Raw genomic sequence first — 576,716 nt, 5'->3', positions numbered from 1 at the left:
AGAGCTGCAAAGCTGATTGGTATATGTTGTCTAGTTTGATTCATATGGTCTGGTCAGCAGGGCTTGAGGTAATCTTGCTTGGTTGTATTGTTCCAATTGTTTTATTCCATGTACGTGTTTTTCAATGATTGGGTAGAATAAACCTCCTTATTCTCACTGAGGTGACTTTAAGGTCAGGTGAAAAGCAAGATCTTGATTGCTTTCCTGGAGACTGCCCAAATAGATGCATTTAAGGTCTTTGATGTCCTGGGTGTTCGTCTCAGCAGTGCACGGTGGTGGCGTGAGTTATGGTTGCTTAGCTTACCATAACTGGGGAATTTCTGAGGTTTTTCGGTTTTACTTGTAACCATAACGTCCCTTTAACAAAGTTTTTTTAATTGAATTTCATATGGCTTTATTAGTGCAACTTAACCATAATGTCCCTTTAACAAAGTTTTTTCAGTGAATTTCATGGGTTTTTACCAGTGCATGCTATTTTCCTACAACTTACTAATATCATACTTACCCCAATATAGCAACATTTTCCTCCAATTTACAAAGTATCACCTTTAAAACGTTGACATTTCCCACCTTCTAGCATCATTTTTAACACTTCTACACACTTTTTGCAACTGTTTTCACAGTTTTTGCACCCATTTATGTCCACGAACATCTGACATCATTGTGGACCTTCCGGACAGTGCCACATGACATGCACTCGTGTGCGGCATGATGACGTGTCCGCGAACGTGCCTGCACTTCGCAATCGGGTCCCTGCTTTGAGGATAGTTCGCAACTGCATTTTCTACCAATCTAGGAACTTTCAAGCTCAAAATGTACCCTTGCACAGCTCCTACACCTAAACGTATTTATTATCCATTAACAATCTAGTACAAAGCATACCTCCAACTTCCTCAGGGTCAGTCGCTTCTCCAAGCAACGAGTTGGTGGTAGATCTCTTTCCTCGGCTGGGGCCTGCCTGCCTCTCTGAAACTTGAGGAGAACCATCTCCGGTTACGGAAGCACCTCAAGACATTCCGCTTTGCTTCTGCCTTCTATCTTCCTCTCGCCTGCTGATTTCGTGTCTGATACTGCACTGGTCACCTGGCTACCCTCTGATTTCGGGCCCAGGTCCCTGCCCGCCCAGTTGCACACCAGCACTGCCTCATGGCAACCCTTACACTTGGGTCTGTATCTGTAACCCTACAGTCCCCTACCTGTGTTTTTGGACACCTGCTGTCTGCACTTACCCTTGCACCTGCCACCTGCTGGTCGCACTTCTTGTTATTGTTTTGATCCCATGTACCGCACTGTCCCCTGCCCTTTCCCCTGGCACTTTTCCTTCCCCGAACCCCCTCCTTTGCACTTGCACGATCTCAATGTCACTTGGCCTAGCAACGATCTGTTCCCCCTTCCTTGCTTCGTTGCGCCTTGAAACACTTGTGTATAGGTGCGTTACAAATACCATATCATTTCATACTTGGAAGAATATTATCAAAACTGCTATTTATCTTACAAATGGCCTCAGCTATTGCCATCCCTCCTCCCCAAGAGCCACCACCAGCTGGAGGACCTACACAACAAAAAAGCGCAGTACTTCCAAAGACAATGAAGACGTCAAGAACATGAGCTAGAGGAAGCGCCTGCCTACCTGTTACGCTCACCTGGCTCCCACAGAGGCGTTGATCGGAACTGGACAGCTGCGGTCTCCACCAATGTGATGCGTAGGGCCAAGATGACGGGCTGGACTGGCCCACCTGGCTTTGTTTGCTTGGCCCGTAGGAATATTCTTCAAATGGAGAAAGGGAATTAACCACCCGTGGAGTTGAGCGTAAATCGCCCGACCCCCGCTGTTCTCCCCACAGATCACCTTTGATGTCCCTTATAGTCTCACCTGATGGTTTGAAAAGATGAACTCTCCATCCTGCATTGAGCGCAGGGGCGCGTTGATAACCAGTTGCTTCACTGGCTCGAAGGAATTGGTGAGTTCCAGAACAATATTGACTCTGAGATTCCCGGCAAGACGCCGTAAGTATAAAGTTCGTAAGAGTTCAAATGCCTGACTTTCACTCTTGTCCGATTCCTTGCAGGTTGCAGCTTGACCCTAATGAAGAGTTCCTCGTGGCACCCGGTAGTATTCTGGTAAGGATTTGTATTTTCCAACACAGTTTGATAAAATAATGTCAATATGTAACCTGTTGCTTTCTCCCTTATTCAGGCGCTGAGAGAAAGTATGAAGTCTTGGGGAATAATACCTCTGGCGGTAAAATCAGGTAAGTCTATTGTGGTGAGGAGGGTTCCCCTTGTTAGTTCCTTTGTTTCTCCTTGCTGTCCTTTTGTTTCCCCTTAGGGGCCGGGGTTCGGCGAAGATGCAGTGGAAGCTGCGCCGACCCGTGAAGAGGAATAGTACCCCCGGTGGTAAAATCAGGTAAGTCTATGGGAGGTTAACTAATATTCCTCTGTGTATTCCCTTGGCTCACCTTGCTGTTCTTGTCTTCTCCTTAGGTGCCGGAGTGCGGCGGGAACACACAGGAGGATGCGGTGGAATGTGAAGATGATGCGAAGGCCGGTGAGTTCAGAGCGGCGCTGCTGCAGGCGAGGCGACGCGCATAAAATAACTTCCTTCTTCCAGCTCGAAGGCGCGATGGATCGGGAATTCAGGTAAGGATTAAAGGTATTGCTCTTGTTCTAACCTTTTCTCCTTCTTTCTCCCTTTTTCTAGGAGCTCCAAACTCGAGGCGGGCGTGGCAGAAGGCTGGATGCAGACTTGCAGGCACAGTGAGCGTTACGCTGCTGGATGCAGAATAACGCGAAGCGTCTGCTGCTCTTCGGGCGTGGTTTAAATAGCCTCCAAAGTAGTCCCAGGTAAGTGTTCCTCCCCAGACCCGCCCGAGTAAAAAATAGTCCCTAGGTAAAGTAGTCCCTTCCAAGCCTCTTTTGGCTTGGAGCTCTTGCAGGATGGTCTGCATCAGGTAAGTTTGCAGCATGGTCTGCATCAGGTAAGTTTTAATCTATGAGCCTGGCGCCTATGGGGCCAGGACTGACTCTCCATATGAGCCTGGCGCCATAGGCGCCAGGACTGGACCCAAATAGCCCCTAGCAGGGGTTGTTGGGTTTGCTTAGGATAACTTGATGCCTGCTTCCAGGGTTGCTGGATGTGGTCTGGGTCCCTGGGGGTAGGCATCATGACACTACCTCTAGCACCCAGTGTCATGATCCGACCCTGGAAGGTCTGGGATCATTGGAGGGTACATTAGCCATCGCTGCACGCTCTGTTACGCACTGTAACGGTCTAGCCTTTCTCAAAATGGCAGATTAGCTTGCCTATTTCCGCACACCTGTGTTTCGGCTCGGGGCATGGCAACTCACTGTCTGTGTTGAGGTTACGCTACATGTCCAAAGGTTCTTTGGTCCTGCCCTCTTGCCTACTACTGTTCCCTTCCTCCCTCACACCCTTTCTCCGGTGCGTTACTCTTTTCTTTCCGTATCTTCCTCCGAGCTATCCTGCCACGGCTGCGTGGCTTCCACTTTGCTTTCCGTGTATGCGCGGATTGTTCTTGCCCTCTCTGAGACCCTCTCAGGTTTGTTTCTGAATCCAACCAGTTACCGCTTCGCCGCTGAGTTGTCCGCACTTCACGCAGTGTGCATCTTGGTTATTAACCAGTTCATCTGGAACTTGCAAGTATTTGAGTCATTACTCACATGGATACAAACTCAGCTGGATACTTTCATAAGGAAACCCAAACAAGGACTTCTGCAACCACACCCGCTCCAGTCACATCACCAGGGTTTTTCTGCACCTTCTTTTCCCTGGCCTGGGGCGGGCTCCCTGTGGTCCCTGCTGCCAGGCAAATTGCTAGATTGGGAAAGTGGTCTCCAGGGGTGCCCGATCCTACAACGAACGGAAAGCCAAGAAGGAGGATTGGAGAGAAAAAAGAAAGGACATCTCATCAGAGGAATCTGAGGAGGATCAAGTCTGGACATCAGATGAGAGTCGGCTGGTGAGGGTGATATTGAGTCAGTAATTAACACTACTGAATTGCCATTGGAAGTACGTTTATCGGGTTGTGAGACCCAGAGAGAATCATGGGTGTAGCAGTTCGTTACCACTGTTGGGAATGTACCAAAGGCTAAAGCTATCAAAGTGAAATGCACTCTCAGTTGTGGACTACCAGGACAGTACTCCTACGGGACCACCTCACCAAATCCAACCACCGCAATGCTCTCAGAAAGGTTTTTCCTTTCTTAGAAAGTAGTAGGCTGTCTTCCTCCACCTCATCTTCCTCAACCAATACGTATCCACAAAGCCTACTTCTGTGGGACACAAAATCCCAGCAGCTACCTTGCAAGCAATAAAAGAGGCTGTTGATCCATATCTTTTGAAGACAACAGACCTCTTTATATACTGCAACACACCACTCTGCAGGGGGAAGCAATTTCGAAGTACTTTCGAAGCTGGCATTAAGGGGCATGAGAAACACTGCCCCTACCATAGAAGTAACACACGCGCAACATCTTCCCCCGTCCACCTGCCCCTCCTTATTAGTGCTTGGCGCCTCTTCCCTCATTTCCCTCCCCACCTTATGTTTGAACCACCCCTGCAAACAAAGAAATGCGTCAAACAACAACAACCTTTCAGAGTTAAAAAAATAGAACAAAAAAATATAGACTCCATCTACTTTACTATTCTCAGTAAAATACATAGACTCGATAAGATTTTCCAACATGTCCATTAGCTGGAATGGGGGATAACGGCCCGGCAGCCCACGTTTTCGGCCCAAGCAATGAAGACTATTAGCACCCTGGGTCCCCAAAGTGGTGGCCACCATGGAAAGGGAAGGCGGGGCTCTGTACAGAGTCCCTCTTCCCTTTCCCTGGCAGCCGGCAGAAGGCGAAGAGAGAACCCTATGACCATATTATCACAAGCACAATTTTGTTTTCCCTTTCAAACCTATCCCACTTTCGAATAACCAAATAGCTTTACCACATAGCTGGTCCAAGGTGGACATGGCCACTTTAACCCCATTTGTCGTCCCTCGTGGTCATGGCCAGCAGCCAGATTGTCCGGGTCATGACCTTATGCAATGACACAGACAATCTGGCCACTGCCCATGGCCACAGGCTATACTTCAGTCACCAAAAGTATATTACTATTTTTTGTACCTACATTATGACAATTGTCAAAAAATAAAACCTGGGCACATTTGCAAAACCATTCTTTAAGGTTCTTGCCAATGCTCCTTACACGAGTTTGCTGGAAATCCGCCCATGTTTTATTTTTTTCAAAAGTATCAAAATGTATGTACATACAATAGTCATATAACTTAACCCCCACTTGACAAAACCCATTCACACTTTACACAAACATTCAAGGGTGAGTCTATAATATTTCTGGAAACGTTTGGTCACATTTGTCAACAGCAACAAGGTTATAAGCTATTTAAAAATGTTGAAGACCCCCCTCTCTAATTTAGCCCCCTCTTGACAAAATCCCACCAAACTTTACAAAAACATTAATATCTAGATCTAAAATGTTTTTGCAAACTTTTGTGAAGATTCGTCAAATGACACCACATTTATAAGCCTTTACAATACTTTGGTACCCCCCGCCCCTCTAATGTTGTCCCATCCTGACAGAATCCCACCAAACTCATGCAGTTTCATTTAGTGGAGCCATCCAAAAACTGCTTTTCACCGACCCTGTAATACAGAAATAGGCATAGATGTCCCCGAACATCTGAAGTGTTTGCGAACACCACAGGACTGCACATGAACATCCGGACTGTTCGCAGACTTCAGGGATGAAAAACACCAGTTTTTTGGTTTTGGCTTCCATCCCATCCTCATCACCCCTCACCGCTCCAGAGATTGTTGTATAGGTTTGACAAGTGCAATGTTGTGTTTCTTAATATGATTTTACTCCGATGCCCATGGACACCGGCCCCTGTCCGCAAATCCAACATGGCAGGCATTTCCAATAATCTGACACACTTCACGCGTTTCACCATCCAATCAGTGGGCATGTCTGATGTCTGTGGACATGACGTCGCCCTGTAAGCCAATTCAATGACCGTCCGCGGACCGAACCCAGATATCACTGTCACAACCCTCGCCCAAAACCCCCTCTGGCAAACCCATTGGCCAGGTGGAGTCAGGACTCGGGCCTCTAGAGCCTGGAATCCTCTTCAAAAGCCCTCATGGGGCCAGTCCTGGCGCCTATGGCGCCAGGCTCATACACCATGAAAAACAATGTGCTTGGGAACTACTTTATTGTATTGTCAGCCAACATGGAGGCATCCTAAGAACCAAGCTATGCGCTCTAGTGTTTTGGGTGTGGTAGCCTAGGGACAACTTTACCTGGACTATTTTGTTTGGGCTATTTAAACCACACCCGAGCAAGACAACACGCTTCGCGTTACTTTGCAGCTTGCAACATGACGCCCACCATGTCCAGCTATTCCCTCGAACCTCGGAGAAGCAGAACCTGCAAGGATACAAAAGGAACATCATTAGCAGCAGCATCTTACCTGCAGTCTTCATCTTTAAACACTCGCAACTACTGAGAACAGCTTCCTCGAATCTGCACGCCTCCCGGACAGAACCACCTGAAAGAGGAAGATAGAGGCAACATTAAAGACAGAGACATTTACAAATTATGAACTTCTCAAAAGGCTTACCTGGCTGGTCGCCTCTCGGCTGGCACCACTCCAGACATTCCACTCGCGCTGAAGAACACTGCGACCTACAAGGAAGGAAAACACAGGTTAGCAAAGGCAAGACTTTGCAGCGCTACGCATAGCGCTTACCGCATCATAGCGCTCTTAATGTGCCATCATTTACCAGCGGGGCTCAACCAAGCCAGTTCGCCGCGCTGAAGCTCTGCATACCTAAGGGAGAAAAAACAGACATTTTAAACAAAGAAAGGCATGCAGGATAGCAACAAAACTAAAGAACAGCAATAAGACCTACCTGAACAATATCAAACGGGCTGGCGTCAGTGAAGTAACTGCACCGCACTCGCCCATGAAAGACAACGCGCCCCTGCAAAGAAGGCAGGACGGAGAGCACGCCTAATTCTACCACAAGGTGAGGAGAGGGCGCCAGAGGGACTGAAATCATACGGGGGTGGAGGGAGGATACTTACCCCAGTTGGTCAGTCTTGAACACAGTCCTCCTGTATTTTCAGTCAGCACCATCCCCGCAGATCACATCAGGGCAAAGCTGAGAAGCATACCAGCGAGTAACCCGGCTGGGTGGCGTCCCTGTGGATAGCAGGTGAGCGTAACAATCCCTCATTTTTTTTTTTACCTGCTTTTAACCCCTTTTTTACAGAAAACTACTGGATGGATTTACACCAAATTTGCAAAAGCACGCTTTCAGTACCAAGCCGCCGCTCCTGCTGCAAATTTGGTGAAAATCCGTCCAGCAGTTTAGGCTTTAGACGTGAGCAAAGGTTTTTTTTCCATTGCATCTATGGAAGAAAAAAAATGCGGGTGCCCCCCTTGATGAAACCTGACCAAACTTGAAAGTAAAAAGAGTGCAGCAGAGACATCCCTGAGGTGGGGACCAGACTGGTATTTGGAGACATACATTATAATCGTTTGTCCTGCGAGAATGTTGTCATGGTACTGAGGGCATATTGTCTGCACCAGGGGAGGGGAAGCAGACATGGCACTGTAACAAATGTGTGGAACTACGAACCAATTGGTGGCCAGCACACGAAATTAAATATTGTTTTGATGCTCCTGGAAGAAACTATCATTGTTGTTTAATCTGAGGTCAATCCTTATCAACGAAGTTCCACCTTTTAAGAGAGAAAATTGTGTTTATGCTCAGAAAAAAAGTATTGAAAGACATTTTTCAACTGTGCTAAAACGAGGGGCTGCATTTTTGGAAGGATGGCTGTCCACATGCCCAGTCCCCAATGCGTCCGCATAGAAACGCTAATTATAAAGCGCCTAGAATCACTTGTGTACAGGCGCATCATAAATGACTTATAGCACACGAGGATCAGTTAGTTCACTGTACTGACGCTGTCTTGCAAATGTTCTGGGTTCTTGGCTCGGATGTCATGAGTTATCAAGGGGTAGCACTTGCCTGCCTGGTTTCTGCTTTCTTGCCAAGGCATTGCCTTTGCAACCCCTGAGTGTTCATGGGTCAGAAGGGATTGTAGTCTGGTCTCGAAATGCTCAGAATTGAAACATCACTACAGGCCATTCATACTGCTGAACTGATAGTGATAAATCGCACACAGTTGTCCGTGTCATCGTGGTGCTGCTGGGGCCACCTTCTAATCAGATTTAACTTGCGGTGCAGAGTTCTAACAATCCTACTTGATCCCCATTTATACTGCTTTTATGTTTGTTGGGAATATTTAGAAGTTGATTTTCTTAAAGACCATCACTGATGAAATGCTCTTATCTTTTTTTAATAAAAGCTGTTACCAACAGCATGTGACAAACATTATGCATGGGAAGAGCGATACACTGGAGCGTGCAGCATTCTCTGACAATCTATACATGCTTGTATGTCCAATCCCCTTTCCTCCATACTTGTGGGACATGCTGTCCTTTTGGAAGGGACCAGAGCTTTTCGTTGCACCCTACAGAAAATGCCTGTTGTTTCGATCATCCGTGGGCCTGGCGCATGCACATGTTTTTTCCTCTGCTCTTTTTTCCTGTCGGATTAATTTCTCCCCTTGTCTCCAGTCTCTCGGTTGTATTTTTGCTCACCTATGTCGGGACGAGGTTTGGCATCCTGCTTGTCACTCTGTAGAAACTACTCATATTTGGATTCTTATGTGCTTATGTGCTATGTTTAGAGTGCCTGGGGCCTGATCACAGATGGGATGCATGCTTCGCTTGTTATGTTATGTTACTTTGCATTTATATAGCGCCTTATATACCAGCTTGTGATGCGCTATCTACTTTGTCTCTCACTTGAAGTCTTCAGCGTTGGGAGGAAGTCTTTCACCAGTCGGTGACAAGGTACTTTTGACATTTAGTGTTGGTTAAGAAGCGGCGACTAGTAAGTGATATTGTTTTCAGCATACTCTGGAATGGAGGTCTCTTCTCAGAGACCTCCAGTCACGGGAGGGATTGCTTAGAGCTTAGTGCTACCGTGACTCATCTGGATGCCATCCAGGCTTTTTGTGGATACTGGATCGTGCTCTGAGGATCCCCGGTTCAGGGGCTAAAAGCTCCACCAGAGAATTCTCAGAGGCTCCCCTACCAGATGCCAATTCTTGCACTGGCAAAGCATAGGTTCCCCAGTTGGGTGCTAATACTACCAGAATTCACTCTGAGGTTCCCTCCGGAAGGGTTAATCCAGTTACCGTCTTGGCTAAGGTTCCCCTGTCAGGGGGTAAATTACCCGGTCGAATCATGAGGATATCTCATGAGGGCTACATTCTGCACTGGCACTGCCAAGGTTCCCTGCATTGGGGCTAATTCTAGCAAGGCCCTATCTGCACTCGATGTGGGTCAATCAGTTGTGCCTGAGCCTCCGCATTCTGTATTTCTGGTGCTGACGCAGTTTTAAAAGGTCTAACACCATTAAGGGATCAGAAGGCCTTGCTTGCAAAATGAAGTCGGCCGAAACGATAGAGAATCTAGCAAAGTCCAAACCTGCTGCTTCACCATGATCAGTTTGCACCTCCACCCAGTTTGACCATGACCCTTTCGATCCCAGGGTAGAATGTTCGGGCCTTATTCATGTGTCGCTGCCTCCTACTCTCTCCGACAACTACATCTTCTCCACTTCATTACGTGGATCCATGGTTGTTGAGACCAACTTGGCAGCCAATCTCAACAGAATCCTGTGCAAGGCCAGCACCTCCTCAGAGACCATCTCTTCAGCCACAACGCAGATCCTCAGAGGATGCTTTCGTTAATAGGTTTGGTGTCTGCGATAGAGGCAGAAAGTAACTGAGCAAAAAATCACAGGCTGGTTACCTTGTTGTGCTGTATACCTTTCAAAAAGATTAAGAGAAACTGACCAGATTTGGCCAATGCAGAAAGAAATCGCTTTCAACTAACGGTTTGGCCATTGTGTTGCACGGCATATTCTTGAACATTCGTCCGAGTTCAAGGATCACCACAAACTGTAATTTTATTTTCTACCTTTTGAAGCGGCGCCCTGTCCATGGTATAGGGACGTGCAGAGAGCCTTACGCTGCTCTGTGCACTGGGCCTTGCAAAGAGGAGAAGTAAAAGCCCAGATTCTGGGGGCAGCTCAGAACAAAGCGAGCATAAAAGAAGAAGGCTGGTGACACGTTTGAAAGGGCAGGTGAGAAATATCATCACCACACTGCAACAGGACATATATTCTGCCTGCATAACAAATGGGCTGAAAGTAAAGCTATTGCCAAACAGAGGCTGCGGGCTTAGTTCCTTTGATCCTCTCACTGATTAGTTCTGGACAATATCAGACACTGTCACTGCACCATTTGCTCTGTAGCATTTGACAGGAAGGAGACTGATAAACTGTGTTCTGCGATTCTACAGTGACTTGGCAAGCACAGACTACTGAGCAGAGCACAGAGTGGACCCTCCAGTCTGTGTATTACTAGCAGGTGTGAGAGAAAGAGTAAAAACCACCAAGCTTTCTTTTGCAACCAACTCTTATCACTGCTATTATAACTATGGGTGGTGGTAAGAGACAGAAGCGATCAACCAAACCTCCTCTACCAAGAGCTTATGCGCTACAGAATAGGATGGGGAGAGCGGCAAAAAAAAAACGGAAAACATCTTAACCGCTGCAGCGCACCTCACAAAAAACAGACTCATTCTTTAAAGGAATACTTGGCTCTCTTCTGAGTCCCCCTACTGAAGCTGTGGGAACACAAGAAGGAAATACGTAACATTTGGCAGATCACTCAAAGATCATGGGCTTTTTCTCTATTATTACGACTAAAGCTAAGAACAATGACACTCTGAACAACGCTCAGCCTGTATCAGTGGTACGTTCACCATCTTCCTTGATTCTGATAGATAACAACAACTCACTCCTAAACATATGCCTGGGTCTGCAGTGAGAAACACACTATGAACGAATTATGCAGAGAACTAGCAAGGACATATGGGGACAGCACATCCTAATTTATCTGCCAGTCCAGATTTAAATAGACAGCAATTGACATCTTCGGACGACTCTGATTCATGTGACACCACCCAAAAATGTGTCAATTATGCCCAGCATAAACTCTATGGAGACAGGAGTGGATTCCATGTTTGGACTATGTTCTACCCTGGCTCATGAAGAACGTGAAATTAAAACTATCTTTGCCTGAGCGCTGGACATTATCCTAACACAAAGACAGCTTGAACCTCCACTTAATTGCTCAAATGAAGAGGAGTATAATCCAAGGCCCACACAAGAGGATTATGACACTCCATCTTTATTCTCCTCACCAGCCATGGGATCAATTAGGGAGTCAAATGAGGAGAGTCTGGGGTCGGGGAGGGATACTGAAGTTTCCAGTATGGATGCCCCCAACCTTAACCGAAAAATACAGACAAGGAAAACAAAACTTGGGTCAGATTTACGATTTGGGGTTTGTAATCCATTGAATGCTACCAGCGCAAAATGTGTCTTCTAATATCCACTCATGTAGTAAAGACAATGAAAAAATCAGACGTGGAGATGGAAAACAAGTCAAGCAGATGAGGTGGAGAATTATATATCAAACGACCGCGCACATGACGAGCATTAACTTCTGGCAGCAAAAAAGAGACTTTTGGGCACCAAATGAATATCAGGGTGGGCAGTATTGTCCCCATAATTTAAATTCTTCCCAGATCATTTCCTGGAACACAAGAGGGTATCAGTCATTTACTACCCGCCCAGAAAGAAAAGATATAATAAGATCAGCGGACCTGTTCCTTCTGCAGGAAACCTGGGTCACAGATGACTTGGTACCTTTATGGGTATATGACTAACCTACATATTTTATTTATTTATTTATTTAATTTATTTTAGAGCTCTAAAAGGAAAGTAGAGAGGACCAAAAGGGGGCCTATGTATAGGAGCAAAACTTTGTTTAACGGCGTCCAAATTTAAAGTGGAGAGTGAAAATTGTATTTGTGTAATGATTGTTGACTTTCCTGCGTGCAGACTGAATACCTTGGCTATCAGCCTCTATAGTCCTCCAGACAGATGTAGTATTAGTATGTTGCAACTTCAGATTCATCTTACAAAGATCCTAAGGAAATGGCAGGCAACCTTTCCGGGGGCCGGCGGGGAGGCTGTTCTTATCGCCAGAGATTTTAATGCACATTGTATATCAGTTCATGAGTGTACAATTGATAAATACCAGAGTGAACTGATTTGACGAAAGTAATTGCATTCTAGGGGAGAATGTGGTCTAACATGTTAATTGAGTATGATTTGTTACCAGTGGTACCTATGAATTGCACCTCGCTCTTAACACTCAGAACTTGGCGTGGGTGGGCCTAAAAGGTCCTGTTGCGATGCCATCTTCGTCTCCTATCATATACGCATGTGTATGCAGACATGTGAAGTGGCATTCAATTACCTTAGTGACCACGCAGCTCTCACGGTTACTATACGAGCTGAAGAAAAAGAGAGACAGGGAGGATTGTATACACAAGCTACAACAAACTTACAAGGAAATTGTATTAGATGGTCCACAGCAAATGTTAATAGAGTGAACATGATAATAAATCACCAAACATATGTGCATCAGAAGTACCCTAGCTGAAATAGATGTAAGCAGTACATACTCTTTGATAAATAAGATCACTGCATCAGCTACAGGGGGAAGTTCACTGATGAGGCCCACAGTAGGATTTGATACTGAAATACATAATGTTAATGTTAAAGGTATTTTTATAGCGCACCGTCACCAATGGAGTTGGTCTCCAGGCGCTCTGGCGGATCTGTAAACAAAAAAGGTGGGGGGTGGGTTAGTGGGTGAAGAGGGCGTAGTGAGAGGTGGTGTACTGTTGGCAGATTCAGTTCGGTTTTCATCGTGCGCTGAGCTGGGGTGTGCATATAGGATCGAAGCGGGTCCTCGTGTTCTGTTGTTGTGGTCTATGTGTTGATTGTTTGTTGTTGCGGTGTGGTGAAGTCCGCGTGGATTGCTGTGAGAGAAGTGGTTGTGTGGGTTTAAACTTTAACCTACCAGGAAAAGAAGACCAGACTTAATAACCTGGGCATGAATTATATAATCATCAATCTGAAATCATCGTGAGCACCATGCCTGGATGACTTAGCCAATATCGGAATTAAGAAAAGAACCATAACATGGATGACACTACTGTTTGAATGGTTTATGCAAATCAAGAATAGAGGCAAAATACCCGAGAGTTGCCGACAATAAAAACATATTCCAATACCTTAGAGGCCCAATGACAGAGTCTAACAATTTTTGACTCCTTGCTATGCTTGACAGCAGCTGCACGATCTTTGCTACAATATTGTTGAAAAGCCTGAATAAGTTGGCTCATTCTGAGAACCTTTTAAGCCCTATGCAGACAGGCTTTAGAGGTGGATGCAGTGCCACACATAGCATCTGGGCACTGTAGTTGCTGGTGGCAGAGGCCACTGGAGGCCACTGGTAGGGAGTAGAATTACTTGTACCTCCCGATTTGTTGATTACTCTGCAGCTTTTACGCTGTATAATATGTGAAAGGCTGTGGAGTAAATTGGCAAAATGGGGGATCGATGCCGCATTGCTGTACTGCAGCAAAGCTCTATATACCAATACAAGTGTCTCTGTCAGAGTGTCACAGGAAGGAGACCTTACCAGAGCTATCAAAACCATGTTGGGATTAAAACGGGGATGTGTATTGGATCATGCCTTATATAATCTGTATGTTTCTGACCTTAACACAAACATGGAGGGGTGTTGACATTTTCCACCAAAAATAGCCAGGAGGCCAGTAGGACGACTGGCCTATGCAGACGATACTGTCCTCATAGACCAAACCACGGTGTCAGAGTTAACGCAAGTAAGACTCTGGGACACAATAAACATTGTAGCCCTAGCTATAATTGGCAAATGGGTGACAATCAAATTGAGAGGGTCACCTTGTGTATATATATCTTGGACGGCCAATTTGCTCTTTCCCGGCTACTATGTTCTACAAAGACACCCTCCATGCTAAGGTTACGGCCAAGTAGCAGGTCATTAAGAACTATACAAGTAGAACATGTGGTGGAAGGCCTCTTGGAGGTATATCATTTGAGCATCATACTGTGTGTTATGTACTGATTGGAAACCCTGCCAGAAATACACATTGGATGGCTCAAGGGTCTAGAGGGAAAACTCCCCTGTTCCATTCTAGGCCTTCCCAAGATGGTGCCTGCAGAAGTAATACGTTTGGAACTGGGGTTGACCTCTCTTCATATGTATTGGAAAATGGCATATTGTAAACTCTATTTAACACTGTTCCATGCAGAAGATTAAAAAGGGAAATGCTGCTTACCCTAATGGCGAAACACGTGAAGAGGGAGAGCAAAACCTAGGCTTACGTAGATCTGAATATTAACCGACTCATTTGAAACAGCTAGAACTTGAAATACCCACAGAAGAAGAACTTGGGATCGTTCTAAAACACACAAGGCAAAGGTCTGCTCTGGTAGAGAAACCAGAATATTGAGGCCATTGCAAATAAAAAAGGTATAAAGAATACTTGTTGCATGCACACCTTATTGAAGCACCAATATCCTATCTTACCAAGCTCTGTTGCCCAAAGTCACAGCGATTTATTGTATACTTTAGACTAAATATGTTACCTGTGTTTGAATATACAGGTGTTTGGGTTGGCATTATATGAAAAAAGCGTCCCTGCGGCTTTTGTGAATGTTATTTAGAACCAGCAAACCACATTCTGACAAGCTCAGTGGACTTGAGAAGTTTCTATCTGAATGGATATTCTGAGTAGTGCAGTAGAGAGAACAGCATACAATCGAAACAATGTTGGTCCATAATATATGGTAGAAACTAATGTTCACATTAGTGAGATATTAATTTTTGTATAATTAAGATGCTGAAATGTTATTTCCTATTTTTATGATATATGCGATTATTATATTTGTGAGATAATATGATGTGTAAAAGTCTTTTGTCACATACACTGAATAGAAAAAAGAGGTTTCAAACCTTAATGCACTCTGAGGCTATGAAGGAGTATTTTTAGGGGCCTGTTTTGGGAGCTTATTCCTAACCCTCAAGAACTCCCCAGGCCCGTTGTGATGGTGCCACTCCTACACAAGGCGCCAGGGGTGCCCCCACATCTTCCTCAGACTCCCGGGCCTCTTTCGCCACACCTCCAGGATGTAGTTCTACCATTGATGGAAGACCCCTAATGATCTGGAGGAAGAGGGCGAGCCTTCCATGACTGGATCATGGATTTAGTGACTTTCCTGGAAATTCCTATTCCGGAGCAGCCTCCTTCCGAGACAGGGGTTTTGGCCGTCTGCATTGGCAGCGGAAACCATGTTTTCCAGGACGTCCTCCTAGTCTTCCTCTGCCCAGATTCTGAGCAAAGAAGATAGGGCTCTGGAAGAACTGAGGCAGTCGTCCATCATTTCAATACATCTTCAAGGGGTGTCGCTATCGTGGGGGAGACATGCAGACAGGCATGGCGTCATGCCACCAAGTGTACAAAGTAGGTCCGAGTTAAGGTGTTGAAACTCCCATTTGATGGGAAGGATGTTTTTCATAGCTCTACGGATGAGGAGCTGGCCAAGAAAAAGGCAACTGTGCTTATGGCCAAATCATTGTCAGTTTTGACCAAGCCAGCAAACAGTCAAGCCATTGACAACTTCTAGAGTAGAATCTCAGTACATATCTATTTCGGGTTTCCGAGGCTTCCAAGAGCGCAAGGCGAGGCAACAGGACAGGTTGCCCATCACTCGGTGGAAGAGACAGCAGAAGAAGACAGGCAGGGATATTTTCTCCCTCCCGGCCTCCTCAAACATTGCTTCGTGTCTGCCCGCTGATAAGTCCTCAAACTGATGCGGTTGCTTGGTACAACAGGGCTCTAGTGCGCTGCAGAATCTCCCTGCACTTAGAGGCCTGGAGGACCTTAAGCTCAGACTCCTGGGTGCTGTGGGTTAACAGCAGAATATAGACTTCCTTTACCTCTCTTCCCTCCTTCTTTTAAACTAGATTGGGCCTTCCAATCCTAGAAATCTTGAAACATTTGGAGATGAATGGCATAGAGGAGATGCTGAGATCAGAAGTCGGCCAGGGCTTTTACTCTCTCCAGTTTACTGTGCCAAAGTCGAACCAGGCAGGCCTGCACACCATCCTGGATTTAGCAGACTTCAATGTTTTCCTTCCCCTTCAGAATGATCACACCATAACATATCTGGTCTGCCTTACAGCGGGGTGATTGGATCTGAAGGATGCGTGCTTACACATACCTATCTGGCCTCCACATAGAAGGTTTCTCAGATTTCCGTGGGGCAGTGCCCAGAGTCTCTACGAAAATGATGGCAGTTGTTGCCTCCTTTCTCCACCTTCAAGGCTTCTATGTTTATCCATAGTTGGACGACTGGATGTTAAGGGCTTTGTTCCCTGAGGCTTCTGGAGGCCAACTCTGCTATCTACTGGACTTGCTTTTCGACCTTGGTCAGTCAGTGAACTGGAAGAAGTCTTATTTGATGGCATCCCAGTACCTGAACATCATAGGCTTCCTCTGGGACACCCAACTGGCCAATGTATTTCCGAGATTGGAAAGAGTGACAGATATTCAGAATACCTGCTTGTCGTTCCTTTGTGTCAAAGGCGTCAGTGCTTGATGATTCCAGAGACTGCTGGATCTCATGCTATCATGTGTTCAGGTGGTCCCTCTGTTCAGATTGAGGATGCAGAGAACTCAGCTAATAATTCAGCGGTTGTTACGTTAAGTTGACTTATACTGCACACCGTTACCATTTGCATGGTCTCTAGGCACTTCTGTGGCTCTGTGAGAAAGAGGGTGGGGTTGGCTAGTGAGAGGCGAGGGGTAGGATAGAGGTTGTGCTCTTCTGTTGATGCTTGCGGAACGAGATAAAACTGGTGTCGGTGCGTGTCTGCTTTCTAAGTGTGCTTGCTTATGTGCACTGGCATGTTGTGTCCAGAGGGGTAAGGCCCAGTGTCAGGGATTGATTGATCATTTGTGGATGTGTGGTTTGTGTGTAGTGTGGCTGGCCCTTTAGGGCGCATGTGGTATTTGGGAGGTATGCAGAAGAGGATCCAGAGCGGGGCTGGTTAGTACATGTGCTTCATCTAAGTGCAATGCATTGGCTGCTCTCAAAATGGTCTCAAGCTCTGGACCTGCAGTCGCATCTTAAACTGATCCCTCGGGATTTGGTTCAGATTTGGTGCGGTGGTCCAATCCTCGGAATCTGCTGCATGTGGTTCCCCTCTGAGACCCTCCCCACAGGCAGTTATCACCATGGTTTCCTCTGTGTTGGACTGCTGGGCAATAATGATATATTTTCAAATATTTGGCCAGTGGTCGGGGGAGAAACCGAGCATATCAATTGCCTGAATCTAAAAGCTATCTTTTTAGCATTGAGCGTCTTTCTCCCCAATATTCAGGGCAAGATGGTGTCCATCAGAACAGACAATTATGTCTTGGGGTTTTACATCAACAAGTGGGGGAGATGGGGGCAAATCCCATCCGCTGGTACTTTTGGCCCTGCACCTTACTTCTGGTGACTGTAAAATGCAAGTTGCTGGAGTGGGTAGCTCAGTGAGGTAAGCCTTGCTGCCTTGGCCTCTGACATGGGTGCAGCCTGCACTTTACAAGTTCGAATCTCAGAAAGGACCAACTCAGCACTTCATCCTTGCGAAGTTGATAACTTCAGTGCTATCAACTTGACTACTAACAGCCAAGGTCATGGGATGTGGTTTCAAGCCCTTCGCCTGCCAGGAGTGGTGAATATGGAAGCCGACCAGCTGAGCCATCTGGCAGAAGCCAACCATGAGTGGCAACTTCATCCACAGGTGGTCTCTAACCTGTGTACTGGGAGACTCCCCAAGGGGACCTCGTTACCACCAGTCTCAGCAAGCACTCTCCATCCAGAGGGGGCCAGGGAGTACATTCCTTTTGGAATGCACTGGAAATTCTGTGGGACGGCACGACCGCTTATGCCTTCTGTCCCCTACCTGCACCAAGCCCTCTGCAAGTTTCAGGAAACAGCATTCTGTTCTCTGGTCATCGTTGCTCTGTGGTTGCCATCCAGATTCTGGTTCACGGATGTGGTTACTCTGCCCAAGGGGACCTCCATCTACTTTCCAGTTCACACGGACCTGCTATCTCTGGATCCACAATCATTGAGCTTGGTAGTGTGGTTCCTGTATTCAGGGCCCTCGGTCATCTGGGCCTTCTCAGATGAGAACATGAGGGTTCTTCAAGCAACCTAGAAAGGCTCCACCAGGTTGCAGTACAAAAGTAAGTGGATCAGACTTGTAGGACCTATCTGTCAGTACTGGGGCTTACCTCAGTTCAGATGAACAGTGTGCTTCCCGCTCAAATCTGGTGGTCAAGCGACACTTCGTTGGTCTCTGTCATCTCTTCCCTTCTGTCAAACCTCTCCACGCCAAGTGGTATCTGAGTACGGTCCTTACGACCTTGTGCCACAAACCATTTGAGCCAATGGCTACGACCGATGTAAAACTGCTTTCTTGGAAAACTGCGTTTCTGGTCACGGTAACGTCAGGGCAGGCGAATAAGCGAGATAGAGGCTCTTGCTGCTGTAGAGCTGTTTACTGTTTTCCACTGTGACAAAGTGGTTCTTTGCACTTACCAGAGATTTCACTATGTGTGTTCTTTCCAAACTCAGAACTGGAAAGATTCCTTTGTGCCTTAGACATCAGGAGGGCTCTGAAATGTTACTTGGATGGGACCAAAGGGTTCAGAAAGTAGCCTCAACTATTTGTAACATTTGGAGGCAAAAATAAGGGTTATTCAGCCTTTAAAGCTACACTCTCCAGATGGGTAGAGGCTGCTATTCTGGAGAGCTACTCCCTGCTGAATCGTCCTCAGCCTAAAGGGCTCGCCGGGTCTAAGCAAAGCAGCCTCAGTGGCCTTTCAAACGCATGTCCCTTGGGACACTATTGCCAAGACAGCGACATGGGCCTCCCCCTAAGCTTTCTGCAAGCACTATTGTCTTGACATGAGCTGGAGGGCAGACACTCTATTCAGTCAGACAGTCCTAAAGAACCTCTTTAACTAAATGGGTCCGTGAAGCCATTTTAAGATAAGTGCTTGTGAACATTCCACAAGTATGGAGGAAAGGGGACGGGACGTAGGAGTAAGGAGAAGTTACTCACTGTAGTGACTACTGTACTGCTAGTCCTTATTCCCCTTTCCTCCACCCCCCTCCCCCTTAGAATGTCTTAGCTTTCAGACAGAAGCTGACCTGTGCGGTATGAAAAGGACTGAGGTGCGAGGCCCGGCGGTGGAGCTTGAGGAGGCAGGGCCTATGGCCATGCATGTGCCGGGCCTGTGTAAACTCGAAATTACAGACATTTTTTGTATGGTGCTACTAAAAACTCTGGCCCCATTCCATCCTTATTTGTTCATGAGCAAAATAAATGCACAGGTTGTACTGTCGTGCAAAGGCGTTGGTATAGGACATTTGAGACTGTGCTTGGCATACCATGGTAGCAACTGGATATTTGAGACAACACCTTACTTCTGGTGACTGTACAAGGCAAGTTGCTAGGGTGGGTAACTCACTGAGGTAAGCTTTGGCCTCTGACATGGGTGCAGCCTGCACTTTACAAGTTTGAATCTCAGCAAGGACCAACTCAGCCCTTCATCCGTGCGAAGGTGATAACTTCAGTGCTATTAACTTGACTACTAACAGACAAATATTATTACAGTGCTTTGAAGCTGGAAGAACCGGCATGATGCACTGTATAAAATCCTGATATTCCCAGGCATTGAGTGGCATTATGGTGCAATTTAGGCTGCATTTGATGTATGTTAGAAGCAACTGGGCATGTGAGGCTGTAACTTACATATGACTATACCGAACGTTAACCTGCATTAGACGGCATGTCTATGGCTTCAGAGACTTCACTTGTCATCTGACAGCATCTGAAAATGTCAACCTGTGCATATGCAGAGTTTTCATGGCAGAGGAAGCATTTACTTGACATTTGAGAGCCATTTGAGACTGCACGTGTATACAGAGGCAGTACCTAGGCAGATGAGATCGTACTTTGCGTTACATTCACTATACCATGTAGTGAAGGCATTACCTAGCAATTCTGATGCTTGTGTGAATGCGTTTGGCCTATAATTTATTTATTTGGATTTGCAGAGCGCGCCACAGCCCTTAGGCATGGAGGCGCTGGTACATGCAGTTTGTAAGCAGGCTTCATTCAAGGTTATATTGGCAGCTCCCAACATTACACATCTAGTTTGACGAGAGACAGTGGCTAGTTCATGCAATGGTTAATCATTAGGTCCCTTCGTTGAGTTTCAGCAGAAGGGTGCGGTCATACGAATAGCCTGGTTTTGACGGCTTTCCGGAAGGCTATGTGGGAGTCAATAGATCTTATGTGTGCAGGAAGAGCGTTCCAGTGTGAGTGGGCCATGGCTGGGAAGCTGGTGCCGCCTGTGCGGACCCTACGTGTTTTGGGAATGGCAATCCTGTTTGCTGTTCTGGTTGGTCTGCATGAGGTGTGCTTGGATATTCTCTGGGCTAGGTACAGAGGTGCTTGGTCATGAATGCATTTATGAGTAAGGGCGTAGGTCTTAAAGACAATTCTTTCTTTTACGGGAAGCCAGTGCACCTTTCTCCTGACCTCCGAAATGTGGTCCTTTCTGGAGATCCCGGTTGCAGCTGTGAGGGCATTATTTTGGACCAGTTGGAGTTTGGCGATGTTATTGCACAAGTAGCCTATGACTCCACACTCTCCTTCTCTCCTCACATATCCGACGTCTCTAAGAAGTCACACTACCAGCTACACCTCCTCAGAGGTATCCTTCCTTTCCTCTCCTTCCCCCAGAAGCTCACTGTCTCTAGAGCCCTGGTTCTCTCAAAGCTGGACTACTGTAACAGCCTCTATCTAAATCTGCCTGCCTCTACTCTCCGCCCTTTGCAACTCATCCAGAACAGGACTGCGAGACTTGTCCTTGGCCTCAAGCCCAGGGACCGTATCTCTCCAGGACTGAAATCACTACACTGGCTCCCAGTGACTGCGAGGATCAAGTTCAAAACCCTCTGCATTGTCCACAAGGCCTTCTGGGGCCTTGGGCCAAAATACCTTCAACTCTCTCTTCCTAAATATCTCCCTTCTCGAGCTCTTCGCTCATCCGCCTCCAACTCCCTCAGGGTCAGCCACTTCTCCAAACAACGAGTTGGGGGCAGATCTCTCTCCGCTGCAGGGGCCTCCCTCTGGCACAGCCTTCCTGCCTCCCTGAAACTTGAGGAGAACCATCTCCGGTTCCGAAGCACCTCAAAACCTTCCTCTTCGCCTCTGCTTTCTCTCCCCCTCTCACCTGCTAAAGTTACTGAAACTGCACTGAATCTGCAACTGGGCCACTCACCGTTCTCGGTCCTTGGCCCAGCCACTCTTCCCTGCACTGCCTCCCTGGCAACCCCCTACACCGCTGGACTGTGTCTGTATCCCTACAGCCCCCCTTCCCAGTACTTGTCTGCACTTACCTCGCACTTGCCACTAGCTGGCCCCTGTTATTTATCCTGTATGCTATTAACCCTGTACTGCACTTTCCCCTCTCCCTTCCCCCCTGCACTTTTTCCCTTCCCTTCTACCCTTGCACTTGCGCGATCTGAATGTCACCTGGCCTAGTAGGATCGTTGTCTATCTCCCCGTGTTCCCTCCCGCCTCGTCGCTCCTCGAAACATTTGTGTATAGGCGCGTTACAAATGCCATATCATATCATATCATATCAATAATCCAATCTTGAACCAATTCTAGCCCTTGCAATGGTGAGGGAGTTCTGTTGAGATAGGAAGGGTCTGGCTCCGTTAAGCAGTTTGGAATAGTATGCTGAGGATGAGGCAATAGCGCTTACTTGTCTGTTCATGCTCAGATTGGAGCCAAGATAAACGCCCAGGGTCTTGACTGTTTGGGACACCATGATGGGTATGTTATCAATGGTGCTGTACTTTACATATGGTGACAATACCAGGCATATGATGCCAGCATTTCGACTTGTCAGACTGTATCTTGCATAGTATGGTATTTCTGGCATGTGATGCAACAACACACATATAATTGCAGTATCTGTATGTAATGGGCTGCACTATACCTGCAAATGTGAGCCGCATTAAGCAAATACGGTTCCATGTGCCATGCAAAAAACTCGCAAAAAATTTGCTGTTTTTTGCGGGGTCATTATTGCATGGATGGTGCAGGGGACAGCCCCAAAACTTATTTTTTTCAAGGGGAGCAGGGGACACCCCCGCAACCCCTGCTCCCTCTGTGCCTATATATATATGGTCACCTATATAATGTTGCCACAAACCTTTCCCGGTGACATGTATGGCGACTATATACATAGGAACCTGATACCGCAAATATGATATGGCATTTATAGAGTGCCTATACACAAGTGTTTCAATACAGACTATGCTTGGCGGGCAAGGCTATCACTACCATAGGATGGCAGTAACTGGCTATAAGAGGCTTGTTTGGCATATGACTCAGGTGAAATGATGGTTCAATCCTCATATCCCTGATGATGGATTGCCCCAGAATATAAAAAGATCGAAAACTCGAATAGCACGGAGCGGGGAGTTTTGCAGCAGTGCAACTACACATTTGGTTCCCCAGCAGGGACGCTAAATGTTGTTGAGCTGGGCGCTGTCAGAGCTACGGCTGGCCCTGAAAACATGCCAGCAAATGCGGGTGGCTAAACGACTCCATGCCGCAGGACCACCACTTCGCCAGGACTTTCATTTCCAAGACTATTTCAATCTTTCATTGTGTGAACATAAAAAGCAGGACACCATCATTGGTAAAAGATGAGGAACGTGAAGTGAAGCCCCCGAAAGACAGCTACTCATCTTCAATAGAGAAACACCCAATATGCGTTCAAGAACGGGTCTCCTGAGGGTGGAATTTAACAAAAAGAAGAGTTTGAATACCTAATTTTTGCTTCCTGCTGTAAAGGGGGGTTGGCCTGAAAGTAGGAATGTATCAGTTTTAATACTGTGGCCAAATTGATAACCATCGGCTGCTTTCTAAATACAGTCGTACCGCTATCCACTGTGACCTCTGGATCTTCACCTACCCACACCCGTCCAAACTTTCTTAACATCTGACAGCCCAGTAGCTCTACCCCACCGCCCATCTCAATTCCAGAGTCCCCTCTTGTCTTAAACCTCCACCTCTCACCTTCCCGGAGCTTACTCTCCACCCAGGCACAGTGCGCGAGCTCACAGCCGTTTAGGCAGGTGCGCGTGGCTATGGGGAAGACAGAAAGTGTGGGTGTGCTGCTTCCCGGTCCCATGCTATCTTCTTTGCCCGGTTAGTGTTCCACTTCCGGTTCCAGTGATTGAGTGCACAGTCCAGGTTACCTGGCGCGCACCAGGTGAAGCCAAACCTTACCTAGATTGCTGCTGAACAGGTGAGCATTATGTCATGGTTCAACTTCGTTGTAAACCTCGAAAAGACTAACATGCTTCCTCCACTGAAAGAGAAAAAGGCCCCTCTCACAGTGTTATTGCTTCTTAGTTCTAAATATATTTTTGTTGGTGGATAATAAGTGAGTTGGCAAATTGAGTAAATAATTTATACAACGAAGATTACTTACCGGTAATCTCCCTTGCCTTTAATCCTATCTGCACAACACGTAATGATTGAAGATGTTCAGACTACCCACCAGCTTCTCCCAACTCTTCTCTTTTTTTCTCACTAGCAGGGCAGGCTCTAGCCCCGGGCCAACCGGGCGTTCGCCCTGGGCCCCACATTTACTCCCCACCACACCAGCGCAAGGGGGGTCTTTCAGGGGCTCCCCAGAGCTGCCACAGTGGGTGAAGCCTACTGAACTGAAATGTGCCCCACTCTCGAGCTGGTGCCGGGCATCCAGCACAAGATCGGGGTGCTTTTTATTACAATGGGGATTTGCTCTAAACCAGCACGGGGCAGCCTTTAAAAGGTTGCCCCATGCTGGTTTGACAGCCATGCTCTATTGAAGCAATTAACTACGTGCTCCAGCACGGAGCGGTGGTTAATCACTTAATTAAATAGAGCGCCACTGCTAGTTTTTCAGCAGCGCAACAACAAATCTGGCACCCCGGCAGGGTCCTGGGTGGAGGTGCTGGCAGAGCTAAGGCCGGGATGGATCTGGAATTCAGGTTTTTTTTATGATTCAAGTAACCAGTGTCTGGAAACCATCCATTGGCCTATCTAAACTATATATTTCGGTAATGTTTGTGTTTGGGAGTCTTGGGATCCAGTGTCGTCAGTGTAGTTCGGCAAGAAAAGAGGGAAAAGAGAAAGATAGATGAACAGGATTGGGGAAAGCAAGGAGCTTTGGATCTCCAAACAAGCATTCTTTGAATAGAATTTCTTTTTGTTGAGCACAAACCTCTTACTAGCAAAGCCAGTTTCAAGGTGCTACATAGATACGGATACAATCATGTACATTAGAATTAAAACATAATCAACATGGAATTACATTATAAACATAAAAACAGTTCAGGTCTCAACATGATCCAGCACTGTTCTATCAGTCTTAGGACAGGTGTTTTTTTTTAAATCTAGTCTTGAAACTTTGCATGCTGGGACGGTTGGATGTAGGAACGTATGGTTTGCTAACGATCCATTGGGAATGCCTACTAAGGAATGGCATGATCCTCTCTGGAACTCATTCCCTGATTCGGGAAGACCGGATCAGAGGATAAAGATTTCGCCCAGGTCGAAGGCAGTGCGAGAAGAAGCAGGATGAGGACAGCTACATTATCGTGATCTCTTGTTTTCAGGTTGGCCTGAATAGATGGAGCACTCTATGTCACGACTATGTCCAAAGCCCAATTGAGGGTGGTCCATCCCTTTCCTCCTGCTCTTTGTGTCCTATTCTTCTTTTTTTTTATAACCCTTTTTATTGATTTTACATAACAAGCAAAAACAATATGAATGTACATTTGCAGCACTGGCAGCGGGGTCATAAGAACACAATATAGACTGTAAACATTATAAGCCATACATGGAGCACCAAAGTTCTCAGACAGCTGGGGTGGGAGGTGCCTGTGGGCAAGGTTCACCAGCTTCCTTAGAACACACTAGAGTGTTCCGACCTCAGTCCTGTTCCTTCCACTTCCCCCATATTTTCTGAAATTTCCAAGGGCACCCCCTTGCGGTATAAATATGTCATTCCAGGGAGACACATCTGTTCATTTGTTGAACCATCGGTCTATGCATATTTTATCTGCAGAGCCCCAGGTGGCAGCGGTTAGTCTCTTTCCTGCCCCTAGCGCCACCCATAGGAATGCTTTTTCATATTTGGTGAAGTCAGTTTCCCCCCACACCACCAGCAGTATCAGTTTTGGGTCTTTTGGTACTGGGGATCCCATTATCCCGGAGAGTCTAGTGATGCACGCCGCCCAGAACTCCTGTAATATTCCACACTCCCAGATCATGTGGAAAAAGGTGCCACCTGCTCTTTTACATCAGAGGCATTCCCCATTATCGGACCCTCTCCATTTAGTTGTCATTGTTCTACAGTAGTATGATCTATGTAATAATCGGAGCTGTATCAGTCTTAACTTGGCATCAATACCTATTTCCCGGGGGAACATCCACGCTTCCACCCATTCTTCCGCCTCTAACGTTCCTAGGTAATTTTCCCATTTTCCTTTCAGTTTTGTAGGTTCACTAGTGCCAAAGGAGTTGAGCATCTGATAGAGAGTGGAGGTGACTCTAGAAGGAATGCGGTCCAGGAGAACATTTGTTTCTAGCGGGGAACAGGTGGGTAAATCAGCAAGGTTCGGGAATCGGGTGGTGATGGGATGCGTGAGCTGTGCATATCTAAAGCAGTCCATAGATTGCAACCCATATTTCCCTTGCAGGCTTCCAAAGTCCACCAGTCGCCCCTCTTGAATGAGATCCGTCAGTGTGCATAGCCCCACTTCTCCCAGGTTCCGACGTATCCCATTCTCTGTATTTCGGGGAGGTGTGTATTGTGCCACAAGGGCTGGATCAATGTTGGTGTGCCTCCTTCCAAACTCGGCGGGTGTGGAGTGACCATTCTTGGTATCCCTTTCAGGCTTTTGTTATCGGCATACAGTATCTGGAGGGGGGAGAGAGAGTTGCCATTGCTCAATTCTACCTGGATGTGCAGGAGCTTTTCGTTTACCGCCCCTGTCTGTGTGGTCCATTAGTAGATGCGAATATTCGATAATCCTATACCACCCTCCCACAATGCAGGGTTGCTTCCCACCCCAGAGCAGTGTGCATTGAGTCCTATCAAAGGCTACAAAGGTTTTGTTGGGGACATGGAGCGGGGCCTTCTGTAGGACATAGAGGAGCCTTGGGAGCATCATCATTTTAAACAATGCCAACCTCCCCAATAACGATAGCGGAAGAGACTGCCAGTGTGAAACATCGTTCAAGTATCTGTCCACCACCGGTTGCAGGTTAAGTCTGAGGAAATCATCTAGCATCCAGCTGACCTGTATGCCCAGGTAGGTGAAGCTCAATACTGAAACGGGGTATGGACAAGGTTCGGGGATCGCTGCGTCACCCCACTGAATGGGGAAGTATATTGTTTTTTGTATATTCGCATTCAGGTGTCCTATTCTTTAAAATAACTTTGTACCCTGGGGGATTTGGCTTTGTGTATGGTTGGGGATTGTCTTCCCACAGCCATGTGCCTGTATGGAATGTTAGCAAGTCTAATTTTTTCAAAATGAACTCCTTCAACTCACGTTTGCATTTGGCCACTGATCTCACATTTATTAGTGAGCAATTTGATCTTTTGGGAGGACATTGTGTTAATTTATTTTATTAGATATTTGTAAGGCGCTTATACAACAAATGGTGTTTCAAGGCGCCACAAGACAAAAAAGGGGGGGAGAAAGATAACAATAATGGTCCTTTTAGGCCTTGTGACATTTGGATCATGCAAGTGCAATGACAACAAGTGTGAGAGAGAGGGGGGGTGCTGGTCTGTGTGACATGCAAACTGCTAGGGTGGGAAGGGAAGTGCAGGGTAAAGAGGAGAGAGTGCAAGTGAAAAAGGGAGGGGACGAGTGGGGAGTGCAACAGGGGTTAGGTGAGTGCTGAGGGGAGGCAGGAGGGCAAGGGCCAGGGAATGCAAGAGGTGGGGTCTGCCTGCTAAGTGCAAGGAGAGGGATGGACTGGGAGGGGGGACCTGGTGCCCTGTAGAACTCAGAGGGAACCATGCAGCCATTCACTGCGGCAGACATGAGTGTTAATAGGGGAGAGGGAAGTTAGAAGAGAAAAGGAGGACCTTGAGGAGCTTCTGGAACGCAAGGAGATCTGTCTCCAACCTGAGAGGTGCTGGGAGACCATTCCAGAGAAAGGCTCCTGTGGTGGAGAGATATCTACCCCCACTCTCTGCATAGAGAAGCGTCTGACCTGCAGAGAGTTGGAGCTAGAAGATCGAAGGGCTCTAGCAGGGAGGTATTTAGGGATAGAGAGAGTTGGATGTAGCGGGGTCCCAGGCCCAGAAAGCCTTGTGAATGATGCAGAGGGTCTTGAACTTGATCCTAGCCACAACTGGGAGCCAATGGAGAGATTTCCGGGCTGTAGAGATGCGGTCCCAGGGCTTCAGGCCAAGGATAAGTCTTGCAGCCCTATTCTGGATTAGTTGAAGGGGGCAAAGGGAGGATAAAGGAAGATTGAGGGAGAAGCTGTTGCAGTAATCCAGCCTAGAAAGGACTAGATCTCTGGAGACATTGAGGTTCTGGGTTTACCCAAAGTGAGGAAAGGGAGAATGCCTCTGAGGAGGTGCAGCTGATAGTGGCCTTCTTGGCAAGATCCATGATGTGAGGAGGGGAGAAGGAGAGAGAGAGGAGTCAAAGATGACGCCAAGGATTTTTTTTTGCCTCAGAAGAGGTTGAGGGGAGGGGACACATAGGGGGTGGCCAGAGGGAAGGAGGGAGCTGGGGTCCCAATGAGAAGTATCCCTGTCTTACTGGCATTAAGGCAGAGATCATTGGCAGCACACCATGCCTGAATAGCAGTCAGACTGTCATGAGGAGGAAGAGGAGCAATAGACGGAAGCTTGAAGGAGAGCTGCGTGCTGTCTGCATAGCACTGGAAGTGAGGCGAAAAGGAGGAGATCAGGTGGGTCAGAGGGGCAAGGTAGATGTTGAAGAGCCACGGCGAGAGGATGGAGCCTCAGGGACGCTGCTGGTGGAGTAAAATAGGGGAGTGAAAAGGGCCCAGTTGAACCGGAGAAGGTCAGTCGGAGATGAATGAGGTTAACCAATCCAGTGCCAAGCCTGTGATGGGGAGGGTGTCACAGAGCCGATTTGTCAGTGAGGCAAGATTGACCCTGTGGAAGGCAAATGAAAGATCCACAAGGATAAGAACAAATGGAATCAAGATTTGAGAGCAAGTCTTTGCAGATGTTCAGTAGAGAAGTTTCCATACCTCTGGCTGCTCTGAAGCCAGACTGGTGGTCGTGGAGACAACTAGCAGATTCAGTGTGTTGGACCAATTGGGAGATGACCAGCTTGTCCTGGAGTTTGCCCAGGAAGGGGGTAATGGAGATAGGCCGGTAGTTAGCCGGGCAGGAGGGGTCGACAGAGGGCTTTTTGAGGAGAGCCAGTGGCATAGGAGTGATTACAGAAATCGGCCAAGGCTGGCACAAGGGAGGCAATGTTGTCCTTGGTAGATCTGGAGACTTTCATAGAGAGGACTTGTCTAGAGACCTCATCCGCTACCCAGACCATGTGTATCTCTCGGTGTGCTCTAGTGGTGTGGCAGGTTTGCAGTGGAGCAGTCTTATGATGCAGCACTCCTTTTGAAACCATTGCAGAAGTCTCCTTTGGGAAAGGGGATTGGGTTCCTGGTTTATAGATAGGCCTCTAGTTGAAGCTGAGCTCTTAGCCACTATTTCTGCAGGAGTGGATTGGCAGGAGGAAGCTTCTGGTGAAAGGGGAACTGAGCACATATTTTGAGTAGTGTTTGGGTCGGCTTACAACGAGTTTCTAGATTATCTCGCTTTTTACTGTGCATTCGGCCAGGAGAATCGAGAAAAAATGTGAGCAGTAGTTTAGCAGGCAATGATATCAGAAACGAACCATCAAGCTGAGGGCTGGAAATGGGGGGTTGTGCAGATGATCAATTGTTGGCTAGGGAAGGGTATCCGCAAGCTAAGCAGTTCTAAAGTAATTGCTGTGTGGTTTGGGGAGGTCTGTGAATGTGTCCTAATCCTGGCAGTGAGTATGAGGTGAAAGAAGGCCTTGGTGAACCCCGCAGGTTGTGATTTATATTCAATATTGAAGCACGCTCTGGTTCTCTCTTCCCTTCTCAGTGTGGCTCTACTTGTTTTCCTGCAGAACTTGGGCATATGGGCAAAGAACAAACATTGCTAGAAATGGATCCCTTCTGTATTGCATGCTCAGTCATTCCCAGTGGCAGCAAGTTACAGTCATGCACACAGAGCAGGACGTTTCGGCGCCGCCAGTTCGTCGCGGGTGCCAGGTTGGCACGGCCAGTTTGGCGCAATTTCCATTCACGTTGCAATTTTGACATTGCAATTTTTTTTAAAAACAACTAAATAAACAATGATCTTGTTCAGTGTAAGTAATGGGTCATGACAAAGGTAAATATAAGTAGCTGGTGCATTCCAAAGTGATAAGATCTCGATAGCCTAGTGGTTAGTTTTTCGGTCTCGCAGCCCTGCAGGCCAGGGTTCTAAAAACCATCGTTTCTTAATGTTTTTATTTTAAAATATGTACTGCTGCGCCAATACATGCTGACGACAAAAAGTACAAGTCTTCCTCCTTTTTATGATCCTCCATTGCCCCCTAGTGGATATAGAACGGAAGTTGCAGTTAGGAAATACACACCTGCAATGGAATATGTAGCCTGAGCTTTGGAAATTGCCAAAGTGGAGCTATCTAAATGGCATCAAATAATTAATTTAAACCGTGTAAAATCTCAATTGGTCTATCGAAAAATTGCAATAATCAATGTCCTCTTCATAGAACCAAATTATATCAATTGGAATAAGTAATTATTCTAAACAATTGGAACTATGGGTGTCTTGTTAAATTACAATAGCTAACACTTTGACCAATGAGACGGTCAACACGCAGAGGTTAAAACCCCGCACGGCAAGAAAAAACGGTTACAAAATATAGAAAGAGTTTCTAGAGCCTCAAAATGCGAAAACACATTCATGTAGTGGGGTCCAGGCACTGAAGGACTCTGGTACTGGTCACCTGGACTATGCCAACACAGCAGCATACAACTCGATCTTACACGGTACTTAATGTATAGATTTCGGGGAGTCTGGAATACAGCAGCTAGATGCCTGCTATGACTGTGCTGGATTGCGAATATCACACTTGACCGTCAATCTTGGTAACGGTTTCCAGCAGGGCTTTAAGTAGGCCGGGGCTAGCTGTGGTAGAGCCTGGCAGTAATTGCTTCTGAGATGGTTTGCTACCAGGCCTCTTGTGCACAGGGAGGACATCCGGGCGGGTGAAACTGGTTTCTCCTGTATGCGTGAGAGTTTCAGGCAGGAGAGAAAAGTGCCTTGGCCTGTAGCGGGCTGGCCTGCTTGGACTAATAGGGAACATTAGGGAGCCCTGGCAGCACCCTCTCACAGGAGCACTTTCCAAGACTGCTGGGGCTCAGCCCCTGAGTGCTCTCATGTAAGCAAGAGTTTCAGGCAGAAGAACAAAAAATGCCTTTGCTTGTAGCAGTGTCATGTGTTCAGTGGAGAGGGGAGTCAGAGTGCGATGATCGCTACCTTACCTCTAATTAAAGGAATGCCTGGCAGCGCGTGGCACCAAAATGAAGGAACAATAGGAGATGCGGGTGGAGTAAAGGGAACGCTAGCAAACGTGCCGCTGTCTCAGCCCTTCTTGCACATACAAAGACAGCCATGAAGGCTGACAGAGTGCCCTTAAGAATTCCAAAGGTTTTCAACCAGGCACTAAACTAGCTAGATTCGCTTTTTGGAGAGCAGGGTGTGAGTTTGCGTGGCAGGTTGTGTCGCTCAGTGCTTTATCATTTGTCAAAGGTAATGAGAGTGTGGCTGGGGGTGTGGTAGAGAGGTAAACGAGGAAGGCAGTGAAAACAAAGACGGTTTAAGAATGGAGGGACGGAGAGGTGAGTTGCATAGTGCCAAGATCGGTTCATTTATTATGCAATGTGTCTACTTTTCAAGCTATCTCTATCAAGTGCAACGTTGTGTTAGTCAAGCATTTGCATGTTTCTGAAACAACTGTGTTTGGCATTTATCTGATCCAAGCGCCTAAATTACGGGGCTCAAGTCCTGGCTACACCAGGACTTGTGTGATCCTTGACAAATCGTTTAAGCTCACTGTGGTTTAGCTGCCAGACTTGGAGTTCCTAGAAATTGTTTTTGTTGTTTGTGGATTACAGTGTGTCATTGACATATAGTTTTGGCCTGTGGATATTGAAAATGTTTTTTTTGTAGCAATGTATTCAGTAAACAAAGAAATACTTGTTTTCTAAAGGGATGGCGTGCCTGCCCTTGGCCCTTTAAGATAGTCTTATGTAAGGGTGCAGGTGCTGCTTTCCTAAGCTGCATGCTACGCCTTTAGGCCACGCATAGCAATCTTTGCCCATGCCCCTTGTCAGAGCCCACATGCTCGATATTGCTTCCTACTTAAAGCACTGGTTCCCAGTCAAGCGGCACCTAGGGTTTAAGTTCTTGTTCATGGTACGTTAAGGTATTGGGAAATGCACCATGCCCCGCTGCAATTGTCATGGTCTCCAGGGGCTCACGTGGATCTTACATGGGAAAAAGGGGGGTTGTGAGGGTAGAGGGAGAAGGCAAGTTATTGTGTTTCGCTGTTGGTGCATGCAGAGGAGGGACTGGCATCTGTGTGGGGGTGTGTTCTCTAGCTGGATTGTGATTTTTACCCCAGTTGGCAGATCTGGGTGATGTGGCCAGTGGACTGCAGTGCCAGTTGATTGTAGAATTGTAGGATTGATCCTGTATTGGTGTGGGTTGAGGGTTTTCTGTATCCATGTGTGTTGGGGAGGATGGAAGTGAATTTGTTTGTAGACATACTGCTTATGAATGGAAGTAGTTTGATGTGCTTGGGTTCGCTTTGCTCCGGACAGGGCCAAGTTTCACCAGAGATAAATGCGTACACAGCATACACCAGCCTGTGCGCCTGATCAGTGGTCTGACCCAGAAAGAGCACAGTACGGGGATGCTCCTTTTCCATACTGCATCTGGAAGGTGCCATGTCCCCCGGATCTCGACCAGAGGAACAGGGGACCGTCTACACTGCGGGCAGCCTCTGAATACGTACCTGTCCCCCTCATAGTAGCGTGGCAGTAGGAATCCGTGTGTTTGTTAGAACAAAAAAAAAGCAACTGAGAGATTTCATCGAAAATCGGCTGTATGAAAATTAATTTGTTAAAGGTTACTTGATAAAGAAATAACAATAAAAACATTTAATAATAAAAAATAAAATTACTACAGCTGGAAATTTCGAATAAATCACCCATTCGGTGTCATTATAGTGAACAGGGGCTGTTCATTAAAGGTACGGCACCCTTGTTCACTACAATGCCATCCAGGGGCTGCGGGGTGTCCCCGTTCCCTATTAAATAAAGTTGAGGGAAAAAAGGAGGACCCTGCAGCGCCGGCTCCCATTCACGTAAGCTAAGGGAACCGGCGTTGCAGAGGGATGTAGGAGACGGCGGCACACAAGGAGATGTGCCGCAAAGAGGTAGGTAACGGGGTGGAGGAAGTGGGTTGTCAGAAATGCCAGCTGGAAGGAAAACCAAAAGTTATTGTAGGTCAAATAACTTTCGTTTTTTTCTCCCTCGCACATTTCACATTCGACCATTTCATGGTAATCCGTGGCAGTAGGCAGTGGTAAGTCTGGTTTCTTGAGTGCCAGGAGGCTACTTGCCATGGTGACAGTTCATTTTCTACAAGATCGGTTAGCATCATCTTTGCCACGTTTTCGATCTAGCGGCACGCTGTTTGAATATCCTTCCTGCGTAACGTAGAAGGAGCCTTCCGCCTCTACTTTAGTCCAGCTCCTGCCAGCGAGCTCAGCTTGCTTTTCCTCTGCAAGATCAGGAAGGCATAAAGGGGAGGGGGACTATACACAATTCTCTAATAGATACCAGCACACCACATAAGGGGCCTTTGTGTTCTCAGCCTGCATGTGATGTTAAGGTCCAGCAGACAGCACCCCCAGAGTTCTTATGTTTCCCCAGTGCAGGCCTGAGAATTTCATCATCATCATCATAAATTCGTTTATTTATAAACATCAATAAAAAATGCTCCATAAATTGACTCTTCACTTTGTTCACCCTCCTAAGAAAAGACAATAAAGCCCAGGAAACATAACATTCGTCAGCCATCAAAAGATAGCATAAGGCTGGGCGGCAGTGTACAAATAACTGCTGTCTCAATACCAGTAAAATGGTCTTTTTTCCGAATAAGTGAGTATGCAGGACACAAGAAAACAAAGTGTAATCATTCTTCCACAGCTGCACTACACAGGGGACCACTGGAAACAGAGGAACATCTTGTCACTAAGGAGTGTTAGCGCCCCCTATCGGCATTTATTAATAATTCTGCAGATTCTTGCTGCTCCTTTACAACAGTTTTAAAACTTTCCTTATAAACATTCCTTTGCTACGTGTAACTGTAAGTATCAATGGCTCAAAAGTTAAATGGAATGTGGCAAAAATTAGGATAATTGCCCAACGAGTTCGCCCACTAATGAATGAATTGAAAATTGACATAAATGGTATGAAAAGCGATGAACTAGAAAACTTCATTAAAGTAAACACAGCTGATGTTGCCAGGGTTTGTGGAGCCCCGGTTATTGCCACAGAGAAGGGTCCGAACAGATCTTATGATGGCAAGTTGTAAATTGCCAAGCAATTACATCGCAAAAATCTTCACAAAATAAAAAGGCAGAATCTGTCCATGAATGAATACCACATGAAACGGCAACAAAAATGGAATAATCTTTATAGAAGATGGCAAAAAAAGAAGAAATAGTGAGAAGATGAATTCTAAGTGGCCACTGATGATAGGAGTACTGCAAAGCAAGGATGCCAGTTCTGAGTGGCAACTGCTGATAGGAGTACTGCAAAGCAAGGATACCAGTTCTGAGTGGCAACTGCTGAATAAAGTAAGAGTAAACACCCTTCCTTCGATAAGTGAAGAAAAATGGGCACTGTACCTCTCAAACATGGTGCATGAGGATCCCCCGGAAACTGTTATTAGAAGCTCTATGAGCATATGGCCATTAACATTTTCAAGGCTAAGTATCAAAGAGATAATTAGTAAGACCAAAAGCTCCAGAGCCCCTGGTCCAAATGGTCTAGCATCAATGGTTATCAAACACGACCCTGCCATCTGGCCAGAGATAATATACATACTTTGTAAGAAAGTATGCTGTGAAAAACATATACCATCTTCTTGGAAGACTTCCATTCTAATACCTGTGTACAAGGCAGGAGTGAGGATCGCCCTAGAACACTACTGCTTACTTTCTCTATTCGATACTACCAGTAAAGTATTTGCAGCAATCGTTTAGATCATCTGCAGTGCTGGACTAAAGCCAGTCATCTTTTACATCCATTTCAGACAGGCCTTAGAGCTGGTTCCAGCACTACGAATAATATTTGCCTATTAGATGCAAAACAGAGTAATAATCCATCGGTTTATGGTACATTCTTTGATTTTTGTTCAGCTTTTGATAGTGTCAGCAGGCCGAAGCTGTGGGAGATATTATCAGAAATTAATTACCGGAGTTGGTTTTTGGAGATATTAATAAGGCTCCATTCAAATAATAGTGCCGAAATATGTCTTGATAACGAAGGTCGTTTGACCAGACCTATTAAGATTAATAAAGGTGTAAAATAAGGCTGCTTGTTAGCGGGGCATTTATTTAATCTTTATTTAGCTGGATTAATAAAATGTCTGGAAAACAAAGCAAATTGTCCAGCTAAATTTGAATCTACAAGGGTCACAGCACTGCTTATGCTGATGACCTTGTTGTCGATCACACGTACAGTGGTATGAAAGCAATATTAGAAGAGCTTGGTCGATTTCTGAACATTCCCTGCGTATTAACCTAAAAAAGACACAGATAATGTTGTTCTCTACTAAAAAAGTAAATAAGCCCAAAATGGAAATCAGTTGGGGACTATCGAGTACACCGAATCCTACAAATATTTGGGTGTTGTTATTAAGAGTAGACTTGGCTACATTCCCCTTATTAAAAATAAGATATGCCAAGCTAAACAGATAACGATGCTTGTGCGTAGTTTTGCCTTGAACTATGCTGCATACTCTTTGAAAGGCATTATGATGCTATATACTCAGTGGTTGTCTGCGGTGATAGTTTATGGCTTAGAGGCTCTGTCTATCAAAAATGTATCCTGGTTGGACAGAGTTGAATTTTTTTTTTTGGCGAACTGTTCTCGGCCTACCTCCCTCTTGTTCAATTCAATATATTAGAGTCGAACTCGGCTTGTTATCACTGAAAGTACGGGCTATTAAAACAGTATCATCAGCGTAAACCAGAATAGGGAAAGCCCTATTTGCTAATCTGGGATAATCCGCCTTGGAATCTAAAATGGTTTTGTCTAAGTGATTAATAAAAAGAATAAACAAGACTGGGGCCAATACACAGCCTTGGCACACTCCCTGCTTTACGTCAAAATATTGTGCGCATTGACCCCGCGCACACGCCTGCTTATCCCTGTGTACTGCCTGGAGCACAGTCAGCAATTCTGCAGGGCAATCCATGGACCTGAGCATCCCCCACAATTTTTTACAATGAACCTTATCAAAGTGGTGCTAAGGTACATGAATGCGAAGAATATGGGCTCCTTTCTGGTGTATACCGAATGTGCCACAGGTAGGTACAGATTGAGAGCTTGAACCCAAGTACCCACGGCAGGTCTAAAGACAAACTGGAAATCTGAAAGTATGTAATCCGTTAGGATCCAGTCTTTCGAATGCCCCAGCACTGCTCTTCCAAAGATTGTGAATGGCGTGTCCAAAAGGGAAATTGACCTGTAGGATAGTGAACTCACATGATCTCCCTTTTTAAAAATTGGAAAGATGACAGCATCTTTCCATGATGAGAATGTCCACGGGGAATGCATCCGTACCCTGTGCCCGATTGTGTGCTTTGTGGAAAATGGTCAGGGCCACCTCTTCCAAAGAAAACTTAAATACTGAGTCAGAGCCTAAGGTTTCTGATGGCTCAGTTAACCCATTATGTACATTGGAAAAATGGTTAATCCATGCCCCAGCTTCAACAGTCGTTTCTATCCCCTTCAGTGACTGCTTATGAAATGGCCCCAGTGCCACAAATTCCCAGAACTTTTTAGAGTCCTTACAGGATGCGGTTTCCATCAAAGATTCTTATGCCTGCTGATCAAGCTCCATTTTCCATCTCTCTACATCTGCCTTGTATTTTACCCTTGCTTGGATTATGTCCATTTTAGTTGCACCAGTGGCTCTTAAAGTGGAAAGAAGTGCCCTCTTAGTCAATTTACATTCTTCATTGAATCCTCCTCTAACTTGGGGCTTCTTCCTGATATAATCTTGTTGGAAAATACCCACTATGTTCTCTATTAATTCTGCCAACCTATTCACTGTAGACAAAGGGGCATTCACCTCATCCAGAACAGACATTACCTATGACAAATTTGGGGCCAACACTTCATGATGGATTGTGGCGGTGTCCAGCTTGGCCCATTTTAACCTTCTCTTGCATAGTGGATTAACATCCACCTGATCAAGGTGGTTACTGGGATTTAGAATGACCATACTCGGCTGCCAGGTCATATTGGAAAATGGCCCCTGCAGAACTCACTTGTGGAGTTAAATTCTTTAATCATATGCCAATGGCTGACTTTTATACACAAATAATCAATAGTTAAAGTACTATGATGGCTCCTAAATGTTGTCCTTCCCGGTATATCTGGGAATGCTCATCCATTCACAGAGCGCAAGCCACATTCAATAAACCATGAACCAAATAGCACCCCATTAGCACACAAGCATTTGCCCTGCATCTTGGGATTCGGGATCCCCAAAACATGATCCACCAATTCCACATACAGCCCCTCCAGGAGCCCATTACCCAGCTTAACATTAAAATCACCCCTCAACAACACAACCGTGTTAGAGTCCTCTTATTAAAAGACATTTTCCTCAGTGAACTCCTTCAATAGGGGCACTCTATTTTGTTCTGATTTATGAGGTACGAGGGTTGTTATAACAATTGAGAATCACAAAACTATCGCCGTTTCTTGGAGTTAGACTAATGTTATGTTGATTGATACCATACGCTGCTACTACCCACGGGTAGTCTCCAGGCACTCTAATCATTTGGAGGTAATTCAATTTAGTATCTGTAACCTTAATCCTACCATCCAAGCATGCCTTGACCATATTCACGACGCCCCCAAAACAGCGCTCTCCATTGTTCTTGCAGGTTGGCGTAAAAATAGTCACATAGCCATCTAAGAAAAGGCTTTCAACAGCCCGGGTTTCTTACAGTATGACCAAATCAAACTATTTTAGAAAGATCACAGTATCCGGGTCCTGAAATTTAGACTTTGCCCCTGCGATATTCTGAGAGAGAAAGAGAGTTTGGTCCATGTGTTGGGGCCTGTTCCTGGCAGAGCTCATGCCTGCCACAGAGCTAGGTGGTTCCGTAGGGGCAAAGACTGGGTCAGGGGGAAATCAGTCTTTCTCTTCTATCGTTGATAAAACTTCGAATTGATTGGTTACTGCAACCCCCCTCACTCCTATAATTCCTTTGTCAGACTTCACTAGGCGTTGTTACGCTAGAATTTACCAATCACCCTTGGTATCGGTGAACCAAACAGTTGCTACTTCCCTCTAAGCTAACAAAGTGTTGTTGGCGCAGTAAATGTGGAGTCATACTCTAACCTTGGTTGCTTAAAGATGTGTCAGAGAAAGGGTAGTTCAAAAGAAAGGGATTTGTGAAGGTAACTACAACGCAATCCCCCTTTAAACCTTCTGAGGTATGCCCCACCAATGGAACCCTTCCAGCCATTAAAATCACACAGGGATCAATTTTAGGACCCATCAGTTTGTTATTCACCCAATGCCTAGTTGTAGTAATTAGGACACCAGTAGATTCAGTCTTTCCTAGTGGAAGAGCCAGAATATTTATTATTATCCCAACTATAGGGGCTACAGCAGGGGGGAGTCCAACATCTTTGCTCTCATAAACAGTGATAGAATCGTTCTGCCTACCCGTTTTGTTCTAATTGTTCTCCAGAAGGACAATCAAGCTGGTCACACGGACAGATGTCAACTTTGACAAAAGTTGGTGATTTGGCCATAGGTGGGTTTTTGTGCAAAGTGCCAGTTACAGATGAACCCAATAACGGCGTACTAAAAATAGTTGCTGGTGCTAAAGGGGGGGGGGTCCCAATGGATGTCTGGTTAGCTCCAATAGACCTTTTTTGATCGCTCTAATTGAGTCATCCATTATTACTGAAGAGTTCATGACACTTTGATTAAAGGATGTTATAGAATCAATACATTTCCTGTCGAGAATACCTTCTAGGAGCTTCACGTCATTCCCAATTACACTTGAATGGGCGAGCACGATATCCCATGTGACAGAGACTCCTGCTGTGCCACTAAAGCCAAAGGCCTTGCAACAGACATTGCTTCTGAAGTACAAACTGGCACCTTCAGTGGAGGCATACGGTCAATGAGGGAAGTACCCTCTAATCCTTCTGGGGCGTCCTTCAAAGGGCCACTCAGCGGGTTGCTGGTTGCATTAACAGAAAATGCTGGAATGTTTCAATACCTGTTAGCTCTTCAGTGAAAGGATTCCCCTGGAGCGTGCTGGAGGCCCCAAGATATCCAAAAATGGTGGCTTGGGGAGTCAATGTGGCCCTTGATGCTGGATAATGAAGAAACCAGTCTCGCAAGGGCACGTGTGTGGGAGGCTGTGTGTTAGCCAGAATATGCCAGCGAGTGGCCCCCTGTTGTGGACATCTGGGTAAGAGTGTGGTTCTTGTTCTCAAGGCCAGGTGCTTACAGGCTAATGCATCAGGACCCAGGCTAGTTCCTGCCCCAGTTATGCCCAGTAATGTAGACTTCTTTTCTCCTCCTGTAAGGTACAGTAGTGTTCCTAGCAAGTCCAGGGGTCATACCAAACATATTCCATTGGGCCTATCATCGTGAAAGATACGCCATGTGTGCAATCCTTAATAGAGGCATAGGGAGAGGGGCCATGACATAAAGCACCTTCTCTCACCAAGGAAGGCAAAGGAGAACTGCCCATCCTCCTCGCTACCCATGTCTGCACCTCTAAGATAAAGCTGGTCTCTGAAAGGTCCCACAAGTCTCCGCTTCTGAGATTGGTGATCCTAGAATCCACATAACACATATATCTCCCCTCTGCATGCCCAACGTGGCGCCCAATTTCGAGTCAGCCCTAGTCAAACCCCTTTCAAAGACTCCACGTCCCACCTCTCTCCACCGCAGTAGTAGTAGTGCCACCCAAGCTGAGCTGAATGCAGCGGCAGTCCTTTTTATCTGACAGCAACAGCTGCTATATCCACAGCAACAGCTGCTATATCCACAGCAACAGCTGCTATATCCACTTACACAGATGGACAGGTTGCTTACAGAAGGTGGGTTCCACAGGCCGAGAAACCCAGTCAAAGAATGCGGCCATGTAGAACTGCTTTACAAGTGTGCAGGCCCCTGCACATCTGCACTACTCATTAGCATTACAGTATACTACTATCCTACAGTATCCCATTATATTATAAGTGAGCTGGCTCCTTCCCTCTTACCATTTCCACTGAGGGATTCTGAATCCTGTGATATATAAACAAGAGACACGTATTGCTCTTTGACCTGCGGGGTGCTTGACTTCCTTGGCTGGCAGCGGCAACAGTTTTGTGGTTGCCACCTTGGTGTTCAGTGTGGATCGCATTCCAGTTGCTGCCATTTTCTTCCCCGATGCCTTTGTGTCCCTCTCTGCTAGATTCACCTTACCAACCCAACATTCAACACAGACTGTGCCCCACCCCTCCCCCAGCTGGAAGGTACTTCCTAAAATCCTCGCAGACTATTCTTTTTACTTGACTAACTGTGCCCATTTCCATCTAGCAAGGACAGTTCTCTAGAGTCATCATAATTCTCAAACTACTAACTAGAAGAACACTCTTTTCCTGAATGGACAGAAGAGGACCTTGTGGCAAGGTCGCCTCCCGGAGTCTGGGGACAGGCATAAAGGTGACCCAGCGGGGCGGTTGCCATCTTGAGCTAGTGTCCACAACATCTGGCAGTGGACATTCACATCCCCCCACACGCCAATCCAAAGGTTTTCCCTCCCCAGTTGAGGGAGAGGACAACTCTCTCTAGCTGGATTCAAGGATATAAAACTCAGGTTAAAGGCTGTCCATTTTAGATATTAAAGGTACCAGAGGTCTGGCAACCATGACTTGAATAACCAGGACATCAGAACGTTCAGGTTTCAGAGTTTGCGGCACCCGTGTTTTACCTCATGGTCTCACAAACAGTGTCTTTCAAATCCGTAGCTCTCAGAACATTGGGAGACCAAGGCAGGAAGCCACTCTACATCAGTTGGGTTCCCCGATAAGGTCATATCATGCCCTGGAACCAGTGTATTAATTTCCCGATTTTCTCTGATTTTTAAACGTGTCAAATGAGCCAGAAGACATACCCAATGCATTTTCAATCCCGAGTTCAAATGTGGAAAACACAATAGGTTCCAACACAGTGCTAACACATGCCAAGAGGGCCAGAAAAGTGTATATAAGATCCAAGATGGCGGCTTGGCCAGATATAGGATTGTTCTCTGCCCCTGAGCCCCGATCAGCCCCAGATGTTCCTAAAGAATCCAACCAATCCCTGTCTCCACTCAATTTCCTTTTAGAGTTGCAGACCCTTAGTGAAAGAACCCCCCTCCCTCTGGGCAGGGGGGGGGGTGGGAAGAGGTATAAAAGCGAGACAGGCCAGTCTGGCAGTGTGGGTTGTTGGACCAGGTTGTAGTTGGCAGAACAAGGAGGTTAGAAAACATTATGTGGATCGTGAAGGAATAGACATGTTGGAAGCGAGAGTGTCAGAAGGAGTCAGAAGGATGTGGCAGAAGGTCAGGAGCCGTAAGAAGATTGGAGTAGGTGATAACAACAGGAGGACTGGTAGAAGGTTGTAGGATGTGAATAAAGTTGGAGCCTCCTACTAATCATATTTACAGCAGTCAAACACTGCACAACCCCCTTAACATACCCAGAAATACCAGCGTTCTTGGAGAAATGCAGTGCAATCCATAATTTCTCCATTAATAAAATCAACACAATCGGGCATCACATCAATTCCTCCAGATCACCTGCACCACCGCCATCTGTCCATACCTTGGACTGATTTGACCCTCCCTTTGCCCCCCCCAGCATCTCAACTACAAGCTTGCATCACTAAAGCCAACCTCCTTTACTGATGAGATCCTACCTTTTACCAACCTAAAAGAAATATCAGATTGTGCTCTCATCGCACTCCTTCAGATTGTTAATTCCTCCCTCAACCAGGGAATTTTCCCAAGCGGCTAAAAACCGGGCTGATCACCCACTCCTTAAGACACACACAATGGATCCAAAAGACCTTGCCAACTACTGACCAATAACAAACCTCCAATCTATTGGTAAAATGATTGAGAAGGTTGTGACAAATCAACTTCACAAGCAAATCAACCGGTCAAATTGGCTTCAGGATTACCAATCCAGGTTCCATCCTAAATGCAGTACTAAAACAACAGCAGGTCATCAACCCTGCTCTCCAAATCTGGCCAAATTGAATTGCTCCCTCCTTGTTCTCCTGGACCTATCCCACACCTTTGATGCAGTAGACCACAAGACTCGGATCAGCCCACGCACACAAAGAATGGGCGTTGTGGCAATACATTCAGCTGTGACTGCCAGCCTGTTGGAGTGCAACAGTGTTCAGTCCTCTTCCCCGTGATCTTAATCAGTACATGGAACTGGTTGGATCACTCATTGATGATCCAGACATCTTGCTACACTATTACGCAGAAGACACCCAGTTGTACCTTAAAGTAAACTGCTTCCGAACATTGCTTACCTCCGGAAAGGCTTTTCAATCATTCATACATCAATGACAACTGCATACTGTGGCAGGGCCATAGGTTTGACCCTGTTAATGGGAGGCAAGCAACTCCTCTCAAACTGGGGTATGTGGCCAACCAGAAACACCAGAGGCATACCTACCCCAGAGGTTGTGTGTGGGTGTTGAGGGATACCCTGTCCCCAGCCCCCCGGTATGCATGGAGCTGCGTCTGTGCATTGGTGTCTCTTTCCCAATGCCTATGTCCTGGCCCGAGCTCTTTCGCTATTCTTCCATGTGGTTCTTGAGAAATTCTGATGCCCAGAATGCACCAGACTCCTGGGATGGATAATAGTTCCTGGGAAGCAACACCATTTAGAGAAAGACTACAATTAATACAATGCATCTGGGCCCAGCAGACAATACATGGCCAGGAACAGGAGAAATGAACTAGTTATCCACATGAGAATGGGCTAGGCTTACCCCTCCAGAAACTAAATAGGAGCCCAAACAACAACCCCACAAACCTTAGACTGCCTATAGGAGCGTAGTGGGGCAGAAGTTTAGGAGCTAGAAGCAGCAGGGAACTGCACATCTCTAGAGGAGAACACCAGGGAACCCTCCACAAATAATTTGTAGGCAAACACTTACTTGATCCAGGAGGGAAACAGAAAACAAACAACCCAAGTGAGACTGCATTGCAAATGTGGAGGCTGAAAGTGGGCTGGGGCTAGAGGTCCTTATGAAGATTTCCAGGGGAATAGATCAGACATAGATTGGTCGAGTGAATCAGCTGACTCAAGTAGCCAATGGGAATAGGAAGGGGAGTATAGCAAGCCATCAGAGTAATTTGACAGCGAGAGATGTTTGGGTGAGGATAGAAGACCTGAAAGGAGTCCACAGAGGGGTATGCTGCCAATAGAGCAATATTTTGATGTGGTTCAGAAAGTCAAGGTAAGGTTTTGAAAACGGCAGTGACCCTAAATAAGAAAGAATCGGAATACCAAATAATGTGTCTTTCTGGAATCCTATTCAATAATTGCTAGACTCATTAAAGGTTTATTTCAGGCACACTTTAAGGGGTGAGTCACTGAATTAGTCTGTTCTTAAACAACTCAACTCACCCTTTCATCCTTCTGAGGTTGATAAATGAGTACCAGCACAGGTTGGGTGATATTGTATGTATATTTTTTGTATATAAAGCGTAAGTCCTATATAATAACACATCATTATCGTTTGGCCATGGATGTCTGCTTGCATTCACAGTAATTTGGTAGTATGGGCCTATATACACTGATCTTAACAATACATATGGTGATCCATTCTTGTATGAAATGTATATCACATTATAGTGATAGCATAACCATATTTTTCTTAGTGTACTTAGGAACAATGCTATGTGATGCCACTTCATGTTTTGTCAAGGGGTGAAAGGTCATGTTCCATCGCTCCCGCAATAACACTTCAGGGTGGGGTCAAATGACAGCACTTCCTGTGATGTCATCAGAGGTCAAGGGTCGTGTGACATTACTTCCGCTACCCCTGGCATTTTGGTGAAATGAGGTCCCTGGAGATCCCCCACAATGATTCAGGGAAAGATGTACAGGGACACCACCTTCACTGGAAGCCCAAATTGCCTGTTTTTGGTAACACTAATTTGTGTATAATCAATACTGAAAACGTATTAGATTTGTATTGTTACTCATTAGGAGCCTTGTCACAATAACTCAAACTCAACCTGACCAAAGCGGAATTCCTGCTTCTTGGACAACCCTCCAAACAGGAGACCATCCAATGATGGCCGAATGAGAGGCATCTGGATGGGTTCGTCCCCAAAAGTATCCCATCTGCCAAATCCCTCAGGGTCCATGTGGACGGCAGAAGCTCCTCCTTTCAGCAGTACATGATCAAGAAAGACCAGACCGCGTGGTACCAGATCAGGCTGCTCTGCAAGATTAAGCCATTCCCCCCTCGCCATGACTTCCAGATGGTGGTAGAGGCTCTTGTGATTGTTCACATTGATGGGTGCAAAGTCTCCTCACTGGGCTCTACCTGTATACCTGGGTCCCCATCCAAGCAGTCCATCATCCTGCAGCTTGCCAAATCGCAGGGTCTAAAAGAATTCAACCACATAACCCCCATCCTGCATGATCTTCACTGCCACTCCATCCCTGCTAAGATCCTCTCCAACATTGCTGGTGTAACCTTGTAACGGTGCTCCTTGGCCTCGTGTGGCACAGTATCCCATCCCCACCTCCTCTTACCGGAAGGGGTCGGTCAGGTCGACTGGAGCTCCTGTTGCTGGAGGGATGGATCATCAACGGTCCCAAGGGACTTGGAAAGGATGGTTATGAAAGAGGGCTTCCGGAACGAGTTCGGGAGCAGGACCGCCATCCCAGTGACCCGCAAGAACAGGATCAAGTCCCTGAGTCAGGCACTGAGGCCGAAGCCGCCGGTCCAAAGACCCTACCCGAGCATGGGGTGGAAGAAGAGACAGGCTCCAAATGGTTGCTCGGATCTGCATTGGACCAATGAGGGGTGGAGCCTGGGGCTCCATATAAGTCAGCAACAGGAAGAGAAGGAGAAGGGGAGCGTTGAGTCAGAGGGTGAACGGATAGAGGAGGAGGATACTGTTGGGAGAGAAACGCAGACCTTCTCAGTGGAAAGGGGGTGATATGAAAGAAAGCCATCCTTTGAGTGATACAAATTAATTTCTGTAGCAGAACGAGGTGAGTGAGGAAGGAGAGACCATCACATATGCTGGGAATACTGATGATGATGATGACGCCCAAAGGAACACCCTAAACCCCCCCCCCCAACTCTCCCAGACCACCTCCAAATGGGCTGGGACACCGACTGGGAGCAAAGAAGGGGCTTTGCTGTGAATCTCTGCTACAAGGAAGTAATTCTGGCACCCTGATAAACCTTGAATAAAGGAATTACAAGCCTTCTAAAGTGTGTGGAGCAGTCCTTGGGCTATCGATTCCATTATAAACCTACAATTCAACCACTACCCAATACTGCCTGAAGGCAAACTTAACACCTCGGTCGGTACATGCTCCTCTAGGCATCCGACCATTGCTAGGATGGAAACTAAACTAGCCCACAGGGGAAAGACCAGGAAACAGCCCTTCACTGTCTACTGGAACACCAACCCAGTGGCAATCAGAGCCACTCCAATGCTCCTGCAGTTCATGAAAGACTTGTAAGCCCTGCTCTCGTAGGTAACTCTGACCCTGGCCCCGCTCCAGGCCCGCTGGAAGCGGCCCTCTGTTCCTTGAACACTTGTAGAGCTCTCTGTTGCTCCAGAGTTAGCGTTTGGCTATATAAAATGTAAATAGAAATACAACAGCAGGAGGAAGTGGTAGAAGATCGAAGGAGCTGATAACAGCAGGAGGAGATGGTGCACAGAAGGCAGCTGTGGGAGTGACTTGAAAGAGGTGTAAACAACAGAACGAGCTGATTAGGAAGTCAATAAGGGCAAGACGTGTTCAGCGGTCAGGGTGGCCCAAGGGAGGCTCAGACTGTGGGTAGAGGAACTAGGCGGGGACAGGAAGATGGTTATCAGTTCAGAGCAGGGCGCAACAAAACCTACATTTCATGGGCGGGGGGGGGGGGGGCTAACCCTTCAAATGTTGGGAGAGGCGCTAACTTCAGAGATGGTGAGGGAGGGGCAAACTTATTTGTGTGGGGGCTGCAGGGTGTCTAACTTCTTTACTCATTCTAATGAGATTATTCTAGTGCAGTTTCAATGTTACAAGCAGTTAACTCTTTCCTTTAAGTTTGAAAGCACCCACTTAAGGATGACTGTGAGAACAAGCAGTCTCCTGTAACCTCTCTACCCTTCCAATCACTCCCCTGGCATGTAGGTACTAAACTCACATCACAATTTCAATTGACTACAAAATTATGCATATGAATGCAGGTGCTAACAGTGAAATGCTTCACGTAAGTAATTGCCGGGCTTTTATTAACAGGCTTTTATTAACAGCGAAGCCCGAGCGCTGTTTAACATCTGTGTCCTGTCCTGTGCAGCCACTGCACTGTAGGTCAGCCAGGTCACGTCAACATAGCCCTACATTTCTGGGGGGCTGATTTCCGGTCAGCTCAGTGATGTTGCGCCACTGGTTCAGAGAGATGAAGGCAAAGACGAAATAGGGGTGCAATCTTGCGGTGAGTCGTAGTGGGGACTCCTGGATATGTCAAGTCCAAGAGGAGCGACAACTAGAGGACTCAGACCTGCACCGAAGGCAACGACTGGTTGGTAAAGAGATGTGGATAAGGGAGCCCCGAATGCCTGAATCTCATTGGTCTATTGGAGTGCCACCACTCTGGAACTGGAGCACTTAGCATCCCAGGCTCAGAGACTAAAGGGCCGCATTACAGGTATGCCAGAGCGGGGGGAAATTGGCGGCAAAGGAATTACCGCCAATGTTCCCACTCCAACATACTACGATAGGGCCCTGGAGTGGAGGATTTACCTCCAGCATTTACCTCCAGCCTCATACTGGAGGTAAATCCTCCAACTCTCCACCGAAATTGTCTGAATTCACGCTGCAGAATTACTGCCGCAGTAATTCCGCCCAACAAGTCCCCATTGAGTCCTATGGACTCCAAAGAAATAGGGACTTACAGCACCACTTGCAATCCGGTGGTAATACCGCAGGACCGAGTGGCGGTAACAGTAATTCAGTTTGGTGGTATCTGGCCAGGTTTACCACCGAGATACCACCAAATTCGTAATGAGGTCCTTTGTTTGGTGATACTTGAAACTTGTCATCATTTGTAAACTTTGATTTCTGTGTGGCATCTATGGACTTTGGACTTGTGTAAAAATAAAAACCCTAACTTCTACCAATTGAATCCACTCGTTTGGCTTCTGTGGCAGCCTCTGTAACAAAATAAAAAAGGGCTTTGAAACGCAGGATGTTTGTGGAAGTGGCCATATCGGCATTACCAATAGTCAAAGACCAAAGAATACATTGTACCCTACATCTGAATTTCAAGGATTTCTTTTGCCCATGTAACCTCCAGATCAAGAAGGCAAAATGGAACACTGTGCAGGCGATTTATTTCACCAGCCACAAAAGGTGTCTCCTTTACCTTGTGTAGATATTGGGGTTTGTATGTTTTGATGGTCTCTCAACTGTTCCTTTGAGGCCAGAAGACTAGTCGAGGAGCCCGGGCTGATACCCACATAGATGCTGAAGATGACCAGGCCAAGAACCCCCAAGAAACAGCACCTGGTGGCCATGGAACACTATCTTTAAATGGAACACTGAACCAGGCCATCAGAGGCAATGATTCCCCGAACAGCAGTGTTTGCGCCCCTATCTACAAAGGATCTGCTTGGCTCCCCATGTGGTCACGGTGGTGAACATTGTTCTCTTGAGTTTACTACTAATGGACTCCATTGGCATGGTGGATACTAATATTAAGGTCCACACACTTGGTCTAAAGGAAGTATTTCCCCAAGACAAACTTCACACCACACATCAAACCATAACTCAGACTGCACCACTACTTCATGGCACTTGCTTTGCCAATGGCATAGATGGCCACATCATTTTGTTTTTTTTAAGTGGGTGTTGTGAAATTGTTGTGTAGTGTAAATGCATGTTTAATTTGAGTGTGATGAACTGTTGTATTAGGAAATTCTTAATTTGTATTAGTATTGTTAAAGCAAAATTAAAACATATCCACTCATTTCTTATGTGTGTTTCACAGCATGTGTTTCCCAGTATTTACAGGTAGTGTGGGCATGTATGCATATTCTTTTAGAGCACTTCCTTTGGGCATATAGATATTCAGAGATTGTTGTACCTGATTGCACACCCTCTGAGTTTATTGTATGTGCACATTGTTTGTGTGTTTGTTTGTTTGTGGGTCTCAATCTGTCTATTTGTCTTTTTTGTGCCTGCCCATTTTTCTATTTATGCAGCTACATGTTCTGTACGTTTGTCCATCTATCTTCCTAGCTACATTATCTGTATGTGTCCATCTTTCTGTCCTTATCAACCTGTTTGTCTATCTTTCTTTGGACTTGTATTTCTATGTATGTATCCTTCAATGTATTTACATATGTGTACACCAATGTACACATTTTATTTATGAATGTGTATTTAAATAGCTGTTCCTTCTTCTCTATGTCCAACCTGTGTATGTATTTATCCATGCACTTCTCTGCTCATACTTGTATTAATGTAACTATGTGGTGGTATGTGTCTATGTCTATTTGATCATCTATCCTAAATGTTCTTCCATCTTTCCACGTATCTAGAGTTTCGCAAATCTGATTTTGGTAAATGTTGCAGTGTGCACCAGTTTCATAAAAACGCTAGAGGTCGCTAAAGCCCCACGCTGCCAATGTCAAGTTCTACATTCGAATGCATCTTTTTCTATGGAAAGCCCAACGCAAAAAAGACCCTTACTTCTACATTCTCTCTTTAAATCAAAACGTCCAGGACCCTCCAGCAGAAATGGCATCATGTTTAGGGAGCGGCCAGATCACTGTACTGCCAGATCTGAGGCGCTTTCAAGGACATGCAGATATGTTCAAGTGGAAACGTTTTATCCTGCGAAGTGTCATGTCACCTTAACTGTGCTTCACTGCCTGGTTACTCTTGTAATGCTCTTTTTCACACCAACCCTCAGCCTGTGCACTGCTCATTTCTGAACTCTGCTCTGTTCAGTCATTCATTAATCCGTACTGTGTCTCAAAGAGCTCGGCGGCAGCTGTGAGACAGATCACTCACCTTCCCTCCTCTTCGAGCTCAGGGGTGTGAGTGTCCAACGCACTACACGAGAAGCAACAATCATTTCCTGATGTCATTTCCTCTCTGCTGCTCCCTACTTCCACATCTCCATATTTATACTCTCCGCCCTTCCCTCTTAGGCCAAATGCGGCAAACTCGACATGGTGGCATAACCATTGATGTATTTGCATTTTTAAAGCGCTCACACAGCCTTGGGGTATTTATAACGCGCTTATTAAGCGGAGGTTTCCAAGCGCGGACCTGGGGATCGAACCTGTGTTGCTTCGTGTCGTCTTGTTTCTAAGGCGAGAACGTAGCCGGTGAGCTATCCTCTAGGAGGCAATGCGCTGACAAGGAACATTACCAGAGATGAAACAGAAATACACCTGATGCTCAGATAATCTCCTTGAAGGTCTAAGGCTCTAAGACCTACAGTGGTCCAGCAATGTTAGTCTACTCTAGACCCACTCACCTCTTCACTGGCTCAGCTTCATGTCACACCAGGTGGTGCATTACCTGTGCTCCCCATCATCATGCAGAAGGGCCACTGCCCTCCGCCATCTTGATCATCATCATCATTGTGTGGGTTGCCCTCAGATTATGGGCAACCCTGGGCCTCGGCCTAATGTTCAATTCTCTCACGGGTGGCCATCTAGAACCTCTCTCCAGTGGAAGGGACTGGCCTAACCAGTAGAGACAAACTCCATTATTAGCTCTACAGCAAAAAAGCAGGAGCCCTAATCCGCCCCTGAAAAGGGTATGGCTGCCATGCGATCTGGCTTTGTCAATTCTAAGCATTATTTCTTCTAAATTCTGCTCCAAAAAATGGAGGCTGATAAAGTCAGAACTCAGCTCTGGGTATTGATTTCATTGGTCAATAACAGCTGCCTATGAATGCCTACCTCCTTAGTACAAATCTTAATACCTTTGTCATTTATTTTTTTAATTCATTTGTCGACAGACACAAGTTAAGGCAAGGTTTTTATTGTTCAATTTGCTAGACCAAAATTGGAGCCTTGCTATGTGTGAAACTAAATTTGTATTCAACTGCTGTTATAATGCCCTTTGAACTATTTGGCAGTCGTTGGCTGCAAATCATTAACTCAGCTTTTACAACGAGGATGTTTTTCTGATCAATACAAGCTTGGACAGATTAGGCCATTGATTAAAAAACCTCCCTCGGATGATAAGGCCTGCAATCATTATCGAGCCGTTCTAAATATCCCCGAGTGAAAAGCGTGTGGCGCTTCCATTAGAGTGATTCATTTGAGGAGTACCAGCATCTCGGCTCTGGCTTAAGGTGTGTCATGGAGTCAGCAGACGCTGAATGATGGGGTTTCCAATACTGGATAACAGTGGCGCCTGTTTATCTGCCTCGCTGTAACTTACTGTGACTTTTGATACCAGCAGCCATGAGGCACACATCAACACGTTATCTCTGCAATATTTGGATTAGTTTAAATAATACGTATCCGATGTGTGAGCATTGGCTCATCAAGGTCCATTCGCTGTTCCGAGTACCACACGAGTCAGTACTATAACCTGCATTATTCACTCTACATTTCAGCCCATAACAGACAGTTCGTCACCATACACCAGTATACAGACAAATTGGCCCTCATTCCGAGGTTGGCGGTAGCCCGTTTTACCGTTACCGCCGCCTGACATGCCGGTGCTACTGGGATGTCACAAGCGGTGGCGGTACAGTAGAATGGGAACACTGAAGCGCCGGCGCCATTAGTAACAGTGCCGGTGCTTCAGTGAAAAGCCTGTCGGTAGGGGCCTAAACTCCCGGCAGGTCAGGCCTGCTGGTAGTTCAGTGCCCCTAGAGGCAGACTCTCAGTGAGCCAGTCCAGAAAGGGTGCCAGTAACTTGTTACTGGCACCTTTATTTCCAGACCGGCTCACTCATAATGAGGCCCATGTCCAGTTATATGGAAGTGTGTTCTGGAACCAAGTTTTGGCCTGCTTCAAAGTGTGTCTATATGCAACAGAATTCTGCTTGTCGTCTGTCCATTAAACTTTTCTCTGAGGGGTATAAGTGTAACCTAATTTGTTTTTCAAAATTCCTCGTTACTTGTATTTCTTTGTATTTTATATTTATTTGAGCAACAGGGATGTCAATTTCAATCAGAGGTGACTTACAATAACACATTTACAGATGGCGGAATCATTACCCTGAAGGGTGCCTTTGCAATAGCACAAAAATTAGAACTAGCTGTGAGTCAGTTTATGAGGGTGTAAATAGAAATGGGACATAGAAATGGGACAAAATAAACAGAAACAAATATTATAGAAAAAAACAGCAGATTTTTTTAACAAAGGTAACACTATCCTCTAAAACGGCAAACGCTTAAAATTAAAGCAGAATACTATACAAAATGACATTGTTACTGGAGGGAGTGGTGGGGGCAGGTAAGGAAGACGGGGGCTAGGAGGGAGGACTCCCACTTTATCAAGTAAGTGAAGTTTAAGTCGCGTTTTGAAGATATCTACAGTTGGGCTGTCTTTGATTGTGATGGATAGCAAGTTCCATTGGAGCGGGCGAGTAAGGAGAAAGAGGGGTAGTGAGAGAAGGTACAGGGTGGATAAAGGACAATGGGGTTGAGTGCAGTGGAGGAGCAGAGGGAACACGATGGGGAGTGAACAGAGATACAATCAGACAGGAATTCAGGAGCAAGATCAATGACAGCTTGGCAGACTAAGAGAAGGGATTTGAAATGGGAATGGTTGTGCTTGGGGAGCCAGCTATCAGGTTGTTAGTACGTTTAGGTGGAGGAGCATCCGGTTAGATTGTAGAGAGTGTGTGTAGCAAGGTAAGGATTTTTTCTAGAGTGTCACAACCCAGGGAGGGGTATCGACACCCCCTCCCGAGCCACAGATGCCAAATGGCACGACTCCTCCCACCTTGGTTTTCACGGGTTCCTGATTTCCAAAGTTACAGCGGACGACGGGACAACCAATAGGGGGAAGAGGTTTAGGGAGAGGTTGTGGTTAGGTATGGACGTTTGAGTGAAACCGTAAAGAGGGCTATGGTAGGTAGTTTGGGTCAGAAGGGGGAGTTTAGGGAAATATTCCTTCACACCTGGCCACTCTTAATTGTGGCTGTACACATGCAAACTCACATACACCAGTATGATGCTGGATTACCTCCTGCACCACCTATGCCTTGTATTACTCTGTTGACTCTACCATACATACATGCTGCACCCACTGCCCCATCCTTTCATAGTGTGAAGAGTAACCAAATCCCTGCTAACCTGTAACAGTTTTGACCCAACCCTGATAACATGCGACATGAATATCTGAGCACAAGCAACATGAACTAAACACATGCACATAGCAAAATAAACATAACAAACTTATGAAATGGTAGATGCACACTGCTAGCATAAATAACATGACATGAAAAATAACAAGATGGTAGGCTAAAAAAGTCCATGAATGCTTCCCCATCTTGGAAACCATATGCTTCACATTACACCTGCACATTTTCACGATGAACTTTGCAACTGATTCCTAAAGCGGTCAAGTTTACTTAACTGGGGCCCGGTAGCCCCGTGAGGCTTCCCAGGCAAAAGGATGCACTACGTTGAATCCGCCATTGCTCACTGCTGCGCCTGGGCGGCAATTGAGTTACCGCTGCTGACCGGGGAAAGCCTGACCAAGTTCCCCAGGGCTGGTCTCTGCTTCCCAGTGCCTACAGGGATCAGTCTTACCGAATTTCCAGGCTGGCAAACCTCACCACCGCATCTCAGACAGCCTTGAATCCATGAACGCTCACAAACACCTCCGCCTGTGCCCGTACCTCCAACCATTACTCATCAGCACCTGGCACAGGTGGAGGCAGTCCGTATAAACCCAGCAGCGTTTGATGTGCAGCGATTTACACAGGTCCCCAGACTTCTAGGTAATGTAGACCAGGGACCAAAACAAAGACAACACCAGGGCTTTGTTGCCCACACCTGATGGCTAAAGTCACAAACTCCCACACTCCTTACATTAGAGGGAGGAAGGAGCAGGGAGTAAGGCCAAGAAGTATGCTTGAGACACAGACAAATTTGCTGAGCACAAGGGTAGAAATCTGAGTTCTCATCGAGTGGTAAGTAAGACATTTCTGAATGTTGAGAAGATTAATATGAGCAGCAGTGGTAGTAATGAACTGATGCAGTCTGAGGTCACTAGCAAAGAGGACATCAAGGTTGCAAGACTTGGGCGAGGGAGTAGCAAAATCAGACAGGAAGCAGCTAGGAGAAGCAGAGGGATGGCATTGGAAGCTGGGAGAAAGACAGCATGAGTCAGTAGAGAACCAACCAGTGACAAATTGCATTGAGACAGCTGGTGATCCGTCCTGAGTTGGCTGGAGTAAAGGAGAAAAACATTTGCATGCCATCAGCAAAGAGGTGATAGTGAAAGGAAGAGATAGTCTTCCTATGGAAGAAACATAATAGAGGGTGAATAGCTGGGGTCCAAAGACTGATCCCAAGGGGAAGCCGAAAGGAGGAGGGGTTGGGTCAGAGGTTTTCAAGTTTCAAGGGATTCTAAACGAAGTATCAACCATCCGGGTCGGAGGTGATTCAGGTGAGAGCATATTTACGAAACACAAGATCCTGGAGAGTGAGGAGACTAGAGGAGCAGTCGACAGTGTCAAAAGCTACAGAGAGGTCCAAAAGTAAGAGTATAAAAGAGAGATTGGAGTGGTGAGCATCAGAAATTACATTGTAGACATGTGTGATTGCAGTCTTGTTGGGGTGTTTACTAAGGAAGCCAGATTGAAGTGGCCCTCCAAGGCCATTATCCTTAAGCTATGTAGGGATCTAGTTGAAACCACCCACTCAAGGGTCTTTGAATTATGGGGAAGGGGTAAACTGGGTGATAGTTTGCCAGTATGTTTGCTTTTTGTTGCACCCAGAAAATGAATGGGTTTTCCAGCACAAACAATGCAACGGTGGCTGGTCCATTATTCAGGCAATGGAGTATTAATTTGGCTCTAGCAAACTCAAATCGACTATGGCCAGTTTGGTCCCTCGCACATAAAAGAATGGCAAAAAATGGCATATTTGACTGCTCAATTTTGTAGGTGATATGTGAACCAAAATCATACTCTAGCCTCTCACCCTATGGACAACTTAAATATGACCAGCACCACTGCTATTAATCCAGCTGATGAAATCACGAACACCTACCCGAATCAGACTAAAAAAACAATCCACTCAGGTACAGGTCGAAACATGACCCAAGTACAACTAAAACGAAACCTACCAGTGACAAAGAGGGCAATACATCTGCACAAATTAAAGTCACCCTAATCAACGCTAGATTAACCCCAGCACATGACCTGGACATATCTGACCTCGTCACTAACAATAACCTTGACTTTATTGCCATAACGGAAACCTGGTTGCACCCTGCAGCAGGCCTATCATTAGCCCTTGCCTCAACGGATGGTTACGCAATCATTAGAAAGGATGGAACCAGCGAAAGGAAGGAGGCATTGCCTTTATCTCCAAGTCTAATCTTAACATTTGAGAAATTCCAAACACCCCCTTCATATCAGGAGAACTTCTGTCCACCAAGATCACCATCTCTGCCATGGCCTCACTAAATCTGTATCTTATCTATAGGCCTCCAGGTCCTATCTCCTCCTTTGACGAGGCCATTGCCGCCCTACTAACTACTGATATAAAACCCACCTCTAAAGTTATTATCCTTGGAGATTTCAACATAGGTCTTCATGACAGCTCCGACACTCAACCTTCTATCCTAGCCAACACCATCGAAACACAAGGCTTCACCCTACGATCTTCTCGTCCAACCCATTCCAAAGGTTGCACGCTCGACTGGCTTGCCGACCATAATTGCACCACATACATATCCAACAATGATCCTTGCCCTTGGTCTGACCATAACACTATACTATTCTCCATCAGCACCATCATACCCACTAGCACACCTACTCCTATGGCACCCGCCGCCCAACCTGCGCAACATACTCCCCCTGATCTCACGGCTCACCACACACTCTGAATACTCAGCCGACCCTTCCTCCTTGGTAACTAGCTACAACCAAGTTGTGGAAGCAGCCTTAGATGTAGTGTCCCCCATGGGTAATTGCAAAGCTAAACCCAAAGTACATCTCAATCAATGGTTAACTCCCGAACTCAAAGACTTACATAGCAAAAAAAGAAATGCAGAAAATAATTGGAGAAAAAACCTGTCGATCACTAATAAACAACAATTCACCTCCCTAGCATCCAACTACAGAAAAGCCACCCATCAAGCCAAAGGCAACGCATATAATTTGTGCATAGAGAATGCGAATTCTAGCTCTAAAGAGCTGTTCTCTGTTTTAAGAGAATTAGAAGCACCCTCACAGGCCCCAGACCTATGCATCAAAGACCAAGTCTGATGTGAAAACACACAAAAGGCCCTTATGGACAGAATTACGTTACTCCAACTCAAAATCAATAATAAAAAGCTGAAACTTAACACATCTCAGTAGCCCACAATTGAACATACCCACCCAAACCATTCCCAAATTTTGAGTTTTCCACTATTACAATAGATGAGACTACTAAAATTATAAATGGCCTCAAGCCATCATGTTGCCAAGGTGATATCTGTCCAGTAACATTGATCAAAGATTGCGCGGATAACCTGGCACCTTTCATCACCTCACTTATAAACAACTAATTTGCCTCCAAAAAAGTACCGGACAACCTCAAGGAAGCTTGGGTATTGCCTTTACTGAAAAAAACGTCCCTAGACCCGAACGTATCAACTAATTTCCTGCCTAATACAACGGTACCATTCCTGCAATAAATTCTTGATAGGGTCGCTTATGTCCAAATGAAAAATATCCATGTCCATGGCAAGGAAACGGCCTTGGTAGACCTAAAATCTCAAATGGATCAGATTAGAGACAGAGTTGACCTAGCCATCCTCCTCCTCCTGGACCTCTCGGCATCATTTGATCTTGTGAATCACAACATACTGCGATGCTCACTTCTCCAGTAACGCAATAGTGTGGATTAAATCATTCTTGTTGAACCGAACGACGAGAGTCTTCGCATCATCAGCAGCAGCTAGCCCTACCACAATCACCTGTGGAGTGCCCCAGGGATCATGCGTATCACCTACCATGTATAACGCATTCACAAAACCCCTCTATGATAAATTCGACAATTTGGGTGTCACATACACAAACTACGTTGACGACACCCAAATACTAATTCATATCACGGGGGTCTACAACACTGACGCTAGAGCACTAAATGCGATCTATCATACTATCCAAGCTTGGATGGCTCAGAAAGAGCTATGTCTTAATGATGTTAAGACCAAGATCCTGATCTTGGGCAGGCAAGCAAAACTTAAGAATTTTTCACCGTTATACCAATCCTTCGACATAGATGAAAGTCTCATCATGTCTGCCAAAGAAGTTAAGATCTTAGGAGTCTATCTCGACTCCTCACTCACCCTCTCTCAGCAAGTCAATGCCATCACCTCGGCATATTCCTATACAGCCAAACACATCACGGCTTGCAGACCATACCTTACAGAAGAGAATCGTATCACTCTGGCAAGAATATTAATCCCTTCCAGGATTGACTATTGAAACGCCATCTTTGCAGGCTCCTCGTCCAAAAACATTAGGAAACTCCAAATTGTGCAGAACAATGTCATCAGAGCAGCACTTAACATCCTCAAGTCAGAACTCATTACCACCTTTAGAAGAAACATTCACTGGTTACCAGTGAAAGACCGAATTAAATGTAAAGTACTCATGCTTACGCACAAATGCCTATCTAACACTGCCCCACGCTACATGTCCAGCTTGATAACTAAAAGCCAGTCGGCCAGACCCACCCGTTCAGCGTATCTTGGGTGACTGACCAAGCCTAGATATAAAAGACAAAGAGAAGGCGGCTCTAGCTTCCCCGTCCTGGCAGCCAACTACTGGAACACCTTGCCGATGGATCTAGGGATGGATCCCTCTCTACTATCCTTTCGCAAAAAAACTAAAAACATGGCTCTTTACTCAGGACACTAAGCAGCACTTTCCTCACCCATAAGTAACTTGATTTGCTTAGCGGACTGACTTTTGCTATTCAGCACCTTACTCTGTCATCTTACAACTAGGTGTTATTCATCGCGGTACGAAAAGGCATTTGCCTTTCACACTGTACTGCATAACGCTCTAATGTACATCTAAGTATGACTTGCAACCATATTCTTAAGCCTGCATGACCTGTAACCAAATTCATAAGCATGTATGTCCTGTAACCACACTCTTAAATTAGCATAACCTGTAAACAAATTCTTAAGCTTGTATAACCTGTAAACATATTCGTAAGCCATGCGCCCAGATGCCTGAGGGTTAGGCGCGCACTACAAATGTAATAATAAATAAATAAATAAATAAAGTAGACACAGACAACTGAGTAAAGTTTAGGCTGCAAACGTTTATTAAATCAAAGATAGGGTTGGAGAAAGGCTTTCCCTAACCTTATAAAACTAAGGATAGTCTGTGTCAGGAACCTATACTTGCCCTCACATCTAAATGTATACAATGTGTAGGGATGTCCAACTCAAAATAAGAAGTGTTCAAAGAAAAGTTCAGAGCTTCTTCCAGCTCTTGGTTTGTTAAGGGTTTCTCTTCCCCAAGTTGAAAATAGTTCACAATGCCTCGGGTTCCCTTTTCCCAGACTGTCAATTATTTCACCTTTCCAAAACAACACAATTACTTGGGACACTTCCTAGCCCTTCTGGCTTGGATATTTTTCAAAAAAGGTAGCAGGCGCTCCTCTCCAGAAAGAACATGGCATGATAACCTGTTCTGAGAGGAGAGTTTGCAGCACATGCTTTTTGCTCACTGTACCTTTCACAGATGGGAAATAACCATTTGCATATCAGCCTTTGTCCCACCCAGATGGGCAGTCAGGCACCGAAATGCTATGGCAATTCCTCTCTGAACAAGGGTACCAACAGCAACCCCATACACATGTTACAGCCTTATTGGGCCTCATCAGTGAGGTGAAGCTGTGCCTCTCTGAGCACAGTGAGCAGGGAGTCCATGTCTGGTTGCCCCCAGGTAACTCATGGTGACCAACCCCAAGTTCCTTGCAAATATTTCAAAAAAGGTAGCAGGCGCTCCTCTCCAGAAAGAACATGGCATGATAACCTGTTCTGAGATGAGAGTTTGCAGCACATGCTTTTTCCTCACTGTACCTTTCACAGATGGAAAATATTCATTTGCATATCAGCCTTTGTCCCGCCCAGATGGGCAGTCCAGCACCGAAATGCTATGGCAATTCCTCTCCGAACAAGGAAACCAACAGCAACCCCATACACGTGTTTCAGCCTTGTTGGGCCTCATCACTGAGGTGAAGCTGTGCCTCTCTGAGCACAGTGACAGGGAGTCCACGTCTGGTTGCCCCCAGGTAACTCAGGGTGACCATGGATATTTTTCATCATTTTCATATAAGTCAGTTCCTTAATTTCCGATCACACAAGCTTTCCTTTCTATTCAAACACAAGCTTCTTTGTGAGTGCTTTCTGTGGCTTTTCCATAGAAGGGTGCACTTGGTCTAGGCGCAGTTGTCAGACCACACTGTCCACCCATTAGAACTCACGCAACCGACACACCTTACTTGTTTCTTCTTCATATGCACGTTGCCACTGCTTCAGCTTTACAGTGGTGCTTGATTCATTCTCATGATGATTTATCATTACTTGCTTGGCCTCCATCCTTCACTTGTTGCACTTTCACATACGTTCCTGGCTTTTGCCATTGCTTACTCATTCATGTTACCCAGTTACTTATACTCTTGTGGCTCTTGCCAATGCGTGTTTCTCAAATCACACAGTTCCTTATATCAGAAAGTTCCATAAACTTGCTTTCAATCAGATCAGTATTTATTTAATTTTCTATTGGTTTGGTATTCAATAGGTACTTGCTTTCATTGAAATCAGCATTCATTAAATGCTTTGCATGTTTGCCTGACGTCCCTCTGTCCCCCTTCCTAGGTTGACTCACAGGTCGGAGCTTACAGCATTCAAGTGAGGCTTCCAGCCGCCACGAGAACACTCTCTCTCACGCGGCACCCTGCTCCATCTCCCCAGCGGGTCTCTGTGGATTTGCTCACACCTCTGATGCATCTCACGCAGCTCGGGCTTCACTTTCCATCTTCGACTAGTCACGCTGGTTCCCTTTTTATGGTCTGCCACTGGCCTCCAGCATCCTTTAGCCTCACTTCCCGCTGCATACACTCCGCGTCTTCTAGAGGTCCTTGAGGACTCCGTCTGCCACGTCGAGTTCCCAGAGAGGTTTGCTGTCACCCTGCAGTGCGTAGACCTGCTTCCACAGCTGACTCAATTTTCATCGACCTTCCTGCTTTTAAACCTCCCACGAGGTTGATTGGTCAAAAAAGGCTAGACTGCTCTTTGCTGATTCAGGAGATCTGCATTGCTCTTAGTGGCCGCCTCCTCGTCCCAGTACATAACTGGTGTCGGTATGTGTGTGTATCAATAAAGAGAGGATGTACGTCTCCAGTTAGTCTCTTCCTTGCCCCAGTAACAAACTGGTATCTATTGGGAAATGGTTTGGGGGAAAAATAGGGAAAGGACTGACAATAGCCTATAAAGGCTTAGGGAACATTATACTCATTGTGAAAGGGTAATGGGGGATACCGTGTCTCACTTAAGGGAGCCTCATCCCCACTCCCCAAGTGTCCTCCACCCAGGTGATCCTCCCTCGCATATCCACCCTGGGGTCAGGATCCCATAGCAACAGTCTTTCCCTGGCCACCCAGGGGGTTCGGGGGGGGTGATATAGTGGGTAAAGAAGTGAGGACGCCCTCAGATTTCTCACAGATAATAGATTTAGAAAACACACCATTTACAAGCTGTTCTGTACAGGAGCATATGAAATATGTAGGTACTTCAAATGCCATGGCCCACTGCCCCTAGAACTGGTCTGTCATCACCGTCATGCCCATATGTCACCATCATTGCCATCTGCTTTACCTGATGTCAGTCACATTGCTCTGTCACCTTTTAGGACAGTTTCTCTCTTGCCTGTGTTCAGCGGGTTGGAGACTGACCCACAGTTAGCAAGATTGTTATCCTCAATGTGGCCAAGCAGTCAAGAATAACTTTTAGGATGTCAGTGGTTAAGATATACTCTATTGAACAATAAACATTTAAGAGGTAGTTCAGTGTTTTTGGTCTTTCAGTGTTCAGACATCTTGAACATACCAGTTAGATTGAGTGTGAATGCCCAAAGACCAGCGGATACTGACGATTGCAAGTCCTAATGCTCAGTATTCCTGGGGGTGTCTTCAGATGTAAATCCATCAGCTGGACGTGAGCCTCTCATAGAGATGAATGGGAGGGACGGACCAGTCTTTGGTTGCCTGAGCAGGATACATTACTGAACTTGTAGTACCGATAACTTTAAATATCAGCCTAATCTTAGAGACAGGGCTCAGTTGTATAGACTTGTTTTGCATTAGGTACAGAGTAGCTGCTGTAATGAATCCTGCAGAGTCATCACTGAACTCCAGCATAAAATATCCTCCCATATGGCCTGGGGAAGGCAGCTGCTACCTGACCCTAACCCTGGGGATGGCATCCTGAGGGCGGATCTATCACATGGAGGAGGTGGTTGTTGCGGTAAAGTGGTGACCTCCTTAGGAAAAATGCAGTGTTACTGTTTCTGTGAGGATGAAGACCCTATTATCCTTAAATTCATTTTAGCATGTTGTCACTGCATAAATCCTTCCCCAAATACAGTCGCAAGAAAAGTATATGAGAAACCCCCTAACCAAAATATGTTTTCCATTTTAGGAACCTATGGGTCACATATAATGCCCCTTGACTTTAAATGGTTTGTCTTGAAGAAAAGGGTTAAACCCAAGGTCACTGCATATACCATTCACAGAACATCTCCTGTCTCTAATGGCTTTCAGTTCAACAGACAATTGAAGCAAATTGGTATTGACAACTCTAAATCCATTATGGACTTCAAGACCTATAATGCCTATGTTACTGAGACAAAGAAGAGGAACAAAGAGCGAATGAGGATTACTAGTGCTGCAAAGGAGACTGTGCGTTGTAGTTGTTTCAATCCCAGTCAAAGGATTGGGACCTTTACATCTAGAAATCACCCATGGGTGAAGAGAGCTGGAGAAACCACGAAGGCCCAGGAAGCGCAGAACGCAGCAGGTGAAGCAGAAGTAGAAGTGGAAGTGGCTGCCGAGGCCGACGCTGGAAGAGGAGTCATGAGTTTCTCCAGCGTTTATGAAGCGGGAAGCAGAACTGTGAAGAACGGCATCAGGGGGAGCAGCCCAGCTGAAAGGGAGAGCTATCCCTAGCCGCCAAGAAATGTGCCAGTGTACTGGCGCACCGGGAGATCCAACAAAGACCGACAAGCTCCTGGGAAGAGCTGAATGGACAACGAATGCTGCGTCAGAGCCGTGAAAGGCATTGCTAGACCCCAGAAGGTCTGACAGTGTACAGAAGTCCAACCACGCCACAAATGCACAGCAACATCCAGAAACTGCACAGAGACTTCAAAAGAAGCCGGTGAGTTGGCCTAATAGTAGAGGCAGAGGCGTTGCTAGGGGTTGGCTTAGGGTGCAATAGCCCCCGGTCTTTTGGTTGTAGCCCCAGATAGAATCTCAGGGTCTACAACCAAAAGGCTAGCTAGCCCCGAGTTCCGACAGTCCCAACATTAGTGTAGCCCCAGATCTTTTCCAGACCTAGCAACACCCCTGGGAAGAGGTGTCCTCGGAGCACTCCACAAAGATCAATTACAACTAAAAGACACTTTTAAATACTGACTAAGTAGATGAGAGGGACAAAGAGGGTACAATTCCCCTTATGTGGGGTATCGCTTAGGGGATACCTGTAACCCTGCATTGCCATCAGCCAAGAGACTGCACAGAAGAGATAGAGAAGCAAAGAGGGCGCAATTCTCCTTACCTGGGATATCAGTTTGGGGAAACCTGTAACCCGCATTGCCATCAGCTAAGCGACTGTGAAAACTGGCAAACATTATACAATCACCCTCATAAGAGGTACTGGGGAATAAACGTGGAACAATCATTGCCACATATTGAAGGAACCATTCACAGTTGCTTTGAAGTAGAAGTTAATCCTGGCAGGAGAGTAGACCAAGATATGAATCAAATTGTGTGAAGTGGAAGTTAATCCTGGCAGAAGAGTAAACCAGGATAGGAGTCAAGTTGTGTATAGTGGAAGTTAATCATAGCAGGAGAGTAAACCAGAAAAGGAAGAGTTGTTTTACTGAAGGAAACTTGGTTATGGTTTTTGAGAGTTGTGGTAAGAAAGTACACACTTTATTATCTTGACAAACTATTGTTTAACAAGAGACCTTTGTGGTGCTGCCCTGGCAAAAGTATTCTACAGAAAGGATAAGTGCTACATCTCTCTGAAATAATCCTTTTCATCTTGGGAAGAGTACTTTGGGAAACACACAGTTGCTTTGGTTTTTTAACAATGCAAAGGCGTGTTGTGTGGAAAAGACATTTGTCATTGAACTGAATAGCGCACTGTTGAAACAGAATTGATTCAGGGAAAGGGAACCCTGGTCACAAGGATTGCTTTGTGAGAACTACACGTTTGAAATTTTACACACTTTTGTTGAACCGAACCCAGAGAAATGAACCTTTTGCATTTTGGTTGTGTATTATAGTGTGAGGGTCAGATACATTTGAACACAAGATTATTTTTCATTTAGATTTAGTTTGCTAGGCAGGAACATTCTCGTTAGGGTAGGGACAGATGGGCGTTTATCCCATCCCCATATAACCTTAATAAATATGATAAACTTTGAGAAAACTGCAGCTTTATGTCCAGCTCTTATTTCTGACCCATCACACTGCCAAATGCACCGCTGATCTCTAGTTCTTCAGTGACCGTTCTGGTGGTACAATATGGTATGGTATATAACATATACTAGCTTCGGGTGGGGCTCTCATGGCAGTGATGAGCCTTCTCACTGCTGCTGCAGATGCATGACATTTCAACGAGACTCGAAAAGCATGGATGGAAGATGTTTTCTGAATTGTAAACTCACAGAATAGAGTGAGTGGGGGCAATAGCTTTAAGAAAATAATAGTTGTGAGTAAATGTATTTTTTGATTGGTTCAACTGAAGGAAGCTTTCTGCCATCAACTCTTCTTTTGAAAAGGCAGGATTTGAGTTGATGATCAAAATCATCCTCTGTCGCCATAAATTGTAGGAATATGTGTGTACCATCAGCCCAGGCCTGTACACAGTCCATAAATGCTTCCAAGATGTCAAAGGGTAAGGCCAAATAGATGTTAAAAAGGACTGGTTTTGCTGAAACCCTATAAAAGAGACGGACGTATGGGACGTATGGGAACTGAAATACCCCTCAGCTTATCATATTGAAAGAGATGCTGGCAGGACTGACATCATTGAGAGAACCAAGGACACAGACAACTGTATAACCAGCTGAGGTGCATCACTCAGGATTTGGGTTTGGGTATATGGGAAATCAAATCAGTGCAAATCAAATCCAAAAATGCAGGTGCACTTCCCGGGATCTGGAAACGGGCCTGCGATGAGGCTGGACCATGTACGGATATTCCCACGGGACAAAAAATCCACGAGGTAGTGATTTTTGCCAATATACTGGATGAAAAGAACCTTGCAGTAAAAACAAAAGGTGAACAGGAACAGTAGTGCACCTAAAATATATAAATATGATGTTAACACTGTAAACAGCATGTCAAGACACACCGCATGAGTAAGAAATCCATCCACTATATAAGGAAATGTGCGAGAGGGTCATCCTATTGGCCATAGAGACACCAGTAACACTACACAAAGGTAACATGTGCAGCCATAAGGACCTGTCTTTGTTGCTCAAAGAAAAGTTACAGTGGCAAGTGAAATGAAAAAGCACTTCACTTGCCAGAAAGTGCCAGAAGAAACCCATCTGACAGCAATTATGCTCTGGGTCTCAAAGGATGCGACTCAAAAAGCAAAACAAAGGAAAATCTTTCTTAACCAAGTCCAAAGATGCATATCCCTAAAATACATTTTATTAACACACAGTTACGATATTGACAGCATCCACTTCTATCTGCTTTTCTGTTGGGCTTTGAAGAAAACTAAAATACCATCAAGTTGAAGAAGAAGCATCTTCGACCCCTTCTTTAAAGGTGGGGACAAGAAGCTTCTTGAAAGTTATAGGGTAATCTGTTTATAGGTTTCTACTTCAAACATATTTGCAAGAACTTTAGCATCTGCCCAGTCTTTCAACTAGACAAGTAGAGTGGTACTTCATTTTTCTCAAATGTCTTTCAACCAGGACTGTCCTACTCTGGATAACACTATGGTTCTTAAGTTATTGATTAATTAATATATTACAAACAAGGGGAAGTCCGTATTTTGCATTTATAGATTACTCTAATGCGATCAACTCGGGTGACCAACTCATCATCTGGATTAAGTTGCTCGTATTGCAAATTGAACGTTTAGAGGAGACCGTTTGAGAAGAGGCATGTGGCATATAGATTCAAACAAGATTTCTTGCTTCAGTGCTGTTTAATCTCTACATAGCCTTTCATCAAGATCAGATGCCAAACTTAGGTATTGTTCCACCCACTCTGGGTAAGCATAAGGTTGAGATCCATGAGTATGCAATGTTGTCATCATCAAACAAACTCGTTAACAAGAGGCTTGAAAGGTGTGTGTTAGTTTTGCAAGAATCCTCGTCTAGCAATGAACCCCAGAAAGACCAAACTTTTGATTTTTAAAGGAGAATTGAGGAGAACATCGTGATTAAGAGTGGTTTGCAGAAGATTACAAGTGGTTTAGCATTACAAATATTGGAGTATACTTTGATGGCAGACTGAACTACAGAGATCATACAAGAACTATAATTAACAGTGTTTTAGTGACAGGCTATATAGTATGTTCCCTTTGTCCTCTTTCCTTGATAGAACAAGGCAGCTTATAATGAAAATATGAGCTGACGATAGCACCAAATCCTATGAATATTGCTAAGGTTCTCGTCATGAAGGTCTAAAGGGGATTACGAAAGATTATGACACTGGCTTGGCTAAGTCTATCCAGGATAAGGTAAGATGTAAGATTTCACCAATCAACTGGAATTCGGGTTGACCCCTATCACTACAAGAATGAATGCTGAATATCTGAACACATATGAGTTTTATGCCCATGCACACTAACTAGCTAAAATGTGATTGGTATGGAAGAAATGCATTGAATAAATCTACGGTATCACAGAGGTATTGGCTATGTATATCTAAATGTTGGTTAGATGCAATGGATAGGTAGATTTTAAATCAGAGGTAACAATGATGAGGAACCAAAACCTGATATAGGTGTCCTTCAATTAGAAAATGAAGTGAAAGAAAATGTGATATATGAGCCCTGGGGTATACAGTGGCATATATATGGGGTAAAAGATATAATGACTAAGATTCTGCATACAGTTTGGGCTAGCATTATTTCCATTGCTGTCATTTTGCTGCTATTGGTATCTTATGACCCTGCTATCTTGGCTATTATCCCAATGCCATCACGCACTTCATTTGCAAGATACTGAAGAAACTCCTCCCTTTTTCTGAAGATAGAAAATTGTTGCATGACCACCAGACAGTATTCAGGTTCTGTAGAGGAGTGCTGTCCTCCCTCATCTTCATTAGAGAGGAACTCCTACTATCGCTTGGCAACAAGTGTCCTGCTATCCTTTCCGACCTTTCATCTGCTTTCAACACTGCACATACTCAAATGCTCGGAAAAGCGATTTGGCATCCCAGGCACTGCCCTCCGCTGGCTCTCCTGCTTCTTGAGGAATCGGATGATCAAGTCCGGATCCTTTCTCTCTAATCCTACTACTTTATACTGTGGGGTTCCCCAAGTCTCCATTATGTCCCCATATCTTCTCAATATCTCCCTCACTCCTGGTGCTGACCTTACACTGAATACACCCAAATTGCCTTTAGGCTGGATCTTGGCCTTGCCTCAGCTCGTTGCCTGATTGATTCTCGCTCTCATTACAAGTTAGCCAGTACACAGTAAAAGTGCTGGTAACCCCGTTTACCAGCACTTGTACTGGTCCTGCAAAGTATGAGTTTGCCAGATGTGAAGGCATCATGAAGCAAGACACAGAAACAGATTCAAAGTTGAACTAAAAGCATTTATCAAATCAAATGTCAGGATGGTAGATGGCCTAACCTGCCCTATGCTAAGGTGGGATGTCTCTACCTGAACTAAACTGAGGGAAGTCTGAGTCAAAGAGTTGAACTTAAAAGTCTGTCTATGTCCAAAACCTATACCTGCCCTCACAACTAAAGCTAAACAATTAGTAGGGATGTCAACAATGAAAGAAATGGTGATCAACATAATGTTCTGAGTTTCTCCTAGCTCTTAGCTTCATCTTCAACTCCCCTTCCCCACATTCAAGAATGTTCCACAAAGGTCTCAAGATGACCTTTTCCAAGTTCAAGGCAATATAGTTCCACACAATCCTCGGGGGCTTCCGTACCCAAGTTCAATGCAACACAGTTCAGAGAAGTCTTGAGGGTCCGTCCTCAAGACAGAATTGGCAGTTCATCAAATCTCAGGGTTCCCTTCCCCAAGATTTCAACGTAGCAACTTGTACTGATTTCAATCTTTCAAAGTTCAACACAAATCTAGGTCTGCTTGACCTTCCTTCTGGCTTGCCTTGCCAGTTCATTCATGGCGCTCCTTGGTTTATTTCACAATGTCTTTGACTTTCACCATTTAGGGCTCACTGGTCTAGGCACAGTTGTCAGACCACATGGTCCACCCAACACAGGTCGTGCAACCAGGAACCCACTCTGCTCTAGAGCCCACACAGTTTCTTCTGTGCTTATTCCTGTGGGCACAGATTCACATTCACTTGGTTTCTGTTGGTTAGCCTCTTGGCTTTGCCATGACGTGTTAAACAGTTCTTGTGAGTCTTTGGCTTTGCATAATGTATACATTCATAAAGTTCACTTTGTGGTGGTCTTCCTCAGGCCCCACCTTTCTGTTGTATTCTTTCACATTTGCCCTCTTTTCCGTAAGTTGCTTTTAAATGGGTACTTTCCCTTTTGGCTTGCATCCGTTATTAGCTTTGCCCATAAAGGTTTATTCATGTACGCATTCAATAAGCTTATTTGAGCCAAGTTTCACTCATTTTGATATTTAATGTATATAGTTCGGCTTTGTTTCAACGTTTCATTCAGCTCGGTGTTCAATAAACATAGTTTGGCTTTGTTTCAAAGTTTCATTCAGTTCGGTATTCAATAAACGTAATTTGGCTTTGTTTGAAAGTTTTATGAAGTTTGGTATTCAATAAACTCATACAGCACTTGATTGCCTACGCGTACCCCTCTAGGAGCGCTGCAGTGTTGGTAGTTTTCCCCGACACTAACGGGTCCTCAGCGTTCCCCTGCGGGACTCTGCTTTCTCTTTTCTGCCTCTCTGGTAGGAGGGCCGGCCTCTGCAAGTCATGCTCGATCCGCTCACTTCTTCTCTTCTGCCTCTCAGGTCGGAGGGCCGGACTGCGAGCTGTGTTCACAGTCTGGATGCTGTCCTCCATACGCCGACGGCTCTGCTGTTTCGGCCCGGACACCGACTGTGTCCTTTTTTTCTTCCTTTCCTTCTTCGCTCCCAGCACCCACTGCTCTCTGTCTCCAACACTGAGGCTCCCACACCTGCAGTGGCTTGACAGCCCGGCTTGCAGGTCTCTGGCAACTCGGCCGGTGACCTGGCTTCTTCTCAGGTCCCACCACGGCTGCCTCCTCATGACACAGGTCCCCTGCTGGTCTCTGCCACACAGGCCTCCCTGTTCCCGGTTCCCTTCTTTGGCTCTCTCCTCATACACCTGCAACTACTTGACAAGTTGCAGGTGTGGATCTACAATTGGGCTTGCCTGACCATAATTAAAGGGACAATGCTCACCTTTAAAGCACTCTTCAGGCATCTTGTTTGTCCCAGCACTAGAGTGGAGAAATGAGAGTTTAGTGTTCATCACTCCTATTTGCCCCTTCTTCGTCCCAGTACTAGAATGATGAACTGAGGTACTAGTGTTCACCACTCCTAGTTGCTTCTTCTTCGGCTCATTATTATAGGAGATATGTGGGGAAATGAGTGGAGCTGTTTGACAGTAGCTCATAAAGGCTGGGGAAGGGTTAGGTTGGTTTTCCATAGGGACAGGAGGATACCACGTCTCACCTTTGACCCCTCTCCTCTTTACTCTCTTGCTGGTGTTCCTACCGTGGTAATATTTCTGGGCAGTGGGACAAGGATAGCAATATCCCATAACTACCTCTGAGACAGAGAACATTTCTTGAAAGGGAATGCAGAATACTGTGTCACATCTGAGGACATCTCATTCCCAATCGCCAATGACCCTTCACCCAGGTGATCCTTCCTCGATTCTCCACCCCCAGGTTCAGAATCCAAAAGGGATGGCCTTTCCCTGGCCACCTGAGAAGAGGACCCAAGGGGAGTAGATGTGAGGACGCCTCAGGTTTCTCACGCAGAACACAGTTGCTGGAATTACTGGCGCTAGTAACACCAGCACAATGGTATCACCGGCATATCTTGAGATTGGATTTGTCGGTAATACTGGCAGATTCCTGCCAGTAATACCGGCAAAACCAAGGCGGGGATAACAACACCTCAGAGCAGCTGGAAATGGACATAAAAGAACACAGGGGAATTAAATAAGGCCACAGGTTCACCCAATCCACCTAGGTGCACCGTATGCACACAGGAAGAGTACAAAGGTCACACCTATCCTAACACAAGCATTCTGCCACTCATTGCTGCAAACATGGAGCTGGAGACACTACAGGTCAATCTACAGCTAAAGGGGCTGGAGGACCAACAGAGGCAACAGGAGGCCAGGGAGAGAAGGAGGAGGAGGAGAATGAAGAGGAGGGGGGATGAGAATGATTGGGATGCAGGTGGTGAGGTGGAGGCACACAGTGATCCCTCGCACAAGGGCCACCCCCTGGACTTTCATTTACAGGCAGATACTAACCCTTTACCTCCTAAACAAACAGGGAGACCATACTTGACTTCCTGACCCACATCCAGGAGGACATTGAGAGCAGGATTGGCATCTAGTCAGCCATACCACCTCTGCTAAAGCTGGTGTCGGTCCTGCACTTCCTGGCCAGTACCATGTTTCATCGCTCTGCCAGCTGCACAGCATTTCACAGCCTGTCTTCTCTAGAGTGCTGGTGCAGGTGCTGGAAGCCCACCTGTGCCAGGTGGGCCAGCACATTGCCCTCTCCACCACCCAGGCGCAGTTCCATGCCACCAAGGCCCGCTTCTATGCAATTGTGGGTATGCCCAATGTGGTGGCAGAATTGGACTGCATGCATGATGAGCTTGTGGCCCCCTACACCTCAGAGGAGGTCTGCGAGAACTGAAAGCAGTCCCATTCCCTGAATGTCCAGGTCACCTGCAAAGCCAACCTTACCATCACACACTGCTGTGCCGATACCCAAGATCAACCCACGATGCAATGGTCCTTCGGAACAGCACTCTGCCGACCTACATGGAGGGTCACAGAGGACAGGATGTTGGGTGAGTACATATACAATACCATATACCTAGCAGCATGAGTGACAGTCTAAGGGAGCAGGGGGGTGCAACAATGTCACAAATGCATGTCTGGAGAGCACATGCATAACCCGCCAGCGCACATCTCAATTCACAGGCCACAACACACAGGAGTATCACATGACTGGAGATGTAGCAGCTACTAACCAGGCCATTTCAAACCCAGCAGGACATCCAAACACAACAAACTACAGGAACTAGAATGCAACACCCCTCTGAGAAGTGCAATATGCATGCAAGGACTGTAACGTGAAACAGTGTGGCACAATGAGACATAGGACATGCATGCACAGACTGACCATTGAGATTCCGCCGTCACAAGCAACACCACTGCTCAGCATCATTACTCACACCTGTGTCCTTACCCCTTGTAGGTGACTCTGGATACTTGCTGCTTCTGTGGCCGATGACGCCCCATGAGGAATCCCAAGATGCTGCAGGAAGTGGCATATAACAGGGCCCATATAAGGACATGGGTGACCATCGAGCAGGCCTTTGGGCTCTTGAAGGCACATTTCAGATGCCTACACCAGTCTAGGGGTGTGCTCATGTACAGGCCAGTGAAGGCGGGGCAGATAGTCCTGGACTGTGCAATGTTGAATAACATCTGCATCAGGCGCAATATACCCCTGGCACCAGATCTGGACATTTCTCTGCCAGAGGAGGAGGAGGATGATGATGATGATGATGCAGCGCCAGCCGGGCCCATGCACATAGGGGTCAGGTATATGGGCACGGTCCATCCAAGAACTGATAGAGAATTTGTTGGGAGTATCCCCTCCACTCTGTACACCTCTTGAACCTTTGTAGTCATCATGCACCATCACAGTAAACACTTGTTTTTAATAAACAAATGTCCACTGAGTGATGCAGGTGACAACTATGTATTAAATAACAACATAAATTCTCACAAGCCCTACACCCCCTCCCCAAACACACCCATTCCCTCCTCTCCCCCACCAAGCACACCCATGGAAGCACCCAGTCAGTGTACATTCACTTGCAGCCCATCTTTGGCAAGGGGCTCTTAGAAGACTCCATTGGGGCCTGGAGTTGCTGCGAGCATTGCTTTGGGCTCTCATTGCGAGAGCTCTCTGTGATTGTGACCCATGACGGTGGGTCAGACCCCTGGCCCTGCATGCGTTCCAAGGTAATTTGTATGACAAGGCTAATGGCCTCGGCTGGGCAAGGGTGAGGAGTGTGGCAGTGGCATTGCCTCTAGACCGGGCAATCCTATGGCTGTAGGTCTGCAGGCATCGACGCCTCAGACGCATTTCGTCCAGCTGCTGGCATGAAAGTCTGGTGAGCTTCGTGTGGTGCTCCTCAATTGTACGCAAGTGAACGGGGGTTGTGTGGTGTTGTAAGGCTGAAACTCAGTGTCGGATAGTGTGTGTTGCCATCACCCTCCTCGTCTGTGGTTTACCTGCCACAATGGCCTGGTGGCTGCTGTGCCCATGGCGGTGTACAGTGCACAGGAGAGACAGTGGGGCTATTGACCACAGGTGTGGGGATGGCAGCAGCCACATACACCGCTGCTGTTGTGCCACTTGCATTGGTGGGTTGCGGTGGTGGCGATTATGGTGGTGGGGCTTTTACAGCTGGAGGTGTGGGGCTTTTACAGCTGGAGGTGGTGGGGCTTCCGCAGCTGCAGGTGAACGGGGGTTGTGTGGTGTTGTAAGGCTGAAACTCAGTGTCGGATAGTGTGTGTTGCCATCACCCTCCTCGTCTGTGGTTTACCTGCCACAATGGCCTGGTGGCTGCTGTGCCCATGGCGGTGTACAGTGCACAGGAGAGACAGTGGGGCTACTGACCACAGGTGTGGGGATGGCAGCAGCCACATACACCGCTGCTGTTGTGCCACTTGCATTGGTGAGTGGCGGTGGTGGCGATTATGGTGGTGGGGCTTTTACAGCTGGAGGTGTGGGGCTTTTACAGCTGGAGGTGGTGGGGCTTCCGCAGCTGCAGGTGAACGGGGGTTGTGTGGTGTTGTAAGGCTGAAACTCAGTGTCGGATAGTGTGTGTTGCCATCACCCTCCTCGTCTGTGGTTTACCTGCCACAATGGCCTGGTGGCTGCTGTGCCCATGGCGGTGTACAGTGCACAGGAGAGACAGTGGGGCTACTGACCACAGGTGTGGGGATCTGCTGCTGTTGTGCCACTTGCATTGGTGGGTGGCGGTGGTGGCGATTATGGTGGTGGGGCTTTTACAGCTGCAGGTGTGGGGCCTTTGCTGCTGGAGGTGGTGAGGCTGCCATAGCTGGAGGTGGTGGGGCCTTCACAGGTCTGCCTGCAGCTGCTGGGCCCGATGTTGACAGTCGAGGCACGTCCCTGTCAGAGGACTGTGTGCCTGTTGGGGAGAGATGAGCATGATGTTAGTCTTCTGGAAGTCATATCTGCATTAAGCTCATGCTACACTGTGTGTGTCCTGCTCTTGACATGCAGCTTCTTTGGTCTGTTTTCTCTGATCTGTGCTTCTACATATGGGTGGTGGGAGTGCACATTGACTGTTGGTCTGCCAAGGTGCATTGTTGTGCCTGCGCTGGGCCTATGATTTCTGTCCTGTGCTCCCTTCGCACACATGGGCGCTCATCATGCGTCCATGTGTGGGGCTGTACATTTTGTCAACAGTGCTTGTGCATTGCTTTGTCTACCAGCATCCCCTCACATGTGTGTGTGATCTGGCCATTTGCTACTCCCTAGCACGTGTTGGACCTGTTCCCTTACACATTTGGTGTCTCCCTGCCTGGGGATGCATGTATTTGGTTTCCACATTCTCATGTGCATTGGGTTTGTTGTACTTACCATCATCGCCTTAGGTTCCAGCTAGTGCCTCTTTTGTCCCGACTCCTGCTATTCCCTCCATGTGCATGATGGATCTACACCTCTTCTCCCCAGGCATGAGGTTTAGAGGTGCCACTCTCCCTCCTCCTGTGTCAGCAGATTCCCTCCTGTGTGTAGCTAGGAGGTTGCAGACCCTCAGGCCCAAGTCGTTCCACCGCTTAGGGAAGTCCCTCAGCATGCTGGGAACAGTCCCCATGGCTGTGAACCTGTCTGCCACCTCCTGCCAGATAGCCGTCTTCCTCCTCTGGCTGGGACTCCTGTGGCTAGCCCCGAAGAGGGCCTTTGCATGCTGCACCACTTTGTCTGGCAGTGCAGCCAGCTTGCCTCTGCAAACTTTGGCTTCCTCAGATGGATGTCATGGACTCTTGATTTCTTGCTCCCAGACATTTTGGCACCGCCTTTTGTGGTGGATGGCAGTTGGAGGTGGGGATTCACCTTGAATTGAGTTTTCAAAATGGCCAACGGCAAGCTTTCTGTTCCAGTGGTGACGCTGATTCTGGTGCCGTTGCCGGCAATTCCGGCACTTTGCAGTAATGCTGGCATGCCGGTGTTACTGTTTCCAGCATCGGAATATGCGTGCACACGAGGTCCTGTAACGCACCTGCATTTCCGGCGGTCACCCTGTGAGAGACAATAATACTGGCACACCAGAATTACTGCCGTTTTTGTGGCAAAGTTGTAATGAGGACCACTGTCTCTCCCTTTGCAAGTCCTGCATATCTGATAATGGGCACTCTATGTCTTAATGCTTCTTTGACTGAAACCATCTACCTGGGTGTTGCCTTGCCTCCCTTTCTATGATTTCCTTGCCCGAGTTATAAATGTTATCCCCTACCTTGGTTCCGTCTGCAAGGAAAGGAGGCATTTCCTCTGAGAGCTCAATTTCCTTCACGCCTCAAACTCTACAAGACATTCACTTCCAACTGCACCTTCTCAAAAGTATCCAACCATTCCTCAATTTTACTCTCACAGTGTAGGTGACCAGGGCAGGCAACCAGGGGCCTGATTCTGTAGCGATTGGACTATTGCAACAGCTTCTGCCTGGGGCTCCATAAAACCTCTCTCTATACACTGCACATCTTCCAGAACAAGGTAGCCAGGCTCATCCCCCCGTCTTGATCCCGAGCATTTAACCTAATCTGAATGTCACAAGAATTTGAAGAACAGTCCTTCTCCACTTCTAGTGCTACAAAGTGACTTTTAACCAAAATAAAACTCAATGGGACAAGCTATGTAAAGTAGCAACAGAGAAACACATTATTGGTAAAGTGTCCTGCAGTGATTGAATTGTTTGTAAGGCTTAGCCGCAAACAGTAAGAATTTTAATAGTTTTGTATTTGTGAGGGCACAAGTCCTGAAATGATGCTCTGGCATGAGTCCCATGATCTTTTTCCTTTTCATGCTTCACCAAACATTTCCATGGTGAGCTTTCATCCAAGGATTCACTAAGTATACAACTGTTTCTCGAGCAGGAGCAAAACATACCCTTTACTTTCCCAAGCCTAGTCATCCCTCTCCGCCTAGGATGATGGTGGCAGCGAAGCATCACAAGGCGAGCTAGTCATCTTCAATTGAAGAGCATACTGTTCTCTGACAGAGGGGCCCTTGGTGGCACTCGTGCATTGGTGGTTCTGAAGGAGTCCCACAGCTAAACTTGGTTTCCGGGTGTGAAAGGAAACAGTTGTCCCCATATAAAGTGTTGACTCCCTCTAGGTAAGGAAGCCTGGGACCAGGGAAGCAAACAAAGACCTAGTAAGGCTAGTATTTGCAATGGCTGCCTGGAATTACAGGCTGGATCCACATCCTGTCGATATGCCCATGAAAGTTTGAATGTGTGAACCTCCACTGATTGGGTGGCCTACAAATATTTGAAAGGAAGGATGTTTGTGATGTGAGGATATTTGTGCACTCAGATTTCAATATTCCCATAAGATTGGTGAAACTCAGGGGTGGACTGGGAACCAAAAGAGGCCCTGGAAATAATGTTCAAAGTGGCCCAATATTACACATGTTCAGCAAGCCCAACCCTTTTCCCATGATTACATTTGGAAATACCACACAAAAGAGGCCCAGGGTGCAGAGGTCTGCCGGGAAATCTCCAGAGTTCCCGATAGGCCAGTCCAGCCCTGGTGAAACTGCACTGGAACTTTGTTAATTGCTGGGATGAGTCCTGAGGCCAAAGCCAAATCGTAGCTGCTCTGTTGTGTCTATCTGCCTAAGGGCACTTTGAATGTGTGTTTGTATATATGCATTTGGGTTGCATATAGCACGAGCATAGCCAGGAAGCAATGGCAAGTTGGAGGTTCCATGTGATAGTAACGAATGAAACAAACTTTATTAACTAATTAAAAATGAAAAAAGAGTCGATTTTTGGGGGTTTTCAATTTGCAAACCCCGTTTCCCTTGCTTTATTACTCCACCCCAAGCCCCTCGCTACCCGTTTTAATCCCTTACACCGCCCCCATATATACGTTTGACAGAAAACTCAATATTGTTTCGTTATTTTTCATTCGTTAGTGAATAAAGTGATTCTTTATTCTTAATTTGTTCAAATCACTGTATGCAGTGTTGTACATGTTGTTGAAGGTAACATGTGAGGTAAGGAAGGGGAGTTACAATATTTGACACAGGATGTTTCATCCACGGGGTGGGGTGTGATGTGGGGATGCAAAGAGCCTAGGTGGCTCCTTAGTATTGACTGAAGAGTACATTCTTAAATTCCTTCCTGAACCTGTTTCCTGTTTTTATTTTCCTTGCACGCCAGTTTTATCTGAAGCTTAATGATAGCCTGGCTCCTGGACGAGTGTGACCTTCCTGAGAAACTGAGTTTTATGGCTAGGTAGGCAGATGTGTGAGTGGTGCTTGTCTTATAAGTAATGCAGACTGGCTGGGATGCAAAGCCAGTGGAAGATATGTGGTTGAATGTCTTGTTTACTGAATGGCACTGCAGCATGTTGGCTGGCCCTAAGTGGGAACACGTGTTTAGCCGGAATGCCAGTGAGGAAGGGGGTGGGGGAGGCTTAGATTACCACAGCCTAGAGTTTGCTTCTGAAGTCTGGTGTTTGGAGGAAGCGTTTCATCTTCCAGACGAGGTTTGTTGATATGTTGTCAGAAGTGATGGTGCTCTCTTTAGCGAATCTGATGGACTTGGCAATCGAGGCCAGCTGAGGTGTGATGTCATCAAGGTGCCCGTTTTGACACTCTTGATGAATGGTATCCTGCTTAGATGGGTGGCCTAGTAGGACAAAGTTTATATGTGTTGGGTTGGGAATCAGGTGTGCATGTGCTTGTCATCTTGGCTTGAATAGAGGCAAGGCAATCACTGAGGCCTTAGAGGTCCTGGGTACCTGTGACCTTTAGGCATATTTGTGGAGCGAGATGAGATGTCAGTCAGTGTCATTGAGAAGTGAGTGAACAGCTCCATGTGTAGATTTAAGATCATCTGGAAGCAGGGGTGTTGCTGGGTCTGGAAAAGACCCGGGGCTACCCTGATGTCGGAACTATTGGACTGGGGGCTACCCAGCCTTTTGGCTGTATCTCCTGAGATTCTATCCTGGGCTACAAACAAAAGATCAGGGGCTATAGCCCCCTTAGCCCCCCCCCCTAGCAACGCCTCTGTCTGGAAGAATATTGAGTTTTGTTTCATCCACAGGGGACCGAGAGGCAGTCTGACCTGAGGTTGCCCATTACAATGACTTGGTACATGTCCGAGAGCTAGGATTCAAACCAGTTGAGGACTACGGCCAAGAAGTCCATTATGTTTGCAAGTAGGATGATTATTGTGAGGTGGTCCACCATGCTGAACACAATAGAGAGTCGCCTTCATCCAATGGTTTGAAAGGTGCTTTCAATGACCAGGATGGTGGCTGTTATTTTAGTCTGAACCTATATTGGTAATCATAGAGCAGGCCATATTGATTAATCCTGTCAAAGAGATGGTTGGAAACTGACATCACAATGATTTCCCCAATGAATCAGTGTATACTGATCGGCTGACAGTGGGATTGAGAGGCTTTGACTGCCGTAACGAGAACTTTACTCTGCTTGGCAGCTGTCTAGATAGTTGACGAGTAAAATCTGGTTTTGGCAGGAATGTTGAGTATAACTGAATGCCATCTGTGGGGGCAGAACCTGAGCTTTTATTGATTTTTATTTTTAAAAAAATGTTGCAGGTAGGTCCGTTTCTTAAAGTGAGGTCTGCTAATCAGACTCTGCTTTCATAATGTTCCAATGCTGAAAAGTATAATGCAAACAATGGCATCTCATACATGTGTTAACCTCAACACAAAGTATTGCCTATTGTCTTTACAGTGCAGCATGTATTCTTGGTCAACTTAAGCCTGCTGGTTCTGGTTACCTATGAACTCAGTGATCTATCCGCTTAAGAAAGATACTTACTTGTAGTACTGCATGTCCTTATGTTTGGACATCAAACCAGGTACAGATATGTTGTGTGTGATGTATTGTGTGGAAAGAATGTTACATTAGTGTACTGAACCTTAAACCCTCCTCCCCCTCTCCTGTGAGTTTAGCCTTGGCTGTTCCACCACGTTTACCACTAGGAGAGACAGGTGGGCTTGTGTGATATCCCTGTTGCCTAGTTGTTGGCAGACTCCTCTTATACCTTGAGCACAGCAGCAGAGGAAAATCTTCCTAAAGCATTGTAAAATAATCAGAATGGCAACAGGTGTAATGCATTAAGAGTGTTTTAAAATGTATTACATGTATACATGTTGACTTTTAGGTTTCTTTTTCTTTCGTATTGTCATTTGTATTGTTTTGACAATCTTTTTGTGCAAATACACTTGGTATATACTGCCATTAGCCTGGTAAGCACTCAACTGTGTGAGGAGACTCGGAGAGGATGTCTTTGGGAAAATCTATCCCTTAAAGGCCAAGGATCACCTCCTGGTATCGCATCCTGGTTAGGAAACAGTGTCAGTAAATCAATCAGAAATAGAGCGAAAAGGGACAGGTCCTCTCTACAGATATACAGGCCAAGATTTTCAACCTCACACCTCCTGACTTGCCCACATGCCCCGCTCAATGCCCCAGTGTTGCCCCCATGTCACTCACTGCACCCAAACTGCCACATTCCCCATAGTTTTGCCCTGTATCAGTCACCGCCCCCTTTTATGCCTAAACGCTACTAAGGGCCTCCAGAACTGTTCATTGTCACTTTAATTCAATCTGGTCACCCCTGGTTTCACCCATGGCCTCTTGAACTATCCTTTTGCCCCTATCCAGACCCGTCCCCCAGCATTCTCACACTTTTTTCATTTGGCAGGTTGGTCTCTCTCCGCCTCCTTGGTGGTGCTGGCTCTTGGTGGGGTAGACTCAGAATTAGGCTTCTGGTGTACCTCCACTGCACAGGCACTGCAGACCTACTGGGGAACTCGGAGATTCAGGGCCCTATTAGGGTCTGGACTGCACACGCAAAGGTTTGGAATTTCAGACCTTCTTAGTAGCTATGGGCCATTGCAAGCACCGCCCTGATCATGAAGGGATAGCAGTCTTGTAAGCTCCAATGGGTGTGTAGCACTCCACTCATCGGGCGCCTGATTGACATGCACAAGATGCTGATGCTGGCAGACATTGCTTGTCATCCAGACTCAATGCTAACTATTTCACTGCCAGGCTGATATTTGCCCTGGACAAGCCATGTTCTAGTGTGGGCCCTCCCATATCCAGTGGCAGCACACTGCCCCATCTACCATTATGGATGTACAACCAAGACAACTTTTCCCCTCTAACCTCATGTTGATGTCAGACTGCACATTGAAGGTATAAAGATCAATGGGAAGGGCATTTAAAAATAAAACTGCTCAGTAGACACACAATTCAAAACACTCTACTATCCAGAATCTGGCAATGCCAGCAAAGAGTTGAGGTTCTGAGCCACACATGTAATATTTGTGCACATCAGTAAATTATGGCAGCATAATTGGTTTGGTGCACTGCTTGTTCTTTTGGTGATGGAGCGCTCACATCAGGCAAGGCAGCAATACTTCGATGGGTGGTACACATCTCATCCCAGCTGACAGCCCAGAAGACCTCACAAAAAAGAGAGTTTTGAGACCTTTCACAAGATTGCCCAAGGATATCCTGCTGAGGGGTATTCAGATTTGGGTACCCGTTTCTGTTATGCCAACTGCCTGGGATCTTCAAACAAGATGCAGGAGACCAGGATCCATAAGAAGTTTAACTTCACTCTTCCTTTAATTGCTTTGCGTTGTCGTTTACTTCTAGGACATATAGACACCAGAGACTTCCACTGGCCACCCCACACACCCAAGCTCACTCCCCAAATGACATACACATGGAACATTCATTCCACTCACTCACGCAACATTCTCCGAGTTCTAATGCATACTAAAATCACAAATATTCTGTATCATACTTATGATGGCCAGAAAGACAGGCCAAACTGATGCAACAGTTGACTAACCTGTCCCTCAGTGAAGGTACACCCGACGTGTGAGCTATAGGTCTGGGGCCAAACCCTTGCCCCTAGCCTCCCTGGATACTAGCAAAGCTGTATGTCTTCCAATATCACATCCGCTATAAAATGTTTATTGATGGAGGAAACACGCCCCCGCTCCTAATGGATCAGAAGACCTTTCACCCCCAAAGATCCAACATCAGGTGCTAACACTGGTGCACTCTCTAAGACTTAACACTAAGGGGCTCAGCAAAGATTCTTCCAGACCTTACTAGCACAGGGAATCCCCCCACTGCCAGCACAAGACTCTACACATCACGGGTAAAGGTTTCAGAACTGTCTCTGTGTGGGCAAGACTAGGAGTAGCGGCACACTAGCGATATGGCCCAGTTTAAGAAACCCAAGTAGATGTTCAGGAGCTCTCAGATGCTGGCTAACCTCAGCCAGAACAGTCTTGGATACTCAAATATTCTTTACCAAGCCCCTCCTTCCCTTCTTCTGTGGATTCACCCTTCGATAGGTCCATTCCTCCATCCCGGGTGTGTCACAGGACCTGATCCTCCAAGGGGCTGACTAATAGACAAGGGGTTTGAGGTGGCTACATTTAGCAGGATAAAAGCAAGGATCTTGGAGTCTGTTCTTTCCAGCCCAATTGCCACTCTTGAGTGAGGGGTGGGATACCAAAGTACTCTTCACCTTTGGGAATTCCCAAGATCACACCCAAACCTGATGTGGAGTGGTGTATATCCCCCAGACCGCTTAGAGTAAATTTAGTCACTAGATGTGGACTAATACCATCAGCCCAGTGCTGTCAATGACCACACCCAGCCCTATGTTATGGGAAGACTAGTCTGGCACTGTCCTTGCATCCAACACGCCCCTCCACCAATACTCAATGTATGGGGTCACAGGTTCCCAGCAGCCCCGTTGACTCTTTTTCATAGCTGCCCCTGCACATCCGGATGGCAACAGTTCCAACATGTATGACTTCCAAGTCCATAGAGAGCTAGTTCATGAACATGTCAGACGGCTCTAGCCTATCTGGCACATGCCCATGCCATTACCTAGGGGACAGCAGTCCTTTCACCGCCTCAACGCTCAGATCAATCGCCACTTACCCAGCTGTGCATTTTCTCGGCTATTAAAACAGAAACTGGATTTTCTACCTCCACTAAGGGTTGTCCTTTCCCTCATGAGGGCATGTGACATGTATGCGATTAAGGGACCTGTCTGCTCCTTTCCCCAGATTGGAGTTTTTTTGGCATTTCCTGCTTAGTGTCTGAGACTCTTCCTGAATTCAACTTCACTCGCTTGGTCACTGACATCTGGAAAATAGTAGAACTTAATGCCGTAGACTACTGTATACCTAGTCCATAACCCCCTTCCCTCCATACTCATAATGGGGCGTTGTCCCCAGTAAACAGACCTGAGCTTGATCCATTGCAGTATTACAATGATTAATAGGTGATTAGATGAATGTATAGCCACGTCCCCTCGCACATGCTCCTGGTGCCAATTGCAAGTCCATTTATCAGAGTGGATTCATATTAGGAAGGACAGTGAGAAGGCCATATGGATGAAAGGGGACTGTCAGAAAGGAGTACAGTAGTCACTTCAATGAGTAACCTGCACTTCCTCCTACTTCCTCCTGCCTTACAGAATGTAGACCTCTCTCTCTCTCTCTGTAACATCTGCAACCATTTTGCGTTCCCTGCAGTTTGGACACCTGGTGCAAGAAGTGACACAAAGAAAGTTGCAGTCTTGGAAAACAAACAAAACTTTGGCAGGTATTTCATTCCACCGATCTAATGAGTAAAAAGTAATCATTGCACCGACGTCTCTGTACGTCCAGGGAGCAGTTATCGCTCTTGCGAGACAAAACTGTGCCAATAATATGCCCAGGATGTCCAACAAGTGACAAAAGGGCAGAGTTTGGTACGGCAAGTGCCGGTAAGTGTAGGGTCACAAGGGAGCAGGTACGGCCCAACGTGGTGGTATCTGGCTCTACGCCAGGGGGCCACACACCCAGTAGTGGTCTATTAAAGCTGCTGTCCCCCCTGACAGGCTATGAAGCTCCAATGTTCTTGTGCTTTTCTTGTCTGAACCCACGAATGTGCTTCCTTTTGATATGAAACATAAAGCAGGTTGTGTAAGTGCTCATGTAGTGGCAGGCTGTTTATCATCGATCCAAGTCAGTGTCTGCACCTTACTTTCTTAAATGCTAAGACATGTTTTGTTCATGTGGACAACTATCTCCTTAGAAAATCCCACCAATCCTTCTGCCCTGCACCATATCAATCCTTCCACCCACTCCTCCTGGAAGAAGACAGCTTCTTGTATATCTAAACGCGGGCTTGTCCTGCACCAAGGCAGCTCATGCCATTTGGATATAGTTCTCAAACAGGATCATCCTCGCCATCCTCCATCCATGTAATTTGGACCTTGTGTCCCTGGGGAAAGAAACGAACTTTGCACAAAGCAAGGTGAACTAAACAGTATGCTGTCTGTACCGGTACCTCCTGGGGGATGAACATTTTGGGTGTGCCTGTTGCATATGGGATTAACGAGCAGATATAGCACATCTCATTTGCCCTCTCTCTTCCCACTGTTCGCATGTGGTTTTACCACATGTTATCAGTGTCAGTGTGATGTACAGCCCCGGTGTTGCAAAAAAACACATCTGAATTTAATCCATCCCTTCTAGTTCTAGTGTCAGACAAACTAATATTCTCAACATGAGTGCTAGATTTAGCCAAACCCCATTCTAAGTTAGACAAAATGAAATGAAGAGAAAGTAAAAAGAAAGCAACAATCAAACATAACATATATGTTCCAATTCCTCCAGGGGTCTCCTGCTGTGAAGATAGAAAAAGAGAGTCTGGTCATCGAACAAGAGGAACTAATGTCAGAAAAGTAATGGTGAAGTGGCAAACACTTCCATTGGGCCTCCCCTCTTTTCTTCTCCTGGATGGGGGGTGGTACCATAGCCGATGACCAGCCACCTTGGCAGTTGGTATGGCGTAAATTACCACAAATGAGCCAAGGTACCGCATGCAACGAATCACTAGGTGCTATCCCTTCTCCCCAGCAGGGAGACCTTCACCATGAGGTTAGGGAGGTGAGGCTGCTACCCAATATTCCCACTACAGGTGGTTTAATGTGGGAGCACCTCATCGGGAGGGACTCTCCTCCTGGGGATAAGGATGACCACCTGGGTAATCATTAGGCCAACACCCCGACTCTTACACCCCCAAGACCTCTATTACCTTCCTATGTTCTGAAAGAAGCAACGCAACCTGAGGAAGAACCGGCAGAGCGTACCCGAGTCATTGAAGGTAACAGGTGTCTCACAGGAACCGGTAGGGGTTTAAAGGGACTAGAAGGACATAATCTGAACACACTCATGAATGGCTACAAAGAGCAGAGAATCATTGTGGGGAATTTTGTTGAATTTTGTTGAACATTAAATTAATAAAGGTCAAGGAGAAGGGAGTCATTCCCCCTGGCAATAAGTTGCACTTTTTGGGAATAGACACCAGGAGAAGGGAGGCATTCTCCTGGGCAAGAGACATTTGTTCACATTGAAATAAGACTCAGAGAATGCCAGAGGAAGGGAGTCATTCCCCCTGGTAAACATTAGACCTTTTGGAAGAGACGTTCTTTTTTTGCACACCAGGAGAAGGGAGTCATTCTCCTGGTGAGAGAACTTTATTTTCATTAAGACTCTTTGGTTCTATAATAAGGGACAGAATTAGGCTTTTGACACGGGACACTTCCTTTAGATATTAGTTGAGGCAGAGAAACCCCTCTTAGAGTTAGGGATAGAGGTATTTTCTAAAGGTACATAAAAGTCTTTAGCCAAAATATGCCCTTGTCTGATCAGTTGCCTTCTTCTGCACCCTTACACATGGCTGATTCCACTTTCAGATGAAGATTTTGACAAAGATACGGTCACTCGGGTACTGTTGTGGCTGCTGCAGCAGTGAGTTTTCTACCGTTGGTGTCTGCTCTTCTGTGGCTAGCCAACTTCGACAGGGGTCCACCTGTTTGGATATGAGCTTGAGAGAATTGGTAAGCGCCCTAAAATCCCTGAAACTCCTCCCCCAACACATCAGCAGAACTTTGAACATCAGAGATAGTCTGGGCAGGAGCAAGTGTTGCTTGCATCCTCCTACCCGTAACTATCTCATGCAGTGTTACATTTTGGTCAGTACCAGACTGGTTCCTCAAAGCAAAAAGTGCTACAGGCAAGCAGGACAGCCAGCTCTTATGAAGTGTTTTAGAAAACATTGCAAGGTGTTCCTTTAGCAACCCATTGAGACGCTCCACAATACCGCTGCATTGGCATGGTAAACTGAACATAATTTGTGTTTTATATTCAGTAAGGAAGTGAATTCTTTGAAGAGGTTGAAAGAAATGCAGCCCATTATCAGACCTCAACATCTCCCAAATACCCCATCGTGGGAAGACCATCCACACAAGGAATTAAGCTGCCAATTTGGCATCTGATGGGCACAGGGTCCTACTTCAAGCCAACGGAAATATGGACACACCACACCAATCAAATAGCGAAATGTATTGCATCTGGTAAACTCGTCAACATAGTCTATGTGGAGATGCCGAAAAGGTCCTGAAGGGCGGGATAATGTTGCCTTAATTGTTTTCAACGTGTGACGTGAGTTATAACATTGACATGTGATGCACTTAGTAATAAACTCTGCCACATGTTCCTATAGATTTGGGATAAGCCATTGCTCATTGAGGTCTGCAGTGATGTACTCTTTGGAGACCTTATACTCTTTGAAATAATCATGAACAATGTGTCAAGAAGATCCTTCTGCATCCCATCAAGTTCCTCTGGCATCTGTGGACTCTGGCACTGAAACAAGAATAAAGGAACAGACGCCCGGATGCAATTTCACAGTCATCTTTAATATAAGTTCATAAGATACACTGGAAAGGCACACAAAGCAGCATTCTGCCTTCCTCCTTTTATAGGCCTTTTCAATGGTGCAATACTTTCCTGCAATTTCAGGATACATATCTAATTGGTCCTTATAGCTAGAATAAAACCCTCCTCATCTTTGATTGGGTAGTTTATCTGTCACTCACAAAGCCCGCATTAGTCACTCTTTGCAAGCCGTGGCTGACTGACACATAGGGCCTCATTACGAGTTAGCCGGTCTGATTTAACGGTGCCGTTAAAACCGTACCAGCACCGTTTTCAGGACCTGCTAACTCTGAGTTATGTGGTCGTGTGGTGTTACACCCGCCAGGTCTGACCTGGCAGGCATAACGCCACCGGCCGCACACAGATGTGGAAACACTGGCACCATTACTGCATGGTGCCGGTGTTTCCACTGCCCCCATTCCTGAGTCGTCCCAGGAATGGGGAGTAACGGAATGCCGGCTCTGGAATTACCAGACCACCAGGGCTGTAATGCCCCGGTAATTCGGGCAAGTCCAGAGCTGGTAAATCCCCACGAGTCTGGCGGCAGCCTGCCAGTTTTACCGGCACGGCTACCGCCAGACTTGTAATGAGGCCCAATGACTGATAAGCTTATTTTAGGCCCAGCCAGACACAATTACACATCCTTTAAGTCCTGCCAAAAAACAGTTCTTATCTGCTTCTCGAGGTCCTGCCAAATTTAATTGGTAGCTCATACAATGGAAAATGCTGGGAGCTCATTTTGTTTGCTGCCAAGTAAGCAGCTGATCTGTACTAATTGGGAACTTCCTTGACTTCATCTGATTTACCATCAATCATGTCTTCTTTTCCTTGGCCAAGTTTCAAATTTAATTTCCAGACTCAATTATTTTACAGGGAGATGCTGCCAAAGACCTCTACTGTGTAAGCATGATTCAGGCCTTTGGACACCTGCCCTTGCGACACCATTTTGTATTTGGCATCCATGTTGGAAAATATCTCAGTCTGTTCAGCCTCGCTACCAAACGGTAAGTCAATATTTTCTTTAAGCATAACTCATTTTCTATCCAGTTTCCAGAATATATGTTTATATATTTATGATGTGCGTGTAATACCGTAGGTACCTTTCATATCCTGAGTCATTCTGACCCCAAATATATGCGCCACCAACATGCCCTTTTTTGCCTTTAAAAACACTATAATTCTAATGTCTGCATTACTGGAACCATTGATCAGCCTATCATGTTATTTGTACTCAGTTTGAGGGGAGGGGGTCTGGAACCCCTATACAAATATGATTCATGGACCGTGTGAATCACTCAACCCTAAATCAGCCTGCATGAAGGAAATAAAATGTACAATAAAGTACCATCAAGAGCTGTTAATAGAAACTGAAACCGGAGATGATGGCTACCTTCTTTACAGAAGATGAATACCAGGAAATGGAGGATAACCTCTGACTATCAGACTAAAGATGGATAAGCAGTACCGACAAATTGAGGTAGACAAGGGATGGGTGGTACGTCACACTCCCCTGCTTTAAAAAATGTTTCGGAAGGTCAAAAAGATGGGTATCCCCTGAACTGTGGACAAGGAAAGCAATATATGTGAGAAAACAAGGCAAAGGGTCACACAGGTAAGTACAAGTATTATTCAATTAATAATTGATTCAGATAAGTGTGGAGGGGAAAGAGGCTCAGTCAGATAAACAAATATAACATCATATGTTATCATTTATCAAAAACATCATAATAGAATAAAATAAAAAATGTTTTACATTCACACAGTAACATCATAAAATACATATAATGTTACCTAATCACTGAGATCCAAGATGGCCACCGTGTAGGAGAGATGTATTCTCCGTCGCTCCGACTGAGAAAAAGGTTTTGAAAGGAGCAAAAGTTTCGCCGAAGGTCCTCGTCCCCCTCGGAAAGAGCCCGCAACACACAGTGTTGGCACTTTACACTGGCAGAGCGGTGGGTGTCCTGCATGGTTGGCTGGCACTTCAGTTCGGGGCTTGGAACCACCCCGGTGTGTCGGAAACGGTGCGGGGGCCCATCTGCGGACGGTGGCCTCCGCCCCTCTTCCCGGCCATCCCCTGAAGCAGTGGAACGACAATTGCAGCGCGAGGAGTGGCCCAGTGTCTGGGGACTGTGCAGTGAGCGGCGGCGGCACTTGGAGGTGCTGGGGACGGTACGCGGACGCCTCCTGCTGCATCGGATTGCATCCGGACCTGTTGGACTCTGTTTGCTTCGCGTGTTGTTCAGGCTGGTCACGGGCTGGAACAATGCGAGAGCCCATCTGCTGGCGACGGTCCCCCCCTTGCCCCCTCGGCCAGAGTTGCGGTAATTCTGGGTGAGCAGCGTCGGCGCTGGGGAGCTCTGGGGAGTGAACATGGACGCCCTTTGCGCCTGATTGCCTCCGGATAGGGGGAGTTGCTAAAAGAAAGGTACGGAGCCTCCTGGGGGAGGGGGCGATTTCTGGGAGGGCGCACGTTTGGCTCAACAATTTTTATCTAAGTGGGGGTGGCGAAGTCTGGGAGCCCTTCTCATCTAAGTTGGAAGCACTGCTGGCAATACACTTTGGGGGCACAACTGTGATACTGTACCCAGGTTGTTGGGAGTAGGTGGTGCAGTCCGGAGTCCACTGGCCTTTGGGGGTTCCCTCCCCCTCCCCTTCCTGTACCAGTGAATATCCAAGGGGCACAAATGAAGCCAGCGCACTAGAGTTATCACAGGCCCGGAGTGAAGTTTGTGGTTTCCTGAGCACTTAAGGGTACTACATCAAGTAATATGCTATAAAGTTTGCATCTGAATTTTGGACACATTGCCCCATTTGAAAGACTGTTGACATTGGTCCGGCCTGACCCTGGTGATGTTATAACTTGGCCAAGTGAGCTGGGGGTGAAGTACGAGTGGCATTTAGTAAATTGAACACGTAAACAGAGGGCATTTTGGGAACTCCAGGAAAGTGATTTTAACTGGATTTCCATACCTGAAAAGTGCAAAGGAAACAAAAAGGGGTATCTATCTGAAGCACTCAAGCTTAAAACAAGCTTAAAACAATAAGAGTCAGTTCTTGATGTGGACCTTCGGGCCACGCTACAACAAAGCTTCAGAAGTATCATGAAGGATATCCCCCCCGGAGGAGATTCCATTCGACAGAATACATCGGATCGGACCGCGAAGAAATAATGAACCGGGACACAGACCTAGGGATGTATTGATTGCTTGCACTAACTTTGCCCAGAAAGAAGACATTTTGAAAAATGCTAGAACACAATCTGAACTTACAATTAATGGCAGCAGGGTACAACTCTATCAGGATCTGGCCCTCTCGACCCTACATAAGAGAAGACTGATGAGACCGGTGACAAAAGAGCTGATAGCCAGACACATAAGATATCACTGGGCATACCCCTTTGGTCTTGTCTTTGCGTGGGGAGGAAGATTTCATCGTATCACCACATGCGAGGAGGGAATGTCAATTTTGCAGTTGGAGAATACGGTGAACTCAGCGACTGCCTCACGTCAGTCCCCCCGGAAACCTGGAAACAATCAATGGGAATGGTCGACGGTGAAGGCGGCCAGAGGGGCTCGGGGGAGTGGTTCCCCGATGGCTTCCTGCCCTAGCACAATCTGAACTGCAGGAATTGATCGATTCGAGGGCAGGTGAATTTATTTTGCTTGAAACAGCGAGAGGAGGAGCAAGAATAAGGTTGCATACACACATTCACAAGCAAGGATGCAGAGTGACGGAGAGGCAGATTTGGATCTCTATGCTGGAGGAATTTGAGTCCAGGCGAAGAATAATGTTTGGAGAGAGGAAGGCCAATGAGCTTTACCTAGGATCAAGCACAGGCCGATGGGCTTCTAACCAAACTGGGGGAGGGCGGGGATGGACGGGAAAAGGGTAGGGGAGGTGGATGAGGGGATAAGTATGGGAAGTTGAGAATGTTAGAGGGAATAATATCTCATTCTTGTCCCGATTGCAATTCTGGTCTATGAAGTCTGGCGAGCTTATAAAGGAAAATGTGAATCCAGGGGATATGAAGAGCAGGTCCGAGCGGCAGAATGTACAGGGCAGAATCAATGAGTGAATTGGTAATAGTATCCCTCAATGTGCAGTGATTAAATTCTCCAGCAAAGCGTTGTGCTATCCTGGGGAGGCTGGAACATTTGAGGGTTTCGGTGGCGATCCTGCAAGAGACACACCTCCTCCCGGTAGACCAAAAGACGGTGTCCCATAGGCTGTTCCCCCAACAATGTTTTGCTTCAGTGGGAAAGAAGGCTAGGGGAGTGACAATCCTATTGAGCAGGGAATTGGGGTTCCGGAAGGATTGCATGCTTGCTGATCCGGAAGGCAGGTTTGTTGCGGTAAAGGGGCATATTAAGGAACGGAGTTATACAATAATAGCGTTATATCTGCCAAATGACAACCAAGATAAGTACATCCAGGGAATACTGGGAAAATTGGGTGGTTGGTGTGAAGGGCAAACGATAATTGGAGGGGATTTCAAGTGTGTGATGGACCCCTTGCTAGATAAAACACTTCCTCCAACATTGGCAGATGCGAAGAATAGACAAGCATTAGGCAAACGTTTCCGTGAGCTAGATGTGATTGAGACCTGGAGATTCTTCCACAAAACCGACTAGGAATAACCCACTTCTCCCCAGTCCATCGGGGATATTCTAGAATTGATATGATCTTAGTATCTTCCACACTCATCCCGCAGGTAACGAAAGTTGATATTGGGGTACAATATCTGACAGACCACGCACCAGTAATAATTTGCATAGATATGGGTGTAACTAATACGCAGAAGGTTAATCGTTGGGCCCTAAATGAACTCATGTTGAAAGCCATCGCCCTTAGAGCACATATAGAGGAGTTGATCCTAAATTATTTTTGGGAAAATGACAGGGAGGAGATTGACTTTAGAACGGTATGGAATGCTGGAAAGGCGGTTATACGGAGGGAATTCATCTCACAGTCAGCCCTATACAAGAGGGAAAGGGCACTAATAACAAAGATTAGAAGACGACCTCCATCAGGCGGAAGCCCAACATAAAATGAAACAGTCACAAAAATCTCTAAGAGCGCTTAAAAAAATTAGAGCCCATTGGAGGCCCATGCAGCAGATAGAGTTGCACAATCTCTTCTATGTACCAGACAGTCTTATTACGTCCATGGGGGGAAAGCAAATAAATTCTTAGTTGCCAAGCTCCAAAAACAAAAAACCTGCAATTATATAGCAAAGTTAAGGGGTGAATGGGGAAAATTGTATTCGACGGAAGAGGGGAACATGCAGATCATGACAAATTACCATACAAATCTATTAAAACAGGAAGAGCTTATTCCCCAAGCCCAGGAACGGTACCTGGCTGGGATGGCCCTCCCCCAAATTACAGCAGAAGAAAATCAAATATTGGAGTCGGAGATAACGTCACAAGAGATTAGTGATGCGATCTTGACTCTACCTTCGAATAAAACCCCAGGCCCAGATGGTCTCGGAGGAGGGTTCTATAAAATGTTCCATGCACAATTGCTGGGCCCATTGGTAAAGCTTTTTAATCTAATTAGGGGACAAGGTATAGTAACCCCGGATATGGGTAGATCCTTAACCTTACTAATCCCAAAATCAGGTTAGGGCCCCTTTGAATGCTCTCACTATCGTCCCATAGCATTGTTAAACTCAGATGCTAAGCTTTATGCTAAAATTGTAGCAACTAGATTGGGCAAGGTCCTCCATCGAATCATACATCCGGATAAGATTGGGTTTATATTAGGCAGAAGCACCCAAGATAATGTGCGTCGCGCTATAGATATCATCGAGCTAGGCACCCAAACTTCTCAACGCTTCTCATTGGCAGCCTTAGCTGCCAGGAGAGCATTTGATAGCTTAGACTGGAACTACTTGAGGCTTGTACTTGAGAGGTTTGGATGTGGGATCCAATTTATCACTATGGTAGTGGCAAATGTTGAACTTCCCTCGACGAATCTACTGGTTAATGGGCAAACTTCTGAGCAAATTAAGATAGAAAGAGGCACCCGACAGGGCTGCCCCCTCTCCCCTTTAATATTTGCCATGGCAATGGAACCATTTGCAGCACAAATTAGGCAAGATGATGATATTGGGGGGGGGTTAGTTGTGGCGACATACACCATAAAATTGCGTTATACGCAGATGACCTTACGTTCTTCATTTCCAATACCAGGGACTCCTTGCCAAAGATAATGCAAAAACTACGGGAGTTTGCGGGGGTATCTGGATTCCACATTAATTATGAAAAATCCAAAGCTCTGAACATTACTGAATGCACTGAAGAGATTGTGGAGGTGGAGACAACTTTCCCATTATCCTGGGAAAAAGATTCCCTTGAGTAATTGGGGGTTCGACTGACCCAAAAGGTTAACGATCTGTATGAAGTAAATATTAAACCATTATGGAAGCAGCTGCAGGAGGATCTCCGGTGTTGGGACAGACAGGAACTATCTTGGTTTGCCCGGATAACGGCGGTGAAAATGACCCTCTTACCCCGTATGCTATATACTGTTAGTTCCCTGCCAACAAAGATCCCTCTGCGGCTCTTGAAAGACTTGCAGCTAGCTATTTCTGCTTTTGTATGGAAAGGTAAAAAGCCTAGGGTACAACGAAAACCCAGGACGCGTCCTCCGTTACTTGGAGGTCTAGGATTGCCGGATATCCAAAGATACATCCGTGCGGCGCACATAGCACCCATGTTGCACTGGGAGACCCCTAATCCATGTCTGGGTTGGACAATGATAGAACAGGTGACTACTAGGATGCCGCTTAAAATTTTACACACCCTTTCATCACAACACTGATCTGCAGGTGGTCAATTATTAGAAACTACTAAATTAGCGCTCCAAAACTGGGATGATGAGCTAAGAAGGAGGAAAATTCCACGTGGGTTGGGCCCACACTCCCCAACAGCATATAATCCGGAGTTTACACCGGGTCTTCAAGCTAAATTCTGGCAGGGATGGCCAGCACCTGAATCTCTGGTTCTCTCGGATATGTTTCGAAACGGAGATCCACTCTCCTTTGAAGAGTGTAAGCAAAAGTTCCAAGTGGGAGAGGGTCAGAGATAGAAATATATCCAAATAAGACATTGGATCACGTACCAAACTGTTAGAAAAGCAGCCAATAGACCATTAACAAGTCTTGAACTATTTATACAAGGGGGTGTAACAGAAAGTGTAATCTCTAGGCTTTATAAATTATTAGATAGGGCTCTCCCGGAAGACACTTTGCAATATAAGACGAGCTGGGAAAAAGACATCGGGCCACCATCTCAGTCGAAGATTGGGCAGGGATATGGGAGAGAGCCCATAAAACCTCCAGGTGTACACTTATCAAGGAATCGGCGTATAAAATTGCCTATCGCTAGTATCTATGCCCCGCCAGATTGAACAAAATGAATCCTAAATATTCACCGCTTTGCTGGAGAAAATGTGGGGAAATAGGAGGCTTTTTTCACATGTGGTGGTCCTGTCCAAAGGCGCAACTATTTTGGAACGAGATCCTGGGGCATATTAAAAAGATGACAGGAATTGAGCTCCCAGAGGATCCGAAAGTTCTCTTATTGGGGGCGACAGCAGGGAGTTGATATGCAACAAGGGGGCACAAAGCTACATTAATTACACATTTGCTTTCAGCGGCAAGACGCACCCCAGCCCAAGGCTGGAAAACTGAACAAGGCCCTATAATTGTGTGGTGGTGGGTTAAAATATGAGGGATTCTGGCAATGGAAAAGATCTGTGCATTGCAATCTGGTACCTACCTTAAATCTTTGTCAATTTGGGAACCATTCTGTGAAATGGTACAGGACAAAGAACCACACTTTTTTGGGCCCAGGATACTCAGAAATCCAGACTTTTATTAAAAACAAAAAGAAAGAAGGAGTTACTTGGATATAATCGCCGGACTCTTCCTAAGAGAAACCACGATGGGACATGAATGAGTTGGGGGTGGGGAGAGTGGGGGCAGGGAGAACTGAGAGGGAGGCAGGAGGATGGGGGGGATGCTTCTAAAATTAAAACCCATGGACCCAACAGAGCTTAATAAAGTCAATATGAAGAGGTAATGTTTGTAATCGTAAAATAATGCTCTAGCCATTGGTTGAATTTTTTGTTCTCTGTTCGAGTCTGTGGAATAAATAAACCTTGATAAAAGAAAATACATATAATTGTATATCAACATTGAAAAATCTAGAAAAATATATCTAAAAGCAACCTGTTAAACACTACTGGATGCAATACATATCCATCTATATTTGATGGGCAGTGTATAATAATCAATATGAAGGTGCGTCAAAAAAGTGCAAAGTGCCTACTACGAGTACGTAATTGCAAAGTATCTTCGACAACGTAGTTTCAACGACAAAAAGTATCTAGTTCGATCATAAAAACTGATGGTCATTTTCGTCAGGGCACACAATTGGAATTACATCTAATATAGGAGACACCCTGACATTTTTATTGGCATACAAATTATAGTTAAACCAATAGGTCCCATAATTGCCCAAATGCTGTATTTCAAACTTGATTGTAGGTCTAGACTTCTAAAAAAGCATCAATCCAAAGGAATATAATAAAGAAGGAAAAAACTGAAGAAACAACCATTAAAAACTAAGAATAAAAACTGATGGAGCCTCAAAACACCCAACACCTAATTAGAATTCAATATAATGGACTAGCAATATCAAGCAAAACATGTTCACCTTGATAGGTCCATAAAGGGTGAAGAGAAATATTGCTTCATTTGCGCAGCACGTTATATAAAAAGATGATGGTAATTTTGCATCTGCGGAGACTGGAAAATGTATGGGATATAACCATTATCCCAAATTCTAACCATATAGCGTAAAGAGACTGGCCTAAAAACGTGTAATGAGCTGCATGTTTCTAAACATACTAACCTCCGTATTGTGCCACTTCAAAGCATGTCCACAAGTTGGTCACTTGACCATGCTCACATCAGGACAAGGGCCAAAGGGGGAGGCATTGCGGTATGGCAATGGCACCCTACAATGGGGTGGAGTGTAGAAATGAGCCAACTGGAATGTACCCTAAAACAAAGGGAAGAATATACATATTAGCCTCACTTAGTGTGGAAACTCTAGGCTAAGAAAAAATCAAAAAGCGTAAAGATGGCAAATGCCAGTTGTCTAATATATTTTAAAGTGTGAAATTAACCACAGTTGACATATCATGGAAATTAATGTCAAAATGGTACTCTGGATGTTGTGAAACAAAAAGAAACACAAGACTCGCACACGGATATCCACAATAGTGTGCAGCTGCAATATCAAGCCAAATGATCCGAGGCAAAGAGAAAATATTGCACTAGACTCAATGGGTCAGGTAAAGTCATGCCCCACATAGATATAGCAAAGCGTTGAATGGGTCAGTTCAAATGTGGCCCCCTTAAATAGCCAGTGCTGGTGCCGAAATTGGAGACATTGGGCAGTCAAACAATGGCTTAAAAGGGCTAACCCCTAACAAAATGATAAGGTAGATTAAGTCCAACCATAGGCGACGCCGTATATTAATATAAATGCGAGCTGGAAGTAAAGCCACGTACGCTTACTGTGTTGGAGATGCAATGCAGTATTAGAAATGGTACAGTGTAATTCCTGCAGAAGCTTAAGAGCATCAGAAACAAACAACGCTGGCTGTGCCTCGGTCGCCTGTGGCAAGCACTGGAGCTCGCACCGTGATTAAATTAAGAACCCATTGCCACGAGAGAATGGAAAAGGGAATGGGACTGGGAGCCACAGTGGAAGAGCACTAAAAATAAAGGAAGGACTTGCGGGCTGCCATGACACCGCGAATGTTCATATTAGCCAGAACAGAACCGCTCAAAACACAGAGCATGGACAGGTAAAGACCAAGGAACAGACTAGAAAGCAGAACAAAAACGCCAAGAAGAATTAGTGAAATGGAAACTGTCGAGTTAATAAGAAAAATGAATAAAGGAGCAGTGGATGAAAATAATTAAAATATAACAAGATTGTAACAGAGAAAGCGAAGAAAAATGAGGATACTAAAAATGAATAACTATAACTGTAGCTCCCTTGTCTAGCTGTCCATAAGTCAAAGAGATGGGGGTCTCATTAGACACAGTGGAGCCACTCATCTTGACGATTAAGGCCTAAGTCATAGCTATTGGTGGTATACATCCACCATTGTTGCCGTTGGGCCAGTCCGCATGCTGTGTTGTTAGGAGGAACCCCTGATACTTTCTCTAGGACCCCCCATTTCAAGTCATTACAGTTGTGGTCATTGTCCAAAAAGTGAGATACCAAAGGGGCTGTAAGGGTCTTGGTCCGTATTTTGGATTTGTGCTCTCCGATCCTCAGTTTAATGGGCCTGGATGTTTTACCGATGTATGATTTGGCACACGGGCAAAATTTCACATAAATCACATTTTTAGTATTACATGTGGTATGTTGTTTTAAATGCCACATTTTTCCATTGATCGTAACAGATGTGCAAGCAGTGGTATACGCACATTGATTGCAAAAGCCACACGGAAAATGGCCAATAATAGCTTTAGTGCCCCATAGGCGTGAGTGTATTTTGTTTAATGGCATGCAATGCTCTGTTGGCTTTAGTGAGCCCATTTTTCAAATTCTTACCTTTTTTGAAAACGTATAACGGACATGGTAAATTAGGAATGTTCATTTGAAGAAGGTGCCAATGTTTCGCGATAATCTTCTTAATTTTATGATGGCGAGTGTTGAAAGTCATGGCACAGACTATCCACTCTTTAGTGATGTTGGGGTTAGTCAAAAAAATGTCTTGGAGCTGAAACTTAGCCCTTTTACAAGGGTTTCTAAGCAAATGGGAGGGATACCCTTGTGCCTGGTGTCTGTCTTGGATAATGTCCACCTGTATCGTATAATCTTCAGCCCTAGAACAATTGTGACTAGCTCGAAGGAACTGACCGTAAGGGATGCTTTCCTGCAGCGATTGAGGGTGAAAACCTCAAAATGGTGTTACGGTCGGGTTCTTTTCGATACAAATCCGCTATGATGTGCCCGTATCCATCTTTAATGAGGAGGTCTAGAAATGGTAAAGATGAACTACTGACCGACATGGTGAATTTAAGGTTGGTACTCAAAGTCTTGACCCATGTAAGGAACATCGGGTGGTCACCTTTAGATGTGCCCCATATAATGATGATATCATCTATATACCACTTGTAAAGTCTAATAGCAGACCGGAAAGGGTTAGTATCTGTCAAAATAAACCGCTTTAAAAAATTCCACATGTACAGGGTAGCGTAATTAGGTGCAAAGGCAGCCCCCATTGCCGTCCCCTTGGACTGTAAATAATAAGTGGATTTGAAGCAAAAGTAATTCCTGGATAGAGCTATTTCCAATAGGTCTATTAGCAGTTTGCTAGGAACCTGATGAACCCCGGGTCTGAGATCAAGAAATTCCTTCATAACCTGTAATGATTCGAACTGAGGTTTGTTTGAATACAGAGATTCCACGTCAAGTGTCAATAGAATAGCTGTATTGGGATCAAAGGTTAAACCTTCTAAATGCGTAATGGCATCCGTGGTGTCAGAGAGATATGCATCAGTGGATACTGCCAGAGGTTTAAGGAAAAAAATAAAAAAATTGGCCGATAGGTTCCAACACAGAACTACAAAGGGACACAATGGGCGCCCTGGTGGATTCAATAAATATTTATGGATTTTAGGTAGTATGTATATAAGCGGAGTTCTGGTGCCTTTTTCTCTAAGAAATTAGAACTCTTTCTCATTTAGAGCCCCTGCCTCACGTGAACGTAAAGCGACTGACAAAATTTCATTCCATATACTGTCCGTTGGGTTGCCTTGCAAATTACAATAAAACTCAGGATTGTTAAATTGGCACATAACTTCATTATAGTATTGATCTGAGTCCAACACTATTACACCACCCCCCTTATTGGCTTGTTTGATCACAATGGCTGGGTCTTGCTTAAGATCTTGTAAGCTTGCCCATTCTTGTTTGCTGAAATTGAAACAGGGCCCCTGGCCGGTAGCATATGGGTATTATAGATGGAATTAAAATCCCTAAGTACTGCTTTCTCAAAGATGTCTGTTTCGTCTGAAACAATTTATAGAGTGGGCGTAAAAGAGGACTTACATTTGAATGGTATATGGAGATCATCCTTATCAGGGGAATCATTATTGCCAAGGAAGTCCCTCAAACGTATTTTACGGAACAAACTACATAGCTCTATTTCAACCTCCATTTTGGTGGCATTTTTCATGGGGACAAAGGAAAATCCTTTCTCTAGCACTCTTTATCACTAAGGTGTCTTTTGGAAATATTGTAAACAGCGGAAGGTTTAGCTACCTTCAATTAGACCATCGCCTGGTTTCAAAGTAGTTGGTTAATGGGAGTGGGGGCCTTGATCTGGTGGAGGAAAAGGGAGATTGGGTGGGGGAAATTGAATATTAGGCCCCTGAGGAACAAAATTGGCTTGCTGTGAATAGTTTTGGTATTGCCAATATGGTCTGCCTCTACCTCTATTGTAGCCCCTATTCCACTTCTGACCCCTGTTGCCCCTGTAGTTCTTAACAGGGTGTGACCCACTGCCATCTGATGATGTATCAGAAAATGTAACTATCTTTTGGGATAAATTCAGTCCATATTGTTGATTATTAGGATCCCGCCAGTGGCCAGGACCGTGGTAGTCCGGAGAAAGATAAGGATAAGCCACTTCTCTGTTTCAAGCACACATTAACGTTGAATACTTCAACTCAGTGAAGTCGAGAAAATACATGTGTAAATATGTCAACAAGGGTAGCAATATGGCAGTGTTTCAACTTGAGAATGGAAATAAGACAATCAATGAGATCACACAATTTCAGATGGGGAGGTATATCAGTAGTAAAGCAGTTTGGCATATTCTGAATTTCTCAATTCACAAACATTATCCAACTTCTGTCCATCTCAGTGTTCATCTAGAAAATGGACAATTTTATTTCATGATTATTAATGTCCAACAAAGAGCTGCGCAACCGCTGAATACAACATTGACAGCCTTTTTTCTTTTGTGAGAACAAGATCTATTTGCAAATACATTTTTGTATCTAGAATTCCAAAATATTATACCTGGAATAAATCAGGAAAAGTATTCTGCAAGAGAAAACAAGGTGATGAGTTCCAGGATATGATGTGCGTGCAAGTGATACCTTAGGGCGTGTGTACACAGTTCCTCTAAACAACGCTGAATGCTTCTACCTCAGATTATTACTTCACACGGTCCAGATCTAAAAACCGTCAACCGAGTGGTATGTCAAACATACAGGGAAGCGTGCCAAAAGCGCGGTTTAATTGAAAATGTCAATATTGGAATTGGGACATAACATTGTTGGAAGCATCTCTCCCATGCTTTCCACCTCAACTATGAAGTCTTTTCATTATAATAGTAATGACTTGCACATCATCAAATCCACTAAGTCTTTGGGAAAAATATAAGGAAAGCTTCAGAGAGGATATTCTCAGAGAACACTGAGCTAACCCCACCTTGGATTATATTTTTTCTACTGACATATTTAATTAAGCCCTCATGATGAGTGAAGATAAATGGGCCATTGCCTGGTCTAGTGCCTTGACTTTCCTGCCTGCACGTCACGTTTTCCTTGGCGTTGCAGGTGAGTGTGGACCCTCCTGAGACCTGGGCCCTGCTGGCATCCATTTATTTAATTTGTTTGTTCCCCTACCCCCCTGATCATGCTCTCCTTGCCCCAACCCTCTCCCCCGACTCACTTCTTCATTGTCCTCCCTCCACCCACCTCCCATCCCACTCCCTCCCCTGATTGGGTATTCGTGTGGAGCTGTTGCCTGGCCTAGTGCCTTGGCTTCCCTGCCTGCACGCCACTTTTTCAGGTGAGTGTGGACCCTCCTGAGACCTGGGCCCTACTGGCATCCATTCATTTGATTTTTTTTGTCCCCCCCACCCCTAGGTCACGTTCTCCTTACCCCAACCTTCTCCCCCGACTCACTTCCTTATTTGCCTCCCTTCACCCGCCACCCATCCTGCCCCCTCCTCTGACTGAACTTCAGAAAACCAATTAGAGCAGCAGCTGCCCGTGCAACCCCCATGGTGAAGGACCGGAGGTAAAAGATAACAGCCCCTGAAGAGGCAGTCCCAGACCGTGTTTGCCTGTGTTAGCCTGTGGTGCCTGCAGCCATCAACCAGCAGCGTCCGACAAGATACTGCCTTTACGTAGTTTGCCCCCAATAGCTATATTCTGAATCTAGTTAGCCTGTACCTCCTAGCAATATATTGCTCTAAGACAGACTATCTAAACCAGAGATATATTGTTCTCAGGTGGCCCTAAGCCGAACACTGCTTTCAGTAGATTGTACCCCAGCCACATGTGCCAGACAGCAGCCTCTCACATCTAGCGTGACTGTCCCATATAGCCCGATTGAGACAGACATCTGCTTATCAGAATTGGCCTCACTGTGCTAGCTAGCACCATCCAGGAATTTAAAACTTGGGCCTTCTGATTACTACCTGCCTTCTGAGTTACTGTCACTACTGCTATTGTACTTACTGCTGTCTCCCTGTGTTAGGCCCTTTCTCCCTCTAGCCAGGTGTCCCAGATCTAGGAGCTGCTATTGCATAGGTGTCACAAATCTAGCAGTTATCATTGCATCGATTGTTCTCCCCTGTGTTGACCCTGTCTCCCTCTATCCAGATGTCCCAAATCTAGGTGCTACTATTGCATAGGTGTCACAAATCTAGCGCTCATTATTGCATTTACTGTTCTCCCCCTGTGTTGGGCCCTTTCTCCCTCTATCCAGGTGTCCCAAATCTAGCGGCTATTATTGCATTCACTGTTGTCCCCCTGTGTTGGGCCCTTTCTCCCTCTATCCAGGTATCCCAAATCTAGGTGCTTCTATTGCAGAGGTGTCACAAATCTAGCGGGCATTATTGCATTTACTGTGTATTCGGCCCTTCCCCCCTCTAACTAGGTGCCCCAAACCTAGGTGCTGCTTTTGCATTTACTGGTATTGCATTTACTGTTGTCCCCCCATGTTAGGCCCTTCTCTCCAGGTCCAGGTGTCCAAATTTAGCGGTATTATTGAATTCACTATTGTCCCCCCGTGTTAGGCCCTTTCTCCCTCCATCCAGCTGTTCCAAATCTAGGTGCTGCTATCCAGGTGTTCCCAATCTAGGTGCTGCTATCCACGAGTTCCTAATTTTGGTGCTGCCATTGCATTACTGTCATTGCATTTACTGTAGCCCCCCCGTGTTAGGTACTTTCTCCCTCTATCCAGGTGTCCCAAACCTAGATGCTGCTATTGCATTTACTGTTGTCCCCCCATGTTAGGCCCTTCTCCCCCTATCCGGGTGTCCCAAACCTAGCGGTTATTATTGCATTTACTGCTGTCCCCCCCGTGTTAGGCCCTTTTCCCTCTATCCAGGTGTTCCAATTCTAGGTGCTGCTATCCAGGTGTTTCCAATCTAGGTGCTGCTATCCAGGAGTTCCTTATTTTGGTGCTGCTATTGCATTGCTGTCATTGCATTTACTGTTGTCCCCCATGTTAGGCCCTTTCTCCCTCTATCCAGGTGTGCCAAACCTAGATGCTGCTATTGCATTTACTGTTGTCCCCCACGTTAGGCCCTTTCTCCCTCTATCCAGGTGTCCCAATATCTAGGTGCTTCTATTGCATTATGTGTCAGTATACTTCCTGCCATTTTAGTCTTAGGTGCCTCGACCCAGATACCTCCCGTCCTAGCCCTCTGGACGTGCAGCCACTCTCAGACCCCCACATCACTCAGCTGCTGGACTGCCCCACCCCACAACTATGACTGACCTCCACTCCCTGATGGAGATACCACATCAACAAAGACCACCTCCCTGCCCCCTCATCCCTGTCCCTTCTGCGCCATACCCACCCCCATAATGTACCCCTCCTGGCACATGCCCTCTGTACTAGCGCCTACTTTCAAGAACCCCCCCCCTACATCCCACATCAGCTGGCCAACTCCGACCCCTGCACTTGAACACTGATACACTCTGACCCCTCTCGCCCACCCCCAATCCTCATTCCACCTCTAACTCTGAGATCAGAGGAGTGATCTGGCACGCACGCCCCAATCATTATTCCGCCTATAACTCTAAGATCAGAGAAGCGCTCCGGTGCGCCAAACACCACGCGCCTCATACCCTCATCCTACACATTTCAACCCATCCGGCCCCCTCGGCCCCTTCCAAACCCATTTTGACACCTGCACTAGCACCCACCCACTTGTGTAGAGTTCCACGTCACGCCAACATCATCAATCCTCAACCAACACACACTTCATCCATGCCCCCCACATCAGTCCCACACTTCCTCACCAACAACAGCTTTCCCTTGAAAACCCAGTGTCCACGTGACAGCGCAGTCCTACGAGGACAACCGCACCCCACAAACTCTGCACAGCTCGGTGCCCCCCTCTTCACCTGCGATACCCTCTCATCCTAACTCCACACCGCCCTCTCCCCCACCCTAAGCTCCTACTCGACCCCCACCCACAGACCTCCCTTTTCAAACCCTTTCCCTTCTCTCACAGTAGCACGTCTTGGCCTTTCTAAAACCGTCGCTTCATCCTCTTTCCCCTCTGACCCTCCTATCCTCTCACACCCCTTTGGCAGCCAAACCCACAAAATGTGGAAAGGATGACCGGCCCTCTCTTTCGGCTCTCCATTCCTCACCACTTCTTCATCGGTCCAACCTCCCGTCCTTTCCCACCCCTACCATCAGACCCACCCCTACCATCAGACCCTCCCCTCGCCTCTCTCCCCGTCTCCATCTCCTTGAACTCAACCTCTTACCCATTAGAACTCAACCCCTAGCGCCCGTCAGACTCGAACCACAAATTGCCTGACCCCACACATCTCACATGCACCACTCACCACCCTTCCCCACTCCCCTCTACTGATCCTCCCCACCACGTCTCTCACATACCTACCACCACCTGCCTACTCTTCCCGCTCCCCATCAACCTAACCCACTCACTCACTCTCCCTCAAAGAGTACCTGCGTCCAGACCTCCCACTACCACCCCTCAGTCATTCCCAACCACCCAGACTGATCCGACCATATCTCCCATCGCAAAGGGCACCCATGTTTAACGAGTACTCCCAGCCAAGAGCATCAAGAAAATCACCTCGTCTCATGAAGTCACATGCCTGCTTTTCAATGCCAGCTCTGTGGCGAGAAACAGACACAACATCCTTGACCTCCTATCCTCTGATAATCCTGACCTAATTTTTATCACCGAAATTGGTTCTCAGATGATTTTGCACCAGTCGCGCACAAGGCCTCCCTCCCAACCCCCCGGCTACTCGCTTATCTCTCACAACAGAGTTTCCAGAGGTGGCAGAGTGACAATCCTCTACAAACCTCATTTCTCCATCTCACTCACCAAAACCCAGACATTCAATGCTAACTGTGAATCCCTTCTAGTAAAACACTCTCTGCAATCAACACTCACTCACAGCTACCTACTCATATACAGACCCCCTGGATATGACAGATATTTTGATAACAATCTCTTGGACTCAATAGCTACCATTCAGGTAAATCACCCAACACTCTCACTACTGGGAGATTTCAATATCTGGTTTGATGTGCCCAACAACCCCATGACCCAACCCCTGGTCAACAGTCTTGAGGCACACAACCTTTCCCAGCATACCACAGGTCCAACCCACTCTTGTGGTCACACCCTTGATGCGATGTTCAGCTCCTATAACCTTGTCTCTATATCTAATCCCAAACCGCTTATCTGGACAGACCACTCTGCCATCCCTTTCTCTATCCACACACAAGCTCCTCCTCTCCCGGCCTTCACATATGATCGCAAATGCTGGAAGAAAGTCAAGGTACTCCCCGACCTAGCCGAATCCCTGCTTCTCTGTCTCCAAGCGCCGCTGACCTCTGATAGACCCTTAACCATCAAATCCTTTGGCTCCTGGCTTAAAGAATCCCTAACTCCTTTCAACCCTCATGCCCCACAGCCTCTCACAAAGGACCATCTCCCAAATGGGTCATGCCCCACCCGAAGACTTTCAAAAGTCAAAATAACTCTCTTGAGCGCAAATGCGAACATCTAAAATCACTATCAGCAGATCTCTTTTGGCCCACCACCGTAATTACAAATCCGAGATCTGAAAGGCCAAATAGGCCTATTACAATAACCAAATTCTGAACTGTCGCAGCAGCAGCAAAGAACTCCACAAGATAATCTACGATTTCATGAAACCCCCCTGCACCTCTGCCCAAACCACGCCCATGCAAATGCTTTGCCACTCCCTCTCGCTGCATTTCTACAACACAGCACTTGACAGGATGGCAACCCTTAATACCAAACTCTCCACCCTCACACCCTGCCCTACACCTACCCCTCCCGATTCCATTGCCTTGACAACCGTAATGCCAGCCTTCATCTCTTTCCATCCCATCTCGAGAGACAAGTTCCTAGATCTACTATCCGGCAGCAGACCTTCCAGATCCCCCCTGAGCCCCTGTCCTGCCTCTCTTCTGAAAGAAATATTCTCCTCTACTTGCGCAGGAGAACAAGCAGGGTCCATACTAAACGACTCCCTCACCTCTGGCATCTTTCCAGAGGCCTTTAAAATAGCACATGTGTAACCGCTTCTACAAAAGGCATCCCTCGACTCCCTCACCACTAAGAATTACAGGCTGATTTCCAACACCAGATTTCTTGCTAAACTCATTGACTGTGCTGCGTACTTTCAGCTCAACCGCTTTGCAGAATCCAACAAACTACTCAACCCCCCCTCAATCAGGCTTCAGGCCACGCCACGGAGTAAAAAACCATTCTGATCTCGATCTCGGATGATCTCAAGGTTGCGGCCGATTCAGAGAGTTGCGCAGCGCTGATTCTCCTTGATCTGTCAGCAGACTTTGACACCGTTAACCATTCTATCCTCCTTGACGGTCCCTGCCCCCTAGGAATCCGAGGCTTGGCACTCAAATGGATTGCCTCCTTCCTCAACAACAGGAAACAAATCGCTTTCCTCCCACCTTTTGTTTCAACCGCTCGCACCGTGAATACTGGAGTACCCCAAGGCGCCTGCCTCTTTGCTCTCCTTTTCAACCTCTATCTGACCACTCTACCAGGAATCATCAGCCCGCACATCCTCACCTGCTACAACTACGCCGACGATACCAAAATTATCCTAAGAATTCCCAAAACAGACTCCAACCCAGGTCTCGACCTTGAAGCTTGCCTCAGGGATATTGACCGATGGATGACAAGAAACCACCTCCTTCTGAACCCAGATAAAAATGAGGTCATGGTACGCGGCAATACTGCCCTTTTCCCGCAATCACTCCCATGGCCCCCCTCTGTCCTCGCCAGCCCTCCAAAATAGTCAGAAACCTTGGCTGCACTATGGACTCAGGCCTAACCCTCTCCCGTCAGATCAATAATGTATCAAAATCCTGTCACTACCACCTCAAACTCCTATGATGCATTTTCCCTTACCTCACATATCCCAACAGACTCGCTGCTATTATGTCCCTTGTTATGTCGAGACTGGACTGTGCAAATACCTCCTTATACCTGTGAGCACCGGCATATGATATGTTATGATATATGATATGGCATTTATAACGTGCCTATACACATGGGTTTCAAAGCGCGACGAGGCAATGGAGGGTGAACAGAGGGAAGACAGAGACAACAATCTTACTAGTCCAGGTGTCATTCAGATCGCGCAAGTGCATGGGAAGGGGGAAGGGGAAAAGTGCTGGGGGAGGGGACAGTGCAGTACATGGGATATATAGAATAAATAAAACAATAATTAAAAAGTACAGCCAGCGGGTGGCAAGTGCAGGGGTAAGTGCAGACATCAGGTGTCAAGTGCTGGTAGGTGGATTTAGGGATACAGAAAACAGTTCCCAAGTGCGTGGTTTGCCAGGGAGCCAGTGCAGGTGTGCAACTGGTGGGGGGAGGGGACCTGGGCCTGAGATCAGACGGTGGCCAGGTAACCAGTGCAGTTTCAATTTCAGCGAGGAATTCAGCAGGGGAAAGGAGGAGAGAAAGCAGAAGCAAAGAGGAAGGTTTTGAGGTGCTTCCGGAACCAGAGATGGTTCTCTTCAAGTTTCAGAGGAAGTGATGCTGTTCCAGAGGGAGGCCCCAGCCGAAGAAAGAGATCTACCACCAACTCGTTGCTTGGAGAAGCGACTGACCCGAGGGAGTTGGAGGCGGACAAGCGAAGGTCTCGAGAAGGAAGATATTTGGGAAGAGAGAGTTGAAGGTATTGAGGCCCCATGCCCCAGAAGGCCTTGTGGACAATGCAGAGGGTTTTGAACTTAATCCTCGCAGCCACAGGGAGCCATTACAGAGATTTCAGTCCTGGAGAGATACGATCCCTGGGCTTGAGGCCAAGGACAAGTCTTGCAGTCCTGTTCTGGATGAGTTGTAGAGGGTGGAGAGTAGAAGCAGGCAGATTTAGAAAGAGGCTGTTGCAATAGTCCAGCATAGAGAGAACCAGAGCTCTGGAGACAGTGAGCTTCTGGGGGAAAGCGAGAAAAGGAAGAATACCTCTGAGGAGGTGCAGCTGGTAGTGTGATGTCTTAGAGATGTCAGAGATGCGAGGAGAGAAGGAGAGTGTGGAGTCGAAAATGACCCTGAGGTTTTTAGCCTTGCGTGTGGGAGCAGGAAGAGGGCCAAGAGAGGCCGGCCAGAGAGTGACAGGAAAGGAGGGAACAGGTGTGCCGATGAGGAGAATCTCAGTCTTGCTGGCATTAAGGCAGAGATTATTGGCGGCACACCACTCCTGGATAGCAGACAGACAGTCAAAAATAAGTGAAGGAGAAGAGGTGGCTGAAGGTAGCCTGAAAACGAGCCGAGTGTCATCCGCATAGCACTGGAAGTTGGGGCAGAGACTGGCAATTCGGTGGGCAAGAAGTGCCAGGTATTGGTTAAACAGCCAGGGAGAGAGGTTAGACCCCTGGGGAACACCACAAGTAGACATAGAGATAGAGGAGAGGAAGGACCCAAGTTGGACCTGGGAGGGTCGATCAGAGAGGAAAGAAGTCAGCCACGCCAGGGCCTGACTGGTGATACCCAGGTTATCACAGAGACGGTTGAGCAGGATGGCATGGTTGACCGTGTCAAAGGCAGAAGAGAGATCCAATAAGATGAGGACACAGGGGGTGTTGGAATCAAGGTTGGAGAGCAGGTCTTTATGGATGTTCAGGATGCTCTGAAGCCATACTGATGATCATGAAGACAGCCAACAGATTCAGTGTGAAGATTAAGCTGGGAGATGGCCAGCTTTTCCAGGAGTTTGCCCATGAAAGGAGCAATGGAGATTGGGCGATAGTGTGCAGGAGGGGTCGGCGGAGGGTTTCTTAAGAAGAAGGTGCACAAGGGAGTGCTTCAGGGGGGGTGGGAAGACTACAGTGGTGAAGGATTGGTTGCAGGTGTCGGCCAGAGCAGGAGCCAGGAAGTCAATGTGGTCCTTGATGGTTTTGGAGAAACAGGGATGAACCTGTTTTGACGAGACTTTCATAGATCGGACTTGTCTAGAAACCTCGTCTGGGGAGAACAGCGGAATGGCATAGAAGGAGGGAGGAGAGGTGGCTGAAGAAGAGCCAGAGGAAGATCAGGGAGAAGAGGGAGGAGGGGTAGAGGAAGAGAGAGAGAGGACAGGATGTTCTGACTATTAGTGATGAAATGAGAAGCCAGAGCCGTGAAGAGGGCCCGAGAAGGGACAGGAGAGGTGAAGACTGCAGCAGGATTGGTCAGTTCCTTGCAGATTTTAAAAACTACGGCCGAGTTGTTAGAAGCCGCAGAGATGCGGGCTTGGATGTGAGCTCTCTTCTTGGTGCGGACAGAGAGCCAGTATTGCTTTTGGAGCAAGTGGCAGGCCAGTTTGTCAGAGGATGCACCAGAAGCACGCCATTTGCTCTCAGCCACGCTGCACTTGCGTTTGAGGGTGAAAAGGTCTGAGTTGTACCAGGAGTTGCACTTGGCTTTGGGCTTCAAGCGGACCCTCATGACAGGGGCAAGAACATCAAGAGTATCAGATATAGCAGAGTGGAGCATGGAAAGGGCTGTGTTAGAGTGACAAAGGGGGAGGGTGGGGTGAGAAAGTGGCGGCGAAAGCCTCAATTGACACGCGCTTCATGGTGTGCAGTCAAAAAAATTTCGTCGAAAGTCATAATATCGAAAACAAAAAGGTCGAAAAAAAAGTCAAATGCCCTTTTTTAATTATATATTTATTTTGGGGTCCGGGAATAAAACAAAAATGGGTAAAACAAAAAAATAAAATAAAAGGGGGTTTGGGGGGAGAACCCCCCCCATTTCGAATAAAAAGCAATTGAAAAAAAAATTCGAAATTTCTTTTTCGACTTTTTTTCCCGATATGACTTTTTAGAAAAAAGGACATTCGATTATATCACTATAAACCGCGCTTCATGGGTCAGATGACTGAGAAGCTGGGTGGCAGTACTGGAGTTGGCTTGGCCTGAGGGGTAGAGAGGGTGAGCTGGGAGGAAGGGAGAAAGTGATCACTCCAGGAAAGAGAAGTGGTGCGAGGGATAGAAAGGGACCAAACCAGACTGTCACCCTAAGTTACTAGGGGTATCCAGACGTGGACCCCTTTGTCACTATTCTTAGAGAGGCACAGCGCCACCCTACTGGTGAGGTCCAACCAAATGGAAATACCTGTCTGAACAGGAGTACCAGCAGCAACCCCAGACAGGTGTTTCCGTCTGGTTGGACCTCACCAGTAGGGTCTAGCTGTGCATCTCTAAGAATAGTGAGCAAGGGGTCCACGTCTGCAACTTAAGGTGAGACCCAAAGTTACTTAAATTATGCAAAAAAACAAGGGGGTGTGGTCCCAGAGTCCCTCTGCCGGACATTAGTCCCTGTTACGAGAGCCTTAACTAGATTCTTTAGCTCACTATCTTTCACAGAGGAGACATATCCAAAACATATCAGTCTTTGTCCTGTCCTGGGGCAGTCCAGCATGAAATGCGAGGTAATTCTCCTCTGAACAAGAGTACCAACAGCAACCCCAGAGGAGAATTACCTACAAATCTGAAGGCCTTTGAAAAATACTTGAAGATAGCATTTTTGAATTCATATATACCAGAGACCAATGTGTGCAAGACAGGTGCACAGGGATATTTAATAAAAGTATGGACATTGAATGTTAGCGTTAAATGTGATAAAAATAGAAAAATTATGAAAGAACCTTTCTCATAGGTGGGCAGATATAAATGAAAAAGAAATATTGCATGCAAAGTGATGATACATTTTTGGTTGCAAAACACAGCCTCACTCACAGCTACAATAATTGGTTAATAACCGATAAATCTATGAAGGAACTGAATGATTGGGAATCAATGCTTAATAAATAGCCGGTGCTTCAGGGAGGTAATTAAAAAAAAGCAAAGGAATTCTAGGATCTAGCAAAACCTGGGATCTAGCCAAACTATGCCAATCAATGAGAAGAAATAGAAATCTCACATCATCCATACTTTCCAAATAAATAGTGATAGAGTTGAGTGGCATGTACAAGTTGTGGGCAGTGATAGGCGCATGGCTCAATTCAGAATAGAAGAGATAGAAAAAGCTATTCAAAAACTGAAGATCACGCGCTCCAGGACCCAACAGCCTAGCAAAGACTGCAATTAAACATTTATCCCATTTTTAGGCCAATTTTCTATGCCAACTCTTTAATTCCATCACTGCCCAGGATAAAATAAGTTCTGATAGTAAGCGTTATTCATTCCGTTGCATAACAAAGGGGGTTACCCAGACCCTATGTGCTATAGAGTAATAGCACTTTTAGATACTGGCAGTAAACATTTTGCGCATCTAGTTTGAACAAGATTAAAAGGGTGGGAAGAGGGAAAAAATATTTCGTAAGGAGCAAGTAGGGTGTAGGGCAAACTATGCCACTATGCACAACCTTTTGATTTGGAATAATTGTATTAAAGCATCTAGTACTAGAGGAATCCGCCGATCTTTACTGCGTTTATCAATTTTTCATCTGCATTTGATATGGTCTGCTGCGAACGTCAATGGAAAAAACAATGATGTTACTTGACAAAATGACTATCAGAATTTGCTTCCATGTCATATTGCTCAGAGCAATTACTTTGAGGTAATTTACTATTTACTTCGAAGGAACTACTTCAAATTTTATGTGATGTTTTCCCTTCATTTCTGCCCCTACCCCAATCTCCTTGCTACCCCTTTTACCACATAACCCACAAATACCTATATTTTTCAAAGTAATTTCTGTGAGAAACCTAAAGGTGTCCTACCCGCTAATCCCCGGTCATCTGTTATCCATGGTGGCCAGGACACCGCCATTGCTTTTGGATCCAGTTCCTGGGGGTGGACCAGTGCAGAAGCATCACTGGGATTGGGGTCCTCTGGGAGTGGGACACCAGAGGGTGAGACACGGTATCCCCTTCCCAATAACACCTTTTCCCCATCCTACCAGGTAGGATACATAGGAATTCAAACCCCACCCCCCTTTTCCAAAACAAACTCTTCCTCACGGACAGTTCACCGTGAGCGACAACGGACTAACACGAGAGCCATATACCTGACATGTCCCAACATCATGGACAAGCAAGGGCAGGCAATTACAGATTAATACACACACCTGACTTCATCACACTTCCCCACACTGATAAAAGGCTGAGCACGAAAGCACACTCTGCGCGAGGTAAAGCACAAGAGGAAACAGCAGTTCCAAGATGGCAGTTTCATATAAGGATAAAGACAGCTAGACCAGAGAGAGCCGCAAGGAGGGAAGTACCCGTGACCTCTAAGGACTGTTACTTTGGTGAGCCTTGGAAAGTAAGAAACTGAAGACCCGGAACTAAGGTTGATAAAACCTGCACAGTGCGCCGGAGGTATCCGGGGCTCTCCCGTGTCCATATCCAAGGTGGGGAGGAATGATTGCTGCCGTGGTACGGTCCTACAACAAAGCAGCATCAGAAAAGACAGCACAGCGGTGAGTCAGAGAGACTGATACCAAAGCAGCTTGTGTTTTGAACCAAACTTGCAAGCAGCAACATTGTACAAAGATAACAGTGTGCGAGACGTTTGCAAAGCAGATATGAGTGGAAACCAAAAGGAGTAATTGAACTTTTTATTGAACTTTTGGAGGCCAAGGAAAGATACCATACTCAGAGTGGCCCGGCGCCACGTGGGTGCTCATTCGAAAGTCTCTGCTATGTATCCAACTGATGCTGAGTGTGAGAAAAAGGAATATGGAGATCGACGTGGTCATGCAACGGATCAAGCTAAACCCCATGAACATTTGAAAGTCTTCGATAGTTTAAATGTACATCACAATTGGTACGAGCCCGGCTGCGGGAGACTAATCAAGTGAAAGAAAGGGATCTGAGCCCGGCTGAGGGGCATCCGGGGTGAACCGTGAGTGACCCGAGAAAGAATTATCTGAGCATACTTTAAAAGGGATCTGAGCCTGACTGAGGGGGATCCAGGGTGAACACCCAAGTTGTAATACTGAAAAGGGAAAATACAATTTTAGTGTTGCTTTTGTATACCAGACCCTCTCAGAGTCAAGAGACTTGCAAGAAGCAAAGAGGCTTGGACACATAAGGTCTTGAACTGTGACAATGGAACTGTATCCTTATGCAGCAGAAGCCAGTGTGCTTTACTCGAGTGAACCGCCTTGTCCCGTGCTGGAAACGTGGGGAAAGGAGGCCAATGGCCCGCACAACCTGACTTATCATTTTGTGAAAACTTCTTTCTTTTTCATGAACATCCCCCCACATTATATGTAATTTAGTAGTAAGGATTGACAATCGTTTTTATATAGTATCGGCTGTTTTAATTTTGACAAGACTACGCTAGGACTACTTTATTATTATTTGATGTTCGTAGCTTTCTCCCATCTGTAGATTTAGGTTTAGATAAGCGTTTATCTCATCCATGTGAAAGTTCAACAAACATTCTTGAACTGTGGTCACTTGTGACCGTCTTAGTGTTGATACCATGCCTTCCTTACATTTTGAAGTAAATACTTCAAAGTAAACTACCTCAAAGTAATTTCTGTCATTGAAACCACAGGATATGCAGAATTCGACTAAGTGATTTTAATTGTTTTACTGAGCCAATATGCACTGACAGAGGACTTAATCACAGTTGAATAATTCTGTCCCATTTTATTGTTCAATGCTTATATGGTGGATTTTAAATATTATGTTTATTTATTTATATTTGCATTTTTAAAGCGCTCACACAGCCCTTGGGCATCGAGGTGCTGTTACAGGAATAGTTTTTTTATTTTTTAGTTGCGTAATTGTTTTTTTTTGTCTTAGTTGCGTATTTCTAACGCGCTTAAACACCCAGAGATTTCTAAGCGCGGACCCGGGGATTGAACCAGTGTTGCTTTGTGTCGTCTTGCTTCCAGGTCACGCACGTTGCCGCTGAGCTATCCTCCCGATGTTAATAAGACCAAGTTAGTTTTCCCGAAATCTGGAAAACAGCATATTGCTTGGATTGCTTACATCAATGATTTAGTTATTTTTGACCATATTAAAAGGGCCCCGAAAGCTGCATTAAATGCCTTTTCAAATTTTGTGGGTACTAATAATTGGAAAATGAATCCCTCAACAGCAAAGTTATGGGTTTCCAAGATGGCCGACGTTGCCACTCCACCGTGTGGTGCACGCTCCTCCCCGGCGACTTTATAAAAGGTGCAATAAGCAGTGATAAATGTATGCTTCCATGCAGTAAATGAGAAGCGAAGAGCCTGGGAACGGCGCTGTTCCCAAGGAGATTCCAGCCAGAGCACGTGAAGGCAGAAAGGAGCAGAGAGAACGGAGCGGAGCAGATCTTTGACAGCCATCTGAGGAACCAGAGCGAGGGCAGGCGGACGACAGCGTGCAGGAGGAGAAAGGAGAGGAGAGCTGATCCCCCCCCACAGTTGCCGCGGAAAGACACAGGAGAACCCCTTCAGCCCTGAAATTTCTGGCGTGACCAGGGAAAGGGTGTGGAACGCTGAAGATCCCTCCTGAGACCCGACCCTGTGGGAGACGAGTCTCCGTACCAGTGTGCCCGAGAGGACCTACAGATTTATCCTCTGCACTGCCACTGTATTTCACCGGAGCCGGTACAGCCAGGACATCCGCCCTCTCAAGTAATGAGGGGGAGCGGGTAGATTACCCCAGGCAACCCGCGTCCCGGCCCCTGCAGCGCAGCCTAACACTACATGATACAGAGCTCCCGGGACCTCCGACACATCAGCTAAGGCAGAGAAAGAGCGGGCGCAGCCAAAGGGGCCTGAACAGCGAAGCTGGTGCTCGCAGTCCACTCCCCCCACCCAAGGGACATTGAGACTGCAACTGTCATTAATCTCGGTGCCCAGAGCCGGCCCAGGGAAGGAGACTCCTAACGGCGGGGGAAACCTGGCGTGCCATGGCCTAAACTAGGGGGCAATTCTTTGGCCCACAGCAACTACGGAACTGACCACCAGCACTGCACCCCAGCGGCACTGGGACCCTTCTGGTGCCCCTTGGGTGTCAGCCCGGGCAGGCCAGGCGTGAGCCCCCAGGCACCTGCATTGGACTCTCCAGCAGAACACCATCCAGCAGAGTGCTGTCGCGCGCCACTGCTTACCCCCAAGAGAACCTAAGCGTCTACGCAAGCCAAATAGAGGAGGAAACATTGGGGGACCAGAGGCCGGCATAGAGACTCCGGAAGGGTGGGGGAGTGGGGCAGCATCCCGGGGGTAAACCCAAGAAGCTCCTGGCTGGTGGGGCATTGTGGCCCTGTTTGCTGCAGGACTACCTCTGGTGCACTGAGCCCACAGTCCTTCTGAGGGCTCTCAGCACAAGCTCTGCAGCAGAACCAGATATCTGAGGAGTACAGGAGAGAGAGAAGAGCACCCCCACCGAAACATATCGCAACAGGCCAACATACGGGGTCCAGGAGGATCATCTGAGGCCTGGGGAGAATCGACCTGCCACCACCACCCAGCAATGTCGGGCAACAAGTCTAAAGAGGCCAAAGAGGGCCCCCAAGCTCTCAAAAAAACAGGAAGGGACCCATCAAAAACTGAGAAAGGAGGGGGAGGTTCAGGAAGAAGATTGCCCGCCGGTGGAGGAGAGGCAGGGAATGGAGTACCCCACAGCGCTGCCACAGGGACAGGAGGTTACGAGCAAAGTGCCCCAGCAATGCTTTAAGGCTTTTAGTGACCAAATGTCGACTACCCTACAGACACAACTAAGCCTTATGCACACTGAGCTTGCACTATCCCTGCAGGAAATCAAAGACGACATACATTCTGGTTTCACCATCACTGTCTTGCGGCCAATGCTGGATTTAACTTTTAGGGACTTCATTGATTCACGGTACGTCACCCTTTCTCAACTCTCTCATGGTGGACTTCCTTTGCATCTTGTACTCATGGTGGCCCTGAATCATGCTGTTCCCATCTTCATCTTGTATCCTGGCTTGCAACATTATGTGTTACTACTGACTTCTGCAATTGTATTCGCTCTCCCCTCTTGCTTCTCCACTCTTTTTGACTGCATACTCTCTGTTCTCTCCTCCTCGCCCTTTCTCCCTTTTCCTATCTCCTCCCCTTAATTTCTTCTATGTACTTACTCTATCAAAATTGTCCCTGGAGCTAGTATGATAGCAACCTCGTCTGACTCCTCTCCCCTCCCCTTACTTGTTCACCCTGCCCTCCCACCACTATCTGAAATGTCGTCAGTCCTAGTACGATAGTCACTTGTTTTGTTCCTCCCCTCCCTTTCTGCACCCCTCCCTCACATTTTGGTTTTCTCTTGAGCTCTAGGCAGAGGACTTGGAGAATTGCTCGAGGAGGTCAAACATTAGGATAAAGGGGCTGCCCGAAAGTGTGACCGACACCAACCTCAGGGGAACAATGCAGCACGTGTTTGAAGACCTATTAGACATAGAGAGCCGGGGAGAAATTCACATAGAATCCATCGAGTGGGTCTGCTGCGAGAAGAACCCAGGGCCAGGCCAAGGGAAGTGGTGATGGCACTGTAGCGGTATGGCAAAAGGAACAGATCCTCCCAGCGGCAAGGAAAGCAACTCCCATAAAGGTGAATGGCACTATCATAGAGCTCTTCCAGGATCTGGCCAGGTCCACACTAGCAAAGAGAAGGCAAATTGGCCGGGTGACCAAAGCCCTTACCAAAGCCCAGATAAGGTATAGGTGGTCATTCCCCTTCGGATTGGTCTTCCAATGGGAGGGGAGCCAACACTGCATCACCACGATGGAGGAGGGGCTTAAGATCCTGAATATAGAAGAAGAAGGGGACGCAACTGGAGGACAAAACAGGAGGCTAGACCATGAAGGTTACCAGGAGAAGCCATGGGAGTGGAAAAGAGTAAAAGAGTCAAAGGCGAGATGCAGACACCTCCGGGGCCCAGGAGCACAGTGACCTAAGACTCCAGGCTGAATAAAGTACCCATTTAGCTGCTACTGCATGGACCACGAGGTACTGAGCCAGGGCCAGTGGGGTTTCAATGGGGAAACCAGCCCTAAGGTCCACCTGGAGGGGCCGGGGGGATGGCAACGGATCTTGGAAATTGGGAGGGCAGAGGGAGGGCTCTCTCTGCACAGTTTTTCTCCGGGATTGGAACGAGACCCGGCAACTTAGGACGATGTTGTGCCCTGGGGATGTTGAAATGAGTCTAGCCGGAGGGGGTGAGGGGAAAGGGAGTTTGTGGGGGGAGAAATCGAGGGGGATCGCTGCAACATAGGATCACCCAGGGTGAAACGGGGCATGGGTAGTAAAACATGGATACAAATTCTGACATTCAATATAAGAGGGCTAAATACTCCGGCTAAGAGACGGAAGTTGGAGAATCTTCACCAGAAGGCTAAACCTGAAATTGTGACAGGAGACCCATATCCGTTCACAAGACAAACAGACTGAAGCTGAGTGGGTAACCCCAGGACCAACAGACCAACAACAAGAATAAGTCCCGAGGGGTTCTCATAGCGTTCAGACATCGGTCAGATGTCCAAATAACAGGTACAAAAGCCGACAAGGAGGGTAGGTTTCTCTTCGTCCAGCTCCAGTGGGGGGAAAGCCTCTCACAATAGCCATGCTTTACATCCCTAACTCAGGATCGGATGGATATTTGTGGGGGTATTGGAGAAATTAGACCAGTTCACAAAGGGCCTGCTTATACTGACAGGATTTGAACCTGGCATGACATCCGCCCACGGACAGAACCGCGGACAGGACGTCCACATCTAAAGGCCCAGCCAGTATGTTGAAGGCTAGAATTGTTAGACTGGCCCTAGCAGATACATGGTATGAAATAAAGGGAGACTCCAAGGGGTATACTTACTATTCCCATGCCCACCGATCATTCTCGAGAATCGATTATATATGGGTATCAGTGACACTGCTCGGCCAAGTGCAGAACATAGAAAGGGGGCCCATAGGCTTATCTGACCAAGCTCCTCTGCAGATAGAAGTGGGGGGGGGTCGGGGCTCTGGAAGTGGCAGTTACCCCGCCACCTGCTGAGAGACCCAGTAACATGCGATGAGATACACGTAGCCATCAGCTACTTCTTTAGAGAAAATAAGACCACAGAGGTGCAGGAGTAGGTAGTGTGGGACGCCTTTAAGGCAATCATGAGGGGGGTACTCATAGCTAAGCAGGCAACACAGGCAAAGCAGTAGAGACTCCTAAAGGCGGATCTTAAACAGCGCTTAAAAGGGGTAATGGAGAGAATGGAAACAGACAAAGGCGCAAGGATTGGGAAGGAGTATAGGCACCTCAAAGGGTAAATCAACATCCTCCTAACCAAGCGGGCAGAAAATTTGCTCCTATTCTTGAGGCAGAAGTACTACCTTCAGGCAAACAAAGCTGGCCGGCTGCTGGATAGGCAGGTTAGGCAAAGGAGACATCCAGTAAGCAGGCGGCAGGAAACTACTCAAACAGAGGAGATCCTGCAGGCGTTCACGGAGTTCTATTCGACAATCTATACTACGGAGATGCCTCACAGCGACCTCCAAAAGGCCTATTTTGGCCAATTAAAAAGATTAGATCATAATCAGCGAGACGCCTTGGAGAGGCTGATCACTGTATACGAGGTGCGGACAGCGATTCGTTCACTACTACCAAACAAAGCCCCACGCCTGATGGCTACCCTGCCATATTTTACAAGACATTCCAGACCACACTAGTCCCATTAATGACATCCCTGTACAACTCCTTCTTGGATATGGGATGTATCTCCCACTCCATGGAAGAGGCTAAGATGGTCCTTTTCCTGAAACCAAACAAGAAAGCAACCATATGTAGCTCTTACCGCCCTATTGCCCTAATAAACCTCGACGCCAACATTTTCACGAAAATCTTAACATCAAGAATGGATAAAGTAATTCCCAACCTGATCCACCCGGACCAGGCAGTCTTTGTCAAGGGGAGATAAACCTTCAATACCATTAGGCGAATACCCCACCTAATAGAGAAATCACACCGGACGGGCCTGAGAGCGGGGGTGCTGGCCCTAGATGCCGACAAGGCTTTCGACCAGGTCGAATGATCATTTTTGTTTACCACCATGGAGGCTATGGGTTTTGGCCCGGTCTTTCTCCGCCTGGTCAAAGCCAACTACAGAGCACCACTCATTAGGTTGGCTGTTAACAGGCATGTCTCTCAGGCAATAAAGGTAACCAGGGGTACCAAGCAGGGCTGCCCCATGTCATCAGACCTGTATGCAATCTTCCTCCAGCCCTTCTTAGCTAGAATTAGGCAGGAGAGGGGAATAAAAGGGATTACCTTTGGAGGGGATGACCACAAGGCAATGGCCTTTGCCGACGACCTCCTGGTTGTGCGGACAGATATGAGCACTTCTCTCCTGATGCTAACGGCACTCCTGGGGGAATTTGGCAGGGTGGCGGGCCTGAAGACCAACAACCAAAAATCTGAACTAATGATACTACAAAGGGTACACCCTCACAAGCCTCGGACATAGGGCAGCTCGCGAGAGCGGAGGTATCCCTCCGATACTTGGGGGTGACGATAACCAGTAGCCTAGAGGAAATGTATCAAGTGAACAACCCCACCTGTTGGAAACAATCAAAACATGGCTGGGAGAGAGGAGGCCCCTTAATATATCATGGTCTGACCGCATCAATGTCATTAAAATGATAATTCTCCCCAGAGTGCTTTATTACTTCCAGGCTCTCCCTGTGGCGATCCCCCAAAAATTATTCAAAGCCTTGAACAAACTGGTGGGGGATACATATGGCAAGGAAAAAGACCAAGGGTGGCATGGAAGGTCATGACTGCTCCCATGGGGGCAGGGGGATTGGGAGTTCCAAACTTTCAGATATACTACCGAGCAGCCCAACTGAGGTTAATACGAGACTGGTTCAATGGGAACCCCGATAGCATATGGCGACGAATGGATAGGGCGGTGGTGGGTAGACCCTTGGACGAGGTCGTGTGGTGCCCCAGAGCTGATAGGCTCCCCAATATGTATAAAAGCCGAATCACTGCCCTGGTGGGGGATACATGGGATGCTATAGTCAATAGAGCAATGGTCACGACTTACCCATCGGCGTTCACCCCCCTGTTCCGGAACCCACAATTCACCCTATGGCTGGGAAAAGGAGCATATGCAAGGTGGGAAGAGGCAGGCTGCATATGCACAAGGGACATGATGGAGGTGCAGAAGGTTAAGTCATTCTAGACCTGCAAAAAAACGATGGGACTGAGAGAGGAAGATCGGTTTCGCTATGCCCAACTGTGGCACTGGCTCTCCTCCCGAGACATGAAGCAACATAGTACCAGAGAATTCATCCCACTAGAAAAGTACCTGTTAACAAACTCGGGTGATAGGGAAATGATTAGCAAAATGTATAAACTATTTACCGCCCAAGGTCCAGTGGCCCTATATGCAACAATGGGCGGACATGATGCCCCTCCCTTTCTCTGAAGAACAGTGGTGGGAGGTGTGGCAGCAAATCCCTAAACTAATGAGAGGGATGCAGATCAGGGAAATGTGGACCAGGATACTGGTACTGTGCACTTAACCCCGTAGAAACTACATAAAAAATAAACCCTTCAGATTCCCAGTTGTGTTGGCAGGGGTGTAAAAAGGTGGTTACGTGGTTTCACATCTGGTGGTCTTGCCCTATCATAAGACCGTTCTGGGAAGTGAAATATAAGTCATCTTCGGCCCCCAAATACGGTGAGAATGGGGGAAAGCAATGCTAGGCCTAAGTCACATGTTGGACACACTCCTGACCAAACCGCAGAGGAAAGCATATATGGTCCTTATCGTGGCGGCCCTCTATCTAATCTTGCGGAAGTGGAAGCAAGCCAAAATCCCCAACGAGCAGGAATGGATAGCAAAAATCTGGCACTACACCTCACTCGAATGGGTAATGTACACTATCCAGGGGGATTACGCTAAATTCAAGGGCGAGTGGGACTCACTTCCTACACAAAGACTACCGAGAAGAATGGTGCCCCCAGAGACTACGAATATTGGATGTTCTATGATCCACGACTTATTATATACCCTCAGCACTAAGATATGCAGCGCAGTGATCCAGAGGTAGGGATGGGGGGATAAGGAAGGGGCAGGGGAAACGGGGGGGTGGGGATTGTTAATGTTACAGTTCAAAAATGTCAAATGCCAATAAAAAACTGTTAAAAAAAGCAAAGTTATGGAGGGGCTCTCTAAGAAACCAAAAAGGATTTCTAATTGGACACTAGAAAATAGTCCCCTTGAAATTGTAAAGACATACATATTTAGGGGTAATCCTGAATAACAGAACCTCAGATAGAGATATGATGCTACTGAGAAAGAAACTAGGTTCAGCATTATCTGCAGTTGTGAGACGCTTACGAGAAAACGGGGGTTCTCGTTAAAACACATTCCTTTTCTTTACAAAGCAACGTTCATTTCGACAGGTGTGTATGGGATCGAAGCCTGTTATTCTAATTTGGGTCCAGTTCTTAATCTCTGGAAGGAAAATACTGGAGAATGTGCCTGGGAATATTGTGTCCTCCCAGAACCTCTCCTTACAGCTGGTAGAAACCTGAAAAGTAACTGAGTGTGTCATCAATTTCACATAGCAAGCAGAATCTCGTCAGTAAATCTGCATACTTGGCCATCCCTCCCGGAAGCCCTGTTAATTCAAATCATTCAGCAGCCTTAGCATAGGTTTCACATCTGTACAAAGCAAAGTGCTTAATCTCTCATGATGATCTACTATTTGTGGTATTGAATTTTGAGTTTCCCAAGCTGGATTTTTGGATTGCAGTGTTGTTAACGAGTCTAGACAAGTCTACCCTGGAAAGTGCAAACAGTTGAAAGATTAATCACCAAGTCTTACGGTTTTGATCACTTCATTTTAAGAACTCTGCACTGGCTGCTTACAGAGGATCGCAGCTTCCTAAATGCCCAAATCCAACAACCCCTTTTCCCAGTTTCTCTAATTCAAATAAAAGTACTCCAGGACTTACTCTAAACCTGTGGAATTCTCTATTAGTGCCTTTGAGAATGAAACACAAACGTTTAACATGCTAAAATTGTAACATGGTGACAATTATTGGTAAAGGATAATCTACTATATTCTGCTGAATTATTATGCTACCTTTTGGGAAACGTTCTTTTAATGCCCAATCGCAAAGTATAGCGGGGCCCAATGTTCCCCCAATTGCAGTAGTATATGCACTGAGTATCGAATAAATGCAAGCGGACCCCGCCAAGCCTGCAGCATCGTTTTGGTTTCCCTCACAACAATATCAAATAACACAACATGTCATGCATGTATCAACCCAAGTGGGTTAGCACACAAACTCACACTTGATATCAAACACACTCAACCCAGGTTATGCCAAGACCCGGTTTCTCTGGGCCATGCACCTTGCAGACCCCACCCCAAGTGCCAAGAGGCAATGAAATGTCAAACATTGAGAAATCTGTGAAGTAGACCAATGTTGTGAGATGTGATGGTCTTGTGGTGCCCTGATTTTCTTGTATGCAAATTGGTTCTTTTATAAAACCACACAATCTGCATTTTCCACCTTTGGAAGGAGCTCTGCCATATAAGCTTGGCAATTCTGCAAGTGAAGCAGAGAACCCCATAGGGGCATGAATTTCCAGTGCACTATTGTGAGGACCCAGAGGTCATAATACATTTTTACCATAGACTCACATTGTGGACAATATTAGCTTCTTCTAATGACAAGTATCCCTATATGCTCACAGGGAAGTTGGAGGATAAAACAGCTTCTCCTTTTCCCACATGTACATAGTAAAAAAGCATTGATGATGTCATTGATGATTGATTGAAATACAGAAGGGAAATGTGAATAGCCCAAGACATTGCCTGGACATCCACTGTGTGATAACCTTTTTGAAGGCAGATCTTCGTTTCACAGAGGAGATCCACAACTACATGCTGGGACTGGCTTCTGATATTGGCGCCTAGGGCCATGCACCCACCCAAAGTACACCTAGTTGTATGGAACCCTCAGACCTTTGTCCACATTATCACCACTGTATACTGTGTTGAATATCGGAAGCCATGTTTCAGGCGAACGGTTCCTGAGCAAAGCGAGGGCCTCAGCTTGGGCTGCAGCACATTAAACCCCATGTCCACCCCCCAGCTGGGGCGTGAAAGCTTTTGAGCACTGCACGAGCGTATCTCCCGTCGGAGAAAAAAAAAAGATTTTAAAAATGGCCACCGTACCCCTTGAAATGCAAAAGTGACTAGATCCCTTTTCGAATGACGGCAACCATGAAAAACATGTTTCAAAATGGCCACCGTCATCCAAAAAGGTACCAAGTCCCTTTTCTATTTCAATGGCAGCGGCTAGAGGAGCACCAGGACCGGAGCACATGGCTTTGGTTCCCTGCAGGTAAGTGGAGGGGATGGGAAGGGGAAATCAAGTGATTTGAGGGGTGGGGAGGTAATGAGAAGAGGCTCCCTGTTGCCTCCCCACTTTAGTAGAAAAAAAAGAAAACAAAAACAAAGCGCTACCCAGGGAAGCACATTGGGTGTCTGGAACAGCGGCCAGGGATTGCGCATTTTCACCCGCTGTTCTAGCCACCTGATTGCCTAAGCGACCTTCTCCGGGTGTGAATAGTCATTTTAGTGCTTGCATCTGTTCAGAATGACATGTTATGCACATTCCACCATCTACTGGAAGTATTAAAATTAGTTTTGATAAAAAGAAAAAGTTGGTTCCACATCCGGTCATACTATCCCTACCCTATATGTGTAGATACCCACAATGCTCCTCTGTGCCTAGGAACTTAGATTGTGTTTTCGTCCCATTGTGAGAGAGAATAGTTCATAGACCATTGAAGGTCAGCATTGTGTTGAAACCGGTTCCATGTGTTAATATCCCCGCCAAAATATTGCCATATAAATATATCGCCATATTTTTGCGGCAATAATAAGGCATGTAACCTGCGGGGGACACCCCTGCATTATTTTTAAACAAGCGAGGGACACCCGCGTCCCCTGCTCCCAAAAATTATCCCCCCCAAAAAATTGCATATGGCCGTTCCAGACGACCATATATACAGCAATATTTTTGGTGGGGTTAATATGTAGGGATACCTTGAAACCGACTTACCCCATTATGTGGTCAAGAAAAGTGACTGCTTGTTGTGGACTGAACCTTGGGGAGGTTAGGTGGGTGCACGCGACTCTGAAGTAACACCAGCACCAGAAAAATGATTAATGGGTAACAGGGCTGGTCAATCTGTATAGATTACTACCATGAAATGGATAGATTAAAAAACACCACTTGATACAGATGGTGGGTGCAGAACTGCCTGACCAACCTGATAGTCTGCTCTTGTTTGAGTATCAATATAATAGTGTTTGTATGGATGCCGAAGTTGTGGCCTTGGAAATTGTACTGAAAGGCACGCTGGCCAGGAATGCTAAAGGGGTTCCTGTCCCCTGGAAGAATGCGCTCTGGGAGTTGTTGGATGAGTTTTGTGTGCTAGTTTGAAGCATATCTGGATACACCACACAATCCATCTGGTTTTGATGATTTGCCTGCTTAAAAAGGGAACCAAAACATGTTTTAGTATGTTTAGTTGTTTTAGTCCTGTGCATATAGAACATGACAATCATTTCGACATCAAGTGTGCATTGTCGTTTTCTTTGCTCACGACTCTGGTGCTTGGAATACTCCTGGATATTTGATGAACTGGTCACAGAATTTGAGAATTTATTTTGGGGCAAAGCATGGATGCATTCTGAACACCAGTTTCCTTGTGAATAGTAACAAAAGGCTTGTCGACTGACAAGGCTTGCAGTTCTTTTACTGCATAATTTGATATTATTGCTACTAAACAGGCTACCTTGTAAGACAGGAGTTTGAGAACATTTGCGAATGGATTCAAAAAGCTTTAAACTGGGCAGGCTTGTATTTAAATCCTTCACCAATGGAAATGAGACAACAATAATACTGCCAAGCTACTGTAGGCAGGTTGGTCATTGTTGTTCCATTGCACCATTTGAAGTTTTTGGATGACAATCTCCTCATAGTACCCAGTGTCCCCTGATGAAGATGTGTGAAATTGTTTGTACGTCCAAACCGGTTGCGGTCGTCTTCGGAACTGTCATCAATTGAATATGGAATTATTAAAGTATATGCTGATGGGCTTACAGATTTGATTCTCTTCCATGTGAAAGTCTTAATGAAATAGACGTTTGTGTATAGAAAGTGTTTCTAAAAGCAAAATAAACTTTTTAAAATCAAAATCGCAAGGATATAGATGTATGTGTATGGATGGATAAATGCTGAAGAGTAGTCCTGATTGGATGTTGTGAACTGAAGTTTGGTTAGGATATGGTGTTGCTGTCATTTGTAAAATTATTGTGTCTGATTTTGCATTATTTCAAATTAAATTTTGTACATGAATTATTCAGCTCTCTTCGGATGAGTTTCTAGTAGGTAGGTTTAGTTCGCCACATAGGTTTAGTTCCCCAGATCCGGGGCAATAGGGACACCTGCTCTTCTGATTATACCACTGTGACTGAAAGCAATCAAATTGCTCCTGGATTGACATCGACAGTTGCTCTGCATAATCACTCCACTATTCGAGTTAGTCTAAATGAGCATGGTTTATTAATTTGTGCGATAAAAACCTTTAGAGGCGTACAGCAGGGATGCGTATTGGCCCCCTGCCGCTACAATTTATATATGGCAGATTTGGACCAGTATCTTCAACCACTAGCCCTGGCAACACCTAAAATCTCTACCCTGCGACCACTATGGTTGGGCTGCGTAGATGACCATCTCATTTTCGACAAAACACCAATTGGGCTGCAGCACCTTCTTGATGGTTTTTCTTCCTTTGTGAATGCCCAATCTTTGTCAGTAATTCGAGCAAAGACAAAGGTGATGCAATGCTCTCATTCCAGGAAGAAGGACCCCTTTAAGTTGCATGTCCAGGTGGCACCGGTGGAGAGGATGGAGTCTTTTCTCTAGCTGGGCTTCATGATTAATTCAAAGCACTCCATTTCAGTAGTTTGCACGTGTAAGCATTTTAGCCCCTTATTTAGCAATATACTCTAGCAAGGAGGCCGTTCAACTTTTCTCTGTTTTCGCCTGAATTTGGTGCACACTAAAGAGATACTATTTAGATATTGGGCCTCATTACACGGAAGGCGGTATGGGTTTACCGGTACCGGTAAACCCTTACCGCCTTACTACGAGGTCCCTTTGCGGGTCCTCCCTTAACGCCTGGTTTTTACAGGCGTTAAGTACGGGACCCGCAAAGGGACCTTGGTGCTAATTACGGTACCGCAATTTGCGGTACCGTAATTAGCACCTTCACCATTAACATGGAGCCCTATGGGGCTGACTGGCAATGGTGAAGGGGCAATGGTGGATGGCGGAATTAGCGCCCCCACACACCTTGGAATATGGCGCTAATTCCGCCATCCACCAAGGCGGACCCGGTAAGGTACCGGCGGCAGCTATGGCGCTAATAGCGCCATGGCTTACCGCCTTCCGTGTAATGAGGCCCATTGTCTTATAAAAGAGGAAACTATATGTTGCCAATTCTGTAAGGACAGGAATCAGAAATAAACTATTAGACATTTGTTTTTAAACTGTGATTCTTTGCAGCCTTCAAGAGAAACAGCTTTTTATAAGTTTATGAAATATTTTTATGTATTATCAGTAGATACGATGTGGAATTATTGTTTATTGGGAAAAACAACTTCTATTGTAAATGCAATTGTAATGTTTTTTGTTTTTTATCTTTGGAGCTGTAAGTTTAAATTGTATTTTTTCTTTTTCCTCTTTTTTTCCCCTTTTCTTTTTTTATGGTACATTTATGTACACATTATTCATTTGTCTCTTGTTAGAGGTTGAATTGATTGGTAACCAATAAAACAAAACAAAAAATGATGAGGGCAATTCCAGGATCTGCATATCAGACCCCACTTTCATAAAGCCTCATGCCGAAAACATAATGCCTCCATGTACCTTTGCTTGGACAGACACCGGACATCCCCCAGCAACTACCCTGTAGTGGCATGAGGGCATATGTACCTTCCTGGACACAGCTTCTGGAACACAAAGGACCAGCAGCTAGAGGTGTCATTTTAACCGTATGCACCTCTGGGTCAAATTCTTATAATTGTGAATCTCAGCAGCCTGGTGGAATGTTAATATCTAAAGTGTAGCCTTGTCTGGTTCTGACAAATGTTTCGCTGACGTGGCCTGTTCCGCACACGGTTTCTTCTGAAACAGGGCGGGGATCGCCTCTGAAAGTGGAATGCATGGCTAATTCTCCAACACACGTGTGGGGCATGGCTACAGAATTTATTTGGCCTGCCTGAAAATAAAGGAGCACCATCCGCTTTGTTTGCAGAGTTTGTAGTGCTCTTCTGTTGATCTGTGGAATGGTGATAAGATTTCAGAAGTAAAGCTGGCTGCCTGAAATAAAAGAGGACTACTGGGGTGCTCCAGACACGCTGGTCTAGCTTGGTTCCCTTAATCTTGTCTGCATCTGAAAAATGTGTTTAGTGGATCTGATCAAGGCCGTGTTTACGAAAATGGCGACACTCAAAGACGAAACTCGAATTGGCCAGTGATTGCAAGGTTGTGTGCATTATGTTTCCTTTGAATTGCTTTTCCCGGTGGGTTTAGAGTCCTTATCACCATGGGCCTATAGGTTTCCAGTAGGCTCTGAAGCATGCACCTGACAGGAAAAGACACTGTCATTTGTTGTGTTTCAAGGTGAAGAAAGACTTCCAAGTTAGAGCCAAGCTCTTGTCCCGACAGTCTCCAAGGCTTATGTGAGATGACCAGCATGTTGGACATGGTCTACTGCAACAGACATTGGCACCCAGGACCCTGCTAGCTGTAGGGGACAGAACCTGCCAAGTGCGCACTGTCAACCTTCCAGGTTGGGAGGAAAGGGCTTACCTTGATCCTGAGACCTTGGATTGGTCTCCTAGCAACCACAGAACCATTGAAACGAACCTGGTTCTCTCTGCATCTGCAAACTGCGTTGATGCCAGTTTGGATACCTTTGACAACATCAAAACTGCTGGCAGGAAACCACCAGAATCATCCTCTATTCAAATGCCTTGGGATCTCAGAGTTGCACTTGACGCTGAACCTTTCCCATTTCGCTATCTTAGACGTGCAGTTTTTTAGTGGCCCCAATTCAACACCACCTGCCTGGTTACCAGCTTCTTCGAGCTCCAAGCCATCGCCTCTGCAGTACACTGGTGCTGTGTTTAGCCAGCCATGTCTGCTTGCCACCAAAAGGCTAGTCCCTGCCACAGATGCTGTTGAGTCTTATAATTATAATTTATAATTATAATTGGTTATTTATAACGCGCTTAATACCCAGAGGTTTCTAAGCGTGGACCCGGGGATCAAACCTGTGTTGCTCCATGTCGTCTTGCTTCCAAGGCAAGTGTGTTGCCCCTGAGCTATCCTCGCGAGACCAGTATTCTTCCTAGAGCCACTGATCAGATTGCATTTGCTGTGGCCACTGCCTCATTAGAACCTGCCAGCGCTGCTCCTCAGCTTGACCTCCAAAGCACCTAGACTCCTAGTTCAACGCAAAAAGCCAGGCTCGACAAGGTTGATCCCCAAAAAGGAACAAGCTACTTACCTGTAACTGTTGTTCTCCAGCATGGGTCTGGCATGGATTCACATGCTCATGAATATTCTGAGTCGTCGACTGGGAATCCTCAGTAAAGAAAAAATCAGTTTCATTTAAGAACTGTCTTTCTCCTAACAACCAATCACTAAGCTCTGGGTCATACTGCCCCCAGCAAATGACCGCCCTCTACCTAAGTCCCTCCTCTGGCAGCCATCTTCAGATTTGGTAGCACGTAAAGTGGCATTAGGACCAAGAGAAGAGCCGCAGAGGAGTAGGCGGGAGGGTTTGCATGTGAATCCATGCCAGACCCATGCTGGAGAACAAGTTACAGGTAAGTAACTTGTTCCTTCTCCAGCATGGGGTCTGGCATGGATTCACATGCTCCTGAATAAGGAATACATAGCAGTAACACACATGCACACCCATGGGAGGTGGCAAGGCTCACCTTCAAGCGAACAGGTTGCACAGCACTGCTTGGCCTACTCTGGACTCCTCCCTGGAATCCCTGTCGACGCAGTAGAATCTCATGAAGGTATGCGTCGACCTCCACGTAGCAGCCCTGCAGATGTCCAGCAGGAGCACACCAGACAGGAACACCTTAGTTGCAGTGATTGCTCTGGTCGAATGGGCTCTCAGACGGCCAGGCAATGGTCGGTTCGCCAACCAGTGACAATGGGTGATGCAGCTTTGGAGAGGGCCTTCCCATGCTTCACAGGACCAAAGTTCACAAAAAGTTGCGACGTCTTCCGGAAACACTTTGTGCGGTCCACGTAGAACTTCAGCACTCTAGCCATATCCAGCGAATGCAAAGTCCTCTTAGCCGGCGATGAAGGCATCAGAAAAAATACAGGCAACACCAAGGGCTCGTTTAGATTAAAGTGCTTTGGGCATAAAGGAGGGGTGCGTCCTCAGCACCCCCCTTGTGTCGTGAAAAGTCAAATAAGGTGGCTTACAGGACAGGTCCTGAATCTCACCCACTCATCGTGCAGAGGTGATAGCCGCGAGGAACGCTGTCTTCCACGAACGGAACTGTCTGCATAGGTTCAAATGAGGGCCCATGAGCCTAGTCCGTACCACATTGAGTTCCCACGCCGGGCCTGGAGCCCTCACCGGTGGGAACGAACGAAACAGTCCTTTGACAAACTCCTTAACCAGACAGTGTGACCATAAAGACAGCCGTCCCGGAGATCTGGTGTAGCGGAAGATAGCCACCAGATGAAATTTGATGGAGGCATGGGCCAGTCCTGCTTTGGCCAACGACAGCAAATACGGTAGCACCTGTGGAGCCATGACTCGTAAAGGGTCGATCGTTTGTGTACGGCAGCAAACGCTGCACCTCTTCCATTTATGTCCGTAGCATTTAAGAGTAGACAATGCTCTGGCCTTGGCAAGCACCTCCTTGCAGTCCGTTGGGAGATCGTAACCCCGAACTCTAATGCTGCAGGAGCCAGGCCTTCAGGTTCAGTGATCCTGTTTTGTGGTGCAGAATTGCCCCTCCTTCCCTGGCAAGAAGATCTGCGACCACCAGAAGCTTCACTGGGGGGGACGCCGACATGTCGAGAAGGTCCGGGTACCAGATCTGCCTCGGCCACGCCAGTGAGAGGAGGATCATTGTGCACCGGGACCGTCTGAGTTGACTGACTAATCGAAGAAGCAATGGCAATGGAGAGAACGCATTCAGAAACAGGCCGTCCCAGGGGAACGAGAATGCGTCCCCCACGCTCCCTGGCTGGGGAAACCTGCTGGCAAACCTGCGGCACTTGGTGTTTGTCACTGCCGCAAATAGATCGATCTGGGGTTTGCCTCATCTGCGGAACAGGTGATCCACTTGGTCCTGCCGAAGTTCCCACTGGTGGCAAGAGCGCAGCTCCCTGCTGAGAGAGTTGGCGACTGTGTTCTTCACTCCTGCCAGGTGAAACGGGATGAGGAACATCCCCTGGGCGATGGCCCTGTGCCATAGGTCCTGCAGTTCTTTGGCGAGCACCATGGATCTGGTGCCCCCCTGCTTCATGATGTAAAACATTGTGGTGGTGGTGTCTGTGAAGACACGCACCACCTTGCCCTTGAGGGACGGAAGGAACGACTTGAGGGCCCAAATGACAGCCCACAGCTCCAACACGTTAATGTGCAACGATTTCTCCTCCGGCAGCCACAGGCCTCTTGCGTGAAGACTTCTGGTGTGAGCTCCCCATCCCTCCAGGGAGGTGCCCGTCGTGACTGTCTCCAGGTGCGGTGGGGTCTGGGAATCCGCACCTCCGGACAGATGTGCGTGAACTTCCCACCACTGTATCACGCGACAGAAGCTCTCATCGAGTGTGATCTTGTCCTGGAAGCTTCCCGACACTTGTATCCAACGGGTGTCGAGGAACTCCTATATAGGACGCATCCGTACTCTGCATAGTTGGATGAGGTAGATGCGTGACAACATCATGCCAAGCGGTGACTTGATGGACCTCACCGTGGCGACCTTCAGGGCCAACAGCTGTTGTACCTTGCCCAAGATGGCCGCTATCCTCTCCTCCAACGGAGATGCCAGGCACAACACTGTGTTGAGTCGGGATCCCAGAACCAGAGCGTCCTGCGATGGAGTCAAGCAGGAATTTGCATAGTTCAACGAGAACCCCAGATCCATCAGTAGGCGAACAGTCCTCGCCGTGTGGTCGACGGCGATGTCTTTTGAACTGGCCCGGATGAGCCAGTCTTCCAGATAGGGGTAGACGTGGACCCCCCGCAGTCGCAGCTGTGCCACCAATGGCACCAGGCACTTGGTGAAAAACCTTGGCGCTGACTTCAATTGAAGGGAAGGTCCTTGGATTAGTAGTGCTTCCCTTGAACCACGAAGCGTAGAAACTTGCGGTGCCCCTTGTGAATGGGGATGTGGAAGTATGCATCCTCCAAGTCCAGTGACGACAGGAAGTCCCCCTATTCCAGCTGTCCGAGCATGTGTTGAAGCGTGACCATCCGGAATTTGTATTTGTTTAGTCAACGGAGATCGAGGATGGGCCTCTAGCCTCTGGTCTTCTTTTTCACGAGGAAGTACCTTGAGTACACTCTGGAGCCCCGGAGCCTCTTTGGGACGAGCTCTATCGCATCTTTTCTTAACATGGCCCGCACCTCCAGCAACAGCTGAGGGATGTGGTTTTCCTGCCTTGGACACCGGTGGTATTCAGGTACACCTCTGTTGAAATTACTGGGTGTGTCCATGGGCGAGAACATCCAGCAGCCAATGGTCGGTGGAGATGGTATTTCACGTGCTGATGAAGTTCGATAGCCGGCCTCCCACCGGAATGCACAGGTGGCGGCCCGACGCAATGGTCGGTTCAATCCTGCTTGGACGTCGAAGGGACGCCTTGGGGATCTTGGTGACAACGTCCTCCTCCTAAGGCCTTGGCACGGCCCCTGTTCGTTTCCTGGGCCGAAGAGCGGGAGGGTTGGTGGTAACTCGCAGAGCCCCCGCCGAAACCCTTGGAGGAGCCTTGGGACTTGCTGCCCGAGGGCTGAAAGGAAGGCCTCCGTTGTTGAAGAGTGCCCAAGGCCCGCGCCGTCTCCATCTTTATGGCTTGCAGAGACTCATCTACAGCCTTACCGAACAAGTTGTCCCCGTCGAAGGGCATGTCCAACACCTTCGACTGAAAGTCCTGATGAAAGTTGGTGGCCTTGAGCCAGCCACGACGACGAAGGCAAACACTGTAGCCCATTTGGAAGAATCCTGTGTCGGTAATGTCTGTGGCCATCGTGGTGGCGTGGACACCACTTTGCCTTCCTGCCGAATCTCTAGCACCTCCAACCTCTTGTCGTCGGGCAGAAAATCCAGAATGGGAGCGGACTTGAACCACAGCTCCAGGTCGTAGCGCACCACGATGGCGAGGGTGTTGGCGGTCTTGATGGTCGTCGCCGCAGAATAGATGAGCCCGTCGTCCCATGGCACCTAACTTCTTGCCCTCGCTGTCCGGAGGGGTGGATGCTGCCGAGGAAGAAGTGCCTGAGGACATCATCTTGGCCGCCGCTGACACCACAGGGCCCGGAGATGCTTGGGCCCGCAAGCACTTGAGCGCAGAGTCCGGCACCCTGTACTTCTTCTCAAGGCGGTCCCTCTTCGCTGGGGCCGTAGAAGGGATTTTCATGAGAGACAAACCTTCGTCCCAGATGTCATCCAGGGGCGGGATTGAGAGGATGGTCTTTCTCTTCACCTCGCGGTGCCAATATCAGAAGCCCTCCTTCTTCTCTTCTGGGGCGAGCTGGAAAAGTTCAGACGCTCTCGAAATCATCGAGTGGAACAAGCCTATCTCGTCAGGCAGGGATGATCTGGGTGGCGAAGACAGTAGATCCCCTAACCCGCCGTCGTCATCTGTGCCCGTGGTCACCATGCCTGGTTCCGTCTCATCCCTTGGGGGGGAGAGAGGGGCGATGGGGGCAATGGGTGGCAAGGAGGTGGAGGGTGAACTCTCTTCTTGGCTGGATGCTCCCCTGTTGTCAGTGGGTCGGCTGTCACCGGCACCGCGATAGGCATCCTTGTCTGTATCTAAGAGACCAGGTTATGCAGTGCCGATAGAATATCCACCGAGAGGTCTCTTGGAGGTAGCTGAGGTGGGGGTGGCAGCTGGGGTGTAGGCAGAATAGGCTGCTGGGGCACTGGCTGGGAGCCCAGGCCCTTGTCGCCTTGCTGCTCTTTCTCCACGGTGTCCTCACCGTCGTCACATTTGTTGTCACCTTAGTCGGCGCTTATCGTAGGGCCTGCCTCCCACGTTTTCCTCCTCCTGGATGGCTTGCAGACCGGTGAGCTCCTCAGAGGAGATATCTGTACCCAGGAGGGCCCCCTTTCTTTGCCTCCAGAGGGGAAGGCCTCAGGGAGATTACAGGCATCTTCTTCTCCAGTGTTTTCTCTATGGGCCAGAACATAGCCTCCCTCCTGGGAGGAAGGGACACCGCCGTTTTCTGGGTTGCGCCCTGCGAAGCTGACTCGGGGGCCTTTGCAATCACCCCCTCAATGGAAGGCTGGGCTTTTGCCGGCTGTACCTGGACCTTCACGGTCAGGGCCGGAGCCTTATCCTGCTTGGCCGTCTCCTTAGGGGGAGGGTCTGCGCCCCGATCCCCCGTGGCCTTCTCCAGCAGGACAGGCTTGGGCTTCTCCTTGAGTTTGCCCAGATGATCCGACTTCCTCTTGGCCGATGATCCCGAGCGTTGACTGGTGACGGAGGCCGGAGACGTTGATCGCGCCCTGGCCTCAGAGGAGCCAGTTGCAATGGCGCTCCCGGTGGCAGTGGACTAGCGGTGCTTAGCCTTTTGTTGGACCCCCGTGGGAGGGGTACCCTCAAAGGTTTTATCCGCCCGCTCAGACTTCTTGGAGCTGGGAGAGGCATGCTGCTAGGACCCACCCAGAGCAGGGACCTTGGCGTGTAGTCACTCATTCAGCCGCCTCTGGCGATTCCTTCAATGTGCAAGGGACCATCTCCTGGCAAAACGCACAATCTTACTCCTTGTACATGGTGTACAGGCAGTAAATACACTTGGAATGCTTGTCATCCGAGAAGACATTCCGCAAGCCGCAGCTGGAGCAAATCCTGGACAGGGGAGTCAATCCATCTTCTCCTTCGGACATGGTCCTCGATTCGCCCTTGAGGGGCACTGAAGAAACCGAAAAACGGGTCCCCGTTAATCGGAAGGTTGATCGATGGAGCACAAGGCTCGATTGACCGAAAAATAGAGTAAAACTCTTCCAAAAAGCGCAAAACGCAGTAAAAGCTTGAGTGCTAAACACGAGGACTCCCAACACTTTAACGTGCAGTAAAAATCTGAAGATGGCTGCCAGAGGAGGGGTTTAGGTAAAAGGTAGTCATTGGCTGGGGCAGTATGACCCAGAGCTTAGTGATTGGACTGTTCAGAAATGAAACTGATTTTTTCTTTACCAAGGATTTACAGCCAGACGAGGGGGAATATTCATGAGCATGTGAATCCACTGCTGGCGGTTCTGTCCTCCTGATCTGCTTTCAAAGACTCTAATGACTTTTCAGCTGCCCTTCTATATTTCTTTTTTAAAACATCTTCACGAACTTGACATTTTACATCTATATCCTTGAACCTGTCTTCCAACCCAGAGTGCCCTTTATTTTAAAGTCTGCTTAGTCCATTACATGGGCGGTCCAGTAGTAGTTTTAATTAGTTGTGCATGTTTGTTAGTTTAATTAAAGATCGGTTGGACATTCTTTATGTGTTGCTTCTGTAGAAGCTCAAAGCATTCCTGAAGAGTATAGCCTGCCCTCAGCCCATTTTACCAAAAAAGAAGCTATACCCGCAAAACTGTGCCTCTTTCACCTTTATGATTTACCAGTAGAGTCGGACAGAGTGGGCGTCCTTTAGATACTACTCATCCCTGTACTCCAGCAGCGAAGTAGTCCTTTCATCATACCCACATCCTGAAATTGTGTTTGAGTGCCTCTGTGCTTAGTTCCCACTCATGCCGTTGTTGGAGAAATCTGCAGAGATAGCCTGCCGAATAATTGTCCATCCGCACAATGTGTTGACTCTTAAGCTAAAATCCCTTATTTATGCACCAATGCCTTATTATCTACAACACCTGGGTCATTGTTAGGGAGTGATTCCCACCCAGTTTGTTTATGTCAGACATGGCTATTGCATGTTTTGACTAGAACACGCTTGTCCCTAATCAGTTTGATCAGTTTTCAAAGCTCTGAACACTGCCATCAGTTACAATATGATTATGTGTAATTGAGCCTCTTCTGGTATCCACTTTCCCTGCAATTTGAGTGCAATGATTGTGCTCCTAACCCTGTAAGGGAAGCATCCGTTATAAAAGTCACTTACACTGGTGGGCATGAGAACAGCCAGCCTCTCAAACATGTGTTGCATTGTATCACTGCAGACCTTTGACATCCTTTGACCCTGCCATTAGATCATCCCAACTTCTCGTTGCTTGTGAGCAACTGTTGCTGAGCCATTGTTGTAGTGGCCTCATTTGCAGTTGTGCATGTAGAATTAAGGAGATTAATGACGCCACCAACATTAGATGTTGCATTGCCTTTCTCACTGTGCATTTGACACCTGGCAGATAAAGGTGAACAATTGCTTGAAAAGCCAAAACGGGCTAATTGCAGGTTAGATCATTCCAGTCTCAGTGTATATTTCCGCCATTAGAAACGTCTTTGTTTTAGAATGGATAAGGCTGGACTTTGGAACCTTTAGAGAAAACAACAACTTGCGGAGTAGGTTAATAGTGTCCTTTATGCGTCAGTGGCACTGAACGATAGTGCTCCCTCCTATGAGACAGTCATCTAGATATGAATAGATGTGAATGCCTTTTATGCCTCGGTGTGCAGCCACCACTGTAAATTACTTTGTGTGTACACATAATGCTAATGTTAACCCAAAATGAAGCACTTTAATTGGGATTGGTCGCTCCTGACATAGTAATGTGGAAGTGTGCATCGTTCATGTCTAAAGTGACCATGTAATGACCTATGACTAGTAAAGGAATTACCTTGTGCAGTTATCCAAACCTTTTGCAGCGTGATAAATGAAGTGTCAGATCTTTCTTGAGGACCAGGTAATATGGGAGTAGTTTCTTACCTGTAACTCCATTTCTCCAGCGTTGGTATCTTTCATGGATTCACAAGCTGTGAATATTCCCAGTCATCAGGCTGGGAACCTCGGTCACTTTAACCTAGTGTTTTCCTATGGAAAACGTTGACACTTTAGTATCCTATGAACGTCCTTTTTGGGTGCTTTAGTCTCCACCAATAGGATATTGGGTAAAAATAGCCCTGCCCCCACAGCTTCCCTTCAGATTTTAACCTCCAAAATAGAGGGAACCCGAATCAGGTTTGCCTGCAGGGGTGGACGCATGTGAATCCATGAAAGATACCAACGCTGGAGAAGGGAATAGTTTCTTACCTGTAACTCCATTTCTCCAGCATTGGTATCTTTCATGGATTCACATGCTTAGAATATTCCCCGTCAGACTGGGACCCCTCGGTACACATATATAGCCTTTTCCAATAGGAAAACTTCCGACACTTTTGTGTCCTATCTACGTCCTTTTAGGACCCGCCTACGCATGCTCCGTAGGCCGTCCCCGTATAAGAGGCCCGCCCCCGCGGTTCCCCTTCAGATTTCGGCCCCTCCAAAGTAGGAAGGGTTAAATTTATCAATCAAATACATTACATTCCGGGGAGGTTGGCGGGCGCATGTGAATCCATGAAAGATACCAATGCTGGAGAAATGGAGTTACAGGTAAGAAACTATTCCCTTCTCCAGCATTGGATCTTTCATGGATTCACATGCTTAGAATAGATTGTATAGCAGTAACACTTGACGGCGGTGAGAATGTAATGTAATATACCCTCAACATACTACACAATGCATATGTACAGTAGGAATAAGTTACCTCATATAACCTTACCCACATAAAATAAACTGTCATTAAAAAGGTAGACAACAGATTCTCCACAGCGTGGAGCTTACCTTACTGAAACAGATGGCGCAGGACAGCTCTTCCCATCTGCACCTCATCCGCATGCTGCCTGGCAAGGCAGTAGTGGCGGGTAAACGTGTGGGGCACGGACCATGCCGCACCTTGGCATATGTCCGTCAACGGAATTCCTGCCCATAAAGCTGTTGAGGAGGACATCTATCTTGTAGAATGGGCTCTAGGATGTCCTTGCAGTGGCCTTCCGGCCTTAGAGTGACAAAACGCAATCGTCGATGAGACCCATCGAGCCAATCCTTGTTTAGAGATTGCTTTTCCTCTCGTCGACAGACCATATGCGACGAACAGTTGTCTAGTAGACCTGAATTCCTGTGTACGATGTAGGTAAAATTTCAGAGCCCTCTTAACGTCCAGGGTATGAAGAGCTTTTTCTGCTGCCGATGATGGTGTGGCGAAGAAAGTGGGGAGAACAATGGACGAGTGTTTGTGATACACTGTCGGAATTTTTGGGACGAACAAAGGATTAGTTGCCAGGACTACTTTGTCCTTAAAGAATCTTAGGTATGGCGGGTCTACGACCAGCGCTTGCAGTTCCGAGATTCTTCTAGCTGATGTGATAGCAATCAAGAATGCCAACTTCCACGAAATGAATTTTATGTCGGACATGGCCATAGGCTCAAAAGGCGGTTTCATTAAGCCTGCCAACACTGTGTTGAGACTCCAAGTTGGGGGGAAACGTTTTTCCGGGGGAAAAGCTCGAAATAAAGCCCTCATGAAGTGTTTTACAAGTCTGTCGCTAAATAGAGGAGACGACTGCCTTTTCCTTGTGAACCTCGAGATGGCCGCCAGGTGCACCTTTATCGATGTGAAGAATAATCCCCTCTCCGCCAAGAGGAGCAGGTAAGGCAGAACTTGTTCCAGCGTCACCGACAACGGTTGTAGGCCCTGTTGTCCCCTACACCATTCACAGAACCTCCGCCACTTATAGGAGTAGGATTTGTTTGTAGAAGGGGCTCTAGCCGCCTGCAGAATTTTTTGACAATCCTCCGAAACGTCTAAAGCACCGAACTCCGAAAAGTCAGGAGCCAGGCTGTAAGGTTGAGACTGTCCGGGTCGTGATGCCACACCGTGCCTTTTTTCCCGGGATAGTAGGTTCGGGACTTTCGGAAACCCTATGGGATGTTCCAGCGACAGGTGAAGCAGGTCGGAGAACCACGGTTGCCTTGGCCAGTATGGTGTCACTAGAATTACCCGGCAATTGTATCTGCGTATCCACTGTATTGTCCTCCATATGAGGGGGAACGGGGGAAAAGCATAGAGGAACATGTCCGTCCATGGGAAGGAGAATGCCTCCCCCCTGGAGCCCTCTTTAGGCCATCTGCTTGCGAATTGCTCGCATTTCTTGTTGTCTTTGGTCGCGAAGGCGTCCAGAGAGGGGTGACCCCATTTCTCGAACACTTTCATCAGGTGAACTGTGTCCATTTCCCACTCGTGTATCTGGACCATGCTTCTGCTGAGGGAGTCTGCTTGGGAGTTCCTCAACTCCTGGAAGGTGATGAGCCACGATGGAAATTTCGTGCTTTAATGCCCAATGCCATGTTTTCTGGGCTTCTATGGAAAGAGTTCTTGATCGCGTCCCTCCTTGTTTCCTCAGATAAAACATGGCCGTTGTATTGTCGGTCAGTATTTGTACTCGCGAGCCCTTGATGTGTGGTAGGAATGCCTTCAAGGCCCATCGTACTGCTCTGAGCTCTAACACGTTTATGTGTAGGAGTGACTCCGTTGGAGACCAGCGACCTTGCGTTTGGAGAGCGCCCATGTGAGCCCCCCATCCGGTTAGGGACGCATCCGTGACTATGGTTCGCTGAAACTCCGGCTCCTGTAGGGGTACGCCGTTGTTCAGATTGTGGAAACTCTGCCACCACTGAAGGGTCCGAAGCAGCTTGTCGTCGTCGATGGTTATCTTGTCTGACCACGATCCTTGAGCCTGCGTCCATCGGTCTGCGAGGAATTCCTGGACTGGCCTCATGAATAGGCGACAGTTTTCCACCAGATGGATGCAGGATGCCATGGCCCCTAGGACCGAAACGTATTTTCTCACTGAGATCTTGGTGTTTCGCCGTAGTCGGCATGCTTGTTGATTGAGTCTTGAGGTTCTGTCGAGAGAAGGTTTCACTATCCCTAACTGGGTCTCGAACTGTGCCCCCAGGAATACCAGCGATCTCGATGGCTGCAGAGAGGATTTTTCGAAGTTTATGGCGAATCCCAGCTTTTGTAGAAGCTGCATGGTGGCTTGTAAACTTGTGTTGGTCGACGCTGGGGAGGATCCCCTTACCAGCCAGTCGTCGAGGTATGGGTATACATGGTGGCCTTGCTTCCTTAGCCAGGCCGCTACTGGAGCCAGGCATTTCGTGAACGTTCTGGGGGAGGTCTTGAGCCCAAAAGGAAGAACCGTGAATTGGTAGTGAGTCCGCCGTATTACAAATCTTAGGAATTTCCTGTGTTTCCGACACATTGGAATATGGAAATACGCGTCCTGTAAATCCAGGGACGGTAGAAAATCCCCCTCTTGAACGGCGCGGATCACTTCCTGCAGAGTGAGCATCTTGAATTTTAGGCTCTTTAAAGACTTGTTGAGATCGCGTAAGTCTAAAATGGGACGCCATTTGCCGTTCGGCTTTTTTTACGACGAAACATCTTGAGTAGACTCCTTGACCTCTCTGTGATGTTGGAACTAATTCTATCACGCCCTTTGCTAACATGAGTGTTACCTCTTGTTGCAGTATCTTCAGATGGGAATGAGCGGTGAACGCAGGTGGAATTTGCGGAGGGCTGTGTTTGAATTGTAGAGAGTGTCCGTTTCTTATAGTATCCAGCACCCATTGATCCGTCGTTATTCGTTCCCATTCGTCGACATATGCTGAAACTCTTCCCCCCAGAACGGTGGGTTGTATGTCACTGCTGATCTTTATTTTGCTTGTCTCTCGACGACGACGGATATGATGGTCTTTTCCTGGAAGTCTGGACGTTCCGGCGACGGTTTGCCGTTTGGGAGGCACGTCTGTATCCCTGGGAGAGGTAAGCTGATCTGCCAAAGGATCTGTCTCCAGATGCAGAGAATCTTGAATTACCTGAAGCCCCTCTAAAGGGACGAAAAGACTTGTAGTTTCTGCCACTCTGGAGGGCACCCAATGAACGTGCCGTGTCCGAGTCCTCTTTCATTCCCTTTAGGGCTTCGTCCACCTTCTCACCGAAAAGAAGGTCTCCCTCAAAGGGCATATCTAAAACTTTGTATTGTACTTCTGGCCTGAAGTAGGTACACTTAAGCCATGACTGTCGACGTAATACAACCCCATTATTGACTTGCTTGAAGCCTGACTCAGCGATGTTTATTGCGTGATTTGAGGCTTCCTCACCTTCTCGGACGAGTAACATCGCTGCCTTCCTATGCCCTTACGGAAGATGATTAAGCAATGGAGTTAGCCAGTGCCACATCTCCCTATCGTATCTGGCAACAATTGCCAGAGAGTTTGCGGCCTTTACTGTGGTCGCTCCCACAGATAGCACTTTTTTGCCAAAGGCATCTTGGCGTCTCGCTTCGTTCTCAGGAGGAGTCGTGCACTTGTGCTGGGCCTTCGCCTTCCTCGCCGCCGACACCACCGAGTCTGGCGTTGGTTGGGAGGATAAACACTTGGGGGTAGACTCTGGAGCCTTAAACTTTTTTTCCAGGCGTCCTTTCACTGCCGGCTCTGAAAACGGGTGACGCATTGTCTGCAACCCCTCCTTCCATACATGGTCTAGTATTGGTATCGAGAACACAGACCTTCTCTTACCCATGAGGTCGAACAAAAAACAGTCCTTTTTCTGTTCTTCCTGGGACAAACCAAATTCTTTGCATGCCTTCTCCATCATAGAATGGAATGACGCAATGTCGTCCGGAGGGGACGGGTGAGCTGGGCTTCTAGGGGTTTCCAACTCCACCTCTGACTCCCAGTTTGGATCCCTGGAGGGGGATGATGAGATATCAGACATGGCTCCCCTGTCAGACTCCGAATCTGGCAGCTCACCTTCCTCTTGTGCCAGTGCTGAGATTGGCATGCGTAGGTGCGTCGGTTGACGGGACGGGCCTGGCTTGTCGACGGGTGACTGTGGCAGGTTTGCCTGAGGTAGTCTCTGGTCCAACGACTGTAACAACGACTGAAGCGTGGACAGAATTTCCAATGACAAAACAGATTGAGGATTGAGAAGAGGGGCAGATACCGGTATAACGGATCCCCTCGTCGACGAATTGTCAGCCACTCGTAGCCCTAGGTCTGCTGGGCCAGCTATTCTTTCATTCTCGTCCTCCGAGGACAGCAACACAGCCTGTTCTTGTAGTAAAGTATCCGGGGGTGTCGGATCAAAAACTTCAGGCCTCCAGGCCTCCTGTAGAACCCCCGTCGACGAGGCCATCGTCGACGTCATCGTCGGTGGGATGGTGGATGCCGCCTGCGTAAGTGGCAGGGTGGAGGCCGATGACTGGGCCGCCGTCGACGACGGTGACTTAGCAGGTGGTTTTGGCGGTCCCGCCTTTTCCACACTTGACTTGCTTTTACTCGACTCTCGACTCGTGGTCGATCTATGATGATCGCCCGAGGAGGATTTCCTTTCCTTTTCATGCTTTTTTGATGAAGATGATTTCTTTGACGAGGAGTCTCTTCCAGACGACTCTTTTTCCGTCGGTCGAGATTTCTTTGCCGGTGGTTCCGACGAGGTAGCGCGGCGTGATGTTTTCGCCGATTGTGTGGAGCCTTCCTCCAAAGGGGGGTATGCCCCCGCTCCATCATTCAGCCATGCCACCAGTCGTCGACTGCGGACTTTGAGGGTTTTTTGAGAAAACCCTTTGCATATGTCGCAGTTATCCGCCGAATGATGAGGGTGGAGGCAATATATACAATCCATATGTCCGTCCCCCTCGTAAACTTTTTTCAAGCCGCACGTCGCGCATGGGCGGAACAGTGCTTTTCCTGACACGGAGGACATTTTCTGTACTCAAATTCCAGTAATGCAACCTTGTACAAAATAGTAAGACAACGCGAGGAGATCCCACTACTTTGGAGACGGTTGAAATCTGAAGGGGAACCGCGGGGGCGGGCCTCTTATACGGGGACGGCCTACGGAGCATGTGTAGGCGGGTCCTAAAAGGACGTAGATAGGACACAAAAGTGTCGGAAGTGTTCCTATTGGAAAAGGCTATATATGTGTACCGAGGGGTCCCAGTCTGACGACGGGGAATATTCTAAGCATGTGAATCCATGAAAGATCCAATGCTGGAGAAATGGAGTTACAGGAAAGAAACTACTCCCTTCTCCAGCATTGGATCTTTCATGGATTTACATGCTGTGAATAGATTACATAGCAGTACCAACATGCACGGTGGAGTGTCAAGCAAACAATACAGAAACAATCACATACATGAGACAATAAACCCATCAAGTGACGAAGCTCAAATTAAACAGCCCGAAGCTAAAGGGCTTACTTTATTGGAACAGGCGTTGCAGGACCGCACGTCCCACATGCACATCACCATGCTGCTGCCCAGGAGGCCGCCTGGCAAATGTCCACCAGCGGAATCCCCGACCATAATGCCCCCGACGAAGCTGTGGACCTCGTCGAGTGCGCCTTAGGAGTCCTTCCCAAAGGCTTCCCACGTTAAGCGTGGCACAACGATATAATAGAGGACACCCAACAAGAAAGTCCTTGTTTGGAGATAGACTGTCCCTTTTTGGACGGACCATAAGCCACAAACAGCTGTTATGTTTTTCTGAAATCTTGAGTTCGATTCAAATAAAACTTCAACGCCCTCTTAATGTCCAGAGAATGTAAAGCCCGTTCTGCAGGCATGGATGCTGAAGCAAAAAACTGGGGCAAAACAATAGACGAGAGTTTGTGAAATGCCGTTGGCACTTTGGGGATAAAGTGCAGATTGGTGGCCAAAATAACCTTGTCCTTCATGGACCTTAAGTATGGCGGTTCGATGACCAATGCCTGCAACTCCGACATCCTTCTAGCCGACGTAATGGCCACCAGAAAAGCCACCTTCCATGACAGAAACTTCAAAGAAGTCACCGACATCAGCTCAAAAGGCGGTCTCATCAGACCCGAAAGAACCACATTAAGGCTCCATACTGGTGCAAACTTCTTCACTGGAGGAAAAGTTTGAAACAACCCCTTCATGACATGCTTTACTAGCCGATCACTAGAAAGAGGAGCCGCATGACGCCTCCGAGTAAATCTAGAGATTGCAGCCAAATGTACCTTAATGGAGGACAATGCCAGGCCCCCTTCTGCCAACTGTGACAGATACGTGAGACCCTGCTCTGGGGAAATGTTCAAAGGATCAACTCCCGGTTGGGCCTTACACCACCACTTTCATTTACAGGCATATGAGACATTCGTGGATGGTGCTCTTGCCGCCTCCAAAATTCGACGACAGTCGCTGGAAAGCCCTATCAGGCCAAATTCGGAGTAGTCAGGAGCCAAGCCGTCAGACTGAGACACCCTGGATCATGGTGTCACACCGTGCCCCCCTCCTCAGACAGAAGATCCGGCATTGCCTCCAACCGAATCAGCTCCACCACTGACAAGTGAAGGAGATCGGAGAACCACAGCTGCCTGGGCCAAAACGGAGCCACCAGAATCACCCGGCATTGGTATCTCCGAATCCACTGGGTCTGCCTGATGAGCAGATAAGGGGGAAATGCATATGAGAATCCACCCTTCCACGGGAACGCATCCCCCAGAGACTCTGGGTGAGCCCACCTGCTGGGGATCTCCCAGCACTGTTTGTTTTGTACAGTCGCAAACAGATTCAACTGGGGATGGCCCCACTTCCGGGAAGATTATGGACAGCTGCTGCTCCTCCTGCTGCCACACGTGCAGCTGGCCGACGTCCCTGCTGAGCACATCTGCCTGCACATTCAACACTCCCGCCAAATGAAAAGCCACAATGCCCATGTCGTGAAGAAGAGCCCAATGCCAAATGTCCTGCGCTTCCTTCAATAGCACCCTGGAATGAGTGCCCCCTTGTTTCCTGAGATAAAAAACATTGTGGTGGTATGGTCTATCAACACTCTCACCACCGACCCACGTATGCGCAGCAGAAACGACTTGAGGGCCCATGCACTGCTCTCAATTCGAGCACATTGATATGGAAACGAGATTCCTCCTGAGACCATAGGCCTTGAACTTGCGACTCTGCGAGATGTGCCCTCCCCATCCCGTCTGAGAGGAATCCGCCACAATCGTAAATTGGTACTCCGGCATGCCCCGAACCAGACTGGCCGAGCACCTCCACCAGCGAAGACCGTCCACCAGAGAGCCGTTGATCACCAACTTGTCGGACCAAGATCTGTGACTCTGTGCCCACCGGTCCACGAGGAACTCTTGCACTGGTCTCATGAAGAGCCGACAGTTTGGTAACAGTGGAATACACAATGCCATGGCCCCCAGCAGTGACATGTATGTCTGGTCTGGACTGACACCCTTGTGCCTACCCTCTACTAGGCTGACCTTTGTAGAAGCTTCAGGACGCGCTCGCCCGAGGGCTTCACTAGCCCCAGTCGAGTCAGAAACTCCACCCCCAGAAACACCAAGTTTTTGGAAGGCTTCAGAAATAATTTCTCAAAGTTGATGGCGAATCGCTGTCGTTGCAACAGCTGCATGGTAGCCCCGAGACTGTTCTGCGCCTCCCCTGGCGATGGGCCTCTCACCAGCCAATCATCCATGTACGGGTATACGCGATGACCCTCCCATCGGAGAAATGCAGCCACTGGAGCCAAACACTTTGTGAACGTCCTGGGGGACGACTTCAGACCAAACGGAAGTACCCGAAACTGGTAATGGTCCTCTCCTATGACAAACCGCAGAAATTTGCGGTGCCGTCGACGCATGGGAATGTGAAAGTATGTGTCCTGTAAATCCAACAATGCCAGAAATTCGTCCAGCTGGACCAACCAGATGACTGACTTCCTGAAGAGTGAGCATCTTGAACTTTAGGCGTTGCAGAGTCTTGTTCAACGCTCGAAGATCCAGAATGGGCCGCCACTTGCCGTTGGGCTTTTTCACCACAAAGTAGCAGGAATAAACCCCTTAGCCTCTCTCTGCCACTGGCACCTGTTATATAGCCCCTTTCTCCAGTATAAGAACCACCTCCTGCTGCAGGATGTGAAGATGCGGTTGCAGGGCAAACATCGGTAGGATGGAAACCGGGGGACACTTGAACTCCGAGTGGCCTAGACACACAGCGTCCAACACACAGCGATCCGAAGTAATTTTTCTCCACTCGTCCACGTGCATAGCCACTCTTCCCCCCAGTAAATTTTCATGAAGGCAGTCATTGTTGTGGTTTAGCTTGCCTCCCTTTCGAGGTGGAAGACCGCAAACTCCTTTTCCACTGAGCCTGAAAGTCCTGACTCTTCTGCGCCGACCGCCGATACCCCTGGGAGGAGTAACTTGATTGACCGTAACGCCGGTCCCTGGTGGAAGCAAACCGGGCATTACCCGAAGCCCCTCGGAATGGGCAAAAGGAGCGAAAAGAGCGCCCACTCTGCAAAGCCCCAAGGACTTAGCAGTCTTTGTGTCCTCCTTCATCCCTTTTAGGGCTTCATTGATTTTTTTCCCCAAACAAATGCTTCCCCCCCTCACAGGGCATGTCAATAACTTTATACTGCAGATCTGGCCGAAAGACAGTGCACTTTAGCCAGGCATGGCGACAAAGCACTACCCCATGGTTAATTTGCTTAAAGCCAGACTCTGCCAGGTCTACGGCAATATTTATACTGTGATTGTTAGCCTCTTCATCTTCACACACCAACAGCATAGCGTCCTTACGGTGCTGCTCCGGCAGATGTTCCAAAATAGGCGCCAGCCTATGCCACACCTCACGATCATAGCGCGCTATGATCGCTAAGGAATTCGCCGCCTTCACCGTTGTCACCCCAACAGTCAAAACCTTCTTCCCAAAGGCATCCTGCCTCCTTGCCTCACTGTCCGGAGGAGTAACACACTTGTGCTGACTTCGAGCCTTACTGCTGGCTATTGACACCACTGACTCAGGAGTGGGCTGGGACACTAAGCACTTCGAGTAGATTCCGGGGCTTTCAATTTTTTCTCCAGCTGACCTTTGACCGCTGGCTCCGAAAACAGATGGAGCATTGTGCGCAGGCTCTCCTGCCACACATGGTCCAGAATAGGCACGGAGAAGATAGCCTTCCTTCACTTGCCCATGTGATCGAACAGGAAGCAATCCTACCGCTCTTCCTCTGGAGCTAACCCAAACTCCACACACGCTTTAGACATCATGGCGTGGAAGGGCCCAATCAATATCATCGGGGGGAGGGAGGCTGCGCCGGACTCCAAGGCTGTTCTACCTCCCCATCCGTATCCCACGTGTCGTCCCTCGTCGGCACACTGTCGGGCTCTGAATCTGGCAGTTCACCCTCCTCAGGATACGACCGTGGACCGTCTTCTCTCGCCGGCAACAGTACAGGCAACCCCGCAGGTGGAGATTTTCGAGGAGGCATACCAGGAACCTCCATCACCGGCCCCACCAGGGACACATTCAGAGGAGGCAACCTTGCATCCAGCTGGCCCAACAACGATTGCAGCGTGGACAAAACTCGCAGCGACAACATAGACTGTGGGCTAACCAGTGGATAACTAGCCGGACCAGCTCCCACTCCACCCGATGTCGAAGGCCCAACACTTTGTAGTCCCAAAGCCGACAGATCCAGCCCAGGCTCCTGGTCGTCATCCACCTCCAAAGACACAGAAAAAGCTACCGTATCTTGATGCAGAATGTTGTCAGGCAGAAGTGAGTCAAAGGTGGAAGACTGCCACGCCCCACTCGTCGGCAAAAATCCCTCCGATTCCATTCTCGTGGACATCGGCCCCCTGTCAAACACCGTCGCTGCCGGAGTTGACGACACCATCGTCGATGACGGAGCTGTAGATAGGAGAGCAACTGTCGATGACAGGGCCACTGTCGACGAGGTTGTTGTCATCGGAACTGCCACCTGCGGCGTAGACTTCACCGGAGACCCGGCCTGATTGGCAGCGCTGGACAGGTGTTTAGATGACTCCCTGCTGGAGGACGACGATCACTTCGAAGACTATTCCTTTGACTTGGACAAGCCCTTCAACTGCACCGTCGACTTCTCGGACCTACTACCAGACCCCCGGGAATGGTCCAACCGACCATGCTTCGACGAAGATGAACCCTTCGACAGCTGCTTACTCGAAGAAGATCAACTGCTCTTCCCCACCTACGACGCTGGCACAGCAGGGCGAGGTTTCTTAGCCAGAGGCTCGGCTGACGCTGCACGGTGATGTTCCGCAGACTGCACAGGCCGCTCCAAGGACAGGATCTGGACCGACCCCACCCCCGAGGCCGGGTATGTCCTCCTCATTGAGCCAACAGACCAGCTGCCAATTGCGGTCTTTATGAGTCTACTGCGAGAACCCCCGACAAATCTTGCAAGTGTCTGCCGAGAGTTGGGCGTAAAGACAGTAGAGGCAATCCATATGGCAGTCACCGTCATACATCTTTTTCAACCCACAAGTCGCACAGAGCCGGAAAAGAGACTTCTTTGGAGCCCCAGAAGCCATCTCAATATTCGAGTAACAAACACACGTGCAAAAACACAAAGAACACGAGGTGATCCCAACAGTTTGGAGACGGTTGAAATCTTAAGGGAAGCCGCAAGGGCGGGGCTATTTATACCCTACATCCTATTGGTTGGGACTAAAGCACCCAAAAAGGATGTTGATAAGACACTAAAGTGTCGAAGTTGTCCATAGGAAAACACTAGGTTAAGTGACCAAGGTTTCCAGCCTGACGACGGGGAATAGTCACAGCATGTGAATCCATGAAAGATCCAATGCTGGAGAAAGTATATTCCTTTATTGTAATGGAACCTCATTGATGGGCACCTTTTGAAGCAGTGCTGCAGCCTGTACACAATACCACTTCTTTATGTAGTCTAACAAGCACTTGTCCGTGGTTATGAGCTTGCATTCATGGGCACAATGCTAAATGATTCCCCCTACTGGGGGTCAACCTGATGGAGTGGGTCATGCTTTGGTGGCTGTTCCACCATTTGAGGAGTTGCCTCTTGGTTTGCTTACTCCTCTTTGAGATGGTCTGTTGTGCCTGTATTCGATTTATTGGGGCTGTCCCCAGGAAGTCTAAGGGAATGTAACAGTATGGTAGTGTGGTTATGTTCCAAACTGTTGTCTAGTAGGGCCTTTGGATGAGGGTTATCCACAACGGTTTGGATTAACCACTTCTAAATTAAATAATCAATCACTTCTGGGGTGTCTTAAACATTCTTTGCTTTTTACAGCGTTGAATCTACATCCTTCCAGTCTAGATGCCGTTTGATGATTAGATTGCGTCCCTAACTTAGAATCTGTGACAATGAGGCAAGAACGTGGTTTACATCAGCAGTTCATCCTGCCTAAAGCCCCATGAACTACATTTGATGGCAATTATTCCTCCTTTATTAAAGATTGTGCTTTTGCTCGAAATTCCTCAGGCTCTCCTGGAAGAAGTCCTGCACGTAGCCCTACTCGGACCGGTTATATTTGGCTATTAGTGCAGCCACATTTGAAATGTGGACGCTCTATGTAGCAGAAGTTGGCATTCAATAGGCTATGAGAAAAACAAGCTTTCTTTACCGGTCCAGTGAGTATCTGTGGTGGATGCTGGAGTCCCCCTGCGCTTTCTTGCCATAGTTACCACTAAGGAATTGGAGATGAATTGACTGCTATTATATTCATGGGTCATTAGGCTTATATTGTTTCTCTATTCCTACAAATGCCTCAAACTGGCTTTGTACTGGTTGCATTAGTGGAATGTATTGGGCTAATGGATGCGTTTCTTGGATAAAGTCCCTCTTTTCAGAGTCTTGCTGAATATTTTGCAGCCATCCACTTTAAGAGTGCCCCATATGTGCATTGATGCTCCGTGAGGTCGTCGGATGTAGGTGCATCTGCATCCTCTGGTGACTCAATGATGAATCTTGAGGGCAGGGCTGGTCATTGGCCCAGCTCTCACCGGATCCGGCAAAAGATGTGCTGCTCTGCGCTGGGGAGAAGTAAAAAAAAACAACAACAAAAAAAGCATACGCGAGCAAACTAACTTCCTCTGGTGACCCCATGCAAGAGGTCATGAGAGGAAGTTAGTCCTCAGCCACGACCCAGTTTATTTATTTATGCAATGTTTGTCGGTACAGGTAACCGACAAACATTGCATAAATAAATACCCCTATTAACATCACACAAGATGCAGCCAGCCACCTGCTTTCAGAGGGGAGGTGCAAGAGCTGTGCCATGTGTGTTTCAAGTAAAGGAAAACGTTGCTTATGGCGAACAGAAATCACAGAGTTTTAATAGTACCCAAGGGGAGATTTTTTTTAAATAAAATGGAATGCAAATTGTAGGTCAACTGCCAGCTCTGCCCCCTTAACCCCACCTCCCCGGGCACCGCCCCCCCCACCCAAACCACGACACTTGTGGGATCCACCAAACATTTTTTTCCATTTCCACCACTGCTTGAGGGTCATCATTATTCGATTTGTCACCTTTTGAATCTTAAAACACTGGGTGCCCTTTGGTGTAGGCTCAGAACTCAGCAATTCTATTATTGGCATCTTTGGAAAAGGTTCACCTATGACATCAAAGGGATCACCTTATAATTCCCCAGTGTGTTCCAATGAAGTGTAATAGCAAGACGCATGCGCTTTGTGCTTCAGTTTAACACTTCACAGTAGTTTCAATCAATTTGAAAGCAGAGTGGGGTTACTCAGCCTTCACATTGCATTATGGTTTTCCACTAACATGCATTTTCAAGCAGACGGTAACAATAAAGATTCCTATGCAGTCTGGCTAACTTTAGCATCTTCTAAAAACCTGCCGAATCACATATAAAACCTTTGTAAATGCTTCCTGCAAAGCGTTGTTTGGGCGCAGCATTTCATTTTATCCAAAATGAAGTAAAGGCGGTTTTACCCAAGATGGCCTCCGCCGGGATCGTCATCATGGAGACCAGGAATGAACATGTTTTCAAAGTCCGACACGATTGGGTCCCACACCTCGCGCCAACCTCCCCTCCTGCTTTAAATGGAAGGGAGGCACGCCGCGAGGCGAAGCCCCCGAGGGAAGGCCAACAGGAAAGGCTGTCGCCCCTCTCTGCAACTCTGCTGCTGCGAGGGGACTCTTCAAGAGTCACATCCACTGCGCCTACAATCTCAGCTTCGTTGTTTTAGAAGCCTGGGCTAGCATTCATTGTTCCCATTACACACCACGAGAAGCATGGTTCACCTAAGATGGCTGCCGCCGGGATCCTTGCCATGGAGACCAGGAATCAACATGTTTTCAAAGTCCGACCCGATTGGGTCCCACACCTGGCGCCGACCTCCCCATCTGCTCTAAATGGAGGGGAGGCGTGCCGTGAGGTGAAGCCGCCGAGGGAAGGCCAACAGGAAAGGCTGTCGCCCCTCTCTGCAGCTCTCCGCTGCTGGATGCAGGTCTCCACGTACTACCCAAATCAAATGCTTGCACCTCAGCAACTTCGTACCCACCCACTCTCAGGTGCAGGAACGAAGCCCTACGCCAGCGCACTGCCTCACAGCGCCCCTACACCTACCAGCCCAGCGTGGCAACCCGAAACGGTCGGCTCCACAACACCAGGAACCACAACAAAGATCCTATGCCTCAGTCCGGAAGCTGCCCTCCACCTTCACTCGAGTTACATGCGGTGCCAGAAACAAAAAGGAGCCCGCACAAACGACCATCAAACACTTAAACCGAGCGCATGTTGCTCCGGATTGGGACAAGAACACTGCTCCCCGTCCAACGCATCGCCAGACACTTGCACCTGACTCTCACCTCCACCAGCTGCGGGTGCTCACGGCCCCAGCCACCATATCTCACCATGGTAACCGCGTGGATGCACGCACCGACGCACCTCCAGCACGTGATGTAAGTGCTACTCGCGCGACTGTATCAACCTTATCATATGCCCCATCCGGCAATACTGCCAATGATGCCCTGCTAGATTCTGCTGCCCCCAGCACTATGCCAGTAAATGCCTTGAATGATGCCTTGCTAGATTCTGCTACCCCCAGCACTATGCCATCAAATGCCTTGAATGATGCCTTGCTAGATTCTGCTGCCCCCGCACTATGCCAGTAAATTCCTTGAATGATGCCTTGCTAGATTCTGCTGCCTCCAGCACCATGCCAGTAAATGCCTTGAATGATGCCTTGCTAGATTCTGCTGCCTCCAGCACCATGCCAGTTAATGCCTTGAATGATGCCTTGCTAGATTCTGCTACCCCCAGCACCATGCCATCAAATGCCTTGAATGATGCCTTGCTAGATTCTGCTGCCCCCCACACTAAGCCAGTAAATTCCTTGTATGATGCCTTGCTAGATTCTGCTGCCTCCTGCACCATGCCAGTAAATGCCTTGAATGATGCCTTGCTAGATTCTGCTGCCTCCAGCACCATGCCAGTAAATGCCTTGAATGATGCCTTGCTAGATTCTGCTACCCCAGCACCATGCCAGTAAATGCCTTGAATGATGCCTTGCTAGATTCTGCTGCTCCCAGCACCATGCCAGTAAATGCCTTGAATGATGCCTCGCTAGATTCTGCTGCCTCCAGCACCATGCCAGTAAATGCCTTGCTAGATTCTGCTACCCCTAGCACCATGCCAGTAAATGCCTTGAATGATGCCTAGCTAGATTCTGCTGCCCCTAAGCCCACATCGACCATACCAACCAAACACTGCAGCCCCAACTCTAACCTCCTCCTATGCGCCTTGGTCAATGCCCGCTCCATCCCAGCACACACACTTGACGTGCATGATCTTATCTCCAAAGATAAGCTAGACATTCTCTTTGTGTGCAAAACCTGGTTACAAGACACCTCTGGACCTGCCCTCTCGCTGGCTATCCCACTAGGATACACCATATTCAGGCAGGACCGGCTAGGTCAAAGGGGTGGAGGTCAAAGGGGTGGAGGTGTGGCCATCATAGCCAAGGACACCCTTGACGTTAGAAAAATTCAGTGTGATTTTGGTCATAATGCAGAATTCCTCCTCATTAAACTCAAGACTTACCCAAACTCCTCCATTGCCTTCCACCTCGTATATCGCCCGCCAGGCCCACTAGGTTACTTCCAAGAATCCATCATCCACTCTCTCTCCCACAACCTGAAAACTACATCCAAAGTAGTATTACTCAGCGACCTCAATCTCGGCCTAGGCGACCCCCATGATTCCAATGCCTCCTCACTTCAGAAAGGACTGGCCACCCTTGGATTTCTTCAAAGCATTACCGAGCCCACTCTCATCAAAGGACGTACACTGGATTGGGTTGCACATCACAACTGCCCCATCCCATTCTCCTCCACCGCCCCTTACCCTGGTCAGACCATGACTATATCAACTTTCACATTGACACGTCCTCAGCTCCCTCCAAACCCTCTATCATTCTCCCTGCTACTCTCTCTAGGAGCTCCAAGAAGCTGACAAAAGACACTCTCATACCGCACCTTCTAGTTCCAGCACTGCAACCTCCCTTTCTAAATGATCCTGTTTTCCTAGCCAACACCTTCAACCAGACATCATTGCCCCTCTTACAGCCAAAAAAGCTAAGAAAACCAAGCACTCTAATGCCTAGTTCTCCCAAGCACTCATGGATCTTCGAGCCAAAAAAAGGGTATCACTGCCACATGGAAAAGAAACCCTACTGAACTGAACAAAACCGCATTCAAGACGATTGCGAAGGAATATAAAACAGCCACCATTCATGCCAAACTGATTCCTACAATACTAGGATCAACAATGCTAACTCAGGGACCATGGAAATCTTCACGATTTTTAGGGAACTGGAATCACCCTCATCTCCACCCTCCACAATTGTTAAAGATCAGACGTGGTGCAACCAAATTCAATCTGCTTTGCTTAACAAACGTGACACCCTGCACACCAAAATTCATGCCCATCTAGAAGCCCTCGCCTCCCTTATAGCCTCCCACACAGTACCCCCCACATGCAATGCAGACTACCGGACACCTAATTTCGAATTCACTGCCATGAACGAAACAGATGTCATGGCCCTCATAAAATCCATTAAGCCCTCCAACTGCAAGGGGGACGCATGCCCGGCCCACATCATCAAAGAATGTGCACCAGCCCTCGCGCCATTTGTTACTGCCTTCATCAACTCGTCCTTCCAAACAGCTCATGTACCCACTTTCCTTAAAGAAGCCTGGGTCAGACCCCTACTAAAAAAAAACTATCGATCCAATGACACTAGGGAACTATAGACCCATCACCACGGTTCCGTTTTTATTAAAAATCCTGGACAAAGCAGCCCAACTGCAAGTTCAAAAATACATTGAGGACAATCACCTTCTTGGACTTCGCCAGTCTGGCTTTTGTCCTCGCCATGGCACAGAAACAGCACTTCTAGATTTGAAAAACCAAATAGATGACTTCAGAGATGCAGGCAAACCTGCTCTCCTCCTGCTACTAGACCTCTCCGCTGCCTTCGACCTCGTTGAGCACAAAACCCTATGTCACCATCTCACCGCCACGGCAAACTTCTCTCTAAAGGCTTGCGACTGGATGAACTCTTTCCTTCAGGAGAGAGTAATGAAGGTATTTTCTGAATCAACTAATGCCTACCTGAGTCCTATCAAATGTGGAGTCCCACAGGGCTCATGCATAGCTCCTACACTGTATAACCTTTTCACCAGACCCTTATTCAAAATCTTAGACTTGCTGGGCATCTCATATACCAATTATGCAGATGACACCCAGGTGCTCGCTGACTCTAACACCCTCAACCTCATCTACTCCACCATACAATCGTGGATGGCAGATAATTGGCTCTGTTTAAACAGTGAGAAAACGGAACTCCTGCTGATAGGATCCCCCTTTACCCTAAATAAACTTGCCAAAGAATACCAAACATTCACAATTGATAAAATCCCTATCACAGTATCACAAACGATTAAAACACTAGGCGTGTACCTTGAACCAAGCCTCACCATGGACAGGCAGGTCAACGCCATCGCCTCCTCTGCAGCCTACCACTCTAAATTGATTAACGCTGTCAGACCATTCCTAACCCAACAGAACTGTATCACCATACCTAGAGCCCTCATCGGCTCTAGACTGGATTACTGCAATGCTCTCTTCATTGTCACATCCCAAAAGAACTTGGCCAAACTTCAGATAGCACAGAACAACGCCTTAAGGGCAGCCACTGGCCTTTCACGCAGGGAACACATCTCCACGATCAGAAGACAGGCACATTGGCTACCCATCAAGGAAAGGGTTGTCTTCAAAACACTAGCCCTAACCCACAAATGTATTCACGGCCTCGCCCCTAGCTGCCTTACGCAAAGGATCTCCAGACAAACAGCCTCCAGACCCGCCAGAGCTGCCTATGCCAACCGCATCACAGTACCTCACTCACGCAGTGTGCGTGCCAGAGGATCTAGCTTCCCAACTATGGCCGCCACTCTCTGGAACAAACTCCCAGACCAGATTAGATCCATGCTGCCTTCTGCATGAGACTCGACTAAAAACAAGGCTCTTTGTGTAAAGAGTCTATTCCTCATGTATAATGTCTTTACTCTTGCTATAACCTGAACTCGACATACTCTGTATTGTAGAACATTGTACTCAGTAACTCAACTGTATAAATAACTATGTTGTTAAGCCTCACACATTGGGCCGCTTAATGTAACCCACAAGCAAGCCTCCTTAAGTCTACTTTTAGCGCCTCGTTGCCTAGAGGGCTGCAGTGCGCTTTAAAAATCCAAAAAATAAATAAAATAAATGTTCACTCCATTTTGTAAATGACAAAAATTGCAAGTGCACCTTTTTTCACAATTGCAAATGGACACAGTCCCCTTCTGTGCAATTTAGGTGGTCTGTAAAATGATATCCCAAGTTCCTTCTTTTTCTATATTTGCTCTCTTTCGCCTATTAGAAGGTGAACATTTGCAATTGATTGGTGGAATGTTTCCTCCCATCAAGCGGCTGCCCCAGTGACTCTGAGGTCATACATTCTCTTATTCAAGCCTCCACAAAATATTCCTTATGTTGTTCTTCCCCTTGCTTTACAATGCCCTAGGTCATGCGACTGTTGGGATCGGAGTTAACGGGACAGTTTTGCCTCCGATTAGCGCACATAGCATCTCTTGACAGGAGTGTGGCTCTGAATATCCATTCATGATATCACAGACCATGTTTTACTTTTGGATTCTAAAACTTGTGATTTGGAATTTCTTATGCTCTTGTCAGTGTGTTTCCCAGGGGTCAGTGTTTTGACAGCCCCAGCACTACTTGGAGCGGGGGGGGGGGGGGGGTGTCAAAGTTGTCTGCTCCTACATTTAGGTACCAAATCTTCCATTGTCCATGGGTGACACCATCCTCAAATACATTTATTTTATCTATTTGCATTTTTAAAGCTCACACACCCTGCGGGCATCGAGGCGCTGTTACAGGAATTGTTTTTTAGTTGCGTAATTGTTTTTTTTGTTTTAGTTGCGTATTTATAACGCGCTTAAATACCCAGAGGTTTCTAAGCACCGACCCGGGGATCGAACCTGTGTTGCTTGCTTCCAAGGCGAACATGTTGCTGCTGAGCTTTTCCTGTGCCATTGTTTCAGCGCCATGATGTCACGCTGACACCATCTTTTCAGCATCATGTTGCTCCAGCACTGCTTCTTGGCAACCTATTTAGGTGCGATCTTAAAGGCAACCTTTCAGGGCCATGTTTTATTGGCGGGTGACTAATACGCTGCAGCTGTTTCAGAGCCTGTAGCACCATCCCTTATTTACAGGCTGCCCACTTTTCCTAGATGTCGGCATAACACTGGCAAAGGGTGCTAACTGTGAGACAGCCACTTTTGAATGTTTCGAGTCCGAAGTTCGAGTCATCACCCCCACAGTCATCTGGACATCAGGATATGACTCCCATGTGTACAGTACTCTGTGACGATGGGGACCTTTCATCACACCCCTTTCTTGAAAGCTTCCAGTACTAGCACTTTCCACCATGACACTATGCTGTGAAGTGGTGTACACTGCTACACAGCCAAGTGAATTGTAGACACTTGCTGGTTGAAGGAGGTACAGTATATGACAACCTGTGCTGCTGTTCAGTCTAAAAGATTGTGTTGGACATGCTACTTTAAATCACCCCCACTTATCAAAGTAGCATGTCCTTGCATTTGGTTTACATTGCTCTTTTAGAATGTCCATGAATCTAGTTGGCAACTATCCATGGCCAAACTAGGACCACTCCCTAGGAGCCCTGCTGCAAAGTGAAGTTCATAGACTGCGGATTTGGGTGGGTTATTTTGTGTCGTTGTGAGAGGAGATTGTGCACCAGATACTGTCCGATTGGAGTCTCCACCACCATGTGTAGTACATGGCGGCAATTTGCAATAGTGCGGTCTCTTCCTTTAACAATTTTTGTACACCTTGGTGCGTTAGACTTGTTGGTGGAAAGCAAATGTTCCTGACCATGACACCCCACAGGGCATTCCCAAGAGGCCCTTTTTCGGGGAAACCAAACTTAAAGCTATGCCATTTTGAGTTTGTACTTTTTTCAACAAAGTCGATCTGGAGCGCCCAGAGTAGTTCTTATTTGTGCCCCTGCTGGGCATCTCGTCTAAAGATGTCTGCTAAGCAATTCTTCCCTCTTAGAACATGCCTTACTATCCAGATATTTTTGTGTATTCACCAGTGACAAATCTGTTGTGCTACTTGTGACATTGTGAGGGAGTGCATGCCCCAGTTTAATTAAAACATTGCTGTGGAGTTGTCTCTCTTTTAAAAAAACATCTAACTGTGTACTAGAATTTGGAAGTGGATTACCGATTTGTGAATTGCCAGGAGTTCTAGAAGATTGAGGTGCAATAACGCCTCCAGAACATTCTACCTGCCTTGGGCTGCAAGCGCTTGCAGGTGACCCGCAACCAGGCATGGAGGAATCTGTTGTGATGATCAACTGCAATGGTGGATTTCAGAAAAGATGCCTCGTTAACATGTTAGCATTCCACCAATGCCAGCCTGCTACCACCATTCCATGTTGCTTGGACTACAGTGCAGTGAGCCATACCTGTAATGGTCTCATATGTAAACTCGCACGTGGCTTAAGGTAAATTGCAGGATGCCATCATGCGCAACCGAAGCATAACATTCCTCACTGTTATTGCCAACGACCGCAAATATTGGTGAACAACTGCCTGGAGTGCCATAACCCTTTCCTGGGAGGGCATATGCCAGTTTTATTCTGGTATCTAGGTATGCCTTTTACAACATTTGCACTTGTGTTGGTATTAAACATAATTTGGGAACATATATAGAGAAACCCATTTCTTACATTAACTCCTAAGGTGTGCTACATGTGGATATAGCATTGTCTGACAAGTTCCCCATTATGAGCCAGTTGTCTAGCTAGGGATAGACTTGTATGATCAGTATGCGCCATGACCACTGCTAGTACCTTTGTGAACACACTTTGTTCCAATGCTATTCCAAAAGGCAGTACTTTGAACTGGAAATGGGCCGTTGCCTACTTTGAACCTCAGAATCTTGCGATGCTTCGGGAACATGGAAATATGAAAGCCTCTTTCCTGTCTAAAGTAGCCATGTAATTGCCAGTCACAAGAAGTGGAACTACCCATTTTAAAGAAGTCAAACTGAACTTGTGAACTATGACAAATATGTTGGTTGGGCAAAGATCCAAGAGTGGGCGCATTGTTAAATCTTATTTGGGGACTGAGGTATGTTCTCGCAGAGGAACTTTTCTGATCTCTCCCTTAGGCAGAAGCTTGGTCACATCTACAGAAAAGACAGACCCACTGGTCAGTGGTAACTCCTCCCACCTAACAGGGTTCAATGGGAGGGATGCATTATTTTGGGGCTGCACCGTGTTGGCAGGAGCACCTCGGCCACAACCTACTCCTACTCGTGGTTTTCTGTACTGACCTTGATAAGTGTGTTCTTGGTTGGTTCCTTGAGAAGATTGTAATCATGAACACTTGGTGGTTTAAACACCTTGATAAGGTGTAAAATAAAAACTGATTTTTGTGTGCAAGTCCCCAAACACGCATTGCAGAGCACGTTAAGCGGGAATGGCCATCCAGTGAGTTTCTTTATGGCTTTTTAAATCTCCTGCCCTAAGAACATGTCATCTTCAGTTTACCCAAATAGCCACTCGCCACTTATAGACTAGCTAACTAGTGCTAGTGCTGCATGGATCTTGGAAGCAACCTTGCGATAAGCAACTATATCTGTTAAATATATCAAAACAAAAGAGGTGATGGCTGTAAGGTTTAGAATTAATCTTAACCCCTGCCATTGCTCTGGGTAACACTTCAGCCCAAAGTGCTTGGTCAAATCCCTTCGGCACTAGCCCACAAGCATCCCCAGACATGTTTCAGTCTCATCAGTGAGGAGTAGCTTGGGTCTCTACATCCACACCGGCTATCAAGCAGACCAATGATTCAGCTTTCAGCAGCGTGGAGGCTTTTTTTTTCATCATAGCATCTGATGCCAACTGCCCTTCCTTGATGAGGACCTGTGCCCTGGTCTTAAGGCGTTTCACTCATTAATGCCTGCAAAGAAGCCAATTGGGCGTGGCCATACTTGCCAAATGCTGTGGTATTAGCGATTCACACATTGCACAGCACTATGATGGCCATATTTGCCATCCTCTATAAGGTACATTTGTTTACTCTATCTTTCGCACCTCTGTGGCGTTTCCACACTGCAGTAGTCAGCTTTAAGCTGACGTCAGGCAACGAGAGGGTCAGATGCAGACGATTTCATACTCTTTTCCTTACATGCATATACCCCTTGTGAAATGGCTGGCTCTTCCATGAAACCACGAATGTATTGCCGTACAGACTCTGTTAGTGGGACATGCTGTGATGGGGGTTTGGCTTTTTCCAACGTAATCTCAATTAAATATTTTTCCTTCGGGTTCTTGTTGGATACAAATACTGAAATAGGCGCTTCCCTTTCTGGCAGTGCTCCACAGCTAAACTGATCTTCAACTGGTAATTCTGAAGTTGGCAGATGTGTATCTTCTGGTGAGTCACTAGGATGATCCTGTGGGTAATCCTCTAACCCCAGAACACCTAGGTGCTCACCTGTATAAAGGACTATCGCCATTGTTGGTGTTGTTGAGGGTAGGGTGCTATAATCCTCTTGAGAGCTTTCTTTTGTCCTCTTTTTTCTCATTTATGCATAAGCAAGTTCACAGTTGCTAATGTTTGCACAAATACCTGCCACAACCCTTTTTGACTTCCTCAATAACATCATAGACTTCTTCCTATGCTTCCTCTTCTTGCCCCTTCCATGGGTCACATGACATCCTATTGGTGAAGGTACTGCAGTGTGGTACTGGCAGGTGTATTTGCAGTGATTGTTTTAAAAGTTGTTTGAATGTCAAGAGTTGGAATTTAGTTAAGTTAGATTGGAATCGCTTTCGGCTCAGCACATTTTTCAGTACCAGGTTCTGTATTGTAGGTCTGAGGTTCAGTGGTCGGCATGACAGGGGCCTTCCTTGGCGTATGTGTGGATTGTAGAGTGGGCAAACCTAGGGGGTCTGTGGGTTCATCATCCACTCCTGCAGGAAGGGAGAGCTGGGACCTTACACCTTCCTTGGTTTATGTTCCGACTTTTCAGTGCCCTGTTTCTTTCTGTGTGCGCTAGTTTTCCCTGTGTATGTTTTGATCTGTGTCCATAACCAGTTATTTTTCAAGCTCCATGTTTAGATCCCTTGGCTGATGAGTGTCCGGTGCCATGCTTTGTGAGACATTTTTCTGATAGTGATTTTTCAGCAGCAAGCTTTCCAGTGCCAAGTGGTACTACCTCTGGAGGTTTTAGGGCACTCCGATTTTTTCTTGTGTGGGTGTAGTCTGCTTGTGTCCAGGCAGAGTACTTACCATGCCTTTTGAACGTTTTGGCACCAGGAGATCATTTATCCAGCCTTTTAGCTGCCATTTTTGTCTCTCCAGATCCAGTCAGCTAAGGTCTATGGACGGGAGCGTGGGTAGATCAGCTGTGATTAAACCTTGTGGGTCCAATGTTTTGGAGTCGACTGTCTCTTTGGGATCCAATTGTACCCCCTCTGCCCTAAATCATCACTATTTTTCTGGTGAACCTAATCTATTGTCTCTTCCCCCATATACTGCAGAGTGTTGTAATTGATGGTTTTAAAAACGTTCCTGCATTTTATTGTATGAACCCTGCACATTAATTTTTGTGGGTGATCTCTAGGCAAACACTAGTTACATACTCATTGTTCTCAAGCCATGGATCCCACGTGTTGCAATTACGGAACAGTAGGTGCCGTGGGGGACAGAGACCTAAAGATTGCAAAAATATGTCCGGTAATTCTCTGATGTATACAACCTGGAACTAATAGGCCAATACCAGGACTGAGGTTAAGGCAGCCATCAATCAGTTAACCACCAATTTTCCAAGGCAATTTCTCTGAATCACAGTCCATTTTCCACTGCACTACTGCAACATAGAGAGCAAAGTTACCAAAGGGCAGTATGGGCACATGCACGGATAGCAATAGTGTGACATGAATGCCTACTTCGAAGTAAACAAATTGATGGCAAATATGCATATCATGTCACCCTATACAGACTCACACCCTGAAATAAAATCGAAAAACACTATTAACGTTAGGTATTAGTCCTTGGGGAGCGATGCATTCAGCGACTGAAGTCCTGCATAATGTTCCTGCCTTGTGAGCCCTCAGCACTATGAAAAAGGAAACGAGGATGTGGCATAAAGAGAAAAAGAGAACACTACACCCTGGCATCAACAATCGTGGGAACGGTAGGATAGCTCAGGGGCAACGCGCTCGCCTTGGAAGCAAGACAACGCAGAGCAACACAGGTTCCATCCCTAGGTTAGTGCTTAGAAACCTCTGGGCATTAAGCACATTATAAATAACCAATTATAATTGGTTTTAAGAGCACATTCAAAAAAGTTGACAGCATGGTCGATATCACACCTGCTTAAGCCTCATGTAAATGCTTTGACGCATACTCTAGTGTTATCAGTGAAGGGCTTCTGGTCCTATGACGGGGGTGATATTTCAATTTTCTTTTAAAAAGGTGATGGAGATAGACTCTAATATTGAATATCTTATCTGATGCCCATTACAATAGTTCTTTTTCCTGCGATAATATGCATGCAATGTAATATTGGCCATCACTTTAAAGTACCCCTTCTCTCCCCAATAGCAAACAGGTGAATGGAAGCCCTGGCACAGATTCATCTGCCCTTTGTCACTACTGATCGATAGGGATGTTTACCACAGTGATTTCCGACAGGCGCAACAATCCACTGGGGGCACTGACACCTGAACCAGAACAGGGCAAGGTCAGCATGGAGGAAACCGCCACAGAGCTTCCAAAGTCCGCCTCCTGAACACAAACAGCCACCTGTGCAAAGGCCTCAAGAGAGGACACAGATCAAATAAATTACACAACATTAAACTTTGAAGAACAGCACCAAACTATGGCACATAACTCCCTCCAACACCCTTTTGTGAAACGTTCAAGCTTTTCAATTCTCAAACAAGAGAATGTAGATGTTTAAAGTAAAAGACAAATGCAAGAGACTGGCTGTCTACAGTTTATATTGTAACATGAAGACTGCCCAAAACACCAAACTCTAGCAGCTTGAAGGATCCATCCACTCCACCGGGGCTTGGGGAGAAGTTCCCACTATGAAACACACACACACAGTCCAGCAGTGTGGGCTGTCCCAGCAGTGCCCGAGTGCTCTTGATCAGGTAACGGGATCAGCCTGCGTGCAAGCACAGATTTGAAGCTTTTCTTGCCAAAAGACACGTGGAGTCTGATGTCCTGGACGTGTTTTGCCTCCATGCCAGGGGCATGTTTTCTTTCACAAACCAATGCTAGTTGAATTTAGCCTTGGAAAAGTCCATTTCAGGGTGCTGCTCCATGAACCTAGACCAAAACAATCAGTAAAGCACATTAGTGACCACAATATTGCTACGGCTGAAAGGACAAAGTGCAAACATGAACAGTTAGAGAAGTACCCTGGTCACCTTAAACCTAGAGCACAGGCGCACAACCTTAACCCCAATCAGACTCTCACTTGGTCTCTCACTACCTGTTAATATAATGTACACTTTCCCTTCCTAGCATGTATAGAGATGATGGGTTCAAGTAAGGACAGGCTGCCCAACAACCCACTGCTGCCTCACACCCCACCTTATTGCAGATTAAACCCCAATGATTGATTACAAGCCTTTTTGCATTTGGCTAACATTTTATTCACTCCAGCTAGAAACCAGTACCATGCATTTGCCCGTCTAGTAGTCCTCATCTTTCATGGCTAGCTTTATCACATGACCTATTAGGTCCCGTTCCTTTATTCTGGGATGGGAACATTTGATGTATCCTTCTGAAGAGTGCTTTGCGGCAGTCACCATTTTCAGCCTTCTTGTCCCAATGGTTGTGCAGGGCCTTTGTTTGCTAACCTAAGATAGCCGAACGTTTCATCCATTTCCACTCCCCTATATCCAGTCATGGCAGCAATCCTGAAAAGCACCCAAACACCTCTGTCACACATGTTACTTTGGACAACCCTAACTTGCTGGAACAAGTTCCCTGCTTGACACTGGGGGCCAACACTGAGGTGGACAAAGGGGGTTGAGGTCGCCCGAGCAAGTGGATGCTGGACACAAGTGGTATACGAAGGCTCCCCAGACCACCCCAAACTCTGTCACTATTCTAAGGCGAGGGCAGTCACATGAGTATGAACATCCTTACCCTTAGAAGGTCTGGGGTTTCTGTTGCACGGGTAAGTCACAGGAATGCTCGTATTCATACCCCACCGAAGGACACCCAAGACCACATGAGGGTGGTGGAAGGGGGAGAGACAGAGGCAAGGAAGAGCTACTGGAGGAGTTCTTCCTGCCTTTTCCAAGACCAGGATGTGTTGGACATGGAAGTCCTCACCATACTCAGATGAGGGTTCGGGAATCCTGCAAAAACCGCAATCAATTGGATATTTTAGCTGGGTCAGACAGAGCCCAGCCCATGGGACTTTGTGAAAGTTAAAGCAAAAACAGTCTTACAAGCTGGCTTATGTAAGAGTACTTAAGTTTCCTGTGGTCATCAGCGAGAAGGCCATCCATTCCATTTGAATTCCGGGACTTTTGGCTTTCCTAAATTTCAAATTGGAAAGATAAAATGAAGTTACAGCCCTGTTTTTGCAAGGAATTCTGGATAACCTTCTCAAGCATAGCCACGGGAAATTACTTGAGAGCTCTGTAATATATCCCTTCCCTCCAATCCAGAACCTTCCACCTTTTCATTGAGTTATGGGCTTCTATAATCAAGGTTGTGACTTGAACACCGCAAGAGAACTTAATGGCATCCTGCTGAAGCAAGACCATTTTTTTTTTAATTATTGACACCCCTTCCACTTTCAGCCATTCCCTACATATACTGTGCCTGAATCACGTTATTTTCTGTAAAACTAATAAAACTCTTCATTTTACACCAATACTTGTCTTGTATTCCCCATCCAGCAAACTCTGAGTCATCCCCCCGTTTTTCACAGAAGAGCCCCCTGGCCCCCAATCCTCCCACCTTACTCGCTCTAAATAGACTGTGTTTGATGGTATTTCATTATTATTTCATGGTTAGGGGGTAAGCAAAAACAAATACTACAATCAATTTCTGGGGTTCCTTTTGCTAGCATTAGCAGTACAACATAGTATGGGCTGTTTTTTTTGGTTTCATAGACTTAATTTTTGTGGTCTGTTGGAATGTGGAGGTGCATCTGAAGCTGGCACAAATTTAAGCATGCGCTCCTGTAAGTAGCCCATGCAGCTGGGACAAAGTGGAGTCAAAGCACCGATTCTGTATCTGGATGACTTTTCTGATCCACAAAGTGTGTGGGGACGTAGGCTGGTGTCAACTAATGGCTAAACCACCAAATAGCCCTTTTACTGTGTTGGTAGTCACTTTCCCCTACATGTTGGCAAAAGTACTACCAAAGCATTTTAAGAGTGACAAACCGCAGTGTGATGCTGGAAATGCATTGGGGGGACAGGGCCTCCATATCCTTTCCTTTGTCGTGTATGGTCTGTCTTTTTTTCCACGCAGGAGTTCATGTGGGACTCCTAGTGGTGCAGCACTTCCTCTTTTTGGTTTGGTGAACAGACCCTTGGGATATCCTTATGGCACCCATGGGTGGGAGTACAACCCTGTACTCCTGTACTCCTAGTGTATGTTTTTGGGCAGCTGTGTGTGGCCCACAGAGCAGGGTATAGGCTGGTGGCAGCTCCATGCTGAACTGACAGGTGCTCCGAGTAGCCTCCATTTTCGGATACCCAGCCCCAACAGTGGAATCAGTTGATTCCTGACAGGAAACAAGATGGCCCCTGTGGTCTCTTGCTTTCTATTGCCTTTTACCTTACTTGTCCCGACTTTGTCCTTTTCCTCTGACTGGCTGTTGGGTGGAAGTTCCATATATGGTGTTGTGGAGAAGTCCCGGACAGACTGGCTGGAGCCTCCCCAATGACTGCATGTTGTGGGTACACCCGTGGGGTGGGACCCGGGTGAATGGAGTGAGTGAGTCTGTCTGTCTGGTATCTGGTGGTTGACACAATGACTGAGACAGCCCTTCCCGAAACTGGTATGAAGGCAGTGTGGAGTGTTGAATGGCATGATACTTGCCCGAATCCACATCCCGTGTTGTCAGTGTCTGGATGGAGGAAAATGGCCTGAATGCACTGCGAGTCGGATTGCTGCCTGACTGCACGAATGCCCTTCTGAATGATTGGTTGCCCGAGTGTGACCCAGCAGAGTGAATGGGAGATCAATAGTATATCTGGGGGCCTTTCACTGCTAGAAATCGTTCAGAAGCTGAAGTTGAAACTGATGCTTAACTTTGAAGCCTACTGGAAGACGACGAACTGCTGCTGCTGTACTTCGCTAATCTGAAAGCTGCCTTCAAGGAACTGATCCAAGAGAGGACCTGGTTAGGAGACCTCTTCCCGAGCAACGAGGGACCATCGTGCACCAGCTGATCTTTGCCAAAGCTCCCTGGACGCCAGACCCTCAAAAGGCTGCTGACCGGAGACAGCTGCAGAATCACAAAGAAAAGGGCCCGGACATTGAAGTCCATCGCCGTTGACGACCGGAGCCGCAGTGCTCCTTTGCCTAAGAACATTGAAAAAAGGACTCCCTTGCTCATCCTTGTCGACCGCTTTTGTATTGGCGGAGAAAGTCAAGGCTGCCGACAACCGAGGAGAATCCGCCGGTGGGTTTCCTGCCACCCAAAGACCGCAGACACGCCGGACTCCTCGACGCCCTTGCTGGGCCAAAGTTCTTCAGTAACTCTTGCGGCAGCAAACACTCATCGTCGAGGTGCACCACACACCTCAGCCTGCAGGACGTTTTCGACCGATCATCAACGAGCACTGCAAAGAACCAAAGCTGCTGCCGCAATGACAGTGTTCACCCTTTTTCCTCATGGGATCTCGACTATCCGTGTCTCCTGCCTTAAAGGATCTGTCGACGACCCAACAGCGAACTCTGCTATTCCAGGTACATTGGGCTTGTGGAACCTTTCAGAAATGACTCAAGATTATATTAAGCCTAATTGGACTGGGCTTGCCAAATAAGCTTTATTTACATGTTGCCCGGGTGGGGGAAGGGGTAGGGGGAGGGGGAATTCCTCGCCCAGAACTGTCTCTAGGTAGACTGGGGACTGCTCTGCCATTGCTTAATTTAACTTGCTTTCTTTCTGTGTGTGTCTATCGTTGATTCATTGTACAATCTGATTTGTATGTTATTGGGGCTGTTAGCCGTGGGCGCATTTTAAAGGAATCGATAGTTAAGAGTGGTAACACGTAGACTTGTATATATTTGCCATTATAGAATTGCCAGAGTACAAAGTGTGTTATTGTGATTGTGTATATAACATGAACCTTATTTATATAAAGACTGTTTTCACTAACAGTGTGTGGACATTCCTTTGTGGGTGCTTGGGGACTACACTGTACTTAAGACCCAGCCTGCATCACCTCCTGAGAGCTTAAGCCTCGATTGCTCGTTCATAGCTTCCCTATAGAGAATTTTGGCTGGGGTACTCTGTGCTTCCACTCTGCCATATAGAGAGCAGGAGTACAGACACCCCTCCAGTCTTTACACCCAGCCACTGCGTTCTGTGGTCTTTAGACTATGTATGGTCAAAAGGGCCCCCAAAAAGGTACTTGTGTGATTGGTATCAGGTTTAGAGTGAAGGAATTCCCCTAGACACCACAACCCATATCTGCATCTGCCTGTTTGTACCAGAGTGGATGATGAGCTGGCCAGTCCTGAATGGATGGTTGCCAAACCTTTGCATGCCTTTTTGTTTATTAGTATAATAGAGCCTAGTAGGCGTTTTACACACGAGAAACGAAAAAAAGAAAACATTTAACAAATACAATCATACACTTAGGTTATAATTCACAAAATCGATTTAACAGTTATCTACATCTTAGTCATATGCCAGATAAGGGCTGAGTCATACCCTGCATAAAAACGTTCCTAGTACAATTCGTATCTATCATCTGTGTGCATGACTGTGAAGGTCAGGGTTACGCCCCTTCCTGTGTATATAATTAGGGAGACCCCCGGGGCCATTCTCGAGTTTGCTTTGCTGAAACATACCTAGGAAGCAGCTGGAGAACAGACAACTGAGGATACCGTTTGTTAACTTCCTGGTCAAGTATTGTCTCTCTGTGCTGGGAAGTCTGGTCTCAAGCTCTTCCTCATCTTCCTCCAAGCCTCCTGTGCTGGAACATCCATGCTGGCAGCTCCAAGCGCTCTCCTGGAACCTCCCTGTCTCTGTGGTATTCACTGCACTTGAGGCAAGAGTACCTACTGACTGGAATCCAACTGAGCAAGAATTTGGGGAGCAACAGCACGCCAGTCATGGGACAGATTTCCTAATCGCATATGTGACACTGAACTGCTGTCTGTGCTGAGTTCTTTGACCTGTGCTCCCCGTGACCTGCCTTAAAGGGTCCCTTCTGTACTTCCTGTCGCTGCTGCCTTGCCCTCCTTTTCTTGGGTTGCCTAAAGGAGTCCATCATTGCTATGGATCCTGTTCTGGTGCAGTCACCTCCTGGTACTCAGCTACCAAATTCTGACACTGAAACTTCTACATCGGTTGTTCATGGACTTTCTTCACTGCATTCTTCCTCTGTATCGCCCAACTAATGCTCTTTACTTTCAGGATTTTACTGGGCTGTGTGTGCAGTGCTTTAGAGATCCGAACTAGAACTTTTTTCCATCCGTGTGCTGATCGTCCATTCTGCAGCCATTTGTTCTTGAGTCTCGGGTCCTCCTGGGCTTAGGTCTCTTCTATTGGGGTCCCAAAAGACTCCCCAGCTCGATGTTTTCCACCTCCTTTTCCCCTGGAACCTGTAAGCAACACTACAATGCCACCGTAATCAAAGGTGAACTTCCGACCTTGTCCCGTTGATTTCTATGGACAATCCTTTCTAAACTCCTAAAAGTACTCAATACATTTACCTCCCTGTAAATCTTCAATGCATGTTGTTAGCAACATTATTCTGGAGTTTAGAATACTTATTTGTTACTACCCATCATCTCTGTATGAAAATGTACTCCTTTAAAGCCTTGTTATGCAGTCACAACTGCACTAACCAAATTAATCTTTTATAAGGTGCTTAATACCTGAGACCAATGGCAAAGCGTGGGACCGGGATTCAGACCTATGTTGCTGTGCGTTGTCTTGCTTCCAAGACAAACGTGTTGCGCCTGAGCTATCCTCCCAGCATACAACATACCTTCTTTCCTACTGATTTTAATTGTGGGTTGGTCGTTTTCTGTATGCTTTATTGTTTCACCGTCTTTTATGATACTTGCCCGTATGTAGCTATTTATCTGTGGATGTGTGATTAACTGTTCCTTCCGCCAGTCTCCGCTCCTACAAGTGAGCTCAGACTGCTCAGCCACACTTCCATTGCGAGGGCCACATTTAACAGTGCAAAGACCTGACAAAACAACGGGTTATTTTTAACTCACCAACCGAGGATATGTGAAAAGACTACCTTGACATCCAGGTAGATACAGTAGCCAGAACATTTTGAAAGACGCCATTAGCGGATGCTAAAATGGCAGGCCTTCCTTCATCCATAGTCGGCACGTTGCTTGGTCTGGATTTCAGATCAAACACACATGCCCCTTGTAATAGAAAGCATGCAGGCAAAACCGGAATGGAACGCACATGTGCTTGAGCAGCCAGGCCCTTCAAATTCACATGGACGCATCCCAATCTCCCCATAATCACTGGAGGCTACGAGTCAGTGCTATGACAGGTTGCTCTTGATCACTGGAGAAACTCACGCGACCCTTTCACTAGAGCGGGCCCTGCTGAACTGCTCCTTTCCTTTCCAGCACTGACAGCCTGCATTATAACCCAAAACCCTCCTTCAAAGAAAGACTGCTGACAAAAGAAGGGACTGCACCGAAAGGAGTAACCTACAGCTACTGCGACGTTACTGCACCATTAACCTCCATCCAAGAGATCTAGAACCTCAAGCCAAGCACAGCAGCAACAACAACCACCGTAAATTACTTAATGAGCATCAGGTGACCCAGCTTCGTGGGACAACCTGTCACTGAATCCAAGCAATTGTGGGGCATCGCCGGGTGACTAATCTGCCTGGAGGGAGACCTCCAGTTGCACCCAATGACAGGCTAGAGAGTACTGGTACATGAGAAAAAATAACAGGTCGACATTTGGCACACTATAACCCCTGTAGGATGAGTTTTTCTTTAAATATAATAAATGGAAGCAAAACCAATTTTAAATTCACACTAGAAATACACAAAATCACAAAGGGCATATAAGAATAAATAACAAATAATGCATAACATATGAAATGAATACATGCACCATAAAAACTGCTACAGTGGTAGGCACCTTTGCATGCAGCAACTGCTCCCAACGCCACCCCTCTTAGATAGCACAAAGCAATATGGCTGGTGAATACTGGGAAACAATGCTTATATCCAATCACAGCATTGTGTGTCATTTCCAACTTACCAATGGAACTCAAGACAAGTGCAGTTTCTCTGCAATAACATGGACTACATTTTCAACAACCGTATCCTCAGTGGTCCCTCTTCTCCAGCTGCTTTCTAGATATGTTTCAGTAAAGCAATCTCTAGAATGGCCCAGAAGGTCTACCCAACACCACACTGGAAGGGGCGTAACCCTGACCTTCAGTCATGCACACAGATAATTACTACCCGTGGTCATCTACCTGGAAGACATCCAGCTACTATCGGCAACACTAGACCAAGAGACACAGTTACAGAATGAGACTCCATCCTGATCTGCATAATTCCCTTGTTCCGGTTACCACCAGCTCAAAGGCATCCAGAAATAGCAACCACCAGGTTTCCTATTCCTAAAAAGGACCCCCTTCAAGAACTGAACCACGAGGTCCAGCGTCGCAATATTGTCTAGGCTATGTCCAAAGCCTCAGTATTGCATAATAGGGACACCCAAGTACCAACTTGGGGCCTTCCTTCCTATTTCGTCATTGCTAGATTGGTAGTCCTTTGTCAGCCCTTCTACCATTTTGGGAGGGGGAAGCATGTGTGTATTTTGCCTTTGGCGAGAACCCCTGGGTGTCCCCGCCTAGGCTCCAAAGTGTCTGGGCAGGGCAGTAAGTGGGAAAGAAGTTTATTCTTTGTCTGCCGAGTGCCTGAATAAGACCAGCTCCCACAGGGGGGTCTGGCTGTCCCGATTGGACAGCCAAACCCCCCTTTCTGTAAAATGCTGAGAGAGAGATTACAGAGGAGAGAGAGATTACAGAGGAGTGTGTGCTGGAACTGTATAAAAGATGAGGCTTCTGGAGTGGAGTAAAAAGCAAGTCGCCCACTGGAGCTGAAGTAACCGAAGAAGACAACCACAGATGCCTGCAGACCCTTTGCAAGACCATGAAGCAACCACTGCTGTCCTGACCCGGTTTTCTGTGCGACAGAGGAGCTCCAAAGAGGACGACTCCTTCCCTTTGGCTGGTGGGAACAACCAGTGCGAAGACAAATTTTGAATTGAGCCATCTCCCAAGGCCCTATGAGTTTCCAGAACTGTGGAACCCCAATACCAGGAGACCTGCTGCCCATTTCGACTGCATCGTCGTGGAAAGGCCAAATCGGTCCAAATCTTTGCTGAGCCCTCAAGGACACCCCTGAGATCCAGTCCAACTTGCCCAGACCCCCTTCATCAGAGTGTAGGACTGCAGGAAGCGAAGAAGATTGAACCGAGAAGTTGTCGAAAGTGGTGCCACAGGCCCTCCCTCGAGACTTCTGCTGAGAGTTCCCATCCCTTGTTCTACCCTTCGACATCAGGCCAAGGAATCCAGGGGTCATTTCAGAGCTGCAACATCGCAGAACATCCAGCACGAACATTTTCTTCTAACCTAAGGTACCGTTTACCCGATTCCAGAAAATCGCTCCAGGACGTTGGAGTGCAAGTAGAGGTGTCCAGGGCAACCCCCTCTTACCTCTGACTTAAGCCACTGCTTGTGTCCATTCATCGAGTCCTTAATAAAGATCTCCCTCGATAGGTGTTAACTTGCTGCTTCTAAAAGACTAGACACTTGAAGAAATCCACAGGAACTCTTGGTATTCTGCTGCTGGTCTCTCTCCGAACTGCCTTTAGCTAGGGTTGCATTTTTGGACTAAGACTTGCTGTGCGAAGAAACACTCTCTAGAACCAGACTAGTGTCACTTTAACCATTTTTGTTCCTTTAAGTTACTTTCTTGTATGTGTCTGCAGAGTAAATGTCCTACCGTAAATCTGCTAAGAACTGCATGTGCACGTAATTACCGATACTACGATAGCATCATCTTTTCCCTTTATAACGTTGCAACAAATGTAACCGAGAACAAAACACAAAAGAGAAAGTGTCCTTTTAAGTATAAACTAAGGTATTCCGAAGTGTTCTAGTGTAAACATATATGATATTTAAAGTGATTCTAGTGTAAATATAGTAATATATATTTGTATACAAGTTATAAGTGTAAGTGCTTCTTTGATGTACATGTCTGACTGGGTTCAGTGTACTTACCTACAGCTCACATCTTCCTCTCAAAATAAGCCTTACTGCTCTGCCACTCTACCAAGGTCCTGAGTTAGTACAGACTGATATCAAAAGTCGGATATCTACAAACTACTGGTATAGCTTACTTATGTCTAACTACCAATAGGAGTTTAGAAAAACTCACCTAACAGATGTTGCAGGAAAAAAATCTACTATCAGAGAGGAACTGCCTTTTTTGAAACAAAACCTGCCTTGAAATTACATCGTGGTTTCCCCGTTTAGTTTTGAAGAAGAACGTTCAGAATGCAGCCAATAAAAGCAGTTCTTTACAGCACTCTGAACATTCTGATCGGAGGTCAATAATCTCCATTTGCTAACTGCAGACAGATGTCTAAAAATATACAATTATTTATTAGGCCTTTAGAATACACTCAAAGCAATTACATTTTCAGTTTAGTATTTGTTAGGTTTGTTTTATTTGCTATAGCTCACCTGACCCAGGGGTATCTGGGTGCTCTTAAGGTAAGAATATTACAATATATAATATATACAAATATTAAAACAAACAAGAAGATGGTTACAATGAATGACAATGATAATCAAGTTACAGAGATTGAGGGAGAGAGAGCATGCATACAGGATGAATAAGTACATTACAGTCCGGTGATAGGATACATAGAGGAGCAAACTGACTTAGTTTTTACTAAGTAACCAGGAGATGACTCTTCTCCTGAAGATAGAGAATACTTGGGTAGCTTTAATGTCAGAAGGAAGGGTGTTCCACAGTTGGGAGGCCACGACCGGGAAACTGGAGCCACCTACTCTCTTTAAGTTATATCTGGGGACCACTAGACAGGTGGTGTTAGAGGATCTGGTGATTTGTGTGGAGGATCTCAGAGTGAATTTATCCCAAAGATACGGGGGGGCAGTGGGCGGTATGGTTCAGTGCTTTGGGGGTGAGGCAAAGAGTTTTGAGTTCGATCTTTTCTTGTATGGAGAGGCATTTACAGCGTTTTCTGGTGGCAGAGATGTGCTCTCTTCTAGGTACGTTTAAATGGAGCTCTGAGAGCGTTATTCTGCATAATCTGTAGTTTAAGTACAGACTTGGGAGCACCTAAGTAGAGAGCATTACAGTAGCTCAGTTTGGACGGTATTACCGAATTGTTCGTTTGCAATTGTTCGAATGCACAATTGCACGAATTTAAAGGGTCACAATTGACTATATATATATATATATATATATATATATATATAGATATATAGATATAGATATAGATATATATATATAGGTTTGGGGCGGGTTTGGGTTGGGTGGGGGCTTGCGGGGGGTTTCCCCCCCGCATATATGTTACAATTGACCTTCACAATTCGGTCAATTGTGAAAAGGTCAATTGTAATTCGAGCAATTTGGAAACGAACAATTCGTATACATCCGTTTGGACTGTAGGAGTGCTGTGGCTAGGATTAGACAGCTTTCTGTGGATAGTAGAGGTCTGCAGGCTCTTATCAGCTTGCCAGTGTAGGCAGTAGCTGAGGCGGTCATGCTTACTTGTTTGGTGAGGTTGGAGGTTGCGTAGAGATAAAAACCTAGTGTTTTAAAAATGTTGGCGATAGGGATGTTGTTCCCGTCTATATTGATGGAAGTATAGTTGGGGCTAAGTATGTTTAAGTAAGTTGGTGAGCCAACCAGGAGGAATTCTGTTTTGTCGTCATTCAGGCATAGGCCGTGGACGGCCATCCATGCCTGAACGATTGTATTTATTTCATTCACTCAACGTACATCCTTATCATAGTCGCCTGACAGGGGTAGGAGTGTATGGTTGTTGTTTGCATAGTTTGTTTAGGTGACACCCAGACGATCCAGTTTGTCAAACAGCGGCTTTGTAAAGATGTTATACAAAGTGGGCGATACACAAGAGCCTTGGGGATGCCACAAGTGATGAGTACTGGGGCGACAGCTGCAGAGGGTGAGAAGACCCACATGGTCCTATTGTCTAGGAAGGATTGAATCCAGGTGATGGCAGTCAGAGAAGTGAACTGCCGATGCAAGATGATCGCAGAGTACCTTGTGGTCGACAAATTCAAATGCCGCCGAGTGGTCAAGGAGGAGTTGGACGGCGAGGCTACCTTTGTCTTTAAGTTTGTCAATCTGGCTTTTTAGGTAGACAAGGGCGGTTTCTGTCCTATGTTGAGGTCTAAAGCCAGATTGCTGTGAGCCCAGGAGTTTATTAGTTTCTAGGTAAGATTTTCATATTTACAATAAATCTTCATGACCTGTGTCAACCCCAGAACCTTTTTCTTGGACTTTGTAATTATTTTACCTTATCTCCCCCCCACCCCTCCTCACCTAGTCTTACTCTTTTTATGGGTGACCTTTTTATGTCTCTCCATCGTGTATGATTAAAGTTCTAGTTTCCTATAAATTTGGACTGGCTGGAATATACTATGGCAGCACACAGCATTTTAAATGCAGTGAATCCTTTTAATTATCTTATTTTTTTCTTGGGTGAACTACTGTTCACAAAAAGTAAAGTGGGATTCACATCCACTTCACATTTATTCAAGTGAGCCAGCACACCCCACTATATGTGGAGTGCAGAGGATACAATGTATCCCCTTTCTTACTTACCTGGTATCTTTTTTCTTACAAATGCAAGTTTACTTGAATGGCTGGTGCTTGGGGTTTTACCTTTGTGACTGTTTAGTCTTATAACCCACAGGCTGTTAAATCAGCCTCGGTAATGCACAGAAGGGCCACCATTGTGCTAGATTGGTGGGCTTCTTTTTTGCCATTTCTCATTTGCTTGTTGTTTAAGGTTTTCCCCTACCATTCTCAGTGGAAGTTTGGTCTTTGACAGTAATCCTGTGTACTCCCTGCCTAGGCTTCAAAGTGTTTGAGAAGTCCGGCAGCGAGGGAGGAGTCCAAAACTCAGCAGTCTCTTTGTCTTCCACCTTGCCTGAAAGGAACCAAGTCCCAATGTGGGGGCTGGTTGTCCTGATTGGACAGCCAGACACCCCTTTCTGCAAACTGCAGGAAGAGATTGCAGAAGTTGTGTTGTAGTTCCTGATAAATACCCTCGACCACTGGAGCTGAATCCAAAGAGGAAGATGAATAAAAGACATCTATAGCGATTTCCAGCGATCGTGGAGACTGCTGTGTAAATGGAGCCTGATGCGATACTTCCTTCCAAACGATGACTCCTACCCAGAGGCCGGTGGGACCCACTGGTCTCAAGAAGTCCTGTATTTTGAGCCATCCAATAACATGCTGTGAACTTGCTGGGCTGCAAACCGACAATACCCTTGGACCTCAAGTTTGAGTGCTGTGCCTGGTCTTCCGAAATCTGAATCGGTCAGAAACTTTGGTGGACTTCTGCTGGATCTCCAGAGACGCGATTCGAATCCCTGAAGTTCCCTCACCAGAGTGCAGGACCAGATTACTGAAGAGAATCCAACCAGCGATATTCGTTCTTCATCTGGCTGCTGTAAAAAGGCGCCAAATGCACAGAGCTGCGAGAATCTGTGAAGAAACTTTTGCTTTGCCATCCAGTGTCCAGTGCTTTCATCTCCAGACCAAGAATCCAGGGACTAAATCCTGTGCTGCTGCATCCTGAAGGCATCCACTCTGAAGCTTTTCTTTTCTCCTAAGGTACAGTGCTGGCTTGGGTAATACCTACCTTGAGTCTTGTGTGAATACTGTATTCGTCTGGTTGGGAGTTTGCCCATACCACTTGCCCAGGCCTAATGCTGGAACGCACATAGGGAGCCTTCTGTGAAGTCCCTGAACACTAACTCTGAAGCTAATACTTACTTGTTTAAGAAGATATCCTCTGGAACTTTGACTTTCCTGCAACTGAAACCTATCCTGACCTGCCTACAGCTGGCACATAGAGCACTAGGCTCTCTCTTCTGCCTTTGAGAAAGTTCAAGCTGTAAACTAGGGAAGGATTCCGTCTTCAAAGTATAACAAGTGTAAAGGTACTTGCATGCTAAAATAATGTGTGGTAACTGTATCTCTGTAAAAGAATAAGTTACAGTGTATTACGTTTATACTCACCTTTGAGTTGCATTCTGCCCCTCTAAAAAGTATACAAGTGATTTTACTTACTTTGAATGGTTTTTCCCCCCTTTCTGAAAATTAATAAGTATTGGTACTGTTTTATTATTCTGAGCTGAATGAATGCAAAAGCTTACCAATATGGGTTTACCTACCTTGAAATACACTTTTTCTTTCTTAAAGTGTACATTGGGTTTTGCTTTCCCTGGTCTGCTTTATTCTGATCTAAGTACAGGAAGCTCCTTTATAAAGTATATGGGTCTTACTCAACTTGATTAGCTGCTGCTCTTATAAACTTGTAACCCTGGGTTGTGTTACCCTGAATTGCTGTGGTGCTATTCTAAAATAGTTTCCTAAAGGTCTTACATACCTTATACCCAGTATACCTACAGTTTCTAACTAGCTATTAGATAGCGGATAGTTATGCACCAATAGGTCAATTACTTACCTTGAAATACATTGCATCTTTCTTAAAGAGTAATCGGGTTTTGCTTTCCCCGATTTGCTTAGTGCATTCTAAAATAGTTTGTGTTCATACCTATCCTTGAGTAGCTAGAGGCCCGCCCAGAAAATATAGGAGTTGTTTTACTAGCTCTGTACTGAGTTCTAAAAAGTAATGTTGCAAGGTGTATACTTGTAACAGGGTTGGTTTATTGTGTGATTTCTATAACTGAGTGTCACTGCATGACTGACAGAGTCTAATACTTTCGAAACACTGATTGTATTCAAAAAGTATGTATATAACCTGGTTTTACTCCCCAAGAACAGCTGACTGCCATTTTGAATGTGTTGTAGATTTAAATAACCTTGACTCGTGATTTTATTCTCAAAGAGGTTATACTTTGAATTGTAACCCTTAAGTATTGCATTGGTTATTATAATTGTGTTGATATGATGTTGATAGTACTTTCCTTTCCCAAGATTTATCTGGAATAAACCCTTTATATGTACAATACATAGTGTTTCTTTGGATCATATGTATGCTACAATTTCTTTGTACCAAGCTATAGCCCTCTCTCTGCCCTAAAATAAGCCTGGCTGCACTGTCTATATACCCCCCCCCCCCATCATCATAATCAGGTGGTACAGCCTTATACTAAGAGTGGTGCTTACGTACTTCCTCAGATATGGTTTTTATGAAGTCTTGGTATGACCTTAGAAATAACGGTCCCAACAGTATTATCACACAAATACCTTTATATACATATTTACATTTGCTATTAGGGGGTTCCTATACAAACCGTTATGCAATAGTTAGTGTCAAGAATAAAAAACTGTAAATAATTGTGTCTGACAAAGTCATTAAGAAAACAGTAATTTAGAACCAGTTGGTAGAAGACCCACAGGTAAACCTAAGACAAGGCCTCTAGTTCTGAAATCCAACCCTAATTGGGCCTAGTGCACAAAAGTCACAACTTTCACAATATGTACTTTGAAGGAGGGATTACTGTGTGATTCCAAAGAAGAGTTGCCAAAGCCAATGGTTGAGAGTAAATGTTCCATGAATTAAAAGTTAAGTTCTTAAAGGTTTCGTTCCTAGTCTCACCACTCTAGGGAAAGCCCAGGAGACAGGAAGGGTAGGTTAGGGGATCCTGGACCAGACCACTACAGATTTAAATCGGGCAAGGCAGAGGTAGGGTTAGGAACTTACGCTCATACAGTGCTATGGCAGGAAGAAGGTATGAATATCTATGCAAACTCACCCCATTACTCAGATTTCTTGAGCAACAACTTCAGGGTTCCTGAAACCACTGGGCACACTTGCTTCAAGGCGGTTTCCAGTCGAGGACTGTCCATGGGCCGCAAGTCACTTTCGGCGTCGGGATTGGGCTTGGCTAGTATGCGGCTCCAGGCACCTGCAATACCGTTCTGAAGACTAGACAATCCTTGGCACGACAGGGTGTAGACTTCCATGGAACAGGTGACCTCAGGAGACATCCAGAACACAAAGACTGGTTGCAGAGTGAGTCACCACAGTCAGGCGGTGTTAGGAAAGAGTTTCCATTTGCCCCTTTCCCTCCATAGATTTCCAGAACCTGGCCAGGTCTCCTACCAAAGGCTGGCCTTGGGACCGGTTTTTGGATACATTTTTATTCCACTTTAAAATTGTTTTGAACTGTTCGAAATCCCCACCACTCCCCATTGCATCCTTACAGAGAATTCCCTGGAGGAACCTGAGATAAGGGAACCCCCATTCTTTTTGGCTTTTTTTGAACCCGGTCATGATTTTTTGGAGGCAAGTAACTGACCCCTTGCCCGTTTTGCTCACTCTCACAGGGAAACTGACAAGTCCCTAAGACTGTCAATATTGAGAGTCTATGTCACTCTTTATGAAATCTTTTACAATTGCACACATCACCTTACAGTAAACTGGAGTTAGGATACTTTGTATTCTTATATCTTTTCATATAATGGCTTTTCGGTTACTTTTCATGTGTGCCTAAGAAAAGCTGGTGGCAGTTGCAATATACTTACTGTTTTTGTGTTTTACTCGTGCCCTTTTCCATTTACCGGATGTGGCTACTAAAAGGTGGCTTGCACCCCAAAATGGCCGTGCCACGATATTTTACACTTTTTCTTTGGCCTTCTTCCTACCATGTCAGGACAGGTCATGCCTTATATGGAAATCCCTTTTCCGCAGTGGCTTTTCGCGGGACAAGGGGCATTGTGTGAGGAACTCAACCATCTGTACAGTGGGTGTGCGATCGTCTGGGTTTCTGGACATTTAAAAAGAAATGGAATGATGGTAGATGAACCTCTGGAAAATGTGTCGGGCTAATCTGCACACATTTTCCTATGCTCACTGCACAAGATACAAATAGACCTGCGTACTCAGACGGCGCCGCCCCCCTGTCATTTAGTTGGGCTATGACAGCAAAGATTACATCAAGACATCTCAGAAGCGGGAGGGTCAAAACCTTCCTCCTGCCATGGCCAGCATAATTAACAAAGACTTCATGGATCCGCCCTGTCCTTTGTTAGCTGCTGGTGGCATATTCGTATACTAATCAGAGTTAATTCAAACAAGCTCACAAGGGGCCAGGTCGCAAGACTAACAAAAGACAGGAAAACCCCATCGACCTTTGATATGCATTGTGGCAACCTAAAACCAGCTCCCGTCTCTCAGTATCTAGGTGTTAACAGTAGTCATCCTGCAGGGGGACCCCATTCGGAAGGTACTAGTATGTGGTTTGCATAAGTCAGAAGGTCTGGTCTCTGCAGCTTAAAGGGAGACTTGCCGCTTTATTCAGGAACCACAGAGAGCTCAATTAACCAGAGAGACCCTTTGATCCCCAACAGACAGGAAGATGGCTGGGCCTTAGTATTACAAGTTTTCACCCCTTTACCTTTCCTGTTGCAAAGCACTTTGGTTATGACTCATGCATACAGAAGATTGTTGGTGGGGACCCAGGAGTGGTTCATTACAGTAGGCTTAGCCTACACTGATCACTGTGGCCCATTTAGCATTAGAAGAGGGCTGAGCCCCTCTTTTGGGGAGATCATCTGAAGACTTCGCAAGGAGTAACAAGAAGAAATGATTTGGATCCTGGCTGAAAGGACAGTCTGCCTTACAGCTTCCCCCAGTGAAGGAAGGCCAGGACCTCCAAGAGGGAAGCAAGATCCCTCCCCTAAGCATCACTAAGGGAATAGAGGGAGATACTGAATCCAGAGTGTTGAGTAAGATTTTGTATGGGAGGAAAGGTCGTTGAGGCCCCCTCCCCTCCATTCTGTCCCGCTTGCACATTATGTTTGTCCAATGGCTACCCGTGCGCCTGTGGCCAGAGGTGCAGGATAGCTGCAAGACGACCCATATGGATGCAAAGCTCAACCAGAAGGCCAATTACAGACTCCATTTTATACCAAATCCAGACTCCATTTTGTACATGTTAAAACAGGTCGCATAAGCAAAACCAGCTTGCAGGGCTGCAGCTCTCCCTTTGAGATCGCGCACAGTGAGCCAGTAGTTTCTCTCACCCTCCTCCCCTCTGTGTCCTTGCAGCAGTCCTGTTCTCACGGGAGACTAGGTGCGAACAAGCTACGAGAAACACTATCTTTCGCCTTCCTCTGTCCAACACTGACCTGCAAATGACCGGCCGAGAGTTGGGTCTGGGAGAAACAATTAATCTCCACAAACATGTCCCATCACTTGCAGACCCTATATTTAAGATATATGCTGTGGATAACCCCCTCAACCTCACTCCTCTTTTGAAATGACAGACATACCCCACGCTTGTGTGCCCCCCTGTTTCACCCAAAATGCTAATCCCCTCTGTAAAGGTCGTAAATTCCCTTCTGTGGTTGTGTACTAAGGGGCTGACTATGAGATGCAACAAAACAATCTTTTATTAACATGTCCATATCAATTGCAATGAACATAAAGTTATGATCTGTATGTCTGGGTCCTATATTGTTGGTTACACATCGTTCCCTACCAAAGACCCACGCTAATGTAGGATATGCTAAGTAACTCGTTCGAGATGATGCAAAATGTGTGATCCACATGTTCACAGGTTTTTCAATATTATGTACATTCACAAATGTGATCAAATGTTATATGATTCTCATGTGTATACATTATAAACGGCAAGGCCACAAGCCTAATGTAAAGAGTCATTTTTTGCAGCACAATGACCATGGTAAATGTGAAGACAGTTTATAATGTAATCCGAGCTTGCTTATTATTTGTTGTAAATGAAGTGGCAATAACCTGCCTTTACCTCATCCTAATGATTCACGTATAATCCCACTAATCGAACAGGACCAAGCTTAACAGACCTCAGGGCCTTCTCTCCCCTCTCGCAGCGCTGCACACCCCCTCATACTCTGCTGATGGCTAAAGGCGCTTGTCTCACCGATGCCCTGATGCTACAACTGTAACCTCTCACCCTTCCGCTGAGCCCGCACCAAGTGTCCACCCTCCCCCCAGCCCCTTGACACACAATGTCACCATAAACTCGCTCCACACCCCCAGACTTTGGTTAAAGAAATATGGGCAATAAGCCCCTCACCCCACCGCCTTTTGATGTGACAGTCGCATGCCCTCCCCACTTGTGTGCCACCCCAGCACACCCCAGACTACTAATCCCATGTGGGGCAATATATTCTCTTCTCACTAACAAACAATAAACCATTCTCTCATGGGATCTTAGGGAATGTTTGATGAACGTGTCAATGAAATATTGTGAATGGATTATAGGTACCTGGACCCATATAGTCTTACGTTTATCGTCTAGGTCAAACATCGAGTAATATAATTCTTATATGTCAAAACGTATAAACAATGTTCAAGGTATGTGTGGCCACAAGGGCAAATGTCAAGATAGTTTATATCTTCACGATTTGGACATCGCCTGACCCTGCACCTCACCCAGATGAGCCCAGCTGACCCATGTGCTCCTTGTAACCAGTCAGCCAATCTGGAAGCACCACCCCTACAGCATGGATACAGTCCTGTCCCCTTCGTCCAATGACCACACTTCTATGTATCCCCTGTAGCGCATGTAATAGAGGACGTGATTTTGTAATATAATGTGCATTTTCTGATGTTTGGGCAGAGCGCTCTCGGGGTTTGCACAGTTCTCTGCTTGCCCTATTTGGTTTTGGATAAACTTTTTATCTTCACCCTCACTTGGTCTTGGTCTCATTCCCTCCTGGGGTGTGTCCATTACGGACTCTCATTGGGGAGTTATCACTGCATTTTTGGGGGACACTCCCTTTCAATTTTCATAGCAATGATACATCTTCCTGACCTGTGTTAACCCCAGAACTTTTTGCTTTACTGGTGGATTATTTCTTCCTTCTACCTCAGTGAGCAGGAACCTTTTTCCACACTCCCAGTCCAAACTTATCTCACTAAGCAGCCAATACCTGACACCATCCAACTGTCTCCCACTGGTTAGGGCCCTGGTGCTATCCAAGTTGGATTACTGTAATATACTCCGACTAGGCACCTCTAACACCAATCTCAGCAAATTGCAACTTATGCAAAATAAAGTCCTACGAGCAGCACTAGGCATAAAAAAATACAAACACATCTCCCATATTAGGAAGGATGCTCACTGGCTACCTATTAAAGCCAGAATCACCTAACGCTATACAGAAAAAAGAAGCCGCCAGATTACTTAGATCCAATGACAACCAACTCCTAGTTATCCGCCGATACAATAACACGAAAGCAGGGGGCAGCAGTTTCAATGTCCTTGCTCCACAGACACTGGAACTCCCTTCCCATTAGAATCAAAAAAGAGACGTCTTTCATAGGATTTAAAAAACTACTAAAAACCTGGTTATTTAACCAATATTAGCAACATGTTTTTCACCTGAACCTGTAAATACTTGCACACAACTATATGTAATCCCTGCCTGTGATTAATCTATGTATTCTGTTGTTCCATGTATGATGTAAGACTAAATACTAAGCTGTCTGCAACCACGCTGTGATACCCAAGGGTCTGGGCATGTTACAAATGTAAAAAAAAATAAGGTCAAAACACACAGGAGAGTGGGGAAAAAGGTCTCACTCACTCCAGGTCAAAAATGAAAAAGTCCTAAGTCCAGAAAAAGAGCTGGGGGTCTCTAAGATTGAAGGGAATTAGCACATAAATGAGAATGCTCCCTAACATTCACTTACCTTCATTTGCCTCTTCAACTGGAAGCTGCTTGGTACAAATCCTGTGCACCATGACGGACCAACACTGCAATCTGTGAAATAAAGTTTCTCTTCCGTCTAGATGTCTAGCCGACCCTTGTGGTAGGAACAAGGACAGAAGAAGAAGCCTAGAACGAAGTCTGGAACCTCCAACCATGGTGTCTGGAGAACTCTGATCCCAAGGGGTAAAGTCGGCTTTGCTATTGCTTTCTCCCCTGTCTCCCATACGGCATCTAGGGTGTAATGTCCTGACCCTAAACCCGCTCAGGCCCAATATTTTGTGGTGGAACGTGCATTAAGGATAATCCCTTCCCCTTTACTAGTGTTGGATTAAGGGGAGTACTTACCTGAACTTTACTTGAACTTTTATTTAACTTTGGGACTTTCAATAACCACTACCACAGCCCAGTGCATTCTGTCTACATAAACCTACCTGATGAAGATTTTCGGAGCTGGTCACTTTTGGACACAAGTACCCAAACCATCTTATGGTTGGACTTTATAAGATTGAAGGAAGCTGTTCTTGTTTTGATTCTAAAGTGTTCCTATTTACCTTGCATCTGACTTCACCGGTAAGTGATTCATATGCAATTCTATTTCTCCTAATGATGAATGTGTTTGGCATACACTAGCTACCCTAATCATATTTCTGATGTTTGTATCTGCTTAGATTCACATGCTTTGCATACATTAGTGAGCATTATCTGGAGAAGGAGGTGGGTTGTGAGAAGGTACAGCAGCAAATAGATGTTTCAGCGGTGGTCGGTCAAAAGGCCGAAAAAAAAATCCCGAATAACAAAAATCTCTAAAAAAAAAAAGGCTGAAAAAAATATCGAATTTATTATTTTTTATGTATTTTTTGGGTCAGGTAAGTAAAAAAAAAAAGGGTTAAAATAAAAAAAAAAATAGAAAAAAAGGGGGGTTGGAGGGAACCCCCCCCATTTGGAAAAAAAAAAACCGTCAAAAAAAATGATATTTTTTTTTTCGGCCTTTTTTTGTGATTTTTTTTTCTCTAGATTTCTAATTTCGGTTTTATGACCATAAACCGTTTCAGCACGGCTTGTCCCACCTGCTTTAGAGTGTGTATTGATGCAGTAATGCTGTGTAAATGTATGAACTGAGCTCCAAGTAGATGCTTTGCAAATTGCATCTAAAGGGACATTTGCAATAAATGCTACAGTAGCTCCTGTACCTCCGGCAGAGTGAGCTCTTGGTGTAAAGGGTAGAGTATTTTTAGATAGTGAATAGCAGAGCTGTATGCGTTTGACTATCCATCTGGAGATGGCATTCTTTGAAATGTGGTCTCTCTCCCTACCAGGTGCTACAGAAACAAAGAGATGGTTTGTTTTGTTTATGTAGTACAAAGCCACCCTCCCTACTTCTAAGGTATGGAGGCTGCTTTCAGCTGAATTAGATGGAGCTTGCAAAAAAGTAGGTAGTTCAATGGATTGGTTGACATGGAACTTAGATATGAATTTTGGTGCGAGCCTAGGATGTGTTCCAAGAACCACCTTGTCCTTGTGGATTACAATGAAAAGGCCTTGTACAGATAATGCTTCTAGCTCACTTACTTGTCTTATTGAGGTGACAGCTACTAGAAAGGCAGTTTGCTTAGTCAATTGTTTTAGGCTGGCCTTGTGCATCGGCTCGAAGGGCAGACCTGACCCATGAGACTACAACATTATGGTCCCAACCTGGTGGAGGGTTAGAAAAGCGAAGGTATAGTCTCTTCACTTCCTCCACGAAAGCCTTGACAACAGGGACTTTCCACCAAGACACTTCTTTATGTGAGGTGATGTATGAAGACAGTGCCGTTAGGTGTACTTTAGTAGAATTAAACACTAAGAGTCTAGTAGATAAAGCATGTAGTGTAGAATGTTAGATACTGAGCACTATATTGGGTTTAATGACTGTGTTCTGCACCAGATGACAAACCTCTTCCACTTGTTGAAGTAACAGTGTTTGGTGTTAGGTTTACGTGCTTGTTTAAGGATATCCATACACCTCCGAGGAAGGTTTAAGTGCCCAAACTTCAGGAGCCAAGCTGCCAAGTTCATAGATTGAGGCTGTGGATGGAGTATTGTCCCCTGGTGCTGAGACAGCACTTTGAAGGCACAGAAGTTCGATTGGTTTGCACGTTGCTAGTTTGAGTAGGTGCGGAAACAATGGATCCTGGTTGGGGAAACCTGGATGCAAAGTCTGGCCATTGTGCGTTTAGGCTTGTGGCGAATAAGTCTATATGAGAATGACACCACAGGGAGAAGATTTTGTGTAAAATATCTTTGTTATGTGTTCCTCGGGTAGAGAATCTCTGCTCAAAGTGTCTGCTAAAGTATGGAGTTCCCCTGGAACATGTTGGTTGAGACACTAGTAACTTGTTCCGTTTGAGTGCTCACCGATTCTTTGGGATAGCTTGGGCACATTTGGAGAGTGTGTGCCTCCCTGCTTGTTTATCTAAAACATGGCAGTGGTGCTGTCTGTGAGGACTTGCATGGTTTGACTTGCTAGCTGCTGCTGAAAAGCCTGCAGAGCATGGAGAACTGCTAGATGTTCTAGGAGGATGATGTGGTTTTGGGCCGTGGCGTGTGACCACTGGCCGTAAACTGTGTGGTGAAGGTAATGGCCTCCCCATCTAGAGAGTGAGGCGTCTGTAGTCCGTATCGCCTGAACTGGTGCATTGCGAAAGGGTTTTCGTTTTTTTTTTGTCAAAATCTTTTTATTGAAACATCAGTGCACATTGAGATCTGAACAATATAAACAGTGGCAACGTTGTTTGATTGCAGATCAACAGTTTCATTGACATTCGTCAGCTTAGTAAACCTCAGCAATTGTCACTGTGACCACTTGTTTTAAAATTAGATTGACATTTCATTTTAACAACTATAGATCCATTAGTGTTATCGCAATTACTCTTGGGGATGTATTATTGCAGTTGTATGCTTAAGAAAGAAAAGGAGACAAAAAAAAAGGAAACTTTCACCAGCGCCCTCTATGGTCCAGGCATTGCCCTTGGTGCCCAGTATCTATCCTCCTCCCGTTCTGGTTGCAGTTCGATAGGGTCCTTTCTTCACTCCAAACTCTTCAGGGCTGAAGGAGACATTTGATCAGTCTTGGTTGGAAGAACATGTGTTCCTTTTCTTCCACATAGTCTAAAAATGTGCCCCAAATTTGTCGGAATTGGTCTGTTCGGTTCACTATTGCGGCTGTCAGTTTCTTCGTTCCCAGACCCTGACCCACCAATGTGCAATGTGGGGGCACTCAGGTTGTTTCCAGAATCGCGCCCGCGTAAGGCGGGCCGCCATCAGTAGTTGAGTGATTAGCTGCGCTCTGGGACCAGATTGTGGATATGATCCATCCTCGGGGGAATCGCCCAACACCATCACTAACGGGTCCATCGGAAGGAGAAAGCCACAAATGTCCTTAATTTTGGACCGAATCTCCAACCAGGAGGACTGAATAATCGGGCAGTGCCACCACATGTGTCCCAAGTCTCCTTTAGCCCCACACCCATGCAAGCAAGTATCAGAGTAATCTACATGGATAGCGTGCAATCTCTGCAGTGTGAAATACCATCTATAAATATTTTAATTGCACATTCCCTCACCGTTGTGCATCTAGAAGATTTGTGTGCTCTGGCCCAGATTCTTTGCCATGATTCAGGAGCAATCTCCCTCCCCAGCTCCCTCTCCCACGCTTCCATGTAAGGCAGTTTTTCTTCCTCTGGGGCTATTTCTATGAGTCGGCAGCATGTTGCTACTTTGTGGGTCCATAGTCCTTCCGCAGCAGTTAGTTCTAAGCCTATAGGAGGCCCGATAGCGGCTTTTTACCGGACAGGTTGGTGACCCAGTGCCTGAGTTGCATGTATTTAAACCTTTCTGTTTCTGAAAGATTACATTTCTCCTTACATTGAATAAAGGTCAAGGGGGCACTGTCAGCATACATCTCCTGCAGCCTCAAGGTCTTTGTTCCTGACCAGTTATAGAAAGATCTGGGATGGAGCCCGGGAGTGAAGGCAGGGTTCTGGGTAATCGGGGTGATGGGGCCCAGACCCGGGGTCAACCCCTTTAGGGTGATCTGCCTATCCCAGCATCTGAGCGAGGAACTTGTAGTTGGGAGAAGTGGAGATTGAGAGGCCCGTATTTCCCGCGGCAAGAAAGGGAGGTGAGAGAGGGGGGCCCCGGCGAATAACCGTTCAATGTCCTGCCATTTGGGGGGGTCCTCCTGGATAGCCCAACCCAGGATAGGGGGCGATTTGAGATGCTCGTTAGTATTTTACAATAGATGGGAGCCCTAAACCTCCAAGCTGCCTATTTCTGATAAGTATCTTGCGCTGAATTCTGGGTGTTTTGCGCTGCCAGACAAATTGGGATATCTTTCTGCAAGTCTTGTACATCTCGCTCTGGGATATGGACTGGGAGCGCCTGGAACGCATACAGGAGTCGGGGTAGCAGGGTCATTTCAACAGCTGTCATTCGCCCCAGCCATGAGATCTCCTGGGGAGCCCATTTTAATAGAGACTCCTTAGCTCCTTTTAGTAGCGGGGGAATATTGGCCTTCACCAACCCAGAGTAGTCCGGAGTCAAATATACCCCCAGATATGTTATTTTGGAGGTTACCCACCTGAGGGAATATTTATTCTGTAAGGCATTTAGTACATCGGGTGTTTCAGATAAATTCAACCCTTTTGATTTGGCCGCTTTGAGAAACCCGAGATCTGCGCAAACCTGTCAAGCAGGGCCATGAGCGGGGGGACCGAGACATGAGCCTCTCTCAGAAAGCAGAGCACATCATCTGCGTATAAAGCGACTTTATGATTCTGATCTTTTACTTCAAACCCCTGGATTTCGGGATGTGAGTGGATATGTTGGGCTAGCGGTTCCATTGCTAGAGCAAAGACCAGGGGTGATAGGGGACACCCCTGCCTGATCCCTCTGCCAAGAGGTATCTGTGGAGTCCAATGGGCATTGACTCGAATTTGGGTGGAGGGGATCTGGAAGTTGGCCAGGATCCGCTTGGAGAAGTGAGAGCCAAAGCCCTTCAGGACTGAGTGTAGGTAGTCCCATGACATGCTATCGAAGGACCGATGGGCGTCTAATGATAACAGGGAAAGAGGGCCTGATATGGAGGTGGCCAGGGCTATTAGGTCAATTGCTCTACGAATGTTATCATGGGTTGATCGGCCCTGGATGAAGCCCGTCTGGTCTCGGTCTATTAGTATAGGTAATACCTCCCCCAGGCGACGCGCTATGATTTTGCTGAACAGCTTGGCGCCTGTATTAAGCAGGGCTATGGGCCTATAGGAAGCACACTCTGCGGATCTTTTCCAGGTTTTAGAATTAGGGTGATCTATGATTCGGCCATAGATCGCGTAACTGATCCTGATTCCCATAGAGTATTAAATAGTTTAGTTAGATGTGGTGTGAGTTCTTTAGCAAAGGTTTTATAGAATTTGTTTGTGAAACCGTCTGGACCCGGGGCCTTACCAATGGAGAGATTTAATAGCAAATTCTACTTCTTCCCCCGATATTGGAGCTTCTAGGATTTCTCTTAGCGATTGGGGTAACTGTGGGGACTCCGCTTTGTCTATAAACTCTTTAATGCGCTGTGGGATTCCAGCATGCAGGGTTGCATGTTCCTTGAAAAATTCTTCTATGATGTGACATTTGCCCTCCGAGTATGTGCCTTTGCCTGTCTTGTCTCTCAGGAAGTCTATTCTATTTTGCTTGGTCTGCTTTCCTATTTTGGCCGCTAGTAGTCGGTTCGCTTTATTCCCTTTCGAGTAGAATATTTTTTTGGTGCGCATCATGCCATAGGCTGCCTTCCCCACATGATGCGCTTCCAACGCTCTTTTAGCCACCCTCAGGTCTCTTAATATGCATCGAGAGGGTTTCTTCTTATGTGCCCCTTCAAGTCTGAGAACCTCCCCCTCTAATTGCTCTCGCAACAGTTTCCTAGCTCTCCCGCGTTGTGCTGCCTGTTCTATTAGATGGCCCCTGAGTACCGCTTTGCCTGCGTCCCATATAGTCCCCCAGCCCAGCTCTCCCGAGTCGTTTTCGCTATAATATAACTCCATGGTTTCTCTAATGTGAGCGCGGATCATTGGATCATCTAGTAGAAAATCATTTAGCCTCCAGGGGGATTTCTTAGGGGGGGGTGATGTGAGAGGGGGGGGGGGGGTGACTTATGAGGGTAATGGACAGCAGGTCCGGGGAGTGATCTGCTAATGCCTCTGGGAGAATTTCAACCTCCACTACATTTGGGATCAGCGAGTCGGCTATAAAAAACATATCTAGTCTTGAGAATCCCCTATGTACCCCAGAGAAATATGTATAATTCCTTTGGTCCTGATGATATTATCTCCACACCTCGATCAGAGAATTATCTTTCAGCACGGAGGTGAGAGCCTTGAAGTTTTTCTCATCATTTACTGTTGGCGGTAGTGTTTTATCAACCAAGGGGTTGATTACAGCATTAAAATCTCCTCCCAAAATCACCTCCCCTTCGGCGTGGGGGGTAAAGCCTGGCATTCAGGCGGAATTCATCTGCCGGGCGTAGGTGGGTCTCTTGGAGAAACAAAAAGGATACATCTAAGGACTTCAATCTGTGGAGGAGTGCTTTGCGTTTCAAAGGGGAGTTCAGACCCTGCACATTAAGTGAGATGAATTTATAGCTAGGGGTTGCCATGGTTCGGTCGCTCAGGTTTCTGGAGCAATTTGGGTCTCCCGGCCAACGCCGGGGTGATACATTTCCTTATGTAGAATACAGCGAAGCAACCAGAGTGAGGGCTGTCGTGAAACAAAACAGTCTCTCTCTAACATCAGAAAAGAGCAACATATAAAACACTTATGAAGGAACTTATAAGAAAGGCATACAATCACAAATAAACTTGTTATTTCCATCAATAGTTGCAACATTCGTAGTCCTCAGGGTAATTTAACCAAATAAACTTTGCTGTGCGCCATCCAAACCGGCGCCCAAGTCAGCTTCTAACAGTGAATTTCCAGTACCCAAAACACACTTAACTCAGGATTCGGAGGAAACAGGTAAGTACCGTAAGTAGGCAGAGGCTTAACAGAGAGATTGGACCCTGTTTGCAGACTTATTTTAGGTCTCAGGTGAAGTCTTCTAAGAAGTCATTCCGGGACAGAAAGGGAAACGTTCAGGACGAACTATGTTCCCCACTTCACCGACAAGTCTGCTTCATCAGGTCATGTCTGGGATCCGGCGGTGTCCTTGCGGGGTATCATCTCCCGAATGAATTGAAAAAGTTAAAATTGGGGCTCTTGCCTTCAAACTGTGCAAATCTCGGCCCAACTTTTCTCTTCCGAGGATGCTGGCGACGGAGCCTCATCGGGGGCATTGGTAGCTTGCCTTAATTCGGAGTCGCCGCTCAAGACCATATCCGGTTGCGGCCTGCGATGGGATCTCCCCCTCCTAGGTTTCGGAGCCGGACGTGAGACCGAGCCATTCTCGTTCGGGGACTGTGGGTTGTGGTCCACGCCGTCAGATGTCTCCTCCATCAGGCTTTTCGCTTCTTCCTCCGATGATATTATGTGGTGTTGATTGCGGTGTTCAAACATCAGCTTAAACGGGAACCCCCAACGATAACGAATCTTCCGCTCTCTCAGCCAGGCAGTCACTCTGTGCAGACGCCGTCTGTGTGCCAAGGTGTATGGGGATAGATCCTGAAATAGGTGTATCTCAGAGCCCTGAAATCGAATTGAGTCGGAGTCCCTGGCTGCCGCCATGATGTCCTCCTTCTGGCGGTAAAAATGCACCCGGGTGAGCACATCTGGGGTTCTTCATTTGAGCTTAAGAGTACACACGGTGGGTTCTGTCCAATTTTAAGTCTTCGTTTGGTGGCAGCTCCAAGAGGGCCCTGAAGAATGTCTCAACATATTCTGCCAGATCTCGGTCAGGAATTTTTTCCGGGGCACCCCACGGAGACGTATATTATTTCGTCTCGACCTTTTTTCCAGGTTCGCTTGTTTTGCCCAAATGTTCCTCCAGGACCTTTACTCTTCCTGCCAGGGCTTCAGTATCATGGGATTGCACGCAGGTAACATTCTCCAGGTCATTGACTCTGGATTCTAGCCCCCCCCCACCCCCAAGGTGAGATGCAAGTTCTGCAAGCGACTGGGCTAGAGAGTCCCTGGAGGTTTTGATCTCCTTCTTAATTTCCAGGATAATGTCTTGCTTAAAGGATTTAAACAAGTTTTCCAAATCCTCACTGGACACAGCCATCTTGGTAAGCAGCTCCGGGATTGAAGGCAGGATAATTTCAGCTGTGGTAGTGTTCGCAGTGGGTGGTTCTCTAGGCTGTGGCGTTAGATAGGCTTGTATGCTGTGTATTTTCTTTCTGTTCCCCGTTTTGGGCATCCCCCGGCAGTACTGCAGATGTCGCTTGCTTGGCTTTGCGTGGTAAACCAAAGTGCCTGTCCAGGTTCCTTTCCGTGTCTGTTGTCTTGCGTCCACGGGAGCCGCGTGGATCCGCCCAAGTTCCCTGCAGGATTCGGGAAGCAGGTTGGGGCCCCCAATATTCTTGGCTTGATCCCTCGAGGGGGTGCCGCAAGTAGGTCGGGGCCGATGAGGTAGGGTAGGCCCTTCTCCGTGGGGTCCTCTAAACAGGACCTCCCAGTGCAGACACGGCAGGCGCAGCACCAGAACCGGAGGGCCAGTGAGGTCCCCCCACGGAGTGTCCTCTCTTTGTCCTGGCTGAGCGGGGGTGAGCAGCGACCTGTGGCGGCCTGTGCTAGCAGGGGACAGTGGGGGCCCCTCGGAGTACTATCCGCCTTGCACTGCGCCACTCCATGCAACACTCTCAGGGGCAGTCAGAGCGAACTCCACGATGTTGGTAGGGCCGGAGGCCGTGGAGACCTGCTTGCCGGTGTTCCTCTTCCGACCGCCAAGCGACCGCCTGCCAGGGGGGGGGGGGGGGGCGGTGGGATGGAGGGGAGGACCGCGGGGACTTAGCCAGGCAAACCCGTCGGAACCCCAAGCGGAGCATCAGATGTCGTTCCGCTTCAGGAGGGAGGCCTCCCCGGGTGTCGGTGCTGCTGATGCAATTCAAATTCTTTTCCCCTCAGGCGAAGCGCTCCTTCAATGCTTTGACGTCTGCGTGTGCACTCCATCGGTGCTCAGCGGCTGTCGCAGAGGCAGAGGCCATCCAGCAGGACCCCGAATCCAGCTCGGCTCATATGAGGGGTCCTCCCTCAGGGGTTGCCCGAAATGGCACGCTCCACCATTTTGGATTTCTCAGTGCTAGGATCCGCGGCTCCAAAAATGCCCTAAACAAGCGTCTTCAGCCCTCCAACCTCGCTAGTGGCCTCGACAGCACATCTTTTCCGATCCATCTTCATGTGGGGCAGGAATTCAGCGTAAAAACGGGCTAAATTGAACGACTTGGGCGCTTCGGGTCGGAGCTCAAAGGAGACCCGTCTGCATGGTGTGCCGCCTAGCCACGCCGGGTTTTCGTTTTAACAAATTGTCCTTGGAGTACCAGCGAAGAGCCTGTACTAGTGTTAGCGAAACAACCACTAGAGCGTCCCACTGACCACCTGCCTGAGACCATTATTTCGCTAACCACGCTTGCATAGGGCGCATGCGCAGCAGCCCGTGTGGAACTAGGTAGATGCACAAGACCATCATTCCAAGCAGGTGCATTGCCTTGCGTACTGTTATTTGACGACCGACCAGATTACTTCGCACTTCCAACTTGGTGCAAGTCAATTGTCCTTCTTACAAATGATGAAATGGATTAGGTAGATCGTTTCCAGTAATTGCAGCAAAACTTTGGAATGCTTTCCCTCCAACGCTCAGGCTGGAGGTAAATTCAAGGATGTTTCGTAGAGCATTAAAAAAAAAAACTTTTAAAAAACTCAGCATTTAAGTCAATGACTGCCTAACGTGCCTGCCTGCCCTCCCTATGACCATGACTGACCCCATTCTTTTTGTCTTTATGATTGTGTAATTGTTACTGCGCCCTAATGCCTGTGGACTTTGGCACACTATAAATAAAACAAAAGAATTCAAATGGAACAAGTTACTTACCTGTAACTGTTGTTCTCCAGCATGGGTCTGGCATGGATTCACATGCTCATGAATATTCCCCGTCGTCAGGCTGGGAATCCTCGGTAAAGAAAAAAATCTGTATCAGTTTCGTTTCTGATCTGTCTTTCTCAGTAGTAACCAATCACTGGTCTCTGGGTCATACTGCCCCCAGCCAATGACTGCCCTCTCCCTAAGCCCCGCCTCTGGCAGCCATCTTCAGATTTGGTAGCACGCAAAGTGGCAGTATGACCAAGTGAAGAGCCGCAGAGGGGCAGGAGGGAGGGTTTGCATGTGAATCCATGCCAGACCCATGCTGGAGAACAGTTACAGGTAAGTAACTTGTTCCTTCTCCAGCATGGGGTCTGGCATGGATTCACATGCTCATGAATATAAGAATACATAGCAGTACACATGCACAACCATGGGAGGTGGCAAGGCTCAACATTAAGCATTACATAAAACTCAACATTAAGCAGCTCTTACCTCCCCACCAGGCTCACCTTAAGCGAATAGGTTGCACAGCACTGCCTGGCCGACTCTGGACTCCTCCCTGGAATCCCAGTCGACGCAGTAGAATCTTGTGAAGGTGTGCGTCGACCTCCAAGTAGCAGCCCTGCAGTTGTCCAGCAGGGGGACACCAGACAAGAACGCCGTGGTAGCAGCGATCGCTCTGGTCGAATGGGCTCTCGGACGGCAGGCAACGGTTGGTTTGCCAACCGATGACAATGCATGATGCAGCCAGAGAGCCATCTGGAAATGGAAGCCTTCGAGAGAGCCTTCCCTTGGTTCACAGGTCCAAAGTTCACAAACAGCTGTGATGTCTTCCGAAAACTCTTCATTCAGTCCACGTAGAACTTCAGCGCTCTAGCCACATCCAGCGAGTGCAAAGTCCTCTCGGCCGGAGACGAAGGCAACGGGAAGAAAACAGGTAGCACCAAGGGCTCGTTGGGGACGAAGTCCGACGGCACCTTGGGCATAAACGAGGGGTGCGTCCTCAGCACCACCCTTGTGTCGTGAAAAGTCAAGTATGGAGGCTTGCAGGATAGGGCCTGGATCTCTCCCACTCGCCGTGCAGAGGTGATGGCCACAAGAAACGCAGTCTTCTACGACAGGAATTTCAGCGGCGCCGAATGCAGGGGCTCGAATGGCGCTCCCATGAGCCTGGTCAGCACCACATTGAGTTCCCATGCCGGGGCAAGGGCCTTCACCGGCGGGAACGATTGGAACAGTCCCTTCATAAATTCCTTCACCAGGCGATGGGACCACAAGGATGCCCGTCCTGTGGTTCTGGTGTATCGGGAGATCGCAGCCAGATGTATCTTGATGGAGGCGTGAGCCAGTCCAGCCTTGGCCAGCGACAGTAGGTACGGCAGCACTTGAGGGGCCGTAATCCGTAGAGGGTTAATCTTCTGTGCACGGCACCAGACAGAGAACCTCTTCCACTTATGTCCGTAGCACTTGAGAGTTGAGGACGCCCTGGCTTTTGCAAGGGCCTCTCTGCAGTCAGCCGGGATATCATACCCTCCAAACTCTAGTGCTGCAGGAGCCAGGACTGCAAGTTTAGCGACTCCGGGTCATGATGAAGTATGGCGCCTCCTTCTCTGGAGAGGAGATCCGCGTCCGTCGGCAGCTTGACTGGTGGGGACGCTGACAAGTCCAGAAGGTCCGGGAACCAGATCTGCCTCGGCCACGCCGGTGCGACCAGAATCATCCTGCACCGGGACCTCTTGAGCTGGTTGACGAGTCGGAGCAGCAACGGCAACGGAGGGAACGCATAAAGGAACAGGCCTTCCCAGGGGAACGAGAAAGCATCGCCCATGCTCCTCGGCTGGGGAAACCTGCTGGCGAACCTCTGGCACTTGGAGTTCGTCGCCGTCACGAACAGTTCAATCTGGGGTTTTCCCCATCGTCGGAAGAGTCGATCCACTTGATCCTGACGTAGTTCCCACTCTTGGCACGAGCGCAGCTCCCTGCTGAGTGAGTTGGCGATGGTGTTTTTTATCCCTGCCAGATGAAAGGGCACCAGAAACATCCCTTGGGCGACAGCCCAATGCCACAGATCCTGGGCTTCCTTGGAGAGGGCTGGGGATCTGGTTCCTCCCTGCTTCCGGATGTAGAACATTGCGGTGGTGTTGTCGGTGAAAACTCTCACCACCTTGCCCTTGAGGGACGAGAGAAAGGACCTGAGGGCCCAGAACACTGCTCAGAGCTCCAGGATGTTGATGTGGAGCTTCTTCTCCTCTGGGAGCCAAAGGCCTCTTGCGTGAAGATCTCCGGTGTGAGCTCCCCACCCTTCCAGGGAGGCATCCGTCGTCACCTTTATCTGGTGGGATGGGGTCTGAAAGTCTGTGCCCGCTGTCAGATGAGCACGGGCGCCCCACCACCGGATCGCTCGTCGGAAGGTCTCGTCGAGCGGAATCCCGTCCTCGAAGCTGCCCGTCGCTTGGATCCAGCGGGAGTCGAGGAACTCTTGCAGAGGGCGCATCCGAAGCCTGCACAGGCGCACGAGATATATGCAGGAGAACATCATCCAGAGGAGGGACTTGATGGACCTCACCCTGGCCACGTCCGTGGCCAGCAGGCGCTGCACCTTGCCTAGGATGGCCTTCGTCCTTTCTTCCGACAGTGAGGCCAGGCGCGCCACTGTGTCGAACTTTGCTCCCAGAAACAGTGTGACTTGCGACGGGACCAGGTGGGATTTGGGAAAGTTGATGGAGAATCCCAGGTCCGAGAGCAGCTGGACGGTCTGTGCTGTGTGATCGACGGCGAGCTCCCTTGTCCCTGCTCTGATGAGCCAGTCTTCCAGGTAGGGGTTGACGTGGATCCCCTGCAGGCGCAGCCGCGCAGCCACCGGTGCGAGGCACTTGGTGAACACCCTGGGTGCCGACTTCAATCCGAACGGGAGGGCCTTGAACTGGTAGTGCCGTCCTTGGACCACGAACCTGAGGAACTTTCGGTGACCTTTCAGAATGGGGATGTGGAAGTACGCATCCTCCAAATCCAACGACGACAGGAAATCGCCCTCCTCCAGCTGTTCCAGCACATGCTGGAGAGTGACCATCCGGAATTTCTGTGCCTTGATGCATTTGTTCAGCCGTCGCAGGTCCAGGATGGGGCACCATCCTCCTGTCTTCTTTTCTACTAGGAAGTACCTTGAGTATACTCCGGAGCCCCGGAGCCTCTTCGGAACGCGCTCGTTGGCACCTTTTCTGAGCAACTCCCTCACCTACAAGAGTAGTTGAGGGACGTGATTTTCCTTCCTGACCACAGGTGGAATGCGGGGGCACTTTTTTAGAAATTCGAGGGCATGCCCCTGGGCCAGGGCGTCCAGCACCCAACGGTCGGTGGAGATGGACTCCCACACGCTGACGAACTTCGCCAGCCGGCCTCCCACCGGGGTGCTTCGGTGGGGGCCCGACCCCGCTGTCGGTTCAATCTTGTTTGGCGGATGCCTTGCCGCCTTGGCCTCCCTGGCGACGACGGCGGGGCCCCCCCGACTTGACTCGTCCTCTATAGGCTTCCTGCAACAAGGAGCGGGCCGCTTGGCAGTACGTAGAGGAGCCACCGCCAAATCCCTTGGAGGCACTCTGCTTGCCTCCGGCGCTCCGAAAGGACGGCCTCTGTTGCCGGAGAACGCCTAGGGCCCTAGCAGTCTCTGTCCGCCTTGATGGCTTGGAGGGACTCATCCACTGTTTTCCCGAACAGGTTGTTCCCGTCGAACGGCATGTCCAGCACCTTAGCTTGCACATCCTGGCGGAAATCTGCCGCCTTGAGCCAACCTCGTCGTCTAAGGCAAATGCCGTTGCCTAGCTGGTGGAAACCGGTGTCAGCAATGTCCGTTGCCACCGTAATGGCGTGGTCCGACGCCACTTCGCCTTCTTGCAAGATCTCCAGGGCCTCGGCCCTCTTGTCATCCGGTAGGATGTCCAACAAGGGGGCAATCTTGAACCATAACTCCCTGTGGTAGCGGCCCACGATCGCGAAGGCGTTGGCTGCCTTAATCGTTGTTGCAGCCGACGAGATAACACGTCGTCCCATAGCGTCCAGCTTCTTCCCTTTGCCGTTCGGCGGGGAAGTCGACGTTGAGACCGACGCCCCCCTCCCCCCCAGCTTTCTTCTTGGCCGCCGCTGAGACGACAGAGTCTGGGGTAGGTTGTGCCCTAAGGCACAGAGGGGCCGCGTCGGGGACCCGGTACTTCTTCTCGTAACGATCCTTCTTGGCAGTCGTCGTAGAAGGGTGCTTGAGAAGGGTGAGACCCTCGTCCCAGATGTCATCCAGCAGAGGCACGGCGAGGACTGACTTCCTCCTGGCCTTGCGCCGTTGGTAAAGGAAACCTTCCTTCTCCTCTGGGCAGAGCTGAAAAAGCTCAGATGCCCTGGTGATCATTGCGTGGAAAGATCCGATCTCATCGGACGGGGAGGCCCGGGCTGGTGATGGGAGCTCTGTCCCGTCGTCACCGCCGTCGTCGTCGTTGGTACCCGTCGTGGCCGTGTCTATTCCCGTGTCATCCCCAGGGACGGGGGACGTGGGTAAAGGCCGAACAGGCCGCGAGGGCTGAGAAGGCGGGACTGGGTGGATCCGTCTTCTCTTGTTCGGGGGGTTTCCCGCCAGGACCGGCTCTGGTTCCTCCGCCGGACCTGATACCGGGTCCTCTGTCGGTGGTAAGGGCAATCTCATCCTTATCTCTGAACATAAGAATTGTATCGCCAACAAAATGGCCGCCGAGTTATCCAGCGGCTCCGGAAGCGACGGCTGACTAGGACCCTCGCCAGTGCCGCCATCACTCTCATCGTCACCCTCGTCGGGACATGCCTCATCGAGGCCCTCTAGGACTTCTGCTAACTCCTCCTCGGATGTTGTGTCCGTGTCCACAATTGCCACCGCCCCCCCGCCCCTCTTTTTCCGCCGGGGTCTTCACGGGGAACTTTGATGGGTCTGCCTCCGTGGAGGCAGGGAAACTCTGGGCCCCGAGGTCGCCTCCACTGGTGAAGCCTCCACAGGCTGCGCCAAGGCCGCGCCAAGGCCGCCGCGACTCCCTCGATAGAGGCCTTGGCCGGGTGAATCGAGGCCTTCACCGCCTTAGGCGCGTTTGAGGCCTTCACCTTGCGGGGAGGGTCACTGCCTTGCTCCCCCTCGGCCGAATCCTTCGAGATCGACCGGGGCCTCTCCAGAGGCTTACCCGGGTTCTCGGATTTCCTCTTCCCCGAACCAGAGCGTTGGCTCGTGGTTGATGGTGCCGGGGAAGGCGCGCCCTGCCTGGCAGCAAAAGAGCCCGACCGTTCGGCACTCCCAGTGCCCGCGGACTTGCGGTGCTTTGCCTTCTGTTGGGCCCCCGTCGCCGGGGTGCCCTCATAGGACTTAGAAGACCGCTCAGACTTCTTTTTCTCACCCGACGGACTCCTTCCTTCCAGCCAGTTGGAGAGACGAAGGTGTCGGTCCCTGATGGTCCATTCCGACATGTTCCTGCAAAACGCACAGTTCTTCTCCACGTGCGTTTTGTCCTCATGAAGGCAGTAGAGACATTTCGAATGCTCGTCCTACTTGAACACCTTCTGTAGCTGGCATCCAGGGCAGACCCTGAACAGCTTTCCGGGCGTCGAGCTTCCTTTCACCTGGGCCATGTTCGGGTAGGCCGCAGAAACTTCTGGAATCCTCCAAGAAGCGTAATTCGACAAAATCTTCAACCTTGAGGGGCGTAGAAAAATGCGACACGGATCCCCGTTAATCGAATGTAGAGACGGTGGAGCTTGAGGCTCTATTTGAGCGAAAAATGAGAAATTCTCTTTGAAAAAAGCGCGAAAACGCAGCAAAAGCTCGAGAGCTAAACACGAGGACTCCCAACACTCGAGCGTGCAGTAAAAATCTGAAGATGGCTGCCAGAGGCGGGGCTTAGGGAGAGGGCAGTCATTGGCTGGGGGCAGACCCAGAGACCAGCGATTGGTTACTACTGAGAAAGACAGATCAGAAACAAAACTGATACCGATTTGTTTCTTTACTGAGGATTCCCAGCCTGACGATGGGGAATATTCATGAGCGTGTGAATCCATGCCAGACACCATGCTGGAGAAAGTGAGGTACTTGCAACAGCATACTTTGTACCCTGTCGTTTGAGGGGGAACACTTGCTCCCCTTGTCTGTATAAATGCTCCCAGGAATTGTTTTGTTTGGCTGGGTATGAGGCTTGATTTTTTCTCGTTGATAAGAGTACCCCCAATTAGAACAGAAGGTTGATTGTTCTTTTGGTGTTGTAAATTTGAGGAGACTCTCCTGTTATCAGCCAGTCGTCTATATAAGGGTACGCTGCGATTCATTCTGAGTAGGTGCACCGCTACCACCACTAGTACTCTGGTGAATATACTTGGGGCTGAGGCTATGCCAAAGGGGAGCACCTTGAATTGGTAGTGTACTCTAGCAATTTGGAAGCGCAGATATTTTCTGTGTGCTGGGAACATTGAAATATGAAAGCATGCATCTTTCACATCCAAGGTTGCCATGTAATCCCTGTTTTAAGAGGGGGCTAACCTCCTGAAGAGTGGTCATGCAAAACGTTTGTGGCTTGACATACGTGTTTGCTGGGCGCAGGTCTAGTACTGGGCGCATTGTTAAGTCTTTCTTTGGCACAAGGAAGTACATTGAATACATTTACCTGGTTTGCCAGGACGATTTCTATGGCGTAATTTTCCAGCAGTCTTTTGACTTCCTCTAACAAAATGCATGTTTCCTCTGTTGTCATTCTTCTGTGTTTTAGAGGGTGGTTGGATGGTTTCTGTAGAAGTTCTATACAATAACCGCCTGCCACGGTTGACAACACCCACTTGTCTGAAGTGATTCCCTCCCATGCATGGGTGAATTGTGAGATATGACCTCCTACTGGAATAGCATGGGAGGGGACCTGGATTGGGGCGTCATTGTTTGGGTGGGGTGGAGCAGGCTCTAACCTCCACTTCTGGACCTTCTGGAGCCTCTTTAAAAGCTGGAGGGCTGTCCCTGAGAGGTGCCCCATGGAGGCGACTGGCCACTCTGGCCATAACTGGAGGAGCGCTGCTTGCCCTGCCCACGGAAGAATGTTCTCATATTAAAAGGCCCCTGTCACGACCCACATCCAGAAACCCCTCTGGCAAGCCCATTGGCCAGGAGGGGTCTTGACTCGGGTCTCCAACAAACTTAGGCATCCATTGCCTAGGCCCTCTTGGGGCCGTTCCTGGCGCCTTTGGCGCCAAGCTCATACTTAATAAAGACATGTGTTTAGGGAACTACTTTATTTCAAGTTGCCAGCCAACATGGAGGCATCCACATAGCTTGGCTCCTAGGAACCAAGCTATGCGGTATAGTGTTTTGGGTGTGGTAGCCTAGGAACTACTTTACCTGGACTACTTTCTTGAAGCTATTTAAACCACACCCGACTTGGATAACACACTTCGCGTTACTTTGCAATCCTGCAACGTGACGTTCACCGCGTTCAGCCGTACCCGCGAACCTTGGAAGAACAGTATCTGTAAGGAGACTAAAGGACATTGTTAGCAGCAGCAGCTTACCTGTAATTTTCATTGTTAGCTGCCCACAGCTACTGCGAACAGCTTCCTAGGATCAGCGCGTCTCCCAGACAGACGGATCTGCAAAAAAGGAAGGAAACAAGATATTAGGAACTTTACAACATAACTAAATGTGCCGAAAGGCTTACCTCACAAGTCGCCCCTCAAACAGCATCGCCTTGGAATTCGACACACCGGGTGAGCACCGCGATCTATGGGAAAGCAAAGACAACAGGTTAGCAAAGGCAAGGCAATCACAGCGCTGCGCATAGCACCTACTTACCGCATCATAGCGCTCTTTACACACCATCATTTACCGGCGAGACCCAATTCAGCCAATGCATCACACTGGACTTCCGCACACCTAAGGAAGAGAAAGACATTTATTAAACCAAGAAAGACATGCAAGAACAACAATATACAACAGCAATAAGACCTACCTGAAAGACTCCGAACGGGCCGGCAGCAGTGAAGTAACTAGATCGCATTCGCCCACAAAGGACAATGCGCCCCTGCCAAGAAGGGAGGACGGAGAGCACTCCTGAATTAACAATAAGGTGAGGAGAGGCCCAGAGGGGCTGCAGGCATACGGGGTGGTGGGGGGCCGATTCCCCCAGTTGGCCAGTCTTGAACATAGCCCTCCTGTATTACAGGCAGAACTCCCCCGCTGGCCACACATGGGAACCGCAGAGAAGGATATCGGAGTCCCTACGGCTGGGTTGCATCCCCGTGGATACCAGGTGAGCGTAACAGCCCCTCTTTGTGCAAAGGGTTTGTTGGAAAGTTGCCTGAGAGACTAGAGGGTGTCATTCTTCCTTGGTACTTTTAAGGAGGTCCTCAACTGCCTTTCCGAACAAAGCATTAGATTCCATGGACCTGTTTAATAGCCAAGTTTCCAACTTAAACCGTGACTGCCTTAGCCAGGCATGACGTTTTATTAATGCGCCCTCTGCTATGAAAGGCCTGCATTGTCTGTGGCATCTAGGTTATTTTTCAAGATGCAGTTGGCCACTTTCTTGCCCTCAGTTACAGTCTTTAGGAGTTGTGACCTTAGAGGCTCTGGACAGCTTCCATTTGTTGTTGCAGCTCATCTCATTTATGGTAGTTGTAGCTCGCCAGAAGGGTGGTATTGTTGCTATCCTTGTCTGGTAGGCAGCAGAGGATGCCACATTTCTGCCAAACGTATAGATCTTCTTCCTCTCCTTGTCAGGCGGGGCCTCAGTGGAGGCCAGAGGGGTGCCCACTCTCTTCCTCACTGTGGTAACAACCAAGGAATCTGGTGTAAGCTGACCCCTAATGTACAGTGGGTCGATAGGTGCTGGTCTAAACACCTGTTCAATGCAGGGGTTGACCGCCCTGGTAAGATTAGGTGTAAGGAGTGAAGGCTGTATGCACCTTTGGACTGATTGCAGGAGGGGGGGATAAACTGTGTAGCAGATTTCTTAACAAGAATATCCTCTACGAAATCCTTGTCAACCTGTGCCTCCTGAGTATCAATTTTAAAATGCTGGGCGGCCCTAAGGAGTATCACATTATATTGGAGCTGGTTCTCAATGGGTGAATCAGCCAACGGCTGGTCCTGGTGATCTGGGGATTGGATGACTTGGATGTCATCACAGTATTGATCCTGGTCATACTGGTCCCCAGGGGTACTAGGGTCCTGATCACCTGAGGGGTTTACAATGCAGATGTCTTGAGAGGGGTCAAGTGACTGCGGAATACTGCAAGCCTGAGAGTTGTCTATGCGAAGCACCTTAGCAGCTAGTTCGTCTCTGGCTGCTCCTATTTCTTGTGTCAATCCCTGGGAGTTTCTAAATTCATCAGGGGGTTTGTCCATAAAATCTACAAAACAGGAGATACTCCTCATGGCTCTATCAAAACTATCTGGAGTCCACTCAGTTGATTTTGGAATGGCTGAGGTGGTAAAAGTGTCCTGCAAGGGTTTAGGCTCCTTGTGGTGTAGGGTCTTGGAGAGGGTGCCTTGGGAGGGAATATAGGTGCCATCTTTCGAGGTAGAGGCTTGCGAAGGTAGCAATGTCGAAGATGTGCGTTTTCAACGTTATAGGCTGTAAAAGAGTGGCCGGGACATGTTTTTTAATGAGTTCCCTCATCTTGGACGTATTGGAAGGGGACATCGAAACTTCTTTCAACGTACACCCTTTGGCGTGAGAAAGAAGTGCCTTTTTAGGAGCGGTGTCTGAAACTGGTATGGACGGCCGTTTCAGAGGCAGGAGATTGGGTAACATAAGGTGCAAAGCCCTTTCTCTCTTATCGAGGAGACAGGGGGAGACCGTAACAGGATTGCTAACTCAGATTTTCCCAGGTCAGACGATGGATCATCTGGGGGTGCTGGGGGCGCTGGGAGACACAAACGTCCATACTTTGTTCGAGTGAGAGGTGTCCAGGCATTGAAGGTCGAAGAGTTTCTTCCAGTCGGGTGCAACTTCAAGATGCAAGCCCAATTGATGAAGAATGCAAACTTTGCGATGCACAACTCTTCAGGACACTTCACAAGAGGGAGGGAGGAGCGTTCCAGCGACAGTCACCCTTTGCAGGCGACAACGGGCATCCGTCCAGTTGCAGTCACAGAAGTAGCTCCAAGATAAGCTTCCTAGCATCAAGGGAGCCTAAAAATCGAAATAAAGGTGACTTCTGCAACAAGCTGGCGACCGCCAAAGTTCCGTGCTTGAACACAGAAAGGCGACATCTCTGGCGCGGTATCACACAAGGGAGCTGGCCAGTCAACTAGGCAGTCATGGGGCACTTCTGAAGGCTCTTGGGACATGTAACCTTGAGTAGGTGTCGAGACTAGCTGGCTCCATTAGACTAAGTGTTGAACCACCGACAAGTCTTCTGAAATCTTGAAGACTAGCAGTGCTTCAGCAGGCCGGTCACTGGAGGGGATGCTGGTCCACTGCAGAAGCCATCGTCGAGTTGTTAGCGAATTGATCTTCATCGTAGGATTCTTGGCTCCAACGTAAATCTCAAGAATGCTTGCAGGAGGAGTCCTTTTTTCTTGATTTGGAGCTGGAAGCAGGTCCAGCTCATCAATGGTAAGGCTCTGCACCCAGCCACCTTCCTGTGGCACACACAAAGGCTCCATAGCTGGCGAAGGAAGTACCTTTCCGGGCATATGAAGGACCTTATATGGGATTGTCTGACCTGGGAGGGCAGGAAGGCAGACAAACTATAATATGGCCAAAGAACAAGCAAACATCTCGTGGCACAGCCATTTTAGGGCACTAGTCACGTTTAGTATCCAGACTTGGTAAACGCTAATGTGCACAAAAATAACACAAACATTTTAAAAATGTAACTGCTGCCACTGGCTTGTCTTTAGGCCCATATAAAGTAACCAAAGATCCCACAGAAAAAACGTTCAAGGGGAATGCAAACTATCTTCTTTGGACAACAAGGTGCTGTGTGCAATTGGCAAAAATACAGGAATTCAAGAGAAACACAGTTTCTCAGTATTGACAGTCTGAAGGACTAGTCAGTTTCTCCATAACCATGAGCAAAAGGGGAGTGAACCTGAAGGCTTTACCTTCCCTTCAAAAAATCAGGAGAGGATCAAAAGGACAGGATCAAAAGCAAGCAAAAATCATTCAGTCCCATAGAAAACCATGGAGGGAAAGTAGAAAAAAGAAAATAGCTGGCCTCCAAATTCCTCCCACCAGGGCTGATTTTGGAAATCTATTTTAACAGGTGGCAACAGGCGATCCGCGTGGCATGAAAAAAAGAAGGGCCTGCACAGTTTCTCATCTGTCGGGAAGGCTGAAACCGTAGGAGCAGGTGTCTTGTTACGCAAGTTGTAGATCCATGAAGTTCCAAGGATGCACTTGGAACGGCAACAGCTGCAGTGAAGTAGTCCAGTAGAGAGCCTGTCAGCCTAAGGGTGGTCCAGAGACACTTCCAAATACTCAGCAGGCACAGATCCTCCTCAAGCAGGATTCGGGGCAGGTTGTTCACACCAGTCCAGGGGTTGAAGCATTAGAAGAGAGAAGGACTGAATTTGGAATTGAGTCTTCCCCAAGTACACCAATGGTAAGGATCTGCACCATTCAAACTGGCAGGGGCTCTCTAAACATGGATAGCCTCTGCTCAACACATCTGCCCAGCAAACTGACACACTGTGGCTCGGATGCGGACTGGTCCACACATACGGCCACAAACCGAGACCGCCTTTCTGCCCGTGAAAGCAGGAGCTTTACCTAGGATTGCGCTTCCTTATATGGTAATTACGGACCGGCAGGAAGAAGACCAAGGCACAAAATATCCAAAGGAAAGGCAAAATTCTTGTGGCGCAGGTATTTTAGGGTCTGTGCGACTCTAAATAGCATGATGTGGTAAAATGCAGAAGTGCACAAATAAAAAGTAAAAACTAGAAAAATATCTGCTGCCACCAGCCCCTTTTGAACACATTGTGGCTGCAACAACAAAGTCGCAAAAGAAAGTTGGAAGGATACAAAGTATCCTAACCCCGCTTTACTTTAAGGTGATGTGTGCAGCTTTAAAAATACAAATGTTCTCATGTCCTGCACCCTATCCACAAAGATAGGGGCGGAAAGCAGTGAAAAGAAAATCTTTCCTAACACAAGTCAGTCACAAGTCAGTCCTGGATGTGTATTCCTGAAGCTTATGGTGCGATGGCACATGTGAAACATAACTCAATTTCTGCATCTTCTTTCTCCAACCATTCAGCTGAACTCACTGGGGAAATTCGTGCCTCTTACACCCTCATGTTCCTTTTCCTACAGTCATGACCTGGAGAGCTCAGCTTTACCTAGCTGCAACATCTAGTGCTGCAATATTCTACAATTAAATACACCTTGGCAGGGTAGTGGGGGAGTGGATGGTGGAATGGAAGCAGGGAGTCGCTCTGTTTCAGCTATGGAGAGACACGGTTGCCTTTATCAATCCCTGGCAGCCACATCACGTCTCCACCGCGTTATCACTGGGGACACCAAGCGCTGCTCACCGCCACAGCAATGTACTGATAAGATGCTGAGAAAGCAAGACCTTTGGTTTAGGAGACTACCCAGTTAAGATAAGATTCTGGCACGCTTTACCCATTTTTGGAAGAGGGCAGGTAAAGAGGGCAGCTGAGTGATCACACCTGTGTTTAAACAAGGATCAATAATAATCATCAATTTAGCTGCTTAACGCAGATATATGCGAGTAACTGCTGGAAGCACCAGTAGGTCAACTGAGCCATTTGTTCTTCAGAGTGATTTAAAGCGCCTATTATTATTGTATTAAGACAGATCAATTTGTAGGGTTACTTTTACGACTGTCAAATGTAATAGTGCACAAGTACAAGACCAACACAAAGGTGGGATAGTGGTTACATAAACTTTTATTTGGTTCAAAAGAAAAGGGGAAAACCTACATATCCCCAATGCTAAGAGGGGGTTCCCTGCTTGAAATAATAGATTAAGGACATTGTCAAGATGTCCAAAATCATAAATGTCCACTATTGTGTCTTCCTGTCCCCTTCACTTAATAACTAAGGATAACATCTCTGCTGTCTCCAGAAGAATGACTTCCTTCTTCTGGACAGAGGATTAAAAGTTTCTTGAAAATTGTACCAATCGGAATGGCTCTCTTCTCCTGGTTTTTATTAAGGTTTCCAATGTCAAGGGGAATGTCTTCCTTACCAGGTCTGCTTTCTCAGTGTCCAACACCACCAGAGGGGAACGCCTCCAACCCCCTTGTTCCTTTGCTTTTCAATGCTAGGATGAAATGTCTGCCTTTCCCTTGACTTCCTCCTCAGTGTCCAACAACACTGTGGGGTATTGTTATTATGAGGATTCCAAACACCTGGTTTCTTTCTCAGGTGTGGGTGCCAGACCCTGTTTGGCAGACCAGATTCTCTCCTTCACCAAGTACTGCGAGGAAGAAGAGGGATGATGCTTCTCTTTCTTCTTGAAATACCTTGTTCACTATCGAGCCAGGTATGCATGTGGGTTCTTCCCTTTCCCTGCTGCTTGCACAATAGACCTGGTTCACAATCTTGTCAAGTACTATCCATCACTTCACATAGAGATTTGCAACTTCTGCTGATTTCTGGGTGCCAGACCATCTTTCTGGGCTTTCTCCAAGCCTTTCTACTTGCCTCCTTTCTTCTTTGCTCCCCTTCGGCAACCAGGGTACCTTTTAACTTGGTCTGGTGGGCTCCAACCTCTCCTTGGCATCTGCAGTTAAGTGGAGGCTTCTTCCAGCTATCAGGGACTTCTTGTCGTGTGCAGCGGCTCTGCGACTTCCCAGTTTCTCTGGGTGGCGCGGTTCCTGTTACCCGCTCTTCCCATGTCTCAGGGACTCCAGGAGATAGACTCCGCCAGCTCGAAAGTGGTCTCGCCACTCTTGATCAGCTACGGCGCGTCCTGCTTCCGGCTATGCATCCCGGTCTGCTCTTCCCTCGCGGTTCCTCCTGGAAGGGCTTGATGTCATGTTAAGTCGTTCTTCACTTTTTATACCACGGATCCCAATAGATTGTCCATATTGAAAAAGTCAGCCCCTGTTGGTTCTGCAGGGTGCTCTTCAGCACTCCGTACTTCTTCGCCTCAGTACAAATATTGCTATTCTCTACTGGGTTACTGGTGTTCTTCTTCAAACCAGTTTTGTTTGAGAATTCACATGGGTAGTTATGGAGATTTATCATTTGTATGCTTTGTCCCCTCTCCTAGTGAGACCCCCAACACGTTTTGCTGGACTTCTGGACCTTTTTCTTCAATCCTGAATGAGTGGATACTTTTTCCACTCATTCATTCTTATGGGCTCTGTATTTTGGAACTCTATTCTTTGTATGTCTCTTTTTCCTCCATATGTCTTAAATATTATATTATATTCAGCAAATATGATACCTGCTCGTACGATGGCAAGCCACGCTGAGCTGCGTAATGCACCTTTGAATTTCGGGCCCACCTCAGCCTATATGGTGTGTCAACCAGATCATATTTTCAAGTTTTGAATGAGTGAAAATGCTCACTTGGGCTAGCCAGAACGTATAATGGACTACTTCACTACTGTCCCTTAGCCAACTATTCTCTTGCTGACCATATACTTACACTCTGGTACTACTGCCATGCATATTACTGTAATGCTTTGAGATTTATTGCTGTTGCTCCTGCTTTATTAGAGCAATATTAAGTGGCCACTGGAAGCAATACTACTGCCAGTTGCCTTAGTTCTTAGCTGCCTGCATAGTGTTTGTTAGCCTAATCTGTGATCGTCAAACCTAGATAGACCCTGTTGCCATACTGGTTCTTACCTGCCTGCACAATGCTTTTAGCCTAATCTGTGACTGCATTTGACCTTACCTCTGCAGTTCATAGTATATCTGTATTTTTCTAGTCAGCCTTATGTCCAGTACTTTGCCTAATCTGCATATGTCTAGGCCTTTGTAACTTATAGTATAATTGCATGTGCCTAGTCCACCCAACTTCCAGCACATTGTCTAAACTACACATGTCCATACAAGGCCAGGTCCAAGCCTAACTTGAACCAACAAACTTAGTTACTCATTGCCCACGACCATAATGAAAACTTCCCAAAAGCATACAGCACACTTTGCATTGAGCCTCCTTACTATCCTGGCACTTGCACCCGTTGCCTCTTTCCCACCTAAAGATAGAGACATGAGACTAAGGGCTAGACTGTCCCATCTACATGAGCCATCATCCTACCACACATTTAGGGGCTATACCAACCTAACTAACCCAACAAACAAACGTTCACAACACCCCAAGGCTGCTCCTCTGCCCCTAGGCATCTCACCTACCAAGTAGTTACTATCTCAAGTAGCTACTTTAACTAAAAAGATGCAACCCTCTACTACCATACCAACTAGCACCCTTTTGCTAACTGGGTCCCTCATTAATGCTAGATCCATGGTAGCCCACACCACTGAGATTTCAGACACCCTAACTAATGAGAACCTAGACCTGCTATGCATAACTGAAACCTGGCTCCATGAAGCTGCTGGCCCTGCTATTATGCTAGCAATACCAGACGGCTACCAACTGCTAAGAGTTGACAGACCTAACACCAAAGGAGGTGGCTTAGCTATTATCCACAAAGCCAACCTGCCTATCAGACTAGATACTACTACGCCATTTCAGTCCTGTGAACTCCTCATTGCCAAACTCCAACTCTCATGTAACCGTACTCTCACCATCTATTTGATCTACAGACCACCTGGACCACTAGGAACCTTCGAGGACGACCTAACTAGTATCCTGACTAACAATACAAAAGACCATGCACAAATCCTACTATTAGGAGACTTCAACCTTGGCTTCAATTACTGTAATGACAAACATGCCACATCTGTTGCCGCGCTACTGCATGATTATGGATTAACGCAAAAAGCCACTACCCCTACACACTCTAAAGGCAGGACTCCAGATTGGGTTGCTGACTTGAACTGCAATATCAGTATCACCAGTATAACTCCTCAAATATGGACAGAAGACCACCATTTCATCTCATTCTCTGCCTCACTTGACCTTACACACCCTAAACCTATAATTGTGGCCCCGCCACCCCCCACTAGAAGTAAAAATGACATCACAGTAGAACAACTCTTTCCACACCTCCTCCTCACCCTTAAAAATGTAGACAATATTACAGACCCGACCTTACTTGTGGAAACCTATAATAGCACCATGACCAAGGTACTAGATCTGATCGGCCCCACCAAAATCCGTAAAGGCAAACAACTCTCCCACCTGAATAACTGGTTCACACCTCAACTGAAAGACCTTAGAACTCAAAAAAGAAAACGGCAATCAATATGGCGACACTCGCCTACTGAGGAGAACAAAATCAAGTTACCCACCCATGCCAAACGATATAAAAAGAAAATTATTAGCACAAAAAAAAACACTTCCAACGACAGAATAGCTAAAGCCAAATCTGACACTAAGGAGTTATTCTCCATCCTGCGTGAAATGGAATCACCCATACCGCAAACTGATAATACTCCCAAAAATAAGCTCTGGTGCACTAATATACAAAATGCCCTTGCAAGAAAAATTAGCTCTCTTCAAACCAAAATTGCAATTAAAAAAGCTGCCTTGCTATTGCCAGAGCAGCCTACTCCCAAGGTACAGCCCTCCCTAAACCAGTCCAACAACACTCCTCACCCCATTAGCTTCAAACAAATAACCATACTAGAGGCAGAACAAATTATACTCTCCCTAAAGCCTTCTAATTGTAAAGGAGATAATTGCCCTCCGCAAATTATAAAAGATGCAGCGAGAGACCTAGCTCCCTTCATCTCTAAACTGATCAACGCCTCCTTTAAGACTAACCTAGTGCCCAATAATCTTAAATAGTATTGGGTCCTACCTCTGCTAAAAAAAAAAAACTCTCGACCCTTCAATCCTGACAAATTACAGACCCATCACTACCGTCCCATTCGTACTCAAAATTATCGACAGGGTAGCCTACCTGCCAATCCAGGATTACCTTGAAACTAATAACCTTATAGGGTCACGACAATCCGGCTTCCGCCCCCCTCACGGCACTGAAACAGCCCTGACTGATCTTAAGACTCAAATTGACGAGTTGAAGGATAATGGAAAATCAGATATGCTACTCCTCCTTGACCTTTCGGCAGCCTTTGACCTGCTAGATCATGCAGTTTTATGCAATCACCTCGCCTCCGCTGCCCATTTTTCAAGCGATACCATAACCTGGGTTCAATCCTTCCTTGCTAACCAGACTATGAGAGTCTTCTCCCCCCCTAGCAGCTGCTGATCCCATACAAGTCTCCTGCGGTGTCCCCCAGGGATCATGTGTGTCTCCTACTATGTACAACTTCTTTACCAAACCTTTGTTTGACAAGTTGGATAGACTGGGTGTCATCTACACTATGCCGATGACACTCAGATCTTCATCCCCCTTTCAGGTAACTTCTTGGAAGACTCAGCCTTGGTAAATAAGATACATCTCCTCATTCAGGCATGGATGGCATCCCATGGCCTCTGTCTGAATGACGACAAAACAGAGATACTGATCCTCGGCACAGAGGCAGCGATTAAAAAACGTGACCCTAACTATGCCTCGTTTAACATTGACAACAATGTCATCAAAGTGATGCCTGCAGTCAAAACCCTTGGGGTCTATCTGGACTCAGCACTCACTTTTAAGAAACAAATTAACTCCCTAGCTTCCTTCACAGCCTATACTTGTAAACTAATCCGAGCATGTAGACCATTCCTAACAGAGGCTAGCTGTATCACCTTAGCTAATGCACTAATCATATCCAGATTGGACTATTGTAATGCCCTATATGCGGGATCTAACAAGTATATCCTTAAACTCCAAACACTCCAAAATAACGCTCTTAGAGTAGCCTTAAACATTCCTAACAGAGCCCATGTCTCTACCACCAGAAGGACTATCCACTGGCAAAAAATTAAAGACAGGATCACCCTCAAAACTCTCTCGCTCACATCCAAATGCCTCAACAATATAGCTCCTCCCCATCTAGCAAACAGAATCAACAAGGGAATCTCAAACCGCCCCACAAGAATGACTAACGCTTATACCTTGATGGTGCCTAGATACAAAAACAGTACAGCTGGCGGTGCTAGCTTTCCAGTCATAGCTGCCCAAACCTGGAAGAAACTCCCCTTAGAACTTAGAAAGGACCAACCTTACCTAAGTTTCAGGCGCAAGGTTCTTTCATGGATACGATCTAATGACAACTAATGTGAACACCCTCTTTTACTAGAACCACTCGTCCTGAGTGACACCTCCCGACTATGCCCATTGTTAACCTGTCCCCCCCCCATAGGGACCTCCGACTAACACTGCTAGTATCTAGGAACTTCACTGGATCCTACCAGGACTACAAAACTGTGGTTGATTGTTACTTAGCTCTTTATGCTTCCGACACCTGGCATTAACTGTATAAGTATATTCAGACTAATGTTGTTGAAATGTCCTACTGCCTATTTCTTTATGCTTCCGACACCTGGCCTTAACTGTATAAGTATATTCAGACTGTAATGTTGTTGAACTGTCCTACTGACTATTTTGTGTGTGTCACTGTAACTAAGTTCTCAAGTATCCTTGTAATGTTTGCGCCCGGCTACCTGCGGGTTTGGTTTTGCGCTATATTAAATAAACAAACAAAATGCATCTGTATTTTACTACTGCAGCACACAGCTCCTTAAGATACTAAAGAAGTTCTAGCCTGAGCACCAATGAGTTCTTCACCTTGAGGGTGAAAGCTAGCCCCTGGCATTGGGATATCCACATCATGTGGGAATGCTAAGCTGACAGACCGGGATCCCTGAAGGTTTACCCTTACATCTGGGAACTCCTTTTGCATTGGTCACCAGACCCACAAACCACCCATTTCCCAAATGTTTTTTGGAATTGGGATTCTGATAACTTCACTCTGGTTTGGGCCCAGAGGTTTCACTAGCCCTATAAGGTGGTTTAGGGGGATATTTACCCTTGTTATGTTTGTGGCCCTATTTTGTTGCAGGATTTTTGGAATGATCCTTCTCATCCTTCCCATGCTTCTTCCCATCATCTTTCTTGTGAAGAGCCCCATAATCCTTGTGAGTAGTCCTGTTGGCCACCCTTCAAGTCAGCAGCTATTGCTAGCTTCTTGCGGTCCAGTTCTTTAGAGTCAGCAAGGTGCTGTCTCAGCTGTGGGGGAACAGGCTTCAAACATACTTTCCAGCATGAAGAGACACGTCATGCTTTCATGAGAGGTCACCTTGTAGGCCTTAATCCACCCATCTAAGTTTCTCAGGTTGTCACACAGCCAAGTGGCCCACAAGTTACCATCTCTCTTCTTGTGGTCCCTAAACCTTTTTAGGTATTGGGGAGGGATCTTCCCAAACCCGGCTATGACAGCAGTTTTTACCAACTGGTAATCTTGTCTATCAACATCATTCAACTCCATCACAGCCATTCTGGGGAACCTAGAGATTATCAATGGAACAAACTCACTCTCACATGTACTGCGCCAATCTAGAATGTCAGTTTTTGCATCATATAAACTCACCAAATCTTTGGGGAGACGCAGCTTCCTGTTCCTGGAATGGTCTGGCAAAGAGGACTCAAACTGAGGTGGAATCAAGGGAAAACCCTTGATTAGAACTAGATTATCGCAGGCAGGCTGGAAGACAAAGGGCTGCAGAGTTTTGGACTCTAAGCTCGCTTCCTACCTTCACAGACACTCTGGAGCCTGGGTGGGCTTGACCGAGGTGTCCCTCTGAAAATAAAAAATAAAATCACACCAAGGAATTCCCTGCGCAAAGGGCAGGAGAAAGCCCAAGAAGGGACAAGAAGCGTTAAAAATGGGGAAAAAAGAAGATATTTGGTAAAACGGGCACCCGTGGCTGCCTTAACCGCATCTGTGAAAACAGCCTGCGGTAAAGGTACACCGAATCAGCCATTTAAGGTAAGCTTGCCCCTATAACAGAACTGTTACAGTGCTAGTGAGAAAGGGGATACATTGCATCTCCCCACCACTCCACATAAGGTGGGGGGTGCTGGTTTTCACCTCACAAAATGTAGAAGGGATAGAAATATCCCTTCTACCATTGGGAACTGTAGTTATCACAAGGTTAGCCAGAGAAAGTAAAAGGGGAGCCCAAAGGGCAACCCTGTAACAAGAAAAAGGTATATACGAAAAGTTGTCAAAGAGGATAAAATGAAAAGGACACTACGGAGAGTCTTAGAAATTACATCCATAAAGAGTAAAAGGATCTGAGAGTGTGGAAAAAGATTCCCACTCACTGATGTTTAGGGACAAATATTCTACCAGTCCAGCAAAAAGTTCTGGGGTTCTCACAAGTGAGGTAGATTTGGCTCTAAAGTTAAAATTGTACCCAACAGTTCATCAGACGTGACCTGAAAGGAAGAAGGTGTGTGACCGTGGAGCCGCAAAGGAAGCCGGAAGGACGTCTGCACAATCCAGAGTGGGAAGCAAGCGGGCCAGCCACCCTGCTGAAGCGTGAGCAGGACCAGAGATGCTGGAGAGAACTGTTAAGTCAAATCGAAGTAATTGGGGCCCCGGGGACGCTGCAGTAACCGCGCCAATGCCAATTTGAATGTAATGAGATTGCTAATACAGAGAACACAAGATGCTTATTTGAATGCAGAAAAGTCAAACTACAGATTCAAACCCCAATTAGATATGGATGCATGAGATGCCAGTGTTGGGCAAAGCTTGAACAAGCATTACTGCAGAAACATATACCGAGCCAAAAGCAGTATATGCAGATTGGATAAGAGGAACTGCAAAACGCATAAGAAGTCCTGGCAAGGAAACCATGCCTGGCAATCGAAATGCATAAGACGTCCTGGCAAGAGAAGGATACCAGGTAAGTGAAAGTGAAATCACAAGAGAAGTCCTGGCAGGAGAGTACACCAGTCAGTTGGAATTGCACAGAGTCCTGGCAGAGGATTATACCAGGAGAGTTGCAAAGGTACAAGAAATACTAAAAAAAGGAACAGTGTTTGCAAGACAAAAGAGGCACTTGTGTTAAAGCAAGACTGTTGCAGAACCTGTTGCCTAACAGGAACATTGTGAATCCAGGAGAGAAAAAGGAACGGTTAGTAAAAGAGACATTGCCCTCTATTTCAAATCCAGGGGAAGGGAACCACCCTCTGGGTCCAAGGTCTTTCACCTTGGAGAACATTTTTGTTGGAGTTATTCTAATCTTCGGTTGTGAACACTTTGTTTGCCAATATCAAGTTGAAGACATTTCCTTGCACACTATAAAGATTTGTTTGTATTGTGAGGGTCAGGATAGGACGCTTTGGACACAAGGACGGCTTTTCAGTTACTGACATCCTGACACAGACCGATCCTTTGTTTTTGCAGATAGGGAAACTCCTCTTTAGCATAGGGTCAGAGAGGCATCTTTGCAACCCATGTTCATTTAAATGAAAGTCTTTAAAACAAAAACATGACAACTTTGTGCCTGGCTTTCATTTCTGATCCCTCACATCACTCATGCCTTAAAATAGGGAGGGGCTTTACAAGATAAGGCCACTGACTTGAAAACAGAACAAGTAAAGTACTTACTTGTAAAGCTGCTAGTGTGTTACTTTGCAACTTATTCGGTTTCAAGAATCAAAGTGTCACCCAAGTTCTTACTTATCATTGAGTTGGTTAGTTATTTACTTAAGTTATTTACTTATGGTTGAATTGTGTTCCACTATTTTAGAAAGTAACAATGTTTTTATTAATTTAGTATTACTGAACCTGAATAAGTGTTAACGTTTACCAATAGGATTTACTCATCTTGACTAGAATACTGCCATTCTATATGTGTAAAATTAGGTTTTGCTGATCTTGAACTGCTGAATGCTTTTATGAAAAAGTCTATTCGCGTGCTTGCTTACCTTAGAATTGTATCCACTCTCCTGAAAATTTACATTGGTTTAACTACATATTCCTGTAATAGAAATAGTGTAAGAGTTTATAACCAATAAGGCTTTACACACCTTGAATTATTGCCATTCTAAACATGTAGCCTGAATTCTTACAAATCCATTAGTAGCTTACTGCCTCTCTTCAAAGGAAAGTAAATAACTTTACTGCTCATTCTGTTCTGAAAAGTAATGTTAGTGTAACTGTATCCATTCTGAAAGAAGAATAAGTTACATATGTTACAAAGTGTGTACCTGTTATGCTAGTACCCAAGTGTATTATTCCTGAAGCAGAATAACATAAGCAAGCAGCCAGGTACTTATTTTTAACAGAGTTGGTATACCTCTAGTATTCCTGAAACAGAATAACCCTTTAGGTTATTACCAATAGGGTCTGCTTACCTTGAATTAGATACAACCATTCTAAAATTCTACTAATGTGGTTTTACTCCACATGAATAGAATTCTGCCATTCTAAATGCGTATATCTCTAGGCTTTACTCACCTTGAACTGCATACTGCTATTCTAAATACGTTTTACACTGTTTTGCATACCATAAGTATTGTGTTGGTTTTTATAATTGTGTATATGAATGATTATAGTATTTACCTTTCTAAAGAAGTCTCTTTGCATGTGACTATATAAAATATACCATTATTTTTTACAATACATCAGGGTGTCAGTGTTTCTTTTCCCCAAATGTATCTTACAATTTCATTGTACCAAACCACAGCGCTCTCTCCCTTCTAAAATAAGCCTGGCTGCTGTGTCATTGATACCATTACCTCAGGTGGTACAGGTCTATACTAGGAGTTGGAATTTCTGCATTGCCAAAGGTATCGTTTTATAGAGCCTGTGGGTGGACTTTAGAAAAACTGTCCTAACACTAGTCCACCAAGCCAATCGGAAGCAGGGGTGATAGTGGTAACAGCACTGAAACCTGAGGATTCTGGGCTTACACCAGAACAAGCAAACAGGCAGGGTCATTATCCAAAATGCCAGCGAGACTGCCAGAGATAAGAGCAGGTTATTTCTAGATATCTGCACTCTTTACAACTGCTGATAATGTCCACGCAAGGATACAGGATGACCTTGACAGGGCAAGAATAACAGAAACCCTCTTCAAGAAGATTTGACTTGTATCCAGTTACATAATCATGCAGTTCTTTGCCCGAGCACATCGATGAGAGAGGAGTAAGTAGCAGCTCTTGGAAACTAGGGGTCATTGAACTGTGACAACACGTATAGCAGGTTCATTCATTCACTTGGTATTTTACACTTGTTCCAGAGTTGAGTAAGGCAGAAGTGAGAGGAGGCACCGCAGCTACACTTTTCTTGCAAACAGGAAACATTGCATTGTTAACTTGCTCATAATGGATGAGCAAAGGAAAATGGCAAATGTCTCAGAGCTCTTACAAGGGATTACCCCACATTCAAAACAAAAGATTCACAATATTGCACATGTGGTAAGGCCGTTTTCAAACAGGTGCCTGACTATTTAGACATTCCCCAACAAATGAAGAAGAAAGAATGCTTGCACAGAAACCAGAGCCAAATACATGGCGCAGTACTTACAGTTAAGGAGAATTTTCAGATTCTGTGCTAATTCCGTTTAACCGGAGAGACCCCAAGCACTTCTGCTTGACTCTGGACTTTAAAATCTCCTGAGTGAGTGGAACTTTTTACCACTCACTCATTCTTTTCCTCTGAGATTTAAATTTTTCACTGTATTATGGAGTCTGGTAAACTCCATATGCTTAATATAGGCATCTGCTTTTTGCTTTGAGACAGCCAGAACCCTATGTGCAGTATCACTGAAAAGTCCCTGGGACTTCTCTTAATGTTTACTTTTTTTGTATTCAATGTTTTATAGTTCACAAGGAACTGTTCACATAAACACACAATAAAACATGAATGCAAAAAAGCATATAAAACAATTTGACTTCAACTCAACCTTAACAATACACCACATATCAAGCTTTACATTACAATTAATTTCACATTGCACACATGATAAAAATAAACTAGTGTGCCAATTCATTAGCATAGCTTAATCGCTCATAATAAACATCCTCTCGGTTGTCATCTGAGGGTCTAATCCTCACTTGTGGTTCTTGACAATGGCGATAAAACATCTTTTAAGAAACGTATTGAAGCCAACAACCATTTAAAAGATGTTCAGGGCAGTAACTCGTTCGATGTTGTATGATTTCTATCGAGTTTTGCATTTTACTAAACTTACAACTCCTCAAGTTGCGGCATACACCGTCTCTGGCTCTCTGGCTCCCAAGATTTCATTAGTAGGGAACAAGTTCAGGCGAAATCGCAAACACTGGGTTCGCCAGTATTGCCCTAGGCATTTCCTCAAGATAGTATGCTAATGTATTATAGAATCTCACATCCAACAGTATTCCCTTGAATAGATGGTACTTCCTGACACAATCAACCGTGTCAATCCAGGCGGTATCCCAAACTCTCTTTCCCTTTCAATGGGTTCATCAGAAAATACTCCACTGAGGAGTCAATGGCGCTTAATATTTTTTAGGCACCGACGGTGCCAATCTACGAGAGAGGCTTGGGACTTACTTTCTAACCCACACTTTAGCAGCACCCAGCTTGACCCTTCTTCCGCCAGGTAGATCTTTTGTAGAAAGTCGGTTTAGATTTTTCTACTTAACCAGACCTTCCAGAGAAACTAGGCCCAGTTCATACCTTATAACCGGGGATAGAACACTAGTTGGTAGCTTTAAAATGTTCCTTCTGAATGCTCCTTCAAGCTTACCCCATTGCACATCCAGGGAGAATAATTTAGTCTCCGAACCATACGTCACCACAGGGACCACATTTTTACAATAACACCTCTCTTACAGGGATTATCGAAAAATGCCCGAATTCCTTCATAAAAAAGAGGAGCCTGTGCAGCCAGAGCGATAATCTTGTTTCTTTGGAGCCAGCCGCTGGGCTCTATTTTCTTTCGGGAAGATTGAAAAACCCAGATAAACAAAGTAGTTCACTTTCTCTAAGGGTTTCTCAATAATGAACCACTTGAATTGTCCTCCTGCCTTATCTGGGCCCTTTTGCATGATCAGGATTTTCGATTTGGGAGCGCTAATCGTTAGTTGAAGGCTTTGGAGGTTTACTCAAAAAAGAATAATCTTACGCTGCAGCCCGATGTGTGTTCCATTAAAATCAGGTTGTTCGCATACAATAAATAGTTGATCATTGTTGAGTTTAATTTTTGGGATAAAAATGTAATGTCAGAGAATGCTTCGCCCAAATCAGACAGAAAGAGTATGAATAGGATCAGGGCCAGTAAGCAGCCTTGTTTCAGGCCTCCAGCCGCACTGATGGGAGCAGATAACCTGCCCTCTCTATCCAATCGAACACACATGGAAGTGTCCGTGTGTAATGCAATCTGGATCACTAGTAACGAAGGAGGACAACCCCACTTCTCCAGTTTGGCCCATAACTTGTTCCTCAGGACAGAGTCAAAAGCCATCGAGAAGTCTATGAAGGCGACATAAAGCAGATTATTTTTAATTGCCCCCTTCTTTAGCAGTTCCAACACAAAGCCGTTCTATCTCTGTCCCGACCGCTTGACAGAACCCTGTTTGGAAAACATCCATCCTTCCATTCGGGTTTGCCCAGTTTCGTCTCTTAAAATTAGACCAGTGAAAATCTTTTCTGGTCAATCCAAAAGGGAAATCGGCCTGTAGTTGGAATTGCTTAGACACAAGCCCTTTTTAAATATAGGGACTACAATTGATGTTAACCAAGACTCTGGAACGGCTTTCATCCTGAGCATCGTGCTAAACATAATGTCTAAGACTCCTACCCACATTTCTGAGTTATTTTTAAGGACACGCATTGCCAGGCCATCTGGTCCCGGAGCCTTTTTTACTCCTGTAAATTAGGTAAAACAGATCTTCTAAGTCCCAGGCCAGCTTCCAATCTGTTTTTCTTTTTGTGTCCCCAAACCACTCCTGATATCACCATCTGAATTATAGATCTCAGTGAAGTGGGCCTTTCACATGTTTTCAGAAATCAGATTTATATGAGAGCCTGTTTTTACCTTATCGTAGTCTTTAATTAGGTTTCAGAAGTCATGCGTGTTGTTACTTGCCATGGCCTCCAGCATTTTGTGAACATCCTTCAGCATCAACTGGTGGCGGTAGTTTCGTAACCAGGCCTTGTAAACCTCCTTCAGGCACGTTGTACCCGACATGTCTTCTTGGGAGAGCCCCTTAAGGGAGAGCCGTAGCTCTCTCTTTTTGAGCACAATCGCAGCTAAACCGATCGCAGCAACCAGGAGGCGGCCCTCTTCATCCAAGGCCTGCATCGAGGCCCGTGCGACTCCTCATTGTAACCTGTGCAGCATGAAGACCAGCTTATGTTCGCCCTCCGACAGCCCAGTCTTGCTGCCCGAGCAACATATGCCTCATTTGCTGATGCAGTAAGTCTTCTGCATTTTTCTGATGTGGCACACCTGGCAAGGCTTTCATATTAAAATCAAATTGCATTTGCAAAGATACCAGCATTCCACGAGCATCCTGAGTGCAACTTGTGCAAGGCACCTTTATTTTCAGAAAGGTCTCTTTTGTTTCGCTCTGCCTGCACTTTCTGCCCCTCTTAAGATGGCCGCCCGCACAGTAGGCCTCAGCAAGCACCCTGTGGCTTGAGCCTGCTCCCCTCCCATTGGCTGGCTTGACTCTCTTAAACCAATCATAGCAACCGGGAGGCAAGAGCCAGCCCTCTTCATCCAAGGGCCGCATCGAAGGCCCGGTCTGTCCCCGACCGTTGCCTGGCTGGGTTTGGGGGTCCCCTCTACCCCCTCAACCAACATGATCATATGGAGGCTGATCAACACAACCATGCCTTCTGCGTCCACTGAATACCAGGGGACGAAAATCGCGGAATGCTGGTCTACTGCCTGCAGAACCCCAAGACACACACCCATGTAACTCCCGACAAGCTCTCACTTTACTTCCCTTAAGGTCAGCCCCCACAACCGTAAGCGTACATTCTCTTCCTCCACTACCTTAACTGTTTCACCATCCACTCCATCTTTGTTCTGACGCTCACTATAATCCTTGAGAAATCAAATTAAGCTGTGTGCACATCCTGCATCGTTTCACCCTGCATTGTGCAATTCTGTGTGTGAACTAAAAATAGAATTTAGCTGTGTGCACAACCTGCATTGTATTGTTCTGCTTTTAGCCTACAAATCGAATGTAGCTGTGTGCACACTCATAAGTTTCCCGGTACTCACTTGCCCTCTGTTCTAGTCGGTCATCCTCCACCATCTGCTTCTCACTGTCCTCTTCCCATCCCCCTGTGTCCGTGTGTGACTGCTCCATTCCTCAGGTTCCTTCCGGGTTAAGTTTACCACCTTGTGTCCCCTATGGCACTTTCTATCTCCCCTATCTTCTCCAACTGCTTCTCCATCACCTCTCACTAAATCTGGCAGGAAGAAAATCAAAAAGGACACCCTGGCCTCCAACCCAGGCCTACCTATTGCTGACACCTATGTCAGTGTTTCCGCCAGAGAAACTCTTACCGACATCCTCTTTGTAGTTCCTTCACCCGGCCTATGGACCCTTCATTATGGTCGCTCTGCTCTCTCCATCCTCCACACACATCAATGGTGGCACCCGTTGGGAGGTCCTTCTTGCCTCCTTCTCCCCCTCCAGGGTCATCATTAATGTCTATCTAAATGGTACTGTCCTGTTACAGGGTACTGAACCCAACGTATACCTTTTTGATAGGATACTCCCGCGCCATATCAATTTTTCCACCTCCTCTTCAAGGGCACTCTTTCCTCCTCCTGCTCTCACCTCCACATGCGCTACAGCCCTAGTACCAGCCTGGTCTCCTGCCTCTCTACCTTCTCCTATTTCGAACTGTCGCCACTTGCGGGGGGCCAGCTGTCCCATGTACCCCTTCCCCGTAAGTCTCTCAAAAGTGGTAATCTGCTTCATATTGCCATTCTAACTCTCGCTCTGTTGTCAAGCACTCCTCTGATATCTGCCCTCCTTGAACTCTTGCCCTCACTGAGACATGGTTTAAGGACAGCTCCGTCACAGCTTTTACACACTTCTCCCTGAGCCCAGGACTAAAAGATAAGGAGGGGGGAGTATCCATCATGCCCACTCAGGCCTACTCCTCCCTTGAATAGAGAGTGAGAGTCAGTCTCTCTCTCTCTCTCTCTCCCTCCCTCTCTCTCTCTCTCTCCTTAGCCACCTTCTATAGGCTACCAGGCCGCTCCACCCACTTCCTCTCTGAATGAGCTGACCTGGCCACTTCTCTCCTCCCCACCTCCTCACAACTCCTCCTTCTGTGGGATCTAAACATTCATCTGGCCTCACCGGACTCTTCAGGACCTTTACACAAACTCTGCGACTTCCTCTCCATCTATTCTACCCTCTGGGACGACTCACACTGCAGGCCACCCCTTGGATGCTCTCATCTCCACCGACATCCCTCTTTCAACCCCTTTTATTACAACACTCTCCTGGACCAATCACTCTGGTCTCCTCTAGCACTGGCACTCCATACACTGCCTCCCGCCTTCAAGGACACGTGGCCCATGAAAGGAATGACAGCGGCTGCCTTTGCATCCTCCTACTCTCCACCCCCTACTCTTGCGGCTGGCTCCCACCCTGACAACACAGCCCTCTTTAACTTTCATCTCTTCATTTCCAACACTCTTGACATCTGTGCCTCTGTCATTAGGGTGTGCATGAAGCCTCCCAAAAAGCGCAATTCCTGGTACGACTCTGATCGGGCTGTCCTCAAACACAAGTGTAGAGCAGCAGAACAGAAAAGGGTGGCCTCAAGTGCACCCTCTGACAGACTGACCTGTCGCCTTCTCCAAAAGCAATATAGACTGCATCTGGTCCAAGAAAAATTCAAGCTCGCATCTCTGCGGCATCTAAAAACACGGTCAAACTTTTCAAAGTCTGTAAGGAATTGGCAAACCCTTCTGCAGCCTCATCTTCCACTGTGCCCACTCAGGCCCTCTGCTTGGCATTGGCAGCACATTTCACCGACAAAACCTTGGACATCCTTTCCTCTCCCACTCCTTCACCCACACATGCACCAACTTCCTCCGAGCCCTCTTCGGCCTTGCGCACTCTTCCCCCCTCTCCTTTTTCTTGCTTTCCCCGTCACACCTGAGGTCACCAGGCTAGTCCGGTCTATGAAAGCCTCTTCCAAAACTATCAAGGAAAACATTGACACTCTAGCTCCAGCCTTGGCGGACCTCTGGAACCTCTCTTTCGCACCTGGAGTTTTGCCCTCGTCTCTCAAACACTCTCTGGTGTGCCCACTACTCAAAAAACCTTCTGCCGACCCTTCTATCCCGGCAAACTATTGCCCTATTTCAAGCACTCCTTTCCTGGGCAAAGTACTGTAGACGTTGTCCATCTCACAGCTTACTCACTGACTCTGTTGGTTGCCTCCACCATCATCAGTCTGGCTTCAGAGCATCCAGAGGCACAGAAACTGCTCTACTGTACACACGTGAAGACGTGCTCTCAAATCTGGACTCAACTCTCCTTCTGTCCTCATTCTCCTTGACCTCTCCTCCGCATTTGACACTGAACCATAATACCCTGATCAATCTTCTCTGTGATACCCTGGGCATCACTGATCAGGTCCTGCCATGGCTTACCTCATTTCTCTCCGACCATCCATCCCAGCTGGAACTAGGGCCTTTCTCTACGCTATCACTCTCTATTTGCGGGGTCCCTCAGGGATTTAACCTATCCCCCTTGCGTTTCAATATCTACATGGCCGCCTTGGCCCACTTGATCTCTTCCTTCACTTCCAACTTTCAGTGTTATGCAGAAGACATTCAGTTCACTTCAAGCTACACTCAGTTCTCCTTCAAGCTACCCTCAGCTTCTTCCTCTTCACTCATTCAGAACTATCTGTCCGCAATTCAGTCCTGGTGTGCAGCTAACAACCTATGCCTTAATGCCAGTAAGACAGATTATTCTCTTTGGGACCCCTGCTCCAGTTTTCCTACTCTACTCTGGCCGGCTCTGCACTCTCACCCACCAGTGAGGCAAAAAACCTGGAGGTCATCTTCGATTCCACTCTGTCCTTCTAATCACACATACAGATATATCCAAAAAATCTCACTACCCACTGCACCTCCTCAAAGGTATCCTACCTTTTCTCACTTTCCCCCAGAGACTCATTGTCTCCAGTGCTCTGGTTCTCTCTAGACTGGACTACTGTAACAGTCTCCTTCTCAATAAACCTTCTACACTCAGACCTTTACAATACATCCAAAACAGAACCGCAAGACTTATCCTTGGCCTCAAGCCTAGGGACTGCATCTCTCTGGCACTGAAATCTCTGCACAGGCTCTTTGTGGCTTTAAGTATCAAGTAAAAGACCCTCTGTATAGTTCACAAGGCTTACTGGGGCCGGGGCGCGCACTTCTTACAAAACCCTTCCCAAATACACCACCTCTTGAGCACTCCGCTCATCCTCCTCCAACTCTCCGAGAGTGAGCTGATTTTCCAAAAAGACTTTTGGGTAGATCCTGATCCTCTACAGGGGCCACCCTCTGCAACAGTCTCCCTGTCTCTCAGTCTCGAGCCGAATCTCCTTAAATTCCGGAAACTCCTCAAGGCCGTCCTCTTCTCCTCTGCCTTCTCTCTACCTCTCCCCTGCTAACCTCTGCTTTCTACCTGCTACCACCTCCTTCTGGTCAGTTTGCTGACTGGTCGCCTGGCTCACCTCAGAACCTTACAGGTCCCAGGCACCCACACCAGTTCCCTGCCCTTACCTCAGGGCCCCGCACTACTTGCAGCATTACGCACTTCCTCCCTAAGCGATAACCCTCTGCACTAACCCGGCCCTCCTGGACCAGACGTAATTCCCTTCGCCCATCACTCGAACTTCCTGTCTGGCACTTACACGATCTGAATGCACCTACCCTGTAAGTTCGTGGTCCGTCTGTTCCTTTGTTTCCCCTTGCCCCCCGCCCTTGCATTAGGCACCTGAAACACTTGTGTTAGTGGCACATCATAAGGCACAATAACCTGCTCATATCCCCTCCTATACTAACTTCTGGTCAGGCACTTGCATTATTGTCAGTTTGTTATGCAGGTACCCCTCCTCTCCTCCCCCCCATCCACCTGGTAACACACTTGAATTAGTAGAAATGTCGTCAGGCCTAGTATGCTTATTATTATTATTGTATATCATTCTGAAATTTCCAAGGCCTTATGAATGATTGTATCCCATGTTCCCCTCCCATCTTGGAGTGCTTTGAATAACTTGTTTTGTGTATAAACGCTTTATAAATAAACAATACAATCACCCTATCGAATTTGTGCCTGTGCATCATTTTGCCCGGTTTCCTTTTAGGCAGGCGGTTATAAATCTGCTCCAAGATTCCTCGAGTTTCCATCAAACTCTTCGTCAAAATGGCTGTCGAACTCCCCAGAGGCCAAAACACTGTTGAAGGCCATCATTTTATGCTCATTCCAACTTATTTTGTTACTCCATACGTTTAAATCTAAGTCGAAAGCATAGCCTCTCGAGGTCCGCTTTCTCGAGGTTAGAGCCCATACAATTCTAAGCGGCAGATGGTCGCTTGCCGAGGTATCCTCCATGGACAACGACTGAGTAAATATGCTCTGAGACGTAGACGTACTCCAAGATGTTTCTTTGGGCACCCCTAACCTAGGTGTAGTGGGGGAAGTTCATCCCCCTTGATGTTCCACTTGAGGATTAGTAACTCCCACTCCTCCATAAGTGGCCCACAGGCGCGCCCCCTTCCATGACTAAACATTTCGGGTCCGGAGGCGCCTTTACCAACCGGCCATTCCACACACCTACTGTTCAGATCTCCACATATTATGTTAGAGATTAGACCTCTACCAACCCAACTAAACAAGATCTCTTCGACCAATTCCAAGAGCTCTGTTTGGGTAATGTCTGCATTATTCCAGTAGAAGTTTATTAACAGGGTATCGGTTCTACCCGGGAAGCTTACTTTATTCCAGACAAGCTTGATTCCGTGTACATAGAGGTTAGGATTGGAAAAACTCTTCACCTCCACCCATACCTTGTTGGACGCTCCCTTCAGCAGACCTGCCTCTAATGGCTGGTGTAAGGACAACAGAATACCCATTGATGGCAGGAGCCTCGGTCAACCTGCACTCTTGAACGATAAACAAGTCAGAGTTTAAGAAGTCCACACTGCCGGTCTGAAACAAGTGCAAAAACCCCCTACAATTCCAATAAACAAAACCAAGCCATGTACACAGACCACACATGAGACCTCCTTCAAACTAGACCACCTGGCCAAGCATTTATGGTGGTCGCAAACCCAGGACTAGTCCCAGTCCCTGACCGGATGGCTCAAACCATCCTCCTGCACTGCAAATTGTCTAATTGGAACCCCCCTCCGACCCACTACAATCTTATTGTTACATTTACATTTTCTGGTGCGGGTGCTGCGTTCATATGCTCTACTCACTTCACCCTAGGAGACGTTGGCGGGCCCCATTCCTAATTGGCAGTTTATAGAGATCGTATCCTCAGGCTCTAAACTCATCAGCTTCTGCCAAAACCTGATTTTGAGGGTGTCCGGTCAAAGATTCGAATCCAAAAGGATCGAATGCCATAGGATCGAGTCAATTTGACCTAAAACAAAAGGGTAGAATTTCTTTTTTTTTTAAATATATTTTTTTTGGGTTTCCGTTTTGGAAAAAAAAGGGGGTTTTACCACAAAAACAGGGGTTGGGGAGGGAGGGGGCCTTTTGTTTTAGGTCCTTTTGATTCGATCCTTTTGTCATTCGATCCTTTGCATTCCAATCTTTGACCTATAACCCTGATTGAGCACCATACTAGATGAGAAATTGAGTATTATTTTATCCATATTGAAACAGTACCAGAATTCCACCCGGGTAACGTGCCCTGAGGTGAAGTCGGCCAAAACCTGTGATTTCCATAGGCTAGCCAACACCTTGGATCGGTTTAAATTATCCTGTTCCTGATCCAAAGCCAATTTCTGGAGAACCAGTTTATTAGTCAACCTGCCCTCTCCCCTAGTTGTTTACACTGCATTAGTTAGATCCCTCCTTACAGCTAAAACGGGGCCGCCCTGGGGTTTAAATCTCTATCTCGCTCCTTACAAAGGCCCCCTGTTTGTTTGGGGTCCACCTTATTTCCCTGGATCATTGGGCTCTCTGGAACTACCCCCACAAATTGCATCCTTTCAGAATCCTCATGCGCTGCCTGCACCTGCCGTTTCCTTCCCACGGTTTCTTACTCCCATTATCCAAGTCGCATCCCATGTCAAAGGGATTAACATATTGAACCTGCGATTCCATAGGGACAACCACCAACTCCTCAATACCATCGACATCCCTCCTCTCTTGTAGTGTGATGGTTTGGAGACCCGCCCCACACTGATCTACCACTGCCCACCCTCACGCTCTGTTTCAGGGCTGGAGGCGTAGATTCTGAATGTAATGAGACGCCCCTTTACGGCCATTTTTCTTCTGCACCTTTTTATTTTGCGCCCAAAATGGCACGAGATAATAGCCACCTTTCTTTTTTTGCCCTTACCCCTTTTTGAATAACAAACTTATCAGGTGCAGAAGCCACATCCCCCGCACTTAGCTGTCAGGCCCAATCTCATTTAAAAAATCTTCAGCAACCTGAAGGGTGGCTCGGGACCTGATACGAGGTGAATAACCCCCCCCTTTCAGGTTCTCCAGTTAACACACCCTCCTCAGGGCCTCTCATTGGCACACCAACATGGTAGCACATGGCAGTATTTGCAACTTCCTCCACCCCACATGACATTGACATAACGCTTAGGGGAGAGGCACCGACCACTGACGTTTGCTGCCTTACCCCCTCCCCCTGGATTACAGGGACACGAGCCTCTAGACCCCCAATATACCCTTCAATATCAATTATTTTTGCCATTGTGGAGGCAAGCCCTTTCTCTTGGGATGTCACCACGTGCACCAAGTCCCTCTGGACATTGTTCATAGGGCAAGTTCCAGGGTCCTGGCAACGTCCTGGCAACCGACCCTAGGGTAAGGATCAGGTCCCTTGGTTCAAATTCAAAGGTTTGTGTGCAACACTTCAAAGGCAGGTTGAGCGACTTTAGGAGCGCCAGTGAATCACCGACTGAAGACCCACTGGGGCCCTGCGGTTCCTTGGGTTTGCCACTCACATTTTTGGCGGCCACTCCCTCTGCCCTCAATAACTTAGTCCCCTCCAACCTCGATGTCACCCTTTTAGGGAATGCAAAGTTACATCTCTTTGCATTACCCTTAAAAGGCAAAGGTAAAGTGACTGGTCTCCCCTTTAATGCTACTAGTTCACCCTCTTGGACCTGGTTACTGTTCACATGGTTGCCCATCTTCCCTCCCCCCAAACTCTCCATCATTTCCCCTTCCCCTCAGACAAGAGCTTTTGGGAGTTGGGGAATAGATAATGGAGCTTAGAGGCTGCTCCTCCATCCCTCTTCTTTGACCTGTTGGTTCTTTCCCCTGCGGGTCTCCCATGACTTGATACTTTGGAGACACATAAGGGGAATTTCTGTGTAGCAGGGCAGGTTCAGCAAACCCACCCGCCCTATTCACTTCAGACACCCGCCCCATCCCTTCCATACACCCAGAAAAAATTAATTCCCTAAAGGCCAACAGCTCCAGGTCTGTAATTTCTTCCTGGGGGAGGTTGGGCTCCGAAGGACCTGTCGCCTCCCATTGCTGACCCGACCTGGGCACCCAGTAAGGCTAGTTCTTACACCATTTTCCCCACACCCTGACCCCCCCTGAACCCTCATCTCAAGGGACTGGGGGCCGACCTCAGCCCGATGGGCAACCCTAGAGGGGGGGGGGGGGGAATCAGGGTAGAGTCACGTGGTGCGGTCAGACACTCCTCTCCATTACTAGATCGAAGGAGGCAAGCTTTCCATATATAATACTTCTTTGGAGGCCTGTTGTGAACAAACCAACGACTTTGGGGCATGGACTTGTGTCAACGTAGTTAAGTTTCTTTTCCCCCACGGATGTCAACTTCCGATTGCTGGCCATTTTAACTATCTTATCCTCCCCAACCTCCTCCAAAGTAAGTTTGCTTCTTAGCCCTGAAGCCATGCCGGTTCAATCGAGTATGGAGAGTTTCCTAGAATATGCAAGAGGGAGGATCCAAAACAGGAACACCAGTGCGAAAGCCTGTTAACGGTTATAGGTCAAAGGATCGACTGCAAAGGGTCAAATGACAAAAGGTTGGAGTCAATAGTCTCGAAAACAAAAGGTTCGATTTTTTTTTTTAAATATATATTTTTTTTGGGGGGGGGGGTACCCTCAACCCCTGTTTTTGTGGTAAAAAACACTTTATCTACAGGGAAACCCAAAAATAAATAAATAAATAAAAATTCGAACCTTTGGTTTTCGACCCTATTGACACTCACCTTTTGCATTCGATCCTTTGACTGGACACCCCTGTTAACCTGTTAGTAGCGGATTATAAAAGCTCTGCCTCGGGATCAGCAAAGTTAATTAGTACTATAATAAAATTGGAATATAATTAGTCTAAAATGGAAAAGTCATGTTAAAACAAAAACTAAAACATAGGCAAACACATGAACATGCAATGTTATCTGCTTGAAATGTTAAACGAGGTTTAAATCGAAATCAATTAAGTCTCATAAAATTTCTCAAAAGTTAATTACCAAAATTGGAGTATGGTGCTAGAGCTGGTAGCGTTGGGGGTGCTGCTCAAAGGCAATTTATCCACCGTCACTGCTCTCACCAACACAAAAGGCAGCAGTAACTGACCCGGTTTTCACATTGATAGGGAACTAGCCTCTAGACCAGGGGTGCACAACTAGTTTTGCCAGAGGGTCAAGCTATCTACCGGGGGCCAGATTGTTTGTGTGGGGTAGCCGGGCGGGGCACGTGGTGAATTTACGACCCCCCCCCCCCCCTCAGACATTTATAGTAAGTATGTGGGGGAACAAATGGGCATTTTGAGGTGTACTTCTTGTCTTTATTGCTATTTGTGCTTTCAATTCTGTAGTGCACGTTATTAACAAGCCAGAAGAAAAACTGGCCCTGGGCTTCAACATGTTATCCATAGTGTGAGAACAGAATCATCCTGCACGCCCAGCAGCAATAACCTAACAGAACTGGCTGTCCTGCAGGTGAAAAAGATGTGCAGATGTGGCTGATGAGTGATCTGCCCACATTGACTACATGACTCCACACGCCACCACAAAACACCTCTGCTTTCAGAAGTAATGCCACAAAAGACTTCAATACCCACTATCAACATTGCTTTGTCACTGGGGCAATAAATGAATGTTCTCTTTACAATACTTTTATTTGAAGCATCATACAAAGGTGGTGTGTACAGGCCATGGAAAGAAAATATAACCAATATAGTTTTTTTCTATACAGCTTATTACCATGCTTTATAGCACTAGTGTTGATAAAATTGTGTACTAAATTGGAGAGGTGTAAATATTTCCCCCAAATATGCCAGTGTGATGGAGCGTAGCCCAAACCAATCAAGAGGTGTTGTGGGTGGCAGGGGGTCTCCACCACCCCCCCCCCCCACCACCCCGGGAATAATTTTAAAATGCAAGCACACACAATGACATACATAATTTAAATTAAAGTACCTTCTGCGCTGGTCCTGATGTTTCCTCCCAGTGCTACAGCTCCTGCGTAGCATAAAAAAGAAGCAAAGAGCGCTTCCTGGTTCGAGCACATGAACCCAAGAGCCGGAGCGCTGATGACTGAGCCCATCTCCCTTTGTATGTGGTAGGAGGCGCAGGAGCCCCTCCCTCATACATACAGTTCATCAGCCAGCATCCCCAATGGGCCATGCAAGCTTGGGGAAGCAAAATGCCCCTTTTTTACATGGCTCACTGGATAAAATCCAATGAGCTGCAAGACTTATCCTTGGCCTCAACCCCGGGGACCACATCTCTCCAGCCCCAAAATGTCTCCACTGGCTCCTGGTTGCTGCAAGGATTAAATTCAAATCCCTCTGCATCATCCATAAGGCTTTCTGGGGCTGGGGACCACGGTATCTACAATAGGCTCTCACCAAATACTCTCCCTCCAGATCTCTATGCTGCTCCAGTGCCAACTCTCTGCGTGTCAAGCGCTTCGCTAAACAGCAAGCTGGTGGCCGATCTCTTTCCTCGGCTGGCTCCCTACTCTGGAACAGCCTCTCCCTTCCTCGCTGTCTAGAGCCGTGGGTTGGTGCAACCTTGTCCATTATGGAGAAGTGCCACTGGTGCACCGTCAAAGAATGTATGCACAGGGTCGGTGTGGATGGAGATTAAATACTGTTGACTTTGAAGTCATGGACATGAACTGTTGGTAATAGTGATTTTTGAATACATTAATGACTCAGACAGGTGCTACAGAAGAAAGCTACCAGAGTAGCTCAGCAGGTTGAGTGACTGTTGCTAAGATGTTATATATTTAAAACTGGCTGCAAATCCTATGACTTTGCAATTCCTTATAAAAATAAGTGCTATAAAATGTATGAGGCCAGGGGATATGTTGGGCTGCTAGCTTGCTTATATTCAGGGTGAGGGTGGGGGAATTTTTGCTCACGCAGTGAAAATCAAAAATTGGCACCCATGAACCCACAGTTTAATTTCCTGAGAACTGCTGTCTGTGCAAAAGAAGCATTTATTTGTGATTACGCAGGTTGACAAGCAGCTTTAGAAATGTATCCTGTGAAAAAACACAAAGGAAAGGACAAAAACAACAGGGTATTTGTTACAGACAAAAAAAAAAATAAACACATTTCAAAGGACACAAATGAATGTAAATTCCAGAAGCATGTTTCAGTTTGGAGATGTCTTTTGTTGTTTTTTTCTTTAACAGTTTAAGTTGCACATTTGGTAAACTAAAGTGTGCCCACCATGTACATAGCCTGCTTTTATCAGTGATAGCCCCCACCCCAGAGATATACATGGCCCATTGCTTCCAGTGGTGTCCCTTTCAGGCCAGATGAAAGAACACAGGCAGTGCAAATGGAGCCCGCTATGCGCGAATGATGGCTGGACTAAGGAGCACCTTTAAGGCCCTTGCAAAGAGAACTTTGCCAGAGGTCTGGGAGGAGGGGAACAGGCCATCAATTAGAAAGGCAATTACCCCCCTCCTGGGACGCCTCGCCTATGCCAGCAACATGTCAGGCTTCAAAGACTTTCATAATGAAGTGCGGCCAGCTTTGTTTTCTTTTGCTTGAAGTGGGCCGCACTTCATTATGAAAGTCCTGTTCTTCAGGGGGCCACAAAGCACAATACCGCGGGCCGCATATGGCCCGCGGGCCGTATGTTGTGCACCCCAGCTCTAGACCTTCATTTTGGGCCATCCCCCGACTTGCTGTGAATTTCCTGAGCTGCAGAATCCCAATACCCGGGGTACCTGCACCATTATCGAGTGCATGGTCTTCTGAAGATCGAATCCAGCTGAAACTTTGCAGGCATCCATGTGGACCTCCAGAGGCAGAAATCCTTCACCAAAAGTCCCCTCCCCAGAGTTCAGGACTGGGAAATTGAAGAGAATCCGACCAGCAATATTTGCTTCTTCTTGGCGCTAAGGTAAAGGTGCCAAAACCACAAAGAGCCGCTGGAGTGAGCTGAATCCATTACTGCTGACCCATTCTCACATGTGTTGCAGGAGAAGCCTGCCAGAGGCCCCCCATTTCGTCACCACAAACAAGGAGCAGGAATCAGGCTCTGCAACGTTGCACCTAGAAGGAAGCTAGCTACAATTTCTTCTTTACTTTCAAGGTACTCTGGGGCTTGGGTTGTAATTAACTTGTGCCATTTTCGGGGGTCCCCTCGGGGAAGTGTTGCTTTCTTCGATTGAGAGTGGACATCAACTCTTTTGTGCCGGCCTATTAGGTAGGCTCGCCTTGAGCTCCTGCGTTACTTCAAGAACCACTGACTGGTTACCTAACTTTTCCTCTGAAGATCTTTTTCCCGAAGGTCCATCTTCTTGATCATATTGGCTTTGGCAATGCCGATTCCTCCATATGTTTTAATTGTGACCACTTGTATTGCTAGAAAACAGACTGCCTATATCCTTCTGGCAGAGTATACTTGTTATTAACAGTTGCTAGTTGTGTTCTGCATAACTTTGAAACTTTCCCACCCATCTCAATCTTGCAAAGGTGATATATACAAGTGCTGATACTGACCTTATTTGACATCGCTGTGTGTGCTAGATAAGTAAAGCACAGAAAAAGTTACTCACCTGCATTATTGTTTCTTATAATAATTGATTCCATTTCACACTGAATGTTATTAGTAGTTTCTGCATTCTAGATTTGCTAGTGTGCCTTGTGTATATATATGAATAAATATATTTTAATATAACTTTTACTTGGATATCTGTGTGAGTCGATTTCATTGTATTGCTCTGCAGCTCACATAACTCCCTCCTAAGATGAGCCTGGCTGCTCAGCAACTCTACCAACTTGTGTAGTACAGGCCTATATTAAGAATTGGGTCCCTAATACCAAGAGAAGTCTTATGAAGTCCCACACCAGTTGGACTTTAGAAAAACATACCCAACACTTACAACACTGACCCCCCCCCTTTGACCCCCGACTAATACAAAGGAACCAAAACACAAAAAGAACATTGATACTAGACATGAAATGGGCCAAACCTTCCGGAACCCTTCACCCCTAATGATTTACCCATTATAACCACAAACACTAGGTAGCCACACAGGACGAGACTCACTTCTTGAGGATGTCTTGCTTCTTCTGATCTTCGGACGTGGGAAGTCCCATAGACTTTTGCCGCTGGTCATACATCATCTTCTCCACCATGCTCCGCGTTTCACTGTCCAGGTCTGATAGCTGAAGGAAAATAGGTATAGTCAGGCTGAGAGAATATACCCACCCACCAGCAATCCAGAAAGAAGCCACCTGGCTCTAACGCAGATTTATCCTGGTGCTTGCAACTAAATATAGCAAGTACAAATATTGATTCAAATACTGCATATGTGGCACACCACTCAATGTTTCCCACATGCATCACTTCACAGCAGCATGGCAACCTCACAGACTCTAAACACTGCACTTGCACAAAGATTTAGAAGCCCTGCTGTAAAAATCTAAGCCAGTCTTGCCAGAATTTACAAGTCTTTGTAGATTTTGTTTGAACACAGGCTGTAAGGTAAGATTTTAACTTTAGAGCTAAATCTACCTTACTTGTGAGAACGCCAGAACCTTTTGCTGGACTGGTAGATTATTTTTCCCCATACCTTAGTGAATGGGAACTTTTTTTTCCACACTCTCAGATCCTTTTACTCTTTTTATGGGTGCAGTTTTTAAGACTCTCCATAGTGTCCTTTTCATTTTATCCTCCAACAACATTTGGTATATACCTTTTTATTGTTACAGCGTTGCCGTTGGGGCTCCCCTTTTACTTTCTCTGGCTAACCTTGTGAGAACTACAGTACACAAGGATAGAAAGGATATCCCTATTCCTTCTACATTTTTTTTAGGTGAAACCAGCACACCCCACTTTATGTGGAATGCTGGGGAAATGCAATGTATCCCCTTTCTTACTAGCACTGTAACAATTCTGTTACAGGAACAAGCTTAACTTAAATGGCTGGTGGCATTGAACCTTTTCACTAATTCAGTGCACCTTTACCGCAGGCTGTTTTCACAGCTGCGGTAAAGGCACCAAAGGGTTCCCATTTTACCAAAATGGTCCAAGTCTTCTTCTTTCAACATTTTAGTGTTTGTCCTTTCTTGCTCCTTTACCTGCCCTCCAATTACTTTGTGTTAAATGTATCTTCGGTGGAAGTCAAGCCCACCCAGGTTCCAGTGTTGTGAAGGCAGGAAGCGAGAGAGGAGTCCACAACTCTACAGCCCTTTTATCTTGCAGCCTGCCTGCGAGAATTCAGTTAAAACTGGGAGGCTGGCTGTCCTGAAAGACTGCCAACCACCCGAAGTTGGAATGTTGCACCTCTGTTTGATTGGCTGGGTTCCTGCATGAAAGTCAGATCTTGGAAGCTGAAGAGGTAGTTGACCACTGGACCTGAATCCGAAGAGGAAGATTAAGAAACCGCACCCAAGATTATTTCCAGCGACCAGAGAACCTGCTTTGTAATCGGAGCCTGCCGTTACCCTTCCTTCCAACCAAGCGGCCTGCAGTTTCGAGCCATCCCACGTTGTGCTGCGACCTTACAGGGCTGCAATACCCCAATACCCTGAGACCTCGTGCCTCCTCACGCTTACGCTCCTTCCAACTCTTGGCCCCCCCTCCACTGGAACTCCCTACCTCTCTCTATCCGCTCCACCCCACCTACCCATCTTTCCGCTCCTCCCTGAAAGCCCTTCTCCACTCCCCCGACTCTCCTTCCCTATCTCTCCCCCCTGATACCCTGGCCCCCCCTTCCCTTGCCGTACCCCCTTCCCCCTCCTCCCGATGACCTCATATTGGATACTGTAACCACCATAGTTCGTAGGTCACCAAACTCTCCTTCCCTACCCACCCCTCATACCCCAGCCACCCCTTCCCTCTCCCCCTCCTCCTGATGACCTCATATCGGATACTGTAACCACCATAGTGCGTAGGTGGTCACCTGTGGGCACCCCCCACCTCACCCTTCCCCTCTCTCCCTCCCTACCCTTCCCCTCCCTCCCTCCAGTCTAAACCAAGTCTGCCTTGGGTCTTACCTACCTTCAATAACATTAGGTGATTCTTAAAGCAAAACATTGGGTTTTGTTTTCCTTGGTCTGTTTAATACAGATTCTAAAACAGTCTCAACAGGTTTATACCCACCTTTAAGTTGCCGTTAGCTCCCTTAAAAAGTATATCCATTTTACTTATCTTGAATAGCTGTGTGCAATTCCTAATGTTTACTGTGGGTTTTACTAACCTTGGTGGGCCTTGTGCCATTCTAAATAAGTTAGGGAGTTATTGCTTACCTCAATCTGTGTTCCACTGATCGGAAAAGCAACTTTAATAGTATATTACAAGATTAGGTTTTACCTGCCTAGAATAGCTGTGTGCTATTAAGTGTTCTGTAGGTGTAGCCGACCTTGGTCTGCCTGGTGTAATCCTAAATTAGTGTAAAGAGTTCTTACTTACCTTGGTCTGTGTTCCACTGAGCTGAAGATCAACTGTAATTGTATATTACACCAAAAGGTGTTACTCTCCTACTATAACTGTGTGCTATGCTGAATGTAGTTATAGGTTTCTACTGTTCCTCCAATTGCTGTTACTATTCAGAAAAATATCCTGGTAACAGGGTTGGTTTAATAAGCGATTCCTGCTGCATGACGGACAGGGTCTACTATCCTTGACTTACTGTAAAGTTATCTTAATGTAACAGATGGTTTTACTCCCCATGAATAGGTGTGTCCTATACTAAATGTGTTTGATAAGGTCTGACTTGCCTGGAAATACTGTTACAACACTGTCAATGCTTTGGTCTGTGTACTTTAAAGTATTGTGTTGTGTTTTTATAATGTGTTTCTGACTCTGTGACAAAGTACTTACCCCCAAGACTTAACTTGGCCTAACTTGTATTTATAATAAACCTTTATTTTTTTATGGGGGGGAAGATCCAGTTAATAGAGATCCTCTGTGCATCTGGAAAGCGAACAAAAGATAATTTTTACACATGAAGTGAGGGTCTATTTCTGGGAAGGACTCTGGATGAAAGAAAAACAACAAGGTCACTCATTGCAACAGTAATTAGAAAACAAAAAAAGTCTACAGCGGATGATTCCAAAATGAGGGGCGCGACTTGCAGAAAGTGAAAGTGCCAGCCTGCTCGGCTCCAAGGGGACTGGGAAGCTGTCCACATGATCGATAAAGCCCTCAGAATACGTGGGTAAGAGCGGACTGGGACTGGCAGGTTAATTTATCCTGTGCGACTGGAGAAGGTACCAGGCGGGACATGTTGGAGAGGTGCAGACGCTTGAAGCAAAGCTAACGGTGGCTTGAAGAACAGCAATAGCACAGTCACGCTACGTGGTACACGTGAATCCGGCCTGAAAACGAGGAGAGAGAAGATTGTGCGGGACATACACTGGACCACCGGTAAGAGGCAAGATAACCCTCGAAAACTAAGGGCAATTAAGTCAACGCAGTCGGACAAGGAGCCTGCTCTGGGAGGAGGGAGCAAGCTGAGGGAAACCGAGTAGAGCTTACAAGCAAGGCGAGAAGGACACAAAAGTTATTAAAGTAAGTGAAACAGATGGCGAGGCACAACCTAGATTAGATAAAGGAGGATGGCGATATATGGGGGTGTGGCGAAAGAGGAAGAAACACCCGAGTACAACCGGGATGCGGTTCATAGCAACGTCTATCCTCATGAGGGATAAATCACCCTTGTTAAGCGCCATATATATTGCAACGGACTGGCTCCTTCCACAATAGCAGGCAGCTAGTGAAAGGCATATAACAATAGAACTTTTTCAGGTGGACAACAGATGGGAACAGAGAAAACAAGAAGAGGCACATGAAAACATGGAACCCGCACAGACTGCGAAAGACAGAAAGATCACTTTAAGAAGTGAACACTGCTCAGTGGAGGCACCATGCAGGTGGGGCCCCTAGCGAGGTCTTATTAGTCAAAAGGGAGCAGCTCATAGAGACTGGTTCCAACAGTACTGGAATAATACGAATCTCGGCTCCGAAAGGGAAAGGTCCCTGGTGCAACCTTAGTTCATATAGGAGCGGAATTTGAATTGGTGTCTGAATAGAAGGGGGAACATGAGTAGGGCGCTGTGCAGCGTAGATAGACATAGCTGGAAGTATTTACGAAAAAAGGGGAAACCAAACAATTGCCTAGTGCAAGTGGAGAATGAGCAGGCACCCCTGCCTCACTGCACAAATGACAAAATACTGGATGCAATAATAGCATTGAGTGCCTCCATGGAGACCCGGATTGGCAAAATAAAAAGTGATGTGGCCCTTCTTCGACAAGATTTACGGAATTTAGCAAAGAGTAAGTAACACCAAAAAGAAGGTGGGGAAGGTTCCATCCACTTCCAAGGAACTGCAGGATAATTTCCAGGAATTAAAGACAAAGGTGAGATTGCTACAAGAAAGGGCGTAGGAAGCGGCGGGGAGAGCGAGAATGAGCAATATTCGAATTCTGGGACTACCAGAGTGAGAAGAAGGCAGAGATCCCACCATGTATATTGAACATCTGCTACTCCAGGAGATTGGCCCAAGAGCCCTGTCTCAGGGGTTCACAGTAGAGAGGACTGTTGAGGAGACTCTGCCACTGTAACCCCCACCACCCCGGGTCCCTGACTCGACCCATTATAACAAAAAACGTAAACTACAGAGATAAGGAAAATATCCTGTCCTTCTCCAGGAATGGAGGGGAAATCCATCTAGGAGCAAGCACGTTGGCAATCTACCCAGACTATACAATCCAAGTCCAGCAAAGAAGAGGCCAATTAGTCCCTACGAAAGAAACTACGGAAGCAGGGCTAAAATACATGCTTTTATATCCCGCAAAATTGAAAGCGCTACATAAAGGGATATATCTGTTCTTGGATACTCCCGTAGATGTGAACAAACGATGGACGCTAACTGGATGACGCAGATGTCAAAGAATTAAGAGGACAAGTAACAGATCACCAGATGAAAAAGTATGTCAATATGTAAGTGATACTGGGTGCATAGACTAAATACATGACAATATGGCTTGAGTGTAATTTGGGACAAGGTTTTGTTTTTTCTAACAGCTTTATAGCGACCTGCACACTATACCCCCCCAAGTGGGTAGGTGATTACCTACACATTCTCCTTCTTGTAGGAGAATTAAGGGCACCTAGAGGTACCCGGCAACCAGGCCCCGAATTTAGAGGGGACGCAAGTGGTGGTTAAGTCTCAAAAGGAATTTTCTGATAGGCAGCTATGTCTACGTTGGACAAAGTTGGTTTCATTTAAGACCCAGCCTAGATGAAAGATGGTGTATCGTATTGATAACGGGCAGGGGACTTTTAATGGGGAGACAGGTTTTTCTGGATGCTTGGAGGGAGCGAGGAGAAGGATGGAGGGGCTGTTTATTAAGAATGGCTGAAGTGATAAAAATATCCTCCTGGAATATGAGAGGTTTAAATGATTGCATAAAGAGAATAACAGTGGCACCGTATTTACGACATAAGGGAGTTAAAATAGCACTGCTCCAAGAGAGACACTTCACAGCTGGTAAACAAACACAGATGGGTCGGAAATGGGGAGGGAAAGGATTTGGATCAACGTACTCCAACTATGCAAGCAGCGTATTCGTTGGATAGCCCTGACTTTTCCCTTTAGAAAAGTGAGAATGTACACAGATAATGAAGGTGGAATGGTGGTAATACACGGATTCCTGGAGAAAAAAGAAATCAGCATAATAAACACATATGCACCGAATCATAATGCAGCAGCCTTCTCCGTTTTCTATACGAGACAAAGCCCTTTAAAAAGGGAAGATATGGATCTGGGGAGGAGACTAACTGTACGATTGACCAGAGATTGGACAGATCAGATGGTAAAGGTATGGTACCATCCCCCGCGATAAAATCCTAAGAACTCTCATGAGAGATCTAGACTTACAAGAGAACTGGAGATGGCTGAATGGTTGCAGGTCTGAATTTTCATTCTATTCTGGAGTACATAAAATGTACACTCGGATAGTTTACTTCCTTACGGGTAGGGACCACATTGCAGAGTTTGTGGGAGCCTCATATAAAAAGGAGAACACTATCAGATCACTCACCCCCGATTGTGAACTGGGTTCTCGGCAACAAGCCAGCACCGATACCTACGTGGAAACTGAGTGGAGACTTTACGGGATGGCCCATTCACAAATGATATTAGAGACAACAGAACGAACAGGAATATTTTGACCTTAATGAGGGTACGGGGGCAGGTACTTTAGGATGCTTTTAAGATAGTGGTGCATGGGGCAGCTGTAGAAGGCTGGAGGGATCCAGAAGGAGTTGGAACACAATCTGTAAGGAACCAAAGTGGAAATAAAACAGTTAGAAGAAGTAAAGAGTAGTAAAGACACAGAAAGAATGCTCATTGTACAGAGACAAGAATGCCTAGCGAACTGGGAAAGACCAAGGAAGTCTAGTTTCACAAAGTACACAGAAAAGCTACACGGGCAAGGAGACAAGCCAGGGAAACTATTAGCATTGCTGTGCAAAGACAGGGATGATCGGGAGAGTATTCTCGAAATAGAGGATGATTCTGGGGAAGTATGGAGAACACAGAAAGAAATCAATGAGACCGTCCAAACATTTTATAGACGGCTATACGAGGATTCTGGGAATACAAAAATAAGGAAAATATTAGAGACATTAACTGAGATAGGTTTACACACCTTAAATGTAGATCAAAGAGAAACATTAGAAGCTCCCCTCTCACTTGAGGAGATATGAAATATCATAAATGCTCCCTAAAGGTAAAACCCCATTAGGGGATGGTTTACCTGCCTAATTGTATAAAGAATTTATTGACGAAGTGGCACCGAAACTATTACTAACAATAGAGGAGGTATTTGAGACTGGCATACTGCCTCAAAGCATGGTGGAATCTGTGATTGTTACGATCCTGAAACCAGGGAAAGTAGGGAATCACTGCGATCTATAGACCAATATCACTAATTAATTAGGATATAAAGATCCTCACGGCAGTCCTGGCAGAAAGGTTGAAAAAGGTAATGGGAACCCTGATGCACCCAATCTAAGGCGTTGCATGAAATTATTGATGGAACAAGGGGCTGGCCGGAAGGATGTGCAGTGGATGCATTAGACGCCGTCAAAGTGTCTGGTTCTGTTTGGTAGGAATGGCTAATGGCCTTCCGGAGAAATTTTGGACTCAGCGAAAGGTTCATGAAATGGGTCCAACTATTGTACTCTAGGCCGATATCAAGGGCGAGGAGCGGTAAATACATTTCAGAGCCATTCCAAATACAGAGAGGCACGAAACAAGGATCCCCTATGTCCCCTATGTTGTATATTGTGGCCCTGGAACCCCTAGCAGTGTTTGAGGAAGGAATACAGGTCACAGGATTCCAAACAGGGGGGAGTACATCACATAATATCATTATACGCGGATGACATGTTACTGTGTGCGTAACCCGGAGGATACCCTGGATGCATATTTAGAAGTATTTTCAAACTTTGAAGAGTTATCAGTAAGAAGAATTCCTGTATATTTCCACTGAGGAGCTGGGTTGGAGTTCACAAGAGTAGGCTCCCATGCCAAGGACTACAATGGAAGGTTGACATTTAAATATCTGGGTATTGATATTTACCACGACACACGCGAGACACCAACAAAATACACTCTGGGTGAGAAAATCATTCACTGCCCCATCCTCAGGGATCCTTTATTCATGAGGCCAGGGGAGGTTCATTGCTTTTGGATCCAGATACTGAGATCAAGTGCGGACAAGTGAGGTAGGATCACCTGGGTGAGGGATCCTTGAGGAGTGGGGATGGAACACCCAATGGCGAGACATGGTATCCCACCCGATACAACTTCCTTACCAGATAGTCCCTCAGCCTTCATAGGCTGCTGCTTTATTAACTCTCTTCCACCTCAGCCTTGTCCGTCGCAGGTAAAATCAAGCAAGGATACCCTTAAAGAACAAGCATGTTTTACCTTTAGCGACAGTTAAGAAAGGCCCTTTGTCAAACAACTTCCAGAGCTTTATCCCACACATGAAATGCAAAACTACCAGTCCCACAATCCTCCTTTCCCCTTTTATGGTCAAATTGCTACTAATGGAAAAGACCACCTCTCACCTTTAAGGAAAAAACCTTGTTCTTTGACACATCCCAAAACTCTATACCCTCCAAATTGATAAGACACTACAACTCCCATGAGTCTCGCCTTTCTCACTCTACTGAACGAAGGACGATCTCCCATAGAAATAACATGGCCATGACTTCCTATGGGATTCCTCCATACTGTCCCACAATGAGGCCAGGCAGCGTCAGGCAGACTCACCCCTAACCAAACACCTGCAGCCAATTATCCACTCGCAGGCATATAAAGGTTGGCTGCTACTGAGATTGAGAGGTTGCCCTTGGGAAGCCAGAAGGGAGGATGCAAGGCTGAGTCTGGCAGAGGATTCCTACCAAAATCCCAAGCCCTCAGAGAACAAGACTGGGAACAAGAAGGAACAGTTCTTCCAAGGCTGCAGCAGACTCAGAAATGGAGCTAAGAAGCTAGGAGAGTGGTGGAGTGCTTTCAAGAGAGCCAAGCGAAAGGCTTACACTTTGTAGGAGCAGCTGGACGAACTAAGAGGGAGTTTTCCTTACTTAAGTCCTCAACAAACTATTTGTTACCCTCCTGGTTAATGACTGAATTGAGGAGGTTTGCTAAAACAGAAATTCTTGAAAGATACAGCCGGTGAGTTATCTACGAAAAGAACAAAAGTATGGTTGTTTGAAAGTGTTCAAAGTGTTACAAGAAAGGCATGTGCCCGATCGAGGTGAGCCGGGAAGTGTTTAGTGTTACAAGGAAGGCTTGTGCCCGACTTGGGGGACCCAGAAAGAATTGTAAAAATGTCACGAAGGTTCAAACCCGATCGAGGGAAGCGAAAAAGGACAAACTGAGAACTGCATAAGAAATTGAGTTAATGACAAAGTATAAACTGCGAAGACCAGAATGCGTTGAAAGAGAAAGTGTTAATTACGGTCGAAGTGGTCAGGCATAGTCTGAAGTAAAATCCGTGCTGCTTCGAAGGTCTTTGATCAGTAATGCTTGAGACAGGGTGCCCAGAGTTAGAAGGTGAACTATGATTAATTTTGTTTAAGAGAAAGAACTCTTGCTCATTTATTTTTTTAAAGACATTTGCAAACCTTTTGTGTTTAAAGAGAAAGGAGCCTTTTAGAACCGGAAATTAAACTAAGAAAGAAACTTCCTAGGACAGTTGTATCAAACCCTCGTCCACAAGAGAGTTTTTATAGTAAAGAAACATTGTTGCAGAAGGCCCTGCTATTTGTGTTTGAAGTGCATTCTCATGCTAAAGAAGCCAGAGTTTGTGCAAAGCTCGAGAGTGCCGTCTTGCCCCGTGCTGAAAACGTGGGGAAGGGAAGCCAACTGCTCCACCCTCCTGACATTATTTCTTGAACACTTCATTTTGCATACACCATTGACCCACACTCTTTTGTATTTAGAAGTAAGGATTGGCAATAGGTGTATTAGTATAGGCCCTTTTATTTGACAGAGACTTGACTAGGACTGCACTATTATTCGATGGTCGTAGCTTGCTCCCATCTTTAGATTTAGGATCAGATAGGCGTTTTACCAACCCATTTGAGAGTTCAGTTAACACCCTTGAACCGTGTACCACTTGTGTCTGCCTTCCTTCATGATACAATGCCTTCTTTACATATGGTGTCAGAGCTGGATGAGACTCAATTGAAACAAATTGGGGACCTCGCCATATCAGAAAACAACATCCCTTAAAAACGAACCCAGTGACAAACTTCGTCATAAGGAAGTAGACAAAACGTTCCCTTCCACTAACAGGTGATTTTCCGATGAGAAGGACATTATCCTGCCCTCTGGGAAATTCATATATAAAATTAGGGTCACCTTTTTTCCTTTAGCACCACAGGCTATTCCTCTTGAAAGGAAAGTGGTGGAAGAAAATATTTATTGCCTTGTGTGTCCCCAAGAGTATATAGTAACAAAGAGAAAAAAATCATGATCTCTTTGGATTTACAAACAAGGTTTTTCATCAGCTCAGCCATCTATGTGATACCCCGCAAAGAGAGAGAATTACAAATATTAACTCTTCTCTCTTGTGGAGATGAACTGAGATTTGTTTTACTTAATTTTTCTTGCACTTCCAAAAATATCAAAAGGGGTCGGCGTAGTGGGAAATCTCATATGAGAGTATGTGGGAACCCTTACCCAAGAAAACCACCATGAAGCTCAGCAAAGATGAGGGGTTGAAAAGCACAGAGTATGAGGGGCCAGGTAAACTGTCCATTGGGGAGGACAAGGGAGAACCAGGGGGTGACAACAATCCAGAAATGTTTTCGGATTACCCAACAGGAAAAGAAGAAAACCCCTTGTAGAAGGCTCCAATAGTGCACCATCTGAGTTACCTCCTTAACAGACACTTTTCATATAACACCACAGACAAAACAAGAGGTCATACAGAGCAACCGCACATTTGAAGATTAGTTAGAATCCTCTGGCTTCCAACACCGTTATTTTTGTGGGATTTGTGTCACAGGCAAAGCTCTGTCCCAAGAACTTGGAAGAGGAATAAATGGAGGACCAACCAAGGGAAGGGGAGCAACTTCAGCCCTGTGGAGACTCCCTTGTAAAACCCCTATCCCCAGGACAGGATCTTTGGAGCCCTGGTCTTCTACTGGAAATTAACTTGGCTTATTAAGAGAAGAGAGTTGGACCCCTCACTGGGAAACATTTACTTAGACTAGGAATGAACGAAAACCGCCATCTTTAAGAAACCCCTCAATGATCTCCCAGAACTAGAAACACCTGCGGGTACTCCCGATATGGGTTTAGTAGCGAATAATACCACTGAGAAGCAGGAAGGTCCTATTCTAGAACTTGAACAAGAAATAGAGAAGGAAATTCCATCCGGATTGGAAGGGCTGTATACCCATCCTGAGGGATTACTGGCATCGCAGGAAATAAAGGGGGACCGAGTACCTGTTACTTTAAATCAACCATGTTACTCCTGTCAAGAGGTGGGTCATGCAACACGGAATTGTGCTCTAAATAAAATAGATTTTTCACCTGACCAGACGAAAGAAAACCCCACCTGGGACAAGCTGAATCAAGAGGGACAGGTAGAACGGATGTAAAACCATTGCAGATATCCGGTCATACGGGAAGGGGAGGAGTACCTAAAAAACCTAGGCAACACTACGGGTTGGAAAAGAACTCTACCTCAAAGGTTATGCAGTGGTTCTTGGGCTGTCAATCGCACTGTTTCACAAAGAATACCAGGGAAATCAAAAGGAACAAGTGGCTTACCTGAAACTATTGTTCTTCAGCATGGGTCTGGCATGGATTCACAAGCTCATGAATATTCCCTGTCATCAGGCCGGGAATCCGCGGTAAAAGAAAAAAATTGTTTCACTTTCACTTACAAACTGCCTTTCTCCTATAAACCATTCACTGAGTTCTGGGTCATACTGCCCCCAGCCAATGACTGCCCTCTCTCTAAGCCCCTCCTCTGGCAGCCATCTTCAGATTTGATAGCACGTAAAGTGGCAATATGACCAAGAAGAGCCAAAGAGGGGCAGGAGGGAGGGTTCGCCTGTGAATCCATGCCAGACCCATGCGGGAGAACAATATTTACAGGTAAGTAACTTGTTCCTTCTCCAGCATGGGGTCTGGCATGGATTCACATGCTCATGAATAAAGAATACATAGCAGTACAACATTAGACAACCACGGGAGGTGGCAAGGCTCAACAGAAGCAAATACTCTTACCTCCTGAACAGGCTCACCTTCAAGCAAACAAGTTGCGTAGTACTGCTTGGCCAACCCTGGGCTGCTCTGTGGAATTCCGGTCAACACAGTAGAATCTTGTGAAGGTGTGCGTGGACCTCCACGTCGCAGCCCTGAAGATGTCCAGCAGGGGCACCCCAGACAGGAATGCCATCATCGCAGCGATCGCTCTGGAAGAATGGGCTCTCTGACAGCCGGGCAGCGGTCGGTTTGCCAACCGGTGACAGTGTGTGATGCAGCCGAAGAGCCACCTGGAGATGTTACCCTTGGACAAGGTCTTCCCATGGTTCACTGGACCAAAGTTAACGAATAGATGAGATGTCTTCCAGAAACTCTTCGCGCGTGCCACATAGAACTTCAACGCACAAGCCACATCCAGCGAATGCAAAGTCCTAACAGCCGGCGACGAAGGTTGTGGAAAAAACACAGGCAACACCAAAGGCTTGTTGAGGTGGAATTCCGACAGAACCTTAGGCATGAAGGAGGGGTGCATCCGCAGCACCACCCTTGTCTTCTGAAAAGTCAGATAAGGCTGTTTGCAGGAAACTGCCTGGATCTCACTTACCCTCCTGGCAGAGGTGATGGCCACGAGAAAAGCGGTCTTCCACGAAAGTAACTTGAGGGGCCTGATGCATAGGCTTGAAGGGAGCCCCCATGAGCCTCGTCAGCACCACGTTGAGTTCCCACGCCGGAGCATGGGCCTTCACCGGCGAGAATGAGCAAAACAGCCTTTGAGGAACTCCTTGACTAGACGGTGAGACCAAAGAGAGACCTGGAGACCTGGTGTAGCGAGAGAAAGCCGCCAGATGCATCTTGATAGAGGCCTGTGCCAGCCTCGCCTCATCCAAGGACAACAAGTAAGGAAGAATCTGCGGAGTCGAGACCCTCAGAGAGTTAATCTTCTGCGTTCGGCACCACGTTGCGAAACGTTTCCTGTTGTGCCCGTAGCACTGATGAGTTGACAACGCTCTGACCCTGGAAAGGACCTCTCTGCCGTCCGTCCACAGCTCGTACCCTCCGAAATCTAAGGCTGCAGGAGCCAAGCCTTCAGGTTCAGCTATCCTGGGTCGTGATGTAGGATTGCACCTCCTCCTCCAGCGAGCAGATCCGTGACCACCGGCAGCTTGACTGAGGGAGATGTGGACAGGCTGAAAAGATCCAGGTGCCAAATCTGCCTCGGCCAACCCAGGGCGACAAGGATCATCCAGCATCAGCACCGTTTGAGTTGATTGATGACTCGCAGCAGGAGAGGCAACAGGGGTAGGGGGGGCGCGTACAGGAACAGGCCTTCCGACTGGAAGCAAAACTCATCCCCCATGCTCCTCGGCTGGTGGAATCTGCTGATGAATCTTTGGCATTTAGAAGTTGTCGCCGTTGCAAACAGATCTATCTGGGGTCTGCCCCATTTGAGGAAGAGGCTGTCCACTTGATCCCGTCGAAGTTCTCACTCGTGGCAAGAGCGCAGCGCCCTGCTGAAGGAGTCGGCAATGGTGTTCTTGACGTCCACCAGGTGAAAAGGAATGAGGAACATCTCTAGGGTGATGGCCCAGTGCCAAAAGTCCTGCGCCTTTCTGGAGAGCGCTGGGGATCTGGTACCCCCTTGCTTCCTGATGTAGAACATTGTGGTGGCATTGTCCATGAAGACCTACACCACCATGCCCTTGAGGGACAGAAGGAACGACTTGAGGGCCCAGAACACTGCCCGCAGCTCCAGGACATTGATGTGGAGATCTCTCCTGCGGTAGCCGCAGGCCTATGGCATCATACATTGAACTAAGAAAGAAACTTGCTAGAACAGTTGTATCAAACCCTCTGCCATGAGAGACTTTTTATAGTAAAGAGACTTTGGCGCAGAAGGCCCTGCTATTTGTGTTTGAAGTGCATCCTCATGCTAAAGAAGCCATCATTTGTGCGAAGCTCGCGTGTGCCGCCTTGTCTCGTGATGAAAATGTGAAGGGAAGCTCCACCGTCCTGACATATTATTTCTTGAACAATTCTTTTTGCATACACCATTGTGCCACACACTTTTGGATTTAAAAGGATTGGCAATAGGTTTATTAGTAGACTTCACTAGGACTGCGTTATTATCAGATGGTCGTAGCTTGCTCCCATCTTTAGATTTAGGATTAGATAGGCGTTTTACCAACCCATTTGAAAGTTCAATAAACACCCTTGAACCTTGTACCACTTGTGTATGTCTTCCTTCATGATACCATTCCTTACTTACACTCTGTAATAGGTAGAATTGCGCTCAAAGATGGTTGCCCTTCCATCGATTGTTATATCAGTTTGTAAAATGTCCCGTATCTCATATCTAGGTCTTTCTTTAGGGAATTAAGTGCCATGGTGGGGTGGTTCATATAGCAACAAGGCAGACGCAGAGTGGCCATGGACAATTTCATAGGGACCATGTGGAGGGAGGACTGACACTTGCACACTTCGAATTCTATTTTCTGGCAGGACAGTTACAACATATAGCAGGGTGGTTAGCAGATTTTGAGACTATAGAGCACACTCCGATAGGCAGATCCCTCGGCACTCTTGAGGTTGGGCAGACTGGTGTGGGCTAGAATTAAAGCAATACTAAATGGGGAAGAACCTTGCTCACCTCAAACACCGTTGGCAGCCATATATGGGAACATCAGTGCTGACCTAGAACACCTATTAGGAAACTGTAGGGATAGTAACAATTGGAGACTTATTTCTTTCGGATACACTGCTGACATTTTTTGAACTGGTGGATATATTTGGAATACATCAAGGGCAATTTTTGACATATGCCAAAATATTACACGTAATAACTAACAGATGGCATGATTTGCTGAAATCAATGGATGAAAACAAGGTTCTGGGTTTACTGTACGATGTATCGGAAGAGGGCCATGGGGTGTCCAGAATATACCAGGGCCTTTTAGAGGCCATTGTTACAAATATGACTAATAGGAAAGGAAAAATGTAAATAAAATCTGGGAAGGGAGATAAACAGAATGGTCCAAGGCGTTACTATACCCAAAAAAGATGGAGGAATGCTAGATTCAAACTGACCCAATTTGATGTTCTTCACAGAGCATGTATGACATCAAAATTCTTGTTACGCTTCCCAGGTTCAGACATTAAAGAGTGCCCACGTTGTAAGGAGAATGGAACAGATATAGTGCACATGTTTTGGAACTGCCCTATAATACAGGAATTTTGGCAGGATATGGGACAAAAATTAAGTTACCGGATACGTTTGGACACCAGAAGCCATCCTTCTAGGCATCTTTGTACAACCAAAGACATCCAGGCCGGAAAATAGGTTGATAGTCTTAGCTTGGGTTCTGGCGAAGAGGAGGATCGTCATGACCTGGAAGTCGCAAAAAGGTTGAGCATAGATCGATGGTGGGACGATTTGAGAAGATGGTCAATTGCAGAGACAATAGTTCGGTATGAAGCAACCCAAAGAGGCACAGAGGGGCGTGGGGGTTGGGGGGAGAGTGAAGATGTGCTGACTTGGAATTCTCTGTTACAGGTACTGTTTAGTTCACCTCATAAGCCTCCTTGAACTCCCTGCACATGATAGATATACAGTAGGAGTGGTTACTCCATAGGTAACACAAGGAAGGCGAGATAATAGGTGACTAATAAGGAGCTAGCCCATCGTAAACTATGTAATCTCCAAGGAATTATTGGCTGTGGGTTTAGGTCATAGGTTGTGTCTAGTTGGGGATATGGTGTGAATGGAAATTGAGAGGGTTAGGGGTTTCTGGGAATAAGCGTATTAAGGGATATGCTGGAAATAATATCATACATTGAAGTTTGATGAGAAGACATGCATTGCTCACCGTAATAGCATTTCTGATGATTGTATCTACTTAGATGCACATGCTGTGCGACATCTAGTGGTAATCGCAGAGTATTTCTTCTTTCTTTAGAGGATCGAAAGGGTACGTCTTTATGGGCATGACTAATACTACCCCTAACGTGACGAGTAGTGTACCCAAAATCCCTCACGCGTCAAGGTCCCTCCAATTGTGTTTTTTCTGCCGTGAGGGAGCCTTATGGTCAGCGTGAGGTACTACAGAAGAGAGAAGGTTTAAGATGTCCATGTTCCATCTACTTCATGAGAGGAGGAAGGGTGGGCGCATGTGAATCTAAGCAGAGGCAATCATCAGAAATGCTATGACGGTGAGTAATGCATGTCTTCTGATGCTTGTTAATTTGCTTACAATCACATGCTGTGCATAGACTAGCGAGCAGTACCCAGAGATGGTGGTGGGATGTGAGAAGGAACAGTAGCAAAGATGTCTTAGCACTGATTATCCCACCTGAGAATCAGACCTAGAATGTGTATCCAGACAGTAGTGTTGTGTAAAGTGTGTACAGAACTCCAGGTTGCTGCTTTGCAAATGGAATCGAGAGCAACATTTGCAAGGAATGATATGGTAGCCCCTGTGCCCAAAATAAGAGTGTGCTCTAGGAATGAAGGGCAGTTCTCTCTTGGCAAGAGATTAGCACAGTGTGATGCAGTTTACGATCAACTTTGAAATGGCTGATTTAGAGACAGTTTACCCTTCTCTACCAGCTGCCACTGAAACGGAAAACTGGTTTGTCTTTCTTAGTGGTTTCATCTTTTCCAGGTAATAGATCACTCTACACACATCTAGTGTGTGGAGGCTTCTTTCTGCCATGTTAGTGGGTTCTGGAGAAAGGTGGGTAGTTCTATGGACTGGTCCACATGGAACTTAAAAATAAATGTAGGTGCAAATCGTGGGTGAGTGCACTGGCCCACCTTATCCTTGTGAATTGCGACAAATTGGTCATGAACTGAAAGGGCTTGTAGGTCACCAACTCTCCTTATTGATGTGATCGCCACCAGGAAGGAAGTCTTGTAGTCTAGTGCTTTAATGCAAGCCTTATGCGTAGGTCCAAAAGGGAGGACCCATTAGTCTAGTAAATACCACGTTCAGGTCACATCCGGGAGCTCAGTGGGAAATGGGGGGGAAAAAGTCCCTTTACCCACTGTATAAATGCCTTTATTACTGTAATTTTCCACCACAAGACTTTATTCTGAGACATGGTGTATGCTGAAAGTGCAGCTAGGCGGACCTTTAAGGAATTGGAAAACCAGGCCTTGTTGGGTTTCTGTGCTTCCCAAGTATGGCCATACATCTTTGAGGCAGTCGGAGGTTCCCGAACTCTATGACCTCAGGAGCCAGGCTGCTAAATTGAGAGTTTGAGGGCATGGATGCATCTTCCCCTTGTCTTGCGACAGCATGTTCTAAGGGCTTGGGAGGGGAGACTGACATTTCCATGAGATGGGAGAACCAAGGTTGGCAGGCCCACATCAAGGCCCCCAGAATCATCCGGACTGGTTCCTGGTGCATCTTGTGCACTATCTTGTTGAGTAGGGGAGTCGGGGGCAGGGAGTGAGGGAGGAGAACATAAACAAATTTCTCTAACCATGTTATCCAGACACTGTTCCCCCTTGGAGCGGTCCTGCGGGCCCTCAGAGACGTAATCTGGGCATTGTGTGTTCTCCAGAGTTGCAAACAAGTCGGTCTCTGGGAAGTTCCAGTCTGCGAAGACATTGAGAACGATGTCTTCGTTTAATCGCCACTCGTACTCTACGGGTAGTGGGAAGTCTCTGCAGAGTACATCTGCCAGAAGATTGAGTTCCCCTGGAACGTGTCGTGACAGGAGAAATATCTTGTGTTTGTGAGCCCATTTCCATATGTTCTGTGACAATCTGGATAGCCCCGGAGAGTGAGTGCCCCCTCGTTTGTTTAGGTAATACATGGACGTAGTACTGTCTGTGAGGACTAGGACTGTTTTCCCCGGGAGGTGAGTTTAGAATGCCTTCAGGGCCTTGAACACTGCTAGCAGTTCCAACAGGTTTATGTGGTTGGTTGCTACCGCTGGGGACCACACGCTGTGTGCTGTCTGATGAAGGAGGTGGGCATCCCACCCCGTTAGAGATGGATCTGTGATGAGTGGCTTCTACTGTGAGGGTGGTAAAGGTCTTCCCTTGCAGGAGGCTTTTCCTTGACCACCACTGCAGAGACTGAACGAGGGCTGCCGAGGCAACCACTAGAACGTCCCATTGTCCGCTGGCCTGACACCATTGGCTCGAGAGCCACTCTTGCATGGGGCGCATGCGCAGACGTGCACGTGGAACTAAGTAAATGCAGGAGGCCAGTGGTCGAGGTAAGGGTAGACTGGGATGGACTGCATGAGCAGGTGAGCAGCTAATACCGCCAGTACCTTCGTGAACAACCCGGGGAGCTGAGGCAATGCCGAAGGGAAGAACCTTGTACTGATAGTGCACGTCCTCTATCATGAACCTTAGGTACTTTCTGTGAGCTGGCAACATTGAAATATGAAAGTATGCATCATATCTAATGTTTCCATGTAATCCCCCTGCACCACCAGTGGGATTACTTCCTGCAATGTTGTCATTCTGAACTTTTGCGGTTTGATACATTTGTTCGCTGAGCGCAAGTCTAACACAGGGCGCATGGTGAGATCCTTTTTGGGTACAAGGGAGTACACTGAATAAATACCCTTGTTTACCTGATGAATGGGGACGACTTCTATGGCGCCCTTTTCCTGAAGGATCTGCACCTCTTCCAGCAGGATTTGCTGGTGATAGGCGTCTGCTCCTTGGTGGGTGGTATCGAGGCAGCCGGTGGAACTAGATACAATAACTGTGGGTGACTGTCTTGAGCACGATCCCATCCCATGCATGAATGAATGAGGACAACCGTCCACCAACAGGGGAGGCATGGGAGGGGACCCGGACTGGCAAGTCATTTTGATGCGGATAGCCTCTTGGGGTGGAGTTTCTGCCTCTACGCTGTCCCTTTGCTGATATTGGCTGTTGTCAACTTAACCTTGCCCAGAGGACCATGAGGTACCTCCTGCGCCATATTGTCCGTGTGGAGATCGGGAGAAGGACTCGCCTCGGAAGGACCGACAAGAGTTTGCACCTCCCCGCTGTTGGAAAGGCTTGGCTGTAATCTGATTGAGGGATTTCGGCATCTCATGTTCTTTTTTTAGCTGTTTCCAGGGCGTCATCCACAGCCTTGCCAAACAAGTTAGACTCTTCTACGGGCTTATTTATCAAGGAGGCCTAAGTCTCCGGTTTGAAACCTGAATTTATTTGCCAGGCGTATCTCTTGAAGAGAGTTCCCTGTGCCAGAGTGCGTCCCGCCGTTTCAGCAGCATCTGGGTTCTTGAGGATGTTGTCGTTCACCTGTTTACCCTCTGAGACGACTGCCAGCAAGCGTGATCGTGTGGGTTCAGAGACCTCTTGGAGGCCTTCTTGCAGCAGGCCCCATTGTACATCGATGTAACTAGTGAGAAGGGTGGTATTATTTGCAATCCTGGTAGAAAAGGCTGCAGACGTGGTGATACGCTTGCCAAGGGCATAGAGTTTTTTGCAGTCCTTATCGGGAGGAGCCTCTGCCATAGACCATGGCACACCAGCCCATTTCCTGGTGGTTGTAACAACCAGAGAGTCTGGAGTGGCATGACCTTGAATGTACATAGGGTCAGATGGGGAGGGGCAAAACAGTTTCTCCTCAACCAGAGGGTTGACAGCCTTTGTAAGGGAAGGAGACAATGAGGAAGTAGCAATGCGTCTCTTTATGGATTTCAGCAGAGGAATATCTTGACTTGTGGTAGGTTTTTCTTCAAGAACACCCTCCTGTGTGGCGATCTGAAAATGGTCTGAGGCCCTCTTTAAAATTTTCTTTTTTTTTTTAAATTGGCATATGGTTTGCTACAAACCTTTGCCCATGTGTGATACAATTGAACTTTTTTCTTATGACATGTACAGAAATAAAAAAAAAAAAAAAGGATAGAACCCACTGAGTTTTATACCGATGTTTAGGAGTCGTTTGGGTCCAGTGAAGTCTGTTCAACAAGCATGGCGTCCCAGGTTTCCTTTCTAAAGACTTTGTGTAGCAATTTCCCTAAAGCAAAAATTATTTTGGGATTCTCTGTCTCACACAACTTGAGCCACCATGTGTCAACATCTTTTATACGGTCATGTTGTTCTTACTGGCTTTAGCTGATGACATGCGAGTACTAGGTTTTTTCAAAGTCTCTTTCTGTGTGGCATAGTCGACACTGATTATTTGCGTTAATCTGTTTTCGATGGAGTAATGTTTCTTTTGTTTCTTAACAGATTTAGTCTAAAATGGCAGAAATGTTGTTCTGTAAACAGGACTCGGGAACTTATTTAGGTAACTTGGTATTTTGTTCAGGGCTTTTACTTCCGTGACAATGTGAGATTGCAACTTAATTTGTACTTGTTCGTCTTCAGTTCTAATCCAATCATAGTACCAGAATGTCTTTTTTGCCGCATCTGGGGTTGTTAATGAGGAGTTTGTCCGTGAAATTTGCTTTGGCGAATAAATTAATGCAGCATCTGGACCGCATTTGGATAAAATCAGCTTGTTTGGTTTCTTCGTTTCTTAGAATAAGATATTGAGTGGTGCCAGAATTCAATAAGGCTTTCTGAAAAAGCGATAGGGCATTCCACTCTACAGCCACTACCAGTGATCGTAGACCAAGTTCATGTCTAATAAGTTGCACTGGCATGCTTTGAGGTAGATGTAACATTTTTTTCCCCAGAGGTGTCCTTCGATGGTAGGCCAAATTTCAGATAGTAAGCAGAACACTGTTTCTGCACCATGGGTAACTGCTGGGCAAACATTCTGCTTGTAAAAGCCAAGTACAGGTATTAGGGAAAATGTGCAAAATTCTCGATGTACGATTTGGCCTTTCGTGGTCAGTGCCCGTATTTTTGCTTTTAAGGTCATGTGTTGGTGAAAGTTATCGCTTGAGTTAATTACTCCTCCTAGGTATTTAGCTGTTGGAGCTTGAAGCAATTGTTGGTTAGCTAAATAACATTGAAATGTCCTCTTTTCTGCTCTTCCTTTCGTGGATTCAAATACTAGGATCGTGGTCTTATCAGTGTTGATTTTGAGTCTATTTTGTATTGTGTAGGTGTTTAGGAGTTATAACTTCTTTTGGAGCCCAATTTTTGTTTGATCTAGTAATATCAAATCGTCTGCATATGGCAGTCTTCCAAATCTATGCCTGTTGATCTTTGGAGATAATGAAGTGTCTTCTTGAATTGTTAGTGCCATATCTGATATCAATAGTTTAAACAACTCAGATGCCAAGGGCCCGCAAAATACTTAATTTCATGATCAGGGAAAAAATGTCGATGTTAGTAGTTTTTAGATTCCAATGTTGCATTGTCCCTTCTAATAAAATAATAATAATTTGGCATTTATATAGCGCTACGAACCCTCAGGTATCTGAGCGCTGCTTATTATTACCCACGGTGTGTGGTGCTCATTTATCGACCTCGGAAGGATGAAAGGCTGAGTTTGGCCCCGCCGGGATTCGAACCTGCGTTAGCAGGCTCTGCACGGATGTCAAAGCGAGCGCTCTACTTGCTGTTCCACTTGACCGGCTATTCTGAGTACTTCCGAGTACCCATGTTCATTCCCTTTATTGTTCTCGATTCTATTACGAGTGTCATAGTGGTGCGAGCTAGACATTGCTTCAGAGATGTCGTCGTACAAGGCTGAATAAAACTTGATCCATGTATTTCCTGATATTGGATTACTGGTTAGTGCTGTATTTGCAGTGATGGTTTCATTCAATATTGACCACAAAGCCTTTGTGTTTTTGTTTGCCATTACTTCCATCATTCTCTCTGCATCCGGTTGTAATTGGATGTTTTATGTTCTATCTGCCAGTTTTTGTATTTTTGTTTTAATGACAGTGTATTTAGTACTCAAATTTCCTTTTTGTGCTTTTCGAATTGCATTTCTTAAAACACATTTTTGTTGTTTGAGGGATTCGTCTGCCACATGCTTGTGTTTAAAATTGGGTTTCATGTGCTCAACAATTTTTTGTTCAACCATTTGTAACAGTGGTACATAATTACATCCAAGGCTTTGGTTTACTATGGTTTACTATGGTTGTTTCGTGTTTTTTGCACAATTGATTTACTCCTTCACACGTGATAAATAGTCTGTTTCTACTGGCATTGAGATTGATTTGATGGTGGTACTTTTGTTCTAAAGCAATGTTGGACCAGTTCAGTGTGAGAGTAAGTAGACTGATCACTCTTGGGTGTTTCTGTGATTACTATCGACTATGTTACTTGTTATGAAAAAATAATCAATGGTTGAGCTCGCTAACCCATTTGACCAAGTAGTAGCTGGTGGAAGATATATCCCCTCGTATTGCCGTTTAGCATATGAAAGTCACGGATTGCCAGTTCTCCTCTCAGCAATTCTCCTCTAGCTACTTTCAAGTTGGAGTTAGTAGTTGTTCTTGGCATGGTCTTGTTGTAGTTCGAAAGACAGTTCACATTTAAGTCTCCACAGACTATGATTTTTGGGTTGTCAAAGTTAGCCGAGCATTAGTCAAGATTTGCTATCATGATGTCAATACATATTCTGGATTCCCATTTGACTGGGTTCCAATAAGTATTCATTAGAATTAATATTTCATGGGGTTTGGTCTTCAGACTATTTGTCTTCAAGATGACAATCTGCACATTGATGTCTAATAGAGTGAATACTGAAATCAAGTTTTTTTTTTTTAGCATAATTAGTAGACCAGATGAGGCACATCCAGTTCCGTGCAGGATTTAGGATTACTTCGTAGCCTTCTGCTATTGGTTGATCTATCATCCATGTTTCCTGGAAACATAATATGTCGAAGGTGTCCCAAGCTTTCGTGTCGCCGATGAATAAATGGTAGTTACCCTTTGTGTTCCGGGAACCAATTACGATGTTCGTTTTTGTGGGAGATACCTTGTTCTAAGATGAGACTGTCGCATTGATTGATAAGTTCGCTAGCTAGTCCCAATTTTTGGTTTCAAATTTTGATTTCCTTGTTTCGTTCTGTGTAGTAATGATGCAAGTTGTTTTGCCAGCTTAATGTGGTTGTAAGGTTATTTGCAGACCATTTTTCTCGTACAACTCATTAACTGCAGGTTGTTCATGTAACTGCTTTGTATTTAGTTTTGTTGGTGAAAGTTGCTCTTTTGTTTTTTGTACCAACTGAAGTTTTTTTGTTTGCTTGTTTTGACAATGTTGGTTTCGACAGTTGTGGTCTGTCTGAGCATGTTGTAATTGGTCACTTATGTCAAATCCGAGTGGCCAAAGTTCTTCAGCGCATTCCAAGAGTAGCCGAGCGATCAATCTGGAATTAATATTCTTGGATACTAGATCATGCTTAAAGGGTATTGGAAAAGCCACTGCCTGGATGTCCCTCAAATTAATGGACTTTAAGGCTGGAACATGATGGAATCATTTAAGAATGTTGGTCCGATATAATTTTAGTCCGTCATTTGAGGGCTCGATTCTTTGTAGATACAGGTTTCAGTAACTTTTCATTGGCATCTATGTGTGCCATGCGGTCGCAAACCTTTGTTCTAGATTCTGAAAAAGTGGTCTCAGTCTGTGTGTGATCAGTAAATATATCGTTCTGCGATGAAGTATGCAACATTACTTTGTGTGGTAGAAGAATGTGCATCTTCTGAAAGTTTTGGTTGTTTGCGTCTGTTGAACAAGTTGTAAACGGTTCATCGCATTCATAGATCTTAGTTTGAATGACTTTGTTGTAGTTTACGTGTGTCTCAGGAATTTCGCTTTGCTTTTTGCAATCACACAAGGAGTTTACACTTGTCAGCTAAAGTGTGGAAAACTGAAGGTGTCTCCTGGGCTGCCGTTTGTGCTTTATCGATTGTGGGTAGACTCGCTACATTTCCTTTCTTCAGCCGATTGACGTACTTCGATGCTGTAGACTGAGAGGTCAAGTAAGGTTTGGGTCGTAATTGAGTCATGCACAAATGAAGTTTCAGCTTGCTCAATGTAGTCTTTCCCTTGTTTCATGACATGGTTTTTCTTTTGAGTTTCTTTGATTGATTAATGTGTGCTTAAGCTGATTTGTTTTTACTCATTCTTTTTCTGGCCCTCCTTGTCAGGAAAATTGTCATAGTTTGACCTGTTGAGGTTTCGTCCTCATGGACTGATCTATAGCTTCTGTGGTGTCGGCATTCAGATTTGGATCAAGTAGGGTCACTGTTGATTTTACAGGAGCTGGGTGCAGTTGTACGTTGTTTGATTTTGGTTGTGCCTGCTCCTCTGTTAGTACAACGTGTTCATGAGTAGTTTGGATTGATTTATTTAGTAATTTGCATCGCTGTGTTTGATGTGGCGTGTTTTTGTTAGTAGTTGGTGTGACTTCAATTTGCAGTGGATCAGTTTCAAGGTTCTGAGAATTTCTTACGGGGCATTTCCCCCACTTTAGAATTTCTCTCGTGGCTTCTAGTTGAATCTCTTTATTTATTCCGGATGTGGTCACACAGTAATTTATTAAGTAAAGCCTGTGTGGACGCTTCTTTGTTATGCTGCTTCTCGAACAACTAACGACATTTTCAATGTAGAATAGTTTCGAGTTTGCCATAGCCAGCAGAGTTGTCTGGTTTCTATGCGTTTCATGTAAGGCCTCAGTTTGGTGAAGGGGGCCAACACTATTGAAAAGGCTGACATAATGGGTGCTTGTAGTTGGCCAATTGTGTGTTCTGACAATATGGCTTTGGTTTCACCTGGCTTCTCATTTTGAACATGGACAAAAAAAATATTGTCACACTGTGATCAAACTGCTGCTGTTTGAGTGGCAGAATTTGAGGTAGAAGCCACATGTTTCAAATCAGCTTGAGTAGAGTTCGGTTTTGGGGAAGTCTCAGCTGTATGTAACTTTGTGATGCTTTGTTTATAAAATATTGCTGTCCATGTAGATTTACTTCCGTACGCGGCATCCTGTGTCTGCGATGCATACTGTTCTCAAGCTGTACAGTCATGTGGACAATTTCTTGGATTACGAGCAATTCTCCAAGTTGAGTCCTAGATGCCTCATTGGATGTGCCATGAGAAAAATTGTATTCTTCGGAAAATAGGGTAGAAAAGGCATTGAGCTCTCGAATGTCTGAAGTACAACGTCTTTTCTGCGGGATTATCATTTTGTTGTACTATAGATCGGGCAGGGATTGCAACTGGTGATTTATTATAATGACAAACAGCGGGTTCCGCCAGTTCATGCCAGCTTTTATGGGTAGCTCATATGTCTGTGTTCGAACTTGTGGTTTCTCTTTGTCGCAATGTGTTTTTTTCCTCCATTCTAGCCAGCTGTTTTGACAAGGAAGAATTTGCGAGGTCAGATGGCATATTCACAGATATTGTGCGACCGTAATCATGGGTCTTACTGGTGTTTCCATGTCGCCCAGGAGTACTGTCAGTAGATGATGTTCCTGATTTATGTGCTGTTTCGTTAGAGTCTCTTGTGGTGTCTCTTACAGGCATTGATGTTGCTGCTGCGTATTTCGTGTCATCTTGTTGCTTAAGAGTCTTTCGGCACGTCAGCGTGTTTTAACAGGTCCGTTTCTGTTCGATCCATAAAATCAGTAAAAATTAAATCAGACATTCGTGTACCTTCATTTGGTGGTAAGCCTGGGTTATTTTGGTCTGTACTGTCGATTAGTAGACTTGTTTTGGTTGTCAGAGATCGGAGAATATACAGTGTCAATATGTCTGCAATACTTGTGTTTAGTATAAATGGCGAATGAATCCCAGTATTTGTGCCACTCCTACTACTAGTTTTTATTAGTTTGTTAGATGCAGTTTGTTCTGCAGTACTTAATGACCTTGGTGGTATGGTAGAGCATGATGCGCTTGGCTTCGACATTGGCTTGATATCAATATCGCTCTAAGTGGTTCTCGAAGACTCCGAGTCTCCTTGTCTAACCCCCTCTTTGTTTGCGATTTCGAAGAGCTCTTTAAGTAGAGGGCTGATTGGGCAGGATCTATGAATCATGGTGGACACTTGATGGAATTTTCCCACATAAGATTCTGGCTCGCAGCTGTGTAGGTCATAGGTTACCTGTTTTGCATTAGTTTCCACGTTCGGTATATTGTTGTTTCGTGGGTGATCGTGAAGGTCTGGAGCAACGCTGTCAGCTTTTCCTGTCTCGAGCCCAGCATCTTTCATGCTGTTGCTTGCATGTTGAGCTTGAGGATCGCAGTCACGATTTGCTGTTTTATTGCAGACAGGGTGGGAGGGAAGAACTTTCATTATGATGCGGCGTGTTGGGAGAAGGGAAGCAGAGCTGGCTTCGGTCAGTGTTTGCGGGCGACGAGTGACATGTCTTAGGCACTACAGCCGCTTGCCAAAGTGGAATGCAAGAAAGTGGTCTGCGGCCCTCTTTCGGATGGCATTAAATACCATTTGGTCATCTATTGGCAATGACTGCTTCTGCTGAGGTGAGGACAGCTGGTCCAGACAAATAATGTCTGGGTCTCGGGTATGAGTGGGTGAGAGCCAAGGCCCTTCATCAGCTGGCTGATCTTGTCCCCAGTCTGGGCACTCGTCAGTTGTGTCCTGACCAAAAGGATTGTCCTCATGACTAAAAGGATCCTCATGTTTCTTTTGTCTCAGAAAACTCAAATAAGTCCTCCTGATGAGTTTGTCTGAATCGGAAGCTTCTGCAACTTTGGTAGAATGGGGCAGGAGGTGTCCTCCCTAGATATCTTGGGAATAATGTACTTTTCTGAGAAGTCCACGAATTGGGACATTTTATTCATATAATTTTCAAACCTCTGCCTAATCCATGGGGATGAACCAGAGGTGTCTGGAAAGGAACTTCGGAAGTAGGAGAATTGCCAGTTTAAGCATTTGAGTGTGTTTGGGGGCCTTCAGAGTACTCATCTCAACGAGAAGGGGTACTTCTGGGTCTTTCCGCTGTCGAAACGATAGCCGCGAGACTCTTGCGTATTTTGGGCGGCATGAGGGATTTCAACCTGCCTGTAGCCAACGTTGCGGTTGTCGACTGCCAAAACCTTAGGAGCGGATGCACTCTTGGACGGCGTGTCGGCATGTGCTTTTTTTTGTGGGAACACCCTTATGAGTAGAATGCCGGACCGCGAGATTCGGCATGCACCGTCGAAGTCTTCGGCGGGCCTGTTGGCGTTTGGTGCTTCTTCAATATATCAGTCGAGGAAGCTTTGGGGGTTGTGTGTGCCCCTGTCGCCGTGGTGTAAACTCCCCATAACAGTACTGGTGGTCTGTCTGTTGGGGACGGGCACCTGGGAACCAGAGGGTTCCGCCAAAAGGTCTATGGCCTCCACGACGGAGCCATGGCTGCCGCTAGATTCCTCGTCGTACGAGGCGACGGCACCCACGGAGGGGAACAACTTCCAGCCTGCATTGCGGAGGCCACCCGCAGCTTTATCTGCCCACCTTTTAACGTCTTCAGACGAAAGAGTTTGCAGGACTTACAGGAACACTTGTTGTGGTCACGAGGTAAGCACCTATTACAATTGCGATGGACGTCTTTCCTGGGGTATTTTCCGTTGCACGACGGACACAATTTAAATGGAGTCCTCTACATAGAAGAGGTAAAAGGTGGCAGCCACACCATAAAGGGCAAGAGAGGGGGAAAAGGAAATGCATTCTCAGAAAGAATCAACCCAGGGCCCCACTCTCCCTACTGTAAGGGCCTGGCCGGAGGGCCGCCAAGGCCACGCAGCCGACAAACTTCAAATGATACACCAGTCGCCAAACAGCAGTGGATGTCTTCGGCGTAGGGGTCCACGAAGCAGTCGTCGAAGAGAAGTAGTTGAGACTAGATGACCATTGGTCGTGGGATAACGAAACAACTATTTTGCAATATTAACTGTTGCAAGCTCCGCATAAGGCGACCAACTAGTTGGGTGGAAAACAACGATCTGAGGGACATCAACGCGCAAGGGATTTTGGGTACACTAGACGTCACGTTAGGGATAGTGTTATAGTCACGCCCATGTCGACATCCCCTTTCGATCCTCGAAAGAAGCAATACTCCACGATTACCACTAGATGTCGGTCTATATGCATAGCATGTGATTCTAAGCAGATTAACAAGCATCAGAAACAGTTTAAAAAATAAAATATCTCTGTGTATGCTACTATATACTCAGGTGGTACAGCCTTATGCTAAGAGTGGAGTCTTGTGCCGTCTCTGTTGAATGGTTTTACTAAGCCCTTAGTTGGACTTTAGAAAAACTGTCCTAACACAGGCACAATGAATGGGAATGCATTGCTAACAAATACATCAGGTTCAGCAAAAGCAAGTTAACTTTCAACAGAACATACAACACAAACACAATGTACAATATAAAAATACATTTATTTTTACCAAATCTGAATAAAATTGTTACGGGAGTGACCCAATGAACTTCAGTTGCCAGAAATGAATAGCTCTAAAGTTAATTTAACTTGTAATAACAGAGTTACTCACCGTAGTGACTACCTTACTCCTAGTCCATAGTCCCCTTTCCTTCATACTTGTGGGACATTCTGTCCTTGGGGATGGCCCCGGAGCACTTTTGTCAAAAAGCATCAAATTGAATTTTTTGTCTTTTTATTTTTACGTGGGGTCACAGCACGCAGCCGTATCCCCACCCTCCTGAACTCCACCCCATGCATCAACCTTCAGTCCTTTTCTATTGCCAGGTCTGAGACCATTTAAGCAATAATATAGGATACTATTTAGAGGGGCCGGCGGGCGGGCTTATGGAGGAAAGGGGACTATGGGCTAGGAGTAAGAAAGTCACTAAGTTTCTTACTGAAGTTCAGAAAACCAGAACCTGGCTCGTCACCACGGAGCTATGAACAGGAGAGTTGTTCGATGCAGTCCTGAGCTTGCAGAGTGACCGATGAATCAGTGGCCATGGAGGGAAAGTGTAAGCCTTCATGTTGTCCCACAGAATCTCGAGGGCGTCTCCCAGGGAGGACGCTCCGAGCCCGTCCCTGGACGCATAAAGAGGGATTTTCATGTTTGCCAAAGTCACAAAGAGGACCACCCCTGGAGTGCCCCATTGATAAAATTTGGAAAGAACATTGCTGTTCAATTCCCACTCGTAACTGGCTGACGACTGAGTGAATCTGCACTCACATTGATGTGACACGGGATGTGTACTGCCTGGAGCCAGACCTTGTGCTGGATGGCCCAGTCCCAAATTTGTATGGCAAGATCCACAAGGAGAGGTTACTTGGTGCTGCCCTGCTTGCTGATGTAAAACATCGCCACAGAATTGTCTGTAGGGATACGGACCACCCTGTTGGAAATGGCCGGTTGGAAAGCTTTGAGCGCCAGGAACACAGCCAGGAGTTCCAGGTAATTGATATGAAAAACTGCCTGTCTTGTGGCGTCCACAGGTCGAAAACCTTGAGGTGGTGCAATGTCGCTCCCCACCCCAGAAGGGAGGAGTCCGTAGTAACCATCACTTGTGGGCTGGGCTCCTGGAAGGAGGCCCCCACTGAAAGGTTGTTGATCGAGGACCACCACTGTAGATCGCAGTCATGCAGGGTGGAACTGGAATCTGCTTGGAATCCGGATCCGTTTCCTGAGACCAGCAGGTCTAGCTAAGTGTGCCTCATCTTCAAACATGCAAGAGGTAGAGCCAGCACGAAAGAGACCATGAGACCTAGAAGTCTTTGGAACCACCAGGCCGTCATATGTGAGGACTGGAGGAAGATCTGACATGTAGTCCATAGGTCTGCAATCCTGTCCGCCATTAGGAACACTTTGGTACTGACTGTGTTCCAACAGAAACCCAGGAAGATCAGGTCTTGAGACCGTCATGGACGATTTCCGCTAGCTCACAGACAGCCCGAGCTGGAACAGGAGCTGAAGGAGAGACTGAAGTTTGGACAAAGACGTCTGGGGGCACGGATTGTGAAGAGCCAGTCGTCTAAATATGGGTATATATGAATCCCCTGCAGTCTGAGGAAAGCTGCGATAATAGACATAATCTTTGTATAGACACGCAGCGCCGAGGGAGTACCCGAAACTGAAAATGTTCCGCTCCCATGGGAGGCACAAATATTTCCGATGCGGGCTCCAAATCAGAATGTGCATGTATGTATCCTGAAGATCCACCATGCTGAGCCAGTTGCTGTTCTGGAGAGAGGACTTTATCTGGCAAGGCATGATCATCTTGAATTTCTCTTGGGGAAGAGAAAGATTGAACTGAGAAAGGTCAAGGATAGTGCGAAGGCCAGCCTGGTTGGGTTTGGGCACTGAACAGAGGGGAGTAGTAGCCCTCCCCATGCGGCCTGAGGGGGAACAGGCTCTACAGCTCTGAGGTCGAGAAGTTTCTGTACCTCGGCTCTGAAGGAGGGCGACCCGGTCTGCTGGAAGGGAGGATTGAAGGGTGGGGGGGGGAGGGGAGCAGGGGCACGAGGAAGCACACCCGAGTGTTCGACAAACCCATCCGTCTTGGATGATGGCCTGCCACGTCTCCAGTTGAGACGAAATGTGTCCTCCCACCAGAGTCTTGTGCGACCGACAAACAATATCATTTGGAAAATTTGTCGGCAGGGAGACTACCTGACCCTGGAGAGGAGGTTGATGGCCGAGTGAAAACTTGCCCGTGCTGCAGTTTACGGCAGGGCCCGCCAGCCGGAGCATCAGAACGGTGCGCACGTCAATCATGAAAACCCCTGAATCCAGAGAAGAACCGAGTTTGGGACCCTGACCTCTGTGAATAAGGAGCCTTAGCTGGAATGTTTGCCAGGCCCGATAAAGACTTGGCTGTTTGAGTACTTGCCTTTGTAAGTTACTTGTCAGTGGAGGAATGGAACAATTCCTAACCATCAAAAGGAAGATCCAGCACCTTATCCTGTACTTCCTTTAAGAACTTCGTAGCATGGAGCCACGCTTTCCGGCAGGTGTCAACCCCGACCATAAGGCCTCGAGCGGAGGTGTCCACGTGGTGTGCTGCAGCCTCCAGAATTTCCTGCGCCAACAGTCTGGCGTCCGACAAACCGACTTTGAAGTCCTCAAGCCGATCCACAGGAATACATTCCTGGAAACCGGCTAACTCCCTCCACAGCTTGACATTGGCCGCCGCTAGGATGAGACTTTCTTGCCAATGGCGTCCAGAGGTTTGTCCTCCTTGGAGAGGATTTGGGCTGCCGCCATGGAGGATGTGGAGGCCAGCTTGGCCTGGAGGGTGACCAGACCAGACCTTTCGGGGCTCAGCCAAAACATCCTTCTGGAGGAACAGGCCAGTGCGCTCTTGAGGTGCTAGAGTGAAGGCTCCAGAAAGCACCCCCTCTTGTGGAGCGGTGGCCTCGGGTATTGGAATATCAAGCAAGGCCATCATGCCCAGCACCCGGTCATGAAATGCTCTAATGGCGAGGAGCTGCTCATTGTCCTGGTCCGCCTGGTCCTCATCCAGTGAAACCGGAGCAGGAGGCTGATCCGTTACACGTGGCGCCTCAGGGCCTAAAGTTTTGTTTGGCAGAGTCCCGTTTGCTTTCTCTACTGGGGAAAGCAGAGGCAGTGGAGGAAGTGGTGGAGAAGGTCCAACAGGAAGAGGTGGAACCACTGGGCCCTGCGTAGGAACTGCCGGAGCAGGAGGCAATACAGGCGGCCTAGGGTAGATTTCCATAAACAGATCCTTAAAGTATGCCTTCATGGGATCAGAAAGCATGAATGTCTGAAATTTCCCAAAAACCGCATCCTTGGACGAAGGCCTAGGTGCGGGGTGGGCAGAGGCCACTCGGAAAGGGGCATACCGCCATGAACGCAAAGAGGATGGTTGCCATGAAGGACCGTTGACAATTGGGTCCACATATATCAGGGGTGCGGAACCAGGAGGGTGCGAGACTGTATGAGGCAGCGGTGCCCGAGCATGCCAATCAATTGAAGGGCGGAACGGGTTCCTGTTGTCCACCTGGTGTGGAAAAGGCTGATCTGCCCCAAAAGGTGTCCCAGCACCAGCCAGAGTAAACATTGGTGTAAGGGAGGTATTCAAAATGGCCTCCGTGGTCCGTGGAGGTTGGGCCGTCATTTGGTCGTCACCCGAAGTGAACTGCGTCACAGGAGAAAGTGAGGCAATGGTCTCCTCAGGGGAGTCAGGGGTCTTAAAGTGACATTTTAGCCTTGAGACAAGGACCCTCGGCAGAACTGGTACTGGCAGATCAAGGGTGTTTATGGGACACCTTAGGGACTAACCCAGGATTAGCCTCCAATGGAGGAACCTCGGCAGAGCCGGTGCTGGGAGGCCTGTGATGCGTGACCCCCTTCTTCGCTCCCTCGACAGAACTGGTACCACCACGCCACTGAGCGTGGTAGAGTTGAGGGATATACCTTACCACTAGAGTCCGGGAAGAGGACCCCCCCAATTCTGCTGGTATTGCATTTAGGCCCAAGGAGGGGAACCTCGTCATGGGGCCAAGGAACATTTAGTCACCGCGAGAGGGGCCTCAAGCCGAGACTCAGTGTGGAAAGCTCCAGAGAAGGAGACCTCAGGGCGAACCCCAGTACCCAGAGCCACAGAAGAACTGGGCCCACTGCTGTGACCCTCGGAGGAAGCTCTAGTGTGCCTATTAGGCCCCTTATGGGTCACCTCAGGGATAGCCCTGTAGAAGTGCTACTTGAGCCCCGCCCGGTCCTGGAAGACCCTGGGAATGAGTCCCCCGGCCAGGGTGCCCTAAAAAGAAAATAACTCACCGGACGGTTCTTTTTCTCATCGATGAAGAGCTGTAAATGCAGTGGAGGAATGCGTTGAAAAACTCCCACCTGACAACACGCTGCTGGAGTGCCCAAACGGAGAGGACGTTGCAATAGAAACACGAGTCCCAACAGTGTTTCGGGCTTAGACACTCCAGGCAGAGTGAATGGGGATCCGCCCTCACGAAACAACGTTCGCAGGAAGAACAGGACACGATTCCCAGACGCTCCGGCATAGACGGAGGACAAGACGACTGTGGAACCAGAGCAGAAAGGAAGGACAAAGGGAATAAAAAGAAAAACTGCCAAAGATGCAAGTGCGTCCGACCCCGACCGCGCGGATTAAAGGACTGAAGGGCAATGCGCAGGACGGAGCTCAGGGTTACGGCCACGTGCTGTGACCCCACGTAAAAATAAAAGGACAACATATTCCATTTTTTATGCTTTTTGACAAAAATGCTCCGGTCCCGCCCGAAGGACAGAATGTCCCACATGTATCGAGGAAAGGGGACGGGACGTAGGAGTACTGAAGGGTTTATAGGTTACTCTAAACCCTAGGAAGAGGGGAGGCCATTAATGGAGACACTAATCCTCGCACAAGATAAGGGATTCAGGTTGATCTGAATATTGAATCCAGAGGGTCGAAATCAATCGAGCATTAAAATACAAACATAAGGGGAAGGAGTTAACTTTCCAAAAGGGACATCAATGCATCCACCTTGAAGACCAAGGTTATACCCTTGTTTTGTCTGTGCTGGGCAACGAAAGACCATGAACTATACCCCCTCAAACAATTTTAGGAATTTCTATACAAAATGGATACCTTCTGTAACATTACCAAGCCAAATTGGCAGGGAATGAAAGCCTATCACGCAATCTAAATGTTTTGGCCGCAGGAACGACTCAAGAGTTTACCTAAACAATCAAGTCACCTACATGCTACCAGGTCCCCTCAGTAAACGTGAGTGTGAAAGAGGAAGAACAAAATATGGTTAGAAAATGTTCACAGTAGGCTGGTGCACCAAGATTTAGATTAATGTCACAAATGAAAAAAAGTCCCACTAAAAGCTGAAGAGGCCTACAGGTACTATCGCTCCAGGTGGAGCCCATGTACAGATTAGCAACCCTGTCACAAGGCTACAAATGAAGCCTCTTTAGAAGCAGAAAAAATGAAAGCTTATGTGATGAATGAGGCTCTCACCCTCCACTTCAAACTATGAATAAAACGCAGAATCATCTTTCAGCAGTGAGATCCAAGGCCATCTTAAGAGATTTCTTGGCCCAGGTAAGAGACACGCTTGCCTCCAAACCAAATAAAGTAAGGAATCAAAGAATCCATAGTCTCTTCCCTCATAGCAATCAGAACCCATTGTTCGAGAGGCAGCTTTCAAAATAAACATGGGAAATCACTTGAAGTCTCCTGACACCTCCATTCATACTAGAATCAGAATACCTTATGGGTACCTGCGTTGCTGCACAGGACACATTTTCACAATAGTAGTCAGGAAGAATGTATATGGGCAATAGTAATGCTGTTAGAGACAATAGTAGCTGTATGATAAAGGTATACAGGCCTCCGCATAAACCAGTTGTTAGGGAGATTGATCAGTTTTAAGCTTAATCCGGTCTCTGAGTGAGACCCCCCAGCACATTTTGCTGGACTTCTTATTTGCTCTGACTTTTTAGGAACTCTGTTCTTTTGTATTACCTTATTCTATGGAGTCTGCTTTCCTCCATATCTCGTAATGGCATCCATGTTAGACTTTTGTAGCACACAACACCCTCTGAACAGTGTTGCTGGGAACCCTTTCGGTTCTCCTTTTTAAATGTCTTTCATATTTTCTAAGAACTACTGTCTTAAGGAAAGAGGGTGACTAGACCATCCCAGCTCCCTTCCTGGGTGACACTGACCCACCCACACAAAAGCAGCAGCTTTCCCAGGCAAGCACTTGACTGTATAAATGATTTCCTGACCTGGGAAGGTAGGATGAAGGCCAAACTAAAATCTAGCCAAAGAACAAGCAAAAATATCGTAGCACTGCCATTTTAAGGCACTAGTCATGTTTAGTGGCCATACACAGGAAACGCAAATGTGCACTATAAAAATAAAGCAAAAACAGTGACAATTTAACTGCTGCCACCAGCTTGTCCTTAGGCACATATAAAAGTAACCGAAAATCCCAAGTGTAAAAGGTTCGGGTGCTACAAAGGTATCCCCATTGCACTGCACTGAAAGGTGCCGTGTGCAATGTAAAAATCCATTACCTTGTGGGTAATAAATTGTACGGCGATTGGCGAAGGTCAGACCCCTTTGGATTCCCCTGGGTGTCTTTTCAGAAATGTATGGGGTTCCCCGTTTTCCTTGGTGGTTGCGACACCCCCGGCCCAAATCTGCACATGGTCCAGATGGCAAAATCCTGGCGTTTGACGTACTAGTGGTTTAGCCTTTTCCCTTTGTGCCCAGGTAAGTGGGAAGGTAGGACATTTGTTGTTTTCTCTTGGTTTTCAGAACATTTTCACACATTCCCAACTGCACTTTGTTACACAGCCCTTTCATTTCCCAAATGTGACATACATTTAGTTGCTGCTTTAGGCACACTGCACTTTTGTAACTTTCACAAGTCGCCTATCCTTCAAAAGGTCTGCATGTGCTCTTTCAAAAAATGTATGCTTGCCATTCTCTGCCACATTAGTTTTCCTTATTTTCAAATGTTAAGTACGCCTGTTTAGTCCGTAAGCATAGAAAACATTTGTACCATGGCTCCGTTTTTGGATTGTGGTATTGCTTGTTTTGTGAAACATTACCAAAAATGTGCGATTTCCTAACTAAAAGAGTCGGGGGAATGTAGCGGTACATTACTTTTCGCAATATTGGCAGAAGCCATTACTTACCAGTCCAAACATGTCCAGCATATGCTTTTCCATCCCCACTCTTCCAATTTTTTTCCAAATGATAGAAATTGTAGGTACGTTGTGACCGGACCTGCGCAAATCACCCCTTCCTGAACTTAGAATTGTGTCTACTTTTTAGAAATGTATGTCGTTCCGAGTTCCCATCAAGCTTTCATACCCTCCCCTTCCATTCCTTCCAAGCAGGTCCTATTTTAAAAACGAAAAGGGAAAAATAACCTACATCGCACAAAGCTAATGGTAACCATGGCATTTTGTGAAAAACCACAGAATGTGCTTTTTTTAATTTCCTCTCACCTCCCCTAGAGCAAACTAGCATTCCTTGGAGTCATGACCGCCTACATGTGGGAAGAAAAGAGGTCAAATTTGTTAGAGATATCTCATGTAACAAAAAAGTTACAAGGGATTGAATGCAACATACCAAAATCTCCATAAAAGGGCTTGGAACTGGGAGGGAAAACCCTCAGCAGTTAAGGGGTTAAACTAGTTCCGACAGGTACTTTCAGAGGTTTGTTTGGTTCAGTGTGAATTCACAAGTGTCGCTTGGACCTCCTCCCCGCAAGGACCATATTTAAAAACTGCATGCATTACCTACAAAGCACCTTTTAACACACTTGGCAGCTAAACTTTAGAAACTCTTGCGCCTCGTGTAGCAGAATCATCAAAAGGTTGGAGTCTAAGATAGCCAGTAAACAAAAGACTTGCAAGCAGTCCTCCTGCCATTCCCCAACCATCTGGAACTCAATCCTGGCAGAGGCTTGAATGCTCCCACCATCCTCCACTTCTACAAAACATTAAAAACGCAGCTCTTTCAACAATACCTGCCGGACGAATAAAAACCCTGCCCTCCCTCAAACTACAGTACTGCACTACTGTATAAAATGTCAATCCTAATGATGGCACCCTCCTATTGTAAAGCACTCTGTTGCTCTCGAGTTAGGTTTGTGCTATAATCAACAAAACAATATGAGCATCGGTAGAGGGCTGGCTGATCATCCCTCTGCTTGAATGGTGCTTGGTTAGAGATTGGGTGCTGTGTTCACCCACTTTCTGCCGAGGGGGACCTAAGCAGACCCCTTTGCCCACTCACATAGTGAACAGCTGGATAGCTGAACCTCTACTCTGGATGACCTGCGGCCCGAGGAAGGACAGAAGCTCTGAAACAGCATCATTTGACAGTCTGAATAATCAAACAGTGAAGCTCTGCCTCTTCGGAACTACCAGACGGAACCCACAGAGGCGCGCATTTCCCCGGAAATGGCGGGGACAACTAGATCACAGTTCCTGCTGGAAAGCAAGTCTTCCTGAAGCTCCTGACCGTGCCTACATCTCTACACCCAGAAGCTGGTATTCTTTCGCTGCCAGGACACTGAAGACTCTCCATACTGAAACAACCAGAGCATCTTCATCACTGGTGTTAGGCTGGATTTCTAAACTCTGGCCTGGTGGACAGAGTTTTGAAGGCCAACCTAGTTAAGTGAATAGGGACAACGCTGGTGACTGTAACCAAACCAATCAAGGCAGCATGGAGAGTGGTCAAAGCGTAGTCTCAGGAGTGAGCGGCAGAGGTGGAGGTGGATTTAGCACTCGGCTGACAGACAAAAGGCGAACGGGCCCTGCTGTTTCCTGGTCCAACACCTTACCAGCTCATCACACCAGCCACAACACACATGCCCTCCTCCCTCCTTTTTGGCAGTCAGGCACGCTTTAGCGCTCGCTCACAGGGCCTGGCTAAACATTTGTCAGGGCTTGTGGGAGCCCAGTTCAATATGATTGGTTCCCCCCACCCTTGCCTACAGTTAGAAGGGGTGGACACAGTCTGTGGCACCCTTGGGTTGCTTAAATAAGAATGGATACAAAGGAATGTCCTTTAATCACACTGGGCAGGCACCCAGAGGTGAGCTGTAACACTAAAATGCCACTGAAAAGTTAGTAATTGCTCCGTCAGCAAAGTGCTAACAGATGAAACCACAGTAAAAGGCAAAGAGGTGTAAAAACTGATGGATGCTATCAAAGGAAATCTATATCCTGCTTCCAGGCACACATTTAAAGTCTTCATTTAAGGCAGTGGTTTTCAAACTAGGGGGCCTGAAGGATGTCTAGGGGGAGGGGGATAACTCATTAAAATCAGATTAAGGGGAAGTTTTGAAACACTTGGGTATAGGCGCGTTATATATGTCATATCATATCAATATAAAAAAGGATTATGGTGACTGCTTTTAATAGAAAATATAAGCAGTAGAAAATCGGCTTATATTTTAAAGAGCCCAGCCCCCCCCTGGACATTCTTTGCCACCCCCCTCCCCCCAGGGGGAACCAACGCCTAGGTAGGGGGGCTCAGGATTATTTTTCTCCAAGAGTGCTGGGAGACGGGGGTGGAGTCAGATAGGGGGGGAGATGGGGGGCGTTTGAGGAGGCTTGGTATGAAAATGTTTGAATACCAGCGAGTTAAGGTGACAGTAGCCAGAAAAGGGCAGCCTGTTACATGCACACAAGGCAAAGTGCACATTTAATGTCAAGAAAGAAATATGATATGGCATTGATAACGTGCCTATACACAAGTGGTTCAAGGCGCAACAAGGCAATGGAGGGGAACCAGCGGGAGGACAAAGGCAACATCTTACTAGGCCTAGTGACATTGAGATTGTGCATGGGAGAGGGAAGGGGAAAAGTGCAAGGGGCAGGGGAGCATGGGAGAATGTCATACAAGGGATCAAAAACAACAAGTAGTGCGACCAGCAGGTGGCAAGTGCGAGGGTTAAAGTGCAGACAGCATGTGTCCAATAAGTGCAGGTAAGGGGACTGCAGGGTTGCAGATACAGACCCAAGTGCAAGGGTTGCCAGTAGGCAGTGTTGGTGTGTAACTGGCAGGCAGGGACCTGGGACTGAATTCTGAGGGTAGTAAGACAGAAAATAGCGGCAACTGTGTGGGGCCCCCCCCCCCATCTTGGGGCTCTTGAACACATATACAGCACAACAAATACGCAACACTGTGGGCTGTAGGCATACAAGGCACTGATATGTTCAAATTTGTCTTCCGGACCTGTCCAGCAAAAGATATGCAGAACCCTAATTTGCACAATATGAATTGACATGATCGGTAGAGACATCACAGTAAATAATTACAAGCAGTGACATCAGTCTTCAATACTCTAGGATAACGTTGGTAAAGACATTAAAATAAGTTTTCATGTGTAACCCAAGAGAATAATATACTGTGCAATTTATAAATATTCACCATCATAAACATACAACAACTCAATAGTTTAATAAACGATGATGGTTTTTCTTCATAGCAAAAATTGCAAACTAAATCACTTCTAGCGACACCCAATGTCAGCAGATCAAGCACAGTGAGATAAAATTAGTTGCCCAGGATCACACATTTGGTTAAAGTGGTGAAATCACCATTTGGACCCGGGCTGTGATTTAAGCACTTGACTACATATCTTCCCAGTGATAAGTTTCCAAAAACGAAATACTTCGTTTTTCTATCAATGCCTTGAAAAGCACACAAATCACATAATAAACCAACCTGACATTACATACATTGTTATAGAAATAGTTCAAGAAAAAAAGACAGACTGAAAAGTAACAGTTTGAAAACCTTTATTATCAAACTGTGTGGGGTTGGTGTTATACCTATCTGGCCCCAACTCGAAGGGAGTTGTTCCCTGGACTGAAGTTTCGAAGGGCCGTCAATGTCTGCAAGTCTAAAACCAAAGTTAGTCTGTGTCCAAACCTATGCCTGCCGTCACTCTTAAACCAAATGTGATAATGGGCCTTCTTAAAGGAAAAATGAGGATTCAAACGAAAATATAAACCACAGTTGGTTTCAGGTAATTTTACCAATAGGTGTAGCTCTGCAAATTCAAAATAGTGGGTGTGACTGAAAGTACGCCATTATGGTTGAGGGAGAATGGGTTGGTGTACAATTGGGAAAGGGGGAATACCATGTCTTGCCCTTAGGTATTCTCCTCCCAATCCACATGACCCTCCACTCAGGTGATCCTCCCTCGCTTGTCCACCACCCAGGGTCGGGATCCAAAAGCGATGGCCCTTCCCTGGCCACCTGATTGTAAGATCCCGGGGAAGTAGATGGGAGAATCCAGTCCGGTTTCTCCCACCACCTTGAAAGCCCAATTGCAGTAGCAGCCTGCAAAGGAATGTGGACCTAAAAACAAAATTGATTTAAAAAAAAAAAAAAAAAAAAAAAAAAAAAGAAGGTATTCAGTGAAGGAGAATTCAGTATAAGGTAATCTGCTTGCATTATTTTATACAGCATGTAGCATACGCCCCTCCCATTTATTATCATCCACCAATCGTACCTTTTAAAAGGGACAGCAGTCCTTACCCAGGTGCCCCAGTGTCTGGACCATCAACCTGTAAACGGTTTATAGAAATGAGGTTGACACAAAGCTGAAACTGGGGGTGCTGGTGGAGCATACATACCTTAGCTAAGTGGCTGCATTTTAATTGTTTACCTATTAATGTAACTATTGCAGCTGTGACTGCGTATAGGTAGGCAGCTATGGCAAGCACCTGCCCCACCTCGCATCACGAATATGCTCCCCCTTTAGCCCTTTCCCTCCTGCTTCCGTGTTCTCCCATACAGCAGTCTTTTTGGCCATCCCACTCTTTCCTGCTCTTTTTAAACTCTGTCATCCTATGTTCTTGCCTCATTCCCTTCTCTCAACTTTTCCTTCTTTGTTGTAAAGATAGCACCCTCTTTCTCATGTTGCTGCTATTCGCATACTCACCTGCGTTCCTTCACTCAATGTTTCCCTCCCTTGTTTACCCACATCACACCAGTTGCCTTTACATTGCTGCCCCTGCACTGCCTATTCCTTACTCACTTGCCTCCCTTCTCTCCCTTTCTCTTGCCCTCCCTCACTCTTCATTTCTCCCTTACTCTCTAGACCTCCTTTATTCCAAATTCCCCTTAAACTCCTGAACCACAATGATCTCTAGTTACCGGCCCTCTAATCCTCTTTACCCTGCATTTCCCTTTAATCATGCCTTATTAACTAATGCCCCATTCTCCTGTCCTCGTTCCTTCTCTGTACCCAGTCACCCTTTTACCCTCACCTGGCCCAGTTCAATCACTTAATGTCCTATATTCCCTCTCTAAATCTCTTGCTCACGCTTCTGCCCTCCTTCATTCGCCACTCTCCTGTCCCATCAGTGCTCATGTTACCTGCCCCATCTCTACTTTTCTCCTTAATTATCCTGACCTTATTCCCTCTCAATTTCCATTCACTGCCATGCAGCAGGGTCCTGTGGTTCTGGAGGAGATATAGAGGTGGTGGGTTGGAGTAAAAGGGTCTTTGAAGTGCCACAATCGACACACACAAAAGTTAACCCCTGGTATGTTTTGAGATTAAAAGGTGATGTTAAATGACATTTCAATGGGGTAAGAACACCAGGGGCATGCACAAAATGGTTCTGCATGCTGTAGGAATTATCCCGTGATATCACCTCCTGTAATGTCCCTTCCCATTGTCCACTGTCTTGAGCCCCTATAATTTCCAACACTAGCTTCACTGTTGATCTTTCAATATTAACACCATTGACAGGAAAACCTGGCGAGGAGCACCTGCCTCCCCCCTCATCACAGAAAACAAAAAAACAAAAATAAAAACTTAATTAGCATTTGTCCCTAAAGTTCATAGATGTGCAACTCCACCCACTTAAGGCTACACCTCCATGCCAAGCCCATCTGGGGCCCCCTGTCATTTTTACCCACTTGGCTCTTTGCCTTAAATCTGCCGCTGGTGAGTGTGTGTGGCGAGGGGTCCACAATGAGTCCAACATAGTGAGCAATCAAGGATTAGACTTATACAGGCAAGTACAAAAATACTGTATTTATTCATGGCTAAAGACGACCCTATGAACAATGATTAATAGCAGGTAGTAATAGCACACAATACTAAACAGTAAAATACATATACACAGTGAGTTAGTATAAAACATTTAGCTTGCAAAGTCCAGCCCTAAGTTGTATGGGGCCTTGTGCCCAAAAGTTCAAAGTGGGAAAAAGTTGAGGGTTTTGAGGCTGTGAGGAAGGTTCCAAAAGTCAGAAGAGGGTTTACTCTAGTGAATAAGACTTTCCCAGCTTTTGGAGGGCTGTCAACAACATGTTTTCCTAAAGCAAAACAGTTGTAAAAGTTTCTAAAGTTATTCTAACATTTCAAGGGTGGGGGGATGGGGGTGAGAGACAGGGGGTGGCCGGTAAGTATACTGTTTTCCTCCAGACTTGGCAGGTCATTGGAGGGTCGCCGTAGGTTAGTTTTCACACCATTTGTTCAGACTAAAGAAGCCCAGGAGCTGTGGGTGCAAGAAAAGTTCTGGTCAGTTACAGGAGCTTGGTACAACCGCTTTTTGATTAACAATGCAGCAGGCACCTGTGCAGAACTCTTCAGGGAGGTGAACCAGATGAAAGAATGCCAGTTTTCGGAAATGGTTACCATTGCACGGCAACAGTAGGGGACATATATGGTGTGGTTGAAGTCTGTCCTCCATCTTGGGCCCCGCGGATGCTAGGACGCCAACATTCAACATTTCGCAGGGACTCTTGCAGAAAAAGTTGATGACCATCGGGTTCCGAGCCGACACATGAATGACTCTTCTACCGTGGTAGCCCAAACTGGAGCTAGTTAGTCTAATGGATTGCCCAGGGACACTTCCGAAGGCTCCAACTTGTTGATTAACCAGAAGAAGTCGAGAATGGTTGTTCCGAAAACTGCAACGGGACGAAGCACAGATGAAGCTCTTTTAAAAATGATCTATGTGATTACTGCAATCTTTTACTGCAAGGCTCGGTTTTCAGCACTTTTAATGCTGGTGGAGACCCCCTCGGAGTCCCCGCCAAATCCATCCCAATGCACAATTAATACCCTTACTCCCACTTACCATCTATATGTTTGGCTAAAAGTGCTAAAATTCGAAAACAAATACCCAACATTTTTAGCCTCGCAGTACTGGAATTCGGCATTTTGTAGCAATATCTTTTTAAATCACTAGTCAGACAGGGCTCCACCATGACTGTAGGTAAAGTTGATCACCAGGCCTTTTCAGGAGCGGACTACGGGTCTTCCAAAGTCTTCACGGCTATGCAGGATACTTGGCCCCTCACAAGATCTCTAGGGAATGGCTGCAGGACTCCTCTTATGGAATACCCCGGTGAGCACAGAAACTCAGCCCAACCAATGGAAGATCTGCCCCTCACACAAACACCCCAGCAGTGGTCCAATCAGGGGACACGGTTGGTGAAGCTCATACATACACTGCAGCCACGTCCTGGCTTGCAACACATGCCCTGCACCAGCCCACGAAAACCAAGGCTTTCCCAGGGAAGTGCATGACCACAAATGGAATTTCCTGACCTGGCAAGGCAGGAAGAAGGCCAACAAACCAAATGGCTAGTCACAGTTAGTAGCCAAACGCGGTAAAGTTGAAATAAAATACAGTAAGAATAGTGAAAGTGACGTGCTACCACCAGCTTGTCTTTAGGGACATTTATAAATAACCAGAAAATCCTTAGTCTAGGGTCATACAAAAAGAAATCTCATTGCACTGCACTGGAAGATGCATTGTGCAAGGTTAAAAAGTTACCCAAACGGGCAACAAAGTCAGAGACTAAGGGAAAACGTTTCCCAGTACTGGCAGTCTGAAGGACTAGTCGGTTTCCCCATAACATATGAGCAAAAGGCCAGTGAAGTGAACTGCAATAAAGTCAGGATAAAGTGCAAAAACAAAAGTAAAACGTTCGGGGTCCATAAAATATGGAAGAAAAGTTGCTCCAAGAGAGAACCTTCCCAACAACTGGACATCAGCACACCCTCTGGCTTCATCTCCCAAACTAGGAACCTGCCAGAAGCAGTGCGGCCGAGGTTCCCGAGACCATACTGCCAAACCTGCCTTCCCTGTCCACTTCCTGTGGCTCGCTCTCTCCGTTTCGACTCTTCAAGCAAATACAAAATAATCGTTCTTCCCTGCAGGTCTCCTTTACGACCCCAGAATCGGAAGCTGAATCCTGACTCACATACGTGTGCTTCAGCAACTCTTGCCCAACCACTGACCTGGGAAACTAATTTGAAAATAACTGATTTTGCGCTGGTGACTAAATCGCTGTGTCCCTCAGGGTAGCTGAACAGAAACCCCAGCTGACTGGAAATCTGGAAGAATGTACGCCCATAAAATCTTCCTCCTCCTTCCCCTTAATGCTCCCAAGTTTACTCCGATTAGTGCTGAGTTCCAGCATCCTCATCTCCACCAGTTTAGTTGAAGCCTCCCGCCCGCAAGGAAGCGCCACACTGGCCACCACTGGGACGTCCGCTGAGAGGGCGGCAGCAACTATCTTGATGGAAGACGATGACTTGGGTTGGATCACCTTGGCCTGCGCCGGAAAGACGGATTCCCTTGTCCTGTTTGGCCTTCTCTTGCTTCTCCTGCAGCTTCCCTGGGGTAGCCAACGAAGAGCTGAAGATCGAAGCAAATGGAGACAATGAACGCACCTTAACCGTCATGGGACCCGCTTGCGCAGCGACCCTGGCGGAAGCGGACTCGCGGTGCTTGGCCTTGTTTTGGACCCCCACGGAAGTAGCGCCCTCAAAGGACTTAAAAGCCCACTCAGATTGGCTAGATCGAGATGAGGCATGCCCCAGAGAACTACATTGCCAGAGCCACATTGCCAGTTGAACGTGGCAGTCCTTCATTGTGTGCATGGAGAAGCCACAACAAATTTCACAATCTTCCTCCTTGTGCGTTGGGTGAAACAATACAGGCACTGCGAATGCTTGTTGTCCGTAGAAACATTCTGCAAACCGCAGCTGGTGCAGAGCTTGAAGAGGGAAGCCCCGTCCTCCTACTCCAACATGATCTGGCACGGTGTAGGCGTGATGGACTTCTGGAAGCTTCCAAGAAGAAAGACACTCAATGATTTAGGCCCTTGAGGGCGAAGAATGAAGCCGAAAAACAGGTCCCTGTTGATCGGATGGATAGACGATGGAGCACACAGGCTCAATTCAACAAAAACAGTTTTCCTACAAAAAGAGCGTGGAAAAATGCAGAAAGCTAGAAGATCAAAACGCTAGGACACACAAAACTTGAACGTGCAGTAAAAATCTGAAAATGGCTGCCAGAGGTGGGACTTAGGGAGAGCTCAGTAATTGGTTTATAGGAGAAAGACCATTTATAAGTGAAAGTGAAACTGTTTTTTCTTTTACCGACGATTCCGGGCTTGACGACAGGGAATATTCAGGAGCATGTGAATTCATGCCAGACCCCATGGTTCAGAATTGGGATTCTCCCATGCTTCATGTCCTCGCAGACACACTGGAGCCTTGCCGGTCTACGCAAAGGGTTACCGCCGAAGATGAAACTCCAATCAGGACCTCCACCTGCCACGATGGTAGAAGGACCAAGAAAGAACAACCACACAAGAAATGGACAAAAAAGAAAACAGCCGCCATGTTGGAGCAAAGTTGACCCTCCTGTGCAAATCCGTAGCTATGAATACAGCCAGTGGTGGAAAATAGCACAAAAGTCAGTGCAACACACCCACTGCCACAAACTATAGGGTTGTTACTGTAACAGAATGGTTACAGGAGCTGAGAGAGTGGATAATAGGTAACCCCTCAGCACTCTGCATAGGGTGGTGTGTGCTGAGCTCTCATAAGAAAAGGCTAATAAGGATAAAAAGTATTCCTCTAACCTTAAGAGCAGTAGTGCTTAAGGAATATAAAGGAATATACAAAGGAGAGCCCAAAGGGCCCCCAGCAACACTGGTGCTAAAAAACTGAAACACTGATGTCTTTAAAAAAGCATGGATAAAAGCAGGACTCCATAAAATAAATTAAAACATACAGATCAGGGTTCCCATGATCAAAGCAGGGAAGAATGAATTGAAGGGGAGCGGGGGGGGGGGCTCCACTCATTCAGGAGAACAAGAAAAAGGCCCATAAATCCAGCAAAAAGTACTGGGGGGGGGGGTCTCACTAGGAGGGGATTAAGCATAAAACTGAGAAATCTGCTGAACACTGGCCCAGAATCCCTTCGGTCATTACATGATTATGAAGTGGGTTGGATTAGGAATGCTGAACCAGTTCAGATTAGGATAGATCAGTTTAAGCAATTTCCCTGCATTCCCCAGTATCCTTTCAAACCAGACACAAAAGAAGGTATAGCACCAGTGATGGACGTTCTACTGAAACATGTAATTATAGTACCAATCTCTAGCCCCTGTAATACCTAGATTTTGCTGGTCAAGATGTCTGGAAGGAATGTGTGCAACACCCAGTGGGCAGTAAAATTCAGTGATTATCCCAGCTTTTCCAGTGGTGCCTAATCCAGCTACAAACATGTTCTGTATGCCGTCCACTGCAACACACTTCGCTGTTGTTGATCTGTGGTCTGAGTTCTTTTCTATACCAATACATCCTGAGAGCAAGTTCCTATTGCCATTTTCCTATCCAGCAGCCGCAGACTGCTTCAGTGTGTGTGCTGCGTGGTGGCTGGGACTATAGCCATGCAACAGAATGAAAATCATGTCCTGGGTTTCCCTTTAGAAGTTGTTGTCCTACATTAAGTGGTTGCCCTAATATTGAAGGCCAAAACACAACCCACTGTGTCCAAGCTAATAAATATGAAACGTTGCTTCTGAATCCCTGTAATATTACACTTAATCAATGCACTGTGTTGAATCCCGCGTCCTTAGCCCCAAACCCCAGTTGATGGCAAACCACAATATATTGTGCCTATGTTGCACTACAGATGTCCTCTAACCACGTAGAAAAGATATTTGATACTATCATAAACATGCCGATTTTATATACATGGATGGTTCCGATTACCGGGATAAAGAAGATTGGCTGGCGATGCGGTATGCTCTATGTACACTGGGAGACAGTAAGAAATTACCAAATGTTACCTCAGCACAAGCAGCAGACGTAGTTGCACTAACCCATTAGCAGCTATAAGAAAACATATATGCGGAATGACAGTATGAATTTGAAGTTGCTAAAGATTTTGGTCAGTTGTGGAAGTAATGTGGCTTCCTTACATCTAGGTCTCCGATAAAGAATCGTGCTTATGGGGAAACCTTGATAGAAGTGATTATACCTTAACAGATAGCCATTAGTGTGTTGCACACCAAACCTTACACAGTGTTGTACAAACTATTTTGCAGAGTCAACTGCCAAGTTGGCAGCTACTTCCGACTCATGCTAAATATGTATTAAGAGTTCAAATGGTACAAAAGCCACCCCCTTCCGGACACTGGCACATATACAAGAAGCTATGAAGCTGCTCCTTTTATAGATAAATACTTTTGGATACAAAAGAATTATCGTCTACATGAGAATGCCGGTGTTAGGTAAGATTTCCATAGTAATGATAAATATCCCTGACCTGTGTCAACCCCAGAACTTTTTTGCTTTACCGGTGGATTATTTTCCCTATAACTCAGTGATTGGGAACCTTTTTCCACACTCACAGATCCTTTTACTCTTTTTATGGGTGTCTCTTTTAAGACTCTCCATAGGGTCCTTCTAATTTTATCCTCTGACAACTTTTTGGCATAGACTGCCTATTGTTGCTGGGTTGTCCTTCGGTCTCCCCTTTTACTTTCTCTGACTAACCTTGTGCGAACTACAGTTCACAAGGATAGGAAGGATATTGTATCCTCTCAAAACTTTATTTAGGTGAGACCAGCACACCCCACCTTATGGGGAGTGCTGGGGAGATGCAATGTATCCCCCTTCTCATTTTTACTAACATTTCTTTTACAGTTACAAGTGTACCTTTAATAGCTGGATGCAGTGAAGCCTTTTCATAAAATGGCCCCTAGTCTTTAGCTATTTTAGCTTTTCTAGTCCATTCTTGTTCCTTTCCCTGACCTCCAGGGTGGTGAAAATCTTTTGTGTCAATTTTATCTTCACTGGGAGACCTCGATCAAGCCCGCCCAGGCTCCAGTGTGTCTGTGAAGGCACAAAGCGAGAGAGGAGTCCCAAACTCGGCAGCCATTTGGTTTCCAGCCTGACTGCAAGAATCCTGTTCAAACTGAAAGGACTGCCCCCCACCCCCTCCCCAAGTTTGAATGTTGCAAGTCTGTTTGATTGGCTGGGTTCCTGCATAAAGGTCTGAATCCTGAAGCTGAAGAAGTAGTCGACCACTGGACCTGAATCCGAAGAGGAAGATGAAGAACATGCAGCTGAGACGATTTCCAGCAACCAGAGAGACTGCTGTGTAACCGGATCCTGCGGTTACCCTTCCTTCAAAGCGACCTGGGGACTCTGAAAACAACGACCCCCAACCCAGAGCATGGTGCGATCCACTAGACTCAAGACCACCTGCATTTCGAGCTATCCCACATCGTGATGTGACCTTACGGGCTGCAATACCCCAATACCCTGGGACCTCCAGCCATTATGCGGTGCATGGTCTTCCGAATTGAGTTGAACCTTTGGTGGCATCCTGCTGGACCTCCAGAGACATGATTCCAGAGCTTGAAGTCCCCTCACCATGGTGCTGAACCAGATTAGCAACGCAAATCCAATCAGTGATATTAAGGTTTCTTCTGGCTATTGAAAAGAGCGCACAAAACAGAACCTCATCCAGCCGGGAAGAAACTCTTGCCTGGAGCGTTCCACGTTGATCCCTGCTGCAGAAACCCTTCCAGTGTCCTGCCTTCAGTCTTCATGATAGAGGAATTCAGCCAACAGGTTTTTGGCTGGAGGTCCTGAAGTGTCCCCCACTGCAAACTCATCTTCTGTGCTGAGTAAACAATGCAAAGAACCTCGTGCCTAGAGCCTTCCCCATGATCCCTGCTGCAAAAACCCTTCCAGTGTCCCGTCTTCAGTCTTCATGATAAAGGAATTAAACAACCAGGTTTTTGGCTGCAGATCCTTAAGTCTTCTTGCTGCAACTCTTCTTCTATGCTAAGGTACTGTGTTGGCTGGGGGTATTTACTTACATTAAGTTTGATTTCGCTAAAGCTTTGGGGTCTTGTGATTGGGAGTCCTCTCATCCAATTAACCCAGGCCAACTGCTGGGATCCTCCTAGGGTGTCTTCTCAGAAGTCCCTAGACTTTAACTAACTTTAAAGTGAAATACTTACTTGTTTGAACAGTCTTCCACAGGACGTTTGCCTGCAAAAGAAGCATATCTAACCCTGCCTACAGCTGGCTCCTAGACCACTAGGGTCCCTCTCCCTGAGTGAACTCATGCTGTAGAATAGGGAAGGACTGAATAAATAAGGGATTCTGTCTTAAAAAGAATAACACATGTTTGAAAGTGTACTTACTTGTGAAAGTTAGTTGGTAACTGTAACTCAGAGTGGATACTTACATAAGTTCTTACTTACCTTGAGTGTGTGTTGTGCCATTCTGAAAAGTATATATAAAGGTCATTTTACTCACCTGTGAATTGGTTGTGCCTCTTCCCCAAAGGTAATGCTGTTGGCTTCACTTAACTATTTCTGTTAGCGTATAAGTGTACGAGTTCCCCAATTGGGTCTGGCTCCCCCGACTCCGTTAGCCTGCCTAGTATAAGTTTGCCTTAGGTTATATTTACCTTTAAGTTGCTGGTAGCGCCTTTAAAAATTATATGGGTTTTACTTGCATTGAGTTAGCTGTGTGCTATCCTAAGATTAGTTAGTTATTGCTTACCTCAGTCTGTGTTCCACTGACCTGAAAAACAACCAATAGTATATTACAAAATTAGACTTTACCTGCCTAGAATAGCTGTGTGCCATTCTTAAAAAGTGTTCTTCAGGTGTAGCTGACCTTGGTCTCCCTGGTGCAAACCTAAATTAGTGCAAAGAGTTCTTGCTTATCTTAGTTTGTGTTCCACTGAGCAGAATAGCAACTGTAATTGTATATTACACCAAAAGGTCTTATTCACCTAGTATAACTGTGTTATCATAAATGTAGTTCTAGGTATATACTGTTCCTTGAATCTGTGTTCCACTATTCAGAAAGGTAGCCTGGTAACAGGGTTGCTTGATTAATTGATCTCTCTGCTGAGTGTCACTGCATAACTGGCATGGTCTACTACCCTTGTATTACTGAAAGTAATCAGAAAGTATTGACCTATACGAAATATGTATGATAAGGTCCGACTTCCTTAAAATTACTGTTCGGTATTCTGACAAAGGTTTTGTACTTTGGTCTGTGTACCTTCAAGCATTGTGGTGTGTTTTTATAAAATGTGTTTATGACTATGACCAGTACTTATCCCAAGACTTAACTTGGCCTGCTTGTATGTATAATAAAACTTCCTTTTTATTTAAATAATACTTCTGGTTGTAAGTGTTTATATTGAATCCTTGGTATACTACAGGGTCAATGTACTTTCCTACAGCCCTCGCTCCCTCTTAAGATAAACCTGGCTGCTCTGTCTACGCTACCATATACTCTGATGGTAAAGCCTTATTCTAAAAGTGGAGCCTTGTACTGTCTCAGTTGAATGGTGTTACTAAGTTTGGACTTCAGAAAAACTGTCCTTACAGCCAGAAACATGAACATGGACGTCTGGTTGGTCCAAGAATACTCGTATACCATCTGGCTAGGACACATGGTCTACCACAAGTGGGGAAAGGGAGAGTGATTTTGACTTTGAACCAAGACCCGTTCGGCTCAGAAGGTTTCAGACCATGGCTCAGGTGTATTGCAAGCAGTGTGCCATAGGTTTAAAAAAATACTGGAAAAGAAGTGTACAGTACACACAGGGCGCAGCAACCACATTTGGACAATTTCTCAATTAGCTAGTGTACTTTATTTAAAATGCGCACCAGACCCGAAGGTATCGGGGCGCAGGAACAAGAACATTTATGGCTTACAAGGTTACAGAAATACATAGTTCTAACGTGACAGATTACAAAAGTGAACTAGATATGTACAATACATATATACAATACACAGATATCTTACAGGTTATAAAGTACATAGTTATAAAGTGGCAGTTAGCTTACATTGGTGGAATGGATATGTACAAAACATATATACATGTAGTAAGGTTGGAAAAGAGAGATGGGGGTGATCAGTCTGGTTAGGAGTGAGAATTTCGAATAGCAAGGAGATGGGGGGGGCAAGGGGTGGAAACTAGTGACATTTCAGAGTCATGCTGTAGAGGTCAAAGTAGGTAGTGATAATGTCGGTTCTGATAGTTAGTGGTCATTTTCTTTGAACCAATTAATGATGTTGCATCTAAAGTTGGAGTAGGTTTGGTCTTCCCTCAGAGAGGGGGGCAAGGAGTTTCAAAATTGGGCCGCTTTGACAGGGAAACTGTTGCCTCCAACTTTTGTCAGTTTGAAACTTGGGACTGTCAGACAATTGGAGTAGGCCGCCCTGGTGGGCCGGTGGGAAGGTTTTCTGTTCATTCTGTCTACGGGATGACAGGGTGCCGCATTGTTAAGGCACTTGTAAATTAGTGAAGCAGTTTTTAGCATGATTTTATCAGTGGTGGAGAGACAGTTATTCTGCCTCCTTGCCTCCGAGATATGTTCCTTTCAAGCTATTCCTAGTGCTGCTCTCAGGGCGTTGTTCTGTAGATTTTGAATTTTTCTGGTGATGTATTTATTGGAACCAAGATATAGGGCGTTGTAATAATCCAGTTTGGATAGGAAGAGCGCTCTAGCCAGCGTGGTGCAACTGCTTGTCAAAAGTAAGGGTTTGGCCGCTGTTAGGGAGAATTCTCTTATAAGGCTAATATCCCAAACCTAGTGAGTGCCCCAGCAGCCTTGCTGGATTTTTGGGGTTTAATTTTTTCTCCTGCTAAGAGTGAGACTCTTTTCCTCCCACTCTTAGGCATGATTTGAGGTATGTTTTTGACTCTGTGTGCTTATGGGCTATGGGGTTTTCTTTTTACTCCATAGGGTATCATCTATTTTTTATGTGTGTGTGTTACACAGCACCCTCAGTGCAGCAACACAGGGGTGTCATAGTGACCCCCAAACAGACTCCATACCCTGGGACTGACTACTGTCTACCAGGGCATGTATAGTCACCATTGACTTTACTAGTCCTAAATTGTGAACAGAACCAGTACAAACCATCATATTGTGGAAGTACTGGAAGGGGTTAAGTATATTGCCCCTGGGTCTGTTTTCAAGGGGGCACTGTCCAGTCCGCCCTTGTCGAGTTTCTGGCTGGTGGCAGTGGTTAGCACGCAAAATATTCCACCAGAATATTCTCTATGGGATTTTCCCATTGATTTTAAACGCACCACTTTTTGGTGCAATGTTAAAAGATACCGCTGGTTTATTTATTTAATATTAAATTAGCGGTTGGGTCTTTTTGCCAGAACTCTTTTCTAAAATGGCATTCGTGTCCTTCTCTGTAACTATGACCAAGGTCGAGCCCTTTGTTCCACTTTTTGGCAGGCTTCTCCACAGAAGCCCTCCAAATGGTGACACTGTCTGGGTTCCACAGGATGGGTGGGGAGGGGAATTGGCACCCTGGACTGCGTTGCCTTAGCAACTCAAGTCGCACTCAGTTCTGAATGGGCCAGTGGTGAGCCGCCTTGGCTCACCACTTAGCATGTTTGAGTGACAGCTAGGCTGTTGAATGGGGGTTTTTCTGCATAAAAGCAGGGTCTTTGGGACAGGAACTTCAGAAGTCGCCACAGGACCTAAGAATCTGAAGAGGGAAGAAGCTGAGCCATCTGCAACGACAACACCACCGGTTAAGCCCTGCTGCAACTACCTCACCACTTTCCCAACGACAAGAGAAGATCTTCTGCTGGACGAGTCTTCTTCCTCTGAGCTGGTGGGACCAACCAGTTCACCCCTTTCGTCTTCCAAAGACGTCTCTTGGTCGAAACTCCCGTGCCAAGCACCCCGGCAGCTGGATAGCCAAGCTTCACAACTTTGACCGCGAATAAAAGGAACGCACCTTTTATCGACGAACTTAGCGGCTGGTTTCATCCATGTGCAGTGTAACGATTCCACGTTTCCTCCTCGACGAGATCCTCTCTTCCCCTGGTCGAAACAAAGAACTGCAACCACTGCCAGGAACAAATGTCACCGCTGGAGCTTCCTCTCTCTTTAAGGTACTGTGTCCTGCCTGGCCTCCCTTTCTTCAGTTTGCCCACGGTGACCCTTAAATCCTTGGCTTTCCAACTGGGTTGGCCCCAGACCTTCTAACTTTACCTTCTTGAATCGCCCCAACCTCTTTTGAACATTCCGCAATGACTTTGCATTTTAAACCGTGTGATCCTGGGCACATTTCGCTTTGCTCCATTTAAAGTGGGCCTGGCCTATGAACTTTGGCTCTACAGTATATAGTGCCTTTATTCCCTTGCTGAGAACTCCTAAAAGTGTTGGGACTTGTTTTATTTCTATGCTCTGCCTTTTTCTCTCCCTTTAACTGGACTATTGGAGTGCCATCAGGTTACGCGCTCACCTCCGTTTTAACAAATCGTGCTGTTTTAACTCTGACTTGTCTGATAGTTATCAAGGGAGGTGTGTATACTTTACCTGACTGTGTTTTAACTTGCTTTTGATTTGGAGTGCTAGTATATTGCCTAAAGTGTGTTTTAAATAATTATATACTTTTTATACAAAGCTCTGGTCAGTGTTTGTTTGCTCTACTGTGTTTTTAGCCCTATTGTGTATACTCTATATACTGCCCTACTCTTCTTGAGAGGAGTCTGACTGCTCAGCCACAGCTACCAGGTAAATCTGGGTGGTGCGGACTGTTACCAATTGGGTTTACTGCTTACCCCTGTAGTCTTAATCTTTTTGCAGTGTTCCCTAAGGGAACTGCACAGGATTCTGCCTAACAACCGCTCTAATCAGTTTAGGCCGTAGGCCGTTGAAGATGCCATTGCATTTACCTGTTTGGTCAAGCTGAGGCTAGAATCCAGGTAGAAACCCAAGGTTTTTACCTCTTTGGCGACCTTTATAGAGTTAGCGTCTATGTCAAAGGAGGTGTATTTATGGCCGAGTTAGTTGATATTAGACGTAGTTCCCAGAATGACGAGTTCTGTTTTGTCATCCTTCAGGCATAGACCATGTAGTGCCATCCATGCCTGGATGATGAGGTATATTCTATTCACCAAGGCCAAATCCTTATCGTAATCCCCAGTAAGAGGTATGAGAATCTGGGTGTCATCTGCATAGTTAGTGTAGGTGACACCGAGATAATCCAGATCGTCAAAAAGGGGATTGGTAAATATATTATACATAGTGGGGGAAACGCATGATCCTTGAGGCACACTCCACATGTGATGGGGATAGGATCTTCTGCTGCTGCTGCTGTGGGCGAGAAGACTCATCGTTCTACTGCTTAGGAAGGATTGGATCCAGGCTATGGTATGCTGAGAAGTGTGCTGCTTAATCGAGATGGTTACAAAGGACATTGTGATCCACCAAGCCCAACGCTGCTGAGAGATCAAGAAGGAGTAGTAAGGCAGATTTTCCTTTGTCTCTCAGCTCTTCGACCTGAGCCTTGAGGTCTATTAGTGCAGTTTCAGTGCCATGTTGGGGCCTAAATCCTGATTGCGGGCTCCTAGAAGTTGGTTTTGCTCGAGGTATTTCTGTATTTGGAGGTAGGCGTCCCAGTCTAACATTTTTAGAAGGAATGGCACCGTTGTGATGGGCCTGTAATTGGTAGGTATGGAGGGATCTAGAGATTGTTTTGTTAGGAGCGGAAGAACCCAGGATTCCTTTAGGTTACTTGGGATCGTGCCCGTCGTGAATGAGGCATTGATGAGCTTAGAGATGAATGGTGCCAAATCTCTGGCTGCGTCTTTTATATTTTGGGCCAGACATTCATCTCCCTGACAGTTAGATCGATTAAGAGATAGAATGATTTTTTCAACTTCTAGAATTGAAACGTTAGATAAGTTGAAGCGTTGTGCTGGTTTAGGTGGAATAGATGGCGTGCTGACTTGTGTGGTCGTATTTGGTACGTTTAGTTTTTTGTTAGTGATTTTGACCTGGAGAGTGGAGATTTTGTTCATCCTTCTGTATATCGGAACACCAGGTTTGATCTTTTACACAGTTATCAGGTATGGGGATTGGATTCTCAAGTTCTTTCAAGATAGTAAACAGTTCCTTTCTACCTGATTTAGCTTGCAGGATCCTGTTATTGTAAGTTTCTTTCTTAGTGCGCCGTATTTTGTTTTTTGTACTTAGTGGAGATATTAATGAGGTTTGCTTTATTTACAACTGATGGTACTTGCCTCGAAGTTACTTCACTTTTTCGTTTTTTCTTTCTCATGGTTTTAAGGTGCGGGGTGAACCAGGGGTTCCGATGCGCTCTAGGTTTGCCTTTTCTCATTTTGAGAGGGGCAATGGTGTCTAGGGCTTCTGTCATAACTTTGTTATATTCGTTTACTAGAGCTATTGGATTAATGGTATATGTTAATGAGTTGAGCGTGGGTAGTATTAGAGGTTGGAGTCTATCAGCAGTTATATTCTTTTTGTTACTCGTTAGAGAGGGAGGTGCGATAGTTTTGATTTGGGTCAGGGGGATTTTGGCATCCAATGTGAATTCTATAACGGAGTGGTCCATCCATGACTGGGGGGTGATGGCAGTGAGGTAATGTTACAATTGAAATCTGCCACCCAGTGAAGTGTTCTGCCTTTCTTATGCGTTGGAAGAGTCACTTTTTGTGTGAAGCTAAATTCATTGAATACGTTAGCTATGGCTGCTGCCTGTTGGTCTTTGGGGGTCATTAAATCCCAAGTTCAGATCCCCAAGTAGGAGTACCTGTGAGGTATTTTTTAAGTTCTCGGAGAGGAAAGTAGAGATGTCCTCCTTGAATGTGCCAATGTGGCGTGGGGGCTATATATTAGGTGGACAGTGAGGGTTTGGGCGTTTGAAATTGGCATTTTAGCTGTGAGGGATTCGCAGGATTTGACATCTAGGGGGGCAACTAGTCTCATTGCTAAGCTAGATTTGGTATGATAGCTATGCCTCCTCCGCGGGCTTCAGTTCGATCTTCTCTGAGAATAATGTAGTTGTCTGGCACTGCAAACATAAGTGCTGGGCCTGCTGCAGGGTGTAGCCATGATTTCGTAATGGCAAGGAAATCAAAGTTCCCTGCCTGAATCAGGTCAGCTACCTCTATGGTATGGGCTACTAAGGACCTAGAATTTATTAGGGCCCCTTTAATGTTGGGAACATGAGCACCTGCTAAAGGGCTGGGAGAAGTATTAGTATTGATTTCATCTGTTAGGGATGGGTCGTGGAATTTGTTCAGATTAAGCTTTCTATTAGTTAGGTTTGTCATTCTCGGATGTGGTACCTAGTTTAGTCGGATTCAGGTATTTTGCCACGATGATTTGTTTGTTGTAGGTGTATTTACTTTTTTGGGCAATGATAGTTGTTAGATTGGCAGGTGGTTTGAATAATTTAGTGAGTCTCGATTGGAGTCTGGTGTTTCTCTGCAGAAAATCACAAAGTATATTGGTTCTGAGTGGGCACTGAGTGTTGCTAAAGATAGATGAGAATATGCTAGGATTGCTTAGTTCCAGAGGGTAACCTGCATCATCTAGTGTGGTTACCATGGTGTTGGTTGCCATAGCGTTTGGGGTGCTAGTGGAGTCAGTTGGATCTAAAACTAGAGTCAGTAAGGTCCAGAAAAAGGTTGTTTGTTATGTAGTGGCATACAGAGTGTACTCAAGTTGGTTTGGGTGGTTGGTAGTCTGGTTTAGCTGTGTGCTGCTGCAAACAAGGTGGCATGGGCTGGTTCCACTCGTGGTAGATAGCTTAGGTTAAAGTGGATAGACTCAGCTGCAGGCAGTCAGGCGAAGATAGTGTTAATAGATTCAGGAGTGGTCAAATACCTACAAGATGTTGTAGGCGCAGATCAAATGGGCACAATTGCAATGAAAATGGTAGCAATAGCATGAGACAATTTCAGATAGGCATCAGTGTAGGTGGCATACAATGTTGCACTAGAACGTTAGTTGTGACTAAGAGGCACAGTGGTGGCACATAGTATTTGACTACGAGGTAGCTGCTGCCATGAGGCACAATGGAGACATACAGCGTAGTGCTTGAGAAGCAATTACAGTTATGAGGCACAATGGTAGCATACAGCGGAAGGGCTGAGAAGCAATTACAGTTATGAGGCACAACGGTAGCATACAGCATAGGGTTGAAAAGCAATTACAGTTATGAGGCACAATGGTAGCATACAGTGTAGGGCTGAGAAACAATTACAGTTATGTGGCACAGTGGTGTCATTCAATGTTAGGGTAGAACGCTGTTGCCGCTATATGGCACCATTGTGGGCAAGATGCGTTACGTAATGAGAAGCATCTTGATAAGGCTGGCGCAGATGCCTATGGACTGCTGGTAGTCGTGAACAAGGCGTTAGTTAAAAATCCGGATTGCTTAAGTATGTAAGCAGTTATTACTTGCGACTGCCGGTTAGCCAAAGATGCCAATGATTGATTTATAAATTAAGTCTACGAATCGTACGGTCAGGAATAATGCGGAATAATGCGTGACAATACAATACATTTACGTGAGAGTCACAATGCATGTAAATATGTAACCATAATATACGACCAAAGATGGTGTGAAGGCTTAGTGCTAACAGTTCAGTAATGCTAACAGTTCGGTGATGATCGTGAATTAGGCAGAATTTTAATGCTGTATTCAGATTTGCAAGGGAAGGGTGGATGGATGAAAACGTGGGTGTCGAAATCTCACGTTGTTAGTACAAGTGTTGTACAGTGTAGGTATTGGTGTTTCCTGTATTGGCGGTTAGTGTCTTACCGAAAGTTCGAAGAAGAGACAGGAGCTTGCAAGGAGTAACAAGTCGAGGACGATGCAGACATGTAAAAGGCAGAAGGATGGTTTAGGCAGACCTCCAAGTCCTCCCTGCTCCGACAGGCTCAGACAGGTGTAGCCTTAGTTTCAGGGCCTTTGTTGGAGAGGCCGGCTTCGCCTACCAGCGATTCTCATTGGCAGTTATTGAACAGAGTAGCCAATCGGTGACGACACGGGCACCAATAATGGATGGGAGGTCCTCAACTCAGGCGGCGTCCATCTTATTGTGTAGTAATGATCGTGGTTACTAAAGGCACTAGATATAAATACAACTTAAATATTTGGATTGTGAAATTATGCACGTTCGGACGGCAGGCCCGTCCAGCGGCCCGGATTTAACAATCCACAATGCATACTGGTGGTCATAAATATCTTCTCCTCACCCCCTTCAGAGGGCAGGCAGACCTGTTTCAAAGGTGTTGCTGAGGATTTCATACCCAGGTGTGGTGCACCATTCAGTATAAACGGCGACAAGGGAACATACTTATCAATCAGCTTATTAAAAAGAATTAGGAGAGGCACTGAATATGTAGCATAATCTTCTTCCTCAGTCAGAAGGAGCAGTGGTGCATCAAAATGGAGTAATAAAGAATGCTTTGCCAAACTGTGGCCTGAGGTTTTGCCACTGGTGTTGCTTAGTTCCAGGAGTATCGTGTCGAGTCCCCACAAGGATATATACGGTCGACAGATGCAATTGCCCCCATCACGACTGGTGAAAAATTATTATTCTAACCTGCAACTCACTGATGATTACATCACGTACTACTGTAGGAAACCAATTTCTATCAGATTTCTTCACATGTAAGTGAAGGACACCTTGCTGAAAGAACCAACAGAGGTCTGCCATTCTCTTCAGCCAGAGGACTTTCTTTTGGTATGGTGCTTGAAGCAAGGAGCAGTGGCGACTAGGTGAAGCGGACACTACCAGGTAAATCTTACTACTGGTTCGGCAGTGAAAGTCAGGGAGCTGCGGGCCAGGTTGCACGCCTCGCACCAAAAATGGATTGTGCCACCTAAAGATGGACCTTAAACCTCACTCGGGGTTAATCTTCGAACTGACTGTCTGCTCTCATCATTATATCAGCCAGTACCAACTAGGCATGGACCTGGGAAGAGACGGAACCTTTCATAGCAAGTAACTACTTCAGAAGTGAAATCTTGGCCTTGGTATAAGAACAGGTACACTGACATGGCAAGAGAGAAATGTGGAGTGGGTGGAGATTGGCATAGAACATTTGGGATTAGTTTCCAAAACCAGATTAATGCAAACCAGGCCAAATCAACTCCTACAAATCCCTCTTGAATTCCATATCCGATGAGTCTTATCTTCGTGACCAGTGATCGATAAAAGTATGTGGTGTGGAGGGCAGTTCGGATTAAAGTGTCCAGTTCCTGGTAGACGAAGGATGCAATTTTGTTTCCGTTACTTAAAAGGAAATGAATAAAGCTGCCTCTCATCACCTGGAAATTGATGAGTGAGCTTTGTTTGTCCAACACCCCGAATTTGAGAAGAAAACACAGTACTTCAATATTGTTTGTCCAGGATCACAGTACCATTTGTTGGCAAAGCCACGATACAAGCCTTGACATGTTGGTTTCAGTCTCAAATTTGGCTACCTAATCCCCTCACCATACTAATGCTTTATGCTCTTCATTTGTGGTTGCTGCCCAGTTTTTACAAATATTGTTGGGGGTAGGGATGTGTGGGGGTGGGGGGGCTGGAGAATGCGACGGTCGAGCTTGAGACCCACAACTTTTTGGTGCAGATATGGGTTTCATAGCACAGTAGGTGTTACTATCATCAAAGTCTATATATACAGGTTTATCAACCCCTGAGAGAAGAAAGGACAGGTCTCAATTTCCGAGAGTTGAGACTGTGATCTATCACATGAACACAAATCTTTGCAAGTAGTGCTTAATATACTGAGCTATCTCCTGAACCAGTGTGGTACTCAAAGAAAGGTGAACGAATTCCACATTTAGTGCTGTAGTGAAAGCACAAACTGTAGGTACTACTGTTAGGTAAGAATTGGTGAGACTAGACAACAATTAGCTGCTTGGTATTAGGTAACGCACATTTTGGTATAGGCCTGTACTACACAAGTTGGTAGTCTGACTGAGCAGCCAGGCCCATCTCAAGAGGAGTAAATGTGAGTTGTAGAGCTGTACAAATGAAATCCGTAAATACAAGTAGCCAAGTAACACTTACACTCAAGGTTTCTGTTATAGTCATTTATTTAATTAACATCAATTTTTAAATAAGCGATCTTTAAAAATGCTATAAATGTAACAATGTAAATACACTTTAAAATTACTTTTCAGATTCTAAGTTAGTGTATAATCTTTGGATATGCTTCTTACACAATTCCTACACCCTGAGGTGACTTCAATCACAAGGACAGTAATGGCATTTATATATCACACTAGTAATACTCTGCAGATACCGAGGTTGCAGAAAGGAAAGGTTTAGGAAGGAAAAAGGTTAAACAGTTTCTCAGTATATATGAGGACAACTAAATCTTCCAATGAAATCTAGACAAGCCTTTCCCAGCAGTAACAGTTTAAACAAGTTACCACCTATGCGGGACAAACGATATCAAAGTCAATGAGTCTGCAGGGAGCCAGAACAACCAAAGTCAATTTGAAAGCGAGGAGCGAGGTACTTCTTAGAAAAGTCTAGCAAAGTTAGAGAGTTTGTAGAAATATCACTTGGGTCACAAGCTGTTAAGCCTGTGAGAAAAAGAGATGACATCAACTCTAAAAGTAAGCTACTGCAAATCTCCACTGAGAAAAGCACAGCTACAAGACAATGAGGTAAGTACCCCAAGTATAAACAGTACCTCTGGTTTGAAGAAGAGTGGTCCAGCTGGATTATGTCTTGCTACAGCGGTGCAGACCCCATGTTCCTGAGCCTCAGTCGTGGGGACAAGAGGGAGGATTTCTACAGGGCTCCTGCGGCGGTACTTGGGAGGTCGTCGGCAGCTGCGGTTACAGCACTTACTAAACAGCAAAGTCGCAGATCTCGGATACCGGTTGGGCTTCCTTCACTCCTCGAGTCCTGCACTCTGGTGAGGGGCCTCAAGCTCTGGTCGTCCTGCTTCTGGAGCGTCCTTGGGAGACTCCTGGAGCTTCCGGCAGGATTTCAGACGTTGCACTCTACTACTGATTTCTCGACCCCTGGTTTTGCAGCAGCGAAGCAGTACAGACAGTAGGGGGAAGATGGTCCAGTTCCTCTCTGGGTTAGTTGGTCCCACTAACCCAATGGAAGATGTTGTCTCTTCGGTAGCTTCTCTGTTGAATTGAAAAAGGAGTTTCAGCACAACAGCAGGGCTTCACCAGGCTATTCAAAGGTCCAGGAGGATGCAGCAAGCTTTGTTCACGGTTTCTTCGTCAGGTGTTTCTCCCAGTGATCGACTCTGCCTCTAGTCCCAAAACACTTGCCTTTTAAGCAGGTTTGTCCCGTTCATGCACAGCCTAGGCTGTAAATCACAGCCAGCCAGCCAGCCAATCAGGACTGGTTGCATTCAGGCATTCCTAGAGACAGAGGAGTTTCGGGACCCTCCCTCACATCCTGTCCTTCCAGACACACTGGAGCCAGAGGTGGGCTTCAGGGCTGAAGCCTGCCAAAGGCAAAACGAACAATGGGCTCAAACCTGGCTCAACCCAAAAAAGACCTCACAAACAAAAAATGGTGAAAAAAGAAGACCGGGGCCATTTTGACAAAATGGTCACCCATGGGTGTTGTACTGCAGCCGAGGTTTCAGCCTGCGGTAGAAAAGAACAATGGTAGGAAAATTAAACAACTGCCACTAGCCATTTAAAGTAGTGAGGGTAACAAAAAATGTTACATGAAAATGTAGGAAAAGGGGCTACCAAGTAACCCCCCAGCACTCCACACAAGATGGTGTGTGCTGGACCTACAAAGAGAAAAGGTAAGTAAAGTCAACTTCACTTTACTATTCTTGGGAACAGTAGTTCACACAAGAAAAGGTATTTAAACCTTATGAGAAATCTAAGGGATTTCTCTGTGACATTTTACTGAAGGTGCTGTGTGTCACCACATAAAAAGTACATAAAAAGTAGATGCCTATGGAGTTTGTCATACTGCAAAAACAGTGGAAACACAATCCAAATCAGGTCAAAACACATGTGTGTGAGAAAAAGATCTCACTCACTCCAGGGTTAAAAATAAAATCCTAAAGTCTCTAAGGTTGAAGGGAATAAGCACAGAAATTAGAATTCTCCCCAACAACTATGGACAACACAAAATGCATCATAGGCTAAATCGGATCTTAGTGGTAGAGAATCACAGGCAGCAGGGTCAGAGCGCCAGCACAGATGTAGACAATTTCATGACTTGAGTCACTTAAAGCTTGCAAAATATGTGCTAAGACTTCTTCCCAACAGTCAATCACTTTGCTAGTACATCCTTCATCAGAAGCCCCTTGAATTAGGTAGGTAGACCATAAAACAAGGGCTCACCTTTGAATTTTCAGGATTTATCTTTTTGGTGCTGAGTTCAGGATCTGTGGAAACAATCTTACTCCACCACTCCATTTTATTAATCTGTATTAAAAAAGAAAGGACAGCGTAAACAAAGTATCCAATACAATCTTCACACATGCCTCAATCCATTCCACAATCACCTCCACATACCAAGTGGTGTGCCCTTAGGGAAACAATTCTTCGTACGTACTGCCATAATTTGAAGAGTGCACTCTGCTGGTCTCTAGTCCCTCACAAAAGGTGCAAGCGCAAACCTGTTCACCCCTTTGTAAAAGGTAGCCCTCTATCCCCACCCACCTATATATCAGCAGTCCCAATTTATGTACAGCATATCCTCATCCCACAGTGTGCATTCTCCCCTTCACTTCATACCTGCCCCAAACAAAAGATGGTTAGTTCCCTTACTGAGCCAAAAGGTGCTTGCCCTCAATTGCTTTAGGTGTCTCCTTTGGATCAAACAATTACCACCAGCAAGAACATGCTCCTAATCCTAATCCAGGTGTGCTCTTCCCCATTTATTGCCTCACCTGCCCCCCAAGGCAAGATGAGGGCATCCAGTGTGTGGCCCCTACCGGCCATGGTGTATGCTCTCAATTTACGTTCCATTTCTCTAGAAGACGTGGGGCCTCACTACCTGTACCTCCAGGTACAAACTGTCCAAATACCACCACAATCATGCCACATAATCACAAAGAACGCTTGCATTCCCCACCTTCTCCAGATGTACAGTGATGATTTTGCCGTCCTCGATGAGCCAGGAGCTCTCCTCCACCTTCACTTCATTGTAAAGTTCTCCATCAATTACAGGAGTCTTGCCCTTGAGTCCAACCTTCAGGTGCCTCCGCTGGATCTCCACCAATACATCCTTTCCCTTCAGCCGGAAGCTCACATCAAGGGGCATCACCAACTGGTGGGACAAAAGGTAGTTTGAGGAGTTCATTCACAATTTGACGAACTGTCTACCTATGATGTTACTGCTTCAAGGCGAAGCACCAGCCCATCAGTAGCAGACTTCAACAACCTGATATAAGACATTGCCCAAAACGTGCAGAAGACCCACTAGGCAAGTTAAACATGTCCATCGAGTCAACAGTATCCACAATTGTGCCTGTAGGGAGGGCTTTCCAGAACCAAAACTGTTGCGAGGTTCTGGGAAGTCAACATGATATGATGATAGGTTATTTATAACATGCTTAATACCCAGAGGTTTCCAAGCGTGGACCCGGAGATCGAACCTGTGTTGCTCTGTGTCACCTTGCTTCCAAGGCAAGCACAATGCCCCCTGAGCTATCCTCCCGAGATGGAGAGGACCTGCTAAGGATTTTCACACTTGGTCTAAACAAACTGAAGTTGGATTTCTAAAATCGACCCTGGTGGGCATATTTTAGGAGGAGGCCACCCTAGTTATGGTGAACAGAGAAACTCAAGAGTTTGAGGAATCAAGGTAAGAGAGGGAGTGTGATCGGTTGCCGCAATGAGCCCTAGCAGAATAACACAATAATTACGCTTAGAAAGTCAGTTATAAAATAGTTATTTATTTAGGACTTTAGAACACTGTAAGAAATTAAACTAGCAGGTAAACCATGTGAAACAGATATACAATAACAGAAGGTCCACTTTCAATACATCACTAAATAACTTACCAAGTCCCACGATGTAGGTAAAATGATTAGAATCAGTCACAAGTACAATTCCCTACACTTCAGAACTCCAATCCTAAGATGTATGGGGGCCTAGTGCCCAAAATTCACAGGTTCTAATACAAGGTTTCTCTCAGGAATCTATTGGGCATGCAGTGGCGATCCAAAACAGTACCAAACTATTGAAAAGCTCAGCAACAATTTGACACAAGACTTCCATAGGAGATAAAAAGTTTTGCACCAAATATCATATGGAGGATATGGTGGGGAGGACAGGTACAGGTATGCTTGCTTAGCCACTCCTGACGCAATCTTTCTAGAGATCACAATGGATCATCTGGGGGTCACTGGGAGCATGATCATCAGTCCTTTGTTCTGATGAGAGCAAACCAGGGGTTGCAGATTCGGGTTCTCTTCCACTCGAGTGCAATTGCAAGATGCAAGTCCAGTCAATGAAGAAATGCAGACTTTCGGGATGCAGGCATCTTCAGGACACTTCACGGGATGGCGGAAGGAGAGTTCCAGAAACGATCACAGTTTGCAGGTGACAACATGCATCCATCCAGTCGCAGTCAAAGAAGCAGTTACAGGACATGTTCACTTGATAGGAAGCTGAAAATTCAGGAGATGGTGACTTATGGCACAAGCTGGCGACCACCAAAGTTCCGGGCTTTGCTAGGTGACATTTAATTATTTATGAAAAATCTTCCTGACCGGTGTCAACCCCAGAACATTTTGCTTGGACTTGATAATTATTTTACCTTGTCCCTAGTTCAGCGGGAATCTTTTTCTCCTCTCACCTAGTATTTTACTCTTTTTATGGATGACTTTTTCTATGTCTCTCCATAGTGTACGATTGGATTTATAGTTTCCTTTAACTTTGATGCAGTTGCTTCCTTTTTAATTCTCCTATTATTTTTTGGGTGTACTGTTCCCAAGAAGTAAAGTGGGATTCACATCCCCTTTACATTGATTTAAGTGAGCCAGCACACCCCGCCTAATGTGAAGTGCTGGGGGGATACAATATACCCCCCCTTTCTTACTTACCTGATAACACCTTTGCTACAATTGCAAGTTTACTTGAATGGCCGGTGGAAGTGGCTTTACCTTAGTGACTTTTTAGTCTTATTACCCGCAGGCTGTTAAATTAGCTCGGTAATGCACAGAAGGGCCACCATTCTCATAGAATGGGGGCAGGTTTTTTTTTTTCACCATTTCTCATTTGCTTGTTTGTGAGGTCTTTGCCTGTGATTCTAGGCGGGAACTACCTCAGTGGAAGTATACCGGAATAGTCGGGTCCATTTTACAAACTACCATCCAGCCAGCCTGAAGAACAATCTACCCTACATACAGTTTTTGAGGGGGTCTGCAGAAATTGCATGGACAAAGATAAATTCTTAAGACATGACGATTATTTACAAGAAAGGATGATACAAAGGGGCTATCCCAAAACACGCCAAGAGAGGTCTGTCCGACAGCTAGGAACCCCTAAATAGACTGGTCTGTGTGACCACCTTCAGTCCCGTCCGCAAGAATTGGCACCGCATACAGAACAGTGAAACTTTGTCAAAAAATAATTTTTTGCCTTTAAGAAGAAACAAAACCTAAGTGAACGTCTAGTTCATAATTTTTTTTAAATACAATTTTTATTAACTTTTACAACATACAATCAACACAAAGAAAAATAAAAACAAACTTGGCGGTACATGTTATGCATTTTTTAATATATTGTATCATATTAAACCATAACCGCTGCCTGCCCGTTACCCTCCCCCCAACTTGAACTAAGTGCCTCCAGGCCGTCAATGTATCAGCCACCCGCCCCCCCCCCCCGTTGGCTGCTTCGGTCCATATCGCTGTTTCCGTCTCTGCCCATTTCTTGAGATCATTCCACCAAACCTCTACCTTTGGTCTGTTACATGCATTCCAGCCCATGGCAATTAGGCGCTTGGCAAGCATGTAAACCAGGTCTTTAAGTTTACTTGCATGCTTTACCCCACCCCCCAATCATACATGCCCACACCGATTCCACTTCTAGCGTGATCCCCTTCTCTGTCAGGTGATGGCCCACTTCTTCCCAGAATTTACCGATTTCTGGGCACGCCCATATGGGTCATCCCCGCATTCACTTCTCCTCATTTGGGACATGTTTGTCTTCCTGCATTTTTAAATCAGGCTATCCTGTGGGGCGTCATGTACGCTCTATGGGTTACATACAGCTGGAATTGTTGCAACCTTGCATTTCTAGACACCTTTTCATGGTACCTCTGAGCCCTCGCCCACAGCCCATCATTCATGCATTCGCCCACTTCCTCTTCCCAATCCCGTTTTAGCTGGGTCACTTCTTTCCCCACCCTACTCATCAACAGTTTGTAGATCCTGGAAACCTTGTGCCCTCCCTCTACAATGTCAGATTGTTTCAATGACTGTATCTGGTTGGTCTTCCAGCACTATTTCAGACCATGTTTCTTTCACTGTCTCACCAGTCTGGTGTATGTAATGTATAGCCCTCGATGTAGGCCCGTTTCCTCTGCCAATGCGTTAAATTCCAGTATTTTCCCATCTTGCCATATGTCTCCTATTGTTGCAATACCAACCGATTCCCAGTGCATGCGTATCATTTTCCTCAATTGCACGTCCCCTTTGGTCAGTGCTACTAGTGGTATTTGCGGGAAGCACGGGTTCAAGTTCTTTATGGCCTGGCAAGTCTTCCGTCACATTTGCCATCCCAATTCCAGCATTCTCAGACACCCTTTTAACTCCGATTTAGGCAACCATATCCATTCTTTCAAGAAGAATGGAGTACACTCCGACCTCAGCAGTCTGGACTCAGCTGATGGGTCTTCCGATAGCCACTTGGCCACATATTGTAGCTGGCTGGCCCAGTGATAGCTCTAAAAATTGGGAAGTTTTATGCCTCCTTTGTCATATGTATTCTGTAGTTTCCACAGGGCTATTCTATTCCTAGTGTTGTGCCAGATGAAACCTCTGCTTATGCCCTGGAGTTTGACAAAGAATCGTTTAGGTATCATGTATGGTATATTTCCCAAAAAGTGTATCAGCCTCGGTAATACAACCATTTTCAACAGGGCCGCTCTCCCCACCATGGACAGAGGGAGCTTAGACTATAATTTCATACTATTCTCGATATTTGCTATTGTCTTCTCTATGTTATGTTTTTGTTCATTCTCCACTACGTGATAGATATCTATCCCTAGGTACCTAAAGGTTTTAGTCTCCAAGGGTATTTGTAGTATAGGTAGATGTTCCCGCGGGATCCCTTTATATCTTCCGAGGGGGAATATGCATGAATTTTTGGGGTGGGCTACAATACCTCCTCGTACTGTTGTCTTAGGTATATCGCTAGGGGTTCCAGTGCAAGGATATATAGCATTGGGGACCAAGGGCATCCTTGTCGGGTACCTCTGCTAAGGTGCCATCTTTCTAAGATAATTGCTCCAGTCTTAACCCTGGCTAGTGGTGAGCTATATAATAGTTCAACCCACTTCATATACTCGGGTCCTATTCCATATTCTTGTAAAGCTGCTATTAGCCACGGCGATTTAACACAATCAAAGGCCTTCACCACGTCCAATGAAACAATTGCACTTCCTGCTCATCTCCTTCTGTTTGCTCTATGACCCGGTGGAGCCTTCTAAGATTATCGGATATACTTCTATGCAGAACGTATCTGGTCTGGTCAGGATGCATAAATTTACTTAGGACCTGTCTCAATCTCCCCGCCAACACCGCTGTGAGTCTTGCTGTCCTGGTTCAGCATGGATAGCGGTCTATATGATCCGCGGTCCATGCTCAGCTTATTAGGTTTGAGAATTGGAATGATTATCGCCTCCCTTAGGGATTCTGGCAGCCTCCTGGCCTCAAGAGCTTCGTTTAGCATGGCCAGTATTTGGGGAAGCACTTCCGTCTTATATGTTTTATAGAACTCGCTAGGTAGTCCATCTGCCCCCGGGGCCTTACAAGTTGGTAATTCCTCTACTACTGCTTCCAGTTCCTCCAGTGTGATTGAGGCATCCAAGTTCTCTCTCTCTCTTCTCAGCGCTCAGTTTGGGTAGATCAATGTCTCCTAGTGTTTGCCCTATCTCGCTCCATTCACCTCTGTCTGTATCTCCATACAATTGTTTGTAAAACTCAAGGAACCCTCCATTCACTCCCTCCTGGGTATCATGTATATGTCCTCCTTCCCCCTGTATTGCCCCGATCGTTGGTCTAGGTGTCTTGCTCTTATACAGCCATGCTAACAGCCTCCCCGTCGTGTCCCCACCAGCGTGCTGCCTTTCTATGTATTTCTTGTAATTTAAGTTACAAAGCCTTTCCCAATGCTCTTCGCATTCGTGCCGTAACTAGTTTACAGTGTCGGCATCTTCCAGGGAGCCATCTCCTCTGCGCATGACTGCCTCTATTTTCTCCTCTGCCTACTTCAGCGCTTGCAATATGCCTCCTTGTAGCCCTTTGGATTTTGCCATCGCTGATCCACTTACCACTACTTTAAAAACCCCCCATAGGGTGACGGACAATTTTACACTTCCAGTGTTGTTTTTGAAATATTCTACAATTTCCCTCCTCAGGTCCCCTCTAAACAGTGTCTTTCAGTGCTTCGGCTCTCAGCCGCCACGTTGGGACCCTGGCTCTAGGGGCTTGATACTGCCATATTAAGATCAGTGGTGAGTGGTCTGAGAGGACTCTCGCTTTATATTCAGTCAGCACTATCTCTCCTATCATTTTCGGGGAGGTGAACATATAATCCAACCGTGTGTACAAATTATGTGGGGCTGAGTAATGCGAGTACTGTCTATCACATGGGTGGTGTAGCCTCCACATGTCTTCTAGCTTAAAGTCTCAACAGGGTCTTCAAGGGTTTGGCTGCAGGGGTGGGTTTGTTTAGTTTCCCGTCTGACCCATCAACCCTGGGGTCTAGCGTACAGTCAAAGTTGCCTCCCCATATGACCCACCTCCCAGGAATGGGCTGATTTTACTATATAATGTCTTAAAGTAGGCCACAGCATCTTGTTTTGGGGCGTATATTAATAATACACACTTCTCTGTTTTCTATCAGTCCCCGTATCGCTACCATCCTCCCATCCGACTCTCCCGCCAATTGCAGTAACAGAAAAGGGACATGCGGTGCTACCGAGGTGATTACCCCTCTGGCGACGTCTACGAACCAGGTATACATCAATCCCTGGAGAGGAGCTGGGGACTACCGCCAGTTCAAGGACACCACAAATGTGGCCGTTGCTTGTCAATTAACTGAAACTAAAACACACCTTTGATCACAGCGCCGTTCACTGGCAGTTGGACACACATACCAACTGCAATACCAAGATGGTTATCTATATCATCGAGTGCCCCTGCAAATTACTGTATGTGGGGAAAACGATACGTCCAGTTAAGCAAAGTATCTCGGAACATCGCTCGTGCATAGGAAACCAAGTCCCATACAAAGCACTTGAGGAACATTACACACGAAAGAAACATTTTGACAGAGACCTTAAATGGTTCATTATACAAATATTCACCCAAAGTAGGAAGAGGTGGGGGAAATAGTGATAAACTCCTCTGCATATTGGAACAGAAATGGATATACCGCCTTGATATGCCCAACATAGGTTGAAATGCATCGGTTGAGTGCATGTCATGATGCCTACCCACGGGCATCCGGACCAAACCAATCAGCCCCGGGAGCAGGCATCCAGGTGCTTAATAAAAACCCAGCAGCCCCGGCTAGGGGCTGTCTGGGTACAGTCCTGGCGCCATTGGTACCAGGCTCATGTACATTACCTACCTCATGCAGACCATGCTGCATTGAAGTCAAGCCAACGTGAGGCCTGAATGGGACTACTTTACTTCAGGGACTATTTTTTTACTCGGGTGTGGTTCTGGAGGAACTTCTTACCTGGGACTACTTTGAAGGCTATTTAAACCACGCCCGAACAGCAACACATGCTTCGCGTTATTCTGCATCAAGCAGTGTAACGCTCACCGTGCCTGCAGTCAGCATCCAGTCTTCTGCCACGCCCGCCTCGAATCCAGAGCTCCTAGAAAAAGAGGAAAGAAGAAGGAAAGGTTAGAACACGGACTTCATTTTAATTCCTTACCTGATTCCGGATCCATCACGTCTTCGAACTTGGAAAGGACATTATTTCTGCACGCGTCGCATCGCCAGCTGAAGCGTCGCGCCATACTCACCAGTCCTCACAGCATTTTTCGATTCAGCGCTGCCTACATCATTTTCCTCGCCGAACTCCAGCATCTAGGGGACAAAAGAAATATAAGGTGAGCCGAGAGAGCCAACAAATACAATCAATTTTTACCACCATAGACTTACCCGATTACCCACCGGAGGCATTATTCTTTAACATCCCGCAACTTCTTACGCCGCACCTGTAAGGAGAGAGAAAACAACAAGTTAAATACACGCATCTTTTACCGGACAGTGTTGGGTAATACAGACTCTTATCTGAACGCCATCAGCTGCCACAAGACAATCTTCTCTTGGACACAGCTGCAACACAAGAAGGGAATGGGACAGGAGTGAACATCGGAAATATTGAACTCTTTGGACTTTATACTTACTGGTTCTCGCCAGGAACCTCGGAATCAATATTCACCCGGAACTCTTCCAACGCCTTCGAACCAGTGAAGTAACTGGTATCTATCCGCCCCTGCATTCCACGCAGGATGGAGAGCTCATCCTTCAAAAACATAAGGTGAGATTACAGAAAGGGAATATCGGAGGTGATTAGTGGGGAGAACAGTGGGGTGCCATTACTAGAATCCACGGGTGGCTACATTCCTTTCTCCACTTGCAGGAGAATACTTCTATGGTCAAGCAGAGGAGATTAGGCGGGCCAGTCCAGTCTGTCATCTCTGCACTACGCTTCACGTTGGAGGAGGCCGCAGCTGTCCGGGTCCGATCGATGCCCCTGTGGGAGCCAGGTGAGCCTAACAGAACGCGAAGCCTATCTACACATCCCCACCCGGGCGTTATGGAAACCTCAGAAACCGACCAACTAGCCCAATTATTAGGGGAACTTAGGGCGGAAGTGCACTCCGCGCGCCAAGAAACTAATGCCCTCAGGAGAGAATCGACTGTGTCAAAGGAACGCACCGATGATCTTGCTAGACAACTGCTGCAAAACCAAGCTGGGCAAACACCCCTACCTGGACTTGGGGAGATCCCAACTCCTGTTTCATCGAGCAATCCTGTGCAAGTAATTCTACCAGGGACTATTCCTTTAGCTCCACCCGAACGCTTTGCTGGGGACCAAAAAAGGTTTGCAGTGTTTATGAACCAATGCCGCTTGCACTTTTTATGCAGACCTGGAGCTTTTCCAAATTACCAAGCCAAAGTAGCCTTTGTACTATCATATTTTAGAGGCAGCGCAGCTGATTGGTCAATTCCACTAGTCAACCAGGAGGACCCTCTTCTTCAGGATTTTCAGGGTTTTCAAAGGAGCATGGAAAGACTATTCGCCAGACATTCACAGGGACAGGCCCTGGATAACAAACTTTTATCCCTACGACAGGGTAACCAGGATCTGCTAACCTATATCGCAACCTTCAATAGGTTGGTGGTGGAAACCGGATGGCCTGAGGAGAAGCAAATTACATTATTTCATCGTGAACTTTGGGGAGAACTCAAAGATGTTTTGGTTCAAGTTGTGAACCCACCTCAGGATTGCACAGAATATATAGACTTAGTGGTCCAGTTAGACCACCGACTTCAGAATAGAAAGGCTGATCGAGCTAAGTTCGAGAATCGGGTCTCGGTTAAACCCAATGTTACCCCCAAAAGGAACAGATGCATCAGAACCTATGCAGATCGGGGGGGCGGTTAAAGAACCCTTAACTGAAAAGGAAAGAGAAAAGAGACGGCAGATGCAATTGTGTCTGTACTGTGGAACAGCAGGACATTTTCTATGGGATTGCCCTATAAAACCACCCAAGAAAGTAGTAGGAGTTGCTGACAAAAGCCGAATAGAGCCTGATTCGGGAAACTACCACGCCCGACAAGCGTAGAGGTCCGCTTGCCGAGCTTAAAGAAGGACACTCAGACCTCGCACCTAATCATACCAATGGTCCTTATTGATCCAAAGCAGCCATCACGTATGCACGCAGTAAGGGCATACATTGATAGTGGGGCCGTAGGAAACTCCATCGACCACGAATTGGCCTCAAGGATGAATCTACCCCTTTGCAAAAAGACTGCTTCGGATGTCATCACCACAGTCAATGGAACTGAAATTGCCTCTGGGCCCGTAACTCATTCCACTACTCAGATGACACTGTTGGGTCAAGATGGGCATCGAGAAACTATTGTGTTTGATTTAATCAAGGCCCCGCAATTCCAAATAATTCTGGGAATGCCATGGTTGGAAACACATAATCCTTGTAATGAATGGCGAGAGAAGAGAGTGACCTCCCCGGATTGTGCACACACCTGTTACCCGGAAAAAACCTTGAACAAAGGCCTGGCCACAGTCACTAATCCAGTCGTGCAGTTACCTCAGGAATATCAAGAATTTCAGGATGTTTTTCAAAGAACAGGCAAACACCTTACCACCTCACAGATCATACGATTGTCAAATCGACCTCGTACCCGGTGCACAACCTCCATGCAGTAGGACCTACGCCCTTACAGAACACGAAAATCTTTACCTACGACAATACTTGGACCAATACCTTGCCAATGGCTTCATTCGTCCATCCAAGTCTCCTGCATCCTCAGCTTTATTCTTTGTGCCTAAAAAGGAAGGTGACCTTAGAACGTGCATAGACTACCACGCATTAAATCAGATTACGGTAAAAAAAATGATACCCATTGCCTCTGATCCCCGAATTACTAGACCAAGTAAAGGATGCTTGTATCTACACCAAGTTAGATCTCCGAGGAGCTTATCATCTGGTACGTGTAAAGAAATGTGTTTTTCCATTCTACAGAAGTTGAATTCCTTGGATTTATCCTGACTCCAAAAGGAGTTCGAATGGACTCTCGAAAGGTGGACGCAATCCTCAAGTGGCCATCACCCAGTTCAGTTAAATGAGTACAAAGCATGCTTGGATTTGCTAACTTCTATCGCAGATTTATTCCTGAATTCTCACATATTGTACACCCCATCACAGCACTTTTTTTGCGAAAAAACAAACGCTTCTTGTGGACCGAAGAGGCTGAACGAGCCTTACAAGAGCTAAAACTGAAATTCACGTCTGCACCTGTCTTAAAGCATCCACGCCCTGAGCTTCCATACATAGTTGAAACCGATGCATCCAGTTTAGCCATGGGAGCTGTCCTGTCCCAGAAGGATCCTAAAACCGGTCAACTTCATCCAGTAGCATTCTGGTCAAGAAAGTTCTCGCCACCCGAGTTCAACTATGCGGTTACTGATAAAGAGTTATTAGTCATCAAATCTGCCTTCAAGGCTTGGCTGCATTATCTTCTCGGTGCCAGGCATACCATCACTGTAATCACCGATCACAGGAATTTGCAGTATTTGAAAACAGCAAATGCTCAATCATCGCGTCAACTTCGATGGGCATTATTCTTTGCCCAATTCCATTTCGTGATCACTTATTGACCATGTTGTAAAAACGGCAAGGCAGTTGCCTTATCCCGAATAGGGATGGGAGAAGCATATTCGAACCCGGAACCGGTGCCTATAATTTCAGAACAAAAAATTCTTGGCATAACTACTCTACAGACTTTAGAAGATATTCATTTAAAACTCCAACAACTTTTCGATCCTGCAGGACTGGGTAAAGAAAGGCAAAGATTATTCAGTCAGCAATGACCTACTTTACTATCAAGGGAGTCTATTTCTACCACACAAGGAACTACAAGAACTAGTTATCTCCAATTATCATGATGCTCTGATGGAAGGACACCCAGGTATCGCGAAAACTGAAGCTAAAATTAAAAGAATTCTGGTGGCCCACCTGGCGAAAAGACGTAAAGTCATTTGTGCTATCTTGTGGTATCTTTGCCCAAAACAAAAGTCAGAAGAAAAAACCAGCTGGTCTTTTACAACCTTTGGATATTCCACCTACACCATGGCATACTTTGTCTTTAGACTTTATTACTGATCTACCTCCATGTAATGGATTTAACACCATTCTAGTTATTGTGGATCTTTTTTCCAAGATGGCCCACTTTATTCCTTTAAAGGGATTACCTTCCGCTTCAATTTTGGCCAAGGAATTTCTCGAAAACATTGTTCGAATACATGGATTTCCTTCTGTATTGGTCTCTGACTGAAGTAGTCAATTCATTTCGCAATTTTGGAAGATATGTTGTCAATTAGCGCAAATCGACGTGAGGTTATCAACCAGTCACCATCCCCAGACCGATGGTCAGACGGAGGACCAACCAGACTCTTGAACAGTACCTACGTTGCATGCTACACCAAACCGAAAACAATTGGAAGGATATTTTATGGATTTCCGAATACGCATAGAATAACTCTGTACATTCAGGAACCGGACAAAGCCCCTTTTATATCATATAGGGACATCATCCTCGAACCTCAGAACTCGATTCGCCTCAACCAGAAATGCCCGCAGTGAATCATCTGCACTCTATTACACAAGCCTTTAAGGAAGCAACAGAACATTTGAAACAAGCAAAAGAGAAATACAAGAAAAATGCTGATCAACATAGGAGTGATGCTCCACAATACCAGATTGGGGATCAAGTTTGGCTGGCTACAAAACACATACCTCTAAAAGGGACTCATTTTTAATCCTAGATATTTGGGACCTTCCACTATTAAGGCCATTATCAACCCGGTGGCCGTCAAATTGGAATTACCCTCTAATATGCGGATTCATCCTGTCTTTCATGTTTCACTCCTGAAACCAGTTCAACCCGGGACAAGACTAGCCAAACCACCCGACCCCATCCTAATAGATGGGGAACCTGAATTCGAAGTTAAAAATATCCTGGACAACTGGCCACCAGTGGGCGCACGGACGATAATCGCCTCCGTGTGACCTCTCGACCCACGGGCCCCAAAAGTGACCTAAGCCCCCACTTATGCCCCCCCCCCGTGCCCAACAGCAGCAGTTTGAGCCATCGGAAGCGCCCCCCCCACCTCCCGAGCGAAATCCTGACAAAAATCGGACCTTCAGTCACGGAGAAAAGTTCGTCGGAACCAGCCTCCCCCTCACCAACGAGGACACCACCTGGAAAGGAGGCTGCGTTTACACGCGGCCTGCGGCACCCGACTCCTCCCTCAGCTCTCCCGGCAGAGGATCCACGCCGCGCTGTAACACCGGCATGCGACGAGCAGAACCAATCTGCGGAGGTGAGTTCCCATCCCCCCTGGGGTGCTCCGTGGCACCTCGTCTCGACTGGGGCCCACTTCTCCTCCCCAGAACGTGCCCTGCCCGGGGCCCGGATTTGAACAGTCAAGCGGGGGGTGCCATACACCGACTGCGACGCTGGCCCCCGCTCTTCACAGCACTAACCCCATTGGGCCATAAAGTCACCAAAGTGTCGCTTACGCCCCAGCCTCCACTGCTCCTAGCCGGACCTACCCACGCAATCCCTCCAGACTCCACCACCCGAGGCCTCATCACACGGCAACAAACGCAGTGAGGCGAAGCAGAGGGTTGGGCCCCCATTCCTGGGGCGTGTGCCCTCCTCTGGCAAGGCCTCAGCCCACTGCCTGATCAGGACACAGACAAATGGCCCAGTAACAGAGAGCAGCGGAATACCTAGAGGTGTTCACCCCCCCCACCTCGTCTGCATCCAAGACCCTCTCCTTGGGGCCTCGCCTCACAGACTCTCCCTGCAGCCCTATTACGGGCCGGCATCGGTACTCAGGCCCCCCTGACACGACATTGGACCCACCGAAGGGAATTGACCGGAACGGAGGGTAGAGCCCCTGGAGACAGGGCGTGTGCCTCCTCCCACCGAAGAACCCCCGCCCAGAGGGTCATCGCCTCGGTGCCCCCAACACTACGTGCCTCTCAACACACCAGGACCGAGGGTAGGGCCCCCGATCCCGGGACGTGTGCCTCCTCGCATGCAAGTGCCCCATGAACATTCCAAGTAAGCTTGCCAAATACGCCTACAGCCCACTGCCGCAGGCTTCCGACCCAAGGCCAATAATGTCACTAGAAGCCTCTAAAATGGGTGCAGCTGCTACCAAGGGAGACATCGCCGCCCTCCTAAGTGAAATTCGGAACATGGGTGCCAACCTCGGCGGTAAAATGGATAAGATGACACAGAGAGTAGACAACATTGAGGAGAGACTGGAGGGAGTCGAGAACAACCAGGCCTCAATCGACACCCTAGAAGCCCAATTGGAGCTTAGAATAGGAAGTATAGAGAAGGAGGACGAGATTCGCCTTAAGATAGAGGATTTGGAAAACAGAGAGAGAAGGAATAACCTGCGGTTTTTTGGAATTCCTGAGCGAGAAGGGGAGACAGAGGAAGACCTAAAACAAACGTTACACGATATCGTCAAAATCCTGACGGCGGACGAGGACATTGATGAACTCAAGACCGAGAGAATTCATAGAGCTGGCGGCCCTCCAGGTGGCCTGAGATTGGTCCTTGCCAGATTCCACAGATATCAGGACAGAACAAGGATACTTGCTAAAGCCAGGTCCGGAGGCACCCTTACCCTTGGAAGGGCCCAGATTATCATTTCCCAGGATCTTTCATCGCTGACACTGGCCCTACGCCGCCTCTGTGGTCCCCTCACAAGATGGCTAAAAGATCAAGGCACGAGATACAGATGGGGATACCCCTTCTCCCTCGCGTTTGAACATGGGAGCAGGATGTTTTTACTCCGCTCTGAAGAAGAAATCCGAGAATGCATCGCCGACCTCCTCGGATCAACCTCGGGGGAGTGAACTCAGGATACCCCTGCACAAGACAGACCAGGATGGGAACTTCGGGGCCAGAGAAGGAAACGAGTAAAGGGATCCAGAAAGTACAGGCGACCCAACGACACACCAGACAATAACAAATGACAACGCGTGCCCAAGCTCTATATCCCGGCGATCTTTGCTTCCGGGGTCCCTGCAGTGGACCTAACTACATCCCGGATCACAGCACTCCTGTATCACTGATTCCATCAGATGCCACGTGAACTGCTTGAACCGCAAACGCGAACTGCCGAGGAATGAAGACTCCGGAAACCGCATGTATCATAATATATACTAGCACACAGTTAAAGTTGCTGTTTGTAATACTCTTGTTTGTTACAGAATTTTATAAAAGGGGGCGGTGGGGGCTCAAAAATGATATGTTGATGTTATTAGTTGACGGGGCCATGTGGTTACGACCCTTGCTGGTGGTCCGACAGTAGACCGGTTGTTCACATCCAGTCCAACTCGGACGCCATCACAAACAGACACAGACCCTCATCGAAGAACCAAAGAGCAACGTGAGAGAACAGAGGGCAAAGGGTATGATGTTCAATACCCTACAGGGGCGTGTGGGGGAGGGAGATAGGGAATGGCAAACCCTCAGGTAAAGCCTCTGTCAAATAGAGGCAGCTACTACATTATCTCCAGCATGGCAATTTCCTGCAATGGGCAGCGTGACGTTGCGACCGATCTCCACGAACATATTAATGTCCCACAGGCATAACGAATCAAGTGACAGGAAGGGCACACTTAAAATTGGCACGCTGAATGTTAAGGAACTTAACTCCCCCACCAAGAGATCGCTGGTAACGAGAGAGTTCAAGAGGGCCAAACTAGATATACTCTTTTTACAAGAAACCAGATAGAGCCAGGGAGAAGAGAGGAAGGTCTTATATGCTAAGTTAGGCTCTGAATATTGGGGCTCTGGCCCGCTGAAGTAAGCGGGAGTCGGCATATTAGTCAACAAAATGATTCAATTTGAACTCTTGAAGTCATGGATGGACGTCAGTGGCAGAGTACTAGTCCTAGTGGGCAGGATACAAGGCACCGTCATCACCCTGGCGTCAATATACGCCCCCAATACAGGACAAACCAGATTCCTGCAGAGGATAATCCCGAAAGTCATGAGCGAAGCAGAAGGCGAGGTAATACTCGGGGGTGATCTGAACACGTGGATGGATCCGGAACAGGATAGACAATCAGGTCGCACCTCTACGCCTCCTCAAGCGGGCGACGGGTGCCCACCGGCCGCAGATATGATGGATGCCTACAGTCTCACCGATGCGTGGAGACATACCAATCCCAACCATACTGGCTTTACTTTCTTCTCAGCACCGCATACGACCTTTTCCAGAATAGACTATATATACCTAACTGAGGACCTCATCACGGCAATGACTGATGTCATTATAATCCCCGTCTCATGGTCAGACCACGATATGGTCATGGTTACCCTTGATCAAATGGCCCTTCCTCGAGGATGCTCTAAATGTCGGTGCAACGAGACTCTCTTTAAGGACCCAATTTTCCGGGAACAACTAGAGCAGGATATCACCCAATACTTTGAGATTAAAAACACGGGCAAAACTTCCATGAACACAATTTGGGAAGCTGGCAAGGCGACCTGGAGAGGGCTACTTATTAAAGAGGGAGCAGCGAAAAAAAGAGAAAGACAACTGATAGAAAATAGGCTCTGAAACGAAATTACTCAGCTTGACCTCATGGCACAGTCAGCTGACCAAGATAGACTACAAAAGATTAAGGAGGCCAATGACAAGAGAGAGGAACTACGACAACTGGAGGCAGGCAGCATTGCGCGCAAGCTTCAATGCCTGAAGCAGAAACACTATGAACATGGGGACAAAGCAGGCGCCTTGCTAGCCGCAAGACTTTGCGGTCGACGCCAAGAGAGGTGGGTGCCCACGATCCAAACAGAAGGGAATTCCTGCGAACCATTTCCCCCAAGTGTCCCGGAAGCCTTTGCCGACTTCTATGAGGAGTTATACACGTCACGCGCTGCTTCGCACCCAGAAGCGATAATTGAGTATATGGACAAAATACCCTTGCCTACCCTCCCGTCCGATACAGCACATACCTTGGAAGCCCCCATCACAGGAGACGAAATTGAAGAAGCAATCAAAAGACTTCCAACAGGAAAAACCCCCGGGAACGACGGGTACACGGCGGGGTTCTATAAGACTTTCAAAGATTCTCTCCTCCCATTCATGGTTGACCTATTTAACAACATCCTTCAATCCGGTGTGGCACCCGAATCCTTCTCTGAAGCACTGATAACAGTCATCCCCAAGGAGGGTAAGGACCCAAAGCTGTGTGCTTCCTACCGTCCAATATCCCTTCTAAATATTGATGCCAAAATTTATACGAGAATCCTTACTGCAAGGCTGGAGTCACACATGCCATCAATAATCCACAATGACCAGGTGGGTTTCATCCTAGGCAGACAAGGCGTGGACTCCACCCGGAAAACCCTGCACTTAATCCACAAGGCCCAAACATCATTGAGCAAACCAGCGTTACTCTCAATCGATGCCGAGAAGGCGTTCGACAGAGTCGAATGGCATTTCCTGGAGGCCACGCTAAAGAAGATAGGCCTAAGCCCCACGCTCCGTCGAGGGATCAAAGCTATCTATACATCCCCAAGAGCATCGGTCGCGGTGAACGCCCAATTCTCCCATTGGTTCCCCCTCAGCAGGGGTACGAGACAGTGTTGCCCCCTCTCAGCAATACTTTTCGCGCTGTCCCTGGAGCCCCTCGCCGTAATACTGCGAGCAGATCCTGCAGTGGAAGGGATTCGGGTGAATGGCAAAGAATATAAGCTGGCCATGTCTGCGGACAACATTCTGCTCCATGTGTCAAACCCAACGTCTTCCATTCCACGAGCGATCCATCTGATAGAGGAATACGGCACACTCAGGATTCAAGATCAACAAATCCAAATCCATTCTTTTTCCACTGCATGATCCATTGTTACTCACCACTCCGAATAGGCCGAAGATGCGGAGAACACGACCTTGGAGGTGTTGGTAGTATAGAATTCCGAATTCAACCTTCCATCCCAGCTCCCCTGATTACAAGACTCAGGCTTCCTCAAAGAGGGGCTCTTTTCCACAATGTACCTCTCTGCTGTTTCAGTTAGAACAGACAGAGGTGTCAATTGAGTAAAAGAGCGGGGAGAACAAACACCGCCAATACCAATGCTGCAAAAGAATACCAAGATATTAGACAGTGTTGATGTGTTGATGTTAAACAAGTGATTAGAACAGTTAAAATGATTGGACAACTACCTATATAGATATTGGAGTGGAGTTGCGTTTCCCCGGGATAATCTACAAAGAATAACACGAATGAGTGGAATTGATCTAAATCAGTATCGGTTCCCACTTTAGCTATAGAATTGATAACAACTGACCTGAGTAAAGGTAAATGGAGTAAGAGGAGTCCAGGATTGTAAGAGGAGTCCAGGATTCTGAAGACAACGACAGGAGAAAATAACAAACAGGGAAGTTAGTACAGGTAAGTAACCCCGAACGGCACGAGGGACGCACTAGGGCCGGGATGGTGCAGTTCAGGAAAGCGTTCATATGCACTGAAGAGCAATCTCACAGAAAAGTCACTCAATGTCCCAGAATCCAACAGAAGACAATGTCCATGAAAGACAATAGATATGTACCTGAGTACACGAGTATAGTTGAGTAGTTGTGGAGATGATCCGCATGTAGACAGCAAATTGATGTGCAGAGCGGCAACCAGGGAAGAACCGCAAGACACAGAAGAGAGCCGTATCCAGTAGCGTTCTGAGTCCAACAACCAGACGATCACAACCAGAATAAGGGAGGAGACGAAGCAATCCAAATTTCAGGCAAAAGGTCAAAACCAGGAGTTCGGATAAGGATTCGTGTAGGTAGACACGAAGAGGAAACGGATGAAACCGCGTGTAGCTGGTAACGCTAATTAGCAGCAACGAGCCCCTTGGAAGACGGTGGTTTTATAGTCGTAAGAGGGGCGTGGCTTGCTGTACGTCTTCCACGTACAATGCGTGTCAGGTGACCTGGAGTGCGTCGACGTTTGTACAGACGCCATGGTAGCTTGTACCTGGACCATAGAGGAGCCTGTAAAGAAGTTGTATTGTGCAAGAATGCCGGCGGGGAAGTCTGAAGTGTAACATCCATCTCCAGAACACCAAATCGCTCTCGAGCAACTCAGGCTGATCATCGGAGGCCCAACAATGAGATACTTGGGGATTAACTTAACGCGACACCTCGAGAACCTTTACGAAGCAAATTTCCCTCCACTTCTCGAAGCCCTCAAGGCTGATCTCAAGAAATGGAAACCGCTGACAATCTCCTGGATGGGACGCCTAAACGCAATCAAAATGGTGACCCTACCACGGTTCCTTTATCCCTTTCCAGTCTTGCCCATCACAATCCCAGAGCATTTCTTTAGACAAGTCAGAAAGGCCATACTCAGGCCTCCAGATAAGGTGCGTACTAGGCCTTTTTTACGCATGAAAATCTTGCAAATATGACAGCTTTTTTTATTTTCCTTCGTACATTTACACACAGGTTTAGAGCAGAGGGCAGTGCAAATGTCAGTTTACTTGATAGAAACCAGAAGGCTTCTTTTGATTTTTATCTACATGGATGTAATTGCAAGCCACCTCAGAAGCAGAATGTATTTCTCTGAAGCCGGCTAGGTTTTTGTGATTTCAACATTTAAATATATACAGAAGAGATCAAATGGCCAGACCTTAGAGAAATAATAAAAGGTGTATTCTGTCACAATGAAGAAAGCTGCGGTACGCTAAGGATTTCCATACAGTTTGTGCATGCGTCGCTGGATGTCACATACATTTTACTCTCTTGCAAAAGAGAAAAGTCATTTTTACTCTTAAAATCACATTTACTCTCAAAGTTTAAAAACAGGGAGTAAAATACTCCCACCTCAAAATCTTATCTGGAGCATTGGCCATACTAGAATTTCTGTGGAATGGGAAGAAATCAAGAATCCCCTACGATTTTTTTATATTACCAAAGGACCTAGGAGGAGTGGGCTTACCAGACATAGAACGCTATTGTCAAGCCACACAGCTCAGAATTTTAATCCCACACCTGTGAGATAGGAAGGACCTCCAATGGGTCCAACTGGACAACAACATTTTAGCCAACGTAACGATGGCAGAATGGCTCTGGGTCCCCAGACAGAAACTTACGAGAAGACTGCGCAACCACCCGATACTGGGCACAATGTGGAACATATGGAAGAAGGGGAAAGCGATGTTGGGAGTCACCACGTGGCCTTCGCCCCTAAGCCATCTCTGGTCCCCCGGGATCAGAGAAGAAATCAGTTTTATCCAGAAGGGAATGGAAGGCCACCAAACAGAGAGAACTAACGCCCTTTGAGACGATCCTAGACACGACTGCCACCTCCAAAGGCCTCATAGCACAAATGTACAAGGCTCTAATTACCAAAGACGCGGCAAACAGCCGTCTCAAGGCAAGATGGGAAAGAGACTTCGGCAGAGAGTTCGACCAGCAGGCCTGGGACAAAATTTGTGAAACGCCATCCAAAATATCAATAGCAGCCCAGTATAAATTGCATGCTATAAAATTGCTCCACAGATGGCAGTACGATCCATACAGGCTGTACAAAATGTTCCAGACTTCCAGCCCAGGATGCTGGCGACAATGTGGTAGGAATGCCGACTACTGGCACATGTGGTGGACCTGCCCCAAGGTCCGCATCTACTGGCAAGAAGTCCTGGGATGGATCAAACAGCTGGACGGCATAGAGAGAGAACGGTCACCCCTCCTGATTCTTTTTGGCCTCGAGGAAGAAGATGACGAACTGATCAGGGTAAAAGGTCTAATATCCTCCGTTACTCGCGGCAAGAGCAGCCCTAGTGATAAAATGGAAATCCTCACACCTACCTGATAAAAAAGACTGGATACAGATTGCCACAAACATTTACACAATGGAAAAAATAACGGCAATATTACATGACAAAGCCGCACGACAAGAGGAAGCCTGGTGCGACTTCACTGCACAATATATCTCGCACTCAACCACGGATGACTCAACACAGCAAAGAAACTAGCACCCAACCCACGCCAACAATGGCGGAACGCCGAACGACCCATGGCCAACAACCCATGCCTGTCACAGACCATACTGGAGATCGATGACCTAGAGAGGATTGAAGATGAAGGTCACGCAGCCTACCACGAATCAAAGTAGCAATGCCTCAAAAGAAGGAGACTCGAGAACCGGGAGGGAGGCGGGGCTCTTATTTTCTTCTTATTGGAACAATGAACGTTAATGGTCATAACCCATAGAACTTGCCCCTTCTGGACCTCTTGGTCCTTATCGCGTCAGGGCTTGTATTCCTTATTAGTCCCAACATGGCCGCAACAAGCGACTTGCCTCAGACCAGTCTTCATGTCGCACAGAGCACGTCCTATAAATTGGCCACACCCTTGCGCGTCTCAATGCTATCATTAGGGGGGGGTGTGTGTGCGCGTGTGTGTGCGTGCGTGCGTGTGTGTTTCGGCAAATCTTCTATCCAAGATCCTGGTTTCCTTCCTCCTTCCTTCTCCCTTTCCCTCTATTCGACTCCTGGAATCCCCATTCTTAGCGACCGCTACTTACTTTCCTGGACATCCTGGAACAGCAGCCTTCCCGGAACTCTGAACGTGCTCTGCAGCCGGACGAGACTCGAGCGAGTCTATACAAAACCCGATCCGTCCATAAGAGGAACCCTCCCGCGGAACAGAGCAAGAAGCGATCTCAGGTGAGACAGGGGGAGATTTACAACAGTTAATGTTGTTAAATATTGTTATGGTGGACTGGAACAATTTCGTGAAATAGCGCCTAAAGCATAATATGTATCCACCTGTATGTTCACATCCAATGCCAAAATTTATAAAATTCAAGTTGAAAAACAAATATATATATCCTGGACTCTAAAATGGTTAAATCAAGACTATTTAATTGACTGAAGGGTTACGGACCACAAGAAAGGTCATATGGGGTGGAGGGTAAGCGGGGAGTCCTGTCATGATGCCTACCCCCGGACCAAGCCCATCAGCCCCAGGAGCAGTCATCCAGGTGCGTACTAAAAACCCAGCATCCCCGGCTAGGGGCCGTCTGGGTACAGTCCTGGCGCCATTGGCACCAGGCTCAGAGGAAATCAGTCCTGGTGCCATAGGCGCTAGGCTCATGTACATTACATACCTCATGCAGACCATGCTGCATTGAAGTCAAGCCAACGTGAGGCCTGAATGGGACTACTTTACTTCAGGGGCTATTTTTTTTTTACTCGGGTGTGGTTCTGGGGGAACTTCTTACATGGGACTACTTTGAAGGCTATTTAAACCACGCCCGAACAGCAGCACATGCTACGCATTATTCTGCATCCAGCAGCGTAACGCTCACCGTGCCTGCAGTCAGCATCCAGTCTTCTGCCACGCCCGCCTCGAATCCAGAGCTCCTAGAAAAAGAGGAAAGGTTAGAAAACGGACTTCATTTTAATTCCTTACCTGATTCTGGATCCATCACGTCTTCGAACTTGGAAAGGACATTATTTCTGCACGCGTCGCATCGCCAGCTGCAGCGTCGCGCAATACTCACCAGTCCTCACAGCATTTTTCGATTCGGCGCTGCCTCCATCATTGTCCTCGCCGAACTTCAGCATCTAGGGGACAAAAGAAATCTCTCGCCAGGAACCTCGGAGTCAATATTCATCCGGAACTCTTCCAACGCCTTCAAACCAGTGAAGTAACTGGTATCTACGCGCCCCTGCATTCCACGCAGGATGGAGTGCTCATCCTTCAAAAACATAAGGTGAGATTACTGAAAGGGAATATCGGAGGTGATTAGTGGGGAGAACAGTGGGGTGCCATTACTAGAATCCACGGGTGGCTAAATCCCCTTCTCCACTTGCAGGAGAATACTTATACGGGTCAAGCAGACGAGATTAGGCGGGCCAGTCCAGTCTGTCATCTCTGCACTACGCTTCACGTTGAGGAGATCGCAGCTGTCCGGGTCCGATCGACGCCCCTGTGGGAGCCAGGTGAGCGTAACAGTGGAACAATTTAATAACATAATGGGGGTCCATAGACATATTTAGCTGCATCCTTCCCATCTTCCACTTCATATGTAGAAGACTGTTAGAACATTTAACAGCATTGTTGGCCCTTACTTGGATTGCAATTTATATATCACACTCCTGACCAATTCTCCAATGCTTAGAATGCCATGTACAAGACTGTTAACGTTGTATTTTGAGTGAAACACACAGACTCCATTGTACACTGTAATTAAGTCACGCTACTATGCCTGTGTGATTTGATCGTCTTGTATTAGAGTTGAAATATTGTCCATCAACCCAAAAGGAGAATTTCTCTATTATGGTATGTAATGTGTAACATCGAAAAATATGCAATATGGTGTATTTCGTGATTGTTGGAAAATATGCTCATTGATTTACAGTAGGGGTGTACCGAATTTCGGCTTAGAGTAAGTATTCGGACGAATTCCGACTGAAAACCAACTATTCGGCATTCGGCCGAATACTTACTTGAAAGGTATTCAAAGCCGAAGTTACACCCCTAGTGTTTACGGAGGATGGATGTGTGACGTGACCAGCATGGAGCGTTGCACGCGGCTGTTCGAAAGCACGGCAGAGGGTTCTTCTCACACACCCGTGGCTGAGGCCTAAAAATAGGTGGTGGAAAACGTGGAGCGGAAAGTGGTCTTAATGGTCTTCTTGCTGGCCTTTCCTCAGTTGCTGCTGCTGTGCTGTGCTGCTAGTAGGATCTTCTTTTCGCCAGAGTTCCACACTTCCTACTTAACCATCAATTCTGTTCCCATTAAATGAAGCTACCTGGCAGCCCTTGGGAGCAGACCTCCAATCAGTAAGAATGGTCCGCAATTGTTGAAAGATAATCACTGTGCTTATTTGGAGTCGCTTTGGAGTAAAGTTCATTGGTGGACTGCTCCTCTGATCTTCCTTATGGCAGAGTAGCGATTATAAAAATATTGATCCTCGCTAAGCTATTATATTTGTTACTAAACATCCCGGTGTGGCCCGGATATCAATATTTTCAAGAACTAAGAATATGGCTGATTAAGTTAGTGTGGAGCCCCAGAATTAAATGGGAGTCCCTCACGAGACTGTGGGAGCAGGCTGTGCCTGATCTTATTTGGTCACTCAGGTTTATTTTGCTTCATATTGGATGCCAGGGGCCCCAGTCCTTCCTGCACGTTCTCATTGAGAGAGGGTTACTTCAACCACATTCTCTGCAAAGTACCCGGTTACCTTTGAGGACAGATGACGGGTACCCTTTTGACCCAGTGTCAGGTGTACGGTGCTTGCATGGCGAAGACTGTGTCAGAGATTACAAGTGCAGTTTCTATATAACCCAGACCTGGAGCCTGCAATATTCAGTGTTTGGGCACGACACGTGATTTTAAAAGTTTGGTCAAGGCTGGTAGTACAATAATATGTTTGATTTGTATGTTGATGGTTCCTTCATTTCCTGGGCACAGGTTAAGGCTAAGTTGGGGGAGTGGTGAATGGGGGAGGGGCGTGAACGGGAAATGTGGGATGGTGCTTCAATACTTTAGGATCCAGGAGGCATTCTGGGCTTGCTGGTCACAGTGCTTTCCCTCCGAGCCACAGGTATTTTCCCTCTTGAAGTACCCTGTCAACTCAGAGAACTCTGGAATGGTAGAGTCTACAATATAAAGGATGGCATTAAACTCGGCCCATGGGGAAGTTCTACCATGTAGAGCATTGTGGGAGGCAGACATCGGTGAGGAAATGGCGGACAAGCTGTGCATATGTGCTTGTATAATCGAATAATAGCACTTAATCCCAGGTTTAAGCTCATACAATATAAAATTCTTCATTAGGCTTATTTGTCTCTGCTGATTCAGAAGAAATTTGATACATTGATGGGTGTTATCAAGGTGTAGAACTGATAATGCTGTATTTCTCCACGTCATATGGGAGTGCACTTCTTTGGCGACAAGTAACTGAACTGATGGGGTGTATGGTGTATCAAGATGTACCCCAAAATATTCTTCCAGGAATAGCCAAGGGAGCGAGGAAATTACTGTCTATATATATGCTCTTGGCAAAGCAATGTATCTTGATGAACTGAACTAGTGCTGTGGCTCCAACTCTGGCCATATGGCTGCAAGATTTGGCTTGGTGCTGTGATATGGAGGAAGAGTACTATAGGTTGTTGTCATTCAGTTCTAGAACAGGAAACATCTGGGGCCCGATTAGGACACTTCTGCAAACCAGGGAATCACAGAGTAATGATGTGGTTGAAGTTGGGGGAACGAATGATGATTGAGAATGCTGTACTGGCTTGTGTGTGTGAAAGCATAGTTTGAATGTAGTTATATATGGCTGCTCCCTATCCTCTATAGACTGTGCATATTTCATATTAGGCAGGGGGGTTTATTGCGTCATCCCTACCTGGGATTTAAGTGAGGTACATGTATTTATTTTGTTTGATTCTTTGAAGCTAAGGGACTTGATGAGAATCATTGTATATCTCTTGCTTGATGGACGACTGAGTGTTATTACTGTGTCTTGGATTTGCTTTCTATAATTAAAGGGTTAAACAAATACGGTCAAGATGGCAACTGTGTTTCTCCCTACGGTTTGTGAAAAGAATGCCTTCTTTGCTCATAAGCTAGCCTGTCTTAAGCCCTTAGGCACGTTTGCTTACTTGGAAGCAAGAATTTCTCAATGGAGGCTCCAACCTACAATGTTCTTTCCAGATGTCCGTGCCTATAATAAATCACTAGTACAGCTATAGTCTTCTGACATGAGAGTGTGATCTTCTTAGGTCCTAAGAATGCAAGGTAGAACGCAAGATCATGAGATAGGAAAAGTGCAAGCTCACAGACTAGGTTGCACAAGTAACATTTGGAGTGCAATATTCCACAGCAGTAGCAGGAAACGTTAAGGCTGTTGAAGGTATCCAGATTGTCAAACATGTTGGCAATGCTCATATCCGTCCATTGATTTTAAAGTCTCTTAATTTTAAAACAGCTACCCACTATGCCCCAACGTGGGTGGGGGTAGGGGTGTGCGAGGCTTGTCTGGACTAAACTGTCAGGCAAGCCAAAGTCATGTTGCTGTGTTTGTATGTTTTAAGTCCCTTCTATGTGAAGGCAGGGTCCTCGCCTAAATCCAGAGCAATTGTTCATGTCTACCACTGGAGCGAAGTATCGGATGCTGATGGACCAACAAAGGTACACAAGAGGACTGCTTCTAAAGCCAGCATTCTTATCCAACCACTGTATAGCCTAGCTTTGTATTCTACTTGAACGAGGAGACCTGGAAAGGCACCTTCCTTCATGGCACAACCAGCCTGGAGTCCGGATGTACCTCCTTCGCACCCCAGAGCTCAAAAGACAGAGCCTGCAACTGACCTGCATCCTCCTGGAACATGGCTGTCTTTGTGATGGAAAGGCTAGCCTTGGGGCAGCTGGAAACATTGGAATAATCTTCTCTGTATTGCTAGGGTCTCTTCCACTTGCTGCTCTTTACAACCAAGAGCCACCTGCTTGGAACCAAAGTCCAACTGTTGTGCTGCTTGATTTATGCGGGGTTGAATCAACTGCTGCTCCTGTGGGGTCCTCCAGAGTCATGTGAACCCAAGTTAAGCGGTCTTCACTGCATAGAGCGATAACACATGCTGTCTTATTTTGCGTTTAAAGATTTTATGGTATGAAATTAGGAATACAAGTCGAATAATACAAACATCATATGTGAAGAATGGCGGCCGATATAATACCAGGCATACAAGAAATAATAAAGATTAATACTAAAGTAAGCCAGGTATCCTTATATTATATAGATTTAAAGCGTACTATTTGAATATTGAGGGGGTAAACATTACAGACAGCAAGACAGAACAACTGGGACAGAACACAAACAAGAGGAAGAAAAGAGGGAAGGGGATGGAGAGTAGGGTACACATATAACAGGCATTATTACAGAATAGTGATTCATAGGTTACTGATGAGAATCTACACAGATAAGTAGTCATTGAATAATTGCCATTTCAACTGATACTTATTTGGTAAATCAGGGGTAGATGCATTACAGCCTTCCAATCAGTGAATATTGCATATAGAATTCCACCAAAATTTATAATGAATTTGTCTTAGGTTTTTCCAATTGGTTGCGATATTTTAGATTGCTACCATTAAGCATAAATCAAACAGATATCTAGCATGTTTGTTGGCGGAATTATTATCTAGCATGGATCTGCCTAAAATAAGAAGATCAAAACAGAAATCTAAAGAAAGGTTAAAAATACTTTTGATGGTATTCCACACAGAGATCCAAAATGGCTTGACATATTTACAATCTATAAACATACGCTTGAAAGAACCTTGAACCTGCAAGCAGCTCCAACAATTATCATTAGGTTTGTTTGTATTTATTTATAACGCGCACCAGACCCGAAGGTATCATGTGATAGACCACATTTGAAAAGGTATACAGGGGTGATTAAGGCTCTGTGATGAAAAAAGAATAAGGTTTGGAAAAGGCTTGCAGAGGTGGTAATTTTAGAAATACACTGCCATTGGGGGGCCCAGCAAAACTGATGATCCAACAGTAAGCAGTCTCTTCTCCAGTCATTGTGAAGACACTCAATCCTCGGGGTAGGTTAAGTACTTAATAGGATGTTATAGTAGATAGAGCCTATCATATTAGAGTTCAGCATTTGAAGCAATCGTAGCGCATCAGGATTATTGAAACTATACATCAGTATCTCAAAATGTTCTACTATTGCAGCAATAATTGTAAGACATTGCATCAGGGAAGAACCAGGCATATGGAATGTGGCAATAAATTCATCAAATGTAATGGGAATACCACATTTAAATAGTAAAATGTGATGCCCTTAGAGAGCCACAGCTTCCAGAAAATGGATTTACCTTTGATTTTAATCAGGGGTTTATACCAAATTAATGGGGATATAAATGAAGATTGTTTAGCTATGAATGGGAACAAATATCTTAAGGGAAAGGATGGATTGATGAAAACAGGAGTATTTAGTGAATTTATTTTTGCCTATTATAAGGTAAAGGTCTGCGAGGGACATTAGGGAAGCCATAGCTCTCTCCAGGCAAACCCACCTAGGCACTTGAAATTATATATCCTGAAAAAAACACCACTGTTTTTGCTTAACAGTAAAGGCTAAATGATATTTTTGAAAAACGGGGAACCCTACCCCTCCTTGGGAGCAGGATCTTTTAAGCTTACTAAGCGAAGCTCTATGTTTCTTTCTCCCCCATAAGAATTTAGTGAGAATGGAATCTATAGATTTGAAGAAGGAAGGAGAAAGAGGAATAGGCAGCATATAGAGGAGATCGAGTATAATGTAATCATCTTAAATCGATTCCAGTCGGCCCTACCAGGAGAGATAAAGGGGGGACCAAGAGGATACGAGTTCTTTGACTCTGGCTAACATACTATCCAAGTTATGTTTTATGAATACTATTGAAGGAAGCAGAAATGTGGATAGCTAAATATTTGAATCCTAGGGGACACCATTTCATGCCTAAAGTACTAGTGTGAAATGGGGTGCAATGTATGTTAAGTGGAAGAATCTCTGATTTGTCAGTGTTAAGTTTATAGCCTGACGCATCTGAAAATCTAGATATAATATTTAGTAAATGTTGGGAATTTAGCTGAGGGTTTTTTAAGAATAAAAGTACATCATTGGCATATGCTGCTGCTTTGATATGTAAATTGTCAAATGAAATTCCAAAAATATTATCATTTTGTCTTATGACTTCGAGAAAGGGTTCTAGCGCTAGAATAAAGAAGATGGGAGATAGTGGGCAGCCCTGATGCGTTCCTCTAGATAAGGGGGAGGAGGATAGTTGATCATTTACAACGACTGCAGTTTTGGGGTTAGAATATAGGACCTTAATCATTGATAGAAAAGGGGGACCAAAACCATGCCACTTGAGAGCTTTGAACATTAAGTCCCATTCAACTCTGTCAAAAGCTTTTTCAGCATTGAGAGCCAACGCAGCGAAGGGGTCACTGTTTAAAATGTCAATGAAGTCTAAAAAAAAGTCTAATATCGGGGAAGGACACACTACCTTTTACATATCCAACTTGGTCTTGCTTAAGGAGATTGGGTAGGTAAGGAAGGAGTCTGTTGGCAAGAATTTTAGCATAATTCTTACAGTCAGTATTAATAAGGGAAATTGGACAGTAGTTTTGGGGGAGTTCAGGATCTTTATTAGGTTTAGGGAATACTATTAGCATAGCTTCTAAAAAAGATCCTTGGGCCATGTTTGAAATTAAATGAGAATAAAGTTTGCTGAGCTTAGGGACTAGAAGATTGGAAAAATGGGCAATAAAATCAATGAGAAAGCCATCCGGTCCTGGGGATTTACCTTTTTAAGGTTATTAATAGCTAAATGCATTGCATGGGGAGTAATTGGAGGATTGTGTGAAGCAAGGTCGGTTTGAGGATAGGAGTTACGAGATGTGTTATATAGGAAGTCATTAGCAGCGGGATTATCAGGAGGGGCTTTGGAAGTATATAAATTGGAGTAGAATTTCTGAAAGGCTTGTACAATTTCTTTATCAGAACATTTTCTGCTTCCCAAATGATCTTTAATAACAATTTTGTTTTTCTCCTTCTTAAATTTAAGGTAAGAAGGTAATTTTATACTGGTTTTATTGGAAAATGGTATATTTTGGCTTTGTATTTAAGCAGATTAGAACATGACTGTTGTGTTATAATTTCATTGTATTGAAATCTTAGTTTCAAAATGTCCAAGGACTGTGGTAGAGTTAGTGTGGGCAAATTGAATTTCTAGGGGTTTAAGCATGGATTCAGACTCAAATTTAAGGTGTTTCTTTTTGTTGGCTACAAAAGAAATATGACCTCTAAGAACCGCTTTATAACAGTCCCAATTGTTGGTTATAGAAGTATCTTGAGCCTTATTTTCAGAGAAAAAGTTATTATGTTGTTGTGTGATGAATTGCTTAAATGAATCGTCATTTAATAGACTAGTATTAAATCTACATCTACACGAGTTGTATGTGGTTGTTAGGGTAGCAATTAGAATGTGCACTGGAACATGATCAGAGATGGTGATGGATTCCATCTGGGCATCAAGTACGAGGCCAACCATAGAATTGGGAATAAAAATATAATCAAGCCGTGACAAGGAGTTGTGGGGTGTATAATAGGTAAATTCGAAGTCGGTTGGATGTAAGATACGCCAAGCATCGCTACATTTCAGATATAAAGTTAATAAATTGTGTATGGGATTGTAGTGTTAGTATATCACACCTCAGATTTCCTATCAAGAAATTGATCAATGACATTGGTTACAGTCACAGTCAACACAGACAATCACATTTTGGGGGTTGCATAGTAGTATATGATTTCGAAGTTGTTTCCAAAAGGAGGGGTCTGCAGAGGTAGGTCCATATACATTGAGTACTGTGTAAATTGTAGATTCTACGAATAACTTGAGAATAACCCATCTTCCTAGCTGGCCAGATACCGTAGGTACAACTTTATACTTTACATTTAAGGGTTTTATTAATAAGAGTGATAACACCACTTTTTTTCTCCATTAGCAACACTGGAAAAACCTTCACCTACCCAGTGTCGCTCAAGTTTAGCTGCCTCACCATCAGGGAGATGCGATTCCTGCGTACATGCTATAGATGGCTTTAATCTGTCAAGATGTGAAAGAACTTTGTGTCTTTTGATGGTATTATGTAATCCTTTAACATTCCATGATACTATATTGAGAGGCATCGGCTACGGAAAAGGATGAACAAATATGACATAAGCAGTAACTTGAATAAAACAGTATCTTTAAAACAGTAAATCCTATTAGCATGTGGAAAGGTACAAGTACCCAACAGAACAGAGGACAACATGAAAGGAGTGAAACATAAGGAAGGGGGCAAGACAAACAATGAAGACATGCAATCGGTAAATGAGTTGCATTAAAAAAAAAGTCAAGATAACAGTGGCTAACAGGAACCAGCCACACCAATTCATGTCCAAAAGTGATGTGGGGAGGAGAGCCGAGAAAAAGAAAAAAAAAAACAAGGGTCGGCCCTCCGGCAAAGGATAAGATTCAACATGAAGAACGCACTAGGTTGTAGAAATGCATTCAAGTGATAGGGTTGGACGTATCCAGATCAATCCTTTTGTATTGGATATATTTTCTGAGCTCCAAAGTGTTTTGAAATGTTGAAGTATTCCCATTTAAGGTAACTTTCCGAATAGCAGGGTGGATAATGCCATACCTGGCATTTAGTTGCTTAAGAGCAGGTCGGAAAGTCACAAGGTCTTTTCTTCTTGCAGCCGTCATCTTGGAAACATCTTGTGTGATATACATTTTTTTCTTCCTATACTAGCTGTTTGAGTTGTCTAACTTTTTGCATAGTACGGGTGATGTGAGTAAAGTCTAGGAGGGCTAAAATAAGAGTTCTGGATGGATTGCGAGAGCTAGATGATGAATTACTGGGGCCAATTTGATGAGCTCTCTGGATGTGGAGTTGCACAGAGGTCGGTAGGTTGAGAATTTGAGGAAGAAACATAGGAGCAATAGGATAATCGTTCGTTTCCTTCTGGAAGGCCCACAATGCGCAAGTTGTTTCTTCTGTTCCCATTTTCAAAGTTCCCAGCCTGTTGTTGAAGGGAGGCAACTTGAGATTCTAGATAAGTAACCTTATTAGAAATATCTTCTGCGTTGCTAACTCACTTTTCGACTTCATTCACGCGAGATTCAAAAAGAGACCATTTATTGTCAAGTAGTTGCAGCTTAGCATTTGTATCCGCCGTAAAGGGTTTCAAGGCTCTAATTTCAGACAAAATGGTATGAATGACCGGGTCTGTTGTGTCTTCTTTGGGTGTCGGAGACTCACTCTTCTGTTTCTTTAGGGTAGTAGGAGACGACACACAAGCCTATTTAGTTTGTCCCTTTTTAGAGGCCATATTGTATATGTATGGGGATGTAGGAATAAATTAGTTTGACAAAAAGCAGGTTTCTTTTAGGTCTCTTGTTTTCTTTTTCCCCCGTACTTCTCTCTCCTAAGTAAAAGTTGTATAAGAGAGTAGCACACTAGAACTCCATTATGTAGTTGTCATTAGATAGCTTCAACAAATCAGGGTACTGTATTTAAGGGATAAAACCCTAAAGGCACGAGCGCAAACAATATGAGGCGAGATGCGAGGCAAGAGAAATAAGTTTTACTCGAGGATACCAGTTTTATGTGAGGCAAAAGCAAACAAACCTCACTAGGAAAAAAGTAGAAAAAACCAATTGTTGTACAAGAAATATAATTACTTGTGATAAAGGCAGTTCAAAATACTAAGTATTGAAAATGACAACAAAATTGTTCATAGTTGATAAAGGGGAAGACAGTGAAAAAAGAAGATAAAAACATGTGCTGTGAAGGAAACTGTCTTTCCCCTGCAGTGTGCGCCACCCACGTCGCAGTAACCGACCATCTGACAGGAAATGCTGCCCACTTTATGGATGACGCGGCTTACACTGTGGCCTCCAGAGGTTCCGTGAACAGATAAGCTGGCTGCAGAGATGCTCACACGGCATACACAGGCTTCTGGGACTAAAGAAGAGCCTCACAGGGGTTGAATCCCATCCAATAAAGGTACGTTTAATTTTAAATTGTATATGAACATTTTTCCCAGAGCGGAGCGCCGCGTTCAGGCGACCGCTCTCATCGGCTCCAAAACACGCCCACCACCACTTGCTGTCTAACCCGATGGTCAGAAGGACCCTCAAACTTGTCACTAGGGAGGATCCTGCTGCAGATCCAACAGCGAGTCTTGTTGTCCAAAAAAATAAATATAAGAATCTTTTGGCAGGATGCATTTTCCATTCAAAATAATTGGGTGTCATTAAGCCCCACGCTAAAATAAATAGAATGTAAAGTCCACCTACATCTATCCATGCCTTACAATAGAGGGTGGAGCCTATAAAAAAGAATCCTGTCCCATACCCTTGGACTTAAAGGACTGGTAGTCGGTCCTTTTTCTAATCAGGAAATGGGACTTACACTTTACTACACCACAAAAACGGTCCTACCAGTGCCCTACACATAAGGTATATTCACCTGTAGTAATGTGGATACTGCAATAGGAGAGGGCTTAGCCTTGGATACGTTTATTAACAAGGGTTGCACATCCTTATAATTTAAGAATGCTTTTAACAAAAACCTTTTCTCCAAATGTTACACTACTGTAAAAAGTATTGCCATGAAAATGTGTAAATATAGTGGTGTGTGACCAATTTAGGGTTATCAATCTGAACATATATGCACAGAGTGCCTTTACTTACCTGTGTATTTCACTTACCTTGATGCAAGTGTGTGTTTAATAAATAAGCATATTTGTAAGCATTTAACAGTGTGACCAATACCTTGCTTATCAGCTGTATTGTTAACTATACGAAACACCAATTCTCGTCCCCTGGAATCTAAGTCTTACTACTCAGGCACCCTAACAAAGCAAGTGTTCGCTTTTTTTATTTATTTTATTGTGCTTTTGTAAGGTTTGTCAGTACAACAAGAAATTGTGTTTCAAAGCGCCCACAGGGAAAGGGGAGGAAACAAGACATAATGACAATGATGAACATGCTAGAGGTGGTCCTACTAGGCCTCGTGAGCATTCGGATAATGCAAATTCAAGGGTCTTACACATGTGCCGCTAAGATTGTCTTTCCAGTACCTCTCACCAGTGGTGGTGCTGTAATATCCTCCTAACAAAGGAATTTCGCCACTATCTGGGTTGGGGTTGGCGGTAGAGCGTGAGGTGGGTTAAACAGTGAGACAAAGGAGTTTAAGGAAGCATTAGCCGTATTCCTGTATTATAGATACATTTTCCTTCCAAGGGCATCTGAAAAAAAGCTCCACATGTGCCACAGGATACACACATTTGCGATAGTTAGGATATCCAGAATAGTCAGGCCATGTTGGTGAGTTTTATTCAACACATTGTAGAAACCTCCATGGCACAATTTAGTGTTAGGACATCGGCCCACACAAAGGATTAAAAGTGGTTGGAATGCCGGAGTAATTCAAGCTAGTCACTAGTGCTAACCTCAGTTTTACATCTGAAATCCAATACCAGCTCTCCTCTGGACCCACAGAATATTTGTCATGTGGGTGGAAAAAAGGCAGGGACTTGCAAGAGGCTAAGGGGGCAGATAATGGCAGAGAATGTAAGTGCACTTCCATGTTCAAGGATCCTTTTGTGTTAAATTAAATAAAGCTACCCTGTCACTGTCCCAAATTGGAGAATGACCCATGCAGAAATCTGAAGCAGAGTTCGCAAAAACAACTAGCCTACTTGTCTAGGCGAGGAGATTTTATGAAAGATTAATTGCATTTGCATGGTACTCTACCTTGCTGCTGATTATGGGGATGTAACATTCAGTAAATGGAAAATAAAAGCTTCACTCTACTTGGCTGCACCAAATATGAAGTGTACTTATGGTGATATGAACCATTTTACAGAGACCACATACTTTGTCACCCGTCACCATGGGTCAACTGCTCTTAGGTAGAGTATGTAAATTAAGGCAATCGCCCTGCTGGTTAAGTGGGATTTTAAGAATTTTCAAGGCCTGTGGAGATCTAAAACTACTGTGGTTGCTGCGGTTAGTAACTTTAACTATTTCTATCATTAAGTGCCAAACCCTTTGTCCATTTTTCCTGCGCTCATCTCTGATTTGTCGCATGCAAATATCTACTTTCAAACTGTTTCAAGTTTTATTTTAAGACTCCGTAATGCTGCAGATTGAGAAAGAACGGAAGGACAGGGATCGCAGGCGTTGTGGTTAGAGGCTCATCATACACTGAAGTTAGGATTCCTAAATCAGACTCTAATGTAGAGAAAGCCAGATGGACGTTTCTCTCCTGCCAGCAACTGATTTATTATTTGTTTAAAGTCACACCAAACCAGAGTTGGGCATTTCTGAGCGTGCACCAAAACAGCAGCTCTCTATCCTGTAGTGCAGAAATGCCCTTTGTGTGTTACATACTAGTGCTCATGTCAATAAGTGCTATTCTGGTACGTCCTACTTCCCCCGAGATTGGCAAAGAACAGCCCCCACTTTCTGAAATCGAAAATACTCACATCCACTTCTGAGAGGGTCTGCGTCCATCGGTACTGCGGCAGGTCAGCACCATTGCCAGAATTTGGCCTCAGCTTCCCCTTTTCTTTCTCATCCTCTTCTTCCTCAGAGTCACCTCCCTAAAATGAATAAAAGACCTGTTGAATGAATTACAAGTAGACATATTCAAAAAGTAACCTAACCAATGAATTGGAGGATGGAATGGAGGGGGCTCTGGATCATACTCAATGTAGTGAGCTGTGGCCACCGTCTCCACATACACGCACAAGACTGTACTTAAGAAACAAAAATAAACAAATTACCAACCATCTCCAGTTAACTGGTCACAAGGTGTTTTACCGATTTTGATTCCGAGGGCTTCGGCTTAGAGGGGACGTTCTCTGTGTTCCCATTCTCTGATGCTTCATTCCGGTCAGATTCCTTTTTCTGTGCACAAAAAAAAAGTATGTGATTTTTAGTTTGGTACATCAAGCATGAATGTTCTTGATCAAGAATGCTGGCATTTTAAAGATGTAAAATGGCGAAAAAAAGAAAAGGACTGAAGATATAGGACATTTCTGTAGCGGTAAATTGTCAGGCAAGTATACAAATATACAATAGTTTATTTGGCCTTTGAAATACACACTAGGCAAGTACAACCTTTAGACAAATATTGTCACAACAACACTTATAAAACAGATATTTGCTCCCAGGATAGGTGGTCTGACCAATCAGAATCGGCCTTTCCCGGGCACGATTCTGCATTCACTGCCTGTGGCGGTTCGGAGGAAGAAAAAAAATAAAAAGCAGACAAAATGCCTGCCGTTTACCGAAAAGGGACAGGTGATTTTTCCTGAAGTCCTACTGGCAGTAAGACCTTAGTAAGCTATCCCAGGGTTTGTAGATCCCCAACTCTTAGTGTCAGTCTGTACTAACTCAGGACCTTGGTAGTGTGGCAGAGTAGTCACGCTTATCTTAAGAGGAAGGTGTGAGTTGTAGGTAAGTACACTGAATCTAGTTAGTCAGGCACAGCAAAGAAACACTATAGTTATATCAAAAGTATATATTTATTATATTTACACCAGAAATCACTTTAAATACTTCAGACATTTGGTCGGGTTTAGCAAAGCGGATACCAATAGACTACAAGTAGTACAAAACGGAGCGGTTAGAGTGGTCATTGCACTATCCCGCCGTCACCACGTTTCGGAGGCTTGACGATCCTTGCATTGGCTCCCTTTGGAGGCGCGTGTCCGCTTTCGACTTCTGGTTTTTACATTTAAATGAAAATTTGCCCTTATATCTGCAAGATCTCATCTCCAACAAGGTGAACTGCAGATCTCTCCGGTCCAGTAAGGAGAATTTTCTGATCCTCCCTAAATGTAGGACTAAAGGTAGAAAGTGGAGCCTTCTTTATCACTGCCCCAAAAACCTGGAACTTGCTTCCCCCGGTTCTCCGAGGCCAGGATTCCTTGGAGCTTTTTAAGAAACAAATGAAAACCTGTTCGTTTAAACTCCTGTGGCAGCTTAGGTTGACGTTTCACCTGTATCTGATACTCTTTTCCCTTTTTGTCTTTCCGTTTAATGTTCTTGTCTGCACCCTGATGCCCATGGGCCAATGGTTGCGCTATATAAATACTTTAAAGTAAAGTTAAAGTGAAGACGTTTATACTAGAACACTTAGGAATACTTCATAATACACTTCACTTTTGTATTTGTTTGCGGTTACATTTTAAGCAATGTTAGAAAGGAGAAAAGAATGCTATCGTATTATCGGTTATTGTGTACTCATGCAGATTTATACAGTAATGGATTTACTCTGCAAACACATATAGTAAAGTCACTTAAAAGGGAGGAAAATGGTTAGTGTAACATGAGCTTAGTTCAAGGTTCTAGAAACGGTTTCTTCGCCTAGTAAGTACTTGAAGTCCAAAAAACGGAACCCTAGCTAAAGGCAGTTCGGAGAAGGCTTAACGTCTTGACAAGCAGCAAATTACGAAGAGTTCCTGTGGATTTCTTCCAGTTTCTAGTGTTATTGAAGCAGCAAATTAACCAACAAGGAAGACCTTAAAACTGACTCGAGAAGGGGACACAAGCAGCGGCTTGGGTCTGAGGTAAGAGGGTGTTGCCCGGGACACCTCTACATGCACTCCAACGCTCCGGAGCGACTTCTTGGAATCAGTTAAGCAATCCCTTTTACCCCACCGTACCTTAGGTTAGAAGAAAATGTTTGTGCTGGATGCTCCGCAATGTGCAGCTCTGGACCCTACCTCCGGATTCTTTGGTCTGATGACTGAAGGCAGGAATCTCTTTGCAGCAGTCTCGCGGGAGGACCTGTAGCACGACTTTCATCAACTTCTGGGTTCACTCTGCAATTTTGGCGCCTTTTCTGCAGCAGCAACAAAGGACATGGATCGCCCGGTCAATCTTCTTTTCTTCTTGCAGTCCCACACCCTGTCGAGAGGGGTTCTGGGCGAGTTGGATCAGATCTCGAGTGTCCTTACCGGTTCAGCAATGATGTGGATGGATTCAGCCTTTCCACAAAGATGCACTCAAAATGGGAAGGTCTCCATGTACTGTGGTTCTGCATCTCTGGAAACGCCTAGGATCTCAGGAGATGGCTCGTTTCAAAGTTGGTCTTTGGACTGGTTGTTCGCACTAGCCAAAAGGGAAGGAGTCCTCCTCTTCAGAGCTCCTCCGTCGCACACAAAACGGGATCAGGACAGCTGTAGTCGCTTCACGATGTTGCAAAGGGTCTGCAGGCGTCTCTGGTCATCTTCTTCGGTTACTTCAGCTTCCAGTGGTCGACTTGCTTTTCACTCCAAAAGCCTTGCCTTTTATACAGTTCCAGCACACACTCCTCTGCAATCTCTCAGCATTTTACAGAAAGGGGCGTTTGGCTGTCCAATCAAGACAGCCAGCCGCTCCCCCACCTCCCACCCCCGTGGGAGCTGGAGCTATGCAGGCACTCTGGCATACAAAGGACAGGGGGGTGGAAAACTTCTCCCCCACTTCCTGGATGCCTAGACACTCTGGAGCCTAGGCGGGGATACCCAAGGGTAGGTGATGGTCTATGTGACGAAAAAGTCACAGGAGCAGAAAGAAGGGGGATATTAGGTATTCCTTTGGCACTCCACTGAAGGTGGTGTGTGCCAATCTCTCAGACTAGAGAGTTTTGGGAGAGATACCAAGTAACTCTCTATCCTTAAGAACTGTAGGTCCCCAGCAACACTGCCCATAAGGAGCTGTGTGCTACAGTTGTAAAAACACAGATTCCTTTAAGAGCTATGGCGCAGAGACTCCATAAAACAGGTAGAATACAAATAATAGAGTTCCAACAGGCAGAGCCCACAAGAATGAATGAGTGGAGAAAGGCTCCACTCATTCAGGATTCAAAGAAAAGGTCTAGCAGACTCACTAGGAGAGGGGATGAAGCATCAAAATGATAAATCTCCCTAACAGGACCTAGTCTCCCTTCCATTTCAATGGCGGCGGCAGCCATTTATTTTGTCCAACGGGAGATGCTCACACGCAATGTGCGTCTCCCATCGGACAAAAAAAAAAAAAAAAAAAAAACAAGAGAAACTATATGCACCCCTGGAAATCCCAGGGTGCGAAGAGCTTTCACGCCATGCCTCCAGGGCGGACGTGGCGTTTAACGGCCCTATCCCTACTTCACACGGGGCGCTATCCCCATCCCTATCCCTACTTCAGACGGGGCGCTATCCCTATCCCTACTTTGCTTCTTAGGAACACTATCCTTATACTTCACTTCTTAGGAACACTATCCTTATACTTCACTTCTTAGGAACTTAACTTAGCTGCCCCTTCTTCTTTCCTTGTGCCCTGGGCCTGCGCTGGGACCCTCTTCACTTCTCAAACGCCCTGCGCTCTGCACCCCTGGGGGATGGGACTTACTTCCTTGATGTCTGGGGGGGCAGTGGTTCCTTACTTTCTTCTGCTGCTCCCCCCTCAGTAACCTTCATCAGCTCGCATGGGTTCTTGGTAATCCTTGTCGCCAGTGTAATAATTGTACATCTGTACATTCTTGTAGCTTATTGACATAGCTTAATGTAACTGACAATAAAGCCTATTAGATAAGGCAACCACTGGGTCCCATCACCCAGGCTTAACTGACCTACGATAGAACACTCATACAGCATTCACACATCAACATTCCACATGGCATCACACATAGCTCTCAACTCACACGCTTTTGGCGGGTGTCACCCGCCTTGTAAAGGGCTGACTCACCCGCCAAGCCTCCTGCACGCTCATTCATCCCAATGGGCGTCTCACCCGCCAAAAACAAAATCGGGTGAGTTCACCCGCCCTTGCAACACAAATGGTTGAGAGCTATGCATCACAGGGTCTCTCATTCACAGGCAAGCACTTTACAACAGTAAGATTTCAATTTCAATGATAAATCCCAGGAGAAATATGGTCCATCCACTGGTTGGTCCAAAGACACTGATCCTCAAATAGGGGTCGAGACTGGTTGTTTCCACTGTTCCAAGAGTCGAAGCACTCCCTATGGAGGGACATAAAAACGTCACCCATTTTGTCTTCTTGAGATCATGCAGCGGAGCAGGGCTGTCTTGGGAAAGCACTGGAGCCAATGCTAGTCTGCTTCAGGAGTCGTCTTCAGGTGATCAGCAGGCTTCACTTCTTCCCATCTGATGAATGGCTGCTGGAGCCCCTGTTTTATCCAAGATTTGGGCTGGGAGCATGCCTAAACCCACCAAGGGAAGGGATCTACACCATTCAAACTGGCAGTGCTTCGCCAATGATGGATAGCCACTGGCCACAACATTGGTCAGGCAACAGACCATTCAGGCATCAGATGTGGATTGGGGACTAGACAGTCACAGCCCCTTCCTATGGCCACACACAGTACCAACCCCTTGCCGGCAAAAAAAACAGCCCCCACACCCCCGGGAAAGGATTTCCATATAAGGCCTTTCCTGAACTGAGAAGCGAGCAAGAAGGCCAAAGAACCATGTGGCCAGAAAACAAGCAAAAAGAAACTTGTGGCATGGCCACTTCAGGGTGCTAACCACCGTTAGTAGCCATTTGCGGCAAATGCAAAGGCGCACTGTATAAATATCACTGCTGCCACCAGTTAGTCTTAGGCACATTGTAAAAGTAACCAACCAGCAGTTATATAACAATTATACCAAGTTTTCTAGCTGTCCTTCACTGTAAGATGATGTGTGCAACTAACAATACAAGAATTCAGAAAGAAAGTGATAGATCCAAGAACTGATAGTCTTACGGACTAGTTAGCTACACCATACAAATGAGCAAACATGCAAGGGCAGTAAGCAGAAGGCTTTACTTGCCTCCAAAGTCAGGACAGGGTTAAAGAAAAAAATAAGCAAAAGGAAAGGGTGTCCTATAGAACTCTATACAAGGAAATGTGCAAAAACAAAATCTTTCCTGACAGCCCGGTACCGATTCTAAATAGAAAGCAGCGTTCTGTATTCAGTTTGACCCAGTAGCCGTAAAGTGCTGTTTGGGATATTTTGTGTCCCTATAACTTTTCTTTTGCAACTCTGTTGTTGCAGACACAATGTGTCCAGGATGAGCTGGTGGCAGCACATATTTGTCTATTGCATTTTAATTATTACATTTCTGCTCGTGTATTTTACTGCAAAATGCCATTTAGAGTACCATATACTCTAAAATGACTGCTACAGGATTGAACACCTGTCCTTTGGCCAGTTCTAGTGGCTTGGGGATCTTCCTGCCCCTCGGGCGCGGAATTGCAACGTATGCAAATCCTTTTCCCATGCAAAGCCTATGCTTTCCTGGGCAAAGTGGTGGCCTGTATGTTTGTAGCCCGATATGGGGACAGGGTCTGTCTGGACCCAGCCCAGACCCAAGCCACACTGTCTTTTACTGAGCAGATGTGTTGCCCACAGGATGTCCATGATTGGACAGCCTCAGCCAGTTTGAATGGAGACAATCCTTAGCATTCGTGGGCTTAGGGGGAATACTTCAGTCCAAACCCTGAGTAAAAGGAAGATTCTAGCAGCCAGTCGACAGATCATTGTTGGAACCAAGACCGCTAGGGAGAAGTGCAGCTCGCTGACAACCGTTGCAGTTAACCAGCATTGGCTACAGCCAGGTTCCGGTGAAACCCTGCTACTCTGCTGCTCTCCAGTAGGCCCTTGTGGGTGTTACGACCCCTGGACTCGTGGGAACAACCTATTCTCACCTCTGATTGAGGATCCATGTCTACGTGCCTGGTGAGCCTTCAGAAGTGTCCTGGGACCACCCCGTGGACAGACCAGCTCTCCTGGGCTACCTGGCTGTTGTAGTCCTCGCTCAGAGTTCATCCTTGAAACTCTGTAGATCTACAAGACACCTGCAGCATTTACACCAAAGTCCTTCTTGTGCCTCCTTACTGAACACAATCCCTGAAATGGAGTTCCTGGATTGATATAATGTAGGGCTTTACATTGTCACTCTAGGCACTAAAGGTCAGAAATTGGCATGGATTTGTCCTTCAGACTAATTAAAAAGAGGGGCCGATGCATTAAACTACATTTTCTTCATTGCCACTTCATACATTTGGCAGCATATTGTAACATTTAGTTTGTTGCCAGTGCAAACATGATGGCATGGATCAAGCCTTAATCCAACACATAGATGAGAACACCCATTATAGAAATCCACTCATACCAGAGTGGATTAGGAAAAACGTCTGCAATAGCAGTTGAATTCTCTGAAGTTGAAGAACCCTACAGAGCAGATGGATTACCTTGTGAGGATAAGGAGGGCCTGGACCCTACGTCAGATGGTCTGGATCCAACGACAGATGGTCTGGATTCAACGACAGATGGCCTGGAAATGGCTGCATTCATCTTTGTCATCTCTTGCTGCTGTCGCCAGCACCAGGAGCCAGAGGTAAGTACTCACAGTAGAAGTTGCTCGTGAATACGGCTCCAGCACAGTGAAAAAACCCAGGTAAGTACATGTTTCTTTCGTAGATGGGGTTTACAGGACCCAGTGCACAGCGACCTGAGTCCTAAGGCAACAACTACCTCCCAACAATCAAGAAACGGAACAAACATCCTTTCCACAACAAACACCACCTTCAAACAAGGAGTGAAGAATTTGGTGAGGAAGACTCTGGGAAGATTGAGGCACCCATGAAGATGGCTCTTGTTGGCTCAGGGGAACAACAAGGGGTGGCAGCCCAGCAGAAAATGATGCCAGCACAGGGATAATGGCTGGGGATACCCAAGGACATCCCAAGGTGCATACAAGGTGGGGTGTTGGTGTTCCAACCTCCTTTCTGGTGACAACCGCTTCCAGCACCCACAGAGCAGACCATGGCAGTACAGATCAGGAAAACAGCCGTAAACATGAGGAGAAGCAGCAGGAGAATTCAGGAGGCCCATACTGGGCCTGCGGAGCTGAAAACCCAAACCGGGATATGCCCAAAGTGCTGAACCCAGCCAGTATTCCCAAGTGAGATTTAAAAAAATGTCAACAGCAATGGGAATCAGCAGAGAAACTCATCCGGTCCAGAGACGTGCTTCTTCCAAGTTGTAGAACAAACAGCCAAGAGGGGCAAAGGTTCAGATGACCAACCATCCCATTGGTCAGTAGGACTGCCACTCAGCCTTGACCAACCCCAACATTGGTCTAAACCAGTTAGAACTAATATGTAGGCTGCCACGTGGGCTCACAAATAGCCCACGTGATAGGACCTGCCATTTTGAGCCTATTTCGTGGTTCTCCTAAACAAAGGGAGCCCTAAAATACAAAATCGATGCGAGGAGGCTGCCCCAATGACTACTGTTAGGAAAGATTTCTCTTTACAGCACCTATCCTTCAATTTCTCTGGACCCCCAAATCTTTTGCTTTTATTTTGACCTGCTCTTTTTGAAGTGCAGTGAACCCTTAAGCTTCCCGACACTGGCTTTTGCTCATTTGCCATGGGGAAACTGTCATGTCTTTTTATTTTGTTGCTACTTTTGGTAACTTGTTATAACTTCGGTAACTTTTTATCATTGTACAATACACCTTACAATGCAGTACAATGGGGTACACTTTTTGTTTTGCCCTAGACTAACACTCAGAGGATTGTTGGTTACTTTAGATGTGCTAAAGAGACAAGCTGGTGGCAGCAGTGACTTTTTGCAATTTTTTTGGTATAATTTACTTTAGCACTACCGCGTTTACCACGTTTGGCTACCAACTGTGGCTAGTGTTCAAACATGGTGTTTGAACAGTGTTCAAGTATTCCAACAGTTGACAAGGGGACTGGATAAAGTGTGGGGGGGGGGGGGGAGGATCTGCTTTTATACCCATCGGGAAGCAGTGAGTGAACACAGCACCCAATCTCACACCAAGAATAATTTAAGCAGAGGGGTGGTGTGAGAAACCGGAGGCGTTTTCCCCATGCTATTACCAGGGATCCCCGACAGGGGAGGGCCATCGCTCTTGGATCCCAACCCTGGGGCGGAAAAGCGAGGGAGGATCACCTGGGAAAGGGACCCTTGGCGACTGTGGGAGGAATACCCTCAGACGCGACATGGTATCCCCCTGTTCCAATACACCACTACCCGACATCCCCTCAGTCATTATGGGATATTATCACCCAGAAACCATTCACCAACAGCAATACATCTGCCCCCTTTACACCGACAAAAACCTACATAATCCCTAAGAAAAACTAAAATTCCCACAATCACTTCTTCCACTATAAAAACCCAAAGACAGAGACTAGGAAGATTGCCTATAATGCTATGCAACAGCCCTGTCCCACTAATAAAACCAAGCAGGGTCAGGTGCTCAGTCACCATCACGCCCACTCTGCCTTTAGGAAATATGTGCAGTTTCCCCTTCCCCCATTTTTGAACAATACTAAGGAGGAGGAGGAGGAAAAAGGGAGCATTGAAGACTACCCATAGGAGCCAATGCACCAGGGATTCCTATGGGCAGTCGCCATTTTGTCCCCATAATGAGGCCAGGCAAGGTCAGGCCTCGCTCTACAATCATTCCCGCTCAATCTGTTAAGCCTCCCAGTCAGTATAAAATGCAGAGCACATTTTCAGTGAGCTAGGGAGGCGGAGAGGACCATGCTGTCCAGTGGAGCCAAGGAGAAGCTGCAGAGACCCTGGGAAGGAACACTTAGGAGGACGGGCTGCCAAGTCACTGGGCCTTTAAGTGCAGGAGTGGCTGTAGAGTGGCAAGAGAACTGCTTCCAGGCAGTCAGACCAGGAGCAGCTGAAGCCATCTGACAGGACCCAAGCCAAGGCTCATCCCTTGGGTGTAACATTAAAACCCAGGCATCTGAGGGGCAGGTGGGACGACCCTGAACCCAGAAAAGCCGCATTGGAAACCCCACAACCTGTAGAGTGCCATTTAGGGGAGCTGTGAAGTGGGAGCGAAATAGAAACTGATGCATTGTGGACCTTGAAGTCCAGAGACTTTTTAATTGAACTTTTGTACAAAGCGAGAGGGTCAGAGACTGAGGCAGACCAGTGTGAGAAGCTAAAGGAGGGGTCTGAATCCAACTGAGGAAGACCCATGACAATTGGATCAGGGTGGAACGCGAGAAGGAGCAGATTTTCTGGGGTAAAGGCGAACCACTGGAGCAGAACGACTGATCGAGGGACCAGAGCGAAGAGTTGGCAAACCCTGAAGTTCCCTGCAGGAGGTTATTGCCTCCGAAAAACTGGGAGAGCGTCAAATCCCAGACAAGAAGACTGCATTGTGTTTCAAGGACGCCAGCGACGCTCCCAGGTGATTGACAGTTGGGGAGGCGAGGCCAAGCATGTGGTATTAACTTTGACTCCTGAATTGCAGCCGCATAGTGAATAAACTCAGAAATGCTTATTAGTCAAAATTAATGCCGGCAAAAGGGGAAGTGAAAAGGTGAATGCTTGAAGAGGAAGTTTTCTTTGAACTTTTTGCTTATGGTACAGAACTACCAAGACCAAGAGACACTGGGCCAAATAACACAAAAGGAGACTGGAAGTGAAAGTCAAAGTGGTCCTGCGGAGGTCCATACTAAAATCCTTTCACATTCGAAAGTCTTCGACATCAGTGAAAGGTCAGAGCCAGACTCAGGGAGACCTGCAATGTGAAATAAGTTGGGGGAAGGGAACCCCTAACAAATGTGAATAAAGCTTGGGGAAGTGAACGCCTGCAAGTGCTGCGATTGTAAGTTCCGAGCCCAGCTGAGGGAGAGCTATGTCAACTTTTTATCAACTGTGAAAGTACTTTGGTGAACAAGAAAACCACTGACTTTAACATGGAAGGCCAAGCGGGCCCCGGCCCACGTTTTGAACTGCTTCTTGATAGCCTGAGCCAGAGTGTGTCATCCTGCTTAGAGGGGGCTGCCTTATTCCGTGCTGTTCAACGTGAGAAGGAGAGCCAATTCAGCCCTCTCTTAGTATTAGTATTTATTGTGTTTTCAATAGCGCCTTTGTCCAAAGCGCTTTACATAGTACAGGCAACAAATCTAAGTGACACCCCCGCAACACCCTGCTCACTATACCACCCCTCACTATACCACACAGTATAGTGAGCGGGGTGTTGCGGGGGACGCCCCCGCAGTCTTTTTTTTTTATACTTACCTATAATGCTACCACCAAAGGTTTGAACTTTTGGTGGTAGCATTTTTAGAACTTTTAGTCCATGCAAACATTTGGATGCGGTCCTTTCGACTGCATCCAAGTCAACAATATAATGAATCAGAATGCAAATCAGCGTTCATAAACAGTAACATTCAAACTGTGTTCATAAATAGTAACAATCGATTATCATTCCTTTGAGTAATCAGTGTTCATAAACAGTAGCAATCAATTAGCGTGCATAAGAGTAAATGAATCCGTGTTCAAAGCAGATTAAATCAATTGGAGGACTCTAGCAGGTGGGTTTTAGAGAGGAACAGAACAGAGGCTAAGAAGTAATGGAGCGAAGAGACAGGGGAAGCATGTTCCAGTGAAGAGGGGCTAGGAGCTGGAACGAGCGAAATCGGGATTGGGCACAAGGGGGACGTGGGGCATTGAGTCTAAAAAGATTAGTAGAGCGGAGGGTGCGAGATGCAGAGTAAAAAGAAAGGACAGATGCAAGGTAGTCAGGAGCAAGGCCATAGAGACATTTAAACACAAGACAGAGAAGGTTGTATTTAAGTAGAGAATAGACGGGCAGCCAGCCAAGAGAGGCCAGGGAAGGAGAAATTGGGTCATGGTAGGAGAAGAGTGAGCAAAGTGAAGAACGATAGATTTAAGAGGAGCAAGGTGTGAGTGGGGAGCACCAAAGAACAGAACAAAACAACCGAATAGTCGGGAGAAGACTAGTGAGAAGAGGAGTTTTGTAGCGTGGAAAGTGAGAAAAGGGCAGACTTTGCAAATGTTGGAGGGATGAAATAGACAGGCGCGGGATGTAAGGGAGATGTGGTTGTCAAAGGAGAGATTAGAGTCCAAGTAAATGCCAAGATTGTGGGCGGTTGGAGAGATTGAGAGACAGGAGGGAGGAAAAGAGATGGAAGAGGGAGGAGATTGCGAGATGAGAATGTTTGGGGGAAAGAATAGGACCTCCTTTTTTTCAGCATTGAGAGTGAGGAAGTGAGAGGTCATCCAGGACTTTATGGCGGTGAAGCAGCCGAGAGAGTCTGATGAATGTCCGAGGAGAAGGACGAGAAGGATGGAAAGAGCAGGGTGTCGTCAGCGTAGAAGTGGTGCGACACTCCAAAGGATGAGATAATGTGGGCAAGAAAGGAAGTATATAAGGAAAATAGAAAGGGACCAAGGACTGAACCTTGAGGAACGCCATGGACCAGAGGAACGTGAGAAGTGTTGCGGCCCGAGAGACAGCAAAAGGTACAGTTAGATAGGTAAGATGAAAACCATGATAGAACAGATCTACGCAGACCAAGGGAGGGGAGAGAGTCCAGGAGCAAAGAATGATCTACAGTGTCAAAAGCTTGATTCTTTATGTTATGACACAGACTTTTCTTTGCATACATATTCCCCTTTAAACACTTTTTGTATAAGAGATAGGGCTGGCATTAGGTTTTGTTAGTATAGGCCATTTTGATTTGACAGAGACTGACTAGGACCGTTTTCTTTATTATTTGATGCTACAGACTACTCCCATCATAGCTATAAATCAAAGTAAGAGTTTTTCGAAACTGCACAAATCTAATAAAGGTTTTGAAATTTTATCTCTTGCGTCAGTGTCATACTTGTGGTACCATTTCTTTCTTACAGTGGTCAGCAGATATGATACGGATTTCACCGAAGTCAATGAGGGGAAAACTGTCCCATCAGTCACAAACAAACGCCTGGAGCCAAAAAGAAAAGATAAAGCAAATGAAATGGCCTTCCAGAATGTGCCTGTTGCCTGGCTCTTCCAAACACATAAGCAGAGCCAGAGTACTATTAACTACAAGCCCACTAATGAAAGACCGATACATTTACCAAATAATCAAAAGAAAGAAAGTTAGCTGTGGCTTGAGGCCCTTAGAAAATGTGCTAAATAATCTGGAAAAGGAAACTGGGGCTTCAGTTTGAAGGGCTGCTCTTTTCACAGGGGTGTTTTAAGTCCTCCTTTCCTCAACCAGGGGCTCTCTTCAGTAATAGATTAGCAATCTCACCTGCCAGCATAACCCTAGACTCCCCCTAAACCACAATTACCCATGATTTAGTCTCTTAAATATGGTGAGACTCCTTCAATCGCACACTGATGAGAGCAGCCTACTTATCTGATAAAAGGTCACCAAGACATTGGCTCCCTTGCCCCGAACAACTTATTTACAGAGAATAACCTCCACCTCTCACAAACACTGACAACAAGCTCCCAGAGAGTAAGAATAGGGCAGGATGGGACAGGCGGCATTTCAAAATAACCATAAGCATGCAATGAAATGGCAGCAATTCAGAGACATAATATGGACGGCAGGCTGCATGCCAAAGCGATTGAAATAAAGGATATGGGAAAGGTGTACTGTCTTTTTCTCATTCATAATTACGGTTATTAAAAAAAAGGTATGTAAGGTTTGCTAATAAATCAAAAACAAAATAAAGGCTATGATGAGTAGGAGCTAAAAGCATCACCTGGTGAGCAGGAGCTACTTCTGAGAAACAAGAAGCTAGCATGAAGTGTGCCACAAATCTAATGTATGCAAAAACAAGGGGGGGGGCGGTGGGGGTTCTCTACTACTGGCCTATATCCCGGGTTAGAGTCTCAACCAGAGTCTTTAGCTCACTATCCTTTCACATAAGAGAAATGTCTACTACACATCAGTTTTGTCCTGCCCAAGGGCAGTCTAGCACCGACATTCCTGGCAAATCTCTTCTGAACAAAAGTACCAACAGCAACCCCAGAAACGCGTTTCAGCCTGGTTGGCCTCGCCAGTGAGGTGTAGCTGAGCCTCTCTAAGGACAGTGAGCAAGGGTTCCACGTCTGGATTACCCTAGTAACTTAGGGTGAAAACCCAAAGCTACTAAATATGCAACAACAAGGGAGGGGGGTTCTGGGAGTTTCTCTACCATCGGCCTATATCCTGGGTTAAGGCCTCAAAGAGAGTCTTTAGCTCACCATCCTTTCACAGAAGAGAAATTTCCACCGCATATCAGTCTTTGTCCTGCCCAAGGAACCTGGGATATAGGCCGGTAGTAGAGAAACTCCCAGAACCCCCCCCCCCTTGTTTTTATAAATCTAATGTAAACATGAAATGCAAACTAGAACTTTGGCAGATTGAAAATATATATATATATATACACACACAATGAAAAAAACTTTGTTAAAAAAGGGACGTTATGATTAAGTTGCTCTCTTTGATGTCCTGGGTGTTCATCTTAGCAGTGCACAGTGGAGGCGCGAGTTATGGGTGCTTAGCTTACCATGGGAGTTTTGGGAGCGAAGTTATAAGCCGCCCAAAAAGTGCTCTTCCTATGGGTTTAGCAACCTAACCATAACTGCATGGCCGCTGACGCATATGTCCTATAGATGTGCGCAGTGCTCCAGATAAGATTTTGAGGTTGGGAGTATTTTACTCCCCATTTTTTAACTTCGAGAGTAAATGTGATTTTAAGAGAGTAAAAATGACGTTTCTCCTTTGTAAGAGAGTGAAATGTATGTGACATCCTGCCGACATGTGCAAAAACAGTATGGAAATCATTACTAGGCGGCAGCTTTCTGCATTGTGACAGAATACAACTTTCATTATTTCTCCAAGGTCTGGCCATTTGATCTGCATATATTAAAATTTTGAAAACAAAAACCTAGCCAATTACACAGTAAAACAAGCATGAATGTTATTGTGTGTTTTGAGGTTCGATAGCTAAATTGTCTTTTGATGTTTAACGAAAGTCCTCATTTCCTGGAGCTATTACTACCTGATGGTATGCCAATGTTATGGTACAACAGTGCAGAGAGGAAAGGACTCCATGCAAAATTCTATACCTAATCTCATGGTCAAATGGTTATTTATGTAGCGCTTTTGGCAAAGCTCTGTACATAGAACATAACAATTATCACCAAATTCAGTCGGTATTCCTTTATCAACATTGAAAGACTGAAAGGCTGAGTTGGCCTTGCCGGGATTCAAAACTCCAACCTACAAATCACACACAGATTGCAGCAACGAGTTCTCAACCGGCTGAGCTAGCTTATCGGCTAACATCCTTTAGAGGTTGGTTAACTGAGTATCGACTGAGGTATAATAATCACAGTATCTAGATGTTGGACGAACCATGTATGAATAGCTACAAGTTAAATACCTATCTGAATTATCACAGGGACAGGTTTTGCTAAGTTTCTATTTCAATTACAAATGTAACTTTCATTTGTTGGCTTTTGAACAGAGCTTGCACTTCCTGGAGAGTCCGGTTTTGGATGTTTTAATTGTAGTCTTGAAGATTTGAGAGGCTAGAACACCTGCGATTGGTGTAATGACGCTCACCCTTGAGCAAAGACTTTGCTGCCACTAAACATTTATAATAATGTACCCCATTGACTGCAAGGTTGAATGGATGTAAACTAGGCCGTGCATAGTCATCATTTTACACACTGTTTTTATAATTTGAGTGTAAATTAAATTATAAGTGTAAAAATGATCTGCCTCTGCATGATTATGCACACAGCACCGGAACTCTGAAAAATACAATTGTGTAATACTGGTTTGCTTTCACTACAAAATATTAATTCTCAATTGCATCTTAGTTTTCCATCTTATTAATTATATAATCCTAAAATGCTAGGAAAATAAACAAACATGCACAGTGCTTCTGTTTGCTCTACACACACCACAGCAGAAGCTGAATGGATTGAAACCATTCCTTTTATCACAATGTGCTGTTTCTTTTTTTGAAAGGCTTCAGAGAAATACATTCTGCTTCAGAGGCTTTTATCCATGGCTAGAAATTCATCCATGTAGATAAAAATCCAAAGAAGCGTTCTGGTTTCTGTCAAGTAACTTGACCTTTACACTGTCCTCTACTCTAAACCTGTGGGTAAATGTACACCGGAAAATAATAAAGCTGTCGTATTTACAAGATTTTCATGTGTAAAAAGGCATGGTACGCACCTTATCTGGAGGCCTAGATGTGCGGGAAAGCCGCTTTATACATGTCCCAGAAGATAGTTAATGTCAGTTTTATGTTTTAAAAGGACCTGTTGGCCTGGTAAATCCAGAGTATCTCCTGGTAGCTGTGGTTATTAACCAGGCTCTTTGATGCCACAAGCAGGAGTTAAATAATGCCCAAATCATTCGGAATCCTGCACCAGATGCACTGGCTCGCAGAGCCCAGGGTGTGGTCTTAGGAATGCTTTTTATAAACAATTCAATACAACTTCACTTGAAACAAACAAAGCAGCAACCGTGGAACGAAACATGTGCCAGCACACTGTTAGGGGAGTTTTTCTAAAGTCCCACTTGGAGGCAAGAATTTAGTAAGCTATCCCAGTGGTTTGTAGATCCCCACTCTTGGTATCTGTCTGTACTAATCAAGGACTTGGTAGAGTGGCAGAGCAGTCAGGCTCATCTTAAGAGGAAGATGTGAGCTGCAGATTATGCATTACTGACTGGGTTCAGTGTACTTATCAAATAAACACATTTCTTTTAAAATATAGATTATATGGGATACATTACTCACCGTAATTGTATTTCTGATGCTTGTATATGCTTAGATTCACATGCTGTGCATAGGCCGACATCTAGTGGAAGCGGCAGAGTATTACAGTTGGTTTTTCGAAACTCGAAAAGGGATGAACAGAGTGTGCCAGTAATACTATCCCTAGTGTGACGCCCCCTGTACCCATGATCCCTCACGCGTGTAGGAACCTCAGATTGTATTTTATCTGACATAAGGAGTAGCGAGAGTACAGAGTATCCAAGCAGATAAGATAGATAAGACTACAAGCATCCATGCGCCTTCTCTGAGGGGTGGAAGGGCGTGTGCATGTGAATCTAAGCAGATACAAGCATCAGAAATAAGATCACGGTGAGTAATGTACCCCTTCTGAAGCTTGTGGAATCTGCTTAGATCACATGCTGTGCATAGATTAGCGAGCAGTGCTAGAAGAAGGATGTGGGATGTGAGAAGGGTCATGAGCGAACAAATGTCTTAGAACCGCTTGTCCCACTTGCGTATCTGTCTTGGAATGAGCGTCAATGCAGTAGTGCTGAGTAAAGGTGTGAATAGAGCTCCATGTAGCGCTTTGCAAATTCTGTCCAGGGGTACATTTGCAATGAAAGCCAGAGTGGTTCCAGTACCTCTTGTAGAGTGGGCCCTTGGCGTAAAAGGCAGTGTTTTATCTGAAAGGGAATAGCACAGTTGGATACAACTGACTTTCCACATAGCGACAGCATTTTTATAGATGCGATCTCCTTCTCTGTCTGGCGCTTTGGAGACGAACAGTTGATCTGTCTTTCTCAGGGGTCTGCTCTTGTCTACGTAGTAGAGGACCACCCTCCTCACATCTAGTGTGTGGAGTTTCCCTCAGCAGAGTTTTTGGGTTCTTGGAAGAAAGCTGGTAGCTCAATAAACTGGTTAACATGGAATTTGGAAATTAACTTAGGTGAGAACCTAGGGTGAGTGCGTAAAACCAGTTTATCCTTATGTATAGTAAAGAAAGGATCCTGCACTGACTGAGCTTGAATTTCACTGACCCTTCTTATGTAGGTGATCGCTACTAAGAAGGCAGTTTTATAAGTCAGCTGTTTGAGACTAGATAGATTTGTGCATGGGCTCAAAGGGAGGTCCCATGAGCTTAGCAAGTACCACATTAAGGTCCTAAACTGGTGGTGGGTTAGAAATTGGAGAGTGGCATCTCTTTACCCCTTCCATAAATGCTTTGACGACTGACACTTTCCACCATGACACCTTGTTATGGGAAGTGGTGTAGGCTGATAAAGCTGCCAGGTGCACTTTTAGTGAGTTAAACACTAACCCTACATCCAGTAGGTGGAGTATATAGGTGACCACATTAGAAGGAGTACAATCAACAGGGCCGATTTGCTCATTCTGGCACCAAATTACGAATTGTTTCCATTTATCATAGTAACAGTGCCTCATGTTCGGTATTCTGGACTCTTTCAAGATATCCATACATCTCTGAGGTAAATTGTGATGCCCAAACTCTAGGACTTCAGGAGCCATGCTGCCAAGTTCATAAAGTTGGGCTGAGGATGCACCGTTTGCCCCTCGTGCTGGGAGAGCAGGTTGTACCGGCATGGGAGCTTGATGGGGTTGCACCACGCCAATTTGCATAGGTGGGGATACCATGGTTGTCTCGCCCACATAGGAGCAACCAGTATGAGCGTCATTGGTTCCCTGTGGATCTTGTTCACCACTTTCCTCATCAGAGGGGTTGGTGGAAAAGTGTAGGCAAATATCCCTGACCAATTCATCCATAGGGCGTTCCCCTTGGAGCCTGGCTGGGGGAACCTGGATGCGAAGTTTGGGCATTGCCTGTTTTCGCTTGTGGCAAATAGGTCTATAGTGGGGAAACCCCACTGAGAGAAGAGGTGTCCTATGAGCTTTTTGTTTAGTCGCCACTCGTGTTTCTCTGGGAGGGGATCTCTGCTCAGAGCATCTGCTAGCGAGTTGAGTTCCCCTGGAACATGTTGGGATGATAGGTAAATCTTCCATTTGAGTGCCCATTTCCAAATTTTTTTGGCAAGCTTGGACAGATTGAGAGAACGAGTGGCCCCTTGTTTGTTTAAGTAAAACATTGCAGTTGTGCTGTCTGTTAGGATCTGCACTGACTGGTTGGATAGGAGGGGTTTGAATGCCCAAAGCGTTGTGAAGACTGCCAGAAGCTCTAACAGATTGATGTGGTTCTGAGCCATTGTGTGAGACCAGAGATCCTGAGCTGTATGGTGAAGGTAGTGAGCTCCCCACCCTGACAGGGAGGCGTCTGTTGTGACAATGGCCTGTATCTCTGGATCGTAGAAGGGCTTCTCTTGTCCACCAGCGAAGACTCTGTACTAGTGTTGGCGAAACAACCACTAGATTGTCCCACTGACCACTTGCTTGAGACCACTGTTTCGTGAACCATTCCTGCATGGGTCACATGCGCAGGTGCACGTGGGGAACCAGGTAAATGCAAGATGCCATCATGCCTAGCAAATTCATAGCTTTGTGCACCCTTATTTGGCGACCGGCCTGATATTGAGGAATTTTCAGCAACAAATTTCAAATTCTTTCCTATGATGGAAAGGCATCCCCCTCTTGGGTATTTCGGACGGCTCCTAGGAACTGTTTTGAGGTGCTTGGCACCAGGCTTGATTTTTTCTTGTTGATTGTGAAGCCCAATTGGAAGAGGAGGTTGATTGTTCTTTGGACGTTTAATCTGCAAATTAGGGGTTACTCCCCTGTAATGAGCCAGTCGTCCAGGTAAGGGTACACTGGGATTGCCTCCATGCGTAGGTGCACCACCACCACCGCCAGTACCTTGGTGAATACCCTTGGAGCTGAGGCTATTCCAGAGGGCAGCACCTTGAATTGGTAGTGCTGGTTGTCTATCTTGAAACACAACAATCTTCTGTGCGCTGGTAACATTGAAATATGAAAATAGGCATCTTTCATATCCAATGTTGCCATTTAATCCCCCTTTTTTAGTAGGGGGGATTACCTCTTGTAGTGTAGTCATGAAGAATTTTTGTGGCTCCACATACATGTTTGCAAGACGCAAATCTAATACTGGGAGCATTGTTAGATTTTTTTTGGCACAAGGAAGTTGAATAAATACCCCCGTTTACCTGGTTTAGCAGGATGACTTCTATGGCATCCTGTGCTAGCAGAACGGCGATCTCCTCTAGGAGGATCCTTTGATGTTCCAGCAAGTGTACTCTGTTGTGGAGGATGGTCGTGGGGGCGCCCTAGCAACTCTATGCAGTATCGTACAGACACTGTGGACAGCACCCATCTGTCCGAAGTGATCCCCTCCCATACGTGGGTGAATGTGGAAATGCGCCCCCCTACTGGGGATGCATGTGAGGGGACCTGAAGCGGAACGTCACTGCTTGTTGGGTGGTGTACCAACTCTGGCGGGGTGGCCTCTAACCCTAGCGCAACCCCTACGTTGCCTCTGGGGTAGCCTTGTGAGAATTGGGATTGAACGTTACCCCCATGAGGTTCCCTGATTCTGGTAATAGTTTGAACCCCTTTGGGAACTTTGGCCCCGAAAATTGTTGTTTCCCCCTCTGTCCAGAGGGTTTATTGGTGAGTTGGCCAAGAGATTTTAGGTTCTCGTACTCATCCTTTGCCGTTTTTAAAGCTTTCTCCACCGCCTTGCCGAATAGCACATTCGGCTCCACAGGCATATCCATCAGGGTTGCTTGGGTTTCAGGTTTGAACCCTGACTGCCTTAGCCAAGCATGACGCTTTATAATAGTGCCTTTGGCGATTAACCTCCCAGCATGATCTGCTGCGTCAAAGTTTGCTTTTAGCATGCAGCCTGATACAGACCTTCCATCTGCTGCCAGTTGAGCCAACTGGCTCTTTAAGGGTTTGGGTGCGGTGGATACCAAAGCAGATACCTCCTCCCACTGATGGCAATTGTAGCTTGCTAAAAGGGTGGCACTGTTGGCAATTCGTGCCCGATGAGGCAACCCTTCTACCCAGAGCATATAGTCATTTACTTTATCAGGAGGTCAGGAGGTGCTTCCAAAGAAGCAAGTGGTGTGCCTGCCCTCCTTCTGGTGGTTGTTACGATGAGGGAATCTGGATTTAATTGCCCCCTAACGTACAGGGGATCGGAGGGTGTGGCACGGAACAATTTCTCGACTTGCGGATTAACCGCTCGAGTGAGATTTGGGGTTTGCAGCGAGGGATCAATCCTACGCTGGATGGATTTTAACAGAGGGATAGCCTGAGTAATGGCTTTGTGTCCTAGGATTGCTTCAAGGAAATCCAGGTCTTCTTGGACACCCTATGTGTCGATATGAAAATGGGCAGCTGTCTTAGCCAGTACCTCATTGAGGAGGGATTGGTTATCTACAGGCGAGTCATGCACCGAGGGGTCTTTGGGAACAGGAGCGTCAATGTTGTAGGCTTCAGCCTCAGCCGCCTCCTCTGCCTCCTCCTCCTCCTCCTCCTCCTCCTCCTCGTCATCCCCATAGTAAGAGACACCCGTCTGGTCATCAACCAATTGAGGTTCTGTTTCATCACAATATAAATCAGGGTGGTAAGGTTCAACCACAAAGCGGTCTGTAACCAAGCCCTGAACCGGGGCGTCAGAGCGGAGTTTCTTAGCAGGGGGCTGCGAGGACTCGGGTATTGTCTTGGTCCCCGAAGGGGCAGAGGTAGGAGGGGTGTTGGAGTAACTATGAAAGTAATTAGGGTCCTTTTCATAGAAGTCAGCCATGAATGACATCCTTCTCATGACCCTATCAATGTCCGCTTTGCTCCATTGTTTAGTGCTAGGAACAACAACAGCATGGTCTGGTTCCTCATCAGTGCCCATATCCTGAGCGGTGGGAGGAGTGAGTTTACTCTTAGTGGTAGGATCTAAAACCTTGTACTCCCCCTATTGATTTATGGGCTTTATGCTTTTCTTTATGAACATGGGGTCCTGAAGATGTCTTTTTATGTTGTTTATCCCCTTTATCATGACTAGAGGAGTGTTTCCCAGTGTTTTTAGGGGTCTTCGAGGGGTTGGACGCCTTGCGTCGAGTTTCGAAGATGCATTCGAAGAAGGACGTCGAATCTCAGGTGTACGGTCAGACGCCTCGCGTCTAGCCTCTGGAGGGTACAGGGTGGAATCGTCATCTGACGATCGGGCCTCGGGGACTATTGATAGTGCAACACCTTTATCAACCAAAGACGGTTGGGTTTTGTCATGAGGCGAACGCCCAGAGGACAAAGATTTGTTGGACCGCTCTCTCTTGGTGTTGTCCGGTGCCGATCGCTCGACATGCGTGTCGAGTCACAGCCGGGGTTGATGTGCTTAGGGGAGGTAGAATGTGTAGCGTTTTTGCCGCCGGGTGTTGTCCCCACAATGTTGTTGCCGGCTAGTCCTTCGGGGTCAGGGGCCTGCGGGCGGGTGTCCGAAGTCACCCCTTCGCCCTCGCCGTCCGATTCCGCGGCGTTGCTGCCTTCGCTGAATGTCCCCTCCACTTCCATGGCCTCTAGTTGCCTGGCGTAGTGGGCCCAGCGCTTAGTTGAGTGATCCTTAAGGGTTTTCGGCTTGCAAGCTCGACAGGTAGCCTCGGGATGGTCTTGTGGAAGACAGATTGCACGTATTGTGCTTATTCACCCAGGGAAACCTCCTATTACACTTCATTCAAATTCTGCCCGGAGTTCTCTCCATATGTTACGAAATGGCAGTGGGCGGTTATATGTACGAAAAGGTGGGAAAGAAGCCTGTATGACCACCCCCCACTCGTCCTACTGTACAGGGCTGAGGCCAGAGGCCTTCCAAGGCCCGAAGTCAGTCGTGGCAGTCCTCGACGGCCGACTTCCTCGATCTTCACCGACGTCCATCTTCGGCGTACGGTGGAAGTGAAAGGGGAAGGATTAACAGTAATTGTTAACTATAAACGGCTAAGCGCCGAAGGAACTCTGCAACATGCAGCCGACTAGTATGGCGGAAAAAAACAATCTGAGGGTCCTACACGCGTGAGGGATCATGGGTACAGGGGACGTCACACTAGGGATAGTATTACTGACACGCCCTGTTCAACATCCCTTTTCTCTCTCTCTCTCACACACACACACACACACACACACACACACACACACACACACTGTTAAATACTTATAATAATAACCAATACACATAGGTATACTTTTCAAGGGTCGCTTCTTAGTTGGTAGTTGCTGAACGTACACAATTGTTACAGGAGTTTGACAGTTCTATCTGTAATACTGTGCACCCACAAAGTAATACCGTAATTGTATTTAGTCTGCATACACCTAGAAGATATTGATTTTTGGGAAGGAAAACATTTGGTTAGTGTTATCGTAGCAGAGCTTCAGGTCCTAGAGGCAGTTTTGCATCACAGCTAGTCTTTCAAAGTCAAAAACGCAACTCTAGCTAAAAGGCAGTTTGTAGCAGTTTAAAGTCTTGCAAAGCAGTAGACATCAAAGGTTCCTGTGGTTACTTGCTAGTCTCTAGGATGGAAGATACAAGAAGTCTTAACCAACATTGGAGACCCTGCTAAAGGACCCCAATGCTCTGGAGCAACTTTCTGGAATCAGGTAAGCAATACCTTTTCCCCACAGTACCTTAGGTTAGAAGAAATTTTTTGTGGTGGATGCTCCGCAATGTTGCAGCTCTGGATTCGACCACTCGATTCCTTGGTCTGATGACTGAAGGCAGGACAATGGGCAGGATCTCTTAGCAGCAGCCTCAAGGGAGAATCTCTGGCACGACTTTCAGCAACTTCTCTGTTCACTCTGCAGTTTTGATGCCTTTTCTGCAGCACCAACAAAGGACGCGATTAGCCCGGTCAATCTTCTTCGCTTCCTGCAGTCCTGCACTCTGAGGAGGGGGTCTTGGCGAGTTAGATCGGTTCTCTGGAGTGTCCTTGAGGGCTCAGCAAAGATTTGGACAGATTCGGCCTTTCCATAACAATGCACTGGAAATGGAAAGCAGGCCTCCTGGCATTGGGGTTCCGCAGCTCTGGAAACTCGCAGGACCTCGGGAGATGGCTCAAATCAGTTTGTCTTGGGACTGGTTGCTTTGTCGCACAGAAAACTGTGTCCGGGCAGCAGTGGTCGCTTCACGGTCTTGCAAAGGGTCTGAAGGTCTCTCTTGTTGTCATCTTCTTCTTTGGTTACTTCTCCTTCCAGTGGGTGACTTGCTTTTCACTCCCTTTTATACAGTTCCAGCACACACTCCTCTGCACTCTCTCTCAGCAATTTACAGAAAGGGGCGTTTGGCTGTCCAATCAACACAGCCAGACCCCCAGTGGGAGCATGTTCTATTCAGGCACTATGGTAGACAAGGACAGGGGGGTGGAAAACTCCTTCCCCACTTCCTGCCTGCCCAAGGGTTCCCGCCAAAGGCAAAACACACACACGGGCCTCCCCCTCCCAGAATGGTAGAAGAAAGGCTAACAAAGAACAGCCAGGCTAGTAATGGCAATAAAAAGAAGGGAGGCCCTAAATTGGTAGTTGGGTGTCCCTACTGTGCACTACCGAGGCTAAGGACATAGCCTGCGGTACAAAAATTACACAATAGTTGATAGAACACGTCCACTGCCACCAGCCATAACGAGGAGAATGTCTATGTGACTAAAAGCTCACATAAACGGAGAGCAGGGGGATACTTGGTATCCCTTTAGCATTCCACTTAAGGTGGTGTGTGCCAATCTCTCACACTGTACAGTTTTAGGAGAGATCCTAAGAACTGTAGTTACTCTAGGATAAAGAAAAGAATCTCAAAGGAGGATCTTAAGGGTCCCCAGCAACACTGCCCACAAGGATCTGTGTGCTGCAGTAGTAAAACACAGATGCCTTTAAGAGTTATGCAGGAAAATAAACTCCATAGTACAAAGAGTTCCAAAAGAGAGCCCACAAGAATGAATGAGTGGAAAACGCTCCACTCTTTCAGGATTAAAGAAAAAAGGTCCAGAAGTTCAGCATAAAGAGCTGGCGGTCTCCTTAGGAGAGGGGATGAAGCATAAAAATTATAAATCTCCCCAACACACACGCTACAAATTCAGTAATTATATACAGAAAGTTCATTATTGTATAATGATTATGCAACTTGCATGATACGTACAATAGTCTTAACACTCCTATCAAGATATAGACCATCTACCTCATCCTCTATGCTACCCGACAGAAACAGCAGAGATACCATCTTCCTTCACCTACACATTCATAGAGGTTAAGCCAATGATCATTACTCTGACAAATGGACGCACTCACCTGATCAATCTCCAATTGAAGCTTTTCGGCCTCCTCCTCGGTCAGCTCTCGAATTTTGGGCTCGCCTTCTCCTAGTTTGTCTGCAGCCAACTTGGCAGCCCTTTCTGCCTTTTCCCGCTGCTCTGCCTTTTCCCGCCGTGCCGCTTTCTCCTGCTGCTCTGCCTCTTGCTGGTCCTTCACCTCTTTTAAGGCCTTTTGTGCCAGCTGGTTATGGTGGTTAAATGTTTCTCTGATGAGCTGAAAATGAAGAAGAGAATTTCAAGATTCCAAACACACCATCCATCACTACTGCAAGGTGAGGCCAGGCCGATTTCTTATTTTGCATAGCAGACCAGACTTATCAAAAGGAACCCCTCAAAGTTGAACTAAAATTAATCAGTGAGAAAATCTAAAGCCTTTAATGTGAAGGGAGTTCATTCAACAAACAGATGCCACATCCTCCTCCTTTCCCAAATGCACAAAAGCTTTGAAGCAGCAGTGCAAGCATACAGCCATCTTCTGTACCATCTCCAGTCACAGGTATTTGCTCACTTGCGTGATAAAACCATGGGTTACATTGAGAGGTAGCAAAATCTCTTCCTCAAGAGACACTGTATGGAAGCAGATTAATGTAATTTTGAATGCACCCAAAATTAATTTTAACCATGTCATGACATCCTCCAATTAAGTAAACAGCAATGAGAATAATCACTTGTTAAATTATGATTTGACCATGCCAAATTATCTGCTAAAGATTTTAAGAGCAGTTTCCCCTCTTTTTGATGACAAAAATATACTTTTGGATTACAAATACACCAAATATAATGACTAAATAAGGCAGAATTGCCATAAGGAGGAAGTTTTGTGCCCTCCATAAAAGAGCTAGATAGAAGCATAGGTGGTAAAGGAATGGTACACTAAAACCTGGGTTTCTTAAATATGAATTAATGCCCCTGGAGAAATGTGGATGGTGTAAGGGATTAAGAGTAAGAATAGGACAAAGTGGCATGTTGAGTGTTGGTTATAGACCCATTTTCAAGAAATAATGAAAAGTTGGGAGGGATGCCATCTATTCCTAATTCCAAGAGGAGGTTTCCAGTCTCAACAAAACAAATCAACGTCTGTCAAGATGTTAAACAATAGAGTGTCATTTGCTAAAAAACCCTAACCTGACCCTTACACTCTAAATACAATACAAATGTGCATACAGAGATTTCTGTAAGCTAAGCACTTGTAGCTTTGTTTCAAAAATCTAAACACAAAATGTCAAGGTGTAGAAAAGAAAAGGAATCAAGTTCCATCATAGAAGGGGTCTTCCCTTCCCCTAGATTTCCCCTGGTAGTTTAAATGTCACTTCAACACAGTTAAAGTTTACTCCAAGGGGGATGAGGGTTTCCTCGAGTTTCCTTTACGCACAATTGTATATGAAATATGAGAGTGGTTAATTTAAACGGAATGAGGCAGATCACCACTTATAACAAAGTTAAGTTGTACAATATGAACCCCTTGGCAAGAAAAATGCTCATTTACGTTTTTGTTCTTTTATTTGAATTGAGACTTATTTTTATTATTTATTTCCGATTATCTTCCATTTTTCGTTTCCTGTTTAGTTTATGAGAAACTTCACCTTTCTAACTTGGAATGTGAGGGGAATTAATTGTGCCTCAAAAGAAAAGAAAAATCTATAACTATGAAGAATGAGAGTAGATCTTGCTTTCTTGCAGAAAGAGTAGATCTTGCTTTCTTGCAGAATGAGAGTAGATCTTGCTTTCTTGCAAGAGATTCACATTAGAATGTGATGGGAAAATATTACTAAAATTCAAGTTACACAAAGTGTTGAGCTGCAATACAACTAATTCAAGGGGTGTGTGTATTTTTATCCGAAAGGGAATACATGTAGTGGTTGAAAAAAATGTATAAAGATCTAGAAGGTTGGTTTATATTGGCAAATATTATTGTAGATAAGGTATCCTGTCATTGCTTCGAAAAAATAGTTTCGAATGCAAAAGTTTAGAAATAAATGCATCTAAAAAATGCATTTTTTTGTAGGTAAAGTTTTTTTTTTTTACTAAAATGTGTGTTAAGGGGTTAAAAAAAACAAGTTGGGGGACCCTCGCCTCCATTCATTTTTCTTTTTTTAAATGCATTTTTTTCGGTGCATTTTCTATCAAAACTTTTGCATTTTAAACTTTTGTAGTCAAAACAATCACTATAAACCTGTGGATAATACAAAAGTCACAGTTGGTTCGATTTATGGACTCTGTGCACATGATGCTATTTTTTTTCCAGGGTTTTGACAACATATCTGCAGCACATGGATGGTGACCACATGATTTTGGGGGTGACTTTAATTGCGTGCTAAATGATAGACTTGATCGGTCAGCTCCTTTTAGATATTTGGGACAAAAGGTAACAGATAGTTTGAGGAATACGATTGATAACTTTGATATGGTAGATGTTTGGAGGGTTACATTCCCAGACGCCAGAGAGTTTACTTTTCACTCACCAGTGCATGATTCCTACACACAATAGGATTATTTTTTTATGTCCGATACATTTCTAGATGAAGTAAAAGATAGGAATATTTCCAAGAAAGGAATATTTCTGGGCCACTCTACTGTTCGAATGAAATTTACTGTGCGGAAAAAAAAACAACAAATAAAATTAAAAAAAAAAAGAATACGGGTTACAGGCGGTTCAGATTAAATGCATGTATTTTGAGGGATGAAACAATTGAACAGAAAGTAAGGAATTACATATAGAATTTTTTTATTCAGAATCTAGATTCTGCAAACGTCAGTATTGTATGTGACGGCTTTAAAACGGCAATAAGAGAGGAACTGATTAGTCAAACAGCTCACATCAGCAAACAAGCAGTGGAAGAGATTAAACAATTAGAAATCTCATTGGCCACAGTTCAGAGACGTTATGCAATTTCCAAAGACGATGAAGATAAACTATTGGCTAAACTGAAAGAATTGTTGAATTTTAAAATTGACTCACAAACAGAATTTTTTTTATTTTATACCAGGCAAGCGTTTTGGAAGAATGGTGAAATAGGGTGAGTGGGGGGGGGGGGTTCGACTTTTGGCTAGGAAACTAAAAGGCTAATCAAATAGGTCAGTAAGTAGGAATATTGTTAATGATGAAGGTGTGTCCGTTTTGACTAAGAGATCTGTGGAGGCTTTAAATCATACTATTAATTTCTATACTCTGAAACCATGTTTCCGACACATGATGATTTGAACTTATTTTTCGAGAAGATTAAGCTGCCATAATTGTCAGACTAATTTTTTACAGCTGGAAGGACACATTTTAGAGACTGAAAATAGTACGGCTATTGCTCAATTAATAAAATTAAAAAAAATAAATAAATAAAAAAAGTAGAAAAATCACCAGACCTTGACGGTTTACCTATAGAGTTCTATTGGTCATTCCTAAACAAACACTCTACATTTTTGTATAAGGAACAACTTACTTACCTGTAACTGTTGTTCTCCAGCATGGGTCTGACATAGATTCACATCGTCCTGAATAGTCCCCGTCGTTAGGCTGGCAATCCTCCGTAAAGAAAAAAATCAGTTTAGTTTCTGAACTGTCTTTCTACTAATAACCAATCACTGGTCTCTGGGTCATACTGCCCCCAGCCAATGACTGCCCTCTACCTAAGCCCCTCCTCTGGCAGCCATCTTCAGATTTGTTAGCATGTAAAGGGGCAGTAGGACCAAGAGAAGAGCCGCAGAGGGGTCGGCGGAAGGGTTCGCATGTTAATTCACGCCAGACCCATGCTGGAGAACTACAGTTACAGGTAAGTAACGTGTCCCTTCTCCAGCAAGGGGTCTGGCATGGATTCACATGCTCATGAATATAAGAATACATAGCAGTACACGCATACACAACCACAGGAGGTGCCAAGGCTCAACATTAAGCATCTCTTACCTCCTCACCAGGCTCACCTTCAATTGAACAGGTTGTGTAGCACTGCTTGGCCGACTCTGGACTCCTTCCTGGAATCCCGGTCAACGCAGTAGAATTTCGTGAAGGTGTGCGTCGACCTCCACGTAGCAGCCCTGCAGATGTCCAGCAGGGGCACACCAGACAGGAACGCCGTAGTTGCAGCAATCGCTCTGGTCGAATGGGCTCTTCAACAGCCAGGCAACGGTCGGTTTGCCAACCGGTGACAGTGCGTGATGCAGCCGGAGAGCCATCTGGAAATGGAATCCTTGGAGAGGGCCTTCCCTTGGTTCACAGGGCCAAAGTTCACAAACAGCTGTGATGTCTTCCGAAAACTCTTCGTGCGGTCCACATAGAACTTCAGTGCTCTAGCCACATCCAGCAAGTGCAAAGTCCTCTCAGCCAGCGACAAAGGCGACGGGAAGAAAACAGGCAACACCAAGGGCTCACTGATATGAAGTCTGACGGCACCTTGGGCATGAAGGAGGGGTACATCCCCATCACGACCCTCGTCTCGTGGAATGTCAGGTACGCAGGCTTACAGGAGAGGGCCTCGATCTCTCCCACTAGTTTTTCCGAGGTGATGGCCACAAGAAACGCCGTCTTCCACAATAGGAATTTCAGAGGCGCCGAATGCAAAGGCTCGAATGGCGGACCCATGAGCCTAGTCAGCACCACACTGAGCTCCCACGCCGGGGCCTTCACCGGCGGGAATGAGCGGAAAAGTCCTTTCATGACCTCCCCGGAGTTCTGGTATAGCGGGAGATAGCCGCCAGATGAATTTTGAAAGGCATGCGCCAGCCCGGCGTTGGCCAGCTACAGCAAGTACGGCAGCACTTGACAGATCATCCACCTTATGGCGATTTTGCGATTTGCAAAAAAATCAAAATAAATCGCTAAATTTGCCATTTCCCGCAATTGCCGCTATAAATCATTAAATGAGCGCGAAAAAGACAAGTTAGCTTAGTGTGTCTTTTTCGCACTCATTTAATGATTTAGAGTGAACACAGCAGGCTACTGATTGCAGCAGCTTGAGGGTTAACACCTGCGGCTCTGCGCTCGCGTTGCAGGACCGGGATTGGGGGGGTGGGGAGGGTCACGCAGGCATGGGAGATGCACAGCATTTGGCTGTGTCCCCAGGCACCTTCCAGGCTCATTAGTGAATGCCCGCCCTGCCGAGCTGAAAGTTGGTGAAGCATAGCCAGTTAAGCACTGGCCTGTCCACCCATCTGCCCCCAGCTAAGGCAAGAGCACCCAAACAGGCCACTGGTGTTTTCATTACCGTCCTGTCGAGCGCCGGAAAGCATAAACTTAATGCTTTCTGACGCTCACAGCTACAGCTACGAGCGTCTTCAATTGGCATCATGCAGCCCAGCCTTCAATGAAGGCTGGGCTGTATGACAACAATTACGCACTAAATTGGGTGTTTTATGAAAGGCAAATGCCATTCATCCTGTGCAATTTTGGTGGTTATGCAAAGCCGATTTAATGATATATGCATATTTCACCTTGACATGCTAATTTCTGGTAACATCACATGCCACTGCATTTGTTGATGAATCCCACCACCTTAATTTGTAGGTCTTGGCCCCTGGTAGTGTTCTGATGTTTCATTTATGTTTGTGGGTGTATTAAGTCACCATGTGTGGGTGGCATAACCAAGGAATGATGAATGCTTGATAAAGTTACCTCCAAGAGATTCCAAGAGGATGTGTTCTGGGCATGCTGGAAGTGGGTGGGAATGGCCATAGGGATGTGGGGGGAATTAAGTCTGGATTTGAAATGCAGCTTGTATCGTGTGTGATGCACTAAAGTTGTCATGAAGTTAGATATATTGCTGTGTAATGAGACTGCCACCATATTACAATTGTACATTTTACAGTAGACAACAAACACTTCCTGGTTAAAGAAGAGTGCCAGAGAGCAAAGACCAGTTAGCAAGGTTAGTCTTCCATGCCACAGTGGGCAGGTGGGATGTCAAGGGTAATGTGGAGATCACTGCTGTTGGGGTTGTGGGCATTTTGAGGAGTTAAGAGTAAGTAATCAGGATCAGGCAGTTATGGTTGGCCGCCAGTCACTTCCCTAACCTCGAGCATTCTCAACTACTAATCAGTCACTCCATAAACATACCAAAAAAAGGCACCCACACAGTCTGTTGGATGCAACCTGGGGAATTAATTTGTTTTCTGTTTGAGCAATGACAATGTAGTGTTCAGAATGTAATTTTTTGTGCAACCCTGGCTACTCAACAGTCTGCATACTCTTTTGGGTTGGAGCAGCACTGCTTGCAAAAGTATGCAATGTGCAGCCTAGCAAAGATGCATCTTTGTTCTGTATTCCACCAGGAACATATTTTGACATTCCTGAACCAAGAAACAGGATCTGTACATCACAGAAGACACCACTGCAGCCACCGCAGGTGACTTTTGCCAGACCGGTCAATTGGGAAGGCGAGCACCACACCGCAGCAGAAGACTGCTAGCCCAGTCAAAGGACATAATGGAGAAATTCTTGCAACCGTTTAAGCCTGAGAAGAATCGCTCCCATTTGGCCACACAGCGACCACCCTTTGTTGCGCAGGTTCCTTCATGACAAAGTCTGCAATGGTGGCGCCATCCCTGGAAGTCACCAGCTCCAGGAGAAGTATTTGCCTGAAAGATACAGGCAGGCCAAAAATGACCTCAAGGAGAAACTGAAAAATCAAGACATGTGTGTAATATTCAATGAGACACCGTATGTTGAAGGACGCTGCATCCTCAATATATTATTTGGAGCAGTTTGGATAATTGATGGCAGTCAAAGAATACACACATACCTTGCTGACACAGTGTTCCTAGCGCAGTGCAACCATGCCACAGTTGCACAAGCAGTTACTGAGGGTTCTCACTGACGGTTCCATGTCATTTCATCGTGGGATGTTTTTTCGCGGTGTTTTTATCTTGATTTTTCTTTTTTTTTAGATTAATCGATTTTATTTTTTTGGGGGGGGTTCCCCCCTCAACCTCCCCATTTTCTAAAAAAAATGTGATTGTTTTTTTCCTCCCAAAAAAATTCACAGTAAAAAACCCGTGAAAAAATATCCCGCGACGAAAGGACGTCATACCCCACCGACTACCACATTGCATTCCAAAATGTTCTGTGCTTCAACATGGACAATGCCGCATACATGCTTAAGGCTTACAAAACTGTTCTAAAAAAAAAAATAAAAAAAAGAAGATCTATATCCAAACTCAATCCGCATCACATGCTTGGCACACATCCTCAACCTTGTTGAGGAGTCTTTCCGAAAACAGTTTGTTGAGCTGAATGCGTTTATAATGTACTTCTCTAGGATTTTTTATATGGCTGGTAGCAAAAAGCAGGGATTCTTACACCTCACTGAGACCCATGGAATGCAACCCCGAATGGCACCCGACCCATGCAGTACCCGTTGGAATTCTTGGTTTGCTGCAGTTCAGTATCTCTGCAAACATTTCCACACATATTCTAGTTTCGTGGAATCTGAGATGCATCTCAGAAAGTCACACCCCACCCCCCGATTCTTTAGAAAACCTTCAAATGATTCTCAGTGGCAATAGCAAGACTTGCATCAAAGTTCAGCTGGAGATGGTGGCTGACAAGTGCCAGAGCATCCTGTTTCTTACTGACATCTTTCAGAATCAGATACCTGTTGCCATGAAGGTGTAGGATTATCTTGAAGACCTACACATTAACTTTACCAACAATTATGTGCCGACATTGGAGTCACTGCAGCATTTTCTTGACTCCAGAGAAGGAACTACATTGATTCTGAATCAGAAAGAACATCGCAAGGATCAGCTTACTCAGGCTTTTGAAAATGTTCGACAAGCTAGGCAAATACATAGATCGTGGTCAGCCTGGGATAAACTTCTTAAAACAGGTATGCATATTTAATCCAGCACGCCTTAGCATTCTAACACAAAACAAACACTTATTATTCTGCTAGGACTAAGTGAGGTTCCTGATCAGGAGTTTATTCTGTACTTTGAAATTTTAGCAGTTTGTGCATTTGTCTCTGGAATAAGTGATACAGACATTTTCTGACAAGGGGTGGCGGACCGTCTACCTGTACTATCAAACGTGACAAGGGCATACAAAGGCTGTGTCATAAATTCCGCCGATGCAGAGAGGAGTAACAGAATTTACAAAATAATTTTGTCTGCTAGGCGTTGATCGCTTGTCGAGAAAACAATACAAGCACTTGTGTTTTTGCACTACAACCAGCAGCAACAGGATCTATTTTTTTTTGGAACATTTTATTAAATATTTAAACCAACATTACAACCAAACTTGCAGTGTATACAAAAGCTTTACAGTTATACATTTTTTCGAATCGCACTCACTGCATCCCTTGTCCCACCCCCGTTATGAGCCTGCTTCTGCTACTGTTCCTGCATCTTGTGATGGGGTATTTCTACCCGTGGAATCCGACGGGTCATGCATTGGCCCAAATAGTTCTGCTATCAGGAGCTTCCAAGCCATCAGGGTCTCAGTCTCTTCCTCCCTCCCAGAGCTGCTAGTCTCTTGCCATACCACGCAGCAACAGGATGTTGAGTTTGCTTCTGGTTCGTCCGAGGACTTGAAACAAACTGCCAAGTTTTAATAGCAGAGTCTGAAGATGAGTCTGATGAAAACTAAAATACTATTTGTAGGTTTGTTAAAAGTTCCCCAGATCACCAAGTTCTTGGTATTAGGCTAAAAAAAGATGTTAAATTATGTATTTTTCAACAATAAAAAATGCCGCAAAAAATGCAGTTGAGCGCCGCAATTTTTTCTTTTTTGTGCCGCAAAATTTTCCATGTCATGCCGCAATATTTTGGAGGGTCTGACTTGAGGGGCCATAATCCGTAGAGGGTTGATCTGTGCACGGCACCAGACAGACCTCTTCCATTTATGTCCATAGCACTTGAAGCCGTGGCAAGTACCTACTTGCAGTCCGCCGGGATATCGTCGCCTCCGAACTCTAGTGCTGCAGGAGCCAGGCCTGCAGGTTCGGCGATCCTGGGTCGTGATGCAGGATCGCGTCCGTCGGAAGCTTGACTGGAGGGGACGCTGACATGTCCAGAAGGTCCGGGTACCATATCTGCCTCGGCCACGCCGGTGCGACGAGGATCATCCTGCACCAGGACTGTCTGAGTTGACTGATCAGTCCCAGAAGCAACGGCGGGAACAGGACGTCCGTGGGGAAGGAGAATGCATCACCCATGCTCCCCTGCTAGGGCAGTCATTGGCTGGGGGCAGTATGACCCAGAGACCAGTGATTGGTTATTAGTAGAAAGACAGTTCAGAAAAGAAACTGAAACTGATTTTTTCTTTACAGAGGATTCCCAGCCTGACCACGGGGAATATTCATGAGCATGTGAATTCATGCCAGACCCCATGCTGGAGAAAGTTTATAATTTTTTGCTAGCAAGGGGTGAATTGTGTATAATGAAAGAAGCTTTTTTTTTTTAAACATATTGGTTTTACATCACAATACAACCAACTTCCCCCCCCCCCCCCCCCCCCCCCCTTGGGCTCTAAAGTCCGGCATACCAGGAACTTATTCATGCATTGAAGATGTCCGATACCTTGATGTTATGGGGACATATAGTCCGACTGAAGATAGTCCAGAATCCCTTCCCATTTCATTGCAAATTTGTCTCTCGTGCCCTGGAGCGTGAGTAACCTTCTCCATTGTTACGTGGGCCCACGTCTTTTGTAGCCATGTGTATGTTAGTGGGGTGCCTTTGTTTTTCCAGTTCTGGGCGATGGTTGCCCATGCTGCTATGAGGAGCCCCATGAAACCTCTCCACTAAGTCTTTAAATTTTTTTGCTGTTTGGTCTCTCATTCCGCACAGCCAGACCCCTTTTCCTAACATCCTCGCATCTGGAAACATCTTTCCCATCTCTTCCTTAATTTCTTCCCAGAATGGTTTTATCCCTTTACAATCCCACCAAATATACCTCCACGTTCCCACTTCCTCACAGCCTCTCCAGCATTTATTTGATGTTTTGGGAAACATGGCTTGCAGTCTTTCCGGCGTGTAGAGGCATTGTGTCACTATTTTGGTCCACATTTCCCTGGTCTGCGCTGAGTGCGTCAGCTTGGGGATCAATTTCCATAGGTCTTCCCATTGGGCTTTCGTGGGTTCCTCCCCCAATGTTTTGGCCCACCTGATCATGTATGACCATTTGATGTCTTCTGTATTATTTAATGCCCTTCCCGCCTATCTTCAGGCCCAGTAGGTTAGCTGCTCCTTCTATCTTCCCCCTATCTCCCGCCAGGATTAGGATTTCCAACTTTTTCTTAATGATTTTTAGTCCTGATATGTTCCCAAATTCTTCTAATTCCTTCACCACAGCCTGTGAAGATGCTTCCGGGTCTTCTAAGGTTATCAGTATGTCATCTGCGTATGCTATCATTTTATGCTGTGTTCCTGCCATCTCAATCCCTTTAATGTGGGTAGTCTCCCTAATTTTTATTACGAAGGGTTCCAAGAATATAGCATACAAAAGTGGGGATAGTGGGCAGCCCTGTTTCATGCCCCTCGATATTAGTATCCTGTCCGTGACCTCCCCATTAATTGCCACCCTGCTAGAAGGGGAGTTATAGTTTGCCCTTACCATTGCTATATATTGTTCCCCAAATCCCATGTAGGTGAGGACTCTAAATAGCATTGACCATTCTACCCGGTCGAACGCCTTCTTGGCATCCACTGAGAGTAATAGTGCTGGGGTATGTGTTATGCCATTTTTTTCCAGTAAGTGAATTAGTCTCCTGAGATTTTCATGGGTTTGCCTTCCCGGGATGAAGCCCGATTGATCCAATTTAATTAATTTTGGGAGGAGCGGGGATAGTCTTGCTGCCAATATCTTTGCATAAATCTTTTCCCTGATCAATTTGGACGCAATTGGCCTCGGGGAGTGTCGGTTCTTTCCCAGGTTTGTGGAAGACCAACACCTTCGCCTCATTCATTGTGGGAGTCACATTGGCATTTTCTTTGAATGAGTTCAGGAGCCTAGTGAGGATTGGGGAAATCTGTTCTACATATTTTTTATAGAAGGGGGCCGAGAAGCCATCTGGGCCGGGTGCTTTATTTACCGGGAGATCTGCTATCGCTTTTCTAACTTTCTCTACCCCGATTGCGCCAGTCTATCCTCATCTGAGATTCGTGGGATGGGGAGACCTTTCAAATATGTGTCCTGTTCATCTGCATCTGGGAGGTCTGAGGAATAGAGTTTTTGATGGTATTCTTTGAATGCCTCTCCTATACCCTGCGTTTGAGTCAGCATTTCCCCTACGGAATTTCGTATGGCCTTAATCGTAATTTCTTTCTGCATTGCGCGGAGTTGTCTCGCTAAGAGTCTGTCTGCTTTATTGGCTTTTATATAATATCTCTGTCTCAGGTACAGCAATTTCTTTTCTGCTCCCTTTGAGCGCAGCTGCTCCAGTTGGCCCTGTGTATGCTTCAGCGCTTTCTTGTTAGCCTTAGTGGGATGGGTCAGGATTTTCTCGTGCAGTTCTGCTATAGACTTTTCCAACTCCTTTTCCCACATGTATCTTTGTTTGTCTTTCGTAATTTTTAGGGCTATGATCTTCCCCCGCAAAACAGTTTTGAACGCATCCCAGATTGTGCCCAGGGGAACCTCCCCATTGTCATTTTGTGCGAAATATTCTTCTATCATTTCTTTTTTGGCTTCCCCTGTTATCGGATCTTGGATTACATCCAGGGGGAGTTTCCACCTCCACAGGCCATTTGTTTTCCCCGGTACATTTAGGTCCAGCCATAGCGGAGCATGGTCCGATAGCGCCATCGCTCCCAGTTCTATCCCTTGAATCTTTCCCAACAGGCCCACCGAAGCCCAGAAATAATCGATCCTTGACATGGAATTGTGAACATGCGAGAAGCATATGAACCCCTTCTGTTCCCCCTTCAGTTCCCTCCACACATTATTCAGGGCCAGGTGGTCCATCTGCTGTTTGAGGCGTTTTGATGGTGCTCCCTGCCCTGGGGCGTTACCTGCACTTCTGTCTAGTAATGGATTCCATGCCATATTGAGGTCACCTCCCATGATCACCTCCCCCCCTCGCAAAGCCTTCTATTTTCCCCAGTACGTCTTTGAGGAATCCGTCTTGCCCCTGATTTGGAGCATATATCGATACCAGTGTAAGGCGATATCCATTAAAGTCCACATTGACAAGCGCGTATCTCCCTTCTTTATCTACTAGAGTATCCGCCACATTGGCCGCTCTCCCTTACCTTATCGCAATCAGCACCCCTGCTTTTTTCTCTGTAGAGGTTGCGCCTGTGTCCAAATTTTATACCCTCTAATGCAAATTTTTTGCTCGTTGCTCGTCCTGATATGGGTTTCTTGGAGCAGTATTATATCTGCCTTATCCCTTTTCAGCTGCTTCTCCAGTTTCACCCTTTTCACTGGATGGTTTATACCCCTCACGTTAAAGCGTAAGATACGGATCTTCCCCATTTTCTATGTGTTCATGCAGATTTTGCTGGTTCCCGTGCTTGCCCAATATAGGTCGTTCGAGCCCCACACCCGCCCTCCCTTCCCCTCCCCATAAACTGACCCCTCCAACCATAAACATTAAACCAAACAACTTGCCCCCGAGTAGGGCGAAGGTTCCTACTGATGCTATGGCGTTGCACCCATCGCTCCTTGCCCTCCCTATCCACGGGGGATAACTTCGCGGGGAATCCTAAACCCCATCTTTTATTCAGTCCTTACCAAATTCCAAGACGGTGGGTCCTTCCCGGGCCGCCGACTCCAGATTATTTGTAGCCGATCATTCCTTTTCCCTCCCGCCGTCCGCGGGACGTAATTTCTTTGTCACCTTACATGTGAGCTGTCATTCCACTTTTTGGGGTTCTTTAATTATAGATTCTTGTGGCCCTCCTTTCCTGTGTTTGGCCTCCTCTGTTTAATCGTTTCCCAGCCTCTCGGTTGTCTCGTCTGTTCTCTCCTTCGTGTAGATCCTCCCGATTCCTCATCGCCTTCCTGGATTCCCATTATATTAAGGCCTTCTTCCCATGTGGTCACTCTTCCCTGTTTCCCCTCCCCTGTAAGCAACAGTCCAAATGGGAAGGTCCATTTGTAGCGGATTTCTTTCGCCACCAATGCCTTTACCAAGGGGGCCATAGCCCTTCTTTTTTGCAGGGTCACCAGAGCCAAGTCCTGATAAAGTTGTACTTCCTGCCCATTCATTCTGATGTGTTCCATTTCTCTCGCTTTCCTCAGTATCTGTTATTTTTGTGGATATGATGAGAGTGCTACCAGGACAACCCTTGGTCTTTCTCCCGGCGCCCACGATCTCTTCGGCCCGACCCTATGGATGCGGTCCATCCCGATTTCCTCCATGTCCTGGGCGTCCAGGACCTCTCTAAACACTTCCTTCACTGCCTTCTTGAGGTCTTTGTCCAGGACAGTTTCCGCCATGTTTTTGATGCAAATGTTGGACCATCTGGAGCGGTTCTCTAGGTCCTCGCATTGAATTTCTAGGTTGTGGGTTAGTCTCACCAATTGTTCTTGCGTTTCACTCACCTGTTGTGTTTCTTCTTCGACACTCTGGATTGTTATTTCGATTATGTCCGTTCTCTCCTCCAATTTGGCCAGGTCAACCTTGATATCCTGTACCGCCTGCTTCATATCATTTTTCATGGTCGTGAATTGTTCCTGCACTGTGGACATGAACTTGTCTTGTAGGTCCTGAATATATATATATATATATATATATATATATATATATATATCTCTCCCCCCCCTCTCTCCCCCCCCTCTCTTTCCCCCTCCTCTCTTCCCCCCCCCCCGATGTTTGCGTCCTGTTTTGAAGGTTGCGGTGTCTGTTGTGTGGCGTTGCCTTTCACTTTGGCTCTAGACATGGTATACCGTTTTCCCGGGGTGTCAGAGTCTTGTGAGTAAATGGATGGTTTTTTCCCAGAGTGGGTCTGGGCTTAAGTATCCTGTTTCTCCTGTTCCCTTGTAGTAGCCTGTTACCTGCGAGCTGGTGTATGCTGGCCGGAGCCGGGGGTTCTCCTCCCCGCTTCACCTTGGCTGGGTTCCCCGCCAAGGCTTTCCTCTGTTCACTCCTTACCCTTGGTCTGGGTATCCCCATATGTGATGTCCCCGGTGTTAATGGGGCTGGCCTTGAGGTTGCTTATTCACGAGGTGGTTGCGTGCCGGCTGCGGTATAGTTGCCTGGGGACGGGAGCCCTTTCGTCCCCTCTTTTTTCGTTTTATGCTAGGACCATGCCGATCCGTTGGCGTCGTGTCTCTTCAATACGCCCCTGTGTCTTGTGTGGTCCCTTGGGATGTGCGGGGGGGGGCCACCCCCAACTGTGTTCTTATGGGGGGGGAACCATCCCACACCGCCCACTGAGCTGCCGGTCCCCTGGGAAGGCCACACTGCCTGCTGTTAGTGCTTATATATGCTTCGCCTCCGGGTGCTGCTCGCCGCCTGGAGCGCAACGGGAAACACAGGGGGGGGGGGTCCCTCCGCCCACGCCCCGTGTACTTCCTTCGCGGGACCCGTGTCCGGGGTCCTGCCTTTACCCGGGGGGGGTTCCCTCATGGGGTCTCACCTCTGCTGTTGATTTCGGGTGGTCCCCGCTCAATGCGTCAGAGCGGTCCGCCCGGGGCACGTTGGTTGTCTGCGCCTCCGGGTACGGCGCAGCCCGTGGTGGTCTCTGTCTGGAGGGGCTCCCCGCCACACCCCGCTATCCTCTTCCCGCCCGCCGAAGTCTCGGCGGGCGCGTCCGCCGCAGCGCTCCGCTCTTCCCAGCCGCAGGGAGAGGGGCCGCCTTTTCTACTTTCCTCGGCTCAGGCCCGTTCTTCCCGATGGGGGAGGGGCGGTTCGCTCGCCGTCCCCATCTGTTATGCTGCCCTGGTCCCGAAGTGAGGGGACTGTGCCGGAGGGATTATGTCGGCGCTGGGGGGGGGGGGATTTCATATTCCGTTCTTTTCAGCTCTGCTGCGCTTGTTGTGCCTATTTTTGGCGGCCCGGGCGGAGAGCGTCTCAAACACGTCTCCTCACCCCGGCGGCCATCTTGGAATGTCGTATGAAAGAAGCTTTAATAACACAAATTCCTAAGCCGGGTAAAGCTCAAACTAATAGTGAGAACTAGCACCCAATTTCCCTGCTGAATGTTGATATGAAGATTCTTGCGTAAATATATGCAAATAGGCTGAGTCTGTGTATCGGAGAGTTGATTCACACTTCTCAGTCTGGGTTTATTACTCAACGATAAGGATATGATATTAGATCCATTATTAATATGATTTCAAATAAATATGGAATACATTTGAAAGCAGCCTTATTTTATTTTTTTGACGCAAAGAAAAGCAATTGATAGGGTTAACTGGCTCTCTCTGAAGTATACCTTAAAGTAGAAGGGCTTTGGTGTAAATTTTGTGAATATGGTTGATTGCCTGCATAATGGAGCTTCAGCCAGGATCTGGGCTAATGGTATAATTTCTGAGGCATTTAGATTATATAGAGGCATGAGACAGGGGTGCCCGCTGTCATTGCATCTTTTCAATAATGCTCTTGAACCACTGATAACACTCATTCATCTGTATGTGGATCTTTGTGGATTGAAAATAGGACGGGTCAGAATTAGGGTGTTAGCATATGCAGATGATTTAGTCGTTGCACTTTCAAAAATGTTTAATGAAATTGAGATGCTGTCCGGCCTCAAGATTAATAGGTCAAAATGTGAATCCTTTCCGTTAACAGACAATAGTTTGACTAATGATTTTGAGTGATGGAATTGTAAATGGTCAGATGAGAGAGTTACTTACTTAGGGATAACTCTGATAAAAGATTTTTTAAAAAGATAGTTGAAATTAATGTTGAGAGGGTGATTAAAGTTATTAGAAAAGATATTAATTGGAAAAATATTTCTTTGGGCATATGGGGGAAGATTAGCGCATTAAAGATAACATTATTACCAAAAGTACTTATGTTATTCAATCATTACCCTTGCCTTTTTTAAAACAGCTGTTGAAAGGATACAGTCTTTAAAGAATTTTTATGGGATGATAAGCAAACTAAAATAATTCCTCAATATGTCTTGACCTGTGAAGTCAAAAGTGGGGGTGTTGGATATCACAGTAAACATAGGGGGTTTGCACTAAAGAAGGTTGCTTTATATTTTGATCGGACTGATGTAAATAAATAGACAGATATGGATAGCTATGGCGATCTCCCTTTTGACTTGTGAGCGTTATACAATGTGTAAGACACCAAGAGCTATTCCGTTCTGGCCTAGTATTAAGATGACCAGTGATGCATTGCTAGCGTGGTCGACAGAGAGTGAACAGATCACCTAGTTACATAAGGAGGCATCTGTGGAATAATCCCGCTTTTCAATTCAATAATAAAATGATTGTATTGGAAGAGTTGGATATCGAAGGGCATAATGAACATGGGAGATGTTCTTGAAATGGATCCGATCTTTACCTTTGAGAGATTACAGACACAATATGGACTAAATGAATACAGAAAGACAGATTTGATTAATTGAAAACTTTGTTGAATCAAAGGATAGATGTATTGAATACTCCTTTGGCTGATAGAGCAGGTCTTTTTCAGATTTATGACTGCCCACCCAGGACGGTATATAGACCTTTAAGCTCATGCCGGTTTCGTCGGAGGTGGGAACATTTAAGATCAAAATGGTCAGTTGAAATGAATTGTGAATTTTCAGAAAGTGAGTGGGAAACTATATCTAAAGAAGCAACCTTGATGTAATTGGATCTCAAACTGAGGTTGATAAGACAAAAAAAATGATATTTAGGTTGTACTGGACTCCGCAGAGAAAGCAATTACTTGGTTTCCAGGATGATTATCACTGTTGGAGTTGTGGGGAAGGAGGAGGAAACCTTTTACACATGTTATGATGATGTTCGAGAGTTAGGTTGTTTTGGAGAGAATTACTTGATCAGATCATATTGGTAGTGAATACTGAGGTTTTGAGATGCTCCAAATACACATTACTGAGTTTCAGTAGATGTTATATGGGAGTTGTGAGAAACCTGAATGTGTCTCACCCGCTAGTCACCAAGATCCGTCATCCAGGTGACCAGGACACGGCCATCGCTATTGGATCCAGTTACTGGGGTTGGACCGGTGTGGTAGGCTCACCTGTATGTGGGGTATCCGGGGAGTGGAAATGGGACACCGAAGGTTGAGACGTGGTATCCCCTTCCTTGTAATACCTTTACCCCATCCTACCCTGTAGGATATTTAGAAGCTCTACCCCCCTTTTCCGACACAAACAGTTTCTTACTCTGTGACAGACAACTGACTAACAGCAGAGCCGTTTACCCGACATGTCCAAACACAAGGGTCAGGCAGAGTTAGGCAATTGACAATCGCACACACCAGACAGCCCTTAACCTTCCCCACAGGGATAAAAGGGAGAGCACGAAAGCACACTTCGAGCAAGGTCAACCGCACGAGGAAGCAGCTATTCCAGGACAGAAGTTCAAACAGAGACGAAAGGCAGCGAAAGCTGAAAGAACGAAAAGGAGGAAAGTGCCCTTGCCCTTTTCAACCTAGACCTGCAAAGCCTCCGGAAAAGGCAACATAAGGCCAGGATTTACAGCCGATGTGTGGGGTAGCAGATGACAACGGTGCATAGGTGCCTCCCGCATTGATAGCACAGGCGGGGAGGCATGCTGGCTACCCTGGTACCGTCCTTGACTCCCAAAGCAAGACAAGCCAACGGGTTCAGCGCAGCCGGTGAGTCGGAGAAAGCAGATAGCAAACTGAGCTATGTTGAGCCCAAGGTTGCAATCGGCAACATTATGTAAATACAAGAAACTTGTGAACAAAGAACTTTGAACTTTTGGGAATGCCCAGAGAAGGACCAGCTACAGAGTGGTCAGGTGCCGCAGGAGTGCTCATTCGAAGGACTCTTGTTGGCCCCTTTTGTTTCGGTGTTGAAACTGCAAGTACCAGAAGGCCCTACGAAGGGGCAGCGTGAGGTGTCAGAGTGGTCCTACCGGGGTCACGTCAAATCCCTTGTATATCGAAAGTCTCGAACCCATTGCTGAAAGAAAGCTAGGGGAAGGGAAACCCTGCTTTCTGATGAGATGAAGTAAATCATGAACTGTGTTAAAAGATGGCTATGTGAACCCAGTGTAGGGATGCCAAGGTAAAAGCGAAGAGAAGTAAATCCTGCATCGTAATATTATTGACATTCCGAGTAACAGGCCATAGTGAAACCGGCAGAGGGAGGCCCACGTTGCAGGAAGGATCCAAGCCCGGTGGAGTTCCAAGGGACGAAAAGCAATCACCCGATGTGCAAGATCATTGAAGGAACTTCTGTTTGTTGTTTTGATCCAGCAGGCCTTCTAAGGCAAGAGACTTTGTAGAAAAGAGACCAGGCCCCCTGAAGGTTCTGGTATCGTTAAACGGAATTGTGAACCTCGTGCTGGAGAAGCCAAGGAGTGTGCCAGACCATTCTGACTTATTTTGTGAACACTTTCTTTTCTGATTAACATTATCCCACACTATTTTTGTAACTTAGTTGCAAGGACTGGCAATCTTTAATTTTTTTTTTTTTTTTTTTAGTATAGGCCCTTTTTATTCGACAAGACGTCTCTAGGACTGTTTCCTTATTATTTGATGGTCATAGCTTGCTCCCATCTTAGATTTAGGTTAGGCATTTTTCTCACTCGTTATACAGTTTAATAAACACCCTTGAACTGTGATCACTTGTGTCTGTCTTTATTGTTGCCACCATGAGTTCCTTACAGAGTGGACCATTATTTGAGGATGTGGGTTGTCAGAGCGTTGGTGGTTGCACAAAAAGATACTACAAGTATGGAAAACAAGGGGAAAAGCTGCAAATTGATACTTGGTAGAGAGTTAGTTGTATTATCCAAATATGTATTTATTTTATGTGTTATAGTTTTAAAAATAAAACTTTACACATATACATCCATCATTTACATACCATGATATAAAAACTAGAAATCTGCAATACATAGATATATACATACTTATCCTTGTGCAAATAATATTACAATGTCGAGTACAGGGATATATACAAATATTATCATATAAATTGATAGTCAGGACAGGCTGGCAATGCCCTATCAGATGCAAACTCATTGACACAAACATACATACACCTTTATTCATTAACTGCACTCTCACGCATCTCAAAATCCTACTAGATGAAACCCTTGCATGTGATCTTGCCTACCTATTGTGTCACCACTACCTATTATACTGTAGTCACTAGCTATCAATGCCATGAGTATTGCACCTATTGTTTACCATTCTACCACGCTGTGTGACATATGAATATTACAACTGCCCTCCGGTACTGCACGTTTACTAGTGTATGACCATAACCCAAACGTGCAAAGATTGCTATAATCAAAATCAACACGAACTGAACATGCTTTTCTAGTCAGCATTTACTGTATTCTTACGTTAAACGGTTTGTCTACTCAAGCAAGCTCACATGGTATCCGATATTAGAACTGCATGCATGCTTAACATTCTTCTGCTGTCATTTGCTCATTGTTAAACTTGCCACTTGCTAGTATCTACAGTCATTGCATATGCATAGAACCTAGCTCTGTTGCCTGTATAGACCAACGATACATTTTGAACGCACCCCATCTACCCACGCGGACTACTGTGTGGAGCTAAACTTCCTTGTATGCTAGCATAGATCATCAGTACTGTCACAAGATACTGCCGGCCGGTTCTGGCTTCACAACCTTTGGGGGCTCAATTACCCTATTGCTAATCTATACCATGCTCACTACTACGATACTACTAAGGTTTTTGAAACTCTTAATGCTCTGCGCCTTCATAACAATGACCTGCACCACACTCTGCAGGAAAGAAACTTAAGACTGAGAGAAAGATTGCCCCGGATCTACGACCCTAAGGCTAGCATCCTCAGCACCCAAAACTCTGACAGACGGCAAAATACCAGAACTGTATGCTCCCATCTACCTACACCACCTGTAGAAATTGCACATAAAACGCATGCCAAAAGTAACCCACCCAAACAGAGACTTCCCCCTACACAATGGCAGCACAAGGCAACTATCAAAGGAGCCTTCATCAATGCCAGATCCCTCATAGCACATACCACTGAAATAGCAGACATACTTACTACCGACGATCTAGACATCCTAGCTGGGACAGAATCCTGGCTTCATGACGCAGCGGGCTCAGCCCTCATGTTAGCCATACCAGAGTGGACAGGCCCAACGCCAAAGGAGGTGGCTCGGCCATCATAGCCAAAACTAAACTTGCATTAAGGCTGAGCACTCCCTCCGAATTCAAATCCTGTGAGCTACTCGCAGCCAAACTCCCGATCTCTGACAATAGTACGCTAACCATTTTTCTAGTATACCAACCCCCAGGTCCCATTGGCTCATTCGAAGAAGACTTTTCCAGCCTCCTTACCAACAACATCAAGGACACCTCACAACTACTACTGCTAGGAGACTTCAAACTGGGATTTAATGACCCCAAGGATAATCCCCTACACACATAAAAGGACGCACTTTAGACTGGGTAGCCAACCTGAATTGCGCGATCACATCACCAAAATAACACCCCAACCCTGGACAGACCATTACTTAATCAACTTCTCGACTGCCATAGAGTCACCAAAACAGAAAAATACTGAATTGGCTCCACCGCTCCCTACTAAAAGCAAAAAAGACATTACTGCAGAAAAATTGCTCCCACTCCTCCTGCCTTCCCTCTCTGCTTTCACCAACAACTCTGACCCCAATACTTTAATAGCCACATTCAATAACACCATGACTAAAGCCCTTTACATCATTGCGCCCACCACCAAACTTCGCAAAAATAAACAAAAATCCCATATGAACACGTGGTTTACCCCCCCCAACTTAAAGAATTGAGACTCCAGAAAAGGAAACTTCAGCCATCTGGCGACACACCCCTACAGCGGAAAATAAATCTACCCTAACCAATTTCGCTAACATGTACAAAAAAGAAATCATCCTCACCAAAAGGAATACATACAATGAAATAATCTCCAAAGCTAACCACAATACTAAAGGAGTTTTTCACCATCCTTCGTGAAATGGAGAACCCTATTCCACCTACAGATAACAGCCCGAAAGATAAAGAATGGTGCACCAGCATCCAAAACGCCCTATCCAAGAAAATAGCCACACTGCACGCTAAAATATCTGCCAAAAAAGCTTGTTGCGCTCCACTGAGATGCTCACCACCCCTCCCACCACCACCTTAATACCAAACGCACCTTTCAGATTCAATAACATCTCCATATTGGACACTGAAAAGGCCATACTCTCCTTGAAACCCTCCAATTGCCAGGGTGACAGTTGCCCTGCCCAAATCATTAAGGACGCAGCCAGAGAACTAGCACCTTTAATTTCCAAGCTAATTAACGCCTCCTTTAATTCAAGCACCGCCCCGACTAACCTCAAAGAATCATGGGTATTACCACTTCTTAAAAAACAGACACTTGACCTGTCCATTGCCACCAACTATCGACCTATAACAACTGTTCGCTTCCTCCTCAAAATTACTGACAGAGTAGCCTACCTCCAAATTCAAACCTACCTGGAGGAAAACCACTTACTAGGATCACGCCAACCTGGATTCAGACCACAACATGGGACTGAAACGGCGTGGATTTAAAAACACAATCGATGAGCTGAAGGATAAAGGGAAAACAGCCATGCTACTCCTCGACCTCTCGGCAGCTTTTGATCTGGTGATCACGCAGTATTACGCAAACATCTAGCATCAGCTGCACACTTCTTGAGTGAAGCCATAGCTTGGTTTCAATCCTTCCTTGCCAACCGTACGATGAGAGTGTTCTCCCCATCGGCCTCAGCAGACCCAATCCATATCACCTGTGGTGTCCCACAAGGTTCATGCGTCTCACCAACAATGTATTACAACTTTACCAAGCCTCTCTTCGACAAACTTGACCGTTATGCTGACGACACTCAGATCCTCATTCCTCTATCGGGCAACTGTGTCAAAGATACAGCTTTGGTAAACAGGATATACCTCATCATTCAGGCACGGATGGCCTCACCTGGACTCTGCCTGAATGATGACAAAACCGAGATTCTGATCCTGGGTTCTGACTCCAACCTAAAAAAACTAAGTCCCAACTATGCCGCCTTTACCATCTTTGACAATGTAATTAAAGTAGTCACTCAGGTAAAAACACTAGGTTTCTACCTGGACTCCACACTTGCATTAAAAAAACAAGTCAGCTCCATGGCCTCATCTACAGCCTATACTTGTAAATTAATTAGAGCCTGCCGACTATCTAAATCTAGCTGCATTACACTTGCTAATGCATTAAAAATGTCCAAACTGGACTATTGCAATGCTTTATATGCCGGCGCTAATAAAAGTATCATCAATACAATTCAAATATTACAAAATAATGCGTTGAGAGCAGCCTTGGATATACCCCGTCGTAAACATATCTCTAACCATAGAAGAGACCATCACTGGTTAGAAGTTAGCGACAGGATACTTCTCAAAATGGCTTCCCTCTCCTTCAAATGTCTTAATAACGCTGATACCCTCATCTCTCTGCCAAACTGACCAGAAAAATCCCTACCTACCAAACCAGAGCCTCCAACCACCTCTGCCTAGAAACTCCTAGATTCAGACTGTCCAAAGCAGGTGGATATAGCTTCCCTGTCAAAGCTGCACTCTACTGGAACGCGTTGCCTATTCACATCAGAATGAAACAACCATACTCTAGCTTTAGGAGAAATCTGCTGACCTGGTTGCGAACCAATGACAATTAACATCAAGTGAAGCGCTGATCCCTGTATAACCTGCGTATGTGTATATATAGCTGCTCCCATCCGCTTAGCAATGTATCGATCATGTATTGCACACACCCAACCAAATTGTAAATATGTTTCTTTGATGTATGTAACAATCCGTATTCTGTAATTAAGCTTCAAGTATCCTTATAAATGCTGCACCCAGCTACCCACGGTTTGGAGCGCATTACCAGATAAACAAACCTTACATAGATAAATAAGTAAGTAAACCAGATGGGCAAACAAACAAGGGTATCCCCCATTTGATCCTATTCATATGGCTAAATCGTGAAGTAGATATCATCACTTTCATGTCCATCTTTAGCTACTGACAACGATATGCCTAGAACATCTGTCCCATTGGATCCCTAATTGAGGATTTCACATTTTATCGCTCATATTAGACATATTAAGGTGTATATAAGGCCAGTGTATTCAGTATAGTAGCCCATCATACTTATTACTACTCTGAGCCTTATTCAGGTGTTGCTCCACCACCTTCCATATCCTAAAAAGAACAATAAACTTGCCCCTTCTTTGTGAGTTTGTACATCCCTTCCAAAATGTGGAGCTTTTTATTGAATCTTGGCTATGGAAAAATTTATCGAGGTATTTCAGATACACTGTCTTCAAGTTACACCACCTAGTAAGACCATGTCTGATCGTCTCCTGTTCAGTGTTCTTGCCACAAATCCGCCATGAGCGATCTGTTACCGACAGGGCCATGGCAAGACACACTACGCTCAATACCGGCAACCTATTGATTTGCAAGAGTAGTATAACCCTCCTCAGTTCCTTAGATGGACAGAGTGCCAGGTAGAGTTGCATCTTGTCATAGGTGTATAACCTGTCTGACACAGAAATGTAACTTTTGAGGGATCCCAGATGCTTTAACTTCTCAACCCAGTCCCATATAGCTAGGTGTTTACTAAAGCGCTGACGGAGGTTAGGACCACCTTTCCCCTACACACAAGTCCACCCAATTTCTTTGAGGAGTGAGGCGATTCCTCTGCTAAGGCCCGACTTTGTTTCCAAGCTCCGGATCATAGTGCCCATGGTGCTTAATAACGGATTGGATGGACCACATATGAAAAGGTGAGGTTTAAGAGAAGAGAATACCATGCTGATTATGTCAATATTGGACATCCTTCAATGATTTATATGGTGAATCTGATGGTTGATTGTTTAATGGTCAATAACTTGATGTTTGTACATGACTGGTTCTATTGATGTATATATTATATTTTTCTCATTTCTGTTAGTTTTGTTTGTTGGGATGGGTTTCTATTTATTATATATGGATTAATTGAATTGTAGTTCTCTGTGCGCCTTTCACCCAATATGAATTCTGTATTATTTTAGAGTATTTCGCTGAATTTACTCTGTTGTTTATTACTTGTTCTTGACAATGTAAATAAAATTACATTTTTTTAAACTTCACACTGCATTTGTATTAATTTAACAGGGGTATGGTCCTTACCCTTTTCAATTCACTTTTCCTCTTTTTACCCCTGGTGTAGTCCCCTGCCAGGGTATTTGCAACATTCTTACAGATACCTTTTTCTTAAAAAGGGGTACGGTCTTCTCTTTTGTATTCGCTCTCACTGTCAAATGGTTTCTGGTTTACTACTACTTCTCACTCCTGGTTTATTCTCCTACCAGGAATTTACCACTCTGCTTCTTGGGTGCGGATCCCAGACTAGCACAGTGTCTGGTCTACTCTCCTGCCAGGGCTCTTTTTATATCCTTTCAACTTGCAATAGTCCACTTGTTTTTGGGTGTGAGTCACAGACTCACTGTTTACCTGGTTCACTATCCTGCTAGGCTCTTTTTCGTTCTCTACTCGCTCTTTGATCCAAGAAATAATTCTTTTCCAATATTGGGTCATTGACCCTTTCTTAGCAAGGTTCTTATTTGTTTAAACTCGCTTTGTCAAATTTTGGGCCACCACCCCTTTCTTAACACTGTTTGTAATTGTATTAACCTATCTTGGCAGGCATTCGGTCTCCGACCCTTTCCCAACACTGTCCGTACTTGTATCAATCTCTTCAATCAATTGTGTTATTTTACACTGTTAAGGCTGCGTGGCATTCACCCTCAACCGCCCTGGTAACCCTTTTGATCTCCCTGAGCTTACTGTGCAACTTTAGCGTTTCACTCGTCCCTCCTCCTTCCCTTTGGGTTCACTGGCAGGGCTTGCGTCCCATCAGCCAATGTTGCTCCTGCTTTGCCTTCCTCTGCACTAGTTGGCTCCAGCGACCCTTGGTCACAAAGCACTGCACTTCTTGCAGCTCGGTCCCCCTACATGCGGTTCATGACAGCTTCCGTGCGGATGTTCTCAGTCTGCTCGACTCCGGCGTTCCGAACAGCATCAGAACAAGTTGCAAACAGTTTTGGTCTTTGCATCTCATTCCAGTGCCTCTCTCAACTTCTGATCAGCTGTGAGGATTTAAAAATTCCCTGCTTCAATTAACACTTTCCAGTGACTAGAACGAAGCAGTTGCTTACCACTTCTGGTCGGTATCCAGTAATAATGTAGCCAACAAAAATCTAGTCAGTGAAATGTCATGGTGAAAATACCTCTGTAGTGAAAAAGTTGCCAAGCAAAAAGTAGCCAAAAACGCAGATGAAAAGTAGCCAAAAATGGATTGTTGCTAGGGTAATTGTTAGGGTTAGGGAGGGTTTAGTGGAATTTAGTTATTTTTATTTATTTATATTGCGCCGAAACCCGCAGGCATCAGGAAGCATATAAAACGAGACAACTGGCTGCTATTACTTATCCAATGGGTTTCTTCAGTTTATTTAAAGATAGCTGTCTTCAGGGCTTTCCTGAATGAAAGGTGGTTGATCTCTAATCTGACTGCTTTTGGAAGTCCATTCCATGTTTGGGCCGCTTTAACTGGGAATGATGTACCTAATCCGTTTGATCTCTTAAACAATGGGTAGACAATCTGCCCTAGTGATTCTGATCTCAACGGGCAGCCAGGGGTATAATGAAGTATCTGTTTTCTCAAGTATACAGGTGACTTTCCGTATAGGCATCGATGGACTGCTGTAATGACCTCAAATGTAATCCAGTCCTTGATAGTAAACCAGTGAAGGGATCTTCTATCTGGGGTAATGTGTTCCCTTTTAGTTTTCTTGCTAATTATTCTTACAGCGCTGTTCTGAATAACCCGACACTGGTCTATGTGCCCATTGTTGGGTCCTAACATCAGAGTGTTAACAAAGTCTATCCTGGATAGAATCGTAGCCCTTGCTATAATTGCACTATTCTTTTCATTCAAGTAGGGTCTGATGTGTTTTAGTAAATCTCAGGTAGTATTGTTTATGTAGTTAACATGTAGTCAACATGTGATTCGCCACTTAATGACGCTTCTAGAACAATTCCCACGGTCTTTACTTTTTCAAGGACCTGTATAGGTGAACTTCTAATCTGGAAGCCCTTGTATTCTTTGCCTAGTTTGGCTTGTGCCTGCAGTTATCCGAATAGCAGCTCTGTTTTACTCCTGTTAAGGCACATCCAATTGGCTTTCATTCATGTCTCCATTACGTTGTAAATTATCTCAAGTTTACGGGCATCTGTGTCGTAACAACCAGTCATCTCCATTACCAGCCGAATGTCGTCAGCGTAATTTGTAAAAAAAGGCTCTGATGTTCTTGAGCACTGTACAAAAAGGTCTTGTGGAACTCTGCAGTTAATTTGTACAGCAGGTTAGATGTTTTCCCCCCAGTGTATCTTAGACATTCGATTAGCTAAAAATGAGAGTAACCATCTAGTAGCCTTTGCCGAGCAGCCTCCCATGTATTCCAGCGCCCACTGGAGCGGTTTGTGGTCTAATAAATCAAAGGCTGCTGACAAGTGGAGTAGTACCAGCATACCCGACTTGCCTTTGTCCATAATGTTAAGCATGTGCGTCTGGAGATCTAGCATTGCTGTTTCTGTGTTATGAGCACTTCTAAAGCCAGACTGTTTATGTAATAGATCATTGGCTTCCACAAATGCTTGCAGTTGTAACGCTGCCGCTTTATCCAGAATCTTCAGAAGAAAATTACAATTTGTAATTGGGCACAGATTATTTGAATCTTTCTGGTCTGGTTACTAGTGGGATAACTAACTGATTGCATTGTATAGGGTCAGGATAGGGGGTTAGGGTTAGATTATGTACTTTGGGGTTTGGTTAGTGGTTAGGGTACATTAAGTTTTTGGGTATGGGTTTGGGTAAGTGTTACAGAAAAGGGCTATAGAGGATGGGAAGGGCTGGTGATGTTGGCGTAGGATAGCGGTTAGGATAAATCTAGTGGTTAGGTAAAGTAAGCATTAGGGTAAGTGTTAAGAGTTGCAGTTAGGGTAATGTTAGTATACAGCAAGGGTTTGGGTTAGAGGAAGGGCTATATAATTTATGGCGAGCTGGTGATGGGGTTGGAAATCGGTTCACTGTTAATTCTGTATTTATTTTGCATTCCGTAATATCCAAATACAATACTTTAAAACACTAAGGGTTAGAGTGAGTTCTGTTAGGGGAAGGTTTAGGAATGGAGTTAGGGTGATTATGGAGGCTTCATTAGAGGTTTGGGTCATATTTTGGGTTACAGCCTTGTCTTTTTGTGTATTTAAAAATGGCTTTTTTGGCAACCTTAATAATGGCAGCATTTTCACACTTTGCTTTGCTTTGCTTGTATTGAATGACAAAACTCAAAAAACTCAATCCCTGTCCAATATCCCACACAGATACAATTCATCAAGTATAATTAATTACTATTTTTTGAATTTGCAGTTTTCCCCAGTAAGTAGAACGATAGCCTTGGAGCGTTGAGCCAGGGTTGACCTGGAGCACATAACCAAAAGTGAAATATTCTTGTATTTAAGGACTACATTTTTAAAAACTACTTTTTGCTTCCTAGATTTTCACATGACTACATTTTCCTGGGTACATTTTCATATAGAACCTTCTGGTCATCCTCATTGTTTCCTCGTCTCAGAACTAAAAAAGGTGGTGGGGTAAAGAAGGTAGTTGGCTAGGACACTTCGGAATGCTTTATCCATGTCACAATAAGCTATGTAGGCATGTTGTAAAGGCGCATAGGTGTTATTAGGAATTACACTATTTTCCTGCCTCTCTGCAGTTTATCCTCCCACACGTGGTCCTCCCTTACAAAGCCACCCCAGAGTCAGGTAGCTTCTTCCTTTTCCTAGCCACGTAAGAGAAGCTTCCCTGCAGAGAATCTGTGCAGATGCTGCTAAATTCGTCACAATGGTAAAAGAAACATTGTCAGGGAACATGAAGTGGGTCAACTCGTAGTGCCTCCAAAAGTTAGGCAGCAAAACCACTCTTCGTATTCTCTAAATTAGAATAAGGAGGAACAAACATGTTTTCTAAGCAGCATCATAAAAAGAGCCACAGCAGTGAATGCAGGTTTAACGCCAATAAACTGGTTTCACCTTGCTACAGCTCCACAAACAGAAGTTCTGTTCCGGCCACTGGCACAGACGTTTCTGATATGGACTGATCAGCATACGACAAGCATGTCAAGGTCTCAGAGTCTGAGAAAATTGAACTGTGCACTATGTGAACTCTTGTAGGTATATCGTAGGGAGACCTGATCCTCCAAAGGTCCCCATTACAGGTTTACCAGGACCTAGCGACTACTACAGTCCAGAGACGCAAAGTCCTTAGGCTGCACACCACCTTCCTTCCAAGACCAAGAAATGTAATATTGCTGGCTATTCCCGGCAACCCTACAATTCACATTTGAAGGCCACTCTCGCGTGATCAGCTCCCTGGAGGAAGCAGGGGGGCATCTTGGGGAGAGGGGGTTTGGACCATCAGCCACCTATGAAGATCTCAGAAGCCCACCCCCCTCCCCAATGGGGGTGTAGTTGCAGCCCCAAAGTCTCGCCGGAACGCTTGGATAAAGTTGACAGAGGGGTGGGGGGGTTAAATCACACACTCCGCGAAGTAAACATGAGCGGTCCCACCGATCTCCCCCGCAGAGGGGTCACCAGGGTCCTCTCTACGAGAAGAGAAAGTAACCTTGGCTCCCCAGAACAGAGCAAGGAGGAGGCTCGGAATTTGCATGGTTCACCCCAGCCGTGAGAAAATATAATCTCACTGGCTCAAGGGCCCAGAAGCACAGTTTGAACTTGATTTTTCCTTTACTCCTTTTTTCTATGGCGACATCCACCATCAGTTCACAAAAGTTAAAACCCTGGACGCAGCAGTCAGACATAACGCCCAAAGCTCCAAATGGTAGATTAAAGCGGCCAACCTGCGAATTCCCCACCCCCAAGAGCCGAGACACCCCAGCAGGAAGACTTTCCTCCACATCAGAAGCTTCGCTTTGTGACCTTAAACGTTAGAGGCCTCAACTCCCCCAGCAAACAGAAGGAAATTCTCGGACGCCTGAAAGACCTGAACAGCTCAGTGGTCTTCATACAGGAAACGCACCTAACCAAAGTAGACCTCCCAAGCCTAAGAGATAGAACCATCCCGAAACAAAACTTGGCAACAAGCAGCACCAAGAAGGGCGGTCCAGCAATCCTGATAGCAAGAGGCATCCCATTCATGGAACGTGAAACACTGCAAAGCCTGTAGGGCTGCTATATTGAGGTGAAAGGGGAGTTATTTGGCCAGTTTTACACCTTAATATCAGTTTACGCCATCAACGAAAACCAGGAAAGATGCTCCGCTGAATTAGAAACCTCCCTGCTCCCTTTCCTGGTGGGCCAAACAGTACTAGGAGGTGACTTTAACAATGTCCGCACCCTCTTATCGATAAGTCGAACCTCCCTGCTCCGAGAGACTTTAAAACAGTGATGGGCATACGGTGACTCTTCAAATCCCTGGGGGTGATCGACACGTGGAGGGTCCTACACCCAGCGACTAAAGACCTTTTTCTCACATGGGCACCATACCTCCTCCTGCAGAGATCTGCGGTTTATAGTGACCTTTTCGAACGTCACATTTTCGAAATACCATTTTTTCGACACCAAAATGCTGAAAAAAATCATTTTCGAATGTTTTTTTATTTTTGTTTTTAAACAGGGGGTTCCCCCCCTAAACCCCTGTTATTTTTATTGACACTTTTTTTTTTTACTAACGAAACAAAAATAAAATAAAATAAAAATAAAAAGCATTCAGAATGTTTTTTCTCGCCAATTTTTGGACAAAATGGCATTACGAAAATGTAACTGGATACCGAGAGCTGCTGCTAGCCAGTCCCCAACTTCTCTCCTTCACAGACGAAGTGCTGATAGGCACAAGGGTTCTCTCTGACCATGCCCCAGTGACTCTACAGCTCGCATCCACAATCCAGACACCCCTCCCTCACACCCCACCGCCCCAAGGCCTCAATGGACCCTCTATGTTACAGGATATGGCGTTACGAGATGCCCTGACCAAAGCCATCCAAAGCCATCCAAGGAAAACCCAATGGGGCCCGCCTCAACTTCCACAAGATGGGAAGCAATGAAGGCAGTCATCAGAGGGGAGTTGATAGCCCACGCGGCAGCATATAAAGGGCGCTGAACCAACTGAAAGAGCAACAAAATGACATAGCCCTTGCAGAAGCGAACCATAAGAAAAGGGTGGTCATCCAAACCAGCCTGCGCCCTGCAAATCACCCGCAACAAAGCCAACAAGTTCCTGGCCCGGAAATTAGCCAAGACTCGACGTCAGAAGCAAATAACAGGCCTTAAAGACCAAGGGCGGGGGTCCCCCAATATGCGGAAGAAACCCAGCTACAGTTGGTGACCAAACACATTACTGACATGACGGTCACTCCACGACACCCGAAGCTAGAGGAGCGATATATTGCGGAAGCTGCCCTTCCACATCTACCAGAGGCAGACAGGAAAACCTTTAAAGCTGCCGATCACCAATGAGGAAGTGGAATTAGTAATAAAATCTCTAAAACCTAGTGCCCCAGATCTAGACGGATTCTCACATTAATTTTACCGACTTTTCAGAACCTCCCTCACAGGCCCACTGACAAAGCTCTTGAACTCCTTCCGAGATACAGGCACAGTAACCCCATTGATGCAGGAATCCACCACTGTCATGCTGCTAAAGCTAGGAAAGGACCTGAGAGAATGTACCTCGTATCAACCCATATCGCTTCTCAACATCAAAACGAATATTTACTCCAATGTTTTGGCGAACAGGCTGGCACGGATCCTACCCACTCATTAACGCTGACCAAATGGGATTCATTGCGGTGAGAAGCACAGGAGACGACATCCGCCGGGCCATGAACTGCACAGATATTACATCAATGGAACACCAAGGTCTGGCCCTGCTCACCCTAGACGAAACCAAGGCTTTTTACCGGATTGACTGGTCATTCATGCGACTAACACTGGAAGCTTTTCAATTTGGCCCAGTCTTTCGCACCATGCTATTGGCTAACTACAAGGCCCCCAAAACAGCCCTGAGGGTAAACCAAAATATCTCACCACCAATCCCTCTCTTGAGGGACGAGGCAAGGATGCCCATTTTCCCCACTGATTTTTGCCCAATTATGGAACCCTTTGCCCAAAGAATCCGCAACAGAAACACCATTGAAGGAATGACATTTGGTGAACAATACAAGGTGTCCCTTTACGCCGTTGATGTGATGCCATCACTCACCAATAGCCAAAAAAAACCAAAACAAATAAAAAAAACATTTGCTACCCACAGCCTTGGCTGAACACCTTTGAACGGGTGGCAGGCTTTTCCATGGACTACTCCAAATCATAAGCATTAGGAGTGAACCTAACCAAGGAGACAATACACCTCTTACGCCCCCTCTTCCCACTGAAACGGATGCGGTAAACTTCCAGTGCTTATGCTAGTTATCAGACCTGCATATATGTCCCAGTGGGAAGCGGACGACCAAACAAGGGTGGACATTTGGACCAGAGACAACTCTGCCTCTAGATGAGTCACCAACAGAGAAGGGGCACTAAAATTGCTCTATCAATGGTACTACCCGCCTGAGCACCTACACCACTTCAATAGCTTAGTAGACCCCAAATATTGGAGACACTGTGGAAACCGAGGGTCATACTTTCACATGTGGTGGGAGTGTCAGGTGGAAAAGTACTTCAAGCAATAGAAGCTATCATCCACTGAAGACTCCCGCTGACCCCAGAGGTGGTGCTTCTGGGAACTCAACAGCCAAATTGCTTTCCAAGATAGAGAACAACCGCAAAGCTGATCACGCACCTCTTACCAGCGGCTAAGATCTCACTCACCCGCAAATGGAAATCCTGAGAGGGCCCTCTTCCCTCACTATGATTGTCTAAGGTCTGGGACATACTAGTGGCTGAGAAGGTCACGGCAGCAAAAGAAGGATCCACCACTTCACAGACTGCTGGCCCTCAGTCCTGGAATATGATAAAGGCTTTCCCAGCACTGACTTTCCAGCAAAGACAGGCAAGCCTTGTCCTACGGCTCCAACTCCCAGGGGATCCCACAAGAGGGAGAGGGCTCCAGAGAGAAAGGGAGAGAAGAATGCAGCCTGTAATGGGGGGTGTGGGGGACACTGATTTGATATAAATGTTACTACTATTATACGAAGTTGCACATGTACCTGCTGCACCCAGTTTTAAAAAAAAGTTGTTTTAAAAAAAAAAAGGGAGGCTGCAAGATTTATTGAGAGCATATGTACCTTGGAGTTGGCTCTTTTCATTTCCGTGCCTCTCCAATCATCAGCCCACATTATTCATTTGACGTGTTGGATTACGGCATTAAATCTCAACCGTTAAGCCCAGATTTGACAGGATTGCACTACATCTTCCCAGCCACATATCCAAAGCCCAGTCTGGGGCAGCACTTTGATTTGGCAACAGAATACTAAATTGGATCAGGCAATCAGATGATTTTAGTTTGCTAAAGCGAAGTAGCGATTTCCATTTCACTCCAACATATAATGACAACAATCAGATTGTGTGACTAATCACTGCCATGGGAACGGCATTTAGAAGATGCAGAATGGGTCTAGAGAACCTTCCTGCAAGGTGGTCCCATATTTCCCAAGACAATACAAGACAGCATTCGGCAGCATAAGTGATGGCTGGGATTACTTTCTGGTTATAAAAGTATACAATCGGGAGGAGTGAGAATTTTCCATATTTCCATCCAATTATCAAACCCTGAGAGGTTAAATGTTTTATTTTGGACTCCAGATGATCTTTCCATGGGCTTTCACTGGAGCATGCGCTTATCAGCGATTTACGAGCAAACTCCTTTTCTTCGTTTTTCTGGTGCTTCTGTTCTGCAAGATCAGCATTTCAGATTTTTTGCCATTGATACACAAGCCATTTAGTTCCACATATCGTTGGAGAATATCCAATTTCTTCTGCAGGCCCCGCGAGGGTTTATATAGTAAGACCAGATCGGCGTAAAGGAACCACCCAGTCATGTGACCATTAATCTTGGGAGAGCAGGTTGTTGGAGGATCCATTCGTTTTTCAGATCAGAAATTAAATAATGTAGCAGTTAGGAGGACATCCCCGTTTTAGTCCTTTATATGTAGGGATGTTTTCCGTCAGATGACCCTCTTGGTTAAATCTGATCTGCAAAAAGATGTTCCGGTATGTAGATCTTTGATGGCTGCTAATAGATCTACTGGACATTTCGAGTCACACAATTTCTCCCACAAACGCTCTCCAACAATGCTATTGAATACATATTCCAGGTCGATACATGCTAGGGAGATTTTACAGTCGCCTCTAAGATTCTTCATTTTCCTCAGGCTCATTAGGAGTAAATTCAAATTGCAACCCAGGCCTTTGACGAAGCCAGTTTAGCAGCTATGAAGAGCAACAGTCTCACCAACCCACTCATTTAGCCACCTTAGGAGCACAGTGGAGAAGATCTTACTTAGAACATCAAGTAGGGCGATTGGGCAGTAGTTTTTGGGGTTTGACCGATTACCCTTCTTAAAAATTGGTACCAGCTCAAAACGCTTCAACATGGCCCCTCGGGGCAATCCTTTTAAATACGATCTGACAAAATAAAGTCCATGCTTCAGAAGTAGCCTTTAAGATTTCGTTAGACCATCTGGTCCGAGGGCTCGTGACCTACTTGCTTTCATGATTATGCGTAAAATGTCTTCTTTATCAAAACCGATATTCCAGTTCAGCAGCTAAAGTGTAATTTCTCTTTGTTGAGTGGTGTTCTTTTAAAGATTCCCAAAATAGCTCAGCCACAGTTTTTCCAGTATGGGGTTTAATTGGAAGGGATAGGTGGCTGTTGCCATAGGTTCCTTGTATTCTGTGAGCCCATTGCCAGGAGCAGTGCTTCCGCACCCTTCTGATACATCAATGATCTATGTGCGGCGATCCAGTTTCAATATTTCTGTTAACATGTTTTGATCAGATAAGCCCTTGCGACCAAAGGACATTTTTGACATTCTCCAACTCCTTTTCGTAGAAGGTGTTTCTGTTTACAGATCATGTCGTCAAAACAATGTTTTGGTTTAAAGTTGTAAATGTTCTCGAAACACAATCAACACAGGTTTGTAATCTACCCCAACTTCATTGAGTGCTTGCCAGGCTAGCAACTCTTTGGTTAATCTCGGCGTGTGGTTTTAGGCGCAGCCATTTTCTTCCAGGTTCTAATTCGACCTAGCCATGGGTGGCACTTTGCTCTCCGTTGTGCCAATTCTTTGCTCCTGTGAAATCTCCCTGCAGGTTTCCATTCAGCATGTGGATAGGTCTGGTAGTTGTCTCCTCAGCCCATTGCTAATATCAGTAATTGATAGTTTTGTCCACAGATGAGAGACTAGATATTCTTATGTAGAAATTTCAAGTAGTCTATATTCAAATCACCACAGATTATCAGTAGTGGATAATGGAGGCTTGCATATATTTCGTCAATACAGTCCATCATGTTGGCGACAAAGACAGATGATTCTGTGCTGCTTGGATTCAAGTACAGATTGAAAAGTGCCAGATGCTTAGATTTGTTACAAAAGTTTCTCATTAAGGCCGATCATCAAGATCTGAATGAATGGATTAGATTAAATTTCACCGATTACCTCTAATTTTAGGCTATTTTTTATTAAGATGGACAAGCCAGATGAGTGTCTACCAGCCAACCCTTTTCCGGCTTTGTTATGATATGTGGCAAAGCCGTCAAGGAGGGGTGCTTCCAAAAGCAACATTTCTTGCAGACACATAATCCCAAATTTAAACATCGAGAGGTAAACCCTGGAGAAGGTGGGTCCAATTTCCAGCGTCCACTGGTCATCATTCTTCTGGCTTTAATTCTGCTTACTGGAGAGCCAGTCCCACGATTGTCCATTATCAACTGCTTCAGCAGAATCTTTGGGTCCTGCTCTGTTAGTTTCTGGCAGGTCTAAAGGCGAGTTCGGTGTTAAAATCATTAGCCTCTAATGAGTCTTTGTGCAACTGACTAGGTTCTATATTAGTCAAAGAGCGCCCAATAGCCGACTCAGAGCAGCTTACAGTGGCGCATGCGTTTTTGAGTAAATCAATGACCTTTGCAGGACCGGTGAACATTTCTCGCCTGTTTATGCTAGGGTTGAATCCTGTCGCACTTGGCATAATGCTCCCTGTGACTAATTCAGAGCAGGATGTAGTAGTTCTTATGTTTGTGAGTGAAACATTTTCCTTTTCAGAGCGGATAATTATTTCTCTCGGGCTCATATTCAGGTTTAGGTCGGTCTTGCTTTCACTAACCATCACCAAAGAAGTGTCGCCGAGCTGTACTTTTTTTTTTTTTTTTACTCAGAGTGTCGCTGTTTCAGTAATTGGGCTCCAAATCGACATCGGGGGTCGCCTCTTTTATGGCATTTTGTTTCAATCGTTCGCATGCCTTGGCCTGATTAGAGGACGATGACAATGGTACTCCCAATTGAATAAAGTGCCATCTGAGATTCATCGGGTCCGCTACCAATGTACTTTTTTTTTAGTGACTGAGTACTCTGGGGTTGTTAACTCAGACAACTTTGAAGGTGGATTTATTAAATGATTGGCCTTTTTGCTGTTAAGGGGGCAAACTTTTACCAGGTTTGAATTTTGGGTAGTGTGCTCGAGATGGTTGGTGAGCGCACATTCACATAGCCCTGCAATGTCATCCGGGCATAAGTGGAAAGTTGAGCGCATTCTATGTGGGAAGTACCAGCAACAAGTACTTCTAGAATCCCTCCTAACCAGCTTACGGTTGTGGGTGTCAGTGGAATAGGGAGGCATTTGGATGTTGAGTTGTTTAGAGATGGTTGGATTACATGCGATGCAGGAGATTCCAAAGTGGCCTTGCAACAAGTACCTGGTGATAGTGCGCCGTTGTTTGCGGTAATGGGTTCACAGTCAGAAAGCAATGAAGTGCCGGGCCCAAACCTGTCGGGTTTCTTCAGCTCGCGCTGTTGAAGCAGACGGGCTTTACTCAGTTTTGTCGAGATACAATTCACTGGCAGCGGGGGCACCATATACAACTAACACTCTGCGTCGGAAGAAGTGAGTGTGGAGGTGTAGCTCCTCCTACAGGCAGCGGTCACGAAGTGCAGGATCATGCCAGGCACAAGAGCAGCGCAGGCACAGTAACAGACAGGAACAGCCAAGCCTGCCCTCAATATCAGTGCCGTGAGTAAGGCGCTAACCGGTTCAGTTGTCAGCTCTTATGTGAAGCACGGACAGGATCTGATAAATTCACAGGATGGATAACCTTCAAAATCTTACCGGATCATTTCACTTAAGAGTTGGGTAGCTACTCACTGTGAGCCTCGGTCCCAGAATATTTTATCATCGAGTTTTCCTTCTGCAGTCTGCCCGCGGACTGCACCACACTTATCAACCACAACTCGGGCCCTCTTTGCAGCGTGTAGACAGTTTGAATGGGAGATGGATAGTGGGAGGAGCTGCAGAAATCCAGTGGCAGCGAGTAAAGACCCAAAAATAGCGAGGCAGCAAGGATCAGACTGCACCACACGTAGCAACCAACTATCCCAGTGGCACATGAACACAGAAAGACAGCTTGAACCGGACGGGAAGATGTTTTGTTCAAAGTCGACACGATTACAGACAGTCCGTCACTGTTAGGTAAGATTTTCACATTGATAAATCTACCCGACCTGTGTCAACCCCAGAACATTTTGCTTTGACTAGGTAACTATTTTACCTTGTCCCTAGGTGAAGGGGAACTCTTTTTCCCCCTCTCACCTAGTCCTTTACTCTTTTTATGCGCGACCCTTTTATGGCTCTCCATAGTGTATGATTGAAGTTATAGTTTCCTACAACTTTTGGGTTTAGCCTGGGTTTCATGTACTTGGGTGAACTACAGTTGCCAAATAGTAAAGCCCCTTAACATTTTTATAGTGAGCCAGCACACCCCCACCTTATGTGGAGTGCAGGGGGTATCCCCTCTCTTACTTACCTGGTAACCTTTTGTGACAGTTGAGAGTTTTACATGAATGGCTGGTGGCAGTGGTTTTACCATTGTGACTTAGTCTTTATTACTCGCAGGCTGTTAATGCAGCCTCGGTAAGGCACAGAAGGGCCACCCTTTTTCTAAAATGGTGGGCTCTTTTTTCGCCATTTCTAGTGTGCTTGCTGTTTGAGGTCTTGCCCTGCCATTCTAGGCAGGAACGATCTCAGTGGCTGTTTTGTCTTCGGCAGGAATCCTGTGGATTCTCCGCCCAGGATCCAGATTGTCTGGATAGGCAGGAAGCGAGGGGAGTCCAAAACTATACAGCCCTTTGTCTTCCACCTTGCCAGAAAGGAACAAACTCCCAGTCGGGGTTTGGCTGTCCTGATTGGACAGCCACTCCACACCTTGCTGTAAAATGCAGGGAGAGAATGAAGAGGTTGTGTTGTAGTTCCTGATAAAAACTCGAATCAGGAAGCTGCAGACAAGTCGACCACTGGAGCTGAAACAGGCGAAAAAGATGAAGAAGCAAAGGCTGTAGCGATTTCCAGCGACTCGAGAGCCTGCTGTAACCCTTCCTTCCAATCGACCTGGGGATCCCAAAAAGGACGGTCCCGACCCAGAGCCTGGTGAGATCCACTAAACGCAAGAAGAACTGCATTTTGAGCCATCCCACATTGTGCTGCACCTTGCAGGGATACAATTCCGCAATACCCTGGAACCCCGAGCAATTGTGCAGTGCCGTCTCTTTCGAATCAAGCTGAACCTTTGGTGGCATCCTGCTGGAACTCCAGAGACAGAGTTTGAGTCCTAATAGTCCCCTCATCAGAGTGCAGGACCTTGCAAACAATGAGAATCCGACCAGCGATATTCTGTCTTCTTCTGGCTCTTGAAAGGGGCACCAAAACCATAGAGCTGCATCCAGCCGCAAGGAAGCTCTTGCCTGGAGCCTTCTCCGTTGATCCCTGTTGCAAATTCACTTCCAAAGTCCTGTCTTCCGTCTTCATGACAAAAGAATCCAATCGACTGGGTTTCTGGCTGCAGATCCTGAAGTCTTCTTGCAGCAACTGTTCTTCGTGGCTGAGTTACTGTGCTGGCTGGGGTATTTACTTACCTGAAAAGTGTGTCATTTCTGTAAAGCTTTAGGGGTGTTTTCTGTAATTGGGAGTCCTCTCATCCAGTTCACCCAGGCCCACTGCTGGAATCCTTCTAGGACGCCTTCTCTGAAGCCCTTGGACCCTAACTTTAAAGTGAACTACTTACTTGATTGAACAGTCTTCCACAGGAACTCTGACTTTTGCCTGCAACAGATCCCTATCTCACCATGCCTACAGCTTGCACCTAGACCACTCGGGTCCCTCGTCTGCCTCCGAGTGAACTCATGCAATAGACTATGGAAGGATTCGGTCTTGAAAAGTACTTGTGAAAGAATTTGTTGGTAACTGCAACTCTGAGAGTGAACAGATACAAAGGTTCTTACTTACCTTGAATGGGTGTTGTGCCATTCTGAAAAATATATATAAGGTTAATTTACTCACTTGTGAATTAGTTGTGCCTCTTTCCCAAAAGTAATGCTGATGGCTTCACCATTTCTTTCAGAGAATAGGTGCATAAGTTCCCCCACTTGGTCTTGTTGCCCCTAACTTGCTGTATAGCCTGTTTAGAATCAGTATGCCTTAGGTTTTACCAACCTAGAACAACATTGAGTCTTTTATGAAGTGTAACTTTGGGTTTTACTTTCCCTGGTCTGTTTTATACAGATGATAAAACAGTCTTCGGTCTATACATACCTTTAAGCTGCTGATAGCTCCTTTTAAAAAGTATATAGGTTTTACTTACCTTGAGTTAGCTGTGTGCCATCCTAAAATAGGTTAAAGAGTTATTGCTCACCTCAGTCTGTGTTCCACTGTTCTGAAAAGCAACTGTAATAGTATATTACAACATTAGGTTTTACCTGCCTAAAATAGCTGTATATCATTCTTGAAGTGTTCTGTAGGTGTAGCCGACCTTGGTCTGCCTGGTGCATCCTAATATTAGTGTAAAGAGTTCTTGTTTATCTTAGACTGTGCTCCACTGAGCTGAAAAGCAACTGTAATTGTATATTACACAACAAGGTCTTACCTAGTAGAACTGTGCGTTATCATAAATGTAGTTATAGGTATACACTGTTCCTTGAATCCGTTTTCCATTATTCAGAGAAGTATCCTGGTAACAGGGTTAATTTATTCTGTGATTCCTTAATTGAGTGTCACTGCATAACTGACAGGGTGCACTACCCTTGAATTACTTTAAAGTAATCTGAAAGTAACTAATGGTTTTAACTCCCCATGAATAGGTATGCCCTTCACTGCAGGTGTTTGAGAAGGTCGGATTTACCGAGAAATAGTTTTCTGAACAAGGTCTATGCTTTGGTCTGTGTACTTTAATGCATAGTGTTGTGTTTTTATAACATGTTTATATGATCTGTAATTATACTTATTCACCCAGGATTTACCTTGGTCTCCTTGTATTTAAATAAACCCTTTATTTTTACAATACATAGTGTTTCTTTGGACCATATGTGTACTACAATTTCTTTGTACCGATTCTACAGCCCGCTCTCCCTCCTAAAATAGACCTGGCTGCTCCCTCTACGCTACGATAAGGTGGCGCAGCCTTATACTAGAGTAGAGTTGTGTACCGTCTCCGTTGAACTGTTTTACTAAGCCCTAAGTTGGACTTCAGAAAAATTGTTCCAACAGTCACTAAGCAAATTCTTGGTTCACTTTTTTTAATTTTTTTTTAAAGGATAGCTTTGGACAACTGCAGGCATCAAAATGGATAAGCAGGAGCTAAAAGCAACTCCTGGTTTTACATCATTAAGCAGTGACCAGCTACCTCTGGAAGAACGAGGAGCTAGTACATAGCGTTCTGCATCTAACTTCCACATAAAATGCAAACTAAACATTTTGTCCATTATTTAAGGCATATGGGGCCATAAATGTGGTATAGATGTGCCCGAATAAATATATATAAATTGCACAGATTTGAATTCAGATAGGTGCATTTGTTCTGCATCAGTTGGCATGAGGACCCAACAGTATCTCCTGGTAGCTGTTGGTGTCAAGCTGACCAGGCTCTTCTAGATAGCTCTCAGCTCCCCTCAATATTGAACCTTATGGGGCTTACCCACGATTTAGGGGCCACTCTTAAAATAGTATGCAAGTCAATCTTTTTCCTCACCATTGTGAGTCTGCAGATATTGAAATCATTCAACATCCACTTTTTATGGAACAATTACCTCTTCACGCCCTTGTAGGCCACACATTCCTTCATCAATCAAGCTTGTTAAGTGTCAATGGCAAAGCTATAGTCACTTTGTGGGATCATAGCTATTCATTGTATCCGGGGTATTTGTAAAGGCTTGAGCCCTGTCACATTGCATGGTATTCTGTTCTGTGGTGTGCTGGCTTTTCAGTCTGGGCTGCACAGGTGGGACTGGCTGAATGACAGCTTGCTCTCTATATTTTGGGGGTTTTCAGTGGCATATAGTCTGATCAAGGAGTCAAAATGAATGTCATGCCCAGACTTTTTTAGTATGCAACAGCCCTTCTGATTCTGATCCTGCGTTCCGCCATTTGGTCCCTTCACCAACAGATCACATTTTTGGTTGGATTGCAAGCCTTGAGTGGTCAGACAGGCTCTGCATGCTGACAAGTATGAGGGGGGAGTTGAGCCTTCCTGTCCATCATTATGTAATGGCAGCTGATTTATCGCACTTGTTAGTGTGGCGGAAGGATATGGCTGTGGCCCAATGGGTGGATATTGAGCAATCCTTCTCCGCACAGACATTACGGAAGTTGCTGTGCCTAGGACGTGCTCTTCGAATTGGCATTGGGACTCTCCTTACCCCTTCATTGGAGTCGCCCTCTTACTTGCCTAAGGCTATTATGCTATGGGGGAATCCAGGAGGCATAGGCCGGTTGTCACCAGTCTTCAGTAACCCTGATCTATCCACCAGGCCTATAAGAGGGAGCATTTGGTGCATGGCATGGGGGAAGGGCTTGCTTGTTTCTGGCAGCTGTACCATTGGGACACTTCATTAACATTTGTGGAATGCAAGGTTGAATTTGGGGCCACAGTTCATAATGGTGTATATATATTACCAACTAAGAAACTGGGCGACCAGTACCACAATTCGCAGGGCTGGGACGTGGTTGCTCACTGCACTGTAGCTCAGTGCAAGGGAGGGTGGCTTACAGAAAAAGAGAACTAGATTGTATAAGTTGCTGGGCAAGCCTGACCTTGCGTCGCAGCTTTCCTACATGTCACAATCGGAAAGTGATTTGGAGCCGACGATCCCCAAGGAATCTTGGGCTAGGATATGGGCAAGGGCAGCCATGGCGTCCAGTGTGTGATCACAAAAGAGAATGTGTATAAAATCTTGTTCGAGTGGTACATGTACCTATCCCGCCTAAATAAGATAGATAGCTCTATCACCCCCTACTAGAGAGATTGTGGGTTGGAAGGTGACTTTTTACATCTCCGGTGGATCAGTGGGAGGGCCTGAATATTTTGGAAGCAAGTTCTGGCGCTAATAAGGGATACTACTGGGTTGCAGTTGCCAATGGACCCCCCCCCCTGGTGGTTTTGTTGGGTGAGACAGTGGAGTCGGTCTACCCCTTGCATGGGCCTATAGCATCATTGATTAGCCAGCTACGATTGGAAGCCCCAGATGCAATTGGCTTGATGCTGGAAATCAAAGGAGGGCCTGCAAGTTAATATCTGGTGGTACAAGATTTGGGGGATTGTCTCGGTGGACAAGGTTTGTGCCACCTCCCTGGGTCGTCCAGTCTAGTCACATTAGGGTATGGTTTTCTTCTCATGAGTTTTGTGACAGGGATCCTCTTTGCTGAGTCAAGCTGCAGTTGCTGAAATACTTCTCCCCGATTTAGTCTTCGGCTGTTTCATTGCTGGTGGTGGGTGCAGGCTGTAGACCAAGTAGGTAGTGTAGAGCAGGTGTTCCTGGATGCTTTGGTATTTACATTAGAGCGACTATGGACCTCATTTGGATCAGATCGCTTGTCACTTTGCTGTTTCATTACTGTATTCTTGTTACTCACCATGCACCTAGATTTGCTGTTGGTTCCGTTAGGATGTTCTTTTCATTTAGTTTGTTGAATTTTTTGAAAATATGATAAAGAAAGTTTAAAAAAGAAATCTTGGCACAAAGTTTATGAGGCAGGTAAATCTTGCTGGACAGGTCATGCTTCCTAGGGTTGGGAAACCAAGCAACTTACTTGGAATTTAGAGCTTGCTGTGAATGTTGTGCCAAGACCTCATCTCACGAGAGAAACCAGAAGGTGTCGCACCCACTAGTGCCCGGGGATACATCATCCAGGTGGCCAGGACACGGCCATCGCTTCTGGATCCAGTTCCTGGGGGCGGACCAGTGCAGGAGGATCACCTGGGTGAGGGGGTCTTCAGGGAGCGGTGGGGGGGGGGGGGCGACTCAGTATCCCCTTCCCTGTAACGCCTTTACCCCACCCCACCAGGGAGGATACTTAGGCACTCAACCCCCTGCACCCCCACTTGCACAGCACAAACACTTACGGACAGCCGCTATGAGCTCACTCTGCTATATCTCCATTGTTTGTCAGGACTCCCACCTCAGCAAGGCGCCGTTTTCATGTTGTAGTAGGGTAAGCTACCCTCCCATCCTAGGTTCGCCCACTTGATAGCCTGCTTGGTGCATGACATCCCTTCCACTTGGTCGCTTGTAGGTAGTACGAGTGTTTCCCCCACACCCTTATTGTGTATATGCTATGTGTGTGTCTCCCCCCACACCCCCTTGTAGCCTGTATGGGGTGCATGTGTCTCCTCTACCCCATCAGTCGTGTGCCTGCGATGAGTGGGTGTCTCCCCCACACCCTTTATTGCGTGTATGCTATGCATATATCTCCCCTCACACCCCTAGTTGCCTGTATGTGGTGCGTGTATCTACCCCCACCCCATTGGTCGTGTGCCTTTTATTGAGTGTCCCCCCCCCACCCCTTCGGTCGTGTGTATGTAATGCGTGCGTCTCACCCCTCCCCCCCGGATCACCTGCTTGCCATTGGTAGCCAGTTGGCTGCATTAATGGCTCTGCCATCACGCACTTGCTACTGGATTTGACCTATGCATAGTATGCACCCCCACCCTCCACATAGGATTAGGCTGCCTACCTGTGCTACCTATTTTGACTCCTGCATTAGTTGCTGCCGCCGCCCTCAAGACAGGGGCGGCCACGAGAGGGCGCTAGAGAGCCGTCCAAGATGGCGGCCTTCCCGTGAGCTCGGCGGAGCTCCCACGAATATCCTGAAAAATCGCGCTGCATCCGTGTGGTGTATTCCGATAGAAGCTGCCTCCCCCTTGTAGAGAAAGCGATTCCTCACAGGGAAATATATTCATTTCATCGATCCGGCGGACGTGTGTGGCGAATCTCCCACAAGAAGGTACCACCCCCTCCCCTCCGCGGACACTAGGTGCGGCCTACGTGGGCGACCCGGAAGGAGTCCCGAGCGGCGAGAGGACTGGCGGCCGCTGAGCCAACACGAAAACCGGTGAAGCCTGGTCGAACTGTCAGGAGAGGGGAAAAAGAAGGCAGGCGCATTTGTTCTGCATCACGTGGCCGTGACAGCTGCCGCACGAATTCCTGGGTCCCCACGAGTGACAACCATACGACCCGGGTCTGCCCGCTAATTGAGGCCGGCGACACTCCAGGAGCGCTATCGCGCGGCCACGGGAGTCAACGCCGGGTAGCATAGGCTGCCCAGGCAGCGGCAAATCCCGGTCCCGGATTTCGAGAGGAAGCGCAGCAGAGACAGAGCCGCGGCCTGTAAAACAGCAAGCTCCGGCGGCACCCCGCTGAAAAAGACCACCACCGCCTCAAACAACCCAGGCTCGCAGAAGCACGACAAATCCATAGCACAGCTCACCAAAGGTGGCACAGGAGCTCCCACAACAACAGCAACTATGGGGAAGACAGACACTACAGAATAAAACTCAACTTCGAGAGCAGCTCTTCAAACAAGGCACCTGCGGCCGATGGTCGCTCTCAATCCCCTAATCCCAGCGCAATCCAAGATGAGACTGCGGCACAGGATCTTGATATCAGAGAAATCCTGCTCGATCTGAAAGCCGGTATAGGCAGCCTTGGGAGCAAGCTCAACGCCCTCTCATCCAAAGTAGACATGCTCCAGCACAGACTTGACAAGCACGCAGACAGACTGAACACGGTGGAGCAGAGGGTATCTGATCTTGAGGACGGCTCGACCTCCCTAACATCCAGAGTGTCCACATTAGAATCACAAATGAAAGCGGTATGCGCCAAAAATGAGGACTTGGAAGGCCGCTCCAGGCGTAATAACATCAGGATAGTAGGCGTTAGAGAGCACCAGTTGGCTGCCAGGATGGAAGACCATGTGGAAAAAATCTGCGTTGAGCTGTTCGGTGAAGAGGCCCTTTCCAAGATGTTCGTCGTCGAAAGAGCGCACAGAGTACCCAATTCGAGGCCAATCCCAGGAGCGAACCCTCGTCCGATCATAGCAAAGTTGCTTAACTACAAAGATCGTGACACAATCCTGAGAGCCGCCAGAGACAAAAGGTGACCTCCAATTCGAGGTGGACAAAATCCAGTTTTTCCCAGACTTCTCTCAAGCGGTACAGGCACAAAGACGATCGTTCACAGCAGTGAAACGCAGACTGCAGGAAAATCAAATTCAATACTCAATGCTGTTCCCAGCCAAGCTCCGCATCCAACACGAGGGCAGAATCCAATTCTTTAATACACCTGAAGAAACAAGTGACTACCTAGACCGCTCCGGATGCAGACCCGTCACAAATAACAGCAGACCACAAAGAGGCAATGGACCCAGAAGAGACCCTCCGTAACTCTCGTCAGACGGATTCACACTATCAAGGCAAAGTATCACCCAGACGCAACTACTTTCACCACCACGGAACAAATCCAGTAACAGACGTGGGGAACCAGCCGCTCTTGGAGGGCCACCAGCGCCCCATGCACAGCAATGGTGGCTGTTTTGCCAACCAAAGTTATCTTTATTTGGGCCAGTTGGGGGTTGCCCACTCAAGGGAGAGTTCCCAGTTCCAAGAAGTCACCAAGTGTCTCATACCCTTCACCTCTCGCCAACCTCACCACGGAAATCAAGCAAGCAGAAGCCAAGACCTCAGATTCCCCCCGAATGCCTTGACTCCACGCCTACCGCTGAACCTCGGCCCAGCATGCCCATGAAATTTCCCTCACGAGACAATGACGACTTATAGGATTGCCACATGGAATATATGTGGGGGCAACCACCCGGCGAAAACGAGGAAAATCCTCCAATACTTGCGAAGACACAAAATTAGTATCGCCTTTCTACAAGAAACATATCTCACAAAGTCCTCGGAATCTCACTGGGCCAGATCTTGGGGCTGCCACCGATACTTCTCATCCTATTCGTCATATGCCAGGGGAGTCGCGATACTGATAGAAGAGGACGAACTTCAGTCCGATCGACTCAAGAAGAGATACCGAAGGGAGAGCTCTGCTGGTGAGAGGAATACTAGCCGGAAAAGAGGTGGTCCTAGTTAACTCTCCTATGGTCCCAACACAGATGGACCAGATAACTTCAACTGGGTGCTGTCCAAACTGGGAGAGACGAATGCAACGACCATTATATGGGGAGCAGACCTCAATACCCCACTCGACCCCAAGCTTGACAAATCACACAACACGTCAGGGCAGCCCTCGAAAGCAAGTGCCCAGGTCCAAGAGATCTGCCATGCATTTGGTCTAACGGACACATGGAGGAACCACAACCAGAACACCAAAGAATACACATTCTACTCGGCGGTTCACCACTCCAGTTCACGAATCGACTATATCCTAGCTTCAGCCCGCAGCCCGTTTGAATGGGGGAAAAGCCAAATCATGCCAAGGTCCTTTTCAGACCATTCCATGGTCGTACTTGAAACCACCCTAGCAGGCTCCACAATCCCTGGTCTTCACTGGAGATTTAAAACAGGCTCGTTAACTGACACCATCTTTGCTGCAGAACTAAGCCAGGAAATAATCTCCTTCCTTGACACGAACAAAAACTCAGTCGACTCAGCTAGTACAGTGTGGGAAACACTCAAATGCTATGTGAGAGGAATATGCCTGGCGAAAGAAAACAGCATGCTAAAGCAAATCCGCAGAGAACTCACGGATAGTGAGCACCGATTGAAAGACCTAGAGCTCAAATCCTCCATCTCCCCTGACCCACGACTCCAAGCCAAGATGAAAGTGGAACTCAAAAACTTCAGAGAAACGGCTGAAAGAGAACTAAAATTCCTGGGCCGCAGACATCAGATCAGACAATATGGAGAAAGACAGAAACCTGGAGCCCTGCTAGCTCGCCTTCTCTCGATCGACAAAACTCCACCTCGCATCGAACGTATAAGGAATGCACAAGGCCAACTGGCATATACCGAAGAAAACATCTGCGAGGCATTCTACGACTTCTACCGCACCCTGTACAGCTCAAAAGGTGCCGCAGATCCAGGAGCAATACAAGAGTTTCTTAATGACACTGAACTTTACTGGGTCAGCGCAGAACTAAGAGAACCCCTGAACGCACCGATCTCACTGGAAGAAATCCAGGAAGCAACAAAAGCCCTCCCAAACACGAAAGCTCTGGGTCCAGATGGACTAACCGGAGAATTTTACAAAGCACACGCTTCAATAGTGGCCCCCCTTCTAGGTCAGGTCTTCGAGGAGTCGATAGAACGAGGTTCACTCCTGCCCACGATGTGCGAAGCCAACGTGATGGTACTTCATAAGTCCGGCAAACCTGCAGAGGATTGTGCCTCATACAGGCCGATCTCTTTAATAAATCTGGACAATAAAATCCTAGCGAAGATTCTGGCAACGAGGTTGCTCCCTCTGATGCCGGCCCTGGTGCTCGGCGACCAGGCCGGCTTCATTCCAGGTCGTTGCACGACCTATGGCATCAGGAGGCTGTTCGGCGTTATTGAGGCCCTGCGGGTCACAACAGGCAATTGCAGTTCTCTTCGACGCAGAGAAAGCGTTTGATTCGGTCGAGTGGCCCTTTATGTTTGCAACGCTCAGGCAGATGGGCCTAGGCAACTTCTTCCTTAAACTAGTGTCACTATTGTACAACAAGCCACACTCATACATCACAGTTGGTAGCACTAGGTCCCCAGGCATCACACTGGAACGCGGAACAAGACAGGGCTGCCCGCTTTCAGCCCTCATCTTCGCCCTGGTGATGGAGCCCTTGGCGTCGAGACTACGGGCCGAACATCGTCACCGCGGTTTGAAACTGGGGCCCCATAAACTGATAGTTTCTCTCTACGCCGACGATGTCATGCTATTCGTCAGCGATCCCCAAGACAATCTGAACCCTGTAATAAGGGAAGTGATAAAATTTGGGAGAATGTCAGGCCTTAAAACAAATCACTCTAAATCAGTAGTGTTTCCTTTAACCCCTCACACGACAGAATTCAGGGATGATCATGGGTTCAAATGGGAAAAGTCCAAAGTGCGCTACCTGGGCATCTACATGTCCCGCAATCATCACAAGGTATTTAGAGATAACTACCAAACAGTGTTACATTCCATACAAGAACGTGTCCAGAGATGGAAGTCTCTTCCGCTGACGCTCTGGAGCAGGACCTCCCTGACGAAAATGGTTATCCTCCCCAAACTGCTCTACCTCTTTGCGAACATCCCACTACTCGTACCCAAATCCTACTTTCAAAAAGTCAAGAGTTTGATTTTAGAACTACTCTGGGCCGGGAAACCGGCACGAGTGGCTTACAACACCCTAACGTTGCCAACAGCGAAGGGAGGCCTGGCTCTCCCGGACGTTGAAAAATACTATTGGGCAGCCCAGGCACAATTTTTGAGCCATTGGTACTCGGCTCACTACATCCGTCCACATGTGCAAGTGGAAAGAGCTCTGGCGTCCCCGGACCTGCTTAGCGCGGTCATTATTGGTAATCTCCCCGTCCCACACAAGACACTAAACACAGTTCTATCCACATATGCTATCTGGAAAAAGATGGCCAAAGAATATGGCATAACCATACGGTATTCCCCCCTGCTTCCCATTAAATTCATTCCCGGAATACCCCTCACAAATGAAAAAGTGTTTCTCATATGGATTGACAAATTGAACCTTAAATCTCTGGGCGATCTGTTCCCGGAGGGCACCTTTCTAACCCTATAACCCTACAAATGACCAGAGACAGAGGAGCTAACTCCTCCCTAGATGTATTCCTCTATTTTAGATTACGCCACACCCTACAGGGGGTATTCCCCACGTTCCCCCAGTAGCCTCCCACGTGGACCCTGCTACATAGGGCGATCCAAGCTCAGGGAGAGGGAAGACTGGTGTCAACATTGTACAGATCTCTTACTCAAGACACTCGAAGGCCCAGCCACCGAGCCCAAAGGAAGTGGGAAACAGCCATTCTGGAACCAATACCCACAGAGGACTGGACATACATCCTCTGACAAACCCAAAAAAAAATAAAAATAAAAATAAAAAAAATAAATAAATAAAAAAAAAATCGCATTAAATACAAGATATAAATTGATCCACTTTAACTTTATTTACCAAACGTATTATACACCAGCCAAAAAAAAGACCCACCACCCAGAAACTTCGGCCCAATGCGAAAGATGCTCATCCGATAACGCAGATTTCTTCCACCTGGCATGGAGCTGCCCAGGCGTGTACCGTTTCTGGTCCGCCGTCATTCAGAAAACTTCCAAAATTGTGGGAGAGCAGATAACCCCGCTTCCCCTAGGCGCCCTCCTGGGACTTACCAGACACATGCAACCAGCATCACGCAGATTGACAGCACTCCTCATGGTTCTGGCCCGGAGAAGAGTAGCAATGACATGGGGCAAAGGCCCGCTCCCCAAGATCGAAGACTGGGAAAAAGACGTCATATATTGCCAAGACATGGACACAGAATTCATTAGAACGCTTCCACTACATGCGCGCCCCCCGGATATATGGGGTCCATACGTGTCATACCTGATAAACAGTACAGAATCCTTAGACTCAGAAACCCCGAACTCTCAATTGGGACAAACCGGGACGAATGATCCTCAAGAGAAGAATACTCAGAAGTGAAAGCATCGAAAAAAGGGTCAACAAGGCATCTGCACAGTAAACGAGAGACACGAGGGAAGGGTGACTGGGAAGGGATGGGTATGAGGGATATTGCTCAACGAGCACCCTGTTGGTGCATGGTTTGTTCTTTCTTTCTGTTGTATACGGAAAATACTTAAAATAAAGTTTTTTTTAAAAAAAAGACAGGGGCGGCCACAATGTCTATGCCACCGGATCTTACGCCGCCCGCAACATAGGGTCAGGCTGGTGTCCATGCCCCCATACTGACTCTTGCATTACCTGATGCCACCTTTCAAGATAAGGTTGGCCATGTTTTATGCCACTGGGTTTGACTATGCACTTGGCTGGAGCCGCCGCCCTCAACTTGGGTTAAACTGTTTCTGTGCCACCTATACTGACTCTTCCCAATACAATGCTCAGGCAGGGTCAGGCAATTGCTGCCCACCACGCACACCTGACTTTCATTACACGTCCCCACACGGATGAAAGGCGGAGCACGAGCGCGCACTCTGAGCGAGGAAAAGCACACAAGGAAAAAGCCGTTCCAAGATGGCAGTTTAACACAAGGAGAAAGGCGGCAAAACCAAAAGGGAATCACAAGGAGGGAAGTGCCCTTGACCTTTTCGACAAGGAACTGTTACCTTAATGAAGCTTCCAGAACAAAAAGCATAACACTAGGAAACCAGGCTGAGGAAGCCTGCATTGTGTGCCAGAGGTACCCGGGGCCCTACCATGTCGATAATCAAGGGAGACTCAAAAGCTGCCTTGGTACTGTCTTTGGCTCCAACAACCAAGCAGCGTCAATGAAATCAACAGAGCCGGTGAGACCGATACAAGACCACCGGTCTGTGCTGAAGCCAAGGTTGCAAGCGGCAACATTGTATGGAGAGCACTGGAACACACTGTATTAAATGCGTGTGATAACCAACGCGAGTAAAGTTGAACTGTAGATGAGTGATTGAACTTTGAATCCAAGACATACGATACCTTTGACAGAGTGGTTCGGCACAGTGTGCATGCACAATCAAAGGTCTCTGTAAGGTGTCCAGCTGAGAGTTGACAAAAGTGAAAGAGTGGCAAAGGATTGTGAATCGAAGTGGTCCTGCAACTGGTCAAACAAACCCTGTGAACAATCGAAAGTCTTTGATGATGATACAGTAACGAAAGTTGATGGCAAAGTAGATAAAGTTCGTCCGAGCCTGACGGAGGGAAATCAATTGAAAGCTTTGTGTTAAAGCAAGTTTGTGCTACAAAAGATAAAATTGGTCCGAGCCCGGCAGAGAGACGTATTGAAGATTGTGTTAGAACGGTCTGAGTCCGGCAGAGGGGGATCTGTGGTGAACCGTGAACCACCCGAGAAATTGGATACGTAGAAATCCTAAGTAAATTGTGTATATGTGAAAATACAAACTTTGTGTTAGAGTGGATCTGAGCCCAGCAAAGGGAGATCCGAGGTGAAAAGTAAAAACACCTGAAAAGTGTGCATAGGAAAATCCTGGAAGGAAAGGAACTTTATAATTTGTTTGTTACATCAGGCCCTCCGCAAGAAGAGACTTTGAACGGCAAAGAGCACAGAACGCCAGGATGATGAAGTTTTGAACTGCACCCTTGTGCTAGAGAAGCCAGAGACTGTTCTAGGCTGGAGTGTGCCGCCTTGTCCTGTGCTGAAAACGTGGGAAAGGGAAGCTAACGGCTTGAATATCCTGACATAAAATTTCTTGAACACTTTTCTTTTGCATAACATCGTTTCCCACACTATTTGTATTTAGAGGTAAGGATTGGCAATAGGTTTATTAGTATAGGCCATTTTATTTTAACAAGACACCACTAGGACTGCATTATTATTTGATGGCCGCAGCTTGCTCCCATCCTTAGATTTAGGATTAGATGATAGGTGTTTTTCAAACCCAATTGAAGTTCAATAAACACCCTTGAACTGTGGTCACTGTGTCCGTCTTACTGTTGATACCATACTTTCCTTACACACAACATGCCAGAATATAGTATCACATGACATAGCACACCATGGACTGGTCTGCCATAATAAAGAAATGACAAGATTTGTACAAGTGTTAGGGCTGGCTTAATAACAGAATTTGCTTTCGTTTTAGTTCCAGTGCTAACAGTGGTAGATGGGGGAAATTGTTCTGGCAACTATAATTTGCAATTATCTAATTTGTACGGTCATACAAAAAAATTCTAGTAGATAATGGTTGCCCTTCTTATGCCAGCTCCAGCCCATGCACGCCCTGTGCCTGCTCTGCCTCCCTCCCTCCCTCCTTGCCTTCCTGTGCTTCAGGCCGCCTCCTCCTCTGCCGGCCGATTGGCGCCCAGCAGACCACATCCTGACCTCAAGGACCTTATGAACAACACTCCAAGGGCAGCCCAGCCCGTGGCAGCCCCAGCGGCTAAGGTCCACAAGGCAAAGGGCAGCCCTTAAAGAAGCAGCCCAGGACGTGTCGGCAGGTGTCAGCAGGAAGCCACCCTCCGACAACTATTACAGCCTAAACCACAACCCAATCCCTCAGTCCGTTATACAGCACAAGGCAAGCCATTGCGCCACCCAGAGGAGAGCAGTACCTGGTACCCAACACCCTGGTGTGCACTGGAAAGCCATGCCTATTCCCCAATCTGTAGTTAGTTTGCTTCCTTGTCTGCACCTCCTCGTCTGGGTGGTGACCGAGACACTCCACCAGTGACTGACACAAGTTGCCACGACAGTGCCTGCACCTGCCAGACGAGGATTAGACCGCCGTCAACCGACAAGGTAGGCACAATTTTCAGGGACTAATGGCCACGTTGACGCTCAGCTCATTCTAGACAACCAACACTTACAATAATTGCACCAACCACACACGCTCGTGATAGCCACTGGGAAGACCAATGTGAATCATACCACACTTAAATACCCAGTATAGTTGAAGCCTAGGCCTTTCTCCCACTGTCTAAAGAATCTCAAATCTAGATGCGTTTTATCTCCCATCCTGTGAAACCTAGGCATTTCTCCCGCTATCTAGGAATCTCAAACTTAGGTGTGTTCACATCTACCAATCTGTGAAACCCAGGACTCCCTCCAACCTACTGAAAGCAACTAACCATAGATTGATCAATACCAAACTAAGAACCAAGGTCAGGTCGTCCACCTCCCACAACCAACAAATAATCCAACTGCCCACCCGCTTTCCAACGCCTAATATCCCGACACCGCTGCACTTAAACCCTCCAACACAAGGAGACCCGAAATTCAAATCCACTATTTAGGCAGCCACCCCAGAAACCCCTAGCAAACCACCATCAACCTAGACTAACCCAAACACAGAATCCCCCAATATCTCCAATCTCAGTCATACGCAGACACCCCAACCAATCTACAACAGCAGCCCACTATATCACAACTACCCCAGGAATATAACAATTCACCAAAGACGCAAGGCCACAGAGTGTACCGAGCAATCACAAAGTAAAAGGAGAAGCCTCAACACCATCCGATTCACACACGATCCTACAGGAGGGCTACAACCCCTGTAACCCAAACCAAAACTGTAAGCCATCCAACCACCTAGGGCCACAAGATGCCCCGACACAGAACAGGAAACATTCGGAATGCAGCCGTGCCCTCTTCCAGTAGAAACTGCCACGAATATAGAACAAACCCTTACAAACACCACGACCAACTGAACAAACGTCAGGGGAAGAGAAGAGAAAAAACCCTATATCCAACACCGTACCTCACAACTGTATCCACACCTCAACACCCCACTGGTAGTTCTAGGCAGACTAAAAACCTATTGGAACCTCACAGGAAAAGAAGAGAAGATCCAAGAAGAGAAAGGAACAAAATCCAACGCCCTCACACCCTATATAACAAAAGTCCAAGGACCCCGTCACCAACTACATCAAAACAGACTATTTATCCAACACATCCATCAATCAAATAGACTGTTTCGACGACGAAGCAGAATGCACGGAGCTCCAATACATTTTTGATAGCAAAACGAAAGCAACCCAACCGAACTACAGCAAGGCAAAACAGATAAAAAAAAATAAAACAAAACTGTGTTGAAAAGATCCATTGCAACCTAATCAACGCACGGTCAATGTCCAAACATGCCAAAGAGATTTTTGACCTCCTGTGCGACGAGGTTATGGACTTCCTATTCATAACAGAAACTAGGCTAGACGAAAAAAATATATTAAGAAAATAAAAATCACACTCCACGTCTGCATCCCTGACAACTTCAAATGCTTACAGACAAACAGGAACAACAAAAGAGGAGGACTGGCAGTAGCCTACAAGGAACACCTGAAAATTAAAACAGATGAACCACTAAGCATCAAAAAACTTCGTATCCCATTCGTTCACCTAACAGCAAACCCAAAAACAAATGTGTTCTAGTTTACAGACCACCGACATATGATGCAACCTTCTTGGACGCCTTCACAGAAGCCACTACAAACCTAGCCATCGAGCAGGAATACCCGATAATCCTGGGAGACTTCAACATCTGGCTTGAAGAAGAAACCGCTAGCTCACAAAAATCACTAGCCAAATAACTGAAGACAATGAAACTACATCAACTAGTCAAAAGGAGCAACTCACAAGACGCAATCTTCGCCAACAAAAACCACATCACCACGGCGCCACCAATAAAGATCCTCTGGAGCGAGCACCTAATCAATCATCCCTTTCGTGATCACGATACCAAGGTCAATAGCCAAACAATCTGACCACTATCATGAAAAGAAATTGGAGGACCTTAAAAGCAAGCAACCTATTAGAACAACTGGAAATCAACAAACCACAGACAACAACCCTGGACGAAGCAGACCTAGACATAAAAAGTTAACTACTTCACAAGTGGATACCCGAAAAACAATCAACAGTATCGCCAAGGAAAAAACTTTTACCCCATCACGCAAAAGAGCAACAGCAAAATGGTTTAACCTGCTACACAGTGACACGAGAAGACATAAACAAGATGCTTGAACTAGAGTGGAGAAATATAAATCCGACCAGGCAAAGAAATTACAATTCCAACGACAAATCCGCATGTACAAAAAGGAAATCCAGAAGGCCAAAAAAAAAAAAAAAGACAACCAAATCTCCAAAGCTGCAAACACTCAAAAGAACTGTTTCACCTCAAACAAAATGAGAAACCCCCCTGGCCGAAACAACACACCAATGCCCTCACTGAAACTATGCAACGACCTTGCAGATCACTTAAAATCAGCACCATCTATCAAATAATACAAAGCAGAGTGATCAACAACAACAACACGCAACCCACCCTGCCAGCTGAGGATCATCAGAACAAACTACGAAAACTTCCACAAATATCAGCAGAGACATTCATCAAGCTGGTAAGAAACAGCAAAATAACCGGCTCACCCATGGATACCTGCCCTCTGGACATACTACTCAATCCTCACACAAGGAGCACCGATGGAACACTACAGAAACCTTTTCAACCAATCACTATTAAAAGGGAAAGTACCACGTTCATTCAAATCAGCGTACATCAAGCGGTCCTCAAGGACACAGCAGGTAACATGGAAGACCTCGAAAGCTATAGACCCATCTCAAACATCCCCTACCCAGTGAAACTACTCGAAACCTACATATATTAGAATAACACAAGATTACATAGAAGATCACCTACCGCTGGACCAGGCACAAGTAGGCTTCAGACCGATGAGACGAACAGAAACGGCACTGCTCTCAATTTGAAGGCTAATGCAGACTCTAACACAAGCGCAGCTCTAATACTTCTAGATCTCTCGGTAGCATTTGACACAGTCAACCACGACACCCTCATTAGAAGATTTGGAAGAAATAGGAATCACTGACCTAGCCTTACACTGGATTAAATCTTTCCTAACAGATAGAACAGAAACAACCAGGACCAAACCTTTCACATCCACCCCAAGGGAATGCACCTGTGGAGTACCACAAGAATCCTCCCCATCTCTACTGCTCTTCAACATATACCCGACTCCCCTAATCAAGCTCATGCTACAACTACGCTGATGACACACAGATCTACAAAGTACAAAACAAACAAGGAGAAAACACAAACCTGGAGGAATGCCTACAAGAACTCTACGGCTGGATGAACACAACATCAAACTCAACCCTGGCAAAACAGAAATAATGGTTATATCCAAAATCGGGGAAAACAGCCACTACATCCCATGGCCGACAGAACTAGGAGATGCACCAACACCATCGACAACAGTAAAGAACCTTGGGGTTCCGATGGATAACGAACCAACACCTGAGCCACAAGTAAATGCTAGAATAAAAAAATGCTTCTTCCTCCTACACACAGTAAAAAGGATCCTACCTTTCCTCTCCTTCACCCACAAAACTCACCATCATCGCACTCATCATGTCCAGAGTAGACTACGCCAACAGCCTATCTGTGGAATACCCGAACGCCTATTAAAGAAACTTCAGCGTATTCAAAACACTGCGGCCAGATTCCTGATCAAACTACCATGAAGAGAACACATGAAAATACTACACTGGCTATCGATAAAACAACGAATGGCCGAGGAGCGGAGTTCCTAAAATAGAAAATAATCTACCATCCAGCAAGACCACTCAGCTGAAGGTATGACATTCGCCTAGAACCAAAGCCCTACAATAAAAGACCATTTGGAGGATCATCTTTCTCACACCTGCCACCAAAAACATGGAATGGCCTACCAAAGAGCATACACAATACAAGGGATCATCTGGAATTCGGAAAACTACTAAAAACCTGGCTCTTCACCCCAGAATCAGAAGGGAACGAGTAGGAATCAAACTCTGGTAGAAACAGGAAGCCCATGGAGTGACCCACAATCCACTGCTCAATCATCCCCAACTGGTGGACGGAGGGAAGACGCGCCAACCTCTCATGTACACACACCACCAAGCTCACAGAGGAATGCCACAGGAGGCAGGGACTACCCATTCCCCTCCCCCCACTAGAAGTCCAGGGAGGGACCCATAACCTTCCCAACCTAACCATCACTAAACCAAGGGCAGAGAGGAACACACCACCACCGCCCATGTCCACATATAGCTAGATTTCTACAGAAGAAAATGCCCACACTGCAACGTGCCTGTCGACTAGTATGCCGAACACTTTCAAGGCAGACAGAATGGTCCAAATGTAGACCACGGAAACCAAAGCAAAAAAAGAAAAAAACCCTGCTAACCCAATACTAAAACCTCAATTTTCTGCAAACACTTCTACAGAAAACCAAGACGACCACATCTCTGCACAGTAATCTGCACGTAGTTCACCACACTGCAACAACATACAAACACATAACCCTGCACAACTGCACATGGGAATCTCGCACACACGCAAATCGCACCCAAGCTCAGCGAACGGTGTAAACCGAACTGAAGCTGCCAATAGAACATCATATCTCACTTTCCTATCCCTACTGCACCCTACTAACTGCGCCCATTCCCTCCCCGTTTCACACCGTCCTTTCCTGGCCCGCTAGGGGACCACTTCAGTGGTGATAAATTAACATTTAATAGTAACATATTTGCAGCACAATGACAGGAAATATGCTGGTGCTTCCAATAGTGCACACCCTAGCTTTCAACCAGTTCAAAACCCAGACATAGGAAGCAATTTAACTGGCAAGCGAGTCATTGGCCCATGGCTCGACCAGCAATACCTCCTGCACGACTAAATCTATGTACCGCTGGCTTCCATACACTGGTCTCGAGCTATGTTTGTGCTATGGAAGATGAAGTAAAATAATTGAAGGCTCAAGTCAACTTCAACCCAGCCCACAAAACAATGAGATTTCCAGTGTGGCCATCCTATTTACTGCTGGTTGCAACCTATGAAGGCACTGGGCCACATTGGGGAGCATTATCGTCCCTACTTTCATGAAGTCATGCTTAAAGTGGACATAAACTGAGCATACAATGATGTTCCAAATGGGAACACTGGAATGGACACAATGCGCCTACTACACATGGTGGAAAGCAGCAGTGATCTGAAGTGGGTACAAGGTTAATAACCAGACATAATGTCATCTGGTGATGGTGTGTGTATCTCAAAGTTGTACTATCTAGCCATGATGTAAACTTTTAGTGATATTAAAAAATACATCCATAAAAAAGCAGACAAAATATTTGGCACCCTATAGTGGCATTTCCACTTAGATGGAATTCTGCAATGATCAAATACAGAACTTAGGCTAGAAGCAGTGAAACCATTTACCCATTGCTGCAAGGTATAATAGAATGTCTGGATTACATACAGGTAACCCTCACTTCTCTTTGCAACCCACGGGAGGCTGGTAAAGGGCTGCATGTTTCAGATGTTATTTTTGACTTTCTTACTGCCCAAGATATTTTGAGCCATAAATGCCATGTGGCAGTTGGCCTTTAAATGGTTGCCTAACAGCAGAAGTCCTTTGAAAAGCTGTATTTTTCTGTGAGGTTTCCATATCCCCATTGTTAAGCAAGATTTTATGTAGTAACCCTGTGGGAGACTACACCAGCCTTGTCTCCTCTTGGCAATAGTTACCCAACATTTGGTATAGGTCTCTACTACACAAGTTGGTAGAGTGACTGAGCAGCCAGACTTATCTCAAGAGGGGTAATTGTGAGCTGTAAGGATGTAACAGAGATCCACAAATGACAAGTTATCAAATCATTTATTTTCTAGTAAAATAAATATTATTTATTTAACAGTCAGTTTTAAATAAGCCTTCTTTAGAAAGGGCAACAAGTAACAATAAAACTAAACTTCATAACACATCCTCAGTTTTTAAGATAAGCAAGTAGATACCACATACACACACACACACACCTTCAATTGCTAGGACACTGTGGACATTGATATATCAATTTTAACACTTAATGCACTACTGAGGTTGTGGAAAAGGAAGGCAACAAAGGTTAACAGAACAGGCAAGTCCTTTACAATCCCCCAATGAAGTATAGGTTAACCCTTTCCCAGCAATACAAGTAATGTATGTACCGCCTATGAGGGACAGTTAAACACAAAGTCAATGGGTCAGGGAGCCAGGAAAAGCCAATGTCAATTGAACAAAGTCTAGAAGAGCTGAGGCATTTCTTGTAGATAGCACAAAAGTCTTGCACAATGTTATATAGAGAGTTTGTAGAAAAGAATCACTGTTGTGCCACAAGCTGTAAGGGTTGTGAAAGCAAAGCTGCAAACAACTCTGCAGAAAAAGCAGCTACTGTAAGTCTCCAGTGAGACAGACAAGCTACAAACCAAAAGTAAGTACCCAGACAGTACCTTAGGTTGGAAGAAGAGGATCCAGCTGGCTTCTGTTCCTGTTGCAGTCCTGCAGATTCTGTGTTCATGGGCCTCAGTCATGGGGACAAGAGGGAGAACATCTGGGGACTCCTGCACTGCGGTTTGAAGGTCGGCAGCAGCAATGGGCGCTTTCCAAATCAGCGGCACTTTGCGGTTACAGCTACCGGTCAATAGCCCCACTGCGGTTCTTGGACACCTTGTGGGCTCCCCTTACTTCTGGGGTCCAGCACTCTGTTGCAGTGGCTCAGGCTTGGGTTGGTGGCTCAGGCTTGGGTCGTCCTGCTTCGAGGGAGTCCTTAGAGTCTTCCTGGAGCTTGGGTCCGGCTTAAAGACGATGGACTCGTTTCTGGTGTCTGACTCGGTTGGAACTCTGTTCCAGCAGCAGCAAGGAGGTACAGCCAGAAGGGAGAGGTATTCCAGGCAAGTTCGTCTTGGGGTCAGTTGGTCCCACCAACCCAAGGGAAGAAGTTCCGGACTTCTCTAGTCGATACGTAATTGGAGCTTCAGCACTGAAGGGCTTCACCGGGCAAACCACAGTCCAGAAGGTGCAGCAAGCTTCTCTTCCAGTTTCTTTCTTCGGATTCTTCGTCCAGTGGTCGACTCGGCCTTCTTTCTGAGAGACCTCGCCTTTTATGCAGGTTTCTCCCATTCATTTGCAGCCTGGCTGTCACTCACACAGCAGGGTGGCTGTCCTCCAAGGACAGTCAGACAGCCAATTACCTTTGGGTGCATTCAGGTAACCAAGGAGACCAAGCCCAGGGAGTCGGGCACCTCCCTTGCGTCCTGTCCCTACAGGTACGCTGGAGCCAGAGGCGGGTTTCAGCATTGAAGCCCGCCAAAGACAAAAAACAAAGGGACCAAACCTGGTTTGGCGCGCAGAGTAACACCCAAGAAAGACCTCACGCAAGAAAAGAAGACCGGGCCATTTTGACAAAATGGGCACCATGGGCGCAATACTGCAGCTGAGGATTCAGCATGCGGTAAAAAACGCACAATGGTAGGAAAATTAAACCACTGCAACCAGCCATTAATTGTAGTGAGGGTAACAAAGGGGTTGCTAAGTTACCCCCCAGCACTCCACATAAAATGGTGTGTGCTGGGTCTACAAAGAGAAAAGGCTAAGTAAAGTCAATTTCACTTTATTACTCTTGGAAACAGTAGTTTATCCAAGAGAAGGGATTTAAACCTTATGGGAAATTCAAAGGACTGCTCTGTGACACTGCACGGAGGGTGCTGTGTCTCACAATATAAAAGGTGATGCCTATGGTGTTTGTCAGACTCCACAGCCAAAAGAAACAGTGTTCAGATCAGAACAAAAAATGCATGAGAGAAAGTGAGAAAAAGGTCTCACTCACTCCAGGATAGAAAATCAAAAAAGTCCCGAAGTCCAGCAAAAGAGCTGGGGGTCTCCAAGGTCGAAGGGCATTAGCACAGAAACGAGAATTCTCCCCAACACCCATTCCTCAGAGGGATCGTTCTTCTTGCTGCAATGGTAGCTCCCGATGAGAAGCTGCGCTCATCCAGTAAAAAACAATATCCATGTCACATATCTTACACTGATACAGCACACTGGCCACTCAGGCAAGCAAGTGTAACAATTAGCAGTGCTGGTAGAAAACACGAGAGAAACACACACACACACACACACCCCACCCACCCCACCCACCCCCCTCCCCCCCTCCTCCCCTCCCCCCCTCCTCCCCTCCCCTCCACAGTTGTTCTTCAGTGGCGACACTAGACTCGTATTTGCTGCATAATATGGGTGTAAAATCTTCTATGATGGTTGGTCTCCCTCCAAAGTTAGACAAGAAAGCGTTCTCGGAGGCCTACGGGTGTGTAGCGCTCTTCAAAAATGAAAAATAAATAATCATTTCCCTTTTTCTAGTGTTTGGTCTGGAGCCTCCAGAAGAGGGGAAGTCAGGTTTTTCGTAATCCAGGTTTATAAAAAGGGTATTTGGTGCGTGATTCCACTTTATACACCTAATCCACGGCAGAAGAGGAAGAACGTGGATAATCTGTTGGTGGGAGCGTGCAGGATGGGAGGTATTTGCGTGTCTGCACATTCTCTGTTCTCTTGAATTTTCTTCTGCTTGTCAAGAGATCCAACACCTCAGGAAGGAAGTGGCGTGTGTTTGTGGAGGCTGGAGAGGAAAGAGATTTTCCTTCTACTTTTCCTCTTACAGATAGACCCCCTCTTGGGACATGAGCTGGACATTCTCCTTTTCGGTCCCCCCCCCCCCCCCCATCAGCAAACTGACTTACAAAGTGGCAAACCTGACACTTTTACACTCGCCTGATAACAGATTCCAAACGTGGGCTGCAAAGGCCATTGGCAGTGCAGGCGCTCCCAAGTTGCACGCATTGCCAGTCTTGAACAGTACAAACAAGGGTCTCGGTGCATAGCGGTTCATTTGCTAAAAAATGCACACCACCCAGCACTTTACTGCCATGAACTTGCAGTGCAGCTGCACACTTGGACCTCTCGCCCTGCAGCGGCCTGTAAATCCTAAATACCTTTGATCTCTACTAGTCACTTTGCGAGATGGCAATTGCGAGTGTGAGCGGGTGGACGAGGACTCCTTGGAGACAGGATATGGAAAACCGGAGATTCTGGGGACATGAAGAGTTAAAAAGGACATGAAGCTGTGGGGGCATTTCAATTAGGTGCAATTTAAACTTTTCTCCATGGAGATGGGGGCGGCGGTAGGGTGGTTCATCTTCACTTAAAGCATTAGGATATGATATGGCATTTATAACGCGCCTATACACAAGTGTTTCAAGGCGCGACGAGGGAAGGGGGGGAAAAGAGGACATACAACGATCCAACTAGGGCAGGTGTCATTCAGATCGCGCAAGAGCCCTATCCCTCTCATCTAGCCATTGGTGAGTAATGATTTACTGTTACAGAGTAAGAAATGGTGAGATTATGCGCATGTGGAGAATTGGCATTCATGCAGGTGGGAGAGTGACGTATGCTCAGCTAGCTAGTAGCTTACAACTTGAAATGCTTCACCCTGGGGGTACTGCACCCTTCCATCCCAACGGAGCACAGCACGTGGAAACTCGGAAGAGGCCACCAAAAGCCCAATTCGTGGGATGCGTTCTGTGTGCAGAGCACAAATCACAGGTTTAGACGCGATGCTTCCCAACACAATGCAGTGCATGAAAAGTCTGGCGTTTCCCCTCCCTTCCGAACCACAGTGCCGAGACTCTGTGCTCTTCATAGATATTTAAAATACTGAAGATGTCATCTTCCCTTGATCTCTCTGCTACCTGCCATGTGGTAGAGTCTGTTCTATTGGTCTCGCCCACCCCACAGGGTGCAGAAGAGGATGGCCTATGTGGGTGGTGCCATACTAACTGCCAAGAAAGCATTTAAGTCGCTCCACTCCCACAATGACTTCGAAACCTGCTTTCATCAGAATCACATTTGAATGTCCTGTTAAACACGAAGATGCCCAAATCTGTCATATACACAGCATTTATTCTATATGAAAAATAGGAGACAGCTTACCTTATCCGCAGCTCCCGATTCTCCCCCTACAAAGAAATCGGTTTTTCGTCTGAGGAAGCTGAAGAAGGTGTTCACAAGCTGGGGAGAAAAAGTGAATGCGAATTGCACATAAGGAAAGGATTCAGATAGAAATCTATGAGCTTTAGTGCATCAAAAGTAGTCCACAGCTATCCACCAAACAGAAAAAAGAACCCAACCTGAAACAAAGATAGAAGTCGCTCTTGAGCAGCGAGAAGGTGTGGGATCCTTGATGGGTGTGCAAGCTAAAAGGTAACAAGGTTTAAATAGCACAAAATAAAAGTATGTGTCAGCAAAGAACTCTGCTAGCACAGAGCGCACTAGCGAATCCAAACAAGACAGTGAGTTTTATGGGTACATGTCGTCATAGATGACGTGAATTGCATAGGTTACAAATCCATGTAGCTGGTTGTTACAACCCTATACATATGCAGCATGCTCCATAAGGAATCAGGCCATTGGACCCAACTACCTCTTTCTGTCTTCTTCCAAGTGTAGTTCACTCTTCTTCACCTTGGGCTGTCGACCATAGGATTGGTCACTTGTTAACACATTTCACCTCCCAACCTATTGCTCACGTAACACGCACCCGGTACGGAGGACACGAGCGCAGTGGATACTCCTGAGGTCATGTTGACTCAAAACTATGTACCCCCCCCACCCCCTGCTCAATCGCAGACTCATCAGCGTCTCACCCTGCCTTCTCACCCCAGCCTAAATTTGCAGCTCTCCACCTTGGCACCTCACAGCACAAATCACCAGGATCGAAGGTGGGGTGGGGGGGGGGTGTGAGGTTCACCCACCACATTTCTCTGATCCTCATAATCAATTGATCTGCCAACATTTCTTATGGCCAGGGACCTCGTTTTGCTGATACGATCAAATGCTTGGGCCTTGGCCCCCGACCACCATAACTTAGGGGCTGGATGGATGGCGAAGGCCTAAAGCCCTCAACCTCCTTCTCATGGGATAATTCTCTGGGCGAACTTGGCCCTCTATAGGCCTTGCAGGGCACATTCTTCTGGGTTACACATACTAATGATACGAAACAATGAAGAATTGTGTCTCTCTGGGAAATTGACCTTCTCTATGGATGCAAAGAGAAAATGCACGCACACCCCTCTATCCCTCGGGACTGGGCCAGGTGCTACTAACACAGAAAGGGCCACCAGGCCTTCATTTCAAGATGGCGGCTAACTTCTAAAATGGAGTCTCACTACACATGCAATGTTTGTGCAAAAACCCACTACATTTCCACCACAATCAAGCTTCTACGGGTGCCACCCCCCTATATTCTTCCAGCTCCCCTACATGTCCATCTGCATTCGCATCCTCCTGAACGGCAGAGGGGCATGGGGGTGCCGTACCTGCTCCACTACAACCCCAGAAGCTATTTTATGTTGTCTATTATCATCATTTCTTTTTCAACCTCTGGATTCCAACAACGACTTTGCTTGCCTGACATCATTTAAACAAAACAAAAACAAAAAAAAAAATACAAATAGCGCTGCTAAACCACCCAAATCCCTGTTAGAACTGTAAAAAAAAAAAAAAAACAACACTGGTGCAGGAAATCTAAAAAAGAAACCAACAATCATTGTTGACAATTCATTAGCGACAAAACCGTTTGTCAACCAGTCACCATTAATGCCATCCGAATTGTGGAAGGAGAAAAATAAAAACACAGGCAATCTTGGTAAATACAGCAAAGAAAAGGGAACAAACCACAAAATCTTTGCAGATGGTCTTCCACTGAAAAAGAGCAGAGTGCTTGTTAGATGAAACCGGGAGAGACATTCCACTACAAGCAAGCAAAGCATGACTCCCGTCTGAGGAACATCACTAACCTATAACTTTCCAATCAGGGACTGATTCTGGCTCTTATTTGCCTAATTTGGGCCTCAATTTGCACACGCCGCTAGCCACTGACTGTGTGGTGTTGTTTGAAGGATTGAGGGGACAAGCTACTTTATGCCTGCCATGTAGCTTGCAACTTGAATGTTTACTCTTTGCCCAATATCGTGAGCTGGCTCCTGATTGAAAGGATCAGCAGTTTTAATTATTTTCTTTGAAACTTACTTCTTATTTTTATTTATTTTTTTGCATTTATTTCAGCTCACAACTCCTTGAGGCATCTAGGCGCTAGTTACAGAAAGTGTATGGTACATTAGTTAAGTGCGAGAATAAGCAAATGGTGGTTACAGACATACAATGGTGTGTTTAAACACGCCTCGTGTTACAGGGGGCTAAATCAGGCAGCATACGAGTCAAACAGATCGTGTGATTTGCTCGCAATGTAATTGTTCGCGAGTGAACAGGTCGCAGGTAACCTGACCTGCGAGACGTTTTGTTCGAAACCGCGCCGTACGCAGATAAAATAAAAGGGTTCCCTTTATTGTCATTCGTATTGTATGTAGAAAACGTATAAAATAAATAAACCCTAAGGAAAATAAAAATACCACAGGAAGAGGCGAGAGATAGACTGTGTCCAGATGCCGAATCTCGAAGTTCGCGTTTTGCATGCCAGGCAGTTTCAAAAGTAGCCGCGGCGAAGGTAGAAGTTTGAGGAGATTGGACACGCTGCCCCAATAAATAAAATCATAGCAGCGGGAAAAGCACATTAACCAGAACCACTGCGCAACACGAAGTGAAATGTTGCGTAGCACATAAGGAATTGTATTTTTTGCACCCTATTCAGTTGCTTCAATAAAACTGTTTGGAGTTCTAAAGGTAGGCTAAAAAGTTCATAAGTTGGTTATTCAGGGGTGCCGATTTTTTTTTTTTTTTTTAATGGGGCATAAAAGCTATTTAATCTCGTCTGGAGCAAGCATTTTTGCTGCAGCGGTCTGATGATGAAACATTTTTTACTCAAAACAAAGTACATGATCCCGGGTACTAGCAACTAAGCATGTGTGGGACAGTTTAAGCAAAACTGAAACCTGTAATTTCCTGGGGTTCGCCCAGGTCTTTTGTGTTCAACCTAAACGACAAGTACCATCAGGGACAGTCCATTTCAGGTAAGTTTACATGTAGGTCAAAAAGGAAGAACGTAAAAACGTACAGCCAAAAATAGGTCAGAAAGGCAAAACGATCAGAAGAATTCGAGCAAATTGGGTAATGCCAAGTCAAATAGGTACGATTACACAGACTGGCAGAGCCACACCTCATGGAGTGAGGGGAAACAGCAATCAGGCTGCCACACAGTAAGGACTCTGTAGGCAAGTGAATAATAAGCAGTGAGCATAGAGTAGTTCTTACCCACATAGAGAATACTATGAAGGCATTTCAAGCACAAAAAAACGAATATGGCTGCGCCAAAGCAAAAACAGCTAAAAGCGTTTTATTTTTATTTAAAGCAAGGCACTAAGGCATGCATAACAAGGTGGTGACGTTAGTGGTGGACATGAAGCCATCAATGGGCAAGGGGGGGGGGGGGCCTGCAGAAGTTGGGGAAGCATGCCTAAATTCAATTTTAACAACAGCACAGGAATGCATCAGAGAGAAGGAATACACTAAGGCATATAAGGAAGGAATAGCATAGGCACACGTATGATCACCCATGTTGGCAGTTAGTGAAATAGCATAGCAATTTCCAGGACATGACACACCTGTTCAATAAGGCAAAGAGAGGTTGAAGCATAGGCTGGGGGGGCGCCCCATAGCCCCCACGGCCTGGACAGGCAAAGTCTTTGAAGTGGGCCTCTGAGTCGGGGGGGGGGGGGGGGGGGCGACATTCTTGGTTGTGTTTTTGATTTGCTGCCTATTTCATACTTCTAAACGTAGTTCATGTTTCAAAATATTTGAAGCTGGTTTCTTAGAGAAACTGATTACAACATTATGTTCTTATAAAAACGCAAATAAATATGCACTACAATTAACCTCTGATGTAGAATAACAAGGGGACAATTAAAAGAGCAAATCACCTTAGAATAGATAACTTGACATGATTACTTTCACATTTCATAGGTCGGGTGTTCTTAAGATTTGTGGTTTTCATGAGGATCCTTATTGCATTAAAGACTGGGGGTCTGGCAAAAACTAGCGATTTTATCGAAGAAGGCCTACCCATCACCTTCGAGAGATGCAAATCAAAATTTGGAGTGGGGGAACGGGAAAGATTCCGATACTCACAAATCAGACACTGGATCTCGCACAGAAGAACCCGGGACAAATGCTCGAGGGAACCATCAGCTCTGGAGATCACGTTAACTTCCCCGACCAACAAAGGGGAAAATAGCTACCATATACCGGCTCCTAGAAAGATCGGACCCAGCAAAGAAAGAAAAATATATGACGGAATGGGAAAAGGATATGGGCCGTGAAATAACATCAGAAAGCTGGGGGCAAATCTGGTCCAGACTACATAAAAGCTCACAATGCGTCACGAACAAGGAAGGAGGCTACAAACTGTGCTACAGATACTACATCACCCCCGTCCAAATCCATAAAGCCAACCCGGACTTTCCCGCCACATGCTGGCGAGGGTGCCAAATCCCCGGATCTCTCTATCACCTAGTTTGGAGCTGCCCTATGGCAGAAATATACTGGAAAGAAGTCCTGAAACACATCAAAGATATCTCTGGCCTCTCCATCCCTTGGGACCCAGGAATTGTCCTCCTGGGCGAAACCGGCGATGGAGCATTCCCAATCTCAGGTCACATTTCCCGACTATGCAACCACCTGCTATTAGCCGCAAAGATAGCTATGGCTCGATTATGGAAGGACAAAAATGGCCCCTCGATCGCCCTATGGTGGGCCAAATGCTGGGAGATTGCAGTAGCGGAAAAAATCACAGCAATCCGCTCTGACTCCCTAAACAGAACCCTGAATATATGGGACCCATTCTTGGACTATGCGGCCAAATACCCAACCCTCACCAGGAGACCTCCACTTACTAGATGGCTCCAATGTAGCCCTCTCTATTAATCACTGTCCAATCCCCGAACATACCGGATCAGAAGGAACAAGTACCCAGAACTCTTCCACCCAGCGCCACATCCAGAAACCGTCCACCATTTCCTCCATCCTCCGACTCACATTGGGCTACAAACGCACTAATTAAATATTGAAATTGTAATATTTTACATTGTTGCATGTAACACTATATCCTGCAAGATCAATAAAATGTTATGAAAAAAAAAAAAGACTTACCTCAATCATATTAAAAACACCCACTATACACACAAAAAATGCCTACCTTTGGTTGCAAGCAAGTTTGTGTATATCCCACAACTCCACCGTCTGTGTGTTTTGAATGTACTACATTTTATAAAATGTTAAACATCGCCGGCCACATGGCTGTAAAACAATATCTGAATAGGTAACAGACTCTCATAGCAACTTTTTTTTCCCTTAGCCCCACTGAGTCGTTATTTCATTGTTTTCCTAGCTTCAACAGGGACATTAGGCCACTGGCAGGGCCTTGAGCCTTCCTACAATGTATTGCGAAAGAGACGAAAAATAGCTTTTTCCACTCATATTGCCAGCCCCTGCGGGGCAGGCATTATGCCAGGAGGTGGATTGCGGTCAGAGTCCGAATGGGAAGCATTAGGGCAGAAGAAGCCGGACAGAGGCTGCTGCCAGACAGTGTTTTTGACGACAGAGAGCAAGATAAGGGGGAAGTACCAGCACATGAAAGGTTTGGAGCAGGTTAACCAAGGGTTCCATGGAATCGATCAAGTCCACTACAACACTGCAGCAGGCAGGGATCTTCCAGCTCTCTGTGATGAATCCAAAGTGTGTCATCTCTACCAAAGGGGAGCTGGGGTGCACCTCCTTGGGACTAGGGATAAGAGTCTGCTATGCTTAACATTAATCAGGATCCTTCTGGAGGTAAATCTCTGAGGGGATAGGACCCCCCCCTCCACCCCCAGAGAGGGATTTAAGGCCCCATCCCTCCCCCAAACACTAGCTCCTTTATGGAGCATGTGGTAGCAAAGGTGTGGGTTAGCCCTATTGCACCCTTATTGGCTGGCTGTGCTTCTGACCTAAACTATACTCCTTCCTTATGAGAAACAGCCAAAAGGCAACCAAAAATAACCTCCTGGAGCACGTTGACTGAGGAACCAAGCAGGAGACAGTATCAGTGCACCCCACAGAGTTAAAGTAGGTTGCAGCGCACACAGGTGTAGCCGGCAGGAGAGATATTGCCAGCGGATGCTCCTGGGCCGCTGTGTGCATTTGGCAAGTGCAGCAAGGACTCACAGACAGGTAACAAACTGCCCGTCACTGCAACATGAGCAAGAGCAGAGACCTTCAGAGGAAGGGCCCAGAGAAGAAACTGCCCACCAGTCCTCACACGGAGACCAGGGAAGACGATAAGCTGCCAGCCATTGCAGAGTATAAGTGGCAACTCAGGTAAGCAGCTCTGCAGAGACAGGAATGCTTGACAAACGGCACAACCTACGGCCCTCCCCACATACCACCCCTGAGGAACACCACCCATCACAAGCAGGTACTGGGGTTCACCAGTGTAATGGGAGGCGGGTGGCACAGCAAGACAGATACAAGCCCCAGAGCGGGGAAGGAAACTAGAAACCGCAGAGTGGGAAGAGAGACACTCAAGCCATAGAGCACAGAAGGGACCGAGAAGCCCCAGAGGGTGTTGTGGTGGGAGGGAACATAGACAAGCCCAGGTGAGGGGAAACTATGGAGAGACATTGAAACAAGCCTCAGAGTGGGGAAAAGTACCGAGCAGAGGTAAGTCTCCCTGAAGGGAGAAGGACTGTGAGAACACAATTTGAAAGAGAAACAGAGAGACATGGCTGGACTCTGGGACGGCACTCCAGCAGTAAACAAACTATATGGTTGGGACTGTGCAGATAGGCAATGTCCAGAAAGTATTTCTTGGTTGTTTTATGTTGTTCTTTTGAGTAGTATAGAGAAACTAGGTTAGAATAGGATTCTGGACATTCCTTTTGTATAGAGTAGGACTCTGCATCATAGGTTTAGGGAAAGATTGGGTATTTCTACGTGAAGAGAATAAAACTTGTGAATCATGCCTCATTGTTCATCTCCAGATTCCAAATTACCACACCGTACAATAGATGAAATAAGGAATATGTTGTGGGAGACCACTGTAAGAACACAGAAGTTTCAAGACACAAAGTTTATCTTGAAAAGTTTCAAGATATATTTATGTTAAGCCTTGTTCAGTATAGCTTGGGCACAGCTGTACAGTAAAGGTGAAGTGGAAGTACACTGTCATGAACGTGAGGTCTTCAGACGACTACTCTCCCTTTAAGAAAATAAAAAAGTAGGCTCAAAAGCATATGGTACATGTTATCTGCTCTGCAGGTTAAAGTGATTGTTAAACTTATGGAATAGAGTAGTAGGAGAAGAAAGAAAAGCAAAAAAAAAGATTCTCTCTCATCTAACATCGCTTGTCATCATTAGCGTCCCTTTTGTCGGTTTCCTCATTGAGTGAGTTGGGGGAATAATTTTCCCCAGGAGGAACAAGAGGAAAAATACCCAACCGGAGAAAATGATGGCCGAAGTGGGGGAGGAAGTACTAGGATGTATGGGTTTCACGGCTGCAGAGGTCACAGGGTCGTCCAAGGATCTTAAAATGCCAGAATTATATATATATATATATATATATATACACACACACACAAAATGTCTTACTTGCCAGCAGTCAAACACCACTAGCCAATTGCTAGTGCAAAGTTTGCACCCTGGAGAGACCCAGACAAAAATGTGATGCCAAGATGTTTTCAAAGCTTTACCCTCTTGCAGGAGAAGAAAAATCTATCGCTGAGAAAATACGGGTGGGTGAGATTCGATGTAGTCTTACAGGCCATTGTTCCATGGCAGATGATACTGCAGTGAAATGCTCTGGATAAGAACGGGGAATGGGGCAATGAAAAAAGTGTTGCAGGGGCACACTTATCTCCAAGACACACCATTTAGATTTCATACATCTCCAGGATAGCATTGCCCTGTTTTAAGGACTTTTACAAGTCTGTATCCGAAGATTGTGGCCCTATCCTTTCTTACTTGGCATATGATGGAGTCAATGCATCAACAAGGACAATTGGGCTGTTGAGCCTGGGATGAGACACATTCATGTCAGAGACTGGCATGCTGAGGGCAATGTGTGGGGTCAGAAATGTGAGGAGGACAACTTTGTGAAGGTTGGATAAACGTCCCACTATCCCTAAACTGACAAGGATTTCACTGCCTAAAGTAAGCTAAAGTAAACAGTAACAAAACGTGTGTGCTTCTTACCTATACATACAATAACAAAACAAGTTATTTATTTTAACATTTATATAGTGCACAAGCAGCCCGGAGGCATCGTGGCGCTGTTACAGGCAGGCTTACTTAGTTAAATGAGAAGAGCAGCAGGGAGGAAAAACAGGAGACACAAAAGAGACACCAGACTGTGGTTTGTGGTTAGTGTGAACCTGCTAACAGTGAGGTAATGCAAGTTAGTGGCAATGGAGTAACGAAGAGAGGGGGCTCGGGGGTGGGGGGAGGGGAAGAGACCTCTTTGGTGCAGAATTTACAGCAGGGCCGGATGGTGAGAGTCCAGGGGGGTGGGTGGGGGTGGGGCCTGGTGTGATTCGTGTGTGAGGGGGTGGGTTAAAGAGCATCGTTTTTAGTTTAAGTTAAAGCACAGCAGCTCAAAGGCAATCAAAATATAAAACTTGGTTCACAATATGTTAACAGTCTCTCTTTACGATCTGGGTGAATTTCCCTTCCCCAGATTCAAACAAGATTCTGTTCCACAGTTCCAAAAGAAATAAGGAAATTCTGTTTGGTTACCAAAGTTCCAACACAGTTCTTTTTGGCTCCAATTTGACAATGTGTTAACCAAACATGGTACTCCCACCTAAGGGGATAATTTCACCTTCTTAATTAGCGGGAAATATAAACATCATTATTACCATAAATGAAGATCGATTTAAAAATGTATTCACCAGGAAAACGGGAGGTTACATAGTCTTGAAAAAATGACCTAACCTGAAATCAAGATTTATATTGAGTCATTTATTAAGAAGATCATAAAAAAAATCTTGATCATTTAAAACACCAACATTAATACATGTCTTACTATATATATATATATATATATATATATATATACACACACACACACAAAATGACACGGTTCTTGTAAGTTCAAAATATAAAACACTGCAAATGTCAACACTAATCAAACTGATCCAAGTCAGCGCCGTACATTTCTTGCAAGCCCTACATGCATATGTTTCTGTCCTATTGGCTCACAAGGTGCCGACATTCATCAAGGGCTGTACTAATAAGGTTGTATATAGAAGATGAACTTCGAACAAGTTATTATTTCTTAGTGTCCACAAAGTATTCCTGGTTATTTCCTAGACAAAAATAAAGAACAACAAGTTACTTTCTTACCTGGTAACGTTCTTTCGATGGGATGGTCCGACGACGTATTCCATATCTATGACATGTAATCACCACAGCTGTGCTGCATCGGAAACTTTTTTCGGCGTCTGCGTGCTGCGTCGATGACGTCGATGCGCCGTCGTCGAGGACCTCCGCCGACGTCATCCGATGTGATAAGTAGGACGCACGTAGCCTCAGTTGTAGTTTTTTCCCCCCAGAACGTGTGACATTAGTCAACTGCCAGTCAGACACAAAGCCTTGCGGAACGTAAGCTGCAATCGCAAAAGAAATTCTGCAGCGGGGAAGGCAGGGCGGGAGCGATATGGAATATGTCGTCGGACCATCCCATCGAAAGAACGTTACCAGGTAAGAAAGTAACTTGTTCTTCGAGGGGATTGGGTCCTCCGACGTATTCCATATCTATGACAGACTCCCAAAGCAGTACCAGAGCAAGGAGGAGGGAAAGAATTTAGAATCAAAATTTAGAATTGCCAATCAAATAGCAGAGCAATGGACCGCCTTGCCAAAGGCCAGATCCTGTCCTCGGATGGAATCGAGGGAATAGTGACGTACAAATATATGTACTGAAGCCCAGATGGCTGCATCACAGATGTTGCGAATAGGAACACCCCTCTGCAGGGCAGTAGATGCAGCCATACCCCTGATAGAATGGGCCCGCAAGCCAGCCAGTGGGTCCTTACCTGCCAAGCGGTAACACTCTGAGATGGCCAAAATAATCCAGCAAGACAAAGTCCGTTTCGTCACAACTTGCCCCAAACGCTTTCCAGCGTAACCAATAAAGAGTTGATCGTCCACGCTGACCCGGGACATGCGTGAAACATAAAAGCTTAAAGCGCTCCTAGGATCAAGCCTATGGAGCCTCTCCTCTTCCTTACCAGGATGCGGAGGAGGATAGAATGCCGGAAGAACAACCTTCTGGGCCAAATGAAATTCCGTCACTACCTTCGGAAGAAAAGAAGGATGAACTTTAAGGACAACCCTGTCTTTGTGAAATACATTGAAGGGTGGCTTAACTGAAAGTGCCTGTAACTCACTGACTGTGCGAGCGGAAGTAACCGCAACTAAAAACAGTTTTCAGAGTTAACAGCCTCAAAGGGCAAGAATGTAAAGGCTCAAACGGAGCACCCATAAGAAACTTAAGAACAAGGTTTAAATCCCAACCGGGCACCAGGAAAGGTGACGGAGGGAACACATTAGTGAGCCCTTTCAGAAACTGTGAAATTAAAAGGATTTTAAAGTAAGAACACTCTTCAGACGAGCGCTTAAAGATGGACAGCGCCGCCAGGTAACCTTTAATGGTACCCACTTGCAAGCCCCTGTGGGCCAAAGAAAGTAAAAAGGACAGAACCATGGGGATGTCACATGCAAAAGGATCCACATTCTGAACTCTGCACCAGTCGCAGAACTTACGCCAACGGCTACGGTACAGAGACTTTGTTGCTGGCCTTCGGGCCGAAAGCAACACCTCCATCACGTCTTCAGGGAGGTCCCAATCCTTATACCTCAACCTTTCAGAAGCCAAGCGTGAAGGTTGAGGGATCTGACCTCTGGATGGAGAACCTGACCCCCCCCTCCCGTGAGAGCAGATCGTCTCGGTAGGGAAGACGACGTGGAGGGCAGATGGACAAGTCGAAAAGGTCCGGGTACCACGTCCTCCGAGCCCACGCCGGAGCAATGAGGATCATTAGGGAACCGAACTTCCGTAACCTCCGCAGCACTTGCGGGATGACGGGGACTGGAGGAAACGCGTACAGCAGCGGGAATGACCACTCCACCACGAACGCGTCTCCTAAGGCTCCTTTTGGAGGAAATTCCCGCGAGCAAAACCTTTCGCACTTCCAGTTGACACTGGAGGCGAAGAGATCCACTTGAGGGGTCCCCCAAAGGGCGAAGCTCTTCAGGAGAATCTCCTGAGCCAACTCCCACTCGTGAGAGATCGCGCTCTGCCTGCTCAGAGCGTCCGTCACGTTTTCGTCTCCGGCCAGATGAACTGCCGAGATCGAAACTTCCTGCTGGATGGCCCAGAACTCGAGCTGCATCGCCTCCCTGCACAGAGGAAGTGACCCTGCCCCCCCCCTTTTTGTTGAGGTAGTGCATGGCCACTGTGTTGTCCGTCAGGATCAGGACACTCTTTCCTCGCACAGTCGGCAGAAAAGCCTTCAGGGCTAGCCTGACGGCCCTCAGCTCCAACAGATTGATATGGAGTCTGGACTCCGACAGAGACCAACGACCGCTGACTGTCTGGCAGCCTGTTGGCATGAGCTCCCCATCCCGTGAGGGATGCATCCGTCACGATCGTCACCTCTGGCCAGGGAAGCCAAAATGGAGCCCCCTTCATCAAGTTGCCTTCGACAGCCCACCACAGAAGGTCCCGGGCAACCGAGGGCGGCACCTGAACCGGGTCCGACATCTTGCCGGAGGACTGCGACCATTGCGTCTTGAGTACCCACTGCAAAGATCTCATCCGCAGGCGAGCCTCTGGCACTAGAAGAATGCAGGATGCCATGAGGCCGAGCAACCTCAAGAACTCGAACGCTGGGAGCGTCTGGGCATGCTGAAACCTGTGCACCATCTGCTCAATGTGAAGAGCCCTCACCTGGGGAGGAAAACACTGCCCCAGGGAAGTGTCGAGCACTGCTGCGATGTACTGGAGCCGCTGTGTTGGCGTCAAATGGGACTTCTTTAAATTGAGGGAGAAGCCCAGCCTGTGAAGGGAGTGGCAGGTGATGGACAGATGATCCAGGACTTGCTCGGGAGAGCTCCCCCTGATCAACCAATCGTCCAGGTAGGGGTAGACGTGAATCCCCCCTTGCCTGAGATGCGCTGCCACCACCACCATGAGCTTGGTGAAAACCCTCGGGGCGGAGGCCAATCCGAATGGCAGGACCCGAAACTGAAAGTGCGAGTCGCCAACCGCGAACCTCAGGTACTTCTTGTGCTTGGGATGGATCGGCACATGGAAGTAAGCATCCTTGAGGTCGAGTGACACCAACCAGTCCTGAAGCTGAAGGGCCTTGGAGGACTTGAGAGAGAGTAACCATCTTGAACTTGTCCTTCCTGAAGAGTTTGTTCAAACCGCGCAAGTCCATGATGGGTCTCAATCCCCCGTCTTTCTTCGAAATAAAAAAATAAGGGGAATACCATCCCTTGTTTCTCTCCGCTACAGGCACCAGTTCTATGGCGGCTTTCTCCAGCAGGGCTTGAATTTCCTGCGCAAGGAGCGAATGCGGACTCTGCAAAGAGAGGTTCCCCGGTGGATTGTCGCGAGGCCTGTGCCGAAAGGGAAGACAGTAGCCGTGGGTTATGATCTCCAGAACCCACACATCTGAAGTAATGGCTTGCCACTCTACAAGATGCTGCGCCAGCCTTCCCCCAACCGGCGAACCATGGGACATGGCCTCATGACTGAGTGGGAGCGGCTGCGGCGTTACCTGAGGGCAAAGAGGCAACTGCCCGAGCGGCCTTGGCACCACGGGTACCCTGTCGTCCACCTCTGGTACCCCTGCGTTGGCCTCTCTGACTGCCAGCTCCTCTCGCTTTACTGAAGGACGAGTAATAGCAAAAGGAACCATCCCTCCACTGCTGTCCCCTAGGACGAAAAGGCGGAGGTTGGCGAACTGCAGCGCCCAACGACTTCGCTGCAGCTTTTGAGGTCTGCAACCTCTCAAGGCTCTCGTCAGCCTTGCTGCCAAAAAGGTGTTCACCGTCAAAGGGCATGTTGAGGAGCCGGGACTGCACATCAGGAGCAAACCCCGACTTCCGCAACCACGCAAACCTGCGTATCACGGTGCTCGCCGCCATGGACCTACTGACGCATTCAGCCAAGTCCAAACCCGACTGAACGGACTCACACATGGCATCCTTACCATCCTGGACCATAGCAAGGAAACCATCCCGTTCGTCCCCTTCGGGAATATGATCAGCCGCTAACGTAACAGTTCCACAGAGTGTGTGTGAAACGAGACAAGGCACAAATGGAGTTGGCCGCCTGAAGCGCCATACCACCAGAAGAAAACACTTTCTTCGCCCAGCCATCAAAACGTTTGTCGTCCCTGTCAGGAGGGATGGTAGGATACGACGCCTGCTTTGCCGGGGCCGTGGCCGCCTGCACCACCAAACTCTCCGGAGTGGGGTGCCTGGTCAAGTAGCAGGGGTCGCTACTGGCTGGAAGGTATTTTCGCGACAAGGACCTGCGCACTGCCGGGAGACTCTCCGGAGCAGTCCAAGCCGCCGCCACCCTTCTCTGTAAAGCCATATGGAACGGCAGTACCGGGTCAGTTGGGGGACCAACATCAAGGATGTCCGTTAGATCATCCTGCACAAACTCCACTGGGGGAGCAGACCATCCCAAGTACCCAAACCCTAGCCATAAGGCGCCGGTACGAGGAATCGGCATGAGAGCCAGGCTCAGGCCTACCAAACTCCACCTTCCGGAGAGGTGTCCAGTCCACTGGCATCATGCAGTGACTGCCTCAAATCGCCAAACTGACTATGGCCCGAGACAATTTCATCTGGAACCTGACTAGGAACCAGGCCATCAGAATCCTCATCCGCCTCTGAAATATATTCCAGGTGGCGAAAAGGAGGCACCCGAGAGGGCTTGCTCTTAACCAGAGCCTTCCTAGGGGGTTCCCCCGTGCCACGGGGTACCTCCGACACAAAAGGAGTCGAGCGAATCGGCGCCGGCGTCGAGAGAACAGGCATCGGCGTCAACGTTGAGTAAATCAGCGGCAATGTCAGATGCAGCGCCGCCAGCATCGGCGGCGTCGACACAGCCCTCGAAGCCGGAGCCCCGAGCGTGTCCTTCGACGACCTGAGCGTCAACGGCTTCGACGACTTCCTTGGAGCCAGAGCCTCGAGAAAGCCTGTCGACGCCCTCACAGGTGCACACGGTCTCGAACGCGTCGAGGACCGGGACCTGGAACGGGTACGTCGAGAACGAGTCTCCTTGTCCGAACGGGACCTCTCCCGTGACTCGTGCCGACCACTCTTGCGAGCGGTGTCTCTCGACCTCTCACGACCGACCCCACTCGGGGGCGCGGTCGGCTTAGTACCCTGCGACTCAAGAATCGCCAGCATTTTCTTCCCGAAGGAAGCCCATTCCTCCGGCGTCGCACGGCTGGTGGGGTAAGCGACGTGCCGGGCAGAGTCCTCCGAAGAGGACCTGGTAGACGACCGGTGTCGGCGCTTCCGAGAATGCCTCGAAGAGGCTGAGGAGTGGCGAGACCGACTCCTGGGAGGAGACCCACGAGACTTCCGACGATGACGCGGAGAGTCACCCCTCGAATCATCCGTCGAAAGCCCCGCAGACTTCGACTTCCGGGGCTTGGACACCCGACCTACCGACAACTTCTGCTTACGTTCGCGTAAGGCTTTGGACGTGAGCGACTGGCAGTCGATACAGTCATCCGTGTCGTGGGCCTCCCCGAGGCACCAGAGGCAGGCGTCGTGCGAGTCCGTCACCGACATCTTGGACCCACACTCCCCGCACTTCTTGAAACCCGGACGCGGGGTCGAAGACGAAGTAGAAGACATCTTCACACGAAGGATTTTCACAAAAACGAACAGGTTCGAAGAACCGAGAAGAACAGAACTCCAAAGAGTCGAGGCGTTAACCGAGATTCACGAAGCAACACGTTCGCGGAAAAAACAGAACTGAGGCTACGGGCGTCGTGCGTCCTACTTATCACATCGGATGACGTCGGAGGAGGTCCTCGACGACGGCGCATCGACGTCATCGACGCAGGACGCAGACGCCAAAAAAGGTTTCCGAAGCAGCACAGCTGTGGTGATTACATGTCATAGATATGGAATACGTCGGAGGACCCAATCCCCTCGAAACCTATCTTGGTTTCTAAAACATAGTTAAACCCTCTTATTCATATAGATATATACAAAGTGACATATCTCTATTGATGATCTAACTGGAATGGATTTCTATGGTCACCATCCGCTTTTAATGCTGTCCACAGATCACCAATAGTATTCAATCTGCTGTGATATTTCTCCAAAACAGCTACTGTGCAATCATAAAAAACACAAACCATAAAGCCTGTAATTAGGCAGTACTGCCCATAACAAACTACTTATGATAATAGATTGGAATCAATGTTACCCATTCTTCTTGTTAGGGAATAAGGCATGCTAGCGCCTCTGTTTTGGGGAATGTTCACTATATCCCCAACTTCCTATACTATATATATATATATATATATATATATATATATATATATATATATATATATATATATATATATAAAAATTACATTACACGGCAACAGTGATTTTTTGGCAAATTTTGGTGATGTTTGGTCCAGGGGGGGGAAGTTATAGGGGGGGTTTCCCAAAACGTATTTTTATCCATAGAGTGAATGGGGGAAAAACTTTGCACACGTCTACAGCCCAAACCGCTGGACAGATTTTCACCAAATGTGCAGCAGGAGCTTGGTCCCGAAAGCATGCTTTTCTAAATTTGGTGCCAATCCGTCCAGTAGTTTTCTTTAAAACAACCAAAAAAGTACGTCTGAAAAAATTAGCGATATCTATGTCCGCTCCGCGGACACACTTCCGTGTTCGCTCGGCGGACAAGATACCGATTGGCTAATCCGTAGCGTCATGTTCGCGGACATGTGGCGCGTTCACGGATTGGATGTTGAACGGCGTGAAGTGTGTCAGATTCTGTTGCTGCGGCCGCCATCTTTCATTCGTGTTTTGGTGCCCGCGGACCTCGCCGCCAACACATAAAACACACCATTGCACTTCTTAACCGAGACAGGCACCTGCACGGTTTGATGGAAACAGCGGTTCTGCAAGTGTATGGGAGTAGCAGTTCTCATGCATGCAGTCAGATATGTTGTTGCAAAGTCCGAATGTATTTTCATTCTGAGTGAAGGTCACTTGGGTTGCTTTTTTGGTTGCGAACTCAGTAGGCCCACGCATCCGACTGAACCCATAAGGGTCAATTGTTTTTTGACCTTGAGCGAAAGGGAAAATTCAGTAAGAACGCAGGGAGTGCAAGTTTGGAAAAAATACCATTTGATAAGGTTATGTATTCAAAATGTTCGTAAGACACATGTAATATCAGTTGAAGAAGAATCTTTGCTGCAAGTACATCGCTGTCTGGGTTTAACGAAGACAATGGAGACAGTAAATTTCATGTAGGTTTACTTTTGATGACTCTGCACCAGAACGAGTTTTAATTTTTTATTACCAGAACAATAATTTTGGCATTGTAACTGAGGTACTATCTTTCTGTGCAGTGGTAATTTTTTTTTTTAAACTTATGGAGAGTGCAGATTCTTGCCGTTTGTAGGCCATCACTAGGTTCACCCCTGTTCAACGCTATTATTTCTTTAACATGTCATGTATGACCACATCGATTTGTGTATCAGTTTCCACGTTCTTTTTTGAAATTGTTTGGTAAAGGTTGGTTATTGATACGTATTTTCCGTTACGTTTTCCGAACAGCTACATTCTGCCGTACTGTGATTGCCATGGATTCCAGATGCCAAGTGACGGGTTCTTTGCATGCCAGATGCACATACTTGTGACCGGCTGCCTAACCGTCACTGTATTGTGGGACGACCGGCCCAGCCCCATTCGTCCATACGCTGGAGTGGCCATTAGGAGTAACATAACATCTTTTATGGTGGTGTAGCCCAAAGTTGATGCCAACGTCTTGGAAATCACTGTGCGACTGAAGCGGTTGCTTTATCGAAAGCGAATACTTTGTGTATGCGAAAAGATCAACGTGTGCCTCACGATTAACATTTTCGATGACAACCGAATAAAGTTACTATTTGATTGAAAATGGGAAGAGTCCATTGGTCTCGGACAGTTTATTGCGAAATTAAAGTACTTTACAAATTAATGTAACGTTGTACGTCGCTGTGTGTTCATTTGCAGGTTCTGCGTCACGGCACGTAGGTGCTTATGGGCGTATTTGGCTATGCTGGAGAGGAACGACATCCAAAAAAGTGTACAATATCATTAGGGCTGGTTATGTGACGAGATGTGGGAGTGTTTTCGTATTACACAAGTGTCGTAATGTAGTTAAAAAACATAGCGGTATACGTTAATTGACTGAGGGGTAGGCTGCAGCCATGGGGAGTGGGCAGAATGTCGGGGTCATGGTATAAGGTCATGATCCGCACAATGTGACTACTGGCCATGACCAGAAGGGAGAAAAGAGAGGATTACAGTGGCCATGTCCACCTGGGACTGGGTTTGTGGTAAAGTTGTTCGACATTACGATACATTTGAAAGGGAGGAAAAAAGTGCTGGTGGTAATATGTAAACAGCGTTTTCTTTTTGCTGGCTGCCATAGAAAGCGAAGAGGGGCCATGTATGGAACAAGCACCTTCCCTTTCTATGGTGGCCATCTTGGAAAACAAATCCTCTTTTTCAGTAGCACGCGTTACTGCTTTGCAAATCTAGATTGTTAATGGCAAATGTTATTGCGTCTATGTCCTTAACTGAGAAATACAAAGTAGATTGAGTGTATGCCATTTAAAAAATATATATATGTTTAAACTGCGAAAGGTGGTTCTTAAAAAGGAACATTTACTTTGTTTACGGATGGCTTTTTTTTGGAAAGGACAGCTAAGAAGGAAAGTTGCGGACGGAAATGAGCAAAGAGGCACCAAACAGCAATATTTGGGGGGGGGGGGGGGTAGGTGGACGGGGGAAAATGTTGTGCATGTGTTATTTGTAAGGTAGGGACAGTGTTTCTCATGCTCCTTCATTACAGCAGTGCTGCTGTTTCTTGGGTAGGAGGGATGGCCTTAGCTCATGTCGTTTTCAGTTAACTACTACTTTTGCTAAAAGTATGTACTGTGTACTACATTGTTAATGGTTGACTACAAATAAGTATTCGAGCTGTGCAAGGGATATGTTGAAGGTGGAAGTTCCTACATCAGTAAAAAATGTATTTCCACACTGTCCACGAGGCATACATCTTATTGTTAAGTGTGTACGGATTCTCGGACACGTCACCGTGCTGTGCGCCAGCATATGGTCATGTGGCATGCTCCGCAAGGTGTGCAATGAAGTCACATGTTACTTTTACATTATGGTTACATGCTACTACTACAAACTGATCAACTTTAGCAAAAAAACATTGTTAAAGGGATGTTATGATTAAGTTGAGCTACTAAAAACCTATGAAATTCACTAAAAAAAAAACTTTGTTAACGGGACATTTCTGATGTCACCTTTGATGTCCTGGGTGTTAGTGTTAGCAGCGCACAGTGGTGGCGCGAGTTATGGTTGCTTAGCTTACCATAACTGGCGAATTTCAAGGGTTTTTCGGTTTTATTTCGAACCATAACGTCCCGTTAAAGTTTTTTTTTTACTGAATTTCACAGGTTTTTAGTAGGGCAACTTAACCATAACGTCCCTTATATATAGACCGCATGGTCCTATCTCTTAGGAAGCTGCACTCCCCTCACCAACGAAATCCAACAAATATCCTGCAGCAGTAGCTTGTCCAAAGATCCAACCAGGGAAAGCCAACAGCGAACAACTGCACTGCAACAGTTTGCTTTTTTTTAAAAAATTCAAATTTTAATTCAATAAATTTTACAATAAAAATGGCTTCCCAGTAGCAGGCAGGCTAGCTAACGCGTTTCGCCACACACCTGTGGCTTGTTCACAGTAACTCCGCCCTGTTCTGGGAGTTCTTTTAACCCATGACACATCAATGAACACAGAAAAGGTGACTTACACCGATGCTAGTATTTACATTCCGCCATCTTAGAAAGTGCAAAGTGCAAAATATTTCATACTGCCCTCATGGATAATATTCACATAGACCTCTATTACAATTTGCAACAGAATCTCTAACTGATATGCAATAGACGTTAGATTACAATTTCATCAAAGAGATATTTTTTGATAGTTTAAAATTGCTGTGCGACCAACATGGAAAATTCGGGCAATATGGTTTACGTCATAGTGATGCTACACATAGCGGCATAGACATAGAAAAAATCCTGTAACCATTATATCAAGAAAAAAGGCAATTATATGACGTTCAGTAGTCCTATATACAGAAACAATTTTCTAATAAAGTGCTAGTGCAAAACCATCTAGTAGCATGATGTGATGACTAATGATGTTATGATCATCATAGAAAGTGTAAGTGCTTAACTAAAACCAAATTTCTGCATAGCACAACATTGGTTCAAATATTATAGCAGCAGAATGCGATGACCAGAAATATTTAACATAGTCATCAGTTAAAGTGCAAGTGCTTTACTAAAACCAAGTTCCTGCATAACACCGTATTATCCTCAATAGGCTAGAGCTCGACAAACGTCTCATATGGCCACAATTAAATCACCATGAGGGATGTATGTTGGCATGTGTAATTAATAACATCAAAATACATTTTGATTCAAATATTCAATTGTAGGCTGTGTACAGAGGTGTCATCTGGGGAAAGAAATAGGGTTAAAATATGAAACCACCCACAAAAAACCATTGCGGGAAGGAAGGCAAAGATAGGAGAAACCAATTCAGAAAAAGGAAATAGTCAACATGAAAGTTTTAAACACGAACAGGAGGCTTCACTGACCCATAGAGCACAAGTCTAATGATAATAGACCAATGAGCCACTTTGATGGCTGGTTTAACCCATCATATCATGCCACCATGAATGTTACATTTTAGCAACAAACTTGAAACTACTTGCATAGTAGAAGACTTTGTTGGATTTGCCAAGGCATAGGGTTTGCTCAAGGCATAGCGTTGCTCAAGGAATTTAGGTTCTTTGAAAAGAAAAGGCCATCAGGGAATTTGATGAAATAATACTGGTAGAGTACAATCCTAAAATTAGAGGAATGAGATTACTATCCACAAGGTGTATAGCACATGCAAAATGGCCACCTTTATGAACGTGTCCGCACTGATCTACACGCAATCATTACAATTGAATATCTAAAAAACCATGCATTGCCACAGGGTTTCGTAGTAAGAAATGAACCCAGACTATTTTTGGATAATGAGGACTTCAAACTCAAATGGAGTTATGGCGCCAAGACATGTGGTAGAGATTGGCTGATCATCGTAGAGACTGCCTTTGCAATGTAGCAGGTGCATTTTTTAATCCAAAAGGCATGACCTTAAACTGGTACAAGCCAACTGGGGTGGAAAATGCAGTTTTCTCCTGGGCATGGTCTGTCAAGGCTATTTGCCAATAGCCTGACGTAAGGTCAAATGTGCTGAGGTACTTGGCTGCACCAAGTTTATCCACCAACTCATCTGTCCTGGGTAAAGGGTGGGCATCAGTCTTGGTGACTGCATTAAGAGCTCTATAGTCCACACAGAATCTCAAGTCTTTGGACCCTGCCTTTGGTACTAACACAACTGGGCTAGACCATGGACTAGTAGAGGGTTCTATTACCCTGAGATCAAGCATCTTCTTGACCTCCCCCTTGATATGGGTTCTCACATTTTCTAACATTCGGTATCCTCTGCTTTTGACTGGCAGACCATCACCAGTGAGTATCTCGTGCTGTCCCCAAGGGGTCAAGCCTGGTGAGAGTGAGAACAGGGAGGCAAACTGATTTAACATAGATTTGCACTCCTCTTGTTGCTCAGGTGTCAGATCTGAAGAGAGATTGACTCCTTCAATTTTTTCATCTAAAAGGTACACCTCTGAGGAGATCAGGGAGAGACTCGCTCTCTTCATCCTCTGCTGCTGAAGCTAGAAGCAAAGCTCCTACTTCAGGTCTGGAGATGTACGCTTTCAGTCGGTTGGTGTGGAAGACTCTAGGAGCTTCCCTGGGTCTGCCCAGATCCACCAGATAGTTGACCTCTCCAAGTTTTCCCACAACTTTGAAGGGTCCCATCCATTTGTCTTGCAAGGCCCTCTGCCTTGTTGGGAGCATAACGAGAACTAGCTGGTCTTGAGTGAACTCAACCATGTTAGCCTTTTGATCATGCCAATGCTTGACCAAAGCTTGTCCAGCTTTCAGGTAATCACTAGCTTCTGCCATCATGTGTGACATTCTCCTTCGGAGACCTATCACATAGTCAGTCACTCTGACTGGCTTGAGGGGAGGAGCGCCTTCCAACCCCTCCTTAATCAGGGCCAATGGACCTCTGACCGGATGGCCATAGAGATGTTCAAAGGGAGAATAACCTACTCCCTCTTGAGGGACTTCTCTATAAGCAAAGAGAAGGCATGGCAGTAGAAGGTCCCACTTTCTTTTCAGAGGTTCTTCTAAAGCACCTATCATGCTCTTCATGGTTCTGTTAAATCTTTCTACCAGCCCATTGGTTTGAGGTGGTAGGCGGTTGAGAACTTGTAAGTAACTCCACAGGTTTTCCACATGGCTTTCATGTAGTGGGACATAAAGTTTGACCCCCTGTCGGATATTACTTCCTTAGGAAACCCAACCATGGTAAAAATACCAAGAAGGGCCTTAGCCACAGCCGGAGCTCTAACTGTTCTCATAGGTATTGCCTCGGGGTATCTAGTAGCATGGTCTACTACAACAAGGATAAACCTGTTGCCCGAGGAGGTAGGGGGATCAAGGGGACCAACAATTTCAATCCCTACCCTCTCAAATGGGACTCCCACAACTGGGAGAGGCACTAATGGTGCCACATTCTTGGCGCCAACCTTACCAGAAGTTTGGCAGGTATGACAGCTCTTGCAAAACTTAACTACTTTGGCCCCCATTTTTGGCCAATAGAAGTGCAAGAACTGTTGTCTGTTTTCTTGAGGTACTACAAGGCGTTTGTAGTCTCCAGGTTCAGACTCAGTTGCTTCACTGTAGAAGAGGCCATCTTCCCAGTGCAACCTATACTTCCCAGGCTCTTGCCCATCAGCCTGAGCAGCTACCTGTTGGCGGAGACCCTCCAGAGTTGGACATTCTCTTTGTCCCTTACGGAAAGCTGCCCTGCTGGGCCCACCTTCTGCCAGTAAAGACTGCAGCTCAGGATGGTCCTCAGGGTCTAGATCTCCAATAAGTTCTTGGCCTCCCACTAGCTCTTCTTCAGAGTCTAGTTCAACCATACAGGGTTGTACCTCCCTCTCAGCCTCAGCTGGAGGTGGAGTTACAGGTCTAACTGTTGGAAGCACTGGAGTGCTTGCTGCTGACTTTTTCCTAGGAGTCTTGGGTTGCCCCTTTGCTCCTGATCTGGTAGTTACTGCAGTGAGTTGCTCCAGTGGTAAAGGAGTGATCTCTGTCATCATCTCCTGAGATAACCCTCTCAGGGTTTTCTCTCTTGCAGGTTTTGTGAGCTCCTGTAACCTTTTACTAGGTGGTCTGCGGGTATGTGACAACTTCAAGAGCTTTTAGGTCATTACCCAACAGAACCCTACCTGGCACTTCACATTGTACACTGACGGGTATTTTTACAGCCATGTCATTACACTGGATGAGAACTGGTAACTGGGGACACATCTGCACAGGCCCTCCAGCTAACTTGGTGAGGCATTTGGGTGCCTTAGCAACATCCTCTGCCTTGAAAAATGATTCATCCACCACAGTTATGCTGGCCCCAGTGTGTCTAATGGCAGGAGTCTCCTGACCATTTACCTGGACACTGTTTTTATAATACTCTTTAGTATTATCTGGGATAGAATTATACACATCTAAATTCTGTTGTTCCCACAACCCCAGAGAGACTCTAAACACTGGCTGAGACTCCAATGGGTTCATCAGCCAGCAGTAGAAAGTTTCCACTTGCCATTGGGACTTCCTCTTCTGGAGCGAAGGCTAAGGAGGCAAGTTGGATCCCTGAAGGTTTACCCTTGCATCTGGGATCTCCTTTCACATGGTCAGTAGAGCCACAAACAAAGCATTTACCAAATGCCTTCTGGAATGGAGGCTTGTTCTGACCTCCCTCTGGTTTGGCACCAGAGGAGACACTATTCTGCTGTGGTTTCCCTGGTGGCTTACCCTTCTGGTTTTGTTTGGGGCCCTCTTTGGAATTTGCAGTATTAGAATTCTCTTTGGAGTCCTTTTTAGGCTGTTTCCCCTCATCCTTTTTCTGAGTTACCCCAGAATCCTTGTGAGTGGCCCTGTTGGCAACCCACAAGTCAGCAGCCTTAGCTAGTTTTCGGGAATCTAATTCCTTTGAATCAGCCAAGTGCTGTCTGAGCTCAGGAGAGCAGGCATCATAAATTGAGTCCAACATAAAAAGATTCTTCATACCTTCATAAGTGTTCACTTTGTAACCCTTAATCCATCCCTCTAAGTTTTTCAACCCTTCACTCACCCAGGTAGCCCAAGGGGTACCATCATGCTTTTTGAGGGTCCTAAACCGCTTAAGATACTGGGAAGGAGTCTTCCCAAACCTAGCTATCAGAGCTAGTTTTACACATTCATACTCTTTCCTATCCTCCTCCCCCAACTCCGTTACCACATCAGTTGCAACAGGGGGAAGCCTAGAGAACAACCAGGTGAGTAAGTCATTCCCTGTGATGTTCTGGAGCCCATGATTATATTCAAACAGAGACAACCAATCCAACACATCCAACTTAGGCTCATACATACCAACCAATTATTTAGGCATCCGGGGTCTTTTAGGACTGCAACTTCTAGAGGAGCCAGAGAGAGAGAAGCATTTTCGACAGATAATTTCTTCATTTCTAGCTCATGCTTGAGCTCCATTTCCCTTAGCCTTTGTTCTTGATTCATTTCCTGATGTCTCTGTTCAGCCAGAGTATTCAGTCTCTTGAACTCTAGTTCAAGTTTCATTTTCTCTAATTCGAGATATTGAGGACTTAGTGTGGGACTTGGCAAAGGCCCAGTAGGTACAGCAGGTAGAGCAGACAGAGGCCTAGGGGGGACAGTCACAGCAGCCTCACCCTCCTCTTCTGACTCTTCCTCAAGATTATCAATATCAATTTCCATACTGTTATCTACATTTTCTGGCATGGTAGGTTCCTCAGACCCATCATCCAGACTTTGGTTAGCTAACAACCTTTCTATTAATTCCATTTTCTTGCCTTTAGTCCGGAGGTTCTTATGCTTACATAATACTCTTAGACAATCAGCAGTTTTTGTAGCAAGGGACTCTTGACTATAAGTTTCCATAGTTGACATGTTAGAAAGATTACTTTTTCAGTGCTAAGCTTTGTGGTTAGTTGTACTAAGGTATCCTCAAGCACTCTAAAGTGTATACTCAATACAAATCCCACCGCTGTACACCAGTGTTAGGCAGAAACCTGTGCAGTTCCCTTAGGGACCACTGCAAAAGATTTAAGACTACAGGTGTTGGCAGTAAACCCACTTGGTAGCAGTCTGTACCACCCAGATTTACCTGGTAGCTGTGGCGGAGCAGTCAGACTTCCCTCAAGAAGAGTTAGGCAGTATGCAGAGTATACACAATAGGCACTCAGATACAATAATACAAGCAAACACTGACCAGAGCTTTGGTATCAAAGTATATAATTATTTAAAAAACACACAGTTGAAACACTCCAGCACTCTTATTGTAAAATTTTCTAAACACAGTTACTATTGTAATATATACACCCCTTTTTCCTTATCAGATTAGTCACAGTAAACACCACTTATTTTCATACAGAGGTGAGCGCTTAACTAGATTGCACTCCAATACGTTTATGAGAAAGGGAGGGAAAAAGGCAGAATATGAAATGGTACACACCTCTAAGATTCAGGAACACGGTTAGCAAGGCAGAGAGCAAAAAGTCACTGGTGAGCCAAAGTCCAAAGGCTGGGCCCACTCTAAGAGAGAGCAGAGTACAAATGTGCCCAAGATCACACAGTTACACTATGCTTAGAAAGTCTTGCAGAGGGTTCAAAAAAGGGTTTAGAGAGGCTTTAAGAAAGTTTAGCCAGGGTGTCCCAGACTAACCCAGGATCGAAAGCCGGGGGCTAAATCTAACCCGTACAGTCGGTAGCAAGGGAAGCCAGGTGGGACACGGTACCTTAAGTGGGAAGGATCCTCCAGCGGTGGCAGTTGTTCCTGGTAGTGGGTGCAAGTCGCGTCGTCGTCCAGGGGAAGAGAAGATCTCGACTTGGAGGAAAGATGAAGGTCGTTGCACTACCAGGGAAGAACCCAGCCGCGGAGTCTTCCGGTTAAAGGTGGTACCTTTGTTTCGCGGTAAAACGTGGTATCCCGGTTGCCGGGGTGCTTGGCACGGGCAAGGCGGCCACGAGATACGTCGGGAAAGCGAAAAGACGGTGAAATTGGTTATCCCCACCAGTCAAAGGAAGAAGACTCTCCGGCGGGAGATCTCCTCTGTCGTTGGGAAAAGTGGTGAGGCAGTCCAGCAGGGCTCCACCGGTGGTGGTGTCGTGGCAGGTCGGCTCAGCTTCTCCCTCGTCGGATTCTTAGGTCCTGTGGCGACTTCTGAAGTTACAGTCCCCAAAGCCCTGCTTTTATGCAGCAAACCCCCATTCACTCAGCCTAGCTGTCACTCAAACATGCTAAGTGGTTGGGCCAATCAGGACGGAGTGCGACTTGAGTTGCCTAGGCAACTCAAGTCCAGGGTGCCTAAATTTCCCTCCACCCCTCCTAAGTACCCCAGACAGAGTGGCACCACTTTGAGGGCTCCTGTGGAGAAGCCTGCCAAAAAGTGGAACAAAGGGCTCGACTTGGGTTGGAGTCACAGAAGAGAACAAAAACGCCATTTTAGAATCAAGTTTTGGCAAAAAACACCAACACTGAGGGTGCTGTGTAACACACATCACAAAAACACATGAAGCCCTATGGAGTAAAAGACCCCATAGCCCATTAAACACATCTAGATTCAAAGAACCACACTCAAATCATGTCCAAGAGTGAGGGTAAAAGAGTCTCACTCTTGGCAGGAGAAAAAAATAAGAACCCCAAAAAATCCAGCAAAGCTGCTGGGGGACTCACTAGGTTAGGAAATTCAGCCTAAACAGAGAATTCTCCCCAACACTGTGTGGGAAGAACAGGTAGAGGAAGATGCATTGGAGGATGCGCATGTGTACGTAGTAGTTTTTTTTTGTCACTGAATTGATGTGAAGTGATAGTGTGAGTTCTAAGTCCATAGTGCATCCAAGGTGTTTCACTGTGTCAGAGGTAGAGGGCCTAGAGTTTCAACGATGCTTGGTGTGCCATTGGGTTTGGTGTTCACTTAATACCTTCTGAGGGGAAGCAAAGCACATCCTCTTACCCACTGCCCAGGTCTACTGATGAACTATATATTTGCATTCCTGAAAAGACCGCTGCTTGAGGAAGGACTAAAGCACTGCACCAGCATCCTTCGACGCTCCGAAGAGACCCTGGGTCGAAGCTTTGTCTATCCAGAAGGAAGTGAAGTAACCCACTGCTGTGCTCCATTCCGCTGATCCGGTGGCAACAACGGATAACCCCACTCTTGCTGGAAGGACTCATCTCCCTGAAGCTCCTGGTGGTGCATGCATCGCCAGATCCAAAAGCAGGCACCCCTTCACTGTCAGGTGTCCGACGGCTCTCTGTGCCAAAATGCCTTGAGATTCATCATCCCAAGACATCAGAAAAGTGCCCTGGTCCCACCTTTGCAGTCTGAGGAGCTCCAGGGGCCTGTGCTGCCTCTGATCCTGCAAGTGCACCGACAAACTACCCCCCCGTCCTTCTTTGACTGGTTCCTCTCCAGCATGACTTTGCAAGCTTTTCTTCAATACTGGTTCTTCCTCGGGGTCCCCTCAGGATGACCCCCACAGTCAGAAGACGGGGGAACCCTGCATCGAGGACTGCAGCAACATTGTGTTTTATCACCTCTGGAACTACCCTCGCACTTCGAATAACCAGATCATCAATAATCGTAATCATTCTGGCGAAGTGTCTCGCCCCTTTGTTTATTTCTGCATTTCTGAGCCCCCTCTTCATTATCAAGAGTCTTCTGTGGGCTTCTCACCACCAGCGCTCTAAAGGCTTCTGCTTGGAACACTCGCAGAAAGTAACTTATTGTTGTCTAATACTATCCCAAATCCACACAATTAGTCTCCTCTAACCTTTCTGGCGTAGATAGAAAATGCGTGTTGCTTACCTGCAACTGCATTTTATCTTGTAGGAAAAGCGCTTTTCTGAACTTCAAAAACTCTTGTTGAAACTGCTTTACTTGTAGATTGTAGCATCTTTTGTTTTACAAAATTTACTTACCTGCAAGTGTAGTGTTTTTTCTCTTGCCTTATATGAAGATATTTTTATTTTAAAAAATGATAGTGTGGACATGCTCTCATTTGGTGAAGTGTGTACTGTACCCGTAACTACCCCACTGCATCTTCTTAGAGTTAGGCCTGGGTTGGTATGCCACATGACCACTTAGTGATTCTCTCAAACTCTTCAGGCTCTCTAACAGTAGCCACGTCAGGGAGATAAAGCTAAAGACCATGACCACAGTGCTTAAGAAAAACCTTCCCAACACTCACATTTAAAACGGTTCATTGATGGCAATAACTTCTGTGGGAAAAATTGGGCATCATTATTGCTTGTTTGTACTGCCAGAAGTAATGGTTTTAAAATGTGATCCTTTTTCTCTCGAAGGTAGTGTCAAAATGTCATTGCTCTTAGGAGTTGGTATTGCCTGCCTTTTCCTCCTAAAATTCAACTGGATGTCATAAGAGCTTTATTGAAAGATTTTTCCTGTTCCCAAGACAGAGTTTTTCATATGCAGATGGGTTTGTGCTAACTTGCCGGCTCATAAGACTGCAGGACAGATTGCTTAAAGGCGCAGCAACATCCTGGACGGAGCCCCCAAATGTTCCCTTATTGGACATTTGTAGGGCAGCCACCTGCATGGCCCCTAACACTTTCACCAAGCAGTACAGGCAAAATTTGACTTGGCATGCCCCTTGCGTTTTTGGGATTGGGGTTCTGAGTTCAGAAAACGGCACTGGTTCTTGTAACTTCGAAACAAAAAGGAGAGGAGGGTGTGCAGCTTTGTTCTGTGCACTGTATGATTCAGGACATAATATATAAGGGCCATGGACTATTATATCAAGAGATCATACCTATTGCATGGTCCGATCACTATGCTCAGATCTTTACTATTCAAAATGATAAGAAAAAAATAACTCAGTAGAAGGGGGATCCTTTCGCATATTTAAAAGATCTTAATAAAATACAGGTCCTGATCTTTATCAGACCTGCTTCCTTACAGCTCTAATGTTAATGGTCAACACTATTTTTCTCTCTAATATGACCATTTTACGGAAAGTCTTATACTACAGCCCCTATAAAAGTGGGAGCAACCCCCACCCAAAAAACATAAGCCCAACAAATGGTATTCTGAGTCTCTTAAGGTTTAAAAGAAGGATTATCGCAGGAAAGACCAGCTCCCTCTCCCACATGAACGACTTCAATAATTTCTTTATGAATAAAGTGAACACCATTCGATCCAATAGTGAGCTACAACTATCTACCTCTCATGCCGCTCTTCCCAACTCTGATTCTTCAATTCTTCCTTCACATTTTACTCAGTCACATGCAAACAAATATCTGCTCTGCTTTCAAATTTGAAACCCACTAACTATAATGATGATCCTATTCTAGCTTCCCTGGTGAAGTGTCACGCTGCTGAATTAAGACAATTTATCGTTGGCTTTGCAAACTCTCTCTTGCAAGGTACTGTTCCTAAGGAACTGTGAAAAACCAGAGGGTGTTTCACAACCTAGTCCGCAGGTATCCCGTACTCGGGTGACCAGGGAAGGGCCATCGCTTTTTATCCTGACCGTGGTAGTGGACAAGCGAGGGAGGATCTCCTGTGTTGGAGGTCCTCGGGGGGTGGGTGAGAAGTACCCAATGGTGAGACATAGTAACCCCCTTTTTCCAACCCATCTTACCCCGATCACTGCTTATTTTATGGGCAACTACAGCTCTGATAATTCCTCCCTACGTTACATTTTCAACACTACTGAAATGAGGTAGGTGAGGCATTAGTTAAGGCAGATTACCTCTACTGATTTACAATGGCTCTGTCCCTGTAATGAGGCCAGGCAGAGCCAGTTACGTAATACCAACCATATGCATCTGTCACTTGTTAACACGGCTATTCAGGCGATTAAAAGGTGGCGCCCACAGGCACACTCTGAGCGAGGCTGGGTACGAGAAAGAACAGCTTTTCCAGGGCTGATGTGAACCAGGCGATTGAAATTGAAAGGCCAAGGGGCTGATCTGCAGTTACGAATATCGAGAGAGAGCCAGGCGAGAACGGGAAGCCATAAGCGTTCCTAGTTTGAAACCGAGTTAGCATAAGAAAGAAACCTTCAGGGTACTCGAAAGCGTCCCGCGACCCTCCCGGGTGAGCGACAGAGTTAAGGAATAGCAGAGGAGGCGTTGGAAACAGCCGTGACTGCTGCATGGAGAGGGTTAATGAAAGAAGATTGATTAACACAACCAGTGAGTTACGAAGGCAACAAAAGTCTGGTTTGTGTGAAAAGCAAAAGTAACTAACGCGAAAATTGAAGGTTGGCCGTGTGCCGATAAAACGCATTGTGAAAAGGACAATTGCTGAATTGTATACAAATTAACCGAGTGGTCCTGCGACGCAACATCGCATATTCAAAAGTCTCTGTGAAATGTTCTGAGTTGATTGGAAATCAAAAGCAAGAAAGCAGCAGCGATACTGAAAGAAGTTGAATGAATGTAAAGCAAAGTATGTGAACTCTGAATCTGCCAAGAGGGCAAAAGTTATGAACTGTGAAAAAGGCCAAGAGGCAAACCAAAGATAATACGAAACAAGTACTAAGAGCCATGGGTGTTGTAAACAGAGGAAGATTGTGGATTGTAAAATTATTGAGAGGTCGAAGTGGTCATGCAGGGGTCAAGGTAACATCTGTGCAGTTTCGAAAGTCTTCAACAGTGAAAAGACACCCGAGACAAAAACGTGGGGAGGGGACCCCCCAGAAAGGAAAGACAGGCCCGAGCCCGGCATAGGTAAGCCTGTGCACAGCTGTGTGATAAATAAGACGAGAGGCAGGCTTGGGCCTGGCGCAGGAAAGCCTGTGGTGAATTGTGGGAAAGTAAAGGTCAAAAGTGGAACTGTATATTTATGACGAGGTCTAAGGAAATGATTGAACTACTAGAAGCCGAATCCTGAACTGTCAAAAAGTGTACAAGACTGTGCCATCCACCTATACTATTTAGAAAGCTCTCTAGACCAGAGGTGTTGAACGTGGGGAAGGGAGCTGCTATTGAAGCCATTCTAACATTTCTTTTGAGACCTTTTGTGTTCCCATAATGCATTTTGTCATTAGAAGTAGGGCAAGCTTACTTTTTAGCATAGCATTCTAACATTTCTTTTGAGACATTTCTTATTCCCATAACGCATTTTGTCATTAGAAGTAGGGCAAGCTTACTTTTTAGCATAGCTGTAACGCTCACCTGATTCCTGTAGAGGCGCCGGTCTTGACTGGGCGTATACCGTATCTTCAAAGGTGATGTGTAACACACGGCTGGCTCTTTGGGCTGGACCTCTGTGCACTGTATGTCTGACTCGAAGGGTAAGATGTCTGCAGATAGAAAATATGGGATTAATGAACTGGGTTATAGAATGTCTCTCTCTTCTTCCCTTTCTCTTCTCCTGTAGGACCCCAAAGGTTAACGCTCTCACCTTAGGTAAGTGAACGCCGTGCTCTCCATCTGCCTCGGGGCAGGGTGCTGTAACCAGTTTCTTCACTGGATAAGGGGAGCAGGCCTCTTGACTTCAGAGGACTGCTGTCCGTCGTTTACTGCACGAACGGTAAGTTTCGAGTAATTCTAATGTCTTTAAAAAGTCTTTAGTAATGATGTCTCTTGTTTTGCAGGGTTCCGGCGATGGCGGATGACGGGCTGAAGTGAGTTGAAGATGGAGCTCGTGTGATGAATAGAAGCGCCTGGAAGCACGTAAGTAAGCGCTTGTTGCCTGCTTCACGATGCGCTCTAACTGTCTTTTTATTTTGCAGGTACAAGTTCGGAGCGGCTGCAGGGTGCCGGAATACCCACTGGGTTAGATGTGGAAAGGAGTAATGGCACGTGAGTATTAAAGTTCCCCAATGTCTTTAAACGCACCTTGTTTTGTCTTTCAGATGCGGGGTGCAGCGCCGAAGGCCTCCGGAGCGTGCGAAGAGTTGGTAAGCTTTTGTCTTTCAGATGCCGGAATGCAGTGCGAAGACCTCCGGAGCGCACGAAGAGTAGGTAAGCCTTTGTCTTTCAGATGCCGGAATGCAGCGCGAGGCGTTGGTGACAGCCGATGGACCAGGTAAGTGAAGAGCTGTCACTGAAGACCGTAATGCTAACCTGTTCTTTCTTGTCTTTATAGGTGTTGCTGAAGACTGGATTCAGGATGGTAAGCCTTTTTCCTTAGGCCCAGGATCAGATGCAGAAGACACGATGAGCGTTCTGCTGCAGAGGATGCAGAATAACGCAAAGCAAGATTCATCCATCGGGTGTGGTTTAAATAGCCTCCTGTAGTGCTTAGGTGTCTCCTTCCACAGCCACGCCTAGGTAAGAAAGGAGTTCCTGCTTTCCAGAAGAGTTCCAGTGTTCTGAACCTAGGGAGTGGCTCCTGCCCCACCCAACAGGAAAAGTAGTTCCAAACAGAAGAGGATCAGAGGCTCAACTGGCAGGCAAGTAAGCAGCATGGTCTGCTGCAGGTAAGTCCACCCAAGCATTATGAGCCCGGCGCTTCCAGCGCTGGGACTGGGCATATTTATGAGCCTGGTGCCACTGGCGCCAGGACTGGGTCCAAAAGGTCCCAATTGGGACTGGTTGGCACTCGGAACCTGGGTTATGGATCTGCTTCCAAGGGAGTTGGGAAAACCCTGACCTTTTGGAAGCAGAGATCATGACAATAGCATTCTAACATTTCTTTTGAGACCTTTTGTATTCCCATAACGCATTTTGTCATTAGAAGTAGGGCAAGCTTACTTTTTAGCATAGGCTTTTTTATTTGACTAGACAGACTAGGACTGTTGATTATTTATTTAATGGTCGAGATTACTCCCACTCTAGTGTTACGGCCAGTTAGGAACTCTACCAACCCAACCAAAATAACAAATAAAGGGTTTCGAAACTTGTATTTATTGTGTCTACTATTGATAACATGTCTTCCTTACAGAGCCTCAATGATCTTTCCTAACTCCATTACTAAAGAAACCCTCTTTAGATCACAACCTACTTGCAAATTACAGTGCAAGGAAAGTTAGGTGAAGTACTGCGCCGAGATTTATAGAAAAACACAATTGTTTATGAAAACAGTTTGGAATGTATTAATTGTCCATTTAGAATCATTTGGTACTGTATCCCAGTCCTAAGTGGGGTCTAGATCTTATTAGAAACCTCCAATTTTCAGCCAGCATTAACCTGATGGTGGCAATTGCAAAATGTTTCTCCCTTTATCAGGTTTTGTGAAGGCGTTACACAATAAAACACTGTTATAGGCAGGAAAAGCCTGTTGTATTAGTCACAGTCAAATTGCAGACGATAAAGGGACACATTCATCATGTTAACCAGTGGAATGTCTCGTCATTCCACTGGTTACCAGTACAACAGTGGATCCTTTTCAACATCATCTTTCTTCTTTTTAAGTGCCTTCATGGCTTGGACCCAACCTACCTCGTTTCCAAGATCAGCCTTTATGTCCCAGCACGACCTTTACGATCGTCAGCTCAACATTTCTTGTCGATACATACACTTTGTCCATCATGAAGATTGGTGCTTTTCAGTATTCGGTCCTCGTGCCTGGAATTCTCTACCTCCCAAACTTCGGAAACTGGATTCTTTTCCTATGTATCTCAGAAGAAGCTTAAAATGCATATCTTTCTCTAAACTTCTCCAATATTGTAGGCATAATGTTCCTCTCCAGGGAATTAGCGCAATACAAATAAATGAATTGAAACGAAAATGATAGACCCCTACCATAAGCATTGGTCAGGAATCCTCAAAAGAAGTCCTGGAAATGGGAAAAGTAAGCAGCAGTTGAAGGTAATGCTCACAGTATTTTCAACCTGCCTCTTACACCCAGGATGTATGAACCAAGGGCCTGCGCACAGGATGGATGAAGAAGGGGCCTAGAGTCCAAGGGTAGGAATACCCAAGTATTGCAGAGGTACACATACCTCCAGGATGGATGGGGCTAACAAAAATAGACGTGGATAGCGGTTACTGTATGAGGGGTAAAACGCAAATGTAAGTACTATGACAAGAAGAATAAGAATAGGAGTAAAGATAGCTTGCGGCACAGCTTATCCGAACTATGCTGACGACACGCAAGTCCTCCTTCCTCTCTCTGGCATTTATGAACAAGACTCCATGACTCTGCATCTGGTCTACTCCACCATCCAACCCTGGATGGCAGCAAACGGACCATGCCTCAATGGGGATAAAAACATAAATCCTCATTGTTGGCCCCATGGAAATTCTCAGTAAACTGGATAAAGAATACAGCACTTTTATGGTAGACAACACTGCTACCTGTCTCACCTTCAGTTAAGACTGTGGGGGTTTACCTTGACTCTACACTGCCTATGACTCGCCAGGTCAGCGCAATTGCCTCTTCGGCGGCATGCACAAGGAAACTCATTAATTCAGTTAGGCCATACCTTTACAAACAAAGTTTCCTCTCAATAGCTAGGGCCACCATTGGGGATAGACTCGATTATTCCAATGCACTCTCTGCTGGAACATCGTCTAGTAACCTGCACACTTCAAATTGTTCAAAATAATTAGCCAAAGAGCTGCATTAAACATTTCCAAAAGAGAGGAGATCTGCCAGGCGCGGGGTCCATTGGCTTCCCGTCAAAGAGTGCATCACTTTTACAACTTTGTCCATAAAACACAAATGATTTATGCTCACAGCCCTCTCCTACCTCTCAGGCAAAATTGTCAGAAATAACTCTACTAGGCCCAAAAGAACCAATTAAACCAAACAGTTGATCATCCCCACTGTCAAAAGGGCCAAAGCAGGAGGTGCCAGTTACCCCTTCCTTGCGCCCAAACCCTGAAACTCTCTACCAATCACTCCCCACCCTCAGGAATCAGACCTCTCTCATGGCCTTCCGGGAAGCCCTCAAAACCACTCTTCAACTAGCCCCACTGGCCCCGTCTCCTCCCTTCCTCATCACCTGGTCAGTTGCTATTTCACTGCTCTTGTTTTTTCCATCATAGTCTTTGTTTGCTGCACTCCCCCTCTCCCCCCCACCCCCACTGTTCATTGTTCACTGTTGCAAAGGTTCAAATGAATGTAACCACGAACCTTCGTTTGTTAAGGTTCTCTATAACCTCGAACCACCCGTTTTATGCCCGCCACTTCACTTTCATCTTTTTTTCCTGTAACTAAGCTAAGTACTGCATGCAACAGCCCCACGATGCCCAAGGGCGGCTTTGTGCGCTTTACAAATGTAAAAAATAAATAAAATAAAGATGATTACCGGTAGGTACTGAAAACATTATTAGCAAGACTAAAAATGTACGTATTCAATTACCAAAGCTGAAATGTCACAGATACCAAGCCCACCCCCATCATCAAACCAACTTTTGTTTTCCTACCTGCCTGTTTAGCATCACTTCTACTCACAAAACACTCTTTATATCCAAGATCACCTCACTTGTGCCCCTACACCTTTAATCATCATATTACATGTACCTCAGTCATATACTCCTCAAGGTTAATTCCACCATACAAACCCCTCTCCAAGCGACTGACAACCAGTCTCCCCATCACCTATGATGACAACCCCTCCATAATTTAAATGGACGGATCCCGAAATTAAGCTACTTGACTGGTACAGTTAAATGTCAGATATTGGAGCTAAGGGAGACAACCAATGTATGATTGGAGAACAGAGAAAGAATGTGAAGTCCCTCCAAGCAGTTCTGGTTGCCCAATATTGGTGACATGGTAGGTGTAATTCTCTGCTGTCCAAAAAGAGGCTCCGCCTGTTGTGTGCCAAAGTTACGAAAAAGGCATGAAGTGCAGGAGATCTAAAAGAGACAGCAAAGAGAGGCGCCTGGCACAGCCTCACCATGCTGGATGCCATGCATAGATTTTCGTGGGCCAGTCTGAAGGCCAAGGACGGTCCTCTGCATGGCACTGGAGCGCTCATTGTGCTCCAAGCTGCTCTGCTACAGTGGTACTGTCGGAGCCCTCTGTATGAAAAATTGCTCCTGGCCCACTGTTTAAATATGGATTATAAGAAGGGGTATAAGGAAGTGCTCCAAGTTATCTGAATGCACGTCTTAGCGATACACTGGGCATCACTGATCAGGCCCTGGCGTGGCTATGCTCCTTTCTCTCCGACACTTCCCAGGAGAAATGTGGGTCTTTTCTCTACCCTATCACTCTCTCTACGTGCGTTGTCCCCCATGGATCTAACCTATCCCCCTGTTTTTTTCAATGGCTACATGGCCCCCCTGGCCCGTATGATACCCACCTTCACCTCCAACTTTGTGTTACGCGGATGACACGCAGCTCTCCTTTAGGCTACCCTCGGCCTCTTCTTCCTCACTCATACCTGACTGTCTGCAATTCAGTCATGGTGTGCTGCAAACAACCTCTACCTCAATGGGAGTTAGACATTAGGCCAGAGGTCTTCAAACTGTGGGGCACGCCCCCCCAGGGGGGCGCAGCCGCATCCCAGCGGGGGCGCCAGATCCCAGCATAAAATGTAAAAATATATATATATATATATATATATATTTTTTTTAGCTTGGAGGAAATGGGAAGTGGCAGCTCACATGGTCAGACTGGACCATAAACGGTTTTAGGCACCAATGAAAAAATGGCCAGCAGTTGCAAATGGATATTCAGTCCTTTAGTCACAGACTGTTCGAATAGTACCCAAGGGGTTGTTTTTTGTTCAAATGTAAACAAATTGTGATATTTAAAGAATATTTATACAGCAACAATGGTCAAAACTACCAGCTGCATAGTGAAGTAACTCCTCAAACTGGCCCACATTCGCACAAAAAGTGGCCCATTTTGACTGGCCTACACTAGCATTGTGCATTTTTGGTACGGTCATCGCCCTATTGCCCTATAGGCCAATCCAAGCCTGCCGGCTCATTCATAATGGGTGAGGGGGCGTCCACCCACTGGCCACCTCACCCATTATGGAAGAGCCGAGGAGCGAGCCCAGTGAAACACTGGGCACTCCCTCTGCTGCTTTTTCCAGCTGAGGGAGTGCTCCTGGGCTGGCTGAACTGTCAAAGGGAAACACTGTTTGCCTTTCACAGTTAATTTCCCCAGCCGCACATGATCACTGAGCCATGCAACGCTGGGGGTGTTTTGCTTTGCCAGCCTTGCATAGCTCATTGGAAATGCTGGCTAGGGCACTGCATGTCTATGTGCGAGGGGGTGCTCCTGCGCCTCCTCGCACATACGGGCAGAGCAACCTGGAGCGGAGCATTTTAGTAACCATGTGCAGGCTCCTGCAGAAGGTACCTTTATGGCGATTTTTTATTTAAATGCGTATGGATGTGTGTATGCTTGTGTTATGGGACTGTGGTGGGAGCAGGATGGGCGGCAGCACTGGGATAGTGGTGGGAGTAAGGTGGGGAGAGCCCAGGGTCTGTTCTGGGAGTACAGTGCGGTGACGGCACGCAAAGTTTCATAGCGATTTCTACATACTGTCCATCTGGCACTTTTGGGGGGGCCTGGCCTGCCCAAACTTTGCTCAAGGGGGGCACAGGCCAAAAAAAGTTTGAAGACCATTGCATTAGACAGAGATTATCCTCATCGGGACCCCTGCTCCTGCCTTCCCTCTTTCTCTCTGGGTGGTCGCAAGGGCACAGCCACGAGCAGGGATGATCGGAGACAGTCTTCCTGGCAGTTACAGGCGAGTGCAACAGCTAAGGGATCGTCATATCTAGGATGTTGCCCAGAGAGCCAACATGAATTTGTTTATACAGTGCAAGCAGTACTGGCATTTTTGAGCATGCAACCATCCTAAATATATTTTGTCAGTGGCAATACTGCCATATTGTGGCAACCGGCATCTTGAAGCAATGCTGGCATATACTGTGGAGGCAGTACTGTGGTGGACAAAGACTTTATCCAAGTCGACTGAAAAATGCTCTTTGCACTGTTGGTGATAGGGTAGCTGTTGCGTTTTTTTCATGGGTTATCACAGAAAACTAAATATGGTGCGTTTCCCACCCCTACCTTTTAAAACCAATTAATAGTAAAAACTTCCAGGTTTCATTTATGAAGGAATCACGCGCTATACTGACATACTCATTAGTGGGAAATAGGTACGAGCCTCCTGTCAAATAACGTTATTTATCAACTGAATGTCCTGGATTTTTGAACCCTTTAATGTTTTAGTGTGTAGTTATGTTGAGGAGCTTTTCACTGCACATAAATAAACGCTCAAGAAGCATATGTGATTTGTTTTGAACTATGGATCTGTAACATGGAAGCTTTGCTTAGCTCATTTCGCAGGCATTTGGTGAGTGTCATAAAAATATCTTATTTCACACGACCGAGCCTAGGCAGTGGGACCTTTTATAGTTATCCATTTGTGCAGAATTCCTGTCCGTAAAATTCATGGTTTGTCAATTTTTCTGTAGTAACTGCCCAGAATTCTTGTCACCCTACGGTTATCGCCCCTCATGCCCCAAATCACTCAGAGCCCATTAGCCACCATGACCTTCAAGAACTCTTACATCCATCCGTCCCTGATGCCTCCCCCACCCATTCCCGTCTCCTATTTTCCGATTACCCCCTCCAGCTCACCTCCTGGATGCCCCCATCGTGCTGCTGTGCCATGGCCAGCAGCATCCCGTCGAACCTCTCCTCTGCTTCGGTCATTGTCTGTTGCGGGCAGCACGCTCTTCGCTTCTCCGCGTAATATAATTTTGCAGGTTTTGAACCCCGATAAACCCCAAATTACTATCACTTAGGCTCTGAAGGTGTGACACAGCACCCTACAGTCACACGCTCAGTATACAGGATCCACTTCCGGCTCAAGCAGTCTGACGTTGCCACAATACAGCCTCAACCAATACGGGGTCTCTGTGCTGACAGCGTGCGCTCCAATAGGCAGATGCTTTAGCTAATCAGGGGTGAGGCGGATGTAATTTGTTCTGGGAGCGCGGCGCTGGTTGGTGCTGAGGCGGGAACTTTCCAGAGGCTGCTGCCGGCTTTCACTATAGCTGCTACTGTTGGAGCACGGTAGAACACCACGGTATTGTGGTATCCAGTGTTTTTACGGGTTTTTTTTCCATCAGGGCTTTCATTCCCAAAAAATGGAGGGGTCAAACTAAAAAAAAAAAAAAAAGTAGTTTGGAGAGGCGCTAAAAAATTTTTGGGGAAAAAGTGAGGTGGGGAGGGGCGCTGCGTGGCATTTTTGAAAGCTTGTAGTGAGTACAGGAGAGAAGAGAAAGAAAGGAGTTAAAGCGAGGTGGGCGGAGGAGATTGTCGGAAAGCGCCCATAGAAGGCATTATGGTTAACTGTGTGTCGACTGTGTAGAGTCTCTCAGACCTTCCAAATGAAAGCTAAGCATAATACAAAGAAAAAGCGAGAAAGGACACAGACACGGAGGGGATGTGGGTGTTAAGAGAAAGCACGAGAGGGAGACCCAAAGCACAGTGGTGGGCGAAGTTAAAGGAAGCATATTGATGATATTATATTTAGTGATTATGGGCCGCTGTAGGAGACTTCCAATTGTAAAACGGAAAGAGGGACAGAGATTGGAGAAGCAAGCGACTGGAAAAGATAGAAACGCAAAGAGAGGGCACGCGCAACCTGGGTAGATTGCAGAGAGCAGTATACCCATTCACTTGTTCTCAGGTGTCACTCTCCTCCCCAGGCCTTTTTGCCATCGTCTTCCGTGACTCCTTTCTCCCCGTGTCATCACCAGCATGTCCCTTCTTTCACTCACCCTCACCATGTCAACTGCCCCTTCTTCCCCCAGGCCGCTCTGTCACCAGCATGTCCCTTCATCCTTAATGTCTCCAGACTCAAAACTAATCTGGTCAGCCCCCTTCTCAAGGCCCCCCTCACCAGTCCTTTCCTCTCTGTGCACGTTCAGATGTTCTCCTCCCTGTGCCCCTTCCAATGTAACCTGTCCTCAGGGATGTGATGGGCGAGCCGGTGCTTCGGGCCGCCCCGTACTAACACGCACATGCATACAAGCACTGAGACATGACGCATGCGACCATGCTTTCCAAGGTCCCGTCTGCAACTGCCACATGGACGTTCTTTATTCAAAACGCGCATGTGCAACCCAAAATGAGGTTTGCGCATGCGCCGTGTACACTGACAACGTCACATCCCTTTTTTCTTTAATTAAAACAAACCAATAACATAACAGTCCAACATATAAACAATGAATGTCCCCGTACGGGATCGCTGACCTGACTCGGACGCCGGCTCAGTCTCCCGAGTCCAGCACGTAGTCCTTCAGCCCAGCCGGCGATTATGTCGCACCGTATATCGGGGACTGTTTTGGGGGGTCGCTCTTGGGCACTCCACCCGCGGCAGCCCTTCCGGTGGGGTGTCCGTTCCGGGGCTCTCCGTCCCCGTGTCCGCTGGGGATCCTTCGTCAGGGCCTCCCTCCTCACCGGGAACGTCCACCTTCTTAAAAAAAGATTGGTTGCGGGTGATGGTCCCTCGCTCGATGGCCGCGGTAACCATGGTCCCCTTCACGTGGGTGACGGTCAACGGCCGGGGTTCGTATGGTAGTGCCAGTTTCCCTTCCGGTCGACGGTTCCGCACTAACACAGAATCGGCTACAGCCATCTCCTTATCTTGCAAACTTCTCCTCGCACTTTCCTTCATGTTGCGTGCCGCTCGCTCCTCCCTGACTTTCTCGTTGTCAATCACCCCAGGTTCTCGGCCCTCCATCTCAAGGATCAACCCTCTCGGGCAGCGTCCAAAAAGCGCTTCGGCTGGGTGACCCGCGTGGACTGGTGGGGCGTGGCTCTGTATTCCCTTAGGAACTCGACCAGTTTCTGCCGTAGGTCATTTCCTCCGATGGCCGATATTCTGAACACTTTGTTAAGGGTCCGCATCATTCACTCAGCTTCACCATTGGCCAGAGGGGCAAGACCTTCAGATGTTGGATGGTGTGTTCAGTCGCTGTCGATTCCACCACTTCCACCTCCGGATACCTCGACCATTGGTCGACCACCGCCAGAAAGTACATGCCCCTTCCCGTTGATCCAAAGTCGGCATGGACCGTGCCCCACGGCTTCTCACTCCGTTCCATGGAACTGATGGGTGGAGCTCTCTCAACCGGACTCGCTGCTTGGCACGGCAAACACCTCTTCACAAACGACTCCACCAGACTTTCCAGATAGGGGAACCATACCTTGGGTCTGAGCAGCGCCTTTGTCTTGGCGATACCCTGGTGTCCTGTATGGGCCAGTTCCAGGACGCGGTTCTTTAGGGCTTGTGGAATGACTATTTGCCTTCCCCGCAGCAGTAGTCCATCTTCTGATATTGAAAAGTCATCCCTCACCTTCCAGAGCGCCTGAAGGTCCTTCTGAGCTCTCTGTTCCCTTCTGGAGTTGTTCTGGAGCATCTCCTTCCAGTCCCCACTTCTCACTGCTGCCTTGACCATCTGAAACACTTCATCCATCGACGACTCCTCAGCCACTGCTACCCTGGATAGTGCCATGGGCATCGCGCTCTCCACCACGTGGCATACCAACTCTTGGCAATCCAATACTTCACTGGGGCCTTCCGCCCGCTCGTGACTCGGTTGGCGGGAGAGGTAGTCCGCCAGATTATTGGTCCCCGGTCTGTAGACCAGCTTAACACCGTACTCGATGAGTGCTAGCATCCAGCGCTCTATCCTTGGGGGAGGTTTCAATAACACACCCGCCAGAATGGGCAGGAGCGGCTTGTGGTCAGTCACAAACGTAACTGGCTTGCCCAGAATGTACAGACGAAAATGGCGGCAACCTCACAGAATGGCCAACGCCTCTCTCTCAATCTGCGAGTAGCGCTTTTCCGTGTCCGTTAGAGCCTTACTCGCATAGGCAATGGGGTGCATGTCCCCTCTGTTATCGGCCTGCATAAGGACAGCCCCTAGCCCCACCGGGCTGGCGTCAACGACAATCTCTGATTCTGCAGTGGGGTCAAAATATGCCATCATGTCCCGATCAGACAGAGCTTTCTTGATCTCCTGAAACGCCTCCTTGCCTCTCCTGTCCCACACCCAGACGGCCTCATTCTTGGTCAAAGCCCTGGGAGGCTCGGACAGGGACGCCAACCCCTTGATGAAGCGCCCACAGTTGTTGATCATCCCCAGGAAGCTACGTACTTCCGTGGGAGACTGGGGCGCTGCCGCTTCGCGGATGTCTTTGACCATCTCAGGATCTGGCGATACACCGCTGGCATGGAATATGAAGCCAAAAAACCCAATTCTGTCCTTGAAAAACGCACATTTATCCCGGTGCAGAGTGAGACCCAGCTCGCTCAACCCTCAAAGGGTACGCTCCAGTCTCTTCATGTGCTCTGCCTTGGACTCTGCAAAAACCAAAATGTCATCACTCATATTGAGTACCCCTTTTATGCCAGCCAGCGCACCCCTGATGGCATTTTGAAAAACTTCCCCCGCCGAGGATATGCCAAAACTCAGGTGTTTAAACTGATAGAGGCCCTCGTGTGTAGTAAACGTAGTAATATATCTGGAATCTGGGTGGAGCTGTAGCTGGTGATAGCCCGACCTCAGATCCAGCTTCGAGAACACTCTGGCCCTTTGTAGTTCCCCCACAATGTCATCCAGGGTAGGCGTCGGATGTCTCTCCCGTTTAATGGTGCCATTCGGGGGGCGCATGTCCACGCAGATGCGTACCGCCCCCGGCTGCTTCGGTTTCGGTGCCACCACGATGGGTGAGACCCAGGGCGTCGGCCCCTCCACCCTCTCAATGATGTCCATTTCGACCAGAAGTTGAAGCTACTTCTCCACTTGCTCCCTGAGGTGGAACGGGATCCTTCAATGTTTGAGGGCGGTGGGCCTGGATGGTATCATCGATATGTAGCCGCACTGGGGGACCCTTCAGCTTGCCCAATCCCTGAAAGATACCAGCGAATCTGGTCAGCAGTTGGTCAATTTACACCTGGTACACCTCCAGGGCAAAATGCACCAGGTCCAACGCCTCTGACGCAGCACAACTGAGAAGCGAGTGCTGGCTGACGTCCGTGACAAAGAAACAGGCTTTGATGGTCTTGGTCCCTCTGGTGACAGGGGCCACAAACACCCCTTGAATGGGTTGCAGAGTGTCACCTCCAAAGGTGAAGATCTTTGCCGTTGACACATCCAGTGGTGGTGGTCCCGGGATTGCCCTGTAATGTTCGGTGGCAAGCACACAGACAGAGGCACCCGTGTCTATCAGTACCTGTGTCGGGACACCTTGAATGTCAACCAGACACTTAGGCTGTCTCTTTTTCCGTGCTCCTGTCGCAATGTTCAAAATGAAAAAAACCTCTTCTTCCTCTTCCTCTGCGATATCTAGTCTCTGGACATCTTGCTCCAGCGTCGCAACACTGCGTTGTCTCCGGAGCCCGCCGCCATTCGGCCTCGCCGGTCCTCTGCGTGGCAAACGGCACGGGGGCACGACACATCCTGGCGTAATGGCCCGGACCATTGCACCTGCCGCATGTTATTGATTTGGCAGGACAATCATCAGAGTGGGGCAGATCATATGCGCAGTATTGGCAAATGGTCGCTGATCTGTGTGCTGGGGCTGCAACCTGGTGTTTCTGGCTCCATCGCGCCTTCGATGAAGCTGGCCTTCCCACTGCAAATGCCTCTTCAGACCTTCCGGGGCGCACAGCAGCGTCCATCTTAGCTCCTCTCGTCTCAGCCAATTCATACACCCTGCCGCTGTCTAATATTTGGACAAGAGACAGTCCCGGCTCTCGCAGTATCTGTCTGCGTAGTTTGCCCGAACTGCACCCCTGAATCACTTGATTTTTGATCATACCCTCTTCATTGTCCCACCTACATGTGGTAGCCATCTGCCGCAGGTGTGCACAGAACTGATCAAGCAATTCCTCCTCCCGCTGTTTCTCACCACAGAATAAAAATCTGTCGAAGTCCACGTTAGATAGGGGCATGAAATAGTTCTTGAGGGCAGTTTTAACGGCATCATACTTCGCCACTTGTAGGTTTAGAGACTCGTATATGCGGAGAACGTCCATCCCTGCTGAATATAGCAATGTCGCCCTCTTGGCGTCGTCATTGGTCTCTCCGGTCGCTGCAAAGTACACGTCCAGTTTTTTTATCCACAGCAACCAATTTGGGCCCAATTTTAAGGGTGGACCAGAAGTGTCAAATTCCTGTATGGGTAGTAATGAACCCTGTTGTCTGCGCACTACCGTATGCGTCGACGACGCTTCTCCCTCGCTGTCCGTCATCTTCGCCAGTCGCACAGGCCCCTCACTGCAATGTTAGAGGCCGCAAACGTGATTCGGACAGATCGCTGACGCACCTGGTCCCAAGCGCAGAGGTGACTCGGTGTTACGACGACGTTCGGTGCTGCCTCTTGGAACAAAGCGCTGCGGACGCTTTGGCGTTTTGTCTTCCGTTAGCACGAAGGCAGCGCACGAGCACCCTCGTGGGCGGCTAATGCCTTTCGGCCTAAGGCTAACGATATCGCCATTGCTCGCGTCTGATTCAGGATACACAGCGAAGAAAACGCTTGTGGTTGACACGTTGGTGCGTGTCAAACTGCTCACTTGTATCCCGCCTCGTCGCCAAATGTGATGGGCGAGCCACTGCTTTGGGCCGCCCCGTACTAACACGCACATGCATACAAGCACTGAGAAATGACACATGCGACCATGCTTTCCAAGGCCCCGGCGGCAACTGCCGCATGGACGTTCTTTATTCAAAACGCGCATGCGCAACCCAATACGAGGCTCGCGCATGCTCCGTGTACACTGACAACGTCACAAGGGATGTAATTTAACCAAAATGCCAGGGGTAGCGAAAGTGACATCACACACCGTTTGACCTATGATGACATCACAGGAAGTGCTCATTTGACCCTTGCCCCCACTAACATCACGGGAAGTGATGGAACATGACCTTTCACCCCCTGACCAAACAGGAAGTGCCATCACATAGCATTGTTCCTACACTACAAAAAATACGGTTATATCATCACTATAATGTGATATACATTTCATACAAGAACGGATCACCATATGTATAGTTAATATCAGTGTGTATGGCCCCATGTTACCAAATTATTGTGAATGATGGCGAGGACACTGTCAGTAAGTATAAAAACGGGGATTTATTATTATATTGTATGGGGTATATTAAATGGCATACAAGAATTACGAGCCCCACCGGACTCAGTCTTCCTCCACGACCGATCCAACCGCCCCTCCTGCTCGCCCCACGTCACTCGAGCTCCATGGCATGGGTCTCCAGCACAGAGAGTGGAACATTCCACGTGGTGGAACAAGTTCACCACAACACATCCCCTCCTCTTCAGAGTTCAACAAAAACATAGTACTTTTCTTCCTCCTACACATATCCATCAGAGTGGAGGTCTCTAGTAGATTCTCCCACATCTTGGCCGGTAAAGACATTCCCCTGTGTTGCTAGGCAAGGAAAATTCAACACCACATCTACCGCCCCACCCCCCAGCATCGATATCATCACCCCTGTCACTGTTACCTTTCACCCCACCATCCAAATTCTTCACCACAGGTACTGTCTCCATATTCCACACACGCCCATCCTCCACCCTGATGGCATGTTTAAACACTTCAGTCACCATGTTAGGTTTGGACCTTTTGCAGGGACCGTTCCTGAGAACAGGGTAGAAGTTTAATCCTTACCATATCCGCAACAGCAGAAAGCGCAAACTTGCCCCGTCCCATCCTTGACCTGTCATGTGCCAATTTGTTCTTTAACTGACTACATTTGATACTATCAAAAGCATTCTCAAATTTTGTACCCATAGAGTTGTCCCCCCCCCCATCCAAGATGGCACCAGTTTTGTATTGCCCTCCTGCCACAATCACATCCTTCACTGCTTTTTCCCACTCCATACCATTAGACCACGCCCATCGACTGGCTTCTTTCAGAACTTTGTTAAAGCGTTCCACAATGCCATTCGTCTGGGGATGGTAAATCGCACTTTCCTGTGCTCGATGGAGTTTTTTGGACAATAGTCCTCTAGAGGAGGGGGAATAGCATTCGTCTTCAAGTCTCACTTCCACGCCTCAATCATCGACAATCAACCTTCCATTCCTTCCTGCGAATCACTCCTCATTAAAGTATCCCTTTCCCCGTCGTTCTCACAAAGCTTCCTAATAATCTACAGACCCCCTGGCTACGATGGACAATTCTCAAACAACCTCTGCGACTCTATTGCCACCCTTCAACTAAACCATCCCAACCTCACCCTTCTTGGAGATTTCAGCATATGGCTCGACATCCCCACCAACCCTATGACACACTCTCTGGTTGACGGTCTAGACAAGATTAACCTCCAACCCCACATAAACGGCTCACTAAAAAGGACACACTCTTGATGCCATCTTTAGCTCCCACAACCGGATACATCTAAACCCACCCACACCTATCATCTGTTCCGATCACTTCATTGTTTCTTTCGCCATTCGGTCACCCGACCCGCTTCCCGTACTCGAACCTGAACCTCTGAATCTTCGCAAATGCTGGAAAAAACTAATAGTCGTTCCTGACCTAGCCGGCGCACTCCTCCAGTCTCCTCCACCTACCTGCCAACTCAATAAACAACTAACCCCCAATGCCTTTGACTCATGGCCAACACCTCACTAATACGGCTCACTCCCTCTTGCAAACCATCAGCCCGTCGTGGCCGGTTCCCTAGATGGTTCACACCTGATTTGAAGACCACTAAACAACTATATAAATACCTAGAACACAAATGGCAGAAAGACAAAACCCAAGAGAGCAGAGCCACCTTGGCCAGACACCTTCATCGGTACAAGGCCGAAATCCGGAAAGCAAAAAAGCCCACTGCAACTCCCGAATCCTAAACTGCAAAAATCCGAGCAAAGAACTTCACAAAATCATCACTGAATTCACCAAACCGGCATGCACTACCACCGTCCCGACCCCCTCACAATCACTGTGCGACTCGCTCTCTCTCCACTTTTACACCACAGCTCTCGAAAGAACAAATGCGCTAACCACTAAACTGGCTCTCTTACAGCCACCAGGCAACCCTCCCCCATGCCGGCCATCCCAGCTCCTGCGACCACTATGCAACCAACGTTCGACTCCTTTAGTCCAATATCACCCGACCAATTTCTCAAACTTCTCTCTGCCCGCAAACCATCCGGCTCTCCGCTAGACCCTTGCCCGGCCACAACCCTCAAAGAAGATTTCGCTTCTACCTGTGCAGGAGAACACGCAAGATCCATCATAAATGATTCCCTTTCCTCGGGTATTTTTCCCGACGCATTCAAAACGGTTCATGTCAAACCTCTAATAAAAAAAACTTCCCTCGAGCCCAAAAACTACTGCCCCATCTCAAACACAAGGTTCCTTGCCAAACTCATTGACCGAACCGCCTACTTCCAACTAAATGCCTTTGTCGAAGCCAACAATCGCCTAGACCCCACCCAATCAGGTTTCAGAGCCCGACACACAACTGAAACCATCCTAACCTCAATCTGGGATGACCTAAAAATCACAGCAGACTCTGCGGGATGCGCCGCATTAATCCTTCTTGACCTATCCGCCGCCTTCGACACAATCACTCAATCCTCCTTGAGCGCCTCCACTCGCTAGGAATTTGTGGAACCGCTCTCAAATGGATAGCTTAATTCCTCAAAGATAGGTACTAAATAACGCGACTTTCAAACTATTCCTCCCAAGCCCGACCAGTCGACAAAGGAGTTCCACAAGGAGCATGGCTTTCTGCCCTCCTGTTCAATCTCTACTTGATCAACCTCCCACCAATAATTTGTTCACACAACATCCTGTTACAATTACGCTGATGACACTCAACTAATTCTAAAACTCCTAAACTCAAAACCCAACTGCCGACTTGACCTCGCCTCCTGCCTCCTCGTCATAGAGCTCTGGATGACCTAAAGCCACCTCTTGTTAAACCCCTCCAAAACTGAAATCATGCTATGTGGCAACTCTGAACTTCTTCCACACCCACTACCCTGGCCATCTGCCATGGGCAACTCACCGACTCCCTCTAACTCAGTAAACAACCTTGGATGCACCCTTGACTCTGACCTAACACTCTTGCGCCAAGTCAACAACGTCTCAAAGTCCTGCCACTACCACCTTAAAGCTTTTAGGTGCATCTTTCCATATCTCTCCTTTCCCAACAGACTCTCTGCGGTCCAATCAATTGTTATATCAAGACTGGACTATGCTAACCCCCTCTACCTCGGAGTCCACGCTTACCAACTGAATAAACTTCAAAGAACACAAAACGCTGCAGCCAAACTGCTACTAGCGCTCGGCCCGAGAGACCACATCTCCCCAGCCCTTAAAACTCTGCACTGGCTTCCAGTGGCCCGAAGGGTGACTTTCAAAACCTTATGCATTTCTCATCGAGCATTGCATAAAACCAGACCTCAATATCTTCAAGACAAGCTAAAACCCTATCACCCTCCACGTACTCGAAGATCGAGCTCAGCCGGCCTCCTAGTCCTACCTAAAACAAACTCAGTCCGGTTAGGCGGATCATCATTAAAAAAATGAAAAAAATGGTGTTCCTATTGATAAATAGAAACTCCCGTCCCCTGCACACCTCTTGATATTGGACAAACAGTCCAAACTAAATTTAAACTGATGTTACTATTTTCACTGATTTTTGATTTACGATTTTTGATTTTCAAACCGCTAAATTCATCACTCGTTTAATTTCGCATTATTTAGTAGAAAAACAAATTTCAATGTACACAGTGTTTTCTGTAGAATGTTTATCAACATTATATCTTAGTGATGTTTTTTTCACAAAAGTCCGAGTTCCATTCAATCAAAGATATAAAATAATTCAAAAAAGTAAAAAAGATACAAACATTCTCAATTTGGAGCTCTATGCATTTCGAGAGTATAACTCTCTTCTTCAGGAGAAGTAACTATTCATTTGAACACAATATTTCCCAATAATGCTGGTAATTCAAAAATATTCTAAATATAGGTTACAACAATTGCTTTCTGTTTCAAAACACAGAAAAACAGTATTTTTCTTTTTTCTTATCTTTACGACTTAAAATGCCCAATTCGGTGCGGAATTGTGGAAACATCATCTAATAAGACAGTTTTCTGGTGTTCTGCAAATAATAGCAATATGTGTATTAGATGGCAGTTTAACTCAAGTGGTCGAAATAATGTTATTAAAGTGCTATAATGTTGTTAACGTAGGTAATGTGAGTAAAGTAAGTATCTTTGTTCCTACCTATATGTTATTATTAAGCTTGGTGTATTTCCGAAGGTATCTGTTTATCTCCTTCTTAATCACTGTGATCGCTTCCAATCCAATTTGTGGATGTCCTTTTGGTTTTACAACATCTTGAAAAATTCCCTTTCCCTTTGCATGTGCGACAAATGATTTTCAAAGCAGGGCAGTCTGGATCATCCACCCAGTGATTCACACTGTCACATCTGAAGCATCTGCCAGGACTATTCCTCCTGAGACTGTTTACTCTCTGCATGCGGTAAAAGGATAACCTCCCTCTTCTGTTGTCTCTCCAGACAGATCTTCGTACTTTATTCGACATCCTTCTTTTGACAATATTTTCATTCACTGATGCAATGGTGTTGTTTATTCTGGGCACGTTTATTGGTGGCGCAGTGATCTCGGTTTTTATATTTATCGCCTTCACTCTATTTCCCAGAATTTTGACACACTTCTCTGTGTCTTCTCTGTGTGTAATGATGGATTATCTTCTGACCACAATTTCTCTCTGAACCTGGCGTTGTTGCATTCCAGCGTAAATTAATACCTTAAACATTCCTCCAGCGGTTCATTGAAGTTGCATGTCCTTGCTAACTTCCTTAAATTAGTAATGTACTGCCCCACACTTTCCCTTGTTCTTGCGCTCTTTTTCCAAATTTATAGCGTTCTAAAATAGTGCTGAGCTTTTCTTCATAATGTTTGCCAATATTCTTAACCGTTCTATCATATCCATTAAGGCTGTCATCCTCGTTCTCCGGGAGATCAGGCAAGTCTTCAAATTTCTCTTGACCAGCAGGACCCAAACAATGTAATAACAAAGATTTTGTTCTCTCAGTGCTGCAAATTTGGCCACAAACCATATTAGAATAGTGTTCAAAAGATTTTATCCATCTTTTTCGTGTTATTACAGGCTCTCTTACTTCAGGCAGAAAGAAAGGAGGAAGGAGGTACGCTGCTGAAGGCAATGCTGTACAATTAATCAATTTGCGCCTTAAGTTGAAAGAAGTTATGATTGACTTGCTATGAAATAGTCATATTTGTTATTGTTTACTATTATTTTCCACTGTGTGACGCTCAACGTTGTGGTCAAAGATGTCTGTCTTTGTATTGAATATGTAGATCTGTACCACTGGAATTGGGTTTCTGGATCCTTTCTTATGACGGATATCAACTGCTTGACTTTAAAATGGCCGTTTTCATGTAAAACGGTAAGTGTCTATAAAGCTGCCTGATTTTAAAGATGGCTTCGGCAAGTCTCGCGTGATTTCCTCATTACTTCAGTTTGCCGTGATTATTTGTCACTTTATTTATTTTTCGTTTTGTGGATAACGTCAGCGTTGTCACTTTTGCGGCGAGGAAATGACATGCAGAATTATGGAATATTATTTTACATCAGATTCTGATCTCCCCTATGCTGGCACATCGCTGTGCTGCTTACAAATTGGGCATGGTGGACGCTCACCTGGGAGTTTGTGGTAACACTGGAAGCTGAATGTGAGGAGACGCATCAGCTGATCAGCAGTGCTTGGCATGGCTCGGATCTACTTGATAGCTGCATCCCATCCTCGTCGCCACTTATACCATAAATGATGGCGAGGACGCTGTCAGTAAGTATAAAAACAGGGATTTATTATTAATTGTATGGGGTATATTAAAAGGGATAAAAGAATAGCGAGCCCCACCGGACTCCATCATCCTCCACGACCGCTCCAACCGCCGGTCCTGCTCGCACTCGCCCCAAGTCACTCGAGCTCCATGGCACAGGTCTCCAGCACAGCAATCGGAACAAGTCCACCGCTACATTATATAGCACTTACGCTTAAGCGCTTTATATAGAACAAATATACATGCAATATCACCAAACCTGTCTTTGTACTATTTATCGACCTCAGAAGGATGAAAGGCTGAGTTGAGGTGTTTGAGTACAGACTAAATCAGTGACTCAACCCCTGAAGTGTGCCTGAAATAAACCTTTAGTCTAGCAATTGTATAGAATTCCAGAAAGACAAATGATGTGTTATTCCTATTCTTTCTTATTTAGCGTCCCTGCTCAGAGTTATACTGGTGGAACCCTGTTTTATTTAGATTTTTTTTTTTAAGAGGCCTGAACAAGAAAGCCACGCTGGCATGATTCCTGCCCCTCATGTCCCCAGCCCTCCAAGATGTCAGGCTGGAGCCAGGCCACGATCACCTACATGGCCCTCAAGGGCCTCTCCATCCCTCCAAAGACCCACTTGGAGTCAGACTTGGCGCTTGTGGCACCAGACTCACTCACTCCCATAGGATAACATTGGGGATAGGACTTGTAGTGCATTGATGGGAACAAGATCGATACCCCCACATATTTCGGTTCCCAGAACTGCATGTGCAGTCTAGTCTTTTGGGTGTGGTTCAGCCCAGAGACACCTGGGATACCCAGAGACTAAGCCACGCCGAGGCTGAGAAACATGCTTTGCGTTTTTTGCACCTGCAGCGTGACACTCGCCGTGTTCGGATTGGTCTCCAGTAGGCCTGCATCTTTCTTCTGCGCTCAGCTCCTGCAAGAACAAGAACACTGTTAGGAACAGCCTTACCTTGCGGGGCTTCTGCCCATCATTCATCACTCCTTCTGTTCTGCGGGCATCTTCGGCGGTGTCATTCCCATCCCGGCACGCCGCTTCCTGAGGAAAAGGGAAAAGAACAGAAAAAAGACATTAGTAAGCATTTAGCAAATCTTTGCTTATTTTTAAAGACTGTACAACCTTCAAACGCTTACATGAATCCCATCCGCTCTGGGGGAACTCTGTCTCCGGAACTTCTCATCCATCTGCAAGAGGGAAAAGACACTCCAGGTTAGCGTGGAAACATCTAGAGTCGTTGCATACCGCGCTTACTCACCGCATTTCTTCTTCATAACCGGCATCCACGCTGAAAAGGTTGCGGCACCTAAAAGACACAGAAAAAGAACTCAGTTTGATACAAATATGAAAGGGTTGCATCGTGCATCGTGCTCTCACTCGCCTTCAGCGCTACTCATCTCAGCAGCACGTCGCCATCCCCGGACGCCGGCCATCATCTAAGGAAGGAAAGGAACGAAGTTAGAGATCTGTTCAAAAGACTTATTATACTTACCTGTCGGACTCTTGCCAGTGAAGTAACTAGACTGCAACGAGCCCGCATCAATCAACGCGCCCCTGTACTGAAAGCAGGACGGAGAGCATACTTTCCAAGAAAACAAGGTGAGCTGTTGATCAAAGGGAAGGGTTTGACCCCGGAGAAGAAGGGGTTGAAGCACACAGAGACAATAGGGAGTTAAACTCTACCAATCCTGTGTTTCAGGTCCAGTCTCCAGTCGAGTAGACTCCAGGGAAGGGTTCAAGGTCGTAAGAGGTCAGAACAGGCTGAGTGACGTTCCCGTGGATACCAGGTGAGCATTTCAGAATGCAAAGCCTCACATCAAAATCCACATGGGCGTCATGGAAACATCAGAAACCGACCAGTTAGCCCACATGTTGGGGCAGCTAGGTTCCGAAGTACATGCAGCCAGGCAGGAGACCAACACCCTGAGGAGAGCGCTGATAGTAGCCAAAGAACGCACTGATGATTTAAGCCGGCAACTTCTCCAGTCACAAGCAGGGCATTCACCATTGCCAGGAAGCGTGCCCTTGATGCCAGCACCATCAGCCAATCCCGTTCAGATAACCCTTCCTGGGGCAGTTCCCTTGGCCCCGCCCGAACGATTTACGGGGGATCCATAGGGTTTGCAACGTTCATGAACCTGTGCCGCCTGCACTTCCTTTGTAGACCAGGAGCCTTTCCCAATGACCAATCGCGGGTCGCTTTTGTGCTATCCTACCTGAGAGGTAGTGCCGCGGACTCGTCTGTACCCTTTGTGGCCCAAGACGATCCTTTGCTGCATGACCTCAGGGGCTTTCAGCAGGAGATGGAAAAGCTGTTCGCCCGTCATACTCATGGGCAGGCATTAGACAACGAACTTCTGTCCCTACGCCAAGGGAATCAAGACCTATTAACATACATAGCCATGTTCAATAGACTCGTAGTTGAAGCAGAATGGCCAGTGGAGAAGAGAACCACGTTATTTCATCAGGGGTTGCGGGGGGAGCTCAAGGATGTTCTCGCACAAGTAGTGAACCCCCCGAAAGACTGCTCAGAATTCATTGACCTTGTTGTTCAACTGGATCATAGGTTGCAGGACCGAAGAGCAGATCGAACCAGACCGGACCCTCGCCCTATGTATGTGCGTTCAAAGGACAATATTGCCCACACAACAGAAGGTTCAGGAGAACCAATGCAAATCAGGGGGGGGGGGGAGGTCAGATCCCCCTTGACTAAAGCGGAAAGGGATAAAAGGAGACAGCAGCAGTTATGTCTGTACTGTGGAAGGTCAGGTCATTTCCTTAAAGAGTGCCCCGTGAAGCCACCGAGGAGGACGGTAAGGGCCATGGACAAGGAAGATACCATCAAGGAATCTGAAACTCCCCAGCCCGGGAAAGTGTAGGGGTCCACTTGTCGAGCGAAGAAAGTGAACAACAACCATCTCGGATGCACGCAGTAAGAGCGTGCATTGACAGTGGAGCCGTTGGGAATTACATCGACCAGGATCTTGCGGCAAAGATGGGGCTTCCGTTACGCCCTAAATCAACCACCGACACTGTTACCACTGTCAACGGCACGGCAATAGCTTCTGGTCCAGTATCCCAATGCACTGCAGCTTTAACCCTTCTGTGCCAGGATGGACACCAAGAATCTATTGTTTTCAACCTCATTAAGGCACCACAGTTCCGGTTGATTTTGGGAATGCCATGGTTGGTAGCTCACAATCCTCGAATCGATTGGCGAGCAAAAGAATTGGCCTTTCCCGAGACTTGCGCCCACACATGTTATCGCCAAGGGAAACAACCAATAGACACCAGAACCTCCATGCTTGCGACTGTGGCAATCGGCACCCTACCAAGTGAATACCATGACTTTCAAGATGTCTTTCAGAAAGAACAGGCTAATACCCTGCCACCGCATAGACCATATGATTGCCAAATCGACAAGATACCCGGCGCACAAATCCCTTGTGGGCGAATTTACGCACTCACGGAACCAGAAAACCAGCACCTGAGGACCAATACCTGGTCAACGGGTTCATGCGTCCCTCGAAGTCTCCAGCAGCCAGTCCTCTATTCTTCGTACCGAAAAAGGAGGGGGACTTGAGAATGTGCATCGACTATCACGCACTGAACCAGATTACAGTAAAAACCGCTACCCCCTGCCACTGATCCCTGAATTGCTCGATCAAGTCAAAGATGCCCAAATCTACACAAAATAAGACCTGAGGGGGGCATATCGCCTTGTTTGCGTAAAACAGGGGGACAAATGGAAAACTGCTTTTCGCACCAAATACGGCTTGTACGAATATCAAGTAATGCCCTTTGGCCTTTGCAACGTGCCTGCAGCATTTCAATACTTTGTGAACGATGTCCTACGGGAATTGATTGATGTCTGTGCTCTAGTGTACATCAACGATATTCTAGTATATTCCGCATCTAAGCAGGACCACGTTAAACACGTCCGATACGTATTGGAGAAACTCTGTCAACCCCAGCTCTTCGCCAAGCTCAAAGTGCTCATTCCACGTCTCCGAGGTGGAATTCCTGGGCTTTATTCTCAGTCCGAATGGATGTACACAAGGTAGACGCTATCCTGAACTGGCCATCCCCAAATTCATTCAAGGGGGTTCAAAGTATGCTGGGTTTTGCAAACTTCTACCGCCGGTTCATCCCAGGATTTTCGCAAATCGTGCATCCCATCACGTCATTGCTAAGGAAATGCATCAAAAAGTTCCAGTGGACAACAGAAGCCGAGGAAGCTTCCCAGGAACTCGAAGCAAGGTTCACATCTGCCCCAATCTTACGCCACCCTCGCCCTGATCTCCCATACCTGGTGGAAACGGACGCCTCAAGCATGGCTATGGGAGCGTCCTCTCACAAAAGGACCCCGAAACGGGTCAGTTACACTCTGTTGCCTTCTGGTCGCGTAAATTCACACCCCCTGAACTCAATTACGCTATCACAGACAAATAACTCCTGGCCATTAAGTCGGCCTTTAAGGCATTGCGGCACTACCTCTTGGCCGCCAGACACACGATCACTGTAATAACTGACCACCGGAACCTCCAGTACCTAAAAACGGCAAAGGCCCAATCCTCACGACAACTATGTTGGGCTCTTTTTTTTGTTTTTTTGTTGCTGAATATGACTACGTGATCATTTTGACCAGGGGTGAAAAACGGGAAGGCCAATGCCCTTTCCCGTATGTGGGTGGAAGAGCAAGGGTATCGGACCCGTGACCCAATAGTAATCATCCCGAGTGACAAGCTCCTAGGAATCACAGCAACCATAACTCAGAAAGAATTACATGAAGAAATCCAAACCCTGATGAGTCCAGAGCAATTAAAGCGTGGAGTGCACAAGGAGAACATTACGTGATAAAAGATCAGTTGCCCTACTTCAGGAATCGTTTATTCTTACCAAACAAAGAACTATGAGAACAAGTCATGTCCGGTTATCATAATTCCTTGATCAAGGGCCACCCCGGAATCGCTAAAACCCTAGCCAAGGTAAAACGAAATTATTGGTGGCCCACGTGGCGTAAAGGCATTATCCAATTCATCCTATCTTGTGGAGTGTGCTCAAAACAAGTCATCCAAGCAGAAACCAGCTGGGCTATTACAACCATTGGAAATCCCACCAGCACCCTGGCACACGTTGTCCCTCGATTTTATTACTGACTTACCACCCAGTCAAGGGTTTAGCACTATTCTTGTGGTCGTCAACCTATTTTCAAAAATGGCACATTTCATTCCTCTTAAGGGGCTCCCAAATGCTTCCACTCTGGCAAAGGTATTTCTTGAAGGCATTGTACGGCTCCATGGGTTTCCTTCAGTTTTGGGTTTCCTTCAGACCGAGGTACTCAATTTGTATCTAACTTCTGGAGAAAATGCTGCTCTATGGCCCAGATCGACATCCGGCTATCCACCAGTCACCATCTCCAAACGGATGGTCAAACTGAGAGGACAAATCAGACGCTCGAGCAGTATCTGCGTTGCATGTTAAACCAAGCTGAAGGAAGCTGGTTCAACCTATTATGGATAGCTGAATATGCTTATAATAATTCCCTACACACCAGCACTGGGCAGACACCCTTTTATACCATGTATGGCAGGCACTCACGTACTTCTGAGTTGGATGTTCCTACAACCCTGGAAATGCCAGCATTCAAAACCTTGCACGCAACCATTTCTCAAACGTTTAAAAGGGCAGCTGAACACCTACTTCAAGCTAAGAATCGCCAAAAGAAGTTTTCTGATCAACACCGAGCAAAGGCCCCCAACTACCAAGTGGGAGACAAAGTCTGGCTGGCGTCTAAACACGTGTCCATTAAAGGAACCCGAACTTTCCGTCCAAGATACCTGGGGCCATTCACCGTCACCTCCGTGATAAATCCTGTGGCCGTCAGACTATCTTTGCCGTCAAACATGCAGATTCATCCTGTGTTCCACGTGTCTCTCCTTAAACCTGTTCAACCTGGGACCCGGGTAGCAACGCCACCGCAGCCAGTAGTAGTCGCCGGGGAGCCAGAATTCGAAGTCAAGGACATCCTGGATTCAAAGTACGTCAGATCCAAATTATACTAATTAGTAGACTGGAATGGGTATGATCCACAAGACGACATGGGAGCCTTGTGAGTACATCCATACACTTCGCTTGCTTAGACGATTTCATCAAAACCATCCAAACAAACCAGGACCAGACAGAAAAGCCACCTTGAGAGGGGCCTTGGTGGGGGGAGTGCTGTCATGATTCCTGCCCCTCATGTCCCCAGCCCTCCAAGATGTCAGGCTGGAGCCAGGCCACGATCTCCTACATGGCCCTCAAGGGCCTCTCCATCCCTCCAAAGACCCACTTGGAGTCAGACTTGGCGCTTGTGGCACCAGACTCACTCACTCCCATAGGATAACATTGGGGATTGGACTTGTAGTGCATTGATGGGGACAAGATGGATGCCCGCACATATTTCGGTTCCCAGAACTGCATGTGCAGTCTAGTCCTTTGGGTGTGGCTCAGCCCAGAGACACCTGGGATACCCAGAGACTATTTAAGCCACGCCCAGGCTGAGAAACATGCTTTGCGTTTTCTGCACCTACAGCGTGACACTCGCCATCTTCGGATCAGTCTCCAGTAGGCCTGCATCTTTCTTCTGCGCTCAGCTCCTGCAAGAACACCGTTGGGAACAGCCTTACCTTGCGGCGCTTCTGCCCATCATTCGTCGCTCCTTCTGTTCTGCGGGCATCTTAGGCGGTGTCATTCCCATCCCGGCACGCCGCTTCCTGAGGAAAAGGGAAAAGAACAGGAAAAAAAGGCATTAGTAAGCATTCAGCAGATCTTTGCTTATTTTCAAAGACTGTACGAACTTCAAACGCTTACATGAATCCCAGCCGCTCTGGGGGAACTCTGTCTCCGGAACTTCTCATCCATCTGCAAGAGGGAAAAGACACTCCAGGTTAGCGTGGAAACATCTAGAGGCGCTGCATACCGCGCTTACTCACCGCATTTCTTTTTCATAACCGGCATCCACGCTGAAAACGTCGTGGCACCTAAAAGACACAGAAAAAGAACTCCGTTCAATACAAATACAAAAGGGTCGCATCGCACTCTCACTCGCCTTCAGCGCTACTCATCTCAGCAGCACGTCGCCATCCCCGGACGCCGGCCATCATCTAAGGAAGGAAAGGAACGAAGTTAGAAAACTGTTCAAAAGACTCATTATACTTACCTGTCGGACTCCTGCCAGTGAAGTAACTAGGCAGCAACGAGCCTGCATCAATCAATGTGCCCCTGCGCTGAAAGCAGGAAGGAGAGCACACTTTCCAAGAAAACAAGGTGAGCTGTGGATCAAAGGGAAGGGTTGGACCCCGGGGAAGAAGGGGTTCAAGCACACAGAGATAATGGGGGAGTTAAACTCTACCAATCCTGTGTTGTGTTTCAGGCCCAGTCTCCAGTCGAGTAGACTCCAGGGAAGAGTTTGAGGTTGTAAGAGGTCAGAACAGGCTGAGTGACATCCCCGTGGATACCAGGTGAGCGTTACACACTCTTTCCAAAACTAAAGAGCCACATGGTGCTGGCCGCAGCCCAGGAGTTAACTTAAAAAAAAAAGGGCTAGCAAGGGAGACCTCTGGGGGGAGGTGGGGGTTTGCAAATGACGTCCCTTCTTTCTAATATCCACTGGCCCCTGCCCCTTTGTGTCCATCTGCCCCTCTTGCCTTGTCATCTGCCCCTAGTGTCACCCACCACCTATATCCATGGCCCCTTATGCCCCTGTCATTTGCCCCTACTCTCCCATGTCAGTCATGTGTTCCTGCTCCCCATGTCACCTGCCCCCAGTGCAGAGGTCTTCGAACTGTGGGGCACGCATTCCTGGGGGGAAGGCGGGGGGGCTACAGGGGGGACCCTACATGAATTGTTTCTGTTTTTTGCTATTGCTATTCTCAGATAAGTTCTTCTATTTGGATTTCATATTATATGAATGATGGATCAATCATGATTGTTTCCCAAAATTTAACAATTGCAATGATACGTTTTTGATCATTCCCTGCCAAGATTGTCGTACATCTTTGCTGTGGTTCTAGCGTAGCACTCGTGGTAATCCATCTGTCTCTAATCAAGTTTCTTTTATCAGTTAGCATCGGACACTCCATGATTAGATGGTATAAGGTTTCAGGTATGGATTGATCTTTACAAAAGCAACAATATGCATTCTCCTCTGGCAGTTGATTTATCATGGCTAGTCTCTGTCTTGTAGGTAGCAAGTTGAGACGCAGTCGTAAGAATATATTTCTGATTTTCATATCTGGAAATTTTTTCAGATATTCCGGGAGATGAAGTGACCTAGTCTCAATGTTCCTTGTTAGAGACAATTTATAAGTTGCATTTATTGTGAGTGTTTTGATCCAATCATTTGTCTGCAATCTTAATTTAGCCTTCTAAGGGCGATTCAATAGCATCTCTAGCTGTATATCTTCGCGGTCTAACTAGTTTTTACATGCTTGTTTCCATTGATTTAGTACCATGGAGTTTGTTGCAAGTTCTTTATCTCTTATGATGTTTATTGCTGGTATGGTCTCCGTTACTTGTGTTTTCCTAAACAACATAATGGAATTCCAGTTCCGGACAGTCTCGGGATTGCAGACCTAATTCATGCCGAATACGGGGTGCTGGAAATGAAGATGGTAGACCGAGAATTTTACGCCATATGGAGCCCTCTAATTGATTCCAAATATCTTGTGGATCATTAATTGGGGTTTCTGCACCATAGGTTAATATAGCCATAATACACAATGATTATGCCATACAAAGTGTAACATAATTTAACAATCTAGCTATGGCTTTGATAATATAGTTAAAGCATTCTGTGTTAGTATTTGCAACATCTATCCGTATTAGTCTGACAAATTATTTAAACAATAGTACATTCAAGTTTGCATCAGATACCCGCTCATCGATTGATACCTTCGTAATTCTGGTCAGAGTCCTATCTCTTCAAAAGGACTTGTTTGAATTTTAGAGTTACTATTGTTATACATTTAGAATAGACAGTTGTTAATAATCTTACCATCCGTCTTCTATGGTCCCTTTACTTTGTCATTGGTTTAGTGGGTTAAATCCCTGTAAGAATAAATGTCATACGAGTCCTGTGTGTGCCTCCCGAATTCCTTCTTCTTTGTGCTCATATTGATCTCAGTTAACTAATTCTCATGATTCAGTTTCCGGTACTCTAGTATTTCTTTTATAGCATTATTAGATCTCAATTCCTGAGGTGCATGTGTGTCAGGGGACACTATTTCCTGGAATCGTTAGTTCTATAGTGGGTGTTTATAGTTTCCCACTAGTATCTCGCAACCAGTAAATACACGTGAGTTTCCAAATGTACAAGTGCTCTCTAAAGTTGTGCGCTCATCTGCTCGAGCGTGTTTGATACTTATCAGAGCCATACTATGGCGTGATCCGATGCCGCCGATCGTCTAATGCATTTGCCTTGCCAACGCTTCTATAGAGCCCACGTATCTATATATTTTGCTAATCATCCCCATGCTACGATGTGATCTAATGTGCTCAATTTTCTAATGTGATTTACTTTACTTTGCTGGTAAAGTACCGACACGTCTTTTAAGATTAAAAATAATAGGAAGCACTTCATCGATGCCCGTCGGCTCTCCCTTGTGCGCCAGGTGTCGGCGCCATTGTATTAATATTATGATGTGCTCCCATGGCAACCGTGGAGAGATCTCACCATTTTATCTTTCCATGCCCACTTCATCGGCACCATGGTTATATAAATAACACATGATTATCATCATTTTGGGAAGGTAATCCCCGTTACTGCTTTGGTGTATAGCTCAGAAGCCCAATTTAATGAATTCTGAATAGTAAATGTTTAAATTGGTTGGTGCCCTCATATTTTAACTTATGTTATTTAATGTGCTTAGATAAACTCATGCATGGTATCTATCATTGGTTACCAATATTGAACTGCTCTAATCCATTTCGACTGCATGTCCTTGCCGTGTATATTTTTGAGAATCTCACAGGTACCGTGTATATATATATATTGGTGCATGTGCCACATTTCCTGAAACCTATGCTGCCTCACTGTAACCATGTCCTGTTCATTGTACTTGTTTCGTTAGGTAGTAATGATGGGCTTAATTTGTTCTTAAGAGTGCTAGCTTTCTTATATATGATTCGTGGAGTGTCTTCTACATATTCTCTAATGTTTTTGTCCAAACTTAACAGGTACCAATGGTAATGGCCCAAAATGTCGCCCTCACAATTAATTACGACGGCCAAAAATGCTGATACTCCCCCCTTACACCACATGTATATGTGGTGGGGGTATATGATATAATGTTAATATGCTCCACCTACTATTCTTCGTGTGACTTTTGGCACATTCCCTACCATTTGCATAGCCTCTGACATCGTCATTGTGATTTTCAATCGTGAGCAATTTTCATAAGAAATTTCTGTGAGCGGGAATCGTGAAGGCTTCAGCTGAGAGAGCAACCGCAATCTGCATGCTTTTGGCTGGCGGGATAACGGGGAAAGTGTCTGCAAGACTCCCGATGTGTTCTTGGCTGGAGGGATAAAGGCAAAAATGCGTCATTGTGATTTTCATGAGCGGGAACCTGTGATTTTCATGAGCGGGAACCCTGAGGACTTCGGCTGGCAGAGCAACTGGTATCTGCATGCTTTTGGCTGGTGGAATCTGCGTGCTCTTGGCTGGTGGGACAACTGGAACATGTCTGCAAGACACCCGATGTGCTCTTGGCTGGTGGGATAACAGGAAAGTGTCTGCAAGACACCCAGTGGAGATGGGGCAGAGATTAAGGTGGCTGTTTTCTTCGGGATTTCGGGAACGTTCCTGCAAGACACCAGATGGAGATGAGGGAACGGAAAGAAGACATAATCTGCGTGGTATTTATGTCCTAGACCCAGGGCACAGGGTCCTGGCACTTGGTTGCTGGGGGCCCCCAGCTGACAACACAGTAACAGGAATACCCTGTTGGCCCGTGATCACACAGGCGCACGATGGCCTGGGGAACCCAGGCCATCCCGGCATGCACACCGGAGTTACCCTTCAGGGGCACCGGTACGCACCAGCACGGCTGCTCGCCAGGGACTCTGCTGCACATATGGGATATCAGGGGCACTGTCCCGTTGGATGGCCATGCAGGGAAGGCCAATCTGCCTGCTATGCAGTGCCAGCATTGTGCTGAAGAGACTGACACAGCAGGCAGGCGTCAGTTGGTCTTGACTGATGAGCGGGAAATCGCTCATCCCTTTTAGTGAGTAAGCCACATGATCACATACATGTGACATTAGCATTAGCCCCGGGAGGGAGTCTTGTTCTCTAAAAGGGGTGGCACATCAGTCTTGGCTGCATGAGATTAAGCTGAGAATGTTATTCTGGAAACCGGGAGAATTCCTGCAAGACACCATATGGAGATGGGGGATGTTGTGGGGCCAGCTGTGGGCACACGGCAGGCCTCACAGGTGTTGGGGGTGCCAGTACCTTAGTGGGTTTACTGGGATCACCCACACTTACTGTGATTGCCGGGCGTAGCCCTGTTATACCCTGGGGGCATGGCCTGGGTGCCGGGAGCATCCTAGATGGTGGGTGCCTGGGCTGGACCCAGGGCACCAGGCTGATCTGGGGGGCCCAGACCTTTGCATCACTGTCCGTTCAGGATAATCACTACCAGGGGTCAAGGTCTGTTGATGGCATAGTTCAAAGGACGGCAAAGCTGCACTTGGGGCCTCAATGGGCTTAGTCCCTTGATGTTGGGGCAGGCAGCAAGACGCAGGTAGCAGGGAGTCTAGGCTGCCCACATTCAGGTTCCCCCAGGTGGGAATGCCTCTGGGTGTTGACAGGACTAGGAGTTGGCACATGTTACTCACCCCCCTTCTTGGCAGGGGGCGTTGCGGCACACCTCCTGACCTGGCCGCACATGCACTCTCATGGGGTGAGAGCTGCAGCCAGGTAGGTGCCTTGCGAGGCGCTGTTGGTGCAGTGCTTCACTGTGGTGCGAGCACCTGGGCGCGTTCAGGTGCGTGTGTTGCTGAAAGAGTACTGAGCACCTTTGAGTGCTGTGTGATGAGGGCGTTATTTTGTTGGCCTCGCGCATGAGCTGTTGGCATGACCTGCTAGCATTGGAGGGTGCACACGCACTCACACAGAGCTGCAACCTTCTTGTCTTTGCATGTGGCAGTTCACTTTATCACCCCCTCATAGACAGGGATTGTTGGCATGAATCTGAGGCACTCCCTCGTCCCCATGCAGGAGCTGCATTAATTTGTTGCTGGCGCTTCCAGTAGCCCTAAGGTTACACTTGCTGAGTGCCTCATGTATAGTGAACATTAACTTCCAGTTCTCTAATCAGCCGAGGTCCTTCATTTCAGTGCCAGAGCCCTGTGCAATAGCATAGCACACTAAGCAGTGTCTGGGATGTTGTGAAGGAGTGCTTTTAGTACATCTTTTCCTTTTTGAAATTCCGATGCCAGGACTGTGTTTTTGCTGGCCCGACGTGGAGCATATTAGAATTCACTGCCCAGCTGCCACGGGATCTGTAGGGGACCATATGCTTTTATTATTGTGCATGTTCTGCCGTGTAACACTTTATTGTTCACCGCCTCCTGGCACAGGATATTGCTGGGGCTTTTGTGTTCATAGCTCCGACCCCATAGCACTTGTATTCTGGCATAATTCACTGCAGGGCAGCCTGGGTTGATTCCTTTCCTAACTCTGATACTGGAGCATTCTCACCTTCACTGTATGCCCCAGTATTTGCAGGGGGCGATTTCCATAGCTCCAACACTGGAGCTCTCGTGATATTCCCCGCCTATTGGGCCCAGGGGGAGGGGGGGCAGTCGATGGGGGGGGGGGGGGGGCTGCATGACCGTGGTGTCACACGGTGTGAGCCTGCAGGCCCAAAGTGACAGACGGAGACAACCGATCCATTCTTCTAGTCTCGTTCTTAGTCACGTGCATGGTATAGACTCCTTTTATGAGGTCTGGTTATATGGCCCATCTTACAAGGACAACCATATAAAAAGGGCAACACCCTTTGGATGGTCATCACATAACAGGGGAGCGGAAAGCAAGTGGAATCTGCATGGTCTTGGCTGGCTGAGATTAAGGCGAGAATTTTATTCGGGATATCATGAAAGTTCCTGCAAGACACGGATGGAGACGGGGGATCGTACAGTTACATTACTTTAAAAATCATGTTCATCTATTATGGAGGGCTAGAAAAAGGAACAATGGGTGGTGGTGTTTAACTGATCAAAGGAGGGTAATGGGGGAATGTAATGTTTGCTGAGTGTTTGGGATGGGTAGGATTGGTGGTTTTAGAGGGGGTCTGCTGGGGCTATATACGGAGAGGTACATGGGCATCTTGGTGTGGGTTTGCAAGGGGATCGGATATCTTGCTATGTGGAGGGAGAATGGGGGCTTTATGGTATTGGTCTAGAAGGAGGGATGGGGCATGTTGGTGGGGTCTGAATGGTTGGATAGGGCATCTGGTGTGGGTCTGGAGCGATGGAGGCCCATTGGTGTGGCTCTGGGGGAGGGATGGTGGCACATTGGTGTTGGTGTGGCAAAGGCATGGGGCATCTGTTGGTCTGGAGGGTGGCATGGTGCATCTAGATGTGTGCCAGGAGGGTGGGATGGGGCATGGGCATCTGTATGAGTCTGGAGGGTGGAATGGGGCATCTGTATGGGTCATTTTGGTGTGGAGGAATGGGGACATCTGTGTGAGTCTGGAGGTTGGGATGGTGCATCTGTATGAGTCTGGAAGTTGGGAAGGGGTATCTTGGTGTTGGACTGGAGGGAGGGGCGGGGGGCACATTTGGTGTGGATCTGATGGGAGGGATGGGGCACATTTGGTCTGGGTGGAGGAATGGAACACATTTGTGTGGGTTTGGAGGGATGTAGGGGGAACATTGTGGGGCTGGAGGGAGGGACAGGTCATCTAGGTTTGGGTCTGGAGGGCAGGATGGGGGCATCTTGCTGTGTGGAGAGAGGGATGGTGGCATCTTGAGGTATGCAATGTAAGGACGGAGCACATTGGTGTGGGGGCATCTGTTGGTTTGGAGGGTGGGATGGGGCATCGTGGTGTGGGTCTGGGAAGGATGGGCACATTCTTCTGGGTCTGATAGGGCATCTTGGTGTGTGGAGATGGAAATAATGGTTTGAGTCTGGAGGGCAGCATGAGAGCATCTTGCTGTGTTCAGGGAGGGTGGGGCATTGTGGTATGGGTCTAGAGGGAGGACTGGTAGCATCTTGGTGTGGGTCTAGAGGGAGGGATGCAGCATCCTGGTGCGCTCTTGCTTGGCAGGTTGGTGGGCTCTGGAATGGGAGTTAGGGGGACATCTTGGCATGGGTCTGAGGGATGGATGGGGCACCTTGGTGTGGTTCTGAGAGGGAGGGATGGGGCACATTGGTCTGGGGAGCAATGGGGGTTATCCTGCTGTGTGGAGGGAGGAAGGGGCATCGTGGTGTGGGTCTAGAAGGAGGGTTGCAGTATCTTGGTGGGGTCTGCTTGGAGGGTTGGTGGGCTCTGGAATAGTGGGATGGGGCGTCTTGGTTTTGAGGCATGGTGTGGGTCAGAGGGAGGTATGGGACATCTTGGTGTGGGGGTAGGGCACACCTTGGTGTGGGTCTGAGAGGGAGGGATGAGGCTGGTGGCATCTTGGTGTGGGTCTAGAGGGAGGGATGCAGCATCCTGGTGGGCTCTGGCTTGGCAGGTTGGTGGGCTCTGGAATGGGAGTTGGGGGGGCATGTTGGTGTGGGTCTGAGAGAGATGGATGGGGCACCTTGGTGTGGGTATGAGAGGGCTGGATGGGGCACCTTGGTGTGGGTCTGAGAGGGAGGGATTGGTCTGGGGAGAAATGGGGGTTATCTTGCTGTTTGGAGGGAGGAAGGGGCATCATGGGTTGGGTCTAGAAGGAGGGCTGCAGTATCTTGGTGGGGTCTGGTGGGGTGGTGGGCTCTGGAATGGACAGATGGGGGCATCTTGGTGTTGGTCTATAGGCTTGGTATGGGTCTGAGAGGAGGTATGGGACATCTTGGTGTGGGGGTATGGGACACCTTGGTGTGGGTCTGAGGGAGGGATGTGTCATGATGCCTACTCCCGGGAAGCCAGTTCAGGCCCAGCGTCCCCGAAAGCAGACATCATGTCCCCAGGGAGGGACCCAGCAACCCCTTATTAGGGGCTCTTTGGACATTGTCCTGGCGCCTTTGGCGCCAGGCTCATAGAAGGCATCAGTCCTGGCACCATAGACGCCAGGCTCATTATGGGAGTGCTTGGATGGACTTACCTGATGCAGACCATGCTGCCGGATCCAGACCTCCTTGAGGTCTGAAAGGGACTATTTTACCTATGGGACTATTTTACCACTCGGGCGTGTCTGAGGAAGAATACTTACCTGGGACTACTTTGGGGGCTATTTAAACCACGCCCAGACAGCAGCTCACGCTTCGCGTTGTTCTGCATCTAGCAGCTGGACGCTCACCGTGTCTGCTCCTGCATCCTGGCTCCAGCCACGCCCGCCTGCAACCTGGAACACCTGAAAAGGAAGGAAAGGAGAGAAAGGTGAGTAATTGAACTTTACCTACCTCCATCCGGAGTCCATAACCATCACTCCGACGATCCTGAGAAAAGACATTATTTTTAGAAGCGCATCGCTCGCTGCAGCGCCGCGTTCCACTCACCTTCACGAGGCGCCCTCGGGCTCTTCAGCGACCATTGGCACCATCCGTCGCCTTTCAGCGCCTAAAGAGAAAAAGAGACAAAACAAAGGTGAGCGAAGGAACAGATTGAGGAAGGCCTGATTCTTCCACCTTAAGACTTACCTGATTATTCTTGGGACAATCTTTCCTCACCTCGGGTCGGCGCCACTTCTTTAGCACTTCCGTACCCCGGCCCCTAAGGGGGAAAAAGACACATGCATTAGTGGGTGAAAGCAAGATCACTAAGGGAACCATCCATCAAAAAGACTCACCAGAGTTTACCTTCGGCGAATCCATTCCTCTACGCGGATTCTTCATCCAACATCTGAAATAGAGAAAAGGACAACGGACAATTAAGGCTTGAACTTTTGCAACTGAATACTTACGGCCTCATATCGGAAAACTCAAGCAGAGTTGAATACTCGCCAAACCCGAGATCCAGTGAAGTAACTGGAAATCAACGCGCCCCTGCATCGGAAGCAGGATGGAGAGCTCGTCCTTTCAGACTCTAAGGTGAGACTCTACGGGGAATCGCGGAGGGGGTTCGAAGAGTGTGAGAGGGGGAAGGGGGGGGAATCCGACACATTATCCAGCAGACAGTTAATCCCCTTTTCCATCTACAGAAGGATTCTTCTACGGGCCAGACAGGCGAGGTTTGGGGGTCCGGTCCAGTCCGTCTTCCGAGTCCTGCGCATCACCTTAGAAGAGGTCATAGCAGTCCAGAACAGGTCGGCGCCTCCGTGGGAATCAGGTGAGCGTTACAGGATGGGGCACATTGGTCGGTGGAGGAATGGGGGTATCTTGCTGTGTGGAGGGAGGATGGGGCATCATGGTTTGGATCTAGTGGAAGGAATGGGGGTATCTTGGGTTCTGGCTTGCAGGGTTGGTGAGATCTGAGATAGGGGCATCTTGCTGTGGGTTTGGAACGGAGGGATGGGGCATCAGTTGGGTCTGGAATGTAGGTATGGGGGCATCTTGATGTTTGTCTGGAGGGAGGGATAGAGGCACATTGGGCTGGTGGGAAGGATGGGGCACATTGGGCCGGAGGGTGGGGTGAGGGTATCTTGGTGTGCCAGAGGGAGGATGGGGCATCATGGTTTGGGTCTAGAGCAAGGGTTGCAGTATATTGGTAGGATCTTATTTGAAGGGTTGGTGGCATCTTGTGTCTGGAATGGAGGGATGGGGTATCCTGGTGGGATCGGGATGAGGAATAAGGGCATCTTCATGTGGGTCTGGATGGTGGGATGTGGGCCCATTGATGTGGGTCTGGAATGCAGGATGGGTAATCTGGGTGCAAATCTGGAGGTAGAGGTGAAGCATCTGGGTGTGACTTTGGAGAGAGGGATGGAGCATCTTGGTGTAGTTATGGAGGTACTGATGTTGGTGTATTTGTGTGGGTTCGGAGGGAGTTAGGGATGGTGACATGTGGGTCCCGATAGATTGCCCTCAAACAAAACTATTCCTTTCTCTGCACTTTTGATACTAGGTCTAAGCCCCATGTGGTGGCCTGCCATCACTCAGCATGCGTGCCTGCTGGTACAATGCTGTGTATGGCTCACACTCCCGATATGTAGGAATGAACTGCATTTAATTTTGCACTTTCTCATTGCTGGCATAGGAAAAGCACTAGATAATGTCACTTCTCCCCTTAGGGGGAGCGCCTTTCCATGAGGCCAGGAAGGTGAGGCTGCTACCAGATAGCCCCCTGGGGATGGTATAATGAGGGAGGATCTCATGGGGCATGGACTCCTCCGTCTGGGGATAAGGGCGACCATCTATTTACAAGCCCTTGTGAACACATCTCACCCCCACATACTCTAGCTCCTCATTCTTCTTCTACCTTCTTTATAGACAGTAGACCTAGGTACTCTGGTAAAGCTGAATATCTTGAGTTCCTTGAAAGTACTGGGACGAAGAACCACAGGAGCCCATGCAGCCTAAATGCTGGGAGGAGCGTGCCCCGTGGATCAATGAATATAGGACCCGCAAAAGAAAGAAAGGACTAATGAGACTTTGCACCGCTAGCAACATTGTATAACGATTGACAGTGGACTAAACACAGGGAGACTGTCGCAGGCAGTCGCACAAGGTTGCAGGTGTGCTGATCAGCGAGTGTGAGCGCTCTGAGGGCGCTGTTAGTCGGCCACGTCTTATGGTCGGAGGGTTTACAGGAGCAGACCTTTGCTTGGCGCTGCCGCAAGTAGGGGGAAATGCAGAGAGCAACCGTGAACGCTGTCTCGAAGCTGCACAGGAAACGAGCTGCCGCAGAAGCAGAATGGAATGCCCACTGGCCCAGGAATACCCGGTGACGTGCCGAGACCCCAGACAGGGTAAGGGGTGGTACGGAAGATATGGAGGGGATGCTGGGTGGCTCAATAAGTGGGTGCAAGCCTTTGGCCCACAGCCTCTGGGGAGCACTCCGCTTGGGTGGTACAGGAGGCATACGAATCCCCACTGGCAGACTAAATCCTGCTGACCTCCAGAGAAGGGGCGAAGACCCCGAGCATATTAAAGGGACCCAGGGAGGATGAATCCCTCAACAATAGTATAGAGGCTCCAACTGATAACCAAAGAAGGGCTAGATTCCCTCACCAAGAGAGAATCTGAGATGAAGAGTCCCTCATGACATGGGTAGATGGAAACCCACTGACAACCAAAGAAGGGTTAGACACCCAAACTACGAGTTATCTTCCTTGTGGCAGTACTTGGCAGGAGAGTGAGCCAAGTCGGACCGAGCAAATGAAGAGAAACCAGGGTCTGGAACCCAAAATAAGAGCAACACAAGTCCTCTTCCTCTTTGCAGTTTTTGGCAGGGAAGTGTACCAAGAAAGGAAGACCAAAAGAAGAGCAAGGGTCGTGGACCCCTCCAACAGCTTAAAGATTAAGAGTGAAGTTGAAGAAAAAGACCAGGGGATCTGATACCAGAAGAATGGAGTAATTCTCTTGGTAAACCGGAATAGTAGGAAGGTCCAGAAGTCTGGGGAAGGGAGTCATTCCCCCAGACTTTGTGAAACCTAACACCAGGAGAAGGGAGATGTGGTCCATCCCGAGGAGTATAAAAGGTTGCGTTGAGAACTTTACTAAGCTTGGAGATTGGAGACATTCCCCAGGGCTGTGTGAAACCAAATATCAGGAGAAAGGAGGCATTCTCCTGGATCATCCAGAAGGAGAATAAAAGTTGTATTGAGAACTTTACCATCCGGGGGAACGGCGTCAACTGAGTCATTCCCCCCCTGATAACATATGAGACACCTGACTGTGAAAACTGATTTTGACAAGCAATGCACCATAAACCCAGGAGAAGGGAGTGCTTCTCCTGGGACAAGAATAGTGATGCTTTATTTTTATAGTTAATATTGTAAGGGCTAGGAGTAAAGTTTTTTTGGCACAGAACGGTGGATACTTATGATTTGACAGACCTGGACAGTCACTTTCTCTTTAAATGAGGTAGGAAAGTCCACCCCTTGCCCCAAGGTCAGGGTTTCTCTTTCTTTTACTTGAATGAAAGTATTTTACCCCAATCATGCCACTTTTTGTGTTGGCTCCTTCTTCTGCTCCCTTACACATGGCATCTTCCAACCGTAGTACTTTTCAATAACCGCGTCTCACTTTGACTGCGTACCTGTCACGTTTTCGGTCCATCTCTTTTTTTGGGGGGCTTTTCCAGAAGTGAGGGGTGACACAGGAAGCTGGGATAAGAACATGGCTACCCGGTGATACCAGACCAACTTCCCACACCACGTGGTTGCTTCCCCTGATTACTGTGATGCAAGGAAAACACTGACCAGGGAAGCAGAATGTTCTTGCCAGATGATGGAGGTGGAGGCTCTGAGGGATAGTAGTGGGAATCCAACTGAAGCGGCAGCAGACCTGCAACAACAAGGATGTGGAAAGGATCTAGTACCAACAGAAAGCGGGGAAGGATCCAGGGCAAGGAAGGAGAAAGATCAAGTGCGAGCAGGGTGGAAGGAGAGGAGGGAATAGGGGAAGACCAGTCAGGAATAGATGAAAAGGGGAGACTAGTTGAGGCAAAAGGAAAAGACAAAAAAGTAAGACTGGAATTCACAAAGGAGAAGTTGGGACACTGCAGGCAGGGAACTGGCTGAGTGCATTGACACGCACAGCAGAGGGAGTGTTTCAAATACCCCTTCCTCTCTGAGAACGAGAGCAGCAGCACCATATTGCTGTGGAGACCCCCATGGTTGGAATAAACCGCATATGCCCGGAACCCGGGCCACTGCATGTGCAGTAAAATGATCATGGCCGTGCCCAGAAGAGATCTGCGTCCGTGGACAGCCTTACCTTGTGGGCCTGCTGGGTGCAAACACCAGCGAGGATAAAGACGTTGGGGTGTGCACCCTCCGTAATGTCTAATAAAGCTATGTGTATGGTAATTATTATTTCTAAAGCGCCTATACACAAGACAAGTGTTTCAAAGCGTGTGCCTGCATGACTGTGTGAGAGCTGGATTGAAAGTGGATACGCGCATGCTAGTAGGACTGAAGGTGCGTGTAGATCTGAATGGCGATGTGGGTGTGTGCACGACTGTGCTGCCCTTCATCTGCCTCCCTACATCACATTCAGAGCTTTGGGACCCAGCGGCTACATTTGACTCAACCACCGCTCCTGGTAATTTCATTGTCAGTCGAGTCACTACATATTTGTAACTCCGCTCCTATGACATTAGGAAGTTACATAATCATGTCATAAAAATAATGAATAACAGCTGGGTGAAAAAACAAATGTTTATCATGGCGCATCCATTCTATTAAGTAGTGATATATGTTGTTGCAAATGGCTCCATTGACATTTAGTTGATGTGGAAGCCCACCACAAATAACCACTCCAATGCTGTCATAGTCCAATGGTGTGTATTGGTGAGTTGTACAACGAATACGTGGTTGGGGGTTCTTTGGTCTTTATGGTCTATCAGGTTTTTGGGGGGCGTGCTTGGCTCTAAGGCGGTCTCTTGCTTGCTATTGCTTCCCCGGCTTTTTACCCACCTTTTTACCCACCTTCCTAACCCAGGTGTCATTAAATGGATGTTCATTGGTAGGCCCCTATATGTCTGATGTTTTGACTAAGACTGATGGTGGTTTCCCTAATTTGATGACCTCGCTAGGGGCCTTTTAGTGTTCGCCTGGCGTATCCTGCTTGACGTTCTGGGGAGATGGGGCTGGTGTCTCCTTCTGCTCAGTGCCACATGCCCTACTTGTATACAGTCTCACCTGACCCCCTCTACTCTGGGTGTCACGATGTCCTCCCACCATGTTCCAATCACACTGATCTAACTTCCCCCTTTCCACCTCCAACCTTTGATTTTTTCTTCTTACTCCTGTTCTTCTATCGATCTTACCTCAAACGCCCCCTCTGCGACTACCTCCGCTGTTATTGTCTCTTCCTGCCTTCTTCTCCCTCTACTTTCCTGCCTCTCGCTATTCTCGTTGCCACATGATGACTCTGTGTCAACGTGCGTGTCTTGAAAGCAAGACTATGCTGAGCAACACAGGTACGAATCCCGGATCCGCGCTTGAAACCAAGCATGTTATCAATAACCTAAATTTGCACTAAATGTAAAATGCCTAGTAGGATCGGTCCACTCTCACCCCACCCTTGTCTTGTTGCGCCTTGAGACGCACACTTGTATAGGTGCATAATAAATGACCTATAAAATAAAAATTCTTCTGTTTAGAATCTGCCTCTCCACCACCACTTCTATTATGTCGCTCTTACTAATCTCCCTCTTCTATTATTCCTACTCCGTTATTACACTATCACTCTACTACTGTCTTCCCTCTAGTCTTATTTGTCACCACTGTTAGAAATACCATTAACTCCCACTACCAGTATCTTTTACTCTATCAATATTCCACACACTCGGTACTCTGGTGGGCCAGAAGGACGCGGGCACAAAGTTGACCTTGCCAGAGAATGTAAGAGTAATCCCTATTGCTATGAGGGTGTTCCCTGTCTATATAAATTACTACTGTACTTGTCCGTCGTCGCGACTCTTGAAACAAAAAAGTCTGTCAAAAAACAAATTCCATCTGACCCTACCACTATTCTAACCAAAGGAAATGCAGTCAGGAGAATGACTCTCTTCTCAGACTTTCTTCTTCACAGCAAAGTTCTTTTAATAGAATATTTTTAGATAGTCGCTCATCACCTTCTGTACCCGATCTTGTAACTCCTCAGAGGTTTTGGTTTACTCTCTTTTCCCTGGTCAATGTTCAAATGGTCTCCTGGCAGATGGACTCCTTTGAGACATACTTTCTTAAGCTGGATAGAGTTTCTTGGTAATTAACCTTCTTCCTCTCCTGAGGTAGCTTACTTGACCATTTGGCCATTCTCTCTTATGGGCTGTAGTGGCCTTCACTTTGCATTCATGTGTTTCCCTTTCTGATTTGTTCCACGCTGCACTTGTTTTATGGGATATTTTACCTTCTTCCTAGATTTGTACCCATTGCTTATTTCTCTTACAGCGTTACTCTGCATTCTCTTTGTCACATTGTTACAGTTCCATTTTATCGCTGTTCTATTCCTTATCTCGTTGGTTTCACTGGGATGAGTTTTTCCTGATATATAGCGATTCTCTCTTCTTCCCCGTTACCTCTGGGTCGGTAGTGGGACGTCCTCGGGACCAGTGCTCGCTCGGGTTCATCTCCTGGTCACCGGTTCGCTCCCTCTTAAACACTGCCAGCATCCCGCTATGTCTTCACCTTCTCCTCCTCGACCTGATTTAGCTTCCGGCCACCAGAGACTTTGTTGTTTCTCCAACGCAATGGTCAGTGTCATTGGATGAGCACACTGCCCACCATGAAACTGTGGTGGTCACTCCACCAGATGTTGGCTGACCGTCTCCTCAGTACTCCTGTGCATGTAAACACTGGGCCTCCAGTATTTCAGTCTCCCGTTCGGCATACTTCTGAAAGCTGCGTGCTCCTTGGATCCACCACTCTAAGCTGTGACACTGTCGAGGGGGCTGTCCGTGCTTACTCTGCTTCACTCCTTGTCTACGCGTCCCTCCCACCCAGCTTACTCGTCTCAGTTAAACGAAGGGTTACCCTTTAAAGAGACAGATCCTCTTTTTTGCTTGTAGTGCAATATTATGGGTTTGTCTTTAGCCAATTCGGAACGCAAGTGATTATTCCCAAAGGGGAAGTCTCTCCCGGTGAGGTCCCACTTGCCTCCGTCCCTAGGTAGGGTCTTGCGGAGCAGGCTCACCTCACCAGCCTCACATGGGGGTGGGGAGCTCCCCTTTCGGGAGAAGGGATAAATTCCTTGGATTTGTCACATCTCCACACTCCACAGACCCCCCCACCCCCTCTCTCCAACAGCATCCCCACTACTTTCGCTCTCGCCTTCTCTGGTCTCTGACGTTCCCTTCCACCTCTTTTTTTTCTCACCCAGCTTACCCACGCTAAGCCATTCACACACCACCATAAATACGCCACCCTCTCCCATGACTGTTTACTTACCCTGGTGAATCGCCTAACTTGCTCCAGGGTGCGTGTTAGGGGAATGGATTGGTGAGGTCTGATGAGGGTTTGTAAGCCGTGCCTCCCTTTCTCTAGACACTCTTACAGCATTTCAACCTGGACCATGTACTGGTCCTTGGGGAACCCTTATACCCCCCAAATATCCTTGCTGGCATAGTGGTTCATTTCCTCTATTGGGGCGTTCATTTATAATGAATGTAGATTCCCTGGTGGGCTACTGTAGGTTTCCATGAGGCCGTTTTAAAGGCCATTATTTGTAAATCTGCGTTGGTTTAGTGGGATTCGTTATGCTTTTGAGCCATAAAAATGAAGCCCTGGTGGGTTAGCTGGTCAGATAGCACAGCGAGTAGAGTGCTCGCTTTGACATCTGTGCATCTGTGAAGGGCAAATTCGGCCTTTCATCCTTCCGAGGTCGATAAATGAGCACCATACACCGTGGGTAATAATAAGCAGCGCTCAGATGCCTGAGGGTTCCTAGTGGTATATAAATGTTAAATTATTATTATTAGTGGTCTGCATTACCCACTCGGGCTCTCCTTTTCCCGTCTGTGTCCGGTGTGGTTGCGCTTGCCGCAGCGAAGTGCAACACTCGTCCAGATACATCGCGTCCCACAAGGCCTCCCTCTGATTCTACGATCTTTTGGGGTCTCCACCTAGGTCTTTTCTGTCTAGAAAGTAGTTGCACTGCTCACCCCCGGAGCTGCTGGTGTCATCCTGAGCCCGGCAGTGCTCCTCTCAGTGTCCGGGCTTTGGCTCTTCCTTGTAGCAGAATCATTTGGGGTCTCTACGCAGGCCTTCTCTGGCAGGGAAGTCGTCGTGCTGCTCCCACCCGGTGCTTCTGTCGTCCTGAGCCCGGCGGTGATCCTGTGTCGGGGCTCCTCCTTGTGGCAGGGACGCTGCCATCTATTCAGGTAAGCAGGGCAGAGATGAGGCCTGCCCACACCTAGACACCATGAAGGGGTTGTAGCCATTGTGCTCCTCCCCATCACTTTTCGACAAGGCCTGAACTTGGGCCTTGTCACATAGAGCGCAAATTGGTGAAGAAAAGGAAACATGTAGGCCACAGAGAAATTAACATGTTTATTTTGAATAATTACTGATGAGGCAAGTGTTTTGAAGAATAGTAGTTATTGTGTTTTGTAGACGATGCACACGTCATTTTTGTGCTGTGCAAAAATCAATTGTTTCAATTCAAACTAGCAATCAATAGTTGCACACTCTGCTTTCCAAGTTGACATAAATGATAGAAGGAAGCCTGTTTACAATAGTTCAACTACTATTGGATGATACATTTCTCTGTTCTTAGAATGTTCTTTTTTGTCCTCTAGCGTTCTTCCTACCTGGACAAGACACCCTTGCTTAGAAACTAAACCAACAATTGTCTGTATCCTCCACTCAAAATAATGTGCTGTTGTTTTCCACTGAACCTTTGCTCTCTAGTTAGAGGCAAGGGGGAACTACTGTATTGGCCACGTAAATTGTGCCCTCCACTCGAATGCCCTGCTTCTCCATATCACTAAACCCCTTTTCTTCCCTTTGAGTAAAGATGAGTTCTGTAATGGCCAAGGGAATAACGCAATACGCAAAACTGGTTTCCTGATTTGCTTGTGTGTTTATTTCTATCACTGCAGAAACAAGGATGGAGTAAGGCCTCTGGAGATCTCTGTATGCAGTAAAATAAAAGGTGGACTCAACTAAAGAAACCTTGGTAAATTTTGGAGTAAAATAAAAATGGTGGCTTTTCATGTGGTTGTCTCTATTCTCTTATTGGCCACAGTCTAGTCCGGATCAAGTCGTATCGCTTTGTGTGCGTTAAACAGACCCTGTGAAATGTTTTGAGTCACTTCTTTTTTTTTTTTTTTTTTTTGCCACAGATCTTTTTGTCAGGATGCTGCTGTGATCCTTCTTGGCCTCTTGAGATTTTTCATTGTCAAGTTGATCCCCTGGGATTTACTGCTTCATGATACTACCACACTGGGGCCTTAGGTTGTCTTGACTAGGCTCCGGCATCTGACTCTTAAATGTAGATGGACCCTGGGAGGGTATTTTTGTTCACCACCTCACTGGGCTGCATTGCCCCTGAGGAGCCTTGGTGTAGGAGCTGTCAGTTACTTAACACAGCCCTGAAATGATCTCCTCATCCTGTTTGCCTCCCTCACTTTTCCTCCTCTACTTTCCTTCTATGTCCTCCTTCCCACCTGTTGGCTCGCTTTTACCGCTCCATGTGTTCCACCCACCCGTCCTGCTCCTTCTCCCTCCAGGAAGTTTCTTGCATCCTCTCCTCACTTTCTCTCGTATGCCCCTTCTTCCCTAATCCTTTAGATACTCTACTTCCTCCTTTCCACCCTTGCACTCACGCCCTTATTTAACTGTTGTTCTCCATCTACTCTCTTGCTACCTTTTTAGATGTTCTTTCGCTCTTCTTTCTCCCGCCAGGTGTTCACCTGTCTCTTCTCACTCCCCTCCGTCCGTTTTTCCCTTTCTCTTCTCATTTCACCTCCCTTCATTTCTCCTTTGCATGTTCTCCCTTCTATCCCCTCTTTTGGCACAGGCCATGAACATAGAAGTGGGACTATGACTGCCGCCCTTGAACTCCCTCCCACCTTGACCCCCCCAATCCCCTGTCATGATCCCATGTTAAATAATTTACACTTGCAGCACTGCTCCTGGATTTAAACAGTGCAGCTTTAGTTGTGACTTAGAAAGTTAAAAACAAATAGCTTTTGCTCTGATTGCTATTACAGGTCTTAATGTGTATCCGTTTCCGTGAAGTCTCTGTGGCACAATCAGTAAATACCCATGGTTAGTAAGTGAAAGGTTCGAGGTTTGAACTCCCTCAGATGGAAGCAATAATGATATAGAGTTAAACGTAACGTTTTATTCTGTTTATAACGCTCATAATGAATAGAAACCTGAAACATTGCAGTGGTCACCCTTGCATTTTGCAAAACCAGGACAGGGTTTTTAAATTTAAAAAACTCTGGACCGAGGGCCCAATTCTGGGACAGTCTCTGCAAAACTGGGACGTCTGGTCACCCTAAGGAAGGTTGAGAGGTATGCCTTTGTGCATAATTCTTGTCAATAAAATTCATGCTTTGTCAATTTCTGTAGTAACTGTCCAGAATTCATGTCACCCTACAATTACCGCCACCTCATGTCATGCCCCAATTGATGCAGGGCCCGTTAGCCACCATGACCCCTCTAGAACTCTTGCAACCATCCTAGCCTGGTGGTCCCTCTCACCGGCCATTCCCATCTCCTATTTGCCGATCCCTTCCACCTCACCTCCTGTATTCCCCCATCGTGCTGCTGTGCCATGGCCAGCACTATTCCATCAAACTTCTCGTCTGCTTTGGTCATTGTCTGTTCTGGGCAGCACGCTCTCCTCTGCGTAATATCATTTTGCAGGTTTTGAACCATGATAAACCCCAAGTTACTATCTCTTACGCTCTGAGGGCCTGCCACAGCACAGCACCCTAAGTCACACGCCCAGCACAGAGGATCCACTTCTGGCTCAAGTAGTCTAACATTGCCACCATAACGACCTCAACCAATACGGGGTGTCTGTGCTGACAGCGTGTGCTCCAATAGGCAGATGCTTTGGCTAATCAGGGGTGAGGCGGGTGTCATTTGAGCTGGGAGCGCGGCGCTGAAGCGGTGGTTGCTGCGGAGACTGTAACCTGCCGGATGCTTCTGAAGGCGTTGACAGTAGGTGCTATACTGTTTTGAGTACAGTAGAACACCACAGTATTCTGGTATCTGTGATGGGCAAGCCCGTGCCTCGGGCCGCACTGTACTAACACGCGCACGCACACAAACACTGAGACATGACACATGCGTCCGTGCTTTCCAGGGTCCCGGCGGCAACTGCCGCACGGACGTTCTTTTATTCAAAACGCGCATGCGTGACCCAAAACGAGGCTTGCGCATGCGTCGTGTACACTGACGACGTCGCATCCCTTTTTTTCTTTAATGAAAACAAACTTGCATCAAACACAACAGTACAACATGGAAAACGATAACTGGACCCAACGTGGGTCGCTGACCTAACTCGGACGCCGGCTCAGTCTCCTCAGTCCAGGATGTAGTCCTTGAGACGAGCAGGCGGTCTGCGATCATGTCGCACAGGGTATCGGCGGCTGCTCTGGGGAATCTCTCAGCTTGCCCACTCCCTGAAAGATACCGGAAAACTTGAGCAGCAGTTGGTCAATGTCCACCTGGTAAACCTCAAGGGCAAAGTGCACAAGGTCCAACGCCTCTGATGCAGCGCAGCTGAGTAGTGAATGCGGGCTGACGTCTGTGACGAAAAAACGTGCCTTGATGGTCTTGGTCCCCTTGGTAACAGGTGCCACAAACATCCCTTGAATGGGTAGCGGAGTGTCGCCTCCAAAGGTGAAAATCTTTGCCGTTGACACATCCAACGGTGGTGGTCCCGGGATTGCCATATAGTGGTCGGTGGCAAGCACACAGACAGAGGCGCCTGTGTCTATCAGTACCTGTGTCGGGACACCTTGAATGTCAACCACACACTTAGGCTGCCTCTTTTTCCGTGCTCCTGTCGCAAGGTTCGAAATTAAAAAAACCTCTTCCTCCTCCTCTTCTTCTGCGATATTTAGTCTTTGGGTGTCTTGCTCCAGTGTCGCAATACTGCGTTGTCTCCTAAACCCGCCGGTCTTCTTTGCGTGGCAACCGGTGTGGGGGCTCAACGCATCCTGGCATAGTGGCCAGGACCATTGCACCTGCCGCATGTTCTCGATTTGGCGGGACAGTCATCGGAGTGGGGCAGATCATACCCGCAGTACTGGCAAATAGTCGCCGATCCATGCGCCGGACCTGCATCCTGGCATTTCTGGCTCCATCGCGCTTTCGACGATGCTTGTCTCCCCACTGCAAATGCCTCTTCAGACTTTCCCGGGCGCACAGCTGCATCCATCTTTGCGCCTCTCGTCTCAGCCAACTCATACACTCTGCCACTGTCTAATATTTGGACAAGCGACAATCCCGGCTCCCGCAGTACCTGTCTGCGCAGTTTGCCCAAACTGCACCCTTGGATCACTTGATTGCGGACCATAACCTCTTCATTGTCCCACCTAGTGGTAGCCATCTGCCGCAGACGTGCGCAGAACTGTCAAGTGATTCCTCCTCCCACTGTTTCTCACCACAGAATAGAAATCTGTCGAAGTCCACGTTAGATAAAGGAATAAAATGGTTCTTGAGAGTCGTTTTACCAGTATCATATGTCACCACTTGCAGGTTTAGAGACTCATATATGCGGAGAACGTCCATCCCTGCCGAATAGAGCAGTGTCGCCCTCTTGGCGTCGTCATTGGTCTCTCCGGTCGCTGCGAAATACATGTCTAATTTTTTTATCCACAGCAATCATTTTGTGCCCAATTTGGAATTTGGACCCGAAGTGTCAAATTCCTGCATGGGTAAAAATGAACCCTGTTGTCTGCGCACCACCGTCCGCGCCGCTGTTGCTTCTCCATCGCTGTCCGTCATCTTCGCAGGTCGCACAGGCACCTCAATACAGGATTAGAGGCCGCAAACCTGACTCGGACAGATTGTTGACGCACCTGGTCCAATGCGCAAAGGTGGCACGGTGCAGCGACGATGTTCCAATGCCTGGCTGCCTTCTGTGCTTAGATGGCCATCCTATCACCAGGACTCCTCTAGTTACAGGTTGCACTGCAGTCCTCTTGGAACCGAGAACTGCAGAAGTTCCAAAAATTTGGCGTTCTATTATCTATTAGCACGTGGGCAGCGCATGAGCACCCTCGCAGGCCGCTAGTGCTTTTCGCACTAAAGATAACGAGATCGCCATCGCTCACGTCGGATTCGGGATGCGCAACAAAGAAAATGCCCGTAATTGACACGTTGGTGCGTGTCAAACTGCTCACTCCGTTGGCTCCCGCCTCGTCGCCAATGTGATGGGCGAGCCCGTGCCTCGGGCCGCCCTGTACTAACACGCGCACGCACACAATCACTGAAACATAACACATGCGTCCGTGCTTTTCAGGGTCCCGGCAGCAACTGCCGCACGGACGTTCTTTATTCAAAATGCGCATGTGCGACCCAAAACGAGGCTCGCGCATACGTCGTGTACACTGACGACGTCACAGTATCTAATGTTTTTTAAATGCAGGGGTCGAAATCTAAAAATAAATAAAATAAAGTGGGGGGAGGGGCGGGCTGCATGGCATTTTTGAAAGCTGGTGGTGAGTGCAGCCATTAAACCCATTTCTCTGACTGCCTCACTACATTCCTCTGAGCCCAGCTGGATGAATAGTTATTTCAACTTCGTTTCATCCATTCTTTCGCCCCAATCCAGAGGCTATTTAGTTCCACAATAATTATAATCATTGAAGGAGGGGGACATCTAAGAGCTGAGCCCCACAGTTAAGCTTTTAGCCCCATGCCATCCATGAGTAGGCCATTCTCAGTGAGATTAAAAGTCCCAGTATGCAAAGAATACTCAAGAATAAAGCTTGGACTGGATGACCCAATTAATATCACATGTGCACTTAGAGAGATATATATATATTTCTCTCTTTCTCTCTCTCTCCCCTTCCCATCCTTCCTTCCCTCCGTTTCTCTCAATCTCTTGCTCCAGGTTTTTTAAAGGGTCCTGTGGCATTTCAAGGTTAGGTCTCTTTGGGGGACCAGATTTTCAAAATAAAAAAACGGCACAGAACACGAACCTAAAAGTAGGATTATTCCTGCCACTCCCTCCCACCTCGCCCATCCCCCGTCATGATCTCATGTTTACACTTGCAGCACTGCTCCTGGATTTAAACCCTGTGGTTAGTAAGTGAAAGGTTCGTTCACCCTCAGATGGAAGTGATGATATAGAGATAACAAACGTAACGTTTTATTAGGTTTATAACTCTCATAATGAATAAAAACATAAAACGAGGATTGGGTTCTTAAATTGAAAAACACTGGTGACGGAGGGACGCAAAACTGGCATGTCTGTTCACCCTAGAGCTCTCTGGGACCAGGGTTGACGATAGAAGCCGGTGGGTAATATGAAGGGGGCAGAGATTTGATAAAATGGTGCAATGTGTTGTAGCGGACTGCACCATCCATCTGTAGGATAGAGCGCGATATATTTATGGCAGTAGTGCCTTGTTTCCAATATGTTGTGAACAAGCTGTAGTCTGTCACCATTTTAGGGTAAAGGTGAGAAAGCAGAGCGGGGCCTGCAAGAGCCAGAGGCAAATGGTTCTCTTTATCTCCACTTTCAAGCCAGTACTTGACCAAAACACGAGCCAAGCCTTACCTCCTTGGTAGAGTAATATTTTATTTTTAAAAATCCTACCACAGGTGGGCTCTGCAACCTCACTGCATAAAGAACGCTGGTGTAGTGGTTCCCAACTCTGCAAAAATGCAGCTGGTGCAATTCGTAGTAAGCCTTCCCTTTTTAAATCCATGCAGAGGCAAGAGGGCTACTGCATCTTGGTCTGCCCCTCAAAAAGAAAATATATAACTGTGTTGCTTTTCTAACATTTGGCCAATGATTGTCAGTACTCTTCTTTTACCACTCACCCCAGCCTGCCACCGCGCACACACACACATTCTGAGTCGGCGTAGCCGGCTCTCCGCCCTCTGCTGCCGTCTTTGTGAGAAGAGCTGATTGGTCCACTTAACCCTACCTTTCCACCTCTGAATCCTTCCTCACATTCCCTTACCCATTCCAGCTACCTCTATATCTCTGCACTATACCTGTAATGGCCTGGGTGCGTCCCCTATGTACAGTGTTCTGATGCCTTCTAGCTAGATTTTTACATTGTAAATCCTATGCATACATACAAGGGTGCAGCCGACAACATGCGCCCGATATGAAACTGTACCCTGGGCACTGTTAATGGATCATTTAAACCAACCATTCTCCAAGATAAAAGCCACTAATGGATGGCAATCAAGGTGCGTGCTTAGTAATTATAACTACAAACGGTGTCTGATGTGGGCATTTGTTTAGGAAAGCCTCACACATTTCCAGGTACCTACCCAAATCTGTGCCTTCACCAATACAAATTAACTAAACCCCCCATTTTAAAATGTTATCTTTATTTTGATGATCTTTGTAAGTTTGACCCAAAAAGGTTCACACTTACTTGACACCATTTTTGAAAAATAAGTGTAGCATTCGTTTGAACTTTTCACCAAATATATACACAATATATACATACATTAATTCTCATCATAAAACATATATTCAATCGATACTATTAAAATCCTCATTCAATAGATACAATCCATAATAATCAATAATAATTATGATGTTGAAAATTACAATATTAACAGTAATAATAAAAACTTCATCCATATATGTTTTCGCTTAACTTGCACCATTCGATATAACATTTTTTTCACATGCAACCAAATTCGAAACGACGCAATTTTTGGAGAAATGGTTTCCGAAATAAGACAATGGGTACAGAAATCGGAAGTCTTAATCGTGTCATAGTTGGTGAAAAGTGCTCAGAATTGTGCATATAAGTGGATCCAAGCATACTACATTTGGTAAATACATGTTTGGCAGTGTTCATCTTATGCAGTAACCCGCATATCCGACAGAATCTCAACTCGCATGGTATGTTAAAGTGAGGGCTGCACACCGTAAGTAAAGGAAGATTGATGCGTAACAATAAAAATTAGCCTATGAACTTCTGGGTTAGAACATTGTATGAGATAAGATTATATTTTCTTAAATTGATGTACTACCATAGACCCATACTTGTAGTTTGGAAAGATGTTCATAAGTATTCCAATAGCAAAACAAAAGAGTTGATGGCTGGAAGGTTTAGAATAAATCTTGACCTCTGGCATTGCTCTGGGCAACCCTCCAGACCATCGTTCTTCGCCTGCCGAGCCATTACAAAAGGGGAAAAACCATATGCAAATCAGGCTTGGTCCCACCCCCAAAGGGGTAGTCCAGCCCGAACTGCTAGGTCACATCCCTTCTGCACGAGACCACAAGCATCCCCAGACATGTTTCAGCCTTGTTGGGCGTCATCAGTGAGGAGTAGCTTGGGTCTCTAGGCCCAGCAGGCAAGGGACCCACGTCTGGGCATCCCCTTCCCACTCGGGGTGACAATAGCAAAACAAAAGAGTTGATGGCTGGAAGGTTTAGAATAAATCTTGACCTCTGGCATTGCTCTGGGCAACCCTCCAGACCATCGTTCTTCGCCTGCCGAGCCATTACAAAAGGGTAGTCCAGCCCGAACTGCTAGGTCACATCCCTTCTGCACGAGACCACAAGCATCCCCAGGCATGTTTCAGCCTTGTTGGGCGTCATCAGTGAGGAGTAGCTTGGGTCTCTAGGCCCAGCAGGCAAGGGACCCACGTCTGGGCATCCCCTTCCCACTCGGGGTGACAATAGCAAAACAAAAGAGTTGATGGCTGGAAGGTTTAGAATAAATCTTGACCTCTGGCATTGCTCTGGGCAACCCTCCAGACCATCGTTCTTCGCCTGCCGAGCCATTACAAAAGGGGAAAAACCATATGCAAATCAGGCTTGGTCCCACCCCCAAAGGGGTAGTCCAGCCCGAACTGCTAGGTCACATCCCTTCTGCACGAGACCACAAGCATCCCCAGACATGTTTCAGCCTTGTTGGGCGTCATCAGTGAGGAGTAGCTTGGGTCTCTAGGCCCAGCAGGCAAGGGACCCACGTCTGGGCATCCCCTTCCCACTCGGGGTGACAATAGCAAAACAAAAGAGTTGATGGCTGGAAGGTTTAGAATAAATCTTGACCTCTGGCATTGCTCTGGGCAACCCTCCAGACCATCGTTCTTCGCCTGCCGAGCCATTACAAAAGGGGAAAAACCATATGCAAATCAGGCTTGGTCCCACCCCCAAAGGGGTAGTCCAGCCCGAACTGCTAGGTCACATCCCTTCTGCACGAGACCACAAGCATCCCTGGCAGGCGAAGAACGATGGTCTGGAGGGTTGCCCCGAGCAATGCCAGTGGTTAAGATTCAGTCTAAACCTTCCAGCCATCACCTCTTTGTTTTTGCATAAGTATTCCAACCCAAACGGGTCAACCTTTTTTATTATAGGCTTCCTTGAGTAGGCAATAATTCCTCTCGCTGTCAAACTGTGGCAACCAATTCATCTGATCGAAGAATTCTTTATTTAGTTTCTCAAAGTTATGCTTATTAGTTTCCGTAGCATAATTCAATCCTTTTCTCAAAAGTAAAGGACATGTTGGTAAAGACCTAGGGCCTCATTACGACCCTGGCAGAATGGGTTAACTGGTGCCGCTAATGGTGGCGGACCCGTTAAACCCATTCCGCCTCATTCCGAGGTTCCCTCGCAGGACCCGATGTGGACGTCTGGTTTTACCAGACGTCCTTACCGGGTCTCGCGAGGGAACTAGGGAGCTAACGGGCCGGTCGTAATCGGCCCGTTGTTAGCTCCCACACCCATCCCCATTGAGCCCTATGGGGGCTCAAATGGGAATGGGGAAGGTCCGGGCCCGGGTTCCCTGTAGGGGGAATTACCGGGCCCTCCAAACTCGGAATGGCCCGGTAATTCCCCATTCAGGGAACCCAGACCCAGTTTTGGTGGCAGCCATGCCCTTATTACGGGTATGGCTACCGCCAAAGTCGTAATGAGGCCCCTAGATTTTACATAAAGATCTCCATTCCTTCTCGGAGCCTGGCCTCGAAGGGAAATTAACACCCAAATCTAATCTTAGATATTCCTTTTGAGGTTGCAAGAGGTAGATTTAGGATTTTCTGCTAAAGTCTGTTCAACCACAGAGTTTCTTTCATTGCCATTTGTAAGGATGGCTGATATCAACAGTAAGACAGACACAAGTGACCACAGTTCGAGAGTGTTTATTGAACTTCAACTGGGTTTGAAAAACGCCTAGCTAATCTTGAATCTAAAGATGGGAGCAAGCCACAAGCATCAAAAAATAGTGCAGTCCTAGTGGTATCCTGTCAAAGTAAAAGGGCCTATACTAATAAACCTATTGCCAATCCTTACCTCTAAATACAAATAGTGTCGGAAACAATGTTATGCAAAAGAAAAGTGTTCAACAAATGATATGTCGGGATATTTAAGCCGTTAGCTTCCCTTCCCCACTTTTTCAGAAAGGGACACAGCGGCTCACTCTAGCTTAGCACAGTCTCTGGCTTCTCTAGCACGAGGGTGCAGTTCAAAACATCATAGCCTTCTGTGCCAAAGTCTCATTGCCGTTCAAAGTCTCTTCTTTCAAAGGGCCTGATGCAACAAACTGATAATAAAGTTCCTTTCCTTTTCAGGATTCTACTATGCATAACTTTCTTGGGTGATTTATTGTTCACCTCGGATCCCCCTCCGTTGGTCTCGGATCCACTTTAACACAAAGTTCATATTTTAAATATCCACAATTTTCTTAGGTGATTTACTATTCAGCTTAGACCCCTCCTCCATCGGGGCTCAGAACACAAAGTTCTCAGGATTTCCACATATCCAATTGCTTGGATGATTCACGGTTCACCCTGGATCCCCCTATGCCGGGCTAATACAAATGTTTCAATCAGTCTCCATCTGCTGGGCTCGGACCAACTTTATGTACTTTTTCATTGACTTTCTTTAATGTATCAACATCGGAGACTTTCGATTCCGCATAGGATTTTGCGTGACTTGTTGCAGGACCACTGTGCTAGTTTGATTCCCTTAGTTCCCTTTGTTCCCTCCTCCTTCCCTCCTTCTGCACTCTCCTCACCTGAGCTGCCGGAATTGTTGTTCGTAGACTGTAGGTTCCGCCTGGCCAGGTAATCCTCCTCCCTTCTTGGATGAATGTGCTTGTCACGGAAGGAAGCCACAGTTACCGCTAGGAAACAGCAGTTCCGTGGCCCCTTTTCCGGAATCAAGCGGGAAGAAAAAACCCTTTGTAGTACTTGAGTTCACTTCTTTTTCCTCTCTGTAGGTGTCGGTGAAGGCTGAACAGGAAGTTAACGAGCAGGATGGCTTGAAGATCGGGCAGCGCCTCTGAAGGAGGCAATGAAGGAAACAACACTGGCAGAAGGGACCTCCGTAAGGCAAGCCGAGGACGGGTGAGTCCGTCCAGTAGCTCCGAAAGAGGGAGCCGAATCTGGTAAGGAAAGGAAGAGAGGGCAGAGAAATCCAGGGAGTACAGCCAGGAGGCGGAGAGAAGGGAGAAAGAAACGGGAAAGGAGGAGAAAGGTAGGTCCGGAGAAAATAAAGAACCAGACCTAACTAAAAACACTGAAGAATGCATAAAGGAAACACGGTAAGAGCAAAGTGGTGGACAGAGGAGCGAGGAAAGGCTGCAGCAAAGCGAGGAGTGCCAAGCCTCAGGAGTGCATAAACCCGGAAGAGTGTCTTTCGAAGCGGGTTGCAACGCAGAGTCTGCTGGGAAAGAGGACGTTTTTAAACTCCAGTCAAGCACCGCCCACAAGAATGGCCGAGAATGATGACCATAGAAAGAGGACTAAAACACACTGCCCCTGTGCCGCCACCTGTAACGCGGAAGAATCCGCCAATCGCGGCGGCGGCGGATGACAGTATGCCCCCCTTTAGAGCGTGGAACACCGGGTTTCCCCGGGTGCAAGCGATGAAATCTGGCAAGCAATCGAGGGGCATTCACCTCCGAAGCTGGTTCTCAAGAGTCCTCCGACTCAGGGTAACCCTTCCAGGAAATGAGGTATTCCAAACGGCCTCGATAGAATCTGGAGTCCCGAATGTTAGAGACCTCATATTCTTTCATGTCTGGTTTGGGGAAGGAAGGAAGACGAGGCACTGATCTGTGATGTGGATCATGAAAAAATGGTTTGAGAAGAGAGGAATGGAAGACCGGGTGTATGTGATGGAGAGTGGGGGGAAGTCGAAGACGATAAGCCACTGGATTAGCCTTAGAGATAATGGGAAAAGGTCCCAGAAAACGAGGAGACAGTTTAGAAGGATGGACCCACTTGGGCAAGAATTTTGTGAACAGCCATACCCTGTCACCCGGCTTCCAATCCGAACAATCCCTGCGATGCTTGTCCGCCTCCTTTTTGGTACGTCTCTTGCTAGCTTCCAGGCTACATAAGGTGGTGGAATGAGCCTCTGTGATATTCTGCAACACATCTTCAACTGCTGGCGAGTTGGTAAAACTGGGCATCAAAGGCAGGATGGATCTTGGGTGAACTCCATACGTACAAAAGAAAGATGAGTAACCTGTGGCAGAATGTTTGGCATTGTTGTAGGAAAACTCCGCCGTAGGGAGTAAAGAGACCCAATTCTCCTGATATAGTGACATAACACCTCAAGTATAGTTCCAATGTAGCATTCAGCCTCTCGGTCTGTCCGTTAGTTTGCGGATGGTAACCAGAAGAAAGGGTTTGTTCGATTCCCAATCGGTGACAGAGCGCTGACCAAAACTTAGAGACATACTGACTACCGCGATCGGAAATAATCTTATCCGGTAGGCCATGGAGACGAAAGATGTCCCTCTCAAACACTTCTGCCATTTTGGATGCAGTTGGGAGACCTGGAAGAGGGGAGAAATGAGCGAGCTTGGAAAAAGAGTCCACAGTAACCATAATGCAAGAACAGGATTCAGAGGGGGGAAGATCCACAATGAAGTCAGTAGAAATATGTCCCCAGGGATGAGTAGGTACCTCTGCCTGCTTCAGTAAACCCAAAGGTTTGCCGGCCTGGTATTTAGACCTGGCACAGATGGGACATGACTTGACATATTTCCGAGTCTCTTCCCTTAGAGTGGGCCAAAAGAAAACTCTCGAGATGAGTTCCAAGGTGTTGTTCCATCCTCTATATCCTGCGGTGCGTGAATTGTGACTCCAGTTTAAGATCTTTTCGCCAGGGACCCGCTGGAACGTACAAGCGTTTCTTATACAAGACCCAGCCATCTTTCATTTGATAAAGTGATTTGGGGGATAGAGCTATTCGAGGTAGTTCTTTCATGACTGCTGCTCGCACTTCTTGGAGGAAAGAACCGGCCAGGGTTAGAATCTGATTTCTGTGAAACATAGGTTCAGTGTTGATTAAGGCCTTCTCCTTGTTTGAGTCCTTGCGAGATAATGCATCTGCCAATCTACTAGATGTTCCAGGGATGTAGGTGATTTGAAAATCATATTGCGAGAAAAGGTGAGCCCACCTTGCCTGCCTGGAGTTAGCGCATTCCATGTCCTGTAGAACCATTCCATCTCCTGTAGAACCCTTAAGTTCCTATGATCAGTTCGGATAAGAAACTGGTGTCGGGCCCCTGTGAGAAGGTGACGCCACTCCTCACAGGCAAGTTTCATAGCCAACAGTTCCTTCTCCAGAACTGAATAGTTTAGTTGGCTTGGAGTGAGAGTCTTAGATAGATATGCGACTGGATGTTCCACTCCATCGACAGCCTGAAGTAACACTGCCCCAATGGCAATAGCTGAGGCGTCGGTCTCCAATATGAAAGGTTGTGTCTGATCAGGATGTTGCAGAATCAGAGCAGAACAGAAAAGACCTTTGAGATGATGGAAACTCTCCTCCGCAGCAGTTGACCATCGGAATGGAACAGCATCCTTCTTCAACAGTCGGGTAATGGGATATACCACCTCCGAGAAATTGGGAATAAATCTTCTGTAATAGTTGGAAAGCCCAAGAAATCTTTGAACCTCTCGGACAGTAGTGGGAGCCAGCCATTTCAGTATGGCGTGTACCTTGTCCTGGTCCATGCTAATTCCATCTTCAGAAAGCACATATCCAAGGTATTGCACAGACGGAACTGCAATACGTGTTCCTTCATGTTCGAGGAGAAAATCAATATATCATCAAGATAGATGATGACAGAGACTGACAAAAGATCAGAAAACATTCTGTCCATGAATTTTTGAAATGTAGCTGACGCATTCACTAATCCAAAAGGCATAACTTTATACTCGTATAAGCCGAATGGGGTGCGGAAGGCAGTTTTCCACTCATCTCCTTTGGCTATTCTGAGCAGATTGTAGGCATTTCTTAGATCGAGTTTGGTGAATATTTTCACCCCTTGGATTATTTCGGTTATGAGGGGCATCGGGTACCGATCACGTATGGTGACTTTGTTTAGGCCCCAATAGTCAATACAAGGCCTAAGCTCATTCGAGTCTCTTTTCTTTATGAAGAATAAAGGAGCTCCCGCCGGGGACTCCGAAGGTTGGATGAGTTCATTCTCCATGTTGGTATCCAAATACCTACGCAACACCTGTTTCTCCATCTGGGTGAGGGAAAACATTCTTCCAAACGGAACCAGGGCATTGGGTTCCAAATCGATTGCACAGTCCTCGGGCCGATGTGGAGGCAGTTTGGCATGCAACTGTTCCTGAAACACTTCTGTAAAGGTGGAGCAATAGCTGGGAAGAGCATGGATACCAATGTGGTGATTAGTGAAGATCTTTACTGGCTGGAGGTCTTCCCTGCCCTTCACTGGCAGACAGTTCATGGCGCAGAACGAGGAACGGAAACTCAACTGGTTTTCAGTCCAATTGGCCCAGGGGTTGTGTTTGCGAAGCCATGTGATGCCCAGGATGATAGGGAAGTGTGCAGCCCTGATAATGTCAAACCTCAAAATTTCAGAGTGTTGATAGATTCTCATGAAAAGATCTTCTGTGGTAAGCATCAAAGGGCCTGAAGACAGAGGGGAGTCTGCTGGGAAAGAGGATGTTTTTAAACTCCCGTCAAGAACCGCCCACAAGAATGGCCGAGAATGATGACCATAGAAAGAGGACTAAAACACACCGTCCCTGTGCCGCTACCTGTAACGCGGAAGAATCCGCCAATCGCGGCGGCGGCGGATGACAACCACTTGATTCATAATCTTTTGCCACCCTTTCACTTTTGTCAATTCACAGCTGGACACCTTACAGAGACCTTCTATTGAGCACGCACCTGGTGCTGGACCACTCTGTCAAAGATATTGTATATCTTGGTTTCAAAGTTCAATCACTCAGCTGCAGTTCAACCTGTGTTTCATACAATGTTCGTTTCAGTGCTCGCCATACAATGTTGCCACTTGCCCCGGGTACCTCCGACACACAATGCAGGATTTCTTAGCCTGGTTGCCTGTTCTTATGCTTTCTATTCTCAAGGCTTTGTGAAAGTAACGGTTCCTTGTCGAAAAGGTCAATGCAATGTCCCTCCTTGTGATGTCCTTCGGTTTCCCTGTCTTCCTTCTCGTGTTAAACTGCCATCTTGGAACTGCTGTTTCCTTGTGTGCTTTGTCTCGTTCAGTGTGTGCTCACATGCTCTGCCTTTTATCCGTGTGGGGAAGTGTAATGGAAGTCAGGGGTGTGTGATGGTCAGTAATTGCCTGACCCTGCCTGACCATTGCATTGGGACACGTCGGGTATAGGGCTTGGGTGTTAATCTGTTTTCTCTCATAGCAGGCAGTCCGTGATAAAGTGTTTGTGTTGTGAAAGGGGAGTGGGGGTTGAGTTCTTAAGTATCCTAACTTGTATGATGGGGTAAAGGCGTTATAGGGAACGGGATACAGCATCTCACCATCTGTTGTCCCACTACCCAAAGACCCCTCACCTAGGTCAACCTCCCGCACTGGTCCACCCCCAGGAACTGGACCCGAAAGTGATGGCTGTGTCCTGCCCACCTGGATGACAGATCCTGGAGACTATTGGGTGAGGCACCTTCTGGTTTCTCGCACAGTGCCTCAAGGACGTATAGCATTGCAGGGCAAAAAGAGTGCTTATAAAGCGACTAAGTGCCCTCTTAAACTGTATCAAGCAGCCTGCCTGGCAAAATTATATTGCAAAAAACCAAACGGTCTTTCCTTCCTATTTTTTGCAGAAATTATCTGTGTAATCGACTTTAGGGCTTCTTGATGGATCAAGGTATGGACGGCAATGAACATATTGAATCCTACTTGAAGTAGTCCTAGCTATCTTTTTTAAAATTCTTTTATTTTTTTTCCTGCCACCAACTTAACCTTCATTTTATCTAACGTTCTATCGACTATTCATTTTCAGCATCGTAAACTAGTAACCCTCATCACCAATTAGCTCGCTCTAGCACATAAACTGATTGGTAGATCTGTGAGATACAAATTAAACAGGGGACCTAGCACACAAACTTGCTTGACTCTCCTGTTGACAGAAATCGGGAAGGACAATAGTCCATCACTTCTAAGTCTTACCTGCACCTTAGTTTCACTATGCAAAAGCCGAATTGCTTGCAATTATCCATCCTCGCATCCCATTTTTTTCCAATTTATCCCACAAGCGGGCCCAGCTTACTCTAGCAACTGCTGCTTGAAAGTCAACATAAGTCGCATAACACAGGACTTGCCTTAAGCATTGCCCCATTCATTACTCTGTCCAACAACCTTAAGTTGGGTAGTGCAGATGAGCCAGGCCAGAATTCCAGCTGAAAAGTGCCCAAGATAATATTAACTTCTGTCCATTTTTTTATTTCTTTTAATATAAGTGTGCCAAGCCGGTCAACGGCACTCTGCCGGCACCGACACCCCTAATTTGCACACTAAAGACTGCTAAAGAGGTTGTGAATGGACACTCCTTGTGATCCTCTTTAATCTGTATGTGAAAGAGCCAAGTCTTATGTGCCTCAAAATGTCATCAGACGGGACTGGGGTTTGCTCTGTGACGATCTCCCTACTTAATACCCATTCATTAGAGAAACATGCCACAGATGTCTGGGACTATATCCTAGACCAACAAATTGATATTGTGTATCACAGAGACGTGAGATTCCAGCGGTCCTAATATAGATATCCCAACACCGGAAGGTCACACATTTTCGGGGCAAAACAGAGAACATGGCAGGGGAGGGGGAGTGGCAATCGTGAGCATGCAAGAATTGAACTTCTTCCAAGCACCCATCGTGTGCAAGGGTTGTGAAATTGTTAAAAACCACACCAACTCCAAATAACTGCATGAATATTATCCTTATTTATCGGCCGCCAAGTGACATGCCATCTTTTTATGAGGACATTCCGAAATGTTGGGATCTTTGAACAAACCCAATAGCTCTACCATTATGCTGGAGGATTTTAATAGATAGTTTGGAAATCCCTAGGATGCTAAAGCTATCAACCTCGAACAACATTTTAATAACGACTGACGTTTTTAGCAAGGAACCTAGGAACCTCGTCCTAATATGGGCAAGGTGCTAGACTGGGTTGTAGCCAAGAACCTGGTGTTAAGCTCATTGGACATCAGACCCTTTATTTGGTCCGATAATTCCTTTGTGATGTTTTATTTTATGCTTCCAAATCTCGTTGTCCCAAAACAGAACGTTTTATGAAGGTCACTATCAGCAATTTTAACATTCATCATAGTGAATTGGAACATTGTCTTACTAGGCTTATGGATTCTCCTTCTACTTGCGACTCTCCACACCTCCTGGTATTGGATTATGAGAATGCTCTTACCAAGCTGCTGGATCAGGTGGCGCCTCCTAAGTCTAAGAATCTTGGAGAAAAGACAAATAGTCAGGAATGGTATAAGCCCACACTTATGTTGCGTAAACAAGAAAAAAGAAGAGTGGAAAGAATCTGGGAGAAAGCACAGACAAGAAAATAAGGACATTTGGAAGTCCTTAGAAAAACTGTTTAGGAGATTCCCTTGGCCCCAAAACAATTTTTGATCACCTGTTTCTTAAATCTAAAAATGATTTGAAGAAACTCTTCGAGATCCTTAGGGATTTGGAGAAGCCGAAGGCGCAACTAAATCAGTTTACCCTCCTTAACAAAGATTGTGAAGTAATCCAGAAGGCATTTGCCGAGTAAATTAGAGCAGCCCATGCCAATAATATGAGCAACAAAGGTATTGCCTCATCTGCGGCCCTATCCTTGGTCATTGGGGACCCCGGCCCAATTGAATATTTATTTTCCTTCAAACCTATTTCTAAAGACATAATAGCCAAAGTCCTTAAGAAAATGAGGCCTACCCTGGAGGTTGCAATAGAAACCCTCTTCAAGGAGCTGCTTGGAGATCCATGTTTGTAGTGGAGCGGGCACATAGGTCATCAGTAAAACCAAGACCTGAAGCTGCACCCAAGCCGGTGTTAATTTGCCTGTTGAAACTGCAACCTTGTACTACGCCTTGTCAGAGAGAAGCCCCCTTCGCTATGAATCGTCTACAATCCACATTTACCCTGACTTTTCCACGGCAGTCTAGTAAGAGCGCAATATGTTTGCAGGAGTAAAGAAGCTACTGAGACAGGTTGGTGAGTATGCAATGCTATTTCCAGCACACCTGAGATTTCAACACCAAGAGACACTATTCTTCACACTACCGAAGGAAGTGGTCACGTATATTGAAGCAAATATCCACCCTCCTTGTCACAACAATGAGAATCTAGAAATGCGTGGCCTGAACACTTGGCTCGTATGGCTATCAACTTACCCTAAACAGGCACAGCGGAAGACCTTTAGGAGTGTCACTTACCGAAGGGAAGGTGATATGACCGGGGCTGTCCTCCCTCACGTTGACACGTAGGGTCTGTAATGTGCTACTTTATCATTTTATTTGGCCAATTGGTGGTTGCTGTTGGTAACATGGGCAAAAAGAGGTTAAACGGCTCCCCTATGCAAGTTTGCATTGTTAAGTTGCTATGTTATGATGGGGCTAGCCCAGTTCAGAGGCTGACCCATGGGTTTGGGGACAGGAGGGAGACATCATCACTGTTTTTGGGATCCGGGGGGAGGCGTGAAGGTGATTTGGGGTTGGACCAGTTGGGGTTTGATACGTTTTAAAAAGTGCCTTGGCAGACAAATGTGGACAATGATATGTGCTGACGGGAGTATTGAGGCTGCCCTTTTGTGGGGGCGTACGCCTTGTGCAGGTTGGGTATCAAAAAGGGACTCCATGGAGGTGGTCAATTTGTTAAGTTGGAATGTCAGGGGCCTGGGAAACGATACGGAGGCTAGACAAATTATAGCATATGCCAAAAGACATAATATCAGTGTTCTCTTGCTTCAAGATACACATGCAATGTCGGCTGTCAACCATCAAATTGCACCCTTTTGGGGCCCTAATAAATTCTTCAGTGTATTCAACCCAATCCAGAGGGGTCACAATACTTGTATTCAACCCAATCCAGAGGGGTCATGAAACTGATGCACAAACCACTTAAATTTGTACTTAAGAGGACCAGTATTCCCTGAGGGTAGATATTTAATTGTGTGTGGAGTATTGGAAGGAGTAGAAGTGCTGCTTGTCAATACATATGGTCTGAATATATACACACATGACTTTTACGAGTCTATTGCTGATACCATCTGCACACACACCCACTGATCCCGGTAATGTGGGTGGGCGATATGAATTGCATACTTGATCAGGACCTGGACCGTATGGGGACAGCCCCCAAACCACTATCCAAGACTAGTCGCAGTCTAATCGATCAGATGGGCAAACTAGAACTGTGACACATTTGGACGATTAGGCACCTGTATGACCACCAATAAACGTACTATTCCCCTGTCCATGATATGGCTTCCCATAATGACCTTATACTAATCGCAAACTATTAGGTGGGGAGGGTTTCAGGGTGTGCCATTCTACCTCGCACACTCTCGGATCACTCCCCGGTCAGCATGTCGATCTCTGTGGGTGTGGATACAAAAGCTTTGTTACAGTGGCTCTTCAAGTCTGAAGCCCTTCAGGATGTGGTGTTTAGAGCAGACACTGAAGAGGACATACGCACCTATTTTCATTACAATAGTCCCGGGGGGGGGGGGTACATCACACAGTACGCCATGGCAAGCATTCAAGGTCTACATGAGGGGGTGTGGCGTTCATTTGGGGTCCTTAGAACCATTAGATGGGATCTGGTATACTGTGAGCCCCGACTAAAAATGTTAGCAAACACATATGCAGATGAACCTGACCCTGCAACTATGGCTGAGATGCACTCCGCATTAGAACAATTCAAGATCCACGCACATAGGGAGGTTAAGTATTTTGCAAGACCTGCAGCAGCGCAGCACTATGTGGAGGGCAAGCGTCCTGTTAGAACATTAGCTTTCCTAGTGTGGGTGGAAAGTGATCCCTCGTATGTTGAAGGGGTTCTGAATGAACAGGGAGAAAGTAAACACTCTGATCAAGAGATCCTAGCGATATTATTATTATTTAAATTTTTTATGCAACCTTGGACAGGGCAGCCTTGCTATGTGGGACGCGTGTCATCAAATCACTATTTGAAGGGGTGCTGCTGTCTAGATTATCAGAGTGCTAGAGAAAAGATTAATGTCCTGTTCATGGTTGAGGAAATAGTCAAAGTATTAGGGGAACTTCCAAAGGGCAAGGCTCTGGGGCCCAGTGGCCTAACAGCTGAATTCTATGCAGCATACAGCCCACTATTGGCTCCCCACTAACTGAAGGTGTGGGAAGAAGCGCTGAGGAGCTCAGTTCTGCCTAATACGCTGCGCAAAGCCACCATAACCATTCTCCTAAAACCTGGTAAAACCGGCTAATGAATGTGGGTCACACAGGCCTCTGTCATTGATCAATATGGATACAAAAATGTATGCTAAAATTATTGCAAACATAATTCTTCCCCTTATGCTGCACTTAGTGCATAATGACCAGGTGAGATTTATACCAGTGCATAATGACCAGGCAGGATTTATACCAGGAAGATCTACAGCATTGAATATCTACTGGCTATTTAACATCATGGCACGCCTAAAACCTGATACCACGGCAGTAGCCGTGGCTTTAGACGCGCAGAAGGCCTTAGTCATGGTCTCCTGGGAGTACATGTTTATTATTCTGGAGAAATGTGGCCTAGGAGAGAATATGATGACATTTATTTAGCTCTTATACACACACCCGCTAGCTAAAGCGCTGGTGAACTTGCAACTATCTAACGCAATACGGTTGGAAAGGGGAACACGCTAGGACTGCCCCCTATCACCTTTTATTTGCGCTAGTAATTGAGCTCAAGGCGGACATGGTTCGTGAGCGACACAGGAATGGGGGGGATCAGATTGCTTGACCCCCGGACATCATTTCGCTATATGCGGATGATGTTCTACTGTACATTAGGGATCCCCAATGTAAACCTAGACCCGATAATAAAGGACAGTTTGGGATTGCCTCTGGCTTCACGATTAACTTCTCAAAATCGGAAATGTTTCCCCTTAACGCACAGAAAAATAAGCCTACTGGGGTATATTCTCCAAAGTGGTCGAAAGATGGGTTTCGCTATTTGGGGATTCAGCATGAGACTTATTTGGCAGGGAAGGTATCCCAGAAGCGGTCTGCCCTGCTTTCGCTGGCAGGTAAACTAGCACTGATAAAAATGATACTCCTGCCCAATTTATTATACCAGTTTGCTAATGTACTCATATGGCCGGCCAAGGAGTATTTCACCAAACCTCACTGTGCACTAGCGCAGTTCCTATGTCACTATGGGGCAGTTCGCAAGAAATTAGTCGACACAGCATTACCATATGTGCATGGGGGGGGGAGATTTACTGCACAACATTTTGAAGTATACTGGCTTGCGGCCGAAGCACAATTCTCAGTTTATTGGTACGGGACAAAGGGTCTGCCTCTGCATGCCTGCCTTGAACACAAGGCAGCTGGCAAGGCCAATATTGATGGGAAATACATCGACTGCCCCTTTGATCTGATGCAAACCACACTGCACGCTTGGCGGAGTATATTTGAACGCACATGGCTGCCAATAAAGATTGCCCACGCTTACAGCTCAGGAAGTCTTCATTCTATTAAAGACAAGGAGGCGAGCATTATGCTATTCTTTCTTTATTACTGCCTTATCAGCAATTCAACCAAACTTTAAAAACCGTAACATTTGTGCTTTATTTCTCTCTAGTTGTGAAAAAATACCAAATCCAAGGGGTTTAAAGTTTCGAAGTCAGTGTCTCATTTGGAACTATGACCCCCCATTATCCTCTGTGGTCTGGTAGTCCTGACCTCTCCTCTTACACCTATCAGAGTCCAGTCCCCAGTATAAGAACCCCTTACACAAGGTTCCTTCCTCTTTATTCTTTTCACAACCTTGCAACGAACTTAAACTGTCTGTCTGATCAACAGTGACCATGAACCAAACTGAAACGGTGTATCCAAAATGCAACTGCTTTGGTCTCGCTGGACAACTTGGAAGACTTCCTCGCACCAAACATCCTCACTCCTAATCAAGACGTCTTCTGATCGTCTCCTACGTGAGATTAAGAAGAATCCATGAGGGCAGGCAAAACACAATTTGAAAAAAAAACAAATGCATCACACATAGGTTCAGAATTTGCCATTTCATTGGGTGGGATATAATGCTCGCCTCCTTGTCTTTAATAGAATGAAGACTTCCTGATCTGTAAGCATGGGCAATCTTTATTATATGACAAGACAGGAGGATCGCATTATGCTTGTTCAAAGCTTGCCACCACGTTGCTCGTTAAATTAGATACAGGTTTGAAATAAAATGTCTTAAAAGCCGACTGAAGGACCAATCTGCTGACTTCATTATATCCTGAAGCAATACCTCTGCCGTAAAAGCTCTAGACGCCATCGCTCCTCTAGATGAATGCGCACCAAATATGGACAGGTCTATCCCTGCCCACTGCATAACTTTGCGCACCCATCTAGCGATAGTCACTGCTGCTACTGAATGATGAGGCTTCCTGCGCGCTATAAGCAACTGGGTCACCCCTAGCGGTCTAAGCTGCGCCGTGATGTTCTTGTAATCTTTAATACATTCAGCGACGCACAGTTTCTTATTCTCTGTAAAGTAAGGGTATGAAATAACCCAAGATTCTGTCTTCGTTCGTGTAGCAATGTTAAAGGCTGCTCCCTCTGGGTAAAAGATCTTTCTCTCAATCTCTAGCGCCTTATTGTCGGATACTCTCCGGCATGCCTTAAGACACAATAACATCGCTAATTTGCCTTATAACTGTGAGTGCGAAAGGTTTTTGTTCGCTGGCCATCTAAGGAAAAGTTCAAAGACTTCCCTAACATCCCATAACACTGCATGCTTCGGGGGCTTTTTTAGCTTTATGCCTCTCAGTAGACGCAGGACTGCGGGGTGCTCACTTACTGCGTTCCCTTATACTTTATCGTGTCCTGCTGAGATCGCTGATCTGTGTACACCTATTGTTCTAAAAGCGCAGCCTTCTCGGAACTTTGCTGCTAGAAAGTTAAGGACATGCACTAAAGGGGCTGAAACGGGATCCAAACGCTGTTCTGAACACCACTGCGCCCAGGCTCTCCATGCGGCGCTATAGCTCCTAATGGTGGAAGGCGCCCAGGAGTTCTTGATTTAGTCTGCAGCGAGTTGCGAAATTCCTGGCAACTCCCACTTCCTCCTGAAACCCTGCAGATCATCAGCTGCAGCTTGCCTGCTGCTATCAGCGGGTGTATCTGACCAGCCAGTCCTAATAGAAGGTCTGGCCGATGAGGAACTATCCTCGGAAAATCCGTAGAAAGTTCCATTGCTACTGGAAACCAGGGTTGTGACTTCCAGAAGGGTAGCACCATCACAAGCTCTGCGTGTTCCCTGTGAACCTTCGCTAGCGCTCTCGTAATCCTGATAAACGGCGGGAAGGCATAATGGAGCGCTCCGTCCCATGACTGCTGGAAGGTGTCCGTACCAGCTGCTCCCGGATCTATCCTCCAGCTGAAGTAGATCTGTGTCTGAGCATTCTGTCTGGACGCAAACAGATCTATATGCACTGGACCCCAGCGCTCCTACAACTTCCCGAACACCTGCAGGTGTAGCTTCCATCGCTGGAATCTACAAGATACCGCGAGTTCCAGTCTGCTACATCATTGAGGGTCCCCGGTAGATACTCTGCTGTCACCACAAACTGGTTCTGAAGGCAATAATGCCAGAAATCTTTTGCTAACTCCGCTAGCAACTTGAATTTTGTTCCCCCTAACTTGTTTATATAATGTACTGCTGAGATATTGTACATCTTGAGCAGTACACAGCATTTTACTGTGTGTTTTGTGAAGGCACACACTGCAAACAAACCTGCCAATAATTCGAGACAGTTGATGTGAAGCTGCAATTCTTGATCTGACCATTTCCCTCCTGTTTCTATGTGCTCGCACCTGGCTCCCCAGCCTGACCTGCTTGCATCCGACTCTATGACCAAGTCCGTCTCCGAATATAGCTTGGCCACTCCAAGCCTCCATATTCTGTAGCCACCAGTGGAGTTCTGTGAGCACCTTGCGGTCTAAGGTCACGAGTTGGTGATACCCTACGCCTCCTTGCAAATGTCTGATCTTGAGGCGCTGGAGTGCTCGGTAGTGTAATGGGCCTGAAAATATCAGCTGGATCGAGGCTGCTAGAAGCCCCACTACTCTGGCCAGACTCTGAAGCGAAATAACTCTCTTCGCTATCACTACTCTGAGCTCCTTCTTTATTGCCCTCACTTTGTGCTGTGGGAACTCGAGTGTCGTTTTGACTGTATCTATCGTAAAACCCTAGAAAGTCCAGCTTCTGAACTGGTACTAGCTGGGACTTGTCCAAATTCACTAAGAATCGGAGCGAGAACAAGAGCGTGAAGATCCATTGTACGTTCTCGGTGAGAGTCCCCTTGTCCGGGGCTAGCACGAGGATATCGTCTAGGTATATAATGATCCGAATACCCCTTTCTCTTATGGCAGCTGCCACTGGCTTCATCACCTTGCTGAAAGCTCAAGGTGTGGACGCTAGGCTGAACGGCAGACATGAGAAGCGCCATGTCTGTCCGTTCCACCGAAACCGCAGATACCTCCCAATTTCCTGCACTACCGGAATTGTGAGGTAAGCGTCCTTGAGATCCAGAGGCGCCAACCGGTCCTGCTTGTGTAGGAGGTCACAAAGCAGATGGATGCCCTCCATTGTGAAATGATTGTACACAAGCCATGTGTTCAGGCTCTTTAAGTTTATAACCGGCCGTATCTTGTCTCCTCTGTGAACGAGAAACATGTTGCTGAGGAAACCGGGCCCTCCCTGGCAATCTCGCTCTATTGCGTTCTTGTCTATCAAACTGTGGATTTTGCTGTGCAATAGTGCTCTTCTTCGCTCGACATATATATGGGGTCAGGTTCTGTGTTTTGGACGGGATTTCTCACAAACTCTAGCCGCAACCCTGCCAGTGCATGCCGCACCAATGCATCGCGCAACAAAACTCGGCACTCGCTTAACAATTGGAGAGTTCTCCCTCCTACTTTCATGCCTGATGTACTTACCGCCGATAGCACTGGGCTGGCGATACGATCCTCTCCCTCTACGACCACTGGGAAATCTGAATCTGGTCGGGACAAAGGTATCCTGTTGCTTGCCTTCCCAAGATTGGGCACGCAGCCCGTGGGGTCTGTGTTGGTAGTTAAATCGACCGGATGCGCAATCCCTGTGTCTCCCGGTCCCGGAAAAAACACAACCTGGACAGATCTTCTTTATTGAGCTTTGGGCTTTCTCTAATGCGGAGTACGTGCCCACGAACTGCAACATTTCTTTCACGAATGCCTCGCAAAACAGCAGGCTTTTGGCGCCTTCTCCCGCCTCGTACGAGGCCAGGTCGCTCAACTTTCTGTCCATTTTTAATAGGACGCCTCTCCTTCTCTCTGAAGAGAACACGCAGTTGGCGTTGCCAGGAAGACACACTGCTCTCTGAGCCCAGTTACCAAGAGCAAGGGGATCCACTGGGATACCAATGTCCTTCGCCTTCTCTGCCAGGTCCATTATTTTTGCTAATGGACCTGCTATGTCCAGTAGCTTGTCCTGGCATCCCCTCCAAGTGCGGTCAACCCCCTTTCTGTTGTCCTGCGCGGTCTTTGTCATGAAGGTGACAATCTTGGGGTCCAGATAAGGTGTGTCTGCCAGCTTCCCCGGCAATTCCGGCCTTGGGCATTCCGACTTCATGCACGACCGCACTTCTCTATCCAGCGGCTTCCTTATGCGCTGGGACATGTATGCTGCTACCCTGGGCGATGGCACCCACTCCGAGGACTTGGGTGCCTGATGGCTTCCGGGTCAAACATATCCGTGGTGTTGTCCACATCTTGAGGGTTGACGCTGTGATGCTGGAAATGCATTGGAGGGACAGGGCCTCCCTGTCCTTGTCCTGTAGTCCTTTTTCATTGTGTTCTGTATTGTTTTCTGCCCAGGAGTCCATGTGGTACTCCTGGCAGTGCAGCTCTTCCTGTTAGCTCTATGCTGAATTCGACAGGTGCCCCGAGTATCCTCCATTTTGGGATGCTCAGGCCCTGCCATTGGAATCAGTTGATTCCTGATAGAAAACAAGAGGGCCCCGGTGGCCTCTTACTTTCTATTGCCTGTTACCTTGTTTTCCCAAGTCCTGGGAAGCCCTGACTCTGTTCCTTCCCCCTGACTGGCTGTTGGGTGGAAGTTCCATATATGGCGTTGTTGTGAAGTCCAGTCCAGACTGGCTGGAGCCTCCCCAGTGACTGTATGTTGTGGGTACACCCTGTGGGTGGCACCTGGGTGAATGGAGCGTGTGACCAATATACACTTCTTGTTGTGGCTGTCTGGTTTCTGCTAGGAGAGACTGAGACAGCCCTGCCCGAAACTGGCCTGAATGCAGTGTGTAGTGTTGAATGGCTGGGTACTTGTCCCAATCCACATTCCTTGTTGTGAGTGTCTGAGAGGGAGGAGGATGTCCTGAATGCACTGTGTGCCTGATTGGCTGACTGACTGCATGAATGCCCTTCTGTATGATTGGCTGCTGAGTGTGACCCAGCAGTGTGGATGAGAGACAGAATAGTATATCTGGGGACTTCTCACCACTGGAAATTGTTCAGAAGCTGTGTCTACACTTGAAGAGTAACTGGAACTGCTGAACCTCGACACCCAGCTGGAAGAAGAAGACTTGCTGTTGCATTTGCTTCGACCTGATCTGAAAGCTGCCGAATTCATCGAAGACTGATCCGAGAGAGGACCTGGTAAGGCGCCCTCTTCCCATGCTCCGAGGGACCATCGATCACTGCTGACCTTCGCCAAAGCTCCCTGGAAGTCAGACCTTTGAAAGGCTGCCGACCAGAGACAGGACCGCTGAGGAGTTCGAAATGAAGCACCCGGACGTAAATCCATTGCCGTCTACCAGGGTTCGCAGGTTTGTGTAACCGCTGGAGGCCCGTCGAAGCCGTGTTGCCCCAGAAGAGGGGACCGCTTGATGCTGTGCCGCCGACGACCCGAGCCGCACGCTCCTTTGCCTAAGTATGGAATTGAAGGACTCCCTTGTCCGCACCGACGACAGCTTTATTCTGCCGGAGAGAGTCAAGGCCACCGCCGTCCCGAGGTGAATCCGCTGGTGGGTTTCCCGCCACCTGAAGATCCCAAAGACTTCAACGCCCTTGCTGGGCCACAGTTCTTCAGAAACTCTTCGCAGTCTTGAACAATCAATGGCTGAGGTGCCCCGCACACCTCATCCTGGCAGGACGTCGCCGACGAGCACCTCCTGGATCGACGCCGTGGTCTCGGCACCCTCGAACTTCTAATCGACGCTGTCAACGCCAAGTTCACCATCTTCGACGCCTCTCGACGATCCGTGGCTCCTGCTTTAAAGGGAGTCACTCAAGAAGGATCCATCGACGCTTCTTCGAAGAACTCTGCTCCACCAGGTACATTGGGGGGGTAAAAACAGTATAGGAGAAAATAAGACTTATTGATCAATATATGGACTGGGCTTGTGCTATATCTTTATTTTACAGGTTGCCCAGGTGGGGGGGGGATCTCCACACAGAACTGTGTCTATTGGTAGGGGCCAGTAATCTGCCTATTGTTTCAACCATCTTGCTTTTCTTCCTATCTCTATTGCTTGTTTCCTTGTTATTGATCTGTGTGACATTCTGACAGTATAGTTAATGCACTTTAATGAGATCTGATAATATTGGTGATACCACTTTAGAATTGTATATATTTACCATTGTTGATTTATGAGTACAAAGTGAGTTATTGGAATAGTGTACATACCTTTGAATATTAATTATATAAAGACTGTGTTTTCAGTAATACAGTGTGTGGACATTCCTTTGTGGGGGCTTGGGGTACACTATTTTAGAACCAGCCTGCATCACCTCCTGAGAAGCTAGGCCTTGATTGCTCGTCCATTGCTACCTTATAGAGAATCTTGGCTGGGGTCCTCTTTGCCTCTCCTCTACCATATAGAGAGCAGAAGTACAGACCCCCCCTCAAGTCTTTACAGACGCTCTCCTCTGTGCGCTGGGAGGTGTCTTCGTCTCCTTCCCCCTTCATCATCGGGCGAGTAGCCCTCATCCTTATACCCTGAATTGTCCACCCTTGGGGCAGGGGGTCTGTCCTGGCATTCCTTCTTTTTGTCCAGAAAGGCTCTCTTTAGCCTAGTGTCAGGCTCGCTTAGATCATGGGGAACAGTATCATCCCCTCCACTAGTGCTCGGGTGGAGCAGGGGGGTGTCAAAGAGTGTTTGCTCTTCCGCTTTACGCCCCTTAGTGTCAACCCCTTCAGCGGGGTGTCTGGCTGACGGCCCTTCTCCAGGGCTCTCTGCCTGTCTTTTCCTGCCAGATAACTGCTCTTGTTTCTTTGCCATAATTGCCTCCAAAACCTCCAGCCTTTGAGTGATAGGCTGTACTCCCAGCAAGACTGCTTGTGTAAGCTGTTGGGCAGAAACCTGTGCAGTTCCCTTAGGGACCACTGCAAAAAGTTTAAGACCACAGGGGTAAGCAGTAAACCCAATTGGTAGCAGTCTGCACCACCCAGATTTACCTGGTAGCTGTGGCTGAGCAGTCAGACTTCTCTCAAGAAGAGGTCGGCAGTATATAGAGTACACACAATAGGGCTAAAAATACAGTAGAACAAGCAAACACTGACCAGAGCTTTGGTATACAAGTATATAATTATTTATTTAAAAACACACTCATGAAAATACACTGGCACTAATATATCAAGCAAGTTCAAACACAGTCACTATAAGTATTTACACCTCACTAGTTAATTATTTGACAAGTCTAGGTTAAGACACCACTTAAAACAGAGGCGAGCGCGTAACCGTAGATGGCACTCCAATAATTCGTTTAAAAAGGGAGAAAAAAGGCAGAGTATGGAAATAACACAGTACCAACACTTTTAAGAAACCACAGCAAGTCAAGAAAGGCAGGGTCTGTTGTAGAGCAAAAGGTTCATAGGCCAGGCCCACTCTTGGAGAGAGCAAGGTGGAATGTGCCCAAGATCACACAGTGGAAATGCACTCAAAGTCTTTGCAGATAAGTCAAAATTAGGTTGGATCAGTTCAGAAAGGCAAAGTCTGCAGGTCTGAAGTCAATCCAGTTAGAAAGTCAAGGATTTACGGGACACCTTGAACATTCTGTTGCAAGGGAGACCAGGCGGGACACAGTACCTGAAATGGTGGGAAAGCTCCAGCGGTGGCAGTTGTTCGTGGCAGCGGGTGCAAGTCGTGGCTTCGACCAGAGGAAGAGATGATCTCGACGAGGAAGAAAGCTGGAGGTCATTGCACTGCCAGGGAAGAAACCAGCTGAAGAGTTCCCGATTAAAAGGTACAACCCTTTTATTCGCGGTAGTGGTGAAGCGTGGCTATCCGGCCGCCGGGGTGCTTGGCACGGGCGATTCGACCACGAGACGTCCAGGAAGGCAAAAAAGGCGAACTGGTTGGTCCTACCAGCTCAATCTCCTCTGTCGTCGGGGAAGTGGTGAGTTCGTACAGCAGGGCTCCACCGGTGATGTCGTCGTAGATGGCTCAGCTTCTCCCCTCTTTGGATTCGTTAGGTCCTGTGGCGACTTCTGAAGTTCCAGTCCCCAAAGCCCTGCTTTTATGCAGAAAAACCCCCATTCAACAGCCTAGCTGTCACTCAAACATGCTAAATGGTGAGCCGGGCGGCTCACCACTGGGCCAATCACACAAGAGTGCGACTTGAGTTGCCAAAGCACAACTCAGTCCAGGGTGCCTAATCCCCCTCCCACACATCCTGTAGACCCCAGACAGTGGCACCATTTGGAGGGCTTCTGTGGAGAAGCCCGCCAAAAAGTGGGACAAAGGGCTCGACTTGGGTTAGAGTTTCAGAGGCGAACACAAACGCCATTTTAAAAACAAGTCCTGGCAAAAAGACCCAACCGGGGAATAAATATTAAATAAATAACCCGGCGGTATCTTTAACATTGCACCAAAAAGTGGTGCATTTAAAATCAATGGGAACATCCTATAAGAAATATTCCGGTGGAATATTTTGCGTGGTATCCACTGCCACCAGCCAGAAACTCGACAAGGGGGGAATGGACAGTGCCCCCCTTGGAAAACAGACCCAGGGGCAATCGAATTACCCCTACCAGTACTTCCACAATATGATGGTTTGTACTGGTTCTGTTCACAATTTAAGACTGGTAAAGCCAATGATGACTTTACATGCCCTGGTAGACAGTCAGTCCCAGGGTATGGAGTTTAGGTTTGGGGGTCACTATGACACCACTGTGTACCCCTGTGATACTGCACTGAGGGTGCTGTGTAACACACATACCAAAAACACATGAAGCCCTATGGAGTAAAAGACCCCATAGCCCATAAAACACATACACAGTCAAAGGACATGGGCATGATTTGAGTAAGAGTGGGAGAAAAAGAGTCTCCCTCTTAGCAGGAAAAAAAATAAACCCCAAAAATCCAGCAAAGCTGCTGGGGGACTCACTAGGTTTGGGACATTAGCCTTAACAGAGAATTCTCCCTAACATAAGCTCCAGTTGAGATGGATCCTTCTCCCACTCCTCTTGGCTCCATTCAGGAGATGTAGATGGAGTCTCACCAGGGCTTCTGCATTGAGCCATTCTATTTTGTCGGCAGGGCCAACTTCTGGGCTGTCAGCACTGAGGGGTGAGGTTGGTTGCACTAGAAACCCAAATGTAATCTTGATTGCAAGCTTTGAGCTTGTCTAGGTTTACTCTCACAGGTTAATACTTCCTGTTTCCCCTCTGATCGGCAAAGCTTCCTTTTTATTTATTTTTTATTTTTATGATAATACTTTGAAAATGCGCTGGAGGATCACTGTTGCTCTCTGCTCCGTGATCGCAATGAAAAATCACTGCGTGCAAGCGTTAGAGAGCTTCCCAGGGGACGACAGGAAGCTTAACGCCTCCCGTTCTCCTGGGTCTTAGTGCTCGCCGTGTTCTTCGGCGCGACTTCTACAAGGCGTGGGGCCGGCTGCCTGAGGTGGACGCGTTCGCTTGCGGCTCCGGCACCCGCTCCTCCCCCTTAAAGATAAGGACTGCAGAAAAGTTTACTCACCTCATAAACAACGCCAGTGCTCATGCTGAACTTTTCCTCGTGTCCGCAGCAACACGCCTGACTGACGCTGCGCCTGAGGTAATCACTTCATAAACTTATACACGCTATCTACTAAGTATGCATATCATTAAAACTTAGTAATTACTTGAACGCGCAGCTATTCACTAGCACTCTCCTGGTTTAAGCATCTACCCATTAACGTCGTACAATAATATACAATGACAGGTACTTATCTCATGGTTGGCAGCAAAAAGAAAGACAGAGGAACTTTGTGTAAGGGGTTCTTGTACTGGGGACTCGACTCGGATAGGTGGAAGAGGAGAGGTCAGTACTACCAGACCACAGAGGATCATGGGAGTCATGGTTCCAAATGAGACACTGACTTTGAAACTTTAAACCCCTCGGATTTGGGATTTTTTCACAACTAGAGACAAAAAAAGCACAAATGTTAGGGTTTTTAAATTTTGGTTGAATTGCTGATATGGCAGTAATAAAGAAAGAATGCCATAATGCGAGCCTCCTGTCTTGTCATAGAATATGGAACTTCCCTGGGTTGGTCCCACATGGGATAATACTCTTATGGGGAGATGGGAGGCATTAGGATACCAGGCAATGGCTCACCTGTTCCCAGAGGGTACATTTATTTCCATGCAGACATGGAAACGGGGACAGGAATACCATGACTGACACCTTATAATTATAGAGAATGCATGCAGTGCTGTACGGATGGTGGGGCAAAAACCCATTGGAACCAGTGGATAAGATGTTAATGTATATATGTAATTATTATGGATGCCGCAGGATACTGGCGACGCTATATAAGATAATGGGTGGCGGAACCACCTCAAAACCTTCCTCTTTGCTTCTGCTTTCTCTCCCCCTCTCCCCTGCTGAATTCCTGGTTGAAACTGCACTCGTTACCTGCCCACCCTTTCTGATCTCGGGCCCTGGCCCCGTCAATTGCACACCTGCACTGCCTCCCTGGCAACCCCCGCACTTGGGGACTGTTCTGTATCCCTACAGTTCTCCTACCAGCACTTATGTCTGCTCTTACCTGCACTTGCCACCATCTGGCCGTTCTATTATCTTATTTATTCTACTATCCCATGTACTGCACTTTTCCCTCTCCCTCTCCTCATGCACTTTTCCCTTTCCCCCTTCCCATGCACTTGCGCGATCTGAATGACACCTGGCCTAGTTAGATCATTGTCTTCCCTCTGTTCCCTCTCCCTTGCCTCGTTGCGCCTCGAAACACTTGTGTACAGGCGCGTTATAAATGCCATAATCATATAATAGATAAAACTGGTGAGCATGTAAATGGGCAGAGGAATTGGAAATTGAAATTACTGATGCGCAATAGTATGAAGCGTGCTCACTGACAAAAATGATATCCCTTAATTCCACGTTAAAACTCATTCAGTATACGAGGGGCGCATACAAGTGGACAAGGGGCCCCTGAGATTTGAGGAGACTCAGGCCACAATACGGAGGGAAAAGAGGGCCGGAACCCCGGATGGACTTCCATAGGGAGATCAAGTGAACGCCTGATACACAAGAGGGGAGCACCAAGCAGTAACTGATCTCCACGCTGGTGGAGGTCACAGCTAAAGGAGAGGAGGAGGCGCACCGGAACCTCAACAGGATCAGAGTGAGTCACCACTGAGGGGACGGACTTAGCAACCCTGGACCCCAATACACCAGAGGTAAAGAGAAGGACACTACCCCATTAATCCCCAGGGTCAATATAATATACATGAGGACTGAAGATAGCGGCGGTCTAGATCCGAGGAAGCGCTCAGAAGCAGTCCCGACTCTGTGTGGATTGGTGCAAGTGACCACCCAGGAAGGTTGGGGGAGGGGGGAGGAAGGAACAGCCAATTGTTGGTGGCTAGTAGGTGAAATAACAAGCGGGCGGAGGGAGCGCATCCCGAACACAATGGAGACCCCCGCACCCAAGGCAGCAGTCCACCCGAAGGGTGATAACACACTATCAACTTGAGGGAGCCACTGGGCAGAAAATCTTTGCCGTCATCAAAGTCTGGTTCATTCCGGAAGGAGGGGGACCCGGACACCCCATTGAAGGAGGAAAAGAGACTAGAGCTGTCTGGGAAGGTGAGGGCCCCCAATATCGGGGTGTGTGCCCAACTCACAGGCCGCGACCGTAAAGTAAACTCCCACGAGAGAAGACACTGAGAAACCACTCGCCACGTGAGCCCTTTGAGTACGAGAGGACAACCGAAAAAAGCCGGGACGGGTGGAAGTACATGGAAGCAAGATTTTAGTTAGTTGCCTAAACTTATACTCCCAGCAGCACAGGAGTGGGGGTTAAGGCGCAGCCTGACATTGGCTAGTGCACCAGAGGAATCCGCGGCCACTAAAAATAATTGAGGAAATAAGGAACATGAGGGCGGACATTGGGAGCAGAGTGGATAGGATCACCCAAAGAATCGATAAAATGGAGGAGAGACTTGAGGAAGTTGTGCACAACCAATCCTCTCTTGAAACACTAGAGACTCAAATGGATATGAGACTGTCCAAAATGGAGAGGCGAGAAGAAGAGGTCAGGATGAAAATGGACGATTTGGAAAACCACGAGAGGCAGAACAACCTGCGGCTTTTTGGTATTCCAGATCGGGAACGGGAGACGAAAGAAGATCTGAAGAGGGCGCTACATGAGGTCACGAAATTGGTGTTTCAGGATGACACCATTGATGAAGCCAAGATTGAAAGAATTAATCGAGCCAGTGGGGCCGCAGGGGCTCCGAAAAGGTTTCACAATGATGCTGACAAAATGAAAATCTTGGAAAAAGCAAGGCAGAGGGGTCTGGTCATGTATGGCACATCAAGTGTGACGATTTATCGGGTCCTGTCCTCCCTGACCCTAGCCATAAGGAGATTGTGCTTGCCCTTAACCAAATGGCTAAATGAAAAAGGAGTCGGTACAGGTGGGGATTCTCTTTTTGAGTGTCTTTTGAAATTGGAGGACGATAGACAGTGGCTGATTAATGGTACCAGGAGAAGATGTATGCTGGGATCCAGGAAATACAGGAAGCTGAACACGTCCCTGATGGCAGACACATGATTTATGATGGGAAACGGCAAAGATTTTGTGACACAGGGCTGAGAAGGCTTCCTCCCACTGGGTGTGGGGGGTTCTGGAGAACCACGTGAGCCCCCTAATGTGTTTTGCTAGAGCTGTTTTCTGGGTTGGGGGTCTCTGGTCAGTCGTTGGGGGTGGGGGGAAGGCAGCCACCTGAAAAGTTTTGAATTTGGGTCGGCGGGGGGTAGGGAGAAGGTTCAATGGAAATGAGTTGTTTCGGGCTCAGGAGCAGCAGGGATCTGGCTCCAACTGGTGGTCCTGTCTTTTTCTGGTAATATTAACCAGGAAGAGTCGGGCGCCCTTTCGGGTAACTAGGGGGCGAGGGGGCGGGACACCAGGGAGGGAGGTATGATTTGTTTATTTCTAATGTTGTGGTTCTCTGTTGTCTGGGGAGGGAATTATGGGGCAAGGCTGCCTGGCGTTGTAAGGGCACTCTGGTGGGATGGAATGGCTTTAGCCGTTAATGACACGGGGGAGGCCGCTTGAGGGTGGGGATGCTGAATGCTAAGGGGATGAACTCTTCCCACAAAAAGATCCTAGATATCCAGGGAATTCCGCAGGGCCGACTGATGTAATGTTTATCCAGGAAACAAAATACGCTCAAGGTGAGGTATAGAGAATCCCGAGCAGGACACTGGGACAGGAATACTGGGGTTCAGGCCCCTTGAGGAAGGCTGGGGTGGGAATTCTTATTGGGAAGGGGCTAAGAATGGCAGTCACAAAGGTCTGGGCTGATGAGGAGGGTAGGGCTCTCCTGGTCTCAGGGCTCATTAATAGGGTGGGATTCACATTTGCCATGATTTACTCCCCAAATCGGGGTCAACTGCGGTTTCTGAAAAAACTCTACCTAAGATAATGTTGGAAGCCTCTGGCCATATAATATTGGGGGGTGATTTCAATGCCTGGGCGGATTTTAAGCTGGACAAACAGACAGGCCAGGGAAGGGGGAACGAATGCTGTGTCGAGACTGGCCTATGGTGAGGTCCTGGAAATGTTAGAGGTCTATGGACTGAGACATATGGAGGCACATGCATCGGGGAAAAAGGCTACAGCTTTTACTCGGCTCCCCACAGCACCTTCACCATCATTGATTTATATATACATATCAAGGGGCTTATGGGATGAAGCACGGGGCAGAGATTTCCCCGATAACCTGGTCAGACCATGACATGGTATCAGTTGATCTGGATTGGCAGGGGATGGTGCCCAAGGGGTTCAAATGGCAATGAAACAAATCATTGTCTAAGGACCCAGTGTTCCATGCGGAGATGACCAAGGAGATTGACATTTCTTTTTAAATAAATAATACCAGTGAGGTCTCAAAGAGAATGGTTTGGGAGGCGGGAAAGGCGACATGGAGAGGGATCCTGATTAGGGAAGTGGCCCGGAAGAAACAAAAGCGACACTAATTGAAACCGTCTGCGAACAGAACTTACGCAGCTAGATAGGAGGGCCAGGGAGTCCCCAGAGGGGAGGGAGGAAAGGGTAGTGGAAGCAAGGGGGGGGAAGAGGGAAGAACTAAGGGTAGTGGAGGAAGGTCAAATAACCGGGGAAACTAAAACAAAGTTTTATGTAAAAGGAGGCAAGGCGGTTGCTCTCTTGGCGGCTAGACTTGGGGTGGGGGGGGCAACGGGCCTTTAGATGGGGAAAAGCCCATAGAAGGGGTTGATGGGTTGATAGGCCACCGAACCAAGGGGAGAATGGGATCCGAGAATCATTTGCTTCTTATTACGAGGAGCTCTATAAAAGCGATACCATTCTGGAGGCTGGGGAAATATTGAAATATCTGGAGGAAGTTCAGATGCCTACTCTCCTCAGAGGAGGCTGATGCAATGGAGGCTCGTATAACTGCTGAGGAAATCAGGAGAGCAGTGGCGAGAGTCCCCTTTTGAAAGGCCCTGGGGGGAGGACGGCTTCTCAGCAGGATTTTATAAGGCTTTTATAACCCCTCTCGTCCCGTTCATGGTAACGGGACAAGAGGGGTTATAAAAGTAACGGTAACGGCTGCGCGAAAGAACTGTTTAATGATATTTTGGAATCTGGGAAGGCCCCGGAATCCTTCTCCCGCATGTTAACTAATACTCAAGGAAGGTAGGGACCCCAGTAGCTGTTGATCATATCGCCCCATCTCTCCTCCAATATTGATGCTAAAATGTATACTCCAGTCCTGACAGCCTGACTAGAACTAAACCTGTCCCAGTTGATTCACCCTGACCAGGTGGGTGTTATAAAGGGACTTCAGGGGATGGATACATTCAGGAAAACCCTACATCTGATCCACGAGGCACAGGGGATGGGGGGAACCCGGCACTCCTCTCAGTGGACGCAGAAAAGGCTTTTGGCCGGGTGGAGTGGGGCTTTCTCAGGGAAGTGTTGATTAAAGTGGGCTTGGGCTCAAGGATCAGACGTCGAAGTCTTACACCCCAGGCAATCTGACTTCAGATCTTTCCATGGCACAGAAAGTGCCCTATTGCATTTGCAAATGGAAATGTTGAAAATATGGACAAGAACAAATTGGGGCTGCTGATGCTGGTAGATCGATCAGCAGACTTCGATCGTGTTGATCATGAGAAGCTACTCGAGACCTACAAGTATTGGTACTTGCTCCAGAGAAGCGTTAACTGGATCAGATCATTCCTAAATAACAGGCTATCAAATTATTTGGGGTGACTCCTGTTCCAAGGTGGAGGTGATAGATTGCGGTGTGCCACAGGGCGCATGGCTTTCTCCGACCCTATTTAATGTATACTGTCCTCTGCGCGATCTTCTGGACAAGCTAGGAGTGCTTTTTTTTCCCAATTATGCCGATGATACTCAGCTCATTATGGAGCTCAGTGGAAACTATGCGAAAGCTATCTTCTCAATCTATAAATCAATCCAAAATTGGATGGTGACAAACAGGATGTGTCTCAATGGAACCAAGACCGAGTTTTTGATTTTTGGCTCATCTCAAGCAGGCTCAAAACTTAATGCCCAGTATTCCGGTTTCACCATAAATCATCACCACATTAAAATAGCCCCTAAAGTTAAGACACTGGGGAGTTATTTTGGAACCTTCCCTGAGTGCTGAAGCACATGTTAACAATATCATAAGCAAGGCCCAATATCATCTGAAACTATTGGGACTAGTAAAACCGTACGTTGGTTCGAGCCATTGTTATGCCTAGGATTGATTACTGTAGTGCCCTGCTATCTGGTGCCAGCAAGGGCTGCTTGGAAAAGCTACAGATACTGCAAAACGATGCAGTACGCATCGTTAAAAGTATACCACGATGAAAGCCCATTTCTGCCCATAGCACGGATTTACACTGGCTCCCGGTGGAGGCCAGAATCCGCCTCAAGGTAAACTCTTGTCTTTATGGACATGCACCTCCTGTATCTACAGGATTGTATTACCCTTCAGCACCTTGCTAGAACTACTTGGTCCAGTGATTCAATGTGCCTAGCTTGCCCAAGGAGTAAGCGGGCCAGAGGCAATGGTAGATCCTTTCCGGTACAGGCAGCCATGGCTTGGAACAAGCTCTTAGGGATTTGCACGCCAACAGTAATTAATCTACATTTAGGAAGCGACTAAAAACCATTTATTAGTCCTCACTTTTTCTTTTGGCACCCTGTAGCCCTCTCCCTCTTCTCCTGCCCTGATGAACACTCCCCTTTTTGTAAATTAGTAATAAAATAGATTGCTGCCATGAGTCAGGAATGACACATTGAGAACAGCCTTTATCATAAAGAACTTCTAGGATAGCGGTCCATCCCTCAGGATCGTTCTCTAGGACCATGTTTGCCTGTCCATTAGGTCCTAGCACCTTTGAGCGTTTTAGCTTGAATATAATATCTCTAATGCTATCACGGTCCACCCGTATGTGCCAGCATGTGGGGCTCTTATGATTCAAAGGTAAAACAAGTGAAGATGTAGTCCTGCTTATAATTATATAGCTCCTCCAATCCTCCCGTACAGGGTTTACAATAAGATTGATTGATTGACATTTTATTTCTATCGCGCTCGTACACAAGTGTTTCAGACTAGCTTTTGATCCCTTGGCCTTGCCCAATAGTTGCCAAATAGAGCGGGTGTTTCGACTTTACAAAACTGATAGCATATACTGCCATTGGGCATTCTCTAAAGATTGCTTCCACCAGCTTAACCAATTATGATTTTTTTTTATGTCAGCCACCTTATTGCCCAAGATAAAAGATATCTCTTTCCATGTTAAGTGCTTTGCATCTCTTATCTCCTTATCAAATTGTTTCACATTGGTTTTATTGCCCATGGCTATATCGTTCTTACAAACGGGCGCTTTGGCAACTGTTTTTAAACCAATTCTCTATCTTGTTCAATGTCAAACTCGCTAACATACCCAATTTAAATTGAGTAGCCTGAGACACTATGATAGATGCTTTGTTTTATATTTTCACTGAACCAATTTATCCTATTGCAAGCATGCTTTGGCTGTAGGTTCCCAATGTTGGCAACTGACATCACGTTTTGATCAATCGCTAAAGAGAATGTTACAACTGAGTGATCACTAAAATCATTAGGAATTACCTGACCCAGGCTAATGAATCATTGCTGCCAAAGAAATAATCTGTAGTCGTCTGACTAGTTCCACTTCTCCAGCTGCGTTTCCCTGGGAAATCGCCTGTAGCCCAGCTCTTTAATAGCACCATTTCTCAGTCTTTTAGGTAATCCACCCATAGTTTACGTTGCTGGTTGGTAATTTTCTGGAGCACCACACTTTTCTCCCTCACGGGACGACAGAAGTCCCCAGTCTGTACATCTTGCATTCAAATGGTCAATATTACACTCTCGTGATTATGGGGGGGCCAATCATTTTGTCAAGATCAGATCAATATGCTCACAGATAACCTCTGAAAAAGTCCCACCGGGGGTCATGTACGTTGATTACCAATATTTGCTTCAAGTCATTGTTAAGAAGGATTTCTGAACTCTGACCTAGGGGGAGAGGTTCAGACGGCCAGACTAGTTTCCTGGAACAGGGTAACCTTCTGGACAAGCTAGACCAATCAAGGTAGCATTGGTGGCGGTCAAGACTAGTTCTCAGGAGGGATGAGGGTGACTGAAAGACCTCAATGAGCACACAGAGCAAAGGACACTTACAAATCACTCCCAGTCAGGGGTATATACATTACAAATACATTTATTACAAGGCCTTTGAAGTTATACACACAGTAATAATCACAGTAACACTTTCAAACCAACAGAATCCTACTAAAACACATATATACGAGACCAAGTGGCCTAAAGGGTTAATGCACGAAATGGGTCCACAACCTATAAGGGGAAGGAAGCAGGTAGTGCAAATAGTCTTTAGCCAATTCTGCAGTAATCTCAATCCTAACTGAAAGGCAGTCCAGTCCCTAAAATGAGGGGAGCCTATTGCTCAAATGTACATGCAATGCTGGTGCACACAGTAGTTCAGATGGGCGAAACAGGGTCTTTTATAGGGTCTGTAGCAGCTCAGGAAGGCAGGTGAGGTGAAGCAGAATAAGTTCCCACTATTTGAGGAGGGTCTCCCTAACGGGGCATAGCAGGTTCCAAGACTTGGCAATAGTTTGCATTAGCAGTGGAAAGGAGAGGGGCCCTCAGGGGCCACTTGTGCGTAAAAAGGGTTGGAAGCGCTAGGGGCCACCAGTAAGGGTTGCTAGTACTCACCGACCCCTGGCGCACTCCGGACCAAACTTCGGCAGTCGAGTCCAATTAGGTTGAAGGTTCAAATGCAGCAATTCTGCGGCTCTGCGGCTTTCAGCAACAAAATTACAGCATTTATTCCCAAACGTGACAGTGGTTATTTCTCCACTCCTGGTGGATGGATCAGGCCAGTTTCACTGCAGCATGCTTCAGGGGCAAGAAGGGCACAAAAGCAGCAAACCTGTAAAGGTAGTCACCACGGCTGGGCGACACGGTAACCTGTGTTCACTCCGGATCAGGCTCTCTTTACTCCAGACCTGGGGACGCCAAGTGTACGAAATTCTGTGTGAGTGCCGTGAACACAGAGCTAGCGATGTACCAAGTTTCCTCCTCGAAACAACAGCGGTGGTATCAGGGCGAAGGTCCTGTCCAAGCTGGTAAGCACACTGGTTGGCCGAGGGATACTTCCTAGAAGGCTTACCTGCAGGGTTTGATGAAAGTGCCGAGAATAGTTTGTCCCACTATTCCAATGGGTCTAAGCGTCTTCGCAGACCTTCTAATTCGATCAGCTGCAGAGGGGTCCAGCAGGGCAACAGCTGGCCAAACCTTCCAGCGGTTCCTCGACTCAGCTTCTTAGTTTCTGGATACTTGGATCCTATCCTTCGTTCAGTGAGAACTCCAGAGATCAACATGGTATGGGAGTCTATCAAGCCGCGTTCACGTAAAAAATAAGAGGGGCGGCAATCATCTTGTCTAACACCCTGGGGTCTAAGGTGGACACCACCCTTAGGGACCCGGAGGGCTGCTACCTGCTTGTTAGATGTGATATCCAGGGAACCCTGTTAACACTTGGAGAGGTCTACTGCCCGGATAAAGGTCAAATACATGTTTGGGAGAAAGTTGGGGATAAGCTGCAACTCTTTGTGGGGTGGCTCTCTCATGGTGGAAGGAGATTTGAATATGGTCTTGGGCCCATCCAAAGATGGGAAGAGGGTGGATGTGCAGGGATCCGTGCTAGACGAAGTTACATCACAGAATGTTCATAGGATTAACTTAGACCTGGGTTTGGTGGATTCCGTGACCCCCTCCACCACCCTTCATATACTATTTGCGGGTTCACAAATCTTTTTAGAGGGTTGACTACATTCTGTTTGACAGCTCTATAGCTGGTCACATGGGGGACTCCTGAGTGGACCTGGTACCATGATCGGACCACGATCTAGTTCGCGTAACAATGGGATAGGGCTGGGAGTTACAGCGTAGAGGGAGGTGGAAGTGTAATGACTCCCTCCTGAAAGATAAGGGGAAACCCTGCACGGTGCTCACTGACATATTCGAATACTTCGAACTAAATGACAAAGGGAGGTCGGTCCCCACTCCCTATGGGATGTATTTAAGGCCATGATTCACTGTGTCCTAATACAGATACGGTCCCAAAAGAGGGAGGGGAAGAAACAGGAATATTTCCTTAGGGACAAAATTGCTGAGATCCATCCTGGACAGGTCGCAGGAGGTTCCATTTCCCTAGACCAGACGAAGACACTAGAGAGCGATAAAGCACAGCTAAAAGACCTGCTGTTGAGCAGGACTGAGAAGAATATGCTGTTACTAAAACAAAAATATTATATTATGACAAGGTTGGACAAATATTTGTCCTGGAAACGGAGGGAAACCCAGAAAAGTAAGATGTCAGAGTACCAATGGAGGGACCACGCACTTTGCTGCAAATATAGGGGCAGCCTTTAAACAATTTCACAAACTGTTCTATAGGTCAGACTTTGACAGAGACTAATCTCATATAGTGGATATTTTGGCACAGCTACCCATACCAGGATTAACTAGCGATACTGCCTCTGAGCTGGAAGCCCCAGTGATGGAGGAGGAAGTTGCCCATGCAGTCGAGGCAATGAAAGGGGGCATGACCCTGGGGAAGACTGGGTTCTCGGTTCCATTTTGTAAGATGTACTGATCCACCTTGGCCCCATATCCAGTCAGAGTTTTTAATGTGGTTCGAAGGGAAGGAGGTGGATTCTCCCAGAGTCAATGATGTGGGCCATTATATTGGTAATCCAAAAAGAGGGGAAAGACCAGACAGTGTTCATCATACCGACCACTCGCCCTACTGAATACGGAAGTGAAAATCCTGCCGAGCGTGTTGGGGAAGAGGCTAGAGGGGGTCATGCCATCTCTGGTCCATGCTGACCAGGTTGGCTTCATTAGAAGGCGCCAGGGATCAAACAACATCTGGAAGACTCAACTTAATGCACTACGTGTGAGAGACCAACCTTGATGCATAGGGTGGAGTGGAAGTACATGGCTATCCTCCTAGAAAAAATGGGAATAGTGGCAAAAGATCCAGAAATGGGTGGGTGCTCTATAGAGGGTGCCATGCGCATGGGTCCAGGTCAACGGGGAACTGACCACTCCATTCCAGCTGACTAGATGCACAAGTTGGGGTACCCCTTGTCCCCTTTATTGTATGTGCTCATAATGGAGCCCCTGGCAATAGCAATAAGAAAATACCAGGGAATTCTGAAAAGGGAAGTTGAGATTAAGCTCTCCCTATTTGCAGATGCCATACTGGGATACCTTTTAGACGCGCCCTCCTCGCTCCCAGTTCTATTCTCTCATTGGGGCTTTCTCGGGCCTACGAATCAATATGTCTAAGTCAGTACTGATGCTGTTCCGCGCAATCGACCCACACCTAGACCAAAGGAACTGCATGCTAGGGTTAGGAGTGGAGAAATCGGCGATCGCATACCTAGGAGGTACAGCTTGCCAGATACCTATCGACACTTGCAGCAGTTAACTTTGAGCCGCTTCTGGTGGCCATAAAAGCAGACTTGAACCGGTGGGGCACTATATTATCCTGGTACGTACTGGTGCATGCCGGCAATAAAAATGGATTCTCCCACGACTCCTACACATGTTTATGGCGCTGCCCACAAGGATCCCAGAAAGCTGTTAGCGACCTCCACCGCAGCTTGCAGAGGTTTAGCTGGCAGAATAAGACCCAGAGCATCAAAATACCCACCCTCTCCCTCTTAGGGAAGAGGTTGGCTTCGGCTTCCCAGACTTTGTTTTATATCACTAGGCTGTCCAACTCAGTGATTTGGAAAACATATGCGGGATGACCTAGGGACGTATTGGACATATTTGGAAGATATGGACACGCACCCGGCCAAAGTGAGGGACTTACTTTGGGCCCCTTGTAGGAAGATACCAAGTAGGCTGAGGGATCACTCTAGCCTGGGAGTGCTGTGGTCTCTCTCTGGAGAGGGGGAAAATGCACAGAGAACCTGTCCTCATGGCCTTCTCTATCCTTGGTTTGGGGCCCGGGTATAGGATTGGGGGACAAGGGCTTCCGCAATGCACAAGCATGGTCTGAGAAGATTGGAGAAGGCAGGACAGTTGTTCAGGGATGAGGTGTTCCTAGACTATGGAGCAGTGGCAGAGGGGCTTTGGGAGAGGTGGGGTGGGGACAAGATTACTATATTTGAATACCTGCGACTAAAGGGAATCTTAACCAACTGCAGATGGGGTGAAAAATTGAAACCGCCACTCACACCAGTTGAAAAAGTACTTGACACCTCGCAGACAAGGAGAGGAATCGTGTCGAAGCTCTACACAGTCCTGAACACAAGTGATAAGATGGGTTGGCTGGGTTTTAAAAAATACTGGAACGAGCTATAAAAAAGCGTTTCACAGGAACCTATTTACAGCAGCCATGGAGCATAATTTCAAAGTACTACAAGGGTGGCACAGAGACCTCCTGAAGATTTTCCGCATGTTTGCTGGGTTGTCCCTGTCGTGCCCAAGGGGGTGTGGTCTGGTGGACTCGCAAGCATTTGTGGTCATACTGTCTGCGAGTCCAATTGTCCTCGAGTGACCTACTGGGGTGGATGTCGGAGGTTACAGATGAAATCCTTCCATGGGACCCCCTTCAGATGCTACTGGGGCGCCCCGAAGGGACTCTGACACCTATTGATACCTGAGAATGTGGCAAGCAATGTTACGGGTAGGATGGCATTGGCTCAGAAATGGGAGAGCGCATCAGTGCCACACAGGGTTGCAGAAATTGAGACGTGTATTTGATTTGATGGAAATGGTTAATGACGAGATGCGTTTGTTTAGGGTGGTGTGGGACCCAGCCATATGCAAATGGGGATGGGGTGTGCACTAGAGGGTATGGGGAGCTTTAACATCACGATTGGGTGGGGGGACTTTCAAAGTGGGGGGAGAAAGATGGGCGAACTCAGAGCGACGTGCGGGTGGACGGAACGAGAATACAATAGACCCGCAGCACAAGGACAATATGGGGAGTATCCGACCAGAAGGGCAAAATGGACTGGAGCCTGATCCGCTGTGAAGCCAGATTACGACTTTTGTTCGCAATGAGGAAATGGGAGACACTAGGCCTTCACAAAGATGATGCACAAAACCACCTTTCTTTATTTGGTTGGGGAAAGATGGACGTGCAGGCCGGAGTGGGTGTTTAACTTGAAGACCTGTAATGCTGCATCGTGACATGTAAAATTTGTTTTTCTTCAATACAAAAAATATCAAGTTATATCTGCCACAGACACACCAGGAGCCATGGAAAAACCAGGCAGTTACAAGACCATGAAAAGTCCTGGCAGGGGAGTATACCGGCAGTTGCAAATCTACAGCAAGTTCCACGAAAGGACATAAAACAGTTTGCTGAACAAGGAGGAATATTTGAAATAAGGAATTACAAGGCTAAGTAGTTTTGTAACTAACGGGATTATTGTGGGCCAAGAAAGACACAAGTAACTGTTAGATCAAGAATAGTTGACGTGAGGAATGTGAAAAACCGAAGGATCGTTCCCAACCTACTCTGGGGATCTTCTATGCAGATGGCCAGGGGCGGGCCATTGCTTTTTGATCACAACCCTGGGGGGTGGACAAGTGGGGGAGGATCATCTGTGTATAGGGTCCTCCGGGATTGGGGCGGGAATGCCTGAGGGTGAAATATGGTATCCTCCCTTTCCTGATAGTGACCTTTCCGCCCCCCAACTCCCTGCCTTTATATGGTACATTCAAACACACACTACACACTTCTCTTTTACCTAAACACTATTCGCATACTGAAATGAAGAAGAGGAAATCGAGAGGAATACAGATTCCCCAGGAGAAACACCACTATGATACTGAGACGAGGAAGATGCAGACCAAGGTACACCAACTTCCCCTATGGACATGTCCCACCAACAAGGCCAGTTACGGTCAGGCAATTGATTTCAACGATGCCCGTCTGCAGCCTGTTAATGTGTAGATGAATATAAAAGAAATACACATGCTTGGCAAGTTGAAGACTGAGTTCGAGCTGGAGGGTGCATCACAGCAGATCCGGGAACCAAGCCAAGGAGAACAGGACGCCTAAACGCTGAGGCTGTCTGGTGAAGCCAAGGAAAGTGTGACGAGGGAGCCATGTCTCCAAGGAGCCAGAGTTGTCTGCAGGAGAAAGCAGAGGGACATGCTTATCCCGTGGTGAATGCTGCCCAGTCCATGCATGTTCCCCTAGGTAAGAATAAGAGCCCAGCAAAGTCTGGGGGGCAGGTGGGGAGACCCTGATCTCGGACGCAAGAACTGTTAAGGAAGGAAAGCTGAAGGAGGCTGTGAACACCTTTGCTGGTGAAAAACAGACGATATACATAGAATCGGAGTAACCGCGAGTGACAGCATTCATTACTGAAAGTCTCCGGTCGCAACAAACTAACAATGCGAAAATGATACTGATAACAAGAGGACAATGGTGGAGGGTGTGGCCAGCCGAGGACCGAGTCGCATGCTTCCTTGGTGTGCTCCACAGCCCGCGCTTTTATTAGGGCCGAACTCCCCTACCCCCCCCCCCAAAAGGTAACCACCCAGAGTTGTGGAGCGAGGGTCAGAACCCAGTGATAACACCCCCCAACTCTGAAAATGCATTTGAAGACCAGGCTCCTGATAGAAGAAGCATACGAAATACGAAACTTCAGCGACACTCACCCAAAATGGCTGGTGCGCAGATGAGGGAGAGCGGAGATGACGACAGGAGAGCCCAACATCTGTTCTGGCAACGAATATAGAAGGCAGCATAGCGCCCCGGGAGTGAGTCTTCCCTGCAGAGCCCTATGTACAGAGACTGAAAGCAGGGGCTATGCTATGTGAGTGAGACGCCGCTCCCCCCTGCAGCAAAGGAGACAAGCGGCGAACGAGCGCAGCGGTGGCTCTGCAAGGAGCTACCCCGCAGACTTGGGCACAGGTGGAGACAGGGCAAGACCGCAAAGCCTGGTGGGGAGGGACGCAATGGAGGAACATTTTGAAACATGCATTTGGTGTTCTGTCAAGATAGTGTCTCGAGTCCAGTGAAACCCACTCATCGTCTGTTCATCTTTGCTTCCTTTAAGCAATCCGAATGAGGGCAAGTGATCCATACACCCTTCGATCAATCATGTGATTGGTGTTAATGTTCTGAGTAATTAGTGGGAGTATGAGTGTGGGTGGTTCTCCCCCCTACTATTCATCTGAGTACTGCATGTCATTAGTTGTGGGGGTAGCTGCTTTCTATGGTTACTGAGCTTCTGCGCCTCCTTGGTTTAGCAGATGGTGTACGTATGGGTCCCACATGTTGGATGGTGCTGTTCAAGAAGAAGTTGGGCCCCTGTATCCTGCCTCCATAACATTAATCCTTGCTACATCATCTAGCCAGTCTTCTGCTTTAGGGGGCCTGGGGCACTTCCAGTGCATTGCCACCCTTCTTTTTAGCCAGCAGTAGGAGTAGCCCCGCTAGTCGTCTCCTGCCCTTGGGAATGGGCCTGGATATCCCAAGAGCACAATCGTAGGGTTCAGTTCAAGTTCCTCTCCTATTATTCAGTGGAACATGTCAGTGCCAAGTGAAGGAAGTCTGCCACTGGGTCTTTGCATCTAATACACTCGGAGGTTGCCCCAGGGAAGAAACTATGGATCTGTGTCGGAGTGTAATAGTATTGGTGCAGGTATTTCCAGTGAATTAACTTGTATCTGGCGTTTATAGCAATATGCTTAGTCCCTGTACAGCAGTATTTCCAGTCCCCATCAGATTGCATGACCCAGTGAATGCTCCCACCTCCTCTTGGGAGTTTACACCGGCTTGGATACCTGGCACAAGGCGTAGATAACCAACACCACCCTCCCCTGTTGTTCCCGGCAATCATCCTATCAAGTATCAGTGCCAGTATAGGTTCTTCTGGGAAGGTCGGGAACATCTTTTGGAGGGTTACTTCAGCCTAAAATATGAAAACGCATCTAGCGGACTGAGATTCCCCTTTGTTTTTTAGCTCATCCAATGTAATAAACCTCCCCTCGGGAACAAGTCCCGAAATGTATATATTTCTTGTATCCGCAGGAAGCTAGCCAAGCCTCTCTCCGAGGTGAGTGGGATACCAGGAGTAAATGAGATTGGCAGTTCCGGGGAATAAATAACCTCTGTCCTAGACTTACCCTCTATCCTTGCCCAGGCAGAGCACGTGAGTTCCACCATATCTCTAGCTCCTCGTCCCCTGTCGGGGGGCAGTGAGGATGCAGGATACCAGTAGGAAGGGAGCCTTTCTATCTCCTTGTGCCGCCTCTTTTTGACCTCCAAACCAGTGCAGCGCATACCCTGCCTGCGCTACGGTGTAATAGATTTCCAAGTCTGGTACTGCTAGCCCCCCTGATGCACTGGTGCTGCTAGTTTGTCCCATGCTGCTCTTGACTGTTTACCGGCCCAGAGAAATTGAGTGACTATTGATTTCTCCTCCTTGAAATACTCAGAGGGGACCCTTATTGGCACATTATTAAATGCATATAGAAATTGAGGGAGCAGGATCATTTTAATCAGGGAGACCCTACCATACAAGTTTGGCAGGTTCTTCCACCTAGTGACTGCCTCCTTTGTGTGATTGGGTGTCTTTTGGTAGTTGCTTTCAAAGATTGTGTGCATGTCCTGGGCCACCATGACACCAAGGTAGCGGGTTTGTGTGATATGCCATTGGAAGATACCTCTCTAGTTCTGTTTGGGGAGCCGTTAACTGGGAGGAGTACAAGTCTGTATAGAACTGGCCAAATTCCCGGGTTATCGCGTCATCACCAAATCTCTCCACCCCTTGTTTGTCTATTATGGATGTGACTCGTCCCTTATGTGCCTCCATCCTTGCCGCCTTTGCCAGTAACCTGCCCGTTTTTGCCCCTCTCTGTATTGCTGCACAGATTCTCCCCACCCCAACAACTTTGCCTCCCTGTGCGCCACTGTCTTGAAATGCTCAATGAGTTGTTCGGTTTCGGCCTGCTGCTTAGGGGTCCCTAGACTTGCTGCAGCCTGTAATGTGCACAAGCGAGTCTCAGTTGATGTCATCTCTCGCCTGATCTGTCTAAGCATGCCGACCTGCTTTGCGATACACTCCCCTCGGATCACGCATTTAAAGCTCTTCCAGAGAGTCCTTGCCGACTCCACTAAGCCCACATCAATCTCAAGGAAGGTGTCAATAGCCGCTGCAATCCCATCCCGAAACAGTAGGTCTGTTAGGGCCTCTCCCTTGAATCGCCACTGTTCCCTTTCTTTGCCCCTTCCAACCAGTTCCACCTCAAGACCTACTGGGGGCGTGATCCGAGAGGGTGCGGGCCAGGATGGTAACTTCAATAATCAATCCCATCAATGCCTGCAATAATATGAAGAGATCCAGATGTGATGCTGAGTCCTGGAACGAGGAGTGAAAAGTATATTGTTGCGCCTCCCTATTTTTCAGCCTCCATACGTCTTCCAGCTCCCACATCTGAACCAAACCTCCCATCTTATTTTGTTTTTTTGTAGGGGGTCGGGGTGGGCCAGGTGTACGATCCAATGCGGGGTCCATGACCTTGTTAAAGTCACCTGCCCAGATTGTCTCCATGTGGAGCGTCTCCTAGTTGTCGAGCAAGCCATGTTAAAGTTGTGACAGTGTCTTGGTTACACCTATAATAGTTGACTAGAGTGTATAAGCGACCCTGTATCGTGCCCCGTACTATGAGACCCTTCCGCTGTCATTCTTAATCGTTGTGATCAGGCTGAAACCCACCGTATTGTGAATGAGTACACACCCCTCCCACATAAGTGGAGTAGGAAGAAAAGTACCTGTGACTACCCCAGGATTTCCCAAAACTCACTTGACCCGTTCTCACGAGGTGCGTCTCCTGTAAAAATGCAACCCCCATTCAGTGACGTTGTAGGTAAAGAAGAACCCTTCGACATTTAGATGGACAGTTTAGCCCACGCACATTCCACTTTAGGTACCTAATTGACCAAGCCATAACTTAAATTCTTCATCTCCCTGTTCCAATGCCTCATTACCAGACTCGAGTATATCTGGAACCAGTACCCCCCGCCTCCGCCCCATCCCACCACCGCCCCTTGTGTATTGAAATGCCTCCTCTTAGTGTACTACTTCCCCCTTCTCCCGCCGACAACCCCAACCTTTCAGTACCGTCCATTCCTCCCCCTTCCCTCAGCTGGCGTCCCAAACTTGCCAGTATGTAAAGAGTTAACTTGCTTCCGCTTGGGTGGTAGCTAATAGCCCGACCATGCCTCCACACCACTGGCAACCGGGTCCTTCACTGGCCCCCCCGTTTCAACATCCCATTCCATCGCTGCTGAAGTCCATCATTCTACTCATATTCCGGCGTGATCTTAGTCATTCCTACCTCTAGGTCTTGGGTTCGGAGGCAAGCGTTCCAGAAATTCGTCATCTTCCGTTGGAGTGGTGAAAAACAATGTACACCCCTCATGTTCTACCAAGAGTTTTCCAGGGAACATCATGGCGTAACAGATACCTCGGTCTCGCAACCTTTTTTTAACATCAATATTTGTGCGCCGTCGGTGCTCAAAATAAGATTTTCAGGTGGGAGTATTTTACTCCCGGTTTTTAAACTTTGAGAGTAAATGTGATTTTAAGAGAGTAAAAATTACATTCTCCTTTGCAAGAGAGTAAAATGTATGTGAAATCCAGCCGACGCATGCACAAACTGTATGGAAATCATTACCGTACGGCAGCTTTCTGCTTTGTGACAGAATACACCTTTCATTATTTCTCGAGGGTCTGGCCATTTGATCTCTCCTGTATATATTTAAATGTTGAAATCACAAAAACCTAGCCAATTACATAGTAAAGCAAACATGAATTGTATTGTGTGTTTTGAGGTTCGATAGCAGAATTGTCATTTGATGTTTAATGAGTCCTCATTTTCTGGAGCTATTACTACCTAATGGTATGCCAATGTTATGATACAACAGGGCAGAGAGGCAATGACTCCATGCTAAATTCTACATCTAATCTAATGGTCAAATGGTTATTTATATAGCGCTTTTGGCCAAGCTCTGTACATAAAACATATTTATCACAATTATCACCAAACCAAAGTCGGTACTCCTTTTATTGACCTCGAAAGGATGAAAGGCTGAGTTGGACTTGACAGGATTTGAGCCTGCAACCTACAGATCACGCACAGATTGCAGCAACGAGTGCTCAACCGGCTGAGCTATCTTATTTTCTAACATCCTTCAGAGGTCGATTAACTGAGTATCGACTGAGGTATAATAATCACAGTACCAAGATGTTGGACGAACCATTTTATGAAGCACTACATGAAGTTAAATAACTATCTGGATCATCACAGGGACAGGTTTTGCTGAGTTTCTATTTCAATTACAAATTTAACTTTCATTGGTTTGTTTTTGAACAGCGCTTGCACTTCCTAGTCAGGTTTTGGATGTTTTCATTGTAGTCTTGAAGTTTTGAGAGGCTAGAACACCTGTAGTTGGTGTAATGACAATCACTCACCCTTGAGCAAAGACTCTGCTGCCACTGACCATTTATAGTAATGTACCCCATTTACTCCAAGGTTGCATGGATGTAATCTAGACTGTGCATGGTCATCATTTTACACACTTATAATTAGAGTGTAAATTAAATTATCAGTGTAAAAATGATCTGCCATCGTATGATTATGCACACAGCACCTGAACTCTGAAAAATGCAATTGTGCAATACTGGTTTGCTTTCACTGGAAAAAAAAAGCATAATTTGTTACAAAATAATAATTCTCAATTGCAACTTAGTTTTCCATCTAATTCATTATACAATGCTAAAATTCTAGGACACAGTGCTTCTAAAGCTGAATGGAAAGAAACTGTTCCTTTTTATCACAGTGTGCAGTTTCTTTTTTTGAAAGGCTTCAGAGAAATACATTCTGTTTCAGAGGTGGCTTGCAATTACATCCATGTAGATAAAAATCAAAAGAAGCCTCCTAGTTTCTATCAAGTAACCTGACCTTTGCACAGCACTCTGCTCTAAACCTGTGTGTAAATGTACCCAGGAAAATAATAAAGCTGTCGTATTTGCAAGATTTTCATTTGTAAAAAAAGCCTAGTACTCACCTTATCTGGAGGCCTGTGTGACGTGATGCTTGGACTTTATCAGAGAAGTCTGGGATGATCTTTATGATGTCTCCTGTATTATAGGGACCCCAACTCCCTTGATTTCCTCAGCGCCGAGTCACAATTGCAGTAATTCAGCATTCTTGTGATGATTGGACGCAGTGGTGCCCTAGGGATTGGTCTCCTACCGCTGGGGATTCTGTGTGCTCTCTCCACTACAAAGATGTCCGAATAGTTTCCCCGACCCAATACTACTCCCCTCCACCCTCCACCCCCCAGAATTTCTTCTGTTGTCGTTTCCATGTTTCGTTGATCAACTGATTTGGGGACATTGATTATCCACTTGTTGTTTCTTCTGGACCTCAACTCTAAGACTTCCTGCTTATCCATAAACTCTTTCAATGTTCTTTTCATTTGTAGTAGGTCCCTGGATGTAGAGGCCGTCTCATCTTTGACCACTGAGATCCTCCCCTCTGCTTCTAATCTTTCCCCATGTTTTTCCAAGTGGACCTGCCTGAGGTTTACTTTGCAGGTCAGCGCGTCCATCTTCCCATCCAGGAACTGTATACTGCTTTGGAGATGGCCAAACATTTCTTTTATGTAATTGAATGTAGTTGGTGTCTTGGATGCTCTGCGTGTTGTTGCTGTCGGGCGAGCTCAATGCCTTGGTCTGTCGAGGCTGTAAGGCTGCCTCGAATTGGAGTTTGGACTGTTTACTGCCTTTGTTAACCTTGGCCATCTTCTGAGTAGGCATTTTCCAGTTGGTGTCGGTCCGCACCGGGTTGGTACTCTTTTTGACTAACGTGCTGAGCCCAGCAGGCTTGAACACCTCCTATTAATGTCTCTATGGCCTACACTTCCTTGTCGAGTGGTGGGTTGGTGTGGCAACATGTATCCTCCAACGGGGAGTCCCCCCGCCTCCCTCCCTAGGAGTAGGGGAGATTATGTGATGGGCTAACCCTGCCTAGGGTCGTTAGCAGATAGTGTGCCTCCGAGTACTATGAGTGTCTTCGTTAATCCGGGGTTAGTAGGAACCCTGTCTGGTTCTACAGGGTTCGGTGTCACCAGTTCTGATGCCCTGGTCAGGGCTATGATATTGACTTGGCGTATAGTACGTGCCCAACTCGTGCTCTGCAGTGAGCACAAGGGTCCCCCTCTGTGTCTTTGTTGGCCTGTAGGGTTCTTATGATCGTCTGGCTGGACGAATTATTGCCGCTGAGTGTCGTGAGTTTCAGCAGGCTCGCTGGGGTGTAGGTAGAGCTTTGTCCACCCCTATCCCGATTGTTCAGATCACGTTTTTCACCGTTCCGCCTGAACAGTTTTCATCTCTAAGTTGCTGTGGAGTGGGGTGTTGGAATCAGGGGAGGAGCGGGCTACTCCGTTTGTGAATGTGTGTTGAGACGCCCTCCTTAGCACTATGTGGTGTTCAGCCGCTCTGCTGCTCTTGTCGGTGGGATGATGCTGGGTCCAGGCTGCAGATCCTCGGTCTGTGCCCAGCGTTCCCTGCTCCCTCCCCTGTGTGGTCGGGGGTCAGCCCTAGCTAAGTGTTACAGCTCCGGGAGGGACCCGGTGAAGGTGTCCTGTTCGTGTGGGATGTTCTTACTTCGGGGGTTAGGTGTCCCAGTGGCACTTCATGCACGTGTTCTTAGATCTCCAGTGGCCTCCATTTTCCCCCCCCCCTCCCATGGCCCCCTCTCACCGCAGTGTGTCACGGGCAAGCAGGGTGGCAAAGCGAGCTACGTGGGGTCTTTATCCGGGAGGGGTGACCACAGAGTTCGAGGACAGGCCGCTCCTTCACCCCTCGGTGCGGGGAGTCTCTCACCTCAATGTTCTGTTGCTCCGATCGTTTTGCTGCTGCGGTTGAGGCAGACTTCCCTGCGTTCTGCGTCGTGTGTCATTGCTGGGCCTCCTTGGAGCCTTTCATCACTGCTTGTCACACAGAGTGGTGGGCGCCAAAGCATTCGGGGCCACCCAACTACGTGCTGCAGCAGGGCGCCTCGATTCCACTGTCCACACAATTTTGGGCTCTGTGCGTTTGTAGGTGGGTACACTCGGAGCTAAGGCTAGAGGTTCATCTGGGCATAAAGACTCTGCATCCCGGGTGTGCGGCTGGAGGAGAAATCTGGGCCACGGGAGGTTGGTCGCCCCCCCCTGCCGTGCCATGTCAGCAGGGGGTCCGTGTCCTGTAAAAATCCCTGCTCGATGCTTGACTGTCCCGGCCCCAGGTGGTATCGGTGCTGAGCAGTGTAGGCCACAGCATCTTGTTTACTTTACAGTGCGCAGCGCTGCTGTATCCGAACACCGCAGCTTCGGTTGCTTGCTGCCCCTCGTGCGTCAGGTCGGGGGTGTTGACTGAGCTCGTTCCCCGCAGTGCCTTAGGGTATGCACAGGACCGTGTGTATGGTCTCCCTCACCCGGTCACAGGTGTTTTGATCGGATGGTGAGGCCCCTTGGAGTATTCCCCTCAGCGTGGGCACCATGGCTCCTCCCCCTGCGCCTCACAGGCTTGCATCCATCTTGCAAAAGCGGAAAGATGCAGGAAAACTCTATCCTCTGGACCAGAGTATTATCGTAAAACGAGAAACTGAAGAGATGTCCAGAGAGCAAAACACTATTATTTACAAAAGTATCAAATTATTTTATGTATCATGATAAATAAAATAATTTGTTTCTCGTTGCATCCATCTTGGTCAGGCTCTCTAGCGCCACCCGAAAAGGGGAAAAGAATAGCGGGATGTGGGATTCACTCTCCAAGCCTCAGAACAGAAGAGGCCCAAGTCTGGAACGCATCCTTTACAGCATAGAGGCCTCGTGATCACAGGGAGAGAAGCTGCAGAACTGGTGGCAGGAGAGCCACACCGAGGGCAGATCCAGCAATATGTTCAAGCACTATTTCAACAGTTGCTGGGAGACTCTGTGGGCGAGAAAGTAATGTTGGACCTAACGCACAAAATATACGCCTATCAGCAAAAGAAGAATCTGGTGCTGAACGTGCTCACAAGGGTGCACTTCTTTCGGGCGAAGGAACAGATCATGAAGGCTTCATGACGAATGGTACCAATCACGTTCCGGGACTCCCACATCACTCTCTACCAGGATACGGCCCAAGCAACATTGAGAAGAGAGAGACTTCAGGTAATCACAAGTTGGCTGCAAGAAAAAGGGGGCCGCTACAGATGGATGTTTCCATGTGGACTTCGCTTTGAATATCAGGGTAAGACATATCACACAGCAAAAGAGAAGGAAATAGTGGACCTGATGAATAAGGATGTCAACCCACGTTCAAAAGATCCGTCGCTGGAGAGAGTCTGAAAAATGCCAGGCCACACAACTAGAAAGGAAGGATGCCGACGGGGGCGTCCTTGCACAAAAGGAAGGGGGAAGGGTCTAAAACATAATGATGACACTTGAAGACGACTCAAAGGTGAGATGTAAGATATACAGAAGCATGACAGAGTTTTTTGGGGAAAGGAAGAAGAAATAAAGAACTCTGAAGGAAGGGTTTGAGAAAGAAGGATCAGGGGGTTCACTGGTTGCGAGGGGGCGGGAGTGTGGGGCCGGCTAGAGACCCTGATTGGTTCACCCACCAGGATTAGTTGCTACAACTGGTGGAATATGCAAATGAATGATAAGTCGGGGATATTGGGTGGGTTTGGTTTGAATTACATACTGTTTTTAGGGGGTCGTTCTATGGCTCAGATCTTATTGGGGACCAGGAACGAAAAGAAAGGACAACCCCTTGAGTATGGCTGAAATAAAAATGGTAACCCTGAATGCTCAGGCTTTAAATTCACCAATGAAACGCTGCTCTATACTAAAACGGCTATTAGACGTTCAGGCATCTGTGGTATTCCTACGGAAAAAGCACCATCTCACTGAAAATGAATGTAGGATGACCATCGCGCTTTCCCCAAACAATACTTTGCAACAACAAGTGGGGGCAAAAGCCAAAGGGGCGGTGATTCTGGTGGGAGCCTCGCTGACATTCTGGAAGCAGCTTTTTTTTTTATGGGGACCAAGACGGGAGATATTTGGTACTCAAAGGCACCTTGGGAGGCCAGACATATGCTTTAATAGCACTTTATGGTTCAAATGAAAAGCAGGACTACTTTCTGGGCACTGTACTTCAGAAAATAGGGAGCTGGTGTGAGGGTCAGGTGGTAATCAGAGGGGACTTCAACTGCGTCATGGACCCCATGCTAGATAAAACACTGATCCTTACAGTGAATGACAATGGAAACCATCAGGCTCTGAGGAAATTCTTCCGAGACCTAGACCGAATAGAAGCTTTGAGATTCTTCCACAATACCGAAAGGGACTATACACATTACTCAGCAGTGCACAAGGGATACTCGAGGATATATATGGGTCTTGTGTCGTCAACATTAATTCCCCAAATAACGTCAATTAACATTGGAGTCAAATATCTCATGCACCATGCTCCGGTGATGCTACAAATTGAGATGCACGGGGGTAAAACTGCAAACAAGTAACCATGGAGACTGAATTAATTAATTGTAAGTGATATTGCTCTTGGGGCACACATGGAGAAAGTGATTACTAACTACTTTACAGAGAACGACACTGGGGAAGTAGACTGACTTATGGTATGGGATACTGGGAAAGCAATGATACAGGGGAATTTATCTCACAGTCTGCGTCCTACATAAAAGGGAAAGAAGCATTGCGGAAGGAATTGGAAAGGGAGGTTCAAACGGCAGAAGCACAACGCAAAAATAAACAATCACATAGATTGCTACGAATACTGCAGAAGCTTAGAACGCAATTAGAGGCACATATAGTAGATTGTTCAGCGCAGACTTTGCTGAATACTAACCAAATAGATCACATCCAAGAGGGCAAGGATAACCGATAACTAGCAGCTGGACAACAAAAAAACCTCTAACTACGTTTCACAGTGACAAGACAAGCAGGGCACCTTCCACGCTGCAGATGCGGATAAAGTGAGGATCATGGAGCAATTCCATGTTAAAACAGGAAGAGATGGATCTGGATCTCCAAACACCTTACATTGGAAATGTCGAGTTGCCCTGGCTATCCACGGAGGAAAGGGAAACTTTAGAAAGGCCCATCACGGTAGAAGAAATCACCAAAGCCATAACCTCCTTACCGGGTAATGAAACACCCGGACTGGATAGTTTCGGGAAGGGATACTATAACGCTTTTAGAGCACAAGTGTTAGCCCCCATGGCACACTTATTTAACAGAATCAGAGAGGAAGGAACAGTTACGCAGGACATGGGTAAATCCACCATGGTGCTGATCCCCAAACCAGGAAAAGACAAAACTGATTGTGTCAATTAATGCCACTTCTACTTCCTGAATAGCAATGCTAAAATCTATGCAACAGTTCTGGCAGGGAGGTTAGCAAGAGCCCTACCAGTGATAATCCACGAAGATCAAGCTGGGTTCATAATGGGGAGACACACGCAAGACAGCATAAGAAGGGCAATAGCTATAATAGACTTGGGTACTAGTACAGAGCAGAAATTCTCTATAGCGGCCCTAGATGCAAGGTGAACATTCAACGGTCTGGACTTGGGGTTCCTGGAACGTGTGCTGGTAGCATTTGGGTGCAGGCCAGCATTCAGGCAGATGGTACTCGCTAATTTCCAACTACCAACAAGATTCCTGGTGAATGGGCAATTTATGGAACAGGTCAAGATCGAGAGGTACACGCCAGGTGTGACCGTTCTCGCCATTAATATTCACTATGACAACATTGGTGGCCATGATCAGGAAATCCTAGGAATAGAAAGTGTAGGGGATGATAAATAAAATAGCACTGTATGCTGATATCATCTTATTTCTGAAGGACACAAAACCAACCCTGTCGAAAGTGATGGCAAGATTATGGGAATTTACAGCAGTCTCAGGATTCACTGTTCATTTCAACAAATCCAAAGCCCTTAATATAACATATGACCAGAACGAAATACTGGAGTTGAGCAGAGGTCACCGGTTGACCTGGCAAGATAAAAGCATAGAATACCTGGAGATAATTCTAACAAAAGGATTCAAGGGGCTTTATGGGGCAAACATACCTCCTCTGTGGAAACGGTTAATAGATGATCTCCATAGGTGGGACACAAAGAAACTTTCATGGTTCGCCTGAATAGCGGCAGTTAAAATGACAATAATAACCCGACTGCTATATGTAACCCGCTCGCTCCCCATAGAAGTACCAACCTGGATGATTAAAACCCTACAGACATAGATAATTTCCTTTTACATGGCATAAAAAGAAACCAAGAATCCAGAGGACGGTTCTCTTCTGTTTGACATGGATGGGGGGTATTGGCAGTCCCAGACGTGGAAAGGTATGTTTTAGCAGCCCAATTAGCGCCCATGTTACAGTGTTCAGAATCCGAAACACACAAGGGTTGGAGTTAAATCGAACAGGAACTGACTTCCAACCCACTGAGTGCATTGCAGTCCCTGGGAGATGGGAATAGAGGAGCGGCAGGCCAGCTACTAGAAGCAACAAAAGCATCACTTCAGAGATGGGAATAGACACTAAAATGGGGGAAAGTAACCCCGGGATGGGGCCATAATGGGCCCATAGGACATCTAAATGTACGGTTAAAAAGGAATCGACATACAAAATCTAATATAGATGGTATCTGACCCCTCCCCACCCCTCCAAGCGACACATGGGATGAAGACAAACTACTCCCCCCTTATGTTGGAGGCAATGTGGGGGAACAGGAAATCTAGATTATATGTGGTGGTCATGTACTGAGGCCAAAATCTATTGGAAAGAAGTCCTGGGGCACATAAAAAAGATTACAGGGGCGCAGCTACCTGATTCGCCAGTGGTGATACTGTTTGGGGCAGTGGTGGAGGGAGTCTATGCTGTAAGTGGGGCCACCGCTACACTCGCCATACACCCATTGACGGCAGCCCGAATAACTCTAGCCCAGAATTGGAAAACCGTAGAAGGACCTATACTGCAATGTTGGTGGGTTAAAATCTGGGCATTACTAGCCATGGAAAAGGTGTGTGCTCTGAAAGCTGGGATTTATCAGAAATTCTTGAAGACCTGGCTCCCTTTTCACAAATATGTGAAGGACAAGGAACAACGCTTCCAGAAGCCGAACTTGCTTAAAAACATGAGTGTTATAAGATGGAGGTAGGGGTATCGCACACAACTCCGCTTTGGTTAAGACTGCTTTCGAGACATAAGATCTGTATTCAAGCCATATTTGTTGAGTTAAAGGGGGGAGGGTATTTGTTAATTATTATTTGTTGTGATTAACCTCCGTTGTTCAGTTATATCAATGTAAAAGGAACTCATTGCACTGATGTCAAGCAGCCCGGAGAAGGGCATCTAATCTGTGCTTCGAAAACAAAATAAAATGTATGTTGGGGAGAACATGAGCAAATATGTACTGAAATAAATGCGAAAGTGACAATGAGTTAATAAATAAAGGTTTTTTTTAAAAAAGAGAACAATAGTAAAATAATTTTGGAGAGAAACTGTCACATATAGGACTATACGCATTAGTAAGTCTCTGAGAGTGAAGGAAAGCGTGCAGCGGAAAGCATGTGCGGCTGTAAACTGTGCAAAATAGAAATCCTTACCGTAGCTCCTCGGCAGAAGGGGAGCTAGAAGAGAATTGAACTAAAAGACACATTGTGAGTGAACCAAGAGTATTGGGGTGGCCCCCAGGCAGGAGGCTGATCCAGGAGGGCCAAAGAGCCCCCATCCAAATAAACCGAGTAAATTAAGGATAAACTTGGGCCCCTGGTTGCGCAACCTGTAATGGGAGGACCGTGCGGTCTGCAAGCTGCCCCATGACCAGGGGAGGACTTGGTTTTGCATGGGGAAGGAAGGAACAAATTACTCATGTTCCTTTGGAAGAATTATTCTTTATTTAGTCCCGCAAGTAATGAGTGGAGAGTAATACTTTCTGAAAGAACTGTTGTGAATTCTGCTTTTGTGGTTGAATACAAAGTTAAGAAGGACCTGGTTTTGCATGGTTTAAGGGAGTCCCGTATGCAATAAGTGAAGAGTGATACTTTCCGAAAGAACTGTTGGGAAATATACTTTTGTGTTTGAAACCAAAGTAACCTTGAACACTTTTTTGAAGGATAACTATGAAGGTCTAAGCTCAAGGCAAGGTGAGTTTGAAAATACCCTGTGAATAAGTGAATTCTAAGAACTTGTGAACCTTCCTTACCCTGTATCTTGACCTTGGGGGAAGAGAACCATGGAAGAGTTCCATTTTCACATTGACTTTGCTTTTGAACACTCTTACGTTGTCCAAATCCCACACACCCTATTACTTTGTAGGATGAGGGCAAGCATAGGTTTTGACACACAGTAGTTTACTTTTGACTGACAGACTTGCACTTCCTTTAGTTTTCTTTTCATTTGGTAACATTCCCACCTTGGAGTTAGGGCAAGGTAGGTATTTTTCCATCCTGACCAAAAAAAATAAAGGTTTTCCAAATCGATCTATTTTTCTGGGTCATCTCTTGATACCAAGCCTGTCTCACAGGAAGAATCCAGGGGAAGGAAAATCACCCTCTGGAACAAATGTTTTTACCTTGTTGAATGTTTATGTTGGAACTGTTCTATTGTTCCATTATGCACTTATCCTTCCAAGAATCAGAGTTCCAGGATCCGCCACAGCATCCTCACGACTTTCCATTCCACTGAGGATTGTTTACCTTTTGACCATTGCCTAAAGAAGTTTTGGGGTATAATTCCCGCCTACTAAGGGTGACCATTCTGATACCACTGTTACTGATTCAAGAATTTGGACTGATAAGTTATTATTCTCTCCATGAGTTAGTTGCAGCATACAGAGAATACCAATTCACAGTATCCAACAGCTACTCTTTTTTTATGAAAATCAAGAATCACAAGCAGCGACGTCGCCGCCCCTGGCATTCAGAGATTGGACCCATTCCCAAACTCAATGCAGATTCTTTGAGTGTGTCCCTGGCAGTGGAGTGGTCTGCTGTGGATCGGTGGGGAACCAGATGTCAGAGTTACATATATCGGAGTCGTGCGCAGAGTCAGTCTGCGTCAGTCCATTGGAAATTTCACCCTGAGAGGAGCTGCAGCAACGTGTTTCTCTACGTGACTATTATTTGTGCACTGGCGCTTTAAGGCTGCCAGAGGGATGGGCCTATAAATCTTCAGCTTCCACTCGGAGTCCTGCACAGAGACAGTCTGCGTCAGTCCGTGACTGGCAGCAACCTGCCCACAATGACTGCACAAACTGAAAATGGGGAGCCGCACACACGCAGGAAAACCATCCAACAACGTCGGATGCAAAACCCCTGGACTGCCCTAAAGGCCGACTCACTTCCTGAAATTGTAAAGGTAAGCGCTGCTAAGCGTGTTCGACATCCTATTGAACTAGCTTCTCCTCCTGACTCTTCGTCTGGTCTACTATCAGTTTCAGCGTTATTGCCCACCTTCTCACTGAAAACGTGTGCTGTCAACTTGCCCCCTATAAAATCACCATTGTGTACACCAACATCCATGCTTGTACCTTCCAAGCTAATAGAGGGGTGAGAAGAACAATGCTCCCCTATCTTGCAGCAGTGACACCGCTCCTGATCAGGCCCTACTGCTTCCAGAAGTAAACACTTGTCAGCTCGCGGGAGCCGGCGAGTCGAATAAACCTGCCCGTGCTGAGGCTGTTGTTCCCTCCGAAGTTCCCACCGAGTGTGAACCAATTATCGTGCCTGCTAACGACTCGATGCACCTCAAAACTCTGCCCCCACGTCAATTACTAACGTGGACTGATCTTCCTCGTGTACCTGTAAGCCCATCAGGTTTGTCTCTATCAGCCAACCGCAAACAAATTGAGCTAAACTTGCCAACCTCAGCAACAGCTGACACATTTTTCTCTCCCTTCGACTGCACCGACGCAGAGTTAATGAAGCCTCTCAAGACGGTGACGAAAACACGAGTATCAACAAGAGTGTGTACACCTCTGATCAAAACACACGTGAAACTCGGTACCCAAATAACAACATTGCAATTGGCTGCGACACTGAAACTGACACCATGAATTTCCATCATGTCAGCTGCAGTGGGCATGAAATGAATAATTCCCGATCCCTGGAATGTGGTGCAACTGAAAAGCCACCAAGGACACTTCGAAATGTCACCACTTTACCTCAGCCCCCCTTCACAGAGTCTCAAGATCAGCCGTGCATGTCAAAGCTTTCTCAATCATGTTTTCCTCCTAATCCTGCTACGGATCTTGACCTCCAAAACATTTTTCAACATGATGCTGGTTTGGACAACCTGTCTTTGCACGCAAGAGATAATTTTCGTAACTTACGTTATTTAAAACTGACCCTTCTTCGCCCTAGCGTGAATTCAGTTGACGGTGCAAACCCTGGAGGTTCGGCAGGTCTTAGCGTGAGTGAAATTCAACCGAAATCACGCGTGCACATAAATCATAAGGACATGCTCAGCACACCCAGGAGTGCAAGCTTACGCACCAAAGTTGTACAGCCACCGCGTGACAGTCTAGCCCTGCCAGCCGTCAATACCTCTGGTCTCAGTGATGTCCATTCTGACTCTGTAAATAATTCACAGTCAAGCACCGCCGAAAAATCCGGCTCTAAATCTAAACCAAGTCTCTCGTCCGCTGCAGCGATGCAAATTTACAATAATGTCTTGGCCGCCTCTTCCACTGCATTGCTACCATCCCTAAAAATGTATGAATCACTTCATGAAGCCTTCAAAGACCAGACTTTCATAATCATCACCTTAAAAGAAAAGATGGACAAATTTGAAGCTGTGACCAATTTTTTACAAACTCCGTTATCTCTGGAGGCTGAACAGACTCTGCGATGGCAAGAGCGGCTAAGCGATCTCGCCGCAAGGCACCATTGCCAAAATGACACCCTTTCAGATGGCCTTCTCGAAGCCGTAAATTGGATGCACCACTCAACACAAACGATGAAATCAAATTTGGCGCCAGTGAAGGATCCACCAAGGCCGGCTGTTGATGCCAACCTAATGCCTCCACTAAAACCACCAGTCCCTGTGCCTGACTCTGTCCTCCCGCGACTGTGCAAACAATCCACATTCACCTGTTCTTTCCCTTGAGAGTGAGCATACTGATAAAGGCACTTGTGGTCCAATCGACGAAATCGGAATAATTAATTTGGACACAGAGCCTCAAGATGACATTCCTAATTCCACATTAAAGGCACAAGTAACATGCTCACCTCCACTTGCTATTTCATCGAATCCCACGGTTTCCTTCGGCATCTTTGGTGGTCCTGCTAAATCAATAGTGGTCACCTCTAAGCTGGTTCAAAAAATTCCAACAAAAAAAGTACTCAACGATGGCACCTTGGCAGGCACGAAATAACCTAAAAATCGTCAACAGAAAACGAAGCAAAAAAAATATACCAGAAATGTCATACTTCCGACAAAACCAGGTCTAATCTCTCGGTCCGAATTGCCATCCTCTTGCCCCCAAAATGGTATTCCGTTGGAAGAAATCTTGGTTCCAAAACATCCAAACTCGGTGGCGTCTGCAAAAAAAAGACAACGTTTGGAATTGGACCATGAAAGTCTTGTGAGCAAGTTATCAGGATCTGAGATAGACCTTTGTGATCTCTCAACATATTGAAATGGTTCTCTCACCGACCAGCAAAATGGTCAATCCTACACATTTCCTAAAACCTCTGGTGCGGCACCCTTGTCTAGTTCTAAACCAGAACCATGGCGGAACAAGAACTTGGATCACAGATTGAAAGATCCTGAACGAGGACAGAAAACATCTGAGTTCTTGAACCCTAAGCAACCGAGACTCCAGTCACAAAAACCACCTCGGTTTACTTCACGAGTCCACGCTGCCGCGAAAACTGGACCTGGAAACCCAAATTGCAAACTCCGCTTACAAAATGTTCACCACGAAGACTGCGACCTAAATTTGAATCGCTACAACGTGATGAAACTTTTTACTTGTATTCCATCACTCTGCACCATTCGATCCGAATTCGAATCGTGGAGTACACTATGGAGAAATGCTGTGACCAAGTTCTTTTATACATAACTTCAGCTTCAGTCAGAAACACCCTTCTGAATGCCGCAGAAGACCTGCTGGTCTTTGGGTTCGACATTTCTATCGAACCGTTATGCTTCAGATCCAACTCGCCACCATCAAGCCCAAGAGGTAGTCTCCAAGGAAGCAACGAACAACGACGTGCTGATCTTCGTCAAGAAATGTCAATCCCAAAAAACGTAAGGCCTCCCTCCACCGAGACGCAAAAAAGTGTCAATCGACACGCTGTAGCATTTCAGCGTTAGCCATCAGTCATCCCAGATGAATGCAAACGGGAATTCTTATCCTGGAATACCCATGGATTCACCCACCTATTCAACACCTGTGATTTCGAACTGGACAAAGTCTTCGCTATCTGTCTCCAAGAGACATGGCTAACCGACCCACCAATCAGAGACGGCTTTGTTTCCTTATTAAATCCGGCCACCAAAAGCCCTATGGGGCGTCCATCGTCCGGACTCCTGATGCTGATTAAAATCAATCCTTGGTGGAGGCTCGTGGAATCACTCAACCCGAATCCATTTGTGCAAGGAGCATTACTAAAAACTGCCGAAACAAGAACCTCTGTGAGAAAACATCTGTTAGTCCTGAATGGATACTGGAATCCAAGTAAAATAAGTACAAGGACCTTCATAGACACGGTCACCACAATCATCGACAAGACACTTCTGAATTACAAAAACTTGACAATATGTGCCGGTGATTTGAATTGTACCTGGTTCAACTATGACTCAAGTGCTGGAAATTATAAATTGTTGCCAGTCGACGATCTATCTACATGGAGCCATCAGTGGAGTCTCTCTTGGAAACCGTAATTGCTTGATGGCAAATGGAAAAGTTCCAGGAGATCAACCACCGCAACCAACTTGGTCAAATCAAAAGGCACACTCAATAATTGACTATTTCTGGGTCTCCTGTAACTTACTAGAGGAGGAGACAACCTTGACAGTAACTGAGATGCCATCCAGCGATCATAACCTTCTGCGTCTATCCTGTCTGCAAACAGACTGTAACCAATATAAATCCTCTATCTCTGTCCATGCGGGAGGAAACCGCCTGCAGATTGACGGACCAAAGATCGAGAAAATAGGCTAAAAATTCCTCCACCACTCAGCCTTGTCAGTGAACTATGCTCCTTTGTTATACGACTTTGTCACCCCAAAATCCCATTCTTCAAAATTGGGGATAAAGTACAAACACATATCCTCTGTGACACTGTCGCAAGAAAAAAAGGCCATGAGACGCGATATTCGCGCTATAAAAAAATTCAGCTATGCAACTAGCAACAACATGTCGATTCAAACAAAAATTCGCCTGTGGCGTCGAACATATCGTAATTGGCTAAAATCACAAAAAATAATAATCGAGCAAGAACAAGCTGAGGTACTAATGAAGGAATTAATAACAAAGAATTCCTGTGAAATTTGGGCAATCCTGAACACAGGCAATGTCCGTCACTCTTCCATGATGTGAAATGTAAATTGACGCCAGAAAATGGGAACAACGCTTCTCAAACCTCTTTAGCGACCCATCCCTGGAAACATCAATAGTCTTTGATCTCGGCTTGACCTCATGGGATTTAAGTATCAATAAAGAGGACATTGAGTCAGCAATACGAGCCTTAAAAAGATCACATGCCGCAGGTCCGGACCTAATTTCTAACACGATGCTCAAGGAAAATGTCGAACAATGGCCAACGTTCATTGAAATGTTGTTCCTGCGATCGTCTGCATCGACGTCGATCCCAGATTCTTGGCGCAAAGTGATAATTGTGCCAATATATAAAAAGGGCAATCGGGCTGACCCAGCCAACTATCGCCCGATTGCCCTGTTGGACACAATAGGAAAAATCTTCGCTTCATTTCTGTGCCAAAAACTAGCTACATGGTCTGTATCTAACTACATCTTTGACATCAGACAAACTGGCTTCACCAGAGGAGTGGGCGTAGAAGTAAATCTACTACTACTAAATATACTAAAGCTGGAAACTCTCAAGGCTAAGACCCATCTCTACTTGGCCTTCATCGATCTGAAGGGTGCCTTTGACAGCATTAATCGAGATAAATTGTGGCAAAAATTGAATAACTGGAACTGTCCCCACAATTTAATCGACCCTATAAAAGCTCTTCACTCTCAAACTGCCATTTGCATCAGGCTGAATGATCATGGCGCCCTATCAAGCCAAATACCTACAACCAAAGGAGTAAAACAAGGGTGTCCGTTGGCAGCCGAACTGTTCAAAATGTTCATTTGTGATCTACCAGAGTTCAGAAGAAACGCACGATGCTTTCCACCAAAAGTAAACCAGAAAGAAATTGGTTGTATAATCTATGCCGACGACGTGGTGCTCCTGGACCGTACACAAATTGGTCTCCAGCGGCAGTTAGCGAATTTACAAGAATATTTAAGTATTAATGACCTGACATTGAACATCGAAAAGTCAAAGGTTGTCATAATAGGCCAACAGGAATCCAAAAAACAGAATGTTTTCCCGTGGAGAGTCGATGGGAAGGCTCTTGGGATCGTCAACTCCATTCGTTACCTGGGAATCATGTTTAACAAGCCCCTACACGAACACCACTGGAAACTCGACATAGAAAACAGTATGACACAACTTACCATCCAAGCCAGGCTGCTGAACAGAAATTACGGCAAATTCACCCTCACTCCTGTTTTAACCTTCTACGACTTAAAGGTTGTACCAGCAATCACCTTCGGGTCAGAAGCCGCATGGAACATTGACATCTCTTTTTGGCAGAAGATGGAAGGGCTCTTCTGGCGGCGAGTCCTGAGGCTACCTTCATACATCTCGATGGTCCAAATAAGTTACAAACTGTCTTTGAACTCGCTCCACACTTGTGTCCTCTGGAAATCACTAATGGCTTTGCCAAGATGTGTCTGACTCCAGTGGCACCAGCCTTTCAAATCTTTTGCACACAACCAGGCCAGAGTTCATCGAAGCTATTAGAAGAGTGGAAGGAGATGATGATCTCAACTCGTAACTGCTGCTGATCTAAATTTGAATGATCTGATCATGCGCCCTCAAGTAACAAAAAAGAAGTTCGAACTCTGGTGCTGGATCCAGAACACCGACCATCGTCGCCAAATGCCGACTACTCTTGACTCTGGACCTGGCGCCCATAAACTAAATGCGCCAAGCATTTACTTAACAAATTGTCCCTCTCGTCATCATCGGCCCAATTTCTGAGACTTTGCTTAAACGCGCTCAAAACAAAAGCGATGCTGTGGCGACGACATATCAGCGAAGGAAACGACAACACATGTCGCTTTTGTAATAGCGATACAGAAACAACAGAACACCTTCTAACAAAGTGAAAGCGGCTTGTAGCACAACAGACACAGCACCTAAGTGAATTTATGCCTGCAGCAGAAGGAAATCGAGATTGGTGGTCCTATGCTAGTGCTGGTCACTGCATTAAATTGAGTTGTGCTGTAGTTGACTTTTTAGACTCACTAAGGCTCGACAAATTGTGATTCTCTAACGACATATATACCTACGTGGGTGTATAACACCCTTTTTTCTTTATGTATATGGATTTTGTGAATACTGATGAACAACACTTGTAACAGAAGCTTGAGGTCTCAATGTTTACATTGAGTCTTATCAGGCTGACGTTTCAAAAAAAAAAAAATAATAATTATGCACTCTTTTTATTGTTTGCAATCACCAGGTTAGGCATTTCCCTTTTCACCTTATAGTTTGATTTGTAGTGTGAGCGTCAGATAGAACATTTGAACAGAAGGACAGTTTTTGATTTTTACATCCTGACATGGACAGATCCTTACTGTTTGGGTTCAGGTAGGGGAATTCCTCTTAGAGTAAAGTCAGAGAGGCCATTTCCCATCCTTTTTTTGTTAATAAATCTTTAACCAAAAACATGGCAACTTTGTGTCCGACTTTCATTTCTGACTCCTCACAGACCTGCACCCATATAAGAGTCGGAGAATCGGAGGGTCTGGGACCTGAGAGATACAGATAGTGTAGAGAGAGTAAACCAAGCTATTGCAATGGTTCTATGGTATAATTACGCAGCTGAAAACATTGCGTCCCAAAACAACGAAGCGAGGGTAAATGAAAAATGGAGAAAAAAACATAATGATGGTATTGAACACCATACGTGACTACTTGAAAAACATAAATGCTTTAAATGCATTATTTTACCCTATGCACGCAGGTTGGGTTTGTGACTTCCAATTTTAAAATCGGTGGGGGTCCCCCACGCGAACCCCCCCCCCCAAGCCCTTATCCTAGTACACCCCTCTTTCATAAGCCAACTGTTCTTGTTCGTGCTTTGAACTTGTGATGCACTCTGTTTTTCTTTGTTGGGCATCTGCCTCTTTACACTGGGTTTGCCTTTATTTCTCGCTTCTCTGAAGAGACGCCGCTGAAACTTGATGCAGGTTTAATATGAAACCGAAGGTAAAGGCAAACTCTGCTTTCCAAAAGTGGCCTATTGTAAAGATGTTAATCCTCAAAACGTATATGCCGGTTAGTCTTTATTATTAACGCTATGTCCGGAGGATGTTTCCCTCCAAAACGGCAATATCGGAATTCCTTGATTTTGTACCTTGTAAATGTACAGTGAAGGTGCATTTGGAAAAATAAATTAGATGCTTTAAACAAATACCATTGTGACAGCCATTGCGAGTCAGGGCTGAAACGGGGGGTGTCCTTCGCTCTAGAGTTCAAATCTATGCAATGATTTTATGCAAATCCATTCAAACCCTTGTAAAGAAACATCAATGGGGCATTTGAACGTTTGTCCCATTGGTAACCTGAAAATACACGTAATCATTCTGTTTTATATTCACACAGCTTTTTATTATTTAGCTGTTTTTTTGCTTATTTAAACCTTAAGGGGCCGATTCATGGAACAAACATGCGCCGAAAATCTTCGCGCAAGCGGAAAAAAACAGGCGCACGCGTGCGATTCATGGAAGTCCCTGCGCGTGTACACCTCGGGATGTGCGCCAAACCCGTGCATGGCGCACGAGTCACTGCAACATCCCGAAAGGCGTGCGCGACGGGCACAGTGAAAGCGCACAACCTCGGCGCATACACCAGAAAGTGGGCGGGACACGGGGCGTAACGCGCGGAATGGGGAACAACGCGCGAAAATAAGGGCGTAACTGGGGATGTACTGCAGGGAAGCAGACGGAACGCCCACATGCACTCGAACCACACGTATTCATGGAATCGAATAGGGCAAAGCCACGCACAGCCAAAGACACGCACAAGCTGAAACACGTCCGCCACACGAAGGCAGGCGGTAGAGTCCCACCGCATCACAAAAGTGGCAAAATACAGCAATTGGGCCTGTGCGAGCGGGGTACGTGTATTTCGGGGGCGCGCGGGAAGTTACACACGCGATTGAGCAGGGTACGTGTATTACAGTGGTGCGCGGGAAGTCACACACGCGATTGAGTGGGGTACGTGTATTTCGGGGGCGCGCGGGAAGTTACACACGCGATTGAGCGGGGTACGTGTATTTCGGGGGTGCGCGGGAAGTTACACACGCGATTGAGCGGGGTACGTGTATTCCAGGGGTGCGCGGGAAGTTCCACACGCGATCTCATCAGGGTACGTGAATTACAGGGGTGCGCCGGGAGCAGCACACGTGAATTGCACGTGTGGGTCCTCCCAAGTGTTCCCTCTACACCCTCCACGGCCCCTGCAGGTGGCTCACACCACAGGGGCCTACCCAGCACATGTCCTGCAGGCACCCTATCCACCATGGCCATGCCCACCAGCCAACCCACATGTCAACTTGCACTACTGCCCACCAACGCATGTCCCCCTGCACCTCCAGCCACCAGGGGCACCCACCACCAGGCCCCCACCCATCTCCAACTCATGTTCCCCACCCTCCCCACCCCCCAGCAGTGCAGGGGCACCCAGAACCAGGCCCCCACCCATGTCTCCCAGCACCCCCAGCCACCAGGGGCAGCCTCCACCAGGCCCCCACCCATGTCTCCCACCACCTCCACCCCCCAGCAGTGCAGGGGCAGCCTCCACCAGGCCCCCACCCATGTCTCCCACCACCCCCACCCCCCAGCACTGTGGGGCACATGCCAGCAGGCCCCCACCCATGTCCAACTCATGTTCCCCACCACCCCCCAGCACTGTGATTCCTCCGTCTGATGGGGCTTGCTCCGACCCCCTCCTCAACTGGACCCCCTACGCGCCAGTCGTCCTCTGTGCCATCTTCCCACCCATCAGTCACCTGGGTGCCCTGTGGAGCTGCCTCTGACGGTGCGGCCAGGCTGGTGGAGGAGGCATCCCTGCCACAGTCGGGAGTCGGACGTCCAGCAGGGGTGGCCACATCTACGACTGCACCCCAGCCGCGGAGGATGTGCAGGCAGCAGGAGGCAGTGCACGGGCAGAGGCACAGCAGCAGCAGCAACGTGGTGGGAGCCATGAAGGCTCGGGGCCTTCAACATCGGAGGGGCAGGCATCGGCCGGAGGGCAGGAGGACCCAGGACAGAGAGTGTCTTCCGTGTGGCAGCGGTTGGGCCACGCCATAGATGCGGAGCGGCAGGGGGCGGAAGAGGCACAGCTCACAATGGTCAGGGCGGAGAACTCCATGCGGAGGCCCTGAGGCGGGCCGAGTGCCTCGAGGCAATCTGCAAGGGTTTGGAGGTGGAGACGTCGACGGCCCTGCAGACCCTCTGGGCCATGGAGGAGGACCGCCTCCGGGACATTGAGGAGGAGTTCGATGATGCCCTGGCCCGGGACATCCACAAGTGAGCCGTGAAACTAGCCCGCTGCCCTTGTACATAGTTATGTAGGTAGTGTTAGGTTTCATTTTTGTTTTTATTTTATTTGGACCTTTCGGACATTGACATTTTTGTATATAGTTTATTTTATTAGTTAGTGTAGTTAGATAGGTTTCCTTTATTTTGTTGGGATAATGGACCCTGGCTTGTTCCCATGTACGTAGTTCACAGTTGGATTGTATTTTTTTTCACTTTTTAACCATGGAGCAATGGCTTTCTTTTTTATTTCCCATTGGATTTTGTTTTGTGGACATTGACTTTGGACAACATTACTTTGGAATTTTATTTTTGGTTTTGCTTTTTTTAACGGACATGTTTCTTTTCATTTTTGTACATTCACGTTTCTGTTTCTTCATTTTTTATTCTATTTATGTTTCCTTTAATACATATTTTTTTTGGTGAACTTCAATGTGTGGTATCTCATTGGTTTCATGCATTTCATGATATGTGTTTTGAGATTCACTGACACCCATTGGGTGTATGTGAGGGAAATGTGTTTGTTTCGGAACTTGCAATTGGTGTTCTGTGATGTAATTGCAAATTATGATTGGGTGGATGCAATACTCGGGTGGGTGTTTTGCATTTGGAGGCTGACCATAGGGACCAGGGATCTAGATTGTGATGACATGTTGGCTGGGGAACATGAGTTGCACATGCGTGGGAGACATGGGTGGGGGCCTGGTGGTGGGTGCCCCTGCACTGCTGGGGGGTGGGGGTGGTGGGAGACATGGGTGGGGGCCTGGTGGAGGCTGCCCCTGGTGACTGGGGGGGTGGGGGTGGTGGAAGACATGGGTGGGGGCCTGGTGGTGGGTGCCCCTGCACTGCTGGAGGGTGGGGGTGGTGGGAGACATGGGTGAGGGCCTGGTGGAGGCTGCCCCTGGTGGCTGGGGGTGCTGGGAGACATGGGTGGGGGCCTGGTGGTGGCTGCCCCTGCACTGCTGGGGGGTGGGGGGGAACATGCGTTGGACATGGGTGGGGGCTTGCTGGCAGGTGCCCCACAGTGCTGGGGGGTGGGGGTGATGGGGAACATGAGTTGGACATGTGTGGGGCCCTGCTGGCAGGTGCCCCACGGTGCTGGGGGGTGGGGGTGGTCGGGAACATGAGTTGGACATGGGTGGGGGCCTGCTGGCAGGTGCCCCACAGTGCTGGGGTGTGGGGGTGGTGGGGAACATGAGTTGGACATGGGTGGGGGCCTGCTGGCAGGTGCCCCACAGTGCTGTGGGGTGGGGGTGCTGGGAGACATGGGTGGGGGCCTGGTGGAGGCTGTCCCTGGTGGCTGGGGGTGAGGGTGCTGGGAGACATGGGTGGGGGCCTGGTGGTGGGTGCCCCTGCACTGCTGGGGGGTGGGGGTGGTGGGAGACATGGGTGGGGGCCTGGTGGAGGCTGCCCCTGGTGACTGGGGGGGTGGGAGACATGGGTGGGGGCCTGGTGGAGGCTGCCCCAGGTGGCTGGGGGGTGGGGGTGGTGTGAGACATGGGTGGGGGCCTGGTGGAGGCTGCCCCTGCACTGCTGGGGGGTGGGGGTGGTGGGGAACATGCGTTGGACATGGGTGGGGCCTGCTGGCAGGTGCCCCACAGTGCTGGGGGGTGGGGGTGATGGGGAACATGAGTTGGACATGGGTGGGGGCCTGCTGGCAGGTGCCCCACAGTGCTGGGGGGTGGGGAACATGAGTTGGACATGGGTTGGGGCCTGCTGGCAGGTGCCCCACGGTGCTGGGGGTTGGGGGTGCTGGGAGACATGGGTGGGGGCCTGGTGGAGGCTGCCCCTGGGGGGTGGGGGTGCTGGGAGACATGGGTGGGGGCCTGGTGGTGACTGCCCCTGCACTGCTGGGGGGTGGGGGTGGTGGGGAACATGCGTTGGTCATGGGTGGGGGCCTGCTGGCAGGTGCCCCACAGTGCTGGGGGGTGGGGGTGGTGGGGAACATGCGTTGGTCATGGGTGGGGGCCTGCTGGCAGGTGCCCCACAGTGCTGGGGGGTGGGGAACATGAGTTGGACATGGGTTGGGGCCTTCTGGCAGGTGCCCCACGGTGCTGGGGGTTGGGGGTGCTGGGAGACATGGGTGGGGGCCTGGTGGAGGCTGCCCCTGGGGGGTGGGGGTGCTGGGAGACATGGGTGGGAGCCTGGTGGTGGGTGCCCCTGCACTGCTGGGGGGTGGGGGTGGTGGGAGACATGGGTGGGGGCCTGGTGGAGGCTGCCCCTGGTGACTGGGGGGGTGGGGGTGGTGGGAGACATGGGTGGGGGCCTGGTGGAGGCTGCCCCTGGGGGGTGGGGGCTGCCCCTGGTGGCTGGGGGTGGGGGTGGTGTGAGACATGGGTGGGGGCCTGGTGGAGGCTGCCCCTGCACTGCTGGGGGGTGGGGGTGGTGGGGAACATGCGTTGGACATGGGTGGGGCCTGCTGGCAGGTGCCCCACAGTGCTGGGGGGTGGGGGTGGTGGGAGACATGGGTGGGGTCCTGGTGGAGGCTGCCCCTGGTGGCTGGGGGTTGGGAGTGCTGGGAGACATGGGTGGGGGCCTGGTGGGGGCTGCCCCTGCACTGCTGGGGGGTGGGGGTGGTGGGGAACATGCGCTGGACATGGGTGGGGGCCTGCTGGCAGGTGCCCCACAGTGCTGGGGGGTGGGGGTGCTGGGAGACATGGGTGGGGGCCTGGTGGTGGGTGCCCCTGCACTGCTGGGGGGTGTGGGTGGTGGGAGACATGGGTGGGGGCCTGGTGGAGGCTGCCCCTGGTGACTGGGGGTGGGGGTGGTGGGAGACATGGGTGGGGGCCTGGTGGAGGCTGCCCCTAGTGGCTGGGGGGTGGGGGTGGTGGGAGACATGGGTGGGGGCCTGGTGGAGGCTGCCCATGGTGGCTGGGGGGGGTGGGGGTGGTGGGAGACATGGGTGGGGGCCTGGTGGAGGATGCCCCCGGTGACTGGGGGGGTGGTGGTGGTGGGAGACATGGGTGGGGGCCTGGTGGAGGCTGCCCCTGGTGACTGGGGGGGTGGGGGTGGTGGGAGACATGGTGGGGGCCTGGTGGAGGCTGCCCCTGGGGGGTGGGGGTGCTGGGAGACATGGGTGGGGGCCTGGTGGTGGCTGCCCCTGCACTGCTGGGGGGTGGGGGTGGTGGGGAACATGCGTTGGATATGGGTGGGGGCCTGCTGGCAGGTGCCCCACAGTGCTGGGGGGTGGGGGTGGTGGGGAACATGAGTTGGACATGGGTGGGGGCCTGCTGGCAGGTGCCCCACAGTGCTGGGGGGTGGGGGTGGTGGGGAACATGAGTTGGACATGGGTGGGGGCCTGCTGGCAGGTGCCCCACAGTGCTGGGGGGTGGGGAACATGAGTTGGACATGGGTGGGGGCCTGCTGGCAGGTGCCCCACGGTGCTGTGGGGTGGGGGGGTGGGGAACATGAGTTGGAAATGGGTGGGGGCCTGCTGGCAGGTGCCCCACAGTGCTGGGGGGTGGGGGTGCTGGGAGACATGGGTGGGGGCCTGGTGGAGGCTGCCCCTGCACTGCTGGGGGGTGGGGGTGGTGGGGAACATGCGTTGGACATGGGTGGGGCCTGCTGGCAGGTGCCCCACAGTGCTGGGGGGTGGGGGTGGTGGGAGACATGGGTGGGGGCCTGATGGAGGCTGCCCCTGGTGACTGGGGGGGTGGGGGTGGTGGGAGATATGGGTGGGGGCCTGGTGGAGGCTGCCCCTGGTGGCTGGGGGTGCTGGGAGACATGGGTGGGGGCCTGGTGGTGACTGCCCCTGCACTGCTGGGGGGTGGGGGTGGTGGGGAACATGCGTTGGTCATGGGTGGGGGCCTGCTGGCAGGTGCCCCACAGTGCTGGGGGGTGGGGGTGGTGGGGAACATGCGTTGGTCATGGGTGGGGGCCTGCTGGCAGGTGCCCCACAGTGCTGGGGGGTGGGGAACATGAGTTGGACATGGGTTGGGGCCTGCTGGCAGGTGCCCCACGGTGCTGGGGGTTGGGGGTGCTGGGAGACATGGGTGGGGGCCTGGTGGAGGCTGCCCCTGGGGGGTGGGGGTGCTGGGAGACATGGGTGGGAGCCTGGTGGTGGGTGCCCCTGCACTGCTGGGGGGTGGGGGTGGTGGGAGACATGGGTGGGGGCCTGGTGGAGGCTGCCCCTGGTGACTGGGGGGGTGGGGGTGGTGGGAGACATGGGTGGGGGCCTGGTGGAGGCTGCCCCTGGGGGGTGGGGGCTGCCCCTGGTGGCTGGAGCTGGGGGTGGGGGTGGTGTGAGACATGGGTGGGGGCCTGGTGGAGGCTGCCCCTGCACTGCTGGGGGGTGGGGGTGGTGGGGAACATGCGTTGGACATGGGTGGGGCCTGCTGGCAGGTGCCCCACAGTGCTGGGGGGTGGGGGTGGTGGGAGACATGGGTGGGGTCCTGGTGGAGGCTGCCCCTGGTGGCTGGGGGTTGGGAGTGCTGGGAGACATGGGTGGGGGCCTGGTGGGGGCTTGGTGGGGACTGCCCCTGCACTGCTGGGGGGTGGGGGTGGTGGGGAACATGCGCTGGACATGGGTGGGGGCCTGCTGGCAGGTGCCCCACAGTGCTGGGGGGTGGGGGTGCTGGGAGACATGGGTGGGGGCCTGGTGGAGGCTGCCCCTGCACTGCTGGGGGGTGGGGGTGGTGGGAGACATGGGTGGGGACCTGGTGGTGGGTGCCCCTGCACTGCTGGGGGGTGTGGGTGGTGGGAGACATGGGTGGGGGCCTGGTGGAGGCTGCCCCTGGTGACTGGGGGGTGGGGGTGGTGGGAGACATGGGTGGGGGCCTGGTGGAGGCTGCCCCTGGTGGCTGGGGGATGGGGGTGGTGTGAGACATGGGTGGGGGCCTGGTGGAGGCTGCCCCTGCACTGCTGGGGGGTGGGGGTGGTGGGAGACATGGGTGGGGGCCTGATGGAGGCTGCCCCTGGTGACTGGGGGGGTGGGGGCGGTGGCAGACATGGGTGGGGGCCTGGTGGAGGCTGCCCCTGGTGACTGGGGGGGGGGTGGGGGTGCTGGGAGACATGGGTGGGGGCCTGGTGGAGGCTGCCCCTGGTGGCTGGGGGTGCTGGGAGACATGGGTGGGGGCCTGGTGGTGGGTGCCCCTGCACTGCTGGGGGGTGGGGGTGGTGGGAGACATGGGTGGGGGCCTGGTGGAGGCTGCCCATGGTGGCTGGGGGGGGTGGGGGTGGTGTGAGACATGGGTGGAGCCTGCCCCTGCACTGCTGGGGGGTGGGGGTGGTGGGAGACATGGGTGGGGGCCTGGTGGAGGATGCCCCTGGTGACTGGGGGGGTGGGGGTGGTGGGAGACATGGGTGGGGGCCTGGTGGTGGGTGCCCCTGCACTGCTGGAGGGTGGGGGTGGTGGGAGACATGGGTGAGTGCCTGGTGGAGGCTGCCCCTGGTGGCTGGGGGTGCTGGGAGACATGGGTGGGGGCCTGGTGGTGGCTGCCCCTGCACTGCTGGGGGGTGGGGGGGAACATGCGTTGGACATGGGTGGGGGCTTGCTGGCAGGTGCCCCACAGTGCTGGGGGGTGGGGGTGATGGGGAACATGAGTTGGACATGGGTGGGGGCCTGCTGGCAGGTTTCCCACAGTGCTGGGGGGTGGGGGTGGTGGGGAACATGAGTTGGACATGGGTGGGGCCCTGCTGGCAGGTGCCCCACGGTGCTGGGGGGTGGGGGTGGTCGGGAACATGAGTTGGACATGGGTGGGGGCCTGCTGGCAGGTGCCCCACAGTGCTGGGGTGTGGGGGTGGTGGGGAACATGAGTTGGACATGGGTGGGGTCCTGCTGGCAGGTGCCCCACAGTGCTGTGGGGTGGGGGTGCTGGGAGACATGGGTGGGGGCCTGGTGGAGGCTGTCCCTGGTGGCTGGGGGTGAGGGTGCTGGGAGACATGGGTGGGGGCCTGGTGGTGGGTGCCCCTGCACTGCTGGGGGGTGGGGGTGGTGGGAGACATGGATGGGGGCCTGGTGGAGGCTGCCCCTGGTGACTGGGGGGGTGGGAGACATGGGTGGGGGCCTGGTGGAGGCTGCCCCAGGTGGCTGGGGGGTGGGGGTGGTGTGAGACATGGGTGGGGGCCTGGTGGAGGCTGCCCCTGCACTGCTGGGGGGTGGGGGTGGTGGGGAACATGCGTTGGACATGGGTGGGGCCTGCTGGCAGGTGCCCCACAGTGCTGGGGGGTGGGGGTGATGGGGAACATGAGTTGGACATGGGTGGGGGCCTGCTGGCAGGTGCCCCACAGTGCTGGGGGGTGGGGAACATGAGTTGGACATGGGTTGGGGCCTGCTGGCAGGTGCCCCACGGTGCTGGGGGTTGGGGGTGCTGGGAGACATGGGTGGGGGCCTGGTGGAGGCTGCCCCTGGGGGGTGGGGGTGCTGGGAGACATGGGTGGGGGCCTGGTGGTGACTGCCCCTGCACTGCTGGGGGGTGGGGGTGGTGGGGAACATGCGTTGGTCATGGGTGGGGGCCTGCTGGCAGGTGCCCCACAGTGCTGGGGGGTGGGGGTGGTGGGGAACATGCGTTGGTCATGGGTGGGGGCCTGCTGGCAGGTGCCCCACAGTGCTGGGGGGTGGGGAACATGAGTTGGACATGGGTTGGGGCCTGCTGGCAGGTGCCCCACGGTGCTGGGGGTTGGGGGTGCTGGGAGACATGGGTGGGGGCCTGGTGGAGGCTGCCCCTGGGGGGTGGGGGTGCTGGGAGACATGGGTGGGAGCCTGGTGGTGGGTGCCCCTGCACTGCTGGGGGGTGGGGGTGGTGGGAGACATGGGTGGGGGCCTGGTGGAGGCTGCCCCTGGTGACTGGGGGGGTGGGGGTGGTGGGAGACATGGGTGGGGGCCTGGTGGAGGCTGCCCCTGGGGGGTGGGGGCTGCCCCTGGTGGCTGGGGGTGGGGGTGGTGTGAGACATGGGTGGGGGCCTGGTGGAGGCTGCCCCTGCACTGCTGGGGGGTGGGGGTGGTGGGGAACATGCGTTGGACATGGGTGGGGCCTGCTGGCAGGTGCCCCACAGTGCTGGGGGGTGGGGGTGGTGGGAGACATGGGTGGGGTCCTGGTGGAGGCTGCCCCTGGTGGCTGGGGGTTGGGAGTGCTGGGAGACATGGGTGGGGGCCTGGTGGGGGCTGCCCCTGCACTGCTGGGGGGTGGGGGTGGTGGGGAACATGTGCTGGACATGGGTGGGGGCCTGCTGGCAGGTGCCCCACAGTGCTGGGGGGTGGGGGTGCTGGGAGACATGGGTGGGGGCCTGGTGGTGGGTGCCCCTGCACTGCTGGGGGGTGTGGGTGGTGGGAGACATGGGTGGGGGCCTGGTGGAGGCTGCCCCTGGTGACTGGGGGTGGGGGTGGTGGGAGACATGGGTGGGGGCCTGGTGGAGGCTGCCCCTAGTGGCTGGGGGGTGGGGGTGGTGGGAGACATGGGTGGGGGCCTGGTGGAGGCTGCCCATGGTGGCTGGGGGGGGGTGGGGGTGGTGGGAGACATGGGTGGGGGCCTGGTGGAGGATGCCCCCGGTGACTGGGGGGGTGGGGGTGGTGGGAGACATGGGTGGGGGCCTGGTGGAGGCTGCCCCTGGTGACTGGGGGGGTGGGGGTGGTGGGAGACATGGTGGGGGCCTGGTGGAGGCTGCCCCTGGGGGGTGGGGGTGCTGGGAGACATGGGTGGGGGCCTGGTGGTGGCTGCCCCTGCACTGCTGGGGGGTGGGGGTGGTGGGGAACATGCGTTGGATACGGGTGGGGGCCTGCTGGCAGGTGCCCCACAGTGCTGGGGGGTGGGGGTGGTGGGGAACATGAGTTGGACATGGGTGGGGGCCTGCTGGCAGGTGCCCCACAGTGCTGGGGGGTGGGGGTGGTGGGGAACATGAGTTGGACATGGGTGGGGGCCTGCTGGCAGGTGCCCCACAGTGCTGGGGGGTGGGGAACATGAGTTGGACATGGGTGGGGGCCTGCTGGCAGGTGCCCCACGGTGCTGTGGGGTGGGGGGGTGGGGAACATGAGTTGGAAATGGGTGGGGGCCTGCTGGCAGGTGCCCCACAGTGCTGGGGGGTGGGGGTGCTGGGAGACATGGGTGGGGGCCTGGTGGAGGCTGCCCCTGCACTGCTGGGGGGTGGGGGTGGTGGGGAACATGCGTTGGACATGGGTGGGGCCTGCTGGCAGGTGCCCCACAGTGCTGGGGGGTGGGGGTGGTGGGAGACATGGGTGGGGGCCTGATGGAGGCTGCCCCTGGTGACTGGGGGGGTGGGGGTGGTGGGAGATATGGGTGGGGGCCTGGTGGAGGCTGCCCCTGGTGGCTGGGGGTGCTGGGAGACATGGGTGGGGGCCTGGTGGTGACTGCCCCTGCACTGCTGGGGGGTGGGGGTGGTGGGGAACATGCGTTGGTCATGGGTGGGGGCCTGCTGGCAGGTGCCCCACAGTGCTGGGGGGTGGGGGTGGTGGGGAACATGCGTTGGTCATGGGTGGGGGCCTGCTGGCAGGTGCCCCACAGTGCTGGGGGGTGGGGAACATGAGTTGGACATGGGTTGGGGCCTGCTGGCAGGTGCCCCACGGTGCTGGGGGTTGGGGGTGCTGGGAGACATGGGTGGGGGCCTGGTGGAGGCTGCCCCTGGGGGGTGGGGGTGCTGGGAGACATGGGTGGGAGCCTGGTGGTGGGTGCCCCTGCACTGCTGGGGGGTGGGGGTGGTGGGAGACATGGGTGGGGGCCTGGTGGAGGCTGCCCCTGGTGACTGGGGGGGTGGGGGTGGTGGGAGACATGGGTGGGGGCCTGGTGGAGGCTGCCCCTGGGGGGTGGGGGCTGCCCCTGGTGGCTGGGGGTGGGGGTGGTGTGAGACATGGGTGGGGGCCTGGTGGAGGCTGCCCCTGCACTGCTGGGGGGTGGGGGTGGTGGGGAACATGCGTTGGACATGGGTGGGGCCTGCTGGCAGGTGCCCCACAGTGCTGGGGGGTGGGGGTGGTGGGAGACATGGGTGGGGTCCTGGTGGAGGCTGCCCCTGGTGGCTGGGGGTTGGGAGTGCTGGGAGACATGGGTGGGGGCCTGGTGGGGGCTTGGTGGGGACTGCCCCTGCACTGCTGGGGGGTGGGGGTGGTGGGGAACATGCGCTGGACATGGGTGGGGGCCTGCTGGCAGGTGCCCCACAGTGCTGGGGGGTGGGGGTGCTGGGAGACATGGGTGGGGGCCTGGTGGAGGCTGCCCCTGCACTGCTGGGGGGTGGGGGTGGTGGGAGACATGGGTGGGGACCTGGTGGTGGGTGCCCCTGCACTGCTGGGGGGTGTGGGTGGTGGGAGACATGGGTGGGGGCCTGGTGGAGGCTGCCCCTGGTGACTGGGGGGTGGGGGTGGTGGGAGACATGGGTGGGGCCTGGTGGAGGCTGCCCCTGGTGGCTGGGGGATGGGGGTGGTGTGAGACATGGGTGGGGGCCTGGTGGAGGCTGCCCCTGCACTGCTGGGGGGTGGGGGTGGTGGGAGACATGGGTGGGGGCCTGATGGAGGCTGCCCCTGGTGACTGGGGGGGTGGGGGCGGTGGCAGACATGGGTGGGGGCCTGGTGGAGGCTGCCCCTGGTGACTGGGGGGGGTGGGGGTGCTGGGAGACATGGGTGGGGGCCTGGTGGAGGCTGCCCCTGGTGGCTGGGGGTGCTGGGAGACATGGGTGGGGGCCTGGTGGTGGGTGCCCCTGCACTGCTGGGGGGTGGGGGTGGTGGGAGACATGGGTGGGGGCCTGGTGGAGGCTGCCCATGGTGGCTGGGGGGGGTGGGGGTGGTGTGAGACATGGGTGGAGCCTGCCCCTGCACTGCTGGGGGGTGGGGGTGGTGGGAGACATGGGTGGGGGCCTGGTGGAGGATGCCCCTGGTGACTGGGGGGGTGGGGGTGGTGGGAGACATGGGTGGGGGCCTGGTGGAGGCTGCCCCTGGTGACTGGGGGGGTGGGGGTGGTGGGAGACATGGTGGGGGCCTGGTGGAGGCTGCCCCTGGTGGCTGGGGGGTGGGGGTGCTGGGAGACATGGGTGGGGGCCTGGTGGTGGCTGCCCCTGCACTGCTGGGGGGTGGGGGTGGTGGGGAACATGCGTTGGATATGGGTGGGGGCCTGCTGGCAGGTGCCCCACAGTGCTGGGGGGTGGGGGTGGTGGGGAACATGAGTTGGACATGGGTGGGGGCCTGCTGGCAGGTGCCCCACAGTGCTGGGGGGTGGGGGTGGTGGGGAACATGAGTTGGACATGGGTGGGGGCCTGCTGGCAGGTGCCCCACAGTGCTGGGGGGTGGGGGTGGTGGGGAACATGAGTTGGACATGGGTGGGGGCCTGCTGGCAGGTGCCCCACGGTGCTGTGGGGTGGGGGGGGTGGGGAACATGAGTTGGACATGGGTGGGGCCTGGTGGAGGCTGCCCCTGCACTGCTGGGGGGTGGGGGTGGTGGGGAACATGCGTTGGACATGGGTGGGGCCTTCTGGCAGGTGCCCCACAGTGCTGGGGGGTGGGGGTGGTGGGGAACATGAGTTGGACATGGGTGGGGACCTGCTGGCAGGTGTCCCACAGTGCTGGGGGGTGGGGGGGTGGGGAACATGAGTTGGAAATGGGTGGGGGCCTGCTGGCAGGTGCCCCACAGTGCTGGGGGGTGGGGGTGCTGGGAGACATGGGTGGGGGCCTGGTGGAGGCTGCCCCTGGTGGGTGGGGGTTGGGGGTGCTGGGAGACATGGGTGGGGGCCTGGTGGTGGGTGCCCCTGCACTGCTGGGGGGTGGGGGTGGTGGGGAACATGCGTTGGATATGGGTGGGGGCCTGCTGGCAGGTGCCCCACAGTGCTGGGGGGTGGGGGTGGTGGGGAACATGAGTTGGACATGGGTGGGGGCCTGCTGGCAGGTGCCCCACAGTGCTGGGGGGTGGGGGTGGTGGGGAACATGAGTTGGACATGGGTGGGGGCCTGCTGGCAGGTGCCCCACAGTGCTGGGGGGTGGGGGTGGTGGGGAACATGAGTTGGACATGGGTGGGGGCCTGCTGGCAGGTGCCCCACGGTGCTGTGGGGTGGGGGGGGTGGGGAACATGAGTTGGACATGGGTGGGGCCTGGTGGAGGCTGCCCCTGCACTGCTGGGGGGTGGGGGTGGTGGGGAACATGCGTTGGACATGGGTGGGGCCTTCTGGCAGGTGCCCCACAGTGCTGGGGGGTGGGGGTGGTGGGGAACATGAGTTGGACATGGGTGGGGACCTGCTGGCAGGTGTCCCACAGTGCTGGGGGGTGGGGGTGCTGGGAGACATGGGTGGGGGCCTGGTGGAGGCTGCCCCTGGTGGGTGGGGGTTGGGGGTGCTGGGAGACATGGGTGGGGGCCTGGTGGTGGGTGCCCCTGCACTGCTGGGGGGTGGGGGTGGTGGGAGACATGGGTTGGGGCCTGGTGGAGGCTGCCCCTGGTGACTGGGGGGGGTGGGGGTGGTGGGAGACATGGGTGGGGGCCTGGTGGAGGCTGCCCCTGGTGGCTGGGGGGTGGGGGTGGTGTGAGACATGGGTGGGGGCCTGGTGGAGGCTGCCCCTGCACTGCTGGGGGGTGGGGGTGGTGGGGAACATGCGTTGGACATGGGTGGGGCCTGCTGGCAGGTGCCCCACAGTGCTGGGGGGTGGGGGTGGTGGGGAACATGAGTTGGACATGGGTGGGGGCCTGCTGGCAGGTGTCCCACAGTGCTGGGGGGTGGGGGTGGTGGGAGACATGGGTGGGGGCCTGGTGGAGGCTGCCCCTGCACTGCTGGGGGGTGGGGGTGGTGGGGAACATGCGTTGGACATGGGTGGGGCCTGGTGGAGGCTGCCCCTGCACTGCTGGGGGGTGGGGGTGGTGGGGAACATGCGTTGGACATGGGTGGGGCCTGCTGGCAGGTGCCCCACAGTGCTGGGGGGTGGGGGTGGTGGGAGACATGGGTGGGGGCCTGGTGGAGGCTGCCCCTGCACTGCTGAGGGGTGGGGGTGGTGGGAGACATGGGTGGGGGCCTGGTGGTGGGTGCCCCTGCACTGCTGGGGGGTGCGGGTGGTGGGAGACATGGATGGGGGCCTGGTGGAGGCTGCCCCTGGGGGGTGGGCGTGGTGGGAGTCATGGGTGGGGGCCTGGTGGAGGCTGCCCCTGGTGGCTGGGGGGTGGGGGTTGTGTGAGACATGGGTGGGGGCCTGGTGGAGGCTGCCCCTGCACTGCTGGGTGGGGGTGGTGGGAGACATGGGTGGGGGCCTGGTGGAGGCTGCCCCTGGTGACTGGGGGGGTGGGGGTGGTGGGAGACATGGGTGGGGGCCTGGTGGAGGCTGCCCCTGGTGACTGGGGGGGTGGGGGTGCTGGGAGACATGGGTGGGGGCCTGGTGGAGGCTGCCCCTGGGGGGTGGGGGTGCTGGGAGACATGGGTGGGGGCCTGGTGGTGGGTGCCCCTGCACTGCTGGGGGGTGGGAGCCTGGTGGAGGCTGCCCCTGGTGACTGGGGGGGTGGGGGTGGTGGGAGACATGGGTGGGGGCCTGGTGGAGGCTGCCCCTGGGGGGTGGGGGCTGCCCCTGGTGGCTGGGGGTGGTGTGAGAAATGGGTGGGGGCCTGGTGGAGGCTGCCCCTGCACTGCTGGGGGGTGGGGGTGGTGGGGAACATGCGTTGGACATGGGTGGGGCCTGCTGGCAGGTGCCCCACAGTGCTGGGGGGTGGGGGTGGTGGGAGACATGGGTGGGGTCCTGGTGGAGGCTGCCCCTGGTGACTGGGGGGTGGGGGTGGTGGGAGACATGGGTGGGGGCCTGGTGGAGGCTGCCCCTGGTGGCTGGGGGGTGGGAGTGCTGGGAGACATGGGTGGGGGCCTGGTGGAGGCTGCCCCTGGGGGGTGGGGGCTGCCCCTGGTGGCTGGGGGTGGTGTGAGACATGGGTGGGGGCCTGGTGGAGGCTGCCCCTGCACTGCTGGGGGTGGGGGTGGTGGGGAACATGCGCTGGACATGGGTGGGGGCCTGCTGGCAGGTGCCCCACAGTGCTGGGGGGTGGGGGTGCTAGGAGACATGGGTCGGGCCTGGTGGAGGCTGCCCCTGCACTGCTGGGGGGTGGGGGTGGTGGGAGACATGGGTGGGGGCCTGGTGGTGGGTGCCCCTGCACTGCTGGGGGGTGGGGGTGGTGGGAGACATGGGTGGGGGCCTGGTGGAGGCTGCCCCTGGTGACTGGGGGTTGGGGGTGGTGGGAGACATGGGTGGGGGCCTGGTGGAGGCTGCCCCTGGTGGCTGGGGGATGGGGGTGGTGTGAGACATGGGTGGGGGCCTGGTGGAGGCTGCCCCTGCACTGCTGGGGGGTGGGGGTGGTGGGAGACATGGGTGGGGGCCTGATGGAGGCTGCCCCTGGTGACTGGGGGGGTGGGGGCGGTGGCAGACATGGGTGGGGGCCTGGTGGAGGCTGCCCCTGGTGACTGGGGGGGTGGGGGTGCTGGGAGACATGGGTGGGGGCCTGGTGGAGGCTGCCCCTGGTGGCTGGGGGTGCTGGGAGACATGGGTGGGGGCCTGGTGGTGGGTGCCCCTGCACTGCTGGGGGGTGGGGGTGGTGGGAGACATGGGTGGGGGCCTGGTGGAGGCTGCCCATGGTGGCTGGGGGGGGGGGTGGGGGTGGTGTGAGACATGGGTGGAGGCCTGGTGGAGCCTGCCCCTGCACTGCTGGGGGGTGGGGGTGGTTGGAGACATGGGTGGGGGCCTGGTGGAGGATGCCCCCGGTGACTGGGGGGGTGTGGGTGGTGGGTGACATGGGTGGGGGCCTGGTGGAGGCTGCCCCTGGTGACTGGGGGGGTGGGGGTTGTGGGAGACATGGTGGGGGCCTGGTGGAGGCTGCCCCTGGTGGCTGGGGGGTGGGGGTGCTGGGAGACATGGGTGGGGGCCTGGTGGTGGCTGCCCCTGCACTGCTGGGGGGTTGGGGTGGTGGGGAACATGCGTTGGATATGGGTGGGGGCCTGCTGGCAGGTGCCCCACAGTGCTGGGGGGTGGGGGTGGTGGGGAACATGAGTTGGACATGGGTGGGGGCCTGCTGGCAGGTGCCCCACAGTGCTGGGGGGTGGGGGTGGTGGGGAACATGAGTTGGACATGGGTGGGGGCCTGCTGGCAGGTGCCCCACAGTGCTGGGGGGTGGGGGGGATCGGGAACATGAGTTGGAAATGGGTGGAGGCCTGCTGGCAGGTGCCCCACAGTGCTGGGGGGTGGGGGTGCTGGGAGACATGGGTGGGGGCCTGGTGGAGGCTGCCCCTGGTGGGTGGGGGTTGGGGGTGCTGGGAGACATGGGTGGGGGCCTGGTGGTGGGTGCCCCACAGTGCTGGGGGGTGGGGGTGGTGGGGAACATGAGTTGGACATGGGTGGGGGCCTGCTGGCAGGTGCCCCACGGTGCTGTGGGGTGGGGGGGGTGGGGAACATGAGTTGGACATGGGTGGGGGCCTGCTGGCAGGTGCCCCACAGTGCTGCGGGGTGGGGGGGGTGGGGAACATGAGTTGGAAATGGGTGGGGGCCTGCTGGCAGGTGCCCCACAGTGCTGGGGGGTGGGGGTGCTGGGAGACATGGGTGGGGGCCTGGTGGAGGCTGCCCCTGGTGGGTGGGGGTTGGGGGTGCTGGGAGACATGGGTGGGGGCCTGGTGGTGGGTGCCCCTGCACTGCTGGGGGGTGGGGGTGGTGGGAGACATGGGTTGGGGCCTGGTGGAGGCTGCCCCTGGTGACTGGGGGGGTGGGGGTGGTGGGAGACATGGGTGGGGGCCTGGCGGAGGCTGCCCCTGGGGGGTGGGGGTGGTGTGAGACATGGGTGGGGGCCTGGTGGAGGCTGCCCCTGCACTGCTGGGGGGTGGGGGTGGTGGGGAACATGCGTTGGACATGGGTGGGGCCTGCTGGCAGGTGCCCCACAGTGCTGGGGGGTGGGGAGGTGGGAGACATGGGTGGGGGCCTGGTGGAGGCTGCCCCTGGTGACTGGGGGGTGGGGGTGGTGGGAGACATGGGTGGGGGCCTGGTGGAGGCTGCCCCTGGGGGGTGGGGGTGCTGGGAGACATGGGTGGGGGCCTGGTGGTGGCTGCCCCTGCACTGCTGAGGGGTGGGGGTGGTGGGGAACATGCGTTGGACATGGTTGGGGCCTGCTGGCAGGTGCCCCACGATGCTGGGGGGTGGGGGTGGTCGGGAACATGAGTTGGACATGGGTGGGGGCCTGCTGGCAGGTGTCCCACAGTGCTGGGGGGTGGGGGTGTTGGGAGACATGGGTGGGGGCCTGGTGGAGGCTGCCCCTGCACTGCTGAGGGGTGGGGGTGGTGGGAGACATGGGTGGGGGCCTGGTGGTGGGTGCCCCTGCACTGCTGGGGGGTGCGGGTGGTGGGAGACATGGATGGGGGCCTGGTGGAGGCTGCCCCTGGTGACTGGGGGGTGGGCGTGGTGGGAGTCATGGGTGGGGGCCTGGTGGAGGCTGCCCCTGGTGGCTGGGGGGTGGGGGTGGTGTGAAACATGGGTGGGGGCCTGGTGGAGGCTGCCCCTGCACTGCTGGGGGGTGGGGGTGGTGGGAGACATGGGTGGGGGCCTGGTGGAGGCTGCCCCTGGTGACTGGGGGGGTGGGGGTGGTGGGAGACATGGGTGGGGGCCTGGTGGAGGCTGCCCCTGGGGGGTGGGGGCTGCCCCTGGTGGCTGGGGGTGGTGTTAGACATGGGTGGGGGCCTGGTGGAGGCTGCCCCTGCACTGCTGGGGGGTGGGGGTGGTGGGGAACATGCGTTGGACATGGGTGGGGCCTGCTGGCAGGTGCCCCACAGTGCTGGGGGGTGGGGGTGGTGGGAGACATGGGTGGGGTCCTGGTGGAGGCTGCCCCTGGTGACTGGGGGGTGGGGGTGGTGGGAGACATGGGTGGGGCCTGGTGGAGGCTGCCCCTGGTGGCTGGGGGGTGGGAGTGCTGGGAGACATGGGTGGGGGCCTGGTGGGGGCTGCCCCTGCACTGCTGGGGGGTGGGGGTGGTGGGGAACATGCGCTGGACATGGGTGGGGCCTGCTGGCAGGTGCCCCACAGTGCGGGGGGGTGGGGGTGGTGGGGAACATGAGTTGGACATGGGTGGGGGCCTGCTGGCAGGTGTCCCACAGTGCTGGGGGGTGGGGGTGCTGGGAGACATGGGTGTGGGCCTGGTGGAGGCTGCCCCTGCACTGCTGGGGGGTGGGGGTGGTGGGAGACATGGGTGGGGGCCTGGTGGTGGGTGCCCCTGCACTGCTGGGGGGTGGGGGTGGTGGGAGACATGGGTGGGGGCCTGGTGGAGGCTGCCCCTGGTGACTGGGGGGTGGGGGTGGTGGGAGACATGGGTGGGGGCCTGGTGGAGGCTGCCCCTGGTGGCTGGGGGGTGGGGGTGGTGTGAGACATGGGTGGGGGCCTGGTGGAGGCTGCCCCTGCACTGCTGGGGTGTGGGGGTGGTGGGAGACATGGGTGGGGGCCTGGTGGAGGCTGCCCCTGGTGACTGGGGGGGTGGGGGTGGTGGGAGACATGGGTGGGGGCCTGGTGGAGGCTGCCCCTGCACTGCTGGGGGGTGGGGGTGGTGGGAGACATGGGTGGGGGCCTGGTGAAGGCTGCCCCTGGTGACTGGGGGGGTGGGGGTGGTGGGAGACATGGGTGGGGGCCTGGTGGAGGCTGCCCCTGGTGGCTGGGGGGTGGGGGTGCTGGGAGACATGGGTGGGGGCCTGGTGGTGGCTGCCCCTGCACTGCTGGGGGGTGGGGGTGGTGGGGAACATGCGTTGGATATGGGTGGGGGCCTGCTGGCAGGTGCCCCACAGTGCTGGGGGGTGGGGGTTGTGGGGAACATGAGTTGGACATGGGTGGGGGCCTGCTGGCAGGTGCCCCACAGTGCTGGGGGGTGGGGGTGGTGGGGAACATGAGTTGGACATGGGTGGGGGCCTGCTGGCAGGTGCCCCACGGTGCTGGGGGGTGGGGGTGGTGGGGAACATGAGTTGGACATGGGTGGGGGCCTGCTGGCAGGTGCCCCACAGTGCTGGGGTGTGGCGGTGGTGGGGAACATGAGTTGGAAATGGGTGGGGGCCTGCTGGCAGGTGCCCCACAGTGCTGGGGGGTGGGGGTGCTGGGAGACATGGGTGGGGGCCTGGTGGACGCTGCCCCTGGTGGGTGGGGTGTGGGGGTGCTGGGAGACATGGGTGGGGGCCTGGTGGTGGGTGCCCCTGCACTGCTGGGGGGTGGGGGTGGTGGGAGACATGGGTGGGGGCCTGGTGGAGGCTGCCCCAGGGGGGTGGGGGTGGTGTGAGACATGGGTGGGGGCCTGGTGGAGGCTGCCCCTGCACTGCTGGGGGGTGGGGGTGGTGGGGAACATGCGTTGGACATGGGTGGGGCCTGCTGGTAGGTGCCCCACAGTGCTGGGGGGTGGGGGTGTTGGGAGACATGGGTGGGGGCCTGGTGGAGGCTGCCCCTGCACTGCTGAGGGGTGGGGGTGATGGGAGACATGGGTGGGGGCCTGGTGGTGGGTGCCCCACGGTGCTGGGGGGTGGGGGTGGTGGGGAACATGAGTTGGACATGGGTGGGGGCCTGCTGGCAGGTGCCCCACGGTGCTGGGGGGTGGGGGTGGTGGGGAACATGAGTTGGACATGGGTGGGGGCCTGCTGGCAGGTGCCCCACAGTGCTGGGGGGTGGGGGTGCTGGGAGACATGGGTGGGGGCCTGGTGGAGGCTGCCCCTGGTGGGTGGGGTGTGGGGGTGCTGGGAGACATGGGTGGGGGCCTGGTGGTGGGTGCCCCTGCACTGCTGGGGGGTGGGGGTGGTAGGAGACATGGGTGGGGGCCTGGTGGAGGCTGCCCCTGGTGACTGGGGGGGTGGGGGTGGTGGGAGACATGGGTGGGGGCCTGGTGGAGGCTGCCCCTGGGGGGTGGGGGTGGTGTGAGACATGGGTGGGGGCCTGGTGGAGGCTGCCCCTGCACTGCTGGGGGGTGGGGGTGGTGGGGAACATGCGTTGGACATGGGTGGGGCCTGCTGGCAGGTGCCCCACAGTGCTGGGGGGTGGGGGTGTTGGGAGACATGGGTGGGGGCCTGGTGGAGGCTGCCCCTGCACTGCTGAGGGGTGGGGGTGGTGGGAGACATGGGTGGGGGCCTGGTGGTGGGTGCCCCTGCACTGCTGGGGGGTGCGGGTGGTGGGAGACATGGGTGGGGGCCTGGTGGAGGCTGCCCCTGGTGACTGGGGGGTGGGGGTGGTGGGAGACATGGGTGGGGGCCTGGTGGAGGCTGCCCCTGGTGGCTGGGGGGTGGGGGTGGTGTGAGACATGGGTGGGGGCCTGGTGGAGGCTGCCCCTGCACTGCTTGGGGGTGGGGGTGGTGGGAGACATGGGTGGGGGCCTGGTGGAGGCTGCCCCTGGTGACTGGGGGGGCGGGGGTGGTGGGAGACATGGGTGGGGGCCTGGTGGAGGCTGCCCCTGGTGACTGGGGGGTGGGGGTGCTGGGAGACATGGGTGGGGGCCTGGTGGAGGCTGCCCCTGGTGGCTGGGGGGTGGGGGTGCTGGGAGACATGGGTGGGGGCCTGGTGGTGGGTGCCCCTGCACTGCTGGGGGGTCGGGGCCTGGTGGAGGCTGCCCCTGGTGACTGGGGGGGTGGGGGTGGTGGGAGACATGGGTGGGGGCCTGGTGGAGGCTGCCCCTGGGGGGTGGGGGCTGCCCCTGGTGGCTGGGGGTGGTGTGAGAAATGGGTGGGGGCCTGGTGGAGGCTGCCCCTGCACTGCTGGGGGGTGGGGGTGGTGGGGAACATGCGTTGGACATGGGTGGGGCCTGCTGGCAGGTGCCCCACAGTGCTGGGGGGTGGGAGACATGGGTGGGGTCCTGGTGGAGGCTGCCCCTGGTGACTGGGGGGTGGGGGTGGTGGGAGACATGGGTGGGGGCCTGGTGGAGGCTGCCCCTGGTGGCTGGGGGGTGGGAGTGCTGGGAGACATGGGTGGGGGCCTGGTGGGGGCTGCCCCTGCACTGCTGGGGGGTGGGGGTGGTGGGGAACATGCGCTGGACATGGGTGGGGCCTGCTGGCAGGTGCCCCACAGTGCTGGGGGGTGGGGGTGGTGGGGAACATGAGTTGGACATGGGTGGGGGCCTGCTGGCAGGTGTCCCACAGTGCTGGGGGGTGGGGGTGCTGGGAGACATGGGTGTGGGCCTGGTGGAGGCTGCCCCTGCACTGCTGGGGGGTGGGGGTGGTGGGAGACATGGGTGGGGTTCCTGGTGGAGGCTGCCCCTGGTGGCTGGGGGGTGGGGGTGGTGTGAGACATGGGTGGGGGCCTGGTGGAGGCTGCCCCTGCACTGCTGGGGGGTGGGGGTGGTGGGAGACATCGGTGGGGGCCTGGTGGAGGCTGCCCCTGGTGACTGGGGGGGGTGGGGGTGGTGGGAGACATGGGTGGGGGCCTGGTGGAGGCTGCCCCTGCACTGCTGGGGGGTGGGGGTGGTGGGAGACATGGGTGGGGGCCTGGTGGAGGCTGCCCCTGGTGACTGGGGGGGTGGGGGTGGTGGGAGACATGGGTGGGGGCCTGGTGGAGGCTGCCCCTGGGGGGTGGGGGGTGGGGGTGCTGGGAGACATGTGTGGGGGCCTGGTGGTGGCTGCCCCTGCACTGCTGGGGGGTGGGGGTGGTGGGGAACATGCGTTGGACATGGGTGGGGGCCTGCTGGCAGGTGCCCCACGGTGCTGGGGGGTGGGGGTGGTGGGGAACATGAGTTGGACATGGGTGGGGGCCTGCTGGCAGGTGCCCCACAGTGCTGGGGTGTGGGGGTGGTGGGGAACATGAGTTGGAAATGGGTGGGGGCCTGCTGGCAGGTGCCCCACAGTGCTCGGGGTTGGGGGTGCTGGGAGACATGGGTGGGGGCCTGGTGGAGGCTGCCCCTGGTGGGTGGGGGGTGGGGGTGCTGGGAGACATGGGTGGGGGCCTGGTGGTGGGTGCCCCTGCACTGCTGGGGGGTGGGGGTGGTGGGAGACATGGGTGGGGGCCTGGTGGAGGCTGCCCCTGGTGACTGGGGGGGTGGGGGTGGTGGGAGACATGGGTGGGGGCCTGGTGGAGGCTGCCCCTGGTGGCTGGGGGGTGGGGGTGGTGTGAGACATGGGTGGGGGCCTAGTGGAGGCTGCCCCTGTACTGCTGGGGGGTGGGGGTGGTGGGGAACATGCGTTGGACATGGGTGGGGCCTGCTGGCAGGTGCCCCACAGTGCTGGGGGGTGGGGGTGGTGGGGAACATGCGTTGGACATGGGTGGGGCCTGCTGGCAGGTGCCCCACAGTGCTGGGGGGTGGGGGTGTTGGGAGACATGGGTGGGGGCCTGGTGGAGGCTGCCCCTGCACTGCTGAGGGGTGGGGGTGGTGGGAGACATGGGTGGGGGCCTGGTGGTGGGTGCCCCTGCACTGCTGGGGGGTGCGGGTGGTGGGAGACATGGGTGGGGGCCTGGTGGAGGCTGCCCCTGGTGACTGGGGGGGTGGGGGTGCTGGGAGACATGGGTGGGGGCCTGGTGGAGGCTGCCCCTGGTGGCTGGGGGGTGGGGGTGCTGGGAGACATGGGTGGGGGCCTGGTGGTGGGTGCCCCTGCACTGCTGGGTGGTGGGAGACATGGGTGGGGGCCTGGTGGAGGCTGCCCCTGGTGACTGGAGGGGTGGGGGTGGTGGGAGACATGGGTGGGGGCCTGGTGGAGGCTGCCCCTGGTGACTGGGGGGGGTGGGGGGAGACATGGGTGGGGGCCTGGTGGAGGCTGCCCCTGGTGACTGGGGGGGTGAGGGTGCTGGGAGACATGGGTGGGGGCCTGGTGGAGGCTGCCCCTGGTGGCTGGGGGGTAGGGGTGCTGGGTGACATGGGTGGGGGCCTGGTGGTGGCTGCCCTTGCACTGCTGGGGGGTGGGGAACATGCGTTGGACATGGGTGGGGGCCTGCTGGCAGGTGCCCCACAGTGCTGGGGGGTGGGGGTGGTGGGGAACATGAGTTGGACATGGGTGGGGGCCTGCTGGCAGGTGCCCCACGGTGCTGGGGGGTGGGGGTGGTGGGGAACATGAGTTGGACATGGGTGGGGGCCTGCTGGCAGGTGCCCCACAGTGCTGGGGGGTGGGGGTGCTGGGAGACATGGGTGGGGGCCTGGTGGTGGGTGCCCCTGCACTGCTGG

At 47.5% G+C, this 576,716-nt stretch overlaps 1 protein-coding gene across 1 annotated transcript; it reads right to left on the bottom strand.

Moving 5' to 3' along the window:
- Window positions 1-158,223: 158,223 nt before the first annotated feature.
- On the bottom strand, window positions 158,224-449,310 carry NUDC (nuclear distribution C, dynein complex regulator). Its single transcript, XM_069622881.1, has 9 exons — window positions 448,990-449,310; window positions 410,934-411,011; window positions 348,782-349,018; window positions 324,789-324,875; window positions 324,452-324,568; window positions 290,417-290,611; window positions 289,681-289,764; window positions 228,184-228,302; window positions 158,224-158,574 (listed from the first exon to the last, which is right to left on the bottom strand). The coding sequence occupies exons 1-9, from the start codon at window positions 449,062-449,064 to the stop codon at window positions 158,523-158,525; spliced, it is 1,044 nt and encodes a 347-aa protein (XP_069478982.1). The 5' UTR covers window positions 449,065-449,310; the 3' UTR covers window positions 158,224-158,522.
- Between the last annotated feature and the right edge of the window lie 127,406 nt (window positions 449,311-576,716).

This window comes from Ambystoma mexicanum, chromosome 11, assembly GCF_040938575.1.
Source record: "Ambystoma mexicanum isolate Mex_15411 chromosome 11, UKY_AmexF1_1, whole genome shotgun sequence".
NCBI classification, from domain to species: Eukaryota; Metazoa; Chordata; class Amphibia; order Caudata; family Ambystomatidae; genus Ambystoma; species Ambystoma mexicanum.
Note: the sequence above shows the minus strand (reverse complement) of the source record. Positions and strands in the feature narration are given on the sequence as shown.

Bases quoted from the DNA above. Each gene is read 5' to 3' on its own strand.
- NUDC (XM_069622881.1), bottom strand. From the start codon at position 449,064: ATGACCGAAGCAGAGGAGAGGTTCGACGGGATGCTGCTGGCCATGGCA. The intron at 411,012-448,989 runs GTGAGCTGGAGG...TTTTCTCCCCAG, and splicing joins ACGATGGGGGCATCCAGGAG to CTTGTGAACACCTTCTTCAG. The intron at 324,876-348,781 runs GTGAGTGCGTCC...TTTTGTGCACAG, and splicing joins TTCAATTGGAGATTGATCAG to AAAAAGGAATCTGACCGGAA.